This window comes from Callithrix jacchus, chromosome 2, assembly GCF_049354715.1.
Source record: "Callithrix jacchus isolate 240 chromosome 2, calJac240_pri, whole genome shotgun sequence".
Taxonomy (NCBI): Eukaryota; Metazoa; Chordata; class Mammalia; order Primates; family Cebidae; genus Callithrix; species Callithrix jacchus.
In genome coordinates, this window is record NC_133503.1 from 107,157,729 (window position 1) to 107,713,459 (window position 555,731).

Below are 555,731 nucleotides of genomic sequence, written 5' to 3' on the forward strand. Positions count from 1 at the left end.
AGAAGCAGATGCTTCAGTCAAACTGCTGCTAAATAGTGATAACTATAACCTTTTGCTCTAATATAGTAGACTTTTTATTTGATCTGGAAAATGATTCTAAGATTCTTACATATAGACTGGCTAGTCTATACAGCAATACTACTGAGTTTGAGTTTGGTGACTAAAGTAAAGGTAATAGTTGTTGCATAACAATGGAAAAAGTCCGTTGCACTGTACTTCTAGTTTGGAAAGTAATATATTGCTATGCATAAAGCCAATAATAAATTTTATTTAATATGTAAGTACTATTTAATTTTAAAAATCCTGATCTTTTTCTACTTTGAAAACTAAAAAGAGATAAGAAAAGAAAATTTAAAAAATTTACCATTTAAGTCTCTTTGATTCTGAAAATATTTTAATTAGGTTCCACCTTAAAAAAGTAGTTTCCTTATTACCTCCACAGTGAGTACATTAACTGCATTTCCACAAACCGAAAACTTACATATATTCAACTGTTTACAAGACACATCTCCATATAACATTTACATTCATGTGAAGTATATGAACTTCTTTAATTGTATATATTTATGACTCTTACCTCTGGTACCTTTTAAGACATAACATATAATATGCTTATTTTCTACAAGTTAATTCATATATGACTAAGGTGAGAAGAGTCTCTTTTGAAGAATTACAATAGTTGTATTTATACTATGGGAAGTCAATACTTTTTCTAAACATAAGTTTTAAGCTAAAGCTTTAGCAATTTAAGTTATGTAACTAACAATGCATGAAATTCTTAGCAGGTTGTCCTGTTTGGATTACAGTTTAAGTCATTTCAAGTGGTTCACAATTATTTGTGCATCAGGCAGGGAAAAAAGCACCAAGAATAATAAATTGATTTTTCACATCATAGATGAAATCACAGCACAGTGATTTCAATATCCCTTCAAAATCAAATTGCTTATAAAGAACATTTATTTCAAATATTCAATCTTTAAGCTTTCTTGTGTAATCAACTAATACACTAGGGATAAGAACGGAAATGGTTAAAAACAGGTGCTATACATACTGCTTAGTAACTTAACAGAATTCATATTTCTCCTAACATTGATGATTTCCATTTTTGTACTGATTTCTTTAGACCTAAAAAGAACTCTGAAAATAATTGTAATATTTATAAACTTGCCAACTACATTTAAAAAGAAACTCTAAAGGTGCCTTTTTTGTCAACATATGAAGAAAAAGTTTTCCTGATGAACAAGGCACCTTGTACAATAAGGAAATATAAAGAAAATATTTTCTACAAATTATAAATCTACGTGCACAAAGGTGTAGTTCTCCCAGCTGCATATGTAATATTTTAAATAACACACAATAAAAAAATTCAAAACACAGATTGAAAAAATAATCCATGTGGCTAATACTCCAGTTGTTAAATATTGCAGCATATATGTCACTGTAACAATTGCGGAAGATATTCTAATCGAAACCTCTTTGGAAAGACACTTTAAAAGTACCCAATATGTAACCCTGGCTGTCAAATTTCAATCTAAAAGTTTTTACAGTTAAGATGCAATCCCATGAAAATAAAAGTGTGCACAAAGGCCATCTCATCAGACTCTGCAGTACATGGCATTACTGGTGTGACTTTGGTACGAGCTGGCTGGGCTTTTAATGTTCCTTTTCATTACTATGTGCACATGGTAAACATTATATTAACAACAATCAATTTTTATCACTACAAGTTTTGCTACTCGCAGAACGCTAACAAACATTGTTTTAAACATTTCCAGATCATAACAAAAGTTCTTTACCTGAATATAAACAAAGAAACCCCTAGATTTAAAAACATTTTAAGTGAACACATAAACACATAAGGAAAAACATGAACATACTCTTTTTATAAGTATAAAAAGTCCCAGCTTCTGATAAAATTTCATTTCTTTTTCCCAGTGTTTTTTTTGTGTTCATGCATTTCTGTTTTGCTAGTTATATTCTTTTTCCGAGATGAGGTATTAGGAACAACTGCACTAGAAGGTCCACTTGTAGCTACACGAAACAAAAACAACAACAAAAAAACTATTGCTTTAATTTACACAAACAATCCAAGTTCAAATAATACTGCTGAATTGACAAAACAATTCTTGTTATAACTGTAATGCAATCTTTTACTCTTCAGAATTCAACACAAACATAAAAAGCTAATGACAATGGGCTGTGTTCACAAAATTAATTTCTCATTTTACTCTACATTCTTCCTAGGAAATGAATATGTTTTCATAATTTTTAACATCCATTGCACTAATGATTTTTAAATGTATACTTCCGGCCTGGGCCTTTTCCTTTAGCTCAAGATATGTATATACAACTGCCAACTGGAACTTTCCTTAAAGATATCTAACAAAAAGACAAACTTAATGTGTATAAACTGAACTTATCATTTTTTCTACAAGCATCTATATCCTCCTATATCTTCTGTCTTATCCCTCTCTAAAAAGCTAGAAGGTAAGAAAACTAGAAACTCTCTTAAGAATCATCCTTCCATATCTAAACTAACATGAAGGCTTAATGAGTTATCAAAAAGCTATGGCCAGGTAGGGTGACTCGTACCTGTAATTCTAACACTTCAGAGGACCAAGGTGGGAGGATCGCTTGAGCTCAGAAGTTCAAGATCAGCCCTGGCAACATAGTGAGACTTGTAGTTACCCTTCTCTACAAAAAACTTTAAAAATTAGCTGGGTGTAGTGGCACACACCTATAGTCTCAGCTACACAAGAGGCTGAAGTGAGAGGATTGCTGGAGCCTGGGAGGTTGAGGCTGCAGTGAGCCGTGATTACACCACTACAGTCCAGCTTGGGTGAGACAGGCAAGACCCTGTCTTAAAAACAAAACGAAACAAAACCTATTCTAGGTGGCATTACATTATTACATTCCTATTATGGATGAACGATGTAAGGGTAAGTTCCTATCAGAACAACCTTCTTCCCACAGATAATAAATATACACTCTGTACTCAATATGAGGAACAACTACCTGAAGAAACTAAGTAGTGAACAAGAGCAGGTTGTCACTAGAGAAGAATCAGCACTTGGAAAAATGGAACAATATGAAATAATATTTACCTTCTTTTTAGCCTGAGAACAGGCCCTAATATGCATCACATACAATGGCTATAATTCTGACATAAGAAGCTGAAGACAAGTATTGCAGCAACTACAGCTGCTGGAAAGTAAGGTGGAAAATCTCAGAAGAGATGATCCCACAATTCTATGTGTAAATGATGGCCAAATTTGGCATCATTTGGCATGATGGCATGAACAGTGTAAACTCCAAGGAGCCCAGCTAAAGCAAAAAGTGAACTGAAATTTTAGCTGCCAGCCACTTCAAGGGACACCATGTTTTAAAATCTGAGCTCAGCCAAGACTAACTCTGTTTAAAAACAAATAAAACAATATTCTTTGGAGGAACATAACAGAAATAACAAAATCCAGAGTTTCTATAATATAGCATTCACAATGTCTACAATATAATCCAAAATTAATATACTCGGAAACAGAAAAACATTTTTCTTGCTGAGAATGCATAAATTATAGAGATCACTTTGGAGATAGGTCAGATTAACAGATAAGAATTTTAAAGCAGCAATTCTAACTACGCTCTAGGACAAAGAAACATAAGTTTATAATGAATAAAAAGAGAAATCCCTGCAAAAAAATTATTAAAGAGAATCAAAAAGAACATCTAAAAGAATAAATATGGCAAATATATGGATAAATATAGAACCTTTTTCTCCTCTAAGTTTCTTTAAAATACATATGACTGTTTAAAGCAAATATCATAACATTGCATTGTAGTGTTTATAATATATGAGGAAGTAACACACAGGATAACTATGTGTAAAGGATGGAAAGATAGTAAGGTAAATGAATCTATGCAGTTGCAAGGTTTCTACATTTTACTTTCAGTAGTACAAAATTAACCCTAAGTAGATGGTGAAAAGTTAGATATACATATTTAGAGCAACCAAAAAAAAAATGCAAAAAAAATAGCAAAAGCCCATAGAAAATTTTAAATAAAATTCTTAAAAATATTGAATTAGTATAAAATAAGGTAGTGTAGGAAAGAATAAAGGTGTACTTTATAATAAAGGTATAATCAAAAGGAATGAATAGAAAATATAAGAAAGTAGCAGCTGAACCTCAATATATCAATAATTATATTAAATGTTAATGAACTATAAACTGCAAACATAAGTAGATATTCTTAGAATGCCTTGCATAAGTAAGTTTGATGAGCTGTATCACATCTGGTAAAATAAACTTTAAAACAAAGCATTACTGGAAATTAAAGAGAAAAAATTCATGATAATAAATGAGTTCAAAATATTAGGAAGATCAAATAGTCAAATATGCATGTAGCTAGTAAGAGACCTCCAAAACACACAATGCAAAAATCTACCAAAGTAAAGGGAGGAACAGACAGTTCTGCAGTTGAGAGTGCAATCGCTCTCTGTACAACTGACAGAATAACCAATCCCTTCCTTGACCACCTCTCTGCCAAAGAAAAACCAAACCGTAAAAACAGAATATCTGAACATTATCAATAACCTTGATCTAATGCATAATGACAAAATAGTGTCCATTAGGATCAACAAACTGTAACATAAACCCTTGTTTTTTTTTTAGAAGAACACATGGTATATTCGAAATATTCCGGATGTTAAGCCATAAAATAAGTCCCACATTTAAAAAACTGAAATCACAGTGTATATTTTTATAACTGCAATGGAACTAAATAAGAAATTGATTAAAAACAATTAAAAAGAAACCCTGAATTTAACCAATATACTTCTAAATGTGCAATGGATTAAAGAAGAAATCACAAATTAGAAAGTATTTCCAACTGAATGATAATTAAAATACAGCATAATTTTTGTGAGATGCAACTAAAGTGCTTAGAGGGAAACTTAAAACTTAAAAAATGTTTGAAAAGATAACAATGACCTAAGAAACTAGAAATAGAGGGTAAAAGTAAACCCAAAGTAGAAGGTAGAAAATAATTAAAATAATTAAAAATAATTTTAAAGAATTATGTTTTAAACATAAAACCAATAGAAAAACAAAGAGCCAAAAGTTGGTTCTTCGAAAAAGCCAAGAAAATTGATAAATCCCTAGTGAGAATTATTACAGAAAAAAATAAAACACAAATTACCAATATCATGAATAATAGAAGTTATTACCACATTCATTAAAAGATAATAAAAGAGCAAGAAAGTTGACAATTTAGACATAATGAACAAATTCCTTAAAAAATACAACTTAAAAGTATTACAAAAAGGAAACAAATTCTATCAAAATTAATTGATAGAAAATTAATTCTATCAAACATTAAAGGAAGAAACAAAAATCTTATAAAAACTCATTCAGAAAATAGAAAGCACTTCCTAATTATTTTATGAAGCAACATTCCTCTGATACCAAATCCTAAAAAGGGCATTACAAAAACAGAAACAAAACAAAAACTACAAAACAATATCACTCTATCTTTCACAAATGCAGATGCAAAAATCCTCAAAATCAAATTCAGTCCAGCACTATATATATATTTTTAACTATATTTTATCAGCATTTTTCTATCTTACCTTCTTGGCATATTTGATTGTATCATTGATCCTTACTGAAATGCTCTCTTACCCTGACTTCCAAGACATTACTCTGTCGTGATATTCTTTCTGTCTCTCTCATCTTTCTACTTCACTTGTAGATGATCCTTCTTCTTCCTGCTTTCTTGTCCCAGACAGTGAGATGCTACTCTGTTCATTTTTCTTATCCTATGTATTTTTCCTCAGAGAACTTTATAAACCTTCATATATATATATATATATATATATATATATATATATACACACACACACACAATGACTGAGTAGAGTTCATCCTAGTAATGCAACGTTGACTTAACATTTGAAATGTCAAATATAACACTATTTTACTTTGCTACTTAAAAATTATATGAATTAATGCATTTATTATTTATTATGTGTTTAAAGAACAATGTACTAGGAGTCAAAATGCATTCAAATCCTAGGTCTACTGACTACTAGCTATGTAAGCTGAGATTAAGTTACTATCTCTGTTACTTTTTTAAATCTGTAATGGACATAAGAATGGTATTAACCTCTAAAGGTTATGATGAGAACTATGAGAATTAATAGAAAAATGCTTATAATATAAAGAACTATACAAATGTTAGCTTTGTGTGGCATGTAGGATGCATCACAACTTACGTTTAAGATACTATTCAATGGTCTGTTGCTTCATATACTTATTAGTTGGAATGCGCAAGGTTCAAATTTGTAAAATTTGTGGTTTAAGATATTGTCTGGTAATCTGATAGAGCTATAATCAGGTATAATAGATCAAATCAGTAGCACAGAGTGTTACTGAAGTTCTTGTTTTGACAATCATATAAATACATTATAAGTGGAAGAGGTTGGGTTTAGTCTTGAAGGATGTGAAGTAAAATGGAGAACATTTTAATAGAAAAAAATGGCATGAATGCTAAGGGAATTTATTTGGGGAAAAGTAAAGAGAGCAGTTTGGATACAGCATGACAATTAATAGCAGTTACCATTTACTGAGTGTTTACTGTGTGTGCCAAGTATTTTATATATAAGATTACAATCATTTCTGACAATTTATAAAGAAGGTACTATTACCCTGATTTTATGACTATGAGACTAAGGATCAGAGAGGTTAAGTAACTTGTCCAGAGTGACACAGCTAATAAGTAGCAGAACTGGGATTTTAATCTAGGTTCCTCTGACTCCTAAGCACAAACCCTTACCCAAAAGAATATTTGAGAGCATCAAGAGGAGAAGAATGAAGACATTTGCAATGAGGCTGTTGTAAAGTCTTGGAGGTATATGAAATTCTCTGAGGAAAAAAGATATAGGGTAAGAAAATGAATAGAGTATCATGTTCTTGTTTGGGATAAAAAAGTAGGAAGAAGGATCATCAAACAAGAAAAGCAGAGGAATAAGATATATGGATAGAATATCACAATAGAGTAATAGGGTGAGAGAGCATTTCAGGAATGGTCAAAAATACAATTAAATGTGCCACAAAATTTTTGAAGGGTAAAAAATACAATTAAATATGCCACAAAATAAAAGTTACTTAAATTTGGTAGTCATATAATCAGATTAAGAATGGAGAGATGAAAACAGTCTCAGGAAAGAGAAAACCATTTTTTGCTTTCCTTTTTTAATACTTGAAACAGGGTCTTGCTATGTTGCCTACTCTAGACTTGAACTCCTGAGCTCAGGTAATCCTCATACCACCACTTCCTGAGTAGCTAGGATTACAGTTGTACATTGCCATGCCCCGCCCATAGAAATTTTCATGTAACATGATGCCTTAAACTCAAAAAAATAATAATTAAAAAAAAGCAAATGAAGGCAGTCCACAAATTAGTTGGGGAAAAGTGTGATTTTGAAATATATTTTGTTAACAGATGTGGGGAGAGCAGAAGACAACAAGGACAAAAAAACAAATACATATCAATAGACTAAAAAAATAGATTTTTAACCCTTAGAATCACTATGCTCTAGGGAAGGGTAAAGATCCTAATTAAAACAAATTTAACATTTAAAAAGCAAGTTATTACTCCTCTAATTTCTGTGCAAATCCATAAACTCAACACACACACACATCCCTAACCTGGTTTGCTGCTTGCTTTAGTATTCTTTAAGGTAGCTGGTGGTGTTGGGAGGATCTTTGCAGGTGTATACGTATTTAAAGATACTTTTTTTCTCATTATTGGACTGGAACGCAATGCTGTAGAGGCTGAAAAAAATAAACAAACGTTAATTTAATAATTTCCTGGCAATTTCTTACCAATTATATCTTAACATTATAGAAAATTTCTTATAATTTAGTGACCCTACACAATAACAGAAGAAAATGGTCAAGGCAAGCTTTGCAAAGTAAATTTAGCAAAATCATCTTTTAAAATAGACAGTTATCTTATGGTCTTAGACAAATAGATGTTTTGTTTATATTGTAAATAACAAACATTTGAATAGTATGCACCAAAGGAATGCCAAGAATAGAGCAACAGGCTTTATCCTTTCCTGACAGAAACTGAGGTTTTTAAGCCATGGCAAAGAGTTGATGGCATAGTTTTCTTGCCTGCTAACATAATAAGTAATACCCTGGCATAGTAGTTCATGCTGGAATTACAGGCATGAACCACCAAGCTTAGCCAGGGACGGGGAGGATAAATTTCAATTGACTAATACAGAACAATAATTTGATTTACTTATTACTTATAATTTAGTTAGGCCAAGAGAGGAGAATCGCTTGACCCCAGGAGTTCAAGACCAGCCTGGGCAACACAGGAAGACCTCGTTTCTATAGAAAATTAAAAAATTAGCTGGGCCTATGGTTCCAGTTACTTGGGAAGCTGAGGTGGGAGGACTGCTTGAGCCTGGAAGGTTAAAGCTGTAATGTGCCATAATTGTGCCACTGTACTCCAACCTGGGTGACAGAGCCAAGACTCTATCTCAGGGGAAAAAAAAATAGAGTCTCAAATTGTTTCTCTAAAAATATAACAATTACAGATTCAGGGGCATTTCATCTGCAAATATAATGGTATACTAAACTATTATATTTAGAAATACACTAAATAAGTTATAAGTAATAAATTAATACTATTTTCCTATACTAGCCAGTTATCTAAATGAGAGGGAGGGAATTTTAAAGTTGGGTTTTTCGGTTCTCTTTCTAACTAAGGTGACGAGATTAAGAGGTGTGAAAAGGAAAAGTAGGGATAATTCTTAATTATGGAATCCTCTGGGTAAGGACAGGCCACAGTATGAGAGAAGGAGAGACTATTGGCATGAGCTTCTAGATTCCTAAGCAAAGAAAGAAGCAGTATGCTTTTGAAAATCAAGATGTGGGCTAGCTATAGCAGATGTGTCTTTGCTGGTTGACACCTATAATGAATGATTGCACTTTTAACTGACAGAGCTCAAAGCAGTCACTAATGAAAATAAGCTAAGTGATAAAAAGTCTTAAAACATCACACAAAACAATATAGCTTTACTTAGTCCTTTCCTGCTTGCATATTTTTATCCTACTCTATGAACTTCCATCACCAACTTATCCTAATTAATATACCTACTCCTTTTTCTCCAATCTGAGATTGGCACTTCTCCATTGTAAGCTATCTTCTGGTTACCACAATATTTATTAATTTTGTCTCAGATGAGGAAAAGAACTTGGAAGACAGAGAATGATTAACAGTTCCTTGTCCCTTGTTATAAACACTATAAAATGAATATAGTTCTATGTATATGATGCTACACCTTGATAACTCAGAGAACTAATTGCAAATAATATGAATGTACTATAATCTCATAAATATTATTCCCATAGTTATTCCATAAAACCTAAGATTCAAATACTTTCAACATAACTGGCACCCTGTTTTCTTTGCTATTCAAAAATAGCATTTTTTTTCCTTTGCTATTCAAAAATAGCTATTTTTTTCATTTCAAAAATGAAAAAAATAGAGGCTTTAGAAGACCTGGGTTTTAGTCTTGCTTGACCACTAACTCATTGATTTCCTCAACTGTGTGTTTCTACAATTTTTCATTTAAATAGTGAAACTGTTTCTAAATGAAACCTTAAATAAAATAGACCAAAGTAGATACTCTGGTTGAAGCCACCACAAAAGACACAAGCCCTAACCATTCAGCATCCTCTCTTCCTCACAGAATTTCCAAAGACTCTTGGGAATACAGTTTGAAGATCAATGAATTAGATTATCTCTAAGGTTTATCCAATTCTAAGAGCCACATTAAGCACATTTACTTTCTCATCTATTTCTGTCAGTAACTAATTGCATGAAATTTTAAGAAAGCTAGAGGGACTGAGGTACAATTCGTATCCATGATATAAAGAAGAGCTAATTAGAAATTAGCACAACTGGAAAAAGAATCTAATATCCTTTGCTTCATTAACAAACTTTAATTATATACTCTGATGAACTGAATTCACTAACCACGAAAATGAAACCATCAAGAGTACCATAGAATAAACCTTAAAATATTATATTTTTGTAAATATTCTGAAATTTTCCTTTTATAACAATGTCATTACTACTTCTATTAACTTCAAATCATTCACTGCAAGTCTTCTAAAATCTTAATAGTGTTGGTATCTACCCCTAAATTCTTATTTACTAATTAGAATAATTCTTTAATCTCTATTTTAAGATTTAAAATCCTTGCCCCTGGGAAGGATCTGGAATCTTAAAACAGACATTAATGAAACACCATTAAGGGTGAAGGGGTAAACAACAATGTATTCAGTATCTCTATTGCATTCTGAGGTAAAAGCATTGTCCATTCTATCAGGTTATAGAGAATATAAAAGGAGAAGACCACCTTCATTTTCCTGACTCTGACCTTTATTGCTTGGAAAGTTATTTCATTTGGAGTCTTATCAATTCTCAGAATCAGACACATTTATATGCAAATTTTTAAATTAAGACCTACTTCCTAAAACCATCCCTAAAGTGAAATATTTTAGTACACTCACCAATATACATCTCTATTACCCTAATGATTGAAAGCTGGCCTCTACTATCAAAAAAGGGAAAGGTCACTACTTCGTACAAATGCATGAGGTATCATTTGGACAGAATATAATGTGAATAGAGCTCTCTAGAATTATACAATGTGATTGCCCAGGAAAGAGAAAAGAATAACAGACATAAAAGTGGCATTCATTCTGAGAACTCTAATATCTTATTTTATCTTGAGCAAAATTTATTTTCAGCACTCAGAAAAAGAGGACTGATAATCAAAGAAAGTTTGTCACTCTCTAAGATATGACTAGAATAGTAAGATTTTTAGCTCCAAGCAAAGCACTCTCTCCCAAACAAATGCTTTCTGTACTGGAAATTCCAGAGTCCTGAGGAATCCTATAGAGCTGAAAATGACAACTGCCAGCTGACTTCTCAAACCTAAAAAGGACGCCCTGAGCATTTCCCAAAATGATGTCCCTCAGAATAGTGCCACATGATATTTAATGTGTTACCAAAAAAGTGTTTTCTAAAAAATAAGTTTTGGAAAATCTGGGTTATACAGCTTTCTTTATAGAAAAATGTCAGCCTTTTATATGTTAATGTAGTTATACCTCTCCAAAGGGAGGCAGGATATAATACAGTTTCTAAAACTTATTTAACCATGAACATCTTTTCTTCAAACACACAAATTAACCTCTTCAGAATGTTTTCTAAGGTATAGAATTTGAAAAAATATCGTAATTTGCTCTTTCATTAAGAGTTCTTTCTAACTACTTACCAAAGGTAGTCAGGAGATGAATGTGTATGAATGGGTTAATGCGAACTGATATTTTGCAGTTTAAAAAAATTTTGCTATAAAATGATGTACAATAGGAATGTGAGATTTCTACAAACATAGTTTTAAGAAAAGACCACAACCCTATATTTTTTTGACTTCCATTGTTGTTTTGTTTGTTTGTTTTGGTAAGAAGAAAAGATTCTGGCAGAGAATAAAAAAAAAGAGGTACATTTCACATTACACCAAATACTTCCTAATCATGTTCCTTTCCACTCCTTTGTCTCCTAAACTTCTACTCCTATTCATTACCACTACCTACTTTTATGTTTTTATAATTTCTGTTATATTCAAATAGTATGTAGTTGCCCAACATCTAAATAATAGTAATGAAAGAAAAATTTCCTACAAATTTCAGGGGTCTTCCGTGGAACATCACATGATGGAGAAGCAATGGAAGCAAGAAATTCATCCACTTGCTTTAAAGATAGGGCGTTATGAAGTGTTTCTAGAGGACAAATAGATGGCACCATGGAATACAATTCAAAGCCTAGAAGAGAAAAAAACCAAAAACAAAAAAAGTTGAATATTTAAAAATCAGTAATTAAAAAGGAAGACTACTGCTTAAAACTAGACAGTTTAGGTCTTTTCAATCTATCACATGCAAACACACAATCTCTCTGAAGTCATGACACCAGATGCTATGCAATATGGAGCTGGAACAAAATGTGACAAAGATTTCTTTTTAAATGTAATCATGTAGTACAGCATGCACACAATTTCATTCTATATTGGTAAAATCTAAGAATAATACTTTTTAAAAACCTAGGGGAAAAAAACAAAGAAACACGAGTTTTCCGTTTTTATTTTTTGAAGTCAGGTCTATTCAATAGGTGAATAAGCTGATGCCACAAGATGTGTCCCTGATGCCAGGATGCTAAAGGTAACTTCTTTTTGAAAAACAATTATATAATTATTTGTGAATAATTATTTTAGATACTTTTCCAGGCATGCCAAGACGAATGATACTCTCTACTGTGATCCCAAACCAACATTCATTCATTTATGCTGGAATTAAAATTACAAAATGTATTTCACCTACCTTTACTGAATTAACACATAATTATATTACTAAAATCACTGGCTGTGTAAAGTTAGGCCAAGTAAAAAGCAATACAAAATACAAATATGTTCCTATTTAACAATAGCACAGAAATACAAAAATTTCATGAAACAACCATGCAAATATGTATTAATACCATCCGTGAAACAAAAGCACTTAAACACAGAGTTTATGTTTTTAAACAAATAGGATACAGGTTATTCACCTTTTTAAAAAGAAAATTGCCTGTTTATTTAAACTTTAATCAACTGAATGGCTTTTAAAATTGCTTTCATATACTTTTAAAAATAACGAGTCTTTCTAAATCTGCTCTTCCAAAAATTCAAACTAATTTCCTCCAATTAAATACTTATAATACTCAAATAAGGTATTACATAAAGTCCAACATCATTAACTTAAAAGTAAAAATTACCCTTAGACTGCAAGACTCTTGGCTTCAATAGACGTGTGCTCATTTTTAAATTGACTGATGTTTGATTTATTTAAATACTGCAAGTAAATATTCACCCTTATTCTCAGTTAGAATAGAGAAACTTTGGTTAAAAGGGAATATAACCTTCCCAGGAAAATAAGCAAAGGACTTGCAAAACTGATACGTTTTATTTTCAGGTGCAAACTGAAGCATGACAGAACATTACATATACTTTAAAAACAAAAACAAAAACAAAACTATACCATAACAGCAGCTAAAGCACCTAAATTAAGCACTAAAGAAATTAGGCTTGCACAACTGTTACATTTTTTTTAGAAGTACGAGATTCATGCAAATGAGCACAAACCCTTTTTGTGCATTACACTAAACTTAATGAAGTGCTCTTTTCTTCTTTCCTCATAAAGTTTATAAATCTTTTATAGCAAGTATTTTATTTCATTTGCTTGCTAGATTTTATAACAGACAAATGACAATATAATCAAGTTACTCTAGACTACATTTTTTTCTGCTTATCTTTAGTAAATTTTTCCTACAATGCACAATGAAAGGGTTAGTGCAGCAATTTAAAAAGCCACCCTGCTGACATGTTTAGAAGCTATAAGAACATACCACTGGAGCCTAGAAATTCCACAGAGGAAATGGACCAGCACCTATAGAGGTGTAGGTGTTCTGCACAGAGGCCCAGAAAATAAGGTAAAGCACTGTCAGAAGATACTTGTTTCACCATGTTCCTTGAACTAAAGATGAAGGGAGGGGTAAGTCCATGGTATGTTTTAAAGATGGAAATAACATGAAAGTTAGGGGAAATAAAAAGTGAAAGGAAGAGTCAAATGACAATTCATAGGACAGATAAGACAACACAGTATTAAAAATGGAAAAAAAGGCACCTTTAAAATTCAAAAGAAATATTTGTAGAATTGAAAGGAATGCATCTAATATGCATTTGTATGTGTGGAACATCCACACTTTTAAAAGGTGACTAAACCATAGTAATATAAAGTCTCTATTTCTGTTAAATTTAACAAAAGTATTTTTCGTTTTTAAAAACCTTCAGTTAAACACAGATTCTCCTAGATAATGCCTCAAATACTGGCTTTAAACACACAGCATTCAGTACAAAAACTATGGTCTTAAACCTGCAATGTCTCTTCTTAGAATTTTTGGGACTTCAGTTTTTCTTGTGACTTCTGTGTTTCTTCTAAGAGGTTCTTAGGCATGTAGTTTCTTTAGAAGCTGCAGCTGTATGAAATAAGGATCATTTTCTTCAAAAAGTAGCATTTAAACAGCTACAATGAAGGGAAAGTACATTAAGCTTTAAGGCTAAATTTTTACTTGTTGAGGATGAGATCTTCTTACTCCACCTTCAAGAATTATTAGTGCATTGTTATTTAGATGTGTTGTTAAAGGATCCAGAACTGGGATAATGACCATAAACTTGTGTTGAATCCTGTAGCTTTAAAAAAGTTTCTGAAAGATCTTACTTGAGTTTTTGAAAGACTTATTCGCAGTTAAAAAGAAAAAGAGTTTCAGGGATAAAAGTATCTTCATTCCATGTATAATACAAGCAAAAATCTGTAAGTTTTCTTTTAAATTCTTTGATCCTGAATTATTGTAAAATGATCATTAAATAGTCCCTCTTATCCCACAATATCGAGCTCTATGTTAGAAGTTGTAATGCTGCAATAATTCCTCTTACAAATAATGGTCATGAAACACTTTCCTATTTAGCCTCAAAAATGAAATTTAACGAAGTTGGGTTTCTAGATCTTAATCTTCTTCCTATCAGCAGTCCTTTAAATTTTAAGAAACTAAAGGAAAGGTACTAAAGGAAATTGGTTGCTTGATAACAGCAAACCACATTGCTAACAAGAACAAAGTGAATGCTGGACAAAGTTTTCAGAGTGCTCCAGACCAAACAGGGTTTTGCTTTAGACAAATAGCCAGAAACAGATGATGTTATACAGTGAAATATGCATCATCAGGTGCCCAGGAACTTTTCAAAGACACATCTTCTTTGGCTATTTGACATAGGTGGCTCCATATTTTCGTTTAAATATCTAAATAAAACAACCATGTGATCAGAAAAGGAATTAGGAAGAAAAAAGTTATTGAAAATTAAGATAAATTAAAGAATACTAATTGTAATTTAAAAATTTATGTAAACTGATCATTTGAGAAATCATAAGAAATTTTCAGATGTTAATTTAGCATTAAAACTCATCATCATTGTGGTCATTTAAAAATTTGATGAGTAATGTTAAGTTATTATGTAAATTACAGCTGAATAGGGAGCTAGACAGTATCAATAATTTGGGTCAATAACAGTCGGAATTGAATGCCAATTGACATTAAGGACAAAGAAATGAATGATACTGTATACCCCATGTTCTGAAATAAAATAAAAATAAAAAAGGGATGAAGCAGGGAGTATCTTTTAAAATAAAAGCAAAACGTACCATTGGTTGGGTGTCGAGCAAATGAGATAGAAAACCTTTTAACAGCAGAACCGCGTGTGGCGTCTGAGAAAGAGAAAAACAGGTACCTGAAATTCGTAACAGCTACAAAAAGAAGAACACTTAAAAAAAAGAGGGGAAAAACAAATATATGAGGAGGTTAGAAAGGTGACATGCAGAAGGGACAATGAGAGAAGGTAATAAGGCAAATACTGGTTAAAAGAAGTTAACTAGCTTGATGACAGAGAAAAAGTGCCGAATGAAATATACAAAAGAAAGAAAGCAAGATGAGCTGGCAATTCTGGTAAATCCATGTTTACTGTCTAAAATAAATTTGTTGATAAATGAGAAAATGTTTTAAATAAAGATGATCCTGAAAGAGCTAGAACCACTTCTCTTAATAAAAAAGGACACACTTCTAAGAGCCTCAAAAAATTCTGAATATTAAAACTTAAGGAATATTAACAACATTGAGGATCTCCTTCAGCCAGAGATCCTAAAATATTCTCATCCCATGTTTATTTTTATAAAAATATTGCCAATATGACATTTTCCTTTACTTATAAACATTCCATTCACTTTAATTAGCTCAGTAAGTAAAATAAGTATTAACAATAAAAGTTTAAAAGATCAAAGAAAAATTTGTTCTTTATAATATGGACTATCAATTATCTAAAAGAATACATATAACACTGTTCTAAGTATTCCATTTCAACAAACTTATTGTACAAGGACTCTAAGTCTAATTCAAATTAATTGTCTGATGAAACATGAATCCAAGTTGTAGGTAACAGAGAGCACTGATAGTCATTTAGGCAAAAGATGGCAGGATTTCACTTCAATCAGTCCGTGGCCTTAGGTTTATTTGCCTTTGAGAAATACTGCTCATGGGTGTGTGCATGGGTGTAGGTATGAATCTGTGTGTGCATGTGTGCACATACCATCTATGCAGCCAGAAGAGGTCAGCTTTTTACGATGAGTACGAGCATAATCCTGTAGGTTAGGTGCGCTTGAAGAACCCCCGAGCACCGAGGTGCTAAACAGGCCCGCACAGTGAGACCCTGATGGGAGTTAGAGAAAATACATACACAACGGGTGTTCTTCCATTCACATTGGGAATTCATGCAGCATGCAATTAACATGGCTCTTACCACATATAAGGCAACCTTTGGAAGTGCCTTGAACAGGCTCACAATAGTCTTGCAATTTCCTAATGATGTCAGTTTTAATACAATACTTATAAATACCACTATCATTTATCATATGTACAAATGGGAAATTTAACATTGGACAAAATGTTATCTTTGAGAGAAAAAAGTATCCATACAATAATGAGACGTATCCATTCTAAGGTATTAAAAACACTGCCATAAAAATAACTCAGGACAAGAAAGGATTCTGTTAATTAATTTTTCAAGGGCAAGTCACATTAAAAAAAAATCTCCTAGTACACATTAAGTCATATTAAATCAGTATTTTTTAATGTATAACTATAAATGACAAATCTTTCCTGATGCCCCTGAATTAAAAATTACTACTCTTTCTTATGAAATAAAGTATATCAAAACTTATTTATTTGTGAGAAGACCAGGTCCTTTTCAGTCATTCAAGGCCTAACTCACTTTAAATACTTAACAAATGACTTAAGATCTTAGTTAACAAGACTCCTAATGAAATACATTACTAGCAAATAAAATGTCCAGTATAAACTGATGCTCAGTTTGTAGGAAAAGTCTTTACACCTAGTAACACTTTCATCACTGGGGAAGGATTAAATAAATATCTATCATACTATGATACAGCAATAAGAAGGAGTAATATATAAAGATACTGTGGGAATATTAAAAGCTATCATTACAAGCTATACGAAATTAACTAAAGAGAGATTCTCAAGTATGTAGATATCAACACAGTTCATATACTTAGTACAGAAATCACAGTACATGCATAAACTAACAATGAGATCTGTTTATGCCTTATTAAACCTATGAAGACAACTATTTACAGAAAATAATATGCCACTATCTCACAGTTTATCAACCATGAGCTTTAAACCAAATAAGTTTAGAAAGGTCTTTTTTAATGTTGCTTTGAGTGTTAGCAAAGAACCAATTATGTTCTATAGGTTAATAAAGATTAAGACTGCCACTGTGCATTAGTTTTGCCTTGGCTTTTCCTTAAAAGCTGCTCAAAGGAAAATTAATAAATATATCCATAAAGGGTTTGAAGTATTCCCTACTTTCAAAGTATTTTTAATCAGAAAAATGGAAAGCTCCTTTTTGCATGCAATACCATCTTTTCATCTTTATCAACTGGGAAATGAAGTTTCCTTCATAAATTAACTTACAGAGTACAAGATTAACAACTGGCATTGGCAAGTGAACTAAGTGGTTATTATTGCAGGCATTCAAAAGGATTATGCAACCAAATTAAATGCTATCTCTTCTTTATCAAAAACTTTATTTTGAGTTATACCACTTAACATTTTTGAATTAGTACACATTAAATAAAAACGACAGCATAGCATTTGGTCATGCTTTCACCAAAGAGTTTTACATGTGTGCACAACAGTGAGTTTAAAAAGGGTATGAAACACATTTCCTTTACACCACATACCTACAGTAGGATTCTGCTTCTGTTCCACAAGAGTTCTTGGTGTTCGCAGGTAATTAGCATTTTCAGATACAACCTGCATAAGGAATGCAAAATAAATGAAGTAAAACAGTAAAATAAATTCAAAAGTCCATACTTCATAATGCAGCCTGTTCCAGACAGACAAAGGTTAATAAGCTGTATGATAAATATTAGTAGAAATACATAAAACATGAAAGATCATGCAAGATCCCCTTTTGAAGGGAGTCCATTTCATATGAGGTCCTTGCAATGAAGTGGTGCGAAGCAGGCATTCAGAATGAAACATCATGTATGAAACAAGACAGATGAAAAGAAACAATTAAGAGATTGATATAATTTCACTCTTAAAAGAAGCCATATGCCCACTCTTAAACAGCTCCTGTATTTGAAGGGGGGAAAAACAACCACAAACAAAAGAAAGGACAGACAGAGACTCTCGAGGTTACCATACAATTATTGATCCATGCATGGGCTTTATCAGAGTAACCTTTAAATATTCACAGCCTTAATGGATACCATAATCCCTTTTCCTATAATCAAACGCATTGTATTTCCAAAGGGAAATTGCTGAAATTATCAGAAAAGTCATGTGTGACAGCAGACCTTCCAATGTAATAGAAATCATGTATATTTTAAGTTTCTAAATGTCATCACAGAAAGTCCTTCTGAAGTCATTTTATGTTGACCCATATTGTTGATGGGCACTTATGTAATTTTCTCTCTTATCTTAAAGAGAACATTAAAATATTACATAGCCCAAAGAAAAACAGACTGTATGTATTTCTTAGATATTTCCAAATAATGGAATAATGAGGAAGAAAATTATCAATATTAGATGTATCCTTCCAATTAACACTGGGCCACATAAATTCTGATATTTTAAAAAATGTTTACATTCTCAGCAAATTCCAAATGGAATCCATTTTTTTTCAATTAAATAGGAAAATGTTAATACATTTTCATACAATCAAATTATATAATTTTGTTTCTGAAAGTTTTAAAGGACAACTAAGTCACAAAGAAAGATTTCTTTCCTTTTTAAATTATTTTATTAATAAGCTAACATTCCAGGAGAATAACATTTATTGTTTTTAAAATCCTGGATATTTGGAACCTTCTCAGCAAAGATGCTAAACACTTGCCATGTAAGTGATTTCTTTCCCTCTAATATTGGCAGATATCATAAGTATTTTTAAATGAACTCAAAATTTAAAAACAGAAGCATTTACTCTGATGTGAAATACAAGGGATTAGATGTCCTCAAAGACAGCTGTTTGTTGCTCTGAATGCAGGGAGGAAAAATGTTTAATGAAGTAAAGTTTAAAAACCTGTTGCCATGAGCCAAAAATACTGGATGTGAAAGCCAATGATTTGGGGGAGACAGGGGAAGAAGTGATTTGTTCCCCTGATCTGCGTCTTCGACGCCCAGTACCCACACCACTGGTATAATGCAGCCAGGTACCAGTACCCTCTGGGCTAGACACACTCAGGGGGCTCTCTTCCTGGAAGTGAGAAAGGGGGCAAAAAAAAAAAAAAAAAAAAAAAAAGCAAAGCATGCAAAGTTAGATACAACAGAGCCAAATGATCAGAAAGAAAAAAAAATACAGTTTGTTTGTATTCCCTTATTAATTTATTAATTTTATAAAAAAACGATTAAACAGCAAATTGGGAGCCAAATATTTCAGTATTTGAGAATTTGATAGGAATGACTGATAAATCTAATTGTGATAACAATTATGGAAACATTTTATTACCTTAAAAGACATAAAATACTTATACCACTTCATAATTGCCCCTTCCCTGTTAAAACTGGAAGGATTTTAGTAAGTTTCTTTTTTAGCAACTTTTAAAATATAAAGGTTTCCTGCTTCATTTTATATATTCAAAAGATTTTGTGCTATTTGGGTAAATTTTCAACTGAAAGCACTAAAGAATTGTGCAAAGGGTCAAAGAGATTTCAATATACCTAACAGAAAACAAAATCTGTCTGCCTGACATATTTTTTAAAATTCAGAGATCATAAGATGGACTCAGACTGTACCTACTTATACTTTCAAGCTATCTATTTACCCACTCCAGAGATTATTTACAGATTCAGTAGGCAAAACATGCAGCAAACATTCTCATTTTACATGTCTGCATGTTCAGGTTTGAGAGAGTGAGGACAGAGTAAAATCTACTTGCACAAAATGAAGAGAACAGTCTTTTTCTCTGTGTGTCTTTTGGAAATACAAACTTCTGATGTCCATGGAGATGATGGACGCTGGAAAAAGTCTTCAAGATTTTGCTTGAGTAATTTACCTTATGGAAGTAAAAGTTTAGCATGGCATAGAAATAATCTCTTGAAATCAACTAAGTATCTATGAGAAAAAGGTTTATAAATGTGTTCTGCATTTTAAAAATTAACAAGGGCAGTGATTTCGTTACAACTTTTGTAAATATAGATGGTTGCAGAATGAAGACTTACAATACATTTTACTGTATTCAGTGTCATATAGGCTTTTGGGAGGGTAGAGGAGACGGTTTAATGGTGACATTCTGGATAATTTGATTAACTATAGATTTTTTATTCAATAAAATCAAAATCACTGCCCTCACATAAATAGCAGTGTAGAGTATATTAATATAGCTTATTTTCCAAATTTCCTGAAATTAAGGATACCTGAACATAATCCCAGATGTCTCACTTTTTCCATTAAGCTATAATAGAAAAATCAATTCCAAGTTCTATAATTGTTAAACACCCTCTTTTTAACCATCTTCTTTTGTAAACTTAAAATATCACATTCAAGGGAATCTTAAGAACTATATAATTTCCATTATTAAGTTATAAGAATGTACTTTATGGACAGATCTTTTCCTATACAAAATTGTCAAACTGGAGCACATATATATTTGAAATTTGAGAATCATAAAACCCATATATTTGTATAATTCAGGGCTGTAGAAATGAGCACAATTCTTTTTATTGTTTTCATTCGTACCCATTAACTGCTAAAAAATGTTATACCTAATTTTCAGACTTGGCATATTTAAATAATTATTTTTTCTAAAAGTTGATAGTTGTACCTTTATACACACACACACACACACACGTATATATGTATGTGTATATATATTTATATTTATTTATTTATTGACATGGAGTCTTGCTATGTTGCCTAGGCTGGAGTGCAGTCAGGGGCGCAATCTTGACTCACTGCAACCTCCACCTCCTAGGTTCAAGCAGTTCTCCTGCCTCAGCCTCTCGAGTAGCTGGGATTACAAGACTGCACCACCATGCCCAGCTAATTTTTACATATTTAATAGAGACAGGTTTCACCATGTCAGCCAGGGTGCTCTTGAACTCCTCACCTCAGGTGATCTGCCTGCTTCAGCCTCCCAAAGTGCTGGGATTATAGGCGTGAACTACTGTGCCTGGCCCCTCTTCCTTTATACTTTTACTAGAACATTTAGAAAAGTTATAAGCACTGACCTCAATCAGTGCTAGGAGAATCATCCTCAGAAAACAGAGACAACCCCAAATAAAACTTAAAGTATAAAAAATGTATACAGGTGCCAAAGCTTTATTTAACAAGCTTCATTCTAACTTCTCAACTTTCCTTTTAAATGTTACTTTAGTAATTATTTAAATGTTTTTGTATTAGAGAGCAGAGGAATTATTCCAACCTATTTATAGATCTTAATATAAAGGTAAAATTTTCAATAACATTATCAAATTTTCAAATTTCTATAAAGAATTTGCAATTAGGCTAACAATTTGGAATTTAATTTCTTTGCCTCAGTATCACTTGAATCAGTTATCAATAAAGCATCTCTTGCAACTACTCTATACTTTTAACTAAAATTATTCCTGATCCATTAAATCAGGGTTTAACAAAAAATTTCTTTATTGAAGACTAACCTAATGTAAATATTTCTAATGTGACAAGACAAAAAAAAGATTCATTTTTCAAGTTCCCAGAAACAGCTTATTTTTTATTTGCATTCAACTTTTTATAAAAACTATATGTCAAGCTCAGCATTCTAAAACTAATCTATTTTTGAACTGCCTCTATATTTTTTGTAATTTATTTTAAAAATAGATTAAATGACATTTAAAATTTTGTTGGGTTCCCAGGCTCCATAATTAAAGCTGTATTTTCTTTTCTGTTTTATTAAAATATAGTTAGTTTACTTCATGAAAAATGTGCTCTGATACATATACTTACATCATTTGTGGCCATCTTCCTAGATCTTGGAAGTGGAGACTTCCTGTGTATATGAATTGGCTCTGAAACCATTGGCTTAAACAATATAACAGCTCGATCAACCTCATCTCTTTTAGAAGTATGTGGTTCGTCATCATTATCAATTTTAAAAGGTCTCCTGCCTTCATTCTGTGGGCAAAGAATATAAAACACTTTTAGTATTCATATTTTTAAAATCTTTTCTGATGAACAGATTCAACTACCACTGGTATAGGCACTTGGAACATATATAAGTATGTTTACTCAGATGAATTAACATTAATTAAACTCTTTTAATAGCTTAGTATTATGTTGTATACTATGAGGGAAACGACAGAGTCTCTGAGTTCAAAAATATATACACTCTATGGAAAAATTAAACAGTAAAATGACAATTAAAAAACCACATAAGACTAAAAGTTTAATTACATTTTGTCAAGTACAAGAATAAATAACAATAAATGACAGTAAGAAATAATAGAGATCAGCTTTGTTATATAGGAGTGTCATCAACCTGAGCATAAACTAAACAGCATTTAAATTGAAAACTTTTAGAATATTTAAATCTATCCCAAATATTTCTAACAAATGTGATAACTGCATTAAAAGTAACAATCATTCAATGACTCAGTAAGTATTTACTGAGGATATACCATGTGCTGTTAACTGTGCTAGGGCACAGATGAATAAGACACAGTCTTAGGTTGCAAGAATCTTACAATATAGTATGTGAGACTGGCAAGCTAAAGAAATTTATATCAAATATCCAACTATAAGATAATGCACACATTGGGCCATAGTAATACAGTAAAACACATATTTTAAAGTAATAAAAATAGACAAATTAAAACTAAATGTAACTACATTGACGAATCTCATGAAAATAATGTTAGCCAAAAGAAAATAAGCTGAGTACATAAAAGTTCTCATCAGGGCCAGGCGCAGTGGTTCACACCTGTAATCCCAGCACTTTGGGAGGCCGACGTGGGCAGATCATGAGGTCAGAAGATCGAGAGCATACTGGCTAACACAGTGAAACCCCATCTCCACTAAAAATACAAATACAAAAAATTAGCCAGGCACGGTGACACGCACCTGTAGTCCCAGCTACTTGGAAGGCTGAGGCAGAAGAACTGCTTGAACCTGGGAGGCAGAGGTTGCAGTGAGCCAAGATCGCACCACTGCACTCCAGCCTGGTTGACAGAGCGAGACTACATCTCAAAAACAACAATAACAACAACAAAAACTGAACAACAACAACAAAAAAACTCTCATCAAATGAAGGGATACAGAGAATAAAAAGGCACTTCTTTAATCAAATAAGGGATATCTAAAACTTGAAGGGATCAGAAAACACTGAAAGATAAGAATGTCCACTATCACTAAATCTATTCATTTTACTCGTCATTTCATCATTCACAGTTGATGTTAGGACCATATACATAAAAAATCTAAATGACTCTAGGGGTGAACCATTAGAACCAATAAGAGCATATAGCAAGTTATAAGTTTGCTAGTTATAACATTTTTATACAAATCTGAGTTAAAATTCAATATGACAATAAACAAAAATAAAATTTACACAAATCATTTATGACAGCATCAAAAACTATAAAGGAACTAGGAATTAATCTGACAAAGATGGTATATGACAATTATTTGGTGGAAAAGTAACTGGTTTTTGCTATTAATTTTAATGAAAACAAATCATAATTTTATAAAAAATATAGTTAAATAAATTCAGAAATAACCCAAGTCTTTAGACTAGAAAACCCAATACTGAAAAAGTATCATTTTTCTCCAAATTGATCTGCAGAGTAATAATGTAATCTCAATTAAAATCTCAAAGAGTCGTTTTAGAATATTATAAAGTGGATCGACTCAAGATGGCGCTGTGAGAACAACCCAGGATTGAAGCTCTCAGTGAACGCACGGAGGGTGAGTCAGGGCCGCATTTCCAGACAGATCTTTGTTGCCTACAGAACAGGGAAATTCCCAAGTATAAAAGAGACGCGGGACGCCAGCCAGTGGTTTTGGCTGGTGCAGCCAGCGGCCGGCACTACAGTGCAGCAGCGCTCCACAGTGCTCCGCACAAAGCGCACTGGTCTGGGTGCCCTGTTTAACTGGCAATCTGAGACTTGAGAGGGCAGATTGGCATAGCCATCTGATTGAATGGGACTTGGACAGTGAGCTAGGCCAAGAGATTTCAGGGAAATGGCGTTTGGGCCAGCGCAGTGAGACAAACAAAACGGCAATTCCAAACGCTCTGGGTGGAGAGTTTCACTGTGGGCACTGCTGAACCCAGGACGGTGCAGCTTGGTGGGGGAGGGGCGTCCACCATTACTGAGGGAATCTGCCCCTACTGAGGTTACACTCCCATTGCTGACCTAGCCTGCTGTTGCCGAGGCAACCTGCCACAACTGAGAGACTCCGCCACAGGGCGTAGCCCGTGGAAGCACGGCAGAGACTGCAGCAGCAGGGCAGAGCCTGCAGCAATAGGGCGGACCTCACACCAGCAGGGCGGAGCCCCAGCAGGCAAATAGTGACTAGACTGCCTCCTAGCTGGGCAGGACAACGCAATGGACACTCATAAAGAAAGCCCCAACCCCCCGAGACAGAGTATCTGAGAAAAAAAGGGTTTTTTTTAATGAGTTCTGCTGCAGCAGAATTAAACGTAGCAGGCTAACAGCCCTGAATGAACAACAAAGCTCACAGCTCAGCACTTGAGCTCCTATAAAGTACAGACTGTCTCCTCAAGCAAGCTCCCTGACCCCTCTATATCCGGAAGACTGACATTTGGCAGGCATCATTCTGGGACAAAGAGAGCAGAAAAAGAAACTGGTAGCATCCCTCACTGTTCCGCAGCTGCTATAGGTGCACCCCAGACAAGCAGGGCCTGGAGTGGACCTCAGCAGTCATACAGTGGAGGGGCTAGACTGGTAGAAAGAAAACCAAGTAACAGAAATACTTCATCATCAACAATCTGGGCGTCCACTCAGAGACCCAATTGAAAAGTCAGCAACTACTCAGATGACAGGTGGATAAATCCACAAAGATGGGAAGAAACCAGCGCAAAAAGGAGAAAAACACCCGAAACCAGAACACCTCGCCTCCTGCAAAGGACCAAAACTCCTCACCAGCAAGGGAACAAAGCCAGATGGAGAATGACTGTGACGAAATGACGGAATTAGACTTCAGAAGGTGGGTAATGAGAAACTTTTGTGAGCTAAAAGAACATGTTTTAAATCAAAGCAAACAAACTAAGAACCTTGAAAAAAGATTTGAAAAAAGATTCGAGGAAATGATAACAAGAATGGATAACTTAGAGAGGAATATGAATGAATTGAAGGAGCTGAAAAACACAATATGAAAACTTCGCGAAGCATGCACAAGTTTCAACAGCTGAACTGACCAAGCAGAAGAAAGAATATCAGAAGTCGAAGATCAACTCAATGAAATAAAACAAGAAACCAAGATCAGAGAAAAAAGCGCAAAAAGGAATGAAAAAGTCTCCAAGAAATGTGGGACTATGTGAAGAGACCTAACCTACGTTTGATAGGCGTACCAGAATGTGATGAAGAGAATGAATCCAAGCTGGAAAGTACTCTTCAGGACATTATCCAGGAAAATTTCCCCCACCTAGCAAGACAGGCCTACACTCTATTGCAGGAAATACAGAGAACCCCACAAAGATATTCTGCAAGGAGAGCAACCCCAAGGCACATAATCATCAGATTCAACAAGGTTGAAATAAAGGAGAAAATACTAAGGGCAGCCAGAGAGAAAGGTCGGGTCACCCACAAAGGGAAGCCCATCAGACTCACAGCAGATCTCTCGGCAGAAACTCTACAAGCCAGAAGAGAGTGGGGGCCAATATACAACATCCTTAAAGAAAAGAACTTTCAACCCAGAATTTCATATCCAGCCAAACAGAGCTTCATAACTGAAGGAAAAATAAAATCCTTTGTGAACAAGCAAGTACTCAGAGATTTTGTCACCACCAGGCCTGCTTTACAAGAGCTCCTGAAAGAGGCACTACACATAGAAAGGAACAACCAGTACCAGCCATTCCAAAATCACACTAAATGCTAAAGAGCATCAACATAATGAAGAATCTACATCAACTAATGGGCAAGACAGCCAGCTAGCATCAAAATGGCAGTATCAAATTCACACATAACAATATTAACCCTAAATGTAAATGGACTAAATGTACCAATCAAAAGACACAGACTGGCAAATTGGATAAAAAACCAAAACCCATCAGTGTGCTGTATCCAAGAAACCCATCTCACATGCAAGGATACACAAAGGCTCAAAATAAAGGGATGGAGGAAGATTTACCAAGCAAATGGAGAGCAAAACAAAGCAGGAGTTGCATTTCTCATCTCTGATAAAATAGACTTTAAAGCAACAAAGATCAAAAGAGACAAAGAAGGCCATTACATAATGGTAAAAGGATAGATACAACAAGAAGAACTAACAATCCTAAACATATATGGACCCAATACAGGAGCACCCAGATACATAAGGCAAGTTCTTAATGACTTACAAAGAGACTTAGACTCCCACACAATAATAGTGGGAGACTTTAACGCTCCACTGTCAATAATAGACAGAAGAACCAGACAGAAAATCAACAAGGAAATCCAGGGCTTTAACTCAGAACTGAAACAAGCAAACCTGATAGACATTTACAGAACTCTCCACCCCAAATCCACAGAATATACATTCTTCTCAGCACCACATCACACCTACTCTAAAATTGACCACATAATTGGAAGTAAAGCACTGCTCAGCAAATGCAAAACAACTGAAATCATAACAAACAGTCTCTCAGACCATAGTGCAATCAAGTTAGAACTCAGAACTCAGAAACCAACCCAGAACCGCACAGCTTCATGGAAATTGAACAACTGGCTCCTGAATGTTGACTGGATAAATAATGAAATGAAGGCAGAAATTAAGAAGTTCTTCGAAACCAATGAGAACGAAGACACAACATGCCAGAGTCTCTGGGACACATTTAAAGCAGTCTCTAGAGGAAAATATATAGCAATAAGTACCCATATGAGGAGAAGGGAGAGATCCAAAATTGACACCTTATCATCAAAAGTGAAAGAGCTAGAGGAGCAAGATAAAAAAAACTCAAAACCTAGCAGAAGACAAGAAATAACTAAGATCAGAGCTGAACTGAAGGAGATAGAGACACGAAAAACCCTTCAAAAATCAATAAATCCATGGGCTGATTTTTTGAAAAGATCAACAAAATAGACAAACCACTAGCCAGATTGCTAAAAAAGAAAAGAGAGAACAAACAAATAGATGCAATAAAAAATGATAAAGGGGAAATCACCACAGATTCCACAGAAATTCAAACCATCATCAGAGAATATTACAAACAACTCTATACACATAAAGTAGAAGAAATGGATAAATTCCTGGACTCCTGTGTCCTCCCAAGCCTAAACCAGGAGGAAGCTGAAACTATGAATAGACCAATAACAAGGTCAGAAGTCGAGGCAGCAATTAACAGCCTACCACACAGAAAAAGCCCAGATCCAGATGGGTTCACAGCTGAATTCTACCAGACACACAAAGAGGAACTGGTACCATTCCTTCTAAAACTATCCCAAATAATCCAAAAAGAGGGAATCGTTCCCAAATCATTTTATGAGACCAACATCATCCTGATACCAAAACCCGGCAGAGACCCAACAAGAAAGAAAACTTCAGGCCAATATCCATGATGAACATAGGTGCAAAAATCTTCAATAAATTATTGGCAAGCCGATTGCAACAGCAAATCAAAAAACTTATCCATCATGATCAAGTAGGATTCATCCCAGGGATGCAAGGCTGGTTCAACAAACACAAGTCTATAAACGTAATTCACCACATAAACAGAACCAAAAACAAAAACCACATGATTATCTCAATTGACGCAGAGAAGGCATTCAACAAAATTCAACAGCCCTTTATGCTAAAAACCCTCAATAAACTCGGTATCGATGGAACATATCTCAAAGTAATAAAAGCTATTTACGACAAACCAACAGCCAATATCATACTGAATGGGCAAAAACTGGAAGCATTCCCTTTGAAATCCGGCACTGGACAAGGATGCCCTCTTTCACCACTCTTATTCATTATAGTACTGGAAGTTCTAGCCAGAGCAATCAGGCAAGAAAAAGAAATAAAGGGCATTCAAATCGGAAAGGTGGAAGCCAAATTGTCTCTATTTGCAGACGACATGAGAGTATACCTAGAAGACCCCATTGCCTCAGCCCAAAAACTCCTGAAACGATAAGCAACTTCAGCAAAGTCTCAGGATATAAAATCAATGTGCAAAAATCACAAGCATTCCTTTACACCAATATCAGACTTAAAGACAGCCAAATCAAGAATAAACTGCCATTCACAATTGCTACAAAAAGAATAAAATACCTAGGAATACAACTCACAAGGAACGTAAGGGACCTCTTCAAGGAAAACTACAAACCACTGCTCAACGAAATAAGAGAGGACACAAACAGATGGAGAAACATTCCATGTTCATGGTTAGGAAGAATTAATATCGTGAAAATGCCCGAAGTAATTTGCAGATTCAACGCTATCCCCATCAAGCTACCACTGACTTTCTTCACAGAACTGGAAAAAATCACCATGAACTTTATATGGAACCAAAAGAGAGCCCGCATAGCCAAGTCAACTCTAAGCAAAAAGAACACAGCGGGGGGCATCACACTACCGGATTTCCAACTATACTACAAGGTTACAGTATCAAAACAGCATGGTACTGGTACCAAAACAGAGATATAGACCAATGGAACAAAACAGAGGCATCGGAGGCAACACAACATATCTACAACCATACAATCTTTGATAAACCTGACAAAAACAAGCAATGGGGAAAGGATTCCCTGTTTAATAAATGGTGTTGGGAAAACTGGCTAGCCATGTGCAGAAAGCAGAAACTGGACCCCTTCCTGACACCTTACACTAAAATTAACTCCACATGGTTTAAAGACTTAAACATAAGACCTGGCACCATAAAAACCCTAGAGGAAAATCTAGGCAAAACCATCCAGGACATAGGAGTAGGCAAGGACTTCATGACTAAAACACCAAAAGCATTGGCAACAAAACCCAAAATAGACAAATGGGAACTAATGAAACTCCACAGCTTCTGCACAGCAAAAGAAACAGTCACTAGAGTGAATCGGCAACCAACAGAATGGGAAAAAATTTTTGCAGTTTACCCATCTGACAAAGGGCTGATATCCAGAATTTACAAAGAACTCAAACAGATTTACAGGAAAAAAACAAGCCCATTCAAAAATGGGCAAAGGATATGAACAGACACTTTACAAAAGAAGACATATATGAGGCCAACAATCATATGAAAAAATGCTCATCATCACTGGTCATTAGAGAGATGCAAATCAAAACCACATTGAGATACCATCTCATGCCAGTTAGAATGGCGATCATTAAAAAATCTGAAGACAACAGATGCTGGAGAGGATGTGGAGAAAAAGGAACACTTTTACACTGTTGGTGGGAGTGTAAATTAGTTCAACCATTGTGGAAGACGGTGTGGTGATTCCTCAAGGCCTTAGAAATAGAAATTCCATTTGACCCAGCAATCCCATTACTGGGTATATATCCAAAGGACTATAAATCGTTCTACTACAAGGACACATGCACACGAATGTTCATTGCAGCACTGTTTACAATAGAAAAGACCTGGAATCAACCCAAATGCCCATCGATGATAGACTGGATTGGGAAAATGTGGCACATATACACCATGGAATATTATGCAGCAATCAGAAATGATGAGTTTGTGTCATTTGTAGGGACATGGATGAATCTGGAGAACGTCATCCTCAGCAAACTGACACAAGAACAGAAAATGAAACACCGCATATTCTCACTCATAGGTGGGTGATGAAAAATGAGAACACATGGACACAGAGAGGGGAGTACCAAACACTGGGGTCTATAGGGGGGGAAAAGGGGAGGGCCAGTGGGAGGGGGAGGTGGGGAGGGATAGCCTGGGGAGAAATGCCAAATGTGGGTGAAGGGGAAAAAGGAAGCAAAACACACTGCCATGTGTGTACCTATGCAACTGACTTGCATGCTCTGCACATGTACCCCAAAACCTAAAATGCAATAAAAAATTAAAAAAAAAAAAGAATATTATAAAGTGATTATATTGGGAGGTCGAGGCAGGTGGATCACGAGGTCAACAGATCGAGACCATCCTGGTCAACATGGTGAAACCCCGTCTCTACTAAAAATACAAAAAATTAGCTGGGCATGGTGGCGCGTGCCTGTAATCCCAGCTACTCAGGAGGCTGAGGCAGGAGAATTGCCTGAACCCAGGAGGCAGAGGTTGCGGTGAGCCAAGATCACGCCATTGCACTCCAGGCTGGGTAACAAGAGTGAAACTCTGTCTCAAAAAAAAAAAAAAAAAAGTGATTATAAAATTTACATGAAAATGCAAGAAACATGAAATATTCAACATAATCTTTAAGAATAACAAAGCTGGAGGAGTTCTGTACCAAATATCAATGTTTAGCTATAATAATTAAGACTGTGGTACTGATAGAGAGACGAACAGAGCAATCAGGTAAGATAAGAAGTTCAGAAACCAATCAAAATACAGACGCAATGCATGTTTGCAGTATCAGAAGTAGCAGTATAGGCATCAGAATAAGAATGAACTCTTGAATATATGATTCTGGGGCTTAGTTATTCATAAAGTGAAGAAAACAAAACTGGACTGCACATCATATGTACCAAATCCAAAAAAATCAATTTCAGTGAATTAAAGGTTTAAGGTTATCCATTCTAAACACTGGCCTTAAAATTCAAGCAATCTAAACAAAAGATAAAACTCAAAAGTACTCCAATATGCATAAAAGTGTAGTCTATATAAATCATACTTTAAGGAATTTGAGCCATTTTCCTACTTAGTAGTTAAAATAAGAACTATTTATAGTACATTATTTAAAAATCTCTTATAGAAACCTCAGAAAAATCTAGAACCATACTAACTAAACACTGAGAATTCCGCCTTCATTACCTCTCTGGAAGCTGGTCTATATCCATAGCCAGAAGGTAAATTTTTGTCTTCTTCACAACCTTTGGCTCCTGGACTAAAGTGTAATTCAACATGAAAGCGTTCCTCTGAGGAAAGATCCTAGGAAATATGACAGAACATTTTTAAAATTAGAAACATTAAGCTCTTTATTTATAACCAGAAAAACACAAATGAAAAGCTCTGTTTACCTTATTAGGATCCTCATAAAGCATGATAACAATCTGAGTCATGTAGTTGAGCTCATTGACGACATTTAAATAATCCATAGCTCGTTTCCACTGTTCATCCTTTGATTCCTGAACAAAAGATATATGTGGTAAGCATTTTCTCAAACTGTGTTACTTAAAAGCCACTTTATTGTCACTATGGTAGCTTGTTTAATCCTAGTGATACCAAATAAAGTGAATACTTACTATATGTGCAATTTTTCAAAATAATTGCACTACATTTAAAAGTCTTAGAAACTTATGTAAGCTTGTTTTGGTAAAATACTTTTAAAATCTCTTACCAGTACAAGTTTGAATATCCCTAATTTGAAAGTTCAAAATCCAAAATGCTCCAAAATTCAAAACTTTCTGAGCACTAGCATGATACTTGAAGGAAATACTCATTGGATAATTTTGGGTTTTCAGAATAGGCATGCTAAACTAGTAAATATAATGCAAATATTCCAAAATCCAAAAGCAATTCCAAATTTCAAAAAATTTCTGGTCTCAAGCATTTCAGATAAGAGATATTCAACCTATATTAGAAGTTCTAGTGGCAACATTTTTTTTTAACTGCTTATGACAAATGAAAAATAAAGAATTATTTGAAATATAATACACACTACTGAATTTTAAGGGTAAGAGACAGTTTTTAACTTCTGTTAAGTCCCAAAGCACCTAGTATATTCATAACCACACAATACTATCTTAAAACAGGAATGCTAATTTTTCCCACCATCATATAGTTCATGTATGCAATATAGGCTTATCAATAAATATCCCTATCACACTGAAGTGATATTCAAAAATCAGCAGGAGGAGGCATATATAAATTCTATTGATCTTACCATCTCCTTCACCATTCCTCCATCTTCATTCTGAGAATCATTGGTCTTTAAATATGTAATCATAGAGCATCAGAACTGAAAAGGATCTTAGAGAACATGTACTACAAGCATTCAAAGTAGAAAATTCTATCTGAAAAGGCAAAACTACTCAAAGTAAAGTCTATAGTCAACAGTTAACAGTATTTACTTAAACCATACGTACATCACAGATAAATTTCCTTTGTTGTATATTATGTAATTACATTACAAATATATAAAAGCACAACATTTCCTTTTTGTATACTGTAAGAGTATATAACATTATGGACTTTAGTACAGAATGCGCCTTGTTTTAAAAAGCAAATTATAAGACCACACATTGATTGCATGTTTTTTAAAATTCAGCATCTTTTATTTCTATTTCAGACATTATACTTCCCTGTGTGTGTGTGCACATGCGTGTGTGCAAGTTTAGAAGGTAATATATGAAGAGTCGTATTTTTTTCAAAACTGATGAAGGAAAACATAAATTAGCATTATTGAGTTTCACTAAATGTAAGTTACCATAAATGATAAATTTAAATACTGAAAATTTTCATTAGATGAACAGATAATTGATCTTGTGATTTTGTGATACTCCAGTTTTAAGAACTCCATCTAATGTCTAACTCAACGTTGCAGTTACAGATTTTGCTAGGTCTTCTCTAATAAATAGATAAAATTAAGTAATATTTAGTAGTCACTTCCAGAACATAATTAATATGTAAGAAGCCACAAAAATATTTTTTTAAATTAAGGCCCCATTATACATAGTCCTGAAATTTTGTTCATAATCTTAGTTCCTTAACAAAACTTAAAAATAATTCTACAGAAAGATTTTACTGAGTTCATTTTGAATAACTAAAAATTACAACTGGGAATATACTGAGTAAGATTTTAATTATATTACTTACAGATTCTTATAAGGATAATAAAAACAAAACATTTTGGTATAGACTTCAATTTTCACCTTAGTAAATACATGTAATTATTTTCCCCCTGGAAACGCTGATTTTTTAAATAACGAAGTTGTTCAGTTTTTGTTTTAGAAATGCAGCCTGAATTCAATATATGCCCAACAAGCTCTAGATCCATGACTACCACCCTAGTCCAAATGACATCTTTTTGGACCATTGTAATAGTTCCCTAACTGGTTTCCTCATATCCACTCTCAGCTATCTATTGTCCACACAACAATCAAAGCTTAAAACCTTTCAATGGCTTCCCAATCCAATCAGAACACAAGGCACTGGCTCTTCAACCATATCTAATGTCCTTTTATCCAATACTTACTATTATTCTCCAATCACAGGCTTACTATCAGTTCCTGTATTACTCATGTTCTTTATACCCTCCATATATATCAAAAGAGGACCATGTAAGAGATGCATCTCTCCTCATCACAAACAATTCCATCATTACTCCTGGATATATAAGCTTTTGCTTTGCTAATTAAGGGTCATTTTTTCCTACTACTTCACATATTTATGCAAGGATGTTACTTTGCTATTCTTTAGTGGGACAAAGAAACAAAAAAACAAAAGAAAGAACATATGGATTTGGAATTTTGACTGGAACAGAACTTTGAAACAGCCTTAGGGTAACTTTGATAATTACTCTCAAGGACCAGTAATAAGATTGATTAGGAAACAGACATATACCAGATCATTACTATATATTTCATTGCCCTTCTTTTAAAAGAAAACAAAATTGAATAATTTTCTTTTATAGATCACTTTGTATACAGATGTGCATAGATGTGTATACCAATATAGGCACAGAAAAATAAAGAAACATTCTAATCATTTGGCTAGTTTAGAGATGATTGATTTAGATGAGATTCTGGACTTCAAGTAGTATTACCCTATTACACCATGGTACTGAGTGGAGTGGGTGGCACTGAGGGAGATGTTAAGTGAGTTTTGTATGAATTATTGTGGTCAATGGGTATCACTGTGGCAGATTTTGTGTTTTCCAAAGATGGCTGACATACACATTCAATTTTACATACTCTTCTTACAATATGATAGTGACATTCGACCCATCTAGTGATGTGGGTTATTTCCTCTCCCTCTGAACCTGGATGAATCTCTTTGATTGCCTCAACCAAGAGAGCTCAGCAGAAGTGATGCTATATGATTTTAGATGTTAGGTCATAAAAATGCCATGCACTTGCACCTCGCTCTCTTAGGAAGCTCACTCCTGGAACTCGGCTGCATTATTTTGAGGAAGCAGGTCACATGAAGAAGCCAGATGTAGGTGTTCTGGTCGAAAACTGCAGCTGAGGTCCCAGCTGATAGCCTCATGAAGCACCAAATAGGAGAGAAAACCCTTGAGATAAATGAGTCCCAGCCACTGTCTGACCATAACCTCATGAGACCCTAAATGAAACTTCCTAATTGATCCCAGTAAACCCTCTAAATGATATAATATAAAAATGGAATGACTGTGGCTGTTTTGAGCCACTAAGTCTTGGCAGGTCATTACATAATAGTAGATAAGTGCCACAATGTCTAACCAAACTCAAAATCCCATCAATTCTGACCCCTAAATGACTCAAATTCACCAGGCTTCTCTTTACTGACACCAGTCTGTAAAATCATCTAAAACACTTTATGTTATTGTTTGCTTAAATGGATCTTCTCTGAAGAGAACATCTTCATCCCTAAAATCTAGCAAAATGCTTGGGGTGTGTGTGTGTGTGTGTGTGTGTGTGTATATATATATATATATATATATATAGTAGTCCCTTGAAAAAATGACATTAAGTAGTAAAACTTAAGGATGAATTATTAAAATTTCACAGTAAAAATAGCAGTTAGTGATTTAATTACAAAATTAAATATATTTTTTAGACTGAAATAACTTATTCTACTTACATTGCATAAGGCACCATAGCGAAGAATAGATAGCAAAGAATGTACATGACTTTCACTGGTAAAATATAACCTAGTACGAACATGACGTTCAGGAGACAGAACACCTCTAGAATACCTAAAATTAAAAGGAGACATGCTTTTAATCTGAAACATGACCATATAATAAAAAAACTTACTAAATACTGAAATTATTTTCTAAAAATACATTTTACTAGAAGTTAAAGACCATAATTAGCAAATCTATTATTCTTCCAACCACAATATCGGATTTATGTTAGTGCATATTATTCTAACATGATGCAAACTCTAAGACCTCTGAGAGCAAAGAACTTAATATTAGTCAAGTACACTGTAAATAGGTAATTTTAACTCCTTTAGTAGCAATGACAGAGGTCACAGACCTAAAGATGCTCACAGACATTAATGCTGCTAAATGGTAGATACATTGATGATCCCACGTGAATGATTACATATATTCCCTCTTCCCCATTCACCTTAGTTTTCTCTAAATTGGAGCCAAAAGTAACTTAGGTTGGAAGTTATTAGGAATATCTAGGTAATACTATTTTCACAGTATGCCAATGATATACTCCTTACTTCACAGGACCATCAAATGTAGAGCATAATTTAAATCTGAAGTATGTAAAAATAGATGCCTAGAGATTAGAAAAACCAGTACAGCTTCTTACACAGGATGAAGTTTATTTACAGTGTCATCATCTTGTGTCCTCTGAAGGTCTGAGCGAATTTTTCTAACCAGAGGAGTACAGTAGCCTTTGGCAATCTCCAGTTTTTCGGCTTTAGTTATACCATATTCCTGAGCAGAAAACACATGACATTAGAAAAAGGATATAATGACAAAGAACTCTAAAAAATGCACTCCAAAATTAGTCTAGTGAGAGACAAATATTTTATCAAGCCTTTTTTGAATATTGGATAACTCCCAGTTTACATTTTTTGTAATTGCAAATGTATGATTTTCAAACTATTAAGTATAACTGGAAGGATTTTGTGGTGGAATTGGACAAAAGCCATTAATTTCTGAAGGGGGAGAATGAATGGATGAATACAATTTTTATGGTTAGTATTGACTATGTCATAAGGTTTTAAATGTAAAAACAACCCTAAAAGAAATGTGGATAAGGCCACAAACAATATGCAATAAATATATGAAAAAAAAATTAAACCTTGAGATTTTTATCTTTCCACATGTCAAAGATTTAAAAGACTGACATATTCTTCAAAACCTTTGGCCAATATTTTAAAAGTTTTAACTCGTGATGAGCAAAAATTCCATGAAATTATCAAATTTAATGACATAATCATTATGAGGTAATTGGATTTGTAAGGAATTAGCACAATGTGAAGTGTCCAGAAAATATGGTAATTTTAAGAGTAAACTGCAGTGAAAATTATAGTTCAAAGTAGTAGAAGAGAAGAAAGATAGAAGGGAGAAAAGTGGGGGTAGAATGGGAAAGAAGAGAGAACAGGGAAGAGGGAAGAAACACACATACCTTCTCTCTTCAAGTTCATTCTAGGATATCTCAACTTAAAGGCTATTTCCTGCTACCAGATACCTCCCAGAAAGATTCACATGGAATAACACCAGTATAGACAATAGATCTCAAAACTGCCTAATAAAGAAAATGCTGACTGATTACAGATGAAAGTCCTATAGAAAAAAAACTTCTTGGAGTGATTTACCTTAAACTAAAGCTAAGTTGGTTCAATAATCTTGCCGATGTAGATGACTAAATGGTGAATATGCAACAGTGTGTTTATGCATAAAAGAAAGAAAAATGTTGAAATTAAAAAACCAGGGAAATAATTTTTAAAGAATTTGTTATTAACAAGGTGTGAGAAAACAGGGATTTTCATACACTGCTGGTCTGGGTAAAAACTGGTTAAAGTTTCTGAAGCTAGAGAAATGGTCTTGAGTGAATGGAAAGAAATGTGCAAAGAGAGTGAAACATATTTTAAAAGTCTAGATTTCCAAATACAAGTTGGTTTAATTAATTATGCTTATATTCACACCATTCAGCCATCAGGAATAATAATGTATATATAGCTTTAATGGCATAGAAAGAAGTTCTTTAGGCTAAATGAAGGAAAAAATTAGGTTGTAAAATAGTATGCTTTTTCTGATCCAGTTTTTGTAAAGAATGTATTTGCTATATATATGCATTTATAAAAAAAAACTATATGTAAATGAATTTGAGGAAAGAGGCCTGTAAGAATATTCCAAAACATTGATATGTTTTTCCTTTGTTGGTAATGTTAGAGTAATTTTTTTGCTCTATCTGTATTTTCTAGTTTTATAACAAACATTACTTTTATAATCAAGAAATCTCTCTATTCAGAACAGTGACATATTTTGCTCATCTGCCTCTATCACTAGGACCAAATAACTTTTAGATATGCAAGTTCTCATGTGTAGTTACAATATTTGTGCCACAAATAGAACTGATTAAAATACCAGATAAAGCTACTTGAAGACTTTCTGTGGTTTCAATGAGAATGTCATTGAACTTTCTTTGGCAAATGCTACTATAAAGAACTCTTTGCATTTCATAATCTACAGATAACCAAACAAAACATCTTCAAACTTTAATTAATATGTGTCAACTCAATTAAGATAATTTTAATATCAAATTTTGTCTTTAAATGTTTTTATTTACCGCCATACCATCATGGCTATAATGCGTTATTTTTAAACCAGGGACCCAAGTTTCTGAGGATTAAGCCTGGTTAACATGTAAAATTTTGATTCTATTGTAGCATCAACACCTATCAAAATTTGTTTAACTGTTAAAATACATAAAACAGATCATATGTATCATCACTCAAGCCTAGCTATTATTGGAATTACATAATTCTCGTAGCATAGACATAAGAATTCATCAATGTAAGAATAGAAACTGTTATTTTAAGGCATAGTATCACTTTGAAGTAAACCAGAATGCATGTATATACATTTCTTGTGCACAGTGATACCCTGTTACTCTACATTAGTTTATTCTAAACAAGTTAAAATTTTATATTATTTGACTGAGTCAAGTCTTGAAGCCTGAAATATTCTTTATTTGCTTGAGAACTATGTATGCAAAATTCTAATTTTTTCATTACAAATCACATTATATTATAAATTACTGTAAATATGTTTATAATTGTTATCTTTTTGGTGATTGAAAATACCTGCCTTCTGTCCACAGTCTTTGGATTTGTGAGGGCTAAACTAACAAAGCAAAATAATATTTATTGACCTGATTCAACACTCTGAAAAAAAAAAACCTCCAAAGTTTCTGTTATAATAAAGATTGTCAAATGAAAAAGTTAGGAAGATAAACCCAAAGCTCTCCTCTCCTCAAATTATAAAAAAATCTCAGGACTCCAGAAAAGCATATGGAAAGATCTCTTCTTTTAAAATTATGAATTTACCAAAAACAGAACTGATTTCTGTAAAATTGGGCATAATTTTGTCTGAAGAGTCAAACAATTTCAAAAATAACTCATCCAAGAAAAATAATTTTAGAGTCGTCTTCAAATAAATTCTGAGACCATCGTGAAGAACTAACCTAATTGCAGCAAAGAGAATTACTGTAATATACTGAGAACAGCTGAGCTTTTAAGAATTACTTTGAGAGATACAAATGATGACTCAACTCCTTTATAACATACTAATCTTTAGTGCTTCTTCTGATATTTTTAAAAATTCATTATAAATATTTAAGTTACAAGGACGTGGTGAAAAATGTCTTTAACTATATAAACAACACACATGAAATACATACACCATCTAGGGAGGAGAAATGACGATCTAAAACACCATTAACATGAGTTTTCTTTTGGTCTCAACTCTTAGAGACCAACTTTTCATTCCCAATTGTAAAATATTCAGTATATATAATGGAAAGAGTAAAGGGGTGAGATTAAACAAGCAATGCAATGGCACAGGCATGATTATGCTAAACATTAGACAAAGCACTGTGCATTTATTTAGCCTCTGAATAGGTGATACATTCAGAAATATTGAAAGTCTACCTTGAAAAGTGCTTATAACCTCCATAATCTTAAAGTCTTATATTCAGAGCTAATTGTTAAAAAGCATACTTATAAAACCAAAACTTACTATGCAAAATAATACTTATGTTTTATAGAATAAAACTTACCTTTTTCATTTGGTAAATGAAAGAAATTGTGAGGGAATGAGTCCTGTTTCCTAAGTAGATGTAATTAAGGCCTAAAGACATATTCTTAACGTCTGAAATAGTTTCATCTTCTTTTAAAAATAACTTTTAAAATAACAGATTCATACAGTAATACCTAAAACTGTCTATATTCTATATTTGACCAAACAAATATATAGTTCTCTTTCATGCTGAAGAAACAAGCTAATTGTTAACATGTATACAAATACCTATAGGTAAGTTGTACTACTGTCTGAATTCTCAGTTTTTCAAAATCTATAGTTTTTCCTGTACTGTCTATGAATATTAGGAGAGGGATGCTGTTATTTTAACCATTTTTATACATGCATATTTGTAAGTTAGGCTTTTTGAACTTTTTCCATAATCTTTATCTTTTTTATGTATTTTGTATTTTCTGGCTTCCAAACTTGATGTAGTCTACAGTTGGAATATCTGATCTACTCCAATCTCCTCTTTACAATCCAAATAATCTTGTACTGAGTTGAAAGAAGGTCCAAAAACAGCATCTGGAACTGTGCTCTTCTAACATATTCCTGATCTCAATATGTTTTGTCACCTACCACTTTATTATCAATCTAATTCTCTGTTTAATTGCATTTTAGTTATTTGAATTCTTGTTACACCTTTATTTTTATTCTCCTATAATGAAAAGACCCATGTCCCCTAAAAGAAAAATTATGTGTATCTTGATCTCTAAGGATTATTTTAAAAATACTTTCGCATAAAGTAAAAAGACTTGCAAAAAATTTTATATAAGGTGATAACTCTTTATGTCTTACTCCCCGCATATTTCATTATATACATGGTAGACACACAACAGTGTTCAATAATATATTCCATACTGTTTTCCATTGTTTAGTTTGTTCACATATTATTACTAAGAGTATTAATTCTTAAATTTTAAAAACCCATTACATTCTTATGGCAGTGAAAATACTCTGTATGCTACTATGATGATAGACACGTCATTATAAAATTGTCAAAAGCCATATGTACAACACCAAGAGTGAACCCTAATGGACTATGGACTCTGGATGATATGTCAGTGTAGGTCCATCAGTTATAACAAATGCACCATTCTGGTGTGGGATAATTATTGGGGGAGGACACGCTATGTAGAGGCAGGGGGCATATGGGAAATCTTCATACCTTCTGTGTGATTTTGCTATAAACCTAAAGCCACTCTAATAAATATAGTCTACAAGAAAAAGTCACTGTAATCAAACTATTAGAAAATCAAATAACGTGATTAAAACAACCATAAGAAGCTTAAAATATAAATTCATAATTACCTAATTTCCTCTTTAAAGTTACTGGTTTTCAAGGACATAAAAACCAATTACCTTTTTATCCACCAACAGATATTTTTAAAGTATCTATTTATTCAATATTTAAAAAAAAATTTATTCTTAAGAATGACTTACCTGAGGGATAACAATATCTGCTAATGCCTTCGAAAGCCTATATAACTCCATTGTGTTTTCTAATTTCAAGGAACCATTATGCTGGACATCATATTTTATACAGTCATATATATCAGGGATTTTACTAATATCATATCTTCCATTCTTTGTTTTAAAGTCTTTCTCTAACTTGGACCATCTACGTAGCATGAGCTCCAATGTTTCACTATGGTAAAGCTGAATATCTAAAACAAAATAACATTTTTAGTTTATGCAACTTAAAAATCTGATATAGAATACATATTAAAATGTTAGTAATTAGAAACTTTTTTAAATCTCAAAAATACAACTGTATGAAGTTAGGGAGTTACTATAGACATACACTATTAGCAACCATGTATTTTGTAGACTTAGACAAAAGGTTAGAAAGTGGGCTTATAAAAGATTTTTTCTGTATATCATAGACTTTAATAACAATAAGAAGAAAAAGAGCAACAATAATAACAAAGTTCTTTTAAGCTCATATATTTTTGTACTGTTATTTTTATTAGATTTACATAACTAAGTGAATAGGCAAACTATCTTTAGCAAAAAGGAACCTCAGACATTCAAAATAGTCTAAATGATCCATTTTCTGCCAGAAAAAACCAAGATGCCAGAGATGTCTAAGTTATTAACCAAGTAAGCTTTGGGGCCAGAGCCCAAGTCACCTTCCTGTTGCTTGCTCCTTCTTATTACCCTGACTAGTCACTGCTTAACTATATGGCAATGCTACATAATAAGATAATCAAATGAAAATATTTTATTTTCTCTTTTATGCTGTCATGGATAAAAACCACTAAAACTTAGCCATTATTATTTTGCTAGGTATATATTAACTCATACTATACATTATGAGAGCCGCAAGAGAGGCTTAATTTGTTAAGATTGGTCCCTCTTAATTGGTACTTAATTGAATAGTAACTTTTATCTGTTCTATGCTCTAAGAAGAACATTTACCTGATGATTTGGGATCTTCCATTCGATGTCTGATTTGAGAAGTCAAACTCTGAATTAAGGAATAAACTTTATCACAGGTCTTCACAGGATTTTTAATTAAATGCATTGATTTGATAACAGAAATGCTTCCAGATGGAGTCAGCTACAAATGAGCAAAGTATATATTTTATATCTGGTTATACCTAACTGTCTAAGAGAACAACATACACATATAAAATTTTCCAGCAGCTGGAGAATAATTCCATAGCAGAAATTAAAATGACCCCAAAATACAGCTGACCCTTGAAAACCACAGATGTGAACTACGCAGGACCACATATATGCAGGGTTTTTCCCTAAAAGTTATACCAAAATATGCCACTTCTCCTGCCTCCCCTTCTACCTCCTTCACTCCTTCCACCCTTGAGACAACTGACCAACCCCTCCTCTTCCTTCTTGTTCTCAGCCTACTTAATATGAAAATAAAGATGAAGATCAAAGACTTCTATGATGATCCACTTCCCCTTAGGAAATAGTAAATATATTTTCTCTTCCTTACAATTTTCTTAATAACATTTTCTTTTCTCTAGCTCACTCCAGAATTTTCTTAATATTTTCTTTTCTCTAGCTCACTCTACTGTAAGACTAGAATATAGAATACAAAATACTGGGGAACTTCCAAAAAGTCTGTGGAAAAATTGAACTAAAAAATAAAAGTAGGCTGTGGACGGTAGGCAGCCGGGGTCCGTGAAGGATCCCAAGATGGCTGGACAAAAACTTGCTCTAAAAACCATTGACTGGATAGCTTTTTCGGAGATCATACCCCAAAACCAAAAGGCCATTGCTAATTTCCTGAAATCCTGGAATGAGATCCTCACCTCCAGGTTCGCTGCTTTACCTAAGAATCCACCATCTATTGGCTGGGCTTACTACAAGGCCAATGTGGCCAAGGCAGGCTTGGTGGATGACCTTGAGAAGAAGTTTAATGCCCTGAAGGTTCCTCTACCAGAGGATCCATATACTGCCCTGATGGATGCTGAAGAAATAGATGATGTGAAGTCTTGTGCTGAGTGGTGTCTCCCTCAAAGGCCAGGGTTGTAGAATACGAGAAACAGATGGAGAAGTGTTAAGAATTTAATTCCATTTGAACAGATGACCACTGAGGACTTGAATGAAGCTTTCCCAGAAACCAAATTGGACAAGCAAAAGTAACCCTATTAGCCTCACCAACCAATCAAGAATTTATAAAATTGAGTCCAGGAGGAGGCTCTGGCCCTTATATTACACATTCTGGATATTAAAAATAAAAGTAATTATACCAAAATAAATAAATAAATAAAAGTAAAAAACTTTATTTCTCAACATAAGGTCTGTCAGGGTCAAGACACTTTTGTAAGCAGTAATATCAGACATTTATTCCAATTAGTCTATTCCTAAAAAACTGAGGATCCTGGGAATTTATCCGTGTCAATGGGGTCTTTTTTACATTAACTGAAGAAAAATGAGTGCCCTTTAAATTTTTTTAAGATTAGGAAACAAAAAGAAGTCAGAAGGAGCCATATCAGGACCACAAGGTAGATGTCTAATGATCTCCCAAAACTGTCTTTGTTGGGAGGAATAAGCAGGAGCACTGTCATGATGGAGAAGGACTATGCAGTGAAGATTTTGTGGGTGTTTTCTGCTAATGCTTTGGCTGACTCTCTCAAAACAATCTCATGATAAGCAGATGTTATTGCTTTTTAACCCTTCAGAAAGTCAACAAGAGAAATGCCTTGGGCATTACAAAAAACCCACTGCCATGATCTCTGTTCTTGATGAATCTGTTTTTGCTTTGACTGGACCAATTCTACCTCTTGGTCGCCATTGCTTTGATTGTGCTTTGTCTTCAGGGTCATCCTAGTAAAACCACATTTCATCTTCTGCTACAACTCTTCAAAGAAATGCTTCAGGATATTCATCACACTTGCTTAAAATTTCTGTTGAAAGCTTTGCTCTTGTCTATAGCTGATTCAAGCACAACGGTTCTGGTACTCAAAATTAAGCAGAAAATTGGCTAAATTTTAATTTTTTCAGTCAGAACTGTGTAAGTTGAAGCAACTGAGATATCTACAGTATTGGCTGTTGTTTCTGCTGTTAATTGTTAGTCTTCTTCAATCAGGGCATGAACAAGATTAATTTTTTCCTTGTTGTGGAAATTGATGTGGATGGTCTGCCATTGTGGGATTCATCTTCAACATCACCTAATCCCATCTTAAAACTAGTTATCCACTGGTATACTAATGATTTCTTTGGGAAATTGTTTCTATAAACTTTTTTTAAAGTATCAATGATTTCACCATTTTTTTTTTCACTAAGCTTCACCATACATTTGCTGTTGGTTCTTGTTTCAATATTAGCAGAACTCATGTTGCCCTTACAGAGACTCTCTTCAAACTGACACCTTACTCTTATTAGTGCCTCAAACTAAATCCTGTTTAGACATGTTATAACTAGTTAATATGAGTTGATTTTAGTGGTAAAAAGTTGAAATTTGAGTATATATATTTTTTTCATAATGAGCATTTTCCATTAACTTTTTGAAGAGCCTTTGTATATGTCAATTGACTGTTCATGTTATTGCTAAAGCTTCTAGTCAAATGTAGGCTTAACTTGGGAGTTAAGTTTTTGAAGAGTAAAAAGTTATACACGGTTTTTTTTTGTTTTTTGTTTTTTTTTTTTACTGTGAGGGGGATTGGTACTTCTAACCCCAACACTGTCCAAGGGTGAACTGTATAGTAATAAGATCAAGAAGGAAGTAGATTCAGAATTTATGTTAAAAATATTATTTATTCTTTTTTTTTTTTTTTTTTCATTTTTTTATAGACGGGGTTTCTCCATATTGGTCAGGCTGGTGTCAAATTCCCGATCTCCGGTGATCCACCTGCCTTGGCCTCCCAAAGTGCTGGAATTACAGGCGTGAGCCATGGCGCCTGGCCCCATGTTAAAACTATTAAACCTTAGCTATCATTATCCATAAAGAAAATTTAGCAGAAATACTCTAACTTAGTGGAATTTGATGACAATCTACTGACACTCTTAATATGTGCAAATATGGTTCTGCCCACTTGACATATATTTACATGTAATAACTCTAGGCATCTATTATTATCTTTTCCCAGATGGGTAACTGAACTGAGATTAAGCCACTTTCTTAAGGAACAAACCACTAGGATGTGAAGGAGTAGGACTCAAATACAGGTAGTCTGGCTACAGACTGGTGCTCCTAACCACTATTCTATTATGCCCTTGTAATGAATTTTTTGTAAGTCATATATATATATATATATATATATATATATATATATATATATAATTGCACTTTAGGTTCTGGGGTACGTGTGAAGAACATGCAGGATTGTTGCATAGGTACATACATGACAATGTGGTTTGCTGCCTCCATCCCCCCCGTCAGCTGTATCTGGCATTGCTCCCCATGTTATCCCTCTTCAACCTCTCTACCCCCTGCTGTCCCTTTCCTATTCCCCCACAACAGACCCTAGTGTGTGATGCTCCCCTCCCTGTGTCCATGTGTTCTCAATGTTCAATACCTGCCTATGAGTGACAACATGTGGTGTTTGATTTTCTGTTTTTGCGTCAGTTTGCTGAGAATAATGGTTTCCAGATTCTTCCACATCCCTTCAAAGGACATGAACTCATTCTTTTTTATGGCTGCATAGTATTCCACGGTGTATATGTGCCACATTTTCCTTGTCCAGTCTACCATTGATGGGCATTTGGGTTGGTTCCAAGTCTTTGCTATTATAAACAGTGCCACAATGAATGTGTGCATGTGTCTTTATAACAGAATGATTTGTAATCCTTTGGATATATACCCAGTAATGGGATTTGCTGCATCAAATGGAATTTCTATTTCTAGGTCCTTGAGGAAGCACCACTGTCTTCCACAATGGTTGAACTAATTTACACTCTCACCAACAGTGTAAAGTGTTCCTATTACTGCACATCCTCTCCAGCATCTGTTGTCTCCAGATTTTTAATGATTGCCATTCTAACTGGCGTGAGATGGTATCTTACTGTAGTTTGATTTGCATTTCTTTAATGACCAGTGATGATGAGCCTTTTTTCATATGTTTGTTGGCCTCATGTATGTCTTCTTTTGAAAAGTGTCTGTTCATGTCCTTCACCCACCTTTGAATGGTGTCGGTTCATGTCCTTCACCCACCTTTGTTTTTTTTCTTGTAAATCTGTTTTAGTTCTTTGTGATTCTGGATATCAGCCCTTTGTCAGATGGGGAGATTGCAAAAATTTTTTCTCATTCTCTTGGTTGCTAGTTCACTCTAATGACTGTTTCTTTTGCTGTGCAGAAGCTCTGGAGTTTAATTAGATCCCATTTGTCTATTTTGGCTTTTGTTGCCAATGCTTTTGGTGTTTTAGTCATGAATGGTTTTGCCTAGGATTTCCTCTAGGGTTTTTATGGTGTTAGGTCTTACATTTAAGTCTTTACTCCATCTGGAGTTAATTTTAGCATAAAGTGTCAGGAAGGGATCCAGTTTCTGCTTTCTGCACATGGCTAGCCAGTTTTCCCAACACCATTTATTAAACAAGGAATTAAAGTCATTAATGAAAACACAGTTTCACATTCCAGTTTTGACATTTATCTTGGCAAGTTATTTAACCACATCAAGTAAGTTTCTACAAATATAAAAAATATAAAGTGCAATTCTACTTCTGGTTATAATGAAGTAGGTAGTTTGGACTAATATATCCACTGAAGGTACATAAAAATTCAGGCAAAGAATTTCTATACTTATGCTTTAAGGGATCTGCAAAATAACAAGGTGGTAAAGAATTATGGAAGCAAAACTCAAAGGTCAGTGATCCAGAAAGTGAGCCTAGAATTTAAGATCGTTTCTCCACTGGAAAAATTTATATTTATGAATATAATAAATGACTCCAGTCAAAAGAGTGCATAAAGGAAACTTTATGGCCTAGAGAGCATATTTTGTAAAAGACAGAACATTAATAACTTAGTAAGTATCCATCTAGGGTTATTAATTTTGAGAATCAAAAAAATAGCGAAATAAAAATAGAGAGGTAGAAGAAATAAAATATTAAGCAATAAGAATTAATCAAATGGAAAATAAGCACATAACTCAGAGACCTAACAAATCTAAACAATGGTTCTTTGAAAGGACTACTAAAACTAATTAACCATGGTTTTAAAGAGGTACCATTTATAATTGCATAATATCAATCACCTCAGCCTACATCTAACAAGGATGCACAAGAACTCTGTGCTGTAAAATATAAAACATTTAAAGATATTAAGGAATATCTCAATAAATGAGCTACACTATATTCACAATTTGTAAAGAAAATTCACAAATTTTCTTTAGAAAAAGGTGTAAATTTGCACAAACTACATATATAACACAACCTAAATAAAAAATCCCAACAGTAATTTTGACCAGCTTGTTTTAAAATTTACATAAGAATGCAAAAAAAAAAAAATCCAAGAAACACTTGAAGAAGGATCCATGGTGGTTTGGGGAGGTATTATTCATTGGCACAAGGATCAACAAACAGAATACAGGATCCGGAAGCCTATCACCCATATATAATAAAGATGGTACTTCTGTGTAGTGGGGAAAGAACAGTCTTTTCAGTATGTTCTGCTGGGATACCCAGATGTACATCGAGTTGCAGGGGAAAAAATCAACCTTGATACTTTTAGCTGATAGCACACACAAAAGTGAATTTTATCTGGATTGCAGATAAATGTGAAGAAAAAAACAGTAAGCTTATAGATCATATATATCTTATGGCCTAGGGTTAGAAAAGATATTCTAATTAAACTAAAGAGCTTCTGCACAGCAAAGCAAACTATCATCAGTGAACAAGCAAACTACAGAATGAAAGAAAATTTTTGCAATCTATCCATCTGACAAAGGGCTAATAACCAGAGTCTAAAAAGAACTTAAACAAATTTCTAAGAAAAAGCCCCATCAAAAAGTGGGCAAAGGATATGAAGAGGCACTTCTCAAAAGAAGACATGTAGCCAACAAACATATGAAAAGAAGCTCATCATCACCAGTCATTAGAGAAATGGAAATTAAAAACACAATGAGATACCATCTTACGCCAGTTAGAAAGGTGATCATGCATAGTCAGGAAACAACAGATGCTGAAGAGGATGTGGAGAAATAGGAATGCTTTTCCACTGTTAGTGGGAGTGTAAATTAGTTCAACCATTGTGGAAGACAGTGTGGCAATTCTTTAAGGATCTAGAGCCAGAAATACTATTTGACCCAGCAATAGGAATATATATATATAATCAATACCCAAAGAATTATAAATCATTCTACTACAAAGACACATGCACACATATGTTAATGGTAGCACTATTCACAATAGTAAAGACTTGGAACCAACCCAAATGCCTATCAATGAAAGACGATAGGATAAAGAAAATGTGGCATGTATACACCATGGAATACTATGCAGCCATAAAAAAGGATAAGTTCATGTCCTTTCAGGGACATGGATGAAGCCAGAAACCATCATTCTCAGCAAACACACACAAGAACAAAAAACCAAACACCACATGTTCTCACTCATAAGTGGGAGTTGAACAATGAGAACACATGGACACAGGGAGAGGAACATCACACACTGAGGTCTGCTGGGGGTTGAGGGATTAGGGGAGGGATAGCATTAGGAGAAATACCTAATGTAGATGACAGGTTGATAGGTGCAGCAAACCACATGGTATGTGTATACCTATGTACGAAACCTGCATGTTCTGCATACATACCCCAGAACTTCAAGTATAAAAAAAAAAAAGAAAAATATATTCTAAATAATATATTATAATGCATTGACTATAAGGGGAAAAAATGAACTTGAAAATCATGAAAATCAAGAGCTTCTGCTTATCAAAAGACATCATTGGCTGGGCATGGTGGTGCAAAGCCTTGGCATGTCAAGGCAGGAGGATCACTTGAGGCCAGGAGTTTGAGACCAGCCTGGGCAACATAGTGAGACCCAGCCTCTACAGAAAATAAAAAAATAAGCTGAGCATGGTGGTGTGTACCTGTAGTCTCAGCTACTCAGGAGGCTGAAGCAGGAGGATCACTTGAGCCCAGGGGTTTCAGGCAGCAGTAAGCTATGATCATACCACTGCACTCCAGCCTGGGTGACACAGAGAGGCCCTGTCTCCAAAAAGGAAAAAAAAAAAAAAAAAAAAAGACAAGACATAATTAAGGCTCAGAGTAGGTCATGTTATCTAGAATACATATAACAAAGAACTCATATCCAGAATACATAAAGAACTTCTACCACCCAAGAAGAAAAACGTAGACAATTCATAGAAAAAGAATAAGGACAAGAGACTTGTCCTCATTAAAGAGGATATCTAAATGGTCAACAGACATTGAAGCCACAATCAAGTACATTCTATGTATATCCACCAGAGTGGCCAAAACTGAATCATCTAAGAATCCCAAGAATGGAGAATATGTGGAGTAATGACAACTATCATGGACCTCTGGTGGCAGTGTAAATTGGCTCAACAGCTTCAGAAAACAGTCTGACTTTATCTACTAACATTGTACATAAGTATACCATGGTCACAATAATTCCACTCCTATAATATACCCAAGAAAAATGTATGCTCATTGCACAGAAAGCATACAAGAATATTCATGGCAACTTTAATCCTAACAGTCCAAAACTCTAACAATAATAGAAAGCATATATAAATTGTAGTATGTTCATAAAATAGTACATGGGTCAACAAACTATAGCTTGCAGGCCAAATGTGGCCTGTGACACAGCCCATGAGCTAAGAATGGTTTTTAAATGCTTAAAATGGAGTTAAAAAAAAGAATATGCAACAGAGACCATATTTAGACTGCAGTCTAACTTTTTAAAATAAAGTATTTACTATCTGGGCTTTCACAGAAAAAGTCTGCCAACGCTCAAATGGAATACAACAAACACAGTAATGATTAAACTAACTATGACCATTACTTAACAATATGGTTGAATTTTACAAATATGGTATTAAATAAAAGAAGCCAAATATAAAACATATTCTATTATATGAAGCTTAAATAATAGCCAAAGTAAATTCATACTGTAGAGCCATTATAGAAAATAGTATGAACATTACTCAAAAAACTAAAGACATATGATGCAACATTCCCACTACTAGGTAAATAGCCAAAGGAAATGAAATCATATGTCAAAGAGATATTTGTATTCCCATGTTTATTGTAGCACTGCTCACAACAGATAAGATCTGGAATCAATCTGAATGAATGATGTTGAATAGAATGATGATGAAGAGATGAATGAATAAAGAAAGGATAGTATATATACACAAGGAAGTATCATCATCTAGCCTTAAAAAAGAAGGAAATCCTATCATTTGCAACAATATGGATGAACCTAGAAGACATGTTAGGTGAAATAAGCCAGGCACAGAAAGACAAATATGTACAATCTTACTTATACATAGAATCTAAAAAAGTTAAATTCAGACAAGCAGAGTAAAATGATGGCGACCAGAGGCTGGAAAAGGGAAGGGGTTTGGAAGATGTTGGTCCAGGTACATACAATTTTAGTTAGATAGAAGGAATAAGTTCAGGAGATCTATTGTACAACACGGTAATTACAGTAACAGCAGTGTATTTTATTCTTGAAAATTGCCAAGAGAGTAGATTTTAAATATTATCATCACAAAAAATAAAAAGGATGTGAGGTATTACCTATGTTAATTAGCTTGAGTTAGCCATTTTACAATGCATATATATCTTAAAATGTGTTTTATGTTTTAAATAATTTTAATTTGTCAATTAAAATCAATAGACTTAAAGTTAGAAAAAAGCCAAACATGAGACTAGACTGGCTAGAGACTATACTTATTATCCAATAAGTATTCTGGATATGCAAAGAACATAAAAAGTCAGGATAGTAGTTTTTTTGAGGAGGTAGGAAACGGGATACAATTGGGAAGGGGCATACAGAAGCCAGAGTTGTTTCAATATTCTATTTCTTTACCTGTAGGGTGATAACATGTGTATTTGCTTTACAATACAATAAGCTCTACCTTTCTGTTTTATGTACTTCTCAGTTTTCTACATGAGGTATTTCACAATATAAAAGAGTTGCTAAGACCCACCTTTTCATAATCTTCAGCAGTAAAATCTCTGTCTTTCTGAAGTATTTCATGAAGCCTTGCCTTCACACGTTGTTGACAACTGCTCAAAGAGTCACTATCACTATCCAAAAGACCATTCATATTTGCACTCTTCACCATTTGAACTAGAATGGGTGTAAGCTCTCCTTCCAAAGCTAAAAGCCCCTAAGCATATCAAATAAAGAAAACACAGATTTTAAAAATTAATATGTAAAATAATAATTATTTTGTTACATGCTGACTTTCATAAAGTATAAGGTAAGTTTTATAATAAATAAACTTTATTAATACTGTAGTTCATTACCATCATCTGGGGGTTTTACTTGAAATTTCCAAATATAGAATTTTTAAATATTGCCTTAGTTAAAAAAAAAAATTTTTTTTTTTTGAGACAAGGGTCTCATACTGTTGCCCAGGCTAGAGTGCAGTGGCATGATTTTGGCTCATTGCAGCCTTGACCTCCTGGACTTAGGTGTTCCTCCTACCTCAGCCTCCTGAACTGCTGTGACTACAGGTAATTAAAAAAAATTTTTTTTTGTAGAGACAGGGTTTTATTATGTTGCCCAGGCTGGTCTCAAACTCCTGGGCTCTAGTGATCTGACCACCTCAGCCTCCCAAAGTCATAGGATTACAGGTGTAAGCCACTGCGCCCAGCCAAAAATGTTTTAAGATGCAATATTAGATTAAAACTCTAGTAATTCTAAAAAGAAAAAAAATTACCTATACCTTTGCAAAAGCAGCTGCAGTCATCTGGACTCGTCCTTCATCAGAGGCATATATTTTGAGGTCATGTCTGTAGGTGCTATGTAATCTAAGTAAACCACAACCAGGAAATCCTGCATAATCTCCTGAAAAAAAATCCTCAAATCACTTCAGCTATATTTTCATTTCATTGTATTTCTATAAATATTTAGTGACATCACAAATGAGGATTTCAAAATACAATTTATGAAATTAGTCAAATTAAAGAAAACTCTAAGATTTACCTTGACCTCCAGGATACATACACCTGAAAGCTCTTCCAAGTTCTTCAGCCTGGACTCTGCCTGCAGGAGTTAATTCACCTCCCCATTTTAGAACCAAAAGTAAAGATGGTTCTTCTCTTCGGCTGTCTATAATACATATGAATGAATAAAACAAATGTTAAGTTTGTTTCTTTAAACAGACTTGTCTTAAGATTAGTTTTTTCTCTGTGCTCTCTTTTTGCAGTGAAATATGGCCCACATCACATGTAAAATATTTTGTTCCCTAAATGCTATTGCACATAATGTTCCCTAATGCTGTTTATAGGCAGTTGCTTCTACCAGGAATACCCCCTTGCTATACCTATTTAAATCTTACTGAAATTTGAAAGTTTCTCTCATACTTTGGAAAAATGACTCCTAATTTTCTTCAAGGATGTAATGTTTCTCCCTTTCCTGCTCTATAGTAATTTCTTCAATGTATTTAATTTAGTTGTGCTATGTCTGCTGGATTAATAGCTCTTTGATGCCAGAATCCAGGTTTTATCTGTCTTGATGTCAAGCACTTTTTGCATTGTCGTCCCATAAAAGAAAATACATTAGTTTAAGTGAAGAAAATATGTACGGTATTTTTTGTTTGTTTGTTTTTGTTTTTGAGACAGCATTGCTTGGTTGCCCAGGCTGGAGTGCAGTGGTGTATGCCTGACTAATATTTGTATTTTTAGTAGAGATGGGGTTACACCATGTTGGCCAGGCTGGTCTCAAACTCCTGACCTCAAGTGATCCACCCACATCAGCCTCCCAAAGTGCTGGGAATAAGGCATGAGCCACTGTGCCCCAGACACATATGTTGTAAGATTGGAAATTGGTGATTTACATCATTTTTAGAAAAATGTGAGATGACAGGGCCTAACATTTATTCTAATTTAAATTTTATGCAATCTGATAAATTTTATGCAAACAAAGGTAATCAAGAGCAGCTTTTTAAATTTGAAATTGTGGAATCTGCATGTTCCACATCAGAGTATTTTCTTGGACAAAGAAGAGACCATAAGTTAATGAGTTTCTGTAGTTAATTTTGTCCTACTCCTTTTCATGGTCTTAAGATCTGGGTAGTTCTGAAAACAGAAGTAATTCAAAAATAAGCATTATAAGCACTAAAAAAAACTTAATAATGATTCGTTACAGATGAGAAGAAATCACCCCTTCCCCTGCAGCTTGTTAGCAGTTCTATGAGTTTGGCCATGTAGAACAATATTATTTCATGGAAGAAAAGTTAGTTACAACTTTTTAAATTGTTTGTTTAAAAATGTTTTTGATCATAAATATTAGGATATAGAAAATTAACCTGCATTACTATTAGAAGATATCACCCCTTCCCCTGCAGCTAGTTAGCAGTTCTATAAGCTTGGCCATGCAAACCAATATTATTGCATGGAAGGAAAGTTAGTTATAACTTTTTAAATTGTTTGTTTATAGAATGTTTTTGATCATAAACATTCTGTTTGATCATAAACATTTTCTATTAAGATATAGAAAATTAACCTGTATTACTATTAGCCATGAAGTGTGATAAGAACAATATATCAAATGTTAAAATAAATATATAAAGATTAATATAAATTTGTGTCTGTATTTAAGATAATCATCATTTTAATTTTTGCTACTATAAGTAATACCACTATGAATATCCCTCTAGATTAATCTCTCCCTGAACATCTGATTACTTCTTTGGGATAGATTTTGATAAGCAGAATTAAGGTGAAAGCATAAGAACATTTTTTGAAGTTTTTGATAAATTGCCAAACTACTTTTCAAAAAACTATGCCAATTTATACTTCTATTAGTAAACTGAAACCCTGTCTCAATGAATTCTTATCAGCAGACTTTATTACCAGTTAAAAACAGAAATGAAGAACACACTTTGCCAAAATGACAGGCAGGAGAGATTATCATTATTATTTTATTGGCCATCTGCATTTCTCTATGAATGACTTCCACAATCCCTATCCTTATCTTTTGAAAGGTAAATGCATTTATGAACTTGTATGCTGACTGTTCTTAGGAGACTAAACTTGTTTAAAGACTTATTCTGGTTTACTCGGTGGAGGAAAATATCCATTTATTTTAGAAACAGATTAGATGTATATTTTTTCAAAGTCTTTTTGGTCTTCTTGAACTTTCTTACATACTCTGCCCTCTTCTATCAAAAGGTGATGTAAGGGGCCCATTAAATAACACTTAGTTATAAATACATAAATTTTCTGAAACAATCCCACAGTTAAAGGGATGTCCTATGTAGTTTTCAGAATAATGAAATGTATCCTTTATTTAAAGAATAGGTAATCTAAAAAAATCTATCCTTTATTTAAAGAAAAGGAAGCACAGCTAAGATTACTCTACTTTATTTTTCTCATCATGCCAGTCCCTAAACTACTAAGCAAAAGATGGTCCAAAGGTAATCAACAGTGACCAGCAAGTAACTATATACAAGTAAAACTACTGTATAAGCATTAAGAATGACATACCCTCCTCTTCACTAGATGTTTTAGGACAACCATGAGGGAGATAGGTCAACTGAACCTTACGATTTATTCCAGAAAAATGACCATACCTGAAAAATAAAACGACAAACAGAATAGACCATGTAGAGAAAAACTAATCCTCAAATATTAATGCTCCCTTCTACTTGTACGTGCCTGTTTAATTCTTCAAAATATTCTAGCAAAAATATTGCCATATATAATCATTCTAACCATATTAAAAACAAAAATGATTTTCTAAAAATTAAATGGCTGAGCGTCGTGGCTCATGCCTATAATCCAGCACTTTGGGAGGCTGAGGTGAGCGGATCACTTGAGGTCAGGAGTTCAAGACCAGCCTGGCCAAAATGGTGATACCCTGTCTCCGTTAAAAATACAAAAATCAGTTACACATGGTGGTGTACACCTGTTGTCCCAGCTACTTGGGTGGCTGAGGCATGAGAATCACTTGAACCTGGGAGGCAGAGGTTGCAGTGAGCCAAGATGGTACCTGGGTGACAGAATAAGACCCTGTCTAAAAAAAAAAAAAAAAAAAAGGGGGGAGACAACTCTGAAGAGCTAAAGTATAGAAATAGGTAAAAACACAGATGCATGTGTCTAAAAATAAAGGAAGTAAGATTATAAGAGGTTAAAAATGTAAAACTATAATAGGAATATTGGTGGGTATCCATTTTACAGATTAAGGCAAAGTTCAAATTTTTTATATTTAAACGGCAATGAATCTGTAGTCAAGTTACCAATGTGGCCTTGATTCTAAGCAGTATCTCAAAAGAAGACACAAATTTGATGTCCACATTTAATCTTCTCACCAAAATTAAAACTAAAACTAAAACCTTCAATATATTTATCTATTTCTTTCACATTAGATTTTCCTTCATGTCTCCTTAACTATAGTAATACAAAGAGTAAAAAGATCAGAATGTGAAAGCAATTAAAATGGAAAATTACATACATAAAAAAGAGCTTAATGTAGTACTGCAATTAAGGGTTTCAAAAAGTTACTCACATCTCTAATACAGTCTTAAGTTGTTCAAGTTTTGCCTTGTTTTCTTCAATTTCAGAATCATTATTTTGCCCAAGCTCCATAAGAAGCTGTCGTGTAATATCTAGCACTTCCTATAAAATAGATTAACAAAAAAATTAATTTTATTGTAATTTCACCATTAAAAAAACTTAAAACTCAACAAGAAAGCAAATATACTTACCTGTAACTGTTTTGGTTTTTTGAGTTTCAATTTCCCTGATTTATATCCATCACATTTTTCAAAAAGATCAAAAAATCTTATAAAAAAGACAGATCACTGTTAGTCGCTTGCAATAATTAACATTACCAATATATTTTTAAACTAACAAATAATGAATGATGACCTATGGGATTAGAACTTAGGATCTATGCATTTCAAGTACTGTGTTTCCTCTTTCACTACACATGCTGCTCCTCAACTTTGACTGATGAAACTTAGTACTTTCCTAAATGATACTAAACTAACGATCACCGTATTACTCTTAAAAGTTTTTCATGGAAACCAAGCATATAATTAATTCAAAATATTATATATTTTCTGAAGTCATTGCATACATATTGAAAAATACTTGTGTCAACACATACATAATGGCTCAAGTTTTCAAAATTTATCATCTCCAAATCAAACAATGGATAGAAATAACAGAAACCTCCATTCTACTAATTTTCTTCTAAAGGGCTGATGGATTACTGACTCTTAGAATGCAATACAAGAGAATGATAAGCAAAGATTAAATAGAACACCTTTATGACAATAAATAAAAGCCAGAGCTGACTGATACTTATGAATTTTGCCACAATAAGTTTAGATACTAATGAACATATTTTAAATGAAGTTTGTACACATCCACTGGTTTAAATATAAATGGCCAAGAGATGGTAGATACAGGTTTTTCTATTTGATGTATTAATCAAAAGAGTTGACCACTTATCAGAAATCTTAAAATTATGTCATGCATGTTAAAGTATTTATCTTAAAACATACTTTTGATGCCTCACTTCCATTTTCATTTTTTGTTTTGGTGTTCGATCCCCATGACGTATAACAGCTATGACACATCTAAGTTCCATCCTAAAATGAAAAAATATATATGTTCTTAATTCTCTAAAAAAGATTTGTCTTGTATAATTCAGATTAATATGAAAATTTAGTCATTTACTTAGGGCTATCTTTTACCATTTCAAGATCTTTCCCATGAAGAATGACACTGTAACAATCTAGTCTTAACTTTATAAAATTAAATACTAAAAAGAACTTAAGAAGCTGGAGGAAGGGGGGTGATACTAAGCTGCAAAATAGAATATAACCTTTTCTTCTCTGGAAATGGCTACAGTAACTCTGGGATAAAAGTAGATGAACTACAATTTTTGAGCTTTATTAAATATCTACTCTGTAGCATTAGATCATTACAGACTGAGACTTGATTAAATTAAAATAAAACTTTACATGATATATTTATGTATTTGCCAAATTTTGCCCACATAAGGATAACAACTATTTAAAACTCAAATTTCTGGAAGATAAAATCATCTTAGAAGTATGCTAGAATTAAGAGGTATAATCTAGTGTTTGCTAAAGTGTGAGCTGCAGAACATAACCCTGGAAGATACTAATTGAGCTACCTGAAGAAACTGTATTTAACACTTTTGTGTTAAATAAGTATGAAAAATGCTGATTAAAAACAGAATTAGTTCCCCCTCAATTAGTACGTCTGACAATATTTAACATGGTAATATAAATATCTAAGTTGTGAATAAAAAGTATTTGGTCAACTAATATCAATTTAAAGGAATAATTTTTATTAACAGAATGTTATGAAACATTTTGGCAATCCTGTTCTAATTATGCAAGATATGACTTGAGAGAGCAAAAGTTGTAAGACCACTATAAACCTTTAAGTAACACACCTGTTGATACCTTTTTTATTTTTATGGCTTGATTAAATAATTCTATAATTATCCAGGCATGTTTCAGTAGTTTATTTGTAACAATTCATGGACCCTTATAAACATGTATAATCTATGATTATAAACATGTATAATCTGAATCATATGAAATCATACACAGTAAAGTGTCTAATAATCATTCAGCAATTTAGTTTTCATCCTAATAGCACTGATGACAAAGGAAACTCAATTTCTAAATGAAAATAATTCAGATTTACATAGTTCCAGATGTCGTTGGAACAATTGGAATATCTTCAGCTTCTAAGGGTATTGACCATGGGATATGAAATTGTGGAGCAAGTTCTCGCATTACAATATTTCTTCAAGACAAAAAAGAAAATATTTAAAATTAGTACATTTTTAAGACAAAACTGGGTACTTAATGACAATGCTAGAGAATTATAAGCGTTAAACTAGTGATTACATCACATAAAAAATTAACCCAAAGAATCAATTCTGATTAAGAAAAAATAAATATCAGCAGTTATAAATTGATGTATTAAACACATCAATGGGATTTCACAAATTTGAGATTTACTTCAGTTTTAAAATATAAATCAACACTGGATTCAAAGAAATAACTATAATTTATATCATATCTAATTACATACATTCTGAAATTCAAGATTGACTCTTCTGTGTGGCTACTGATAAGTTCTTATCAGTTTACTGAACACCTATAATGCTACTCTAAATATTGTGTTCATCTTTAACAAATCCCTATTATACTTTACTAATAGGGTTAAAATGGAAAAATGTTTAATTATAATACTTTTTGGCTTTGTTTAAATTTAGCATTTATTCATGCTAAAATTTAGGAAACTACTCCTAGTCACTTTAAGGTAAGGGTAAGTCTGTAAATCTTTGAAACATACTATGCGTTAAATGTTCTTAATCTGAAAACCTGAAATCCAAAACACTTCTGGTCCCCAGCATTTTGGATAAGGGATACTCGACCTGTTTAAAATCTAGCTCCAATTATCGAACATCTTTTTAATGTAAGTTTCCTATGGATTTGTCGTATCTACCTAGAAATGTCTTAAAAATAATTATTGCCTTGCTAGTCTTCTGAATTGACATATTAAGAAAACAGTTTGAAGAATATAAAAATGGCATTTCTATCTACAATTTCTTTTACATTCACTTGATAATCTTAAGAGTATATCATCAAGTAACAGTCTTGTAGAATGAGTTGTCATATGAGAGTCATGAATTCTAAATATTTCTATTTTACTCTTCTTATTTATTCCATGAATGTTATGTATCAGTAAGAAGAAAAATAATTTTATGGCAAAAATTTGAAGAATAAGATATACTAACAAACTTTTGACTAATAATCAACACATTATAGTATTTGTAAACATATGAAGCTAAAGTTTTCATCTATAGTAATCATAAATTAATCTGTCTTTGATAAGCTAAAGTATAATTCAGGATCTGGCATAGTCCTCAGGGGTTTCCCTGTATGAACACTAATCCTTACTCTAGAATGCTTAAAAAACTTGACCATTTAATGTTAACCATTATTAATTTTCTGAATAACTAGTAGAAGAAGGTAAAAAGAAAATTTTTAAAATTCTTACCCAAGTATTTTTGCACAATCATCATAATACTTCATGGAATTTTTCACAAAACTGAAGCCATTGACATCACAGACATAGGACTGTCCATTGGCCCGCAACAAATCAAAGCCACAAACTGTTTGCTATTTAAAATAAGTTATAAACTTTAAAGTTTCATTGAAATTATTAAGATTCACAGTTTCCCAGTCCTAACAGAACATATCAAATTTTATAAATGCTTAAAAGTATATTACTATATATTGGTCTACTTCATAATAAGAAATGAAAGAAATTACTTATTCATAACTTGAGTACTCTGAAAATATGTTATAGAGGCTATGAGTAAGTTTTACATCATAAAGTAGATGTAGAACAATAATGCATAAGGGACTAGAGAGGCCAAAAAATAATATATTGTATCACAAAGTTCTTCAATTAACATTTAATTTTAAAACTTTTTAAATTTTTTAAGGATCTGATTAAAAAGCAAAATTTTTTAAGGATCTGTTTAAAAATTTGTTAAGAATCTGATTAAAAAAACAACTTGACACTAGCAGAAATTATATCACTTTCACAAAATAAAAAAACAGGGAGGGTGGAAAATAGTTTTGAAGATATATTCTAGAGATCCTGTGATCTGTTTTGTTTTATTTTGCTTTGTTTTGAGAGGGAGCATCACTCTATCACCCAGGCTGGAGTGCAGTGGCACAATATTGGCTCACTGCAACCTCCACTTCCCAGGTTCAAGGGATCCTTGTGCCTCAGCTATCTAAGTAGCTGGGATTACAGGTGTGTGCCACCACACTCAGCTAATTTTTGTATTTTTAGTAGAGACAGGATTTTGCTATGTTGGCCACGCTGGTTTCCATCTCCTGGCCTCAAGTGATCCACCCACCTCGGTCCCCCAAAGTGCTGGGATTACAGGAGTGTGCCACCACCCCCATTGAACTCCTGTGATCTTTTAAATCCCTAATACCACATATTCATGAGCACTTGTAATAAATTTACTTTATTTGGGAGAAGAAAATGGCCAAAAAGCCTGAATTTCCCACTCAGGCTCCAAGAACTTTCTAATCTACATTTTATGTTCAATCATCAGGTATAAGTATAATGTGATTTTATGTCACAGCTTTTGGAATCCTGATCTAATGAAAGGATTTCTATAAAGCTATTAAAACACATTTATAGGCTAACATTCCTGCCATGAAAGATACTTCAAATTACTAAGGCACAAAGTAATTATTTATATTATTGAATAACCAGTAATATATACTAGTCTTCAACTTATAGATTCAAGGCAATATTTCAAAAAGGTAAAATATTTATCCTTCATTAAATGAAGGTTGTACTACTTCTATTTAAATCTTTACTGTAGTTAGGAAGAAATCTCACAATATAGATTGAGAGAATTAGTCAAATGTCAGAAAAAAAAGTTTTTTTAAGGAATGTTTTTATATTGCTTTCATGAACATGTTTTATCTTATGTCAGGCCAAAGATCCAATCGCCAAGGCTAGACCACCAAGAACTATTATCATTCAACAAAGAAATTTTACCAATTCTATGAAAGTAACACTTAAAGCCAGTTTCAAAAAATATGCTAGACAATACCCCTAAAACTATGGTTAGATGAGTCATTTCTGTAATTTTAATTTCTGAATAAACTGACCAGGTTTTCTTTTATACAATACAAAAGAATAAATTGACACTACAAGAATCACTTGAAAAGTACATGAGCCATTCAGATGTACTAATTACTTTCTCAGTTTACTTCTCCAATTATCAGCCCCAATAATGTCTTAGTCAAAAGAGAAAATAAGAATTTACCTTTATAAAGATCTATAGGCTTGTATAACATCTTACCTTAAAAGCAAGGCAGACTTTCCAAGCAATTAATTTCTCTCGTGCATTGAGAATAACAGGATATCTTACTTCTTTTCCTTCACTGTCTCGTTCCACCTTGCCATCAAGTGCTGGAGATTTTCGAGCTTCAGCATGGGCATAATCCGGACCCACTGTATAAACCTTTCACAAATGTTAAACAAATATATAAATATGTGTGTGTGTGTGTGTGCACATGCACGTGTGTGTGAATCTGGACCCATTGTACATACCTTTCAAAAATGTTAAACAAATGTATAAATGTGTGTGTGTGTGTGTAACCAGCAGACAACAAATCCAGTGAAAAAACAATCACTAAAAAATAGTTCAGAATCCAGGCTAATAGAAAGACATATCTTTCTATTTTACATGCCCAAATTTTCAGGTCATTGAGAAAGGTTATAAGTAATTATTATATGGCAAAAGTGGTAAAGTGAAGTTTTATTCTCTATAGAAAACTATTATACTGAGTACTGTGAGGGAATACCTGGAAGTATACAGTGTGATTGCTCTCCTCAAATTGTTTAACAAATGTGAGATGCAAATAACTATACAACTCATAGAAAAAAAAAAAAAAAAAAACACTCCCAAAAGAAAATCTTTAAAAGGATGAGGGCATGAATCTGAGTGCAGACAAAAGAAGAAAAGTAAAAGAAAGAGGCATGAACAGCATGATGTACTCAGGTTTTGGCAAGTAATCAGATAGAATTTATATTGTAGGAAATCAGGTTTATAAGACAAACAGAGGGCAGACTAAAATATCTTTTATGGAAGGATTATAAATCTGGTTATTATCCTGTGGCCAATAATGATCCACTAGAGAATTTTTAAGGATAGATTCATAGTCAGATTTACACTTTTGAAAACATTCTGGGTAAAGAGAGACTGTCTGAAGGTAAAGCAATTAAGAGCTTTTTTGTCACCAACTAAAATGACAGACATGTTTTATATCACATCACAGTTGTCACAGATCTCAAAACCTCACACTAATCACTACTTAGAAACTGTGGTGGTTATTAGACCTTTACCTCTGGTATCTTATTATGTAATGCCCCTTTAAAGACATTATGTGTAACACAAAGTTGGTTTTAAATATTTCATTATATTTGAATAAAATTGGTCTCCATCATAATCTTACATGTTTTAGGCATTTAAGAACACTACTCTTAAGAGTGAATAGGCTTCAGACTGCCAAAGATGTTCATGGTACAAAACATGAGGGATCCCTAATCAAAAAGAAAGAGATCCAGAATAAAAGTTGGCTATATCTAGCTAAAGGTTAATTTATTTTTCTGATATTATTGGTAAGCTTGAAATATAAAATTAAAATATATTTTAATCAATCTTACCTTAACATCAGTACCATCTGTAGGCATAAACTCTTCATATATATATGAGCCTGTTTTTCGTACATTGCTTTCTGGAGAATAAACACTACTTCTACTGCCAATCTGAAAACAAAAGATGTCCATTGATATAAAAAGCAAATTATTTCTCTCATTTTTATGATAAAATAACAAATAGTTTATTCACCACCTCTTTCCATCTTAGAAATTTTCAAATACAGTTTTTAAATCCACAAATATTTAACAAAACTTACTATATACTTGGCATTATAGTAGTCTGTATTGTTACTATATGTATATTGAAGAGCATAGAAATAAAATGAATACTAAGAATTATGTTCCTAAGATTCATCTAGGTTGCTGCATGTATCTCAAACTTTTTCATTTTTACTACTCTAGAATTTTCCACTGTGTAAATACACCAGAATTCATCCATTCTCCTATCAAGGTATGTTTAGGTTGTTTTCCAAGCTTTGGTAATTATAACAATGTTGCTTTCAACATTCTTATGTGTCCCAACAGCAAACATGTGTGAGTGTTTCTAAGGTATATAATAAAAGTGAAATTGCTCAGTGGTAGAATGTGTTCATATTCAACTTATGAAGATAATGAATAATCTTTATCAATTATTTTAACAATGCAGGGTCTCAAAGTTTCTACTGTTCTATATCCTTGTTTACCCTTGTTATTGTTAGGTTTCTTAATATCTGCTGCTTTAATGGTACCTCATTGTGTACTTAATTTACATTTCCATCAATTTTTATACATATATGTGCATTTTACATTCTGATAGATTTCTAAATTATGTTGCTAAGAGGTTATATTACTTTTAATTTCTGCCAACAATGTTTAGCCTTGTGCTTGTTTCTCAACTACCTCAATATTTTATATCTTTGTCAATCCAAAAAGTTATACAATGTCATTATATCTAGATTTAATTTGTATTTATTTTATCATGAGTATAATTAAGTGTACTTTCATGTATGTAAAGTTATTAGTGTTACTTTTTCTATGAGCTGTTATTTTTCTGGACCATTATTATAAAAGACTGCTACTGCTTAAGTGAATTTCTAGTTTGACAGATTTACAAATGGGAGGGAAAAGAAAAGTCAAGTAACTTTCCTGGCATTGTGTAGGCAGAAATTCTGCTTACCAACATTAAATAACTAAAATGTTGCCATGCTTTTCTAACAAAGTATATCAGTTTTACAAATTTACCTTTAAATGATACATTTTCAAGAATTCAATATTTAATCAATTAAATGCTTGATTGCTTGTAATAACACTTACACAAAATGTATAAGAAGAGTATTCATACAAAAGTTACAAACGCTTTACCTTTCTAAAGAGTCTTTGACTTCCACCACCAGCAGAAGTTGGGTAATAAATGTAAACATTGTGATCTTCTGCACTGACTGGCTTTTCTACAAACGGCTTTTGAAAAACTTCCCCATTTACCTCCACATGATCTTCCCCTTCAATCAGATTACATTCTATAAATCAAACACAATAGCAAGAAATAGCACATATTCTTAGTATCAGGACACCACATTATTATTGAAGACTTTTTTTACTAAAAGACCGTAAAGAAAAGTAAACTTGGATAATATACTTACTTGATTTTAATTAAATATGTTTATGCAATTAACGTGTCAAAATTTATGATATATATGGCATTAAAAGCTATAGTTCTCAAAATTTTATGGACATGCCATTTCACACTACCACACCACAGAATTCAAAATTAGACATGAAATCATTATATCAAGAAAGACTGAGAAATAACTCCAGCATGCCACCATCTTCCGAAAACTGTGTATTATTCGTATCAGATATTGTAAAACATTAAGTTATTTAAGTAAGAAAAGGAACTCTTATGCAAAGTAAGCCATCAATCCAATTAGAAAGTTAATTTTTTACCTCGAGACAAGAAAAGTTTCCTGTTTCAGATGATGATGACTTTATTTTTTTTAAATGTTATTTTTAATCATCATGAGTACCTAACAGTTGTATATATTTATATGGTTCATGTGAAATTCTGATATAGGCATACAATGCTCAATAATCAAATTGGTATAGTGGGGTATTCATCACCTCAAATATTTATCATTTCTTTGTGTTAGGAACATTCTAATTTCACTATTAGCTATTTCAAAATATAAAATAAATTACTGTTATCTACAGTCACTCCGTTGTACTACCAAATACTGGATCTTATTCACTCTGTCAAACTATGTTTTTATACTCATTAACCATCCTCACTTCATCCCTGCTATTCTTGCAATCCTTCACTCCGGTAACAATTACTCTAAGCTCAAGCTCTACAAGTATATTTTTTTTAAGCTCCCACACATGACAACATGCAATATTTATTTCTGGCTTGGCTTATTTAACATAATGACTTCCAGTTCCATCCATTTTGTTGCAAATAACAGGATTTCATTACTTTTATGGCTGACTAATATACCACTGTGTATAGGTACCACATTTTCTTTATCCGTCCATTAATGGACCCTTAGGTTGTTTCTATCTTGGCTATTGCAAACAGTGCTACAATAAACATGGGTGCAAACAGATCTTCAATACACTGATTTCCTTTCTTTTGGACATATACCCAGAAGTTGGATTGCAAGATCATATGGTAGCCTTATTTTTAGTTTTTTGAGGAACCTCCATTCTGTTCTCAATAGTGGCTTTAGTAATTTACCGCCCCCCGCCAATAGTATTCCCTTTCTCCACATCCTCACAGACATTTATTATTGCTTGTCTTCTTGATAAAAGCCATTTTAATTGGAATGAAATGATATTTCATTAAAGATTTGATCTTCATTTCTCTGATGATTGGTGATGTTCAGCATATTTTCATATACCTATTGGCCATTTGTTTGTCTTCCTTTGAGAAACATCTGTTCAAATCTTTTGCCCATATTTTAATTAGATTTTTTTCCCCATAGAGCTGTTAGAGCTTCTTATGTATTCTGGTTATTAGTCCCTTGTCAAATGAGTAGTTTGCAAATATTTTTTCCCATAAGGTAGACTGTCTCTTCACTGTATTATTTCCTTTGTTGTGGAGAAGTTTCTTAGGTTGATGTGATCCTATTTGTATATTTTTGTTTTGGTTGCCTGGGTTTCTGAGACCTTACTTAAGAAATCTTTTGCCGATCCAATATCCTGGAGTATTTCTACAATGTATTTTTCTAGTAGCTGCATAGTTTCAGATCTTAGATTTAAGTCTTTCATCCATTTTGATTATATATATGGAGAGAGATAGGGATCTAGTTTCATTCTGCATATAGATATCAAGTTTTCCCAACACTACTTACTGAAGAGACTGTCCTTTCCCCAGTGGAGGCTCTGGTCACCTTTGTTGACAATGAGTTAACTGCAAATGTGTGTATTTTTTTCTGGATTCCCTATTCTGTTCCATTGGTCTATTCTGAGTCGTTTGTGGTTCATATAAATTTTAGGATTGTTTTTCTATTTCTGTGAATAATGTCTTTGATATTCTGATTGTACTGAATCTGTAGGTGGCTTTGAGTAGTATGGCAATTATAAAATATTAATTCATTCTTTCAATCTATGAAAATGAAGTATCTTTCCATTTTTTGCATGTTCTCTTCAATTTCTTTCATTAGCATTTTATGGTTTTCACTGTAGAAGAGCTCTTTCATTTCTTTAAGCAAACTCCTAGGTATTTAATTTATTTGTAGCTATTGTAAATGGGATTACTTTTTTTTTGGTTTCTTTTTCAGATTATTTGCTGTTCACACATAGAAATGCTATGGATTTTTTTATGTTGATATTGTATCCTACAACTTTACTGAACTTGTTCTAATAGTTTTGTGGTAGAGATGCTAGAATTCTCTAAATATAAGATCATATCATCTGTAAACAAGGATAATTTAACTCCTTCCTTTTCAATTTGGATGCCCTTAATTTCCTTATCTTACCTACTTTCTCTGGCTGTAATTTCCAGTACTATGTTGAATAGAAGTGACAAAAGTGAACATCCTTGTCTTGTTCCAAGTCTTAGAGAAAACATTTTCACCTTTTCCCTGTTCAGTATGATGTTAGTTTGCCATACACAGCTTTTATCATACAGAGGTAAGTTCCTTCCATACCGTTTTTAAAGAGATTTTACCATAAAGGGATGTTTAATTTTATCAAACAATGGAGAAATGCTTTTTCTCCATCAATTGAAATGGTCATAGGTAGACAGCAGAGAGTCGGGTCTTATTTTTTAATCCATTCAGCAACTGTATGTTTTTTGATGTGAGAATTTAGCCCATTTACATTCAATGTTATTACTGATAGGTAAAGACTTGCTAATGCCATTTTGGTATTTGTTTTCTGAGGTTTTTATTTTTTTGTCCTCCCTTCCTTCCTTCCTGTCTTCCTTTGTGGGAAAGTGATTTTCTGCCTGGGCATGATGGCCCCTCGCACTTTGGGAGTCTGAGACAGGAGGATCACATGAGCCAAGGAGTCTTGACACCAGCCTGGGCAACACAGTGAGACCCTATCTATACAAAAAATAATTACTTGGGCCTGGTGGCTCAGGCTTGTAGTCCCAGTTACTCAGGAAACTGATGTGGGAGGATCACTTGCAAGTCTAGGCTACAGTGAAACGTGATCATGCCACTTCACCCCAACTTTGGTGAAATGTGATCATACCACTTCACTCCAACATAGGTGAAGAACAAGACCCTGTCTCAAATATGTGTATGTGTAATTCTCTCTGGTAGTATATTTTAATTTCTTTTTATTTTTTTGTGTATCTATTATAGGTTTTTGTTCTGTGATTACCATAAGGCTTACAAGTAACATTTTATTACCAATTATTATAAACTGATGACAACTTAACTCTGATTACAAAGAAAAGAAAAATTTTTACAACTCTCTATTTTAACTCCATCCCCCTTCTCTTTTTATTGTCTCTATTTTTATGTTTCTATACTCTTAAAAAGTTGTTGTAATTATTTCTGACATGTTTGCCTTTCAGTCTTCCTATGATACATATGAGATTTATACACCACAATTACAGTGTTAGAGTATTATGTATTTATCTGTGTACTTACTATTATCAGTGAGTTTTAAGCATTCAGATAATTTCTTGTTGTTAATGTATTTTTCTATCAGATTGATGAATTCCTTCTAGCATTTCCTGTAAGACAGGACTGGTATTCATGAATCTCTCAGCTTTTGTTTAGGAAAGTCTATCATGTCTTCATGTTTGAAGGATAATTTTGCTGAATAGACTATTCTAGGCTGTAAGTTTTTTTTCCTTCACCACTTTGAATGCTGTTACACTCTCTCCTAGCCTATAAGCTTTCTGCTTAGATGTCAGCGGCCAGTTTATCAGAGCTCTTTCATATGTTACATACATCTCTTCTCTGGGTGCTTTAAGGATCCTTTGTTTATCCTTGACCTTTGAGAGTTTGATTAATATATGCCTTGAAGTATCTTATTTGGGTTAAATCTTCATATTCTTCTATGACCTTCTCGTACCTGGATATTCATGTCTTTCTTTTGATTTGGAAAGTTCTATTATTGTTTCTTTAAATAAACTTTCTACCATGATCTATGTTGTCTTTAAGTGCAATAATTCTTAGATTTGCCCCATTAAAGCTATTTTTAAGATTTTTTTGGACATCTTCCCTTTCCCTTATTAACTATGTAGGTCCCAAAGGTCTTAAAGGAAAACCAAGAAAGGAGTGGGCTAAAAAGACGAAAAAGTGCTACCTGGGCAGTTTGTGCAGACTCTTCTGTGAGGTCTCTTTAGTCCTGTAGGGGTGTTTCATTATTTTCCTATCTTTCTCCTCTGGCTATGTATTTTCACTAATTCTTCAAGTTCACTAATTCTTTCTACTACTTGATCCAGTTTGCTGTTGAAAGACTAGGATGTATATTTCAGTTTGTCAACTGAATTTTTCAGTTCCAGAATTTTGGCTTGTTTTAAATTATTTCAATAGTGTTTTAATTTCTCTGATACAATTCTGATCCCTTCTCCATGTTACCTTGAAGTTCTTGAGCTTCCTTAAGACAGTTATTTTGAATTCTCTGTCTGAAAGGTCATATATGTCCATCACTTCAGGATTGGCAACTGGTACCTTATTTAGTTTGCTTGTTGAGGTCACATTTTCCTGGATGTTCTTGATGCTTGTTGACATTCACTTATGTCTAGGCATTTATGAGTTAGGTATTTAATTCAGTCTTCACAGCTTGGGCACATTTGTGTCCATCCTTCTCAAGAAAGCTTTCCGCATACTCAAAAAAGACTGTGTTATGACCTAAGCCTGAGGTCACTGCAGCTGTATTAGTACTAGGGGGCGCCCACAAGCCCAGGAATGCTACAACTCTTGTTGGCTCCTAGGGGTACCACTTAGGTGGGGTAACTTCTTTGTTCTTAGGAAGGTGCTTTCCTGCATGGCTAGTTTTCAATTTGGTGTTCCAGTGGGGAAGGGGACAATCACTGCAGGGTATATTTGGCTATCTCGTTCTGTTTCCCCCTCCAGTTTTTATAAAAGATGGCTTAAGGTATGATAAATTAATCAAAATTCCCCATACTAAGTGTGAACAGAATATTAAACTCCTAAGACAAACATGTATCTTGCCTTCAGACTAAGTTAGGTATAGCTTCCATGCTATGTTTTAGATAACCAGAAAAAATAAAAGAGCAAACAGTGCTTTAAAAATATTAATAAATACTTAGAAGTACTGTTGCCCCTTGGTATACACAATGACTTGTTCCAGGAACCCTTTCATATACCAGAAGCTTCATATTCTCAAGTCCCACAGTTGGCTCTGCAGAATCCAGGGCCAACTGTATTTCAAAATTCTTGGCTAATATTTAGCTTTTGGCATTGTAGCATAAAGTTTCTAAAACTGAATTCAATCGTCATAGATAAATCACTTGTTCAACCTAAATCAATACAAATTTACTGATATGTAATTTCAAATTTCTAACATGATACTTAGAGATATATCAAAGGTAGGCCAAAGAAGAGAAGGATAAATAACTTCTAAATTATTAGGTAGTCTTTTAACTCAGTGTCACATTTTAATTAAATATAATGTTTGTCTGTTTAGATCTTGTTTTTAATGGAATACTATAAATTCTTTAAATTCCTTCCAGTTAATCATTGTAAGAATATGGCCCAAAAGTACGTCAAGTGGCAAAGGAAGCTTACCCAAAATCTCTTACTCTTACCTTTGGGATTATTTGGATCACGGTTCAAAATTGCATAACGAGGAAGTAAAATACCTTCAGCTTGAAGAATACTATATACTTCTCTCCTGAAGAAAAAGGAAAACATCCTTATTATTTTATTGCTCCATTTCACAATGAATATATTATTGTAGTTTCCTTAGAAAATATTATTACTGTTCTACAAGTAAAAAGAGTGTGTATATCAACATTTTTTATTTTTTAAACAAACAAATATGTCATTTCAAATATTTTAAAAAGTATTCTGAGGAAATAGCAATGAGAACAAAAATTTATGCACAATTATTTTCTAGCTTATTAAGATACTAATTATTAAAACTGAGAACATAAAATATATTTTTAAAATGGTTAAAGTTGATGTATCACAATGATAGAACATTACCTAGGCCTTAAAAACCTTATGCTCAAATAGTATTTAATGACATGGAGAAACATTCGCAGCATACTAGAGAAAAGTGATTCTAATTTGGTAAAATGTGATCGTATTTATGTATCACTTTCTGTATGAAAAAATATGACAGCTACAGTGACATGATTAAATGGCTTTCAGCACACTTTTACTTTTCAAACCATTTAAAATGAACACACATTTCTATAGCTATATATATATACATAATACATATAATATGAATTAATATGTAAACAGAGAAAATGTTTAAAATTTTGGAGATTAATAATGTTACTCTCTGGAAGAATAGAAAAAAACAGCAAAGTGAAAAAACCATAGGTTCTCATATTTACAAAGCATTTTCATATATAATCTCATATTGTAATGGTACCACACAAAACAATAGAATTCTGGTGACATTATAATAACTATTGAAGTGAAATATCAATTAAAATAAATATATAAATATACTCATTTTACAATGTGTTAGAAATCCATGGTTTTTACTTGTTAAATGAATGCTAAGATATACAGTATAATATTTTTCAAAACAGGTATACTTTACCATTAAAAAAAATCTAGTTATCATAAGTAAAGTCTTAAATTCATCATCAGTCCCATGACAGAAAAAGTGCTCCTAACTTTCAATGGTTTAAAAGGTTCTGGAAAGTAAACAATCTCATTTAAGTCTTTGTCCTGCTACTTGGGGAACTACTTGTGACTTCGGATAGATTAACCAATCTTCCTAACTATCAAGATTCCTCATCTATAAAATTAGGTAATAAATAACTATTTCTGACCATTATTTTGAAAGTACAATGAATTAATAATGCAAAAACATCTGATGACGTGCCAACATAGAGTAGGTACTAAATAAATGTTAATTTTCCTTCCCTTAATTCAGTCAACTTCACCACTCACCTATCCTGTATGAGATACTGCATATTCAAGTCATTGATTACAAATGGATTCCTGAGTTTTGCATAGGCAACCGCTTTGTCCAGTGGAAATCCTAAGAACACATATTATTAACATATTCTGTACAGTCTCAAGATAAGTTGACATCTATACTTTATTAACTTGAATTGATGCCACCTCCCATAAAAGATTAATTTCATTAACATATAACTGCCTTCTCTAAAAGCTATGAAATAAATATACACATAAAACTTGATTTAACTTACATATTAAATCTTATTTTTTCCTAATTTGACTGGTAAGGCACAGCAAACCCGTGGTTATATAACCAAATTTGGAGCACTGACATGTGAGTGAATGTCTGACTTGTCAATTACCTGAAAGAAGGTAAGATTCACCTCATACACAGAGAGAAATCTATATATAAGTAACAAATAACATGGGTGTATCAGAATCACCTGGTAATTTTTAAAAAATATATTTAACATCTCTTCTTTTCACTTATTTTGATACCTACACACATAAATTAGCTGGTATCCAAAGAACTTATGTACCTTTAAAAATAGTGGACCAGGCACAGTGGCTCACACCTGTAATCCCAGCAGGAGGCCAACACGGGCAGAATACAAGGTCAGGAGTTCGAGACCAGCCTGGCCAACATGGTGAAACCCATCTCTACTAAAAATACGAAAAATTAGCTGGGTGTGGTGGTGCATGCCTGTAACCCCAGGTACTCGGGAGGCTGAGGTAGGAGAATTGCTTGAACCAGGAGGCGGAGGCTGCAGTTAGTGGAGACTGCATCATTGCAATCCAGCCTGGGCTACAGAGCAAGACTCCATCTCCAAAAAAACAATAAGGCAACAAAAGCAAAAATTAATTTATATATGACATATATGCTCAAAATATAAACTATATAAGCAGAATCATGCTAGGGTAGGTCATTAAAATATTAGAAATTAACTCCCTGAAACTTCTAGACTGGTAAAAGTTCTAATTACAATGAAAACAAATCAAATAGCAGATATGGTTAAGAACAGGAACCTCCCCCCCTCCCAAATTTTAATGATCATATTTTACTCTCTCTATTGGCACTAAGGCCAGGAGCAGTGGCTCTTGCCTGTAATCCCAGCACTGAGAGGCTGAGTTGGGAGGAGTGCTTGAGACTAGGAGTTCAACACCAGCCTGGGCAACATAGCAAGATTTCATCTCTACAAAAAATTTAACAAATCAGCTGAGGGTAGTGGCACAATCTATAGTTTTATCTATTTAGGAGGATGAGGTGGGAGGATCACTTGAGTCCAAAAGTATGAGGTTACAGTGAGCTATGTGACTGTACCACTGCACTCCAGCCTGGTTGACAGAGCAAGACACTTTCTCTAGGGAAAAAAAATCGACACAAAGTCTTCAATTTTATACATCAATACACATCATTAGTTGTATACTGTAACAGTTAAGGACATAAAACAGCAATGAAATTCTGGTTTCATCTTTCACTAGCTATGTGACCTTGGGCAAATTTGTTTAATGTCTCTAAGCCTCTGACACCAGCATAAAAGAGTATTATAACAATTTTACCTAGTAGAGTTTTGAGGAATTAATAGTGTGTATGTAAGTCACTTAACACAGTACCTGGCATAGTAAGTGCTCAATAAATGTTAACAGTTATTAATTCTTGAGACAACATTTTAATAAATATCTATGGAAAAGGACAAAAATCAACAAGGATACAAACTTTAGTATGCAGCTAGAGAATACTAAGTATATCTGTGAAGAGACTATATTTTGAAGTACTACCAGAATAGTTAAGAGAAAAAGTATTAAAACATACTGAAATTAAAATAAAAGAGAAAGCTGTGGCCAGTTAAACAAGATTTATTCCTAAACTCCTTTTAGTTTTTAAAATTTAAATACAGATACCCTACATCAAGAATTACTTAGCTACAAATTACAAATCCTTGAAGTTTTATAAAGACTCTCAGAATTATCACTTGTAAAGATGTCGTCTATGATTGAAGCCTCCTTACAGAATTCAGCAAATAGAAACAACTACACAGTTTCCTGCTTTTGTTTTCATTAAAGAGAAACTTTTCCCTACCAAAAGATGGTATATGGAATATGACATTAGCTATAGCACCTAGTTTTTACAGGCAAATGTAGCTTACAGGAAGAACCATGTGAGAGTAAGAGAAGAACACTTTACTCTCTAGGATGAAGAAATTTAAGGTTCTCTAAAACGAGCAGCCTCAGTCTGTAAAGATCAGCATCTTGACTTCTCTACAAAATAATGAACATCAATTTAGGCTATGGTAGCACAATCATGCTCCATCTTTTTCTTGCTGAAATAAGACTTTAACATAGCTCAGGACAACATATTTTAGTAACAAGTGATTAAAAATTAATAGATTTACAACTGAGAACACATCTTTTCAATTAATAGTTGTTAGTTGGAATTCACTTAATTCACAGATTCTTTCAGATATACACTCAGCAATAATTTTGATTAGTGGACTTTGCTATGAAATAATACTTAACCTGAATTGATATTTCAGCTTGATGAATAAAAAATAGCAAGGAATATCTAAAAATCTTAAATTATTAAGTTCTTAAAAATAAAGTATGAATATGTATATGAGGAATGATAGATCTTTTTCTATACAGCATAGAAAGGGGCTTAAAATATTCAATAATTCAAGAACTTATCCTAAGAAACTTAGAGATATAAACAAAAATATGCAGTGAGGAGTCCAAACAACCTTATTTTTAATAGTGAAAATTGGAAACTGTCCAAATGTTAGGATATTAGATAAATTTAAATATGTTATGGTATATCCACACAATAATGTACTATGCCACCATTAAAACCCACATTATCTAAGAATGATATGGTGGGGGAAAAACTTCTTGATATAATAGTGAAAAAAGTTAAATATAAAATGACACATACACTATGACACTAAATTTAAAAAATACACATAGAAGACAAACACTGGAAAGAAATATATCAAAATGTTATTATCACCTGTCCATGAAAGTGGGTTAAAAATTATTTGTTTTATCTCATAGTCTATAACTAATATGTAGTAGTTTTATAATCAGAGAGGATAAAGGAGTTTCTCCCCGACTCCCCTTAATACCTTTAGAATGGAAAGAAATGAGACAATCACATAAAGGCCAGTTTTCCACTGGTTCATTCAAAATAACCTCCTCTTCAAAGACTACTACTGTGATATACTTAAATAAGGAGATCCGTTCAAGAATTTCCTTCATTGGTTTGGATTTGGATTTCTTTGCCATGGAACATATTCCAACCACAATCTGCCTTTCTGGTGGCTAAAATGAAAACAAAACAAAAAATAAGGTTAACTTTACATGAACTCCAAAGTACAGCTATCTTAACTTGTTTTCCTAAAGTAGATAAAACATGATGAATCAATAAAAGTGACACATTAACCAACAATGGAATGTTTAAAAATTACATCATTTTTACAATAAACACTTAAAAAGCAGTTTTCTACAAAGGTCTGGAGAAAAATTTAAAAACAAAAACACTTTCAGAACAAATATTGTTGCTATTTTCACTGAAATTTAAAACTTAAGAAGTACCCCCTCTTAAAAAGTACTCTAAATGCTAGTACCACCTCTAGCATTTACCTCCTCATACCAGTAAAGTATAGTAAGGGCCAAAACCGATCTACTGTATATAAAAAGATAAAAGAATTCTTTTGCCTAAAGTAAGACATAGTCTTGACTACAAAGCTATACAGTATTAAATTATTATTGTAGTTTGAATTTGAATATTCATTGGTTATCAATGACAACTTGGAAGAAATTTTAAAGGAAGTCACACTGCTAACAGGTGTCAAGTCTCTGCCACCCCTGTCTTCATAGTCAATACTTCTATTTATTGGTGTTACTGTTCTCTGGCATCCTCATAACAGCTCAAAGGCCAGGATTCAGCCTAAAACTAAAAAAGCAGGATATAGAAACTAATTTATGAGTAGTTCATAGATTTACAAAATTACTCAAGATTCTGTGATACTTTGCATTTGTATGTCAAATATACAAATCTGTGTTGAATTTTTTCATTTCAATTCTTCTTTCTTTCATGATACTTTATACAATTCATATAACATTATAATCTAGGCCAAAAGTGTTTTACTGGGCTTTTCTTAATATATCTAAAAATAAAATTAAATAACATCAGAATTAAATTGTTCTTTTTTTATTCCTAGAACAATATTTCTGTATTGTCTCCTCAAACTCATGAAATATAGAGTTCCAATCGGTACTAGATTTAATTGGTAAATCAAATAGATTATAAATGCTGACTTTTCTGGAGTCTTCTGTATTTACCTCTCTGACCATCCACTTTTACATCCCCTTATTCAATTCTTTCCTGATCAAAAGTTTTGATACATTTTACTATAATGTTCCTAAAGTAGATTTCCCCAGATAACAAATGTACTCTTACCTTACATTTTACATTGCTCTACAGTTTTTTTAAATGCTAATATATATTAGTCTTACTTATTATAGATCTATTTAATAAATATCTGGTCACTGTCTGAATGGGAAACATCCAAGTTTAAAATTTATAAATAACCTTACATTCTTAAGACACAATTACAGAATTTCTTTATTAGGTAAAACTTTAGAATCATTAAGATAATTTTCTAAATAAATCTAAGGCATTTTTATTAGGTTTAATGTCTAAAAACATGATATTCACATCTTTGAAATCTTAAAAACAGGAGAGACACCTTAAAAACAGGAGAATGATCTGGAATAAATTGTTTTATAAATATAAAGCTATAGATCAAATGAACTAAATCAAGCTCCGGTTAAGTGATAATTGTGTCTCATATTTTAGCATCATACTATGTGCTAAAGATTAGATATATAGAAGTACCTGTCCTCAAAGTGCTTTCAGTCTAACAGTAATAATAAAATACATTGTGACACATGGAATAGAAGTATAGTTGGCTCTCCATATCCACGGGTTTGACATCCATGGATTCAATTAATCATATATTAAAGATATTTGGGAGAGAAAAGTATCTGTACTGAACACACACAGACTATATTTCTTATCATTATTCTCTAAATGAAATAACAACTATTACACAGCATTTATATTGTATTAGATACTGTAAGTAATCTAGAGATGATTTAAAACATATGGGTAGATGCAGCTTACATGTCACACAATTTTATAAAAAGGACTTCAGCAGCTGCAGATTTTGGTATCCACAGGGAGTCCTAAAACCAATCCCCCATGGATAGTGAGGGACAACTGTATATATGCCAATGTAAAGACACAGTAATAAGGAAGAAGTATTTCAATTTGTGTTGGGAAAAAGAGCAAGGAGAGTGGAAATAGTAAAAGATGAAATCTGAGGAGGGTTTGGAAGAATGAAAAATAATACACAAGGTACCCCAAAATAAGGTCATTTCAGAAAGATAAAAGAGTACACACAATAGCAAAGACGCATGGTATGGCAATAAATATACAGAAATAAAAATTGTGATGTTACTAAAACATAAAAGGTGGAAAGGATGGGAAAGATCTAGATGTAGATACAGATGAGACATGAAAGTTTTACATGTAATTAGACTGGCTGTGATCTGCCAGTGGTGTTCACACCATGTTCAGAAGAACTGTAGAAAAGGGGGTATAAAGGTAGTAGAGGCTGAAGCAACAGTGCTTTCTAGTTTAAGTGAGCCAGAGACACTTTGCTTTTATGTTTTACTTATGGGACTTTTAGATAAAACTTTAGATGAAGAAAAGTTTAAGTTGGTAAGAGGAGCCTGCCTGAAAATCTAGTTTTTCAGGGTCTGGAGGTAGCAAAAGTGCTCGGTATTGAAGGTTTTAAATGAGTTAACAGTAGAGTTTGCATTTCAGATATGTGTAACTCCACTGTGAAAGATATTGTTATTTATAAAAAATGGCTTAAAGAGTCATCTAGTCACTATTTTTGGTTTGTTCTTACCAAATAAGGTTTTTCTCTTAAAACTAAATTCTCTTTCCAATTAGAAATATATGAAAAACAAACACACATTTTAAGTCTGTATTTTAAATCAGTATTCAGAGTAAATCAATCTCTACTTAAAAAATTAAATGATGAGTAAGAAAAATATTGGTCTAATATAACTATAAGCTAAATAAGCATAATAAATGTATATCATTCCTAAGATCCAGTATGGATATAACATCATATCAGAAAGAAAACAAGTTTTAGACACACACACAAACACATACTTTAGGTCGCCTACCCTTCTATCCACTCAGTTTTCAGACTTCTGTAAGTTAATAAATATGAGTATCGTCAGTTTAACCAGAACTCACATTGGTAACATGATAAGCTTAATGAATCTAGTTAAGTAATCTATCTTCTTTAGTACCTTTAAAATTTTTTCCTTCTACTTCTTTATCTTCAGTTATCTATCATATATTTCTACATAGAAGAAACCTTTTGGATTTATGGCCCAGGTTACTGTTTCTCTTTGCCACTTTTTTTACGTAGCACTGAGTTACACTATGCATGTCACTGTAAGAAACTAAAATAGGCATCAATAAACAACAGAGAGTTCTGACCCATAACTGTATTTCTTGATTCACCATAGATTCAACAACATCACCCATGAAACTGAAAAAGTATTTTCCAACAAATTTATATGTGGAAAAAAGAGTCTTAAGATTAATTCACCTTAACAGTGATTTAGTAAAAAGCCTATACTGTATTGGTCTTCTCTCACCAAAGAAAAAAACAACTTACAGAATCATCTTCCTCCTCATCGTCTTCATCTGCATGGTGGAAGAAATGCCGATAATTTCCAGTATTTATTTCTGTTTCTTCTGGTCCAACAAAGAATCTGGGGGCTTCACTCATTTTTATTTGATTTGATATTGGTATAATTGAAATGATTTATATTAAAACTGCCTCTAAATAAATAGCATCAAAAGAAAGCATTCTCCAGATATTAGCTGACACACAGGTCTGTGACAGCTTGTTTCTTCTTGTACAATCACTTGAAATTATGATGACTGTTGGCAAATGCTCTTTTGTTTCTAGATATCATTGCTTCATTGTTGATATCAAAGTTGTTGTAATTCAAAATATAAAGACAGTGAGGCTATTGCTTTCCTCAGTTGATATAGCAATCTTTTTACCTAAAATGCAATAAAAAAATTAATTTTGGACAGTACACTCCAGAAACATTCATGTAAAAAATAATTTTAAATGACACTCATAAAATCAGCACCAATAACTTGATGTATATTGTCAAAATGAAAATACATTTTCTCCAATAAAAAATTACTTAAAAACAAAAAAATTAAGAAACTAAGACTTATATTCAGTAATATACATCTTAGCAATTTGACAAATATACGAAATAACAAGACTACACATTAAATTCCTCATCTAAAAATATCTAAAGCAATTAACAGAAAAGTACTCGTTATAACACAATTATATTAAAGCTAAATCTCTTAGCACATAGTTCCAAAATATCTAAATTCCATGGAAAAGAACAGACAAAATGTAATGCAGCTTTAAAAACCACTGACAAATATTAATCTGAAATTAAATTAAATCAGTTTGTAAAAGTTATCTGTAAACAGCTTTTTTAGGAACATAACCATCCTACATTCTGGTCTCATACATAAATGAACAAAAAGGTTAGAGTCTAAACGGATTTCATTTTAACAGCAGTTCTTAAATGTGTAGAAGTCAAAAACTCTTTTAACAAATCTAATAAAATCTGTGCATCTTCTCCCCAGAAAAAAAAAAGTACATGTGCACTAAATTCTGCAAGCAATTTCAGGTGATTCATTGACATTCAAACTCTTCTACATAACCAGGCATCCATAAATATGATGGATGGACTCAGTGGCTCATACCTGTAATCTCAGCTACTTGGTAGGCTAAGGTGGGAGGATCACTTGAGCCCACCCAATAGCTTGAGGTTGCAGTGAACTATGACTACCACTATACTCCAGCTTGAATAACAGAGGAAGACTCTGTCTCAAATAGATAAATGAGTGCTATTTAAGAGCAGTATCATCTCAAAATATTCCTTTCCATAGTTGTTTACATGTACTTGTTTCCTGGTCATATTAAAATTAATTATATACCAAGTTAAAGCCACATAACAAATGCTTTTCTTGATTACTGGTAGTTCAAGAAATTACTTGATTGAATATTCTTAAAAGTCAAACAATATGCTAGGTAGAATTAAAAGCATAATTCCAAAAGGTCTACTCCTAAAGATCTAATTTCAGTATAACTGGTGACTCCCCAGTAGACATTAAAACCAATTTACCCAGTCAGCCTTCACTTTAAATTAGTGTTATAAAATTTAAAATAATTTGTAATTTAAAAATTAAAGCAGAAATAAATTACTTTATAAATCAAAGCCTTTTGTTCTTATTCCTTCTGCACTGTTTAGCATGTAGAAATGTTTACTAAAAAAGAAAAACGGAAAGTTTCCAGTTGCTGTAAAACTAGATGTTGGTGGATAAGTTGATTTCAGTTCTGTTTTCTATCAAATAGCAAATATCTGTTGTTTTTATCAATTTTTTTACTCTTTCCATCTAAAAACAGCTCAAATATTTCAATAGTGGAAGGGGAACATTCTGGAGTCAGATACATCTGTTTTAATGTGTCACTGCTTAACTAGTGATGTATGCTAGTTGCTATTAGTCTATAAAAAAGGGAGTATATCTCTGGTGGATACCTGGTTGATAAAAAAGAAAAAAGGAAAAGAAAAGAAAAAGGAAGTACAGTAGCACCCTGCAACCCTGTAAAGATTAAGTGAGATGGCATAAGTGATTGGCATATATTAAAACACTCAGTAAACCATAGTTTCTATAAATACTCCTATAAACCAAACTCCCTACTGACTCTAACATGTAAATCTAAAAGAATGAATTGTCCATTATTTGTTGAAATGAACATATTTATTCAACAAATACTATTTACTTATTATAAAAGGCATAGTATTAGGTGCAAGTTATATAAAGTCAAAGTAAACGTGGCTCTTTTCCTTAAGGAGATTTTGGTCTAAGAGAAAGACAGCCAAGTAAATTGACATTTCGTATTTTAGTGTGATAAGCACACCAACAAAAAAGATAATAGAAACACGTAATTATGTAATGAAATGTAATAAATGTCTTACTATCCATTTCATAATGTCAATGATGGGAGACACCAGGTCCAGTATGTCAATGCAATATACTTATATGTATATATACGTGAATATATTAGTGTGTATATACACACTTTATAGCCTTATTTTAAAATTGTATTGTACTGCCTCCTAAAGTGTTATAACAGTGGAAACAATCTGCTGTAGAGGTAAAACTGAAAATTATTTTTTTTGGCTTTTTAATTATAGAGTATTCATTGTAAAAAGTCTAGAATACATAAAAATAAAATTTAGAAAAATCAGTTAATGAGCCTGACACAATGGCAGAACTAACAGTTGTAGTTCTGCAGACCTGTTGGGCTATGTTTCCTACTATTCTGTGATGGTTAATACTCAGTGTCAACTTGACTGGATTGAAGGATGCAAACTATTGATCCTGGGTGTATCTGTGAGGGTGCTTCCAAAGGAGCTTAATGTTTAAGTCAGTGGTCTGGGAAAGGCAGACCCACCCTTAGTCTGGGTGGGCACCATTTAATCAGTAGCCAGGGCAGCTAGAATATAAAGCAGGCAGATTTAAAAACAAAACAAAACAAAAAAACGTGAAAAGGCTAGACTGGCTTAGCCTCCCAGGCTTCATCTTTCTCCTGTGCTGGATGCTTCCTGCCCTCAAACATCAGATTCCAAGTTCTTTAGCTTTGGGACTTGGATTGGTTTCCTTGCTCCTCAGCTTGCAGATGGCCTATTGCAGGACCTCGTGATTGTGTGACTTAATACTATTTAGTAAACACACCTTTATAGATATATCTATCTTATTAGTTCTGTCCCTCTAGAGAGCTCTAATACATAGTCTTTTCAATATATATTTTCCCACATTTTGAAATACTTTACAAAATATGTTTACGTGTAAGTAGAAATCAACTTTTGGGGGAAAAAGTATGTATCCAATAGATTTTTTTCCCCAAGGATATGAATTAATGACTGATATCCTGTTTTGTTCACTTACTCCGATTCTATTTAAGTCTTTAATGCAGCATGAAGTATATAGATATATGTCTCTTATTTGATTATGACTTTAGGTCTGAAACATGTCTCATTCATTCATTTGGTAAGGCAGTAGGTAAATCAACAAATAAATACATGTTAGAAAGACCTCTTTAATAAGGTGACATTTAAATATGAATTTAAATTAAATGAGAAACCAACCATGGGGTTATATGGTGGTAACACTCCAGGTAAGAAAGAAAGTATAAAGGCTCTAAAGCAGAAGTATGCTTGGCATATTTCCCAAGTTCATTAAATAGTAAGGTAACTAGAGCAGAATGCAAGCAAAGGAAAAATGGTAGAAAATCATGTTGGGTAAGTAGTTAAGATGCACACAAAGGACTGAGGAGCAATAGGAATTTTCAATTTGTTAAATGTGATTGCACTGCATTTAGGAAGGCTGAGGCAGGCAAATCACTTGAGGTCAGGAGTTTGAGACCAGCCTGGCCAACATGATGAAACCCCTTCACTGCTAAAAATATAAAAATTAGCCTGGCATGGTGATGTGCACCTGTAATCCCAGCTACTCGGCAGGCTGAGGCAGGAGAATCACTTGAACACGGGAGGTAGAGGTTGCAATGAGCCGGGATTGTGCCAGTGCACTCCAGCCTGAGCAACGGAATGAGACTCTGTCTCACAAAACAAAACAAACAAACAAACAAACAAAAAACAAAAAAAAGTAAGAGGAGATGAAACACAGAGAAGTTATACAGAAAGTTATTTTGAAGAGTTTATAAAAGATGGACAGAGGAATTGGACCTCTAAAGGACATAAAGTGAAGGAAGCCTTTCTTTTTATTTTCCATAATTCCATCTTAATATATGAGATATACTAACAGATGTCATTAAAAAAAATTAACAGGCTAGTGGTTAAGAGCATGGATTCAGGGGCTAAAATACCTAGGTTTAAATCCTGACTGGTCCCATTAGCTGATCTTGAGCAAGTAAGTTAACTTCTTAGGGCCTCAATTTCCTTATCTGTAAATTGTACATATAGCTCATTTTAATACTTTTATACATAAGGTAATATAATAACAGTGCTTGTATCCCAAAGTCTAGGCTATACTCTACACAACTTAATCAAAATGAATGAGAGTAGGGTTCAGGTAAGTTTAAGGCTTCCCAGATAATTCCAATAAGTAGCGAAGTTTGAGAACCAGCTTTTGAAAATGAGTATTATTGGAGATTTCCTATAATAAAAAGGAGACAAAACTGATGAAGCAGAATTTTTGTCTTCCTGGTGCTTGGCACATCTCAAGTACCCAACAGATATTCCTCTACAAAATTTCCCTTAACAATTTACAAGATCTCCGAATCATTCGTTTTGACCTTTTGTCACCTATAACCTTATTATTTAACAGCTTGGGTTATGTATACCCCTCCAAAACATAAATATCAAGGGAATGAACATTTATTAGGCACTGTTACCTAGTAAGTACCATATTTGTAAATTCAAAGCCTCCCACCCTGTTGCCTCACCATGAATGAACTACAAGTATGCCAATAAATTAATTGACTCAGCCTTCAAGGCAGCTGTTACTCCCTGGCCAATTGCTTCCAGTAGCACTCTCTTCAGTTTCCCCAGGATACTGTACAAATAGTACCATTTTCCATGTATGCCTTATCGTGAAAAGAGTTGGGAAGAAATTACTTACTACTTTGTGATTTAACAATCTCACAGCCATCCTGGAATTAGGAATATCTTCATTTTATAAGTGCTTTACGTATGTACTCTATTTTGTCATTAAGCATGTGTCTATTTTGTCATTATAAATTAAGACTTGAGGGTCAGAAAGTTTAAGTAATTTGATCATCACCACACAACCAATAAAGATTGCAAATGAAAATCAAACCCAGGGCTGTTTAAACCAAAGGCCACTATACTCACTTAAGAGCAAAAATCAGGCTCCATGGTCCTTATGACAGCATTGCAAATATAAATTATCAGAAAACTAAAAATATAAATTCAAATATATTTCTCTCACCCAAGTAGCATATATACCATAGAACAAGATGAAATTTTATGAGCATTATAAGAGATCCAGGACATTCAAATGATTTGTGTTATTTCACTTAAAATGCTGATAATTGAACCAAGTACAGTTTATGCTTATAGTACTTCCACATTATTCAGCATTTTGATCAATGGTCAGTCATTAATTTCAACATATGTTAACTGTCTGGGCGTAAAGACACATACATTATTCAAGTATCTGTGTTGAACCTTACTTTAATTTTAAAATTCTTTCTATAGCAGCAGTCCCAAAATGGACTGATTACATCAGAATTATCTGATAGACTTGTTAAAACACAAGTGACTGGGCTTATCATACATTAGGAATTCCTAAACAGTAATTCTTAACTAGAAAAAAACTATATTTTTACAAATGGATGAGCAGCCAGATTTGGGAATCTATCTGTACAAAAGACAAATACCCCTTAAACCTGTTATCTAAATCTGAAATGAGTGTTAACGCTACTAAAAGTGTCCACACTTCATGCAGTAGTTCTCAAACATTAGCATGCAACAGAATCACCTGTAGAGCTTGTTAAAATACTAAACTAAAAACTCTAGGGGTGGTGGACAATATTTTACTTTTCCAAAAGTTCCAAGGTGATGCTGATGTTGCACATCTTGGAATCACACTATGAGAACAATTGCTCTAGACATAAAACTCTGAGTTTGAAAACTTTTTCTGAAAGTTGCTCTGCTCTGTGTCTTAAGTCAAGTTATTGAAACTCTCTAGTCATCTATAAAATGGAATTATGAATCTTATACATTGTCTTGATGATTAAATTACAATACAGACACCACAGTAAATAGCACATATTAAGCATTCAGTAAATAGCAGCTGTTTAATATTTTGTTAAATATTGTTATGACAGTTTTCTAACAGATTTAATTGGCAAGGAACAAATATAAATAACTCAATTTAGAATATATCTACTTACCTCTTTTCTAATGAAGACACAGAAATCCTTTGCTACTGCTGTTGTTGAAGACCTCTTTACATCTTTTCTAGTCTTACCACACTGCTTGAGGCTATCATAAACACTACTACCGGAGATAATCAGTCGTCTCTTTCATACCTTTACTGGTAGCGGCTAGAGCTACCTGATCCTCAAAATAACACCCTGCATCAGCCATCAGTTCCACCTAGTATTCAGACCCCTCCTTACCAGAGCTTAAAATTTCCAAGCCATCATTGTGTAGCCCTTTTCATAGGTTCCCTCAGGAGCTCGCCTATAAACTAGTAGATTTCTACTCTCAAAATCAGAGGAAATGGGAGCTCCTGCTCCTGCTGCTCAGTCTTAATGCAAATACATAACTAGTTTTCCTGAAAATTCAAAAGCATTTTCCAGTGCAAATATTGTTATAAACGGTGATTCCTTTCCAGGGCACTAATAGTGCATCCACACAACAGCGAATAAATAGGCTTCTGCAGGCTGGCACAGGCAATCTGGCTCATTAATAGGATTACACAAAAAAGCCCATTCCAAGTTCCACACAACCTTCATGTTGAATTTTTTTCCTTCTTCAAACGTTCATTTAGTATCTCTTTGCTGAATCTGCATTTCCTTCTGCCCAGAAATCACCACTCTCCTTGAAAGTTCCTATCCCTGCTTCAAAAACCAACTGGAAAGTGTTCAATGAAGGGTTTCCTAAGAACTATCACACCTCTGTTTTGTGTTAATAAACCTAAAAACTCTCTCCCATCTTCTATGTTCTGCGGCATTTTAGATCTTTTCACTTATCTGTTTCCATCAGAGTTGCATATTTTCCTCTCCAACTTTTTATTATGAAAAATTTCAAATACTCAGAAAAGTTGAAAGAACAGTGTATTAATCATCCATATACCCACCATTATACTCACAATTGCTAACATTTTGCCATATTTGCTGTCTTTTTAATACACACACACACACACACACACACTTGCTGTACCATTTGAAAGTACTAGGTATTAACATACCTCATCTCAAGTACTTTAGTATGCATCTCCTAAAAACTAAGAACATCGTCCTACACAATTCCTTTTCCACGTGAGAATGTTAATGTACAATTAATATGTAGTTGCATGGAAGCTTTTAGAGAACAAGGACCTAATCTATGTTCCCACCACTTAACTGGGTGCATAGCACTTACTTGGGTAATCAACAGATGTTCTACCTCATAATAACTACTCTGAAAGTCATATGAATTTAAAATTTAAACAGCAACGTTTGATTTTAAAAATTTCTGTGCATCAGTTTAGTCATTTGCTTTACATAAACCTGTGCTGCAGTAAGTACAGTATTTTGGGTTTGGAACTACTTAATTCTGTATCACAATACTCCATAGTCATAGATCATGTCTATCTTTTTTCGGACATATAAGTAGGTACAAGAAATTTTTTAAAATAAATGAATACTTTCAGACACTGAAAATGTTAGTGAAGAAATTGAAATCGAGGAAGAACAAGGTAGGGACAATAGAATACAGATTTTGAAAGCAGAGAGATCTGGTTTTTAACACAGATTCAAACGTTTACTTACAACGAATGTTTACTAGTGCAAGTTGCTTGACTGCTCAAAGCCTCAATTTCTAACTCTGCAAAATGGTGATAATAATCTAACATGCCTCCTGGAATTGTTTAGAGGAATGAATGACAAAATATGTAAAGCATTTGGCACACATAAGACTCCATTAATGGCAACTATCGTTATTATTTTATCTGAGACAAAAAATATTTATTAACACCAAAACAAAATCCCGTCCCAGTATACAGCGAGGATGTTACATGCTTAGATCAGCTATGCTTCCCACTTCCATAGTTAAGCCTTCCAGCAAGACAGCTACTATCCAAAGAATTCCAAGAGTCGCAAACTCCCGGGAAGTGGTCAAGAACCTCGTGAATGAGCCCCATCCAGGGATCGCCACCCTGGCCCCTTCCCCTTCAAGGTGCAGAAGGCTGCAACGCCCTCCAGTTGGAGGTGTAGCAGTGGCCTGCAGCCTCGGACCCTACTAAGAAAAGCTGCAACACACGAGGCTTTTGTTCTTTTAAAGTGGGTGTGGGGTTGACAGAGTGGGATAAAGACTAAGGAAGAAAAATTTTTAAACAGCCACGTCTACCCACAGCAGTCCCACAACTCGAGTCTAATCACTTCGGTGGAGCCAGACACCGAGTAGAATAGAAGCTCGGCAGTTCCCTTTTAGCTGAGCTACAGTTTCTGGCGTCTCAAACCCAAGAAATGAAAAAGGGACGCCATAGGGGAGCAGGAGGATAAATCAGGGAGCGAAAGGACCTTAAAGCTATACTGTCACTCCACGCCCATGCTGTCATCCGCTCCGGCACTTGCCCCTCGGTGGAGCGCGTGTTTAGGGTATGCAGAGCACGGGAGACAAAGCAGAAGCCCAGCAGCCGCCTCAACCTTGGCATGATCAGATTCCGCATCTCCGTTTCTCCGGTTTCGGGGCCCTCACCTGCCACGAATGCGGTCGTTACGCGAGCAGTCGGGAGACGGTCAAGCCCATTCAGGTCTAGGTTCCCCCCTTTCATCCCGGAGGTAGGGGTGAGGTGTTCGTCCTGAGACTTCAGTTGTGGGCGTGGACGCACGCTACTTCCTTCAGTAGCAGCTCCAGGGCCACATTAGGGCAGCTCAAGCTACTACACCTCAGAAATATCGGTCACGCCTCTTCCCCGCCCTCCTCGGGTCTCACGCCGAAACAGCACCGGGCGGAACAATTTCCGGCAAAAGCCAAACGATCCGCCCTAACCTTTCTGACCGTGGTTCCTAAGGCTCCCAAAAGGACTATTCTCTTAAGAACCCGGGTAGTTCCGCTTCCGGCAGCGCCAGATAAATCTCGAGAGGAAGCTTAAATCCTGTCGTTTGAATTTAGGACCACCTCGGTGAGTGGTCATTCTGGTGTGCTGTGTCATACTTACTGCTTTTTTCAAGTGAGGCATAACCTGACAGTAATTTTAAAACCATTCGCTTCTGTCGGCCTAAGGAAGGATTTAATTGAGTCTGTGGGGAGATTTTGCGCAGGCGCCTTTGAGGCGGGAGGGCCTTGGGTGTTGTGACGTCCCGCGCGAGCTGAGCAGAAAGGGCGAGTGCTGTTTCGGGCCCGGAGAGGTGCCTACTGGGTTGTAATTGAGTTTTACCAAGTGGTCATGTTCCTGCTGATTCTTAGTGTAGCTGGACCTTGTCCTTAAGAGTTAGTTAACGAATCGCCGAAACGCTTAGGAAATGCTCCCTCACAGTTTAGTATCTTTTGAAACTCCAAGCAATTTTGGCCGGCGTTGAAGAATTTTTTTATTACTTTGATCAATCATTTAATCTGAAATTTTGCTCCAGATTTAAACACGGGGAGGGGAGAAACGTGAGCTCAAGACGGAATCCTGTCACATAACTTTAAAAGGAAAATGTACACTTTATCTTAGTGTGGGTTTTTCTTAAATGGGCATTTCTGAACCAAAGTAGATACTTTTTGAAGTGAGAATGCATTTATCCCATGTGGCTTCAGGTGAATGCATATGGCGATGAAGATATTTTTAGTTAAATGAATTTATACTCTCAAGTGAAGCAGATTGCAGAAACGTGTATTTGAATTTCCAAGCCCTTGATGTTGCCTAAAATTGTGCGTGTCCATTTTTTGGACCTTAAAATAGAATAATTCAAATGTCAGAATTCGATCCAAAGTAATGTGTTGACTGAAAATTGCAGATTTTAGATTGGAACTAGCGGGTATTACAACCTTTTAGGGGCTTGAATTGGTAACTTTGTTTTTAACCCTTGGTGAAATAGTTAATTCCTAATTTTATTTGACGTAGTACCTAACTACCTTTATAGAACACAAACATAAAATTATCACAGGAATTAAGCAATTACTTGATTTTATTTGATGTCATGCAGGGGACAAAGTGTACAAAGCTTAACCAAATATGATGCTGACATTCCTTTGTAAAACTACAAGTTGTAAGCAACTACCTTCGTTTTTTCTTCTTCCTACATGTTTAAGGACATAAGTAATTATTTTAACAAATTCTTGAAAATGTAAGCATATCCAAAGAAGTCCCAGGACAGTCTTTAGTTGAAACCACTTAATCTCCTTGTAAATGATACCTTTACTTAATAATCTTTGAGTATAAGAAAATATTTATATTTGCCCTGAATATGATAGCTTCAAGCCAGTTTCTCATATTAACTACTTTTCAAATACGTTGTTTCTAGGGACCAAGTAGTGTATGTATAGGCTTTGAAAAAAAAAAAAAACTTTCTTTCAGGTTATTTTTATATATGAATACCAATTATTAGCGGTAAAAGTTTTAACTATCTACTTCAAAGGCTGTGCTTTTCGTGAACTGATTCTTTCTTATGTATTTTCTATTTCTTTTTGTCATCTATCTCTCTACCTCCAGAACAAGTAGTTCCTTAACTGCATTAGACTGTAATATCATCATCAAAGGATGTAACTCCTGAGTCTTCTGATTTTGTTCTTAGCAGTAAAGCTTTAGAAGCATTGCTATAAAGTATTAATCCCCATTAATGAAAGGAAAGAGATTTTAAAATATATTTTCATGTAGATGAAGATTTTGGGAAAAGAAAGGGTTCTCTGTTACTTTCAACAGCCTGATATGGATGATAATACTTAGATATGATAATTATACTTTACCATATACAAAGGACTTTTAAGTTCATTATCTTCATCCTGATAATTGTGAAAAAGAACAAGATGTTACGTACTTTTCCAAACATGGATATTAATGCGTAAGTCACATACATAGCACAGTTTACTTATAGTGCTATGTATGTGAAAGTAAAGTATAATGTTTTCAAATGTGAAATAAGTTACCTCTGGAATATTTGCTATTTTTCAATTCATTGTTATTTTTAATTATCCTTTCAGGAAATTCAAGTAATTCTTTATTCATTTACAAACAGTTGAATGTCCACTATGTTCTGAACACTTAAAACAATGTAGACATAAAAAATTAATAAGATCTTTCCATTTCTCATTTATAATCTAAAATATTATTAGACAAATCACTTTATATTGTTTAACAGAAGCCTGAACCAAGTATTACAAATGCTAAGGATAACAGGTAATTGAGTTTTTGGTACAGCAGGGAGAAAAAGTGTGAAATTTGAAGAGATACCAAGTTACAGATGTCAGCACATGTCCTCATTTTATTTCTTCCAGTAAATTGGACAATCTCTGAACCTCCATTTTCTTACTTGTAGAAAGGATACAAAACTAATATCTACTCCATGGAGTATTATGAGGATTATCATAGTAAAATGTTATATAAATATTTGCAGTGTAGTAGCGAGTCACTTAGCAATGGGGATAAATTCTGAGAAATGCTTTGTTAGGCAGTTTGAGCATTGAGTGAATACAGACTCTACCTACATGAACCTAGATGAGGGTGTGTGTGTGTGTGTGTGTGTGTGTGTGTTTATTTTTTCATATAGAAAACCAAATGTCCCTCCACTTTATTGTCATTGATTCCTCCCACTTGATCTGCAGTGCTAATATCAAATGCCCTATATGAAGTTTCTATATATGCTCCATTATCATCTTATAGGACCACTATCTCATAGGCAGTACATCCTTAACCAAAACATTCTTATGCAGTGCAATTGCATTGGCAATTGTTTTTAAAACTTTAAATTTTTTAATTTATACTTTTGGTTTTTGCAAAAGTATAAACAGAAGTATACAGTATATAGCCTTTTTTGTCTGGCTTATTTCACTTAGCATGATTTTGAGATTTATTCAGTTTGTTAGGTCTACTTGTCGTTTGTTTCTTATCAATGCTTAATAATATTCCGCTGTGTGGATCTACTATAATTTGTTTATCTATTCACCAGTTGGTAAACATTTGTTTTCAGGTTTTGGTTGTTATGAATAAAACGTCTAGAAACATTCACTTACAGATTTTTAGGTGTACATATTTTCTTTTGGTTTAGTATCTAAGATTGGTATTGCTGGACCATATGGTAAATTGATGTTTAACTTATAAGAAATTGCCAAACTGTTTTCCAACATGTTTATGCCATTTTCTATTATCACCAGCTATGCTCTGTATCTTTGGTAGTAACTAGTATTGTCAGGTTTTGTTTATTTTTGTCGTTGTTAGTGTGTAGTCATATCTTACTGTGGTTTAATTACATTTTTTTCATTGTCTATTGATGTTGAGCATTTTTTCATGTGTTTATTTGCTAACCATATCTCCTCTTTGGTGAAGTGTCTGTTTTTCCATGTTTTAAATTGGGTTGTTTGCTTTCTTGTTAAGTTGAGAATTCTTTAGAATTCTAGATACAAGTGATTTATCATATATGTATATTTTATCCCAGTGTTACTTCTCTCTCTGTTTTCAGCAATTCTTTAAAGAATAAAAGTTTTAATTTTTTTCTTTATGGATAGGTGTTTTTTCTTTGCTACCCAACCTAAGCTCACGAAGATTTTGTTGTTGTTGTTGTCTTCAAGAAGTTGTATAGTTTTAAGTTGTACATTTAGGTCAGTGGCCTATCATGAATTAATTTTTACAGATTGTATGAGATATGAGTTGAGGTTCATCTTTTTTCAAAGGATGTTTAATTGTTACATTTGTTGAAAATATTATCCATTCTTCATTGAATTACCTTGGCACCTTTGTTGAAAATCAGTTTACCATAACTGAGTGGCTGTTTCTAGCACTATTCTGTTCCGTAGATTTAAGGCTGTCATTTTGCCATTATAGCACAGTCTTGATTGCCATAGCATTATAGAAAGTCCTGAAACCATATAATGTGAAATTCTTCAACTATATTCATTTTCAAAGTTGTTTTGATTATTCTGAGTCCTTCAGCTTTCCATATCAGTTTTAGAATCAGCCTGTCAGTTTCCTCAAAAGAGCTTGAGGGTTTCTGACTGGGACTGCGTTGTATCTATAGAGATCAATTTGGGGAAAATTGGCATCTTGTCCAGCTTTTTCTCAGTGGTAGAGAGGGAGTGACTCCAGCTTTCCACATTCTAGTCACAAACCTATATGGGACTGTTTAGTGGTATTTCAGAAATAAATAATTTACGCCCGTTATTATATTCACTATGATATCTTTATCGGAAGAGATCACAGAACTAATCCCTCTATTTGTGAATTGGGTGCCATCCCCTGGTGCCATCTCAGGAACATCATACCATCAGTCATGAATTTTTTTTTTCTCCTCTGTTTTCATTGGTCTTTCTAGAATCCCTTCTGTTAGCATTAAATTTTGGGGGTTATTCCCTTTTTGAAAGCAAAACAATCTTGTTTAAAAAAATTGTTTTAATTGTAGCAAATCACACATAACATGAAATTTACTGTTAACCATTTTTAAGTGTACAGTTCAGTGGCATTAAGTACATTCACACTGTTGTACAACTACTACCACCATCCATCTCCAGAACTCTTTTCATTTTGTATAGCTGAAACTCTTGACCAGTTAAACAATAACTCTTTCATTCTCTCTTCCCCACCCTCTGTTCTATGCAACCATTATTCTTCCTTCTGTCTGTATTTGACTACTATGAGTACCTTACATAGGTGGAATCATACAATATTTATCTTTTTGTGACTGGTTCATTTCATTCCTGATTAGCTTAATGTCCTCAATATTCATCCATGTGGTAACATGTTAGAATCTCCTTCCTTTTAAAGATGTCTGAATATATACACAATATTTTGTTTATTCATTCAGTTATAGATGGACACAAGTTGCTTCCATCAATTGGCTGTTGTGAGTGATGCTGCTATGAGCATGGCTGTCAAAACTGAGGGTCAAGAGAATCTACATCTTGTTTATTATCCTGTCTCCAGTGTAGCAGTTACTCAGTAACATTTTTTAGATCAATGAAGGAACCTTTTATCTGTCTCAAGCAGCTGTCTTGTAGCTTCTTGCCTTACAGCTAAGCTCAAGTTTCTAAATCCACTTACTGACTTCCCATTCATTTCTTTGCAGTCTGGTCACCACCTGCCCTGCTATACTGTAGCTATACTCTATACTGTTCCAAAGCCACTAGCTACATAATTGTTCGTATATCACTGAGTCTCTCTATTTCTAAGAACTTTGTATTTCCTACACTTCTATTACCAGAACCTCTTCTGGCTTTTTTTTTCTATTTCTCTGGCTATTTTCATATCCCTGAAGATTCACAATATATTTGGGAGAGAGACATATAAACTAATACATTCAATAGAGTGTTTCAGATTTTATGATAACAGTTGATACATGTTACTGTGAATGTGCCAAGGAAAGTGTGCACAAATCTCGGAGACTGTGTCAAAAAGGATTCATAGATGAGTGAACTCATTAATGTGAATGTTGAAGGATAAGGATACATCTACTGTACTACCTACTCTGTACACTTTCCATCTGATCCTTCTTCCATTGCCTTAACTTCACCTACTTTTTACATGCTGAGCTTAACCATGAAGAATGCAACCTGCTTAATAGTGTCATCTTTCTCCCTAAGCCAGATCTTCAGAAATAATCCCAGATTCTTCTTTGCATTTACTCCACACATCTAGTCAGTCACAGTTCTTATATGATGTATCTATCCGTTTATATACTGACACTGCTTTGACTCAGAATTTCATCATTTCTTGCGTTAATTTTACAGTAGTTCCCTAGCTGACTGGTATAGATTTTCCTGTCTCTACCCCAATCTCTATTCCATTTTGGTGATCGAAATTTGATCTTGTAACTCCAACTCATTCTTAAAATTTCAAGTTATTCCAGGTTGGAGTGGTTAGAAGACATTGTAGGAAATGACACCTAGCCAGAGTTTCAAAAGATGACTAGGGGCTGAAGAAATGGGAATAAAGTTCATTCCAGGCAAAAAATATCAATGAAAAGGTATGAGCACACTGCATGGGATGTTTGAAGAACTGTGATTATTTTTCGAATTGAGACTGCCAAGAGAAAAACATGGAGAGACTGGTAATGACCATATCTTATAAAGCCTTGTATACTGGCAGAAGTGTTTAGACATCGTTAGTGCTATCGTCTTAATGGTTTCATTCTCCCAAAATTCCTTTGTTGAAATCCTAACCACCAAGGTGATGGTATTAAGAGGTGGGACTTTGGGGTCGGGCATGGTGGCTCATGCCTATAAGCCCAGTACTTTGGGAGGCTGAGATGGGTGGATCACTTGAGGTCTGGAGTTTGAGACCAGCCTGGCCAGCATGGTGAAACCTTGTCTTTACTAAAAATACAAAAATTAGCTGGACTTGGTAGCACGCACCTCCCAGCTACCTGGGACGCTGAGGAATGAGAATTGCTTGAACCTGGGAGGCAGAGGTTGCAGTGAGCTGAGATTGCGCCACCGCACCCCAGTCTGGGTGACAGAGTGTCACTCTGTCTTAAAGAAAAAAAAAAAGAGTTGGAACTTTGTGGAGGTGACTTGATCATGGATCAGAGCCCTCATTAATGGGATTAGTGCCCATATTTTAAAAGTCCCCTTTCCTCATGTGAAGTTACAGTAGAAGACAGCTGCCTGTAAAAAAATGAACCCTCAGTAGACCCTAAATTTGCTGGCATCTTGATGTCGTACTTCCTAGCCTCCAGAACTGTGAGAAAGGAATTTCTGTTTGTAAGCCATCCAGTTTGTGGTATATTTGTTATAACCACTCAAATGGACAATCAGGAATGGCAAAAGGCCTATTTCAAGTTAAGTGAATATTTTGACAAGATTTGTGTTTTAGTGTGACCTCCATGACTGCAGTGAGAACAGATACTATTATTAGAGACAAAGGAGGCAAGGTCAGATAGAAGGTGAGTGAACTAAGGCAGTGGCAGTGGAATAAAGTTCAAAGTGGTTATAACATTTTACCCTCCCACAATGTATGAACGTTCCAGTTGCTACCTATCCTCACCAACACTTGATGTTGTCTGTGGTTTTTAATTTTAGCCAAGTCATTGTGGTTTTATTTGCATTGGCCTGAGGAATAATGATGTTGAGCACATTTTCACTTGCTTATTGACCATTGGATGTTCTTTTATGAAGTGCTATGTAAAAATTTCCCTCCCCCATTTTTTGAATTGGCGTTTTGTCCTTTTCTTTTTGATATTTACAAGTTCTTTGCATACACTGGTTCTGAGTCCTTTGTTAGATAAACATATTAAAGATATCTTCTCCCAATGTGTGTCCTGTGGTTTCACTTTCTTAATGTTGTCTTTGATGAGTACACATTTTTATTTTGATAAATCCATATTGCTATTTTTTTTCTTTTACAGATAGTGTTTTATGTGGCCTATTTAAGAATCTTTGCTTATGTTTTCTTCCAGAATCATTGTTTATCTTTCACATTTAAGTTTATGATTTATCTGGAATTAATTATTGTGTAAGATGTGAGGTAGGTGGTTAAGGTTCATTTTTTCCACCCAATACAGGTTGGGGGGAAAATATTGTTGTCTAGCATCACTTATTGAAATGACCATCTTTTTCCTCATTATATTGATGCCTTCATTGTAAATGTATTATCTTTACATGTGTGGATATAATTCTGAACTCCTTGTTCAATTGCAGTGATATATTTGTATGTCCTTATGCCAGTTAACTTGTTTTATTTACTTTATTTGTATAAAAAGTCTTAAATCTGAGCCATTCATCTTTGAGATGATTTAGAAACTGTGATAGGCTACATGTTTTTGGTTTGAGGTACAGCTGGCTATTAGAAAGTGAAATAAAAATTATGTATTTAATAATTGCAAGTGAATTAAACTTAGAATAAACTAATTATCTTATAATACTTTATAGCAATAATCAACGTGTTTTTTTAGGTTATGATGGGACTGTGTTAACATTTCAGAAACATTGCTTTTAAATTGACATATACTTTGTGTTAACCTAAGGTAAGAAATGTACTGTTACTTTCTCTGGAGGTTTAAAATAGATCAGAAAGATGGTTTTTACATTTGCGAAGAGCTGTATCATAGGGGAAGTGAACTGATAAGCTGGTTAAACAATGGCAATAGGCACAGTCTGTTCTGCTTTGTCCCAGCATTCTTTTGCCAGTGAGTATTCTTTTAGTCTCATTCCTAGATCCCCCAGTGGTCAGTAAACATCTATTTTTTTTTTTTTTTATAATTTCAAAGTTGTCAGATTTGTATTAGAATCCTAGCAGAAAACAGAAGACATTCTAGTGAGATGTCTGAAATCAGTTTAATGGAGCACCTTTTTATAGACTGTAACAAAGTAAACAACATGACACCTGGAGACTGTCAATAGCAAAAACAGTTACCACCTTCAGGCTAAGGTGGCAAGAAGAAGAAATACCATGACTCTATTTACAAGGAATATAAAACTATATTTCATTTCTTATAACTTATTTATTTAAATGTCACATGACAGTGTCCTCCTGTGTTACCATCCTGTGAAAGTAACATTTCAGTTGATAGCAATGAAATTTTAAACCTTTTTGAAATATACTGGTTGATTTCCTTTTCTCTCAGTATGTGGAAAATTTTCAATATTTCTTGTCAAATGGAAAGAGATAAGATAATTTGTCATGGGATATCTCAAAAATAGCATTTGAGTATTTTCGTTCATATACATCACTGTTCCTTTCCTGTACTGCAATTATCTTCCTCAAATAAATTCTGAGAATTCTCAGTTCATATGTAAGTAGAAATATGACAGAAGTCTGAACTGAAATGGCAATTCAGTTAGCTTAAAATTTAAATTATCTTTTTAAATACATTTTACCTAGGTTCACAATGGTCCGTAGTGGAAAAAATGGTGATCTTCATCTTAAACAGATTGCATATTACAGACGAACTGGTGAATATCATCCAACTACACTGCCAAGTGAGAGAAGTGGCATAAGAAGAGCAGCAAAAAAATTTGTCTTCAAAGGTAAAATGAATGTTCAAACTCTTGATTATTGAGTTGTAGATGCTTCCCCACATTCTTCTTTGTAGAAGTTTGAGAATTTCTGTAGTAATTTTTGTTGCTAAACAATTAGCAGTTGAATTGATGATGCCACTCCATCAAAAGCAAAATTAAAATTACACTCAAGCTAACTGAAGGCCAGTAAGCACGAAAAGGAAGGTTTAAATTATAGGCAGAATGTGACACCATGAAAGAAAACAAAACATTTTTCTAAATTAACAACTTCTGCTTTTGTTCTCTCATGTTCTCTAATGGTGCACTTTCCAGCACTGATGTCACTGTCAGTGAGGAACGTTTCTGATGCTTGATATGAAAATGTTGACAAAGTTGACTGGGTTGTTTACTAAAATAAAAACTGAAAGGAATTAACTATATTTCTGTGATCACGTCCCCCTAACCTCCACCAGTGCCATTAAATATTCTTAGGATCACATTTATTTTAGGATCTTTGAATCTCCCCAGATGGATTAGATATTTGAAAGGCAGTGGGATATTTATCTTGGAATGTCATGATAATTTTTTATTTTTCACCTATAAAAGAGAAGAGAAGTTTGGGATGAGATAAGCAACAAGTAGTCACCAGTTAATTAAATGAATGTTTGTGTTTAAATGGGAACTTTGCCTTTTAGGCTTATCCCAAAGCAGGTTAATAAAATTCTAGGATAATAAATAAATGCCTGCTCATGTCTCCCTGTGTATGTCCCTACCAATAACTCCCTTATACTTAAGATTAGGCAGACCCATTATCAGTTAGACTAAAGTGAGGATTCATTCGTTCATATATTTGATAATTTATGTAACAAATGTTAACTGGGTTTCTCCTATGTGCCAGTCACATTCTAAATCTTGGAGATATATTGTTAAATAACGTAGATAAGATTCCTGCTCTCAGGTTGCTTATATTCTAATTCTAAAAAGTAAGGAATGTTCCACTTCTCAATCTGCTTACTCATATTAGTAGCTGAATGGGTATTTTGGAGTTTGAATAGCTAGCCCATTCATATTAGAGAAGTAGATGGTGATTCTGCCCATAAGCTCGTTACTTCCCAACTGCAGATTCTTCTCACATGTCCTCCTAGGAAACAGAGAATTATCTTGAGGATTAAGGTTTTTGCCACTTTCCCACTTCACCATCCCTACCTTCTATTCAAATCCAGAAAAAGCTGAGAGAGCTGTTTGCTTGCAAAAATGCAGTGATGATTAAACATTATTTTAGAAAATTATGTTCTAGGAAGTTGTTTCTCTGTACATAATTTATTCGCTAATCTATTCCATTTTTAGAAAGTGCCTGCAAAATCTTCTTACTTTGAGTACTCCCATAGAGAGATAATTTCCTATTTCCGTAGTGATTACGTGCTTTGATAAAAAAGCTTGCTCTACTTATATTGATATCTACAAAATTATAGCAGTTACTGCCCTTCCTAAGTATCTAGCAAGTGTAACAGCTAAGAACCTTTGTGTGGTAGCATCATTACAAATAAATATTCTATTTTAAATGCAGTAAGATTTTATAAAACAAAACAAAAACCTTCATGGTTTAAACAGAAGGCTATGATTGCCTTAAAACTACATAGATCTCTAAAAATAGCAGTTTTATCTTTTTGTTATCCTTTATTCTAGAAAAAAAGCTGTTTTATGTTGGAAAAGACAGAAAACAAAATCGTTTGGTAATTGTTTCAGAAGAGGAAAAAAAGAAAGTCTTAAGAGAATGCCATGAAAATGACAGTGGAGCTCATCATGGTATATCCAGGACCCTCACTCTGGTAGAATCCAATTATTATTGGACATCTGTGACCAATGATGTCAAACAGTGGGTATGGCTTATGTATTTAGAATATTATGAATAATGACTTTCTGATAGATATTTAAAATCTATTATTTCCCCAGATTTATTCTGGGTATCACCTTTTGTTAAGTATATTTGGCATTGTTATTTTTATTTAAAAAACCACTTAAAGGGAGTTGTATTTTCCTTCACAGTTGTTTTAAATCACTTAAGTATAATTTGAACGGGAAAGTATATGCTCTCATCTTTTGTGCCTGTTTCATCTTGAGATAGAATGTAAACCCATACCAAATAAAACTAAAATCAAATTTTGAGGATAATGAAATAAGTCTGAGTTTTGTAACTTTGTGACCCATTGGTACCTTCTCCTGATAGAAAATTCACCTATAGGAATTCTGGGTTTCATGCTGGAAGTCATCTGATCCTACTCTTTCCAGTGCACTGTATGCCAAATGGTAGGAATTCATTGAAATATATGTGAGATCTCCTTAATAATTGTAGTAGTGCATCAAAAATACTGGCATTTCAAGCATAAGGAATTAAACCAGCATTTAACCAAGTATTATTTGTGAGTTATTGGTTTATGGATCTATTCAGGTATTCCAAAGGCCTTCATAATTTATGTATTTTCCCTGCCATGCATTTTTTACAAGCATTCAGTGAAATCTGTCAAATTGTTATCATTTAAGAATGATATAACTTTTGAGAATAATCAGAAGTTATTTGTGATAAAATCCAACAAATAAGTTTAAATTGGAAAATGAAAATTCTGTTCAAAAGTAACTGTGATTATAACGTGATTAAATGACTTTTAAATTTTTCCTCAGAAGCTAGTTTGAAAGTAGTCTCCAGGGTGGAATTCCAGAAATCTATAGAGAAATGGCACCCATCCATAAATTGATTAGTTGATCTTTTCTAACTCAAATGAAAGCTGCAGAACAGCATGAGTTTTGTTTATGTTTACTCTTTTTCCATGACCTAGAAAATTTTCTAGCATATATTATGAATGAAATTATATTTCAATAAATACGGTTAGAATAGATTATCAATCAACTTCTTAATGTGATAACTTTAAAGGAAACAATTTGTGCATATAGAAATTATTGTAAATCTCCATACTGATTTTAAATGATAGGAAACTTAAGATCTTTCTAAGCATTTAATAAATATTGATTATGAACCACATTTATGTTCCATGTGAATAAGACCTGTAAGATGGTCATTTGGTAGTATAATCTTCCCTCAGTATGCGCATGGGATTGGTTCCAGCACCACATTCATATAACCAGATGTACTCATACCGAAGTCCTGCAGTCGGCCTGTGGAACTTGCATATATAAGAAGTCAACTCTGTTTACTTGAGTTTCACATCCCTCCCTACCAATACTGTATTTTTTGTTTGTGTTTGGTTGAAAAAAAAAGCCATGTATAAGCTGACATTCACAGTCCAAACCCATGTTGTTTGAGGGTCCGCTGTAGTGCCAACTACAGTTGTTTGTTGTTGTTTTACTCATTTGTTGTTCTAAATAGGTTTAATCCAGTGATTCTCAGTCTGCAAGTTTCTCCTTCAAAACACAAAATGTACCTATTAATCATTTTAAAATTCAGATTTATAAGACTGCTTTTATATTGTGTTGAGTATTAACATTTGTATATATTTTCTTTATTGTGTGCCTGTTTGTAGGTATACGCTTGTCAGCATTGCCAAGTAGCAAAAAATACAGTTATTGTAGCACCGAAACAACATCTTCTCAAGGTGGACAATCCATGGAGTTTAGTTACTGTTGATCTGATGGGGCCTTTTCATACAAGCAACAGAAGTCATGTGTATGCTATAATCATGACAGATTTGTTCACCAAATGGGTTATGATTTTGCCTCTATGTGATGTTTCAGCATCAGAAGTTTCTAAAGCTATTATCAATATATTTTTCTTATATGGACCTCCTCAGAAAATAATAATGGACCAAAGAGATGAATTCATTCAGCAGGTAAGACAATTAAACAACTTAGGTCTGGGATCATATCTTATTCCCTTTCAGTGTCCAGAACCAGTGCCTTGTGCATTATATTACAGAGTGCTTAATAAATTCAGATAAATTGCTATAGGTATAGAGGTATGATATTAAATACTAACAAGGATAGTTGTACTGGAAATTAGGAAATTAAGATTTTAGTACTTACTGTGGGTTATTGTAAACCTATTTTCAGATTAAAATGAGGAGGTTGGACCAAATAATCTTTACTTCCAGATTAAAAACCCATGATCAGTCAGGCCTGGTGGCTCACACCTATAATCCCTTTAGGAGGCTGAGGTGGGTGGATCACTTGAGCTCAGGACTTCAAGACCAGCCTGGGCAAGAAGGCAAAACCCCATCTCTACAAAAAAATACAAAAATTAGCTGGGCATGGTCGTGGGTGCAATCCAGTTTAGGGGAAGGCTATTAGCACTTCTATTTATATTTAAAAAAAAAAAAAGAAATGAAGCTTTATTAATAATGTGTACAAATTGATATTAACATCCTAACTCAGTCAACAAGACAGGTATGTCACACATGCTATGAGAAGGTATCCTGAAAGAAAAGGGAGAATGCACATTTCCTCACTCATACTTTTGCTTTCAGCAGTTGATTGAATGTATGGATATCATCTAGCATTCACCACACTATTCACAAAGTGGCCAGGGAGCTTAGATTTCTTGCAGTGAAACCAGACAATACTAAAAGGCAAGCACCCATCCACCACAAGAAAATAGTGCTGGCACATCTACTTAACTTCTAGCTCTTTGTTAGACACATCGATGAGATGAAAACAAATCGTTACTAGAATACTCCCTCTTTATCTGCAGTTTTACTTTCTGAGGTTTCAGTTACTATAGTCACCTACAGTCCAAAAAATATTAAATACGAAATTCCAGAATTAAACAATTTATAAGTTTTTAAATTGTACACCATTCTGAATATTGTGATGAAATCTCATGCTCTCCTGCTCTGTCCAACTGGGATGTGAATCATCTCTTCATCCAGCATATCTTCATTGTATATGCTACTCCCTCTCCCTCATCAGTCACTTAGTAGCTATCTTGGTTATCAGATCAAATGTCGTGGTTTGTATCCAAGTTACCTTTATTTTACTTAAGAATGACCCCAAAGTGCATGAGTAGTGATGTTGGCATATTGTTACTCATCCTATTAAAATAGGATATTTTTTTAGGTATTATTATACTTATAAATTATTATTAGTTACTACTCTCTTACTGTGCCTAATTTATAAATTAAAGTCTCTCATAAGTATGTATATATGGGAAAAAATGTAGTATAGTTAGAGTTTGTATAGTTAGAGTCAGTACTACCTGCAGTATCAAACATTCACTAGGGGCCTTGGAACATATTCTCTGAAGATAAAGGGAAACCACATTTATCAGATATGATAGGAAATTGACCATCAAATTCAAAATTATGAAGAATACTCTTCGAAATATTGGTTCACTTCCACTTTTATTAATGAAGAGCCTTACCCTAAGTGCATATAATGTTTCAAGGTATTTTCTAATGATAATATGAAGCCATTACGATTAGCTAGCAATTTTTCCAATTGTGTTTAAAGTTATTTGGTAACCAATCCAGGACTTTGAAAATTTTACTACAGGCAACAATAGGTTCAAGCGTGGTGGCTCCTACCTGTGATGTCAGTTTTCTGGGAGACTGAGGTGGGAGGATAACTTGAGATCAGGAGTTCAAGACTAGCTGATGCAATATAGCAAGACTCTGTCTCTACCAAAAAAAAATTTTTTTTTAATTAGCTGGATGTGGTGTTGCACACCCATAATCCCAGCAACTCAGGAGGCTATGTATGGATCACTTAAACCCAGGACATCAAGGCTGCAGTAAGCTATGATTGCATCACTGCACTCCAGTTTGGGCAACAGTGAGACCCTGTCTCAAATAAAAAAAAAAAATAATAGGCTGGGGTGGGTGGCTCATGTCTGTTGTAATCCTAACAGGTGGATCACTTGAGCATAGGAGTTTGAGACTAGCCTAAGCAACATGGTGAAATACAATCTCTACAAAAAATACAAAAATTAGTCAGGGGTGTGGGGCACACACCTGTAGTCCAGCTACTCAGGAGGTTGATATGGGAAGATCGCTTGAGCCCAGGAGGTTGAGGGCTCCAGTGAGCCAAGATCATGCACTCCATCCTGGGTAAGAGTGAGACCCTGTCTCAAAAAAAAGGAGGGGGGGCGGTAACAAGTAACATGTGCAGGCCTATTTTGTGAGGTTGCTTAAAAAAAATCCCAAAAAAGTGACATATCATTGGGAAAACTTGTTCTTTTTTCTGTGATTAAAATGGCCTCACTATTACCCAGAAAGCATAATGATGATATTTCAAAATGAACTCTTTTGTCAGCAAATACTGATACAGAAAACACTGCCAAAGATTATAACATAATAGTGTGGGAGGTTTATTATATAATTGAATAAAAATACAGATGTTTCTAACATAGCTTAGCTTACAGTATTTGCTAAATTGTTTCAATAAAATGCACAAAGAACTTTTTGTAAGCCTCTGAAGGAAAGAGAATAAACATTATCAGTAAGAAAATTAATTTTTTAATATGTCTTACAGAGAACTAAAATTATAAGGACTGACAGAGTATCTGGTTTGATGGTTGGGGGGCTGCTAGGGCAAGGCTGTCAAGATAGCATTTCACAAATGGATTCCCTGGATCATTCTTAGGCAACCTCTTGAAACAAAGAAGTTAAAGGCTTTTTCAAGTGTCATTTAAAACTATTGATCCAGACTCAGATTGAAGCTGACCCAAATGACATCTATTTTCTGGGATTTCTTTCTAATTACTGTTTAATTAAAGACAGGCAGCCTGAATTAGTATGTATATCAGCTAGGAAGTGTATTCAATCGAAGTAACAGACTGCCTTTCCCTATCCCAATACATTAATATATGTTTTATATATATTATCCCAGTATATGTTGGCAGTGATAGTCACTCCTATTGTATTCACAACATGGCTGCCAGAGCACATGCCACAGTGCCTACACTTCAGTCAGAAAGAAAGAAGAGAGTAATGAGCAAACAAAGCTAGTACCAGCTGAGTTTGCCCAACAACTTTTACTTACAACTTTTTGGCTAGAATTATGTCACATGACCACCCCTACCTGCAAGGGAGTCTGGGAAATGTAGTTTTCTTTTTGTTGCTTTCCCCTCTTGTGTTAACTTTGCTTATTTAGTTATTCTGATACTACTCATCTTCATTTTAAAAGACAGATTTATGAGCCAAAGGTTTACTGAACTCAAAATAATAAGGAAAAAATAAGTCTGAAGGATGACATAGGAAAAATTATATTTAACAGGCTTACGGTTACAAGTATTGTAAACTCATCTTGGTTTCTTTTAAGTGCTGCACATAATATAGTAACAATAATACTAGCAGTTAGAAGTTATAAAATGCTTGTTATTGACAATAACTGTTTTTTATTTTTTTTTGAGACGGAATTTTGCTCTTGTTACCCAGGCTGGAGTGCAGTGGCGCGATCTCGGCTCACCGCAACCTCCGCCTCCTGGGTTCAGGCAGTTCTCCTGCCTCAGCCTCCCGAGTAGCTGGGATTACAGGCACACGCCACCATGCCCAGCTAATTTTTTGTCTTTTTAGGAAAGATGGGGTTTCACCATGTTGACCAGGATGGTCTCGATCTCTTGACCTCGTGATCCACCCGCCTCAGCCTCCCAAAGTGCAGAGATTACAGGCGTGATGCCAATAACTGTTTTAAGTGCTTCATAAACATTAACTTATGACCTAGTGTGGGTTTTTTTTTTTTTTTTTTTTGAGAGACTGTCTACTAAATTAAAAAATTACTTGAGGGCCGGGTTCAGTGGCTTATGCCTGTAATCTCAGCACTTTTAAAAGCTGAGGTGGGTGGATTGCTTGAGTCCAGGAGTTTGAGACCAGCCTAGGCAACATGGCAAAACTCCATCTGTACAAAGTATTTAAAAATTAGCTGGACATGGTGACAGATGCTTGTAGTCCTAGCTGCTAGGCAGGCTGAGGTGAGAGAATTGCCTCAGCCCAGGTGGTGGAGGCTGCACTCCAGCCTATGTGACAGAGCAAGACCCTGTCTCCCCACCCCACAAATAAAGAAAAAAATTAAACTCAAAGTTAGTATTCAGTTCTATTCTTCCATGTTGTATGTGTGTATTGTGCAGGGCACTTAATCTCTTAAAGCTTCAGCCTCAAAAACTTGTAAGATCTAATGACAATAGTGTAGAGCATCTAGTGTGATGATCAGCATATGGTAGACTCAATAAATGGTAACCACTATTGTATACATAAAATTTTACATATTTTTGTATGTTTTTATATAGAATGTTATGGTCACTAAAAAGGCAAGATTCTAATTCTTTTGAAGCCTTTTTTAAGACAATGGGAAAATAAAACACAAATTTTAAAAAACCAGCTTTGTTTTATGTATTTTTCAGATCAATGTTGAACTGTACAGATTGTTTGGCATAAAGCAAATTATAATTTCTCCTGCCTCTGGAACTGTTAATCCAACAGAAAGTACACCTAGCACAATCAAAACGTTTCTCTCCAGACACTGTGCTGACCACCCAAACAATTGGGATGATCACCTATCAGCTGTTTCATTTGCCTTCAATGTAACTCACGTGGTATGTGCCTTTTTATAATTCTGTACTTCTGAGTTATGACTTTCTTGGCCAGATAAATGTTTTATTACAAAATTGACGTTTATTTTCTTTAAAATAGGAGCCTACAAAAAACACACCATATTTTCAAATGTTTAATCGAAATCCCTATATGCCTGAGACTTCAGATAGTCTTCATGAAGTGGATGGTGATAATACAAGTATGTTTGCCAAAATTCTAGATGCAATTAAAGAAGCCGATAAAATAATGGAGAATAAGACAACTTCAATGAGCCAGGTGATTCTATTTAATAGAAAAACTGTAATCTAAAACTTTATAAAGTTATATTTAAAATTGCAGTATATACATGTATGCATGCATGCACACACGCAGTATACCCTTACATGCCAAAATTTTTTATCTGTCAAATTTTGCTTGTCTTGATTAAGAAGTTGGTTTACTTGCTATGAAATGCTGAGAGGCAATAATGAGAAAGCTATGGATTTTGGAATCAAGTCAAGCTGGATTCAAACCTATAATCTTAACTGCTTTGAGTTTGAGTTTGGCAAATTACTTAACCTATCTTAGTTTACCTTATATATAAAGTAGTGTTAATAATACTGATTTTGAAATGTTGTTTTAAGAATTAAATAGACTTCATGCCTATCTTTTAGTAGCATCCCAATAAGTATTTTTTATAATATTCTCATTATCTGCATTTACTTTCAAGATACTATAACTCTTTCATAACTTTGTTCTTTTTCTTTTTACACTTGTAGATGGAGAACAACAATTTGGATGAACTAAATAAAAGCAAGATCATTGTTAAAAAGAAACCAAAGCAATTAAATCCATTTCACTTAAAAGTGGGTCATGAAGTTTTAAGACAAAGGAAAAATTGGTGGAAGGATGGTCGTTTTCAGTCTGAATGGGTTGGTCCTTGTGTCATAGACTATATTACAGAAAGTGGATGTGCTGTCCTGAGAGACAACACTGGGGCTAGACTGAAAAGACCTATCAAAATGTCTCACCTTAAGCCCTACATAAGAGAATCCAGTGAACAAGGTAAATTATCTGTCACTCCTCTACATTTTTATTCCTTTGGGTAAGGAGAAAAGTTAAAAATAACAGAAACCTTTCTCCCCTCTTTTGTTAGGTTTTCTTTTTCTTTCTCATCTTCATAAAATTTGTTATAGCTTTAGCTATCCCAGGTAGTCTGTTTTATGACAGTATCTCTTCTGTCAGGCCCATGAGATTTTTATTGTTGTTGTTTTGTTTTTGTTTTTGAGCCCGAGTCTCACTCTTTTGCTCAGGCTGGAGTGCAGTGATGTGATCTTGGCTCGTTGCAACCTCCACCTCCTAGGTTCAAGCAGTTCTGCCTCAGTCTCTGGAGTAGCTGGGATTACAGGCATGCACCACCATGCCTGGTGAATTTTTGTATTATTAGTCCATGTTGGCCAGGCTGGTCTTGAACTCCTGACTTCACGCCGGGGATTACAGGCGTGAGCCACAGCACCGAACTTTTTTTTTAGATGGAGTTTCGCTCTTGTTGCCCAAGCTGGAGTGCAATGGCACGATCTCACCTCACTGACCCCTCCACCTCCAGGGTTTAAGCAATTCTCCTGCCTCAACCTCCCAAGTAGCTGGAATTACAGGCTCACGCCACTATATCTGGAAATTTTTTTGTATTTTTAGTAGAAACGATGTTTTACCATGTTAGCCAGGCTGGTCTCAAACTCCTGACCTCAAGTGATCCGCCCACCTCGGCCTCCCAAAGTGCTGGGATTACAGGTGTGAGCCACTGTGCCTGGCCATTTTTTAAATTTCTACTATGTTTTTTATAGTTTATGTGGGAGATACTAAACCTGTTTTCCTCTGGAGGAAAGATAACATCTTAACATCATCTCTATTTTTGCTTTCTCAATTTTTTTTTTTTTTTTTTTTGAGACAGAGTCTCACTCTGTCCCCCAGGCTAGAGTTCAGTGGTGTAGTCTGGGCTCATTGAAACCTCTGCTTCCTGGATTCCAGCAGTTCTTGTGCCTCAGCCTCCCAAGTAGCTGGGATTATAAGCATGTGCCACCAGGCCTGGCTAAATTTTTGTGTTTTAGTAGAGACGAGGTTTCACCATTGGCCAGGCTGGTCTTGAACTCGTGGCCTCAAGTGATTTGCCTGCCTTGGCCTCCCAAAGTGCTGAGATTACATGCATCTGCCATTGCACCTGGCCTTACAATGTTCTGTTAGTCACTCTTGCCTCTTTTTAGCATGAAAAACAGCCACTATGATCGTTAATGCCAAAAACAACCATACTGTCCAGAATCCAGATGTCAGATAAATATTAGGGTACTTTGAAAATGTCGTTAAATTTTAATATTGCTTTATAGTTAGGTCATGGTTGTGGGCCAGGTGTGGGTACAGAGTGGGGTATCCTCAGAATGCTGTAAGGTGCTGTAAGAAGAGGTAATAGCACTCTAAACAAGGCTATCCTTGCCCCTAACTTTGGTTCTGAACAGTCAAGATATCCTGTTCTCTGTAACCCTTTCTGTCATAGACTAGTTAAGTGATGTTTTTGCCATGGCTTTTGGATTATGTTCCCCACTTTATCAAGACTTTTTTTTTGTCCTAATGTATCTGCTTCCTTAGAACTTCTCTGAGGTGGATAACTGAGAGGAAGTTAGTTGGTACCTTAGCCAGATGAAGCATTAATATTATTTATGAGTAACATTTAATGGAAAATATATTTTTAAACAACATAAACAAGTTACTAACAGGCTTTAGCAAATATTAGTAACAAAAAGAGTAGCAACAGTATAAATAACCTACACTTACCCTACACCTTTTCTTAAGAGGTAAAGCCCTCTTGGGCCGCTCAGTAATGATAGCTCAACTCTGCTTCTAATCTGGCGTACAACTCTCATGTTACAACCTCTTAGCACTTGCCTTCTTGTGACAGACCCAGTTGTTTAGTCAGTAAACTTACCCTGAACTATGTTCTCATCCTGAAAACTCACAAGTACTTTCATTCTCTTTGTTAGAAGATAAATGCTTTCCTGGTTTGTGCCTCTTCTCAGTTCTGAGCTACGTTTAATGATCTCTCTCTTCTGCAAGATAAGTGGGGAAAAAAAGGTTACATTTCTCTGATTTGTAGAAATTCAAAGTAAATGTAATTTCTGCCATTTTTTCCTTCAATATCACATATTTTCTTGAAAATATTTTTCACGATTTTCTTGAAAACCACCTCACAAGTTGATTTTAAAGAGTCCTTGAGCGGAATTAAAGCAAACAAATTGATTTGAATAATTATTGAAATTTTTATTTGTCGTAAATTTTGATGTGCTATAGCCCAAATAACTATCTATCCACATTTGTCATTGCTGCTGTTACTAGCCTTGAGATTTCATAGCTCTATTAAAGACACTGTCTAAAGCAGATATAATTCTTTTGCCAACCTCTTATCCATTCTTATCTAGAATTGAATGTAGAGTGAGCACATTCAGTACGAGGTCTACAATATTTGTCATTGCTATTTTAAGTAAGTCTGGCGTCAGAGTAAGACTCAATCTCAAAATGTTGGAATTACAGATGTGAGTCACTGTGCCCAGTCCAGTTATATATTTCTAAACCAATGGTTATTCAGTTCTCTGTTGACAGTATTAGTTATTATAATAACAGTGATATCGTATCAAATTATAGTTATTATTTTGTGTTGAGAAAAGATATACTAGTATGACAGCACATTCTAATAGTTTGAGGATTATCAGATCATATATAGGATTAGTTTAGTCACTTCTCTTTAAAATAAGAAAATCAAGTAGTCTGAAACCTTGTCTTTTTCTTTCTGATTGAAGAAATAATCCAAATCAGACTTCTTTGAAGCTGTAATTTTTATTTATTTTTCTCCTTAGGGAAATTTAAAAATTGATTATTTATCTATTAAGTTACACCTTAAAACTATGTTAAGGCTGGGCACAGTGGCTTATGCCTGTAATCCCAGCATTTTGAGAGGCCGAGATGGATGGATTGCCTGAGCTCAGGAGTTCAAGACCAGCCTGGACAATGTAGCGAAACACCATCCCTACAAAAAAAAATACAGAAATTAGCTGGGCATGGTGATGTGCACCTTTAGTCACAGCTACTTAGGGAGCTGAGGCAGAGGACCACTTGATCCCGGGAGTTTAAGGCTACAGTGAGCCAAGATCATACTCCTGCACACCAGCCTTTGTAACAGAGTGAGACCACATCTTTTTTTTTTTTTTTGAAATGGAGTTTCACTCTTGTTGCCCAGGCTGAAGTGCAATGCTGCAATCTTAGGTCCCTGCAACCTCCGCTTCCTGGGTTCAATTGATTCTCCTGCCTCAGCCTCCCGAGTAGCTGGGATTACAGGTGCCCACCCCTACATCCAGCTAATTTTTGTATTTTTAGTAGAGATGGCATTTTGCCATGTTGGGCAGGCTGGTCTCAAACTCTTGACCTCAGCTGATCTGCCCTCCTTGGTCTCCCAAAGTGCTGGGATTACAGGTGTGAGCCACTGCGCTGGGCTGAGACCCCATCTCTTTAAAAAACTCTACATTAAAAATGGGTATCAGTGTCAGGCGTGGTGGCTCATGCCTGTAATACCAGTACTTTGCGAGGCCAAGGTGGTTGGATCACAAGGTCAGGATATCAAGACCATCCTGGCCAACATGGTGAAAACCTGTCTCTACTAAAAATACAAAAGTTAGCTGGGCATGGTGGCAGGCATCTGTAATCCCAGCTACCGGGTGGCTGAGGGAGGAGAATTGCTTGATCCCAGGATACAGAGGTTGTAGGGAGCCGAGATTGCGTCAACGCACTCCAGTCTGGCATCAGAGTAAGACTTCGTCTCAAAATAAATAAATAAAAAATAATAGTAAAAATGGGTATCAAAACTGCTGATTAACACCTTCCTGAAATGTCTTGAAAATATTTTAGTTTCAAAGAAACTAAAAACTTACTTATTCAGTCTGGTCAAAACCAAAATGATGCTTTAAAACAGAGGTCATAATCATAACTATATTAATAGAGTGAGGAAAGAAAAATACTTAGTGAAATGTAGTGTGTAATGTAACTGACTAGAAAAGACCTTTAATATGTTCTGTTTGTTTACTCCCCATCCCTGTGTTTTCAGGGCAAAAAGTTTAATCATGTTCTTTTATCCCTAACTCAGGATTGTTTTAAATTAAGTGTTGTCCAATAAATGAATAATAATACAGGAGCTATGTAATTTAAAATTGTCTAGTAGTCACATTTTAAAAAGTACAGAAATAAGTGAAAATAACTTCAATGATATATTTCATATAACTCAATGTATCCAAAATATTATTTGTTCAACATGTAAGGCCCAAGAGTCTCTTTTCTGATTATTGAAATTAAAGAGCATTTCTTTTAGCTCCAGTAGACTTAGACCACAGTAGGAGTTGAAACATATTTGACCTTTGTGAATGAATGAGAATTTTTTTTTCTAAACAAACAGAACTTTGACATAATTCAGAGTAGATTTCCATTGTGTATAAAGTGATTTGTGTAGAATTTGCTGAGTGTAGTCCTTCTTCTCTATGGTTTTATTACAATAAGGTACTTTAAAGGTTAACTTAGAGGAAAAAGTTTGTGTGTATGTATGTATGTGTGTGACTTACATACAGAAGCTCTTCTCTTAAAATCAAGTGAGGTTAGTAATGTCCAGATGTTTCTAACCAGTGTAACTAGGAGGTACTCAAGTTCAAGGTCTCTGAATCCATTTCAGCAAATTAAAGTGATACTTTCTAAGAGCTTTATATCTACGCATATTTTTCCCTATTGACATATGTTTACTAGACAAAATTTTCCAAAATAGACCTACTTCATCTGTATGAAGAAAGCTTTTTCAGACAGAAAACTTCCTTTATCAATACTTCGAGAGAGTCTTTGGACATTTCTTAAATGCCTATGATATCTACTATCACTGGTAACTTGGCAGAAGTGTACAGGCCTTAAAACTATGAAACTTTTACCCTTCCTAACCTTTTAAAATTCCCTTAATAACTACTTCCTACCCTTCTCCAGTGTTAACAGTAGAGTAATTGCAAATTTTGATGTTAAAACTCTGAGAGTGTTTCAATTTTGTTGATTATTTTTTCTTCCCTCTTGCTACTATTGGACATAACACATCTCATGTTTTTCTTTTTTTTTTTTTTTTTTTTTTGAGACAGTCTTGCTTTGTCACTCAGGCTGGAGTGCAATGGTGTGATCTCACCTCACTGCAACCTCCACCTCCTGAGTTCAAGCTATTCTCTCACCTGAGCCTCCTGAGTATCTGGGATTACAGGCACCCACCACCATGCCTGGCTAATTTTTGTATTTTTAGTAAAGATGGGGTTTCACCGTGTTAGCCAGGTTGGTCTCCAACTTCTGACCTCAAGTGATCCACCCACCTCGGCCTCCACAAGTGCTGGGATTATAGGCATAAGCCACTGCAGCTGGCCACATCATTTATTTTTATTTTTTGTATTTCAGAATTATAGGCAGAATAAATGGCCATACAAGCCCAAGCCCACTTATGCCATATTTTGGTAGAGAGAATAACTTTGTGTGATCTATTAAAGTTTGTAATTTCTAGGGTTCAGTGAGCTATTCATAATAACATTATGAGGCTGAATAGAGTAGGATTGTTTTTCAAAATATACTAGCAAATTTGTCTGCTCTGAGACACTTTCATTGGTCTCTAATCTAAAAAGGCCAATTAATCTTCCTTTTGCTTTCTCAAATTTAAGATTTGAGGACTCCTTAAGCTCTTAAAGTCTTCAGGAGACCAACCTAGGCAATATAATTAGCCGGACATGGCGACACGTGCCTATAGTCCCTGCTATTCATGCCATTGCACTCCAGCCTGAGTGACAGAGCAAAATCATGAATGAATGAATAAATGAAAGAAAAATAGAGATAAGTGAATATATCTTTATCTATATTTTGATGTTTTCAGGGCAAATTTAGAAAAGGCTGGGGTTCAGGAATTTAATCAGCTTTGGTAAAATAATGTCTTCTTGCAACGAATTAAAATATCAATAGGGAGGAATCCTTTCATACATATTAATCTTTATATAGAAGATTTGCCATCAGTTCAACATCCATTTTAAGCATTTTTTTTTTCTGATGGTGATGGTAAATTTGCTCAAAATACAATAAAATGCTGACAAGGAAGATTCCCTGTCAATACTTCAGTATGGCTTAGGTAGACCTTAAAAGTTCCAAAGAATTTTGGCATCAAATTAGATTTAAATAAGCGAAGGTTTTTAAGCTACTTCATTGCAGTCTGCCTTCTTACACATTTCTATCACATAAACCTGAGTTGGCATGTTGTTTTTAAGTTCATGTTGTAACAATTTGATATTATCCTCCCAATATGGGGTTTATAAAGATAAGAAAATGATCTCAAGTTGTAAATGCAAGGATTTAATAATTCTATTTTTTAAAATCATTCTATGACCCTGTTAATTCACCCAAAAATGCTTTATAGAGGCGCCATTGCAACCTTAACTGCTCAGGTTCAAGTGATAGTTCTCAGCCTCCTGAGAAGCTAGGACTGCAGGCACAGGCAACCACACCTTGCTATTTTTTTGTATTTTTTGTAGAGACGGGGTTTTGCCATGTTGGCCAGGCTGGTCTCAAACTCCGGGACTTGAGCAATCCACTGGCTTTGGCCTTACAAAGTGCTGAGATTACAGGCGTGAGCCACCATGACCAGCCTTATAATTTTATTTTTAATCTATGCCATAATTCTCACTCCTTCTACCCCCTGTTCCCCATACATACATATCTACCAAGGGCAGGTCAAGGGAACAGGAAAATGGCTGTTTTAAAATCCTTGATCTTTCCTGCATTTTTTATGTATGAACTGTCAAATTTATATCTCATTTAATTTATTCTTTGACATTCATATTTATTTAATAGAGAGTAGAACTCCCTAGAACTTAATCTTGATAGTTAATTTTTATTACTTGGGATTTTATTTCTGACTTAACATTGTTTAATTTTAAAATATGTTTAATTATTATTCTAAAAGTCAAATGTATGATTTCTCTTCTTTCAGAAAGTCTATATCTCTTGCACGGTTCAGTAGTGGCAGATCATGACTACATTGGATTGCCTGAAATTCCGGTTGGAGCATACCAAGCAAATATTCTGGTGGAAGATGCAACTATTGGTATAGTTGATAATGAATTACTGACATCAAGCAAGGATCGTGAACTATTAGAATATAGAAATACGAAAATCTCTCCATTGATAGACGATCATAGTACTCTTGAAAAGCAGACTTTCAGTCTGTTGGATTCCTCAAACCAGGTTCTTGAATACTTAAGTTAGTAAATACCAAAATTTATTTAAAGTGCTTGTTTAGAATGTATAAACTCTTAATGATATCTTATTCATTAAAAACGGTTGTATAGAAGAAGTATCTTGACACATTCTTAATGACTAAATTCAGAAGGTTTATTTTATAGTTATTTATTTATTTAAAATTGTGACACATTTGAATATCCTTATACATCTATATGAAGGCAAAGAAAGCATGTAATATATAGAATTCACTTTTTCTTCTAAAAAGAGAATGGACAAAGCACCTCCACTTCATAGGAAGTAGATTCTAGCTCAGATCTCTCAAATCTTTGTATGGCTTTGGTACCATTTCTCAGTTTTAAATTTTCTGAAATTCTCTACCTTTTCAACAATATGTTTGAACTACTTTGAATGGGATTGATAAGTATTGAACCAACTGTAACAATGAATGAAATGAAACTTCTTTTGGTTTTGTTAGAACTTCTAAAAACAAGATTGTATGAAAAATATAGGGTTATTTAATGGGCTTTTGCAAGATATTGGTCATATCAAATTATCTAATTGGTTAGATAGGGTCAGGATTAGGGTCTGAAACTATGTATTGGTTGGAAAACATTTGTTCATTTTCCTACTATATATTAAAGAGGAAAGCATCAGCCTGGTATGGTGGCTCATACCTATAAATCTCAGGACTTTAGGAGGCCAAGACAGGACGACCACTTGACCCCAGAAGCTCGAGACCAGTCAGAGCAACATAGGGAGACTCCATTTCTACAAAAAATTTTTAAACATTAGTCAGGTGTGGTGGCACATGCCTGTGATCCCAGCTACTCAGGAGGAGCATTCCTTGACTCAGGAGGTTAAGGTTGCAGTGAGATGTGCTCATGCCACAGCACTCCAGCCTGAGTGACAGGGTGAGTCTGGTCTCAACAACAACAACAAAAATATCTGTGAAGATTTTTTCTGTAATCATAAAAAATAATCCTGATAAAATAACCAGTATCAAAGATTTTAAACTGTAATTTATGTGATATTCACACTTTGTTCAATAAATATTTATTATAAGTACTATGAAAAGAACTGTGGGAAAAGTAAAAGATGAGTCAAATGTGTACCTCATTTTTATAAAGGACTTACTGTCTGGTAGTAACAGACTAGGTAAGCCATGTACAACACAAGTTAAGACATGCTAAATTGCAGAAGACAGGTATAAATAATGTACTTAGGGAGGGAAAAAAAGAGAGTTGTTTTTAGATAGGAAATTTGTGTTTATCCTTACGGAAGATGGATCATTTAAGCTTGACCTTGAAGAATGTTTATGGTTTAGTGAATAGATGCAAATCAATTGGAGAGAAGTAATACACAGAGATGAAAATGATTCATGAAAGAGCAGGGCGTCTTGTTGTCTACACTGCCTCAGGTATAAAGTAAAGAAACAAGGTAATGAGGGATAAAGCTGAAAAGGTAAGTAGGAAACCTTATGGAGAGCTTTTAATACTATTAAGGATTCATATGTGTCCCTCCCAAAATTTGTGTTGAAGTCCTAACCCCTACCACCTCAAAATCTGACTTTATTTCGAAATGAGGTTGTTGCAGGATCAACAAAATGAGGATCTTAATTAGTTAAGATAAGATCATCTTTCAGTAGGGTGGGCTCTAATACAGTGTTACTGGTGTTCTGATAAAAGGAGGAAATTTGAACACAGACTCAAGGAGAATACCATGTGAAGATAAAGGCAGAGTTTAAGATGAGCTAAGAAATGGCAAAGATGCCAGAAAACCACCAGAAGTTAGGGGATAGGCATTGAATACATTTTTCCTCAGTCCTCAGAAGAACAACCTTGTCAATACTTTATCTCAGACTTTTGCCTCCAGAACTGTAAGACAATAAAATTCTGTTGTTTCCGCCATCCAGTTTGTGGGACTTTGTTACTGTAGCTCTAGCAAAATAATACTAATACCTGGCTAAATTATTTATTTTCTCAGAACAAAACTAATGAAGATCTTTGTATAAGAAAGTGTCATAATCAGAACTGTGTTTGTGGGTGTTTAATCTGGCAACTAGTAAAGAATAGATTAGAAGAGGAGAAAACAAGGCATGGAGATTAGTTGAGAGGACTTTGTAGTGATGATGAATTATAAAAACCTAAACTAGGACTGTAGCATTGGTAATGAATGGAGTCTGTCTTAAGATCATGACAGAATATCTCACATATTATGTTTCATGACTATACTGAACAGTGATAGGATATCAAAAATGGAGACCTGGGGTATTCTGATTATTCATTTAAGAAGAAAGATTATGTTTAATATAGGCTAAAGGAAAAGTGTTTAGGATAGGGTTTCAATCCAGGACTTCATCTTATACCACAGACCAAATAAATTTCAAACAGAATTCCAGAAAGAAAAAATAAATCCCTTTTTTTTTTTAGAAAAAAAAAAAAGAAGCATAATTGTATAACACAGTGCTACCTATCCTGCTTTCCTCCACAGAGCAAAGTTCATGAGAGAGTCATATTAGAACCTCTTTTTGATAAATATAAGTGGCTGTCTTTTTCTTAGCTCAAATGAAGTAACTTCTGTTTAATGATTACCTGACTCAAAATCAGCCTCTTTTTTCCCCCATTTCAAGAAGGTGATTAGTGTTCAGAGTCATTTTAAAATAATCAACTCTAAACATTTTCTTAAAATTTTTGCTTCTCCTAGGTAGTTTCTCATTAAACAGACTTTTATCCTGTTTGTTAGTCATGTTAGACTAGATTATTCCGTGTCTGAAAACCACTGCCAAAATCTTAGTAGCTTAACAAAGCTTTATTTCTTGGACACCCAGATTTTCTCTCAGTTCATCAAGGGCTTGTCTGCATTTTTATCACCACTTCTAGGGTGAGATGGTAGGGCCATGGTTCCCCATCTTTGGAATAACAGGTCATCATGACTAGAGAAGGAAAACATGGTGAACTGAGCAATACATCTTAAAAGTTGCTGCAAAGTTATGCACATCTTTCCTACAAAGGTGAAACATAGCTACACAGTGCTAATTGGTACAGAGTTTCTTTTTATGGTGATAACAGTGTTCTAAACTTAGTGGTGATGATTTCATAACTCTGAATGTACTAAGATCTACTGAAATGTACAATTTAAAATGGTGCCCCAGGTAGGCTTCCACAATTCCAGACTCCAGGCCATTCCTGTGGCTAAAGGTCCACGTCTGCCCAGTAGACCCCAGAAGCAGGCTGGCTCCTGAGGACCCAGGCATCAGGCCAGCCCCAGCGAGGACCCCACTAGATTATCCACCATAAACCTCTGGACTTGCAGACTGGTGAAGGGCTTTCTCTGCTAAAGCCAGTCTATTAAGCTTGGAAGAGGTGCCTACTTTTTTAAATGTGCAAATACCAACGCAAACTACAAGCATCATGAATAATCAGAGAAATATGTTGCCACCAGAATAAGACCATAAAGAAATGGCCATCTGAAAACTGCCTGGGAAAGAATTCAAAATGATTATCTAAAGTCCAGTGAGCTACAAGAGGACACAGACAACTAACCAAAATAAGGAAATTTACATGAAGAAAATGAGAAGTTTAACAAAGAGAGAGAAAAGATACTTAAACTCTAGAACTCAAATGCACAGTAACTGAACTGACAAATTCAATAAAGAACTTCAGCAGCATACTTGATCAAACAAAATAAGAAATCAACAAGCTCAAAGACAGCTGTTAATATTACCTTGTTAGAGGAAACAAAAAGTAAAGAAAGCCTATGGGCCTTTGAGACACCATGAAGTAAACAAACCTGTGCATTATGGGACCTCTAGAAGAAGCAAAGAAAGAAAAAAGGAAGAAAGCTTACCAAAAAAACATAAAGACAGAAAATTTCCCAAATCTGGAGATGGAAATGAACATGCATGTCTATGAATCCCAAGGAACCCCACATAGAAGAAGTATAAAGAAATTTTCACTGACACATCAAGTTCTCAAATTTTTAAAGCAGCAACAGAAAAGTCACTTATTACATGCACAAGAACCTTTATAAAAATATCAGCAGTTACTTTGCAGACCAGGAGAGTGAAATGATACATTTGGCCAAAGAAACTCAACCAAGAAACGATATCCACCAAGGCTGTCTGTCCTTCAGAAATGTAGGAGAGATAAAAACTTGCCAAGAAAACAAGCTGTGAGAATTTGACACGCTAGACATGCCTCACAAGAAATTCTAATGCGAGTTCTTCAAGTTGAAATAAAAGATGCTAACTTATAACATGAAAACATATGAAAGTATAAAACTTACTATAAAGGTGAGAATATAGTCAAATTCGGAATACTGTAATGGTGATTTGTAAATTGCTTTTTAACTCTAATATGAAAGATAAAAGACAAAAATATGTGTTAAACTAGCTACAATAATGTGTTAATGGATACACATTGTGTAAGGACAAATTGTGATATTAATAACAAAACATGGGGAGAAAAGAAATTAAAGGATAAAGTTTTTGTATGTGATCAGCTTAACATAGACTGATAGAATTATAACATGTTTTAAGTAAGCATCATGGTAACCACAAGGAAAAAGCCTAATAGGTACACAAAATATAAGGAGAAAGGAATCAAAGCATACCGCCACAAGACATTGTTATATTGCAGAATAAGAAAGAGAAAAGGAACTACAAAACAGTGAAAACAGTGTACAAAATTGAGTTAGTACATCTTACTATCAGTAATTACTTTGAATGCATTAAATTCTCCAATCAAAAGACAGAGTGGCTGAATGGATTAAGGAACAACAAGCTGTAACTATATGGTGACTAGAGGAGACTTCAGATAAAGGATACACATAGACTAAAAGTGAAAGGATAGAAAAAGGTATTCCATATCAATGGTAGTCAAAAGAGAGCATGGTGACTACACTTACATCCCACAAAATAGACTTTAAGTGCAAAGCTTTCACAAAACACAAGGTTATTATATGATGATAAAGGGATCAGTTCATCAGGAAGATAGTGCGATGATGAATATATATACACCTAACATTGGAGCACCTAAATATATAAATAAAGCAAAGTAACAGAATTGATGGAAGAAATAGCAATACAGTAACAGAGACTTTAATACCCTACTTCCACTAATGGATAGATCATCCAGCCAGAAAATCAACATGGAAACAGCAGACTTGAACGGCACTATAGACCTATTGGACCTAACAGACATATACAGAACATTCCTATTCATTCGTAGCAGAATACACATTTCTTTCAACTGTGTACAGGACAGTCTTCAGGATAGGTCATGTTAAGCCACAAAACCTTAATGAATTTAGGAGGATATTAAAAGTATATCAAGTATCTTTTTTGACTCAAGTGGTATGCAACTAGAAATCTAAATGGGGAAAACTGGAAAATTCGCAAGTATGTAGAAATTAAAAACATATTCCTGAACAACCAACCAACAGGTCAAAAAAGAACTCAATACTGAAATGTAAAAATATCTTGAGACAAACAACAGGGAAACACAAAATAACCAGACCTTAGAAGAGCAAAAGCAGTTCTAAAGGAATAAGTTATAGCATTTTTTTAAAGAAATAACCTGACTCTGCATCTGAAGGACTTGAAAAAGAACTAAGTACAAAGCAGGGAAAAAAAAAAAAAAAGAGAGATAAATGACAGCAGAAATAAGCAACATAGAGACTAGAAAAATAGTAAATGTCAATGAAATGAAGAGTGAGTTTTTAGGAAAGATAAACAAAATTTGTAAGTCCTTAGTGTGACTAAGAAAAAAGAGAAAAAACTCAACATTATAAATGCAAGAATAAGTTACCACTGATACCAACAAAATACAAAGGCACATGAGAGACTACTGTGAACAATTATATGCCAACAAAGTGGATAATCTAGAAGATGGATAAATTCCTGAGAATAGACAAACTACCAATATTGAATCATGAAGAAACAGAAAATCTGAACAGAGCAATATAACAAGTAAGGGGATTGAATCAGTAGTCAAAAAAACCCTTCCAGAAAAGAAAAGACCAAAACCTGATGGTGCCATTGGGGAATTCTACCAAACATTTAATGAGAATTAACACCAATCCTTCTCAAACTCTTCCAAAAAAAATTGAAGAGGAAGAAACATTTCCATACTCACTGTACATACTTGCTGTACAGGCTACTGTTACCCTGACATCAAAGCCAGACAAGGATTCTACAAGGAAAGAAAATTTTAGGCCAGTATTCCTGATGAACATAGATGCAAGTATTCACAACAAAATACTAGCAAATTGAGTCCAATATATAAGAATTATACACCATAAACAAATGCAAGGTATCCCTGATGTGCAAGAGTGTCTCAATATGCACAAATTAATAACTGTGATACACCACATAAATAGAATTGAAGGATAAAGTTATATGATCATCTAAATCCAGAAAAAACATGGGACATAAATATTTTTTCATGATAACATCACTCAACAAACTAGGTACAGAAAGAATTTTCCTCAACATATACTTCAAAGGCCACATATGGCAAGCTCAAAACTAACATCATACTCAGTGGTGAAAATCTGAAAATGTTTCCTGTAAGAACAAGAAGAAGACAGTGGTGCTCACCCACACCACTACTATTCAGTACAGTACCATTATTTCTCCATATCTGCAGGTTCTGCATCTGTGGATTTAACCAATCATAGATGAAAAATATTCAAACAAAATAACATGCAATGAAAAATACAAAAAAACTCAACTAACATTAACATTGTATTAGGTAGTATAGGTAACCTAAAAATTAAAGTTTACAGGAGGATATGCATAGATTTTGCAAATACATGCAGGATACAAGCTCAATGTACAAAAATCAGTATCATTTCTATACACTAACCATCTGAAAAAGAAATCAAGGAAATCTCATTTACAGTAGTGCAAAAAAATACTTTGGAGGTGAAAGTTCTGTATACTGATATCTATAAAACATTAAGGAAAGAAATTGAAGAATATGTAAATGAAAAATATCCCATGTTCATGGATTGGAAGAATGAATATTATTTAAAAGTTCATACTACACAAAGTGATCTACAGATTTAGTACAATCAAAATTTCAACAGCATTTTTCTTACAGAAATAGAAAAAGCACTTTTGAAATTTGAGTGGGACCACAAAAGAATAAATAGTCAAATCAGTCTTGAGCCAAAAAACATAGCTAGGATTAGTGAGGCCAAGATGGCCGACTAGAAGCATCAGTAATTGAAGGCTCCCATGAAAAGAACCAAAACTACATGTGAATCCTGCATTAACAACTGAGGTATCCAGGTTCTGTCATCAGAACTGACTAGGTGGCTGGCATGACCCACAGAGAGGAAGGAAGAGCTGTGTGGTAGAGTGGCCCACCTGAGAGCCAGATGGGCAAGGGGGCCCTCATCCCCAGCCAAGGGAAGCAGTGAACGAGCATGCTACCAAGCCTGGGGAATCATCCTTTTTCCATGAAACTGTGCAACCCATCGATTGGAAGATCCCACTCATGAGCCAACACCACTGGGGCCTTGGACTCCAACCACAGAGCCACTCAGATTCTCAACAGCCACTCAGCTAGAATCAGCCTGAGCCTGTAGAGTTCCGGAGGTGAGGGGCAGCTATCACAACTGCAGTGGCTGCCTGCTGTCTAAGCTGGCTGAGCTCCTTGGGGAGGGGTGGCAGCCAACACTGTGGCTGCCGGCTACCTAACACATTAAGCTCCCTGAAGGTGAAGGGCAGCAGCCATCACTATAACTCCAAGCCGTGCTTTTCCCCTGCTGGAGCCAGGGAGGCTGGATGGCTAGACCCAAGAGGTATCCTCACAGCCCAGAACACCAGCTGTGACAGACTGCAGCCAGATTGCCTCTTTAGGCCAGATCCTGATACATCCCACCTCCCTGGGCAGTATCTCCCTGCAGGAACTCCAATGACTCAACCCAGGGCTGAGGGGCAGAATTCTGACCTCTCTGGCCCTGAGCCCCTAGAGGGAGGGGTGGCTGTAATCTCTGTGGACCAACAGACTTAGTCTTTCTTCCTACTAGCTTTGAGGAATTCAGGCAGCCCAGATGAGTGGGTTTTCCCTCAGTGCAACACACATCCTCCACTAAGGAACAGCCAAATCACTTTGTTAAATGGGTCCTGCTCCCTGTGCCACCCAACTGGGTGAGACCACCCCAACAGGGGTTGCCAGACACCCTATACAGGATCATTCCTACTGGCACTGCCATCAGGTCAGTGACACTCAAGGTCAGAGATCCAGAAGAAGGAACAAGCACCCATATTTGCTGTTCACCAGCCTCTGTAATCTCCAGGCATGGAAGCAAAGCAGATGACTAAGGCCTGAAGTGAACCTCCAGCAAACCACAGCAGGCCCACAGAAAAGTAACCTATTAAAAGGAAAAAAAAAAAAAAAAACCAGCAACAACAACAGCATCAACAGAAGTCCCCACAAAAACCTCATCCAAGAGTCAGCAGCCTCAAAGATTGAATCTAGGCACTCATGAAGATGAGAAAGAATCAATGAAAAAACGCTGAAAACCCAAAAGGCCAGAGTGCCTGTTCTCCAAATAATCACAACACCTCTCCAGCCAGGGCACAGAACTGGATGGAGAGTGAGATGGGTGAATTGACAGAAGTAGACTTCAAAAGGTAGGCAATAACAAACTTTGCTGAGGAAAAGGCTTATGTTCTAATCCAATGCAAAGAAGCTAAGAACCTCAATAAAATGTTACAGGAGGTACTAACTGGAATAACCAGTTTAGAGAGGAACATAAATGACCTGACAGAGCTGAAAAACAGCACAAGAACTTTGTGAAGCACACACAGATACTGATAGCCAAATTGATCAAGCGGAAGAAACAATATTAGAGATTGAAAACATCTTGCTGAAAAAAGGAGACAGACAATATTAGAGGAAAAAGAATGAAAAGGAATGAACAAAACCTCTGAGAAATATGGGACTATGTAAAAAGACTGAACCTACCACTGATTGGAGTACTCAAAAGAGATGGGGAGAATGGAACCAAGTTGGAAAACACACTTGAGGATATTATCCAGGAGAACTTCCCCAACCTGGCAAGACAGGCCAATATTAAAATTCAGGAAATACAGAAAACTCCACTGAAATACTCCATGAGAAGATCAACCCCAATATGGAAAACCATTTGCCTCTAAATCTACACCACCACAAATAATGCTGCAACACAGGGTACCACGTTCATAGGCTGCACAGAGAAGAGGGGCCCTCACCTAGCCCAGGAAACCATCTTTTCCTTTTGGCCTCTGGGCCTGTGATGGGAGGGGCTGTCATGAAGACTTCTGAGATGCCCTGAAGACATTTTCCCTATTGTCTTGAGAATTAACATTCAGTTTCTAATTACTTAGGCAAATTTCTGCAGCCAGCTTGAATTTTGCCTCAGAAAATGGGATTTTCTTTACTATCACATTGCCAAGCTGCAAATTTCCCTAGTTTTTATGCTCTGTTTCCCTATTAAACTGAATGTGTTTGACAGCACCCAAGTCATCTATTGAATGCTTTGCTGTTTAGAAGTTTCTTTCAGCCGGACACGGTGACTGAAGCCTGTGATCCCAGCACTTTGGGAGGCCGAGGCGGGTAGATCATGAGGTCAAGAGATCAAGACCATCCTGGTCAACAAGGTGAAACCCCGTTTCTACTAAAAATACAAAAAAAATCAGCTGGGCATGGTGGTGCGCGCCTGTAGTCCCAGCTACTCGGGAGGCTGAGGCAGGAGAATTGCTTGAACCCAGGAGGTGGAGGTTGCACTGAGCTGAGATTGCACCATTGCACTCCAGCCTGGGTAACAAGAGCGAAACTCCATCTCAAAAAAAAAAGTTTCTTTTGCCAGATACCCTAAATTATCTTTCTCCAGTTCAAAGTTCCACACATATCCTGGGCAGGGGCAAAATGCCACCAGTCTCTTTGCTAAAACATGACAAGAATCACCTTTGCTCCAGTTCCCAACAAGTTCTTTATCTCCATCTGAGACTAACTCAGGCTGGACCTTATTGTTCATATCACTATTAGTGTTATTGGCAGAGCCATTCAGAAGTATCTAGGAAGTTCCAAACTTTCCCACATTTTTCTGTCTTCTGAGTACTACAAACTATTCCAACATCTGCCTGTTACCTAGTTCCAAAGTTGCTTCCACGTTTTCAGGTATCTTTTCAGCAGCACCTCTACTGGTACCAGTTTACTTCATTAGTCCATGTTCACACTGCTGATAAAGACATACTCAAGACTGGGCAATTTACAAAAGAAAGAGATTTACTGGACTTGCAGTTCCACATGGCTGGGAAGGCCTCACAATCATGGGAAGGCAAGGAGGAGCAAGTGGCAGCAGGCAAAAAGAGAGATTGTGCAGGGCAACTCCCATTTTAAAACCCATCATATCTTGTGAGACTGATTCAGTACCACAAGAACAGCACTGGAGAGAACTGCCCCCATAATTCAGTCATCTCCCACCAGGTCCCTCCCACAGCATGTGTGAATTATGGGAACTACATGATGAGATTTGGCAGTGGTCATAGAGCCAAACCATATCACACATGAAGGGCCTTTGCAAGTAGAACTACAAACTACTGCTCAAGCAAATAAGAGAGGACAAAAACAAATAGAAAAACATTCTATCCTCATGCATAGAAAGAATCAATATTGTGAAAATGGCCATACTGCCAAAGTAATTTATAGATTCAATGCTATTCCCATCAAACTACCATTGACATTCTTCACAAAATTAGAAAAAAGCTACCTTAAAATTCATATGGATCCAAATAAGAGCCTACCTAGCCAAGACAATCCTAAGCAAAAATAATAAAGCTGGAGGCATTACACTACCTGACTTCTAACTATACTAAAAAGCTACAATAACCAAAACAGCATGGTACTGGTACCAAAACAGATTACATAAACTAATGGAACAGAATAGAGACCTCAGAGATAAGGCCACACATCTACAACCATCTGATCTTCAACAAACCAGACAACAACCAGCAATGGGGAGGATTCCTACTTAATAAATGGTGCTGGGAAAGCTGGCTAGCAATATGCAGAAAACTGAAACTGGACTCCTTCCTTACACTTTATACAAAAATTAATTCAGGATAGATTTAAGACTTAAATGTAAAACCTGAAACCATAAAAACTTTAGAAGAATACCTAGGCAATACCATTCAGGACATAGGCATTGACTAAGATTTTATGATGAAATTGCCAAAAGCAATTACAAAAAAACTAAAATTGAAAAATAGGATCTAATTAAACTAAAGATCTTCTGCACAGCAAAAGAGACTATCAGCGTGAACAGGCAACCTACAGAATGGGAGAAAAATTTTGCAATCTTTACATCCAACAAAGGACTAATATCCAGAATGTACAAGGAACTTAAACAAATTTACAAGAAAAAAACTATAAAAAAGTGGGCATAGGATATGAACTGGCACTTCTCAAAAGAAGACATTTATGTGCCCAAGAAACATGAAAAAAAAAAAACCTCAACATCACTGGTCATTAGAGAATTGCAAATCAAAACCACAGTGAGATACCATTTTACACCAGTCAGAATGGTAATTATTAAAAAGTCAAGAAACAGCGGATGCTGGTGAGGCTGTGGAAAAATAGGAATGCTTTTACACCGTTGGTGGGAAAGGTGAATTAGTTCGACCATGTGAAAGACTGTGTGGCAATTCCTCAAGGAATTGACTCAGAAACCTCATTACTGGGTATACACCCAAAGGAATAGAAATCATTCTATTATAAAGATATATACACACATGTGTTTATTGCAGCACTGTTCACAATAGCAAAGACATGGAACCAACCCAGATGTCCATCAATGATAGTCTGATAAAGAAAGTGAGGTACATATCCACCATGGAATATAATGCAGCCATAAAAAGGAATGAGATTATGTCCTTTGCAGGGACATGAATGAAGCTGGAAGCCATCATCCTCAGAAAACTAACACAGAGAAAATCAAAAATTATATGTTCTCACTCATAAGTGGGAGTTGAACAATGAGAACACATGGACACAGGGAGGGGAATAACACACACCAAGGCCTGTCAGGTGCTGAGGGAAGGGAGGGCATCAGGACAAATAGCTAATGTATGTGGTGCTTAAAAGTTAGGGGATGGGTTGATAGGTGCAGTAAACTATCATGGCACATGTATAGCTGTGTAACAAACCTGCACATTGTGCACATGTATCCTGGAACGTAAAATGAAATAAAAAAATGAAAGAACAAAGCTGGAGGCATTGCATTACTTCAAAATACTAGAATAGAAAGAAACGTATAGACCAATTGAACAAAAGAGAGCCAAGAAATCTATGCATTTATGGTATATTTTTGACAAAGTTTGCAAGGACACACAATGAGAAAAACACACTTTCTTCCATAAATGATAAAACTGGTTATCCACATGCAAAAGAATGAAATTGAACCTATACCTCACACCATATACAAAAATCAGTTCAAAGTGGATTAAGGACTTAAATCTAGGACCTGAAACTGAAACAATTAGAAGAAAACAGGAGAAATACTTCTTAACAGTAGTCTTGGCAATTATTTTCATACATAATCTCAAAATGAACATAGGCAATGAGAGCAAAAATAGACAAAGATTTCATCAAACTAAAATGTTCTGCACAGCAATGAAAACAACATAGAATGGGTGAAAATATTTGCAAACCCTGCATCTGTTTAAGGGGTTAATATCCAAATTTTATAAGAAACTCTATTCAACGACAAGAAAACAAACATTTAAAAATGGGCAAAAGGCTTGAGTATACATTTCTCCAGAGAAGACATAGAAATGGCCAACAGATGAATGAAAAAATGTTCAACATTCCTAATCGTCAGAAAAATACGGTTTAAAACCACAATGACTTGTCGTTTCACACCTGTTAGAATGGCTATCATCAAAAAGATAGCAAGCTTTGGTGAGGATGTAAAGACAAGGGAACCCTTGTACATTGTTGGTGGAGGACACATTGGTATAGTCATTATGCAATACAGTATAAAGCCTCCTCAAAAAATTTAAAAACTATCATATGATCCAGAATTTCCTTTTTTGATTATATATCCAAACGAACAGAAATAGGTATCTTGAAGGGTATCTGCACTTCCATGTTCATTGTAGCATTATTCACAATAGCCATGTTATGGATCAACCTAAATGTCCACTAATGGAGGAATGGATAAAGAAAATGTTTTATGTATGCATACAAAGGAATATTTTTTTTCAGCCTTATATGTAAAATCAAAAAAATGTTGAACTCAGAAGCAGAGAGTAGAATAGTTGTTGCCAGGGCTTGGGAGTGAGGGGAATGGGGAGGTATAAGTTAAAGGGTACAAAGTTTCAGTCAGGATGAATAAATTCTAAAGAGCTAATGCACACCATGGTGGCCATAGTAAATAATACTTTACTGTACATTTGAAGTTTGATAAGACAGTAGATCTTATGTGTTCCTACCATACAACCCACCCAAAAGTTAATTATGTGAGGTGATGGCTATGGTAATTAGCCTGATTATAATTACTTTGCAATGTATACATTAAAGTGTCACTATGTACACTGTGAATATTTACAATTTTTATTAATCATTGTTAACTCAAAGCTGGCAAATACATACAGGAAGAATAGTTATGACAGAATTCTGTATACAACAGCAATTTATATCGGACATCAGCCATAGAAACAACTTTACAGTTCTCTCAATTACTATTTACCCTAACAGCATTACATCCAGACAATTGTTGATATTTATTTATGTCACTCCTGAATATTTTTATGAACTTTTTAAAAGTGATCTTTATGGTAGACGAATTATATCTTATCAAGCTGCTAGAGTCTAAACCACAGATTAAAAAAATAAAATAGCCACACAGCCATGTCTATTCCCAAAGACAGGTAAGTACGGACCTACCATATTCCTGGAAGGAGAAGCAGAATATTAGTTGATAGCTTTAATAGCTGTCACAGTGATGTTTTTCTTTTTCTTTTTTTTTCAAATTCTATATAGGCAATTCATTATCAAAGTTTGTTTTACTGCCTCATAAATAACCAATATATGGTATTCAGAGAAATTGCTGATTTTATTACTGAAATCTCAGAATTCTGATGCAGAGATTCAAAATACAATTTTTACATAAAAAATATGCACAGAAAATGCCCAGAGATTTTTATACATACAGTCTTTAATGGTTGTGTTTGCAGTGCCCTGTTAAGAGTAAAAATGGAGGTTCACATACTGTATACCTGAATATTTAGGAGGGTTAAATCAAGCTAAGAAATTTTTCCTACCTCAGCAAATATACCTAAGGTTCCTAGGATTCTTGGACTCCTTAGAGCCCCACACTAGTGAATGGCAACTCAGGGAGAACTTGTCTCTGTCTCAATCCAGTTATTTCCCAGGGATAAGTGACCCCAGCTTTTGTAGAGGTGGCCTTTAGAATCAGTTCTTTCAACTGTTCATCCACCCTCTGTAGACAGACCAGGAAGGAGCTGAAAGAGGTTCTCCAGGTGAAGAGGAATACATCTCAGGGCCCTCAGGTCTTACCTGGCAGGGAGTGGCATGAGAGGAGGATGCAGCTTTGTTTTCAAGAAAAGGGTCCAGAATGGGATTCCCTTTGCCTGGATTTAAGGGATTTTTTCTGTAAGCAACAAAATTTTGACCAAAAACATCTAAAATGTCTTAATGAGGTTTGGTATGCCACCTTGTGGTACTGTTCAAAGCATTATGTAGAAGGAATTGGAGATGCTGAACTATAATAAAGGAATATTCTATTTAGAATGGGAATAATTTCCTTGTTTAAAAAATTATCTTAAAATATGATTACCATTTCAAGTATAAAATGTTATTATATTACCATTAAAAAGAGTAACTCACGAGATTTATAAAAGAAAACATATTACATTTTTAAACTATGCAATTCATTTATACATTCAAAGAAGATATACATTAAATGCGTAGTACATTCCAGGTACTTTTCTGGCACTGAAATTGTATCAGTTACAGATAAAAATTCCTGTTCTCCTAGAACAGATTATTATATTCTAGTATAATAATCAAATCGTGACCAGTAATTCTTATGAATACATTTCTTCACTTACATCTAATGTGAAAATTTTACTTGTAGAATTTTGCACAGATATCTTATTGGGATCCCTATCTTAAGCTGTAAAAAGCATAAGTATTTTATTCTGCTGATTTTTTGACTGTGCAGAAAAATATAACAGAATATTTTGCTCAAATGCCTAAAAATGATTGTGTCACTTCCAGTGTTGGAGTTTCTAATCATTAAAATTAAAAACCAAAATGTGCATTTTAAAAAAGTAGTTTCAAACTTTTGTTTTATACAAAAGTTTTTATTATTGAGGGAGAAATGTTAGCTTTGTGCAATGTTAAAATTCATATTAAGCAGGCAAAGATCAGTCAAGTGCCATTAAATTAATAAATAGTTAAATTGGTAACTTAACCAGAGCTTGAGGCCCAGGCCAGATTATTCTTCTACTTCTAATTTGTCAATGTCCTCCTTACTCTTTCCCTTACTTACTCACCCCATTGATGCTGCTTCCTTTGTTTCCCCACCCACATTTTGTTTATCAGTTAAAGAATATTAAGCCCAGGGGATTTCCCTTATATGACCTCCTTATTATCTAAATTTTGAAGGGATTTGGCAGAAGCAGACAGAGGAGAGCCAATTATTTGGCATAGTTGGTAGCTGGAGGAGATCACATATCAACCTCTTCTCCCCTTCATCCCCTTTAAGCTTCTGTTAGTTCTGAGAGAAGAAGCCCCAGGAGTTGAAATGGAGAATAAGGAAAAGGCTGATGGGTAAGGAGTCTGGATTCCTTGATTTCTTAGTACCACTTTCATATAGTTGCAGAGGGAAAAATACTAAATGGAATGGTTCCCTTCCTCTAAAATTATGTTTTTTGATTGCATAGTAATATATAACCTGCAGCCTCTGGGTTTCTGGACAGCATTTTATTCTGCATTTTTTCTATTTCCATTTAGAGTTTCATCCTTATAAGTATATACATATATTACTCATTTTTCAATTTTATGTGATGAATAAACAGTAATACAATAATCATACGGATGGTTTATGTGACTTGCTCATAGCTTGAAGCAAATCAGTGGCAAATCTGCAAAGACTTTAAGAATAAAACTTAGAGTCAGGCTTCGTTAATCTGTACAGAAGATATCACAAATATGTTAAAAAATCAATAATTTTGGCCAGACACAGTGGTACATGCCTGTAATCTCGGCACTTTGGGAGGCCAAGACAGGCAGATTCCTTGAGCCCAGGAATTCAAGACCAGCCTCAGCAATGTGGTGAAACCCTATCTCTACAAAAAGACAAAAATTACCTGGGCATGGTGACATGTGAGTGTAGTCATAGCTACCTGAGCCATGATTATGCCACTGTACTCCAGCTTGGGTGACAGATTGAGACCCCATCTCAAAAAAATAAAATAAAATTACTAATTTTACCTGAGGTAGTCACTATAGGGGTAATGTTTTTTTAAAATATATAATGTGAAAAAGGTATCATATCCTGAATATGTAAAGAACTATACTCAATACACAAAAATAACTCAAGTTTAAAATGGACAAGACCCTTTATTAGATATTTCCCTCAAAAAGATACACAAATGGTCAGTAATCACAGGAAAAGATGGTCAACATTTCTAGTCATCAGGGAAATGCAAATCAAACCCACTATGAGACACCACTTCACACCTACTAGAATGGCTATCATATCCTACAAAAAAAAAAAAAGAAATATGACAAATATTGCTTAGGCTTGAAACCACCTTTGTAGAATTATAAATAATGAGAGAAATCTACATGACTTTGTTTTGCTTCTAATCTCACAGGTTAAACTGGTTTTTACTTGTTCAGAGATTGAATCTGCATTCATAAGGCAAGGTTAGAATTATGGTAGAGCTTAAACTTTGCTAAAGAATAGGCATAAACAATGATCTGCCATTGCATAGCTTGCTTTTCTATAAGTTGCTTACTGCCCCAGAGTCCTTCAACCAGAGATTGCAAGATTTATAACTTCCCCAACTACTCACATACATAACATCACTATTGTGAAACGTAAATAACTGGTCTTGGAGGTATTTATCAGATATAGCATTTTGGCAGACCAAGACACACCACCAGCTTCTGAGACTCTCCTGAGCACTGACTCAGCTGCACGAAGACAGCCCTGTCTCAGTAACCCTGTGATTCCTTCCCTAACCAACAAATTGTCTCAGTTCCTCAGCCCCCTACTTGCCAAAGCACCCTGAAAAACTCTAGCCTCTGAATTCTTGGCAGGGGCAGATTTCAGAATTATCTCACTTCCTTCCATTTGGTTGTCCCTATGATAATTAAATTCTTTTTTTGCTCCAGTACCTACTGTCCTCAGTGCATTGGCTTTTCTAGGCAGTGGGCAAAATGAATCCATCAGGCTATTAGAGGATATGGGGAAACCAGAAACTCTCATGGCTGATAGGAATTTAAAATGGTGTGGCCACTATGGAAAACAATTTGACAGTTCCTCAAAAAGTTAAACAGAATTACCATATGATCCAGTAGTTACACTCCTTGATATGTATCCAGAGGAATTAAAAGTAGGGACTCTAAATGGATTGGAGAGGAAGATCCAAGATGGTGGTTTAGTAGCAGCTCAGGATTGCAGCTCCCAGTGAAAGCACAGAGAGTGAGTGGACACTGCATTTCAAGACAGATCTTTATTGCCCACAGACCAGGAGATTCCCAGGCAGAGGAGCCCCATGGGTCGCTAGCACGGCTATTTTGGCCAGTGTGGCTATTTTGCTGGCACCCTAGTGTGGTATTTCTCAGTATAAAATACACTGGTCTGGTTGACCTTTTAAGCTGGCGATTGGAGCTCCAGGAAGGCAGAGTCGCCCATTCATCAGATTAAATGGGACAGAAAAGCGAGCCAGGCCAGGAGATTCCCAGGCAGCGCCACTGTTACAGCTGGTGCAGTGGGGCGCCACAGGGGAAATCACGCATATCCCAACAACTTTTCAGCAGGCGACTGGAACACCTGGGAGAGAGTCAACTGTTCAACTTAAAAAAAAAAACTCTGAGGCAGGGAGCCAGGTGATCAGGCTCAGTGGGTCCCACCGCCCCCCCCACACACACACAAAAGCAATTGGAAACGCCCTGGGTTGAGAGTTTTATGGCAAGCACACCTGAACTCAGGACAGTTCAGCTCTGTGGGGGAGGAGCGTCTGCCATTACAGAGGCACTCCACCCCTACAGAGGTAGTTCGCCATTGCTGAAGCAATCCTGCCATTGCCAAGGCAACTCGCCACTACAGAGAGAGTCTGCCATTACAAAGGTGGGCCACCATTGCTGAGGCAGTTCTAACCACACCCATATAAACAGGACTGCAGCGAAGTTCACACGGCAGCAGGGCAGAGCCCACAGGAGCTCAGCAAAGCCTCTGCAGGCAGACAGTGACTAGGCTGCCTCCTTGCTGGGCAGGACAGCCCTGAAATAAAAAGGCAGCAGCACACTGGAAACTCATAAATAAAGCCCTAACTCTCCAGGACAGAGCACCTGGGGAAAAAAAGGGTTTTACGAGTTCTGCTACAGCAGACTTAAATGTACCTGCCCAGCAGCTCTGAAATGGAGCTCTCAGATCAGCACTTGAGTGCCTATAAAGGACAGACTGTCTCCTTGAGCAGCCCCCTGACTCCCATATATCCAAAGAGTAACCTCACAAAGGACTGATGAGACTGACATTTGGCGGGCATCATTCAGAGACAAAGATAGCAGAAGAAGAAACTGGTAGCAACCCTTGCTGTTCTGCAGCTGCTGCAGGTGATCCCCAGGCAAGCAGAGTCTGGAGTGGACCTCAGCAGTCCTACAGCAGAGGGGTCAGACTGTTAGAAGGCAAAATAAGAAACAGAAATAACTTCATCATCAACTGGACGTCCACTCAGAGACCCAACCTGAAAATCAGCAACTACTAAGATAAATCCACAAAGATGGGAAGAAACCAGCACAAAAAGGAGGAAAACACCAGAAACCAGAACACCTCTCCTCCTACAAAGAATCACAACTCCTCACCAGCAAGGGAACAAGGATGGATGCAGAATGAGTGTGATGAAATGACAGAATCAGACATCAGAAGGTAGGTAATGAGAAACTTATGTGAGTTAAAAGAACATGTTCTAACCCAATGCAAAGGAACTAAGAACATTGAAAAAAGATTTGATGAGAAATATAAGTGAATTGATGGAGCTGAAAAATACAACACGAGAACTTCGCGAAGCATGCACAAGTTTCAACAGCCAAATTGATTAAGCAGAAGAAAAGTTATCAGAGGTTGAGAATCAACTCAAAGAAATAAAATGAGAAGGCAAAATTAGAGAAAAAAAGCATAAAAAGGAATGAACAAAGTCTCCAAGAAATATGGGACTATGTGAAAAGGCCTAATCTACGTTTGATAGAAGTACCTCAATGTGATGAAGAGAATGAATCCAAGCTGGAAAATACTCTTCAGGATATCATCCAGGAAAACTTCCCCAACCTAGCAAGGCAGGCTAATATTCAAGTCCAGAAAATACAGAGAACACCACAAAGATATTCCTCAAGAAGAGCAACCCCAAGGCACATAATTGTCAGATTCACCAGGGTTAAAATGAAGAATAAAATGCTAAGGGCAGACAGAGAGAAAGGTTGGGTTACCCACAAAGGGAAGCCATTAAACTCACAGCAGATCTCTTGGCAGAAACCCTACAAGCCAGAAGAGAGTGCGGGCTGATATTCAACATCCTTAAAGAAAAGAACTTTCAACCCAGAATTTGATATCCAGCCAAACTAAGCTTCATAAGTGAAGGAAAAATAAAATCCTTTGCGAACAAGCAAGTACTCAGAGATTTTGTCAACACCAGGCCTGCGTTACAAGAGCTCCTGAAAGAGGCACTACACATAGAAAGGAACAACCAGTACCAGCCACTCCAAAAACATACCAAATGGTAAAGAGCATCAACAAAATGAAGAATCTGCATCAACTAACGGGCAAAACAGCCAGTTAGCATCAAAATGGCAGTATCAAATTTACACATAACAATAATAACCCTAAATTTAAATGGACTAAATGCTCCAATCGAAAGACATAGACTGGCAAATCGGATAAAAAGCCAAAACCCATCAGTGTGCTGTATCCAGGAAACCCATCTCACATGCAAGGATAAACAAAGGCTCAAAATAAAGGGATAGAGGAAGATTTACCAAGCAAATGGAGAGCAAAAAAAAAAAAAAAAAAAAAAAGCAGGAGTTGCAATTCTCGTCTCTTACAAAATAGATTTAAAGCAACAAAGATCAAAAGAGACAAAGAAGGACATCACATAATGGTAAAAAAGATCAATGCACCAAGAAGAGCTAACGATCTTAAATATATACACACCCAACACAGGAGCACCCAGATACATAAGGCAAGTTCTTAATGACTTACAAAGAGACTTAGACTCCCACATAATTATAGTGGGAGACTTTAACACCCCATTGTCAATATTAGACAGATCAACCAGACAGAAAATTAACAAGGATATCCAGGGCTTGAACTCAGACCTGGAACAAGCAAACCTGATAGACATTTACAGAACTCTCCACCCCAAATCCACAGAATATACATTCTTCTCAGCACCACATCATACCTACTCTAAAATTGACCACATAATTGGAAGTAAATCACTCCTCAGCAAATGCAAAAGAATGGAAATCATAACAAACAATCTCTCAGACCACAGTGCAATCAAGTTAGAACTCAGAATTCAGAAACTAACTCAGAACTGCACAGCTTCATGGAAACTGAACAACTGGCTCTTGAATGTTGACAGGATAAACAATGAAATGAAGGCAGAAATAAAGATGTTCTTTGACACCGACAAGAGCAAAGACACAATGTACCAGAATCTTTGGGAAACATTTAAAACAGTCTCTAGAGGAAAATATATAGCAATAAGTGCCCACATGAGAAGAAAGGAGAGATCCAAACTTGACACCCTATCATCAAAATTGAAAGAGCTAGAGGATCAAGGAAAAAAAAAAACCCAAAATTGAGCAGAAGACAAGAAATAACTAAGATCAGAGCAGAAATGAAGGAGACAGAGACACAAAAACCCTTCAAATAATCAATAAATACAGGAGCTGGTTTTTTGAAAAGATCAACAAAATAAACAGACCACTAGCTAGATTAATAAAAAAGAAAAGAAAAAATAACCAAATAGATACAATAAAAAACGATAAAGGGGATATCACCACAGATTGTGTAGAAATTAAAACCATCATCAGAGATTATTACAAACAACTCTATGCACATAAACTAGTAAACCTGGAAGAAATGGATAAATTCCTGGACACTTGCATCCTCCCAAGCCTAAACCAGGAAGAAGTCGAAACCCTGAATAGACCAATAACAAAAGCTGAAGTTGAGGCAGAAATTAAGAGCCTACCAACCAAAAAAACCCCAGGTCCAGATGGGTTCACAGCTGAATTCTACCCGACACACAAAGAGGAGCTGGTACCATTCCTTCTGAAACTATTCCAAATAATCCAAAAAGAGGGAATCCTTCCCAAATCATTTTTTGAGACCAACATCATCCTGATACCAAAACCTGGCAGAGACTCAACAAGAAAAGAAAACTTCAGGCCACTATCCATGATGAACATAGACACAAAAATCTTCAATAAAATATTGGCAAGCTGATTGCAACAGCACATCAAAAAGCTTATCCACCATGATCAAGTAGGATTCATCTTGGGGTTTCAAGGCTGGTTCAACATATGCAAATCTATAAACATAATACACCACATAAACAGAACCAAAGACAAAAACCACATGATTATCTAAATTGATGCAGAGAAGGCCTTTGACAAAATTCAACAGCCCTTTGTGCTAAAAACCCTCAATCAACTCGGTATTGATGGAACATATCTGAAAATAATAACAGCTATTTATGACAAACGAATAGCCAATATCATACTGAATGGGCAAAAACTGGAAGCATTCCCTTTGAAATCTGACACTAGACAAAGATGCCCTCTCTCACCACTCCTATTCAATATAGTACTGGAAGTTCTAGCCAGAGCAATCAGGCAAGAAAAAGAAATAAAGTGTATTCAAATAGGAAAGGAGGAAGCCAAATTGTCTCTATGGGCAGACGACATAATTGTATATCTAGAAGATCCCATCGTCTCAGCCCAAAATCTCCTAAAACTGATAAGCAACTTCAGCAAAGTCTCAGGATATAAAAATGTGCAAAAATCACAAGCATTCCTATACACCAATAACAGACTTAAAGAGAGCCAAATTAAGAATGAACTGCCATTCACAATTGTTACAAAGATAATAAAATACCTAGGAATACAACTAACAAGAAACAGAAAGGACCTCTTCAAGGAGAACTACAAACCACTGCTCAACAAAATAAGAGAGGACACAAACAGATGGAGAAACATTCCATGTTCATGGTTAGGAAGAATCAACATTGTGAAAATGGCCATACTGCCCAAAGTAATTTATAGATTCAATGCTATCCCCATCAAGCTACCAATGACCTTCACAGAACTGGAAAAAAACCACTGTAAACGTCATATGGAACCAAAAGAGAGCCTGCATAGCCAAGTCAATTCTAAGCAAAAAGAACACAGAAGGAGGCATCACACTACCTGACTTCAAACTTTACTACAAGGCTACAGTAATCAAAACAGCATGGTACTGGTACCAAAACAGAGATGTAGACCAATGGAACAGAACAGAGACATTGGAGGCAACACAACATATCTACAACCATCCGATCTTTGACAAACCTGACAAAAACAAGCAATGGGGAAAGGAGTCCCTGTTTAATAAATGGTGTTGGGAAAACTGGCTAGCTATGTGCAGAAAGCAGAAACTGGACCCCTTCCTGACACCTTACACTAAAATTAACTCCAGATGGATTAAAGACTTAAACATAAGACTTAACAACATAAAAAACCCTAGAAGAAAATCTAGGCAAAACCATCCAGGACATAGGAGTAGGCAAGGACTTCATGACTAAAACACCAAAAGCATTGGCAACAAAAGCCAAAATAGACAAATGGCACCTAATCAAACTCCACAGCTTCTGCATTGCAAAAGAAACAGTCATTAGAGTGAATGGGCAACCAAGAGAATGGGAAAAAATTTTTGCAGTTTACCCATCTGAAAAAGGTCTGATATCCAGAATTTACAAAGAACTCAAACAGATTTACAAGAACAAAACAAGCCCATTCAAAAGTGGGGAAAGGATACGAACAGACACTTTACAAGAAACATATGAAACATATGAAAAAATATTCATCATTATTGGTCATTAGAGAAATGCAAATCAAAACTACATTGAGATACCATCTCACGCCAGTTTGAATGGCGATCATTAAAAAGTTTCGAGACAACAGATGCTGGAGAGGATGTGGAGAAATAGGAACACTTTTACATTGTTGGTGGAAGTGTAAATAAGTTCAACCATTGTGGAAGACAGTGTGGCGATTCCTCAAAGACCTAGAAATAGAAATTCTATTTGACCCAACAATCCCATTACTGGGTATATATCCAAAGGATTATAAACCATTCTACTATAAGGACATAGGCACACAAATGTTCATTGCCGCACTGTTTACAATAGCAACGACCTGGAACCAACCCAAATGTCCATCAGTGATAGATTGGACAGGGAAAATGTGGCACATATACACCATGGAATATTATGCAGTCATCAAAAACAATGAGTTCGTATCCTTTGTAGGGACACGGATGAAACTGGAGACCATCATTCTCAGCAAACTGACACAAGAACAGAAAATGAAATACCGCATGTTCTCACTCATAGGTGGATGTTGAACAATGAGAACACATGGACACAGGGAAAAGAGCATCACACACTGGGGTCTGTTTGGGGGAATAGGGGACAGACAGCCTGCGTTGGGGAGTTGGGGAGAGACAGCATGGGGAGAAATGCCAGATATAGGTGAAGTGGAGGAAGGCAGCAAATCACACTGCTACGTGTGTACCTATGCAACTATCTTGCATGTTCTTCACATGTACCCGAAAACCTAAAATGCAATTAAAATAAGTAGGGACTCAAAGAGATATTTGTACCCCAATATTTATTGCATCATTATTCACAGTAGCCAAAAGGTGGAAACAACTCAAGGATCCATGAACAGGTGAATAGATTAACAAAATGTAGCATATACATACAATGAAAGATTATGAAGCCATAAAAAGGAATGAAGTTGTGATACATGATAAAACATGGATGAATTTTGGAGATACTATGCTAAGTGAAAAAGGAATGATGTGATACATGATACAACATGGATGAACCTTGGAGATATTATGCTAAGTAAATAATAAATAAAAAGGCAGATATATGATACCACTTCAATAAAGTATTTATAATAGGCAAATCTTTAGAGATAGAAAGTAGATTAGCAGTAATCAGGGGCAGGGGAAAGGGAAGTGGTGAGTTAATCTTTAATGCTTAACGGTTACAGAGTTTCTCTTTAGTGTAATGAAAAATTTTGGAAATAGATATTGGTGATGTTCGCCTAACATGGTGCATTCAATTATGTTACAGAATTATATTTAAATGGTCAAAATGGTAACTTTTATGGTAGATAGATTTTTACCACAATTTCTAAAAGTTAACAATGTAATGTACCCCAAACCATTGAATTATAAGTGGGTGAATTGTATGGCATGTGAATTATATCTCAGCAAAACTTCTTAAAAAGTTTTGTGGGATGCAACTAAAACTGCTCAGAGAAATATGTATGTATTTTGTGCTTATATTGCTTAAAAATAAAGGTCAAGAAGTAATGAGCAAAGCATCCAATTTAATGCAGTATAACAAGAACAAGTGAATAAGCCAAAAGAAAGAAGATTTGAAATCATACAGATAATAGAAATTGATAGAAAAGAAAATAAACATACAAGCTGGGCATGGTGACTCACACCTGTAATCCCAGCACTTTGAGAGGCCAAGCCAGGCAGATCACCTGAGGTCAGGAGTTCAAGACCAGCCTGGACAACATGGCAAAAATCTTGTCTCTACTAAAAGTACAAAAATTAGCTTGGTATGGTGGTGTGCACCTGTAGTCCCAGTTACTTAGGAAGCTGAGGCAGGAGAATCGCTTAAACCTAGGAGGCAGAGGTTGGAGTGAGCCGAGATCGCATCACTGCACTCCAGCCTGGGTGACACAATGAGATTTCATCTAAAAAAAAGAAAAGAACATGCAATGATGGGGTGAGCTACAGCCAAAAGTTGTTTTTTCAAAACACAGATAATTGGACACAAATATCGCAAAAGTAATCAAAATAAAAATAAGAGAAAATCTTAGAGAATTTATAAATAAGCAATATTGTGATGTAAAATGTGTTATAACCACATGATGCAGATACTTATAAGACAGAGGATATTACAACTTTATTCTAATACACATTAGTGAAACCTTAATGAAATTGATAAATTTTACAAAAATTTCACTTACAAAAGAGACTTAAGAAGAAATAATGTCATAAGATTTTCCCAAACATTATTTATAACAAAATTTAAGAAATACATAATTTTAATTTTATAAAAATTATTTATAGTGTAGAAATGGAACATTTTAAATTCATATTATTAGGGTCATGTAAACTTTATATCAAGATATGGGAATGACAGAATGAGGAAGGAAAATAACAAGTTTTCTCTCAGGAACACAAATACAAAGATACAAACAGAACAATATGCATTATAACCAAATTGAGTGGATTACCAAAATGTCAGATTGGTTTAATGTTAGAAAAGTCATTCGTACAATTAATGAGTACCTTTTTAAAGAGACCTGGCAAGAAAGAGATGAAGTACACTAATGGTTTTAACTGAAGAGAATTTAAGGAACTATTCAAAGGGAATAAACAAAAGATTGTATCTAGCAATAGCCAGAAATCTCCATGCCTGCAGGAGGAAATACCAAGTGAGAGATGGAGTTATGGCAGAGAGTTTATCCATGCCAAAACCATGACAGGTTATAAATGTGACAACTACTGTCAAACCCATGACCCATGCCATACCACCCTCGATCTCACGCTATTGCCTCATTAGTCAGCAGTCATTGGAAGCCAGAGCAAGGGAGCTAGGACACATAGGCAGCAAATAATCAGCCTTCTAGGAAAAGAGCAGAAAAGAACAGAGAATTAACTTGGGGTGGGTAAACTGAGAATAACTAGTAGAACTATATGAACACATCAACAAAGGAAAATTATATAAGCATCTCCTTTGCAAAAGTTTTCTGCAAAGAGCTAGCAGGGTAGTAAGTATTTTCTGCTTTTTGGGCTATACAATCTTGGAAATAAAAGTTCTGCCATTTTAGGATGAAAGCAGCCCTCAATAAATGAGTCTCATTATTTTCCAATAAAATTTTATTTACAGAAATATCTATTTCTAGATATTTCATAGTAGAGCTGTATTTGGTTTGTGGGGTCATAGTTTGTGGATCCCTAATCCAGTAAAGGAGAAAAAGCATTTGCTGGATATTGCTATTGACTGGAAAATTTTTAAAAAGTATAGTACACAATGGAGAACCCATTGAAAATATTTTCTAAAGGTAATGACAACTTATAACTGTTTTGGTACAGGAGGCTCTATTCAGCATATTAAGGCAAGAAAAAGGAAAAGGCATTAGGATTAGAAAGAAAATTAACCTTATTTTTTATAGGAATAATTGTTCACATACAGAATTCCTATAAATAAAAATAAAAAATAAATAAGCTAATATTAAAATGGACAAAAGTGTTGACTAGGTACTTCATAGAAGAGAAAAGCCAAACTGCTCATGCATTTATCTATTGTTTTATTATTTAAATTTATTATTATTGTTATTTTGCCTCTATATTGTTACTTACCTGAGACTGGGTAATTTATAAAGGAAACAAATTTAATTGACTCACAGTTCTACATGCCTTAGGAGGCCTCAGAAAACTTACAATCCTGGCAGAAGGAGAAGCAAACACGTCTTTCTTCACATGATGGCAGGAAGGAGAAGTGCTGAGCAAAAGGGGGAAAAGTCACTTATAAAACCAGCAGATCTTATGAGAACTTACTCACTATCAAGAGAACAGCAGCATGAGGGTAACCATCCCCAGGATTTAATTTTCTCCTACTGGGTTCTTCCCATGACATGTGGAGATTATGGGAACTAAAATTCAAGATGAGATTTGGGTGGGGACACAACTAAATAATATTTCCTGAATTTTGCACCAGAATCCTAGTCTCTCTGGAACATATCAGGAGGGTTTCAATACCCTCTGACTTACAGCTGGGGTTGGCCAACGGGGATTCCAATGAACGTTTTGGTGGAAGATTAGGTGGGAGGAGAATGAAGTTGAGATATTTGTTCTCCTTGTTTCTTTACTCACTCTGCCTGTTTCTTTCATATAAAAGTCCCTACTATACAAGACTCTATTCTGGGTTTTCCAGTAATTTCTTCCTTCACTCAGCCTTTTAGGCCTGGAGATGAAAACAGCTCTATGGTTGATAGCCCTGGTCTCTCCTACACTCTATGTACATATTTGTATTTAGTCCCTTTGATTATCTGAATTTGTCATGTGTTCCCTGTTGGAATACAGGCAATAATAATACTTTAAAATGTCCAATCTCATTAGTAGCCAGAAAATAGAAATAAAATAATTATTAGAGATCATTTAATGTCAACTAGGTTGGCAATAATAAAAGTATTAGAAAGGATGTAGAGCAGATAATACAATCGTACAATACTGCTAAGTGAGTAAATTGATACCAAATACCACTATTTAAAAAATAATTTCACATTATATAGTAAAACCAAACATGGACAAATCTATCTATACCAGGAATTTCGCACAAGAAGCTATTTTCAAAAATGTTTATAGCAGGAATTTTTGTACTAGCGAAACATTGGCAACAACCTAGATAAGCAACAATGGACTAGATAACTTGTCATATATTCATATGATAGCGTACTATATAGCAATGAAATAAATACATTATAGCTGCCAAAGAAAAGCATGAATGAATTCAGGAGCACAATATGGAGCAGAAAACCGACTTGCAGAAGAGGGTGATGTATGGAAATTTTGTTGAAAACGAAGAGAGGAACCAGATGTATATCTGTGGAAAGAACATTTTAGGGGAAAGAAACAGCAAGTTCAAAGACACTAAGGTGTTTCTGTGTCTGGTATTTTTGAGGAAAAGTATGAGGCCCAGGAAACTTAGAACAGACTAAGAGGGAGTATAATAGGAGTCAGAGAGAAAAGAGGATAGAGTAAATTATTTCAAGCCTCACAGGCCATTGTATGAACTCTGTTTTCAATCTGAGCAAAATGAGAATCATCTGGAGGTACTTGAAAAGAGTGACATGTTCTGCTCCAGGTTTTAAGGAAATCGTTCTAGCAGCTGGGAAGAAAATAGATTGACAAAAGGCTATGGAGCTCTAGTTAGGAGGCCGTTGCTAATAATTCAGGTAAGATGGAACACAAGAGAGGCATCGGAGGCAACACAACATATCTACAACCATACAATCTTTGATAAACCTGACAAAAACAAGCAATGGGGAAAGGAGTCCCTGTTTAATAAATGGTGTTGGGAAAACTGGCTAGCTATGTGCAGAAAGCAGAAATTGGACCCTTTCCTGACACCTTACACTAAAATTAACTCCAGATGGATTAAAGACTTAAACATAAGACCTAACACCATAACAACCCTGGAAGAAAACCTAGACAAAACCATTCAGGACATAGGCGTAGGCAATGACTTCATGACCGAAACACCAAAAGCATTGATAGCAAAAGCCAAAATAGACAAATGGGACCTAATCAAACTCCACAGCTTCTGCACAGCAAAAGAAACAGTCATTAGAGTGAATCAGCAACCAACAGAATGGGAAAAAAATTTTTGCAATCTACCCATCTGACAAAGGGCTGATATCCAGAATTTACAAAGAACTCAAACAGATTTACAAGAAAAAAACAAGCCCATTCAAAAGTGGGGAAAGAATATGAACAGACACTTTACAAAAGAAGACATTCATGAGGCCAACAAACATGTGAAAAAATGCTCATCATCACTGGTCATTAGAGAAATACAAATCAAAACTATATTGAGATACCATTTCACGCCAGTTAGAATGGCGATCATTAAAAAATTTGGAGACAACAGATGCTGGAGAGGATGTGGAGAAATAGGAACATTTTTACACTGTTGGGAGTGTAAATTAGTTCAACCGTTGTGGAAGACAGTGTGGCAATTCCTCAAGGACCTAGAAATAGAAATTCTATTTGACCCAACAATCCCATTACTGGGTATATATCCAAAAGATTATAAATCGTTCTACTATAAGGACACATGCACACGAATGTTCATTGCAGCACTGTTTACAATAGCAACGACCTGGAATCAACCCAAATGTCCATCAATGATAGATTGGACAGGGAAAATGTGGCACATATACACCATGGAATATTATGCAGTCATCAAAAACAATGAGTTCGTATCCTTTGTAGGGACACGGATGAACCTGGAGACCATCATTCTCAGCAAACTGACACAAGAACAGAAAATGAAATACCACATGTTCTCACTCATAGGTGGATGTTGAACAATGAGAACACATGGACACAGGGAGGGGAGCATCACACACTGGGGTCTGTTTGGGGGAATAGGGGACGGACAGCAGGCTTAGGGGAGTTGGGGAGAGATAGCATGGGGAGAAATGCCAGATATAGGTGAAGTGGAGGAAGGCAGCAAATCACACTGCTACGTGTGTACCTATGCAACTATCTTGCATGTTCTTCACATGTACCCCAAAACCTAAAATGCAATAAAACAAAAAGAAATATAAATATGAAAAAAATAATAATTCCAGTAAGAGATGATGATGGCAGCAATAGCAAAGGAAGTGAGAAGAAATGGTTATTATCTGTTATATGTTGAAGCTGCATTATACAGAATTTGCTAACATATTGGATGTAGGGATTTAGAGAAAGAGAAGCATCTATGATTACTCCAAACACTTTTGGCTCACATAACTAGAAGGATGGAGTAGCTGATAACTAAGATGAGGAAGATTGGGAGAAGCATGTTGAGGAGGAAAAGAGAAGTTCAGTTTTTAACATGTTGAGTTTGAGGTGTTTATTATACATCTAAGTGCATCCATTGAATAGTCATTTGGATATAAGATCTGGACTTCAGGGGTTAGGAATTCAGCATTCATTTATATGCAGTTTAAAACTCTATATAAAAAAAACACACACACAAACAGCAAAAACAAACAAACAAAAAGCTCTTTAGTTAATATGTGTCCCTTGAGGGAGGCTAAGACATTTTCTTTGCTACAGAGAATCTGCACTTGCCTTTCACCTGCCACATTTCTGGTTAATGATTGCTAGGTGGTGATTTAAAGCTTCCCATGATTGATTATACATACTCAATAGCATTATTTACATTCCTTGGGAGAACAAAGAGAGGCTCAAGTAACTTTCCTAACTTTATGAAGGATGGCAGTGGAGCATTCTGCTTCCTGCACCTTTTCTGATGGATATAGCTGATGTTAACACATAATATATATGTTAACACATATACATGTAAACACATTTATACCAAACATAAAGCAGGCAAGTTCTCAAGAATCTCATTTTTATCTGGCGGTGAAAATGGAACGTGGTAGAACAGTGGTCTCTGCAGTAACTTGTTTGCAATCACACATTACTTTGTCTTTGCCAATGAAATTACAACCCAGTGTAATTTATATAGAATATGTAAAATTAGTTAAATATCATTTCCTATTTTCATCTTAATTTGCAACTTGAAAACTGGAGAGAACTTTTTCCTATAGAATAAGAATCAGAAGTTTTTTTGAATATTTTCTATTCCACCTCACAAACGAGGTTCTTAGCCTTTAATTCCAAATCTTTCTTTGATTTCCTGCAGTGAGTATTAATAGAACTTAAATTCTTAGCACTGCAAGTACTTTTTACTAAGACACCGGAATTATCAAGGTTATTGAGACACAGGGCTTTGCTGAAGAAACATGACAATTCAATTAACTCCAAACTGAGGAAGTTGTGTTTGGTTCCAGTAGTGGATATGAGTGTTATTCCAACTGTAATGAATCACTGGAAGATCATGTGTAACTGGGGAATACAGTGAGCATGTAAGACAGCAAAGCAGCAGAAAATATGATGTTTTCTGATCTCTACCCACTCACAATTTAGCTCTTTGTATGTCTAGATTCACATTTCCCCTCTGGGAGGCTTTCAGTCTTTTCTTTACATTTTTAATCTCAAAGATTGCAACTCCCTGAGTTGAGAAAGCTAAAGGATTGGAGCGGGTTATCTTTGGCAAGGCGTAGCACCAGGCAGGGTAATTATGCATGCACAGACTTTCACACACAACAAAAACTTTCCCATGTCTGTGGGCCTCTTCCCTAAGCAGAGAAGTCAGTGTTGAGGGACACCTTCCGGTAGGTAATAGAGCTGGCCTAAGCAGGACATATACAGTGTGTTTTCACAAATATGAAACTAAGGAATTACCTTAGTGAGGTTGTTGATAGTAGTAGTAATACTTCAGTATTTGAAAGAGCCATGACTAAATTGTGGAAGCCATGAATGCATTTCCATGTGTCCTCACTGTGACAGGGAGTTTTCAGGCCTTTGGGATAGACAATTATTGACCTGAAGATGATTGCACAGTTTTGTTTTGTTTTTTAATAAAATGTTTTGTTGAGTCCTCGAAGGCTAGCAAGCTGGTATCATGTCGTGCCAGTCGTCTATGGTTCTGGGGTACTGGGATATTCGCGGGCTGGCGCACGCCATCCGCCTGCTCCTGGAGTTCACCGATACCTCCTACAAGGAGAAACGTTACACGTGCGGGGAAGCTCCTGACTATGATCGAAGCCAATGGCTGGATGTGAAATTCAAGCTAAACTTGGACTTTCCTAATCTGCCCTACCTCCTGGATGGGAAGAACAAAATCACCCAGAGCAATGCCATCTTGCGCTACATCGCCCGCAAGCACAACATGTGTGGTGAGACTGAAGAGGAAAAGATACAAGTGGACATCGTAGAGAACCAAGTAATGGATTTCCGCATACAACTGATAAAGCTCTGTTACAGCCCTGACCATGAAAAACTGAAGCCTCAGTACTTGGAACAGCTACCTGGACAACTGAAACGATTCTCCATGTTTTTGGGGAAATTCTCATGGTTTGCAGGGGAAAAGCTCACCTATGTGGACTTTCTCACCTATGATATCTTGGATCAGAACCGTATATTTGAGCCCAAGTGCCTGGATGAGTTCCCAAACCTGAAGGCTTTCATGGGCCGTTTTGAGGCTTTGGAGAAAATCGCTGCCTACATACAGTCTGATAACTTCTTCAAGATGCCCATCAACAACAAGATGGCCCAATGGGGCAACAAGGCTATATGCTGAGCAGCAGGAAGACTTGCAGAGCTGCTTTTGTTTCTTCCTGTCCCTAAGGGGTCAGCACTTTTTCTTTGCTCTCTTCAATAAATAGCATTTAGGTTAAAAATAAATAAATAAATAAAAATAAAATGTTTTGTTGAGATATAATTCACATTCCATAAAATTAACTCCTCTAAAGGGAAAAGTCAATGGTTTATAGTATTGACAGAGTTATGCAAGAATGATCACAATTTAATTTTAGGACATTTTATCACCTCAAAAAGAGATCCCATACCCACTGGCAGCCCCTCACCATCCACCACTTTAGCTCTAAGAAACACCCATATATTTTCTGTCTCTATAGACATTGCATCTATTGGCCCTTTTGTATAAATAGAATCATACAATATGTGGGCCTGGAGTCAGTTCCCAGTTCTGGGAGTTGCCTGATTTGAAAATTGTTCTTTGCTCAATAAAACTATGTAAAATTTAATTTCTCTAAAATTTTTCTTTTAACAGGTGCTATCAGAAGTGGGATTCACAGTAGAGTTTCCAGTGACCACCAGGAGTTTCAAGTGACCAAATAAGCTCTATCAGAAGTGGGATTCACAGTAGAGTTTCCAGTGACCACCAGGAGTTTCAAGTGACCAAATAAACTATCTTCTGGACCCAATTCATTCATTGCTCTCACACAACCACTGAGGATTGTGGGTAAGTTTTCTCTTGGATTCCAAATTTCCATGGATTTGTGTTTTAAGCTATCTGACTCCGAGCAAATGGTTGATCTGGACTGAGTTTGGAAGTTGTGGCAGAAACTGGACTGGGTCCAGGATAAAATTAGATACAATAACTTACTAGATTGAATCCAATTAGAAGCTTCAGATGTCTGACTCTGTCAGACAGAAATTGGCATTAAATGGTCATTTACAATAGGAGTGGCAAACTTCGGCTTTTAGGGATTTTATGGTTTCTTTTCTTTTTTCTTTTTTTTTACACTGAAGTAGGAAAAAGTTATTGGCAAAGTTATCAAGGTTATCTTAGAACCAAAGACAAGATTCTGTGAAAATGGGATTTTTAATTTCTGAAGAACTGAGTACTCCACCTTCTGGCTGCACTTATTTTACATGGACTGTATGAGATTTAGACTTCCAAAATAGCAAATGCTTACAAAATTGACAAAATCTTACTAAAGATAATTTAAAATTATGATAGAACATTCCATGTGAACAATACTACATTTTAAGAAATACATTTTAAAATGAAGCCTCCTGAATTAGGCTTACTCAGGGATGTCTATTCATATGCAGAAGTTTCTAAGAAGATTTCAAAATTTCTCTTGCCTCTTTTAAAAGAGATTTTACAAAACAAAAAGCTTAAGTGCTTTAAAGATAAGGAAAGTTAAGTATGATAACCTTTTGGTTTAGCTTTGTTACTGGAAAGGGATCATGATTCAGACTTTCAGAGAGGGTTCTTGGATCTCAAATAAGAAAGAATTCAGAGTGAGTCCACAGTGCAAAGCAAAAGCAAGTTTATTAAGAAAGTAAAAGAATAAAGAATGGCTACTCCATGGGCAGAGCAGCCTATCTTTATGATTTTTTAAAAAAAACTATGTGTGAAACGGTTTGGCTATGTCCCCACCGAAGTCTCATCTTGAATTCCTGAGTGTTGTGGAAGGGACCTGGTGGGAGGTGATTGAATCATGAGGGCAGGTCAATTTCATGGTGTTCTTGTGATGGTGGGTGAGTCTCACAAGGTCTGATGGTTTTATAAGAGGACTTTCCCTGCACAAGCTCTCTATTTGCCTGCTGCCCACCATGTAAGATGTGACTTGCTTCTCCTTGCCTTCCGCCATGATTGTGAGGCTTCCCAGACATGTGAAACTATAAGTCCATCAAACCTCTTTCTTTTGCAAATTGCCCAGTCAGCACATGGAAATGTGTTAAACAAGCAGTGAATTATTCATGAGTTTTCCAGGAAAGGGGCAGGCAATTCCTGCAGATGTGGGGTCCTTGCTTTTTTAGGCCATATAGAGTAACTTTCTGACATTGCCATGACATTTGTAAACCATCATAAAGCTGTTGGGAGTATAACAGTGGGGAAGACCAGAGATCACTCTCATTGCCATCTTGGTTTTGGTGCCATCTTTGGTTTAGCTAGCTTCTTTACTGTCCTGTTTTATCAACAAGGTCTTTATGACCTGTAATTTTGTGCTGACCTCTTCCTATCTCATCCTGTGACTAAGAATGACTTACCCTCCTTGGAATGCAACACTTTAGGTCTCAGCTTCATTTTACCCAGCCCCTATTCAAGATAACATTGCTCTTTCATTCAGATGTCTCTGACAAGTTACTTTTACTGCCTGAATGGGAAAAGAGAACTGCATAAAATATAAAAGGTGCTTCATCAGGTAAAGTAGGCTTACTTCTTTTTCTCAGCTATCCATTCTGAGTCCAGGCACAGAGAATGCCTTTTTTGTTCTAGTCATTAATGGGCTCTACCTTGAACTCAGTAGGGCCACCTATTAAACTACTTTGATTTCCAAAATATCTTCGTGTCAGTTAGCTGGCTATTTGGAAACTCTCTTGTAAAATAAGTTTACATCAATAAAGGAAGTCTCCATTTGTAAGGGTGTTTCCTCCATTCACTGGGGAGACTGAGTCACTAGAAATTCTCACAATGGAAAAGGCATTAGTTTACATTTGTGTAACAAGGCTTTAATTTGTTTAAGTTGCTTTTCTAGTTTCTTCACTGGTCCTTTGCCTATACCCTCCTTCTTTGCTTTGGGCAAACTTAGGCCAGAAGTAGTAAGTGGTTTTGGGGAAAGATGAATGGGCCCTTAAAAGAAGGATAGGTGCTGGTTTGTGACAAGGTCCATCTGGGTGTAATGAAGTACTCCTGCAGTAAAAGCTTATCTTTCCTGGTTGCTGGAACTCTCAAGGGAGAAGACAATTGACAACTGAGTTCTTCCAGAAAATCTGTCTTTAGGCCAGGCATGGAGGGTCATGCCTGTAATCCTAGCACTTTGGGAGGTGGCTCTGGAGTTCAAGACCACTCTGGGCAGCCTGGGGAAACCCCATCTTTACTAAAAACACAAAAATTAGCTGGACATGGTAGCAGCTGCCTATAGTCCCAGCTACTCAGGAGGCTGAGGCAGGAGAATCACTTGAACCCCAGACACAGCAGTTGCAGTGTGCTGAGCTTGTGCCACTGTACTCCAGCCTGGGTGACAGAGTGAGACTCTGTCTCTAAAAACAAAACAAAAAAACCAGAAAATCTGTCTTTAGACAGGTAAGAATTCATAAAGCCTCACCGATTACATATTGGTAACAATAATATATGAGAGCAATATATTTTCAGGTGATATTTTCTGAACTTTTACAATGTCTAGCTTTGTTTAGTGATGCTGGGAACAGGTTTATAATATTGGGAAAAAGCCACACCGAGATAATAGATTACTGAGCAAGGTTAGTTTACTTCCTGCAGGAAGGGTGCAACTCACTGGCAGTCTTGCCACAAGAGCGCACCTGAACAAAGAAGACAGGGACATTTATAACTTTCATAACCGGACTCAATCGCCCTACTGCTGTGTCCAGTTTCCATTGCCCAGAATGGGACCTCACATTCTATGCTTGACCCAATTGGCCAAAAATTTGGAAATTTCCTGAATAGATAAGGGGGAAGAAGAGGAAGCCAGTCAGGATAAAGTCAGGAGGGTTTCCAAATAAGGAATGGCATGCACCAGGGTTTGGAGCTTGCCCAGTTCTGTTCAGACATGCTGGAGCGACTCAAGGTAACTAATTTAAGATGTAGCTGATTTAGAGAATAGGTATATGTTTATGCTAATAGTGGATAGTGTCCATAGAGCAAGAGATTATAACTCTTTATAATGTAGTCTAAGCTATAAACGTTGAAGAACTTTCCCATCTCTCACAGAGAGAAATTCAAACATAATTGTTAAGAATGTGTAAACTAGGTGAATGTAAACAGCATAAAAATGTGTAAATAAACATGTCATAGTTTTAAAAAATTTTTCAGCAATTTAAAACCTTAAAGTTAGCTCTTTATAATATATCTGAGTCATTTCTAAATTAAAATACTGAAACATTCATTATTAATCATAAGTTTATGCATTTCAACATCTTGTTTTTATATAATACAGAGAAGCTAAATATGTTTGGATCCACTCATAAATATAAAAAATTGAGGAAATAGAGTTTCCTAAAAGCTATAAAATGATTTTATCTATAACTACTGAAATGAAATAAGACAATTCAAAACTGCTAATAACCTAGGTTTTTCACTGGAAATTGAAGTTACTAAGCGCTAAAATTTTAATTAATATATGTAATTAAAATTAGTAATAATAAGTGAAACTATTCTCTATGCAAAGTGTACAAAAACATCATATTTTTTGGTAAGAATGGTAATAAGGAAGGCATAAAAATGTAATTTTTGTTAGAAAAAGTGATTTTTATCTAGTTTAGAGGTTATTTAAAGGTTGTTTCAAAATGGAGGAACAAAGAAATGATATAGACAAAACTGGATGGATATAAAAACTTTTTTAAAAAGAAAGGAAAAGAGTAAAAGAAAATCTTGTGCAGTTACACTAATGTTAAATGGATTAATTAGCCCTAATATCAAAAGTACACTAACACAAAACTAAAATTTGGTTTCCTTTTTTAAATAAGATTTTTGTGTATTATTAATAAGAAAGAATAAAAAAATTGTTTACCCCTTGAGTAAACTGTAGTAATAATAATAGTAATATGGGGGCAGAGAGGGTGAAAGGAACAGATTTTTTGTGTCTCATGCTGTCTTTATTTGGTCTTTGATTATTTGGAAAACAGATTCTCTTATCTCAAAGAGTAATTTTTTTTTTATTTTTAAAATCTTTTAATTATCACTTTTGCAAAATGAATAGCTATTATTTTACAGTTACCTGTAATCCTATCTTGATGAATTGTTTTGAACTTTTGACATATTTTATAGGCTTCCTAAAATCAAATTTCAAAATCAAAATTAATTCTTTTTGACTTCAAACTGACTTTGGGATGTTATAGAGGGCTCTCAAAGCATACAGAAGAGAAAATAAATAGGCTTATTTTATTTTATATGTTAAATTGTATGAGTAGCATTGTCAGATAAGAAATGATGCCTAATCTTTTGAGTTATATTTGTCTAGATATGTTATTAATGTGTTCCAATATTATATGAAAGTTCTAAAATTCTGATATATCTTTGTATATGCTCTCAGTCATAATTATGATTATGTTAAATTATTATAGGCTACAGAAATAACCAAAGTTTCTTATTAATTGTGTCTTTAACCATGATCATTTTAAGTCTTTATTGTCCACAGTTAATTGCTTAATTCTGATGCTTTTTTTGAAACCCCTTTGTAAGCAAGGGAATCCTAATGTGTGGTATCTTCAAGCAGGTTCATGGAAAGAATGGAAAGGACATTGACAAGGACAGGTTTCTGAGAATTCTTACCCATTTCAATGGCATGGACTGGGTAAGAATTTGCAAAACTTTAATGAAAAGATTAGCTTATAAAACTGTTAACCCAATGTAAGATTTATTGCCAAGGTAAAATGAGGAAACTGAGGCAGGTATAAAAAAGTGAGAAGCCAATTTATTCAGCTCCCAGGCAAGCTTCAGTGGCCCAACTGGGGGCCAGAGAAGTCGCACCCGGCTGTTCAGGGCGTGGGATTTTATGGGGAGTGCAGGCAATTGATTGGTTACTGGGGAAACAAAGAGAAGGCATTTCTATTGGCTGTTGAGGAGTAGGAAGTACATGGAGTTAAAGTAGGAAGTACATGAAACTAGCTGCCATTGGTAGGCAGGACTTTGGGTAAGTGGGCCTTGATTGACTACTGGGGAAACAAAGAGAAGGCATTTATATTGGTTGTTGAGGAGCAGGAAGTACATGGAGTTAAAGTAGGAAGTACCTGAAACTAGCTGCCATTGGTAGGCGGGGAGGACCTTGGGTACGTGGGCCTGCCGGGGCGTACGGGGCAGGCTGTTGCTGGGCAGGGAACAGTGAGGCTTCTTTAAAAAAATTTCTCTGCAGGGTTTTTTAACAGTGGGCTGGAGGTTGGATGCATAATTTAGTGCTGAGTGTGGGCTTGGGCATGGTATGCAGAGGCAGGTGCGAGGAAGATTTGTGGGGAAGCCAGATAATGAGCTTGGGTGATGAGGCAGTTATCAGGCGTGGAGAGTGATGAATGTGTCTGTTTGACTCCTGGCAAGGCAACTGGCCTTACACCCAAGAAGGACAATAATTAATTAAATACCAAGGAAATACATTGGTGGATTTTCATGCTAAGTCATACAGAACTGAATTTGTTTGAATGAACTCCATGATCCAAGTCAGGTTACCTATGATAACTCATTTAATAAACAGTACTATGTACCTGAATAGGATAAATACAATTTGTGCTTAAGAGGATATAAGTCCATTGTTAAATGTAGACTCATGGAGAGCCTGGATGAGCAACTCATCCTTGTTTACTCTTTAAAGCTTCATTATTAAAAGCTCAGCACTCTATGACTCATCATGGAAGAGACAAAATGGTCCAAATTATGAAAAAAATACTAGTGTAGTGACTGTCCTAAAATTTCTAAAATGATATATGACCAATGTTTGGTTTCTCAAACACACAGTCCTGGGAAGACAAATTTCAGGAACACTTCTTCTATGCGATTAGCCATTTGAACATTTATTGGAGGATTTCATTCAACTGGTATTTTCAGTGCTCATTTTCTGGTTGTATAGAACCTTTCCTCTGCAGGAAGGCTGATGTTACAACAGTAGGTAAAAGATTATTAGAAAATTTGTTTTCTTTATGGGGCATTCCTGGAGAAATCTCCTGTGATAGAGTTACTCACTTCACTGGGCAAGTTGTAAAACAATTAAATATGTTACAGATATAGTAGGATTTGACAAAGCTAAGTTAATCTACTGGATTGTCTTGGTCAAGGTATTGCAAATTAGTGACAATCAGATCCATTTCCAGTGGAAAATGTATTAACAGGCTTTTTATAGAATAGTGACTGGAAGGCCTATGCCCCTAAAAATAGCACATCATATATCTCCTGCTCCTAAACTCTGACATGACTAAATGCTACTAAACTTCAGTGCTTCATACCCAAGTGTATTTTCATGGGTAAAGGAGGTTTTCATATTCCACTGATTGCAGACAATCAAACCCTTTTCAATCTAGAACCCAGAGAATCTGTTATTTTCTGTAAATTACATCAGAGAAAGACTGCCCTTGCTACCCACATTGCAGCAAAATTTTGAGACCTTAAACCTTGGGTCCACATCTCACAACTCAAATAGACCCCTCCAGACTCTTGGAACTGTATACCCATTGGAGACCTTAAGGTAAACATAATGAGGTAAGTTTCTTCCTTGATGCAGATGGCACCCTAGGTGTGGACAGCTTTTCCAAGATCATAGATCGAGACCTCCTTGTTATCATGAAACTCTTACTTTTCTTAATTGGTTTTTGTTGTGTTTTGTTTTGTTTTACTTACGCCTACCACTTTCACTTGGCAGAATAATGCTGCAGGTAGAATTTCACAGTCAATAGCTTTTGTGGGCAACTCAATGGCGTATTGAATTTGCCATGCCAAACTCAGATCTTTACATAACCTAAGGGATCCTTTGGTTAACCCATTGGGTAACTTTAGACATCTCAACATAACTTGTTCAAATTGTACTAGTGGTAAGATTTCTAGCCCCACTTGTTCTCACTTAATGTTTTAACTCAATAATGAGATGCAAGAACCAAAAACAATGAACATATCATAAGAAAGATTTGCACCAAATCCCAAATGGAGTTTATTGCAAATTAACTTACGTGCCAGGGACTCTTATGCTTTTTAAGCCTATAATAACTCCACCACAGACTCTGTCAAGAAACTTCAAACTTCACCACTTCAGATAGTGTATCACTAAAATAAAACCGGAAAGGGGGCTTTGTGTGCACCCATGGGGTATACTTTTATTTGTGGTGGATTTTACAGTGAATCTTCTACATGGGCAAACATATGCCTTGATATATGGAAGACAAATGTACACAGTAGGCTAGGAATTCTATTTTTTATTTTTGTTTTTTGAAATATGGTCTTGTTCTGTCACCCAGACTGAGGCACAGGGCATGATCATGGTTCACTGTAGTCTTGACCTCCAAGGCTCAAGCGATCTTCTTGCTTCTGCCTCCCAGTTAGTTGGTACTATAGGTATATACCACCATGTCTGAATTTAAACAAATTTTTTGTATAGATGGGGGTCTTCCTATGTCACCCAGGCTGATCTCAAACTCAAGTGATCCTCCTGTCTTACCTCCCAAAGTGCTGAGATTATAGGCATGAGCCACCATGCCTGGCCTGGGCTTGGAATTTTAATTGTACATTTCTTGCTCTGTAATCATTTAGCAAAAAAACATTGGTCCACCCTTGTTAGCCTACATCTTAAGTTAAAGAGAATATTTCCAGAAAGCTTCTAGCCTTCTGTATGGGCATACTTTTTAGGTCTCTTTAATCTATGACTTAGAGTAAATATAAATGAGGCAAGGATTAAAAATTTATCCTGCATATAGACTCTATAGCAGATTCTACTGCAAAGACTATAACTTCACAATGGACTTTTAAAATTTATCTTGCTAAAGTTATGCTAGATAATAGAATTACTCTAGATTACCTACTGGCTAACCAGAAAGGAATCTGTACAGTTGCTGACATTTCTTTTTGCATACATAGATGAAGAAATTGATATTATACATTCAGTCACAGGAAATTAACAAACAGGCTTCTTGGTTAAAACAAGTAGACTCTTCATCTATCCCATTCTTTGATTTATTTGATTTTAGTTGGTTTGATTCACGGAGAATCTGGCTAAGGAACATATTCCCAACTGTTGGTACTATCCTTCTGATAATCTTAATAGAGTCTTAATAGTAATCTTATTGGTCTGCTGTATTCTCTAAAATGTTTTAATATTTGCATGTAGCCACATGTAGATCATCAATGGTCTGTCTTGGATGGGAACAATTAAAACTCAAAAAATTTATGATCATGAGGACATCATCACCTATTAATGATGTACTGAGACTAAAAACCCAAAATGATGGTACCTGAGAGTAATGCTGATGCCCTAAGTTTTGGTCACACTTTCACCTTAGCGAGAAGCTGACCAAAAGGGGCAAATTATTAAACAAAATTATGGGAGACCATTATTTTGGATTGAGCTCCTGCACTAGGTACCAAGGGACCAGACTAAACCAAAATGAAGTCACTCATACTAAGTGCCACAGAATGAAAATTTAAGGAAAAAGGTAGATCCCAAAACAGACTAGTTTTTTTTTCTCTTGAAAACAGGATATTCCAGTACAGTAAGAAAGTCGCCTCTGCTCTAACCCTTACAAAGAGTAAGCTGAAGTAACTTTATGTTAACCAACTGGTATTTCTATTGTTCAGTTTCATTATTCCCACCTTACAAAACCTACTGTTCTATTTCCCAGTAGGATTTGAAACCAAATAAGTCTATCTACAATGTTGACAGGGAGTGATGTCAATGCTTAAAGTTTGGTCAATCTCTTAAAATTGAGAGGATGACCAAAGAGGGGAATCGTTAAATTAAATTTGGCCAAAATCTGCTCATGCGTATTTTAGATTTTGCCTAACGGTTTCTCTGTGCATAGTGAACTCAAACCTAACTTTATATGTAAACCAACTATAACTTACTCTTATAATAAGTAGACAATCACAGCAGCTGAACTTCAGTCAACCATAGGCAGCTAACTGTTCAAACCAGGTTCAAATAAGGCAAACCCCCAGATCACATGGCAGCCCTGGAATCACTTTGAACCTATTCTGGTTCTGGAGGCTGCCCAATTTACCAATCATCCTTTTCCAAATGAAACTGTTAAATTTAATTTCCCTGAAGTTTTTCTTAAAAAAAAAAAAAAACCAACAGCCAAAACCTAGGCCCCTGGGACCAAGTAACATTTTATCACTAAGCATTCTTTTTAGTCATGATGCAGCACAAAAGCCATCACCAGAAGCCAGGGTCATGCCCTTGAACTTCCCAGTCTGCAGAATCAGGACCTAAATCATATTTTTTTCTTTACAAATTGCACAGTCTCAGATATTCTGTTACAGCAACACTTAACAGACCAAGACACCGTTCTTTCCATTAAGTTCCCACTGCCAATCTTCAAGGTTACTTCACCTCAATATTTTATTCAGTGGCCTGCCTGACTCCAGTTTATTTTCAGTCGCATTTCCAATGGCACCTTATGTCCACTACCAGTTTAATTCCTTAATATTTTTATTATGTCACTACCCATTTGAAGAAAAAATGTGACTATTCCTGTTTCGTATCACATGAACAAACAAACACAAACAAAACCCAATTTCACAAAGTTCACTCTACTCTGGGCCTGCCAAATTGTGGAATATTATTTCTCAAAATATTCTATTTCCTTAATCACAGCACTGTTCCATGGGTTTACTATGTTCATGTTCATTTATGCCTCTCTTCTTTACTTATTGCCATCACCTGAAGTTTCTACCTTGTTGTTTTTACCATTCTACTTCCTATCTTTCTTGTTTTTAGAAGTTCAGTTCTAATCCTACCTACTTCAGTAAATCTTGCCAATGTATTAGTCTGTTCTCAAATTGATATAAAGAAATACCCAAGACTGGGTAACTTATAAAGAAAAGAGGTTTATTTGGCTAACAGTTCTGCAGGCTTTACAGGAAGCATAGTGGCTTCTGCTTTTGGGAAGCCATCAGGAAGCTTTTACTCATGGCAGAAGGCAATGGGAGCACAGGAATTTTACATGGTGAGAGCAAGAGAGAGAGTCGGGGGTTAAAGTGCTCCACACTTTTTATCAACCAGATCTCACAAGAACTCTATGACAAGAATGGCACCAAGGGGATGGTTCTAAACCACTCATGAAGAAACCACTCCCATGATCCAATCACCTCCCAGGAGGCTCCACCTTCAGCACTGGGGATTATAATTTGACATGAGATTTAAAAGGGGACACAGATCCAAACCATATGAAACTGACAATTTCAATCTTCATAGTTTTCATTTTTCTGTTCAAATTATTTACTCTTTGTACTGTAAAAGATATACTGTTATAAATGATTCTCTAATTGTTTCTTATTTGCTAGTCATTTGTTTTCAATAAGGTTGTAATTTTGTAAAGACAAGAACCATGTTCTGCTTATAATTCTGTATAGTACATTACATAGAGCTCATGAAAGGGTAGGCAGTGATTGAATATTTGTTGCCTAGATGACTGGTTTATTAATTTAAACAAGAGACAATGCAACATAGGTCAATATAAATTTAGCCAGGAAGCTAATTAGACAGAAGACTACACAGTAATAAATCATCATTTAACCTTTTTGACACTCACTGGGTCTTAAAAATATTCCTCCTGTTTTAAATATGCAAATCCAGCACACTTTAATCATTTTCTTTTTGGTGTGTTAATAATGTCTCTGTTGGTGAAGAGGATACAGATACTGTCAGTACCTATGTGACATCTGAGTTCCAGATATTTTAAAATATTTGGATACTTGGCATAATGTAGACATAACTACTGAAAGACTGACCGTATTTTGTTCTACTTGAAGACAGCTGTTATCCACTAAGTAACACCTATTTTTGAATGCACCAATCCGCACAATTTTTTTACTAAGTTTTACCACCAGATGTCAGTCATTCACTGCAATGCTAATAACCACCCTGAAGAACTCTTTATGAGGAATCTATATATTTGGCTATCTCCCTCATCTCTCCTCTCACCATCTCTTCCATTCCTTCTTTCTGTGACTGTCAGTCTGTTTATAAATTGTCAATCGGTTATCTATTTATTTATGTATTTATAATCCATATATCTACTCTAATCTATAATTACAAGTATATACTAGGTATTTTGAGAAAATAACATTATAAAATGTCTAAGTATTTACCTACACAATATGAAAGTGACACTAAAATATTTTACAGACTATCATCTGGAATTCAGGCTTGTTTTAGCCCAGTAACTTTGAGACCAATGCAACATTTTGCAGCCATTTTTTTCAGGACATACTTTCACTTCTCACTTAGACCTTCATTTTTTGAAACTTTTATTAGATTCTTGTTGCTCTGGGATTAAATTCTTGCTGGAAGAGTATCAATGACATAATGAGAAAATTATATGATAATTGATTTTTTGATAGGTACTAGGGTGATTTAAAAAGCTAATTTACTACTAGAGAACTATGCAAAGAAAGTTCTCCACTACCAACTTCTACCTACAACTTTCATTTATTTTCTGTTTTCTTGAACATTAACATACACTTTCTATGATTCTTCACTCTGAACTTTGTCAAATGTCTGTCTATATCCATCACTAAACTTAATATAGTGAATTTATGCTTTATTTTCCCTCTAGATTGTGAGATACTTGAGGTCAAGGAGCTTAGCAGATATCCATCAATAAACAAATATTTTCTAAACATGAACTGTGGTCAACCTGTAGTGGACTGTTTGTTGCCTACTTAGCAGCCATTTTCTTTTTCTTATCTAAATTTTGTTTAAGTGGCTGGCACTTCTCCTGCGGAGCCATGGACCATTCTTTGCTATGGATTAGAATAGAAATGACCGCGTTATGCAAGTGACAGAAACTTTCTCAGAGACTTCAAGGAAAAGTTTCCTCTCTTGAAATAGTGAGCTGCAATGACCAATGGTTAAGTTGTTGCTATCTGCTGTTATTTCTGAGAAAAAGAATGCTAGTGTTCTTGTGTTTCTGAATCCTTTTGGGGATTGATATAGATATGGGGTGCATACATAGAGGAGTCTTTCTTTTTAAATTTTTACAGACATCAATTACAGACATTTTTATATCACATAGAAAAACATTCTAGAGAATAAAGCCAAACTGAGGAAAGCAGAGCTATGGGCTGGAGATACAAAGAAAGAGAAAGAGATAGAGACACAAAGTCATACACACACATACACACACACACACACACACACACACACACACAGATAAAAGTTAAATACAAAATTTAAAACTTCCCTTTGAAAGACAAGGCTGAGAGAATGAAAAGGTTGCCCACATACTAAGAGAAAATATTTGCAAATCATATGTCTGATAAAGAGCTTTTATCCAGTATTTATATAGAACAATACTCCTTTTCCTAAGAATTCAAACTAACTTGAGATTTTATTCCAAGTGTAATTTGTTATTTTCTTCATTCTGTTCAATAAAGAAAACACTTTTTTACTTTTACTAACATATCTCAGCATATTAACATGTATGATAAAATCAAGTATGTAAAATGCAGTTGCATTCTAATTCTTTCTCAAGGTTTTGAAACATTTCTAGGTATATCAGCCTGGCTTTCCAGCCCATCCACTGCTGCTACCCTTAACTATCCTGAGTGCAATGGAATATAGCCCTGTTGTTAATCCCCTACTATAACAAGCATTTTATAATAATCCTCCTCTACTTACTCAAATACTGTCTTTTTGATGAAGCCTTTCTGCTCTTCAATAACAATTTGATGACATTTTGCATGTGTTTTTCTTATGCCTTATACTCTAATTAGTTATAGGCTTATTTTAGCTACCTTACTAAATTACAGACACTTTAGGGGTTCTGTGCTTTTTTAAATCTTTGTATTTTGCAGATAAACTTAATTAATGTCTGTTGAATGTATCCTTTACCTTTCTTTTATTTACTTTTAATTGGATTACCTGGGTACCATATTTTATCACAGATGTGAGAATTGTGGTTTTGCTTTTAAGAAATGATTTCTTTCTTTCAAATGGAGGCCAAAGAAGTCTCAGAACAAGACTCTGGAAATTTGAAACTCCAGAAGATTTCTAAGAATTCTATGACTTTTGGGAAATATAATACAAGAGAAAATAAACTCTGAAAATTCAAAGTGCCAGAAATGAAATTAACCTAAGGCGGCATTGGGATTAGTATAACTAGATTAGTTAATTCTTTTATTTGAGTCTCATTAAAAAAAAAAAAAACCTATTAAATTATGACGGAGCTGCCCAGCCAGGGACTACATTTTAGTTTTGTTCTTTTTTACTAAGAAAAAAAAAAAAAAAAAACAGTAAGAGGTAAAATGTGCATGCCATTTAAATATAAATCTCAATAGAGCTAGGGTATTGCCCTTTACCACTGTGTCCTAAGAACTTAGTTTTTGTTTGTGAGACATTCGGCAGTGTTTGCTAAATGACAAACAGGTGTCAGAAATTGCCTTCGAATCGTGGAAGGAAGTGTCTCTGACTAGGTAGAGTTGGGTACTTGAGACTCACAAAAGAGTATCTCTGAGAAAGTGATACAGAGCATGACAGCCCACCCATTTCTAGTAAAGCAGGACCGATGTAACTCTGGGCTTTGAGGTTTAAGAGCAGAAGCTCCTGACCCCAATATGGATTATAAGAAGGAAAGCCAGGTGATAATTTTGTGTCCATGAAGCACAGATATGAGAATTAGCCCTGACCAAGGACTCCTGGGCCTGCGTGAACTAAAAGAACCTAGCACTAAAAAGGTCTGCCCTTAGAAACCACCCATAGCACTCAGGGAGGGTGGTCTGAATTAGGGCAGCTAACAGGGGAGCAAGTATTTTCAGAACTGATGTATTATTAGATAAGAGTCTTCACCAGTGACATCATGAGGCAGCAAGGAGCAATTGCAGCATGGTTGCCTTACACCTGAGTAAGCCATTTTTGCATCTGGAAATCTACCGCTGAGTCTATCCATGACTTTTATGTTTTTTATTTTTATTTTTTTTGAGACGGAGTTTCGCGCTTGTTACCCAGGCTGGAGTGCAATGGCGCGATCTCAGCTCACGGCAACCTACGCCTCTTGGGTTCAGGCAATTCTCCTGCCTCAGCCTCCTGAGTAGCTGGGATTACAGGCACGCGCCACCATGCCCAGCTAATTTTTTGGATATTTTTTAGTAGAGACAGGGTTTCACCATGTCGACCAGGATGGTCTCGATCTCTTGACCTTATGACCCACCCGTCTAGGCCTCCCAAAGTGCTGGGATTACAGACTTGAGCCACCGCGCCCGGCCTTTTAAAGGGACATATGTTTTTTTCTTTTGTCTTCTTGTTTTTTGTCTCTGTTTATTTTTTATTTTTATTATTTCTTTTTTTATTTTTATTTTTAACAATTCCAGAGGAAGGAAAGAGGGGGAAGCCAACCAATGAAAGTCTGATAATTGACTTTTTGCCAATAAGAGTGGTAAGGACATGAGTCATTAAGTAGGAAAACAAGATATTTGACCATATTTATAACATGAATTATGGGTGCATGTTGTATTGCTCACAAGTAAAATGAGGAAATTATTTTATGCACCTGAATGGATGGTGCCAAATTCTCTCAGGGTAGGAGAGTAAGACTCAGTCATTTACAGAAGAATGTAAGCTAATAAGTAAAGATGAAATGTTAGAATTCGAAAATCATTATCTGAGAACTCCCTCAAAATTATGGATTCAGAAAAGCGTGAAGACAACACAACATTGTAATTTGCTTTCATGCTTGTTTCACAATAAATAGTATTCACTGAACATCAAATTTTGGTTCTCGATCATTTTGTCTCTTTTATTCACTGGATGTTTCCATTAACCTTTTTTGGGTAAATATCATAGTATTTGATGGCTTTTAAGCCTCAAATCTCTGCTCTTGGACATCTGTATATTTTTTGGTTATGATTGTTATTTCAGTAAAACAAAATTTAACATTTCTTCTGGTATTCAATAATGTTTGTGGGAATTTGCAGTTCATATATGCATTGGTATAGACTTAATCATAAAATGTCTCATTTTAATGCAATAATTTAAACATCACACAAATAGCTATTAGAGTAAACCCTATTATCTGAGAAATATTATGGTTAAGTGTTAAGATCCAATATAACAGTAGTGAATATCCACTCTTTTTTTTCCTCCATAGAATCTGCTCTTATTCAACTAGCAATAGTATCCTGTTTTCTTCAGGAAAACCAATCTTTCTGCACCATCAGTGTAGTTACTATTGAACATAACTCTGCCCCAGGCATCATGGAGGCTTGGCTAATCCTGCATCACATTTTCCTTGGCGTCAATGACTGGTTCTGGGGTTGGCACATTACTATAGTTTGGGTATGGTTTGTTCCGACCCAATTTCATATTGAAATTTGGTCCCCAATGTCAGAAGTGGGACCTAATAAGAAGTGTTTGGGTCATGGGGGCAGATCCCTCATGATAGATTAATGCCCTCTCTTGTGGTGAGTTCTCAGTCTATTATCTCCCTCAAGAGCTGGTTGCTAAAAGAAGCCTAACACCTTCTCCCCTCTCTCTTGCTTCCTCTTTCCCCGTATGATCTCTGCATATGTTGGCTCTCCTTCACCCTCCACCATGAGCAGAAGCAGCCTGAGGCCCTCACCAAATACAGATGCCAGTTTCATGCTTCTTGTATAGCCTGCTAAGCAATGAGCCAAATATACCTCTTTCATGTATAAATTACCCAGCTTCAGATATTATTTTATAGTAACACAAAACTGAGTAAGATACACATGAACCAAATTAGGCCAGTTAATGTATTGGAACTCTTTGGAAAGAGAAGCTATATATGTCAGAGTAAATGCTGGTAGTATCTAAATCTGGAACTACTGGCTGCCACCTCTCTTTATTACTGATAGCAGCCATGGCCAGTCTAGGAACAGGCTTCCATGACTCTGGTTGCCATTGGGGAGGCGTAGCCAGGGTTGCATGCCCCATGGAGCCTGTAGGAGCCTAGAACAGGCAGAAGCCTTGCCTCCTTCCAAGTTGGAGGGGGCTGTAACTGCCCAGTCATGACTGTGGACCTAGCCATCTTTGTATCTTCCAGGGCCCTAGGAAGCCCTGCTTGCCCCCACAGGCTTAGAAGTGCCTGTTTTCACTGTCTGGCCTCTCCCTGATCCTGGCACCCACTATGATTTCAGAGCAAAGATGAAGCCAAGCCCAGGTGCTGTCATGACCTGGCTGGCTGTGTACCTGCTGGGAGCAGTGCTGACATGCCAGCCCCCTGCCACCCTGGCCCCCTCTGGACTTTGGGCATTAATGAGCACAGCAGGGAGGCAGAGAGGTTGGTGAGGGCAGCTTGGTGTGAGCCTGCAGGTACCCCTGGGCATTAACAGTTTGGATGTCAGGGACAGCAGATTGAAGGCAGAAGGAGGCAGACAGGCTTCTGGGCAGAAAGGAGCAGGTCTCAGGTGAAGCCCCACCTTCAGGTCTGGGATGGCATGAAGCCTGAGGCCTAGACTGCCAGTTCGAGGACCAGAGTGAGAACTTGTGGTGTTCTTTCTAGCTTGCCCATGGCTGCCCATGGACCAATCAACATGCACTTCCTCTCCTCCAAAGCCCGTAAAAATCCCTGGACTCAGCCAGACGAGGGAGTCTGGAGGATCTTCCTGCAGAGAAGAACTACTCACTGTGGGTCTCCTCTCAGCTGAAAGCTGAGCGGACGTCAGGATGATCTCCCTGCAGAGCGGAGCTCACCCACTCCAGTTCTCCTCTCCACTGAGAGCTGCACTCATTAGGATGACCTGCCTGCAGAAAATAGCTACTCATTTTGGGTCTCCTGAGAGCTGTACTGTCGCTTAATAAAGCACCTTTTCACCTTACTCACCCTCCAGTTGTCCACATACCTCATTCTTCCTGGACGTGAGATAAGAACATGGGACCTGCCTAATGGTGGAACTGAAGAGTGGTAACACAAACAGGGCTGAAACATACCCCTTGCTCACCATGTTATGGGTGACAAGAAGGAGAGAAGAAAGAAGGAGAGATGAGCTGTGGCCCTTCGAGGAGCCTAGACCTAGGAGCTCCTGAGCCAGGGCAGTGACACTGTCTTTGGGGCTCTGCAGTTCCTGGCATCTCCAAGCTTCTGGGCACCACTGTGTTCCCCAGTTCCCACAGTGGAAGCCACTTGGGGTATATCCGGTCCAGCTGCAGCCTCACAGGGAGCCAGGGCCTGTGCCCGCACTGAGAGCTACCTGCCACGCCACAGCCAGCATACCTTGCTGTGCAGTAGCTGGACCCCATACTTGCTCACTTATACACCCCTTGCTCCTCTGCGCCTTGCTCGCCCTTGGCAGATGTGGGATCCAGGCTGGATCCTATGACGTTACCACAGTTATGGAGAGTCTGAATGAAGGTAAATCTTATATAAAAGAAAGCCAAACTGAGAGGGAAGCAAAATCCTGTTGGTGTCATCTGAGTCTCTAGATCTAGCCAGGCCTGGGCTTTTCAGTTATATGAATCAAACAGTAATAATACTTTTTATTGATAAATTGCTAATTCGTGATTATTTTCATCATGTATTATATATCAGTAATTCTTAATAACAATAATTTATAACAAGAACATATTTAGTTCTTAAACATGTTTGAATTTATTTGTGATTACTAAAGAAGCCTAAGACAATGGTATATGAAATAATCAAATCTAGAACTCAAAATTTCAGATCTTTTCTGACCTTAACCCAGTGTTCTTTGCAAACTTAATGGAATGGCTAAGACTGGGCCATTCTATTGAATAGCACTGTCTTATCTAGAAGTATAAATGAGTTGTAAGAACCAGTGCAATTGTGTTGTTCTAGCTACATGCATGCTTGACACTCTCTTCCAATTATAGAGGACAGATTAATTACCAAATAAACAAAGCAGAGAATCACAACAACAGGGAGTTTTTATCATGAGAAATCTCCTGCTAATAAAGTAAAATTATTAGGCAAAGGAGTATGAAGCTAGAACCAGGATCAGAAAGGACCCAACTTATCCATCAGTTTCCTAAATAATATATATATTTTAAAGGCATGGAGAATTATATAGTATAATAGAAGATAGTATTTTTTAAGACAACAAATCTTTATTAAACACCTGCAATTACTGGAAGGAGGCCACGATGCTGGACACACTGTGAAAGTCTACCTCCTCCACAAAGTTCTTGGGCTTATTGTTTTTTTCCTGGCTGCAGATGATGATCTGCCCTGACTCATCGGCACTCCAGCTTTATTTTCTCACCTGCACCTTCAGCTGGCTGTCCGACAGATATCCGAGGATCTCGGCCAGTAGCCAGCAGTTGATGTGCTGGTAAGTGATACCCACAACAGGGCAGATAAACATTTGGACAGTCTTCAAAGCCAGTTATACCTTCTAAGCGGTCCCTGCTTTCATCCAGGACTTGCCAGAAGTCCTGGAAATGGCAGGTCCCCAGCAGGTTCCTGAGGTAAAAATCTGTCGGATGGCCATTCTTCTTGATGTGCCTGGCTAATCATGTACTTACTCAGGGTGAAGTTGGTAGGTGGCAGGTTGGTGAGGGCTTTCAGATGACTATGGCCTGAGAAAATACTGGGTTGGACTAAGTACAGCTTTAGGACAGCCAGGTTGGCTTCCAGATCATAGGCATTTTTGTTGGCCTCCATCTCCAAATAGTGCTCCGGGGTGGCCAGGTTCTCAGGACTGAACCTGTTGATACCCTTGAGCAACTTGCCCACATTGACTGTCATCTGCTCAAACATCGCCATGACTGCTGTCACCTTCCACAATGAGGGCTAGAAGCTAACAATGGACTGCCACAGTGTCCTCAAATATAGCAAGTCTTATATGGCTTATTCATTTTAAAGGAGTTTGCATTTTTGTTCAGAAACAAAAAGGGTTCTACTGTCATACTTGTTTTTTATAAGCTCCTGTCTATTTTGTATTATATCTTGGTATATCTGAATATGAGCACTTTTTTATTGGGTGTTAAGTCCTTTCTGTATGATGGTACAGTGTATAGTCAATTTTGAAACCCAAAAATGCATATCCTTTTTTTATATCAGTACTTTGGATGTGTGATAGACATCTTTGTGTTTTGGTGTTTCAAAATTTTTAAGGCCATGAAGGGGAATCACATTTACCATCATCAGTAATTGTTATTTTAATTAAATCATAATGCTATAAAAGCACACCAAATAGATTTACTTATTCTAGCTTTTAGATGTGATTCAAAAATAAAAAGGAGGTTCTAGGGAGGCCACTAGTGACCTTTCCATGCACCTAACTTATTTCCGATGGTGGAATAAAGAGCATCAGGGGACTAAAGGAAGAAGCTGCTGCTAAGTTCTGACCCTGAAGATAATTTGCATCTGGGTCTTCTTGTGATCTGAGTTTGAGGCACGGGGTTGATGACTTCTAGGCCTAACCATCACTCTACAGCGACCACATCTTTGAGAGTATTACTTTCTGTGCCCAAGAATGTTTTAAGGTTCAGCTACTGTCTGTAGCACTATGTTTTTTGGAGATGAACCATGGAATACCTGAATTCAAATCACCAGGAATGCTTCTTAAAAATGTAGATTTCTAGGACCCACCCAATGTAGTGAATCAGAAACTATGGAAATGGGACCAGGTTAGTACTTTGAAAATAAGTACTCACTGTTGATTGTTACCCCCATTAAAGTTTGAGAAGTATTGCTATAGGCTACATCAACTTTGAGCACTATGTAGGTGACAGTCTGGGAAATAACACCTAATACAAAGTCTATGGATTTCATTGTCATTCAGCTTCCTAAATATTTGATTTTATACAATATCTAAATGAGACGCATGGTAATTTTGAAAAATAATATGCTGATTTAATAAACAAAAGAGGAACACTTAGAATAAAAGATATTATGCAAATGATAATTCAGGGCCAACTCAGTGAATGACAAGCTTCTCTTTTAACTCTCCCATATCATATTCTCTAGGTACTTTAATAGAAGAAAAAATGAAAGCACAGCTGCTTCCCTTTGCTTTCTTAATAAGTCAATTATGTCCATTTTAATTATCCAATTTAACACACTGAACAATTAAGGCATTCAGATTTTGGTGCTAACAGTCATATCAAAACACCTCAGATCCTGTTTTTCCCCTCCAAACATCTGTAAACTGTAATTTATATGAAAATATAGCTACCTACTTATTGTAACTGGCAAGGTAGAATAGCCATTCTCAAAGACAATGGTTTCCAACTGTGACTACAGAAAACACCTGGACAAATTTAAAAACATAAACTATACCTGTATTCCCTTATAGGCCTACTAAATAAAGATTGCTGGAAAGAGTGCCCAACAATTTCTTCTTAAATTCTCCAGGTGATTCTACTGTGGCCAGGCCTAGAATTCACCCCTTGGGGCATTTCCCAGGCAGTGCAATCTCTGACTCAATAAATGAAGTTCAGCCAAGAATAATCAGTGGAAAGATTGCTTGAAGTCAGTGTTGCTCATTCCTTTCTAGGCTACCATCTTTAATTAACCCAGGATGGCAGAATGAAGATGGAGTGCTAGTACAGGATTGTAATGCCCTAGCAGACTTATTGTTTCAAAATTTTCCTTCTTGTACTCTCCTGTGCTTTACGACTAGTCAATTATATCTGTATTATTCCAACTACTATGATGCCTGAAAAATAAGTTGGAATTAAAAAAAAATAGTTCTAGATTCCCAACATTTTAAAATAGAAAATTATCTGATTTTTACTAACTTGCATTGATGAATTATGAAAAAGATGTTTTAAAACTAATTTGCAGTCACTGTAAGAGATGAATATATTCCTATGGATACATGGGAATTTTATTTTATTTTAGAGAAAGGATCTCACTCTGTAGCCTAGGCTGCAGTACAGTGGATTGATCATAGTTCACTGCAGCCTGGAATTTCTGGGCACAAACAATCCTTCTGCTTGACCTCCCAAAGTCCTTGGATTATAGTCTTGAGCCACTGTACCTGGCCAGAAATTATTTTATTTTATTTTTTTTTTTGAGACGGAGTTTCGCTGTTGTTATCCAGGCTGGAGTGCAGTGGTGCAATCTCGGCTCACCGCAACCTCCGCCTTCTGGGTTCAAGCAATTTTCCTGCCTCAGCCTCCCGAGTAGCTGGGACTACAGGCATGCACCACCATGCCCAGCTAATTTTTGTATTTTTAGTAGAGACGGGGTTTCACCTTGTTGACCAGGATGGTCTCGATCTCTTGACCTCGTGATCAACCCACCTCAGCCTCCCAAAGTGCTGGGAATATAGGTGTGAGCCACTGCGCCCTGCCGAAATTATTCTTTAAAAGGAAAACTATTAGTAGTGATCCCTACTGATGGCTCATTTGCATATGTAATTTGAGACAGGTTGCCTCTTAGCTGTGATCACCTTTTATTAAAGTATTTACCCTCCGATTGATATAAAGGCACAAACCCTCTTTGGATTTTAGAAGAGCCTGACTTTACAAAAGTATGCTTTTTAATATACTTTTTTTCAGGCGTTTTTTAAATTTATATTGGCTACATAACAAAGTAGCTTCTAAATTTTATACAATACACACATTTCTTTTGGTTGAAGACATTAAGTTTCACTATTATTTGTGAGTTTGTGTAATTATTAAAAGTTGTATACAAAACCTGCGAATATGTAAAAACTGGAAAATACACTCTGACAGCTAATGCTCTGAAAACACTTTATTACACAAATTACATTCAGATTCTGAAAATAGTGTTCTAACAGTGTAACCATCTAAAAATAAGACATCCCAGAAACACACCAACTAAAAAAGAAAATTTAAAAAGCAATTTAAATAGAGACTTTTTTATTTCCCTCATTGCAATATAATGTTAGTGATTTTAAAAAAATAGGAGATTTAGCAGCTTTGTCGTCATGTAGCACAAAGTTTCTCTTTACTGCCACAGGCTGAGAATGCTGAACAGGAAAGGCACCAAAGAAAGACACTGGCAATGAAAAGTGCTATTGGGAAAATACTGCGTTCAAGCAAAGAATGGGGTTATTTACATCCACCAAAAAGTCTCAAAAGTGTAAATGGGCAAACCTTCCATAGCTAGATTAGTACTATGATGGAAAAAGAGGACTGTTTCTCTAGTCTATGTTCATATAAAGACAATGGCACTGTTATGAACTTTTAGGAAACTCCTCAACTAGAAACAGAAGCCAACTTAACCAAAATGAAGTAAATAAAGTGTGTACAGTCCCACATAGACTAGTACAGTTTACAATTAAATATACAGAACTTTAATCGTGCTAAAGGGAAAGGAATCTGGCATTTTGGGTAAATGTCACTCAATCTAAATCAAAGTCTGGTTTTCAGGAGGAGGAAGGTACAGGTGCAGGCAGAGGTGCTGAATACTCCTCTTCTGATTCACTGCCATCATCCTCCTCTTTCTCTTGGTCACTGCCCTCGGTGCTAAGGCGGTCAAACCCTTTTCGACTGTAGCCTTTACGGTTTGCAAAGAAATTTCCAAGGTTTAAGCCTTTACTTCCCTTTCCTGAAAAAAAAGCAAACAATAATAGAATTGGGTAATGTTTGCAGCAATGATTCTGTTTCCTTGTAAATTATTAAATGGTAAACAAAATCAGAAGGTGGGGATGAAAAATGGTAGATTATGTTATGTATTCTGAAAAATAAAATAGAAAAACACATAGAGAGACTTGCCCTACAGAGCCATACAGATACTACTATTAAAGAAAAGAAAAAGAAAAACCAAAGCTCCTGAGTATTATGTGTTTCTGTAGGAACATATCAGATTCACTTTCACCTCCCGCTTTTCTCCAGCTCTCTGTCCAGAACTAGCCTCCCTGGAGCAGCTTCCTATTTCAATGACTTTATGAAAAGGTCATCTTCACCATGACAAACATTGACATGCCAACATGAGTGACAGAAAATTTGCTGAAGACAAATGAAGCCAGGTAAAAGGCAGGGGAAGAGAATTAGATAATACAGAATGGCAAAATGGGAAATAAAGAACTGGGAAATCTGCTGCCAGATGCATGCACTTCAGTTTAGTTTATGGTGTGCATTCTGCATTTACTCTGGGGGATGTTAAGCTACATACAAGGTGTTTTATCTTCAAAGACAAAATATGAAATCTCTCCTTGCCTTTTAAAAGACATGTGCTTCTTGACTTTGAACTAAACATGAAGGATTCTAAAAGGTCATAGGCATACCTCTAAATCTTCCCAGTACTCTTCCTGAACTTGTCTCAAGTTTGTGTTCAGAATCTGCTAAAAAAAGATGGCACATTTCAAAATGAGTCTCAGTCATCTTCCTCAACCCATGCACTCAATTTCCAACTTAAAATCAGGACCTTTAAATAGTAAAGCAATACCTGGCTCTTGTCTGTATGCAATTTTAATTTTTAAGAAAGGCGGTATATTTTTGAGACACACATAAAGGGCCCAAGCTGGGTTTGACTCCTGCCCATGTCTCTTACTGGCTGTGTGATCTTGATAAATGAGCTTCAGTTTTCTCCTCCGAGAAAAGAAAGGTCAAAGAGAATCCTATCTGTCTGAAGGCTGAGATCAGACACTGCATGTGACACATTTAGAACAGTATCTGTAAATATACAGTAAATGCTCAATAAATCAGAGCTCTTTTTTGTCAGCAAAGAATTATTACCAATAATCTATAAAGTTTTTGAATCATTGGTTATTACAATTTAGAATATTTGCCTCCAGCTTTGCTCTTTCTACAAGCAGTACATGTCCTGCTTGAGAAAACTTTGGATCCATGTGCATCATTTCTTCTTTATGTAAGACATAAGTAAAGGGAAAGGATGTGATACCCTGAGTATTTTCCAAGCATAGTAGGTGACCTAAATATTCCCAATAGGGCTGCCTATCTCCGTAAAGGATAGACTCTCTTTCCTTATAGGAAGGCAGAACTCCCAATGGGTTTCATTTTTCCCTTGCTGTGTGTGTCTCCCTGCACGCTTTCCCTTGCTTCATCACTCCCTCATGGGCTGTGGTCAGGAAGGTCAGGCCTGGGGTTGTCCTGTTAGGTCTTTAACCAGCACTGAAGGCAGCATCATGGTAAAAGATAGTGTGATGAGAGGAAAGGGAGAAGACAGTGATGTGGAAAGAAATATTCAATAAGGGAAGAAGAATCTGCTAAGATTGTTAGAAAGCCAACAAATTAGATTGTAAGTTCTGCAAATATGAGGGACATTACTTAGTTTTGTATCCCCTTGTGCTTAGCACAGTGTCTGATATGGAGTCAATACATAATAAGGAATGTTGAATAAATGGAGGGTCCTTTATTAGGATTTTTAATAACCTTAAAATAAACTGGATAGGATCTATCAAGAACAAATTTAGAAAAAAGTCAGAAGCTGATCTACTTTTAGAATTAAATGTATTAGATGGAGCCATATGAAATTGCAATTTTTCTAAATAAAACACGGTCAAATAATAGCAATTTTCTATGGTTCAGCCTGAGTCTCTATCTTCCTAGCACATTCCTGTAAAGTCAGCATGATGTAACAGTGCAATGTCACATGTGCTTAATAACAAACAGGAGAGACCAAACCTTCCTGATTCCTTAGCCACGGCTTCTGCCAGGTTGGGTTCATTACCACCATTCCTGCCACCTGCCCTGAAGTCTTACTGTTCCTACCACTCTGTGTATTTATCCCTGTACTTACCACCCTCTATTATAACTTTTTTGTTTAGCATCTCTTTCATATGTTATCTATTCTGTGAGCTCCATTGATTTATTCATTCATTCTTTCAACAACTATTTATTAAACCACTAGTATCAGGAACTATTATTTGTACTGGGGACGTATCAGTAATTAAGATGGATCCTTGCTCTTTTGAAGCACCTATCTATCTAACCCCATGAAGACAATGACTATGTTTATTTCTCTTTGCCCCCACTTATGACAGTTCCAGATCTGTAACATGGACTCAATAGAAGTCCTTTTTGGGAAGAGCTAACTATATTTTTGCAGATTTATTGATGGCAGATGGAAAGCCAAAGAAAGACGAAGAAAAATTCCCTCTTACAACATACTAAATTTTCTGTTTTCTGTTTCCACACCTTTTTCTGTGTCAGGGCTTTATCAGGGGCACTGAATCCCCGCCATGTCTGCCCTGACCTGAAATAGGATCAGATGCTGTTTTTTTGATCAAATGCTGCCTCTCTCCCTGGTCCATGGATTCCTTCCCACACACAGCTATCGACTCTTGTTCTAGGACCTGGGGACCCAGCCAAGGGACTGCTATTGAGAGGTGAGAAGCATGGGTTGGGTTATTTGTTTATTTATTTGGATGTCCTAAAATAAACTCAGCTGTTGGATCCTGTATTGTGATAGTGATTTCATAAAATACTAACCCTGGTATTGGACTCTGCCTTGTTCAGTTATGGAAGGTTGATGGTCTAAATTATGACAATTCAAAAACGACGAAATGATTTGTTACAGAAATAATTTTCTGAGAAAACTAAGGTTTAAGGCAAGTTTTAAAATAACTTCTTATGCCTTTTATTACTTTATTACCAATGATTATTCATCATAATCATTCGTGGTATTCATTACTTACTAGGTTCCAGGTATACTGACAAATGCTTATGTACATTACTTCATCTAATCTTTATACAACCTTATAAGGTAACTATTTTATCCTCACTTTATTTTTATGAGGAAACCGGTCTGGAGAGATTAAGTAACTTGCCCATGGTCATGTAGCTAGGAGCTAGAGCCAGCTTAATGGGAGAAAAACACAAGCCCCAAAGCTGACCCAGCTACTTTCAGGACTGCGCCTCTTCCTAACAGCAGATATCTCCTCCTCTCTGACCGTTCTGCTAGTTTGTACTGACTCTACTACCTACAATTTCCTATGGAGACATTAATTGGGCTTAAGCCAATTGCTAAAACGTAGCATTAAAGATTATATTTTAGTCTAACTATCCAAATTTCATAGTCTCCACATAATATTTTTTATTGTGATGTTAACTAGGGGCAATATTTGGAACATAGACAAATAACATCAAAAATAGTAGAGAGCATTAAAAACAAAAACAAAAACAAAAAAGACAGTGAAAAAAATCCCAAGCAAACTCCTGAGGATAATTAGGCCAAACATTCTTTCAAAGGCAGGTTCCAAGTTCACGGGGCTCATTTTACTTGCCTCCAAAGGCCGATGATTTTTTCCACCAAATAAATATGGCAATGGCCAGCAGGACAACCACCGGAATAACCAGAAGGGTTATAATCAGAACAAAGGGCACTCCCGAGCCTGGCTCTTTGATCAGTTTCTGTTTCTCTTGCATCTTCTGCAATTCTGAGGAGGTGGGTTTGTTTTCCATTTTGGTTTCAACAACTGCTTCGGCTTCTTCAGGGAAAGAAGAGTTCACAATATTCAACTGACTCAAAGATTTCAAAATCCTCTTACCCACCCCTACCCGGTCAAATCAGTAACTGTTCACAAAGAACTTGTTGACTCCAGTTATATGGGGTTCATGTTTCAATATCTGAATCTATCAAGCTGGCAGCAGGCATTGTGATTAGTTATTTCCACTGAATGGGTTTTCACTTCCAAATTATTTTCTTTTGTTCTACCTTTAATATGCTCTTTAGCTATAATTCCACAGAACATATATCCTTTTGTATTTTTCCAAAGGTAAAATTAATAAGGCAGTACTGTGTAGGGGAAAGAATTGGAGTATATACTGGAATCAAACAAACCTGGGCACAAATCCCAATTCTCCTGTATACTAGCTGTATAACTTTGGGCACATTACTTAGATTATCTGGGCCATAGTAACTTCATCTATAAAACTGTAGTAATAGGACCTCTTTCATATAATTGTTGCATGTAAATGCCTGTTATAAAATGTACATAATAAGTGTTTGTTTCCTTGTATCTTTAATTTAAAAATATTTTTCATGTTCAATTAATTTTTGGTACATCACATGTATAGCTGCACACATTGATACTAGGATTATAAAATAAAAATAAAATTATGTCATTTTCAGGCCCTTTTATATTGTTTTCAGCAAAATGTGAGTACAGACAGATGAACTGTATATCCTTTAGTTAGTGATGAAAAGAACTAACAACTATTATAATAACTACAACTATTCTGTAACATTGGCAGATAATGGGTAGGTATCAAGCCTAAAGTACTATTTGGGAAATTGATGCAATGAAACTATATAAGCTGCTGCAGTGATCTTAATAACTAATGACATAAAAATGAGGTTTAGCCTTGAAGCATCCTTGCTCTACAAGAAGCAGATATGTGTGTTTGTAGAGAAACTCTAATGTACAAAGGCTGGTAAGAATTTGCCCTGACTAAAAGTTACAACCACATTTGCAGGAAGACTCACAGATCATACATTTCTGAAATTTCAACTTCTTGGTATGCCCTTCTGCCTTTTGATACAGAATGCATTGTAAGGCCTCGGGGAGATTTTGACAAAATGGTAGGGATAACACAATCAGGAAAATTGTTGGTTAATGTTTAATAGGTATAGACTCAGCTTAGTAGCTTGCTGGACACTCCTCTAAGGAAATGTTTCCCAAATTATTTGAGACACTGTCAACATAATTTATAATACAAACAGATGGCAGGTTCCAATTTTTTGCTTTAATGTTCTGAGCCAGCCTCTTTTATATTCTCAATGACATCTATTAAGTACTTATACCATGTCAGGCATCATTTTCCTTTAATCATCACACCATGCCTATGAGTAGACACTATTACTATCATTGCCATTTTGTAGATGACCTTATAGTTCTCCTTTCTTTCCCTATACTATGGCTAAAGGGAGACCATCCTTTGCTTTCTTTTGTCCACACATGTGACTCTTGAAACTTGAAAGGGAGAGAAGCAAAGCGGTTGGTTCATAGACCTCGAGATGGTTCAAATAGAACTTCTATGTCTAGTTTCTGAGGGGAATACAGGTGTGATTTCTACTCTTTCTGAGCACTAATAATTATTTTGTCTTTTTTTTGGTTACTATAGGAAAGATATACAAATTGGTCTATATTTAAACTTATTCTACATTTAAATAAGAAAATTGCAATAAATAGATCATGGAATTAAAAAACCTAGGCCAAAGATGTAGGTTGGCATTTAAGAACATGCTCCTTTTGGAAGAAAGATTTGTTTCTGTTTGAAGGTGGGTATTACCAGAGTAGTTACCTAGCATTTTCTGCCTGTCATTTATTAAGTTTATTTAGCACCTAATATACAATGGCTATACCAGCTCATATATTTTCATGGATAAAGCAGAACCAGAACTGGGCACCATTAAATGGAAGCAACTGTGGATGATATAGGTGAAAAACTGGAAGAATCAGTTTAGTATTCATAGAAAGGAATGAGAATGAGGCAATCAACTTGCTAAGATAGAATACGTATACAGCACTTTAGAAATTCTTGATTTTCACATCACTTGTGATATTTTGGGTGTTATCTACTAGAAATACTTGAACATTCTAACTTTTGGAACCAGCTGAAATATATTTAAGATTTAAAATATGCTTTTTATTTTTCTTAAAAGCCTAAAAATTTAAAATGTTCCATTCTAAAGGAAAAAATATTTCTGCTCTTCACAGCAGCACTTATATGTGGGGTAAAATCCCTGAAACAATAATTATAATTCAGGAGTCTAAGAATCCCACTGAAAGCATGAAGAATAATCCAAATTCTGCCACTTTCACTCTTTATACGAAATTATTTTATTAAAAATCCGAGTAATTTGGAGCATCCATGATGAATGAAGAGTGAAGAATCTCTAAGATTAGCCAGAACACTACATTTCTGGAAAATAGGAGGCACCTAGAATGACCATTTTTCTGTCATATAAGATGCCACTTGTATTCTAAGTAGAATAAACATGACATAAAATCTTATAAGAATGCAAGCCTTGGCAGACACTCTGTAGATATTTGAAAATATCTAAATTTTCTAAAAGCTGATGTATGACAGCTTGTTTCTTCTTCTTTAAAGCAATGCATTTAGAAAGGGAGGCTAGCTGCATTCCTGTGTGAGTGCACATATATACATGTATGTGCAAATCTCTCTCCCCCTAATAGAAGTCTAGAGACCACTTGAAATTGGAATAACTAGGACAGGAAGGGAAGGGCAGTCTTACTACAGCAGTACACCAATTGTTTCCTAGTTCATCACAGACAGAACTGAAGGCTGAAGGCCAATGGCATACTAGGAAGTAACTGGTTAGGAGACATGAAAAGGGCATATAGTACCAATGAGATCTTTTTTTCTTAAATGTATATGTGCTTCCTTACAATGTGTTGCTTACCACAAGGCCTAAGAAGCTAACTGGACTAAGGAGGTTTTTTTCTTTTTAAAAAGTTTTATTGAAAGTGATTGGCCATTATCATCTTTAACTTGGGGGTGGGTTTGGGTGTGAGAGCTATGCTTTGGCGAGATATTGATATACCTCTTTTATCTCTAGTAACTATTTGAAAATTTAAATCCTTTTCGCTGGTTTTTTAATCATCCCAAATTATCTCATCCTTACAACTTCCTTAGAACACTGGCTCTAAAATCTTATTAGTAACTAGTTATATAACCATTCACAGTAGGGACAAATGTTATCAAAGGCAACTCAAATTTGGGGATTTAAAATTAACATGTAACTATAAGATGATTACGTCTGAAATTGTGTTTTTCCTTCTCTTTTATAATGGGTGGTCTGAATTGAGCTTCCAGCTTTGATAAAACATAAGGATCTAGAGATGCAGCATGATTTACATTCTCTTTGTAATAAGAATATAATCTTTAAAAAAAAAGGTTTAATGAGAGTCATATGGGTTTCAAAGAAGAGACAACTTCATTTGAGTTTGGTTAACTATTAAAACTGGACTGTCAAGACAAGACATTTCAATAAAATTTATTGTTTAAACTGCTTGGTTTGACACAGAGCCAGAAGGTTTCTGATCAATTGGACTCAGTGGTGCACACAGAGGTGAGAGGAAATGGCCTACATGCCAGCATTATTTATCCTTCATTGACCAGCTAAGATGAGGTCAGTATGGCTAAGCTGTTCTCAACAGGCCAACCAGTACCACTTAGAATTTTTTGGTGAGATCTATTTAAATAGAAATAATTTGAGACTATTTTAAAATTCTAGATGTTTCAGAGTAAACTATACCCATTTCCAACCTGCAGCTCTTGAAAGAATTTATAGTGAATGAATTGGAGGTATCGGTCTCTCCTCGGCAGTATACTAATAGTGGTTAAGAGTGCAGGCTTTGGAACGAAACAGATTTTGGTTTAAAACTTGACTCTAACACTTACTATCTTAATAGTAATTCTGATCCTCAAGTTCCTTATATGTAAAATGGGGAAAATAGCAGTTAACACATGGTTGGCATAAGGATTAAATTTAATGATTTCTGTATAGCCCATTGCTTCTGCTCTGTAAGTGATAGCTATCATTAATAATATCATCTTTCTTAACATCTTTATTCCAGAACTGCTCAATAATTCTATATATAGCAAAGACATACAACTAGAAGATCAGGAACTGTCCTTAGTATATGAGTGTGATATGAATGCCACTTAGTAGTGTCACTTGGGTAGAATCTCTACAAATGCCAAACAATTGCTATTTATTTTATAATATTATACTGCCCCTTGAGCTGGCTATATTTTCTTATCTGCCTACATAAAATTCTTAAACTCCCCCTTGCTGTTGCTTCTTTCATCTTTTTTCCAGCTGTTTTAATGAGAAAAGAAAACAAGTAAGCCTAGGGTTGTATCTGAATATCTAAGTAAATCATTTGTAAAGCAACTAATAATGGAATACCTTGTTACTTAAATATTAGGTAACATGAGAAACTCATGGTGAGTCCTTAACTGTAAATGACATGTACATGTCAAAACCCTGCAGATGTTAGAAATGTAAAAACATAACTGATCCTAAGAGAGACAAAATAAGTTGTCAGGGACTCCACATAAATCCAGTGGTTGCTTATCAATAGCTAAATCTCATTTCCTTAGTCCTGATATTATATATAGTTATTTCTATATATGTATATGTATGTAACTTCCCCTTCTTTTCTTATAAGGCTATAAGATCAGATGCAGTCTGATTTCCCTTAGACCTGATATAGTGCCTTACACAAAAAAGGCCCTCAGTAAATCTTGGGAGCTGAATGGTACTAAGACAGAAGCTGAAGAAACATATAATCTTTTTATACCATTACAGCGCTGACCCACCAAAGATATTTTTTACTCCTTTATGTTAGGGCCTATTAAGGAAAGGCTTTTCCAGTATACCAAAGTGTATTTTTCTACTTGCTTGAGGTTAATGTACTCCCCTAAGTGCCTGACTTTTCTTCTCTGAATCTCTCTGGCTCATGAGTTACAGATTTCTTATATCTTCAATCAGTTTCCATCACATGAAATCAGTAATTTGACTCATTATGACTGCTCCATTCATCAAAATAAGAGAAGTGGCAACATACGGGTTTAAAAGCTCAGTACATAGCAGAAGTCATGGATAGTTTACCAGATTATATGTTTAGCCCGGTAATTTTTAAAGTTGCAATCAAAGGCTACAAAATAATTCAAAACAACTAGACTTTGGTTTTACAGTAATAAGAGGAATCTGACCAACCTTTGATTTCCTGGACCTCAATGCCAGCCTTTTTAACTGATCGATGTTCCGTTTCTGTAACAGTACAGCAAGGAGGGAGAAAAGTCAGAATCCCCAAAAAGAACATCTGAAAATTTAACTTTGATATTAATTTTACTCAGTAGAAAATATTTCCTTAATTCATCAAATGCATTATTATATTAGGAAAGAGTTCAATACAAGCCACCAATTAGGTGGTCCATGTATCCTGGATAAACTTTCCTAGGGAAAGCTAAATAAGGACTTCATATTTAGAATGAGCTTTTTCTTGTGGAGTTCATAATATTGTATTATTTCTGAAAGACTGAGCGGTTCTGTTTTCATGTGGACAATATCTTAGACTGATGACTAGTTCTGCCATGTTGGGTTACCAGTCTTCCAGTTGATGTTAATGGATTTGACCAGTTAACTACAAGGAGGCAAATAAGTGAGACATCGATTTAGTCTTCAGTGGCAGTCTTACTGTTTGAGAGGTACTATTTTCCAGATTCACTGCACTCTGCTCTATGCAGAGGGTGTGTCTATTTTGAAGCTGAATGCCATATTGCAGTACTTTTCCATCAGGAGGTGTACCAAAGTCACTTGGGAGAACTTTCTGAAATACACATAATATTATTCCTCTTCTTTCTATAGATCTTGAGTGGGGACTAGCCATGCGTATTGTGACATTTCCACACAGGTAACTCAGACATACATTTTCTGAGTATCAAACCACTAGGGTGGTAAAAAGCAGGGGTCCACAAACCCCAGCTCGTGGCCTGTTAGGAACTGGAATGCACAGCAGGAGGTGAGAGGCAGGTGAATATAACCACCTGAGCTCTACCTCCTGTCAGATAAGTTGTGGCATCAGATTCTCATCAGAGCCTGAACCCTTTTGTGAACTGCACATGCAAGGGATCTAGGTTGTGTGCTCCTTGTGGAACAGTTTCATCCCAAAACCATTCCCTCTGCTCATGGTCTATGGAAAAATTTTCTTCCATGAAACTGGTTCCTTAATCCCAAAAAGGTTGGGGTCCACTGGTATACAGGGCCTCAAGCTGAACTCTTAATGAGTTCAGGCATAATATTCCCATCCATAAAATCAAGATATTGGCTAGATATTCTCTTCTGAAATCTTCTCCAACTTTAAAAGTATTTATGCATTTGTTTTTGTTCTGAAAATCTTCAGTTTAGTCATGCAGTTGGGGGTTATCCATCTATCTCTGCCTTCTTGTTTGCCCATGCCTTCTGGATCCTCTTTGACAATTCAGGTGGTGAGAGCCGCATTTGCAAGGGAAATGTGAAGCTACTGTTGGAGTGGCAGAGTCCATGGGCATCTCTGCTCACTCAACCCAAACTTGGTTCTTTTTACACAATTGCAAAGGTTACTCAAAGGATGGTCGTGACTACAAAAGTTACCAAATTAATTGAGATTCAAGACCTGTATGACATCTGACTATGTGTTTAAACTCTGGATTTTACGGTTGTAATTTGTTTTCTTGCCTTTTTATAATGTTTTTCTTTTTATAATTAATATTTTTCTTTATCAAGTTTATATATATTTTTTTGTCTTTGCCTAAAACTACCTGTTCCAGCTCCTGATACCTCAAATTTATCATCCTCAATTATTTTCCTTGCTCTCACCTTCTCGTATTTGGGCCCTGACATGTCTTAAAAGTATCTCTGGACATTCATGTTTGTGTTCTAGCAGGCATTTGGTACACTTCAATTTAAAACAATTGTTTTTTAGCATGATATCAGGGGTTAAAAGTTACTCTACTTTTTAGGGATTAAAAATGACATCCAAATTGCAATTAGAAAAACTCTAAAACTAGGTGACAGGATCCTGATGGAGCAAATCTATCCCCAGACAAAATTTTGAATTACATATAATATAGCAATTCGGTTCTTTGGGAAAGCTGAGGTCCAAGTGGAAAATTCAAAGTGCTTCCTGTTTGGGATAATATGTCTCACATAGATGCTGATATCTCTAGATGCTCAGCAGCTACTGAGAGCTAAAGGGCCATATGGGGAGTGATGCCTTATGGAAAGAAGTCAGCCCCTCTGCTTTGCCAAAGCCCCCTCCCTTCTTCTGGAACTAAGTTGGAATTAACATTGACTTTTAATATAACAGACAGTACTTCAGGCATCAAGAATTTCCTGTGGAATATCTGTGGAAACAAGGGGATGAGTGCCAGCAAAAAAAAAAAAAAAAAAAAAAAAAAAATATATATATATATATATATATATATATATATATATATATATATTTCTTTCCAAATGGAAAGACACCAAATGGATCTTTTAACCACTGCCTTATACCTTGATTTCTACTCCCATCAGTAAAAGGAGAAGGAAATGTAAATGTTTTTGCTTTATATGCTTTTAAGCAATCAAACTGAGGGAAAATGTGAACAGTAATACTGTGAAAACCATACTCTCAGTCAAGGTGAACTTCCAGACGGTGTTGGTATGAGCATCTCCAATGTACACAGTCCCATCTTCAGATGCAACAATATCATGAGGCATGTCAAAGTGCTGACAAAATAAGAAGCCACACATTAGAGTGGTGAACCTTTACTTGATTCTTTCATGAAAAAGCATAAAAACAAAGCAAAGCCCACAGCCAATCAACAGAACATGGTACTCAAACCAAAGCAAAAATAATTCTTATTGAAGCAACTGTAGGCTGAAGGGAGTCATTCATTCATTCATTCATTCACTGGGTACTGACTCTGCCAGGCATAATGATAAGCACTAGGAAATGCTAAGGAACCCCCACCACTGACTTTCAAGTCTTTTGAGTGCGAAAATTTACAGGTAGATTATTTTTTACAATACTGTTTACTTTAGTGTTGCATTATCTGTCCAGTTATTTATATTGATTTTGGCCGGCATGTTTCTTCTACCTTTTAATAACTATCAAATTTACTTGTTTTAATTTGTACAAGTCAAGAACACTAGGTATTAATTTTTATTATTACTATCAAGCTATCATATACTACCTTAAAAACTATGTATTTATTATTGATAAGTAGTCATTTCAGAGATTCAGGACATTTAATTTTTGAAATGTACACTAAGAGATATGTAATAATGTGAGGTTTTATACTCTTGAAGTCTTACGTTTGTGATGTTTTCAGTCATCAAAGGAAACAAATTGAGTGTTATCTCCAAGTACTTTCTGGACTATTGCACCTAATTCAGATTCTCTGTATTTTAATATACCTTTCTCTGTTTCAAATCATTGTCATCTCCATCATGAGAACACAAGAGACAGGGGAGATCCTTTTATGACTTTCTTTCAGGGTCACCAAACTAGTTCTTGGAAGAGTAGCCTTAAAATGTTGTGCTGCTGACATTTCCATCTGTCTTTGGATGCCTCTAAAGGTGCCCTGGGTCTGCCAGTTGGCAGGATATAGATAACTTTGAGGCCAGAAGGCCTGGATACACAGTTATCAAAAATATGACTAGTGAGTATCCAGACTGTGGAGTCATCAGCCAACATCTGCCTATTCTGATGTGCTGAGTCCAAAGGTTACTAATGAGACAAACTATTGTTCCTAGCTCAGTTTAGGAGGGGCAGAAGAATACATGCTCTGGGGGTACTATTGTACTTTAGAAATCATGAAGTTTATCACACTGAAAAGAAAAGTGAGAGTGCCATGCCAAGGAGGCTTATTTTTCCACACTTTCAAATGAGCTGTGATGAATGTGTAGAGAAAAACAGAGAGCCAGAAATCAAAATGCTGCCCTGCTGAAATCTCACAGGCTTGTAATTAAATGTTCATCTTTTTTGGGGGCTTGGCTAATGCATGGCAAAAGACTACCAAATTATAGGTCACTCCTGTTCTATACCAGAATATGTTCTTAGAAATTGTTTTGTAAAACATATGGTTGTAGAATACTTCATATTTTCTGATAGGAAAAAAATAATGATGGAGGAATAAAGGTGAGGAGGGAATGTGTCAACCAAAGTGGCTAAGCACTTTGCTTTAAATAAATCACAGTATGTCATAAATTCAAGGCTAAAATAATAATAAACCTTTATTAGTGGCTCTCAATCTGATCCATGAAGCCAAGTGTTCTGCTAGAAATACAGTACTTTGGGGCCACTGTAGAAACTCAGGGAGGCTTAGTAGATGGGTCTCTATCTTGTTGCAATCAGAAGCACTCATATTCTACTGCTTTGTATCATTTGAAACAAAATTATGTTGTTAAATTTTAGGATCAAGCTTTAGTATTTTAGACTTGCACACATTTAAAGATTTTCTAGTCTAGCCTTTGAAAACTCCTCTTTTGGGGTACCCCCTAGCAAAATAAAATTGATGTGAGAAAAGCTTGATAGCATCTTCACCAGGCATCTGGTGACAAAGCCTGGAGCAAACTGCCTTCAAAATCTTGTATTTTATTAAAAAAATTCATAAGGAAATATGTGTTCTACTCAATAGCATAATTTACTTCAACATAGTAAGTTTAAATCTACTTAATATTAAGTAAAACAGGTCTTCTAAGTTGCACAATGTTTATGTTGTGGCTTAATATAGCCTTTGGCATACCAGTGTGTACTTCAGGAATGAAAAGGTTAAGCACATTTCAAAGTCAGAAAGAGCTAGGTTTGCAATCCATGCATGCTACTCTAGTATAGCTTGAAGAAGTAATTTAACTTAGGTGAACATTTCAGCTCAAATACTGTCATTTTTATTACCATTGTGAAGGTTGGAAAAATGACTTAAATATGGGCTCACTTTTTTTTTCTTTTTTCCTTTTGTATGGAAGGATGGGGATAATTCTCTTCCTTTTTCACATGAGCTGCCACACAGAAGATGTCAAAAAATGCCTGTCTGAAGGGTGCGTGGAAAAGCAGATAATGTGGGACCACAAGTCTCTCCTTTGATTACAGGGGAATGACTTTGGGAGTGACAATGTGTATTTTTCTTTCACAGTCTTTTTGATAACATTTGATAGAACCATTTTCTTTATTGTCCTGCTGTCTAAGCTTCCCTGCATAGACATAAAGACAGAGTTCCTACATTCAGATGGAGCATCTCTAAAGAACGTAATAGTAGAAGATGGAGAACTGAAATATGAGGAGATAAGTAGTAGATACGCACAAACAGAAGCACAACCCCCTTATGTAAAACATGACCTTTGACTTGAAGAGGAATCTCTTTTTACATAGGGGTCAATATGCTCTATTATTTCCTTCACCCAAACTTAGTCTTTGTGATAATAATCTAATTAAATGAAAATTCTGAGAGATTTATAAACTGATTTCAGTTTACTGAGTCAACACAGAATACATTTCTATGTTTTGGTGTAATATCAAGTCTTGTTTACTGAAAGGAAGAGCAAACTTCATCTTGGGTTGAATTGACCCACATATTGTGACTTATTCTTTGCTTAATATCTGATGAAAGCACAATGCTTTTGAAATTTTAATTGAGAACTCTTCAGATTATTATGAGGTTCAGGCTCATTTAGCCTCTTGCTTAGCACTTAGTTTTGATTTCTAGATGCATATTTGAATTGAAAGTTAATATCCTGGTTGACACAGTACATTATTATTAAAATAATGAGCAAGACAAACACTCCACACAAAGTAAAGAACTAAAAGAAAGGTAACATCTCACTTCTTTTACCAACAGATATGAGGAAGTTAGCTCAAAGGGGCACAACAATGAAGACTGGATAATCAATAAGGGTCTGAAACAATGTAGGAATTTATTATCAGTATAATAAATTTCTTTCTACAGGGCTACTATGCTTTGAAATTTCATTGCCTATTGCTTTTCTGGTAAAATATTTTTTAAAGATCTTATTTGTTTATATAAATAGAAACCTAAAGAAAGGAACTGATACTGGAATACCCCACAGCACAGGCAACCAAAGCAAAAATCAACAAATGGGATCATATGAAACTAAAAATCGTCTGCACAGCAAAGGAAACAATCAATCACGTGAAGAGACAACTCACAGAATGAGAAAAAAAAATTGCAAACTACCTGCCTAACAAGGGGTTAATAACCAGAATATATAAAGAGCTCAAACAACTCTATGGGAAAAAATCTAATAATCAAATTAAAAAATAGGCAAAAGATTTGAATAGACATTTCTTAAAAAAAGACATACAGATGTGAAACAGACATATGGAAAAGTGCTAAACATCACCGATCATCAGAGAAATCTAAATTGAAACTACAATGAGATGTCATCTAACCCCAATTAAAATGAATTTCATTCAAAAGTCAGGTGATATCAAATGCTGGTGAGGATATGGAGAAAATGTAAATTAGTAAAACTATGTAGAACAGTTTGGAGGTTCCTCAAAAAACTAAAAGTAGAGCTACCATACAGTCCAGGGATCCCATTGTTGGTTATATATCCAAAAGGAAAGAAATCAGTATATCAAAGGGCTATCTGTATTCCCACATTTGTTGCAGCTCTGTTCATAATAGACAAGATTTGGAAGCAACCTAAGTGTCCATCAACAGATGAATAGATAAAGAAAACGTGGTACATATACACAATGGAATACTATTCAACCACAAAAAGAATGAGATTCTGTCATTTGCAATAACATGGATGGAAGTGGAGAACAAACATGATAAGTAACGTAAGCCAGGCACAGAAAGACAAACATCATATGTTCTCACTTATGTGTGGGATGTCAAACTCAAAACAATTAAACTCATAGATATAGATATATAACAGAATGATTATTACCAGAGCCCAGGAAGGTATTGGGCAGTGTGTGTGTGTGTGTTTGTGTGTGTGTGTTGTGGGGGTGGGGAGGCAGGGGGAGTAGTTGGGGATGGTTAATGGGGACAAAAAAGATCAGATAGAATGAGTAAGACCTAGTGTTTGATAGCACAACAGTAGGGCTATACTCAACAATAATTTAATTGTAGATTTTGAAATAACCAAAAGAGTTTAATTAGATTGTTGTAACACAAAGGATAAATGCTTAAGAGAATGGATACCGAAATTTCTATGATGTGATTATTACCCATGGCATACCTGTGCTAAAATATCTCATGTACCCCATAAATATACACATGTACCTTGTAACCACACAAATTACAAATAAAAATTAATTAAAAATAACATATAATATTGAGGCATTTAAAAGTTTTTTAAATTACCAAATCTGGTTTCTTAAAAATAATATAACATTATAAATATGAAGATATAAAGTTGGTTCAGTAGCTGATGATAGTTGTATTTTGATCCAGTTAAAACCAATGAATCTTTACATGTTTTGAAGAAGAACACTTATTTGCAGCATTTTAGAGACTGAGTTTTCTAAATCTGATATACTCCAAGCACATTCATACAGTGTTTGAGAACATTCTGATCACTCTGGCAATCATACTGCAAAGTACACTGAGAAGACAGAAGGGCCATGGGCACACTGAACACAGTTGCTGTGTTTATAAAAAGCACATTAGAATAAACAGTGGCAAAACACTTTTGAAGCCAAAAGTAGCTTTTAGTTTCTTAACTAAACCAAATCTTTAGAACTTGAATAAATTCCAGGAAGTGCTATTTTCAAGTCTTGTTGCTTAGTACAGTCATAGCAGTAAAGAAAGCAAGTAAGATTTCTGTTGGGCCTAAGAGAACTATAAGAGTATACTTAACATGTTGTGATATTTTCTCTACTTGGATAAAACTAGAAAGAGACTGATTTATTTTTTGTATTCTAACTACAGTGAGTTTAAAAACCTGCCATCATATGCAATGTATACTAAGAACCGTAGAACTGCACAAGGTGCTAATTTGTATCTGAAGAAACTGATCTAGGAATAGCCAAGGACATTTATTCTGAATCAAACTTCATAATAGAACACTCCCATCAACCGTACTAAGAAAGTTATCACATCTTCTTAAAAGTTTTTAAAAAACTATTCAAGACTGAACACCAAGATTTATATTTTAGTTTTATTCTCATGAAAATTGAAACCTAGACAAGGTATGTAAATACCTTGCGCACTGGCCTGAAGATGTCTATAATTTCCCCATTGGAAAAGTTCATCACAAATCCTTGTATGGGTTCTTGATTCCCAAAATGAGGCTTTCCATTCACAGCAAAGAGCAGGCCTGCAACAGCAAATCCAGTTAACCTTGCTTTAAAATATGGGTAAGTATGGACTTCTTATATATGCATGTACATTATGCAAACAATAAATTTAGGGTCAACCTGGTCCCTACAATTCACAACAAAAGCATAATATAAATTACTTAGCAAGTGTCTCCTCCTGAGCAACCAGATCAGGGGCAAACAAGTTAGAGAACTAACCTCCTTGTAATGGGAAAATCAGGAACTGAAATGTCTGTTCTACTTGGAAAGCAATAGAAATCAGGAATACATAGATACTGATACATAGATATACACACATATTGCTATTATAGGCATCCTAAATAGAAATTGGGGAAAGTCAGGTTATTTAGGCCAATAATTCTGGATTCTCAGATCTTTTAAAAAAATCAAGAATATTTTCCATAGCTGCATGGAGAATCTGAGAGAAAAATCATAGAAAATAAGTGAAATTATAGTATATATAGAATAATCTGATTTTACACAACTATAATTTGAAAACATTAGATGTATATTTCAGATTATCAAAGACATATTTTTTCCTTAATTAAAAAAGACCATCTTTTAAATTTTCATGCCATGAACACTCTTTGTAGTAAAATTATATTTCTTAACACAATACTATTTATTCAAAACAATGAAAATGGTGATGTTTACATTAAATAAATAATTCAGATTATTGAACACTACATTTTCAAAGAATTAAAACATAATAAAATATACTTAATGCTAAGCCACTGTTGAAGATATTTTCATCACTCTTGAAGGATTATAGTTTTTTCTAGGATATACTATAAAAACACTAAAAACATCAATTACTATTGTGGAAAATTATAAAGAAAATTATCTTTTGCTTAGATTCTGTTCTTAACCAGATTCCTTCTCAACGAATATTTTTCTTCTTATATTTAATTTATTTTTGTTTATTATGAACTTGATCACCCTCTTTATTAAGTAAATGGTCCTGACAAATTTTTCTTTAAATGTGTGGAAAACCAACATAAGGACTAATAGTTGAGACCCTCTTACTACTTATCCTTAATTCCTTAAGGAACCACATTTGCTCTCTATCCAATCACCTGTGTCCCTTGATTTTATGCCCTAAATAAGTTGGGGGCTGCTTGGTCCAGATAGTAACTTTAATACCATAAGAAACATAAATATTACAGTAATCCCTATAGTTAATGCTACTTTAATACATGTATAGATATTTTTATTAAAATATATTATGCCCATGAATTTTTCAATAGTTCTTCATATTATTGATCTTATTTCACTCCAACGCGAAAAAAGTTTAAATATTTTCACCATAAAATCATAAGTATGTGAGGTGATGGGTTTGCTAACTAGCCTTACTTAGTCATTCCATATTGTAAACACAAATCATCACATTATACTCCACAGATATATACAATTATTTCAATTACAATTTAACAAACATTGTAATAATTGTATGTAAATTTCAGAAATAAATATATTTTCAGTAATTCATTATTTAAAGAAAATGCAGTAAGTTGTTTTGTGATATAAATTATATGTATTTTATTTTATTAGTCTGAATTATTTTTCATATTTTCTTAGAGTCAAGAAAATCTATTTTGGAAATGAGAAAAAAATTCAGGATTTTATTGATGATTTATCTTGGTATTTAGGCACAAGCCTCACTTATTTTTACATATTTTATCTTTTAAAAAATTGGTCACTACTGTTTTTAAAAATGTGAAGCGAATATTTTGAATACTGATTTTCATCAGACATATACCATCTGTTGATGTGTGAAGACAAATATTAATTATTCAATACTAGAGCAGATGATCATAATTAAAAGAAAATGAAAATCAATGTTTGGGAACAGTTTTAACCCCTTACAAACAGTTGTTAAATCCTCTGAGTTCTTCATTGTTTCTGTACAATGAATAGTGGTACTTGAATCAAAACTGAGTTAGAGCACACTAACAGTTTTAAGATACTTTAAGATCTGAAATATAATGCATCTTTAACTCCTAACAAGAAAGAAAACTTATAAAAAGAGAGCATTAAGATAAAACCATTTTTAAGGATAGAATACAGTAGGACAGAAAACAACAAACATATTGAGATGAAATACCTGGTATATATGAAATTGCAAATACATTTCTTCCAAATGATGAATGCTTAATCTCTCTCACAAATTCTTTGGTGTCAGTTTTAAAACACTGGATCCGACCATTTTCCCGGTCTGCCACACATAATTGGTCCAAATGAGGCACAAGGGCCAAGCTATGAGGAACATTGAACTGGCCTGGCTGAGGACTGCTCCCTGAAGACTCTGTAGAACAAAGAAAAGCCTTAGATACACAATTTAAAAAATCACCCAAAGTTTGACTCTATATTACTTTTTTAAATTGATGTTGGTAAACCATTAAATCCCTGCAGCCAGGGGAAAGATAAGGTAAAGCAGTTTATAAGTTTTATAATAAATACATTACAGATTTTCTCCCTATTTGGACAGTTGTTTTCCTTATAAGACGCGCGTGTGTGTGTGTGTGTGTGTGTGTGTGTGTGTGTGTGAGACAAGCTAAATGGATGCATACATGACCCTGTTTTTTTCACTGTAGGGGACAATTATATCTCAAAGACTATGAGTGGCGGCCAACACCTAGTTCCCAATGATACTGGGTAAGAATTACAATTGGAGATTAAGAGTCTTATTGGGTACCTTCTCCCCACTGTGTGATGAACTTTCCACTTGGTGAAAACTGCACAATCCGGCTGTTGCAGTAACCATCTGATACATAAATGGCTCCAGTGCCTGGATCCACAGCCACATCAGTGGGTTGACAGAAGTGATTCTGGTCACTACCTGGTTGCATGCTCCTTCCCAGGATTAATGTAGGGCCTTCCTTATTGTTTGGATCCAGTTTGAACACCTTTTAAAAAAGGAACAAAATCCTTACCTACTTTTCGTGGTTATTAGTGACTTACACCCAAATGACTAAGACCACTTTCACAAGCAATTGGAGTAGAAGCTCCCAGAGACTTACTTAAAAGAAAATATTAATGCCTTTTAGAACTGAATGGGATCCTAGAAATCATCTGGTCTGGTTCCTTCATTTGATAATAAGGCCTATGGAGATTAAGTGATTTGCTCAAGGTCACCCGGTTAATTAGTGGTGAATGGAGACTAGTATATGGATACCCAGTTCCGTCCACCCCGATGTTTCCTTTTTGTCTTTTCTTAGCTAATAAATACTACAACGCTCTCCAGATAACACGAGCAATAAATGCTTCCTGAGATGACCTTTCTCCTGGTTCTCCAAGTTATTTGCCACCTATTCATAAAAAGTATATTATACTTGATATAACTTCTTTTAAAAAGAACATAGATTTGACTTTATATATATATATAAAGTCAATTTATAGAAGATTAAGATAGGATAAGAAAAAAATAATAAAAACATAAGTGAAAAAACAGAAATAAGACTCAGGGCCAGGCATGACGGCCACACCTGTAATCACAGCACTTTGCAAGGCTGAGGTGAGTAGATTGCGTGAGTCCAGGAGTTGAAGACCAGCCTGGGCAAAATGGTGAAGTCCCATCTCTACAAAAAATTTTTAAAAATTAGCAAGTATGCTGATATGTGACTGTGGTCCCAGCTACTTGGCAGGCTGAGGTGATCCTCTGGGAAATGGTGACTGTAGTGAGCCAAGATCGTGCCACTGCACTCCAGCCTGGGAGACAGAGTAAGACCCTGTCTCAAACAACAACAACAACAACACCAACAGAGTTAGGAACAGAGGGAATAAAAGCAAATATAGAAAGTTAAGCAAATGGTTGGGAGGGACCATGTAGTTATTTGAGTGAAGCTTCACATCTGGCTCAAGGGACAAGTTCATCGTTTACATACTCCCTTTACCTAGCATTGAGTTCTAAAAGAAATATTTCAGATGTGGATTGTTATGGACTGAATGTTTGTGTCTCAATCCAGATTCACATGTTGAAATCCTAACCCCCAATACGATGGTAATATGAAGTGGGGCCTTTGGGAGGTAATCAGGACAAAAGGGTAGAGTTCTCATGAATGGGATTAGTGCCATAATAAGAGACATCAGAGATTACTATCACTCTGTCTCTCTGGCCATGAAAGGATACTATGAGAAATTAGCAGCCTATAACCCAGAAGAGGGCTCTCACTAGAACTCAACTGTGCTGGCACCCTGTTCTTGAACTTCCAGACTCCAAAACTGTCAGAAACAAATTTCTGTTGTTTGTAAGCTACCCAGTCTATGGTACTTTGTTATAACACACTGAACTAAGACATGGCTGCTCTGTTTTCTTGCTATAAACTTACTGAGACACACACACACACACACACACACACACACACACACACACACACAGACCCGTACAACTCCAGAGCACTTCAAAAGCATAACTCTGTTAGCTTCTAATTTGAATATTACCAAAAGGAAGACTACCTGATGGAGAGCCACGTCTGTGACCCAATAATTCCCATCTTTATCTATACTCAAGCCATGTGGCAAATAAAACCTGTGAAATAAAAACATTTGTGTTAATTACATTTTTGCTCTCAAAGTATATGTGAGGGAAACTTTTCTAATTAATCTGTAAAGGCAGTACAAAGTTTTAAGTTGATAAATATATACTTGTATTATTATAGAAAAGACTAACAGGAATTATTAATAAAAATACTGTTACAATAGACCTCTGTGACAAACCTTAAGTAGTATTTAATAGTATTAAAATTTATAAATTAAGCCTACATATAAATTACAAATGTTTATTATAAAGTATGATATACTAGAGAAAACAGTATCGATTTAAAAACAAGTTCTAAGATCATAAATATTAACATTTTACAAATATGTATAAAACTATCTTAAGAAATATAAATGGATTTTTATAGTTTGAGGTTAAAATATGTTGCAAGGAAATGTAATGTGTTAACAAAAACTATTAAATATAAAACTCAAAGGCTTTAAAGGGTGCCTATTAAAGACAGTAAAACCCAAAGCAACATAACTTTCAGCCAACATGGGCTGTGAATATCTAAGCAAAGTGAAATAGTGAGCTGGATCAACATTAGAGAAGGTTAATCTGGCAAATCAATGTTAATGATCTGGGTAAGGAACGTGGACTGGGCTAACAGACATGTGGACAATCAATACATTGAGGTGGTTTGGTCCAATGACATCTGACAATCCAATAGTTCTGTTAGTTTCTAATCTTAGTATAGTGCTGACAACATATATTTTTTTTTTCATGAGTGCTACTGTAACACTCTGATTTTGACTAATTAGCTGAACTAGATCCCTGTTTTGACAACTGAATGTGAGGATTGTGATTTGCTTTCAAACAGATGCTCCACCGATGGCCAAGTTGATTTAGCAGTAGTTGTTCTGCCTTCCACTTAATTCCTTTCTGGAATAAGGGTGCTTCTGGTTAATGAATAGAGCACCATGAAACAGGTTCAAATATTTCACTCCTGACACACCAGCTTGAAAATGCTGTTAAAAAATTTTAAGCATCATTACTACCATCTCCACAAGCAGCTGCACTCAAAACAGTGGCTACTCACCTTGTGAGGAAGCTGGCTTTCCCTGTACTTAAGCAGAAGGAGAAGGGTATAGTTCCTGAAGCTGTCAGGTTACAATGGGTTCAGGCGATCTGTAAGCAGATGCCTCTCTCACTTTTTTCAATGACCACAAATATCAGCCAATTTTTTTTTTTTGGCTGCCAAATGTCATCTTAAAATAAGACTAAATAATCAGCAGCTTTCAAAGCCAAATTATACATGCATGATAAGGAATGCTAAAAATGACATTTGTTTAGTATTCATTTTGAGATTGAAAAGAGAAGCTCTTTTTCTTAATGATGATACTTGATGATTTTGGTTGCCCTGAAGCCTTTTTCTGCTGAATAATTATTTGGATCATTAGATCTGGCTGAGCAGCAACTCACTTAATCAACTAGATAAGATATATATTACATATGAAATATTCAACAAGCTTTAATACCACATATTAAAATCACATGGGAAAGTATTAGCCCCACCATATACAAAATCTGAATCTAATTTCTTAAATAACAAATTGACAAATTTTAATTGTATACATTTATGGGGCACAATGTGATGTTATTATATATATATATATATATATATACACAATGTGGTATAATTAAATCAAGCTAATGAACATATTCATTGCCTCAAATACTTAAATTTTTTGAAACGAGAACATTTCAAATATAGTCATTTAGCAATTATGAAATAGACAAGGACCTGAATAGACAGTTCTCAAAAGAAAACACATAAATGGCCAACAGATAAATTAATCTAACTTTTTGAAGTTTCCCAGATGATTCTAACATTCAGTCAAGATTTAGAAACACCTATTTAGAAAATGAAAGATGGGATGGCTCAATTAGTTTTCTGATTTCTTAAGTGCAGCTATACAATGCACTCAAATTTCAAGACTCTGTGACACACTTTATACTCAATATATGTAGTACTAGTCTTAACAACACAAGTCGTTTAACTCACAGATTTTTTCCACTGGACTGGAGTACTGTAGCATTATTTGGATCTATGACAAGTATAGTGTCTTCTTCAATTGGTCCGAGTCCTCTTTGCTGGTAAACAAACTTGCTGTCAAAGGAGCTAAACAAAATGCATTAAATAGGAAATGAAGCAATTATAAATTCCAACAAAATTGAGAATTGCAGACCACTTAATTGAGGTTCTAAATACAAAATTAAGAGAGCTCAGATATATTTGACTTCACTCTTCGTCCTTGACATTTCATTCATTTGGATTATAATATACACCATTAACCTGCAGAACCATGCTACTCAGGGTGGTCAGTGGAACAGAAGCACTGGCATTGCTGGGAAATGCAGTTTCAGACCTACTGAACCGGAATCTGCATTTTCACAGTGGGTGAAATGGGTGGTTCCTATGCACACTGGAGTATGAGAAACATTGATCAAGAACTCTTAATGTACCTGAAAAGTTTCAAAGGCTCTTCCAAATAGTATGCAGTCATTCAATAGATATTTTCTTTCAAATTACAAAGTTAGATATGACCTAATTTAATTTTCTCAGTAATAATAATAGCTGGAAGAGTAGTGATCAAAATGTTTGTTATTATACTTGCCATAGATACAACATGTGAACACGTATTATAGAGATATAAAAGAGAATGTTCAAAGAATTTAAACGTTATAAAACCAAATCTATCCTCGAGCCAAAAATGTGCTTAGAGGCATATAACTTATCAAATAACAGCTATTCTATAACTACAAAATGAAACAACTATGCAATAATTTAAAAATTCAAATATGACAATTTCTGCTTTTAAATCAAGTACCCTTTAGGTTATTATAAAATATTATGGACATATATTTATATATATACTTCAAAATTATATTTCTATTTAAATTCTTAGTAATGTAATTCCTTAAATTCAAGATTATGACAGATACATTACTTATTTCATGTTCTGTTTGGGAAATCATATGTCAATAGGGATGAATGACAAAGATAAACTCTTCCAAGCTTCTGTAACAGAGAAGTAAATATATATTTAATAAATACAATAAAAGTTATCTTCTGAAAAAAATGATTGGATCAGTACATAGTTGCAGAGTGTGTGTATTTATAAATATATGTATGAAGTCAATAGATGACTTATGAATATTTCTGAAAAATAGAATTTCCTTTATAGTGTCAGGCAAGGTTTTGAAAAAAATATTAATATTTTGTAGTTCAACTGTTTAACCAAAAGAAGAATCTAAATAACATTCAATATTTGCTAAGATATTATATATTTGCAATTTGGGAAGGTAATAGACTGCTCGGATCTGTCATGCATCCCTTGATCTGTTGGCTGGGATTTTTACGAAACTTATATAGAGTCTCAGTACTCTACATAAATAGGAGAACAAAAAATTCTTAAATTATATTCTCTGATCATTTAATAAATGCATCACACAATTATCTGAGCTACTTGACTGTTACAGTCTTTTGGGCATAGTTTTCCTGAAAGATAACAGTAAGTCCCTGAAGTAGTTCTTATTAATGATGCATTCAATTGAACACAAAATATTGATTCAGCTTTGTCAATCTAAAAAGTAAGTAATACTCTTTATATATGCTATTATGTGCAGTTAAAAAACACACAGTGGTATCTACAAAAAAAATAAATTTATGAAATGGAAGTAGCATCATTAACAAAACAGATTTCATAAGATATTTATGAGGTCATTATCAAATTGAAATGTGAACTTTTATTAGATAGGAACCAGTGTAAGAATATTCATAGTATTATTAAATCATGGGAGAGTGGCATGATTTCAATGTAGTCATTCTTGTGACTATGAAACACCAAGTAATTTATCCTCTATCTGAAACTCTATTTTCAACATTAATTTATTTACTAAAATCTTTATAACTATTCCTCTGGAAAACAAAGGTACTGGATTCAACCATTAGTAATCTTTTATTTTTCCAACTTGACTATAACATTGACTAACAAGTTCAGCACCTCTGAGACTCAGTATGTTGTAAACTTCACATTCATGTAAAAGATTAAAATTTCTTCATTCATTATCTTTTGTTAAGGTTTGATATGGTCTGGTTGTGTCCCCACCCAAGTCTTACCTTGAAGTACAATTTCCATAATCCCCACGTGTCGTGGGAGGGACTTCTTGGAAAGTAATTGAATCATGGGGTGATTACTCCCAGGGTGCTGGTCTCATGATAATCAGTGAGTTCTCATGAGATCTGATGGTTTTATAAGGGGCTTTTCAACTTTTTGCTTGGCACTTCGCCTTCTTGCCATCATATGAGGAAGGATTTGTTTGCTTCCCCTTCTGCCTGAATGTAAGTTTCCTGAGGCCTCTCTAGCCATGCTGAACTGTGAGTCAATTAAAATTCTTTCCTTTATAAATTACTCAGTCTTGGGTAATTTTATTAGCAGTGTGAGAAGGAACTAATACAGTAAATCTGTACCAGAAGTGGGGTGCTGCAATAAAGATATACAAAAATGTGGATGTGACTTTGGAATTGGCAGAAGTTAGAACAATTTGGAAGACTCAGAAGACAGGAAGATGTGGGAAAGTTTGTAACTTTCTAAAGACTTGTTGAATGGCTTTGACCAATGTGCTGATAGTGTTAGGAACAATGAAGCCTAGGCTGGGATGGTCTCAGATGGAGATGATTAGGTTGCTGGGAACTGGAATAAGGGTGACTTTTGCTATGTTTTAGCAAAGAGACTGGTGGCATTTTGCTCCTGCCCTAGAGATCTGTGGAACTCTGAACTCAAGAAAGATGATTTAGGGTATCTGGTGGAAGAAATGTCTAAGCAACAAAGAGTTCAAGGGGTGACTTGAGTGCTTTTAAGAGCACTCAGTTTTATTCATTCACAAAGATATGGTTTGAAATGGAACTTATGTTTAAAAGAAAAGCAGAGTATAAAAGTTTGGAAAATTTGCAGCCTGATGATGTGATAGAAAAGAAAAACCCATTTTCTGAGGAGAAATTCAAGCCAGCTGCAGAAATCTGCATAAGTAATCAGCAGCCAAATGCTACTTGTCAAGGCAATAGGGAAAATGTCTGAGGTCTTCACAGCAGCCCCTTCCATCACAGGCCCAGTGGCCAAGGAGGAAAAAATGGTTTCGTGGGCTGGGCCTAGGGTCTTGATGCTTTGTGTAGCCTCAGGACTTGGTGCCTTGTGTCCTATCTGTGGCTAAATGAGGCCAAGGTGTAGCTTGGGCCATGGCTTCAGAGGGTGCAAGCCCCAAGCCTTGGCAGCTTCCATTTGGTGTTGAGGCTGTAGGTGCACAGAAGTCAAGAATTAAGGTTTGGGAACCTCTGCCTAGATTTCAGAAGATGTATGGAAATGCCTGGAGGTCCAGGAAGAAGTTTTCTGCAGGGGAAGAAGCATCATTGATAACCTCTGCTAGGGCAGTGTGAAAGCGAAGTGTGGGGTTGGAGCCTCCACACGGTCTCCACTGGTGCACTGCCTAGTGGAGCTGTGAGAAGACGGCCACCATCCTCCAGAACTTGGAATTTTAGATCGACTGACAGCTTACACCATGTGCCTGGAAAAGCCACAAACACTCAATGCCAACTGTGAAAGCAGCCAGGAGGGGGCTGAATATTGCTAAGCCACAGGGATGGAGTTGCCCAAGGCTGTGGGAGCCCACCTTTTGCATCAGTGTGACCTGGATGTGAGACATGGAGTCAAAGGAGATCATTTTGGAGCTCTAAGATTTGACTGCCCCACTGGATTTCAGATATGCATGGGGCCTGTATCCCCTTCATTTTGGCCAAATTCTCCCATTTGGGAGGAACCTGGTTGAAAGTAATTAAATCATGGGGCAGTTTCCCCATACTGCTGTTCTCTGATAATGAGTTCTCATGAGATCTGATGGTTTTATAAGGGGCTTTTCCCCATTTTACTCAGCACTTCTTCTTGCCATCACATGAAAAGGGATGTGTTTGCTTCCCCTTCTGCCTGACTGTAAGTTTCCTGAGGCCTCCCCAGCCATGCTGAACTGTGACTCAGTTAAACCTCTTTCTTTTATAAATTACCCAGTCTCAGGTATGTCTTTATTAGCAGCATGAGAAAGAATTAACACAAGGTTTAAGTCTCACATTCCTCATTATTCAGAAATGTTTCAGTGCTTTATAAAGCCACATTGGCAATCTACATTATGTGAAAATTATGCTTCTGCTATTAGAAGTTAAAACCTTTCCCCTCTTTTTTAAATGGAAATTTTAATTGAGGTAACTGCAGATGCATATACAGTTGTAAGAAATAAAAAATTTCTGTGTGCCCTTTACCCTGTTTCTCCATTTTACAAAACTATATATAACATCACTACATTTAATAAAACTATATACAATATTTTCTTTTTTTTTTTTTGAGATGAAGTTTTGCTCTGTTGCCCAGGCTAGAGTGTAATGGTATAATCTTGGCTCACCACAGTTTCTGCCTCCCAGGTTCAAACAATTATCCTGACTCAGCCTCCTGAGTAGCTGGGATAACAGGCATGTGCCACCACGCCTGGCTAATTTTGCATTTTTACTAGAGACAGGGTTTCACCAAGTTGGTCAGGCTGATCTTGAACTCCTGACCTCAGGTCATCCACCCACCTGGGCCTCCCAAAGTGCTAGAATTACAGGTGTGAGTCACTGTACCTGGCCCTATTCTTAGTTTATTTCCTTGAAATATACTAATATATTACTTTTCTACCCCACCCTGACATATGGAATATGGAAAGTTACTGAGTCTTCATAGTTCTTGCCAATTTATAATTCTTACCAAGTGCTATCCACTTTATATGTAGATTGTGAGTTCTAACTCACCATTGACAGCTAATAATAGTGGCAATTAAATTGCCTATTGTATATCCTTGCATTAGACCTCAGCACATATAATTGCACATCTTCCCCTCTATGTAGAATGACAAACCATTAGGGAAACTTGATATATTTACTTGCCTGTGGTTTCTCCAAGAATGGGTTGCAGTATTTCTGTAAGATAACTGCCCCTTTGATCTATCTTCTAATTCATGTAAATATTCACCATTATTCCTAAATCTCTGGTCATACTATTTTAGGAAATAGCACTCCTACAATTTATTGATGAGAGGAATGCAAAAATGAGATTTCATACACTGAACTTGTGTAATTTAAAGCATTTCCCTTAGCTCCAGATTATTTCTCTAGATTCTCAAATATTTCAAAGTGTAAACTATAGGTTAAATTACTCACTGGCAGCTATGTAAGATCAGAGTCACAGACCTGGAATGCTGGGCTTGGCTTCCAAGGAGAAACAAGCTGTATTAAGGAAGACATATAAATAACAGAACCACAGTCCTTCTGACAGCCAGGTCAAATGAAAATGTTGCAGCTGATGAGTAGGTAAGTGAAAAACACCCTTTATCAATGGCATTGTTCTGCACTGCCCACAAATGTAGAAAAAAAAAATGTATCAAGTAATTGATATTTTGCTGCCACAAACACTGTTTGTGTATGGGCATTTATACTCACAATCTAGAAATTTCAAGTTTCCATTGGTGCAACAAAAAGCAAAATTAAATAATTTGAGGATCATTTAATTTTATTTCATTATCCACTTTTTGGTTTTGTAATAGAAAATTTTGACACAGCAAATGAAGGAATGGGAAGAATAACAGCAAATGAAGGAATGGGAAGAAAAATAAGGAACAAAACAAAATAAGACAGAGTAAGTAAATCAGAGTAAACTTTTTTTTGAGACAGAGTCTCACTCTGTTGCCTAGGTTGGAGGGCATGGCATGATCATAGCTGATTGGAGCCTCCACCTCCAAGACTCATGTGATTCTCCCATCTCAGCCTCCTGGGCAGCTGGGACCACAGGTGCACCCTACCTTGCCCAACTAATTCATTTTTATTGTTTGTAGAGATGGGGTCTCCTATATTGACCAGGCAGATCTTGAACTTCTGGGCTCAAGGAATTGTCCCAATTTGGCCTCCTAAAGTTCAGATATTTATAATTAAAAGTTGGATCCATAAAAAAAATCATCTTTCAACTTATCAAGAGATCTTTCCCAGCATCTTAGTACAATGTAACAACTAATTATCTGAGTCATTTTAGGTTTCATTTGCTATCACAAATTAGACTTATGTCATCTATGTGTACAAAGGGCATTTTATGTTTGCTTAAGACTAGCTATTTTTTCATGCTTTATAATTATTATTCATATTATCACTGTACTACCAGTGAAGGGTATCAGTAATAATGCAAATTCTAGAATTTACTGATTAGAGAATCTGTTCATTTAACTACTACCTCTCAAAAACAAAGTAAAAAATAACACAATGCAAACAAAATATAACAAAACAAAATCCAAAGATAAAACACTCTACTTATATATACCTCATTTAAATGTAGTAATTTACTTCAGTAATGTAAATAACAAATTAAAAAATGCAGAATTCTTAGGAAGAATATAGCTTTTAAAAAAGTAATCATTACATAATAGGCCTGACCACTTTATTTAAGATTATTGTGATTGTGATGTCTTTCAACAGATGTCTATGTGTTTAAACTGGCAGCATCCAGGGACACTGATTTACTCAGATGATTGGTTGACCAGTCCTAATCCTTTCACTTGGGATGGCTGGAGCTTCATGGAATTAATAGCTGGTCCCTAACGGTTACACGGGCAAATAGTAAAAGAAACTGACATCTTTTCTCAAATGAGAAAATCACAGTCCTCCTTCAAACACACATGTTAAACTTGCTAAGTAAGTAGTTTATAAACTCTTGTAATTCAAAGAAAAGTAACCTTTGAACAGTCCACAAATGGCTGTCAGATTACAGAGCTGGATACACCGTTGCTATAGCAAACTTCTTATTTAGTGTTCCAAAGCAGCTATCCCACATTATTTGCTGCAGACAGGTCTTTATTTCAACCACATTTAACTTTTTACAGGATATAATAATACCCTGCACATTTCACACAGTGCCTGGAGCACTTTTGATTTTTCTTTGCTTCTCTGGAAAAGCACTCAGTTGAAAAGACTGAACTGTGGCCTATGGGCTGGAATTCATCAGTTCCTTATTTTAGCAGTTTGAATTCTTCATTAATGATTTTGCACATTAGCAGCTAATCAAACAGTTTAGCTAAGGCTGGGAAGAAATGTTTTGCTATTTCACACACAAAAAAAGCTAGAGTAAGGAGAAAATAAACTTCTATGCCATCAATCAAAATTAAGGGAATGCAAAATAAATAATAGCAACTGAAGGAAGATATGAAATACAATGTTGCAATTATATAAATTAAGAAGCTAGAGAGAGAACTGCAGGTTTTCATGCAAGAATATAAGTGAAAATGTAACCTCAATATCAGAAAAGCAAAGACATAGCCTACAAAGGCCAGAGGTTCTCAATGGAATAAAATTTAATATGTTAAAAACACTTATTTCTGAAAATATACACATTGTAAAAAGCCCCTGTGAGGCAGGAAAAGAGGTGGACAGACAAAAAAAATCAGTATTACTATTTAGTTCATTTTAGGCCTTGAACTATAGATACCACAAATAGATATGGAAAAAAAAAAAAGAACTAGGTATCATATACCCAGGCTCTGGATTCCATTCAGTCAATAAGGCCATTGGGGACAAGTGACTTAAAAAAGCACATTTGTTACTTAACAATGTAAGGTAACTATTAAAGCCCTCACTTTTTATGCAAGAGACTGAGAATCAGGGAGTACAAACGTCTTGATGCAAGTCTCAGAAATAGGAAATGGTAACCGAGATTCAAATCCAGGCCTCCCATCTTCAAAAAATGTGATTTTCTCTTACTTGGATTGACTTGACTGAATTGGTAAATCTCCCATTCAATGTGCATAGTAGAAGAGATGAAGTAATAGTCATATAACTAAGAAGAATTAGAGAAACTAGCATAAAACCGGAAGAGAAAGGATCCAGTACAGTGCGAAATGGCAATGTGAGAGAGAAAGGTAGAACACCGAAACAGTCTTTGTTGCAGAACTCCTTATGGTTTTCCCTCAGACGTGAAGGTACTAAAGTAACAGCCACTTTTGAGTTCTGTACTCCAGGGCCAGTTAAACCCTAAGTTACGAAAGACATTGCAGATGTTGAAGCAGAACCCAGGCAGATATCTTAACTGAGGCTCCAGAAAACTAGTGAAGCCAATCTTGAACTGACTTTTCTGCAAGTCAGGAAGCGGATGGATTTCTAAAACAATAGATCTTGGCAAAATTCCACAAAGTGTTGATAAAGAGATTGTTTGTGAACTATCTGAGGGGAGGAGGGAAGAAGATTCCTAGAGGGCTATGAGTTCTCTACAAACAAAACTTGCAAAAGCAACCATTCAACTATTCAAATTTTATAAACAGCATCTATGAAGATGTAAAAGGCATGCTTATCAAATACAATACGAAGCTAGGAGACCCAACACAAAGCTGGGAGATTTAATACAAAATCTTTGGCTAATTCAGGTTAAGATAATACCTGTAAATTGAAACAATGTTAAATCTAATAAAGTAAAACCTAATTAGAATAAATCCCTGAATTCAATATTTTTAAAACAGTGCATAAGCATAAACTTCCAGAAAAATATCAGCACAATTTTTGACACATATTTGAAGACTTTTGTAGATTACAAATTCCACATAAGGCAACACAGTGATATAACTGCTAAAAAATAAGTAAATACAATTCTCTTATACCAACAGAAATGTAGAATACACATCAAAATAATTAATTACAACACTAATTAAATAATATGTGAGGTATTGTGACTTCTAGGTGAAACACTTTAAAGAGAGAGAACCCAAAATTCCTTCAGTTGAAATAAATCATGTCAGCATAAATATTGGATGAAAGCTTGGAGAATATTCAGTTCTTTTTTCAAATATGCAAATAAATGACATGGATAAATGGGAATGAATTCATTCTGCATTACTATAAGGTGAAGTTATAGGACTCGTATTTAGGTAAAATAATGAATAACTTTATAACATCTAGATAAGTCCCATAATTGGAAAGCATGTCTCATCTAGGAAATTTCTTGGCATTGAAAAAAATCAAAGCACTACATGATGATCGAAGGTGCTGTAGCAGAGATGTGTACATTAGTTGGAAGGCTGGAGATAAGCTCCCTGATGGACACTTGCTGTTTTGGGTGTACAGTGTTTATTGTTCCATTTTCTGCTAATGAAACCTCAACTTTTTTAGTTGAGCCACCATTTTGAGCTCCACTCTCAGTCCACTGCTTCAGGTGATGTTGACTGTACTCCCACATTCTGTGGGTAGAATGAAAGGCTCAGGCTAAACCAAAGACTCAATTTTATTTCTCTGACCCAAATAATTGGCTTAATGGACAATGAGACATGATCTAGGTCAGACCAAGGAATGCTACAAAGACTAATTTTAGTGAGTTTATGTTGACTTATTAGGCATATAGGCTATCTCTTCTATGACATTAGGATGATAATGTGAACTGAATCTGCAAATGGAGAGGAGCAACAGAAATGACTCAGGGACTGTGAATGGAGCCACTCTACAGAAAAATGAGCTGTGAAATAGATTCTAATGATGTCATTGGGCTACTATATCTCTTGAAATTTCCACTTATACAAACTAATTTCCTCTGTTCCTAAGTTAGTTTGTATTAGGTTTTCTCTCTCATTTGTAACAGAAAGAATCTGAAGTGACATTACTTCCAAGATGCCTTCCAACTCCATGTGAAGAAATAATAAACAAAATAAGAAATACAACTTCTAATATCTAAAAGTTAGGGGCAAGACCCATAGCTTAGTTAAGTGGGTATATGATTTGAGTTCTGCATAGTACACCCCAACCACAGCTCAGATACGTGAAGGAAAGGCCAGGAAGCACTTGAGCGTGGTGGTAATTTTAAGACAAAAACGTAGGAACAGCTGTTACTGAGGCAAAAGCTACCCAGTTCCTGCTGGGAGGCATTTAAAGAGCTCTAGCTGCCATGCTGCCTTAACACCAGGGGAGACAAGAGACTCTTCAAAGTTTCGTTACACCCTGCTGGCAATAGGCATTTCTTATTTCAGCTAGAAGAAAAGCTTGTTAAAGTGGCAATACTGAAGTAAGGGAGAAAAATGGAAATCAAATTGACAAAGGGAGTGAATATCATCTTTCAAGAGGACAGAGGTTTCTCATCATTATTTTGGTTGCCATGTTTATTTAGCGTGGTTAAGTCAAAGAATAAGGGCTAATCATGGTTACCAGCTGGGAATGAAGAATAGTAGTATTTATAAAGAAAGCTGATACAATGATATCAAAGGAACTTTGAGTACTAAGTATTAATCAGGAATTATTATTAACTCTAAGTACTGTTTGATATTTAAAGAATGATTACAGCTTATGAACTATGGGATATGGAGTGCTTTAATTTGATTTAGAACACTTCCTGGTCTTACAGAACCTACACTTTTGTGAATCTCAGAAATATCAGAATGGGAAAGATTTCAAGAAAAATTAATATAGGATTTCTCACTATGAAACAGTGGTAAGAAGAAGAATAGAGTTTCCACCTAATTTTTAACTTGCATTGTCCCTCACCTGTATATCATAAATTCCACAGGAAGGGACTTTTTCTTTGTATAAGCCTTGGATTTTTAATGAAGGACAGAAAAAAAACTATATACTTCATCCAATTTATAGAACGTGACTTAGGAATGATGGCCATGCATTACTATGCAAAGAATAGAGCCTGAATCTAATTCGTTCTTTGAACAAATCCAAATTTATTTTCTTAAAAAATAACTAACACTGTAATCCACTTCGGATTCTACTCAGAGAGCTGAGTGCAAGAAAAGAATTTCCTTACAACTATGGCTTGCAAATCTGCTAGGGGCCAACAGGCAATAAATACCAAGAAGGGAGAAGGAAAGAGAGAGAAAAAATATTTTTGCATCTGAAAGAGAGATGAAGAAGAGAGAAGAAACAGAGATTAAGTGAGTAAAAGCAGTTTGCTCTGAAGATGTCTTGTATGTTTAACCACACCCCTTAGTGGATGTCATTTATCAGGGTAAATACTCTGGGGCTTTGGCAATGAAACCTGAATCTATTTCCATAGGATCCTGGTTACCTAGATGCTACCACAGACAGAAATGCAACAAAAATGCTCCTAGGTGGTTCCTGTTTCATAGTCTTATTTCATCTCCCACCCTAAACTGGCCTTTATATGTCAGTTTTTCTATTAAACTATTCCAGCCTCTGCTGTTTACTTGGAATGAATATCACATTAAAATGGAAAATTGGCTTTTGTCCAATTTAGCTTTAGCCAGCTGAAACAGTGTCAATGGGAGAAAACGATGCTGTAATTTTCTCCTCTGGTAAAATATGGCTAGAAATCCATGCAGAAAATGTAGCAATATTCATTAAAGTGAAGAATATGCTACCATGAATAGTAAGTTTGCTTTTAAAAGCACTTGTTAAAATACCATTAGATGTTCAATAATGACTAAGACTATGCAACAGAGATGTATGCATGAGAATGTTGAGTTTGATTATTTACTTTGAAGTGATCTTCTTCAGATTCCATTTTCAAGTGTGACAACTGGAAAGGACAATTAAACAGTAACAAAGCTACCAATCTATTCTGAAATGCTGATTGAATTCCATCTTCAACTGCACAAAGAAAACTAGATATATGCATATGTGAGAGAACCGGGTTAAATATAGGTTTAATAAACATCTCTGAACCGAGAGAAACAATTGAACTGTACATGTAGATCCTCAATTTTCCAATGAGACCCCATAGTTATACACATGAAAAGAGAAGATTCACTAGGTTTAATTGACAAAAGATTTTCAAATTTATCTCCCTGTGTAAATTTGTAATATAAGAAGTGAGTAAATAGATATTCATTTCTTAAAAGAATTAAAACAACCTGCTAGATTGTGGGGTAAGCTTTTAAAAATACAATCATGAACATGCTTACAATTCTATTAAAAGCAGTATTGCAAAGTGGCTGAGTGCGTCAACTCTGGAGTTAGATGCAAAGCAACTGAAGCCTGGCTTTGCACTTGCTAATTTGGGCACAATGACTTAACTTCTCTTGGTTTCTACATCTGTAAAGTGAATGATGGTGACTCAGAGGAGCACTCAACAACTGTTGAACATTTTTACTAAAAATCCCTCTAAGAAGGTAGGAAAGGAAAATCCAGAGGATAAAGCAGGAGTAATAGACAGTCCTAGAGTTATTCTTAAATCTTTGATGCTCATGAAAAGAGCAAATTGGAGTAATAAAATTAGTCTATATTAAAACATAAAGGCCGCGTTGCCATTTCTTCACCTATAGTGGCCAAACTGCCCCAACCACAGTGTCCAGGACAATGGCCTTAGCATAGTTCTACACCCAGGACATGAAAATAACAAAAGTGTGTTGTTTAGTCAACCAGTAACCTTTCTGAGTTAATCACTTATCATGAGCACTCTCCTTGAAGTCTTGAACGTTTTCAGTAAGGTACTGACTTATCTTTAATGCTATTCTTTTTAGGAAGTGATGATCACTTCACTTCCTGATGTCAAAGGAGGGAGCAAAATGGTAAGTGGGTAGAATGACAGACCGTTGCTTCTTTCCAAAAGCTATTTGGTGAAACTACTTTGTATTAAAACACACGAGACTTCCTCTCTGCTACTTACTACAGTCCGATGTTAAAAGGACAAATATATTTTGCTTATAAAAATCAAATTCTAAAAAACCTTTATAGTTCTCTCACCATTATTCCTAATTTAATAAAAAAAGTACATAATTTTTGTTTTCAGTTGCTTATTGAAGAAAAATATTACTTACTTTCCAGCCCAGACATGGTCACCTCTGTGGAAAATCACCAGGTTATTCTCAGGGTCTAGAGCCACCCCAGAAACCTGGCCTGGCAACAGGTATACTCCAGGCCAATCCAGTGCCTCTTCCATGTGGAAATCTAAAAGATATATCCACAGATTTAGTGTAAAAAAGAAAGGTCGATTGCCTCATGAGGATTCACAATAGTTACAAGAAGCTCATGCGATAACATCACTAGATGCAAAGAAGTAAAAGGAAGACAATCAAGCCGTGCTCTACATAAATCATACCACATGCACATTCCAAGTAGCCTTCTGAGTGATAAAATGAAGTGACTGGGAACTTGTATTAGGACTGTTTTCTTTTCCTTTTGATAAGATGCCTGTAAAGCCCGCTAACTCAAGTCATTAAAGGGTAAATTTGAGACAGTCTTTTTCTTGATAAGATTCTTACTTTAATCTCTTTAGAAAATATGACAACATAGATGGCATTTTAATACAAAGCTTTTTGTGAATAAATAGGAAGAATGGGCAATAAGCCTGGAACTCTGGGTTTCTATGTCTCTCTCTTATCTATCTATCATCTATCTATCTATCTATCTATCATCTATTAATCAATCAATCAATCATCTCCTTAGTAAATTCTGGATATTCAATATTAAACAGCCCCCATAAGAAACCATCGTTGATTATTCCTTGTTACAAAGAACTAAGATATTGATTTCATTCTCCTAACTTCAGTGATACTATAAGAATAGGACTCTCTCTTTCACTCTTCATATTTTGTTTCCTAAAATGAGAAAAGAAAAATATGACAGAAACTCTGTGACTGAATGGTTTCCAAATTATTTTTATTTCTTATCAGAATACATTTATCTTCAGAGAAGATCTGGGTTTGTGTGTGTATGTGTTTTGAGACAGGGTCTCACTGTCTCCCAGGCTAGAATGCAGCAGCACCATCACAACTCACTGCAGCCTCAACCTGCTGAGCTCAAGAAATCTTCCCACCTCAGTCTCCTGAGTAGCTGGGACAACAGGTGTGCACCACTATGACCAGTTAATTTAAGAAAACAATTTATTCTAGAGATGGCATCTCACTGTGTTGTCCAGGACGGTTTCCAATTCCTGGGCTCAAGTGATCCTCCTGCTTCAGCCTCCCAAAGTGTGAGGATTATAGGTGTGAGCCACCGCAGCCAGCCTCATTTGTGTTAATCGCTTTTATAAACATGCTCACTAATAAAGGGGTATATATATATCTATACTAATTGAGGATATAGAGCCATGAAGATCACTGTGAAAGCTACTGTGTCAGTGTTAATATTCTTTCCCTCCCAAATACTTCAACAAAGATTTTGAAAAGAAAGGCAGCAATTTGAGTCTCATTTCTCCTTGCCACCCTCTGATGGATGTGGTAACATAAAGTGAAATCCTCAAAGACAGACATTAAAGACTGGGGGGAGAAAGGGAAGCTCAAAGCTTATATGATCACCTGTGAAAACTTGAGAGGATGCTTGTGTGAGAACAAGCACTTTTAAATAATTCTGTCAACTATAGAAAAGAAAAAGTATCTTTCATCCAAAATATTTTAAACTTTGTACATTTTCTTTAATAAAAATTAACAAAACATAGCACAATTAAGAGGATGCCCAGATTAGGACAATCTTTGCTGAAGCATTTTCTTTCTTTCTTTCTTTTTTTTTTTTTTATTTTCCTGAAGCATCTTCAACAACTATTCCCTAAGTGTACTTTCTAGGTAAGATGCTATGCTGCTACAATCTGGGAATGCAAAGGAATAAAACATGGTTTTTGGCCTTGGTAAATATAACCTAATATGATAAAATATAAGATAAGATATAATAGGCTATAATATGATAGGAATATGACAGAATAAAATGTTTAAAAAACCTAGGAACCCAATACTTATGACACAAAGTAGTACAGGAATACGTGAGAGGGCCCAGAATCCTTCCCGACGTTTGGGCTGGAACAGGTAGGATTAAGGCCTACTTAAAAGGTTTCCTGTGGAAACAAACATTTAAGTTTGCACTTAAAGGTAAGGTGGGGTTCATCAAGTGTAGAAGTAGGCAGAGAATATTTCGGTCAAAAAGAATAAAAGTGAGGATGTTTATAACTGCAGAATGTATTTTAAGATTTTAAAAAATAATCTGGAAAGGATATGTGTGTACGCCAGGTGAAATGGGGGGCTGGGGACTGGATTAGCTGATCCTGAGATCTGGTTTAGACTGAAAATTGTACTGATACCACCTAAAAGAGTCCAGATTTAACAATGATAATATAGTGTGTAGCTGTGGTATCTAGACCTCTACTGATAATTTTGAGGCACGTTACAAGTGCTTTATTAGCAGCAGTAAAGCACAGTGTCAAGGAATAATTTGCTTTTGAAATATTTTAGAGTATATGAAAACGTCATTGTCACTCGTGTATTGTGATATGCCTTCCTGATTTGGAGAGAAGGTAAGCAGAATTACAGCTGGCATGCCTGAATTTGCAAATAATTTTAGGCATAGCAGTGGATATGAACAGAGCTGCTCAGATGAAGAGTAGATGAACAGTATCTATCATCTATCACGCTTGCTTGTCATAAAAGGGAAAACAATTGCAAACTGCTTCTACAGGCAATTAGGAACCACTGAAGGTTTAGAAACATGTTTTATTGTTACAAAATAATTGGACATATTTATAGGATACATGAGATATTCTGATATGAGCATGATCAAATCAGGGTATTTAAAATATACATCACCTTGAACACTTATCATTTCTTTGTGTTGGAAACATTGAGTATCTTCTCTTCTAGCTATTTTGAAATAGACAATATATTGTTGTTTAGTATATTTAACCTGCTGTGCTATCAAACACTAAAAGTTATTTCATCTCTTTACATGTTTCTACCCATTAACCAACTTCTCTCTATTCCCGTAGATCTTTCCCAGGCTCTGGTAACTATCATTCTATTTTCTATCTCCATGAGATCAATGTTTTAAGCTTCCACATACGAATAAGAATGTGGTATCTGTCCTTCTGTTTGGCTTATTTCACTTAACATAATGATCTCTAGTTTCATCCATTTGCTGCAAGTGACAAAATTCCATTCTTTTTTATGGCTAAATAGTATTCAATTGTATACATGCACCACCTTCTCTTTATCCATTCATCTGTTGATGTATTCTTAGGCTGATTCCATGACTTGGCTACTGTAAATAGTATTGCAGTAAACATGGGGGTACAGTTATCCCTTTGACTGACTTTCTTTCCTTTTTGAAAAATGTCATTTGTATAATGATTACCTTAAATTTGTAGATTGTATTAGTCTGTTTTCACACTGCTGATAAAGATATACATGAGACTGGGGTAATTTATAAAGAAAAAGAGGTTTGATGGACTTACAGTTCCACGTGGCTGCGGAGGCTTTGCAATCATGGTGGAAGGTGAAAGGCATGTCTGACATGGCGGCAGACAAGAGAGAATGCAAGCCAAGAAAAAGGGGTTTCCTCTATAAAACCATCAGGTCTTGTGAGACTTATTCACTACCCTGAGAACAGTATGGGGGAAACTGACCCCAGGATTCAATTACCTCACACTGGGTCCCTCCAATGACACACGGGAATTGTGTGAACTACAATTCAAGATGATATTTGGGTGGGACACAGCCAAACCGTATCACATAGTATTGTCATTTTAACAATATGATTTTTTTTCAGTCCATGAGCAGGAAATATGTTTCCACTTTTTTGGTGTTATCTTCAATTTCTTTCATCAATGTTTTGTAGTGTTCCTTGCAGAGATCTTCATCTCCTTGGTTAAATTTATTCATCAGTATTTTTCTACGCTATTGTAAATAAGATTGTTTTCTTGATTTCTTTTTCAGCTAGTTCATTATTGATGTATAAAAATGCTACTGATTTTCATATGTTGACTTTGTGTCTTGAAACTTTACTCAATTTCTTTATAAGTTCTAAGAGTTTTCTTGGTGAAGTCTTAAGGCTTTTCTCTATATAAAATCATGTCATCTGCAAAGAGGGAACAATCTTACTTCCTCTTTTCTGATTTGGTTGTCTTTTAGTTCATTTTCTTGCCTGACTGCTCTGGTTAGAACTTCTAGTACTCTGTGAAATAAGAATGGTCAAAGTGGCATCCTTGTCTTCTTCCATTCTTAAAGAAAAGGCTTTCCTCTTTTCTCCATTCAATATGATGTCAGCTTTGGGTTTGCTGTATATGGACTTTGTTATGTAGAAGTATATTCCTTCTATGCATAATTTATTGAGAGTTTTTGTCATGCAGGAAACTAAAATTTTAGCAAATGCTTTTTCTGCATCTATTGATATGATCATATGGTTTTTGTCCTCTATTCTGTAGATGTGCTGTATCATGTTTATTGCTGAACCATCCTCATATCCCAACAATAAATTTCACTTGATAATTATGTATTATCTCTTTGGTGTGTTTCTGAAGTTGGTTTGATAGTACTGTGTTGTAGATTTTGCATTTATGTTCATCAGAGATATTGGTCTGCTGTTTTTCTTTCTTTCACTGTATCCTTATCTGGTTTTGGTATCAAGATAATGCTGGTTTCATAGAATAAATTAGGAAGAATTCCCTCTTCTTCCACATTTTGGAATAGGTTGAAAAGAACTGATATTAGTTCTTTATAATTTTGGTACAATTTAGCAGTAAAGTCATCTGATCCTGGGCTTCTCTTTGATGGGAATTATTATTATTATTACTGATTCAATCTCATTACTTGTTATTAGTGTGTTCAGGTTTTCTATTTCTTTCTAGTTCAAGCTTGGTAGGTTATATGCATTCAGGAATTTATTCATATCTTCTAGGTTTTCTAATTTATTAGCATACAGTTGTTTAAAACATTATATCTCTAGTGACTCTTTATATTTCTGTGATATCTGTTGCTATGTCACCTTTTTCATTTCTGATTTTATTTATTTGAATCTTCCCTCTTTTTTTCTTGGTTAGTGTAGGTGGCAGTTTACTCATCTTGTTTATCTTTCAAAAAACCAACTCTTTTTTCATTGGCCTTTGTATTTTTTTTTTTTTTAGTCCCTATTTCATTTAGTTCTGCTCTGATGTTTATTCTTTCCTTTTACTAATTTTGGGTTTGGTTTGTTCTTGCTTTCCCAGTTCTTAGCAGTGCATTGTTAAGTTGTTTATTCAACATCCTTCTACTAATTGATGTAGGCATTTATTGCTATGAACTTGCTTCTTACCATTGCTTTTGCTATATTCTATAGGTTTTGGTATATTGCGTTTCCATTTTCACTTGTTTCAAACATTTTTTTGATTTCCTTCCTAATTTCTTCATTGACCCAATAGTTGATCATGAGCACGTTGCTTAATTTCTATGTATTTGTAGAGCTTCCAAAGTTCTTGTTATTGAATTCTAGCTTTTTACTTTGTGGTCTAAGAAGACACTTGATAGAATTCCTATTTTTAAAATTTTGTTGAGACATGTTTTATGGCCTAACACACAGTCTATCCTGGAGAATGTTACATGTGCTGGTAAAAAGAAGGTGCATTCTACAGCTGTTGGATAAAATGTTCTGTAAATGTCTTTTAGGCCAATTTGGTCTAAAGTGCAATTTCAGTTCAATGTTTATTTTCTGTCTACATGATCTGTCTAATGCTGACAATGGTTGAGGTCCCCAACTATTACTGTGTTGGAGTCTACCTCACCCTTTAGGTCAAATACTATTTCCTTTGTATAGCTCTGTGCTACAGTGTTGCACGTATATATATTTAGAATTGGTATATCCTCTTGCTGAATTGATCCCTTTGTCATTATATAATGATCACTTCATTGTTGTTGTTGCTTTTAATGTTATTAAAGTCCATTTACCTGATACATAACTACACATGCTTGCTTTTGTTTTTCATTTGCATGAAATATATTTGACCATCACTTCACTTTTAGTCTTTTGTGTCTTTACAGGTGAAGTGAATTTTTATGAGCAGCAAATAGTTGGGTTATATATTTCTATCCATTGCAGTCTGCATATTTTAAGTGAGAAATTTAATCCATTTACATTCAAGGTTATTAGCGGCAGATGAGGACTTACTCTTGTCATTTTGTTAATTCTTTTTTGGTTGTTTTGTATAGCCTTTTTTCCTTTCTTATTGTCATTGTGGTTTGGTGTTTTTTTGCAGTGGCAACACTTGAGTCCATTCTCTTTCTCATTTGTGTGTCTGCTCTGCCACTGAATTTCATACTTTTATGTGTTTTTGTGATGGTAGATATTGTTCTTTTGCTTATAGAGGTAAAATCTGGACTTCCTTAAGCATTTATTGTAGGGATGTTCTAATGCTAATGAATTCCCACAAGTTTCGCTTGTCTGGGAAAAACTTTGCTGGGAGTAGCATTTTTGGATGAATTGCTTTTTGCTTTTAGCACTTTGAATATATCAATTTACACTGTCTCCTGATCTGTAAGGTTTAAGTTTAGAAAGTTGCTTTAGTCCGAAGGAGGGCTCCTTACATGGACTTGATGTTTTTCTTTTGATGTTTTTAGAATTGAATCTTTGTTTTTGACTTTTGAAAAATTCCACTATAATATTTCTTGGAGAAGACCTTTTAGGTTGAAGCTATTTAGGGATCACTGGGATTCCTGTATCTGGGTATCTGGATCTCTTCCAAAACAGGAAGTTATCAGCTGTTATTTCATTACATAGGTTTTCTATGCCTTTGTCCATCTCAACACCTTATAGAACAACAAAATTTGAATATTTAGTCAGTTTACAGTGTCCTACATATCATATTATGTAGGCTTTCTTCATTTTTTTGATACTTTTTTCTTTTTAAAATCTCATGTGTTTTTTTGTTAGTTTTTTAAAAAAGTCAGACAGAATCTCACTGTCATCCAGGATGGAGTGAAGTGGTGCTATCTTGGCTCACTGCAATCTCTGACCCCCAGGTTCAAGTGATTTTCATGCCTTAGCCACCCAAGTAGCTGGAATTATAAGCACACATAACCCCGTCTGGCTATTTTCTTTTTCTTTTGTATTTTTAGTAGACACGGGGTTTTACCATGTTGTCCAGTCTGGTCTCAAACTCCTGACTTCAAGCAAACTACCCACCTCAGCCTCCCAAAGTATGGGATTACAGGTATGAGTCACATGCCTGGCCTCACTGGGTTATTTTAAAAGATGTCTTCATATTCAGAAATTCTTCCTTCTGCTTGATCTAGTCTATTGTTAAAGTTCTCAATAGTATTTTTATTTCATTTGATTAAATTCTTCAGTTCCAGGATTTCTGTTTGATTCTTTTTTATAATATCTCTTTGTCAAATTTCTCATTCAGATCATAAACTGTTTTTCTGACTTCTTTGTATTTTTTACCTGTGTTCTCTTCTATTTTACTGAGCTTCTTTAATATCATTATGTTGAATTCCTTTTCAGGAATTTCATAGATTTCTTTTTGTTGAGTATGTTGCTGGAGAATTATTGTTTTCCATTAGAGGTATCATGTTTCCTTTTCATGTTTCTTCTCTCCTTACAATGATATTTCTATATGTGGTAAAACAGTTGCTTCTTCCAATTTTATAGATTGGGTTTCATAAGGAAAGATGTTTTTCTTTATATACAAACTATAGTGTTGGTTGAATTGGGTGCTTTGGCTTTGATTCTAGGTGGGCACAGTAGTCTCTGTATGATTTCTTTGGTTAAAATCAGCATCAGTGATGTCTGAGTTCTTCAGCAGCTTAAGCTGTACTTGTTAGTAGAGGCTACAGAGAGGCTTTGCTGAGGACAGGGACACAAGGTGGGTTAATCCTTGGGCCCCACTGGTGGCAACAGTGAGCTGAGCATGCCAGTCTTTAGGCCCCTGGGTGGTGTGTGCAGGTATTGTGGTAGCAGGTCCAGGCAGCTTACTCAGGTTCTGGCAGTGGCAGTGGTGGGCTGGGTGGGCAGTTAGGTCCTTGGGTGGCATGCATGGCATCAGTGAAGGCAGTAGTAGCGCTGAACCTACCCTCAGATTCCCCAAGGGGTACACATGGACACCAGCAGTGGTGGTAGTAGGCTGGAAGGACCCATGTGGGTCATGCAGGTAGGCTCTGGCAGCAATGGTGATGGCAGGCTCGACAGACATATCCTTAGACCCCTAGGAGGAGTGCATCGACACCAGTGGTGGTAGATGGGGTGGGTGAATCTTCAAATCCCTGGGCAATGTGTCTGGACTCAGGCAGGTTGAGTTGATCCTCAGGCCTCAATGATGTGGGCAAGCATTGGCAGGGGCAGTGCTGGGTAGAGGAACTGTCCTTCGGCCCTCTGATGGTGTATGCCCATGGAAAAATTTAATACATGGGGTGACATGATTAATGCTGTATTTTTGAAAGTGAACTATGGAAACAGAGTATATGCATTAGAATTAGAGATGAATAGAAAAATCAACATATAGATATGTAATCCCCCACCCCCCAAATGTTAATGATTTTAAAGTTGCTTGAATCTCAGGTTGCACTTCATCCATTCTCCTCTCATTTAGTTGTCATAATTCTGTATTCATTCACCACTCCTGAAACTTCTAGTTAGCTTCCAAGGGAATCTCAAAGCTCATAACAATACAGTTATTTGCACACTTATATTACTTAGCCAAGAGTTCAAAATTTTCAGGATCCGAGTGTCTTAATTAACCAGAAATTCTGGGATAGTTAAAGAAAAACAGAGTTCATGATTTTTTTTCTGTGAAGATTAGCTAAGTTAGTTAATATTTTTGCTTCCAGTTTCACAATATTTTTAATTATTAGGTAGTTAAAGACTATTCCCTATGAGATGAAATGATCAAGAATAAAGGCAGTGATTCAGGACTAGCGTGTATGTAGATGGAATTAATACTGATCATTCTTCCAATTCCTGCTCATCACGACATGAGAATCAGAGAATGCTAGAATGATGTCTAAATTGTTCCACATAACTGTCTCATTTGACAGGAAAGGAACTTCAGCCTTGAGTCAGACTTTAGGCCTCAATTTCAGGGATAATTACTTTGTAATCCCCAAATAAGGACAATTTCAAATCATTGCTAAATAAAACATATAATAAAATATATTTGGGTTCTCCCTTAAACACTTTTGATGATAGAGAAGTTGAAAATTCCAGTTCAGATTTTTCTTAGTTATTATTTAAGAAATGATTCAATATATGACTAGTTAATGCTGCAGATTAACAGTTTTAGCTTAAAAATTAAATGCAAATTTCTTACCCATGACCTTGGGAAAGTCATTCCCAACTCTGTCAGTTGCTCTAAATTCAGATAGCAAATGATAGAATTATTTCAAGCTTGATTGCTTATTTATAAACTCTGGAGTTGAGAATACATTACTGGAAACAACACTTAGAAAAATAAGATAAATATACATTAGCTATTGATCCTAGTAGCTTTGTTACAAATTTGTTTTTATTTCTAAAGATTATTAAAAAGTTGAAAGAACCCATAAAATCTTAAAATATTTTTCCAGTGACATATACCACTTTTTATTATAAATAAATCACATTATTCTATAAGGAATCCTTATACTTATTATAAATAAAAGTTAATGTACAGCCACATATTCTGCCATATAGTCAGAAAAAGAAGTTACTACTTTTAGAAAAAATTAAATATTGATATTAAAATTGCATCAATTAAGCATAAAAAAATTAATATATTACACTTTCCCAGAGAGAGATTAAGATTACTGATCATTGTTGCATTCACATGAAATTATTAATAAGTATTTAAAAGGGCATTCATTTATCTGTGTTACATAAAGACTAACAGAGCTAAAGTTGAGAAAAAAATATAATTTCAAACCCAGAACTATGAATTAATTTCAGTGTAACAAGAATCTTCACATTTAATTTTAAGAAATAGGACTGAAAAAAATAACTAGAAGACTTCAACAAAAACAAAATATGGCACTTGCTTTTTCTGTACTTGTAAATTTTCATCTTTTGAGAAAAGGATGCCTTATTTTAGTCAGGAATTGTTATTCATCAGAAGTGCCAGCAACAACTGTAATTAACTAAAACTATTGTAAAAATATTTATACCAAAGTAAGAAAGAAAACAAGAATTAATTATAATGTTTCATTTAATGAGAGTGAAGTGAGGAAGAGATTTACTACATAAATAGGGGCTCAAAAGCATTAGCAGAATTCCTTTCCTTTTTAAAGTTTCTTTAATTGCAAATGAGATATTCATCTTGGTCAAACTGGCTGAATATTGACTGAGAAAGCATAACCAGTACACCTATGATACCTATAGTTACTACAATTGTAGCATAAGATAATTAGATCACTGGAAAAAAATCATCCTCCTATTTGGATATCCAGGGTGTTTGTGTGTATGTGAGTGTGTGAGATGTAGAATAAGAGAGTGATAAAGAAGCAAGATGGGAGCAAGTTGGCCTGGTTTTGCGTCTTGGTTTCTTGAGCTATGGCATTTTGGGCATGTGATTTAACCTTTCTATGCATCACTTTCTTCCTCTCTAATGAATCAATGTATCTAAAACACTAAGCTTGCCTCAAAGTAAGTGCTATGTATACGTGTTTATTTTTTACCATTCTCCTCCCATCCAGAGATGAAAATTCAGCCAACTGAATTATTTCACATTGAAAATTCTGCAAGACTTGAACGTAGATGTAAGCATATGACTGAAATATAAGAATAGACTCTGAAATTAAGTATAAGTTGTTCATAGAAATGAAGAAAAAACTAAATGTATCCTAAGAATAATTGAACACCTTCTGAATCCTTTTAGTTGACCAGAATTGTCACACAAATGCAGGTGTATTTTCTGACATCCAGAGGTTTGTAATACAAGCTCAATCAAGCTTCCACATGCAAGTATGTGGTAGTCCAATCAAATTTGCCACTAGAATAGCTAGTTCTACTTTTTAAATGTTCAATGAGTCTAGTTTCCAGAGGGCAACTAGAATAAAGGTACCTAAGATTTTGTTTCTACTCTATTAGTGCTGTCTCTATCTAAACTATTAATGATAGAAACTAAACTATACTAGGTCTAAACAGAAGTGCATCTGCTTCTTAGTTTATTGACTTTGGCATTTTCACACTCTATGTCATGTATCACATGCAAATATCAAGATAGATCAATGTAAGTCAACAGACATTTGAAGAACCACAAGCTCCCATTGTGATTAAACACTGCCAAGTCACTTTCTCAACTTATCAACTTAGAGTGCCACATTTTGTTGCTTTCCTGCATACTGGAAGAAAATTCTCTGACTCACAAATGCTGCTTAAGGTCAAGTAATTAATATCCATATTTTGGTATTTAATTAAAAAATCTCAATCTCACATGACAGCAATGGTAGTAATAATAATCTCAATTGTTAATATATCATAACATTTTTAAATGCTTTCTACATGCTGACACTGTTTAAAGCACTTTGCATGTATAATATCATTTGACCTTCAGTTGAACTCTGCAAAAAGTATACTATTATAATCCTCCTTTATAGATGAGAAAACTGAAGCCCATAGAATTTTTTTTTTTAAGCTTGCGTAGAGACCACAGAAAACTATGTATCTGGAATTCAAAGCCACCAGGCAGTTGGGTGCCAGGACCCACAATATCCTACATTATATTGTCTCTATGAAGTAGTTTCCAAATTGGATTTTGGCCAAATCCAGAACTGCTTTTGGGGAAGCTGTATTGTGTGTGTGTGTGTGTGTGTGTGTGTGTGCGCGCTCACGCATGTTGGGAAGGCTGTGACTACTACCTCCTACTTGAGGCATTCCCTTTCAAAAACAGTTTGAAAATCTCTAGTCTAGCTTATCTGAACTTGTCCAGGAAGTTTCTGTTGCTAATGCTGTTTCACAACTGTTCAGAGTTTTCTGATCTTTACCAAACATCATGAAGATAAAACCTAAAAAAAATGCTATTCGCAGATATTTGTACTCCTAGAGACACAATGAAGACACAGTACTTAACTAACTTGTTCTGGGGAATGACAAGAACTTCTCAGCTGTGCAAAGTCAGAAGATATCATTCTACTGTGTTCTTCATGCAGCTTGGTGACCACTGATATCCAACACATAATGAGGTGGAGAATCCAATTTTAAAGGCAGATGCCAAGGTGGAAAACAAGTGGAATCCTGACCAGAATAAGGTTCAGAAAATAGTATGGTTTTGAAACCCTCAGGTATTCCTGGGCCTACTATATACTCACACCCAGATTTTTGAGCTGATCTATTAATTTCATCTTTGAACCCTCAAGTCAGCTGGATGGACTTCATAACCATATTACAGTTTCAACATATAGACCAGTTGATGAAATCTAAAATATTGCTGCAGAGAACACTGTCGTATTAGATTATGCTGGTGTCAAGAACTGGGGACATCCAAACAGGGTTCTGAGTAGAAATCTCCATTTTCTAAGCAGTGAGGGTCCAGTGTTCCTGGGAAGTTTATCAAAACTGGACAAGCATATTAGCATCTCTTTGAGCACAATTGTATTGAAATGTAAGAAACTAGAAGATGAACATTGGAAATAATAAAGTCCAAGTTTTAGATTTAGATCTGTGACCTCATTCAAATAGATTAACTTCTGGCTTCAGTTTCTTTATTTGAAAATTAACAATACATGTCAACGATATCTGAAATAAATATGAGCTATAATATTAAGCAACAGAACAGTTGCTTAATATTAATATACTGACAGTTTTGTTTTAGTAATAATCTCAGTTAAAAAGTTACTTTCTTCTTTGCAGCAAACAGAATTCCTTATAGCAAATTAGGCACTTAGGGAAACAGTTAATTCCTCCAGACCATTAGGCTCATTCTAAGCTTTGCTTGGAGTAAAGAAACGGTATGAGAGATACAATGAAAGATTACTCATCAAATTTATTATCCTTGACTATACCCTGAGGACTAGACATTAATTAGATTACTAATAAGTTTTATTAGAGACTTTCATGCTGATAATGTCCTACTTTATTTTTTGCAAAATGGAAGCTTCCTGAGGATAGGTTTTCCTCTGGCTTACCCAAAGGAATGCAACAGCATCAATTAAAGTTAGTTATTACACTGCATTATAGTAAATGGTGAAAGAGAATTAAGAAAAAGCCTTTTAGAAATAGTTAACCTAAATATGAGTTTTGCATTTTATTTTTAAAGGTTTTTGGAATTATAGTAGTGAAATAACATCAAATCATTTAAATAAGGAAATACATGCTCCTTTCTTAATTTGCAGTTGTGCTGAATGTTTCTATGACTCATTGTTATTCACTTCAGTGACATTCACAGGAAGGAAATTTCCCTAACTAGATCCTACAGAAGGATTTTTCTCTTGAGCACTGTCATTTGACCACCCTGGAAACCAAGTATATTTGCCAAGTATATGCACTTGGGTATTTTAAGAATTTATTTCGTAGAAAAACTTGGTAGGTTTCAGAAATGCAATATGTTAAGTCAAATTCTGACTGTGACATTGACACTCTTGATAACTACAAATGACCATAATATCATTCCAAATCCAAGAATAACAAAGACAAGTCATGGAATAAAGCATGCTGCAACTCACATTCCACACATGAACACAATTGTATTCTCACAAAAGAGGCTATTTTCCTTTTTATATTTCCATGTTGTCTGGGTTACAATTCACTATCCTTAAAATATAAGTTCAGACAGACACCCCTGTGTGTTTTGAAATGCATAGGGGCATGATAAACTGCAAACTTCTAGGCATCACACTCAGAGATGCTGATTCAGCTGTTCTTTGATAAGATTGAGGCGTCTAATTTTTTCTTACGCATGCTGCGTGATTCTGATGCAAGGAGGTCCAAGGACCACCTCTTGAGAAACACAGTTTTATTCGATAAATCCAGAAGGAGCTAGAGCAGGTCTGATCCTGTTTAAATAAGAAAAGTTAAAAATCCAGGTCTGGTTAATGTCTCTCAGAAACCATTAGGCTAGTCCCAATGGATAATGCTTGAAACTCTCAGGTGAGCAAAAGGCACTGCATGCTAACTTTTTTCAATTATAAATAAAAATCAGCTGGGTGTTGAATAATTTATGACTTCCTGCAAAGCTGAATTTGAAAACATTAAGCCTGTGCCATTCCAGCCCACACGTGGACAGCTGCCATGCACGCATATCGGTTATTTTTTGGAGATTATCTCCACATGCTGTATTATGTGGCTTTCCACATTAGCAAGTAACGTGAAACACAATCAATATCACAGAGGCCACAACACAATTAAAGACAAAAATGAGGCATCCATAGCTTGCTGGTACAGAAACCTGAAGGGAATAAGGTATTGTCTGTCCTCTACTTATGGAAGCCTATTTTGGCTAGAAATAAAGATAAATCTGATAGTTATTGACTTACTAGAGGTCCTTCAGAAATACTCAACTTTCCAATTAAGATTGTAATCAATAATGAAACTTAAGAAATCAAATTCATAAAAATGGTTATATTTTACAAGTCAGCTGGATGAGAATGTTGTAAGTATTAAGATTCCTTTGAGGGGAATTTAATTACCTTACAAGGAGACAGTGTATGAGCATTCTTACACTGGGACTCTACATAACAGGTTTTGAATTTTCAATGTATTTCCATTGAGCAAAATAAAAAATATTCATTTGGTAAGAATTTTTATCCCGAATTTCATATGCCTCCTTTCCCCAAATGATCCAACTGAACAGATGCTAAATTTATGCAGTATTAGACCAAAATTGAAACAAACGAACAAAAAATCTTCAAAGTGATATCTGATAACCCAAATCTGAGTAATATTTTTCTAATGATAAGTCCTTTTCATTGATGAATTTTTTTCATCCACTGATTTCTTATTCCCTTCAGGTTTTACTAATGTGGATTGTAGCATTTCACACTTCATTCCTTAAAAGAAACCCTACACGCACCTCCTGTGTGTTCTGGTTCCCAGGTGCCTTCACCAGATGGGGGCTGCTGTAATGAGAAAACTCTGCTCTCTGGTGGCCTTAAGGTAGATACTAGTCTGTGGAATTTGTGAATTCTGTCTCTGACAAGAATAGCATCACCCCTGTCATGTTCTGCACCCTCTCTGGCATCAGACCAACCAAGATCCTTTTTTTGGACTACATTTGCAATCTCAGCTACCAGGTCTGACTCTGATTCTGCCTTTTCTGTAGGATTATATTTGTGCACATGAACAACATCTTCCCTTTCTCCTAGCAGCTTGGAAAGTAGTGAATAGAAATCACCTGTGGAAAAAAGAGAAGAGATAAGGGTGTGGAGCGTAGATAAGATTGCAAAATTTACAAAGTTTGGTGCTTTAAAAAATATCTACTTGTTTCTCATAATAAATATGAGAGAAGTTGGCACTCAGACTTTCAAACACAAGGAGAAAAAAGAAAAATTCCTAGGCCAGTGAAATAATTTAGTTCATATATCATCTATGTCTTTCTGTTATAACATCTACTGACATATTAGCAGAAAAAATAATGCTTATGTAATTGCATGGCACATTTCAGTAAATGGTTTTCACAATATAGTTTAATTGACATGGAAATTAAGAGCTCATCAGATTTCTAAAATAAAATATCATCAATCGCTACATTAGATAACAGCTATCTGCACAAGAAACTCTTCGCAGTTGTCTTTAAAAACCTATTTAAGTATAAGCCCCAAGAAATGAAATACACATTTCGTGAGCAGAAAATATACATTTCCTGTAAAACATAAGTAAATATGTATCCATTTGACAATTGGGAAACCTAAATTTTCTTATTATTTTGTTAGCAGTGCTACTGTAAGTAGCTGTAGTTGTTCTTCCTAAACCAAAAAAATGAGCAAATGAGAAAAATAATTTTTTGAGCACAGAATACTTTTAAATCAGTTTCAAACAAAGGAAAAGATTTTAATAAACTGATATTAGGGTGATTCATCACTAAAATGTATTTATGCCTTCCTGTAAGGAGTAAACTTGAGTATGAGACTCCAATTCCATGAAAGCAAATTATTTATAAAATATTATCACATATACACCACATAACCACAGAAAGTTTGTCAAGTATTTTAACCCTCATCATTTCCATGATGGCTTCAAATCCATTTATATCTTCCGTATTCTCAATGGAAACACAAACCTGCTCTCCTACACCAAACCCAAAAGCCACCACCAGTTCTTCCTTTACCTCATCCTATACTAAGTGCTGCAAATTACTTATGACTATGGAGTCCTGTTGCTTACATTTTAATTACATTTACAGCACCATTAGAAAACATTTATAAACCGTCTTTTCATGACCATTAGGACATGAAGGTGATAACTGGTTTAGCCATGATATATTTCACTGAAGAATATTACTAAGAAACTGGTGCAAGGGGAGATGAAGTCTTTCCAAAATGATACTAAGAGATTCTGTCATGTTTACAAATAATCCTGGTTTGATGTTTCAAAGTAGGTTTTCAATTCTTGCAAGTAAAATCAGCTTATCCCAGGTGAAATCTTCAATCAGAAAATAAGTACCAAGTAATAGGGCCAATCTCAGTAAAATGAACAAAGCAAATTGTGAGTCAAGCAAATCTGTTAGGGCATTGTGGCATTCTGCCTCACAGAAGAAAAATTAATACAGTACATTACTGTTAAATTCTGATGAGTCATATATTAAATATAAATAATTTCATATGCTTGTACAGTGAAATATCTTATTTAGGAAATAAAATACAAGAGTATTTCAGGGAGAGATAAGCCATAATTTAAAAACTTAAGGCTGGGAGTGGAGGCTTACATCTGTAATCCCAGGACTTTTGGAGGCCCAGGCAGGAGGACTGCTTAGGCCAAGAGTTCAAGCCAGTTTGGGCAAGAGTGAGATCCCGTCTCTTCAAGAAATTAAAAAAAAAAAAAAATAGCTGGGTTGTGGTGGCATTCAATTATAGTCCTCAACACTTGGGAGGCTAAAGTGGGAGGACTGCTGGAGCTCAGGATTTCAAGGCTGCAATGAACTATGATCATGTCACTGTATTCCGCCTGAGTGACAGAGCCAGACCCATCTCAAAAAAATTAAATTAAATAAAAACTTGAATCCACATGTTTATGCTATTATTGTTATTATTATTATTGAGACAGGGTCTCTTTCTTTTGCTCAGGCTAAAGGGCAGTGGCACGATCTTGGCTCACTGCAACCTCTATGTATAGGCTAGTCTTCATGGAGGAAGACTGGTTCAGAATGATGCATAGTTATTCAGGTTTGTAAGTAGAAATCTAAAAGCTGTGATAAAATACCAAAGGTAGAACACTCCAGTTCATGTGAATTTATCATTTAAGATTGTTGTTGGGTTAGGAAAGCAAAATTGTTAAAATAATGTAATAGGCTTGGCTGCATGCAGGTGCACAGACCTTGTCAGGATAAAGTTTCAGAGCAGAATCTCTACAAACATCTCTTTACACGTGAGAGAGACCACTAGATGGCTATCTCTTACATTCCTATGCACAAACCAGAAAGAGTTTTTCCTCTTCTGGTGTATCAATATAATATGGAATCCTGAAATGTTAATCAATTTTCTTAGTCACATTAAGATGTTTATTTAGAAACTATATCTAATGAATATAACAGATGGAGTAGAACATAAATAAAGTAAGTTGGGTGATCCTGACCCCTGTATCATCTCTCAACATTTCCTCTTTCTTTTTGGTTTATGTTCCACCCATATTGACTTTTGACTTCCTTGAATACCAACTCTAAGAAGATGTTTCTTCTTTCTGGAGCACTCCTTCCCCACTAATAAACTAGCTCTTCACCTTTCAGATCTTAGGTGTTACATCAAAAGGCCTTCCTTGTTGATTCAACTCAGGGGTCTCTTTTGAGTGCATCTATAGCACTCTGGCCTTTCCCTACACGGCAACTGCTCAATTCAAATACACATCAAACCCTATGTTGTAGCTACTCTGTGGCTTTAAGTAAATTCTACTTAACATAACAAAGACAGTGACAACAACCTTTAGAAATTATTCTGTAGATTTAAAGAAGACGGTTAATATTAAAATACCCAGTCCAGTGTGTATCACAAAGTAAGTGTCACTAAATTATAGCTATTATAATTACTAACTAAAAAAACAAACTCCAGGTGCAACATGCATCTGCTTCAACCTGTGGTTTATCTAATATTTTAAAAATCAGCTCCTTTTTCCTAGTCAAGCAATGGGATTTTCATCATAGAAAACAAAAAGTACTTTTAGGGCCAGGTGTGGTGGCTCATGCCTGTACTCCCAGCACTTTGAGGCTGAGGTGGGCGGATTACTTGAGGTCAGGAATTTTAGATCTAGTCTACATGGTGAAACCCTATCTCTACTAAAAATACAAAAATTATCTGGGTATGATAGTGGGTACCTGTAATCCCAGCTATTTAGGAAGCTGAGGCACGAGAATTGTTTGAACCTGGGAGGTAGAGGTTGCAGTGAGCCGAGATCATGCCACTCCAGCCTGGGAGACAGAGGGAGACTCCATCTCAAAAAAAAAAATAAAAGCCATTTTAGTTTTCGAGTCCTCTTATTTTCTTAATAAGTCACTGTGGCTTCTATAGCTAATTGATTCCTGGCTTTGCCAAAGGAGGCTGCATCTGTACTTTCTCCATTTCTTTTAGCATATTTTTGGAAAAAGAACTCTCCCTACTCCACTGTTCTGAATGCCAGTTCTCCAGCACCCTCTAAAGCCTCTCCTATCTTTTATCTTTTCTTTTCTATTAATAAATACAACTTCTTTACCTCATATCTGATTCACAGGCTATACATACGCTCACTTGGGGCTTGAGTTGTTGTGGAGGTGGGGAGAGACCCTTCTCTGACATAACATATCCTTTAGCCTTTTCCATCTTCTCTCTTCCTTTACAAGCTCCAACGCTATCCGAAAGGACTTTCTGTGATAATGCATGTAATATATGTCTGTGCTGTCCAACCTAATAGCTGCTCAACAGACACATGGGGCTGGCTGATTACTTGTAAGTGGCTAGTGGATCTGAAAAATTTAATTTTTAATTTCTTATTTTGAACTAATTTATATTCAAAATATAAATATTTTTGCCTAGTATCTACCATATTGGGTGGTGCAGGGCTACTTGCTGATTAATTCTTCCTTACATCCTTTTCCCTCCCTAAATTGGATTCATTTCTTTCCACTTCCTATTTCACCACTGTATGGCTTCTCCAAGAGGTAAGGGATCTTAATTGCCAATGCCAATAGACTCTTTATTTTGATCTATTGGGAGCCTGTAGCCCTGCCGTAAGTCCCCTTCAGAACCTCTCTCCTTATAATGTTGCTCTTTACAGGTCTTCTCCACTTATTATCTGTACTTCCTCGCTTTTTCTGTCCATCATGTAAAAAAGGCTGGTGTTTCATGAAGGCTGTCCCTGACACATTTGTTCCCCTGATAAAGCCTCTTCCTATTAAGTGATCTCAGTCACTTACAAAGCTTAAGCTACCACCTCCAGGCACATAACTACCAATCCTAGAGCTCTCCTAACACCAAACTGGTAATATAAAACTGCCTTCTGGAATATCCCACTTCGATGTCTGTCTCATAGGCATTTTCAACTGAAAACATCTAAAATGCAGCTCTTTATCTTCTCATCATATTTTAACCCTTTAATAGTATCTCTCTTAGTGATGACACTCTTTTGAGTCAATCAACTAAGAAAACTGAATTCTTTCCTCCCTAACCAGTGAATCACAAGGTCCAACCTATGCTGATTTGTCAACATCAACTTTTCTTCCCTTACCACCAGTACTCATTTGGGAGTCTTATCCTTTGATTGTCATAGTGAAAGACTCACTCTTCTTCCTCAGAAGAGACATCCCCCACCCCTCCTCTGGACGACAAAATCTATCCAGAATGGTACCATAAAAGTCGCTCTACCTCTATGGAACTTATGTGTGATAGATGGCACCTCACCTGCCTTGGAGACTCCTAGGTTATATCCCCATAGCTACCTTTTCTACAGCTCTTTCCAGCTATATATTTTGGGGTGGTATTTTCCTTTTGCTTTCCACTGAACTAACCTGATTTGTGGCTTTTGTTATTATTATACTTTAAGTTCTGGGGTACATGTGGAGAATGTGCACATCTGTTACATAGGTATACACATGTCATGGTGGTTTGCTGCACCCATCAACCCATCATCTACATTAGGTATTTCTCCTAATGCTGTTCCTCTCCTAGTTCCCCATCCCTCAACAGGCCCCAGTGTGTGATGTTCCTCTCCCTGTGTTCATGTGCTCTCATTGTTCAACTCCCACTTATGAGTGAGAACATGTGGTGTTTGGTTTTCTAGAGAGTTGTTCCAGAGTTAGTCTGCTGAGAATGATGGTTTCCAGCTTCATCCATGTCCCTGCAAAGGACATGAACTCATCTTTTTTACAGCTGCATAATATTCCATGGTGTATATGTGTCACATTTTCTTTATTTAGTCTATCATTGATGGGCAATTAGGTTAGTTCCATGTCTTTGCTATTGTGAATAGTGCTGCAATACACATATGTGTGCATGTGTCTTTATAGTAGAATGATTTATAATCCTTTGGGTATATTCTGGGTGGTATTTTCTAATTCTATTCTGAGACCCACTGCTAAGGTGATCATATAATTTGTTATTCAAACTAGAATACTTTTTAAAAGAAAAGGGATGGTACTAATATTTATATTAGGAATAAGTTGGGACAGTCCTAGAAAAATGGAGATGTTAGCTGCTTACCAATTGTTGATAGAGTTAACATATTAAGAACTATATTAACTATAGGTAATAATAATAATGATACCTAAAATTTCTTGAGAGCTTAGCATGATCCATTCACTTTGCTGAATGCTTTATAAAATTTCATACATTTAATCTCTATTAACTAGTTATTATTTCCTCATTTTATACGAGGAAACTAAAGGTACAGTACTAACCTACACAGCTGGTAGAAAATTGAACTGGGATTTGAAGGAGACAGTCTGACTGACAGTTGCCCTCTAAACTGCTCACTAGATTGGATCCAGGTTCCCCTGTCTTTTCTGTACTGGTCATTAAACTTTTTCCTATATATTCACCTCAAACTTGTCCATCTTATTATACTTAATTTTTTTTTTTTAATTAGCTCTCTTCTGAGCTCAACTGCTAGGTTTACTCTTCAACTGGGTTTCTCTTTGTCATATCCTGGCCTGTTTTTTCCATATCACAACACAAGAAACATGCAAACTGGTCAATATATACATACCATAGCAATTTGCACAAAACTAGCTTAAAAAATGACTAGTTTTCAGCCAGGCATGGTGGCTCATGCCTGTAATTCCAGCACCTTAGGAGGCCGAGACAGGTGGATCACTTGAGGTCAGGAGTTCGAGGTCAGCCTGGCCAAAATGGTGAAACCCCGTCTCTATTAAAAATACAAAAATTAACCAGGCATGGTGGTAGGCACCTGTAATCCCAGCTACTTTGGAGGCTGAGACAGGAGAACTTCTTGAACCTGGGAGATGGAAGTTGCAGTGAGCCAAGATAATAAAAAAGACTAGTTTTCTTTGATTTGAAAAATGTACCTTAAATGTATGACCAAATTCTTTAAGATGTTCTAAATATAGTTTTTGTACATTTCAATTATCTCTGGAAAAGAAGGAATTACAAGATATAAATGTAGTTTTATATTTTAAAAAACCCCTCTCATTTCTATTCATTGTCATAATTCCAAAGATTCGTACTGTCCCTATTCTAGCAGATATTCAATAAACAAATCTGGGATGAATAATAATTTATTTAAAATATCACCCCTCGCATCTGTATTAGTAGAGATAAAAATATTTCCTTGATGATATTAGGCTGCAGTGAGTTTCCATTTTGAAATTTTCTTCCCATAACCTTTGATTCTTGTCTTATAAAATACCAAAATGCTCTAGATCTTTTAAGTAACTCAATTAAATGAGTCTGGTATACAAAACCACATTACAGTAGCAGCTCATGTGTTGAGAAAAGGAATGCAGCATAGTACCTGAAAATCCAATAACACAACCAATTTAACTTAAAGTTTGCATGCTTGGATTCACTACTTTGTTGCTCAGTGGACACTTTTCTGTTTATTAGAGATCACTCACTATTCCCTGCTCCCAGCATGGAAATTTCTGGTTTACTTTCAGGAATATGGTGAGAATAATGTAAAAAGATGAAATATATATTGAAAAATTATCCTGTGATGATTTTTTTAATGCTTTAAGATTACAGGATAGAAAAACATAAAAATCTTATTTTTTAGATAATGTAAATTCTTAATTGTGGCAGGTGCTATTATTTTTAAATAATGATCAAGAACCTCTCATAACATTCCAGAATATAATTTCCCATTTCCCACACAAATTACTAATTCTTCATTACCTAATTCTTCATAACCACTAACGAAATATGCCAACTAACCACGTAAGCACGATGAGAGCCATGCAACATAACTGATTAATGAGAGGGATATGAGGAATGGAAAAATAAAAGCATCTCTTTTTATAATTTAATATTGGGTTTTATGACTTAGTCTTAACTGACTTTCCCTTCTGGTTAAAGTCAATTTGTTTTATTGATTGTTTACTTATTACTATCCCACAACATTTATTCTCTAGCCTTAGAGAAAGAAAATATATGACCACTATGACCAGCTCAAGGATCACAAATGAAGTGAACTTTATTATTTCATCCTCTCGCAGGGCTCATTTGATTGAAAACCAATCAGAAATAAACTTTTCTTCCTTTTTAAGAAAATGAGACAAATATAAAAAAGAAGATAGAAAATGATGGTTTTTATGACTACCATGCACACAGATCTATATTGGAAATCCTAACTGTGTGATGAATGATCATTCCCTTCTACCTATTCTGCTATTAGGAAACCAATTCAAAACAGCATTCGGTCAGCCTCCCAGAGCCTTGGGGGGTATTTAGAATTGTGTTTGATAGATGAGTTGAATAAATAAAAACTTGTGAACTGCTCATAAATCATAGCAAACCAATAAATTTTTAGTAAATAGGAATACAAACAAAAACTGTATCTTCTTTAAAACAGCAAAGTGGCATAGACAGTGCTTGGAATTAGTTAAGAAGATGTTACTAAAAGTATTTGTGTTTTATTAGAGGATAAAGCAAAGTCCTAGTTTGAACAAATCAATGAAATATAAATGTTAGCTACCACACCCAGCCTTTGTTTAACTCTTCTCATAAACTGTTTACAACTGTAACTTTAGCAGACATTTACAGTAGGCTGTTTTGTTTTTAACTTGCAACCTTGTTACCTTGATTCTGCTTATTTGATAAAACATGCCAACGATAATTCATTTCTGTTAGCAAAAAAACCACTGTGAAATTATTGTTTCACAGAAGGTGTCCAAAGACCTTTAACTATCTGGAGTTAAAACTGTGGAGTGTTTTCCCTCAACAGATTGCATTTTTGTCATATTCTCTCTGCCTTGGGAATATAGCAGCTCATGCTGACCTTTGAGTAGAAAGATTGATTATTTGAGGGCACAAAGACTACAATGAGATTTTGCAGCAAACCAAATAAAAGATGTTAAAGGCCGTTTCTGCAGCCAAAGAAATGTTGTTCAAAGCATAATATACAATAACAAGGACATACTGCTATTATAGTTTTTGACTTTCAATTCTGCCTGGAATTTAAGACACTGAATCTTCCCAATACAACAGACCTAAGTTTCAACACTACATCTATACTTTGAATATTAAAGAAGTGAGACCCTCAAATTCAGAACTCTTAAACGTAATTGTGTAGATTTTTGCTTGCATCTAGGAAGCTTCTTAGTTTCAAGCCCATATTCTTTGCTTAAACAATGGTTATAGAAAGTTCAGGATGTTTATACCTTTGGTATAGTGAACATATATTAGAAATTATAATGCATAAGAAATAAAGAAACTTTAAAAATGTGTTATTTTTCTAAAAGTACCAACATTAATATATGTAAGGAATATTTGTGTGTGTGTATGTGTATATGTGTGTGTGTGTGTGTGTGTGTGTGTGTGTGTGCGCGCCTGCTTTGGAAAACATCAATGGAACTTCCTCATTCTATACAGTCTCCTAGGATTCATTTCCTCCATCCAGAATCACTTCCTAATTGAGTCTGTTGTATAGTTTTTTACACTTATTACATAGGCAATTCTTCACTCACAATGTTTTTGAAGGAAATTGACATTTTAGTTTGTTTTGAATATCCATTCATGTTTTTCTGCCTGCAGGCAGACATAATCAACTCATTCACAGATAAGTTCCCTTATATGCACATGGACTATTTTTGAATTGATATGGGCAAGAATATGCACGGATGATGCAGCCATTAAATATCACTCTTGGCTGGACATGGTGGCTCACTCCTGTAATCCCAGAAGTTTGGGAGGCCGAGGTGGGCAGATTGTCTGAGGTCAGGAGTTCAAGATCAGTCTGGCCAACATGATGAAACCCTGGCTCTACTAAAAATACAAAAAATTAGCCAGGCATGGCGGTGTGCACCTGTAATTCCAGTTATTAGGGAGCCTGAGGCAGGGGAATTGCTTGAACCAGGGAGATGGAGGTTGCAGTGAGCCAAAATCACGCCATTGCACTCCAGCATGGGCGACAGAGCAAAACCCTGCCTCAAAAAAAAAAAAAAAAGAAACACTCTTGCCAATAATTTTTACTATGGAGAAAATATTCAAGATATATTTTTTAAAAAGCGGATACAAAACTGTGTGTACATTATAATTAAAATACTGTGCATTACATATGCATATATTTAAGATATAAATATATGCATATTATATCTTAAATAAATGCATAACATATATTTCACATACATATACATTCTCATATTTCTGGGGACTATGGATGATTTTTATTTGTATATTTATACTTTGCATAATTTCTTTATCTTTTCTAATGAATATTATTTTAAAAAATCAGTCAAAATAAGCATTATTCTGAAAGAAATCCCTACAGACTCAATTAAAGCCTCATTAAAATGGTTCCTATTGTTGCACAATCCAGGAAAACATGATAGGTAAAACTGTCATATAATGATGCTTTTGTGGTGTCTCTGTAATTACATCTTTTGAGATAGAATCTGAGATACACTTGCTTTACACCAGATTTTGTTCTGCAGAGAGCAGATGCAGACAAAGATGTTGTGAAATGTTAGTGTGTTTGTGAGTAAGTACAGACTGGATTTGCACAACTTAGATGTCTCTTTCAAGACATCTAGTTAATTTCCAGTTAATTTCTATCAAGATTAATATTCTGGCAAAAAATCAACAGCTAGTAATGTTTGGGATATGAATTTCAAAGAAAATATTTATGTTTATCCTGCAGAAACAGAGTACTAAAGAAACCTGTGTTTTAAAGATCACTGGCTTTCTTTGATTTTTTCTCCTCCATTTTAGAGACAACTCCCACTTCCTGTTTATGGCATAGCTACCTTTCTTTCTTTCAATCTATGGAATATGATTATTTCTATCTCTCCCCTCTTTTTTTTCTATCTTAGTAAAGGTCATTTCTTCTTTCTAACTAACATTTACTACATATCTTGACTTTAATCTTTTACCTGCTTTTCAACGCATTAAGATAGGTATGTACATATAATATACATACATATATATAATACTATATATAGTATAATTTAAATAGTATCTATTTAATTACCATATATAGTATATATATAGTACTGCATATATGGTACTATATACACACACTATATATATAAAATATATACACATTATATATAATATACACTATATATAATATATACACATTAGTACACATATAGTACTATATATATGGTACTACATACACACTATATATATAATATGTACACATTATATATAATATATGGTACTATAGACACACTATATATGGTATTTATATAGTTGGTATTTATATATGGCATTTATATATATGGTATTTATATAGTTGGTATTTATATATGGTATTTATACAGTTGGTATTTATATAATATATGGTACTATATACACACTATATATGGTACCATATACATACACTATATATGGTAATTAAATACCATATATAGTTTGTGTATATCGTACTAAATATATGGTGCTATATACACTATATATATAATATGTACTATATATGGTACTATATACACACTATATACTATATGTATGGTATTATATACACACTATATATAATATGTACACATTATATATAATATATGGTACTATATACACACTATATATGGTTTTATATAGTTGGTATTTATATAATATATGATACTATATACACACTATACATGGTAATTAAATATATATAATTAAAAACTATATCTATATAGTTGGTATTTAATTACCATATATAGTGTATATATATATAGCACTAAATTATATAGTACCATATATTATATAAATACCAACTATATAAATACCAAATATAAATACCAGCTATATAAATACCATATATAAATACCAACTATATAATATGTACACATTATATATAATGTGTACATATTATATATATAGTGTGTATATAGTACCATATATTTAGTACTATATATATATACACTATATATGGTAATTAAATATATGCTATTTAAATTATACTACATATAGGATATATGTTATATATATTATAGTTATATGTATATATAGTTATATGTATATATTATATATGTGTATATATTGTTTTGTATATTATGTATATATTATACATAATGTGTATATTATATATATATAGTACAAACTACATATACACACACACTGTGGTACTACACACACACTATATAGAATATATAGTACTATATACACACTATATATAATACATACACATTATACTATATATAGTATTAACCAGGTGGAACTATCTACATCACTAACAGAACTATCTGTACCCACTAACCAGTATAGAGTTTGTCTATGAGTACACATCCACTGATGATTCAAGTCTTTTCTTCCTACCCCACACTGTTCTGTTTTTTATGGGGGTTTGACATCTTCTGTAGGACCAAAATAGATGGTGTCTGTTAGTTTATGCCTAGCACAAACACAATAATTTGGGCTTTTGTTTGTTGGGGCTAAAAATAAATTAAAAGAATTGATACAATCTGGAGAAATACTACACAAATTATTTTGGCTGGAACACCAAATAAGGTGAAAAGTGAAGTTTGAGGACTTACCTTAAAATTAACATACATAGTATAATTTATTTGAATAATTAAAGCCCACTTATTAGCTACTTGGTCAAGTTGACTTCCTAAAGAATGAATACAAACAGACATTTTGTGCAAACAAATATCTCTAAGAAGAATGAAATACTCTTTCAGCAATGAGGAGATTTGCCTTATGTGTTGTAAGGAGACAGACTGATCTCATTAGTGCATCAAATGAACTATGTGTACAAATTTTGGTACATTTCTGTATTTCTCTTTTAATTCTAGGCTGGTGGTCCCCAGAGACAAATGGGATAATAGACACAATATGCTAGCCATTGAAATGGCTTTTGGTTAGGCTACTGTTCTTTACCTTCATTAAAGATGACATTTGATGGGCCCACTAATTTCAACATATGAAGAGCACAGCCTATTTTCTGCAATATGCAAACTGCTAATATCAAAATAATGTTTTTTTTCTTTGCAAGTTAAATACCTTTATTTACAGCATTTTTATTCAAAAACAGAAGAAAACAGAAATTACAGGAAAATAATTTCTTATGTGTACATAGAATTATTCTCTGGGACCAATAAAGGTTGGGAATATTTGTATGTTGGGGTATATGTATAATGTTCACCTCTGAATGTTCAGAGGTGAACATTATACATATGCTATAAAACACAAAAGGATAAATGAATGGCAAAGTACAAAATTATTTTAAAGAATCTGGTTTGTAGGCATAGATAACATCTTCTAAATCCTACTATTTGGAAAGAACAGATTAAATGTAACAATTTATGCTGCTTCACTAACAAAACCTCTGGGATTCCAACCTTTCAGAGGTGTCAGTGTTTCCCTTGATCAATTTGAGTAACTTCAAAAGGAAACCATAGTCCAACTGCAGTTTCCATAGAAACATCGTTTTATAAGATGCATCTACTAAATGGTGGTATCTCATTCCATATTGTTTCATATATGTTGTTATTTGTAAATTTATTTTAAGATAAATAAATTTATTTTAAAGACATGCATTTCAAAAAGCATGTGAAGTGACAAAATAATTAATTGGAAGTCTGAACAAACTTAAAAAGAAGTTACAGTAAACACTCTGAATACTACTATATTTAGGCTGCCATTACTGGTTGACTTACAAATATATAAACAAGATTGATAAATTTAGCTATTTTAAATTACTCAGCAATTTAGTACTTTGAGCTAAGCTGCATTTTTTGGAAGGCCACTTTGTTAGAATGAGATGTTATGAAACATCCACTATGTAATTTAAAAACCAAGGTATAGTTTACCTTATGCTTCTTTCAGAGTGCATTTTCCCCTTTCTAAAGTCTCAATTGTTTAATTTTGTAAAAAACTATTAATACAAGAGTGAATTAATTAAAAAAATAAAAGAGTGATATTTTCGACCAGGACCTAATGTAATACATTTTGAAGAATTGCAATAGCAGCTAACAGTGAGAAACAGGAAACTTTTGTAAGTTGCTAATAGAAAAATCCTTTCTATTTCTTGTATGCTTTGTGTTGTCAGTAGAAGTGTGTCTACATTAACATGAAAGGAATATTTAAAACCATGTATTCTAGGCCAAGAGCAACTTGGTAGGATAACGTACTCCAACACCTAACCCAAAGCACTGTCTTCCAAACAACTGGCAAGAAACCAAGATTCAGGAGAGTAATTTTTTAGTGCCGGCACATGCAGTGTATGACATACAAGCATCAAACATTACCACTTTCAATAAACAGAACATAGGAAGATAATGCTTTTATAAGTATGCAGATGTCACCTTAACACAAAACTATAGATGTATAAGACAATCCCTCCTACCTTGATGAAGACAGAGAAGAATGACTTATAGAGGCAAGATGTAGGTTTAATTCTTAATTTCTTTTTTTTTTTGAACCCAAATATACTTGATGAACATACCATACAAAATATACGTTAATTTAAATGGTAAAGGTTATTAGATTTCAAAAGCAGCCTGCTGATGGTTTTTAGTGATTATATTTGCACTTATTTATACTATACATAAAAATTATAATATTAAAAACTAAAACAAAGACCAGAAAACAAAACAGGACTAGCCTAATTATATGAATGAATTTTACTTTCAAAGCTACAGTGCAATAATTGATCATCTTCTCATGAATTATGCATTGTCTAAAAATAGCAATACATACAGTTTGAGGCAGATACAGAGAGGCATAAAATATCTCAATAATTTTACAATTTGGTTGTCTATTTGGAAATTGATACTTTTATAGGCCTGGTTATAGAAATAAGCATACATACCCTGGTCTAACGCTTCTTCTTCTTCTCGTTTTGGCTGCTGTAATAAAGGAATCTTATCTTTATATTCTGTTTCTGTAAAAGATCAAAGCAGCTGGGCATAAATTGGCAGTATATCTTACACACTTTAAATAATTAAATGTGTCATCAACATAAAAATACTATTCAGGGTCTTGTGCTTATTACAGTATTAAAAGTTTATATGATAAAAATGCTCTAATTCATAAGCTGCCTGCACCCTACCCCCCAGCACAACCTACCAACTACCAGACATCTGACTTCATAACTAGGTCAACCACCATTTCAATAATCTATAAATGATACAGAATTTACAAAATGCATCGACAAAATGACTAATATTTGTTTGCTTTAAATTAAATTTAGCACTGTTTTAAGAACACTTTAAGGCATATTCTATAAATATATTAGAATCTTAATAAATAGCCAGGTTGCTATGCTAACTTCCCTCATAAATTTTCACTAGAAAGAAATAAGAAGCTGCTCTAGCATGTTAAGACTGAACTTGCAAAACTCAATCTAGACTTTGCAATTTTACGTTAAAAAATGGCAGTCAATATGACCATTTTGCTGATGAACAATATATATTAGTTAAAGAACAATTCTGAGAACTAGATAAAAAAGTCAAGACTAGCAATGCTTCACAAATCAGTAACTGTTCTTTGCCTGAAGAGACCCATTAAATGGATTATTTAAAGTATGGCTAGGGATAATAACCATTTGCACTGGCAAACCGTAGTGATCTTTAGAACATGGTGGATAAATTCATAAATTGTGTAAGTCTTTACTGGTTAGGGAAGGAATTAGATGAGGAAATGAGAAAACATGAATTAAATGAAGAAAGGTCTACATTTATGGGATTGGTCCCAAAATGAATCTGTTTCATTCCTGGCAGAGATTTTTCTCTTCAACTGTTTTGATGGGGACGTGTCAGGAAGGGGAGATAGGATATGAAAGAGAAAAATGAGAAAATGAGAAATATGTGTGTACATGTGACTGGCAGACAGAAGAAGGGAATAAAGATGATTTTCAACATTAATCACTTAAACAAGATACATATAAAATAAAAAATACAAAATCATATATTACTATATATTAAACATCAGTTATTACCTTTGTGATGTTCATGCATCATAACCATATCAGACTTCACAGGAATTGGAATATTGGCCTCTGGTGGTATGGTTCTGAATGTATCTGGAGCTACATTCTGGGTACAGGTCATGAAAGAAACTGCATGCTTGGCTTCCATGTAATACATGATGTATAAGTTGCACATTTCATCACTAGATGTGCCACTGCAGGCAAAAAAAAAAGATACAACAAATCAACCATTCACATAAAACACATTCTTAATACAAGAAAAATGCAGCCATTAAATCTGCCAGCAATGGATTCAAAGGTAGCAATATTGTGCATTTATTTTACAGCTTTCATTAAAACCCATCACAGTTTTTGACGTGAAAAGCACATTGTCAAAGGCATATTTCTACTTAACAATGGAGTGCTAGTTTGCCGGCACACCATGGACACTATTAAATACCACAGATGAAAATGGCATTTTAGTAGATGAGGGATATGGCACTTTCTTTTTTCTCTCAAATCCTTTTATTCTATAGTCCCCTTCTATTTGCTAAAATTCACAGACTGGGAAAAGTTACTGTTTTCATGGAAAATCTTAATTATTTCCTTAACAATGGTAAAAATCAGAACCCTTCAATAGAGTTATCATATATTATTTATAAGATTTAAAAATGGCCTTTCCTCTTAACACCAAAAATCTTGGGCCTTATTTTGGTTAAGTGCCTCCTTCCTCATGGCCAGACGAATCTGGAATCATGTGTCCACACTAAAACATCCAAAGTGTATCCCTGATGTCTGACTTGACAACTAGGCTTTTATAGCAAGGTTGAAAATAACGCCTCAGGAATGACTCAAAATGAAATCAGCACTAATCTTTTTTAAGGGTTGAAATGTGACGGAAGTAGTGCTGTACAGTTGAATGACTCAATGTTAAAAATAGATTTTAAAACAGTAGACATTTCCAAGAAAAAAGTTCCCAACGATAGAAAAAATATCAAGTAGTTTTCAAAACATGTATTCTGCTTCCTGATGGGTTATTACATATTTCATTCTCTTGAGTATTATTAGGAAGGAACTATTTAAGTACATCTTCACTGGATTTTTATATAGCAAAGTTGTTTGGGAAGAGGAACACTTCCATTTTAGTATTAGTACTGACAATTTTTAGCAAGCCTATACCAATAAAAAAAAGGCTATGAGGTAGGCTATTCGCTGTACAGTGATATATAAGTGTTGATTTTTCCAGCAATGTCATGCAGCACTCACTTTCTCTCCATAGCAACAGTAATGACATCAGCAAGGGAAGGAAACAAATAAAAATATTTTCCAAATAGGGATTTGATTTCTCTAAGCTTTGAAAATATAGAGACCTTGAGAGCCCACAGGAATAAGCCCTTGCCATGGGAAGCTCTGTTTATGCTTTAGAAATCATTTGGCTTCTCACTCTCTGAATCTGATACCTGTCAGAGTAATTGCCTCTCCCGTGAAATATAAGCAAATGGTGAAGTGCAAACCCAAACAAACATCTGTTCACTACACATATCTTCATGGTGTCAAAACACCATTCCTAAGAATTACATTTTAACAGCCTTGAAGGTGGTCAGTATGTGCCATAAAAAGAATGGCTATAGCAAAAATAATAAACTGGAGCCTCCTGCCATATTATCCTGCTCTTTCCTGCTCAAAAAAAAGGAGGTATGTGTAGATCACCCAAGAAAAAGGGAAAAGGAATTTAAGATGTAGCTCCAGCTTTAAAAACCTTTAATCACCTTGCAGAGAGGAAAAGCAAAGTAATCATTTAAGTATCTTAAATTAATGAAAGGAAAAATATTTTAAATTCATATAATAATTCATGAAACTTGCAATTCATCAATGGATGGGTCCTTCCATATTTTTTCTTTTTGGGAATGTCAATACCCATGTTTTCAATAGAGAAGGAATACCCACCCACAACAGCACATGTAAGACAACAGTATCCTGATGTCTTTCTTTACTAAAAACACTACACAATATGAAGTAACTATCACTGCTGGTGTAAATATTGTTGGTCCCTTGGGCCAGTGTGTTCTCTGTTGCATAAATGAAAATTGTTTATTCTGTGAGCTATTATACGTTTTTATAAAGTACTTAGGGAATCCTAGGATTTTTTTACTCTTTCTAATTTTCTTCTAGAGTAGTATTTCCATAGCTATTACTACAAAGCTTTGGTCCTTGAAATGCTTACAGAAGGGCTGAGAAAAACTTACTATATGACCAATAGAAAATGTTGGTCTATACAAGTTAAACAATATTATGCTGCCTGATCCTTTAATATCAATGTGCTCATGACTGTATTGGGGGTGGATACAGTAGGTTCTATTCCATAAATGAATCTGACTAGGTTAGGAAAAGTTGTAGTACAAGACTTGCTTTTGCATAGGTAGAAACAAAATGCTAGTATTGTTTAAGATTGACCAGTCAAAATCATTTCTCCACTAGAGTAGTGTGCATATAGTGAAGTTATACAAAGCTATCCAAATGAATATACACAGAGAGTGTAGCTGGAAATGTTTCATAACATGTCTTATCTGTATACAGACAGGTAAATATCTATGTATATTCTATCAATATCTTTCCATCTATCCATCCATTCAGATAAACACATAGTTCAACCTTTCAGAAAAATCCATTAGAGATTTGAGAAGCAACTAATATTGCAAAATTTTAAAATAACTAATATAAAATATCTTGTTAATACATATTCCCTCAAAGATAACTCTGTTGTTTCTAAACTTGTTACATGTGTATTTAGAAGGATTTGTTTTTATATAGGCTTGAAAAGAAACTGTACTTAAAGTAGAAACTTCGTTTCAAACAAGTGAAAGGTGATTAAAATGAGAACAAGGAACTAAACTGTGCAATGTGGGCTAAAAGCAATAATTAAGACAGTAATTTACTCTTACTAAATTATAAATTAATTTTTATAACCAAAAAAGCAGTAAGTAACAATTAAAAAACAAAAGCAAATTGTAGATAGTAATTATGGAGAAGAATATGAAATAAAAAGGTGGCATAAGTTTTGAATAATTTTTATACTAATATTGGAGACAAAGGCAGCAATTACTATATTAGAAATAGCATATAGCAAGGTACAAAGTTACATGTTTGAAACACATATGTACTTCAGTATAGCAAATAAAGAAAAATCAGTAACTAACTAATATAACTCTTTGTCTTCTGCAATTTATGATCATCATTATTATTTTAAATAGTACATTTGAGAAAATAAAAATATGAGCTAATGTTGCAAGTTATTTCCTCAAAAGTGAATTACCTTGCCATTTACTGAATTAACTTTCGAGAAAAACTATACATATATGTGTAAGAGTATACACACGCAATATGCTAATTCAATTCCACAAATATTATATGTTAATTTGATACACATATAAATGTGTTCAGATTTACACACATAATTTTCTAAGATGTATTAATCAGCTCACCAATACAGTTCATTTGGGGTACCAATTCTATGATTCAAAATTGCATGGACTCAAAAATTTAGGAATCTTTGCTATCACAAGGAAAATTTCATTAAAAAGGCTGGAAAAAAGAGTCATACTTTATTCCTTTCCATCTATAATTAGACTTGTAGTCAAGGTAACTCTGAGCTCCTACCTGACAGAGAAACTCTCATATGCTAAAAATTCTGGGAGTCAAATCATCCTTAGCATCAGCATCACAGTTTGCTTATTTATTTTACTAACATTCACCTTTCATTCAAAAATAAAAAAATCTCATTTTAAAACAGACAAATTGCTTTCTGTATTTCTAAGGGAGTATTTTGACAATGTACCCTTAATTTCCACAGAGATCAACACATGCAATTCAACGCTACTAATCTGCATGATTTATTAACATGAGAAAATAGGAAGAGAGGTTATGTCCACTGAAAGCCCATTTAAACATTCCCCAATGCCGATGTGATTCACCAAAATGATGACTGCTGGCATTACTTATATTCCAAAATTACAGTAGTGCATTTCTTTCATCTTATTGCATAATAAAGTGCTGATGTGATAGCTTCCTGTTTTATGCTGGCATACTTAATATAAATAGCTTTAAGTCTGACATAATGTGTGAGCCTGAAAATTGCAAGCCCTCAATAAATATGTGTTGAATGAAAGAAGAATAAATAATCTTGTTTAATAAACGTTTACCACTTTATATGACATAGTATGTTTGTCCTAATATACTACTGAATAATAATTTAGGTTAATTTTTTGAGCTCCACTGATCTATGGGATTTCTAAAAATATTTATCTATATCTGTTTATCCATCTCTCTAATCTATTTATTTAGGCTCCATGAGTCCTTTTATAAAATATATTATATTTGAAAGATATGTAATACAGATTTAATAAAGTACCAAGTATTCTGAAATGTATCACTTAAAAAATTCCGAATATTATTGTATTCATGTCTATATCACAAACACTTCACTGACTCAAGAATTCCTTGACTTCTACCCCCTTTATATTCAACAAATATTAGGCTTGAAAATAGCCAAATTTGGTAATACTGATTTTGGAAAGAAATATAAAAAATTTAAAGAAGTCATTTTACAAAACTTTAAATTTTAATCATTTCTTAAAAAGTTTCTTGGTGCTTTTAAATGTATACATTAAGAAGTTATTTATCACATAACTTATTTTTGCATGCAATATATTTAAAAATACTGATTAAAGTGCTATTTTGGTATCCATGAATATTCATAGTTTCATGAAATGACCCATGCCAAATGAAAAATATGACCGACCAAACTGGCCAAATTGGTAAATATTACCTACCTATTCCCAATAATTAATATTAAATTTGAGCATATAAACTTCTAGCCTGATTAGCTGACTTAATGAGCTTAATTGGCTGACTTAATTAAATTCTACTTTTTATTTAAACTTGACTAAACATATGAAATGAATTTAGAGAAGTATCATCCTGAATATAAATATGTAATGCAGTCAGGCACAAAATATTGCTTCTTCACAGATCAATTAGTAGTACTATGTTGTCACTATATAATACTTTGGCGCAACTTTGTTTAGGAATATTATTCATCTTTACTATTTAAAAGTAAATGATATATACGGATAAAATATTTTACCATCAAGTATATTTATTAGCATATCTCATCTTAAATATACCTAAAGTATTTTTTATTATTAATACTACTTTTGACTGACAATAATAAGCATTTAATCATATGTTCTTACTTATAAGTGGGAGCTAAGCCATGAGGATGCAAAGGCATAAGAATGATAGAATGGACTTTGGGGACTTGGGGTAGGGGGATGAATGGGAGGGAGTTAAGGATAAAAAAAGACTATGTATTGGGTACAGTGTAGATTGCTTTGGTGACAGGTGAACCAAAATAGCAGAAATCACCTTTAAAGAACTTATCCATGTAACAAAAACCACCTGTTACCCAAAAGCTACTGAAATAAAAAATGATTTTGCAATATAAGGTATGATGTGATTTTTTTGATATATTGACACAGAGTGGTATGATTAAATCAAACTAATTAACAAATCCATTACCTTGTTTAGCTAACTTTTTTTTTTTTGGAGACAGAGTCTTACTCTATAGCCTAGGCTGGACCACAATGGTACAATCTTGGCTCACTGCAACCTCCGCCTCTGGGGTTCAAGTGATTCTCCAGCCTCAGCCTCCTGAGTAGCTGGGATTATGGGCACCCACCATCATGCCTGGCTAATTTTTGTATTTTTGTAGAGATGGGGTATACTATGTTGGGCAGACTGGTCTTGAACTCGTGACTTCAGGTGATCCACCCACCTGGGCCTCCCAAAGTGCTGAGATTACAGGCGTGAGCCATCGCACCTGGTCCTATCATTTTTTTTTATGATGAAACATTTTACATTTCCTCTCTTAGTTATTTTGAAATATATAATACATTATATTGACTATAGTCATTCTTCCGTGCAATAGATCTCAAAACCTATTCCTCCTGTCTATCTGAAATTTTATGTCCTCTGATCGACAATTTCTAGTCTTGCCTTCTCACTTCTCAGTAACCATCATTCTAGTCTCTATTTCTATGAGTTCAACTTTTTTAGACTCCACGTATAAGTAAGATCATGTGGTATTTGTAATAATATTTCTGTGCCTGGCTTATATCACTTAATACATCCTTCAGATTCATCCACCATGTCACAAGTGACAGAATTTTCCCCCTTTTAAAGGGTAAATAGTATTCCATTGTATGTATGTAAAACATATTTTCTTTATCCATTCATCCACTATGGACACTCAGGGGGCTAAATCCATCTATTGCTTCATGGTGGTATTTTAAGATGAATCCCTGGAATGGGAAAATCAGTCTCTACTTTAAAGTGCTTTGCAATAGTTACCCATAATTCTTCTACCCAAGCAAATTTTTCTTCAGTTCTAAAATTTCTAGCTTAATACAGAGTTAAGCTTGGTGTTGGTAGAAAGATCACTCAACTGAAAATCTTCCTAGTAGGCTACAGTTTTTCTGTAGAACGTAGTTTCCACATAACCACAGAACAGAAGGGTTTAAAACTTGAAGCTGAGAATTCTCCCAGTACATGGAGGAGACACCTACTGGACCCAGACTATCCTTAGATAAGTGTGATTTATACCTAAGTGTGCGTCAGGCTCGGGTCAAATCTGTGTCCTGTGGGAATGTGTGTTTGTATGTGTGGGTTGGAGGTAGGTGGGAAGACAGAAGAGGAAAAGGAGATATATATAGATTCATAGAGTATCATTTAATTTAACAGACATCACAAATTACTAGTTTATTTCACTGGTTACATTCTCAACTGTGATCCTGTAGTAGTCTATGGAGGTTGTATCTATTATTTTACAAAACAGAGACACATTGTTGCTGTTACTTTTCTAAAAATAAAAAGCATATTAACTGCTTTGAAAATATTATCCAATATCATGAGAACTTTTATTCATATTTAAATGTTTTAAAACTTGTCCTGTTTGTCATTCCACTGGAAAAAAAAAATTGTTTCTGTAGTAGAAATTAAATATTCAGAATATGGACTGACCAAGTAAGTTAATTTCCTATAATGTCTGTCTATTTCATTTTTATTACAAAATGGTGTTTCTTTTAGCTCACATGAGATTTATGAAAGGATAAATTAGTGTAGTCATTTTAGGGTATTATTTTAAAGCAAAATGCACATTTTAAAAAAAGACAAGAGTTATTCTGGACTCATGAAACTGAAAGAGGCCTCCAGAGATCACTTTGGTCTCCCTTCCTAGTACTATAACAAGTCATTAATTTCTTTGGCTGATATTACCTCACAGACAGAACTCAAATAGAATTTGGCCAAAGCAACAACCCCGACCCCCATCCCCCTCCACCACAACAAACTGTAAAGATTCCTGTAGGCAAAAAATTCTGTTTTTTCCACACGTAAAACTTGTAAGCCAGGGCAAGTAATGTGTTGAAAGGGATTTTTTACTACTTTACTTACTATAAAGGTTAATAATATAACCTGGGGCATTTAAGTAAACTGCCTATGCCTCTGCACTGACATAAAATGAACAACTGATGGATGCCCTGTGAGTCATGTTACCTCATGTATTAAAGATTGTTAAGGAGGGCCTTACTATGCTCTTTCTTTAAAATCTAGTTATACCTCCTTTGCCAGTTCTTTTCTTACCATCATCATTTCCTGCAACTCAATAATATTATTGCTTTTCTGAAGTCTCTTTTCCAAATTTAGCAAATTTATCCAAAAGCAAAGCTGTTGGAAACTATTTCTGTAACAGATGTTGATAGTTTTTTAATTTGTTCTATCCTTAGCTTTAAAACTTATGCTTACTAATATAAAAAAGTCATTCAGAGTGACATAAAAATTCTTTTATACCATATCAAATGCCCTGCTTTTTTTTAACCTGCCACAGTACCTTTTCCCTTCTCTGTACAGCCAACAATAGTGTCACTATCATAAAAAACATCTTTAGTGCATCTAAAGCATATTTTCAGATGCTTCCTTTCTGTAACTTCCCTTTGATTAAGAGATAAATGGTTTAAATCTCTAGCTTCCAGATGGCTTCAGTAAATATTTTAAAACTTAGTTTAACATAAAAAGAAGTCTCCTTGATTCTTTTCTATCAGAAAGCATGAAAAGAAACTACCTTCCTTTTCATTTAGGTAAGTTTTTTTTGAAAGGGTTCATAATGCTTTGAAAACTTTACTTAGTTTTATAGAATATAATTATTTCAAGGAGGTGCAGTATTTAAAAAATTATTTAAAAGGCTTGACATTCCTTTTTGAGATATGTTGCATATTATTATCCTTATTTGGTAGACTAAACAACTGGAAATTATTAAATTCACAGGAGTTTCAACATCATGGTTCTGAATATTTAATGGTACCAAATGTAGACTCCATATATTTGTCTAAATGTGAACACAGGGCAAAAAGGCACTTGAGAAAAAAAATTTCATCATCAGTATGCTTTCCTTATTAAGATGAGTCTGAGGAAGTAATATAAAGTCTTGTAATTGTGGTATCTAGAGGTATGATACTGAAGGTTTTGAGGATGCAAGAAAAAGAGAAGCATGAAAAATGAGCACATGTTCTGGAGTTTACCTAAATCAATCAGTTTTGAAATGATAAAATGCTACAGTTTGTTATAATTGTCCACAGCAGGAAAATAAATTTATACTTTATTCATAAAGATAGCTGTCATCTGTAATCATGTCTTATCCTAATAAAATATCTTTAGATACTGGAATGTGCAGAATCATACCCAATGTGTGTGGCCTCTGTCCTGCCTTCACCAGTGAATACACATCTTGCAGCCAGTATGTCACCAAAACTTACATCTACTGGGTGCTCCACAGGGTAGAAAGCCTGACAAAGAAAAGCACAATGATTCATTAATATTACCAATAAAATCCAGAACTACATGCGTGATTGTGTTGATGTATGTTCCTTCTTTACCCCTTTTCTGAGGGATTTTTTGTAAATGGATGTTGAATTTTTATCAAATACGTTTTCAACATCCATTAAAATGATCAGAGGGTTTTTGCCCTTCATTTTACTGATACGATATATCGCAGAACCACATGCCTTAATAATGTGAAGCTTCGTATACACTGGATAGAGAGGATGAAGACAGACAGGTAAACAGACACACACACACATGCACAAACAACCACTTGCTTAAAAGAGTTCACCTTTAATTAATCACTTCTAATTTATGACAAGAGCACCACTTTGAAATAAACAAATACTACTAGCAAATGCATCCCTTAAAAATAAGAATAAATGTGGTAATAGAAGAGCTATCTGAAATCCTGTCTTTGCATAAATGATGGAATGTAAAAGGCCACCAACATGTTTTGACCATATTGAGAAAACTGATAAGGGAAGCACCAAATTGGAAGTTGCAAAAAGGAGGTTATATAGCTCATATACACAGTAAAGGAGGATTTAGAAATTTTTAGATTCCAAAGAAATACACAAGCGTTGCATAATAATTTTTAAAAGTTACTTTCTGCTGGTTAATATTTTTTCTTTCAAAATTAAACTAGATTTTACACACCTGTGGCAGCTGAGGGCTCTGTCGTCCAATCAGTGTCCATTGTCCATTTCTTACTCTGTATCCACTTACTACCTTCCCTGAAATAAACACAAATGTTACTCATATAACACAATAAGGTATTAGAAAAACAAAAGGCATATTTACTTTCCTACTTTAAAACAGAAATCTGAGTATCTTCAGAGCCCCAAATACTGAGTATCTTAATAAAAACAATATGATAAAACAGCATAGAATATTTCAAGATCTTATATAAAATCACTTTCATTGAAACAGACTTAAGGCCAAATATACTTTGCTTTCTAATTTATGGCACCAGCAAGCACAATAGTAAATATTTATAATTCAACATGTAAAGTTCTTACCTAAATGGTGAGTGTGAACTCTATAGGCAAAGACATGCATTGGATAATTTTTATAATGGCATGAAATGTCAGAATTCACCACTGTGGGAAAGGAAAACAGACAAAAATCAACTAGAACATGACATTATTTTTGTCTAAAAGTGTGCATAGGGTATTCACAAGATGACTTAAACACACAGGTATTAAGCACTTATTCTGTGCCAGCCACTTTACTCACATGAATGCAGAGCCCCTTGCCTCATATTTTTATTTTATTCTTAAATAGAATGACTAGGACCAAATCAGAATACTCTGTCAGTGAAAACATAGGCTTAATTTGTTACCTTTAGCTTGAAATTTATCCAGTTGAGAAAGCTTAAAAATTGTTTTTTATTTTTGGAACAAAAGAATTTTTGAAAAACTGAATGCAGACACCTAAGATCACTAGATTGACAGTTCCTGTTGGGAAGAGGACATTTCATACTGTTCCTTCCTTATAGTCTAACACAGTAGCTATTCAATAAATACTTATTTTATAATAGATGACAAAATAGTAACAAAGAGACCATACTGGTCATTAACTTTCAGAAATTCCCAGTGAAAACAAATGAACAATATATCATATGGTACTTTCATTAGAGAATTGTAACATACATTGATAAATAATATTATACTTATTCTCATCGCTTCTAGCAAGCTTGGGAGAATCAGCTATTATCATCCCCATTTTGCAAGTAGAGAAATAAGACACCTATATCTAAGTTTAAAGACTAAGCTGGTGTTGGACTTGCTAGTCATTTAGTTTTTAAACCTTTCTATATAGAAGTTTATGTCACTGCTCATTATGCACTGGGTCCTGTGCATCTCAAGAATAGATGATTTGTTTTTAAAATATTTAAGATTTATTCTTTAATTAATGTAACACACACCTACCCAAGGGCCTAACTTCCTAGCATCTCAATACAGAATGGAAAAGTAATAAACCACTGGCTTGGAATAATACAAAAATCTATTTTAAATCCATGGACAATAAAGAATTGGGTTATTTTTCCAAGACACAAAAATACTGGTTATTTTTAAATTTTATTAAAAATATACTATAAATCCATTTCTACAGATTAGGTAATAAGGTAATGATAAATATTAAAAAATCATTACTCACCTTTTTCTCCTGCTGGGATAACAGTGTCAACAGACATTAGAAGGTACATGCCGGCAATTAAAGGCTGTCTGCAGAAAAAAGTAATATTTTTCTGAATTACCTGAAGAAGTCAAAATGACTGTTTTGGAAAAACAAGATAGACTTCAATACTATGGTTTATAAAATGTGAGGCTTCTGAAAATTAAAATGAAATAGAAAAAGAGGAGGAATTTTTTTTTCCTTAAAAAATACTTTTTCATGTGAAGGCAGACTCTAAACTTTTCCTGTGATAACTAAATTTATGTGTCGACCTGGCCAGGTGCCTGGTTGTTTGGTCAAACACCAGTCTAGGTGTTGCTATGTAGGTGATTTTTTAATGTGATTAAACTTTAATAAACTTTGAGTAAAGCAGATTATTTTCCATAATGTGGGTGGGCTTCATCCAATCCTCTGAAAGACTGAAGAGAAAAGACTAAGGTCCCCTCAAAAGGAAAGGATTCTGCCTGTGAACCGCCTTTGGACCCAAGAATGCATCATCAACCCTTCCTTTAATTTCCAGTTGGCCCAGTGGATTTAGGACTTTAATCAGTCCCCACAATAGTGTCAGCCAATCCCTTATAACAACTCTTTCTTTTTCTCTCTATTCTATTGGTTCAGGTTTCTTTGGAGAACCCTGACTAATCAACTCTCATGATTCCTAGCTGTGACATTCATGCTCTTGTCTAATCCCTTCCCCTTTAATATAGGATAAAATAAGTGTAGAAACTTATCTTTTTAAAAATTTTAAAAATATTTTATTTTCAGAGATTTTGTGGGAACAAGTAGTGTTTGGTTACCTAAGTTCTTGAGTGGTGATTTCTGCGATTTTGGTGCACCCATCACCCAAGCAGTATACACTGAATTCAATTTGTAGCCTTTTATTCCCTCACCCCCCTTTCCCACTCTTTCTCCCAGAGTCCTCAAAGTCCATCATATCATTCTCATGCATTTGCATCCTCATAACTTAGCTCCCACTTATGAGTGAGAACATAAGATGTTTGCTTTTCCATTTCTGAGTTACTTAGTAACTTATCTTTAACAAATAGAACATGGCAAAAGTGATGGGGTGTCATTTTGAACATTAGGTTACTGAAAGGCTCTGGCTTCCATCTTGCATGCATGCCCTCTCTTGCTTTTTTCTTACTTTCTATGATGAAAGCCAGCTGTATGATGTGAGCTGCCCTGCTTATAGCTCACTTGGCAAGAACATGAGGGTGACCTCCAGCCGACACTCAGCAAACAACTGAAGTCTGCTGACAACCATGTGAGTGATGTTGGAAGTGGCTCCTTCCCAGTCAAGCTTGGAGCTGACTGAAGCACCAGCCAAGATTCTGACTACAGCCTCTGTGTGAGACCACCTGCCTGAGGGTCCAGATAAGTGTGTTCAATTACTGACATCCAGGAAAATGAGACGATAAATATTTGTTGTTCTAAGCCAGTCAGTTTAGGTTAATTTTTACCCACAGGTAATTAATACAGTGAACTTCCCATTCTAAGTTCATAAAGATGTTAAAGTTGTTGCTCATCTAGGAAAAGTGGAAGTACTTACGGCAGACGTGTGAGGTGTAAGGACACACCAGAACAATCCTTGTGATTATCTGAAAACACACATAGAAACATGCATCTTAAATATGAAAACATCAAAAATGGATTTCAAACTAGTAAGTTTGAAATGATTGTAACTCAGTATTTTAAAACACAAGTTATGTTTCATCTGTATGGTGCTTTATGATTTACTGAGTACTTTCATATCCAGTAATTCCTTTAACTGCCAATGTATCCTAAAAGCAAAACAAAACTATCATTTCATGCAGTCTGTGGTATTTCTTGACACATCAAACTGATCAATATATCGACTTTCCTGCAGACATACTAGAAAGTTGCTGCTACTCTCTATGAATTATCTATATTGTTGAAAAACCCAGAAAAGTTGCTGAACTAAAATAGTTTGTTCCATGCTGCTCCAAACAACAGCCTTTTCTATTTTTTAAAAAGTGTAGTTCATATTTAGGTTTTCATACACTTTAGGCATTGTCAAAGTCTACTGACATTCATATATTCATTATTTCAAAATAGAATTTTATTGTCATAGAGACTTTTCATCTCTTCTAGTACGGCTTTCCACAGTTTGACCTGAAAAGCCCATATGCTTGCACATATATACAATGAGAAGTCCCAGTGGGAGCAACTTGAATGCTCTCAAATAAGGTGGCCTGGAGATCAGCAGGGGTCCTGGATCCACAGCTGCTCTTATGGCAGGTGGTAGTTTTGATAAGCAGCATATTTCAGCCTCAGTGTTTGGTGTGAAGATTATGCCCTCCAACATGATCCTTGCCACAGTGATGCATTATTATTTCCATAACCTCTACGCTGATCTTACTTCTGTGAACTCAGAAACTTCAGCCAGTTTTGCATATTTCCCTGATGATTTGCAGTGTTCTCTGACTTTGTCCTTCTGTTGTAATACAGTGCTTGGGCCACAAGATATGAAACATCCTAAGAATGAATTCTTATCAATTCACTAGGCTATATATAAAATCTGTCTCTGACATGCACCACCACAAAAGCATTTGATGCTTAAAATGTTTATTACAATAAAAAACTGATGCTTCTGCTGATATTTTACCACATAAAATGAAAAAACAAAATCAGTACTGAGAGAGTTAAGAACTGTACAGAAAATGAACTCAGAATATCAAAATCATATATCCTGGCTGAAAAAGCTGGCTGTATAGACTTATTCTGTGACTAGAATGAAAATAAAAATGAGAGATGGGAGAAGAATAGATAAGAAAGTTAACTAATAGCTGAAGACAGCAGAAATGGAATCCTACTGCTTAAAAAATGAAAGATGGGAATGCTCATGAGTCAAAAAACTAAAATAGTCAAATTAGAGGATTGAAATTGAAGGAAAGGCTTAGAAAGGAAGCAAGCTATATTTATATATATTTTATATAAGCTATACAAACTATATATTTACATATCAATATAAATATTGAATTTCTATTTCAATATAAATATTGCACATTTCCACATGTCAAATTTGTCAGGTAGAAAGTTTGGAATTCATTCTTATTTTTCATCCCATACAATTATTTGATCATAGGATAGTGCTTTACAGGACCATCATCAGTTTTCAACTGAAGAGTTCCTTGTCTAAAGAAGTAAAATCTAGTTTATTTCAGTAGATTAGCACTAGTGATCAATATTTATACGAGCAAGAAATTCTAAGTAGTCTACAACTGAGATAACTTACGTAAAGCTAAGCACTCTATTTAGAGCAGAGGAAAAATTCAATAAATGCTACTTATTATTCTCTTTGTTGTCATATTCCAATAAATTTCAGTACATGAATATTTTATTTTTAAGAAATGTATTTTCATAGCTTTGAGTGTGAAATTTCTTAACGAAAAAAACTGAGGCACATCAAATTTTTCCAAGTACTAGGACTAGAAGGAAGCAGGAAAGAAGAAAGCAGGAAAGAAGAAAGCAGGAAAGAAGGAAGCAGGAAAGAAGGAAGCAGGAAAGACATGGAACATTAGAAGAGCAAAATGGCTTAAAAAAAAGAAATTAGAATTGAAATTTGGTATGTTAAAGATATTGTACAAAACATGTTCTCAGAAGGGTCTGAACTAGGTAGATATAGAATAAAACCAGAAGTGAAGCAAAGAAATTTTAGTAAGATAAATACCATGGTCTGGCTAAAATGAAATTCTTAAATTAGAAGCCATGGGACCGTGAAGAAGTTGATAATGTTTCAAGGTCCTTCCACGACTTTTAGTAACAATGAATGCACTCCTTGACCAGACCCAAAACAATCTGATGTTTTTATGTGTTTTGGGCTAGAAGTCATTTCCATGGGATCCTATGTTTGTAGAAAAGACAGTGAGGTCATTTTTGTGTTGATATTCAAATTCTTTCAATGTACATTCAGTTATTCTGCACATTATCATGCAAAAGTCCTAATAGCTCTTCTTTTCAGGTGGATTCATTTTATTCTTATTTTAGTGTTATTATTCCAAAGTAAATATTCTTTCCTTCCCTGGGTTGGGCTCCAGGTTCACTCTCTTTCAAAGGCACACTGGTAAATACTTGGCCTTTAGCTACTACTGTCCTGTATTTATAGAGAATTGAACCCCAAGATATCACTGTTAAAAAGATTTTCCATAGTGGTTGTTCTCTTGTAGTAAAGTTAATTTTAGTTTAAGGGGTTTCAAGATATGAAGATGAAACTTCATTCACCAGTTAGGTATGAGGTAAAACTGAGAAGGATATTTCATTATGTCATTATATTGCATTATAATGTCATATCCATGCACAAGAAGCTTTTGTAATGTTGAAGACATTTACAGTGGAAAAGCTGAAATAATAATTTTTAAGAAAAAATGTAAAATAGCCAAGTCTAATAATGCCTGAGAGGCACAGCACAACATAGGACAGTATTGCAGTGCTGGTGGTTGGATGGTAAGACTTCCAAAGAGTAGTCTGATAATGAAAGAAATAAGTACTTCCAGATACTGGATGAGACTTGAAAATAGCATTCAATCAGAATCTAATTTTAGGGAAGATGAAACTGAATGACAGCTCCACAAGGGTCTGAGTTTGTCTTTAAGAAATTGCTTTCCTCTGCTTAGGCGGAGATGCATAAGCACAACAAAGTATTTTACAGCTATATAAACTCCTAGAATTTCAGAACTGAAAGGGAAACCAGACATGATGGAATTCAAATCTTATACTTTATGGATAGGAAGAAAGAGGTCACAGAGATTAAGCATGTTGCCTCATAAAATAATTCAGCTAACTGGTGACACATCTGAGTATCAGATATAATTCTCTAATATTAATGTTTAATAAATGACATTTACTAAAAATAAAAAGCAAAAATGAAAAACAAGGATTGTATCTCTTAGAGACTTCCAAGGTTAAAATACCTTGGAAGCTATAATAAAGGAATTAAGCAAGAATGGCTAAGTAATCTGTGGTACTTAAGGACATACAGTTAAGTAGGAAGCTCAATTCTCTTAATGGGAGGCGAATGTATGGGATATGAGGTTATCCATCCCAAACTATTTAGCTTGCTTTTCTAATAATAGCTTGTAGTTCCTGCTTGGATTCATAGCTAAGTAGTAAAGTATGTGGAATAATGCATGATAATAACCTACTACATCTTAGGTTCTTAGATGATCTTAGATGGTTCTGTTGGTCTCTCCTAATTATTCCTCTAGAGATAGTGCTCTATACTTTATGAGCTCATCTTGTCCTGATTGTTTCCTGCGTCAATAAAAATAAATATTAACCACTGATCCTGAGCGAACCAATGTATTGTTATAAACTGTCCCACTAATTTGGAAAGTCCTTCAGAAAGAAATTTGCAGACTGGTTTTCAATTCACCACACTTTTCTAGGAATGTGAAGGTAAATGTTAGAGCACACTAATTTCCTACTATTTCAAGTCACGCTTCTGGATAATGGATTCTTTCTTTAAGGAGAAACTAAAAAAATATGCCTGAAACCACTGCCAAGTCTTAGGAAAAACAAAGAAGTAACATCTTCAATAATAAAAAATTAGGCTGGGCACAATGGCTCATGCCCATAATCCCAGCACTTTTGAAGGCAGAGGCAGGTGGATCACCTAACCCCAGGAGTTTGAGACCAGTCTGGACAACATGGTGAAACCTCATCTCTACAAAAAAATTAAAAGACATTAGCTGGGTGTGCTGGTGTGTGTGCGTGCAGCCCAAGCTACTTGTGAGAACTTGCCCCTGAGAGGTCGAGGCTTCAGTGAGCCATGATCATGCCACTGCACTTCAGCCTGGGTGACAAAGCAAGACTCTGCTTTTTTTTTTAATTATTTTAGAGAATTTGGAAGCAAATAATACTAAACTGCATCATATCTTCCCACCCTCCCAGAGTGTTCTGAACATAGTTTAATTCTCTACTCCCTCTGTCTTGAACATACAAACAAAAATGAATCAGGGACATTATTTTTATATTATCAGTAAATGCAAATGACTTTGCAATAATACACATACATGTTTTATAATAACTATTTGACTATTAAGCTGTCTTGATCTTTACCTTATGGTTCTTTGTTCTAAATTAATAACATTAAATTACTGGGATGGGATATTTTACTGGGACTAAATCACGGCTCCCAAGGTGATCAATAGTAGGAGATTATTTGGGGATTAATTTCTAAAGTCGAGGGAAATTTCATGTAATTATAAGTACTTTGAAAATCCCTTAGGAGAATCAAAAGTGAGGTCTCCTAATAGCCAGTTTCCTCAGAATTGGAACAGATCGCTGTCAGTTTTGTCTGTTGGGCCATGCTGTTTTTTGAAAAAGGTATTTCTATACAGTTAAGCTGTGTTGTTATATAAAAAAGGTTACTTCTGTGCACTGAAACTCTACTGCAGAGATGGGACATACAGATGAGCGGCAAATAGAAAATGAACCCAACTAAGGGAACAGCAGATCCAGGCCTTATGTTTACTCTGGGCTTTATTAGAAATGTTGAATTAAACTCTAGTTTTAATGACGCTAAGACACAGCTCCTTTGTTTTGTTTTTTTCTTTTGGTACCATCCAGATTATAAACGTAGGTTCTAAAGCCAGTTAACAGTACTCAAAAAAATGGTGGTCATCCAAATTAACCAGAAAATTCATAAAGTTTTTTTTAAATTAGTTCCTTCAAGACAAAATCTGAGTTATCAAATTTCTCCTAGAGAATTTATGGATCCCTGAAAGAATATTCGCAAAGCAGCAGGACTCTCCAGTTAAAGATACATAGAGATAAAATAGTCTCCATTCAAAAGCACCAACACTTTAAGCTGTCATGGCAAATGTGTATCTGGTTAGCAAAATATATCTGAAATAGGGGCACTGCTAATACATGACACAAGCTACACTGAGGTTTTCCTGGAGGCTGCTGAAAGCTGGGTTAGCAGACAAGCTTCAGTGTTAAATAAACCAGCACTATGGGGAAAAAAAAATCTTCAAAAAGAATTCCTTTTGAAGTTGTCACTGCATTGAGTTAGCCTCTTTTGATTTTGTATTCACTGCTATGGGACTAGAAATTACTAGCTTCCATTTGCCTTGTGGCAAAGAAGAGAAGATGCATTTATCCATCCTGTAAGACGACGACTTTCACAAATGATGGCCTGTGCTGTTCCCAAAAGAGATTAAATGGAAGGCAGGAAGGCAGGCTCTTCAACCTGCTTTTATAATCGCTGTGTGTGTAGAGGATGTTATGGCACGACTAATGTCAGAGCACTTTCCTGTTTTCATCTTTTATGAATGCAAAAAAAAATGAGTCTACAGTGAAGTTATGATTTATACTATTTCTTCTCTCAAAATTATGAAGCTGCTCCAGAGGCATCCTTCCAAGGAAGTAAAATGAAAAGACAAAACCCACCAATCCTAGGTGCAGTTATTTTTAAAAAGTATGGTGTTGTTATAAAATTAATGATTGGCTTTAGAACTCTTTATTGAACTCTGATATACAGAAAAGTACACAAATCAGAAAGTATGGATCCAGAAACTTAAAAAACGAACACACCCATGTAACCAGCACCCAAAAATCCTCCACTCATGTCCCTTTCCTGAGGCATTAAGTTTTAAATCTTTATATATATGTGCATACCATATTTAAACATTTATTTGTCTTTCTGAAAGAGCTGTCTTTTGACCAAAACCAAAAGACACATTTAACTAACATCCACTTGCTTGATGGGCTTTGGTTAGGCAGTTTTGAATATTATACTTGGTTACTAAGAAATATTTATATTTTTATTTCCTCTTTCTTCCAGTCAAAATGCCTACTCACCATTTTTTACTTTTTTACCTCTGTTTTTAAGATATACATAAAATATATAGTATTATGTATGAAACATATATACACTTTAAACGATAATCTGAATTTCCTCTTGCATTGTCTCAATTATTATGTTTCCCCCCCTGAGGCCAGGATGTACCCACAAAAGTCTAGAAACCATAAATTACTAGATGAAATAAATCATGTAATGAAAAGGGATAGAAGAGCTTTGATTATAAAAGTCCTTTTAAATACAATTTAAAGTATAAAGCTGAAAACTATTTCTCATATAAAATTCTCTATTATAAATAATGAATAGTTTTGAGGGTGTTTTTCATATATATGTGTGTGTATGTACATATATAGAAGGTTTTCTTTCATTCCCATTAGAATTCTTAACTATTTTGTGCAACTGTGTGTTGTCCCTCTTTTGTTTTACTTAAACCTCTAAAGACTCATGATAAACAAAGAGAGGAAGCAAAACTGTCCCATTTTGTTGGGAACACAGAAAGTTTATATTCTCCAAAAGCTGTAATTTAATTGGAATATATATGTTTTGAAGGTCAATCTAAAATCAGTATCTACATTTTCAACCCAATCATCTTAATCCACTTAAAATACTATTCTGTATTGCATTTTGGTTCTTCAAGGAAAAAATAAATCCAAAATGTCTAATTTACATACAATTATGTATGCATGTAGTCCCTGGTATTAAGGAATACACTTTGAATATAATACCTCATACATTTGATTTAGTTAGTATCAATTTTTCAGACATTTATATGTTTATGTAGTAAGGTAGTATGAGGATTTAAAAAGTAGCATAAGGCACTGCTAAATTGAAAAGTAGCATATAAATGCTAAGTATGATTACTATGTTAATGAAAAAATACTGAAACCATTCAGTGACCTGAATTATCTCTCAACATTCCCTTAGAATTTTGCAAGACTTTATACCATAAGACAAAGCATCAGTGTAGAAGGGTCTGTGGCTACTGATCAGATTTTACATTACTTTCAGTTATTATTAGGGGTACATCACAGTTAAATTGTGAAACAAGGATAAGATGTACTTGCAAAGAAATGGGACTTGAAAAGTGTGGGGGAGGACAGACAGAGTCAGAAGAAGAAAGTCTTTTGAAGGTTCCAAGATGGAAAAAAATAATTAATATTTAATGAGAAGAAAGGGAGATCAGGTGATGGGCTTCCAAACTGGATGAAAAGAGTTTCTATTGGGAGAAAAAGGAAGGCTAGAAGGTTCCCTTCTGGGTCTAGGGAAGGTTTACTTTTATTTTGCTAATAGAATATTCTGTCAATATTATTAAACACTGTATTTGTGTGGTTTTCATCAAATACTTTTTAAGGTCGTGTATTTATTTAGGGTATCCTTTCCGTTTTACAAGTAAAACAGTCAGTTAACATAAAAGGAATCAGTACAAAACGGGAAATGGAATGTGCAAATCCTAGCACTTCTCTCTAATGACTTCCTTCTTTCCCCAGAATTCCTAGAACATAATGAACAAACATGTCAGGGCCATGAAGAGAGCAGTGGGGAGCAGCGTGAAAGGCAGGAAGCCTGTGGGAGTGGGATTGGACAGTGAAAAACATACCTTGGCTAGTGTTGCTAGCACCTGAACGAGATTTCACTGAAACAAAATTGTAGCTCCTAATTTTAGTCTGTGCCAGTGGGCAAGTGACTTTTTTATTTCTCCTCTTAATTTACTTGGATTAAAAATGAAAAGGTATTTGTTATTAATTCAAATGGAATTAATTAGATGAAGATTGTGTAGCTCTGATCAGCTTCGAAAAATGAGTTAATAATTATGAGTGATTAAAAAACATGAATTGCAAAGGGATCAATAAAGGTAAAGCATAAGGATTTCTCAAAAAACTAGAAGTACTAAATGTAAATCTGAAAAACTAAACTGCATGTAGGAAAGCTTTTCTTTTCCCAAAAAAGACATCGCTTAAGCTAAATATTGTATTATTCAATGTTGAATTACTTTTTCAAAAATCCACATTTTAAGGGATAAAAAACATTCTGAATATATTCTTTAAGAAAGAAGTATAACTGCGGTGCTTTACATATCTTCTCATAACCAAATGAATGAAAATGTAATTCCTGATACATAATGGACATATTTGGGTATTAAAATAAACAGGTGTCCCATGGAATCAAAGATGACTAAAAATCATTTGGCTTCCATACTAAAGATGATTATCAAAGTTGAAATGCAGCAAGCCAGAGAATCAGAGAGCTCACATTTATAAGAAGAGACTGGCAGAGAAAAAAAAATACTGCAGGATAATAGGCTTCCTTTAGATCGTTTGAGAGGTACTGAATAGTCCTAAAATCATTCACATGACTCACATCAAGCTGCTTGTGTATAATGAAGGTTAGAGAAGAACATGAAGAATATCTAATTACAATTCTGAAATCAGTGGGATTATCATGTAACCTGATTCAGAAGTATCTCCACATGATAAGGGAAATGGATTACTTCAGACATGAAAATGAAAAGGCACAAATGAGATGAAGTAAACCACTCTGATCTTTATTAATATTAATTCTACTGTGCACCAATTCATTCCACTTCATAACTATGGCTCAAAAGACTTTTAAAAAGTGACTCTATTACTTGTTTTATATAGTTAGAGCATGAACTTTTTTACATACACAAACTAGAAATCCAATACAAATTAAATTATTTTGGTTTCTAATAGCACTAGACTACCTTAGGCAAGTCATTCAACCTTTCTGAGCATCGATTGTCACTTCTATAACATGGAAGGGCAAGGCTGATGATCCCTTTTAGCTGGGCTGTTCTCATTCTGTCACCCTGAAATCTGTTTCTGCCTCCAATTTTAAAAATGAGTGCTTTAAAAAACAAGTTAGTACATGGCATATAACATCCATTGGTTTTACTCCTTTTCTTTTCAGAAGAAAAAAAAAAGTCACTCTTCAACAGTGGCTTCTCAGCCCATTTCAACCTCTTCCCTACACTGAAAAGGCAGAAGAGGCCATGGCATTTCATGCAGGTTGAATGTTACCTTCTTGCCAATCACTTATCTTTCAGAGTTGGTTTCATGGACCTCTTCCTTTCCCTTTCTAGTGTCTGTCACCGCATATATTCCACTTAAAAATAAAAATGTAAAAAAATGAAGAACTATAAATTATTTTAGCCTATTCTTCAAAAAGGTATATCTAGATAAAGTGTGAAGAAGGAACATTTTCGTACCTGAATATGGGGAGGGGCATCTCTGCGAATGTCATATGGGCATCTCTGAGAATGTTGTATAGGCATTCTAAGCGTCTTCTATTAAAGAATTTTAAAATCCAAATGTCAAATATTGTGGGAAAAGTTAAGAAAATAAACTCTCCTTTGAATTTCTAAATGAAATAAAGTGCTAGAATAACCAGACAGTAATTAAATGCATTTTCTTCTTTCAAAGTTCCCCTTTTCATAAGAGAATTGAGATTTAATTAAACTTATTTTGGTAAATGCAAATTATTCTGCTCATGTCCTAGGCCCTAGGAGATTGCCCTGACACACCTGTTGTACAGGAAAAATATGCAGGAGGGATTTTAAACCTTACTAGGAAAATTTGAACACTAGTTATCAAAGTTTAGTTTGCATAAAAATCAGTGAAGCAGCTCGTTAAAATTTTGAATCCTAGGCCCGGTGATATTCTGGTAATACATTGGGTCTGTGAAAAAAAAATACATACTTGTGGGTGTTGAGAAATGCTGAGTATATGATTTCTGAGAAATGCTGAGTGTATAATAAAATATATTGTTTGCTAGGAAGAACAATGGCAAGGAAAATCTAGCCACCCCCTTGAAGTGGAAAACCACTTGTGGCATTCTAAAGTAGCAAGACAGTATATGTATATCATAAACTGGTTAAACACAGGATATATGATCCTGCCCCCATGGCTGCCTCTTGGACAATATTTTCTGGTTTCTCCTTGATCAGTTGTAAGCAAGCACCAGCTGCCTACATAGTTTATCTTGGTTCTGTGAGAAAACACAGAACACCTGTTTGTTAATAACAATCACCTGTTCAGAGAGACTAACTACATGGGTCAGAATCTGCTTAAGGCCCTCAGCCCAGAATGCTGTAAGTTCCCTGAGGCTCTCAACTTGGAAGGCTGTTGGCCCCCTGGATAGTCCCACTTTTCTGTTCTATCTGGGTGTCTGCTTCTTTTTTCTTTCTTTCTTTTTTTTTTTTTTTAATGACTTGGTTCCAGTGAAGGGTGTCTGTTTCTTAATGCATCAGCACCACCTGGGTGGGGGTCTCTACAATCGAGCTGGTCTCAGTATGTGTACATGTATGTTTATTATAGTTTTTACTGGCAAAAATGTTTGGCAAACAATTTATATATAATAACAAAATATACACTATTTTTCATTATTAATTCCACAGCTGACTTTCAGAATTCTTTCCTTGATTTTCACTCAACTTTCCTATAACCCACTAACAGTTGTAATTGCCATGAAGTAGTTCAGACAACAATGCTTGTTAATATTTTTGTTTAGTAAAACAAAAAAAGACTTAGGTTGGGACTGCACTTGCACATTAAGGATGTCAGCAAAATCTGTGGTGTAATGGATAACTGTGTGAATGCTGTAAGTGTATTTCCTCAATCTTGGGGGGCATTCACAATAATTGACATTGCCAACATCCTCTCCATCATTTCCTCAGATCTAGACAACTAACAAAATAATAGATAGAACTTGGACTTGCAGTATTGTCAATTTCCATGGAGTAAATTTTTCCACTGCAGATGATTTCAATGTAAATTTTCCTACCACAGCCAATTTCAAACTACCAACATGACATTACTGCTTTAGGAAAAGATTAGCAGTAAAATAACACTTTGTAGTATTTCCACCACACAGATACCACAAAGACACAAATGCCCATAAGAGCACAGATACTAGTAAAATGTAGTAAAATAAAGAGGAAGTAAAGATTTTTAGTATTTCTTGCCTTTATTTTTAATGATTGCTATATTTAACAATCAGCTTACAAAAACACTGCAAACTACCAGTTGGCTTTTGTGAGCCTATCTGAGCCAGTTCTGGCTGCCTATGCTCTACCTTCTGCACATCTGATTCAGTAGGCCTAGTTTGAACTAGAAACTTTCATTTGAAAAAGTATCCCCAAAACAGACTGGTGTAGACAGTCCTCTGATTAGATTTTGAGAAATCCTGATCTATACTATATAACTGTAGAGGTAATTCTAGTAAGATCTTCTAGTTAATTCTAATCTTTTAAATGAAACATTATAAGGAGTCTGTTTATTTAAGTAAACACTGAGTAAAATTTTTTTAATGTGAAAATATCTAGTACAGGAGAGGATATGGGACTTGCTCATTCACTGTAAACTGTAAATTGGAAAGACTGTCAAGTAGTTTGGTGGAACCTATCAGGGTTTAAACATTCCATGACCCAAAAAATCTCATTTCTAGGTATCTTCCTTGCTGTAGCAATACATGGTTACCTAAAACATTTCTAACATTGTTTGTAATAGCAAAAAACTCAGAACATCTTTAACAGACTATAAGATACATAAATTAGAGTATATCCACACAACAGAATACTAGGCAGCCTTAATAAACAATGGAAGAGCTTTACTTGTGCTGCCTTAGAAAGATGCCCAAGGTACACTGTTAAGTGCAAAGCAACAACAGCAACAGATGTAGATCTGTGGGAAATGTGATCTAATTCTTATCCAAAAAAAAAAAAAAGAAGAAAAGTAAAGTATGTACATACACATGTGATACATTAGTTTTCTACATATAGAAATGCTGAGATAAACTAATGAAAAGTTGGCAGATATAAGCAATAGTTCCCTGGAGTTGCGCTGGAGAAACGTTAGGTGAGAAAGGGAGGTGAGAGTGAAGAAGGTTTTATCAATTTTTCAATAGAAGAGGTATTACAAGTGATTTTCAACATTCTTTTTAATAATTTTCTATATTTTCCAAAAGAGGAAAAATAGAGAGTCCTCTAATCCTTGTTAGTATTTTAACTGAAAACTCAAATATGAAGAAATAGTTTCTTCATTCTAACCCTGGAATTTATTGCAATTCTGAAGTCTGAAAAGCTTTGGAAGCCTAAAGTTTTTTCATTAAGTTTGGCAGCAAAATCTGACTTAAATGAATGTGATGATATTTATGTTTTATTTCTTTTTGTGTGAATATTTAAGCATTTGCTATAGAAACATCAATGTATTTAATTAGGGATGGTGCCCCAGATTCACAAAGGTGATAGAATACATTATTTATTCAGTTGAATATCTTTCAAAAATATCAAAAAGCTCCTAAATCCAGACCACATCTGGACCAAAGCATTTGGATAAAGGTTTGTGTCCCTATCCCCATCAAGGGATACTAGAGGAATGAGAAATGGGAGTTAGGAAGAAAAGAAAGGAGAGTTAGTAGATGATGTGAGTATCACAGCCTTGGGGATAAAGAAGGAAAACTGAGGTAAAAGTGTACCCTTTCTGGAACCACATTTTGGACACCTTCCTGGATCTACCAGGGAGGAGGTTTGTTTCAGCAGGGAGCTATCCCTGGAAACATGATATGTGCTCTGGAATGAAAGATCATGGTGAAAACTAACCTTATAGTCTATTCTGGAAGGCTTGATGGCTTCCTTCAATCTTGATTCAGATTGATGGCTGATGTACATGCCATGGTCCTATTCATGGAAGGCCAGGATGAGCGCTTGGATGGTGCTAATTATGTCTTGCTTCCAGTGTAGAGACTCGGTGGCTTTTGGGCATCTATGTCTGCTGAGATTGGAGGAGTAGTCACAATATCCTTCCTCCCATATTTACAATTTCAAAGGAGATTCTTAAATATGGAAAGTAATCCGAAATACTCTAAAATATATGGGCTTAAATACCGACCCATAGTATTATACACTTTGCAGTGGAGTGAGTAAAAGCAGGATTAATGTATTTCACTGGAAAGCAAGTAGGATGAAGCTACTTGTGCAGATTTGAGAGAAGACAACAGGAGAAGCAACAGGGAACAATCTTTGACCCAGTTTCCCACTCTCTCTGCAATTAGGTATCAGGAAGTCAGGAGCACTCTAATGCTTACACTGAAGTCAGAACAACCTGCTTTACAGTGGAATGAAATAATTTTAAGCACAGTTAGTTACATTGCCACAGATCTCTGCTCCACCTTGTTAAAAAAATGCATTAGCAAGGGGTTTTTGCCGCGCTCACAATTTCAAAGCTTTTTCTAATAGCTTCCTGGCAGTAGTCTTCTAAGAGGCAGAGAAAGAGCTGGAGTCACAAAGGAATCAGAATTCCTCTGGAGTCCTCTGTTTTCTCTTCCTCCTGCCATGGTTACCATTGCTGCCTCTTCACTCTATTACTCTTTCAGTTGTGGTTAGATAGGAACCCTTTGTTTGTGTATATGTGTATTAGTGTGCCTGCACAGATGCACACCCTGTGTTCAGGAATATCCAGTCTGGAACTAAATTATGCAGAAACGGATCACAGCCAGCACGAAATAAAGCAAGAGAGCAAAGAGAAATCCAATCTGATGATCACAAAGTCCAGGCTGCAGTTTTCCCATGTTTCTATTTTATTTTTTAATCTCTATCTTCCAGACGATCATGGTTTTAGTTAAAAAGTTCCCCATAAAGGCTGTAAGCCAAAGTCTATTTATGCTAATATGCTAAATGATAATATGAAACTCATCTAGATTCCCTATGTAAAACATAAATTTAGAACAGGAAGAAGGGTGCCTATATGATATCAATCTTGCAACCTGAAACATCTAAACTGGTGTGATCTTGCCTGTTTTCCAATCCCCTCTCTCGTGGCACTTTGTACTGGCTTACATTATTACAGTAATTGTTTTAAGTATATTTATCCTCACTAGACAGGGGACTCTACGAGGGCTCTTGTTCTTACTAATCTTTTCCTCTATGTAGTGTGTTGTGTGAATTAAAATGGGTTGCAATTGTATTTTGACAACAAAAAGAAGCTACAGAAAATACAGAAGAGCAGATAGGAGACAGCAATAAGTCCAGTTACATGGAAAACTCTATGTACTCCTAAATCTTGGAAATAAATCATAGCGCAATAGTTGATATTCACTAGGATATCTCAGAGTTATGAAGAAAATGGAGAAGGGATAGCACAGCTGTAGGCATTTAACATATACCATCTAATTTAACTTCCTAAGACACATAATATATTTTTTTATTTTTTATTTTTTGAGATCGAGTCTCACTCTGTCACCCAGACTGGAGTACATTGGTGTGATGGCTCACTGCAACCTCTGCCTCCCAGGTTGAAGCAATTCTCCTGCCTCTGCCTCCCTAGTAGCTGGGATCGCAGGCACACACCAGGACGGCAGGGTAATTTTTGACTTTTTAGTAGAGATGGGGTTTCATTATGTTAGCCAGGCTGGTCTCGAACTCCTGACCTCAGGTGATCCATGCACCTTGACCTCCCAAAGTGCTAGAATTACAGATGTGAGCCACCACGCCCAGCACACACACATAATATATTCTAGAATGATTTCTATCCAAGATGTTTTAACATTATAGTACTTAAAGGGTTAAAACCTTAGCAGTCTGGGAGATTTGGTTACTGAAAACAAATATCCTCTGAGGGTTCTAACTAGAGCTTTATGATCTGATTTTATTAATATAATTCCCAAAGTTTGGAGACTAAACTTAGAGCATACATAAAGGAGAGATGAAAATAGGATCTCCAGGCTGTAATAATTTAACTTAGAATGTAAATATTAAGCATCCACTCTAAGGAAAGGGAATCTTTTGGCTATACTTCCAGGAACATGCTAAAATGTACAAAATGCAGGTGTATATACAAGGCTGTGAGAACGGCATGGAAATAAGCCCAGAGAGAGAGAGAGAGAGAGAGAGAGAGAGAGAGAGCGAGAGCGAGAGAGAGAGCGAGAGCGAGAGAGAGAGCGCTTGTGTGTGTGTGTGTGTGTGTGTGTGTGGTTTGTTGTTAATAATATCTGCTAGTTTTCCCACATGCACCAAGACCTTAATGACAGCAAGTGGATTATAGCTTGGCAATATTGCCAACCCAAAGGCAATCGGGGCTATATACTTGGGAAGAGATCCTGACCTTCATTCTAAGAATATCAGTTCTAGCTTCAACTGGGGAGCACAGAGGATCTTCAATTTGAGAAATGAGTTATTGTTGGAGGTCAGTAAGCTAATGCCAGAAATTCTAAATGAGAGAGGAGAGTTTTCTTAAGATTCCCCTGGGCCAAAACATCTAGAAGAAATGTAGCAGCATTCAGCAACAATCTCAGGAGAATTTTTGCTTCAGAACCAGACTTTGCTGAAAAAAACTGGTCAAAAAAAGAGGGAGACGGAAACCTGGAGGAATCCCCAATTCTCACTATTCTAATTTCCTTAAGGACAGGAAGTTGGTCTTGCAGTTTATCTTTGTATAGCTGAACTATGAATAACAAAAGCTGTGGAGAACACGAAACACAGCTTAACTAGGAAACTTCTACTGGCAACGTGACACACTCAAACAGTTCTGTGTCTAAAAATAATGAGAAAGTACAATGTCCTTGAAAAGTAACCAACGTCCTTATTATATTATGGGTAACTAGACAAAAGGTTGTATTTAGGGAAATTTATCCTTTCCATGAGCACTATAATGACTACTTAACCAGGTACCTTTATTTATATAAAGATATGGTAGATTTATGATACCACTATGACACCATTTTACAGATTAGGAGAGCAAAGACAGGTTTAGAAACTCAGTGAGGGTAACGAAACTAGGATGTGCCATTACCAGTTTGTCTGGACTTAGAGTTTGGTCACCAAACCTGGTACTATACTATTATCTACATGGGACACTCATATCCAATTAGAGTTTGTTCTATTTCCTACAGAATACTAATTTTTAGAAAGTTTAAAAGTCTATACATTAAAAACATCATTCCAGCTTTCCTGAGCTGCAATCCTAGCTCACTCTGGCCACCTACAGCCCAATACTTCCTTCATAAGCTTAATAGCTTTTCCATGCACTCAAGCCCAAGACTGAAAGGCATTAGGAAATGAATATCCAATCAGGTTACTGCTTGACTGAAGAGCACTCAGAGCTTTAGGTATCAAGTACTAGCAAGGATATTTATGGCTTGCTCCCCACCTTTCACCTCCATTCTAATTTCTTGCCACTTTTCCCTATGCATTTTACATTCCAGTAATGCCAGATGACCCAAAGGTCTTTGTGTCTAAGATGCTGTTTCACTCTCGCTCTCTGCATCTGCTTTTACCTTTGTCTGGAACCTGTCTCCCTTCCTGCTCTGGCCTGGCAACTCCTGATCACCCTTTCAGACCCTGCTTGGGGTCCAACCTCTGGAAAACCTTTCCTAGGCTTCATACCTCTCCCCTTTCAGGTAGACTTGAACATGCCCGTCTCTCTGCAGACCTCAGATCCGGTATGCATTTCCATTATTGTCCATAAACACACTCCTTTTGTGCTTGTCTCACCTGCTAGAATACACTAAACTCCTACAGGCAGGAAGATTAGTATACCCAGCACCAGTATAGGCTTGACACTATGATTGACATGGCATTTAATATAGTTGATTGTTTTTAAAGGATTATTTTTAAAGCTTCACATTGTGTGCCATTTCCAAAATGCCAAACAAACAAAGTAAACCAAACATTTTATGTAATCCCATAGAACTCACTCTAAAATCATAGCCAAGCTTTTCACACTAAGGAAGATCACAGTCTAAAACAGGGGTGTCCAATATTTTGGCATTCTTGGGCCACACTGGAAGAATAATTGTCTTGGGCCACGCATCAAATACACTAACACTAATGATAGCTGATGAGCTTCAAAAAAAAAAAAAAAAAAAGAATCGCAAAAAAAAATCTCATCATGTTTTAAGAAAGTTCAAGAATTTGTGTTGAGCCGAGTTCAAAGCTGTCCTGTGGCCTGCAGGTTGGACAAGCTTGGTCTAAAACATGCCCAGTTATGGATTCAGGTTATGCTCTCTCTAATTCTCTACCACATTTCCACAACTTTTAGGAGATATTTAGATATTTTGCCTCCATTGCTGGAGCTTTATTAAAAAAATAGGTTCTAAGTTTCTCAATTCTCTAAAACATTCCCTGTGTGAAAAATGCTCATACCCTTAAGCCAAACATTTCCTCACTTTTCAGTAGACCACAATAATTTTCTAATAGTGTTACTCTGCTTCAGATTTACAATTTACATACTTAAAAATATCACCAATAGTTTTAAAACCACAAAATACAAATCTTCCCTGACATTGGCACCAAGAGCAGTGATATGATTATGTATGTATGTGTATAACTGTTTGTTTGTATACATAATATGTACATAACATATATTTAATGCATTTTTGACAATTAGAAGATATAATGATATAACTATTTTCCACTTCTAGGTGCATCTGGAGGTAAGTATGATATCACAACACAGAAGCTGCTGAAAGTAGAAGTAATTCCTATAGTAAGTCAGGCACACAGAGAGAGTCATACTAACTGTATTTTGGCATGAGGCATAGGTGGGAATGCAGTACACTAACTGGAAGGTACTGAAGGAGTTAACAAAATGCTTCTACTTGTGGAATTTAAAAATGTAATTGCAAAGGCAACATTATAACATTTTAAAGAAAACAAAAAATCACCTAATCCTGTCTTTCTTATTCATCAACCCCATTTCCTTTTTTGTTGTTCCTTATAATCCTTGTAAGCATACATAAATTTTATATAGTCTGTATTCAATTTTATTATTGGCTATTTTTGTTGTTATACCATTTATTTAGCAAATTTCCTAGTGAGGGCCATTTATTAACTTTCCAGTTTTTCTTAAATAACTGGGTAGATAGAGGTGCATTTTTAAGAAAAAAAAATATTTCTTTAGGGCAAAAGCCTAAAACAAGATTTTCCAACTATATATTAAATAGATAATATGTAAATGGTAATTTTAGTTAAATGGTATTTAATTTTTACCATATGAAATGGTAAAAATGCTTTCCAAAACATCATACTAAATTAATGAAGCATCTTAAAACTGCATCAGATTCATCCAAACTCTGGACAATTTAATATCCACCCCTTCCCAATTTAATAAATATAAAAGCCTATCTCACTATTTTAGTGAGATTTGATATTTTCCCATGTATTTATTTACTACTCTAAATAAAGTTTTAGGGACCTGATAGTATCTGCTGGATGAATTACATGAGTGAAATTTTTTGCTTATATTATTATAATATTACAATAAGTTCTATGAATTATAGCACTAGTAATCTTTCTACCTCATATATTTTAGAAAAACTGTTTTCAAGAGAAAATAAAAAAACTACTATTGAAAAGTTAAAGTTTCTCATCTGTCCCATACAGTAAATAATAATTATATGTTTACATATTAAAATATCAGTACTTTTACTATCCCTAGATTAAACATAAATTATAAAACAAAATTACCTCTTCACTAGAAATTAAATTAAATTATTACACTAACATATTTTTTAAAACGACCATATATCATGCATTAGCAGTGCAGTCTCTGTTGGGGTCCTTGTAGAACTGATGGGAATTAGATTGAAAAGTGAAGCCCAGGGTTTTACAGAGAAATAGAGATTAGGGTTTGAGGGAACATGTGCCAGTATGACGAGCTACTTTAGTTGTGGTGATGTGGGAAGGCCTGCTTGCCTTCTGTGAGGAAATTAGAGTCCTGTCAATACCTTTGAAGTCAGCAGTCTTAGCATCTGCCTGTTTTACTGAAACCAGCATGGTCAATTTTTAGAGCGGATAATCTTCTCTCTTTGTTCTTCAAACACGAACATTATTTATTTCTTTGTTTTCAGCAAAACCTTCTCTCAGCACTACAGAGAGTTAACAGTTTAAGATTATGTTTTATTCCAAAAATGAAAAGTTATTTGTGTGTAACTCAAAGTATATTTTAAATCTAAAAACAAGTTTTATTTCTAAGTTAGGTTCATAGGCTCGTCCACAGGAGCTTACTTAATTGATAATATATTTGACTGTAGTATGTTTTCAATGACTTAAAATCATTCTTCAACACCCTTTTCCAGAGGGAGACTGCATGTACTGTCCTTGTTCTGAATGCTGACAATTTATGGACCTTCCTACCCCAAGGGGCTTTCTTAGCAAAGGTCCTGAAGGGTATTTCATAGGCGGAGATGGACATCTACTTCCAAACTTAGTTGCTGGAGAGATATCTAATGTGTTTGGAAAGGAAAACTTTCAGGTTAGTTAGAAATATAATGTTAAATCAGAGAATTCAGGAGAATCTATATTAGTCAGCAAGACATAGAAGAAAAGCAAACAAGACAAGGAGAAATCAACTTAATATTTACATTCCCGCGAACACAAGAGCATGAACCTGAATGCAGTTGGAGTCTGACTAAACTCAACAACAGGAGTAACAAGCACTGATCTCAGTTGCCTTGGGAACAGGGCCCCTTCCTCATGCTAACAATGTATAATAAGGAAAGGGGCATTTAAATAAAGTGCATAGTAATCACAGGTAGAGCAACAGGTGTCTAGGGGAGTTCAGCAGTATCCGAAGAGTAGATGGGGTCTGAGGCTTACAGCAGTGGACAGTGGATGAGTTCATGAAGTTCCAGGTATGGCTAGATAAGTCATCGACATGAGCCTGAGTGTTTGAGAACCTCTCTGGTATTGCAGAACCTATGGTGTCCCAGTGGCTTGCTCAGAGCAACCAAAATATAAACGACCAGTACATTCCTATGCTTTCCAACAATGTTGCTTGGCATGATCAGTACTCCTAATAAGAGCAGGAACAGGCAGATAAAACAATGCACTAAAAGGCAAGAGAGCTCTATAAAGTCGGCATAAAAGAAAACACAGTAGGATGCACAGGTGCATAACGGAAATAACTTCTAAAATAAAAGTCTTTCCTTCATCAGTTCCAAATTAAAGGAAACAAAAGCTGTTGTCCCCTAGTGGGCAGAGGGTGTGGGCAATTCTTTTAAAGATGTAGATAATAGTTTGTGCATGTATTTTAAACAATATAGTACTGGAATTTTTGCTTTGCTCCAACATTTCAAAACTTACCTCTAAAAGCACTGATATCCCCATAGTGTACCTGTAGTACAAAGTATTTACTTCCAGTCTCTCCACCAACTCTGAATCCAACACCTAAAGATTTACAAAAAGTTAATATATTAGATATGAGCATCTAAAATGGAGTTAATGTCAAATTGTTGATCTATGAAATCCAAAGGGAAACAAAATAACATATAACATATAAATTTATATTCTATCAAAACTGAAATAAACCAGACATTGACTGAAAACTTCTAATATAATCTGTCATTATAATCTCCTCAAAACCCTGATGAAACTCTATTCATAGTTGCCACTCCAGAACCAGAGTAATCACATACACTTCAGGAGGACAATTCATTCATTTTGAAAAAAACAGAACAAACAAAACAAAATTCTATCCCTATTGATTATTTAAAAGACATAAATAAACCCATTCTCTCATTTTGTTTTGTATATATTCATATTTATTTTATTTTATGACTGAATATAGGAAATAGACTTCTTAGGAGTATTTAAGTGGCATTACTTTTCTTCTGCTGTGAAAAGAGGTATCTATAAAAATGTCATTGAGGAAACCAGTTACCAGCTAGATTACTAAAGTCCATTATGTCAGTGAATTTTTGGAATCTGAATATTCTTAATAGTCTTACTGTTAATAAAGCTTGCTAGTGAGCTTTAAAAAATCTACAGAGAAAATATTTACATGCAGCAGTATACATTTTTTTTTTAACAAATATCCTCTAGTAATGTATCTAAATCCATCAACAAATCTATGACAGACCTCTCTGTTAGTTTCAGAGTTGTTTAGTTGCACCTGTCTCGTCTGGAGAGAATTTTGAGGCTCATTTGAAGTGCAAGAAATCAGACATCATTTAACGACGCTGGGAATGAGTGAGGGAGGAAAGAGAGGTAGATGCATGTGTATCACAAGATCATCTATGAACCAGGCCAGACCTATTCTGTAACAGAACCACGCACACCCTTTCATATTAAGAAACACCCAGGCAATAAGAGAGAGTCTGGTAATTCATTCACTTATTCGAAGCTACGTACAACTTAGAGGTGCAGTCAGAAAGCCAGCTGAGGTCTGGCATCACATTAAATACCTAGGTTCCAGGACTATAAAAAAAATTTCTGCTGAAACAGCAATTTATTTAATTCCTAGCTCTCTTGGCTCATGAAATGCGTCTGTTGTCAAGAACCAATGTACCTTAGGTCAAAGGTGGCTTGAGGTATCCCTGGTTATTTTCTACTTTTACGTAAATTGTTGTGTGGGCAAACTACTTACCAAAGAGAGGCAGAGAAAAACTACCTAAATGAAACCTTTTCAATACAAAGCAGATAATGCAAGTACCTTTTACTGTGAAGGAGCAATACAGAACATTGTCAACACTGGTTAGAAAAGGCTACAATAAAAAGTACTTTGGAAATAAAAATTAAGCAGCTGAAAGTAAAACCATCCAAGAGGCCTCTGACGTACCTTTGGGGAGGCGGGTAGGGGGAGCATTTCTTGCCCAGGCATACAGAATATTGGCTTTATCTGTACAGGTTCCTTCATCACAAAACCTGAAGAAAATAAAAAATGGTTATGAATGAAGATTTAAATAGCAAAATGCATAAATTGCTTCCCATGGTGGTAGGTGATGGGGGAAGGTATTTGAAAGCAAAGTACATCAATATATCATCTACGTATGATAGTAGCTTTAAGGTCCTAATAAAGACCAGAGCAAAGAACTATTCCATGTAAAAAGCACATAAAAGGGGAGACTTCTTTTGCCTGATGTGAAACAATCCTGTGAGGGAGATTTTTAACAATTTTTATCAATTTTTACTTTGATATGTTCATATGTGGAATGTACTCTATGTAATCAGGGAGAAAAACAAGCATTGCATAGACAGTCTGTATAAACCGAAGCGAATGCAGCAGAAATCTGGACTAAAAAACATACACATTTCCCCTTTGGTGATCACTGTTGTTGTCAACAAATCTGGCCACAGCAACAAACAGTGCCTACCATCAGTAGGGTGACCAATACAAGGGTATCCCTCTCAAGACTTCTTTTTGGTTTGTGTGTTTTTTCGAGATGGAGTTTCACTCTTCTTGCCCAGGCTGGAGTGCGATAAAGCAATCTCGGCTCACTGCAACTTCTGCCTCCTAGGTTCAAGTGATTCTCCTGCCTCAGCCTCCCAAGTAGCTGAGATTACAGGTGCCCACTACCACACTGGGGTAATTGTTTGTATTTTTAGTAGAGCTGGGGCTTCACCATGTTGGCCAGGCTAGTCTTGAGCTCCTGATCTCAGGTGATCCGCCCGCCTGGGCTTCCCAAAGTGTTGGGATTACAAGCATGAGCCACCGCGCCCAGCCTCTCTTAAGGGTTATTGATCTTATGCATGTATGATGCTTTGAGTTTATGAATACTGGAATGCACTAATAAGTAGTATCATATTGTGCAAGTTACTTAATCTTACCAAGCCTTAGTTTTCTCTCATGTAAAATAGGGATAATTACACTTAGATCACTGAGTTATTCTATAAATCAAATGAGATGTAAGTGAAAGTACTTTATAAACTTCAAAGTGTTATTCCAGGGCAATGAATTATTTAACAAAACATTCACTTCATCTGAAGATTCACTGTTGAGAGACAGTGTCACAGGGTGAAAAGAGCACCCAAGCAGAAAGACAGATCTGGGGTTCAATTCCAGGACCACCCCTTAGCAGCTCTGTATCTTGGCCATATTTATAAGCCCTAAAAGGCCCGGTTCCTATTTGAAAACCTCTGTGATAGGGCTGTTGCAGTGATGTGTATAAGGCACTCGGTGTGGTAGCTTGGATATTTGGTAGATCCACATTAATAAATGGTAGTGTGTCTGACCTGAAACCACACATTTTTCCCCATTATATCTCTAAGTTTTTTCTATTATTCAATTAGATTTAATCAAAACATTTTTAGGCTACATTTTTATGTTGCTTTTATATATATGTGTTTTGAAACCTGGGACCAAAATAGGTGAGTCAGGTGTGTTGGCGGATCTGAAAAGCTTGAAGACTATAAAAGACAAGGACAAATACGGCTTCTTGAGACAGAGGTTGGGTCACACAGAAAAAAATGTACACTGCCCCGACTTGGACAGGACGTAAAGGCAGACTATGATGGCTCCCTAAATAGGTTAGAAACTGAAGCTAGAAACCCAGAAAACGTCCATGTTGCACATATGAAAACCACTGTTAAGAAGTTCCTTCAGACTCAGAGGCAGGGACTCTTACTGTGTTTCTGCTTCTTGCCAGAAATGAGGTTGGAAGATAGACAATGAGTGCAGATAACTGTGTTATCTGTCTGAACTAAGGGACGAGGGACCCAGAACCAGGAGGTCTTGATAAGGTTATGCTTAGCAAAGTGTTCTTGCTTCTATAAATCAGGCTGTAGAAAGAGATTGCGTAATGCATAATATAAAACACATCAACCAGTGGTTTCTTACTGTTCACTGTCAAATGCAATATACTTATGATGATGGATCATTACCATGTGAGAATTGTATGTTGGAAAAAATGTCTGTGACATCCTTGTGCCAAGTTTGCTAAAAGACTCAGGATGTTGGATGGTGCCCAAAAGCAAAATTTTCCTTCCTGGCCTCATGCTATAATAGTTAAAGAAATGATATTGTCAAATGTGATGAACTTTGTATCTCGCTGCTGTAAGCTACTAAAATTTAAAGATTTGGGTGGCAATTTTCAAAGCTTTCAACAAAGATCATAAACATTACCAATGCCTAATTCCAATGTGATGACAGTCTTAGGTTAAACAAGATAATTGTTTGCTCTGATATGGAAGTTGATTTTCAATGGATGACTAGAAAGAACCAGATTGAACTATAACAGAGAAAACTGGTTTAGGAACTTTTTCTAAGTTACACATTTGATTATGTAATTGGTTGGCTCAAAATCATTCAAGTGCTTCCCAAAAACAACATGAAAATAAAATCTGAATCTTGTAGCATAAAACATAAGACCTTTCATGATCTAGACGTTGTCTCCAGACAACACCCCCTTTTGAGTCCTGCCAAGTTGCTTCCAGTTTCTAATCTCCCTTATTTCCATTGCACTCTTTGCCTGAAATATCCCATCCCAGCTCTTTGCCTGAAAAACTTGTATTCACTTTCTCCTCCAAAATGCAGTTCAAGCCTTCCTTCTCAGAGAAGTATTCTCTGACCAACCCCTGCCACCACCTTCCATTCCTCAACCACAGCACTCCTCATCCTAAGGCATTCCTCATCCTAAGTGTCAGCTCACTTCTTTCTTTCCACCCAGACTGTGAGTAGTGAGTACAAGTACGTAGATAATATCTTCATGCTGAAGTCCTAGCTTGAAGCAGATGTCTGGTGAAATTCACCTCCAGGTGAGTTTTTAACTTTCCGTGTACAGGACTTAAAGAACTGAAGTAGCTTAAATTGTATTGCACTCTCAACTTCACGTAATAATATTTTTGAAAAAAATTAGATTAAAATTTTATAATAGAAACATCAATAAATATGAATTATTCTTTGCTTAGTATTTTGAACAAATTGGCTTATGTAAGAACACTGCCAACAGGTTGTAAATTAAAGTCGAATTAGCTCAGAGTTGAAGTAACTTTCTTTTTTTTTTTTTTTTGAGACGGAGTTTCGCTCTCGTTACCCAGGCTGGAGTGCAATGGCGGCGCGATCTCGGCTCACTGCAAACTCTGCCTCCTGGGTTCAGGCAATTCTCCTGCCTCAGACTCTTGAGTAGCTGGGATTACAGGTACGTGCCACCATGCCCAGCTAATTTTTTGTATTTTTAGTAGAGACGGGGTTTCACCATGTTGACCAGGATGGTCTCGATCTCTTGACCTCGTGATCCACCCTCCTCAGCCTCCCAAAGTGCTGGGATTACAGGCTTGAGCCACCGCGCCTAACCATGGTTCAAAGCTCTGGTTGTCACAGTTCCTTCTATCTCAATTCTCAACACTGATTTATGAGCAGAGAATGATATTACATGGAGATAAGCTTTGATTTCTACAGTTATTCCTGAACTAAGTTGCAATTTGTGCATGCAATTCTAAAATCAAATCTGAGATGAAGTGAGTTGTTTGTGACATATTTACAAAAAGACAATGATTTTATATTTTATTTTTTTATCAGGTCTGGTAAATAAGAGCTTCAAAGCAAACACTGGTTTAATTTTTAAAACCCTGTTTTACAATAAAAAGAAAATAAGCTCAAGACAGTAGAGAATGACTCACTGGAGGACACTGGAGCATTAAAAGTAATCCTAAAACTCCATGGGAGGATTAAGAGGAAAAACATGAGGCCGAGAGGAATGAGTTCTATAACTAACTGATAACACAACAGAGTGGTAAACATTTCCATTTCCCATTTTAAATGAAAATGGCATTATATTTTCTCCATGTAAAATGACCAAAAAGAGAAAGATGGTATAGTATAAATCAGCTTTCCAAAAAAGAACCTATGAAAATAGAGGGGAGTTTGACTAGTCTTACTAGCAAAAAGAGCCTTAAGGCTGGGAAGCAATGTAACTCTTGATCAATGGCTGTTGTAATTTCAGGCCTCATCAACCAGGTTTCTTTTTCTTACCATTCTAGCAGCTTCTCCTAAAGGCTCCTCCAGATTAAATCGATTAAATTGTGGAAAGGTTCACATAGCTCCCTTGTGGTTTCTTAGTATTCATAGTAAAAATGATGATAATTCACATTTGAAAATAAAACTAGTCTGGATTCTTGGACCTTTCCTATAGAACCCTTTTCAAGTCTAATCCACGGAGAAACCATTCAGATGGCATGAATATTTTCTGACTGTGCCAAGCACTGAAAAATGGTAGCTTGTCATTTTGAATTATCCAAATAAAGCATGACTGACTGTTAAAGTACTCTCTGGTTGTATCTATTAAAAGGCTATTTAAAATCCAAGGTTACTCAGGGAAGATCAGAACTGATAACTCGTTTCTTCTTTTGGCTAAAAAAAAAATAATAATAAATGTCATGCCCTCAACTTAAGTTTGTATAACCTTAAATTCCAATTTTAACACATCACATATCTAACAGAACCACAGCCAGGAAAATTGATCTAAAGTTAGAAAGTTTTTTTAAGAAACACAACACAAAATCAGTCACATGAGGGGATGGTCCTTACCTTTTAAAATGCATTCAGTATGAGTCAGATATTCAAATACTATTAACTGCTCTATAAATCCATAGAATATTTTCCCAAATCCAGACAATTCTGTGTGAACTTCAATGCAATGGACAGACATTAACATATAGTAATCAGAAGGATACATAGTGAAAAAGCAAATAAGAATGGTGATTAAAAAAATTAGCTGGGCATGGTGGCGCATGCCTGTAATCCCAGCTACTCGGGAGGCTGAGGCAGGAGAATTGCCTGAACCCAGGGGGCGGAGGTTGCAGTGAGCCGAGATCGCGCCATTGCACTCCAGCCTGGGTAACAAGAGCGAAACTCCGTCTCAAAAAAAAAAAAAAAAAAAACCAGCTTGGTAAATAGTATCACAGTAACTACCCACTACTCCTTTGCCCTAATAAGGTTAGACAGGCAGTAAGTCCATAAAAGCGGAGGGTGTATTTGTTTTGTTCATACCAAATTCTCAGTGCCCAAAAAAGTGCTTGGCATAGAGTGAATGATTAATATATACTTTATTAATAAATAAAAATAATGGCTATCCCTTCTATATGCCAGGCACTATACTGAACACATTACTTATATTACCTCATTTACCCTTCAGGATGGCCCAATCAAACTGTCAATGATTAGTAGCCCAATTTTACAGATGAGGAAACAGACCAATACAGGTTACATCAATTTACTAATGTTTATTACAACTACCAGGTAGCAGAGCTGAGATCTGAAACCAAGATGCTCTGATTTCAAAGTTCTGGATCTATGCTAAATACAGCACTGCATTATAATATTGCTACTCTATTTAATTAACATGAAGTATTTGTCTTGTGAGAAAAAATGCATTTGTTTCTGTTAAAACAGTCAAAAGAGTTCCAAATAAAACATTCTATTTTATTAAAGTTATTGGGCAATTACTAGGGAATGCCTATTAATACCTTTAATCCAATTAATCCTATTCATACCTTAATATTATTAGCCGGGGAACATTATCATTGGTGACTAGAAGTTAGAACCAGAGAACAACTGTGTTTTAAAAATTGATCCATTATACTATCCCAACATGCAATATGATAGGAATCTATTACAACGATAAAGTAGAAAAAGCAAATGGGTGCTATTAATTTTAGCCTAGCAGTAATTTATGTCTAAACATTGCTACTGCATTCAATGACACATTTTACAGTGCTTAAAACAAGAGACAGTGTAGATTTGGGAGATTCTGTTATTTTTACTTATAGAGACAAGGATGTTATGTATATTTAACTTTAGAAGTTTCATATGGCAGAAAAAACAAAGAGGGGGGTTGCAGAAGACACACTGAATCCTGTTGTATATAGTATATGGATGACAAGTCCAGGATATGGAATAGGAGCATACGGACAGCATATGCAAATACTGTTCTCAACCAAAGAATCATTATCACTGTGAGGGAGGCAACAAAACTGTTGACTTATTTGGAAAATAACATCACCTTTAAAAAACAGACATTTAAATGAGTACCCAAGCAGGGTGTCTCACATACAGGCTTCTATATACATATATATTTATATGTTTTAGCTCCTTTTGCTTTCTACTCATCAGCAGCTGTAACCCTGTGGAGATAGTGGCATTTAAAAAGACACAGCAGGTGGTTAATAAATAGAAGCAGTTGAAAGGGATTTAAGCTAAAGCTTCATAAGATGCTAAGGCACCACTGCTTTAGCTTGAGAATGATTCCCAGTTTGAACAGCTGGAAATAGCCTCATTTAACCAGCTGGGATTTTTCTTTATCAAAAAACATCCAACAACATGTAGAAGACATCTTTGACTTAAGATTAGTTGGTCCTAAGTGTCATTAGAAATAGCTTTAAAATCAAATATTAATAAGAAGAGCTAAAAATTAATTTAGCTATGCATAGAAGATCACACCAAAGTATAAGACTGGATACATAAGATGCCCACTCGCTTTAATCATCTAATATTTTAAACACAAAATCTTGAGGTTTGTAATCCTAAATTGCTTTAAACCCTATGTCCTGTGCTCAGCAGAATAGAAAATGCAGAAGCCTACAATCTCACATTTAAAAAAGAAAGCACTCCAGAATTACCCCAAATGCCAACACAATTTGTGTAAACAAAATATTATAATTTGAATCACTCATCATTTAAAAATATTGATTGTTAAGAGTAAAAACAGAATGAAGTGATTCATAGAATAGACAAATTCAATATTTGAATTTCCAAGATTTAAGTACATTTTTATACTTAAGTTACCCAGTTTTCAGCACTGTCACTGCATTACTGACTCTAAAAACTTCAAGAGCACCTGCTCACTTATGGATCATATTCAGCTAATAAATTTGGGGAACTTAGAATTGTCATGCTTTGAATTAAGTCTATAGAGCACAAATCAAGTGCAACAGATCATGCTATTGCCATGCTTGCTTTAATCTTGGTGTTATTATTTTCTTTTGGTCCCTAGAAGGGTTTAATTGTCTCCTCCTCTAAAAGTTTGGGAAGAAGGCATTGGGGTTATATCTGACAGGTACTGTCGCCTTCTTTCCATGGGTTAGCAGAGCTGCTTCTTTTCCATCAGCTGGTCCTTATTTGCATCCTTTAGAGGTATGTTAATTTGGAATTGAGCATTAGGCCCACTCTAACTATAAAGGGACCACCCTACAGCATATTAAAAGGTTCAAATCAATGTACGCAATTTAAATGCATATGCATATAATTAACTAGACACATTACCAGTGTTAGCTGCTAATTTGGAATGAGACACAAAAGACTGGAATATGTGCAGAGGAAAAAAACTTTAAAATTAAAATGACTACATAATGAAAACTGCTTCATGCTGTGTCTAGTATTTCATGTAAACTTAATATAACTGTAAATATATTTTAATGAACAGTAGAAAGAGGCAATTACAAAGAGCAAAGGAGGGCAGCACAACAGTGAAACATCATCAGAATAGCTCTTTGCCTTCATATTAAAAATGCTGCCTGAAGACAGAAGATGCATTATAACTTCATAATTTCAGGGGAAACATGTTTTCTATATTAAAAACACCTATTTGCCAACCTGCTGGCAATGAAAATGAAACACTCAAATGAAAACAGGAGGAAATCCTAGCTAACAAACAGAAAAGAGAAAATCCAAGTTTGACATTTTGATGTTAAGACAGCTTTTTCTTCTTTCCTTAAAAAAGTATTTCCTTATAAATTTCCCTAGAGCATAAATGACTTCTGTATATTTTTAAGCATCAAAAACTGAAATAGGTATCATACCCAAAATACATGTGAAAATTAGGAGTCTTCATTTAAGTGCTATCTATATCTTAGAATAATTGAAGAATAGATATGTAACTGTAAAATGAGTGTGATCAATTGCATGACTCAAACATTTTAGAAAAATAATGCAAGACTTTTGACACTAACAGATTTTTGTTGTGAGTACTGTAATTCAGATGAGATGGTAAGATGTTAAACAGCTGGAAAACATCCACTGACTATCTTCAGGGCTGAGGCTGTGAGGCACTTGAGGTGGGGAGTGAAAGATGTTTCTGTGACGCAACTAAAAGTTCTGGCTGTGAAATATCCTGTGAGCTCTAATTCTTTTTTTTTTTTTTTTTTGAGAAGGAGTTTCCCTCTTGTTACCCAGGCTGAAGTGCAATGGCGCAATCTCGGCTTACCGCAACCTCTGCCTCTCGGGTTCAAGCAATTCTCCTGCCTCAGCCTCCTGAGTAGCTGGGACTACAGGTGAGCGCCACCATGCCCAGCTAATTTTTGTATTTTTAGTGGAGATGGTGTTTCACCATGTTTTCCAGGATGGTCTTGACCTCTTGACCTCGTGATCCACCCACCTCGGCCACCCAAAGTGCTGGGATTATAGGCGTCTGCCACCTCGCCTGGCCCTCTAATTCTTTAAAGCATAGATTTTGCCAAATATTGGAAGATAAATAATGCATATTATCTTTAAATAAGAATATAAGGACTGTGGCTGGGCGCAGTGGCTAATGCCTGTAATCCCAGCACTTTGGGAGGCTGAGGCAGGTGGATCACTTCAGGTCAGGAGTTCGAGACCAGCCTGGCCAACATGGCAAAACCTCATCTCTATTGAAAATACAAAGTCATTTTTGTATTTTCAATAGAGATGAGGTTTTGCCATGTTGGGCATGGTGGCATGTACCTGTAGTCCCAACTAGTCCTAGCTGCTGAGGAGGCTGAGGCAGGAAAATTGCTTGAACACAGAAGGTGGAGGATGAAGTGAGATGAGATCGCGCCACTGCACTACAGCCTGGGTGACTTAGTGAGACTCTGTCTTAAAAAAAAAAAAAAAGAACATAAGGCCTGATTGTGGAAGTAAGAGTCAATAGAATGATTTTACTTTATGTATGTCTTCTAGTTTGCATATTGAAAAGATCCTACTTTTAAATGTTAGACTTAAGCACTTTGGGCTTGGTTATAAGATGATGAATAACAGCATCAATTGTCCTTGTTTTATGGTTATACATTCAATTATAACAGACCTACAGATTAAGTGGGACTATGGGATACAAATAAAATGTTTTAAAATCCATTTAAAATGATATGGGTATAGTGTTATTAAGAAATGTAATTACTCAGTGATGCAACTGACTGGCAAAACACAGTAAGCTGCTTGCTTGAGGTAAGTCAAGCAGCGCACACATCTCCAACTCCTAGAAATAATGCCTTTCCAATCAGACTCAGCATTTACATGTAATTGATATTCATAGAATTACGGAATTTTAGAGCATAGAGAGGCTTTATAAATGGCCTAGTTAAGTCCTTTGCTAAAATGAAAAGAACTCTAACCCAGATGGGCTAAATAACCTATCCAGGGAATTCAGCAAGTTAGTTCACTGCTCTTTCATTCTGCCGTGTTGCCTTTAAAGTAATAATTATAGCAAATGATATATGTAGCAATTACTCCACTCAAAATTTCTTTTTTTTTTCTTTCTTGACCTATAGCCTGAGTTTAAAATTAGTCTTCCATTAAAAAAAAACGGAAATTTTTTTTAGGGTAAATATTCATTTCAATGCAGTTTGATAAATAAACATTTGTGTAACCAACACATCATTCAAGATAGGAAAATTCCATTTCCCCAATCTTTTTTTTTTCCTTTTCATCCAGGCTGCAGTGCAGTGGTACAATATCGGCTCACTGCAAACTCCACCTCCTGGGTTCAAGTGATTCTCCTGCCTCAGCCTCCCTTGCAGCTGAGATTACAGGCCCATGCCACCACATCCACCTTATTTTTATATTTTTAGTAGAGGCAAGGTTTCGCCACATTGGCCACACTGGTCTTGAAGTCCTGACCTCAGGTTATCTGCCTGCCTCGGCCTCCCAAAGTGCTGGGATTACAGGCGCGAGCTACTGTGCCCTACCTAACAGTATTGCTTTTAACCCAATCTCTTTTATATTAAAAAAAAAAGGCAGAATTGAGGCTCAAGAAAAGACCCAAGTTGTACAAAGCCATCTAACTTGTAGCAGAGCCAAGGCTAGGATATAGTCTACTAAATACAAAAATTAGCTGATTGGACCTGGAGGCAGCCTGCCTGTGCTCAAACTGTTGCACCTTGAAAACATGTCTAGTATATACTCCTGCACATAAAGAGTAACCCAAGGTACTATTCTTTTGTGTGTGTGTGTGAATTTGTAAGCAAATTCTATTTTTTTTTTTGAAAGAAAGAAAGAGAAAGAGAAAGCGGGGGGAGAGAGCAGAGCCTTGCTCTATTGCCCAGGCTGGAATGCAATCCTAAAATAGGTATTAAAAACCTCTTTTATGCCAATAATTGTGCTCAAAAGTGGAGACAGGAAGGAATAAGGGAAGAAAATAACAAACAAACAGCCAACCAATATTTCATTTAAGTCTGTGAAATGCTATGCAAATGCTGAAGAGTGATTTACTTCCAATTATGTGGTCACTTTCAAAATAGGTGTAATGTGATACTGAGAAAAATGTATGTTCTATGGACCTGGGGTGAAGAATTCTATAAATATTCACTGAGTTTACTTGTTCCAGTTCTGAGTTCAAACCATAGATGTCCCTGTTAATTTTCTATCTCATTGATCCATTGAATATTAACAGTGTGGTGCCAAAGTCTCCTGCTATTATTGTGCGGGAGTCCAAGTCTCTTTATAAGTCATTAAGAACTTGTTTTATGTATCTGGGTGCTCCTATATTGGGTGCATATATATTTATGATCATTGACTCCTGTTGTTGCATTGATCCTTTTACCATTATGTAATGTCTTTCTTTGTTTCTTTGTTACTATTAAAGTCTATTTTGTCAGAGATGAAAGTTACAACTCCTGTTTTTTTTTTTGTATGTGTGTTTGTTTTGTTTCAGAATTTCTTTTTCACTTTCATTTACATTTTTCTTTGAAACTTCTCATTCCGCAATATGGAAGACTTTTGGTCAATATATTTTATGGATTTAATTTCAAAATAGTTTATTTAAGAATACTAATAAATATTTTAAAGTGGCCAAAATACTCTCTTAATGTGAGAACAGTGAGCTATACTTGGCTCATTTCAGATAATTTTTCCTAACAATTAGAATTGGAATAGCATTAAGTGTCGTTTTATTTCTCACTCATTTCCTTAAACCAGGTGCAGCAAAAGCAGACTTTAAAAGCTTACATTCCTTCTAGCTATTTTCAATGAGTCTAATCCAAAGGTAAATATTGGTAGAGGGAATAGTTTTAAAGCATAAAAACCAAAGGGTGTGATTTACTGAATAAGATTCAGGAGAAGCTGTCAAAGAATAATCTTTTAATCCCAGAATTTTATTTATAAAAATTTACTGAAGAGCATAAATGGGAATGTTGATATTGAAAGTATTAACTGTGATTTGCTGAGTCCGTTTTTACATAAACCCAGTCACATGAGTTGGGTTCCTATGTGATATGTCCCTTTCATCAAATAACTTAAGCCTATTAACAAACGCTTTGATGGTACTTGGTCCATGGAGATTTCCACTAATTGCCCTGTGCTTTTAACAGTTCCAAATACATATTATATTGTTGATTATAAAAACAACAAGAGAGCAGTTGCTGCTTGACTTGCATCAGACATGTGAATGTTAGGATGCACAGAGAAAGGCCCATCAGTCTACAGGATTATGTAGGGACAGGACCTCAAAACGGATTCCTTCTCAATGCTAAGCAAAGCACACCAGTCATTCAGACTATTAAATATGTAACAGTGATTCTGGGTCTACATGAAAAATATAAAGCTTAAAGTGTGTGGCTATTTTCAGAGTTTAGTGATCTTCAAGAATGCCAAAGAACAAAATGAGAGGCACAATCTCAAACCATAATTATGCTGTAAACTTATAGGGGTAGAAAAATATATTATTTTTCCTAGAACCTCCCAAGCATCTGCTACAGCTCTGGCATACGACAGGCACTTAATAGAGGTTTATTGATTGTTCATGACGTGATATTAAGACTCACCATAGTGATTCAAATAATTTCTAATAATAATATCTAATTGCATAAATACCTGAATTAATAGTTACTTGAATAAATAGGAGGCAGTGTGGTAAAATGGAAATGATAGTAGGTTTGGAATCAGACAAGCTAGGGTTCAATCTTTATCTTGTACGAACCAGTTATGTTACCTTGAACAACTTACTGAATCACTCTGAGCTTCAGGCTTCTTGTGTGTAAAGTGGAAATAACAATATTTGATTTGCAGAGACATTAGGGCAAATGAAATGGTAGGCCTACATCACCAGTCATAGTGTCTGAAGAAAGAGTGCTCAGTGAACAGAACCATGGTGCTCTTTGGGTAGAATAATGAACCTTAAAAAATTTGTATCAGAGTAACAATAATCTAAGTTTTCAGACTTTGTTTACAAGCCTTCTGCACCTGGACATACTACTGTGTAACAATATACATATATTTAATGTGTTTTATTTTAGACTCGGGAGGAACATGTCACATGGCATATTGTGTAATGTGGAGTTTGGGCATCTATGGAACCCATCACTCAAATAGCGAACATAGGATCCAATTGGTAGTTTTTCAGCTCTTGCTACCTCCTCACCTTACCCCTTTTGGAGTCCCTAGTTTCCACTGTTTCCATCTTTATGTCCATGAGACATATATTTATTAAGTCAGTGACAAAGGCTAATAGATACGTTCCATAGCAGACTAAATAACTGTGATAAACCATGATAATCATGTGATGCCAATGTTCTTTTTCTTAAAAAAGTTCTGCCTATTTATTAACCAGTTGTAAAATACTTGCACAGATATACTTTGTAATTGTAAAACACATTTTCTACTCAATTCTATACTGTGAACTTGTTATCCTTACCAGTAACTTCCAGTGGATGAGGGCATATTGCATCCAAAAAGTAACATATGATGGACAGTATCCATGCTGGCTTGAGGCTTGAAGTCAACTGTTATGAGAAAATAACACATGTATGTGAATGCAAGTTACATTTCTGTCCACACAATAATAGTGGGAGACTTCAACATCAATATTAGATAGATCAATGAAACAGAAAATTAATAAGGATACCCAAGACTTGAACTCAGATCCTGAACAAGTAAACTTAATAAACATTTCCACAAATATACATTCTTATCATTATCACATCGCACCTACTCATAGGTTTAAATGAAATATTGATTGGCCACTATTAAGCAAAAATAAATAAATAAATAAATTTCTGTCCACAAAAGTCACAAAATACATCTTTGAACAGTTCAAATACTTGTATAACAAAGACGTTTTGATGCTCTTGTGATCAAATGTCCTGTTTGTAAAAATTATCTTATTAAAGATAAGCATGACTTATGATTTGATTAATTTATCATGACTTATAATTTGATTAATTTATTATTATTTATTGAAAGCATGACTTATATTTTGATTAAGAAAGTAAAAAGGAAAAATAATTGGCCATCACACACACACACACACACACATTTTTTAAGTGGAGGACCTCTTTTTAAAGTGGTGAGTGTAATATAAGGGTATTAAATGAAAGCTGTAGGCTACGTATTCACAATATATTTCCTTTCAGACTTCAGCTGAGTGCTGAGTACCGTAAAACACTGCACAACACTGTAGTAAAATAGAAGCCACAGGGAGTGGCCAAATATGAGCACAAAATTTCATAACACAATTTTATTAACATCTTAGAATAACAACAGTACTATAGTTATTCATATACATCACTGGGATGTATATGAAGAAACAATTTACCAGGAAAGAAAAATAAAAGTGGAAAACGTATTTTTACAAAAATACAGAAGACATGAAATTACTGTCCTGAATAAGCACGGTATATTTGTTAAAAGATATCAGAAGTTACGCAATGACATTTCTCATTTTCTCCTAATAAGTGTTGCAAGACATTAAAATAAACAATGTATAGTTAAAACAGAGGAAAAAAATTAAAAATAAATTATATTATTATCTATGAACTCCCTTTCCTAGTGTGGGTTTGGCTCATCTTTTTTTGTCCTCACCAAAATGCTGTCCAGTATGCAGCAGCAGTTTATGAGTCACCTTTGCACATAAAATGCTAAATAGCCCAAAATGATCTTAAATCTCAGGTGTGTGCAAAAATGCACCTTTTAGCTATTTTGGTCTATTTGATAAAATTAAGAAAACATCACTTATTGCTAGAAAATGTATGTGAGACATGAGATCTTATTAGACAAAAAAACATTCTACATCAAACTATAGCACAATGACTTGCAAAGTGTGCCAGATAGAAAACATAGCATTATGTGCCAAACCTACTGTGTGCCATCTTCACTTACAACTTTTGGATGAGACAAAAATACCTTTCTTTTACTGCAATGAAAATAACAATTTGAAGCCTAATAATCAAATCTTAAAGTTTTTATACCATCATTTAAAATACTAACAGAGAGAATGGCTGAAAAATGGACTTGCTCTACCTTGAAGTTTGGTTTTCTATTACCAAAGAATACAGCAAGCCTAAGAGATGGAAGATTCTTTGAAAGGAAAGAATCAGTTGGAAGTTGCAACTGTTCACAATACCTAGAAAGTCATATTGTCATGAAGCCAAAGTTTGTTAGCAAAAGAAACAGAAGAAAGAAGAAGGATTCTACCTCTATAGACCACTTTCAAGTTGAGTGCAGGATTTCTTTCCTCCCTTCCAGAATCCTACCAGGGACCTTTTCTGGGGCAAAAAGAAAATGGAAAGAGCGGCCGGGCGCGGTGGCTCACACCTGTAATCCCAGCATTTTGGGAGGCCGAAACGGGTGGATCACAAGGTCAAGAGATCAAAACCATCCTGGTCAACATGGTGAAACCCTGTCTCTACTAAAAATACAAAAAATTAGCTGGGCATGGTGGTGCTTGCCTGTAATTCCAGCTACTCAGGAGGCTGAGGCAGGAAAATTGCCTGAACCCAGGAGGTGGAGGTTGCAATGAGCCGAGATCCCACCATTGCACTCCAGCCTGGGTAACAAGAGCAAAACTCTGTCTCAAAAAAATAAAAAAGAAGAAAAAAAGAAAATGGAAAAAGCCCTGAGGTAGGAGTACGGGTCTTTTATTCACCTTGATTTCATTTTGGTACATGATACAACTTTTAATCTTATATTTATTTTTATCTAACTGTTCTTATTACTTTATGAACATCTATAACTTTTTGTCTAATTGTATCATCCTCCTCCTCCTCTTTGCACCTTTTTAAAAAATATTCCCTCTGCGAATCCATGAGAGGTTATCAAACAAAAAGTTGACCCCTCTGCTTTTTCAGAACATATTTAGATGATTACATGATTTCCTCCCCTCAGCAGATCTTATTATGGGTGGATACATTTCCTACAACTGAATCATTCTTGGAATTTTGGTAATAAGCCAACATAACCAAGAGTAGTTTACTCCAAGAATTAAATGGCTGGATGCAAAACAATGTTTCCAGCACCCGCTAAAAATTCAGGTGGAAGTATCCAGCAGGGAGTCAGAATTCTGTGACTCTTGTTTAAGAAAGAGGTCAGAGAATTACATATTTGGGAAGCATTCAAAAATTGAACCCTGCGGCTATGAGGACAGATGAAAGTACCAGAAAGGGCAGTAGAAATCACAGAGAAGGCTCAAGACAGAGTTTTGGGGATAGTCCAGGGCTCTCAGGGTCTGTTTAGGAGACATCAACAGTATCTTTTTCATACTAATGCAATGTGTATGCTGCTGTGAAACAAGGCAAAGACATTTCTGGAGAAAAAAAAGGATCTATTATTAATTTTAAAAAATGAAATATTAATAAGCAAAAGATTCAGTTAAGGGCAGGGAAGAGAGCTGTTAGAAAAGGAATAGATTATAAAAACAACAACATATCATCTCTGTAGCTTTTCATTAGGAAAGAAAGAAAATAGTTTTCCTGGGCCCTTGCTTATATAAGAGACTCTTTCAACTGTTTTTTGTAAAGTAAAGGGCAAATCTTAATTAATCAAAGTAGAACTTCTCTAACCATTTTCTGATTTTTTTCTCCTTCTGAAATACACTTTTTTCTGACATACATGTTAACTACCATTTATTTATTTGCTGTACTTGGAACTCTAGATATGTGTTTAATTTTTGCTTCTAAAATGAGAAACAACTCTGTCTTTAAGTGGTAGTAAAATAAAATTATTCAGAGTTCCCTTTCACAAAATTATATTTTCATTGACTCATATATTCCTCCAGAAACTCCAGATCTAATTTAAATGCTAAGTATATTAGAAGTACACGGCAAAAACAAGCAACTAACCATCATTTTTCATATCCTAAAGAAAAAGTATAATATCTAAATATTTATATAATTATAGCTCAAAGTACAATTCATTGCAAGTTGAAATGAAAAGGAATGTCAAATCAAAATGTAAATCTAAAACAAACAGTAGATGCCTTAAAATAAAACAGTGCTTGGACAATTTCACTGAAGAGCTGCTGCCAGTGGTGGAGAGCGGCAGGCTGGGAAAGGATTAGTCTGACAGGTTCATTTCAGGGGTTTGCTCCATTCCTGCTTATTATGCCTGGCTTTGCAAAATAAGACCCCACCCCTATTGAATTCCAGGTTTGCTGGGCACAAGACACACACGTGACTATGCAGGAGATGTCAACACAATACAAAATAGAATATGGAAAAATACTTCAGAATAACATCTTAAAAAGAAATGTTTCCTTTCTTTTTTGCCCATCATGCACCAAAGAAATAAAGGATCCAAGGGGGATAGAGCTAGAGGATAATAATGGAAACAGCTGCATTTAAGTGTGTGATTCTGACAGGCAGAATAAACAAAGACAGCCTTGGGATGGTGAGAAACAGTGCAAAACACAGCCTCAAGAGAATGCAAAGGAATATTACATCCAATAAGATTAAAAATGCCACTGACTCTTCTAACTCAATAATAAGATGACAGTTGTTTAAGTGGAAATGGTACCTCAGTCTCAATGGGAGCTAACAGTTCAGATTGCCTGATGTATGAGATCAGGGAACATTTTATAGGCGAGTAAGTCCTGGGAATGAAATGTCTTTGCAGGACTAAGACTCCAAAAAAGTGATTCACACACAGTAATGAAAGGAAATCTGATGACACTGAAAGCACACAGGTTGGAGGATTTCTCAAAGGATAATGTAATCTGAAATGGAAGACTTGAAAGTATGTGTATGGACGACGTGTTGAAAAGAGAGATGTCTAGGTCGAAAATCTGGAGTTGTAAGCAAAATTTCTCCTCACTGCATGGGGTCGTTTGGGGTTTATGGGCTGGCTCTTTTGGCTAACATCAGACTATAATCAGGGCCACAAAATTCTCTAAGAATGTGACCTAAGAGAGAATGCCATTTAGTTCTCCATTTTTCCCTTTGAAGTGGATATCCAAAGCTGCATGTCAAATTTTGATTTTTCTGCCAGACTTAGGACATGGAAAGATTCTGAAGAACACACACAACCAAGCAGAGAAAACAGCGATTTTGGAGATATTCATGTATATATAACCAGCTCCAAATTACCACTGGAAATGGCAGGAACATTCTTTTTAGCTAAAAATATTCAGTAGAGGAATACTGCAGACCATAGATAATCAACCTATTGAATAAAAACAAACTGACTTGCAAATTCAAGTTTGGATCTGAAGAACTTTGGCATTCTAGAATTGTTGCCATATATATTAGGGATAACCATTGTTAACTTTCATTTTCCCTCCCAGTGTAATCATGTTATACACTGTAAATACCTTAGTTTGCATACCATGGTTATTTTTACATGTTATTAAATAATTTTTTTTGGCAGCCATTTTTAGCCTGAGCTTTACATTGTTACCTATGGAACTTGGTAAAAATATAAGCACCTAGAGTCAATCTAGCTCAGTTCCTCCTCACCTCCTCCATCAACATCTCAATCAAATCTCCAGCGGTTATTCCCAGGTAAGTATATCTTTTAAAGGTTTCACAGGGGAATCACCAGTAATTCTGACTATAGTCCCCTCTTATAGTGACTGAAAATACTCTATTATGTGAGAATACTCTGAGTTTATCCCCTTATTTTAGATTGGGATTGTATTGCTCCTTTAAATGTACAGGATAAACAGTAAAAGCAGGTTTCTTTGAAAGTAAATTTATAAAGAGGTTCTAAAGTTAAAAATTAATTGATATTTCAGAATTATTTTATTCAAGGAGACCACTGGAACTCTGTATTATATCACGCAATTTTATCTGTATCACCTAAAATCTTTTTAGTGCTGAGATCTGAAGCAGGCAAAGGATGCCTCTAGTGATTGTGCTCCTGTCTATGATAAAGAGTCAGTATTCTAAGACCGTTTGTGTTTTCAAGCCATATTTAATATTGGGAGAATTGGGAAAGTGTAAGATTCAAGAAAATAGGTTATAAAAGATATGTTATGATTAAAAAAAATTACAGGACCTAAAATCTTACTACTAACATTTCTTTATTTCCAAAAAATAAAGATTATGCTTTAAAAACTGCTCAAAGGAACTGAAGATAGTATGCTTTAAATTGCAATTTAAGTTTAGGATACAATCAGCCTTAATGTTCATAATCTTGCAGTTGGGCCAAAAAGGTACAGATAAATGTAAAGCTCACAGCATCATAGTCTATTTGCCAGCATGTTAAAAACCCACTTCAATGGCACATTACATTATCTCCTGCAAGCTTTCCCCATAACCATGAAGCAATTCTGTACTACAATAAAGACCTTTTGCTTGAACATGTTTAATCAGAAAGCTTAATAGTGAAATTGTCATTAACTCCTACTAGTATGGACAATGATATATCATTGGGAAAGAATGCTTATGGTGGTTTATGGGGACTTTAAGCTGCTGCCACCAAATTAACTAAGAAATAAGATGCCCGAGCAAGCCTAAATACTGAACATAAATTTCAAATAAAACAATCCTCACTTCTAAATAAAGAAATTTCAACACACTCACAAAAATGAAATTTCTAGAAGCTGTATCTTTTAAAAGTAAACTCTATGGAATGTACCAGACTAAAGAATCAATAAACAGATTTCATCAGCCAAGCTACGCATGATAAAACAGCATAAGCTTCACTAAGCCCTGTTTTTCTAATGTCGTTCCTATAACAGTCCACTATTAATTTCTACAGAATCAAGCCCATACCCTACTTCTAGCCTCTTCTAGCCTTTTAAGGCCATGCATAACATTGTGCCCATCTCCTAGCTCACCATATTTCCAATATGGCAACCCTTACATCCACTCTTCATTCTCATCAGGCAGCCGCCCTCACTTAATAATACAACTACTGGCCAGGCACGGTGGCTCAAGCCTGTAATCCCAGCACTTTGGGAGGCCAAGGCAGGTGGATCACGAGGTCAAGAAATCCAGACCATCCTGGTCAACATGGTGAAACCCCGTCTCTACTAAAAATATTTTAAAAAATTAGCTGGTCATGGTGGCACGTACCTGTAATCCCAGCTACTTGGGAGGCTAAGGCAGGAGAATTGCCTGAACCCAGGAGGCGGAGGTTGCGGTGAGCCGAGATCGCGCCATTGCACTCCAGCCTGGGTAACAAGAGCGAAACTCCGTCTCAAAAAAAAATAAAAAAATAAAAAAATACAACTACTAACACTTACTGAGGGCTTTCTTCATGCCAGGCACTCATTTAGTTCTCAATAACCGTGTGAGTCTGGTTCTTTGTCCTCCCAAATAGATGAGTCTTCAGGAGAGAGAGGTGAAGTAATTTGTTCCCTAGTAGTACAGCTAGAAAGTGGTGAGGCCGGGATCTGAACGTGGAGTGTTCTGGCTCAGAGCTTGTCTTCTTTTAACCACATATGATATTGTTTCTCATACTTGTGCCCAGTGTGTTTGGGCTCATACTGTGGGCCATTAAAATATTCACCCCTTTGCATATTCAAATAGGCCATTTTCACAGGTCCAGATGAAATCTTGCGTACCTTTGTCATGAAATTTTCTCTTGACTAGACCAACTCATAGTGATTTTTTAAGCGTTGACTACTAAAGCAGTTTCTTCTGAAACAGCTAGCTGGAGGTGTGGGGTGGGGGACTGGAATGCAGCATTTTAACATTTCTTCACTAAAATAGCTATGTCAGCATGTCAGTGAATTTTTGGTAATCAATTAGATGTACCTAATTGAATAAATTAGACATGGTTCCCACCCATCTCTCACTCTTTTTTATTACTTGAGAAAAGCCCAGGGGGTTGTTGGACATTGTCAATTTGGAAACACGGGTATTTTGGGTGACCAAAGGATAGAAAACATTTAAGAAATACTCGGAGACTCTGAGACAAGGTATATCGATCGCAACTTCTCCCTCATGATTAGGACCAAAAACATGGGCTTTATCCACTCATCAAAGACCTTTACTATATATGCCTTATTTGTGTTCTTGATTGTAGCTCTTTCCAAGTAGCTTTCGCTAAGAAACTAAGAGTTTTCCTGGGTGATTGCTGGAAAATACTCAGTGATCATCTGTGAGACAGAGACTACTCATTACTCATGTTGGAAAGAAGTCCTAGTTGAAGAGAGAAGGGAAAGGATACTTAGTCAACTAACTGGAAGCAGAAAGGTAACAATGATTGAATGGGGATGGGGACTCACACACATGTACACACACATATGCATACATACACAGATACTCTTTTTTATTTACTGCTGCCAAACCATAAAACATATATATACAAGCGTGTACCCTGCCAGGCCTCGATCTTTATGTCATACTATCTAGTGACCCATAAACATGATCAAATTGAATTGTTCATGCAGTCCTTGAAGTATCTGAACATCACTTGATCATGTGCTTTGTTTAAGAACCATCATTCTCAGCAAACTAACACAGGAACAGAAAACCAAACACCTCATGTTCTCGCTCATAAGTGGGAGCTGAACAATGAGAACACATGGACACAGGGCGGGGAACATCACACACCAGGGCCTGTCTGGGGGCGGGGGGCTAGGGGAGGGATAGCATTAGGGGAAATACCTAATGCAGATACATGTTGATGGGTGCAGCAAACCACCATGGCATGTGTATACCTACGAAACAAACCTGCATGTCCTACACATGTACCCCAGAACTTAAAGTATAATGACAAAACAACAACAACAACAAACATTTGGAATGATTGAAATCTAACTCAGCAATTCTGCAACAGAAACTGTTCTACATTCAAGAGAGAAGCCCAAGAAAATAAAAAAAACAATGAATCATTAGATTAATTTCATCTGTTTCTAAATTCAATGGCTTCTATCTCATTTATGTAGTGCAATTTGATAGATAGGGACCTGTCATCATTCACTAAGGAAAAGGCACAATTATTTACAGGTCATCCATGTGAGGGAAAGCAAGTGGATGAAGATGACAGTCAAATTTCTTGGCTGAGTGGGCTGCTATCACAGCCAATTCCTCTGAGTGTCTGTAAAACACCTTTTAGACAGCACTACAGTTCAGTGGTCAAATGCAGATATTATCATACTTTCACCCATTCAAATTCTATGGTTTCTTATTAAAATAACAAACAAAAACAACGCCCTAGGGAAAGCTATAATTTTGTTCAAAATACAAAACTTATTTTTATCTTCATCATTGCATTTCTCTAAACACCTACTTTAATTCACATTCAATAATTAAATACAGTTATATAAACACATCATATATGCTACATGTTCACATGTAAATATAGCAGGCATATCTACATATGAATTCCATAATGACCATGATGATGGTATTCACTCAAAATTTAGAAGTATGTTTAAGATGGGTTATATAACTAGCATATAAACACAAAGCCAAAATAATGAGTTATTCAATCCAATTTTGACTTTTAACACCATCAGGAGAGTCTGTCCTAGTTCTAATAAACAATGTAAAGTGTATTTTTCTTTACAATTTTCGTAACTTTCTTCAGAAATTTGAAAAGTTCAAGAAGAAAGTCCTTTTTATATGTTTTAACACTTTTATTCTTATCTAGAATTCTGCTAGGCTGTGACTTCCTTAAACTTGCATCATGCTTCATATCCCTCTTACCCAATAACTTACATGCAGCAGAATTTTAAGTTTGCTGAATTAATGCACAATGGCCTTTCATGTAAAAAAAAGTGATTCTTTATATTAGAATATAATTCAAGGTAAAAGGGTAAATTATCTACTATTTGAAATGCTGAGTCAGAAAATGGTCTAACAAAGCCTTTTTTTTTTTTTTTTTTGAGTCAGAGTCTTGCTCTGTCACCAGACTGGAGTAGAGTGACGTGATCTCTGCTCACTACAACCTCCACCTCCTGGGTTCAAGCGATTCTTGTGCCTCAGCCTCCTGAGTAGCTGGAATTCCAGGTGTGTGCCAACATGTCTGGCTAATTTTTCTATTTTTAATAGAGATGGGGTATCACCATGTTGGCCAGGATGGTCTCAGTCTCCTGACCTTGTGATCCACCTGTCTCAGCCTCCCAGGATGCTAGGATTCCAGGTGTGATCCGCCACACCTGGCAACAAAAGCCTTTTTTAGTGTTCCCTTGTGTATTCAGCAAGCATTTATGAGTCTGTGCCATATCCTACTGGGATACAAAAATTTAAAGAGGCACAGATAATGAAAACAGAAGGTATAAAATCATTAAGTGTCTTAAGAAAAGAATAAACAAACAGAATGACCACGAAAAATAAAAAGTAATTAAAAATGGAAAAGAATGAACAAAGTATTATGGGTTTTTACAGCTCTTCACTTACAACTGTGTCCAATGTCAGGATAAAGCATTTTGAGGTCTCGAATTTGGGACAATCCACAAAAAGGCTATAGCTTCATTATCTATGCCATCAGAATCCCTTAGAACGGAAAGAAAAGCCTTGGTTACCTTACAGGGAAAACTTTCACTTTGGGACTATGGAAAAGTCTTTTTCTTCCTCTTTCTTCCTCTCCTTCTCTCCGTTTTTTACTTTTCAACATCCTAGTTCCTCACCTCTACTCAATACATTCCTCTGAACACCTGATTCCTTGTGATTCTCCAGTCCCACTGAAACCTCCAATCCATTAAAAAAAAAAAAAGTCATGTAGTAAGCAATTAGTCATATGGGAACACTTCTAGGAGGTACCAAGTTTAAAATAAAATTTAGCATAAAGGCTGGGTGCGGTGGTGCACCCCTGTCTGTAATACCAGCACTTTGGGAAGCGGAGGCAGGTGAATCACCAGGTCAAAAGTTCAAGACCATGCTGACCAACATGGTGAAACGCCCGCCTCCACTGAAAATACAAAAATTAATTAAGCGTGGCGGTAGGCACCTGTAATCCCAGCTATTGAGGAGGCTGAGGCAAGTGAATCCCTTGAACCCAGGAGGTGGAGGTTGTGGTGAGCTGAGATCGTGCCACTGCACTCCAGCCTGGGTGACAGAGTGAGACCAAAAAAAAAAAAAAAAAAAAGAAAGAAAGAAAAGGATGTATTATCTAATTCTAGCCTAAGAGATATGAGGGAAATCCACTACTGAGCTCCTAGGAAAGAACCATGTAGAAGTGAGAATTGTTTCCTCTAGCTGTTGCCCTGTCTTGATAGGACATACCGAGGGCTACTGTAGCCAAACTGTCACCAGGCTGATGATAAAGACAACAGTAAGGAAGGCAGAGCACAGGGAGGGCTTTGATAGCACTGAGTTCTCATGTTAAACCATCCCTGATGCCTGACTACCTTTGCATGTTCAGTCAGTAAAATATGTAAAAAAAAAAAAAGGAAAAGCTATGTATGGTCACTCTCCCAACATATAATTATATATCCAAGCCCTTTTCCTTCTACAAATCTTTAAATCTTCATGTGTATTTGTTATTTATTTTGTAAGATGGTTTGAGGTTTATTTTTCCTTTGGCAAAACTGGCCAGAGTGTACCCGGTAGAGAGTGAAGGTAAAGGAATGAAATAATAATTGTATTTGATGTGAGGAAGAAAGAATGGTGCTGCTCTTGCTATATTTTAGCTCCAGCTAAGCACTTGATAACTTTGTTCACTTCTTCCTTTGTATCACCATTCCCACACCCAAATCTGAAGTGCAACTAGGCTAATACGTAACTAGTAAAAAGCTTAAGCAGATTCCTTCATCTCTCTGAACTTTTGTTTCTTCTCCTGAAAATTGGCTTAAGTATATTTAGGTTTTAGTATCTTAGAGAGTCTGGCAGGCCCTTAGTAAACAATAGCAGGTAGTGATGATGGTAATAATCCAGCGATTACATAAATGAGAATTCCATACAAACTAGTGTCTTAGCACCTGATTAAATCACAGATACAAATGTTCCTGTCTCTGTTTCTCAAGCTATGAAATGAGACTATATACAGGGTTGTCTTAAGAATTAATGTGATAATACGTGAAGAATCTCCTTTACTTATCTTTTCATATAAATGATTATTTGCTAATTGTCTCTAGTTTTCCATTCTCCAGTTCTTATTTTTCTAGATTTAAACTTTGTGGTTGCTGAATTATGTAAACAACAGTAACCACAAAACACCTGGGCACAGTTCATTAAAGGACTCACAACCCATTGTGAACAGGGAACAAAAAGTTTCAGTATTCATGCAATCCTGCAAGTATTAAAGAAAGGAAGAAATGCTGAAAATAGTTCTTAATCTTAGAAGACCTTGTAAGGACCTCAGAACTTGGAATAGTTTAATCTTAGAAGAAAAGTGCTTAAGAAAGTATGAAAATATTTAGCACTCTGGTTCTAATATAAAACTTTATGTGTTTCCTGTGAATATTTTACTTGACTGAATATACTCACTTGTATTTTTTCATTTTAAATTATGTGAATGTAAACACATTTATATTAGGAGAGCAATAATACACAGGATATATATTTATAGTCCTTACAGTCACTAGTTCCAAAACCATATACTACCACCAATCTCCGGAAACAAACCTATTAATGTGAGACATATAATAGTGCTGTAACACATGACTACCATATTTACACAGGTGTGTAGGGTGGCATTCTCTTCAAAGCTCGGAACAGGACTCAAAACAACCCCAGAACTTGGACAAAGAAAATATAAATTAGGAAAGAAAAATATATGTAGAATTTCTTTTGTGAATAAATATTATTTTCTCCTAGGTAGCCAAGTATGTGCATATGAAATTAAGGAAAGTTTTATGGCCAGGATTTTAATTATGAATTTATATCCTAAATAATATTTAGTGTTACTCAGGCACTGCAGTTAGAAACTTAAATTGTTCTTCCTTTAAAGATATTCAGTTCAGGATATGGGAGGACTTTGCTTCCAAACCTTTTCCTGGTAATATCCAAATATTATACAAACAATGTCATCAATGTTCAACTTTGTATGGTCTTTCATTCTTAGGAATTAACTATGCAGCAACTTTTGTTGACAGTGTTATTAAAGGTTGTATTTTCTGTTGTGATTGCCACCAATGTGTGTGAATAAAGAATGCACATTGCTCTGGCTTTGCAGGTCTATAACGTCCATTCCTGCGGGAAACACCTCATGAAAATTCATCCTCAGACTGCCCCAAGGCTACTGTACACATTTCACAATTTACATAATAGCCGTTTCAGACAGCCCACTTGAAGATCAGTTTCAGGAGACCATAGTACCACTACCATCACTTTCTCTCCAAAATCAACATCTCAAATGATTAAAAATGAAGTAGAGAAAAGCCAAATACATAAATAATTCGCCAATCACAGCTCTTCCCAGTTAAATGTCTGTCATAAGGGATGTTTAAGTTGAAACAACCTAGATGGGAACAGATGGTGCTTTGTCACTTTTCCTCTCTGATTTAAAGGCTCAGTTGGGGAAGGAACTGTCACTTAAGCGTTCTCTTATTCTATAATAAAAACAAGATAAATGTTCTTTCTTCTATTTCTTTTCTTTTCTGGCTCTCCTTTCCCTTCTTGTCCCTTCCTCCCTCCCTCGCTCCCTCTCTCCTTCCCTTCCTTTCTATCCATCTACCTGACAGGTAAAATCTTACATTCACCAATGTTGATTCTAAGTGCAGTCGATTTATAGCATGAACCAGCAGGTAAATAAACCGTCTGTTTAGTGGAGTGGAATTAAGTATCCTGCCACAGACAGAAAGTCAATACTATACAAATGGGACCACACAGTATTGGCAGTCATCGACATCTACATGCAACTCCTTAACTACTACTAAGCATGAATCTCTCCAGATACAGTTTGTAATCTTGCCTCTCAGTGACTCTTTCTAGTTTGCTTCTGCATTAGGCATGATAAATGCATTTTAGAAACTGACAGTAAAAGATTAATATGCTCATAACCCTCAAAGAGAACGTTTCACCGATTTGAAATAGCTGCCCTCCATTCAACTGCTGCTCCCCCAATCCAATTAATACTTACTCACGAAGGCTTCCTCATCCACTGGCAATCGCATTGACATGCAGAAGTATGTATCAGACTATTAAAAAAAAGATAAAAAATCCAAATTAAACTGTTGCTGGTAAGGAAGAAATAAGAACTATTAAAAGCATGGCCTCTATGACTGAAAAAAGTACTCAGTGTGGGTAGGTTTCCTGCTGAGGTCTGAGTGCCAGGTGAGTGGAAGGGCTAAGTCCAGAATGTAGATACCCTCAAAGTTTGTCTAAGACTCTCTCCTAAACAACTTTAGATCCTATTTATAAAACCAATCATCATGAATGATATTTCTAATACTGTCGCAGTTAAAAGGCAACATTTTAAATGCTTTTATAAAAAGAGTAGAACAATTTAATGCATTTGATTTCAAAATGGTAGAAGTTAGCTTTGAACATCTTTGCTATTTAAAAAATTAAATATTTAATTTACTGAATCATATTACAAATGTCTCAAATATTAGAGAAGTACAATGAATAAAAGTTTTAAAGCATATTATTTTTGGTTGCTCTCCCTTACTTTAAAATTTTTATATAATACATTGAAGAAATCAACATTAACTCAAGCTATTATTTCTTTTCTAGTTATGGGTCTCATCTAAATGGTCATTCTTTTCACTATCAAATGTATTAACATCAAGAACTTTTAGTGATAAAAATTACAACTTAAGGAGTATGAGATTCAGTGTACTCCACTTCCTAATGAAAATCTATACACAATAAAGTATGCGCTATGGTTGATAATATGCCCCAAACAAATACAGATTGCACTCATTTAATAATTCATGCTTCCTGGATTATTACTGCACAGAGCTGGAATAATCAGACTCCACTAACATGGACAGAAATCATTTAGTACCTCTAAACCTAATGATTAGCACCAAAAAATTGTGAATTTTGTGCCTATGTTTCTACTCACGTGTTAAGAAACAGGAGGTTCAAATACACATCAAGCAAACATCTTAAAATTAAAAAAATTACTAAAATGTGATTCAGTCTTAGTGACTACCTTTATATATACACCATTGTTTCTCATCTTAGCATTGTCTCAAGTCTTTATAATTTAGATTCTCTTTATTTTGCCAATAAGGAAGTGTGCTGATTTTGTCCACCCTTTCCCCTCATACACACACACACGCACACACACACATTAAGAGATATGAACAAACACATTAACATAGTTTCTAATAGCTCACAGCTGCACCCCTCATGTGATCCTGTCACCCTTTAAGATGCCTACCCGAGAAAGTTTAATGTATCCAGGAGATTTTATTATTTGTTCCAGCCAAAACCTGGTAACAAGCATAATCCTCTGAACCCTCTCTTAGAGCAGTTTCTTTAGAAAGCTTTTAACTATAAATCCTTTCTCTGCTCCTTTGAAATGTAAATCTTCTACCACCTAAAATGTCTTCTCACATTCAGGGAAATAACTGCACAGCTCTCAGTCCAGTGGGTACCATATTCTAATCGACACCACTGCCTCCTGTCATAAAGATATAATAAGTTCGATCCTCCTCGCAAATAACAAACCCAGATGGCCCAGGCACATGGCCCAGCTCCCTTCGACATCCTTCAGTGCCTTTCCCTCAGCACATCCCAGCTTCTAAAAGGTCTTCTCCCTTTTGTTTCGGCAAAGTTAAGTTCACTTCACACTGGACCCACTTCCCTACTGCAATAGTTACTACGGAATAAAATCTATCCTTACCATTTTAACTGGTGTTGGCTTATTTAACTTGGATACCAATAAGTGCAGGAGCTGGGATCTGAACACAGGCACTCTGTGTATTATACTAAGGTATTAAAGATCATCCAAGCAATATGACAAATAATGACTTAAAAGCAAATACAAAAACAAAAGTAAATTTAAAGCAGCTAAGCACATATTTACAATAAAAAAGGATCAAAAGGTTATGATGAAATGCAAAGGAAACAGAACTTCTTTTAAATTTGGACAAATAGGTTTTGATATTACCTATAATTGATTTTATTATAAGTCATCTCAAGTTTTTTTTGGAATAGGGAAGTTATAGGCATAAATAGACACATCAAATTCAGCAAGTGGTTCTCTTGATTAAAAACAGTTAAGCACAATGATGGTTACATATAATACAGAGAACAAAGGAAACTGTTATTTATACTTAAAATTCATCAGATCCATACTATAATTATTGTTTTTACTATCAGCCACCCAATTTAAAATAAGAATACTTTGAAAATGTCTTTCTTCTATCAATTTGTATATTTTGGCTTATAACTTATCTAATGATGAAAATGTGTTTGGATTTCCACTATTTCTTTCCTAAGTTGTTAAAGCTGGTTGAAGAAAAAGAGAGGTGGGGGAAAAGGAGCAGTGGGGAGGGGAAGCGAAGGGAGAGGAGGTAGGAGACCCTCTGCAGGAGACAAGTATCCTACACAATAAGAAGTTTCCATCGGCCGGGCACGGTGGCTCACGCCTGTAATCCCAGCACTTTGGGAGGCCGAGGCGGGTGGATCACGAGGTCAAGAGATTGAGATCATCCTGGTCAACACGGTGAAACCCCGTCTCTATTAAAAATACAAAAAATTAGCTGGGCATGGTGGCGCGTGCCTGTAATCTCAGTTACTCGGGAGGTGGAGGCAGGAGAATTGCCTGAACCCAGGAGGCGGAGGTTGCAGTGAGCTGAGATAGCGCCATTGCACTCCAGCCTGGGTAACAAGAGCAAAACTCAGTCTCAAAAAAAAAAAAAAAAAAAGAAGTTTCCATCATAGTTATTTTCCATGACAACATTTGGTAGATATTACCGACATCATTTTAAACATGAGAAACTGAAGCTAAAGATGGTAAGTAATTTGTTTGCAGTTGAAAAACAGTCTAGAAATTGGTAAAATGGAATTTGTACCTGGGTCACTAAGGCATTTCTCTTTCCACTATAGAAAGATAGCTGTTAAAAAGTTATTTTGCAAACCTCTTTAAAAAAAGGTTGTCAGCTCTTAGACACAATTTTAGTTGCTAACTTGATTAATGGGAGAAATAAGGGAATCAAAGTATCATAAAATTTAACAGGAAGTTTTAGTCCAAGTACCCTAAATTTTCAATGGCACCTAAGAAGATTTCATAAAAGCCTGTTGATGAACTGCAATGAACTAGATTAGAGCCACAGCTATTTTGTCACTATTTTGTTTCTGCAAAGTTATTGGAGAACATATACATAACTCAGATCAATGTTTCTCTGTAACACATTCTGAAGAGACAGAGACAGCATCTTATTGCCCATTGTAATCGTCCTTTCCTACGAGCGCTGTCCTAGAAGGGATGCTTCTATAATTCAACCCAAATTACCAGCACAACCCTGCACAATTTTCCATTTATCATCATCATGAATCCTCCTTTTCTCTCTGTAGGAAGGACAGTGTATCTGAGCTTGGTGGCAGGGGACTGTTGGTAAAATACTGCAGATTCACACTGCTAACATAAGGCTCAGAGACAGAAAAAGAGAGAAATGATATGAATCTACATAGCTGTATTGTTCAGTGCTGTTTTGGCGCATCAGCCGAATCTAAATCAAGAGGGATATAATATTGCTGATGCCTCTTTACTGATGCTACTGGGAACTATCCAAGAAAGGCACATTTTTCTGACAAAAGAAGATAGTATGCTTGAAATAAAAAAAGGCTTTATTACTATAACACTCCTATAATATCCTATTACTACCCATTTTTAACCAAGAGTTCTCTCATAGCATTCTTTATTTTGATTTAGTTGTCTGTGAGACAGAGACATAGTGGTTTCTATGGAAAAGGAAGTTAATAAAATCAACTGCTTATTTAAATTATTATGAGACAAACAAAATCTCTGTATATTATTATACATGAAACTTGTTCAGATAAAACCAGTAATTTTTGTTTGGGGTAACCAAAGGTACCTTTCGGATTCTAGTGTTGAACACTATGATTTGATCCTGATTGGATAATAACCTTTTATTGTACAGAATCTTCCCAGACCGCCTTTCTTAAAGACTATTCAATGTGATGACAGAAAGAGGTATACAAATAGGGACCGTGACCCGGTTTTACCTGGTTATGGCCCTTTTGCTTATTTCTGTGGCTATCTGTAAAATGGTTGTTCCCTGTAAATAGGCCGTAAGTCATAGGAATATTATATCATATATGGTATAGTCTCTGGTAACTTTTCTAAGTCATCACTTATTAAGTAACCAAAACATCAAACAATAAAAATAAAAATAACTAGGAAAAGTGATGGAAAGATTAATTGGCTTAACTATAGAAATAATTTCACTATGTATATGAATATCAAAACAGCACGACATACACTTTAAATATATGCAATAGGAATAATAAAAACCCAGAACTAGTGGAACCATCTTGTGGTGGCAGTTGTGACTTTGTGCCTCACAGTAACTGCTCAGAAAGTTGGTAACAGTCTCTATACCAACCCTTGATTGTGCACACGTTAAATCAAACCCAGACAAACTGATAAGTAGCCCTAAAGCCCTACTAATTTAGGGTTTAAATAACTTGTGTTTTGGGAAAAACTAATGGAAATCTCAAGACCGTTGGCAGTTCTGCCCATCCAACAAGGGAAAAGTATGGAAAGTGATCAAGCCTCTTTGGCCGGAATTTTGATTATGAGAGGGAGACAGCAATTAGAAAATTATTTTTCAAAGTTTTCTTTTAATTAATCCAACTAGGTAACAGAATCAAATTGCTGTCTCCAAAGTATTTTTAATACATGCATTGTAGGCTCACACTGACTCAGTGGTGTTTGTACCCTCCACCTCATCCTAGTATAAAAGGAAGCTAGAGCAAAACAAAATTATATCAAAGCACAAAAAATTTTCTGGAGCAAAAAACTCAAGTTTAATCCACCTCTCTGAAGCCAGAATTTAAGACACTTAATAACAGGTAAAATTCCTTAAACTATCACTATTTTATGTAGTCTATCCTTGTTTTCGTTTCCCAGTTGTCTTTTTCTTACCATTTAATTTTTTAAAGACGTTATATTTCTTAGCCTGTGGAAGAAGTAGTCATAGTGAAGATTTTACGTAAAAACATTTCCAAATGATTCTCCAAAATGTTTCACTTTTGTCCTTAACATTATACTAATTCCATCCCCTATCAACATTTTTCCCAATCTAGAATGTAATCTTGCGACAGTGTCTGTCTGGCTTTCTAGGCATTTAGACTAATATCTGACACATACTGGGAGCTCTATAAATAGTTGTTGAATTTTGCACATATTTACTTCTTTTGGTGGCAACAAACTCACAGTTTAAGAAAGGCTGTATTATAGATGCTGCCTAATTAGGGTTTTATATAGCATCACTTTTTTATATGAATTTTATCCTTCAGTTGATTCATCCCAGAATCTCATTTGCATTTTTAAACTATAATCACACTGTGGCTGATGATGAGAAGATTCTCAATGCCACGTAGTTGAGAATGGAAGTGACTTTCCTGGCAAGTGATCTTCTATGGGAATTACAAATCTGTATAAGCAAACAGTGAGGGAAAAATATTTTGGTGAAGGAACGGCTGTCTTAGAGCTTTCACATACCTTCACTTATGAGTAAACAAAAAGGAACATACTAATAATGGACTATAATTAATTGTCTATCATACAACAGGGTGGTGATAGTGGTGGAAACTTCCTTGGCTTCCGTGTTATGGGTACTGAGGAGTTACATGAAGGAAACGGTGCTGTTCTGAACAGGGATTGCTGATGATCTCCCCTACTCACCTTTCCTAACTTTAAGCTAGTGGTTTATGCTTTTCATAAGTTTCCCTGAATCAGTCAATCTGCTGAACCTGGTGCCAACATTTATTCACACCGATGTTCCTCTCCTTTAACACAAATGATTAGAAACTAACTGTGTGTTGTGGACACTTCAGAACAGAAAAGGCTCCTCAATCACTACCCCAAATACATATATCTATGCTAAGTGGCTTATATTTGATACTGAGACAACACAGCTTCACAGGAGAGAAGCTCTAGACTTGAATGGTTCTGTCCACTACTTTACTGCCAAAGTTGCATTCTATTCTCTTGAAATTTATAACGAATCATCAGAAAACAAAGTGGTCTTCTCAATTTCTGTTTTTCCCCCGGGCCTGTTCTAATTCTAACGTATCTTGCCATAGTCATCACATAATACTTGGCGACCTTTAAATCTCTTTCAGAGGATGCATAGAAAGTCATTCTTCCACCCATCCATTCATTCACGTAGCAAACAGACACAATGAGCGATTCCCAGGAACTAGACACTGTTCTATATTCAAAAAACTGTGAGCAAAAGTATATGTGGTCTCTGCCCTCATAGAACATACAGTCTACTAGTTTAGCAGATAAATAATCACACAAATAAATGTTAAAGTTTTACTGTTTTAAGTGCTACCAAGAAGAAATACAGGTTGCTACAAAAGCTAATAATTCAGGGGAAATGATCTAGGTCAAGATGGGGTTGGCAACGTTTTAGCATAAGAAATAGTATTTTCGAAGGCCCTGTAATTGGACAGAACTTGATGTGACAGAAAAAACAAAAGCAAGTACACACAGGAGGAGGAATGTTTTTAAAGTTGGTTTGGACATGTAGATGTGGCTCACAACGCAGGGCCTGTACTCCATTTAAGAACTGTGGTTGTTTTGCTTTCCTTGATATCAACAGAAAACCACAGACATTTTTTTTTTGTAGGAAAATGACATGGAAATTAACCAGATGAGGCTAGTGAAGATGCCAGGTGGTTGTTAAGGAAAATAGTAGCTCAAAACTAGGTGATATAGACATATCTGGGAGTGGATTTGAAAGGAAGGTAAGGAGGCAGTGTTGAGAATAACTCCTGGATTTCTGGCTTGTATAACTAAATGCACTGGTGGTATCATTCATTGATACATAAAACACAGATTACCAGGTTTGAAGAAGATAATGAATTTGGCACTGGACATGTTGAATTTGAGCAACTTTTGAAAAATCCATATGTAAATGTCAAAGAGGCAGTTAGGTCAAAGGTCTGGAGTTCAGAGGTGAGGTTTGGCCTAAAGATGTAAATTTAGGCAACATAAAAATTGGGTAGTAATTGGGCAATGTGTGTAGAGGAGGCTGCTTAGTAAGAGTAGAGATAAAAAAGGGAAAGAGAAGTGACAGAGCTATGAACTGGCTGGCCCAGTAACAGTGGCCAAGGAGTTCAGAGGAACCAGGGAGCCACATACTTGGAAGCCAAAGGAAGAGAATGTTTTAAAAAGAAGGTAGTTGACAATGTAGCTAATCAAAGTCAATAAGTAAGCTGTGTTCTCATGGGCATATCTATAATACAATATTAATATCTGGATGTCTACCTTTTGTGTTAACATCCCTTAATTATTACTATTTTAAAGAACCCAGTTCTTCTCTGTGGCTCCCCCTCGAAGGACTGAGACCCTGTGGGTACTCTGTTCTCATGGTTCAGGCTCTTCCCAAGGTTATGTAAAGCTCGGGCTACACATTCTGTCTATGGTATTTACCCCCAGCCTCTCTAGTGCTGTCGTCTACACTGACCCATTGAAGAAATGCCTGCAGCAATGGTGCATAGCAGTCACCACAAAGGTTTCTCAGAAGCTCCTTTGGTGAAGGCCACAGGGCCTAGGGCAGATTGAGAAACAGGAAAGAACATCAAGGAAGAGACAATAAAAACAGCAGCCAACACCAGAGAGCTTAGAAAGCTGAAGGAAAAGGAGGAGTCAACAGGTTAATTTAAAAATCCCAAATACTCAAAATAAAATAAGGTAAGGAAAATTATTTTAAGCAATACTGGTGTTATATAGACTCTAGCAGAGAATATGCCACTAAGTAGAGAATTTCAATGGACACTTGTTGACTTCCAATCCATGAAACTATTCCTGTTCCATAGACTAGTGATACCAACACAAACCTAGGAACCTAAAACGTAATTTACCCTTTCAGCACACAGATTTTAATTTCTTATGATGCACTGGGAATCAGTGAAGTGATATACTACAAAAGTGATGCTTTTCACATAAAAGAGTAAGAAAAGAACAAAAATCATGATTAAAGTGGATGACTTCCATTAACAATCCAACAGACTTCAGCATATTTATAAATGTTACAGTTCTGTGCAAAGTTTTGGGTTTTCAGGCATTACATATTTGTAATATTAGTATTTTGAAGGTATTCACATTCCTCTCCCACATAAATCGTATTTGGCTCCCCAGCAAGTATTCTGTTATGACCAGGAGGTGGTCGGGGTTGAAGCTAAGCTGGGGAAGGTAGAAAGCAGACGTAGAGGAATACCTACCTATATGAAAGGAAGAAGTAAAAGAAAGTTCTCTGGGCAAATGGAGTTTAATTTCATAATCACTGTTATTGAAATTGACACCAATTAAGAGAACAGAGGCAACGAATCCCATTCATGTAAGACCTCTTCCACTGCTCAAGGCCATTCATGTGAGATCACCCTTTTCATCAACCAAATTCTGTACTGATAAATAAAAAAAAGGGAGGAGGAGGTATAGCTTACTAAAAAGTTGAGATGACTGTCTTGAACCAGAGGAAAGTGAGGTACCTTTAACTGACATTTTTAAGATTTTCTTTTCTTGTTACTCAGAGGTCACTGGTGTAAAAAGCTAAATTATATCAATTTTTTAAAGTAGAATTTTGCCTACTTGAAGATTAGTGTATAAACTGTGAGACTCTGCTGCATATGTAAGCAAAGGGCAATTTGTAAATTAATGTATTCATGTATTACTTGCACTTTCACTATACGTTACGCATTTATAACTAGTATCAGGACAGTGTAACATTGCCTGAAAGGGTTCTTGTTGAAGACGGGATGTAAAATATGCAAATAATCTTGTAAAGCTCAAAGAATTGTATGTACTCATGGCAACTATTGCAGAATTTTCTACTTGAAAGATGCTTAAATTTTTATTTCATTGCTGATGACACTTAAAATTGGTACAATGATTTTAAGAAAGCAAAAGAGCAATGCACCGTCAGGGCAAGGAAAGTGTTTAGCAGGAATAGCTCTTTTAATTTTTGGGTGTATTGTGCATACAATTGTCAGGACATATCACAAAGATCATACTAAATCAAATACATGGCATCTCAGTCACTGTAAGAGGTGTAAGAAAGTGTTTGTCATCACTAAGAATGCATTTTGGCAAATTGTGGAAGACCAACGTAAAATGACTTAAACTAACCGGGATGTAGTCCCTCACATAATGAGAAATCCAGAAGTAAAACAAATGCAAGAATGATTATTTCATCCAGCAACTAAACAACGTTATCAAGTAATCAGGTTCTTTCCTCTTTCAGCTTTGTCATATTCAGCACGTTCCCTTTATTTCATGGATTCTCTTCCCTTCATGACAACAAAATTGTTGCAGGAGCTTGAGTATGACATTGCTACAGTGGCCAATGGAATTTCCAAAGGCTAGGGAAGGATAAGTCTCTTCTTTAAGGGTGTTTCCAGAATGACACTTTGCTAGAAGCACTACGGCTCCCTAGCACTTCACCTCACATGGCCAGAATTATATCACATGCCCACCGCTAAAGCAATCATTAGCAAGAGAAAAGGAATGACCAGAATTGGCTTAGTCTAATCAGGAAGGGGAAGGCCAATGCTGGAACAAAAGCGGATTTCTCTTAGGCAACAAAGAACAGGAGATGTCTGTAAAGCAGGCAAACAATAGGTCCTGACAGCATTCTAAGTTTATTCATCAGTAGATAATCTTTGGGTTTTTGACTTTTGAAATTCCTGTCTTTTCATCCACCATTAACTAAATATACTCATCAAGACATTTTCTGCTGAATCTCTTAACTAGCTACTAAGATATAAGAAGGCAAAATGATAAAATGTCAATTCCCAGTTCAGCAAGCCTGATAATCTTGATGGAAATAAGGGCTGGAAAGTCAACTCAATTCTAAATTAATATAAAGATATTTGCCTTCTGAAAAATTATATTTTTTTCCTTTCAAAGGAGAGGGGCAACAGACAAGCGGACCATATGTACAGTGATCAAGCGAATATTTAACCATAAGGGCAAAGGCATTCTGCTTCTCCTTACCTCCCTCACGGTGATTCCGGGACCTATTCATTTTTCGTTAGACTTCTAACTCACAAAAGAAACATTTCAACAGATTTTCATCCTTAGCCTTGAACTTTTAAGAGGAACTATAAAATCAATTATAAAAACATTTTTTGGCCTGCTCTTTGATTTTCCTTTATATGTCATAAACATTTCTATTTCAGTATTAGGCAATTACAACAAAGCTCCTTTTTTGCTAGTCCTGCCATTGAACTGTGTTTTAAGGGGTGAAGCCTTGATTCATTCTTCTTTGCATTCCCAAAGACCACCTGACATAGGAAGTGGGTATGCAGTGAATGTTAGTTGAATTAGTTTGCTGAATTTTGTTTTCATGACTAATAACCTTTAATAAAGGATCTGATCCTACAAAAACAGCTCCAGAGCATTGAGTCATTTTTTTCTGTTAAGTATTTTATTTATGCTTTTTAAGGCTATCAAACTAAATTTATTCCACTGTAATTTTCCAAGTTCCATTCAAAGATAATAATAATTCAAGAAAAGGAATTAACTCTACAAAGGTTGTCTTCTAAATTCCCTGTGGATACTTGTCATACAGTTAATTAGTATATGAACCAAATAGCTGTGGAAACTGCAAATAACCATTTTCGAGATATGTTTTTACTTGCCATATGTTAATTTTACATTAGAAACATAAATACTACATTTTAGTATATTGTATTCTTCCCTAAAGCTCCTTGGAAAATTCCTAATATTCAAAAACAAAATTACAATGCTTTAAAATCAGCTTTATTTTCTTAGGGTTTCTCAGGCTTACACATACACATGCACAAATACATACATCATGGTAAGTACAATAAAATTAAACAATTTAAAATTTTCATAAATATATAATTAAGTTTCTATAGTCCAATGACCATTAGTAGGTGTTATAAAAAAACTTTTGTATCTAACAATTATAGAACAAAAATGATTAAGCAATATAAAGTGTATTTAAAGGTGATCAAATAGTTTATGAGGGAAAGTTTTCATGTATAGATATATTTCCACTGACAAATTCAAAAGAAATGAAAGAATTAGAATACTTATCATATGCAACTTCTGATTAACCAAGGTACTGATGATCATTCATGGCAACTAAAAGCAATAGGTAAAAAGCTAACAAGAGACTTTATAAAGGAATATCAACCTCACATTTCCTTATTAATAGGTAGTATTAACATTACAAGAAGAGAGACAATCAGATTACCTTCTGCTGGTAATACATGCCACCATCTGTGAATATTCTTGCCAAAAACTGTAATCTAAATCTGATCTTGCCTTTAGATACCAGTACAAAAAACAAAAAGGACAGAGGAACATATTAAATGACACTCTAGTGATGCAATCAGCAAAACCTAAATTGTATGATACTCTATAGAACAAATACCCTGATTTCTTCACAAATACATTACAAGGAAAAGAAGGGAAAGAGATCTTCGAGATCCTTTTATGCTATATATGTATTGCTCGTGGGGCATGAAAATAGATACAAGAATACTATTTTTCAGAAACTTTAGAATCCAATGGATGAGACAAAAATCTGCCATTAGGAAATAGTGAAGTGTTAAGCTTTCTTGTAAGGACTAGAAAAGTAGTAGGAATTCAGAGAAGGGAGAGACCAGAGTGCTAACTTGGTCCTAGACAGGCCCAATAAGGGGGTCAGGGAGAAGGGCCACTTGGTCAGACCTTTTCCCCTAACAAGATCATGCAGAGTTAGAGACACCAAGATAGGAATGAAAAAAGATGATATTCATTCCATAACTTTCCACTTGTGTTCAGACCCCACCAGATGCAATGCACAAATAATTAGTATATTTACAAATCATGTAATTATCTTGTGAATGGCACTGTATATCACACTGTATCACTTCTATAATAAAAGCATTAATTTGCAATATCTACTATTTAAATGATATCAATGTTCCAATAAAAAGAGAGAAGACACAAATAAAGGGGGCGATTCAGAGGAATTTAACCAAGGAACCAAGAACAAAGACAGCTAGGTTAAGGGAGGCACGCAGGGATGTTAAAACACCCCAGGGATTTATAAAGCAGCAAACTGTTACCACCCAAAAACCTAAGAGGCAAGAAAAGGAAGAGTTACGCAAACCAGAAACTCTTATAGCCATGGGAGATGATAGGAGATACGAAATCAGCAGAGAAACCCAGTCACTGCCAACCTGCTGCCTAGCAGAAAAAGAACCAAGGAAATAAAGACCCTGACCTCATTCTCCTCCTGCCTGCCAGTCTTCTTGCCAGCTCCTCCCACAGACTAAAGCCAACTGGAAGCCAGAGAGCAAGGGAAACCATTAATGTAGTCCATAAAGGTCAGCCTCCTGGAGCATGGAGCAGGCTGAAGAAGGGTGGGAATAACCTCTGGAGAGGCCAATGGAGAATATCCAGCACATAAAATACATCTGTTTTTATACTTTTCTTTTGGCAGTTCTTAGTATTTTAAAAATTATAAAGTGGACACCTCAAAAACAAAGGAGTACTGAAATTTATTGAAAACATGTATCTTCAAACATATTCCTAAAGTCCTAAATCTGTCTCCCTTTTATATTTAGTTAAGGTTTCCATTCTATTCCATAGATAGGATTACATTTTAAATGGTCCCAAGTGTTCAAGACTGGGTAGCTGCATCTGGTAAGTGCCTCAGGCTGCTTCAACTCATGGATAAATGCAGAATGGAGAGAAAGCTTGTGCAAAATCCCATGGCAAGAAAGGAGGCAAGGGAGAGAAACAAAGGGAGGTACACTTTTTAACAACTCATTCTCCTGAAAACCAATCCCTTCTCACTTACCCCCATGTGAGGGCATTAGTCTATTCGTGAGGGGAGCTACCTCCATGACCCAAACACCTCTGACTAGACCTCATCTCCCAACAGTGCCATATTGGGAATCAACTTTCAACAGGAGTTCTGGTAGGGACAAACCATATCCAAGCCATAGCAATAACCATTAAATATCAATTCCTAACAAATATTTGTTAATGTCTACTAAGTATCAGGTACTCTGCAAGGCACTAGGAATATACTCCTAACTAGACAGACAATCTTTATCACGTGTGGCTCATCATCCAACTTACTTTCCTACCTGTACTGAAGAACAGAAGAAACAACTAGGTGTGGAATCAAGGGAGATCTGTTAATCAACAGATATTCACTGAGTAACTTCTATGTGCAAGGCACAATACAGAATACTATGCAAACATTATCTTTCCCACAGGACAGACAGAAGCTAGCTTCTTTTAAATACAGTCTGTGGTATTTGCTAAGTTTGAGTATATACTGACCACAAATATGCACAAAGATGACTAAGATAAAGTCATTGGTTTCAGAGACCCTTTAGTGAGAGATATATAAAACATAAAAATTAATCACTATAATTAGTGGCAATATAATTATTCTATAAGAGTGATACAACTTAGGGTGCTCAGATAAGATCAGTTTGAGGGAGTCAGGTAGGTTCATAGGGAAAGAATATATATTCTGTAACATTATAGTGACTGACATTTAAATACTGAAAAATGAATGTAAAGAACAATGGCAACATGAAAGCCTGAGAAGAAAAATGGTCTGGCAGCCTATTTAAAAGAAAAAAAAGGGATGAAAAATCATTTCAATCTTAACATTTTAATAGTCTGCAAAATCACTATAAAAATGTTATGTATGCCCGAATTAACTCTATTAATACTCATATGTACATTATAATATCTTTGGGATTTGTTAGAAGGTTTAAATTTATCTTGCAGAGAAAGCTCATTCTCAATAACTTCTGGAACTGACTTCCACAATGAAGAGATAAGATAATTCTTAATTTAATTAATGTTCTCCTTCATAATAAACATAAATAGGACAGAGAATCACAGGTTTGCTAATCTCTATTCTCTATAAATTCTTAATCATGATAAATATCTTCTGGAGGATTTATTTTGCAAATGCAAGGAAACTATATTAGATTTATGTCTGTAAACTTTTGACAATTTGTATTTTTGAATCTCAGGGAATACATGTTCCAGAAAGAGGGAAGTGAGGAAATAAATGATACAAGGTCTTCTAAAGAACTTGCTGTCTTCAAATAGCAGTGGACTTAAAAACATTAAAATAGTGCTAGATTGGCTTTTGCATGCTTCACTGGTGAATCCTGTGGGCAGTAACTGTATGAAACACCTTATTTATTTCAGTTGACTCCTGCCATAATTGATTGAAGGACTAGAAGTTCCCTTACACTCAAAAGCCATGGGCTTCTAGACCCAAGCTTACTGTGCTGATTAAATAGATGATAGCTAGAAGACAGAACAGTACTTTCCCCTGGCAGAGTCAAAGAATTCACACTGAGTAAGACAAATTTTTTGCTCTTGACTATAAACTAGGGCAAGAATTTAATTTCCTCAGTACCAAGCACAATTTTCTCCATTTTGTATTATGGAGTGGTTATGACAAGTAGAGAAACAATATAGAGACTATTTGTTAACTTCTAAACTTGTTTGACCCCACTAAGGTCACCTCTTCAATACTTGTATTTGCTCAGGCCAGCAATCTGTCTTCTTTCTTACATCTACTGTGTCTGCCTTCATAGTCTGAGCCACGTAGATGAAACCATAACTGTAAAATATCTGTGAATACTACCTTAGTATTTATGAAAAATACATAAAGAAGGTAAAATTAATACTTTAACATGTCCAAAATGGGGACGCTAAATATTATAGATAATATCAACTATAGAAATAGTGAGGTAAACAGAATTTTCATTTTCATAGCAAAACGATCATTCAGAGATTTAACCATAATTTAGCACAGCTTACCACATGAAATAATTGTTATTCCCATAAATAGTGAAGGCTAAAATGTTTTAGTAATATTTTTCTGCTTGACTCTAATTTGATGTCAGTTTTTGCTGGGATTTTGTTGTTTTGTTTTGGATTTTATCTCCATATTACAATCCTTAAAAATAATCAAGTAAAGCTTTTTCAGTTGCATGTGTAGTTATTAAACAAGGTTGCTAAAGTGTTAACTGTGTGTGCTTCTGAAATCTATGAAAGGAAATACTCCAACCTCTCAGAAACATCATTGGCCCTTTGTAAATCGATGTTGCCATGGCAAATGTTTTCATTTAATACTGGATTAGCTGAGGGTGGGAGTATGACACATTGTACAAAGAAATGTACTTGCTATTTTTATATACCCTCCTCTTTAAAAGTGCTGTGAGCTTTGAGGTGACTTTTGCCTGTTAAGACAGAGCCATTTCTCTAATGTGTACATCATATTTGTCCTAAATACATGATTAAGGAGAAGACATTATCTGTGAAAAGCAATCTGTGCCTTGAAAAAGTATGTTCTGTACTTTTGCTTAAAAAATGCAACATTCATATGGAATAGTTCCAAATGCTTTTCTTGAAGAGCGTTATTGAAATATTAATTCAGACTAAATAAATCTGAAAATAAGTGAAACAAAGAGAATTTTTCTGGTAGCTAATAAGTGCAGAGAGAATCACTTTTCTTGCTAATGTGGAAAGATATGCATGGTTGCCTTCCATACATATCTTTAGAATGACCACAATAAAAAAATGACCTCCTACAAATCTGGATTTATTTGTTTCCAAACGTATACCAAATTTCCTAAATTCTTTAACTAATCAGGCTCTTTTAATAGCACCATTGCAAAGGAGGGAAATAGGATTTAAAAATTTATCAATTAGAGGCTCTGTGTGGAAAACCCCTCTAGAGATTTTTAAAAGTAGGGACTTATATCAAAACACATGATATCTAGCTGTATCCTTTTTGTTGGTGATATTGTTTATTTCTTTATTAATTTTTAACAACTATAGAATAAATGATCTTTTCAATGATAAAATAACATGGATAAATATTCCCTAAATCTTCCATTATCCTCCTTCTTTGCTACCTCTCCAAGGGAACCAGTGTTTACAGCCTGATATGACTCTTTGTAACTTCCTCCATGCTAGTTTAAAACTAAATAACCAAACTGACACATGTAGATTGGGATCTTTGGTATTATTTATTTTTATTAAGATAGGATCACACTTAGGGAAAAGAGGAAAAGACTAACTCGCAGCTCCCACTTGGATGGACAGAACAGCATGCAGACACCCACACTGTGAACTTCTGTTCCAAGAACTACTGCAGGAACATACCACAAAGACCAAGAGAACCCACAGACCCTTTGAAGGAGGTGGCTTGCCAGTGCAGGGTCTCTGGGACAGCCTAGGAACTGTGAATTGGTTTGCTTCCTCAGTTGGGAGGCTTGTAGCCTGGGGCAAGTTCTCAGCCCTGCTCACCAGCTGCCTGGAAATAAACTGTGCTGTTGAGGGGCAGGAGTGGTGGGAGAGAGACCGGTCTTTCAGGCTGTAGGCTGCATGGGAGCTGGGCGAGGCCTGTGACTGGCAGCTTTCCCCTACTTTCCTGGTGACTTGTGTGATGCAGCAGAGGCAGCCGTGATCCCCCTGGGAACATAACTCCACTGGCCTGAGAATCACACTCCCATCCCACACAGCAGCCACAGGGGATCTGCTCAAGAGTCTGAGCTCTGACAGGCCTAACACTGCCTCCTACCTGATGGCCTCTCTCTAGATGCCCTTACAGGGGAAGACAAAAGACATAATCTATTGAGAGCTCTATGGCCCTGCCTACCGCCTGACCTTAGGGCAAACTTGTATCCTCTTTATAATATCACAGCTTACATGCTCTTGAAAGTTCTATCTCCTGGCTGGAGGTCAAAGGACACAAAACCAGTGTACTTAACAAAAATACAACCAAAGACCCTCACAGAGTCTACTTTATCCCCCAGCTACTTCCACTGGAGCAGGTGCGGCTATCCAGGGCTGCGAGGCCTGAGGATGGATCACATCACAAGACTGTTTGCAGTCACTTGCCCATACCAGCCTAGAGCTGTAGCTCTGCTGGGTAGCTAGATCCAGAAGAGAAATAACAATCACTGCTGTTTGGCTCTCAGGAGCCCTGTACTAGGGGAAAAGAGACAGGACAGAATCTGAACAGCAGCCCTGAGCCCCAGATCTTCCCTCAACAAATTCTACCCAAATGAGAAGGAACCAGAAAAACAATTCTGGTAACACGAAAAAACAAGTTTCTTTTACACTCCCAAAAGATCATACTAGCTTACCAGCAATGGATTCAAACCAAGAAAAAAATTTCTGAATTGCCAGAAAAGGAATTCAGGTCGATTATTAAGCCAATCAAGGAGGCAACAGAGAATAATAAAGTCCAAATTAAATTAAAAAAAAAATACAGGACATGAATGAAAAAAAATTTCAATTTACCCTTGTAGTTAACATAAATAGAAAACAATCACAACCTCTCGAAATCAAGGACACAGAGAAATGCATAATGCACCAGAAAGTCTCAGCAATAGAAATGAACAAGTAAAAGAAAGGACTTCAGAGGGCCAAGACAAGACTTTTGAATAAACCCAGTCTGACAAAGACAAAGAAAAAATAATTTTAAAAAATGAACAAAGCCTCCAAGAATCATGTTAAATGACAAAACTTAAGAATAATTGGTGTTTCTAGAGAAGATAAATCTAAAAGTTTGAAAACCTTCCTTAAGGGGATAATCGAGGAAAGCTTCTGAAGCCTTGCTAGAGATCTAGACAACCAAATTCAAGAAGCTCAAAGAACATCTGGGAAATTCAGTGCAAAAAAAATCATCACCTGGGCACGTAATTATCAGGTTATCTAAAGTCAAGACAAAGGAAAGAGTCTTAAGACATGTGAGGCAAAAGCATCAAGTAACCTATAATGTAAACCTATCAGATTAACAGTGGACTTCTCAGCAAAAATCCTACAAACTAGAAGGGATGGGGGTCCTATCTTTAGTCTCCTTAAACGAAACAGTTTTCAGCCAAAAATGTTGTATCCAGAGAAACTAGGCTTCACAAATGAAGGAAAGATAGTCTTTTTCAAACAAACAAATGCGGAGAGAATTTGCCACTACCAAGTCAGCACTATCAGAACTGCTAAAAAGAGCTGTAAATCTTGAAACAAATCCTCCAAATATGTGAAAATATAATCTCCTTAAAGCATAAATCTCATAAGACCTATAAAACAATAACACAATGAAGAAAAAACCCATAGGATGAAGACCTCAGCAAGGAAAACTACAAAACACTGCTGAAAGAAAACACAGGCAATCTAAACAAATGGAAACACAACCCATCCTCATGGATGGGTAGAATCAACATTGTGAAAACAACCATACTGCCAAAAGCAATTTACAAATTCAATGCAATTCCCATCAAAATACCACCGTCATTGCTCACAGAAGTAGAAAAAAAAATCCTAAAACTTATATGGAACGATAAAAGAGCCCACACAGCCAAAGCAAGGCTATGCAAAAAGAACAAATCTCGAGACATTACATTACCTGACTTCAAACTATACTATAAGGCCATACTCACAAAACAGCATGGTACCAGTATAAAAATAGGCACATAGACCAATGGAACAAAATACAGAACCCAAAAATCAGGCCAAATGCTTACAGTCAACTGATCTTTGTCAAAGCAAACAAAAACATAAAGTAGGAAAAGAACCCTATTCAACAAATGGTGCTGGGATAACTGGCTAGCCACATGTAGGAGAATGAAACTGGATCCTCATCTCACCTTATATAAAAATCAACTCAAGATGGATCAGACTTAAATCTAAGACCTGAAACCATAAAAATTCTAGAAGATAATATCAGAAAAACCCTTCTAGACACTGGCTTAGGCAGAGACTTAATGACCAAGATCCCAAAGCAAATGCAACATAAACAAAGATAAGTAAGTGGGACTTAATTAAACTGAAAAGCTTCTGCACAGCAAAAGAAACAATCAACAGAGTAAATAGACAACTCACAGAGTGGGAGAAAATCTTCATAATCTATACATTCGACAATGGACTAATTTCCAGAATCTACAAGGAACTCAAATTAGAGAGAGAGAGAAAAATCCCATTGAAAAGTAGCTAAGGAAAAAATCACAAGCATTCCTATACACCAATAACAGACTTAAAGAGAGCCAAATCAAGAATGAACTGCCATTCACAACTGCTGCAAAGAGAATAAAATACCTAGGAATACAACTAACAAGGAACGTAAAGGACCTCTTCAAGGAGAACTACAAACCACTGCTCAACGAAATAAGAGAGGACACAAACAGATGGAGAAACATTCCATGTTCATGGTTAGGAAGAATCAATATCGTGAAAATGGCCATACTGCCCAAAGTAATTTACAGATTCAATGCCAACCCCATCAAGCTACCAATGACCTTCTTCACAGAACTGGAAAAAACCACCTTAAACTTCATATGGAACCCAAAGAGAGCCCGCATAGCCAAGTCAGTTCTAAGTAAAAGGAACACAGCAGGAGGCATCACACTCCTGGACTTCAAACTATACTACAAGGCTACAGTAATCAAAACAGCATGCAAAACAGAGATATAGACGAATGGAACAGAACAGAGTCATCGGAGGCAACACAACATATCTACAACCATACAATCTTTGATAAACCTGACAAAAACAAGCAATGGGGAAAGGATTCCCTGTTTAATAAATGGTGCTGGGAAAACTGGCTAGCCATGTGCAGAAAGCAGAAACTGGACCCCTTCCTGACACCTCACACTAAAATTAACTCCAGATGGATTAAAGGCCTAACACCATAAAAACCCTAGAAGAAAATCTGGGCAAAACCATTCAGGACATAGGAGTAGGCAAGGACTTCATGATAAACACCAAAAGCATTGGAAACAAAAGCCAAAATAAGCAAATGGGACCTAATCAAACTCCACAGCTTCTGCATAGCAAAAGAAACAGTCATTAGAGTGAATCAGCAGCCAACAGAATGGGAAAAAATTTTTGCAGTTTACCCATCTGTCAAACAGCTGATATCCAGAATTTGCAAAGAACTCAAACAGATTTACAAGAAAAAAACAAGCCCATTCATAAGTGGGCAAAGGATATGAACAGACACTTTACAAAAGAAGACATATATGAAACCAACAAACATAAGAAAAAATGCTCATCATCATTGGTCATTAGAGAAATGCATGTCAAAACTACATTGAGATACCATCTCACGCAAGTTAGAATGGCGATCATTAAAAAATCTGGAGACAACAGATGCTGGAGAGGATGTGGAGAAATAGGAACACTTTTACACTGCTGGTGGCAGTGTAAATTAGTTCAACCATTGTGGAAGACAGTGTGGCGATTCCTCAAGGACCTAGAAATAGAAATTCCATTTGACCCAGCAATCCCATTACTGGGTATATATCCAAAGGATTATAAATCATTCTACTATAAGGACACATGCACACGAATGTTCATTGCAGCACTGTTTACAATAGCAAAGACCTGGAATCAACCCAAATGCCCATTGATGATAGACTGGACAGGGAAAATGTGGCACATATACACCATGGAATATTATGCAGCCATCAAAAACGATGAGTTTGTGTCCTTTGTAGGGACATGGATGAACCTGGAGACCATCATTCTCAGCAAACTGACACAAGAACAGAAAATGAAATACGCATGTTCTCACTTATAGGTGGGTGTTGAACAATAAGAACACATGGACACAGGGAGGGGAGCACTACACACTGGGGTCTGTTAAGGGGAATGGGGGAGGGACAGCGGGGGTGGGGAGTTAGGGAGAGATAGCATGGGGAGAAATGTCAGATATAGGTGAAGGGGAGGAAGGCAGCAAATCACACTGCCATGTGTGTACCTATGTAACTATCTTACATGTTCTTCACATGTACCCCAAAACCTAAAATGCAATAACAAAAAAAAGAAAAAAACAAACAACAAAAAAAGAAAATTCTCAAAAGAATATATACAAATGAACAACAAACATATGAAAAATGCTCAATATCACTAATGATCAGGGAAATGCAAATCAATATCACAATGTGATACCACCTTAATCCTGCAAGAATGTCCACAGTCAAAAAATCTATAAAATAATATATGTTGGTGTGGATATGGTGAAAAGGGAACACTTCTACACTGCTGGTGGGAATATAAACTAGTGCAACCACTATGGAAAACAGTGTGGAGATTACTTAAAAAACTAACAGTAAAACTACCATTTGATCTAGCAATCCCACTACTGGGTATCTACCCAGAGGAAAAGAAGTCATCATACAAAAAAAGATCCTTGCACATGCATGCTTACAGCTGCACAATTTGCAGTTGCAAAAATGTGGAACCACTCAAATGCCCATCCATCGATAAGTGGATAAAGAAAATGTGGTATATATACATACACCATGAAATACTACTCAGCTATAAAAAAGGAATGAAATAATGGCATTCACAGTAACCTGGATAGAACTGGAGACCTTTATTCCAAGTGAAGTAATTCAGAAATGGAAAACCAAACATCGAATGTTCTCACTCATAAGCGGGAGTTAAGTTATGAGGATGCAAAGGCATAAGAATGATACAACAGACTTGGCGGGGAAAGGTGGGAAGGGATGAGGGATAAAAGACTACACATTAGGTACAGTGTGGGTGAGAGGCGCACCTAAATCTCAGAATCACCACTAGAAAACTTATTCATGTAACCCAAGAAACACCACATGTTCCCCCAAAACCTATTGAAATTAAAAAGAAAAGGTAGGATCACACTTTTGCACATAACTCTAGTTTGTTTTTCTCACTTAATATACAATGGCAATATTTCTGGGGCAGAATATGCAGTTTTAACTAAGACTTTTGTTAATTGCATAAACTTCTATAGAATGACCTCCCCAAAGTTTAAGGATATGAGTAGTTTTACTTTAGAAGATAACTCTAATAACTAAACTAAAAAGTTTGTAGTAGTGCACCCTCCACCAGCAATGTATGAAATTGTCCCATGTCTTCCCATCCTTAAAAGCTCTTTATAGTATAGCTCTTTTCAATTTTTGCCAAATTCATGGGTTAAAAAAATAGTAACTTTTTTTCTGTTAATTTATCTGATTATTCACAGGATTGAATTTTTGTCATTCTGTTACATTAATATTCTTAATTTACTTTTCGGCTGCTTGTCTTCTCAGAAATCTCAGGAACTCTTTATATACTTGATATTTTAACTTTTTTCTGTAATATGTGTTTTTAATTTTTCTCAGTCTGTTTTTGGTTAAATAATTCTCATCTTTGTAAGTCTGTGTGTGTATGTATAAAAATAATTTTTTACTTTTCTAGTCCCTTCTACAGTTAGTGGTCTGTGAAGATTTTAAGTATGTAAATTTCAGTTATTTTCTATAAAAGCATCCATTTCCTCAAGATTATAAAATATACAGAAACACAGTTGCACATAAGTGTCTAAAAATTTCTTTTATCCTTTCTAATTTTTAATAATGCATAATTTTTGACATTTAACAAATGCTTAGGCTTGCCATGAGTTTATTTTAAAGGGCTTTTCAAAGAAATAATCTATTTTGTTGATGTTTTCCATTTTTAAACCTATTTATTATTTTTAACTTTTATCATATTCATTTCTTTTTATTGATTTTAATGTTTATCTTCATTTCTTAAGTTGACTTTATATTTATATTTTACTTTATTCTAGCTTTCATTTTAAAGGAATTTAAGATTATTAACTTTTCTCTGAGCACTTCATTAGCTGGGTCTCATAAGTTTTATTATCCAGTATTTTCCTTACTGGATATTACTAGAGAGAGTCATTGCTCTATAGACAATTTAAAATTTCAGGTTTGTTTTTTTTCCTTGTTTCAGGGGTTGTGCAGAAAAATGGTCCTTAATTTATAAGTTGTTAAGTCTTCCATGACATCATTTCTTGGTCTAGTTCTAGTTTTATTGAATTATAAGTGGATGAGTGTATAAAAATTCTAATTACTGTAGTCAAATATTTATTAATGTCCTGCTATGTAACATTTTATAAATATTTTCTATGTATTGGGAAAGAATTTGTATTCTCTTTCCCAAATGTAAAATTTGTCTATATATGTTAGATTATATTTACTATATGTTAAATGCAGTCATATGTCACTTTTTTTTCTTGAGACAGATTCTCACTCTGTTGCTCAGGCTGGAGTGCAGTGGCACAATCCTGGCTCACTGCAACCTCCACCTCCCAGACTTAAAGGATTCTCCCACCTGAGCTTCCCAAGTAGCTGGAACTACAGGCATACACTACCATGCCCAGCTAATTTTTGTATTTTTTGTAGAGAGGAAATTTTGCCATGTTGCCCAGGCTAGTCTCAAACTCACAGGCTTAAGTGATCTGCCTTCCTCAGCCTCCAAAAGTTCTGGGACTACAGACATGAGCCATAGCACCGAGCAAGTCATATGCCATTTAACAATCTAGAAAATTTCTCAGAACATATCTAATAATTTCCTTACTAGAAATGTTCTGGGGATATGCTCTAAGAAATATATCAGGTAATTTTGTCATTGTGCAAACATCATAGGGTGTACTTACACAAACCCAAATGATATAAGTTTACTACACACCTAGATTATATGGTATGGCCTTTTACTTCTAGGCTACAAGCCTGTACAGCATGATACTACACTAAATATTGGAAGCAATTGTAACACAATAGTATTTTATATCTAGATGTATCTAAACATAGAAAAGGTACAATAAAAATATGGTATACAAGGTAAAAATGGTAAACATATATTGGGCACTGTATTATACCATTCTCACATTGCTATAAAGAACTACTTTAGACTAGGTAATTTACAAAGAGGTTTGATTGGCTTACAGTTCTACAGGCTGTACAGGACATGGCTGGGGAGAGCTCAGGAAACTTACAATCATGGCAGAGGGTGAAGGGAGAGCAGGCACATCTTATATGACCAAAGGAGGAGGAATAGAGCACAGGGGAAGGTGCTACACACTTTTAAACAACCAGATTTCATGAGAACCCACTTACTATCACTAGAACAGCAAGGGGGAAATCTGCCCCCATGATCTGATGATCCAATCACCTCCAACCAGGCCCCTCCTCCAACACTGGGGATTACACTTTGATATGAGATTTAGGCAGGGACACAAATCCCAACCATTTCAAACTTGCTATAAATGGAGCTTGAAGGACTAGAAGTCTCTCTGGGTGAGTCGGTGAGTAAAAGTGAAGGCCCAGGACATTACTGTACACTACTGTAGACTTTATAAGCACTGTACACTTAGGCCACAACAAATTTATTTAAGATTTTTTCTTTCTTCAATAATAAATTAACCTTAGCTTACTGTAACTTTTTAACTGTATAAATGTATTAAGATTTAAACTTTTTGACTCATGTAATAAAATTTAGCTTAAAAAGCAAACATTGCACACTTGTATAAAAATATTTTCTTTACATCTTTATTCTATAAGCATTTTTCTATTAAAATTTTTTTTTACTTTAAAGATTTTTGTTAAAAACTAAGACACGAACACACACTTTAGCCTAGGCCTGCGCAGGTCAAGATCATTAATATCACTGTCTTTCACCTCCACGTCTGTCCTCCTGGAAGGTCTTCAAGGGCAGTAACATACAGGGAGCTGTCATCTCCTATAACAATGCCTTCTTCTGAAATGCCTCCTGAAGGACCTGTTGGAGGCTCTTTTACAATAAACTTTTTTTTAAACAAGTAGAAGTAGTACACTCTAAAATAATCTTAAAAAGTACAGTATAGTAAATACATAAGCCAGCTACATAGCCATTCAGCATCATTATCAAGCATCATGTACTATACATAATTGTATTGCTATATTTTTATATAACTGACAGTACAGCAGGTTTGTTAACATCAGCATCACCACAAACACGTACATTATGAAGTTATGAAAGCTACAACATTACCAGGTGATAGGACTTTTTCAGCTCCATTATAATCTTCAGTCTGTTGTTGATTGAAACATTATTATAAAGAACATGACAGTAAATAAAATTATTCTATTTACTGAAATATTCAGATACAATTATATTTGCCTTTTGAGATCTATTTGATACACCAAATATGCTACAGAGGGATATTTATGTATTAATAATTATAGAGGGATTCTCCCTTTATAATTATAGAAAGAGATTTTAATCAACTTCACTAAGTCTTTTTCTTTTTTATTTTATCTTTTTGAGAAAAGGTCTCACTCTGTCATATAGGCTGGAGTGCAGTGACACAATCCTAGTTCACTGCAGGTTCAACTCCCTGTGCTCAAGTGAGCCTCCTGCCACAGCCTCCTGAGTAGCTAGGACTACTGACACATAACACCACGCCCAGCTAATTTTTAAATTTTTTTATTGAGATGGAGGTCTCTCCATGTTGCTGGGGTGGTCTCAAACTCCTGGCCTCAAGCAGTCTTCCTGCCTCAGTCTCCCAAAGTTTTGATTAAAGATGTGAACCACTGCATGCAGCTCACTTTGAATTTTTATTTTAAATATTTGACAGTGATGGTCTCTTATGCCCATAGTATATAAATTTTTCTATCTCCTAACAAGTTGTACCTTTAATAATTGCTAGTTTCTTTTAAAGACAAAATTATAAAAATTGAGGTTCTGAGTACTTCATCTGTTTACAGCACTATTTCTAGAATGCTAGCTTTACAGGAATTCTAAATTTTTGTTTTCAAATCTCTTTCTCTACCCCTTGAACTACAATCTTCAAATCCTACGGCCTCCACAGATGTTTTCTGAATAAAGCAAGGGACAAATGTAGATTCTAACCCGCTTCCATAATGTGCTCTAGAAAATTATGATTGCAGTCCTGACTACTGTCGCAATTACTCTCTTTATTCCCAACTTGATCCTCTGTATTCTGTATTTCAAGTATTCTAACATATTTATCAATAGGGCCTTGCATTAGCTGCTTGACAACATTTCTTAACTAATCCACTATAATGTAGTTCAGGGCAAAAATGTTAATAACTAAATTCACTGATATTTACTGGGCTTTACACATATTAGTTTACTTAACTGCAATCCTATCAGACAGGAACTATAATTATCCCAATTTTACAGATGAGAAAACTAAAGCACATAAAGGTTTAAGTATCTTGCCCAAGGTCTTGCAGCCAGCAAGTGGTGGAACAGAGTTCTGATTTGTTTTGTATATATAATGACGGACAGATATTATCTCCTTGATTAAACTCTAGCCAGGCTCCTGCAAGCCCTCCTCTTGACTAGGCCTCCACCATGGCTTACAAAGACTTGATAGACACTAACAGTTTCTGACAGCTCAGTGCCATATCCTTAAGATGATTCTAGCTCCATGTAAAGTGCGTGCCTGAGAAAACTCAAGTTTGCCAAAAAAATCTAGTTTCTTCCAGCCAATACCTGAGAATAGAGCCTCTGTCTTCCAGTCTCTGTGGTGGGATGGAATCACAACTTCAATAATTTCCAGCTAGTGAACACAGCTGGCCTAATGGCGTTATGCCAACTAACCCTTTGTAATGTTTCACTTTCCCGACTCTACTGAGCCCCCACTTACTACTTTTTCCTACTATTTCTCCCTTTAAAATGCCCAGTCACTTCTGTACAAATCAACTGTTGATTAAATTCAGTCCCTACCACTTTACGAATGTCCAGCTTTGTTTATCTTTGACACAATTTATAATGCAGAAATGAGGGATGAGAGACACAAAAGTGCGAAAGATGAAGGGCTTTGGAAGTAACTATAAAGTCTTGGGCTTTTAATGTGAGTGGTGCAAGAAACTCTTCAAGGGTATTTGTAGAAGAGTAATGTATTCTGACTTCTGTTTAAATAGAATCTTTGTGACTACTGAGTGGAGCCCAGATTGCACTGGTGCACAGGTACAAGGTAGGTTAGTTAGGAGGGATATTGTAATAATCCAGGAAAGACAGGATGGTACCCGGGTCAGAGTTGAAAAGATGGCTGTCGTGAGAAAAAGCTGGAATTGAAGTATAATGAAGGTAGAATGAACAGGATTTACTAGCATTTTGTTTACAGGCTATGAGGGAGAAAAGAAGCATAAATAAAGACTCTAGTAATTTTGGCCAAGAGAAATTACACCACAAGAATTGCCATCTAGTGAGGAGGAGAGTTCTGAAATATAATATTCCAAATAAGAGAACTCTTGTTTACCCGGCCGGGCTCAAGCCTGTAATCCCAGCACTTTGGGAGGCCGAGGCGGGTGGATCAAGAGGTCAAGAGATCGAGACCATCCTGGTCAACATGGTGAAACCCCGTCTCTACTAAAAATACAAAAAATTAGCTGGGCACGGTGGCGCGTGCCTGTAATCCCAGCTGCTCAGGAGGCTGAGGCAGGAGAATTGCCTGAACCCAGGAGGCGGAGGTTGCGATGAGCCGAGATCGCGCCATTGCACTCCAGCCTGGGTAACAAGAGCGAAACTCCGTCTCAAAAAAAAAAAAAAAAAAAAGAGAACGCTTGTTTATAATTATTTACTCATGAAAACTGAATAGGTAACTAAGGAACAAAGATCAAAGCTCTGTTAACCTTGCAGTGATATTTTTGTTCTTTATGTTCTGTTAGTCAGAAGACACTGTTCATGAGATGCCAAAGGTTAAATCCATTTATTAGCCTAAATGGAATTGTTTCTATCGGGGAATGGGAAACTACAGCCGGTGGGCTGACTGCCTTTTCTAGTAGACACAGTTTTGAATTGAAACAAAGCCAAGCCATTCATTTACATAGTATCTATAGCTGCTTTCTAACTACAACAGTCAAAGCAGAAGCTATATGGCTCACAAGTTGAAAATATTTACTATGTGATACTTCTTTAAGAAAGAATTTGGTAATGTCTAGTTAGATTTAGATGAGAATGACAAAAAAAATCTGTTAAAATAAATGAACTTAAGTTGATTGCAAGGTATCTTTTAACCTTGGTGAAGTGACCAAGAATATCTTACCAAAATTCGGATTATTGCACGTCTTTCTGCATAGGTATTAGAAGAAAATTATTCAAGGATTTAGGATGGCCTGGGTATAGTGGCCCACACCTGTAATCCCTGCACTTTAGGAGACCAAGGCAGAAGGATCACTTGAGCTCAGGATTTTAAGACCAATCTGGGAAACACAGCAAAACCCCATCTCTAAAAGAAATAAAAAATGAAGCCAGGTATGGTGGTGTGTGCCTGCAGTGTCAGCTACTCGGGAGGCTGAGATGGGAGGATCCTTTAAGCCAAGGAGGTTGAGGTAGCAGTGAGCTTTGACTGCACCACTGCATTCAGCCTAAGGGGCACAGTGAGATCCCATCTCAAAACAGATAGTAATAGTTTAGGATGAAGCCACTAATGTGTATTTTGTTTAATAAAAGAGAGCTTATGTTTTTACACTATATGCAAAATAAAAATATATGTGTGTGTATATGTATATATATATACCTGCACACATAAAAACACATAGAGTAAAATTCTGTGGGAGATAGATCATGAACAGATTGGCAGTACAGAATTATAAAATGAGCCATGAGTTTCAGATTCAAGTAAATCTGTATTTAAATCCTTGTTCTCTTTACTGGCTATTTGCTAAGAACAGGTTACTAATCTCTTCTGGTTTCAATAATATAAAAAGTGGGGATAATAATGCCTTGAACACAGACGTTTTATGGGAATTAATGAGACAGTGGATGTAAAGTGCCCAATATAGTAGTGTTACATAATGAACACTCAATAAATATGTTTCTCCATTAAAATATTTACCAGGAAAAAAAATTTAAAAAAAAAACCAAAAGGACTCTAAACCTTGTTGAGAAAATAGGTGATAATAAGGGATTCCTTTATATTGTAGGTAATTTAAAAATATTCTCAAGCATCATGTTAATTCAAACAAACTCAAAATTGATTGAAAATAATAAATACTCTCTTTTGTTTCTAATTTTTTTATAAAGAAAGGAAAAAAATAGTCAATGTATACTCATACTTGCAGTTCTGAACCCTGATATGTGACATGTTTATATTATCCTCACAGAAAAAAATATTGTTAATAGTTCAGTTGTATCTTCACCTCGGGGACATTAAATAAGTTTCAGTAAAAATAAAGAGGAAGCATCATAATTTAAACTTAAACAATTGACAGTGAATGACATGTGAATTTGTCATTTATAAGAGCCATTTAACATTTTTGTAATCTATTTAATTCATATAATTAATGCTTGCCGATAAAGCAAACAGTAAATATACAAATGTATCTAATCTGAGATTTTGGCATGTAATGTTTTAAATGACACCAATCCTGAGCTTTCGAAATAGAAAGGTAAAGAAGAATGAATGTGTGGCAGCTAAATAAACAAAACAAGGGCTTGGTGGCCATCCTTTCTAATAATCATGCTATTTTCTTTGCTATTAGCTTTCCCATTGGTAAATGGAGATAATATTAGTTTCTCAATTTGGGGAGGGAGGAGATAACAGCATTTTAATTTATTTTGTTCTTTTCACGAACCTTGCAATTTTATACACACTGCCTAAGTCTTTCAAAGTAAAAAGTACATGCTAGTCCAGAATTAGGATGTTTCTCAATATGCCTCCTTCAATAAGAAGATCACCATGCTAGTTTTTATTTTTTGTGAAAGGAGAGAAAGGGATAGGAGAAAAAGAAACCCTAAAAGCCATGATTCATACATTCATTTTAAGACAATGACTTAATGTAATCAATCTTCACCCAGGGTTGTTCTTTCTAGAGGCTGGCCCTGGAGCCACCACTTGTATCTTGCACATTCATGGCAGACATCGCTTATGTCGCTAATGGGTCGCTGCACCCTTTCCCACCAAGCCCCACTGTGGCCTCATAATTCTTAACACTTTCCAGGCAGCTCTTCCCAATCAAATGTATTTGGCTCAAAAAGTAACCCTCATTTGCTATGTCTATTCTACTGTACAGATTCAATTAGATGAGGGTGAGGCCTGTATTGTGGACAGTTCACAACACTAGGGAAGGTATGCTGGACCATGGCTGCTGACCACACAGAGGCGATCAGGAAATCCATGGGGCTCCTGGAGTTGGATGGGGATCTTCTTTAAGCATTTCCAGCAATCATACAGCTGCTTCGCGAAGAGCTTGGATCCATTTTCCCCACAAGAGTACAACAGATATCCTACCAGTGGCTGGTGCCAAAAAGGCTGTTGTTTTCTCTCCTGCAGTGAGGTTTAAACTGGAAGTCAAGCTGGCCAATGAGGGAAAACAGTAAAATGGGGATGTGAGGTGTCTCCCTTCCTTTTATTCTTCTGTCCAAGAGCAAACTTAGAATTTTAATTTCAAAAGAATGCAAATATTAGGTACTAACAACCAGAGAGAAGGAGATAAGGAAATCGCTATCCCTAAAGTACTAAAAACTATTCCAGTAAAGCCTCATTTTTTTTCTGGAATGCTTGCTAATTTTTTTTTATCTTTTACATTAGGTTCTGGAGTACGTGTGCAGGTTTGTGATACAGGAAAATTATGTGTCATGGAGGTGTGGTATACAGACTGTTTCGTCATCCAGGTAAAAAGCATAGTAGGCTGTAGGTAGTTGTTTAATCCTCTCCCTCCATCTACCCTCCACTCTCAAGCAGGCCCCCTTGCTAACTCTACTCTAAGTTTTTAAGCATTGACTGAGGATATGTACATCTTTTTACACAATGATGAAATTAAGAAAATATATAGACAACATCATGATAGCCTCAAAACTAGACAAAAGCCAAGCTTCTGTACAACTAAGTAACTTTACTTATAAAGTCTAATTTAATTGGCATTTTGAATTTAATAAAAACAATTCTTCATTTAACTTGTGTATTACCTCTGATAAAACAGATATTCTGAGCAACTGCCACTTATAAATGATGTTATGATTACGGTTTGATATAGTACAACCGATTCCTTACAGGGGTACAGAAAGAAAAGCCCATGAAAGCTGGGTTTGTTTTACAGATTATGCATGCATTGTGGAGGCAAAAGAATCTCTTTCTCATGTTAGAAAATGAAAGAAGTTAAAGTATATTAGTTAACATTTTCTCATGACTCTTCATTTGAGAAAATAGCAAAGTGAAACACAGTGAAAAGCTGCTGAGAAAATTTTGTAGGAGTATTTTGTTCATTCTGGTTTCATTTCAATGACAATATTCTTTCACCAATATTTTAAAATACTAACTTAAGATTCTAATTTCAGGTTTTTCAACATGTTGCTCTGGGGTACCTGATATGATCCTTAAACTCAGAATTGTTCTGTTTCTTGGCAATAGATATATGTGCTTAGATACACAGGGACTGGCTGTTTTCCAATTTCAATGCATGATCTGAAGAGTCCTTTAAAAGAAAAATGCTGAATGAGACAAGAATTTGCAAGAGGTTCAAAAAGGGAAAGGTGTATATCTTCATAGTTCTCAGATCATCACTCCCAAAATAAGGGAGGGCAATGATTACACTAATGACAGCCTAAAGCATCTTCATTGAAAGCAATTCAATTAATATAAGGCTTTAAGAAATCAGGCTCAAGGAAGATATTTAATTTTGTAAAATCATGTATTGTTTTGCAAATTTGTTTGCATTTGTAAATCCTTAAGCTAAGAATACAGAGGACCTAACTTGAGCAAAAAGCAAATAAATAGAATGCTACATAAACTTAGGATTCGAAAGCATATAAATTAGATAAAAGTGTTTTTCTTGTGTTTTTTTTTTAGAGAGAGTTTTGCTCTTGGTGCCCAGGCTGGAGTGCAATGGCACAACCTTGGCTCACCATAATGTCTGCCTCCAGGGATCAAGCAATTCTCCTGCCTCAGCCTCCCAAATAGCTGGGATTTCAGGTGCCTGCCACCATGCCAGCTAATTTTTGTATTTTTAGTAGAGCTTGGGTTTCACCATGTTGGTCAGGCTGGTCTCGAACTCCTGACCTCAGGTAATCCACCAGCCTTGGAATCTCAAAGTGCTGGGATTACAGGTGTGAGCCACCACACCTGGTAATGTGTTTTTTTAAAACAAGGTCAATGTATAAAGTCCTTAAGAAAGCAGACACTGAAAAAATTCAAGGCTTATTTCAAACATATATATAAAATAAAAGGTTTCAAACCGATACTTCTTTTAATAACTTCTCTTCCAAGCAATATAAAGAAGTATAATTCTGAAAAAAGCATATCCATTCTCATTGTTCCTTTCGTCTCTCATGATAGGGTCATTTTTAATGAAAATAACTACTTACAAATACTTAAGGGCACCGAAAGATTTACTTCTTTGCATATTTTATTCAGGTTTCTCTTGCCTAGGTTTGTACTTTCTATTTTTCTTCATTTTCTTCACCTTCGTCTCCTTCACAGTGAGTGCAATATCTTAGCTTTTCCATGAAGCCGTTGCTGAAAGCCTAAGGGTTAGCAATTTCTTTCTAATCTCAAGATTCATTCACATTTCCCTCAACACACATAATAATTATATTAGCATACATTTTCTCTACCGTGTGCAAGGCAACTCAATATTATGTCACTCAGTCCTCAGAACATCCCTGGTTAGTGTAGGATAATAAACTATTATTATTCTTTCTACAGATGAAGGAACAGGACTAGCTGGTTAAAAAACAGATCTGAGTTGAGACTGCAAAAGCTGAAGCCAGAATGCTGTCAGCCCAGCCCCAACGTCACGGGTTCTGTTCTAAGCCCTGGATTTGAGTTACATTTAGGCAATAAACTTTATGGAAAATCATTGCAATTATACTTAATTTATTATATTTAATAAATAAATATTTTATTTATTAAAAAATAAAACACCCAAGGGATAGTTAACATGTCAAATCGATATCACCACACTATGACTATAAACAGGCAGTTTATCACGTTTTGTTTGTTCCTATAAGAGTTGGTGACAGCAAAAGTCCAGAAGGTCCTGGGTGAGAAAAAGAGTCAAAAAAAGAAACAGCGCTAGGAGAGAAGTCTCAAGATATTATCACTTCATGGCTCTGCTGGATTTGAAGCCAGTGCCATGGGACACCAGATTCTGACTTTATGATAGGCTATTTAAAGTTGCCTACTCTTCTCTCTAAACTACCCAAAGGCTGGAAAAACACTGATTAACAGAGTTAAACACTGATTATCCATTTCTAAAAAAGGATGGAAACTATTTTCAAATTTTTAATTGCCACTTTAAAGTCCTGTGGTATGGCAGAATGACAACTCAGAGGCCTAACATGACTGGGCATCCTTGATAAGACACTAATCTAGGCTTGTATTCCATCTGTATAAAATTAGCTAGTTGCACTATCTGTATTGTGTCTCAGGTTCTTTCCACCTCTGTTCTACATCTGCTTGTTTCTCTATCCAAACCTACCTAACAATCTCAAGTTTTCCAAAGAAAGGATACACGTCAGATTTACTGATGTAGCTTTCATTTTTACCAAAACTTAAGATGTACTTTATTAAAAAATACCTGTGTGGAATGAATACATTTCTTTAATCAACATGTCTCTCAATTACCAACTCAAGTTCTTGTTCCTCTGCTCCTTCTTTAAATGTTGCTCTTCTTGATTGTCTGCCATCAAAAAAAAAAAAAAAAAAATCCTCTGCCATTTAACTCATCAATGCCTTTCTTTGTTTTTATATTTTCCTTCATCTTCATCTTTTATGATTTTTAAATGTTTGATCTTCATAGTCTACTTATTTCTGAATTTTTTCTTTTTCTTTTGGCTCCTGATCATTCTATTTTCTTGGACCTTTTTACACTTTGTTTTTCGGCCAACTCTTTGTTCCATTCTACCTTTTGTTTCTTCCCTCTAATACTTTTTCATTTTTCTTTCTTCCTTTTTTCAAAAATCTCCTTTCCTCTTAATGACTTGTGTAAAACTTTGGTTTTATCTTCATTTAAAGAAAAGAATACTTTCTTCAAAAGTACTTACGGCATCACAGCTCTTCGTCTTCTTCACGAGAACACCAAGTTCAGAAGGAGAGAGGTTCTGAAGGTTCTGTGTTCCCCTCTTCCTGGGTATATTCAATGGAGAGGCTACCATTTCTCATAAAAGTTTACAAAGTATTAGATCTGTATGTCAGCTGAACCAAATTACATACTCATGGCACATGGTGGATAGAGAGTGATGGGAAAAAAGTGGAAGAAATATTCAACAAGCAGTTCTGAGCTGTCAGGCAGAGTAACTGAATCATTTACCCAGTAGCTACAGTGGCATAAGACAAAACCTTATTGAAACAAGAAAGGCTAACAAAACTGAACACTGCATAAGTAGTGATATCACCAAGCATCTACATTCTTTCATTCTCTCTGCATTGCCCTCTATGGTGTTAGTTTTATTCTAGGCATGGCTCCTAGAACTCAGCAGACCCTAGCACTACAAGCCCACTGCTTACATGAAACAGAAAAAACACATACTCAGAGAAACTCCTAAGATTCAAATGGTCTAAATCACACATTTTCTTTTGAACCAATCATCATGGAAAGGGAGGTGGGATATAGTCAATTACCAATCATGGTCTATGTGTTCCATTTCTGGAACCTGGGTAGGAAGCTCCTGGGAACCACATGGTCTCAGAGAAGGGGCAAGGAGGCAATCAGCTACTTGCTGGAAAGGCAACCAGGAAATGTGCACTGCATGAGGCAAAGGTGAATATAGACAGTGCAAAATAAAAAGTAGTTATCTAAACAATGTATGTTCTTTCCCCATGGATTTATTTGGAAAATTATATAAGATTATAAAAATGAACACATTTTACTTTATGAAAATGGGGCTCCTCCACATCCTTTTATAATCAACTCTTCTAGGATCCCTTACTGAGATTTTGGATCTCATCACAGTTGCCCATTATTACTGTTAAGTAATTTAAACGTTATTATTAAATAATGAGAAGAAAGAATAACAATAGTGAATCACAACAAAAGACTATTTGATAAAATAATGATATTCTTGCGGGAAAAGAGTGCTTAAAACCCAATTAGTGGATACCTTAAAAGAAATACACTCAGTTCAAGCAAATATAGGGGGAAATCCACTTTTGTAAGTGAGAAGAGACAAGAGACACACTTGATAAGTGAGCAACTGTTGTTCTTGTCTCCTAGTCTCAATCTCATTTCACTTGTTGCGGTTAAATACTAAATAAAAAGCTTATGAAATTAAAAGCTAGCACAGTAACAACTGAATGCATGGAAAGTCATCTGCATGATCATATGGTGATAAGGAGGGAGTAAAAGTCATTTTTATAGTGGTAGTTATTTATAGACAATCATACGCAGGTCTTCAAATAAATGAATGCCAATTCTTAGACCCCCAAAAAAGGCGTGTGTGTATTCTCTAGAGCTTCGGGATGTTAATTGCAAAGGGAATTCTGCCCAGTAAGTAGAATACGAATACCTTTATTTCCTTTGTACTGAAAATAAAATAAAAAAGAAAAGAAAAATAGAATGTTATCTGCAACAATGAGTCATCGGCTACTGCAGCCCCACAATATTCAGGTCTTTCCCTGTCTCTGCAGCCCTTCAAAAGGAGAGGACTATCTTTTAATGACACACATAAATCCCTGAACTGCCTGGCTGCAAAGCATAATTAATTCTGGCCTTTTAATGCTTAATGAAACACCTTGCACACATGACAGCAGTGGGTTTGAGCTTCTTGTGTGTTCCTAAAAGAGGGAAAGCCCTAGCAACAACCTAGTTCTACTCAAAATGCTCTATAAGTCACATTTATATGAGTTTTACCATTATTTCAAAAATACATCTCTTATAACGAGCAAGTCAGGCTAAAGAAAACTCACAATCAGCCACCTGTATGAACAGTTTTCTTAACCTTTACAAGTGTGGAATGTATTGTTTTTCAAATTCTTGGCAGTAAACACATTTTTATTTCTTCACTTGTGGTTGTATTAGAAGGATATCTAAACAAAGTAGCTTAGATGCAGCTGCTCAATATCATTTTCCTTTATTAGGATAATTTTTCATATTTTAATGCATACTTGCATGCTGCATTACAGAGGCCATTACTCCGTAGAGAATCTCAAAATGTAAATTTTCAACATTCCATTTCAAGCCACAAAAGACAATATCAGTAAAAATTTTAAAAACAACATTTAAGTGAAAGATTCACCTTGAAAAACTTAATCCTCTTTATAATATTCAATTATTCTAGCCTTAGCTGGAGTCTTGAAAGCAAATGCCCATGTTTAAAGAAGTTCTTACAGCTGTAAATGCAGTTTCCTTACTTTAATTATAGACTATCCAGAACGAGTGAATAATGAAATACAGAATTCCTCTCACCTGTTTAGGTGTGACCCCAGGCATGCGAATATCCAGTGCGAAATCTGATGAATCAATAGGAATTACAGGTCTGGTGGTACCAAGACATTCACTGGACAATGGTCTGGTAGTTTCTTTAAACCTTGAGAAAAAGAAGACAATTTCAATATTCTTGAACATAATGCAATCTAAACTTAATCTGAGAAGGGGAAAGAAAGGAATTCTATGACCTTAAGGATGATTGATTTAAACCCGTTGAAAACTCTAAAGATGTGATGACTACATAATGTTCTTAAACATACTCAGATTTGCATTTCATAGTCCAATAACAATATATACCTAATTTGTAAACAAAATATAACCAATGCAACCAACCAGGCTAGTTTAAAACTCCATTCAATAACAACTTGTCAGAACACGTATTGGTTTCAAGTTAATGAAGATACAATATTAATACATAATAAATTATCACAGGCATGCCAATTTTCTAATGGCAGAAATAGTAACCATAATCCAGTAAAAATTTTTGTAACTATTTTGGTGTTCAGAATTACTAATTAGAAACAAAGCCAACCATAATCTTGCTAGGAGACAGAGCTGTTAAGAGGAAGAAATAAAAGACTGCAATGTGAATTACAAATGTACAAGTACATAAATATTTAATAAGGTAATTATGAGGCGTTTGTATACAGCTCAATGTTTCCTTGTGAGCTATTACAGTCTATGATCTGCTTCTCCTCGACGCTGATGTATCTTTATATTTTATCCTTCGAGCTATTATAAACAAGAAGGCATTCAAATCTAAGCGATTATATTGTAGTTCCTGAAATACTTCCCCAAGAGGGAGTGATTAGTATTGGAAATCACAACTTCTAATTGGAGTTTTGGAAGCCAGAACTGCTTGGCTACAGTACAGTGGGCTTTTTCTGCACGGGGGACTTCACAAGAAGTTGCTGTGCTAAAATTCCAAGTCATTCCCGCAAAGAACATCAACCTCTTCTATTTTGCCAACACCCTGGTTCATAAAAGTGATTACATTTCTCAACAGCATGCACAGAAACCATCCCAACCACGAACACCCACCTCTTAAACACAGAAAGTGGGCTTCGGAAAGCCAGACAGCTGCTTGGGAAAACAAGGAGGAGAACTAACAGGCTGGGGACGCGGCCAGCCATGTCCACGCTGCTCCGGCCCCGCCGGGAGAGGACCCGGCAGCGCAGCGCGGGGCTGGGGCCGGCGGTCGGGCAGCGGCGCCGCCAGCAGCCTCTACTTCATGGCCCGGGCGCGGCGGGCGTCCTGCGGCGGCCACACACCATCCGCGCGTGAGAGCAGCGAGCTGGCCGCGCGAGGCGTCTCGGTCACGAGCGGCGGGCAGACAGCCGTGGGCAGGCGGGACTTCTGTCCGGCCCGCAAGCGGAAGCGTGGCTCCCTCCAGCGCCGCTCGCGTGCCCTGGCGCTGGGGCTAGACGCGCGGGTGCCTTATCACTCCGGAATGACAGGGACTGTTAGGGGCATCACCCAAACGCGAGCCAGTCATCATTCAGAACCTGCAAAAATAGAAGCAGATAATGGATGACTAACACGTTACAGCATTTGTCCTCAGCAAATCCCAGTTGAGGTTCTTTAATACATTAGTAGTTTCACAAGCTTGCGTCCAAGCCTGGGGAAAATGCTGGTCTGTTGAGCTCCCGCCCCCACGAGCGGCCCCAAGATTTCAGGAACCCCCAACGGCGTAGCCTCTGTAGAGACCCTGTTCCGCCTTTGCTTCCTCTTCCTCCCTCGCACCCACTCCTGTTTTCTTTTCCTACTTCTTTCCCCCTTTATCCTTCACAGCCGCCCCACTATGAATTTTTCCTTACTTCCTCTATCCCGCCTTTCTCTCATCAAAAATGCTCTTAGTACCTCTGCTGAATGTAGACATCACACAAATGACCGGTTAAGGCACGAGGAACAAATCAAAACAAAACAAAACAGAACGAAAACAGGCAAAGACAAAGAACTTGTATACCACAGTAATCAAATAGAAAATTTGATAGAAAAAGACTTTGAGAACAAAGGCATATTTATATACATGCATCACAGAGCTACAGATCTAAGAGGAAAGATACCTCCTACCAAGAACTCCAAGGATCATAACAGAATTGGCCAAGTTCTCAGAATTATTTTAAAACAAGTGAAAACGCAGTAGCTAACATGATACACAAGATGTAAATGCCCATTTAAAAATCCTGCATCTAATATGCAAAATAATAATTTTGTACTTTTAAGGCATACCTCTCTAAAGATATTCTTTCCTCAAGTTCGGAGTTTTACAACAGAATTAGAAAGAGTAGGAAGACTCTTAGCTGCCCCCAAATGAATTTTATCTACAAAGGGTATGATCAAGAACGTCACATTAATACAAATGAGAGGCCACGAAGACCTAGTGTGACAGCTCAACGTTTTATAAGAGGACTTAACTAGGCTAAACTTGAAAATATTCATCTTTTGACTTTATTGTTCTGAATACAGTTAAGACTGTGTATCAGACCTGCAAATTTTAGCCTGAAGGCATAAATTAAAACTGTATAATTCACAATATAAAAATACTGTACTTCCAAAGAAAGAGATTAAAATTTTATTTTAATCAGTAACTATAAACATGGTTCCAAGAATCTCAAATGAATTTGATGAGATGTGTAACAGTAAAAGAAAACCTAAGGAAAAATCATATCAAAATGCTCCACAGTCTCTGAAAATACCTCAGCCTCTGAAAATCACAAGATAGTGAAGGTAATCTAAAACAAAACAACAATCTAGAACCAAATCGAATAAAAAAGCACTAATCTTAAATAAAGTGAGACTCTTCATGATCAGTGCTTTCTACATAGAAGAAGCATACCGTATAGCAAATATAAATAAAACCTGACTTAACATCCAACAAATTCAAGGATGCTTGAGGCTCACCAGCAGTCAAGGACCAGCTCATTTACATAAGCAATGACATTTTTAAAAGACTGATAATATTTGTTTGAACTTTCTCTTTGGCTTGCTGGTTGAGCTTTCAGAAACAAAAACCTTCAGCTTTGTCCTTATCCTGTGGGTAAAGGAAAGAACTTACGGAGGAAGAGAAACGATTGGCCTGAAGACTATGCTATTACCTTTGTTAGCAACAAAGTGTAATCCTGTCAAACGACAATACTTCACATTCCCTGAGGTTCTTTCAAAAAAAAAAAATGTATATATATATATGTATGTATGAAGAAGGGATTATGTTTTAATATAACATTCAGAACAGGATTCAAGGACAGTCCCTCTTCCAGTTGGCAAGGAGATTTGGTATCACACAAACACTTGAAAACACATTTAGTATTAAAATTCTCTAACAGGAACACACCCTTAACTACTAGCCTTTGGAAAAAGAATTCCACTTATCTCTTTGATTTTAATTACCTCTGATGTCCCTAAACCACCCATTTAAAGAAAAGGGAATTAAAGTTGTGGGTAGAAGCAAAGTTGGTATTTGTAGCCATGAATAGAACAAAAGGTCTTATAAAAGTGAAAGCTAATTATGCTTCTTGTTTCTGGATGACTTATAAGCTAAAGACAAAATACAAATCATCATGTGAAAAAAAAACCATGAGTATTTTATAATTCCTGATAATGTGGAATATACAATAATCAAATTGTATTAATATTTTTATTTAGGATTTAAAAATTTTAAATATATTTCACTGAGATAATTCTTTAAGTCATCCAAAAAAAAAAACAAACCCTTAATTTCAATACTTCATACAAAATACTGTAATACATACTGGAGTTTTATAAAATGAATAAAACTAAAAAAGAATATAGTCTATTAAGGGAGATGAGAACTTTACACTGTAACATAAGGTAAACTTGGGATGTAGTATTCTATATGAGTACTATAAAAAGAGACTCAGAATTTTGAAGAAGGAAAGAATCTTCAAAAGGAGGGCAAGAAAAAAAGAAAGGTAAAAGCAGTATTCAGTGGAAGAGGTGGCTATTGAGCAAGCCTTGGAAGGCAGAGTTTCCACTGTGGGAGGTGGACAATGAGCATTCCAGGTACAGGGAAATGGCAGGAGCAAAGGAACCCAGGTGGGGAACAGAATGTGTTCATAAAGTAATAAAAGTTCTGCCTCCTAGACTCAAGCTGCAGGCCCAGATTTACTATTTTATCTGTAATACAAATCACATGTTTTGTTTACATATCCAAAAAATGTTCAGGTAAGAATGATTTATAACCATATGGATATTAATTCTGGGAGGAGTATTAGTAGGTAGTTAAGTACAGCCTAGTCCAGAGGACCATAAAACTAATTTGACCCTTACAAAGTAGGCAGTCCATTCCCTCTAATTTTCATTTTTAAATGGTCATTTTGACCTATATTCATTTATAAGAGATGCAGGACAGCATAGTGGGTACCTGTAAACTGAAGGAAAACTGCCTGATTCCTGGCTCCACTATTCATTAGCTGTGTGAAACTAAGCAAGTACCTAACCTCTCTACCTGCAGTTTCTTCATCTCCAAAATGGACAAAGTCATATTATCTACCTTGTAAGGCTGTTGCCAGGAAAAACTGAATTAATACCCCTAGAACAGTGCTGGACACATAATAAATGTTCCCTATTATTGTTGTTGCAACAAATATACGTTGAATGCCTGAGACTCTGAATGGTGTAGATGGTGATAATCAAGACAGTAAAATTCCCACTCTCATAGAAATTACTCTCGGCTGGAGAAAAACAAATAAAAATGACTACTAAACTGCAAATTTCATTTTCTTTTAAGGAGATTTTATGCGGTTTCCTTGAATGACTTATGATTAAACTGATTAAAAGGTGCATATCCATTCACATAGCAATTTGACTTCTGAGGATTAATTCTTGGGCTAAAACTGAACAAGACACGACTATGTTTATAAAAATATTTACTAGTATTTTTTGTAATAATAAAGACCTGAATGTTTATAATGGCAAAGAACTGAAAGCAATTTAAATGTCCTTCAATAAGAGATTTGTAAAAAAACAAACAAATGAAAAAAAAAAACCAAAAAACAACTTATAGTTACAAAAATCACAATACTATGCATTCCTTTTTTAAAAAGACAATATATGTCTATTTTAAAGCCAAGGGCATATACTTTTTTTTTTTTTTTTTTTGTCGAGGAGTCTTACTCTGTCATTCACGCTGGCTCACTGCAACCTCTGCCTCCCAGACTCAAGTGATCCTCCTGCCTCAGCCTCCTGAGTAGCTGGGACTACAGGAACACCCTGCTAATATTTGTATTTTTTGTAGAGAGAGTTTTTGCCACGTTTACCAAGTTGGTCTCAAACTCCTGAGCTCAAGTGATCTGCCTGCCTCAGCCTTCTAAAGTGCTGAGATTATAGGCATGAGGCACCATGCCTGGCCTCCAAGGGTATAATCTATAACATATTTTTTGCATAACTTAAAATATTTTTAAATAATCTGAAACTTATAGAAATGCTGGAAATATACTACAAAGAACTTTTTCCGTAATCATTTTAGAGCTACTGATCTGATGTTTCATCACCTCTAAACACTTCAGTGTGACTTCCTAAAAACAAATACATTCTGCTACATAACCTCAATAAAACCATCAAAATAAAAAAATTCACATCGACACATTACTAACATCTAATCTTCAGGTTCCAAACTTTACCCACTGTTCTAATAATGTTTTTTATAGCAAAATAATCCAGTTCAGAATCAGGCATTCCAAGGAAAGTTGTCATGTCTCCAGTCTCCTTCACTCCAGACAGTTTCTCAATCTGTCCTTAGCTTTTATGTCCTTGACTCTGTGGAAGATTACAGGCTAGTTATTTTGCAGAATGCCTCTCAATTAGTGTTTGGTTCATTTCATTATGACAAGATTCAGGTTATTCATCTTTGGCAAGAGTATGACAGAAATGATGCTGTGTTCTTCTCACTACATCTGTATTAATTGTCCATTGCTACATATCTAATTACCCCAAAACACAGTAGGTGAAAACCATCTTGCATAGTTTCTGCACATCAGGAAAAGCTTAGCTGGGAGGTTCTCTTATGAGGTTACAGTTTAGATGTGAACCAGAACAGCAGTCGTCTAAAGGCTTGACTGGAGCTGGAAAATTTGCTTGCAAGGTAGCTTGCTACATGGCCGGCAAGTTAGTGCTGGTTGTTGGCAGGAAAAATATGTCCTCACTATGTGCCCTCTCTCTCAGGCTGCTTGAGTAGCCTCACAGCATGGCAGCTGGCTTCTCCCAGAGTGAGCAGTCTTTTATTACGTAGCATCAGAAGCCACACACCGTCATTTCTCTGACATCCTGCTGTCTATCCAGGTCAGCATCACCCACCGAAGGAGAAGACCACCCAAGGCCATGAATAGGTAGGTGGAGAGGACCATCTGCTTGGAAGCTGGCTACCACAGCATTTTATTAAGTGGCCATGATTGTGACTTGTCTCATTACTGACAATATTAAGTTTGACCAATTTTGATTAAGTTGATGTCTTCCAGCTGTTTCCACCATACTGTTACTATTTTTCCCTTTATAATTAATACTTTTTGGTTAAGAGGTTATTTTTCTTTTGAGACAGCGTTTTGCTCTGTTGCCCAGGCTGGAGTACAGTGGCATGATTGTGGCTCACTGCAACCTCCACCTCCCAGGCTCAGGCGATCCTCCTACCTCAACCTCCTAAATAGCTGGGACCACAGGTATGTACCACCACACCCAGCTAATGATTTTTTGTAGAGACAGGGTTTCACCATACTTCCCAGGCTGGTCTCAAACTCCTGGAATAAAGCTATTTGCCCATCTTGACCTTCCAAAGTGCTGGGATTACAGGCATGAGCCACTGTGCCTTGCCAAACAGATTATTTTTAACTTATAAATTTTCCATTTCTCATCAAACTTTTATTTATCTATTTATACATCCACATGGACTCAGCGTTTCCTATTTTATTCAGTGGATTTTAATCTGTTACTAGCTTTATTTACTTACATTAATTCCTTTGATGCTCAAACTGTCTCAGTTGTGACCCCTTCAAGACAGCTGTTGTGTTCCTTTGACATGCCTCTATGATCCTTTGAATATGTCCTTGCTTTCTGCCCCTTCTCCAACCTGGGCTCAAAGCCCTGCACCAGACCTTCCTCTTTGTGCTCTTTATCTCACTTGCCCTCTGGGAACACCCTAGACCAAGCTGCACACACATGGATGCCTTCCTCACCCTCTTTGGGCTCTGATGCCCCATGCCAGGTCACCAACCCCATCACATGGATGCCTCCCTACCTAATGTGGGCTCCAATGCCCTATGCCACACCACCCTTCCTGAATATCTACCCTGCTCTGCCATACATAGTTGCTTTAGGACTACACTAATCAGGAAGAAAAAAGACATAAATTTTTAAAAAGCAAATTATAAAACAGCCATACACATATACAGTCATGTGTCACTTAACAATGGGGTTTCATCCTGAAAAATGTGATGTTCTGTTAGGCCATTTCATCCCTTTTGAACATCACTGAGTGTACTTACATAAATCTAGATGGTATAGCCTATGGCACACCTAGGCTCTATATAGTCTATTGCTCCTAGGCTACAAACCTGTGTGGCATGTTACTATAGTGGATACTGGAAACAACTCTAACACAATGCTAAGTATTTGTGTATCTAAACATAGAAAAGGTACAGTTAAAATGTGGTATGTAAGTTAAGAAATAGTACATTGGTATATGGCACTTATAAATGGAGCTTCAGGACTGGACGTTGCTCTGGGTAAGTCAGTGAGTGGTGGTGAGTGAATACGAAGGCCTAGGACATTACAGTACACTACTATAGACTTTAGAACACTGTACAGGAGATTTTATGCAATTTCCTTTAAGCTATACTAAATTTATTTTTAAAATCTTTCTTCAATAATAAATTAGCCTTAGTATAGTGTAGCTTTTTACTTTAAAAACTTTAAAAAATTGTTTACCTTTTTAACTATTTTGCAATTACATTTAGCATAAAAAACAAATGCGATTTTCAATTCATAAAATACTTTCTTTATATCTTTATTCCATAAGCTTCTTAAAAATCTTTTTAAAACTTTTTTGTTAAAAGTGAAGACACACACACACACACACACACCTGGGCCTACAAGATCAGGATGATGAATATCAGCTTTTCACCTCCCCATCTTGTCCCACTGGAAGGTCTTCTGGGCAATAATACACGGAGCAGTCATCTCCTATGATAACAATGCCTTTGAAATGCCTCCTGAAAAACCTGCTTCAGGCTGTCTTACAGTTAACATTTTTTTTTGTAAGTAGAAGACATACACCCTAAAATAGTGATAAAAAGTATAGTAATGTAAATGCATAAACCAGTAACACAGTCATTTATTATCATTATCAAGTATTATGTACTGTACATAACTGTATATGCCAAACTTTTATGTGACTGGCAGGGCAGTAGGTTTGTTAACACCAGCATCACCCCCAAACCCAAATGCACTGCACTACGACACTATGATGAACATGATGTTACCAGGTAATAGGAATTTTTCAGCTCTATTCTAGTCTTATGGGACCACTATCACACATGTGTTCTGACCGTGACTAAAGCATTGTTATGAGATGTGTGACTGTATTTAAAAGTTTGAAGTGATATAACTTAAACTACTGCATTTCCAGAGAATTTCTATGGAGATAGGAAAAAGGTGGACTTCACTGTCTATTTATATGCTTTGGTAGTCTTAATTTTCACCACCTCATATTACTTTTGTAACTAGAAGAAAACAGGAATATATGCATTTAAAAATATTTTATTAAGTATAGTTCTACAGATTTCAATTTACACGTTAACAGCTATCTGAAATTAAGGTAATGGTTTGATAAAATAATAATTCTTCCTCTGCTTAGCAAAAACATTACAAACTAAATATTATGGTGGCTATATAGCTGTAGTCAAGAGCTTCTCAAGCTCAGCACTATCAACATTTTGGGCAGAATCGTTCTTTGCTGTGGGGGCTGCCCTTTGTATTATAGAGTGTTTAGCAGCACCCTTGGCCTCCACCCACTGGATGCCAGTAGCATTCCCCTCAGTTATGGCAACCAAAAATGTCTCCAGATGTTGCCAAATGTCTTCTGAAGGGTAAATCACCTGGCTGAGAACCACTGTTGTAAAGTGGCTCATTAAGATGAAGCTTAATTTGTAAATCAAATGCAATGTCATTTTCATTAAATACATATAATGAGAAATAAATAACTTAAAACATGTTTGCAAAAATGGAACTTCCAACTAATGGGAGAAAATATCCTAGCAGAATAATCATAACAATAGGTAAAACTTATTGACTTATATGCCAGCACTAACTGTGTGTATTATCTCCCTGACTTCTTACAACTTTCAGATGTGGGTTATTATTCCTGTTTTATAGATGAGGAATCTAAAGTTCTGAAAAATTAATTAACTTGTTCTGGTTATACAGTGATAGAGCAAGAGTTCAAATCCTAGCCTTCTGACTCCAGAATCCATCTCTTAACCCATACTCCTTAACACAGAAGAGATCCTCCACATTTATAGGGGATATTTTCTTCAGGTATAACAAATAGGTAAAACCTTTAAATACCAATTTATTGCAAAATAATAATAGCTAATGTTTATTGAGTAATCACTATATGCCAGGCATTGTACTAAGCAGTTTATATAAATTAGCCCTTCCAAATCCTCACAGCAACCCTATGAAACTTGTACCATTATCATTCCCATTTTACTGAAGTGGCTTCTGGACACAAAGTGAATTGGTAACATGCCCACAGTACCCAGCCAGGACACAAACGCAGGCAAACTGACGCCATGATTCCAGCTCTTACCTATGCATGCAGTCATTTTTCCATTCATATACTAGGAAGCATTTCCTCTCCAACTTCATAAACATGACTCATTTAGCTAACTCAGAAGGAAACAAATCAAAGTCTATACCTCTGGTTCAAATTGATCCAAAAGAAGATTTTGTTCGGCCTGCAAGGGCTTTCTTCCCAACTCCTCCACCATATTTGAGTGGTGAATAAACATTTCAAAATGAAAGATTTCACATAAAACATAGATTTTCACTCTCTTGAAGAGCTATAAAAATCTGGCATCATTGGACTCACATTTCCACACAGCAACAATTAGCTGAGCCAAGTAGTGACTCCCTTTTTGATGTGGCCAGCAAGCCTCAGACTGCCACAGTCCCCACTGCTCCCTATCTGCTCTCAGACTCTGAGGCTAGGAGTAGCTGTTTAAACTGCTGCTCAGCTCTCAAGTGCAGTTGTTTGTTCATTTATTTTTTGTCTTTTGTTTTTTTATATACCTGGACAGCTTTTCTCATTAACATTACTAGCTGACACCTTAAAATCACCTATGTTGTGACCACGGAGGCACACTCTTTCTCTAGGAAGGTAAGCTTCACCCCAGGTGCAACAAGGGATTTACCACACTTAGATGTACTAAGTTGCTGGGGTTTTTTGGTTGGTTTGTTTTTCAAGGCTTCCTTCATTAGCAAGACATAGCAAATTGAATGGCATTTTCTGCACACAGATTTGTTTGGGACTGATCTATTCTAACATGCAGCCAATTTGAAGTATCTTCTCCTTGCAATCATAATTGGCCAGGTACCTATTAAAACATATATGCTGAAAAAAAAAATCTCAGGGATACCATTCAGCATATGATTCTACTGCAATAAGAACTTGTCAAAGGTAACAAATTTTATTTTACTTTATTTGTTTGTTTCCATGATAGGTAACAGACACCCTTTAAATATGTCCATTAGTCATCAAATTGCTCAGCGCTGTAAATACTTCCATGGGGAAAATAACTAGACACATAATACTTAATTAAATTTCTCAGCTTTGACTAATACAAATGTTACTTCCTAACACATGTATCAAATTCACTGCTGGCATATTTTACTGTAAAATAAAGCAGATCCCTATCTTCCAAATAGCACACATCTTTTTTACTCTAAAGACTGAACTGACAAGTTCTCAAGAGTTGAATAAACTGCAGAGGAAAGCACTAACCATTACTGATGAGGCCAGAAAGGTGGACCACTTCTTTGTATCCTAGTCATTTGCCCACCAGGTTCCTTACTTATTTATAAGCTCAGGACATCACACAACATTTAGTTTCAGAAGAGCACAAAACACCTCTTCAGCCATCACCTACTTTCTCCTTTAAACATTGTTCAAGCAGGGGAACAGCCCTTTGGGCTGGTTTTGCAGAGCTATTTGGTGGACAACCCTCCGTGAGCTCTGCCTTAACCCATGAAGCAAGTTAGTCAGCAGAACTTAGAGACTACGTCCATAATATGTCATTTCAGAAATTAATGGACTTTGTTCCTCTTCAGTAAAGTTTTGCAGGAACTAATTTGCAAGTAATGCCAAAGACCGCACTACATTTGAAATCTTGGATTTGCTTTTTTCCAAAAAGTGTGAATCATAGAATGATCCACTTCAGGTATTGAAAGATCTTTTGCATTCATGTTTTGTAGTGCTTCTTTTGTGGGTCTTTGTGTTACTAGTTTCTTTTATTTTTAGGAGGAAGTTGGTATGGAATGGAGGGAGGGTAACCGCAGGTAAGGGCAAATATTTAGTGTACCAGGTTTCAATGGATGTGGTCTGAAGGTGGGGCTCTGCCTTTCCTTCTGTTTTTCTTGGAACCAATCAATCAACACATTTTTAATGAGATGTTTGTGACTTTTTTTCCTGTTTAGGATTCTATATCCTTAGGCATACTAGTTATTCCTGAAGCATTTTAATACATATTTTGTTAAATGCCTTCCAGTAACTTCAGAGGTAGGAGCTACTAACTACACATGAAAACTGGCTCAGACCAGACCATGCAGTTACAAAATAAGTGTTCTCTTTCTTTAAAACTCTAGGAAAGGTCTAGATCTTCACTCAAAAACAGCACTGACCTTTATCTTCCATTTTTTTGTGCCATTCATACAGGAGTGTTTTCTCCCATAGCACAGTAGTATTTTCAAATGATTCTTATGTTTTCCATTTCAAATGCTCAAATTTGTACAAGAAAATGCCCATAAACATACCTTTTTCTATTATAAAGTTTGTTATCCTTTCCTTCATACCACTCAGCTGTATTATTACAGTACTTAACAGTAAAATTTATAATCATATAACCCCATTATAGAATTGAAAAACATATGGAAATTTTTCTTAAAGATCATGAAAGAATGTCAAAACATTCTCTCATTTGAATAATTCTGCTCAATTGGGTTTAGAATCCCTTAGAGGGATTCTGCAAAATGTAAACTACACACTGCCCTCTCAATTCATCTCAACTATATAATTTGGAAGTCATTAACAAAAGAACGAAGTTGCTTAAAAAAACATTTTAATGTCTTATCTTAGGGCATAGAGGCTAAAATAAAATTTAGCTTAATCATAAGACAACCATTTGAAATTTTAAATATGCAAGTCACCACTGAAAGAAGTACAATGTACTGAAGTAGCTTATATGCAGATATTTTAATTTCTAGTCTATAGTAGTAACAGTTTTCTTTGATCAGTGTCTTCAAATTCCCCATGAACTATCAATGAAGAGCTTCATAATTTTCTTCTGGCTGAAAAATGATCAAAGCATTCTTATGTTTGTTAGAATTCTTTGATGCTGCTGCACAAACAGGTGGTGAGTTTATTTCATTGCTATTAAACTGTTTCTTGCTGCCTTGAGCGTAGGAAGAAGTGGTTTATTTTGAAAAGGTGCTCACAGAATGGCTTGTTCTTTCCCAATTTGTAATTATTTTTATAAGGTTTCCCATAGTAATTAGCAATATGCACCCTGGAGTGGAAAATTAGAACTAAAAATAGATGAGGTCCATGATCCTCCAGCCTGAGATGCATCCCAGGTAGGCTTCCAGGAGTATCAAGAAAGAGATTCCCAAGCACACCCAGCTGATTTTATTAGCCTTCTCTCTCCATTGTTGAGGTTACATGCCCTAAGCTTGAGTTATATCACAACTAAAAGTTGAGTTTTTAAGTCACAGAAAAATATGAAATACCAAGCATTTGCCAATTTAAACCAAAATAAGGAGGCACCCAGGCATATAGTATCGAGAAGTCATTTCCATGTTTGAAGTATAAAAATCCCTTTTTAAAATGAGGACATTTCATGAAAATATACATTATGATGACACCATTAATAATTAAAATAATATTAATAATTTTTGAGCATTTACTATATGCCAGGCAGCATTTTAAATACTTAGCATGTCTAATTTCATTTAATGCTCATGACATCCTATAAGCTATGTGTAGGTATTATCTACATTTTCCAGATGAGCAAATAGAGGCACAGGAGTTAAGGAAGGTGTTTGATATCATGTTGCCAGGAGTGGTGGGACAGGGCCTGAACTGCAACTTTGGCTGACTTCAGGCAGGATCTACCAACTTGATAGAAGCTGTACTTCTGGTGTTTATTAGGAAAATACATAAGGGCCAACTAAACTAATTTATTTAAAAGCATAACTGATTCAGATACTTTTAAATAAATTTGTACTTTATGCCACACATAATTCAAACCAATACTACACATAAGTGTGAGAAGTGTTATTTGTAATTTATGTCACACGTAATTCAAACCAATACTACACATAAATGTGAGAAGTGTTATGGGTTTCACATCTCACAGTGTTCACTTCCTGGCAGTAACTCTGGGCTCCACCCTAAATCTGCCTCCCCCGTGGATTCTGAGTCAGTGAGTGAAAACCACTGGTGTAAAGTGAGGACACAGACCTGAAGTGAGAAGTGATAGTTCTAAGTTTTAAAAGGATTCCCTTCACATTTCTAAACTTGAGTTCCCCCTGTCTAAATAGATGGTATTGATAAATGCTCTACCAAATGGCTACTGAGAGAAACAAAAATGATCTGTGCAAATTCTAAAAAGAGTAAAGCACCAGAGAGATCACAAGTTGTTATTAGTGTCTCAGGTTTAGCTTTATCAGGATAAAATATAAAATCTTTCTTTTATTTTTCTAATTTTACACCATTCATTCCAAATCTATTTATATCTCATCTTTTATTATTTTGGAGTACTAGAACATCTTCAGATATCAGGAACTTTACATTTATCTTTGAAGAATCAGGGACAAAACAGAGGTAAAAACCCAAATTCAAACACTCTTCCCAACACTAAAAATAAAAATAAAAACAAAAATGGTAACTCTATTATTTAGCATAATATAACTAAAATTTCAACCTAAATCATTTGAAATAGAAAAATCAGAACCAGTATCAGCCATTCCAAAAACATACCAAAAGGTTAGGAGCATCACCATAATGAAGAATCTACATCAACTAATGGGCAAAACAGCCAGCTAGCATTAAATGACAGTACCAAACCCACATATATCAATATCAATCCTAAATTTAAATGGACTAAATGTCCCAATCAAAAGACACAGATAGGCAAATTGGATAAAAAGCCAAAACCCATCGGTATGCTGCATCCAGACCCATCTCACATGCAAGGATACACAAAGACTCAAAACAAAGAGATGGAGGAAGATTTACCAACCAATGGAGAGCAAAAAAAAAAAAAAAAGTAGGAGTTGCAATTCTCGTCTCTGATAAAATAGACTTTAAAGCAACAAAGACCAAAAGAGACAAAGAAGGACATTACATAATGGTAAAGGATCAATTCAACAAGAAAAGCTAACGATCCTAAATACATATGTACCCAATACAGGAGCACCAAGATACATAAGGCAAGTTCTTAATGACTTACTAAGAGGCTTAGACTCCCACATAATAATAGTGGGAGACTTTAACACTACATTGTCAATATTAGACAGATCAATGAGACAGAAAATTAACAAGGATATCCAGGACTTGAACTCAGACCTGGAACAAGTAAACTTAATAAACATTTACAGAACTCCCCACCTCAAATCCACAAAACATACATTTTTCTCAGTATCACATCACACCTACTCTAAAAGTGATCACATAATTGGAAGCAAATCACTCCTCAGCAGTTGCATAGCATTTCACAGGTTTAAATGAAATATTGGTTGGCTGCTTTTTTGTTATTTTCTTCCCTTATTCCCTCCTGTCTCCATTGTTAAGCACATTTATTGGCATAAAAGAGGTTTTCAATACACATTTTTAGGCTACATTCCAGCCTGGGCAATAGAGCAAGATTCCCATTCTCTCTCCCTCTTTCTCTCTCTCTTTCTTTCTCTCTTTCATTCTTTTTTTTTCTTTCTTCCTTTCTTTCTTTTCCTTCCTTTCTTTCTTCTCTTAAAAAAAAAAGAAAAACCAGAACCTTATGCTTTTAAATAAACTATTAATAAAGTACAAAATGTATACATTTAGTAGAGATCATACTTGTTTAAAAATACATTAAGGTAATTGTCAAGACATAAAATTCTATTGACAAAGTTTTAAAATAATCAGTAGTCCCCATAATCAGTCCTGAGCTATATCAGATACTTAAAAGAAGCTGACCATTTTATTTTTCAGTGTGATTTTCAAGAATGCATTCAAAATTAATGGTCCATGCTCATTTGAAATGATTTAGGTTGAGATTTTAGTTATATTTTTGCGAAAATATAACTAATCAGGAATAACAATTTGTATTCCAAGGGAATTACCAATGTTATATCAGGATTATTAGGAAAGATTTATTAGGTATTGGCACTGACAGGTACCTTATGTCTTAGCCTCAAGTTTGTGTTGCACGACTTAAGAAAACTATACAGAGGCAGTCTCGCAGAACCAACTGCCTGAAGAAATCAGCAGTGGAGGTCAATTGTGTACATTTATATTCCAAAAGTAGCTGGATGTTTCTGGAACAAATTAAACATAAAATGGTGGGCTTAACTAGGTGCTTGGTATTTCAATTACACAAATAGATTCTTAGTAATACTTGCTTATCTTCTTAGAAGAATATGGACTAGAAATATACCTTATTGTTGCTAAAGCATTTTAAAAGATCAAATGTATTAAATGCCTACTAAGTGCTGTAAGAATACTAAATGCTATATGTGCAATCAAGTTCACTATTTTTTACTTGATTCTATCAAATTTAATATTTATTCCTAAATAAAGGGCTTATGTGGATTATCTTGCTGAGAGATGGTTCCTTTGTAGTGAATTTTAAAAAGTCAGCATATATGCACAAACTTAATTTAATTTTTGCAATTTGCTTCCCATTATAATCCATATTAATTTCTATATCATAAAATTACATCTCTCTTTAAAACAATGAAGAAATCATACATATTAAAAAAAAACTTCTTTGATCCTGATACAGCTAACTCATAACACTATGTAAAATTTTGTATAAAGCAAACAATGTATTTCCAATAATCCCAACCAAAAACTGTTATCCCTTTTGAAAAAGTGTGTTTTTAAATATTTGAAAAAAATAGAAACTAAATAGAGAAAAATAGAGCCTTATGCTTTTAAATAAACTATTCATAAAGATACAAAAGTTATACATTTAGTAGAGATCATATATATTCTTATTTAAAAATACATTAAGGTTATTATCAAAATTTGTAAAATTCCATTGACAAAATAATGCTTTAAAATAATCGGTAATCTGTATTATCAATCCTGAAGTATATCAGATACTTAAAAGAAGCTGGTCATTTTATTTTTCAATATAATTTTCAAGGATGCATTCAAAATTAACGGCCCTTGCTTGACTGGCCAGTCATTTCTACCATCGTAATGGCTGGTGCAGATGACTGCATCATTAATTCAGGGATAGATATCAATAGGGAAAGCATATTCTACATTGGCTATGCTGGGTATACATCTAGGAAAATAAGAATATGCTGTTCAGATTACTGCTTTTTTGGCATAGTAAGATTTGTATTTTGTTCCACAATCCTTTCATCTATGGTTAAATGAAAAGATAAATTGAATGACAGAGATGAAAAAATGATATTATTAAATCTCAGTGCATTCAAATATAATGGGAAAACACACTTTAAATTATTTGATCAATTAAAACAAGGTTAAGAAAAAAACGCATGGTGAAATTCCTTTCTCCATAGATAATAGCATAGCACTAGTGTTCTGCATTTCTCTTGAACTCAAGGCCACAGAGTTATTTTAAGATATTAAAACAATACTAGTAATTCTTTCATTCTGAATTAGCCAAATTAATATGTTAAAATGGCCTATTTTTTCTTGTTCCTTAAACTTTGTAATTGTCTCCTTATCTTTTCACAAAATGCCAAAAATTTGCTTGCTTTCAAAGAGGTCAACATCTTTTATCAGTAAGCTTTATCTTAATCAAATGCTAATTTTAAAATTAGAAAAATGAGTGAGTTAAGCAGTATTATTTGCCTAAAAGAGAATAAAATTTATGATAAAATTTCCCTTTCATTTTTATATTTAAATCACTATTAGTATTACATTGCAATGAGATAAAGGCTCATTAAGACTGCCTTTGTTACATAAAACAAAACACACTAGAGGGGATATTCTTCATCGAGTTCCAATTATCCTCCAAGGATATAGCAAATGAGATACCATTAAAATATTTAAGTTTAATTAGGCAACATGTTCCAATATATAATCAAAATACATATGCACACAACCTAAGTATCCACTCACAGTCCTGAATATTTTGTATTTAAATTTTTCTCCTAAAGAGAAAGTCAATATAAGAAAATTATAGAAAAATTCTAAGGGAAAGCAATCTCACTTTTTTGCACATAAAACTGTATTTTCTAAACTAATTGTGCATCTGATTACTGAGCAGAGTTCTCCCTATAGTCAGTTTTAGGTTTTCCCACTCCTGTTCCAGCAGATTCAATCAATGAACTATTCTGCTTTTTGTCTTCCCAAAATAGAACCTACTAATATGAGTTTCCTGTGCTCCCATATTTGTCCCACCAATTAATTAATTTGAATTTGAGATCTAATGGTAGTCGGTAGTTACTTCTGCTCTTCTTTCTACCTCTGCATTTATTTTCCTCTAGATTCCTCATATCAGAATTTCACAGATACCTGATTTTTTGCAGGGCGCTGTATGTGCTGTAAAGAAGACATGGCTCCATTCCCCACAGCTGTGCAGCTTGAGGCCCAACTTGGTGGGGAAATCGAGTACTGTCCACCAAGTGGCCATGTAACCTCCTTTAGCCAATAAGGAGGAACAGAAGTGAAATGTGTCCAAGCTGAAGTTTTAAAAGGCAGTGTGTAAAAAGGACCACAGTCCTTTTCCCTCTGGCAGTGATCAGTGATGCCCATAGGGAGGATGCTCTAACTGCTTACTCCCTTAAAAAGGTAGAGGGCAAGTGATGGGACAGCCCTCTTATAGGGACTTAAATTTTGAAATTACTCAAATATTTACATGAAAAAAGAATATTAAAGCAGACCAGCCAAATAACTCTAAGGAGCAAATTTAATTATTTTCCAACTACCCAGTAGGATGGGGGTTTATGAAGAAGTTTATACCAGTTACAGAGAAGACAAAATATGAATTTCAATGCCTTCACCCATGCTTATTTCTACCCAATGCACTATGTTTGCTGAATGTTTATAAAACAACCTCAGTTCAGCAGATAGCTCACTTTTCTTTTTTTTAACCCAGCGAGCATCAAGCTTCATCCTGCACATTCCACTGTTATATCCCCATACCTAGCACATAACAACACACTGACATACTTAGTAAATGTTAAGTGAATGAATGGGAACAAGGAATGATTTAAAGTAATACATTGCACAGTTCTTCAGGATCTCATAGCAAAGTTTGAGGAAGATGGCTCACATGAAATTTGGATGCATATCAAGTTTTAAAATAGAAAATAAATGTTTAAATGATTTTAAAATGAGAGTAAAGTATACACACAGTGAGAAGTCAAACAGTACTAAAAACCTATAATGAAAACAGCATTCCCTTGCCCAGCTATTCCAAATCCTGCTCCTAGGATGCAATTATTTACCATTCTTTTAGCAGGCTATTCTGCTACTGATCTTCATTTTCCCGAACATGATGATATTCTGATTTATCAGTTTCACAGTTCTGTTAATTATCTATTGACTTCTTACTTTGGAAGACGAGAATTTAAATCTCCTATTGCATCACACCAACATTCCAATAGACTCACATCACAATTTTTGGTTAAAGTGAGAGTTAAAAGTTGTTAAACTATGTAACTAATGTTCTCCACTGAACCAAGTACTGTACCATGATTGTTACCTTTACTTGACACGTTTCCCTTTTTACTAGAGTTCAGGAACTGGAGCATGGTTCCAGATCCATGTTGAGAATATCTTTATTTTAGCCACATCCGTAATTATGTTTTGATGGATAGGGGCTTATATAATGACAATCATTTCCTCTAAGAATTTTAAGGATATTGTTCCTCTATCTTCTTACTTATAATCCTATTGCTGAGAATTCAGGTGCCATTCTGATTTTTTATAATTTATTTGTGATATCTCAATCTCTTTCTCTTTCCATTTGCTGGAGGCTTTTAAGATTTCCTCCTTGGTCTCCTGTTCTGAACTTTTATTGATGTGCCCTTATCTGGGTCTTTTCTCATTCTTCTTACTAGGCCATTTTAATCTCAAGACGTAAGATACTGATGCTGATAAATGTTCTTACATATTCTTTGACAATTTCTGTTCCCCATTTATCTCTATTATCTTCTTTAAAACTCCTGTATTTAGATGCTGGACCTGCTGGAATGATACCCGAATTTCCCGGCGTTTCTTTTCCACTGTCTCTTTGTTTTTGTCCTTTGTGAAGGATTTCCTCAACTACACTTATCAACTCTCTCCATTTTCTAGTTTCAGATCTATTGTCTCTTCCTCCCTACATTGTTTGTTTCAGCTGAGTTCTTTTCTCTCTCTCTTTTTTAAAACGCCCCCTGTCTTCAGATCCCTCCCTGAAAAGTGTGATGATTCCTGGCTGTGCATTTGCACGTAAGAGTGTGACACTAACAAACTGTCTGGTGCTGCTCTGGAAGAGGCCTGAGCAACAAGTTGGTCTTATCTTTGTGTATATGTAGGGATCCCCCTTTCCACAATGAGGCTTTTCAGTTCTCCAGGGAAGAATCCTTCCATCTGCTGAAGGGTTAACCCTTTTGTGTAAGGGCCATGTGTTAGTTGTCTTGGTTCCCTTCACCATGTACAGTAGGCACCAACAGTGTCTCAAAATAGTTTTCAGGTCTATTCACAAGGTTCCCCAAATAATCATAAAGGTAAAGCAAAACAGGTATCAACATCCTCTCCTTACAACTGGGAAAAGTAAAGAGCAATCGAGTTCTATGACTTCTGGTTAAAGAAAAAAAGAAGAGGGAGAAAAAGGAAATGAAGAGAGAGAAAAAGAAGATATCTGGTAATCCAAATAAATTTTACACCGTTCTTTCCTTAGGCATGCTCTCCTTCTGACACCCATAGAAGGTCATTCTACACATTCTGCAAATCCTAGCATGAAGAACAGGTTTGTCAGGAGGATCATGCAGGCTACTTGAAACTGAATCCTTGAAAACCAGTGTTTTTCACTGGCAATAAACAATAATATTTTCACCATGTTCTTATTCACCCTGTAATAGAACTAATGTTTGTAAGATAAATTCTAAAAATAGGGCACAATGGAAGAAGTCCTACTATATAGTATGTATTTAAAGAGAAAACTTTATAATTCTCTAACCGATTTCAATTTTAATTGAGTTTTTTGAGTTTCTTTAGGATTGAGTATATTTAGGATATTTCCACCTAAATAGTTTTCCCAGAAAACTTTGCCTCTTATAATCTAAAGTACTCTCAATGGAATAGTCATGAGAAATAGTTTTAGAGAGCAAAATGGTATTAACCTAAATGTAATTTTACTATCTTTAGCTTAAGTAGATAAATTTTCACGGCGCAAGAAATGTTAAATATAGAGTTTTCTTTAAATTTTACTGAAAAAATTTCTTCCCAAATAAAGGGTTGCATTCACTGCATCAAGCAAAGCAAAGATTTTATAATAACTCCAGTGAAATCGTGCCCACACAAAAAACTGAAGTTGTCTTCTTACTTGCACACAGAAACCTTGAGAGGGAAAACAAGCTCAGAATTTGGAGAAGGGTTACTCTCTCCCTCCTTCCTCCCTCCCTCCCTCCCTCCCTCCCTCCCTCCCTCCCTCCCTCCCTCTCTCCTTTCCTTCCTTCCTTTTTTTGATGGAGTTTCACTCTTGTCACCCAGGCTGGAGTGCAGTGACATGATCTCAGTTCACTGCAACCAGCCTCCCAAGTAGCTGGGATTATAGGCATGCATCACCATGCCTAGCTAATTTTTTGTATTTTTAGTAGAGACAGTGGGTTTCACCAGTTGGCCAAGCTGGTCTTGAACGCCTGACCTCAGGTGTTCCAGAAGAAGGATTTCTTAATACAGGGCAAGATGCTGCACCCTGAAATCTGAGTACCTTACACCCTTTGAGTGAAGGATAAGGAAAAATGAGTGTTTATTAGCTTAGTAAAATGGGACTTGGGAGAAAGGAAAAGGATGGTCCACTTTTAAGTAATAGAATCAAAGCAGCAGCACTAACCACACTCTCCCAGCCTTGAAAGGTATGACCCATGTAAGATATGACCACCCTCTTCAGCCATAGCTAATTGGCCACTTAACTTAACTGGGCCCATCCAAATATCTCTCTCTGCTAATTTAAAAAGGAGATCTTAGTTGATCTGAAAATTCATGTGGAATCAGGGCCAACTTGCCATTAGGGTAAGCCAAAGCAAAGCTATGACCAAGGTGAAGTGACAGAAGAATTGAGAAGCCAGAGCATCACTTTGCAAATTGAAAGGGAATAAGGGAGCAGGCACAGAAAGAAAAGAGCTAGAGATGAAGCAATGCCACAAGACAGGATGTGATCAACCTTGGCTCCTGACCATCCTCTTCCATCCCCAAAGCCCTTGCTATATATCCTGCCTTATTCTGGGATGTCCAGAAAGTGGCCTGCTCTTTCACTTATATAAACACCTTTTATTTGTGGGTTTCTGCTTTTTGAAACCTAACAGCCCGACTGAGACAGGCAGCTTCAGGGAGGAAGCTGTATCTGAGCTAAGCACCAGGTGTTTACCAGGTGGCAGTGAAGAAAAAGCATCCAAAATAGAGGAAACAGCTTATAGGTCGGCCTTGAGGCAGGAGACAGCAAGTTGAGCTTTTAAAAGTACAGGTAGTTAAGTACAACCAGAACACCCAGAGGGATGGGAAATAAGACCAGAGAGAAGGGCAGGAGCTGATGCACAAATAACCTCATGATCCATGCCTAGGGATTTACCTTTATCCTACAGGTGAGAAGATCATATGTGTGTTTTATGAGCTCATTCTGGCAGTGACGTGGAGGCTCAAGTGGACACTGGGGGCAGGACTGGAGGCAGGTGACCAGTGAGAATGTGAATTTCTCAAGGGTAGCTGTATATTTCACTGCTATTTTCACCATCAGGGAGTATTTTAAGGGAGGAGGAAAAGGCAAAAAGCATCAACTTGGTCCTAAGAAGTAATTTAGCACAATTCAACACCCCATGAAATTCAAGTCTTGCAACTCGGTTAGCGGTACAGTTAGTCTATACTTCAGGCCTGATGTTTTAAAGAAACTACTACAGCCTAAGGGCTTGTTGACCCATGAGCAAATGCACTACCAAATGCGAGCTAGTACCTGATAAAATATAGATCACAAAGGAGGCTCACACTTTGAAATACCACATAATTTCATACTTCATTTCCCCAGTTCTCATCCTCATTTATTAATTTCTCATCATAACATAAAGCCACATCAAGTTTTAGTTACTTCAGGAAACCTGGCACCTTGCATAAAGCCTGATAAAAGCATTAATAATTAAAGAATGACTTTGAACATAGGGCATCAAGAACTCTTTGGCACAATGTTTTCATGCTATTCAGTAACACAAAAAGGAAACATTTGTACCCCTGAATAAATAGAAGTATTGGATGTTCTGATCTTAATTGGTTTAGATAACAGGACAAATCAAATCCCCAAATATTTAAATGAACAAAAATGGAGCCATCAGATTTGATGACAGTCTAGGCTGTAAAAAAAAAACAAGCTTTCTACCTTATCAGTAATCTTCCTCACACATGCATGTAGAAAGTGGAAATTACATTTACAGCTGATAGTGTAGCAACTGACCACACAGCATCACTTTAACATCATGCTTTGATTCTTGTTTTCTCTTTCCACACTCAAAATGCCTGTCAATTGTCTCCACCTCACTTACTTATGTATATAAATAAAGTATATCCTACTTTCCCTATGGCTAGATCTCCATACTTAAGCTATTACCCTGACAATACTTTCCTTCTCTTTCATTCTGTATGCCCCTGGAGTGCACCATCCTAACCACATCTGAAATGCTGTTTGTTATAAACCATTTGAAAAGTCACCTTAGGATGAATCTGGAGAACGTCATCCTCAGCAAACTGACACAAGAACAGAAAATGAAACACCGCATATTCTCACTCATAGGCGGGTGATGAAAAATGAGAACACATGGACACAGAAAGGGGAGTACTAAACACTGGGGTCTATTGGGGGGAAAAGGGGAGGGCCAGTGGGAGGGGGAGGTGGGGAGGGATAGCCTGGGGAGAAATGCCAAATGTGGGTGAAGGGGAGAAGGAAAGAAAAGCACACTGCCATGTGTGTTCCTACGCAACTGTCTTGCATGCTCTGCTCATGTACCCCAAAACCTAAAATCCAATAAAAAATTAAAAAAAAAAAAAAAGTCACCTTAGTTACAAACAGCCACTCAATGTGTGGCCGACGGACTGCAGTTTTAGTATTAGCTGGGAGCTTATTGGAAATGCTAAGGCTAAGGCCCACTCAAGACTGACTGAATGAGGAACTGTATTTTATCAAGATTCCCAGGTGGTCTTGTGATGCTTGAGAAGCACTGCTAGATATTTTGGATAACACAGGTTGAGAGGAATTTGACTACAACCTACAATCTGATCTAAATTTTATCTGCTAGTCTGGAGAAATGGCTCCCCAGTCATGTATGTAAAAATTACCGTTGTTTACTTCAAGAGCAGGGCATTTGAGGAAGGTAACATGGGTTGTGAAATACAGACGAATTTTAAAGGTCCTGAGTTCTTATGTAAGCTCTGCTACTTATAAGCTGCAAAACTCTGGACAAGTTACTTAACCATATTGTTGAGTTTTGTGTTCCTTTTTTCTTGTGTTTAAAAGCCCATTCATTTTTTGTTTTTATTTGTTTATATTATTATTGATTTGTTTGGAGAGACAGGGTCTTGCTCTATTCCCCAGGCTGAAGTGCAGTAGTTCGATCATAGCTCACTGCAGCTTTTAACTCCTGGGCTCAAGGATCCTCCAACCACAGACTCCCCAGTAACTGGGATTACAGGCATGAGACACTATGCCCAGCTAATTTTTAAAATTTTTTGTAGAGATGGGGGTCTCACTATGTTGCTCAGGCTGGTCTGAAACTCCTGGCATCAAGAAATCCTCCTGCCTTGGCTTCCCAAATGGCTGGAATTACAGGCATGTTTCAGATCATTACAGACTCACATGCAGTTGGAAGAAATAGTACAGAAAGATCCCACGTGCCCTTCATTCAGTTTCCCCCTATGGTAATGAGGGAATGTGTTAACTTCTCTTCCCTGGTCCACAAGGGGAGTGGTTTCAAAAGCAAGAACTTGCTAGCGCCATACCTCCACCTACCTCTCCATCTGGGAGACTAGAGGTCGTTGTTCAACTTGGGTGCCCACTGGAAGACGAACTGCCCAGGTGAACTTTCTTTGTTTAGAAAAGCCTGCAAGAAGCTATGGGAGGACTGTAGGCCAAACAACAAATCCGATGTCAGAAATCAAAGATCAATCACTCGAGCGGAATTTTAAAGGAACTCCTTTCATAGGGCAGAAAACTTGAATAGGACAGGAAGAATTTCCAGATTAAAAGTCCCCTTCTTCCACATCTGTGCGGACTCCATCTCTGGATCCCCTCTCACCACAGTGGGGGAACTCGCTTGCTCTATCTATTTCTCTTTCTCTCTCTTGGCCTAATATATCACTTTCTGCAAAACTCTTTGAGGTCCAATATTTACTTAAATGAGCTCACTGCACCTGGCAGGGTCCTCTCCCCCATTCTTGGGTGAGTGAGGGACCAAGGGCCTGGAAGAACACATCCTATTGTGGAGCGACCTGAGCCCACTGTCCACAATTTGGTCACAGTAACAACTTGTATGATCGTCGTACAATTGCACAGTTAGGAAATATGTTATCCATCTCAAAAAACTTATTGTTTCAACAAAGTTACATAAACAGAATCATTTATTGAGTAATCTGAAATTGGCTTTTTGCACTCCACATAATTCCTGGAGATCCTTCCAAGTTGTTGCATGTATCAATAGTTCATTCCTTTTTACTGCTGAGCCTCCTTCAGCACTGTGTAAACTATAGATATACCATAGTTTAACTGTTCACCTTTTAAAGGACATTTTGGTTGTTTCCAGCTTTTAGCTTCTACAAATAACGCTGCTATGAACATACATATTACACAGGTTTTTGTGTGAATATAAATTTCTATTTCTTTGGGATAAATGTTCAAGAATTAAATTGCTCTTTTTTTCCAACATTGTTGTACCATTTTAGATTCCTACTAGCAATGTATGAATGGACCACTTCTCCGTATGTTTGTCAGCATATGATGTTACTACTATTTAAAAATTTTAGCCAGTGTGAGAGGTGTTTAGTGATATCTCACTGTACTTTTAATTTGCATTTCACTAGTGGGTAATGATGTTGAGTTTCTTCTTACATGCTTATGTGCCATCTATAGTTCTTTTTCAGGGAAATATCTATTCATGTCCTTTGCCCATTTTCTAATTGGATTGATTTTTTTACTGTTGAATTCTAAGAGCTTGTTGTATATTGTAGGCATAAGGTCTTTGTCAGGTTTGTGTTTCGTAAATATTTTCTCCCACTCTATAACTTGTCTTTACAAACCTCCTTTTATGAAACCTCACAATCATGGTGGAAAGCAAGAAGGAGCAAGTCACGTCTTACATAGATGGTGGCAGGCAAAGAGAAAGCTTGTGCAGGGAAACTTCCCCTTATGAAACCTCCTCTTCACACAGGATTTTTACAGAGAATATGACTTTAGCTTTGATGAAGTCCAAGTTGTTAGTTTTTCTTTTTATGGAATTTAGTGTTACATCTAAGAACATTTTATGTAGCCTTAGGCCCTGAAGGTTTTCTCCTATTTTTTTCCTTATAGTTTTATTTTTCACATTTAACTCCGTGATCTATTTTGTGTTAGTTTTTGTATAAGCTGAGGCTGGGCTGAAGTTTTTTTCATTTGTTTTTTTCTATTTTTTTAGATCATCAGTTTTAAGATGTAGTCTCAATTTAATAGTAACTTCACAGGAAGGGGGATAAAAGAGAGTCATTACACTAAATATATATGCTGAATGTAAGAAACCACAATTCTAGTAACATTAAAGTGGTTTAACATGTAAGTCATATTTAGTGGTGCATTTACTCATGGGTCAAGTCCTTAGGTTCTAGTGGTTTCCTTAAGACGTAGTTAGGCTTTCGGTTAGAACACTGTACAACAGTACCACTGATCAAGCTGCAGGACTCCTCCTTTTCACCTAGTGGGCTGACTTGCTTCTTAGAGCCATGTTAGAACCTTACTTCTTAGAACCACATTTTTCTCCTCCTCATCTTCCCTTGGAATAGTTCCTCATGGTGGGATAAGAATGTCTCTAGATTATGGCAAACTACCAAATCCTGACAACGTTTTATATATCAAATGGAGTGGTTATATTTCTCTCAAAGTATGGGTCATAAAAATTATCAACACAGACCATGCATTAATTCTTTGCTTTCTCTCCCATTCCTAATTGTTTTGGTTTGATAAATGATACACTGACTCATTACACTGTTGTTGTTTCTGGCTTAAAACTACACAGTAGTATTTCAGTAAACTCTCAAAGACTAACTCACACAACACCCATTCCTTAAAAAAGGTAACTTCTCTTAACAATTTTGTACATATTCGTATTAGTTTATTCTCACACTGGTGTTAAAGATGTATCCAAGATTGGGTAATTTACAAAAGAAAGAGGTTGAATGGATTTACAGTTCCACATGGGTGGGGAGGCCTCACAATCATGGTGGAAAGCAAGGAGGAGCAAGCCACATCTTACATAGATGGTGACAGGCAAAGAGAAAGCTTGTGTAGGGAAACTTCCTCTTATGAAACCATCAGATCTCCTGAGACTTATTCACTATCATGAGAACAACATGGGAAAGACCTGCCCCCATTATTCAATTACTTCCCACCCCAGGTCCCTCCCACAACATGTGGAAATTTAAGATGAAATTTAACTGAGGACACAGCTAAACCATATTAATAGTCTTCAATCCCTTTTCTATGCATTTATATATATGTGGATATATATATATGTATGTATGTATATATATATAAATTTAGGTTGTAGTGTTGTAAGGTTAAATTATTTATATTTTTTCTTTGTGTTATTTGTGTTTTCCTATTGTAAGTCCTTTTCCCACATGGAGATTAGAACTTACGGAATCAGAATTATGGTTCTAATTCATTTTTGTCAATAATGTTTGGATCCATCTGAAATATATTCTTGTGTATGATATGCAATAGGAAGAAACTTTCATTTTCCACGGTTACTCAATTTTGTGTACAGCCATATTAAATTCTCTCTAGATAGCCTTGCCACATGATATTTACCTCTAAATTTAAGCATATTTTTCAGATATTTATGCATTTTCACTGATCTAACTATCCATTTTGTTGTCAGGTTTTAACTTCAAAATAAGTACTTTTCGACATCTGAGAATTCAAGTTCCCCTTGTCTTATTTGTCAGCATTTTGTTGCATACTATTTATCTCCAGCTTCTTTTTCAGATTAAATTAATAAATCTATATTTTCAAGTTCAAGAAAAAGTCTTAGTGAGATTTTGATTATGACAAAATTTATAAATACTTTTGGGGGTGCTCTATATTTTTGCAACTCTTCATTTATGTTCATCTCTAAAATTATAAATGCAGATTCATGAATGGTTGGGAATGCTCTGGAAATTTGCTTGAAGCATTAAAATTTATGCCTCTCTTCCAAACCTTTAAATGTCTTTGTCTTTATGAATATACAAAAAAACTGCTAGGATATTCAAAGGACAGAAAAACCACAGACTGCACATGTTCTGATACCTACCTTTGTGTGTGTGTGTGTGTGTGTGTGTGTGTGTGTGTGTGTATGTGTATTTGTAGGTGTTTGGGAATGAACAGGTGGAGAAGCTAGAATAACAAGGCTTAATTCTGGGTCCTAGAATATATCAACAAGATGCTATTACTCTAAGTGCAGAGGAAAACTGTCATAATAAATGTAAATCAAAAAACTTAATCTGGAAAAAATAGTATTAACTCAGCAATTATGCTAAGTACAACTTGTTAGCATGAGTTGCCTGAAAGAATTAGGCAATTTCATTCTAAATAGCTGAAATTTTAATAAAACTTACTGTGTATTCTATTTCTAAACTTACTATGTATTCTATTTCTATGCTAGTTTGTTTACTATTCTTAATGTCAAAATTGTCTTAAAAATACAGCTCAGTTACACACTATTCCTATACAGAAAGAGGCGAAGTAAAATCACATGAGGAGTGTGCTTCTTCTAATCTTCGAACAATTAAATCACACGAATTACTAAAATATCCATCTATAACAGACAGTTGCATTGCAGTATCTTTCACCCCTCATACCTTCATCACAAGAACTCTAATTTTTGACTGGTCATATTACTGCTCAATTGAAAAAGGACATGGCCAGCCTCAACTGCAGATATATGAAGCCAAGTAGCAACATTTTACAGTATTGTTTGTGGGCTCTTTGTCCCTTCCTCTACCTGCTGGCTAAAAGTTGCCCTGCTGGCTAAAAGGACCATGTGATCATTGGACCACGAGGATTGGCGCTGCATCATGAAGAGGGAAGAATGATGAGCTGCAAGGAGGCTGGGTCCTATAAACATATGGAAAATATATCACCTTATTTCCAGAATTCTTTCATTGATGATATACATTAACTTCTATTTTATTGAAAATATGTTCCTAGTGTTGTTCCATACAGCTAAACTCAATCCGAAATTATATATTTTACTACTACTACTATTACATAATCTATATGCCAGTAAAAGCAAAATTTGTGAAATCCAATGTATTATAACAACTTTTGTGTGGAAATTACTCTTTAAATTATCATTCCTATAAGAATGCACTAGGTACAAGTCAACACATTTTAACTGATGAATTTTTAATGTCAAAATGTTTATCTGATAAAATAATCATAATGATTATTCTCTAAACTTCATTTTGCCCATGTTTGTTCATCAGTATAAACTTTTGAATGGAAACAAAGATTATAAAATCATAAACAACAAATGAAGATAATCTACCTTTCTTGCCTTTTAAGCATCATCATTGAAAATTTAGTTTGGATCAGTGTTATTTCTAAGACAAGACAATATATAAATTTAATTGTACATTAATTTTACATATAAAATTATGTATAATACATAAGCATATTAATTTTAGTTAGGTATGTAGATAATATTTGAACTTTTATTTTTCTTGTTTTATTGCTCTGGTTAGAATCTCCAGTTCAATGGTTAATAGAAGCAGTGGGAGCAGGCACATCTTATTTCTAATTTCAAGGCAATGTGTCTAATGTTTCAGAATTATATATGACGTTTGCTGTGGGTCTTGGCACATAACTTGTACCCAGTTAAGAAAGTTCCTTTCTATTCCTAGTTTGTTAAGAGTTTTTATGATGACAGGACACTGAATTTTAAAAAATATTTTTGGTAAAACTATTAAGAAAATAATGTTTTTCCCCTCTTTTAGTTTATTAATATAGGAAATTACCTTCATAGATTTTCTGATATTAAGCCACTCTAACTCACTGGACAAAATTTCTTTGGCCATGATACGTGTTGTAAATACATAGCTGGATTTAGTTTTCACCCAAGCCTCTATAACATTTCATTTGAAGCATCTTCAATTTAAAGACACAAAGAAGGATGCTCTACACACCTTATTGAAATGTAACTGGCATAATTTTTTCTTTTTTGTTTTTGAACTGAGTCTTGCTCTGTTGCCCAGGCTGGAGTGCAGTGGCATGACCTTAGTTCACTGCAACCTCCACCTCCCAGGTGCAAGTGATTCTTGTGTCTCAGCCTCCCGAGTAGCTAGAATTACAGGTGTGTGTCAGCATGCCTGGCTAATTTTTGTATTTTTGGTTGAGACATGATTTCACCATGTTGGCCAGGCTGGTCTTGAACTCCTGACCTCAGATGATATGTCCGCTTTGGCCTCCCAAAGTGCTGGGATTACAGGTGTAAGCCACTGCGCCTGGACAACTGGCACAATTACCTAAATGATCCACTTTTGGCCTCTAAATGCATTTCAAAAGTACCAGGAATAGAAATATCTCTAGCATAAAGAGAGTTTTCATAGAGTTTAACTCTTTCCAGTAACAAATTCCTGACATTTTAGGAAAGAGAAATAATGATTCCACATGGAATTCTTGAATATAAACTTTGAAAATACCTGGAACTTGTTAAAAAGTAAATGAAATTTTACATGGAGAGGTCTTCTGGGATATTAGCAATGTTCTATTTCTTGACCTGGGTGGTGGTTCTGTATAGGAGTTTACAGCGATTCTTTCAGCTGTCTAAGCTTTACACATGCATCTGTATGTATTATATATCTCACAATAAAAAAGTAATGAAATTTGCTTTGAAGATTTCTAGGAACTCCAACACTTAGGTGTACCTCTCCTGAGATTCAGGGACTTGGAAGTGATGTCTCAAGGATTATTTCCAGATCTCTGATTCTGTATTTATTTATTATTAGTTAATCCATCAAGGTCAATTCTCCATATTAAAGAATATTAAAGGTGAAAAACCAGAAACTCTTCCATCTTAATCAAGATTTTAATGAAGAATCAGACATTCATGATGTATGTGTCACTAATGGACTAGAATATGAAGAGAAACTGTAGCTCTCCCTTCTCCTGTTTCCTTCTTATTTTTATTTACTGATCATGAACAGAAACTCATTATGGATAACTATTCCGTCTGAACTCACAGAAAAATAAAAACAAAACAAAAACAGTCATCTACATTGAGAGTACAATTACAGTGATACTATGTTTTTCTTTTAAATAATAATACTTATTTAACTAAAAAATATACTCAACTAAAACATTAGGAGTTTCAATAAGTTTTTCTGCCATACTTGAAAAAAATAAAAGTTAAAAAAGTATTAAATAATATTCAAATATTTCCTTCCCGTCTCCCCACATATGCAGCTGAATTTACTCTTATTGTACAATAATTGATGTTTTATAAAAACAATATAAAAATAGACCTTAAGTGTGGCTATTTTCAAAACAAATAAACTTGGACATTAGTGTTTATAGTCTTCCCCATTTTCTGAAGTAATCAATGTCCAAAGAACATGATGGCCATTCTTTAAGATTGATATCATTAAAAATGATGAAATCAGATGCAGAGTTAAAAGACTCTACCAAAAAATAGAGAAAAAATCCCATATTTGGAGGCAACAACTGCTAATCTACAAATTGATGATACTTATTTACATTATTAAAAATTAACAAGTGAACAAATGGCAAACAGTTCTAAAACTATAAGAATGAACTATGGTCAGTTTATTTCCATGTTAGAAATGAGCAAACAAATAAAAGCATGTGCAACTAAATATTCAGAATGTAATTTTCTCTTTAAATGTTACTTTAAAATGGTGTTTAAAAGGTTTGCTGTGAAAACTTATAAATATTTATACTAGTTTCTGTACATGTATGATACCATCATCCACGTAAAATATTTTTTAAGGCTGTGGTATTTTTTCTCAGTGTTACATTATAATTTAAGATGAGCCACAGAATTGATTGCATTATAATGAATCATACAGTCTTCAAATGACTTACGTAATTTCACTTTGCAACCTAAAAGTGCATATATAATTATGTTGTTTTTCTGCATGTTTGCAACATTTCTACTGATTAATTCTAAGTATGGTTCAGCATCCTGCTCTCTTAGGTTGAGAAAAATATAAATAGTGAAAGAGGGGAAACTAATTATTAATGTACTTTTTAGATTTTACTTGATTGACAAGAATACATTAAGTTATTTAAATTAATCTCATATCAAATTTTATTTTTCCATTTCATCACTTAGGTATCAGAAAGGAGAGAAATCTGTGTGGGTTGAAGTTATAAAAGCAAGAACTGTAAGTTTAAACAACTTATCAATTTTGTTAAAAAATACAAGACAATTATTGAAACTAATGGGCTTCAGACACTGTGTTAGCCTCTGGTAAAACAAAGGTGAATAGAATTACGTCTACCTGGCTTTTATTGAGGGCAGGTGGGGTGTGGCATTTTGGAAGGGGACAGAAGACAAATATTGCAAGGCCATGTGAGAAGCAAATACAACATGTTGTGTGGGACACAGATGATGAAGTGGGAGGCTGGTGTAAGGCTCAGGAAAGCCTCTAAAATACATAATAGCTACTGTATTCTTAATGGGAAGTAAGAAAGGGGAGGCATGGTAGGCAATGACAATCTCACTATCTTTGGCATATCCGTGAGGGAGGGAGAAGAGATAAAGCATGCCATTGGCGTTAACTCTGGGCAGATGGAAAGCAGTGAATGCAGGCAAACTATTATGAATCTGTGGGCTACTCTAAAGAAAAAGGGCAGGAGAAGAGAAACAGCTAGCTCCTATCATTTCAGGTTTCAGCTTTCCCTCACCCTGTGAATACACACAATATTGCACCTCTCTCTCTCTCTCACTCTCTCGTTTCTTTCTTGATCCATGCATAATGAATATTTTCATTTCTTTAAGTTGTTTATTGTCCACATTCATCACAAGATAGCAAGTTTCAAGAGAGCAGAGAACTATATTTCTAGTCCCTAGAATAATGCCATGGCACATAGGTGGCACTAGATAATATTGTTGAATGAATAATTTAAAGGCGAGAGGGAATAAAAAGGATATAAACAGTAGTTCACCTAAAATAAGGAGAGAAACAGAACCATAAACTCCTGTCTCAGATGTCACCCAAGGCATCAATATCTCAGCTATCCCAGAACTATCCACTACCAAAAAGTTCAAAACAATGCTTTGGCTGGACACAAAGTTCACATCTGTAATCTCAGCATTTTGGGAGGTCAAGGTAGGAGGGTTGCTGGAGGCCAGGAGTTCGAGACTAGCCTGGACAACACAGTGATACTCCACTCTACAAACAAAACTAAACAAAACTGAAAAACAAGAAGGAATGTTTTAAAAAGGCTATGCCTACCACGTATTTTACATATGGCAAGAGTTTGTCAGACTGATAGCCAGAACATCAATTCCATATTACGCATACTGCTACTTAAACTGAGAAGTGAAAAAAATATATCTTTAACAGGGAATATTATAATAGAAACATTCAAATAAGTAGGTTTTTCAACATAATATATTAATCTTTTCAACAATCACATTTGTAGGAGAGAATGGATTGCTATTGTGTGAACCATAAGTTGAAATTCCTACCTTGAGCACTTAAGTTTTTTCACAAACATCACTACATTAATCTGCCTTTTTTGCATTTTACTGTTACTATGTTCAAAAATGCAATCTCCCAGACAAATGGCAATTCAAGAATGCAATTCAAGTGATACATTATTCCCTTTGACTCGAAAGGTATATTTGCCCATTCAGGTTTTTTAATTCAAAATTTTCAACAGCTATTACATGATATATTTCCAAATACAAAATACCACATCCTGCTTTCTCTACTACTATAATATATAGCAATTTCTGCAATCTCTTCTCCTTTCTCTGAAACATGTAAAATATAGTTTAAATTTAAATCAAATCATACATAAACGTTATTTATGCTATTTTCTTTGACATAACTTGAATATTTTAATTATATTCAATGTTATCTTGTAGGTTAAAAGTAAAATATCATGAGCCTCGTTATTTAAATTTCATAGTGAAATCGTTTTTGCCTGAAATATTTTGACATATATAAGGAAATCCCATATCTAGTATTACTGCTCAGCAAAAATTAAATATCTTTTGGTGTTATAATTCCCCTCACACTTGCGGGATTCTTCCAGTTTTTAAATATTTTTTTTTCTATTTCACCTGTAGATATGTGAATCCTACAAAAAGAAAAGGTGAATTTAAAAGGAAAAACTATTCCTGTTTTTAATTGTTTCTGTTTTTAAAGAACCAATAAAAATTAAATTTACTCAGCTTCCAACCCAGCCACCACCAATGTGAGATATACTCTTTATACTCTTAATGAGTCTTTGGCTAAGTATTCAAGTATACCCAAAACCTCTCCTCCACAAACAGATGGTTATTGATTACCACTTAGTTTGTATATATTCACTGAAGTCAATATCCTGAAAAGAAAAGGGATCAATATGTGACTCTGGACACATCTTATAAACCTCAGAGCTGTTATCCATTCAATATAGGCTATTTTGAGGGCCAGGCATGACAATATATATAAGAATGCCTTGGAAACCAAAATAAAATGCCATATACATGCAAGATTCATATTATTAATATTCATATTATTATTACCAGTAATGACTGAAAATTATGAAACATGTAATTGATTTTTCCTTCTCTTTCATGTAACATTTGAACCACAAGAGGAAAATAATTCAGACTGAAAAATAAACAGAAAGGACCTCTTTGTACTTGGTTTCTACATACAATATATGCAGCATTAAATGCACAGTAAGTAGGCAGACACCATCTTTGTGTCTAGTTTACTGTAACTGCCTCCTGACTCATCCCCCTGATTTGCCATTGCTACCTTATAATCTGTTCTCAACACACAGCAATCAAAAGGCCATACAGAACACCTATCCTGTCCCAGGGATCTCTCTTCTCTCCAGCCCTCCCTTCCTGGTAGTTCTCCCAGCACAATGGCCTCCTTTTCTTTTCACCGGCAGGCTCCTACTTCAGCATCTTTGCACTTGCTGTTTGCTCTGCCTAGAATACTCTCACCCAGTGTATCCATGTGGTTTCCTCTCTCACTGCCCTTCAGATCTTTGTGCAACTGTCACTTTCTCAGTCAATCTTCCTTGACTTCATTATTTTAAAGTGCAACCCTTTCCCGAGCTCTTGGCATTCCACTCCCCTTCTATTGCTCTAAAGTATTGAATCCATTACAATATGACTTGTTTTACTTATCACTTTAATTTCTGACTGAATACTCTATGAGAGCAGGGATTTGTATATGTTTTGTTGACTTCTGTACCACCAGTACCTAGCACAGTGTCTGAAATATAGATTATTAAATAAATACTTGTTAAATTGATATATATACACAACTTTGACATGGACAAGCTACTGACAAACTATAATACTATAAATTTGTTGAGTTCTGTACTCAAGTTTAAGTTAAACTTTCTAAAATGAAGGAGGAAAGATTACACATATAAGGAGGAACAAAACACAATATTTCTTTATTAAAAAAATCATCACAAAAGAAAATCAACTAAAACATGCCTAGTAGATCAGTAAATTGGCATTAAATTCAGGCAAGTTCCAAAATATTCATAAAAATTTTATGTGACCAAATATCAATGGAGGACTAAATAACACATTTTGAACTCATCTTTGATTGTAATTTTTAATTCAAAAAATTAAATCAATTATATATGCCTTTGGTTCTCCTCTATATAAAAAGATTACCACTAAAACAAGAATAAGACTGTAATTTTACTCCCAAAACAAGAAAAAGATCTCTATTTTGCTCCCACAAACGCATAATGTTTGTGTATTAGCCATTACACTTAGCTTACTGGACAATCACAAATAACTCAATGTAGGATCTGTTCTCAGAAAATGTGGCTGCCTGGGCCAAGAGTAAGGGATCCAACATCATCCTCTTTGGTAATTCTGAAATCCATGTATTGGAATGTGAAGAAACTAAGTCTCTAACTGTCTTTTAAGTATTTGTGAGGATGGACCAAATACTTTCAAAAAATGCTGATTTTTTTTCTAAGAAATTAAAAACTTATAAGATCTGCCAAAAAGATTATTTTTACACTAGCTGTTTCAGGATTATGCTTACTGAGCGCTGGTGTCAACAATACTTTTATGCCATTTTATCTCAATGGCCACATAGAAACAGAAAAGTGGAGCTGTCATTTACATGGAATCTGATCCCTGCAATGTGTTCTTTCCCTTCCACATTATTCTGTAGCCCTGATGACCTTCATGTAACAAGTTTTAAACTGTAACTGTTTCCTATATATCCTTATTGTTTCTCCAAAAGAGACCCTTGAAGGCAGAAATCTTCAATTAATAAATACTTCATTCAATGAGGATGAATCACTGTTTATAACATCATCCAGGAAAAACAAGCAAAAATACTTATAAATAATACAAAGCAGAGCTCAGGCACTGACACGATATTATCAGCCATGGTCTCTAAATTTCTCCAACCAATAGAAGGTAAACAGGAAGAACTACTGACAAAGATATGATGTCCACAAAATTTGCCCTTAGGGTCCTCCATTTCTCACTTTTTCTCTCTTTTCAGTTGTCCTATGTATTGCTATTTTTGTTCTTATATTAATCGACATTTTCAGGCATTGACTAAATGTAAGGCAAATTGCTCAATTTTTAAATATATTTTTCTTTTAATCTTTCTAATAATACAGTTGATTTAACTATTATCTCCATTTTACGGATAAGAAAACACTGGTCTAAGTGAAGTCAAACACTCTTGATTTTAATTGGTTCCAGGTGACAGAAAGTCTCCAAGAAAATCTTGAAAATGAGGACTGTCTGCCTCAAAGCCTGTGCTCCTAATCACTTAGCTGTTTTGCCCTCCTATTTCATCCAGCGCTGGTTATGTGCACAGGTTGGGTGGTTTACTACATTTCATGTGAATATGTTTCCTGGGATTTTTTTCCTCCCATTAGTTCTTTCAGAAGAGTTATATATATTATTAAAAAATAAAGGGCAGTACAGCAGTTCCTGATTTTCTGAGATTTCACTTTCTGCAGTTTCAATTACTCATAGTACAGCACAATAAGATACTTAGGGTGAGGTGCCATATTCACTTAACTTTTATTACAGTATATCGTTAAAACTTCTATTTTATTACTAGCTATTAATCTTATACATGCCCAATTTATAAATTAAGCTTTATCATAAGTATGTATTTGTAGGGAAATACATAATATATATAGAATTTGGTACTATTACAGTTTCAGGCATTTACTGGGGTGTCTTGGAAGGTAACTTCTGTGGATAAGAGGGAACTACTGCATGTAGGAATCAAAGAAAATGGGGATATTAATTGGGAGGATGTGGACATGCATGCCCCCTGAAACTATACTAACCAGCTTGGCTTTGTCCTAGCTATAGGGTATGATGGATGTCAAGTCTACCTTAAAATGATGCTAGCGTGGCAGGGTGCAATGGCTCACACCTGTAATCTCAGCACTTTGGGAGGCTGAGGCAGGTGGATCACGAGGTCAGGAGTTTGAGACCAGCCTGGTCAACATGGGGAAACCCCGTCTCTACTAAAAATACAAATATTAGCCAGGTGTGGTGGTTGGTGCCTGTAATCTCAGCTAGTAGGGAGGCTGAGACAGGAGAATCACTTGAAAATCTGGAGGTGGAGGTTGCAGTGAGCAGAGATTCTGCCATTACACTCCAACCTGGGCAACAAAAGCAGGACTTGATCAAAAAAAAAAAAAAAAAAAAAAGATGCTAGGGCCAATAACATTATAATATTCTTCTTGTTAAAACAGGAATCACTGTGTCCCCCCAAATAATTGAAAGAGTATTATTTTTGTATTTGCTAGATACAAAGTAGGACTCAAATACCATGACACACTGAAAACTCTGGACACTTGTAATCGTAATTTTGACATTTCTGAATTTTCCGATTCTGAAGAACCACTGCATAATAGAAGTGAAGGGAATGGTTCTGAGACCATCCTTAAAGGCTGGGTTTCCATGGAAGGTAAAACTTTGATACCAGTGGTTACTAAGTCGGTGAAAACATAAGAGTGTGGCATAGGAAAGGGAATGACTGGTGTAGGACATGTATGAGACAGGAGAAGAGAGAGAGAGAGAGAGAGAGAGAGAGAGAGAGAGAGAGAGAGAGAGAGAGAGACAGACTAGTTCCTATAAAAAATGATGATACTGTAACAGAATGCCATAACATTTACTTAGCATCTTAACATACTTCAAAATTTGTACCACATTAGCATAGTAGTAAATTTTTTCTGGTCAAAGTGAATACTATATGGAGAAAGAGTAATCACCATTGTTAGAAATTTACTGCATGCCAACAATGTTAGTCATGGAAATACACAAACTACACCAACTGGGCTTTAAAAACTGCATGAAATATAACTATATTATTGCTAACATCATGATACAAACAATTACTCTCAGCTATTGATAAACACATTTCTATTTACACGAATAGATATATGCATATTTTTGGAGTTACCTATAAATAATTCAAGCTAATTCCTCAAAGACTTAATCTATGTTCAAATGTGTCCTTAAAAAAAGCTGATGGTATACTTTGTAAAAAAAAAAAAGCTCAATAGTGAAGGGTCATACTTAAAAGATATGCATATGAAGCTACATTTCTCTTTCACACATCTTTCCTATGTTTTCAAAACTGAATAATATGATATTTTTAACAAGATAATTTTTACTTTCTTTGCATATAATAAAAAATGTCAAAGTCTTAATTTTTCATGCCTACATAATGGATTACAAGGTTATAAAAATGTATTCGTGTAATGTTTTCCTTGAACATTATAATAAAATGACTAGGAAAAATGAAAGTGAGACTAGAAATCAAAGGAACCAGGTTCTAGTCTAGACTGTGCAACAAACTAGCTATGTGACTTTGATTTTATTGAAGAATGTCAAATTTATGGCCTTCAAGTGACCAAAATCCCCACTGAACAAAGCTGACATAGAGATGAAAACTTATTCATTTTTGGGTTAGTACTACAAGCTTCATATTCTGACCTATTAATTGAGAGAGCTGGCTTCTGAGCTGCCTTGCAACTCAGATAACCAAAACAACAAAAAAAATCTGAAATACAGAGTCAGAGGTCTAATGTTCCTACAACATTTGTGAGACTTGTATAGGCCAACATGCTTAATTTGCCAAGTACAGAATTCTTAATTAATAGAAGACAAACATTATTCAGCAATCTAGACAGCATATCAGTGGAAATAGCATGGGCTCCATTCTTGGCAGCTTGGGGATTTGATGGTGTTAAATCGCATGTTAGGGTGTTGATTGACTAAAATGATTTAAATGCTCCTTGTGAAAATGAATCTGATTTCTAACATCAAATCTTTTTCAAAGACCTCCACCACTCCGGCTTAATGCCCAGAACTTCCTAGAATATCTACTCATTAAAGGAACTGAGCTGAGGGTGTAGTAAGAGGAAAGTCATGGAGAAGAATGAACAAGCAGTTAGAACATCTATATCAAAAAACCCTGTGAAAAGCTCGATAAACAACAATGAAGGTACTCAACAATACATTTCAGTGGTGAGGTGCCCTGCCCAGCATAAAGTAGTGAGATTCTGTACAGTGCTAAGCCACACAACCTAGCAGATACTATAGTTCTATAGAAAAGTCTAACCAACTGGTGGAAACCATTCCACTTTAATGACTTCAATCTTCCTGCAGTGAAAGACAAAGAATAAAAACAATTATGTTGCTCTTAGATGAGAAAATGGGGATGTGATGCAGATACAGATATTATTTCTAGGTAATATTCAAAATAGTTAACAACTGGTATTACATTGATGATTAATCAGAATGAATGTCAGCCATGCACATGTGACAACCAGTTGTCACACCAGTGCATGGCAGCTGCCCATAAGCCCCAGTACAGACAGAAATATTTCCCTAGAGCAAGTAGACCCCCAAAAATCTATATGTCTTGCAAGATCTGTGTAATACTGACCCTTCTACCTGGTATGACTCTAGGACCCAGAAAATAAACTACATATTCCTTCTAGATTCTGAAATTTTTTAAGGGTAATATACAGAGACAATTTGTATAAATTTGATAAAAGATAGTTGCAGAATTCTCAAACTCCTAGATCTGTATAATATTGACCTATCTACCTGGTATGATTTTAGGTTCCAGAAAGATAAACTAAGTATTCTTTCTGGATTCTGAGATTTTTAAGGATAATATACAGAGACAATTTGTATGAAGTTGATAAAAGGTATTTTCAGAATTATTTCTCACAAATACAATTTTCTAACAACAAAAAACTCCCATTTGCTCATTTTCAGCTGTCTCATTTAAAAACCACATGCTAATGATCCAAAAAAGTAGTTGTTTATATTAATATGTTTTCAAAATTTAGCAATTTTAATTGTTAATTATAGCCATTTAAAGTTGGTGTACCCAGAAAACATTTTTTATTTATTTATTTTTATTGCATTTTAGGTTTTGGGGTACATGTGAAGAACATGCAAGGTAGTTGCATAGGTACACACGTGGCAGTGTGATTTGCTGCCTTCCTCCCCTTCACCTATATCTGGCATTTCTCCCCATGCTATCTCTCCCCAACTATCCACCCCATGCTGTTCCTCCCTTATTCCCCCCAATGGACCCCAGTGTGTAGTGCTCCCCTCCCTGTGTCCATGTGTTCTCATTGTTCAACACCCACCTATGAGTGAGAACATGCGGTATTTCATTTTCTGTTTTTGTGTCAGTTTGCTGAGAATGATGGTCTCCAGGTTCATCCATGTCCCTACAAAAGACACGAACTCATTGTTTTTGATGGCTGCATAATATTCCAAGGTGTATATGTGCCACATTTTCCCTGTCCAGTCTATCATTGATGGGCATTTGGGTTGGTTCCAGGTCTTTGCTATTGTAAACAGTGCTGCAATGAACATTCGTGTTCATGTGTCCTTATAGTAGAACGATTTATAATCCTCTGGATATATATCCAGTAATGGGATTGCTGGGTCAAATGGAATTTCTATTTCTAGGTCTTTGAGGAATCGCCAGAAAACATTTTGTACATATGACTTTCAGCCAAAATTCAGCGTACCCGACCTCTATCCCAAAGAATACATCTTTATGTAATAACCATTTACTGGGAGGGTTGTATCTTTATGTTAATAACCATTTACTGAGTGCTTAGCAAGTGCTACACTCTTTGAATTGTTACATATCTTCAAGTCTTTAAAATAACCATATGACTGTAGTGCCAGCTATTCAGGAGACTGAGGTGAGGATTGCTTGAGTGCAAGGATTTGAGACCAGCTTAAGGAACATAGCAAGACTCTGTCTCAAAAAAGAAAAATAAAACCTGAGGTAGAAATTTCTTATATGCAAATGTAATTGACAGCTGTGTTCTACTACCTTGGGGATTACATAGCTTCATTTGTTATAAAAAATAAAAAGCAAACAAGACAACAACCAACTGTTCCCCAGGCCACAGGTACATTAGCTCTAGTCCCAAATCTCCTACAATGGTATTTCCATTTCTATCTACCATGAATTATGAAACTAAACTTTACTGAGCACTTTCTATATGACAGAGACTGTTAGATGCAATATAATCTCATGTAACCTCACTACTGCCCTATGCTGTAGCCAGTGTGCCCTAGAGCATAGCATGTGGTCCTCATAGCACAGACACACCCAATATTCATAGTCAGGACCAGAAGCCATCAAGATGAGGTAAATAGTCAATATAGTATATCCAGAAGAACAGGATATAAATATAATTTTTTTTGAGACAGAGTTTCACTCTGTCACCCAGGCTGGAGTGTAGCAGCATAATCTCAGGCTTTTTTCACATTCTGTTGGCTGCTGGTTCACTCTAATGATTGTTTCCTTTGCTGTACAGAAGCTCTGGAGTTTAATTAGATCGCATTTGTCTAATTTGGCTTTTGTTGCCATTGCTTTTGGTGTTTTAGCCAGGAAGTCCTTGCCTATGCCTATGTCCTGAATGGTTTTGCCTAGGTTTTCTTCTAGGATTTTTATGGTGTTAGGTCTTATGTTTAAGTTTTAATCCATCTGGAGTTAATTTTAGTGTAAGGTGTCAGGAAGGGGTCCAGTTTCTCCTTTCTGCACATTTCTAGCCAATTTTCCCAACACCATTTATTAAACAGGGACTTTTTCCCATTGCTTGTTTTTGTCAGGTTTGTCAAAGATCAGATGATTGTAGATGTGTGGTGTTGCTTCTGAGGCCTCTGTTCTGTTCCATTGGTCTATGTCTCTGTTTTGGTACCAGTATCATGCTGTTTTGATTACAGTGGTCTGTAGTATAGTTTGAAATCAGGTAGTGTGATCCCTCCTTTTTGCTTAGGACTGTTTTGGCTATGCAGGCTCTCTTTTGGTTCCATATAAAGTTTGAAATGTTTTTCTCCAGTTCTGTGAAGAAGATCATTGGTAGCTTGATGGGGATAGCATTGAATATATACATTACTTTGGGCAGTATGGCCATTTTCACAATGTTGATTCTTCCCAACCATGAGCATGGAATGTTTTTCCATCTGTTTGTGTCCTTTCTTATTTCATTCAGCAGTGGTTTATAGTTCTCTTTGAAGAGGTCCTTTACATCCTTTGTTAGTTGTATTCCTAGGTATTTTATTCTTTTTGTAGCAATTGTGAATGGGAGTTCACTATTGATTTGGCTCGCTGTCTGTTATTGGTGTATAGGAATGCTTGTGATTTCTGCACATTGGTTTTGTATCCTGAGACTTTGCTGAAGTTGCTTATCAGTTTCAGGAGATTTGGGGCTGAGATGATGGGGTCTTTTAAATATACAATCATGTCATCTGCAAATAGAGACAATTTGGCTTCCTCTTTTCCTAATTGAATACCCTTTATTTCTTTTTCTTGCTTGATTGTTCTGGCTACAACTTCCAATACTATACTGAACAGGAGTGGTGAGAGAGGGCATCCTTATCTTGTGCCAGATTTCGAAGAGAATGCTTCCAGTTTTTACCTGTTCAGTATGATATTGGCTGTGGGTTTGTCATAAATAGCTTTTATCATTTTGTGATATGTTCTATTGATACCTAGTTTATTCAGGGTTTTTAGCATAAAGGGCTGTTGAATTTTGTTGAAGGCCTTCTCTGCAGCTATTGAGATAATCATGTGGTTTTTGTCTTTCGTTCTGTTTATGTGATGGATTATGTTTACAGACTTGCATATGTTGAACCAGTCTTGCATCCCTGGGATGAAGCCTACTTGATCATGATGGATAAGCTTTTTGATGTGCTGTTGCATTCTGTTTGCCAGCATTTTATTGAAGATTTTTGTGTTGACGTTCATCAAACGCTTTTGTTGCATCTCTGCCTGGTTTTGTTATGAGGATTATGTTGGTCTCATAAAATGAGTTGGGGAGGATTCCCTCTTTCCGTATTCTTTGGAATAGTTTCAGAAGGAATGATACCAGCTCTCTTTGTATGTCTGGTAGAATTCGACTGTAAACCCATCTGGACCAGGGCTTTTTTTAGTTGGTAGGTTATTAATTGCTGCCTCAACTTCAGGCCTTGTTATTGGTCTATTCAGGGTTTCAACTTCTTCCTTCTTTAGGCTTGGGAGGGTGCAAGTGTCCAGGAATTTATCCATTTCTTCCAGATTTACTGGTTTGTGTGCATAGAGTTGTTTGTAGTAATCTCTGATGGCAATTTGTATTTTAGTGGTGATGTCCCCTTTATCGCTATTTATTGCATCTATTTGATTCTTTTTTCTTTTTTAGTAGTCAGGCTAGCAATCTATTTTGTTGATCTTTTCAAAAAAAGCAGCTCCTGAATTTGTTGATTTTTTGAAGGGTTTTTTTGTGTCTCTATCTCCTTCAGTTCTGCTCTGATCTTAGTTATTTCTCGGCTTCTGCTAGCTTTTGAGTTTTTTGATCTTGCTCCTCTAACTCTTTCAATTTTGATGACAGGGTGTTGATTTTAGACCTTCCCTTGCTCCTCATGTGGGCATTTATTGCTATGAATTTCCCTCTAGATACAGCTTTAAATGTGTCCCAGAGATTCTGGTATGTTGCAACTTCATTCTCATTGGTTTCAAAGAACATCTTTATTTCTGCCTTTATTTTATTGTTTATCCAGTCAGCATTCTTGAGCCAGTTGTTCATTTTCCATGAAGTTGTGCAGTTTTGAGTGAGTTTCTTAATCTTGAGTTCTAATTTGATTGCACTGTGGTCTGAGAGACTGTTTCGATTTCCATTCTTTTGCATTTGCTGAGGAGTGATTTACTTCCAATTATGTGGTTGATTTTAGAGTAAGTTCGATGTGGTGCTGAGAAGAATGTACATTCTGTGGATTTGGGGTTGAGAGTTCTTCCTGCTTCTGTCAATTCATCAAATTGGTTCTCTGTCCAGCTTTGTTCCCTTGCTGGTAAGGAGTTGTGATCTCATAGTGGGGGAGAGGCATTCTGTTTTTTTGATAGTTTCATTCTTCTTGTGCTGGTTTCTTCCCATCTCCTTGGATTTATATAGTTTTGATCTCAGATAGCTGCTTGGGTAGGTGGCCTTTCCTTTGTCTGCCTGTAGAGGTTGCGCTGGGCTGAATCCACAGATTCAGTGGAGCTGCTGTGTCTTTTATTTACTCAGGAAAATTACGCCGATTTCTGCAATGGCGACTTCCCTTCCCTCACCAAGCTCCATCGTTCCTGGTCACTCTCTAACTGATGTTCTGGGTGTGAAACTCCGAACTGAGAGGTTTTAGCCTGCTGTGCTTTGCATGGGGGTTGAGGGGACCTGTCCTGCCATATGGGCTGTTTCCCTGTTTTCAGTTCCCCTTCTTTCTGGGGGGGCAGGTGGCTCCATCCAGCTGGCTTTCTGACTTTCACATCAGCCAGTGCTTCTGCCTAGATCTATGCTGACAGCCCTGGCACCGGCTGAAGCTGCTGTTCTGCCCTGTTCAGGCAGCTCACTGAAGCTTTTCAGCCTGGCAAAGATCTCCTGTTCTGTGGGTTGTAGAAGGCTTGGGTGGAATGCTGTATCCAAACCCAAGTCCCAGAGAGGGAGATGCCCCGGTCCTCTGGTCGGTTGCACACACCTCCTGAATGGGACAGTGCTTCACCTTGTCTCAATTTGCCCTATTTGGTTTATATTCACTGTCCAGCCAGACCCACTAAATGAACCTGGTACCTCGTTTGGAATTGTGGAGACCACTCGGCTTCTGCATTTCTCTTCTTGGGAGCTCCTTTCTGGAGCTGCGTCTTATTTGGCCATCTTGGGATCCCCAGGAGTGGTTTTTAATACCAAAATCATAGTGAGCTTCAAAAGATATTAAAATTTTAATTTTACAATCCATTGGAATCCTAGCTATAAAAAATTATGCTTCATGAAAACAGACTTGGAATATTTCAAATTTATAGACATTTTCTTAAAGTAAGAATATTTCTTTATAATGTTCAATAATTATTTGTATTATGAGGATATAATTTTAAAATAGAAGAAAATATTAGACTATATCAGGAAGGTATGTAAAAAATTTACTAAAATTTGATCTTGTTTTATTTTATTTAATCTTGTTTTATTTTCCTAGGATCAGAATGGTACAGCATACCTATATGGGTTGAATATCCTTTATCCAAAATGCTTGGGACCAGAGGGGTCTCAGATTTTGGATTTTTTTTTTTTTATTTTAGAATATGTTGCATTGTATTTAGTTAGGCATCACTAACATGAAAATCCAAAATCAGAGATGCTCCCACTTTGAGCTGTCAGTACTCAAAAAGTTTAACGTTTTGGAAGATTTCAGATGATTGGATTAGGAATGCTTAATGCATATTGTCCATCCAGGGAAATAAGAGCTGTCTTATAGAAAGAGGATAGCAAAGAGAAGAACCACGAAGAGCTCTTGACTTTATATCTTTAATTCTTAATTCCAAACTAACTGGTTCAGAAGTTTTTAAAATAAGAACAAATATGCTTACACTGAAAATATTTCCTATCATTCTTTTCTTTAAAAGTACTACAAATTAAGGGTAGTACAAGGAAAAATTCTCATGTATGATTGATTGGCTTATAAAAGCATCTATATATCACTGTATTCTGAATTTAGGTGACTCATCACATTCCTTCAATGATATCATTCAAAAATAAAGATGGGGAGCAGCTAATTTTAACTTCCTTAATAGTGAATACTTCCTGTTAAAGTCTTTGAACTTCCTAACCTAGCAGACAGAGAGGTCTGAGGTCTGCATTTTCCATTCTAACAGTGGCAGCTCCATTGTAAGACCTGTCAAAGAGCACAAGATTATGAGCTACTACATTCAGAAACAAATTTGTTTCCTTAAGGACTGCAGTTACAACAGAGTGCTAATCCCATTACATGAGGAAAGGTTTGCAGTTGACTCTCTAAATGGATTTTAAGAGGTAGGCGATCTCTGGTGTGTCTCAAATACGTTCTCAAGATAGGGCACCAGCAGCTCTTAGTGACCTCCAGTGGTTTTTCCTCTCAAAATTAAAAAAAAAAAAATTCCCTATGTCTATAAATTCATGCAAGCTCCTCAGTTGTTTTATACCAAATCCACCAACAAAACAATTTAAACTTAAGTTGTTATAAATGATAGCAAATTATAAAAAATGAAAGGACCCCCTGGACATCCATTTCCCCTCAAGTCCCTTGAATCATAAAACTCAAAAATTACATACAGAGCAGACACTATCTGTTTCGGGAGAAAATGTCTCATTCTACATAAATACATAGCTTAAAAGTTATTTATAAGAAAGTGTATGGAGTCACAAATTTTCAAGTAAAAATAGATACTTATTGGAATAAGCTTTAAATAAGATTAAAAATAAAATTTTATTATAACATTTTAAACCTCCAGATGACATTAAATACATTTTTACTAAGGATTTAGTAAAAATAGTAATAGTAACTATGATTTAAGCTTATACTTTGTTAATAGTCAGTTTGCAAATTCTTATTATCCTCATTTTAAAACTGTATTCTCATTATCCTCATTTTAAAGTTGTGACAAACGAGGCTTTATTCTGTTAAGTAATTTATCCAAAATTACAAAGCCAGGAAATGGCAGAGTTAGAAATACAACCCAGGTTTTACACAGCACAAGTCAGTTTCATGAACAATCTCATTTATTTCTCATAATACTCTAACTCCAGAAAGCAGTACCATTTTCTTTTTCTTTCTTAGAGATGGGGTATTGATCTGTTGCTGAGGCTGGAGTGCACTGATGCAGTCATAGCTCACTTGTAGCCTTTAACTTGTGGGCTCAAGCAATCCTTCTGTCTCAGCCTCCCAAGTAGCTAAGACTAGAGGCACATGGCACCAAACCTGGCTATTCTTCATTTTTGTAGAGATAGAATCCCACTATGTTGCCCAGGATTGTAGTAGTATTTTCATGACTCTTATCCCCTGTATTGAAACTGAGGATCAAAGAGGTTCCATGACTCGGCCAAGTTCACACAGCCTGTACTCCCGGAGCTTGAACTCCAGGCCCATTTCTCACGACTACATATTAAATGTTCTTTCCAGCGTTGCATGTTGACATTAAAATCTGGCATTTCATATTTGATCTTATACATAGGCAAACAGTAAGCAACTGGGTTCCTTCTAAGATTTTCTTTGATTCTCTTCTGAGTTGACTCTCCTGGAATATTAAGAATATATTTGGGCTGGGTGCAGTCGCTCATGCCTGTAATCTGAGCACTTTGGGAGGCTGAGGTGGGTGGATTGCCTGAGGTCAGGAGTTTGAGACCAGCCTGACCAAAATGGTAAAACCCCATCTCTACTAAAAATCCACAAAATTAGCCAGGCGTGATAGCAGATGCCTGTAATCCCAGCTACTTGGGAGGCTGAGGCAAGAGAATCCCTTGAACCCAGGAGGCAGATGTTACAGTGAGCCGAGGCTGCGCCATTGCACTCCAGCCTGGGCAACAAGAGCAAAACTCTGTCTCAAAAGAAAAAAATAGAATGTATTTGATTTGGATAATATTTAATTTCCCACCCAAAGACAAACATTTTAGTTTTAGATGGAAAGCTAGCAATGTTGAAGTTAAGGTATGACAGAATCTAAAACCACCTGGATGAATCTAGGGAGATCCATTATACAAGTTTTCTTTGAAGCTCTGAAAGAAAATGTTTGGGTTTTAAAATGAAACTATTAGCCATTTAATTTGTACCTTTGAAAATGACTTAACTTAGATTGTTTCTTTTTTTGTTAACTTACACAAGAGGCTGAAATGTTATAGGTCAGGAGCCTACAAGGGTATCATAACATCAGTGCTCAGGTAAGAAAGGTTCTTTCTTGTTAGCTGCTCAGTTTCCTAGATCTTAGGAAGCCAGTACAAATCTGTCATCAGTACCTGTGTCAGTGGTGGGTAATTTCCCACTTACTGATCATTTTAAAATCTTGCAGGGTCTCTAAAGCCCAATTTGGCATCTACACAGGTTTTTACATCTGGCAATAATATGGTAACTATGTGGTTTATAATACATAAAAGTTTATTTAGAGTGATTCCTTGTTCTAGAAAATTTACATTTCTTAATAAAAATACAGAGGTCAAAAGAGCTCATGGATTTTTTAAAGTGATTTGTTGCTATGTTCATAAAACTAATTAAGAAATACTGTCACATGCATTTAGTATAAAATTTTTCTCACTGAAAACAACATTTAGCATGTTCTGAGCAGGCGGCGTAAAAACTTACACAAATAGAGTGGTTATAGCAAAGCAGAGTAATGTGAGTAAAGAAAAAGTAACCAGATGCCAGCTATCACAGTTATACATGGTACCAATTAATTATACTCAGCTTTTTAATCACTATCAAATATATTGTAAGTGTTGGGAAAATATTTAAAGACAAAAACTTGGAGATTCTGTGTTTGGTATAAGGAAGTTTAAATACAAAATGACTATCCTAGTGACTATTATACATGACACCTTCCATTTGTTCCAAGAATGACTAAGATAAAGCAATGCAGCTATAAAGTTTTGGCTGAGTTCATAAAATTCTATTCTTCATAGGTTTATTAAAATGTGATATAATAAATAGTACAGATCTAGAAATGTTCACAGAACCCTCCTCACCATGGAATTTATTTGGTTCCATATACTATGCTCATAAACATTTGCCTCTTTTTTTCTTAAACATTTATGAATAACATACTGTCAAACTCAACAGCCTTTTTCTTGGCATAGCTCTTCTTCCAGATGCAGCATTAAGTATGGTCTTGAATTAAGGATCAATAGCATCTTTAATGCCACTTTCCTAAACCATCTGCTAGTTTTGTAGGGCTTTAGTAAACCAAATGTCATCTTATGTGTTCCATTTCTGGTGCTCTTTAAAACAATAATAAATAAGCTAGAAACACACGAAGAAAATATACCGTAATGAAACTTTAAGTATTTTTCTCCTGAATGAAAAAGGGTGCAGAACTGGTATCTTTTTCATGGTCAGGGTCTATTCGAGATATAGTTAGTTCCCTTTCTGTGACTTGCATATCACAAGTTCAGACTCTGCTCTAGGAAGTATACATGAGAACAGGACTATTAAGTGTTCACTGTGAGCATAGATTATAAATGTTTACAGTACATAAACTCAGGACGACTGGAGTTTAGAGCTCGATTCTGGGTCATATTTCAGTTTCTCAATGCCCACTTTTATTCCATTACCCATGAAATAAAAGAAGATCCATAACTCTCATTCCTAGTTAAGCATGTTCTAAGAGTACTTGGTTTTAATTGCTCACCCTGATTGTAGTTTGACATCTGTTCCAGTGTTCCTTTAATGAATGAAGTCACAGATGTAGGAAAGTCTGAATCACCCAGTTGTACAGTCTTTCATGTCTAATTATTTCCCACACCAAAGTTATATGTGATGGTCACATACTTGAAATACTTTAAGTAGAAAAAACTTTTAAGCTTTGATTTTTTTAAAGTAGGGGTTTACCGTTAATTTTTACTTATTTCTTTAAAAAAGTTCTTCCCTAAAGTTTAGCAAGATTTTTATAGCAACTAATCAGTATTTCAACTCAGTGTTGCTAAGTAAACATTGCGATTTTACTCTGTTCTCTAACAACTCTTGATAGTATTCAAACTCTCAGCTTTGGTGACAAAATATGTAAACATGAGGGATCTAATTCTGAAGTGTTAGCTAAAGCCTGGGACTAAGACAAGACGACTCAAGTTCCCTCAGTCCAGGGCACTTTCTGCTATCATGACTGAAGGTCAGAGATTCCCTTTTTCACATCCCACTTAATACCTAGTTCAACTTCTCAGAAATCCTTTTTAACTGGGGGGAGGGAGGGCGGGAATGAAATACAACTTCTTTTCCCCTAAAGGAGTGCTGGTCCTCACTTTGTTTCTTGGTTGCACATCAGTCCTTTGGACTGGACAACAGGGTTGGGGAGGGCAATGGACTGGGATGAGGGGGAGGAATCCAGGTGGGGACGTGTAGCAGGAGTCTGTGTATGGTCAAGGTGAGTGTGTGGGCAGTTGCTTCTGCTCTATAAAGTCTGCTTCCTCACCCAGGGTCTCCCAACGATAACTTCCCTTCTCACTCTTCTTTCCTCCAATTGATTTAACTGCTCTTTCTAAGGGTATCTTTCAGTCTACCCTGCTGCCCTTTCCTTGGGCTTAATCCTGGGGAGACACTAACTCTTCACACTTAGGGCAGTTCTGGGTACTGGGTCTATTTTAAAAACACCAGAGTATAGCAGGTCCTTGAATAATGTTTTCTTTTAACTTCATTTCATTATAAGGTTCATGAGGAGAAAAAAAAAAAAATTGAATCCTGGCCCTGTCTGTGTGGAGTTGCACATGCTTCTCATATCTATGTGGGTTTTCTCTGGTACTCTGGTTTCCTCCAAGATTCCAAAGCTGTGTATGTTAGGTAAACTGGTTTGGCTAAATGGTCCTGCTTGAAATTAGCATGAGGGAATGTGTGCATGTTCTCTTTGGTGGGATGGTGTCCCATCTAGGGTGGGTTCCTGCCTTGCACCCTGAGCTGCCAGGATAGGCTTTGGCCACTTGTGTCTCTGAACTAGAATGAGCAGGTTGGAAAATAAAACAAATAAAAAAATTGTTTTATTTTTTAAAACAAAAATAAATTGGAAAATAAATTAATGAGCAAATGAATACAAATTATTGTCAAATAAAAATGTGTAAAGATAATGATAATCATACAAATGTACAACAATAAATGATGCAACATGAAAGTGCTCAGGGGGCTGCCATATCGGTTATCATTCAGTTTTTAACTGCATGATGGTAGGAGCTGCCTAACAATTTCCTCTTTGCAGACATTTACCCCTGGGCTTAACCCATCACCAATACAACTACCATCACTGACTGATTCCCCCAAATTTGGGTAAATAATTATCCTACTTGTTTTTATTAATCTGTCTTAAATGTATGTATAACTCAAACTTATTTCAATGTTTAATATGAAAAGGGTTTTAGGTTCTTATTTAGAAGTTTGATATTACTTTTGTGACCAGAAATATGCAGTCCAAACTTAACTTTAATTCGCTTATGGTAAAATTGGTTCCATTATATGTTATTTCACTTAAAGTCTCAGTTTTCCCAAGAACCTATGAGGATTTACTGTATGGTAATCTGGAGCCAGTCTGTCCAAGTAATCCCAATCTCTCTACTGGATTAGCTGGGTCATTTTAGGCAGTTTCTTCATTACAAAAATAAGGTAATTATAATAGTAATTTTTTCATAGGTTTGCTATGAAAGTGAAACCCCATCTCTACTAAAAAATACAAAAATTAGCTGGGTGTGGGGGCGTGTACATGTAGTCCCAGCTACTTGGGAGGCTGAGGCAGGAGAATTGCTTGAATCCAGGAGCCAAGATTGCACCACTGCACTCCAGTCTGGCGCCTGGCAACAGAGCAAGACTCTGTCTCAAAAAAAAAGAAACAAAAGAAAGAAAATTGCCTGACACACATTAAGTACTCAATAAATGTTGGTTATTAATCAAATGACATTTAACCAACTTCTCTGGAAATCCATATTATATGTATAATCATAATAAGGGGTATTTGTACAAATGGTATTTGTAAATGTAAACTGTATAGAAATTGTCAATACAAAATAAAACTGGCCCAGAAAGAAACAGTTGGGGAAGAAATACAGTGCCAGTAAGAGTAGGAGGACTTTAGTGAGTGAGCCTTATGTTCAGGTGTTCTTAGATACACCTCTGAATTGGGAAACATTCTCCCTTCTCTGAACTTCCACTTTCTTTGTAATACTTATTCCAATCCTTCATATCAAAATTATTCTTACCCTTTCCCTCGTGAGCATGTGAGCTCCTAAGGATAAATGGTTACTACATAAACTACAATGTCTCTTAAATAAAGTTAAAACTCTTCTTTCTCCCTTCCCATCTCCAATCCTTACCTTGAAGAATTCCGAGCTTGAATAGAGGTGATTATATAAGCAAACAAAATGAAAAGCTAATTTAGAATTTATCTTTAAAGGTACAGAAGATGATAAATTTCTATATAGTCATGCTATGTTCCTTCTTTTCTGTTGGTTCACCTCCAAAACTCATCTTCTCACTCCAACTGTGAAGTGATTAGCTTTACCAAACCAATCTAATCCTCAAATTCTTGTCAAAATTCAAGTCACTTGTGTCCTTTCCTGTAAGTGGGTTTTCACAGGATCCATAGCAATGAGTGTATTCCAGAGTTCTTAAGAATGTTTTTAAATTTAATTCTTTATTCTTTGTTCTAACATTCTGTGGAATAAACTTTAATACATTCCATTTTTCCCATAACTACTACATAGTATGTTTTCATCTTGTCAATTGTAATTACTTAGGAAGAATTCAAACCAGTTTTTTATTACTATTCCATCATATAGAGAATTCATGTCATTACACATAATACATGTGTATTCCTCACTAATCTAGACTATATGTTTGTACAAGTACTATGTATTACAGAATGTTTCTAGGACAATGAAATAATTATCTTTTTCTTCTTCTTCTTAAAAATACAATTTTTCCTGTGCTTCCAATATCTTAAATATATCTTTTTCTACATAATTGTCAACCCACATTCACTTATCTGCACTAAAATTGGGTGAACATAAATTTCTATCTATATCTTATCCTGATATGCAAGAAATTCCACTTATCATAATCTAACAGTTATAAAAATTTTAAAATGAGAATATTCTTTTGAAACTATTTTAATGTTAGGCTTAAGAGACAGCATATTGAAGTATTTCCATGTGTGACTAGTTCTTGCATGAATGGTTCAACACACAGGACCCTGATTTGTAATCATCTCTAACAATCTCACTAAAAACAAAATGCCCTATCAGCTCAATTTATTTAGAAACTTTGACTTTTGCAAGATGTGGTGATTTCATGCTATGTTCTAAATATTTTAATTGGCAAAAAAGTGTCATGAATTTTTTAAAAAACACATTTATTAACAAATATTTCATTAAATTGCAAACCAACAATCATGAAAATATATGTATTTTTTTCATAAATCATTTGATGGCTTTAGCTAAAGGAACATACTCTATTTAAAGTATCATGTGATGATGGGGAAATTCGACTGTGACCACCCTCTCTAGGCAGACTGAAGGCAGATGGTGCTGATGTGTTCAGTGGAGAGGAGTGTTGATCACAGAGTGTCTGCCAATCAAACACTTGGGAAAGAAATGAGCTCCATCTGTGTTTTAATTACAATAGCATAACCATCCAGGGTAACTGCCAGAACTGCACATTTTCAAAAAGTATGAGAGACATACCACGTACTTCCTTTCATAAATGAAAGGAGAAATTCCTATATATAGTACTGGCCAAAAAAGAAAACTATGAGCCCTGCTGATTAAGAACAAAATCTATGGTAGTATGGATGTCCTCTCAAAAACATTTCTATTTTATTGCAGTGCTATGGTTCACATTGTTTCTTTTAAGGAATGCTAATGTCTGTGAAAGAATTAAAGTGAAGATGCAATACCTGAAAAAGTAAAATATTATACACAAATATTTTGGATACCTAAGAGTCATCCTACTAAAATTCAATAAAGTGAGAAAATTTACAAATATATAAATATGTATACATACAAATTTATACTATTATATGTTTATTTGTGAATATATTCAAATTATCATACCAGCACTTTCGAAACTTTTCTAGCAAGTGACATCTCGCTCATTTTCTCCAAAGTGATGGTAGGTTGTTTCATTGTTGTTGTTCTATTTTGTTTTTCTGTTTGCTATTATTCTTATAAATAAATTTATTCTGGAACTCACCATATTTCATCACTGTGTGAACAGAAAATGTGCAAGTATAGTTATAATAACTTAAGGTTTGCACTTCCACTCTGGAGGATGTCAGGATCTGTGTGACTGCAAAATGCAAGCAGGCCAGCAAGCAGGAAAGACTATAGGGAGAGATGAAAGAGAATCAGCTCTCCTTTGTCTTTCTATTTTGTATCCTCCCAACCCATTCTCTTTCACCTTCTCACTAGCATCAAATATTTTGGCAACAAGGATTAAAAAGTAAATTCAGAGATTTATACCAACTTGAAAAGTTTGTTATGTTTTTGAGTTTGAGAAGAGGTATGTGTGCACAAATACGATGAAAAGATTTCCACACTCTAAATATGCATTCATAGAAAAAGAAATTGATTCATTCCAGAAGCATTTATCAAGTGCTGATTATAGAATACATTTAGAGATTCATACCAATCTCAAAAGTTTGTTAATAGTTTTGAGAAGAGGTAGTGTGCACAAATATGATAAAAAGATTTCCAAACTCTACATGTGCTTTCATAACAAAAGAAATTGATTCATCCAAGAAGCAGTTATCAAGTGCTTATTATATGTTGAGATTTGGAATATAAAAGTAAATAAAAATGACACTGCGCAGGAAGGATCTGAATCTAGCAAATAACTGAATGTAAAAAAAGACCAGATATATAACAAGAGCTTGCATGACTGGTGGTACAAAGGAAGGGAGAAGTAATCTTGTTGGGACTTGAACTTGGGGAGACTCTCAGAGGGATAAGTAGGCTTTCTCTGGGACAAATGAGGCAGAGGGAAGGACACACTGGACAAACGACATCCTGAGCAAAGGCAGAGACACTTGACAGTTCATAATGCTTCCTCACACCTACTTTTTTTTCTTGGGAATGGTGATCTACAATGTCATATGCCACCAAGAAGTCATTGGGATAATATCTGTAAAGGGAAGAACAGATTTAACCATTTGACAGTTACATAACTGACTTGCTACCTTTTCTTTTTTTTTCAACTGTAAATTTTTATAAGACTAAAGGCCAGATCTCACTATTGCTTTTGGAAGGAACTGTGTGTTCTTTATGTAACAGGTTATTTACTAGGCTAACTTACTAAATTTGGAGTAGAATATACTCTTTGGAGTATATTATACTTTTGGAGTACATTATACTCTTTGTTATGTTGCTACATTGAATAAAGTGAATAAAGAAAAGCCTCTCCTTATGGAACTTACGTTCTGGTGGGGAAAAACAGAAAATAAATTCAATTAATAAGAAAAGGATATGTTATGTTAGATTTGCTAAGTGCTAAGAATTTTTTTATAAAGCAAGAAAAAGAGTTAGGGGCGATTGGGAATAGTCGGGCAGGGTGAGGTCATAATTTTAAATAGTTCTTTCTGAGAAAAAAACAAGTTTTAGTAGGTTTCCGGTAAAGGTTTCACAAGAAAGAAAAGACCTAAAAGAGATGACGGCACAGGCCCTGCAGATACCTGGAGGAACAGTACTCCAAGAAGGGGGAGGAGCAATTAAAAAGGCCCAACGTGGAACCATGTTTGGCTTGTGATAGGGAGAAATACAGTCAAAAGGCAGACAGAGACCAGCTTTCTTAGGTGTGACTTCTGAGGACTTGGTTTACTAAATAATAGATGGGAAGCCTCTGGAGCATTTTGAGGAGAGGAGAGATATGATCTGATACACGTTTTGGAAGAATCCCTGTGGCCACTCTATTGACATTAGACCACAGAAGTCAGAAGACAAGTTAAAGGGCTGTTACAAAAATCTAAGCGAGAACTAATGATAGTGCCACCCGATAAAAATATAGTGTGAACCGTATAGTTAATTTTTAATTTTCCGATAGTAACATTTTTTCAAAAGCAAAAAGGCAAAAATGAAATCACTTTAAAAAATAAATCGCATTTAACCTAATATAACCAAACTACGATTTCAGTAAGTAATCAATATAACAATTATTAAATTATTGTGCCTTCTTTTCTCTAATGACATCTTTGAAATCTGGTGTGTATTCACATTTAGAACATATCTTAATTGGGACTAGCCACATTTAATTGCTTAACAGCCACATGTAGCAAGTAGCTACCATATTGACATAGTACAAACTAGAATGATGAAGTATTTCTATTTATTTTTAAGTTTTAATTATAAAAGAGAGTCATGAGTAGCAATCCACTGTTCACCAACAAGGGGTTAGTTAATAATTTTGTTTTTTGGTTTGTTTGTTTTTTGAGATGGAGTCTTGCTCTGTCACCTAGGATGGAGTGCAGTGGTGCAATCTTGGCTCACTGAGCAATTCTCTGCCCCAGCCTCCCGAGAAGCTGAGATTACAAGTGCCCGCCACCACACCCAGCTAATTTTTGTATTTTTAGTAGAGATGGGGTTTCACCTTCTTAGCCAGGCTGGTCTTGAACTCCTGACCTTGTGATCCACCCACCTCAGCCTCCCAAAGTGCTGGAATTACAGGCGTGAGCCACCGAGCCTGGCCAGGATTAGTTAATAAATTGTGGTACAACTAAGTAGCTACTAAAAGCCAAATAATTCAAATAATATTTAAGAGTATATAAAGCATGTTCTCAGTAAATGAGAGAAAAAGAGGAAGAAAACAGCATATACAATATGATCTCATGAGTGAGAGTAAGAAACATGCGTCCCCATAGGAGTCTGGACAAATACATACTAACATGTTAATATTGATGATTTATGGGATAACTGATATAGGAAATAGAAAGAGCAAGTTTGGCAGAGGGGAATGATCAGGAGTTTGGGACATATTATTTGTAGGATGTTTATTAGATACCTCAAGCAGAAAAAGCAGAAATATATTGTCAAGAGCTCATGAGAGAGGTTCAAATCAGAATTATGAATTTCAAATTCCTGTCAGCATACAGATGGAATTTAAAGCCATGAGACTTTAATAAGAGAATAAGATCATGAAGAGAGTGAGTTTTAATAGAGAAGAAAGTAGGACTGAACTTTAGGATACTCTAACTTTTTGAGTCAGGAAGATGATGAGCAAATGAGACTGGAAAGAACAGTGAGTTAGGCTGAAGGAAAACCAGATGAATGTGGCACTTTTTGGAGTACAGAAAAACTACCTGTCCCAAATGATGCTGAAAAGTCTAGTCAGAGGAGGATAGAGCACTGACCACTCTCTTGACCTAAAGTCATCTGTGATACGGATGGGAGTGGCTTTGACGGAGAGGAGGGTTCTCAAAAATGAGTGCAAGAGCTACCAAGAGAGAAAGAAATGGAAACAACATGCCCAGACTGGACTTGAGCAGTTTTGCTATGAAGGGGAGCAAAGAAATAGGGGCATTTGTACCAGTGTGGCATCATAGTCCTTGTGTTCTCATCTTCCCTCTCCTACTATAATTAAAGCACAGAATGCCTTAATTCTCTGAGCCCAATACTGCTTTTGTGGCAAAGAATTAAGATGTATGTCCAGCAGTAAAATAGTTATTTTACAGGCTGGCAGATGACTTAAACTACTGGATTAACATGAGAGTTAAACTCATGATTCAGATCATCAATAACATAAAACCTCAACTCAGGGTAAACACCTCTGAAAAATAACTGCAATCCAATAATTACTGGCTGTCAGGAAGCATAAGTATAAATCTCTGGATGACTCACTGAAACCTTTCATGAAGAATGATCTTTTTCTTTTTTCCCAGATCCCAAGTTTAAAAACCTCTAAACCCTACATTTCTTTGACATTATTGCAAAGATGAAAATATCCCAAATATTGAAACTTTAAAGCAAATAACCAGTGCACTATCTTTACGATACAAAAATATATAGGCTGCAAACCAAATCTATAAAGGAGATTGTTATAGTGAAAACTATGGTGACTAGAAAATCAGTTACTCTTCCAACTTTCAACATCTTACTACGTTTGGACAAATGCCAACCTATTGTTTCTGCACAACCAATCTTTCAACTATGGTTCAGCCTAATCAGAAAATCTTCATGGAGCTAACATGTTAGGAGATAACGCTAGATAACTTTCAAGTCTGATATGTGCTCATTTTTGGCATAAGAACAACTTCCTCTTCAGGTTTCATTTAGAAAGCACAAGTTATTTCTAAATAGAATGTAATGACTTCATTTTAAAAGTTAAGCAAGAGTGATGGAGAAATGGGGCCATAGGATAAGCAGGATACTGGAATAGCTAGGGTGATGTCAAAGAAATGAAGGTAAGGGTTTGGGTGTTTTAACTGAGATTCCAGCTAGCTGAAAGGGTAAACTGGTAATTTAATGCAGAAGGTTCAATGTATAAATATAGTAATCTATTTACTCACCATAAAATATCTGATAAAACATTCAAAAACATTTTTCCACTGCTGCTTCTTTACCTCCTCCTGTTGCCCTAACATGATTCCAAAATCCCAACACAATCTCAGTGCTCTGATTCAGTTCCCTTTCTCCTAGTTTTTAATCTTTATTTTCTTGCTCTGTAACCAACAATTGTCCCTTCCTTCTGCCCATTCTCTCCTTTATTTTACCTACCTTCTAGTCAGAAGGAAATACTGTTAACTGCAGAAGCAAGGATCTGCTGTGGGGAAATGATGGGGAGGCCCCAGTGTGTAGCATGGTGTTTTACACTCAGTAGGGGTGCAATAAATAGGAGTTGGTTGCTTAAAACAGAAGTTATAGGGAGACTACAGGAAGACAGAGGAACAAGAGTAAAAGAAGGACTAGGTTTGGAAGAGTTCATTGTAAAGTCACTGTGTGGGGCAGTGCATGTGTGTGCATGTATGCTGCATACATGGGTTTGTATAAGAAAGAGGGAGAAACACTTTCTATGATAGAAAGAACACAAGAGAAAGATATGTAAGTTTTACAGTCAGGCAGGGGGTTGGGAAAGCATAGGGCAGAGATAAAAAGCTTAGTGGAATAACCGTAGTCTGTCATCAAGTAAATACATTAATTAATTTAGAATTTCAAGAAAAATATACTCTTTCACTGAATGCAAATAAAATGAATTTACTAAATTTCAACTGCAATTTGCTGCTTGGCAAAAATTACCATGAAAATAAAACAATCATAGTTATTAAGTAATAATAGGGTTATCCTCCATTTATATACATATATAGAGAGAGACAGAGAGCAAAAGAAAGGAGATATATGTGTATGTATATACACACACACACACACACGGAGATATATGTATATATATACACACATACACACACACACACACACACACACACACATATATATATATATATATATATATAGAGAGAGAGAGAGAGAGAGAGAGAGAGAGATATGCTTTTACTTAAACTACTTGGGATCTGAGGTCACACTGTCCTTTGATTAATTCTGCATCGTACTGAGTGCACCCTCATGCACATGATGGCATTCAATAGTAATTACTTGGATTGTATTCTGATTGAAGAGGACAGAACTGACCTTTGGCAATAAAGTAAACAAGGCCACCTGACTCTTGTACTCTAATAATACAATTGGTAAATCATATTCCTTTGTCATTGTCTCTACTGAGACCCTTGGGAAGTTTTTAGCTTAAATTTCAGCATAAATTTCTTATTGAAAGGTTTGAATTTATTAAAATCTTTGAGTTAGTGAGCTCATTCCCTTGCTTATAAATACCGAAGGGGACCTGATGGTCTCCACTTGCCATCCCCTCCTACACCCTTGGCATAGAGAAAAAGCATATGAGAACAGTTCCATTTCCCAGCAATCCTGAGGCTACATCCAGGAGTCAGTCTCCTGCCCCTGCCACAGGCTCCTTAAGTTTTGTAAAATCATCTATGACAGACAGTCAGACAGCAAGCAATAGGTACGGAGCACAGTCCTTTCTAAGCTTTCTTACCTGGCTAGTCCCCAGTGCACTGCAAACACCCCCCCACCCTCCGCCACAGAAGATGGCTAACATCTGTTCCTATGACTTCATGCCCTTTAAAGTATTGCTGCTCAAACTTTCTTCTCTCTGCTTGCCCCAGATCACAAGATTTTTGGCTGCAGAAAGAACCCTTTATTTCCATTAATCCCCACTCCAAAGCAGACTGATTTAGAGGATTTAATGGAAAAATTGTTCTGTTTATAGAATCTTATTTCCATAGCAGAAATGGGCAGAAATGGGGCATTCTACAAGTTAAAGTAAAAGAACTTTCTTCATAAACAATTTCAATAATTGGATTTCTTTCTGCAAGTTTCACCCTCATTTAAAGATGGAAGTAAAATTAAAGCGACAATAAAGAAAAACAACTGAATCAGTGAGATTGAGAAAGAGCACTGAGCAAAATGAGTAGCACTTGCAGTGGTTCTCTGATCTGCAATGTCTTAGGCGTAGTTACGACTTAAGCTAACTTCCTAGTGCCATTGCTTCCTTGCTGCATGACTTTAATCCCATCATGGGGAAAAATGCCCTCTGGAAATAAAACTCCGTACTAATTTTCAATGTAGTTGGTAAGAAATCAAGATCGTTGAAGTTTTTGATTTTGAAGTCTGCTTCTATTTTATCCACACCCACTGACAAAGATTCACAACCTCAAAACTCTCATCTCCATTAGCTCCTTTATCTCTGATTTTTCTCAAAGATAAAACTTTTAAGATAATTTTTAACAAAGTAAAAGGATTAGTAAAGCAACTAAGCCAGTTCAAAATGATTTAAAGATTAAACAGTCTCTTCTATCACAGAGAAGGTAATAGCTCTGTGAGGTTTTTTAAAAAGGCAAAATAGATTTCCTCCCTCTCTAATTTACTGTAGTTGGTTAAATATGCATTAAATTCAATATTCTGTATACTTTTTAAAAATAAATGTTTCAAGGGATTGAGTTTTGTTTTTGTTTACGTGAGCACTTGCATCAGTATATGCTATTGATAGATTTAAAAAACTAAACATTGAAGTGAGCTTACTACATACATAAAGAAATAACTAAATGTATATTTTATTTATAAAAATATTTTTAATATATTGCTATTTCATTATTAAATTGAATAACTCACTGATTTTAATTTTTAACTTGTCTCCTTTAATGATGGTATTTCGATCGACAAATCAATCTCATAATGGCATAAAATCAGATTTTTAAAATATAGAATCCTAAGGTTGCTGTATACTCTGATATCAAAAACAATCAATGCCAAAATAATTACTTCTTGCAAAGAAATGTGCTTTCCACAGGCCATTGTCTAAGCAAGGGTCCTATGGTACTATTTAGTTTTTCTCCAGAAAATGATTCCAAAAATAAAAAAGAATATGAGTAGGAAAACAGCTGGTTTTCTTTCCATCTCCTTTTCTTCAGAGAACCACAGCAAAATGCAAATTTAGGCTGTCTAAAACTAACATGCTATAGTAGTGTCTCTTCTGCATCTTTGCCACTAGGGTTTAGCAAAAGTTAAAATACAGTTACTAGATATAAATTATCTTATGCTTCATGTGGATGGACCTAGGTGCTATCATTTGGCTTCAATGTATGATTAACACAGGATGTGAACAATAAAACAAACTAGTTTTGCAGCTGTTGCCCTCACGTTTAAAGTTATTGATTAATGTAATATATTGTATCTTTCCTAGGAAACTGTATAGGGCATACCTGCCAGATTCATCTGCTAGGTCTTGTGATTCATATGGCTTAATGCCAGATCCATGAACGACAGTGTTATTCAAAACTCAGGGTTACTAAATCTCACATGTGGCTCTCTAGTGGCTCAGGTATTACCCTCCTGCTTCTAAGGAAACCCCAGCTGATTCGCATAGAACTTAACTAATGGAAATTTTGTAGTCCCAGATCAGTTTTGTTTAATTAACTTCATCTGATGTGAGCCTCTCAATAAAAATATTAAACTGAGAATAGTGTCACTTTTATGAGACTCCCATCTGTACCTAAGAGTTTTGAACATTTGAGTTGGTGAAACATTTCTTTCTAATCAGATTTTCCCACATTAATTATCTTGAGGCATTTTAATATCCTTAGGGATGATTACATCCACTGAATTGGGTCAAAGTTTCATATTCTCTATTGGCAATCATTGGTTTAATTTATGATTTTTCGGTAAAAATATCGGATTTGTGAATTTAATGTTGATTATGTCAGCCATGCATTTTGTTATCCTTCTATGGTGGACAGAATAACCACCCCCAAAGGTATCTATGTCTCAATCCCCAGAACCTGTGAATATGTTAATTTACATGGCCAAAAGGACTTTGCAGATGTGATTAAGAATCTTAAAATGGGGAGATTATCCTGGATTATCCAGGAGGGCCCAATCTAATGACAGGACTCTTCCAAAGTGGATAAATTTTCCTGGCTGCAGAGAACCAGGGAGAAGGCAAAGTGAAGATTCAGTCTGCAAAAATGGAAGGAGGTAGCCAGGAGCCACAGAATGCAGGCGGCCCTAGAAGCTGGAAAAGACAAGGAAATGAATTCTTCCTAGGGGTTCCTCAAAGGAAATGTAGTTCTGCTGACACTTTGATCTTTCAGTCCACTGAGACTTGTATCAGACTTGTAACCAAGAGGACTGTGAGATAATAAATTTGTACTTTTAAAGCCACCAATTTGGTGGCAATTTGTTATAGCCAACAACAGAAAACTAAGTTACTATGCTCCTTTCATCACTCTTGTAATGGGAGAGAAATCAGTTTAAAGTTGGCTAGGAAAAACTGCTCAACTCCAACTAGAGAGTATGCTGCCATGAAAATGAAAACTGGCCTGTAGAAGGGTGGGCACCAGGTTCCAATCAGCCCTGCCGGGCTCTGCCACTCAGTGAACACAGAAAATTCAGTCAAGCTCCTAACCAGTCCCTCACAACCTGAGCTTTTCCTACCACTGGACAAAATGTTCATTTCCAAGTCCATGTTCCCCATAGAACTTCTTCTAATTCTTTTGGATACTGGTTTGATTTAACTTCTTATCTTTCTAGTGAGACCCAAGGTGATCCTTTTTCTGTTGTATTTCATTCATCTCATCCTGGAAAAGTCACAGACCTGGCATTTCCCTATTTCAGCAAAAACAAGTTTAAGGATCTATAAAATTTAAAGTATCCTTATTAGAGCATAAAAGTAAAGTAAAAACTTTCCTAAACCAATTTTAAAAATCACTGCCTAAAACTACTTGGAACTACTTCCTGACTCAAGCATGAAGGAAACTGTAATTTTTATAGGACATTAATTATAGTGCTGCCCGCATCAATCAAGTCAACAGACGTGTATTTTCGTAGACATTTTAAGGGTTCAGACTGCAGAAATATTTTTTAGTTATTACTACAAAGAGTTAGTTATTCAAGAAATTAAATTATGTCACCCCAAACATTAACATAGCAAAGAACAAAAACCTGATATAATTTAGCTTAAAATATATTATTCTTGTTTCCAACATAAGCATTAGGTGAGTGTTTAAATGAAAGTGTTTTAAACAGTATGGAAACAGGTTATATTGACTTACTTTCTTCAATATTTAACCTCCTATAATCTAAATTAGGTATTATAATAATTTTTTTCTACTTTTTTGGAACTTTTTCTGATGGTAATTAACAAGTAAGTTTTCAAACACAAACAAGATTCAGTATTCAAAATAGTGAAGAAATTAGTCAAAGCAATTAGCCTATTTTCAGGCAGAAAGAAATTCAAATACTAAGCATTATGATATTTAAGATAAGACATATCCTTCACTTACAAGCAATTAAATTTAAAATTTTAAGCAATGTTTCACCCTCTTTCACAACTGTACTTCTCACTGATTCTTTGTGGAAAGGTCAGTCATCAATCCACTAACATATCTCATGCAGAAATAAAGCAAGTTAGACAGCAGGGTATATTTCAAAAGGCTTCAAAAAATACAAGAAACAAAATGCAAATTTTAGACATTTCTCTAGAGATGGACAGTCTAAATCATTTACCTGCCTGTCAGCAAAGCCATCTGCCTGCCTTCCACAGAATAAATGTTTCACTATATAAAGAAACGGGAGCCTTCCTCAGCCCATCCACGCCACTTTTGTTCTTTTCTTTCTTGCAAAGCTATCCATTAATTAATTAGAAACTGCTTTTATTGACCAATTCCATTAAAATTAAGTATTACTTTTTGGTAGAGACAGGGTCTTGCTTGCTTTGTTGCTCAGGCTGGTCACCTGGGCTCAAGTGATCCTCTCACCTCGGCCTCCTGAAGTGCTGTGATTAGAGGTGTGAGGCACTGTGCCTGGCCAAGGATTACATTCTTCACAGAATATACTGAATCGTCCCTTGAGGATCGAGAATAAGAAAGAAATGCAAGACTAACCTTACAGGCGGAACTCTCAGAATGAGAAGATTCCGAAAAAGGCTGAAAGAGAGAAACTGGTCGTGTGTTTCATCATTTATTGTTTATTAATAAGGCATACTGCCAGAGAAAAACTGAAACAGCACTAACTTCTCAAGGAAAATATTCATGTATCACTGTTCTATCTGAATGTTATAAGGGGTTCTACTATAGTCTTTCCATAAAGCTGAACATAGCTAAATTATCCTTAAGAAGGATGGGTATGTATTCAAGGAAAACTTTCATGAAGCACTAATTGTATTCATCACAGTAATAGGAGCATTATTATTACAATTAAATTGGGTGAGATATTGCAAAGCAATAAAAGTGTGGTATAACCAGGGCATGATGATTATCACCATACTTTGAACTTCATGCCTCTCCTTTCACCAACTAAGTCTTTGTACTACATGCTTTCATTTCTATAACATACAAATTCTCAACTTAACATGGCTCTTCTTTCTAATATCTTCCCATACCATCTTAGACATTTCAAATATTAATATTGCTTAAACTGGGTAAAATATATAAAATACCAATACAATACATTTACAGACTTCTTAAAAAAATAGCTCTACTTGCCCCGTGACACTTGTCAAAATATTTTAAGGAAGTTACATATTTCAAATAGTTTGAAATAAAAAGCTATTGCTGTTTACTAGGGAGAGTAGCGGGTGTTAGACTGTGCATTCAGTTTTCTTTATAAGCCTACCCCACATGTGCCTGTCCACACACACCTACGCACATACACACATACTTTAAGTACAAACTACAAATCTGTTTTAAGTAATTGACTGAAATGCTCCCATTCACTGTGATTTCAGTCAGTAGCATATCTTAGAAAGCAAGAAACCTGAGACAGAATAATAGAGGCATTTAGGAATTCTTCAATATGCAAAACAAGGCACTTACCTTCCACTGCTACAGATGTCTGAAGTCACACTGGAAATCGAGCAACAAGAGAGAGGGGCTTTATTGCGGGGTGAGTCATCCCCACGTAGATGCTCTGAACAACCCCTGTATGCACACTGACATCATCAGGAGAGACTTGGAGGCAGAGGATACTATGGTAACCAAGCAATGTGCTGGGAGACAGAAGCCTTTAATTGCTTTAACAACTTCCTGGGGCTCCAGCTACCAGGCTTGGATTTGCTAAGTAGAAAATGAACGTTGTCACAGAGGCAGCGGGTGTGACACAGACAGAGCAAGAGGACTCGATGAATTCTGAATCTATTAATTGCGATGTGACTTTTTAATGACAAATATCTTTACTTGATTCTATGAGTAACATTCCTCTCACATCTGAAGCTCTGACGAAGGCACAGTTCAATAAATAATGCTCCCAGGTAGCAAGAGTCTAAGTATTCATATATAGTTTTCTCATTTAACAAGCATTAATATTATTGCATTACAACATCCTTATCTTTAATGGTGAATGCTTGATTCCTTTTGAAAAGAAAGCTCACATCTGTGCCTTTGGAGGTCGGCTTACTGATAACAATGAAAACTGATTCTATTTACTTCTCCATGAGGCGGCAGCTGTCCATTCCATTTATCTCCTAGCTTCAGTAAATCCTTGCCAATACATCACTTATCCAGAAAACACCTCCAGCAAAATGCCTAATTATGACACCCAGACAAAATCAGAAGAGATCTGTCGAGGACTACCACAGTTTTCTGGTTAAGTCTCTTCCATCACAGCCAGAATTACTTCTACTTCTACCAATCCCCAAAACTACACATAATTTAAATCTCCCTTTAAACCGTTTGTCCTTCTCTGCATCTGTCACTCACATTCAGAGGAATACAGCCTCTCTTAAAAATATCCAGTTTAAAGTAATTGCTTAAAATAACAATGTTTCAACATCAAGCAAAGTCTATAATGAAATACCACACTTATTTGATCAGATGCAACACTTTAATAAGTATATAATTTATCATCTGTACTATGAAAGCTATTGTTTTCTTCTCCAGGAATATTAAATTGACATGTTTTTAAACAATTCTGTGTCTAATTTTGCTATTACAAATACTGTAATTGTAAAGATAAGCAAGTAACTTGGCAGATCTTCTTTAAGATATTCATATCACAATAAAAATGAAGGTTGTCATTCTGTACTGTATATTTAGATCTCAGCTATTTCAAAGAAACTACTATCATCTCTATTTCAATTTAGATGAAGCTAAGCCTTCCTTTTAATGTTTCCCTTGTGAGTAAATAGTGTGCAAATGTATGACAATAATACTGCTTACAAAAATAGTAAAATGGGTACAATAGCACCAATTTACAACCTGGGAAAATATAGAAAATTTTAACTTAACTAATAAGTTAGGCTTTTCATTCCTGTACAGATTTAAAAAAATTCTGAAAGCAGAATAGTAAAGTCAGCCCTCACAAACACATACAGTAATTCAAGTAATTCAGTTTTTCCAAATTCAGGTAAAGTGAAAAAGCTTTCCAACAAAATGGAATTACTCCTATCCTTTCATTTATTCTTCCTGAGATCCTGAGTTTGAGTAGGAAAAACGCAGAGTTTACTGTAAGTTAACAGTACAGAACTCTATGTGTGGTGTGTGTGTGTGTGTGTGTACATCACTTTACCGTTGGACCAGCAATGGGTAACTTCCAACAAAATTACCTCTTCTTTTAATTCTCAAGGACAGCAAGAGACAGACCTTGTGAGTACACATTCACATAAGACCACCCACAGAAGCATGAGGTCCAGAGGTTAGGAACAGCTGGAGCAGGGCAAAACCTACCCAATAACAACACTGGCCCCATCAAACTCTGACATATTCTTGCTGGATAACAGTATACCTTCTTTTATTCAGAAAAGAAAAGCACTTCTTTCCCAAGAGGATCCTAAGGCTTCAAAGACATCCAAACAATTGTATAAGTTCTAAAACCAAAAGAAAACAAGAGTTAAAGGGAAAATACTGGGTTGGGCACTGTGGCAAATGCCTGTAATCCCAGCACTTTGGGAAGCGGCCAGATCACAAAGTCAGGAGTTCGAGACCAGCCTGGCCAATATGGTGAAACCCCATCCCTACTACAAATACAAAAATTAGCTGGGCGTGGTGGCACGTGCCTGTTGTTCCAGCTACTTGGGAGACTGAGGCAGGAGAATTGCTTGAACTCAGGAGGTGGAGATTGTGCCACTGCACTCCAGCCTGGGCAACAGAGCCAGACTCCATCTCAGAAAAAAAGAAAAAAGAAGGGATAATACTCTTTCACAAGAAACAAACAAACCAGTAGTACTTCCTAAAGAAATAGGAAGTATTATAAGTCTCATCTATCTCCCAGTCAGCCACCTTAAATTGATGTTTGGAGTTGAGCAAGACCGTGAAACTAACTTGTTTCTTAAACTTCCCATGAATTCATCATGGCAAGTGCCAACTCAGAAATAAATGGGGGGTAAAGTACCACCTGTGAGGGGACATTTGGCCAGGATGTCTAAAGCCCTGAATAGTCAGCTACAGTGGCCATTCTGCTTGTTCTTCCATGTCACTTTTCTGAGGATAAGGCAAAACACCCTTAATCCTAACCCAGCTTAGCCTCATAATCCAGGTTGAATTTCCTCTTAGTCCAGATGAGCAACAGTCATGGTTCCTCTGATCTTGAACACTTTTTCCAATTCCAGTTAAGATGTTCCAAGGACTGAAAAGCGACAGTGGTATGTGGGACTTCATTATGAGCATTTGGGTTTCAATATGTTAATTAAAACTAATTCATACTGATTTAATGAAAAAGTATTCCAAGAATTTCTAATGGCAAAAGGGTTGTGACTCCTCATCACCCTTAAATCCAGTTAGCAGCCAAATTTTACTGATCCACCTCTTCCTGTTCCAGTCTCACCATGGCCCCTCTAGCTTAGGTCTTCTTTATCGGGCATCTCATAACGTTCTGGCTTCCCTGACTTCAGTGTCTCATCCCTTTGATACGCATCACTTTGTCCTTGTTGTGTCTTTATAAAACACTGACTTGACCAGGTCACCACCAAACTCCAGAAATCTAAACGGCTCCCCTTGCGAGCTGCTAAATCAAGTGCACATTTCACTGTTTCAGCGTAAGCCCATCTTTACCAGGCAGACCTCCAGATACTTTAAGCAACAACTAATTAGACAATCTGATGCACTCATGTGTCTCCATACCTTCGCTCCTCAGGCCTGTGCTCTTACTGTTTCCTTCTTCTGGAATTCCACATCATCCTCCCCTTCCCCCTGTAATCCTACAGTTCTGTTTCTCCTCCCTACCAATGCAAACCCTATCAGCTCTTCAAGACCCATCTTTTCCATCAGAAATCAGTTCCCTCTCAGAATTTTCAGTGTGCTTAACCTTGATAACTGCACTTAAAACATTCTTTTGCATACTTATTTATCAATTGCTTATTTATCAGTTGCTTATTCTCCAACTTTGTTTAATCTTCTGAAAGGTAGACACAAAGTAAGTATTCACTTCTTATTCTATACATAGCACCATGTCTTGCATTTGGCATTCCCTCAATAAATACTTATTCAATATATAAACCCCAAATTTATTATATCCTAATTTTTCCAAGGTGCTTAAAATTCAATTTTCTCAATCTTTTAAACAATCCAGTGTGGTTGGGAAAGGTAGAAATCAAAATTTCACTATTAGAAATGAAAAAAAAAGCAGTGGCTCAAAATGATTCTGTGGTTTCTCCTGTGTCACACGGCTTCTAGATTCCCTGATGTCCCAATCTGCTCCTCACTTGACATCTACTGCTTCTCATCACAGCCAGAGAGCAGGTGCACTCCCATTCCATCACAGTGAACCCACTGTTTCTAAAGAATTAAGGCTGGAGTGGCCTGAATTTTTCATCCTTATTCATGTCCTATGGCATCATTACTCCCTCATCCTAACCTTCTCGGGGCAACTTATGAGGGCTGGGAGAAACATCTCCTGTTACCCATTTCTCCTACCTATACCTAGCGACCATTTTATCCTACTCAAAGGAAAAAAAAAATACCTTGTCTGACTTCTTTGATGAGTCAAGTAAAGGACTTTCTTGCTTTCCTTCTTTATTTTTTTTTGGCACAGGGTCTCTCTCTGTTGCCCAGGCTAAAATCCAAGGGCACAGTCACAACTCACTGCCTCCTTGGCTCAAGCAGGCCTCCTACTTCAGGTTCTCAGTAGCTGGGAATACTGGCATGCACCACCATATCCAGCAATTTTTAATTTTTTTGTGTGTGTAGAGATGGGGTCTCACTATGTTGCTGAGGCTAGAGTCCATGACTTTTCTAAACATCACTTCCTGATTTTCAAAAAGGGAAGAACAATAGTACTACTTCATATCATAGTTATGAAGATAAAGATAATGCATAAAGTATTGGCACATTGCAAATACTCCATAAACAGCAGTTATCATAATTATTAATAATAAACAAAACCACAGATAGTCAGATGATACTTCTTTGAGAGTCTTCATCTGTATTCTGGAACAGTATTGTAACTGGGTGATAAAGAAGAAGTAGAAATTGGCCAAGTAAGGACCTTTAAGAACTTGAGTAATTAAGTGGAGCCTCAGTGCTTTTGATATTTAAAATGAGGATGCTGATCTGCTCCAATACAACATGCTACGCATTATGAAAGTGTTCTACAGCAATTCTTTGATCTCTCCCGCACAAATATCTGCCATCTTCTGCAACCAAACCCAGCAGAGTGCCCAATGTATAGGTCATTTTCTCAGTTCATGTAATAGACTGAAGCTACTCAAAGTTTTATCCTTAAAAAATTTTAATTTCGAGGCCCTGCAAGATGGCCCTTCAGGAGCAACTCAGGATTGCAGCTCCCAGTGAAAGCCCAGAGGAGACCCAATCTGAAAATCAGCAACTACACAGATGGCAGAAGGATAAATCCACAAAGTTGGGAAGAAACCAGCAAAAAAAGGAGGAAAACACCCGAAACCAGAACACCTCTCCTCTTACAAGGGATCACAACTCCTCATCAGCAAGGGAACAAGGATGGAGGCAGAATGAGTGTGATGAAATGACAGTATAAGACTTCAGAAGGTGGGTAATGAGAAACTTCCGTGAGCTAAAAGCACATGTTCTAACTCAATGCAAAGAAACTAAGAACCTTGAAAAAAGATTTGATGAAATGCTAACAAGAATGGACAACTTAGAGAGGAGTATGAGTGAATTGATGGAGCTGAAAAACACAACACGAGAACTTCACGAAGCATGCGCAAGTTTCAACAGCTGAATTGACCAAGCAGAAGAAAGGATATCAGAGGTCGAAGATCAACTCAATGAAATAAAATGAGAAGGCAAGAGTAGAGAAAAAAGCGCAAAAAGGAATGAACAAAGTCTCCAAGAAATGTGGGACTATGTGAAGAGACCTAATCTACTTTTGATAGGTGTACCTTAATGTGACAAAAAGAATGAATCCAAGATGGAAAATACCCTTCAGGATATTATCCAGGAAAACTTCCCAACCTAGAAAGGCAGGCCAATATTCAAGTCTAGGAAATACAGAGAACACCACAAAGATATTCCGCAAGAAGAGCAACCCCAAGGCACATAATCATCAGATTCACCAGGGTTGAAATAAAGGAGAAAATGCTAAGGGCAGCCAGAGAGAAAGGTTGGGTTACCCACAAGGGGAAGCCCATCAGATCTCTTGGCAGAAACACTACAAGCCAGAAGAGAGTGGGGGCCAATATTCAACATTCTTAAAGAAAAGAACTTTCAACCCAGAATTTCATACCCAGCCAAACTAAGCTTCATAACTGAAGGAAAAATAAAATTCTTTGCAAACAAGCAAGTACTCAGAGATTTTGTCACCACCAGGCCTTCTTTAAAAGAGCTCCTGAAAGAGGCACTACACATAGAAAGGAACAACCAGTACCAGCCACTTCAAAAACATACCAAATGGTAAAGAGCATCAACAAAATGAAGAATCTCCATCAACTAATGTGCAAAACAGCCAGCTAGCATCAAATGGCAGTATCAAATTCACACATAACAATATTAACCCTAAATGTAAATGGGCTAAATGCACCAATCAAAAGACACAGAATGGCAAATTGGATAAAAAGCCAAAACCCATCAGTGTGCTGTATCCAGGAAACCCATCTCACATGCAAGGATACACAAAGGCTCAAAATAAAGAGATGGAGAAAGATTTACCAAGCAAATGGAGAGCAAAAAAAAGCAGGAGTTGCAATTCTCGTCTCTGATAAACTAGAGTTTAAAGCAACAAAGATCAAAAGAAACAAAGAAGGACATTACATAATGGTAAAAGGATTGATACAACAAGAAGAGCTAATGATCCTAAATACATATGGACCCAATACAGGAGCACTCAGATACATAAGGCAAGTTCTTATTGACTTACAAAGAGACTTAGACTCCCACACAATAATAGTGGGAGACTTTAACACTCCACTGTCAATATTAGACAGATCAACCAGACAGAAAATTAACAAGGATATCCAGGACTTGAACTCAGACCTGGAACAAGCAAACCTGATAGACATTTACAGAACTCTCCACCACACATCCACAGAATATACATTCTTCTCAGCTCCACATCACACCTACTCTAAAATTGACCACATAATTGGAAGTAAATAACTCCTCAGCAAATGCAAAAGAACGGAAATCATAACAAACAGTCTCTCAGACCACAATGCAATCAAGTTAGAACTCAGAATTCAGAAACTAACTCAAAACCGCACAGCTTCATGGAAACTGAACAACTGGCTCTTGAATGTTGACTGGATAAAAAACGAAATGAAGGCAGAAATAAAGAACTTCTTCAAAACCAACGAGAATGAAGACACAGCACACCAGAATCTCTGGGACACAGTTAAAGCAGTCTCAAGACGAAAATATATAGCAATAAGTGCCCACATGAGAAGAGTGGAGAGATCCAAAATAGACACTCTATCATCAAAATGGAAAGAACTAGAGGAGCAAGATCAAAAAAACTCAAAACCTAGCAGAAGACATGAAATAACTAAGATCAGAGCAGAACTGAAGGAGATAGAGGCATGAAAAACCCTTCAGAAAATCAATAAATCCAGGAGATGGTTTTTTGAAAAGATCAACAAAATAGACAGACCAATAGCCAGATTAATAAAAAAGAAAAGAGAGAATAACCAAATTGATGCAATAAAAAATGATAAAGGGGAAATCACCACAGATCCCACAGAAATTCAAACCATCATCAGAGAATATTACAAACAACTCTATGCACATAAACTAGTAAAACTGGAAGAAATGGATAAATTCCTGGACACTTGTGTCCTCCCAAGCCTAAACCAGGAAGAAGTTGAAACCCTGAATAGACCAATAACAAAATCTGAAGTTGAGGCAGCAATTAAGAGCCTACCACACAAAAAAAGCCCAGGTCCAGATGGGTTCACAGCCAAATTCTACCAGACACACAAAGAGGAGCTGGTACCATTCCTTCTGAAACTATTCCAAATAATCCAAAAAGAGGCAATCCTTCCCAAATCATTTTATGAGACCAACATCATCCTGATACCAAAACCCGGCAGAGACTCAACAAGAAAAGAAAACTTCAGGCCAATATCCATGATGCACATAGATGCAGAAATCTTCAATAAAATACTGGCAAACCGATTGCAACAGCAAATCAAAAAAACGTATCCATCATGATCAAGTAGGATTCATCCCAGGGATGCAAGGCTGGTTCAACATACGTAAGTCCATAAACGTAATTGACCACATAAACAGAACCAAAAACAAAAACCACATGATTATCTCAACTGATGCAGAGAAGGCCTTTGACAAAATTCAACAGCCCTTTATGCTAAAAACCCTCAATAAACTTGGTATTGAAGGAACGTATCTCAAAATAATAAAAGCTATTTATTTACGACAAACCAACAGCCAATATCATACTGTATGGGCAAAAACTGGAAGCATTCCCTTTGAAATCTGACACTAGACAAAGATGCCCTCTGTCACCACTCCTATTCAATATAGTACTGAAAGTCCTAACCAGAGCAATCAGGCAAGAAAAAGAAATAAAGGGTATTCAAATAGGAAAGGTGGAAGCCAAATTGTCTCTATTTGCAGATGACATGATAGTAAATCTAGAAGACCCCATGGTCTCAGCCCAAAATCTCCTGAAACTGATAAGCAACTTCAGCAAAGTCTCAGGATACAAAATCAATGTGCAAAAATCACAAGCATTCCTATACACCAATAACAGATTAAAGAGAGCCAAATCAAGAATGAACTGCCATTCACAATTACTACAAAGAGAATAAAATACCGAGGAATACAACTAACAAGGAACATAAAGGACCTCCTCAAGGAGAACTACAAACCACTGCTCAATGACATAAGGGAGGACACAAACAGATGGAGAAACATTCCATGTTCATGGTGAGGAAGAATCAATATTGTGAAAATGGCCATACTGCCCAAAGTAATTTACAGATTCAACACTATCCCCATCAAGCTACCAATGACCTTCTTCACAGAACTGGAAAAAACCACCTTTAACTTCTTATGAAACCAAAAGAGAGCCTGCATAGCCAACTCAATTCTAAGTAAAAAGAACACAGCGGGAGGCATCACACTACCGGACTTCAAACTATACTACAAGGCTACAGTAATCAAAACATCATGGCACTGGTACCAAAACAGAGATATAGACCAATGGAACAGAACAGAGGCATCGGAGGCAACACAACTTATCTACAACCATACAATCTTTGATAAACCTGAAAAAAACAAGCAATGGGGAAAGGATTCCCTGTTTAATAAATTGTGTTGGGAAAACTGGCTAGCCATGTGCAGAAAGCAGAAACTGGACCCCTTCCTGACACCTTACACTAAAATTAACTCCAGATGGATTAAAGACTTAAACATAAGACCTGGCACCATAAAAACCCTAGAAGAAAATCTGGGCAAAACCATTCAGGACATAGGAGTAGGCAAGGACTTCATGACCAAAACACCAAAAGCATTGGCAACGAAAGCCAAAATAGACAAATGGGACCTAATCAAACTCCACAGCTTCTGCATAGCAAAAGAAACAGTCATTAGAGTGAATCAGCAGCCAACAGAATGGGAAAAAATTTTTGCAGTTTACCCTTCTGACAAAGGGCTGATATCCAGAATTTACAAAGAACTCAAACAGATTTACAAGAAAAAAACAACAAGCCCATTCATAAGTGGGCAAAGGATATGAACAGACACTTTACAAAAGAATACATACATGAGGCCAACAAACATATGAAAAAATGCTCATCATCACTGGTCATTAGAGAAATGCAAATCACAAGTACATTGAGATACCATTTCACGCCAGTTAGAATGGCGATCATTAAAAAATCTGGAGACAACAGATGCTGGAGAGGATGTGGAGAAATAGGAACACTTTTACACTGCTGGTGGCAGTGTAAATTAGTTCAACCATTGTGGAAGACAGTGTGGCGATTCCTCAAGGACCTAGAAATAGAAATTCCATTTGACCCAGCAATCCCATTACTGGGTATATATCCAAAGGATTGTAAATTGTTCTACTATAAAGACACATGCACACAAATGTTCACTGCAGCACTGTTTACAATAGCAAAGACCTGGAATCAACCCAAATGCCCATCGCTGATAGACTGAACGGGGAAAATGTGGCACATATACACCTTGGAATATTATGCAGCAATCAAATATGATAAGTTTGTGTCCTTTGGAGGGACATGGATGAACCTGGAGACCATCATTCTCAGCAAACTGACACAAGAACAGTAAATGAAATACCGCATGTTCTCACTCATAGGCGGATGTTGAACAATGAGAACACATAGACACAGGGAGGGGAGCACTACACACTGGGGTCCGTTCGGGGGAATAGGGGAGGGACAGTGGGGGGTGGGGAGCTGGGGAGAGATAGCATGGGGAGAAATGCCAGATATAGGTGAAGGGGAGGAAGGCAGCAAATCACACTGCCACGTGTGTACCTATGCAACTATCTTGCATGTTCTTCACATGTACCCCAAAACCTAAAATGCAATAAAAAAAAAACCCTGCTCCTTAGAAGGAGTTGGGTATCATTAAAAATAAATAAATAAATAAAAAGAATTTTAGTTTCACTGACATTTGAAGGTCCAGAACTACATCTTCATACTATGTGTGAACTGACCCAACAGTCGATTAACTTTAATATCCCAAACTAAACACAAATTATAAAGCCTTCAATGTTTTGAATCTGAAAACCAAAGGAATTATACATAATGGCTTACTCTAATACCAAAAATTTATTTCAAGACTTCATGATTCTAATTTTGATTATAAGTCCCAGAGGAAGAGCTGGATTAAGTTCTAATATACTTTTTCTAAAGAAGCTAGTTTAAGATAAGTTCCCATTTTCGTCTCTCAATTAGCAGAGTTTAAAATACCTTTTCCCTAGGATACAAATAAAGAAGTTTGAGGGAAAAGTAGAGCATTTATGTGAATCTAACCATAGATATTGTTTTCCTGAAATAAAAGGAAGCATAAGAGAGGTTAAGGACGATGACTGCAGCCTAAGACCAGCAGAGCCAAAAAGGTCTGACAGTAGGATGTGGGTTATAATGCTTCTGAAGGAAGCAAGGGTTTTGCAAAGGGCATTCAGGCGGGACTGTGTTTGGATTTAAATTAATCAACCAGTCAGTTCCACAGTGCTACGATTCCTTCTGTTTAACTGATTAAGGCACATTTACTGGCAGTTCCCAAATGATGTCAATAGCTTCTAAAAGGTCAAATGCAGTCACATATACTAAATGTCCTAGAATAAAAAGCATCAATAATTACTCCCCTATAATCTGTGAGATGTGAATTATCCCATTTGAATCAAATGCCCTGATTTTCTTTTTCTTTTCTCACAAGCTGAAACACAATTTATATGTTTTAATGATATAAATTACAAGAAAACCTCTTTCATTTTATTCTATGTCTGGTTAAAACAATATAAATAGCTCAGCTTCAGTATCATGTGGTGAGGAGAGGTGGAACCCTTCAATCAATAAAGATCAAATTAAATATAATAACTTGTTATAGTAAGCAAGTTAGAAGCAAACAATGCTATTAACACAAACTCACAAAAAGAAAGCTACAGCTGTAACCATTGTCAAGAAAGAAATGCTCAGAAAACAGCAAGTATATAAAAATATATACACATATATTTTCCAAGCCATGTGGAAAATTCCATCTGGGTTCAAAACTGGATTCTAGCCCTTTGGGAGTTTCTTTAAAATCTGATGTTTCATTGTTTTTCCCAAGCAATAGGGGATTTAATGCATTCTTGTAAAATATTCATCACACGTGTCTTGGGCGCTAAGTCTAAAAGGAAAAGGAAATAGAAGAGAAGCACGGGATACTACAGTACCAAATGATCAGGACCCGCTCTTGTCTGTCTATGTCCAGACCAGGGACTCAAAGGCAGTTCCAAGAACTCATCACGGCCCCCTGCCTCCCATTAATGTCTCTGACCTTCAGTTGTGAAAAAAGAAGCAATGCTGCACTGTTTTTTAGAGGACAGCATGGGACCTAAATCCCAGCTCTGTCACTTCCAATCTCTGCGATCTTGGGTGAGCTACTTAACCTCCCTGGGCCTCACTTTTGTCACCTATAAGATAAAGGAAAGAACAATGACATCTTTAAAGGTTGTTGAGAGCACCTCTACGAGCCAGGCAAGGCCACTGCTCTTAGAGAACTTGTATTTTAGAATGAGAGGTAAAACAAGGAACAATGAAAGAAATAAATTACAATTTTGTATACATGCAAAAGGGCTCTGAAGAACCATAACACATGATGATCGGCTAGGAGACTGACTGGATGGGGGGATGATTGAGATACAGTTGTCAGAGAAATCCCAGTCTCAGAAGAAATGACATCTGAATAAGGGGAAGGAGCCAGATGTATAAAGATGGAAGGATAGAGGCTTCCAGGCATGGAAAGCAGCGAGAACAAAGGTCCCAAGACAGAAATGAGCTTAGAAAGTTTAAGGAACATAAGGAAGCCCAGTGTGGCTGGAGGACAGTGAATAGTGAGCACAGTAAGTTTAGATACCCATTAGACAATGAAATAAAGGAACCAGCTAATACATGAATGCATGAATGGAGCTTGTGGTAGAATATAAGGCTGGATATTTAAATTTGAATTCATCTACTTAACATAAACCTCTGTAAAGCATTCAACACAGTGTCCAGATATTTTTGTGGATAACCAATCTCTCCATCGTCACCTTTCCAAGTACCTGAATTGATATTTGCAATAAGGAGGCTGTCAGCAAAATAGAAAGAAGAGAAAAGATGGGTAGAATTGAATTAGCTTCAAGAATGCAAATACATTCCATGTTAAATGCCAACTTCTATGAAATAGTTGGGACTTCCTGGTGTTCTGTGTGGAAATGGATTCTGAGGCCATGTAGGAGCCTATATAAGAGTGTGTTCCCTTATAGGCAAAATATTAAAAATGATAGATTTCTAAGCCTCCGGAACTGGCAGGTTTTGCTCCTTACCAGTTTCTTTTTGGTACTTCTTTCTCAAAATAATAGTATAAATTCAATACAATTAGTATGCCTATGCTTTAGTTAAGAAATATGTGGCTGAAATAGAATAATATTTGCCCAAAGGGGTCAGCCTTCAAATGGTTAAAACTGATTGCGTAAATCCAACTCTGGAGCCCATGCTCCCACCCAATGCATTATGCATGAAAATTTGCAAAAATAAGCTCCTTTTTTGTATCCCCCTAACCACTGTTTAAGGGTCTTTTCACCTGAGGCTGGCGTCTGGATGGAGTATGGAATGCCTTGTACAATCATCACTCAGTTCTGGCATGTTTTCTGGTTTCTAAATACACATGTTGCATTGTGAAGCAAGCATCCAGGCACTATTCTTTTCTGTGCTGACGTTAGTGCAAAACATTCTATTTGTGAAAATGCCAAATCATATGTGATTTAGTGATTAAGTAATCTTGAAAGCAAGCTGACATAATTTTAGCAACTGTCAGAATTCCATTATTTTAGCAATGGTTGCATCACCTACCCTATTCTTCCGTTGATTACTTCTTATCTAGCTGCTTTTAAAAACAAACACACACATTTTCTCAAACGAAGTTACTGATGTTGCTGTGTTACTTCATCCACACAACCACAGATTCATATACATTAATGAATAGGAATTTTTAGTAATTTCATCCTAAACAATAGGAATTTTAATTTTAAGGATTCTACGACAGTGAGAAGTAAAAAACTCATACAAGTTTTAGACAGAACACGATACAGACAGAAAAGCTTTAAATCCAGAATGACCTTCTTTTCCCTTCAACCACCATGCTTTCTTTCCTACCTATTTTCTGTGTGAAGGCTTCATAACAGAAAAAAAATGTATGCCTACACTACATTGATTTGATTCCAGCAAACTAACCAGAATTGGAATTTTTATTAGCAAGAGCCATAGGCAAGAGCAATAATACACTATACCTATCAGTGGTTAGTTTTATTCATGAACCCATGCTGGGTGAAGAAAAAAAAGAAGTAAAGCTAACTTCAAAGCATTACTGAAAGATGATTAAATCTCTAGCCACAAATGAGAATCACAAGCTACTTTGATGTGGGAGAATTTTTGGTGAGTAAATTTAAAGAACAGACATCTACTGTACAAGTTTAACCATTAAAAAGATTCAATAATATACTTCCTTCACATGCTGAAAACCAGTAATTACCTAAGGGAATAAATAAAATCACAACTCAACTTCTGAAATTATGCCCTAAACGCAAAGCTCACAAACAATTTTCCTCCCTCATCATATAGTTCAGTGGCAAAACGCCCGCTCTAATATGTACAATACAAGAAATAGGACTCTTCACATTGTCATTGCCTCACATCACCTGTACCACAAGGTGCTTGGGGCACTGATCTAGCTGCATGTACATCTTTATCTCAAAAGTTCCACTAAGTTCAAATTTGAGTGTTACTCAATGTGATACATGATTACAAAGACTCTGGTTCTAGAAAAAACTCTTGTGCCAATACTTAATTTGAAACTAACGTTGATAATGATCTGAAATTGTTAATCCTGGGGCCCCAGGCAATCTCTGTCATTACATATAGTATATGTCACGGTCTATTTTCACAGAAAATTTGAAAATTATTCTTTATTATGTATAATTCTCAAAGTTTGTATAAAAATAGGCCATGGAATATAATGTATGAATTTCAAGAGAAAATGGAAATTACTAAACAAAAAAGTGAGTGGATTGAAATGTTATTATTATTATTATTATTGGTAATGATGGCCTAACCATACAGGAAAGGGGGAAGGCTAATACCATTTACTTTACATGGTTTTTAACATGTAAATACATTTGAACTGATTTATTTTTTACAAGTATTTGTATTTAGCAATCTGATTATACTTAAATATTCTTTAAACCTAAATGCTGGAATATTGTCAATTTTTCTGTTCTCTTTCCTACCAAATTGACACATCTCTATCAACAATTATTTGGAAAAATATTCAAGGCAATCTCAAATAAATTACTGTGCTTCATTATGCAAAATGAAAATACAGCCTTAAAAAATATTCTGCCTGACATTCAGTTCTGTATCCTGCTACAGCAGGTCAAAAGCCATTAGCCACCTGCTGAAAACACATACTAGGAAATACAATGTCCTTCAAAATTATTTTGCATAAGGTATTTTCAAAGCAAAATGGGTGAGGTTATATTCTAAGTGTTCATAAATGTGATGGCTCAGAAATACACTCACCATGACGTTTTATTTTTAAAATACTATTTAATAATGGTATGATTTAGAGCATTCACACTGCATTTTTAAAAGCACATGTCTATTATGAGGGAAATGAAAGTTACAGAAGATACATAAAATAATCAACCAGTTCAATACTATATGGCTATTGTTGTCTCCTTTTCCAATAAAAATAGGAGACTGATTATTATTCTTGGGATTCTTAGGACAGTCTCTTTTATGCCAGTAGTCTTCTGAAGAATGACCCAACAGTCCTTTAGTTTTTTTTTTTTTTTGAGATATTCTATAAGTCTATTTGCAGAGAAGCAAAACAGCAGCCCTTATGCTGTTGCATATTCAAAATAATTCACAGCTCATTTTTGCTTAACATTTTGAAACTTGGCAAGAAAGAAAATGTCTCTCTGTCAGTATTCTACTATTAAGTTCCATTAGCAATTATTAGATAAATTGTCATTTAGCACGTTGTACAACCAGGTATGAGGTAAGTGTTAGATATACCTTAATGCATTAAATCCATGTAACGACTTTATGATAAAGGTAGTTATCTATTGCCGTTTTAAAAATAAGGAAACCAAGCTACAAAGAGATAAAGGAGCTTGCTCATAGTTACATAGATAGAAGATGACTATTTCAGAAAGGGAAATTTATAACTTCCCTCATGTAAGATGAGGGAATGTGAGGTCCTGAATGTGATGAGCAACAAAAAGAAAGAAAATGAAAACGGCCAAGTACAAAGAGAGTTGAATGAAAGGACTGAATTGAAAGAAATGCTTTCTCTTTCACAATTTTCTCTAATCTTATTTGGTTGACTCTGGTGCTTAAAAAATGACAGTAAACAGGTAACAGAATTGCAACCAGTTTGCAAGAGCAAAGATGACTCTTACTAGAGTTAAACACTAGGAAAATCAGTCTTTTTTGTCTTATTTAAAAGGTGATTTTCTACTGTGTGGAACTGCAAATATCCAGTCTCATTGCCCAAACTCTTGAATGACATCTGGGAAACAAAAAAAACATTTTGGTACCATGTCAGATTCCCTGGTTGCAGAGAAACAGGTCGATCTCTGAGTTCTAGACTATTCACCGACAAACCTGGTTCCTAACATGGATTGAGGTGACCTTTGGAGATTGACTTCATGAAGGTCCCATGGAGTCCACAGACTATTAGCTACAGAGGGTCCAGCTCTAGTGGTGTTGCCCTCATTGACTTGAATAAGTATAAACTGGTTTGTAAAATATCTCAAATCAGCTCCTGATATCAATGTCCAGTGCCCCTTCCAAGGGCCCTGATCCAAAAATCTGACAATAGATCATGGGAGGTTTTGCTGATGCCAGTGGATATTTAGATTTGTTTGATCATTTAGAGGCCTTTAAACAAAATATCATAGGCCTCTAAATCTTCAAGCATAAACTAAATAAAATAACTCATGGTTAATAAACTATGAACTCCAACAGAATGTATCTGATAAAATGGAAATTGTAAAACATTTCAGGAAAAAATGCACTAAACTCTCTGATAATAAGGTTGGAAAAGATTCCTTTTTCTGTACCCAAAACAAAGGCATGTAAATCTCTGCTTTAACTGAAGAGAGTTGCCATTTATTTTATGGCCGAACGCCAAATTATACATATTTTTGTGACTTTCAGCAAGGATCAAGGTCAATCACTAGATTTTCTCTCACATCAAAAACACGGCAGCAGCACATATATGTATGTTCCTCATCCCTTTCACTGTGAGTTTTTAATTTTGGTTTTCCCTCTCAGAGCAGCTAAGATTTCTTCATTTGTCAAAAGGGTAGCCATTAAGAAAGTCGTTTAGTTAATAAACAAAGAAATTAGCTAGCCTGATAAAAAACAGATAGTAATAACACTAACAGCAATCTGTACACACAAATTAAAGCAGTGAGAGTTGCTCTCATAAGCACTTTTAAACTGTTAGTGGTACTCCAAAAACAGCATCACCAGTATTAGAGGTTAGACAGCAGTTTAAAACGTTTCTTCCTGTCTCATTTGGTTCCTGCAAAAATCTCAATAAAAGTGTTTCAGTTTGACCTAAGGATGTGCAGAGAAAGACAGAAGCAAAAAAAGGAAACAAGAAGTATCAGAGCAGAATAACTCATCTCCCATTCCAAGCACTTTTCCTTCCTTTTTTTTTTTTTGAGACAGGGTCTCACTTTGTTGCCCTGGCTGGAGTGCAGTGGTGCCATCATGGCTCACTACAGCCTCAACCTCCCTGCTCAAGTGATTCTCCTGCCTCAACCCCTCAACTAGCTGGGAGCACTGGAGCACAGCACCACTCTGGCTAATTTTTGTATTTTTTGTAGAGACAGGGTTTCCCTATTTTGACCAGGCTGGTCTCCAGCTCCTGGGCACAAGTGATCTTCCTGCCTCAGCCTCCCAAAGTGCTGGGATTACAGGTGTGAGCCACCGCCTCTGGCCCCAAGCATTTTCCTGCATCTTCTTTTGTCACTCTTTGGAGCAACAAGCTAATGCTTGTTTAAGTTTGAGGAAAGCAAAATAACCTAAGTAAACAACACAATGGACACAGGACTTGTGAAGCTCATGAAAGACAATGCCAGATTTTAAAGTCCAGTCATCACACAAAAAAATTAGCATCAGAATGTTCATAGCCACACGTAAATCTTCTATATTTTTAAGCTGATAATCTCTGTTTAATTTATACACGTTTATACATGTGATAATTTTTTTCGTGGTGGGATCAGCATAAATATAAATATCATTATTTCATGTTAAATCAAAGTATCTTCCGTTTTCTACAAAAATTAAATCTTTTTTTTTAGCCTAACCTTCCATGGTATAAAAATTAAATCTTTCTTAATATAGAATAGGAAGAATCTGCTAATTGAAGAATACTAATTTCTTCTTTCTGATTAAAAAAGGAATGAAAAGAATCTTCCTTATCTAGTCACTTCTTATAAAATGCTTGAAATGCCTTGTTCACCACTGGCTTTAATTCTTCCCATCGGTTGGTAGAAAATGTATCTAAATCAGTATGTACCTACTTCTGCCAATTTATTTCAGGAAAACAACTTTCCACCTGCCAAAATCATACCTCCACTCCAGGGTGTGGCCATTCCCAGCTTCCCTCCTTCACCTCAGTGGGACCTTGTCATCCTGATCAGCATAGCATTATGCTGAACTCCCAAGATAAGAGAATCAGAAGATAAGTAGTAACAGGTATTCATGTTTAAACTATCATTAAAATAGTTTTATAAAATAGAAAGCCAGCGTCTCAAGGGGGTAGCTGGCCAAGAATAAATAAATCAACTTAAGTATAATATAAATTCAAAAGTGTTAAATAAGTAAAAAATTTTACTTAAATTTACCAAAAAAGAGATCAGTAGTTATATTAATATGGTCAATATATTTTTTAAAAATATGCATTTAATTTGTTAAACCAAAAATACTCAGATAAATATCGTATAATATACTCAATACATATTTTACATATTGCTGACTTTAAACGTTTATTCTAAGTATAAAGTAATCTCTTAGTATAATCATTACAAATTGATAAATTAATTATTTGTATAAACAGGATAAAATACTTGCTATCATTACTTAAAGCATTTAATATTTACAATATTGTTTTAAAATATTTGACTGGTTCAGTTTCTTAAACGACCAAAGATATTTCTACATTGCTGCTTGTCTGAGCTTTGAAACAAAACCAGTACTTAAAATGCTGCATTTAACCAATAGCTGTTTTAGTTAAATACATTCTAATAGTTCCAAAATTTAAAAAATTTCCACTGAGAAGTGTTTTTGGTTGTTGTTGTTTTGAGATAGTGTCTCACTCTGTCACCCAGGCTGGAGAGCAATGGTGCAAATCAGGCTCACTGCAGCCTCCACCTCCCAGGCTCAAGCAATCCTCCCACCTCAGCCTCCCAAGTAGCTGGAACCACAGGTATGTGCCACCATGCCCAGCTAACTTCTTACAATTTTTTTGAAGAGACAGGGGCCTCCATATGTTGCCCAATCTGCTCCAAAACTCCTGCGCTCAAGGAATCCTCCAAATCTCCCAGGGTGCAGGGGTTATAAGCATTAGTCACTGTGCCCAGTCCACTTACAAGAAGTCTTTGATTATACATCAGAAATGGAAAAGCCTATGCACCTTGGACTTAATTTATGTGGAGAGAATTTTAAAAGCAAAGAATCTTAGGTGTTCTATAAAAAATTCACACATTCAGAGAGGGTATCTTACATAATTTTTAGAGGAAGAAAGGAAATAGTGGACTAAAACATTATTTTAGTGGAGAATGTTCTGTTCCTATAAGGCCCAAGATTACTAACCACTCAGGATGCCAAAGGGGAGATTTTTTAGAGGAATAAAAATTATTCCAAAGTTACCTGATCAACAATAGGAAACAGAGTGTCTCCTCTAGGAAACACTCTAAACTTACCTGCTACTGCATGACCTAATACTTTTGTGTCAGTTTTTGTGTGTGTGGCTGCAGAAAGCACATTTCCTGCTCATGATTGAAGTGTCAGTCAGTAAGAGACCACCATAACTGTGGTAGGAACCTCAAAAACTGAAGCTGTATTCTGATTTGTAAGAAAACCAACAGCAAGCATGTGTTACAAACTCTTCACTTGACGAAATGATGGTTTGCAGGGTTCCTTCAAATAGGGAACACTTCTAATGTACTGAGAATAGATTCCATATTACAAATACTGATTTGTCATCAGCCTTTCACATAATTAAACAGCCCTTATTCCAACTCTGCACAATGCCAGTCAGTGGCAACTGGGTTACCACGCATTATGTTTTTGAAAGCTCGAAAGAGTGCACACTATGTGCCCAAAGGCAAGCAAAAAGACCTTAACAGTCAATTGCTTGGTAAATAGATAAAGAAGAAAAAAGCTTATGTAATTGCTACATGCTTTCTATACAAATACATGCATTTCCTGGAACTTGGTAAATGTTTGTTTTGGAAGTAATCTCCACAGTCTTTCCCCATGTTGTTTATCAGTACTGGATTGGGGAGCAGTTTAGACAATAAAGATTTAATTTACCTTTAATATTTTTCTCAACAATATGATTTTAGATTACTTTTGTCACTTCCTATTCCTTCTAACATACAGACAAACGCACATATACACACACATTAATGTTAACCTTTGTATGTCTAAAGTGAATTTCCTAAATTCCAAACAACCACCAAAAAACTAAATGGCTCTAATCTCCATGCGTGAAGAAAAGGCTCAAAGAGTTGCCCAAACACTCTGCTGTAAAGAACACAAATCTATACAATAGTCCATTTTAAATGATCACCCGTATTAGTATGGGTACAACTTCTCTCAATGCTTCTATATTGCTCAGTAAAAAGGACAGCTGGTATTGTTTCAACAATATTTGGAGTAATAAAGCAGATCTAAATTAAAATGTTCCCTACAGCTATACTTTCCTTTAAGAATCTCCCACCCTGTCCTAGATAAAACCCTGGAAACAAGCTATGTGAAACTATCTGGTTTATCTATTATAAGACTAAATACAGCTAAATAAGTGACAGGATTTCAGCCCAAGGTTGAAAGAAGGGAATTTACTGCAGTATACTTATCTTGCACTCAGAAACAAACCCAAAATAAAGTTAGCTATCTAAGGAGGATTTTTGGTTTGGATTTTAAATTTATTTTATTTTTTTTCTTCAGTAACACTTGGCAAAATATTGAAAAGAGAAGAATCTGCTGGAGAAAAAGTGGTTGCAAAAGAAACAACACACAACTGGGTTAATGTCTTTAACACATAAACAAGTCTTATAAATATAAAGGAAAAGAGGAATACATTAACAGAGTAACCACATATAGAAGCAAAAATAATATTAAAATGCTCAATAATAATATAAAAATTTTCAAGTTATCAATCCAAATTATAATGTATTTTTGAATTGGCAGTTAAAAAAATGAATTTCAGGGTGGGAAATGGGTGTTCTCATACAGATTGCCACAGAAATATAAACTGTCACATGGCCTCTCTAAAGAACAATTTGGCATATATGTTTCAAACGCATAAAAAATATCCACCCTTTTACTTAATTTTACTGCTAGAAATTTATTTTAAGAAAGTAGAGATAGGAAAAAATCTAAAAGTATTTTCATCAGCGTGTCATTTATAACAGCAAAAATAAATTTCTAAGATCCCAATAACAGAGGACTGATGTAGGCATAAAATAAAATGTAATGCAGCTACTTAGAATGCAGCTGTAAAAGAACATTTAGTGACATGGGAAAATGCTCACTATCTAATGCTCAGTGAAAAATATGCTTAGTTACCTTAATTTTATGTCTTACGGTTTTGTAACTCTGTTTGTATATGTGCATATATGCATGAACAGAACAGCAGAATGGCTGACACCTAAACAAATGATATCAGTGCTTATCTCTGGGTAGTAAAATAATGGGTAATTTTAAAAATATTGTCTTCTATGTGCTTATGTTTTTTGGCATTTGCCAATTTCTCATATTGAACAAGTATAATTCAAGAAAACAATGGGGGAAATATAATTTCTCAGAAAAATAAAATTATGTGACTTCTTATATGTCATACTCAGTTTTTGATAACTAAATAGCACTGCTGAGAATAATGAAAATAGTGTTTGTAAAAGGCTAAAACTGATTCCATGCCCAGAGAAATGGAGGCATCTCTTCTCCACCTGGCAAAAATAACCTCAATCTAACTTAATACCATATGAAGCAGCTCTATCTAACCTAATACCACACTATTAGGCTAGGTTTCTCATCTTATCACTAGAATCTATTCCCAGGATAATAGTCAAATTATCCTCATAAGAACTACAAGCTTAGTGAAAGCTACTGTCATTGTAATACAAGTAGTAAGATGACTACAAACTCTGCTGTGATCTCTCTAAACCTCTTTGTACATCTATGCAATGGGAATAATAGCACTATCGATCCTAGAGGCAGTCTTTCAGCCAAACTAATTGCCCATTATCAGATAAAGTTATTGCTCTTTTATATCAACAACAAAAATGTGTGGCATATTTTATAACACATTCATTTCCATAATCTAGTGTATTGGAGAGGACATGTTTTGATTGTCTGTATTTTAAACACTGTGTTTACTATCTGTTCACTGAGCATGTAAGCAGACTTTAAGAGTTACAGTTAAGCTGATTATTTGGCACATGAAACTGTGACTATAATTTCCTGAATAAACAAATAATAATCAACAAATATTTATTGAGCATCTTCCATGTTCCAAGAATTATGTCAAGTACTGAAATAAAATATTTTTAAAATATAGGCAAATCATTCCCCCGATCACAAACAGGATAAGATAATTGGATTATTCCCAAATTTAGTCTAATGATAACTACTAAATATTTATGAATATGAATAATTACCTAACCCTTATATTTGTCTCGTTAGTTTCTTCTCTAAATAACTGAAAGAATTTTATTACTTTATGATGCCATTTTACTAAGTTTTGCTTTTTTATTGTGGCAAAGTATACATGGGTTAGAATTTGCCATTTTAACCACCTTTAGGTATACAGTTCAGTGGCATTAATCACAGTCACACTGTTGTACAACCATTACCACCATCCATCTCCAAGAAATTTTTTATCTTTCCAAACTGAAACTCTGTACCCATTAAGCAGTAACTCCCCATTCTCTCTTCCTCCCAGCCCCTAGCAACTAGCATTCTATCTTCGGTCTTGAATCTGACTACTGTAGGTACTTCAGTAAATGGAATCATACCACATTTGTCCTTTGTGTCTGGCTTATTTCACTTAGCATAATATCTTCAACGATCATCCATGTTGTAGCATGTGTCAGAATTTCATTCCTTTTTAATGCTGAATGATACAGCTTATGAATATTTCACATTTTGTTTATCCATTCATTCATCTGCTGACGAAGAGTTAGATTGTTTCCACCTTTTGGCTATTTTGAATAATGCTATAATAAACACTGGCATACAAATGTCTATTCAAGTCTCTGCAGTCAATTTTTTTGGGTACATATCCAGAAGTGGAATTGCTAGATAAGTTTTGCTTTTAAAGCTCCAACTTCCAGTAAACACGTCTTTTGATTTTTAAAAAATCAATTATCATCAAATTCAGTCTCGATACGGAATTTTTAACAGCCAAAGAGCAATTTCATTCTTTCACCATATGCTTTTAAAACCCAAGTTAAAAAAACAAAAGTACTGCTTATACCTAAGATGTAAGCTATATCTCCCAATAATGCCAGTGTTAGCTAACTTTTCTCTAACAATGTCTGTTGCTCTTTGGTACCGTCATCCATAAATACTCTTCCTGCTTCACACCTAGCCTCTGACCTTTAGTGTCAACCAACAAAGCACTGGACCACCAAACTTCTGTCATTGCATCTGACATGTTCCCCTGACAAGGAACACATTTTATCTCCCACTTCCTGATAATGCAAATGTATTTTAATAATGCCACCAAACACTCACAAATTTGCTATTAAAATGATAATTACTTAATAGGAAGAATTCCTGCCAAATAGAATAAGAACAAAACACTATGTGTCATGTAAAAGTATAATCCTCTTCCAACATAATATTTAATTTCAAACCATCAAAAACCAGATGTAACACCGTTAGCCCATAATACAGATGTTATGATCTGCTACTCAGTGGTGTCAAAAAAGGATTCCACTATACTTAACAAAAATTAATTTGTGAGGATCCTTTGTATTTTCTAAAATTATATAAAGTAGGTAAGGAATTTCATCTCTATTGTGAGTGGAAATATAATCTAGAGATACAAAGCAACCATTTTAAAATTCTTAAATGTGAATTACTGACATTTGTAGTCAGAAGGAAACAAATGTAGTTTCCTTCAAAAAGAAATAGAGTTTTTATGCCTTGCACACAATCCGTAACTTTATGACACCAGTGGCATGATGAAACTGTTAAAGTCTTTCTGACAAAGTGAAGACTGTAATGACTCACTATCACCTTCATCAAAGCTGGTGAGTTCTGGAGTATATGAAGGGTAATTACCCTTCAAATAAAGTATGTGGGCAGTTTCTTATCATAAATGTTTATTTTAAATATATAAATTATCACACCTTGTTAACAAACAATTCAAAGCAGGCTAAATCATGTGATTAAATTATAAAAGGAAATTACTTTAGATCTGTTAATTTCTTATCCCAGATATCAAATATATGATGATTTCTGTTACTAGAGTCCAGTGAGTTCTACTGAAGTAAACTGAAGCTGTGTGAGTGCAAGTGAACTGAAACAGGACGTTCCTCAAGTATTTTTACAGTGAGGAAGAGCAAAGGATTTTTCACAGATATGATACTATTTTAGTTCTTAAATCAAAAGCAAATTAATCTATTTTGCCAAATCTGCCAATAGTGATAGCAGCAACCTGGCAATATCTATCATAGATAAATAATTTAATAAATCCGAAGCCACAGACTCACTATACTGGCTTAGAGAGCTCAGTTCCATAGATGGAAGATGTAAATACTGGAAATACCCAACATTTCCTGAGAATAGCCAACAATTTTTTTTCTCTGAAATGCTCTATAATTGGTTGGATTTTTCATTGACTCACCAAGGGATCCATAACTCTGAAGGAACTATAGGTCCCCTAGGAAGTATCATCAAATACAGATTTCCTTGCTGAGAGCGGCACAGTAGTTCTCTTCCAGGAGTGAAGCTGACTGGGATCTTGTTCAGGCTGAGTTTAGGTATTTGTCCCCGCAGTTGGGCACAGATTTCCTGGGCTTAGTGAAAGGTACAGAAAAATTTACATTGATATTTTAGCTGTTAAAGGAGGCAGTTTTGTCCAAATAGTTGGGACAGATCTGTCCTCATAGTTGGGAGAGATTTCCTGGGGTTAGCGAAAGGTACAGAAAATATGTCTCCGGTCCCAGAACATGAGAACTCTAGACAGCACAGGATAATGGTGGCTACATTTAGAACATGACTGGAACATGCCCAAGTCAGAAGAGCTGTGTGGGTCTGGTGGGACCTAGAAATGCAAATACCGAGAACTGCATCAATTCTTCTGCCAGCTCCCATCCCACTTGAAATAGGTTGAAAAATAAGTGTGGTAGAGCTATTTTGATGAGGATAAATAAAATGCTAAGGATTAAGCGTTTCACCTTGGCCTTTCCATCATTAAGAGATTTTAAGTGAAATTCAGAGTATTATAATTCAACAGCAGTAAAGAACAGCTTTAATTTACAAATCTCAGATGGAAGAGTAAGATTTTTTTTCTGCTTCCAGAGATGTTGCCTTCTTTTCATTATAGGGGTCAAATATATATGCTGGGATCACACTTTGCTTCATAGTTATTTTTTTAATAAATTTTGATGTAGAATTTTTAAGATACATTCTTGACCTGTATACCACACATCAAAAGAGTAGTAAGTTACTTGTTTCTTTTCAGAGTACATTATTGATTTGCTACTTAACTATGCTCAGAATGATGAAGTAAGATTTAAAGCTGTGAAGAATTTGGAGCCCAGTACCTTTCTGACCCCCAAGTTTGAGCAAAAAAAGGGTATGTGTCTAAGTTGAAAAGTAATTTTTAATTTCTATTTATTTAGAAATTATACTACATTTTTGATGTCTTTCTCCATTTTCTCCAAGAATGGTTCAAAATTTAATTCCTAGAAATCACTGGTTTATAATCATTCCCTTTGATATTAAGTAGTTCATAAAACTAACAGAAATCACATTAAAAAGACTCAGAAATAGTTAATGGCAACAATTTAGAAAATAAGTAGAGAATGAAAAAATTTGATATTAATAAGAGCTTACATTAATGATTGTGAATTAAATTCTAGGCACTATTCAAAGTACTTTCACAGGTTTTAACTCATTGAATGCTTACAAAAAGCCTGAGATGAGTAATACTAATCTCTCCATTTTGCATATTAGGAAATGAAGGCAGAGAGAATTTAAGTTCAAAGTCATACCTCTACATGTGGACAGAACGCAGTCTGGCTCCAGCACCTGTGAGCTTACATGACACAAAACTGCCTCCTTTAACAGCTGAAATGTGAAATGTATTCTTGCGTGTCACTTCTCAGTTCTTTCTCTGAAAATGAATGTGTTCACTATATACTTGACCCAAGAATGGAACAGTAAATTTACAAAACGCAGATTTTGTTTTACCGTAATTCTGCTAACATATTCCATAAACTCTAATAATTACTAAAAATAACTTCATATAAAAGATTCAACATAAGATTATAGTTTGTGTAAAGTTCAATCTATTTGGCTAGTTTGGAAATAAAACAAGCATGTTAAAAATAATTTAGTATATATATAACCACTTGAATGAATGATTTAAAAAATTTTAAATACAATGGTGAAAACTCCCAACACCACACTTTACTCCCCATTTGTTCCAAAGATCCAGAAACCAAATTTCCAACGAGGCAAAAACATCTCTTACTAGACGCTTGAAGACACCTCATAGTCAATACTTTCATGGTTTCCCTAACTTATACTTTCTAAACACATTTCTGCCTTGTTTCATAATGTCACTTAACTAACTCAAAAAGAAACTACATTTTCTTTGACCTCGCCCTCTCTTTCAACCTCTTCAAAATAATCAGTCACTATATTCCACCATTTCTGTTTGTGAAACATCTGATCCCACCACCTCCCTTCCTTCCTATACTACCACTCTAATTCTTAGCACCATCTTACCACCACAAGATACTTTTAAAGATAACAGCTCTAACAGGTTGCCTTACCTTCTGGTTTGTACCTTATTTAATCAGTCTCCCACATATTTACCAAAGTTATTTTCTAAAACACAAAAGTATAAAGCTTTTTAAGTGTCCAATTGTTTATAACAGAAGTTCTCAAACTTTAAAGGGTATGAGATTCACTTGAAGGGCTGGCTAAAATACAGATTGCTGGGGACTCCCGCTCTCTTTACTTGTTAAGTAAAACTGGGATGGGGCCCAGATATCTGCATTTTCTACAAGTTCATAGATGGTATTAATGCTGCTGGGCTAGCAACACTCCTTTTTAGTGTCCCAACCAATGCTGTGCATTAAAACTACTTGGGATACATATGTAACAAACCAGCATGTTGTGCACATGTATCCCAAAACTTAAAGTCTAATTTAAAAAAGAAGAAAAAAGAAACTACTTGAGAAAGTTTTATAAAGTGACCTGCTGAATCCTAAACGAATTACATGCAGGCCTTTTTTTAAAATTAATTCTCCAGGTGATTCTGATTTGCAGTAGTATAGAGAATCACTTGTGTTTAGTAAGGCGTTCCAAATCCTTAACACAGCATTTAAGACCACTCACTTGGTGTTTATGCACTTGCTTTGCCTAAAAATATCCTAATCAATGAATAACAGCAATAATAAAGGTTGCCTATCTAAAAGCATGCATTTCCAAATGATTTTGTGAGAATTAAATGAGATAATATATGGTAAATGCCCACCAGTCACTGACACAAAGTCATGTTTCACATAAATGTTAGCATCAATTCAATTCAACAAATATGTATGGCTTACCCTTTGTATGGAAGAGGTTATATTCTGTGCTGAGAATGTTTGGTTGGATAAGAAAGAGATGGTACCTGTGCTCAGAAAGTGAAATCACAACAGTAATCAGAGTTTAAGCTAATGGATACCAAATGTTAGTTATTTTTGTAATAAGTACTGCACAGGAGGACGGGATCCTATGAGACTTTACAATTGTAATACCTCATTTGTCCAGACTTAGGGTGCCAAGAAAACCTGAAATCTGAGGTGTGTGGGTGCAAAGAGGGGAAACTGAAAAGTGCATTCTAGGCCAACAAAAGAGCCTGGCCAACTCACTCCCCATTTGTTTCCAAAGCTCATAGGCAGGAGCAGCTTAGGTGTGCTGTGCTAGGGACAGAAAGGCTGGTATGATTGGAGCTTAGAGGTCACACAGTGGGAAGAGGAGCACCAGGTAACAACAGAGAGAAAGATGGGGGTAGATCATGCAGAATTTTGAACTTGATTCAAGAGGTGAGGGAAACTATTCAAGTGTTCTGCAATTAGATCTTCCTGAGGCTGTCACCCTCCAGCTGGTATGCTCCCTGATGGCAGACACTGGGCTCTATTCATCTTCCCCTTTTTATCTTAGTCCAGTGGCCCTCTTACAGTTGCATTCACATCCCAAGGAATACCCAAAGATACTTCAGTGTGCAAACTGACACAGAGGTAGTTTCAAGAGAATTAATTTCTAGGTCTTTGGTTTTCATTTATATTCTCTCATAAACTGTACTGAAACTGAATTTGGAATCTACAGATTATTTTCTCCCATCCAGCTCTTCACATTTAGTGGAGCTTGTCTCATGGTAGGAAAACTTCAGGGGACCCAAATAAAAGGATGATTCCAAATACTGGTGTTGATATTAAAAAAATCAGTGATTCTAGGCAACCTTCTATTGCAACTCAGACGAGTTTTATTTAATCTTTGCTTTTACTGACATTTAAGATAGTGCTAAGCAATGATCATTTAAACTAATTTGTAGTGATAGAACATGGAATAATGTTTGTCCCAGGAGATTTTGGACATAGTCAAAATTATTTATTTATCTGAAATTCAAATTTAACTGGGCATCTCTATTTTTATTGGCTAAATCTGGCAATACACCCACATTTTCATTTTGAACTGGGTCCCACAAACTATGTAGTTGATCCTGGTCATGACAACAAGTATGAACATTGATTTCATAAGAAAAATAACTGGGTAATTATATACGACACCAGCTGAGATCACACTTAATGAAAATACCTTTTATTTGAGCTTTTTTCTTTCCTGACCTTACAACCTCACACAGAAATACACTCTGCTATACAATTTTTTTGCCAAGTTTCCATCTTCAATGTATAAAAGTGGTACTGCCAAGTGGAAAATAAAAACGTGAAACTGAAGGCCCATTAGCATCTCAGATACACCAAAAATATGGGGAATAAATTAAAAGGGAAGGAAAGAAAATTTTGAAAAGGCAGATTTTTCACAAAAGCACAATTTCTCAAAAAAAAAAAAAAAACTTATTGAAAGAAAAAGTCAACGTGGTTCCTGTACCAGTATTACCAGTAATAAATACAATTACAGAGAAGCAAGAGAGAGATGGAGAGAGAGAGGGAGCAAGCGCTCTGGGAGCTTCATTGATTCTGACTTTTCTACTACCTGGAACTTAAGAACCAAATATTGACTTTGGAAATATCTCTAAATCCTATTACATGATTTTCACTTTTAAATATTATGCTTGAAAGATTTGCATTCACTTCTCACTTCTCAATAAATATAGATGTTTTTCTTTCAAGTATCCTTCTAAAACAGTGTCAAGTTTTTTCTTTTTTCTATAGCTGTCAGTCATATTTATTACTTGTATCTACTTCAAACTCATTTTGCAATAAAGTATTTCAGAATTTTCTCTTTCCTCTGGGGAAAAACAAAAATGAAACAAACAAGGAAGATGACTTTATATAATCCTTACATTTCAGATCCGGATTCGTTCCTGCTGTGAACTTCATACTAGAGTTCTGCTTTAAATGCTTCAGATATGGACAAGATGAAAGAAGCACTTATATCCTATAAAGAGCAAATTCACCTTTGGTGCAAATGTTGGAGAAGTGTGAGGAATGATTTACTCTCTGAAGAAAATATGATGTGTTCTGAAAGTGTTCAGGTTTGAAATTCTCCAAATGTTGAGCGCCTAGGAATATCCATTTCACAAGCAAGGATGCAAAACCAATCCATCTTTATTCAGTGCAAGACTTAAGGCTGGAGTAAGTAGCGAACAAGAACATGAGTGTGGATGGCAGACTGGCCAGCTTCAGATCGCAGACCAGCCACTTATCCTTATGACCTTGAGCAAGTTTTTAAAGTTCCTGATACCTCATCTACATGAGGGAGATGAATGTAACAGTATCTATTTTCATAGAGTTGTTTTAAGTATTAAAAAATGTATAGTTCTTAGAAGAACATGGCCAAGCCGCAAGAAGCACGTAAAATGTTGTTATTATATTAGTATTAAAAATATTTCTGGGCTTAATCTATGAATGCAAATCCCTGTATGTAACAGCTGACCTTCTCCCTTATTTTTCCTGGCATGCATGCTAAAGATCAAAGTTTTAAAGAAAAACGTTATTTTGTCTGTTATTTCCTATCAAGACTTAGAGCTTGCAGAAGGCTAAAAATATTTTATAAATATAGCCCTGGCTGAGCAGCATTGTAAGGGGGTAAAAAAAATAGCACAGGGGACACCAAAGCCGTGAATTAAAGTCCTGATTCAGAACTAAGCAGTGAACTACACTTTAGCATTTAGGTTTTTAGTCACTTGTAAAATGAGAAGGTACCCACTGAATTTCTAATATTTCTTACAAAACTAAAATTCTGATTTTGTAACCTTTAACACGAATGTCAAGCTTATTATAAAGGAATTCAATGAACTCTGACTTGCCAAAGGACCTTGTTGGAATAGTCTTTCTTGAAATTCTAGTTCTCTATGCTCTCATACTACAAAATGTATCATCCTATACTGCACATAATCCAACCCTTCTAAAGCCAGGCAATAATATAATCCTAGTGTTAAATGATCAACAACAACAACAAAAAGAATGAGGAATTATTAAAAGCTTTCCTTACTGGCTTCACCTGGCAAAAAAATTAACAACATCTATAGTATGGTATGCAGTGTTTTCATCCATATTAATTAATATTGTATCATTATCATGACAGATTTTTGTAGCTAATAGAGATCCCAGAGTAGTGCTTCTAAAGCTGGGGCAGCTTTACCCTCCAGGAGACATTTGGTAATGTCTGGAGTCATTTCTGGTCAACACAGCTAGAGGAGTATACTGGCATCCAGTGGGTATAAGCCAGAGATGCTGCCAAACAGCCTCCAGTGCATAAGACAGCTTACCACACCAAAGAATAACCTGACCCAAAATATTAAAAAAAAATAATAATTGCTGAGGATGAGAAACCTGCCTTAGAGCAATGATTTTTCATGGGGTGCAGTACTGCCCCCTAGTGTGAGATTCAGAAATGGAGTTGTCAGGGCTGGTATGGGGAGGGCTGCCAGCTTGAGCAGGCAGGAATTCAGTCAGTCCAGAGGTCATGCAATGTGCAAGACCTTTTCTTAATGAACTACTGCACCACATCCTACTTAACTCTCAAATGTCTACAAATCACATAGGTAATAAATGTTTTTTCGATGATCATAGCTTACCACCCAAATCTATTTTACATAAAAACACAAATATTTTTCACATGGTTCAAAAACCCTTATGTTTAGAAATGAAGTTACTACATGAACCAAGAAAGACAATATTTTGTTTGATTTGGAATTTTGCCCAGAATTCCTCATCATTTTGGAAAAATCACATCACCAACAACGACATCAATTGTGGTACAGTAGTCTTAACTTATCCTCGGGGCATATGTTCCGACACTCCCAGAAAAACGCTTGAAACAATGGGTAGTGCTGAATCCTATATATCCTGTGTCTTTTAAAAATTTGGTAACCCAGACGGCTAATGGGTGGGTAGCATATGTAATGTGGATACAGTTAGACAAAGATATAATTCACATCCTGGGTTGGATGGAACAGGGTGACATATATTTTCATCATGCTATTCAGGATGGTGTACAATTTAAGACTTATAGATTGTTTCTGGAACTTTCCACGTAATAATATTTTTGGACCATGGTTGAACAAGGGTAACTGTATTCGGTTCCCTAGAGGGACAGAATTAATAAGATCTATCTATCTATCTTATAAGAGATATATATTTTTTATTAAAATAACATACATTTTTACTTATATTAAAATAATATGTTTTATGTTATTTTAATAAAAATTATATATTTTATTAAATATATAAATTCCCTTATTAGAGGAATTTAATATATAAGCTTGAGGAGCATGGAGAGCCAGTCTGAGTCTCAAAGGTGAAGGACTTGGAGTCTGGTGTTCGAAAGCAGGAAGCATCCAGCATGGGAGAAAGATGTAGGCTGGGAGGCTAGGCCAGTCTCGCCTCTTCACATTTTTCTGCCTGCTTTATATTTGCTGGCAGTTGATTAGATTGTGCACACCAAATTAAGGGCGGGTGTGCCTTCTCCAGCCCACTGACTCAAATGTTAATCTCCTTTGTGGTAACACCCTCACAAACATACCCAGGAACAATACTTGGCATCCTTCAATTCAATCAAGTTGACACTCATATTAACCATCACAGTAACTGAAACTACAGATAAGGTGGGAGGGAACTTCTTTATTTGAGTGGTCAATATAACAAAGACATCAATCTGCATTTGTAGCTGTTACACATACTGTTATTCTACATATAGGCTCAAGCTTTTGAACACTTCATTAGGTCTTATGGTGTACTCATAACTAAACATTTACATATTGAATGAAATACATGTTATCTTATTATACATTACTTATTCCTGTATTGTTTTTATGTTAAAATTAGGAATTACATATATATGTGTGTATATATATATGCATATTTTTTGAATTGCACATTTAAGCGGGTTATATTACACATAAATTTCATTTCTTGGTAATAAAGAGGGCACTGCAAAACTTAAAAAAGGAGACACTGGATCCAATAGGATTGAGAATCTTTGCATTATAAAGTACCTCACTCAATTCCTTCACTTTGCAGAAGACAAGTTGGAAGCACAGAAGCTCATCAGGTTTTCTGATGGCAAATCCAGGGAGTTTTCCACAACAGGTAATTCTATTCTACTCTGATTTTATATTCATACTATCAGTAGATCTCTGAGTACTAAGGACTGCCTGATTCAAAAGTACACAAAGTATTCCCTCCAAATACACAAACAAGATACACCTGACTTGTACAGCATCCACATATAAAATATTACCATAGGAACAATGGCAATGACAAACTGAGAAAACTGCCGTGACCAACCCACCAGAAAACTAAGCTTCATTCATTTGGTTGTTTGCCTGTGCAATCTTCCATGTAAAAACGAAGTGAATGAAAATGAAAATGACTCATTTCAGAGGTTTCTAATTTGGTAAGATTGAATCACCACAGGCCTCAAGTTTCCTCTGGAACAAAATGCCACAGACCAGGCTTTGGAAGGAAACAATAATAGTAATCTACTTCAGCAGTCCTGTGATTCATTTTATCCATCATACAGGGTCCAGTTTTTATTTCATTCTAAATGCCAGGGAAACCAAATGCCAGTTTTGATTATTCTGAATCCTTAATATGATTTTTGGTAATGTTACAATCTCCTTCCTGAAACCTTAATTTTCCCTCTTGTTTACTTGTCAAATAAACATTAATTGAATGCTCCTTGTCTAAATACTATACAGAATGCTCTGGGGAATTTTAAAGTAAAGATGAACTGTCTACCTGTGACAATGAGATCATCTAATGGGGAAGACAGAACAAATATAAACATATAAACACAAGTATAGGGCAAAATCAAGGAGCATACAGAAGAATAAATGCAAGTATCACAGGAGGACACAAATCAACTCTTCAAAAAAAGATAAGTGGAGAGGTGAGAGCAGAAAGGCAACTCTCCCATCTCCTTTTTAATTCTCTATGATGCAGGTTTTCTCCTTTAATTTTTTTCTGCCTAATGGGGTTCAAGAGGTGCTTACTTGATCTCGACCGGCCAACCCCAGGATGACACAATGCCATTCAACTGAGAAGTCACAAGTAACACAATTCTTCCTGCAGAAGAAATGATCGCAGGTCTCTCAAGGGCAAACCAAAATTTGTCAGGTGACCTTTCATTTACAGCCCACAGAAGAAAAATAAATAGAACTATCCCATATTAATCTCTAATCCAGCAAACAACTTTCTTTTTACAATCCATAAAAATAAGAACAATAGCTTAAATGACCTTTGCTTTGTAGGGAAAGAAAAAAGCTTAAGCCAATATGCTCTCTATTTCTGGGGGAAAATAAAATACCTCCACAGAGGAAACCAGGCCCGGGAATGAATGGTGACATTCCCTGTTTCTCACATATTCAAGTATAAATCACTAACCTCTTAGCTGAAGGGCTGTTTTCTTAAAGTGAATATTACCTACAAATTCCAGGAAGAAAGGTCCTCAGATGGGTTAATTTTTAAATTTTCTAGTAGAATTCCTCTCTCAGACAATTAGGTCATTTTTTTTCCCCAGAAACCCCCACTTAAATACTTGACTTTACTAGAAAGTTTTATTCATTTAACTAATATTTATAGAACACCTTATATGTTCCAGGAAACTGTTGTGAAAATCCCAGCCCAAGGAGCCTCAATTCTAGTGGGAACAGATAATAGGGCTGGGGGAGTAAATTATATGTTAGATAATAACAAGGTTTATGGGGAAAAAGGAGAGCAGGGCAAAACAATCAAGTAGTAGAAGTGAATGTTTGCAATTTTAAAAAGGGTCCTCAAGGTAGGTCTCAATGAGTATCAATGAGACTTGAACAGTTTTCAGTTCCTAAAAAATCACTCCCCTTTCTCCCTAGATTATGTCCATTCATAATGTTGCTTCACTTTTTCCATTTTTATATTATCCACTTTTATTGCTACATGGTGATTTTGAAAAATATTCATTTCAACTAAGATAAAGTTCCATATTCAGAAAACTGCCCTACAATACAAATATCCCTTAATTCTAGTATTAAGTAGTTAAGAATAAAAATGTTAAATTATAAAACAACTAAAATAAAAAGCTTTTCTGCATAATTGCAAAAGCAAATCAGAAAATACAAGGAAGCAGGAGGGAAGAAGCACCCATTCACAAAATTTAAAAACAAAAACCAAAAAACACCACTAACTATGAAGAAATGCCCTAATAAGAAATGTGTGACATACAAAAGGAAAACAAATTTTGCTGAGAACTATAAATGCAGTTGTAGTTATACAACAATGTGAAATACATATTGTTGGCCAGTATCCTAGTACTATAAAAAAAAGTTCCAGAGATCTTTTGCAGACAATGTGAATATACTTAATACTACTGAACTGTACACTCTAAAAATGGTTAAGATGGTAAATTTTATGTGTTTTTTTAAACCACATTTTAAAAAAGTTCTAAAAATAGACAAACCTGACAAAATAACAATGGGGAAAGGATTTCCGATTTTATAAATGCTTCTGGGAAAACTAGCTAGCCATATGCAGAAAATTGAAACTGGACCCCTTCCTCATACCTTATATAAAAATTAACTCAAGATGGATTAAAGACTTAAATATAAAATCCAAAACTACAAAAACCCTAGAAGAAAATCTAGGCAATACCATTCAGGACATAGGCATGGGAAAAGATTTCATGACAAAAACATAAAAAGCAATTGCAACAAAAGCAAAAATTGACAAATGCAACCTAATTAAACTAAGGAGCTTCTGCACAGCAAAAGAAACTATCATAAGAGTGAAAAGATAACCTACAGAACGGGAGAAAATTTTGCAGTCTATCCACCTGACAAAGGCCTGATATCTAGAATCTACAAGGAACTTAAACAAATTTATAAGAAAAAACAACCCCATCAAAAAGTGGGCACAGGATGACATGAACGGACACTTCTCAAAAGAAAATGTATGTGGCCAATAAACATATGAAAAAAGCTCAACATCACTGATCATTAGAGAAATGCAAATCAAAACCACAATGAGATACTATCTAATGCCAGTCAGAATGGTGATTATTAAAAAGTCAACAAACAACAGATGGTGGCAAGGCTGTGGAGAAATAGGAATGCTTTTACACTGTTGGTGGGAATGTAAATTAATTGAATCATTGTGGAAGACAATGTGGTGATTCCTCAAGGATCTAGAACTAGAAATGCCATTTGTCCCAGCAATCCCATTACTGGGTATATACCTCAAGGAATAAAAATCATTCTATTATAAAGACACATGCACACATATGTTTATTGCAGCACTATTCACAATAGCAAAGACATGGAATCTACCCAAATGCCTATCAATGATAAACTGAATAAAGAAAATATGGTACATATGCACTTTGGAACACTATGTAGCCATAAGAAGGAATGAGCGCTTGTCCTTTGCAGGGACATGGATAGAGGTGGAAGCCATTATCCCTAGCAACTAACACAGGAACAGAAAACCAAACACGCATGTTCTCACTCATAAGTGGAAGCTGAACAATAAGAATACATGGACACAGGGAGGGCAGCAACACACATTGGGGCCTTTCAGGGTGTGGTAGGGAGGGACAGCATCAGAATAAGTGGCTCATGCTTAATACCTATGAGATGGGTTGAGAGGTACAGAAAACCACCATTGCACATGTTTACCTATGTAACAAACCTGCACATCCTGCACATGTATCCCAGAATGTCAAATACAATTAAATTAAATTTAAAAAATTAAGTTCTAAAAATAGACAAAAATACTTAAAGTAACACAAAATTCTTCATATTACACCAAAGTACCAACACTATAGACCAGCAAATAGTGTCATATTGACAACCTTGCTTTAAAATTTTTTTAAGGCCATATTCTATTTGACCAAATTATCTAAAGTGCAATAAAAGTCGTATTTAAATTGATGGGGAAGAAATAATGATTCATTTAATGATGTTGAATCAATTAGTAAAATCCATGGGAAAAAATACATAGACAATATCTTATAACATATTTGAAATTAAATTCCAGAATTAAGTAGTTAAGCATAAAATGTAAAATTACAAAACAACTAGGATAAAAATATAGGTAACTATTACCTGACTTTGCATTAAGAATATTTTTATAAAAATAAAAATAATAGAGGGAAATAAAAGAAATAGAAAAATAGAGAAGATAAATGTATTGAATTTATCTTCACTAATTGAAATAATTATCTTTAATAACTGAATTACAGAAAAATTAAAATATTAAGTATGTTTAAAAAAATCCACCATGTATACAACCAAAAGGCAAACAAAGAGACAAAATGAATTGCAAAATATCTGACAATGGGTTGATAACCTTTATAAATAGTTTGCATGTATCAATATGTAAAGAACAAATAACAGATATAATTATAGAAGTTACAAAAGAATAAAAAATTTAAGATATTCAATAAGAACATGAAAAACTGTACCATCTCAATAGTAATTAAAGAAACAGCAATATGTAAATACAGACTTCTTATACCCTATTATGCATAGCTTTAACTGTTGTAGGTCTGCTTTCTATCTGCTTTCTAGCTTCATCCTTCCACAAGTATTTTAGCTAGAAATAAAATTTTCTGCTATTTTCCAGATGAAAAAACTTGATACAGAAAGGTCACATTCCAAGGCACAGTAGTCTGACTTCGGAGTAGCTATCTTAATCCCCACACTATACTGCTGCCATAAATAAAAATAAGAGAAAACTTATACACTTTTGGTGGGAGTATAAATTAGTTCAACCATTGTAGAAAGCAGAAGGAGTATGGCAATTCCTCAGTGTGCTAAAAGTAGAACTACCATTTGATCCAGCAATCCCATTACTGGATATATACTCAGAGGAACATAAATCATTCTATCATAAAGACATATGCATATCAATGTTCACTGCAGCACTATTCACAATAGCAAAGATATGGAATCAACCTAACTGCTCATCAGTCACAGACTGGATAAAGGAAATGTGGTTAGATATCCCATGGAATACTATGCAGCTATAAAAAAGAGTGAGATCATGTCTTTTTAGGAACATGGGTGGAGCTGGAGGCTTTAACCTTGTCAAACTAATGCAGGAACAGAAAACTAAATGTCCAAGTTCTCACTTATAAGTGGGGGCTAAATGATAAGAACTGTGAACACAACATGAAGAAGGAAACAACAGACACTGGGTCTACTTGAGGGTGGAGTGTGGGAGGAGGGAGAGGAAGAGAAAAGATAGCTATTGGGTACTGGGCTTAATACCTGGGTGACAAAATAATCTGTACAACAAACCTCTGTGACACAAGTTTACTTATGTAACAAACCTTCACTTGTACCCCAAACCTAAAATAAAAGTTAATAAAAATAAATAAGTTAATTAACTAATTATTTAAAAATAAAAAGGAGAAAGCTTTTTACTGTATTTAATGTTGTCTAGGGCAGACCTCCATAACTAGGCCCACAAGCCAAATGCCCTGCTCACTGTTTCTGCACTGCCTGCAAGCTAAGAATGAATGTTTTTTACATTTTTTTAATTGTTGAAAACAAATTTTAAAGAGAACAAGCAATACTTTGTTTCACATAAAAACCATATGAAATTTGGGAGAGATCCAAGATGGCTGATTACTAGCAGCTCAGGATTGTAGCTCCCATTGAAAGCGCAGAGAATGAGAGGATGCCAAAGTTTCAGACGAATTTTTGTTGCTCACGGACCAGGAGATTCCCAGTGGAGGAGCCCCACGGGTTGCCAGCGTGACTCTTGTGGCCGGTGCAGCGGTTTTGCCGGTGCCTTGGTGCAGCGGTTCTTGGTGCAGAGTAAACGGGACAGGGTCGCATTCTGGTCGACATTTGGAGCTCCAGGAAGGCAGAGTCGCCTATTCAGCTGATTGAAAAAGGGACTCAAGAGAGAAGCCAGACCGGAGATTCACGGGCAGAAAAGCACCATGAACCTTAATGTTGCTGTTTTAGCCAGCGCAGTGGGTTGCTCAGATTTCGCAGCTGAGAATCAACAAGTTTGACGTTCACTCAGAGACCTAATTTGAAAGTCGGTAATTACAAAGATGACAGGTGGATACATTTACAATGATGGGAAGAAACCAGTGTAAAAAGGCTGAGAATACCCAAAATCAGAATGCCTCTCCCTCTACAGGGGATCACAGTTCCTCATCAGCAGGGGAACAAGGCCTGATGGAGAACAATTACATTCCATTAACAGAATTAGGCTTCAGAAGGTGGATAATAAGAAACTTCTGTGAGTTAAAAGAACATGTTCTAGCCCAACATAAAGAAACTAAGAACCTTGAAAAAAGGTTTGAGGAAATCCTAATGAAAATAGACAATTTAGAGAGGAATATAAGTGAATTAATGGAACTGAAGAATACAGTATAAGAACTCCATGAAGTATGCACAGGTTTTAACAGTTGAATTGATCAAGCAGAAGAAAGGCTATCAGAGGTCGAAGACCAACTTAATGAAATGAAACGAGAAGACAAGATTAGAGAAGAAAGAGTGAAAAGGAATGGGCAAAGTCTCCAAGAAATATGGGACTATGTGAAAAGACCTAATTTACATTTGATAGATGTACCTGAATGTCATGAAGAGAATGAATCCAAGCTGGAAAATATTCTTCAGGATATTATTCACGAAAACTTTCCTAACCTAGTAAGGCAGGAACTCCAGGTAATATAGAGAACACCACAAAGATATTCCTCAAGTACAACAACCCCAAGACACATAATCGTTAGATTCACCAGGGTTTAAATAAAGAAGAAAATTCTAAGGGCAGCTAGAGAGAAAGGTTAGGTTACCCATAAAGGGAAGCCTATTAGACTCACAGCAGATCTCAGCAGACACCCTACAAACTAGAAGAGAGTGGGGATGAATATTCAATATCCTCAAAGAAAAGAATTTTCAACCCAGAATCTCATATCCAGCCAAACTAAGCTTCATAAATGAGGGAAAAATAAAATTTTTTGCGAACAAGCAAGCACTCAGAGATTTCATCACCACCAGGCCTGCTCTACAAGAGCTTCTGAAAGAAGCATTACACACAGAAAGAAACAACCAGTATCAGTCATCCCAAAAACTTACTAAAAGGTAAAGAGTATCTCCACAATGAAGAATCTATATCAACTAATGGGCAAAATAGCCAGCTAGCATTAAATGACAATACTAAACTCACAAATATCAATATTAATCCTAAATTTAAATGGATTAAATGCCCCAATCAAAGACACAGACAGGCAAATTGAATAAAAAGTCAAAACCCATCAGTGCACTGTATCCAGATCCATCTCATAAGCAAGGACACACAAAGACTCAAAATAAAGGATTGGAGGAAGACCCACCAATCAAATGGAGAGCGAAAAAAACAAAAAATAAAAAAAAAACAAACAGGAGTTGTAACTTTCATCTCTGACAAAATAGATTTTAATAGTAACAAAGACTAAAAGAAACAAAGAAGGACATTACATAATGGTAAAAGGATCAATGCAACAACAGGAGTCATTGATCATAAATATACATGCACCCAATATAGGAGCACCCAGATACATAAGACAAGTTCTTAATGACTTATAAAGAGACTTGGACTCTCGCACAATAACAGTGGGAGACTTTGACACCACATTGTCAATATTCGATGAATCAACAAGATAGAAAAGTAACAGGGACATCTATGATTTGAACTCAGACCTGGAACAAGTAAACTCAGTGAAAATTTATAGAATTCTTCACCCCAGGTCCACAGAACATACATTTTTCTCAGTATCACATTACACCTGTTTTGAAAGTGACCACATAATTGGAAGTAAATCACTTGTCAGCATTTGCACAGCATTTCACAGACTTGAATGAAATATTGGTTGGCTGTTTGTTATTTTCTTCCCTTATTCCTTCCTGCCTCCGCTGTTAAGCACAATTATCAGCATAAAAGAGGTTTATAATACCTATTTTTAGATTGTATTCCAGTCTGGGCAATAGAGCAAGACTTCTGTTCTCTCTCCCCCTTTTACTTTCTCTTTCTTTCTTTCATTAAAAAAAATCATATGAAATTTAATTTCAATGTCCCTAAATAAAATTTTATGTATTGTCTATTGTTGCTTGTGTGCTATAACAAAAGAGTTGAGTAGCTGCAACAGAGATCACATGTGGTCTACAAAGCCTAAAGTATTTACCATCTGGTCCTTTACAGAGAGTTTGCTAACTTCTACTACAGGATGTGGTAAACTGTGAATTCTTCCACATTGTCACTGGAAATGGCAATCAAATATAATACAAAGCAAGAACTGTAAATCTTCATAACTCAGTAATTTTAGTTTATCACAACGAAATGTAAAATTTACAGAAAATGGTGTGTAAAAATATTGTAGCACTGTGAACCCAGGAAATCTGACTCTTGGCCCCCTAAGTTCAGGACTGGGTCTAGCATGAGGTCTGCACTTAAATACTGAGCCAATGTCTTGACTCCCAAGGAAGTAAAATAGTTTTCCAAGTTTGTCAAGTAACACCCGTTAAAACTGGCATTCCTGAAGTCCTATTACTCTGAACTGCCAACACCTTGATATTATTACTACCAAGGTATATGACATATTTATTTCAAAATACATTGTTTTGATAGGTTGAATCACACAAAACTACAGATATTTGAAAATTTATGATGCATTAAACTCAAGAAAAGAAAAGGTAGACACAGTTTAAAAATAAAATCTATCCTAAGTATGTATGAACCCAAAATTGACAGTTTACTTTGAGCAAAATATCAACATCTGCACATAAATTAATGTAATTTCTCAAATTTTGTTTTATAGTTTTGTTGGCATTTAATTAGTAAATTTGTTTTATTTTATAGCTGTGTAAGTGCTATAAACTAAGACATTTACTCCAACTTTGAATATATTTATGTGACATTATGAAAAATATAATTAAGTCAAACTGGAAGTGAGGATGTTTTCCTCTGAAAGGGGTCAGTATAGTTCATGCATTTGAGAACAATGTTCCTATCTCTCGAATTGCACAAGCATCCTATCACATAAGTTTGAGAAAAAACAAAATGGAATCCCCTCTTGTTCTGTCTCACAAGCTTGGTATTGGTGGGCAACCACACAGGGCAAGAATCAGGATGAGGAAGAAAGCACAAAATGAACCATTTTCAAACTCCCTCACATGCAAAACAAAACAGTTACCTTTATGAGCCTTAATTTTCTCCTCTGTAAAACAGGGATGAAGGTTTACACTGCAGGGTCATAGAAAACATTAGAGGTACTCTACGTAAGGTATACAACGTATAATAATAATGATATCCAACATTTACTAAGCAGTTAACCCTGTGCCAGGCATTTTCTATGCATTTTATGTGCATTAATCTCAGAATAATTACAGCCACCACACTATATGAAGTGACACCAACACAATCCTGTTTCAAAGAGGATAAAGCTGAGACACTCAGAGAGTTGGTAATTTGCCCAAGGTCACATAGCTATTACAGTTAGAGGCAGAGTCAACACTTGACTCAAATGTCTTATTCCAGAAGGAAGCTGGTTTTCTTCTCCACTCTACAAAATGACCTCCACAAATGGGAACCATTATTATGATTCTGATGTCCATAGTTTATAAGGAAAAGAAAACATAAATATTTCTTCTTTTAAACCCAGCCACAGCCTTCTAACACACCACAAGCCCCTCTAGGGGCAGGTAGGTGGCAGAGGACTACAAGCCATTGGGGTGACAAGCCTTTCCAAAACATTACTTTACAGTTGGCACCAGACTTCTCTCTATAAAATCTGGAGCATACGGAGCAACTTTATTTTTGAAAGGCTTCAAAATTCTAGCCAATAACAGTGTAAACATTCATTCCCTCCTCTCAGGAATTTGAAAGGTCACTTCCCCAGTTCTTCCCTGTGTGATCCTGTAGTTGAAATGCTAGAGCAAGACACCAGGCATGAAGACAAAGTAGTTAGGAGAAGGAACTGGTCATATCTTCACCAAGGTTGTTGTACAGATGAAAATCTGCTTGGTAAACATTGTGAAGTTGGTAACTTAAATCCCAGGAGGGCTACGCTTTCAAAATTAAGACTACTTTCTTCCTAGCTTCTATGTTTCCCCTGTTTAGAGTGCAGCACTAACAACAAACTTTAATTTTATCCCCACTTGGCAAATGGGTTTGTTTTCATTTATAAAAGACAACCAAAATCATTATTATAACAGAACTATAGAATGTTTAGCAATGGAAACCAAAAAGGTTACTAGGTGGCATAGTTCCCAACCACCCCTAAACTCCATGCCCTGGAATCAAGTATATATTGTACTGAAAAATAAAGGTTTTAAATTTATATACTGACCTCTCTCAACTTGTCTGAAGAGAATCTCAATAGTCAGTAGAAGTTGATAACTCCCAAAATGCTAAACCAAAACTGTGGCTTTTTTTTCTCTACACAGCTGCAGCCTTCAAATGGCTCCACTATATAAAATATTATATGGACATACTGTAACAGCAGGTTTGAAAACAAATATAAACCCCTTCGGGGATCAATACAATGGTTATCACCTTAAAACAAACAAACAAACAAAAAACCTAGAGACACAATTAAAGCTATTCTTCATGGACTACAGAAAGCATTTGTAAAAATTATTAACTATTATTAAAAGACAGTTCCAAACTCATTCTATGAGAGCAATATAACCCTGATACTACAACCAAAGATAATTAAAAAAAGAAAATACGGGGTCCAAAGTGGCTCCCGCCAGAGGTCATGGCGCTCGCGAAGGCGAGGTCATCAGTTCAAGGCTAACCTCATAAGCTCAAACTGATTGGCAAAAAAAAAAAAAAATAAAGAAAGAAAGAAAATATAGGCCAATATCCCAATATCCCTGATGAGCATTGATACAAAAGTCCTCAAAAAATTGTAGCAAATTGAGTGCAATTAACACATTATAAAGATCATTCATCATGACTAAGTGGGATTTATCCCAGGGATGCAAGGAAGGTTTAACATACACAAATCAATCAATGTGATATATCATTTCAATAGAATGAAAGACAAAAACCATATGATCATCATGATTGATGCTGGAAGAGCATATAATAAAATTCAACATCCTTTCATGATAAAACCCACAGAAACCTGGGTCTAGAAGGAACACACTCCAACATAGTAAAAACCATATGTGACACAGCTAGTATCTTCCTGGATGGAAAAAAAACTGAAAGCCTTTCCTCTAAGATCTTTATGACAAGGATACCCACTGTCACTTGTTATTCAACGTAGTACTGGAAGTCCTAACTAGAACAATCAAACAAGAGAAAGAAATAAAGGGCATCCAAATTGAAAAGAAAGAATTCAAATTATCCTTGTTTGCAGATGATATGACCTTATATCTGGAAAAACCTAAAGACTCCACCAAAAACTATTAGGACTAATAACCAAATTCACTAAAGTTGCAGAATACAAATCAATATACAAAAGACCAACATACAAAAATCAACAGCATTTCTATATAACAACAGCAAATAATCTCAAGAAATTTTTAAAAATCCTATTAACAATAGCCACAAATAAAATTCAATACCTATGAATTAATCAAAGATGTAAAAGATCTCTACAATGAAAACTATAAAACATTGATGAAAGAAACTGAAGAGGACATACACGGACATACAAATGGAAATATACCTTATGGTCACAGATTGGAAGAATCAATATTGGTAAAATGTCCATACTACCCAAAGCAATCTACAGATTCAATGCAATCTCAATCAAAATACCAGTGATATTCTCCACAGAAGTGGGAAAAAATCCCAAGATGTATATGGATTCACAAAAGACCCAGAATAGCCAAAACTATCCTGAGCAAAAAGAACAAAACTAGAGAAATGACATTAACTGACTTCAAATTATACCACACAGCTACAGTAACCAAAACAGCATGGTACTGGCATAAAAATGGACACATAATCTGATGGAACAGAACAGAGAACCAAAAAACTAATTCAAACATCTAAATGAACTTATTTTCAACAAAGTTGACCTGAACAGACATTGGGGAAACAACAGTCTCTTCAATAAATGGTGCTGGAAAAACTGGATGCCTATGTGTGGATGAATGAATCTCTTACCATATACAAAAATCAAATCAAAATGGATTAAAGACTTAAATCTAAGAACTCAAACTACAAAACGTCTACAAGAAAGCTTTGGGAAAACTCTCCATGACATTGGTATAGGGAAAGATTTCTTGAGCCATAAGCACATAAGAACAGGCCACCATAAGCACAGGCCACCAAAGCAAGAGTGGACAAATAGGACCACATCAAGTTAAAGAGCTTCTGCATAGCAAAGGAAACAATCAACAAAGTTAAGAGGCAATCCACAGAATGGGAGAAAATGTTTTCGCACTATCCATCTGACAAAGGGTTAGCAACCAGAATATATAAGCAAATCCAACAACTCTGGAAAAAAAAAAATCTGATAATCCAGTTTAAAAATGGGCAAATGATCTGAATAGACATTTCTCAAAAGAAGACATACAAATGACAGATAGATATATGAAAAGGCACTCAATTTCATTGATCATCAGAGAAATGCAAATAAAAACTACAATGAAATGTCATTTCACCCCAGTTAAAATGGCTTTTTTCCAAAAGACATGCAGTAACAAATGCTGGTGAGGATGTAGAACAAAGGGAACCCTTGAACACTGTTGGTGGGAATATAAATTAGTACAATCACTATGGAGAACAGTTCGAAGTTTCCTTAAAAAACTAAAAATGGAGCTACCATAAGAGTCAGTATTTTCCTTTCTTTGGAGTCTATATGTCCCACTGCTAGATACGTACCCAAAGAAAGGAAATCAGTATGTTGAAGAGATATCTGCACTGATGTTTACTGAAGCACTGTTCACAATAGCCAAGATTTGGAAACAACCTAAGTGTCCAGCAATAGATCAATGGACAGAGAAAATATGGTACATATACAGAATGGAGTACTATTTAGCCATAAAAAAGACTGGGATCTGCCATTTGCAACAACATGGATGTAATTGGAGGTCATTATGTTCAGTGAAATAAGCCAGGCACAGAAAGACAAGTTTTGTGTGTTCTCACTTGTTTTTGGGAGCTAAAGATAAAAACAATTGAACTCATGGAGATAGCAGAATGATGGTTACGAGACTCGGAAGGGAAGTGGAGAAGTTGGAGGGGGTGGGATGGTTAATGGGCATAAATAATGAAAGAATAAATAAGATCTAATATGTGATAGCACAATGGGGTGACTACAGTCAATAATAATGCACATTTTAAAATAACTAAAAAAGTACAATTAGTTTGTAACACACAACAAAATGTATGAGGTAATGGACACACAATTTACTCTGATGTGATTATTACATATTGTATGCCTGTATCAAAGTTTCTCATATGCCCCATAAATATATACACCTACTAAGTACTTAGAAAATTAAAAATTAAAAAAATTTTAGAAAAAATTTAAAAAGAAATGGTTAGGTATGAATCAGAGTAGATAATACTAATGGTAGTAACAGTAGTTAACACAATTATAGTAATTATAGAAGTAGTAGTTGTCTTTGTCGTTGTTACCACAGTAGTGTACTGAGTACTTGCTGTGTGCTGGTCTCCATTCTAGGTGCATTATACAGATGAGCTTATTAATTCCCCCATCACTATTTTTCCAGAGTAACACAGGCCCCAATCCAGAGCCTGTGGATTCAAATCCTGGTCTCACCACTTAAAACCTATATCTATATGACCTTGGGCAAACTACTTTAACCTCTGTGAGCCTCATTTTCCTAAATCTACTTGAGAGGACACCAAGAGGAAATTTGTTTTTACAACAGCAGCAAACTAATATTCATTATTTGTCTTTTTCCTTATTTTTTTCTATAAAAAACAATAAACAGAAATAAACAATCTATGGCTATTTTTCCTTTAGTGAAAATCTTCATGCAGCAGTAATCATGAAGCAATTTAATGAAAGTACAGCAATTACGAATCTTTTCTATCACATAGCTATTTGGAATGTAGGGGCTGTACTAAGAAAGATCTGGTTGACAACAAACAGCTACTTTTGTAGATAAAGGTCAAGTATTCAATTTCTGTTCACTATATCTGCATGAATTCCTACAACAGGCTTCTTACATATGCTCTATGTGCCATGCATTTTGTTGTGTGTTAGACCCTTATTATACTTTTTTAGTTATTTTAAAATGTATATTATTATTGGCTATCATGTACTAGATCTCATTTATTCTTTCATTATTTATGCCTATTAATCAATCCCACCTCCCCTCCAACTTCTCCACTTCCCTTCCCAGTCTCTGGTAACTGTCATTCTGTTAGGAAATTTAAAATGGTTAAACCTTCAAACGGGCCAGCCAGGTACACAAGGAAGCAAAACAACAGATTCAGATACCTTCCTCAACATCAAGCACAGGCTATCCTAACACCAGAATAAGAGGCCATATGAAGATTAAAGCATGCTCACCAGATGAAATGGGACATCTTAATGCCAAATCTGGATAAAATGCCACAAAAGATGCACTTATATATCCTCCAACATCAACAGGTCAAAGTGTGTCCACTTCTTTTCTGCACTATCAAAAAACAGCAATGCAAAATAAAAACAAACCAAATGAAAACTGATGCGAAAAAATTTATATAATATTAAAGAAAGTTTTAATTCTAAGAGGAAGTAAATTTTTATAAACCTAGGCTAGGGCATTTAATAAGATAAAAACCATGAGCCCTTCTAGGTGTTTAACAGAGAGAGGTCAATCTGTGCCATGGAACCACATGTGGCCTTCCAGAAAGCTAAAGTGTCTATAGGAACTAGATTTTACAGAAAAAGAAAGGAAGAAGGAAAGAAAAAAAAGAAAGAAAGATGGAAAGAAAGAGAGGAAGGACAGAAAGTCAAAGTGTAGCGTGATGGCCAAAAAAAAAAAAAACCCAAAAACTTGAAGCAATAAAAAAATTCACACACAGAAAGTCCACATAAAGATTATATTAATAAATATATGAACTGGATATTTTCCCACTGACGTCAGTATAAAAACTGAATGTACTATTAAAATTTGGAGAAAAATTTAATGAGTTCTTTTGCTCCTTCTCTTGGCTGGCCTGCTCTACTCTAATCTAGATCAAATTAAAATTAACAGGACTTGTTGAACTCTGAATAAGTTTATGTGAATGTTCAGAATTTCACATGTAACTTTCATTAAATATTTCATTTATTTTGCCTTATATCAGGGGTCCCAAGCCCTCTGGCCACAAACTGATACTGGCCTGTGGTCTGTTAGGAAAAGGGTCACACAGCAAGAGGTGAGCAGTGGCCAAGCAAACCAAGCTTCATCTGTATTTAGAGTCACTCCCCATAGCTCATATTACCACCTGAGCTCTGCCTTCTGTCAGATCAGCTGCAGCATTAGACTCATAGAAGCAGGAACCCTAACGTCACCTGGACACAAGAAGGATCTAGGTTGCAGTCTCCTTATGAGAATCAAATGGCTGATGATCTATCACTGTTTCCCATCACCCCTAGAGGACAATCAAGTTGCAGGAAAGCAAGCTCAGGGGTCCCACCAATTCTACATTATGGTAAGTTGTGTAATTATTTTATTATATATTACAATGGAGTCATAATAAAAATAGAGTGCACAATCAATGTAATGCACTTGAATCATCCCAAAACCATCCTGCACCCCAGTCAGTGGAAAAACTGTCTTCCAAGATACTGGCCCTGGTGCTAAAAACGTTGGGGACTGCTGCCTTGTACCAGGTGGGAAACAAGCTCTACACCTAATTTACCATTTTAGTAACACAGAACTAATTCACCACATTTGTGATTACCCTTTTTTGTATGTGTATTGTATCATGATGATATAGGTTGAGTTGTGTCCCATTAAGATGAGATCATTAGGGCAGACCTTAATACAATATTACTGTGTCCCTATAAAAAGGGGCAACTTGGACGCAGAGACAGACACACAAAGAGGAAGACAGGAAAGACGAAGTCAAGACATAAGGAACCATGTATAGCCAAAGAACATCTGAGGCTATCAGAACACGAGAGAGAGGAATGGGACAGGCTCTCCTTCACAGTCTTCAGAAAGAACCAAGCCTGCCAATGTACTGATGTTAGACTTCTAGTTATAGAACTGTCAGACAACACATTTCTGTGGTTTAAGCCACCCGGTTTATGGTGCTTTGCTACGGCAACTCCAGGAAACTAATACACAGGCTGTAGATAAACTTGGCCCAAGCTTGCCTAGTGTGGCTGGAAGCTTAAGAATCCTCACAGAATTCCTGCAGCACACAGGTACGTGACTGTATACTGTGTAAAACGGTGTGAAGAACCTGCAATTTAGATAAGGATATGAAATACACCCACCTTAAATATTAAAACTAATGTCTTACATTTGCTTACAATGCTTTGTACATGTTTTACTTCATTTATTCTTCACTACTATACTGAATGAAAGAAGGGAGTCTGGGTATCTTCATCTTATTGATGAGGATCCTGAACGTTGACTGTTTTGGACAATGTCACATATATACATGGCAGAGCAATTACTGGTACCAAATCTTTTCTAAGGAAAACGAATACAATCATAATTTTTTTTTTTTTGAGACAGAGTCTCACTGTGTCGCCAGGCACCAGGCTGGAGCGCAGTGGTGTGATCTTGGCTCACTGCAACCTCCGCCTTCTGGGTTCAAGCAATTCTCCTGCCTCAGACTCCGAGTAGCTGGGATTACTGGCACGTGCCATCATGCCCAGCTAATTTTTGTATTTTTAGTAGAGACGAGGTTTCGCCATGTTGGCCAGGATGGTCTCTATCTCTTGACCTCGTGATCCATCCGCCTCGACCTCCCAAAGTGCTGGTATTACAGGTGTGAGCCACCGTGCTCGGCCAATCATAAATATTTTAATCGGGACAATGGTGGCACTTTAAAAGTAGTGCTTCTTCAAGTGACCCAAGGAAGAAGGACAAAAATAACATCACATAGACTGAGTAGGCTGAGCGGTTCTGTGATCCAGGAGCTGGGAATAAATCTGAAGAAACTGGGTGCACTCTTGAAGGAAGTGATGGAAATAGGCCAATAGAAAGAAAAGAGGCTTCATGATGAATAAAAGCAATGCCCCCCAAAAAGAATAAATTATGTGGAAAGCCTAAACAAATGTTGAAGGGAAGCCTTCAACTGAATAACTGGAGAAGTACAGAGAGGGTTATAACAGCATATGGGGTTGAAGTAAGGTTGGGGACTTTCACCTGGGCTGATGAAGGGGTTGTCATTGACAGGATAGACGTACAGTTACCACTGACACTGAATCTGAGCAGGGTTTGCTGTAAAGGAAGCTGTTCTAGTAGCTGTGTTAAAACCAGTTTAGTGGCAGAGCAACCTGGAATTACAGTTGATAACAGTATGGGACTCTGAAAAACTGATCAGGACTGAAGATAATGCCCCTATATAGATGATTTAAGTTTTAGCTACCAGCAAGACATTCTTGACACCTTTCCTACCTAATCCCTGTATTTCAGACATATTGGTCTTGGTATTCTTTGGTGGCGGGGATATAGAGGGATAATTCCTTTGTTCCAGCCTCAATATCTTGTACCTGTTACCTCTGCTTGGTAGAGAATCTGCACAGTTAGCTCCCCGACTTCATCTGGGTTTTTGCTCAAAGGCTAGCTCTTCAAGAGGTTTTGTTGACTATCCTCTGTTAAGAGGACCCTCCACTCTCATCCTCCATTCTCTTATCTGCCTAATTTTTCTTTGTAGGACTTATTAGCACCTGCTATTATATATATTTATTTATTTTATATATATATTTTAATATATATATGTTATACTTAATGATTGTCTGTCACTCCCATTAATAAGTAAGCTCCATGAGTTCAAGGACATTTTATGTATTGTTCGCAGTTTTATTTCTAGAGCCTGGCACAGAGATGAGCATAAAGTAAGGAGTCACTAAATATTGTTGAATAAATAAAGGAAAACCCCAACTTATTCCTGAGTTCAGTGAACGGTATGCCCCCAAAACACTTTTGAACCATCTTCACTGCCACTTCCCAGTATCCACCACCAGACAGGTACACACTGTCATTTCAAATTAAATTTAAAAAGAGCCACCCAACTTCTCCCCACTGACTCTCACATCCCGATCCAATTAACACCCCACAGATGATCTTACCAAAACATATATCACATCAAGTCCCTTGCTCCTACCTAAAACACACTCCATTGTTCTTAGGAGGAAAACCAAATTCTTTACATGGCCAGCAAAATCCTGTGTGGACTGGCCCCAGCCAATGGGTCCAGCCTCATTCACAGTAGCTCCTCGCTCCCCTTGATCCTCCTCAGTTTCTTGATTTCATTCTACTCCCTTCTGTAAAGGGCCTCTGCACAAATGGAAGTTGTGTCTGCTTTCGGGAACACTTTTCTTCCTATCCTATCTCACATTGTCCTCCACACACTTCAGATATCAATCAAGTGTTACTTCCTCAGGTTCCTATTATATAAGCCCACACAATTGTACTGTTCTATTCAGAGCATTTACCTCTGCTTGTAATTATATATAATTATTATGTGTTGTTGTATGTATATTTAATTAATGATTGTCTTCCTCCTGTACTCTTCACTTCATGATAATCCAGACCGGGAATTTTTTTGCTCACTATTGGATCTCTGGGGTCGAGAATATTGCTAGGTACATGGCTGACACTGAATGAAAATTTGTTAAATAAGTGAAACCTAAGAGCTAGAAGTCACTGTCAAATACACAGATCAAAAAAATCTTCCCATTAATACTGAGGTAAAGCTGAAGGCAAAGATATTAGTAAGAATCTATAATGGGACTTAGAGCTATTATTTAAACAGAAGGAGAGCAGAGGAGCGCACGACAGTGCAAACTGAAACAGTGCTGACTATTGACTGGATAATAATGGGACCAAAAGAGTCTGTTTAATTAGGGAACTAGACAAGAACTAGTTCAAACAATTTACTGACACCAGGTAGTTATGACTTAGGTAGTGACAGTAACTAGGTGAAAGGTTACATTTACATATCCCATTAACAGCTCCTTGACTCATCATCAGTCTGCTCTGGAAACATTTATCTGTGCAGAGAAACCATTAAAACTTTGCTCTCTTTGGCATTTTCTATTATAACAAGTCTGCAAAAAGTCCCTCGTTCCCTGGAAAATGTTTTAAAAACATTTCACTCTGGTCGATTAGGCATACAGTGATAGCTAAGTGAGGCAGGGGCCAAAGAGGAAATGGCACATAACAGAAAGAACCACTTCACTACTGATTAAAGTTACTCATGCGCAGCTTGAGCAAATGTACACACTAGAAAGCTCTGAGCACTACAGGATATCATGGGTTAAAGGAAAAGGCCTAATTTTTTTAACCCTCATTGTTACTACTTCATTCCCAAAACAGGAGAACCAATATAATTCTAGCTTCTCCCCAGGGAAAGAAGGAGTTTATTAGTTTACATTTATTTCCTTATTTCAGGCTTCTTTTAAAATAAGATGTAGCATTGATGAGCTTGAAAAAAAAAATCTAATACTGCTTCCATTCATTGTAACCCATGTGACTCATGCAGTAAACAGCAAGTCTCCTGGTTTTGTTTCTGAAGCGGGCACACCAACAGTTTCAACAGCACACTCCAGTTTTACTGGAGTCAGTTTTCAAAAGATGACTTACCACACCCTGCCTGAGAAACGACAGCATGAAACTGGGGAAAATTCTGATCTTCAGAAATGCAACAGACAATGAATATTCCCAATTTTATGCTGTTTATATGAAGAGAACAGAGGCACAAGGCAATACAAGCTTGATGCACAGGTAAGAACTGTGGCAAATAAAAGAGAAAGGAAAAATGAAAGCACACTGAACAAGTGACTTTTCCAGACTTAGAGGGGCTGAGGAAGGCGGATTTGTGGGGTGGGTTACAAGCCTTTTCTACACCTACAAAAATAAGATTTCAAAATTCACAATTAAAAGAAAAAGACTTTTAGCAAAGTAACATTTTAAAACTAATTGGAGAAAAATCCTACTAGTTAACAAATGCCTGCTTTATGCAAGCGACTCTACCTTTATACAAATCCTAACAGCATATGACCTCAGCTCTCCCAGAATTTACTGAATTTGAAAGGAATGTCTATGAAAATAAGGATTTGTTGATGTAATTAGTAATGTAAATAATAGGTATACATATAACCTACAAAAAGTTTTCTTTAAACACTATCGAAGCTTCCAATTACATGCAGCAATTATCATGCTATTCAAAATTAACTTATATCTTCATAAAATTTCCCTTCAAAAGAGTTCTGAAAGGTAACATCCCTGGCAGGTTCCGGGTGTTATGTATATAAGTGCTTAAAAATAAATTCAATCTTTAAAATATTCTAAACTTCAGACTTTTAAAATCTCAAATTAATCTTTACATAAGTAAAATTTTATTGTACTACAAATGAGTACTATTTTAAAACAAGCTTACTTTGGCATAAATAAGTGAAATTCTCAATATATGAAATTTATGATAAGGCATTTTTAGCCACGGAAAAAAACAGGTAGTCATAGGATTCTTTCATAAGGGCCTCAGCCTTTACTTTCATTTATTTCTACCACTGTTTTCGTTTTGCTTATGCTGTACATGCAGCAGTCAACTGTACACTCAATGCAAGTGAAAACTGTCCTTTGTTACTGCAACTGTTGGCTAGATCCATCATTCTCTGCACATTCACTTCCCAGTACTTGCGGTCCACACCCTCCGAAAAATGAGCTTCTCCTGTCTGATAGGAAAGCAGATCTGCTGCTTTGATTGTTTCTTGGCATTTCTCCCTAATTCTGTGGTGTCATTTAAAGTTGTGCTTTAAAGTATTATATTTTCTATTGTTGAGTCCAGTTCCCTCTTTTCTTGAAGCTATCATCTTAAACTTTCTGAACAAGAGCCATCTGGAAATCTTGTTCCTGCCCTCCACCCTTTCTGTGAGTCTACGTCAGCACAGCTGGGTTGCAGCAGGCATTGTGTAGGTGCTGCCGGACTGGCTATGCTCCAGACCCCCACTGTTAATATGCAGCTCTTGTCGTTTTGTGTTAAGCATGGTTAGTAGATGAAGCTCAAGACAGCATTCAGAAGTTCAGGCTCCTTTGGGCACAGATGCTAATCTCACAGTCACATATGATTTGAGTAATGCTGTTTATATGTAGAACTTCTGTTGCCACATGGTTCCAGTCTGCCCAGTCTCCAAACTGACACTGAAGATACTTTTTCACTTTTTTCCCCCAAGAGGCCTGAACTAAGTACTGTATAGACTATGCAAACAGAAATATTTTCTCTATATTAAAGGAAGTCCTATGAATCTAACATGAAACCAAATGTCATTTTTATGCTGTCAAAATCAACAACTTCTACTGTCTCTGCTTATTCACCAACCAAACAAAATTTGAGGCTTTAAACCAGCAAAGTCCAATACAACTTTCTGCAGTGATGGAAATTTTCTACATCTCCTCTGCCCAGTACAGTAGCCACTAGTCACATGCAACCAAGGAATGGATTTTTAAAATCTGATTTCATTTTAATTTATTTAAACTTAAATTTAAACAGATCATGTGGCTAGTGGCTCTCAATAACTAAGGCTGTGAGATTTTTACCCTACTTGCAGGTTAACAAAATTAGTGTGCCACAGTTTCATGAAAATGCTGCAAGAAGACAGGAAATTCTAGGGTCAGAAACAAAGGACTAGATTACTCACAAAAATAGCAGTAGTATCATCATAGTTGTGCCATCCTCTTGAGACTCAGTTCCCCTGATGTGATGTGAAGCGGACACTCAATGATTTGCATTGTCAAGGGGAAACCCTGAGCTTAGGGTACTTGAATATTTTAATCTGGACAATGAAATCTACCTGCCCTTTGCTCCAGAGGGAAAGAATATTTCTATCTTCCAAAACTATGTGCTATACACATGTCTTTGAGTAGAGAGTCTGGGATGAAAGCAGTAAATGCCTGTGCTCAGAAGACATGCAAAAGTCTGAGTGACTAATGTGGAATTAAATCCCAACATAGGAGTATCATACATATCTCTGAAATCCACTCATCTCCCTCCTGCTTGAGTACCTTGCTTTTAGCCATACTTAATTTCTTCCTATGATCACGGTAAGCTTCCAAATGGTTAGCCTTCTTCCACTAGTGCCTCCTCCCGCTCATTCTCTATACAGTAGCTAGAATGTATCATGTAACACAAATCTAATCTTGTTTCAGTCTTCAGCGTCACCCACTGTCCTTAGGATTAGGCCACCCCTCAGCAAGGTTCACAAAGCCCTGAATGAGGTGGCTCTGCCTTATCTGCAGCACTTTGCTCGCTTGTCTGCATAAGGTTTATGCTGTAAGCCACCTTAAATGCCTCTCATTTTTTTACATGTAGAGGTCATAAAGTGGGGGTCATAAAGTGTAGTTTGAATTCCAACTACAGATTGATCTGGTTTGGCCCACAGAATAGTTTTTAAAACATTTGGGCTATTTCATATTTGGGAGACTTCATATTTATAAAATACGAATTTTAAGCTCCTCTTTAGAAATCAAGGCATCTGGCAACAATTGGCCTGTATCCCAACCCGACAATACTTGGCTGAAACTGAGTATCTACTTTTCCCTTTAGACAGCCTGGATTCTCCAGATTGCCACGCCTCTCCCTACTGCTCTTACCTATGTATTCTTTTACATTTTCTGCCTGGCTTCCATTCTAAAGCATCATGCTTCCTTTGGTCTAGAATACTCTTTCAATCTTCCCACTTCTTTAGCTGCTAACTGCCACTCATGCTTCAGGTCTTCATGTATTCATGCCGCTAGAAAGTTTACCTTCACCACCACCAACCCAGTTAGGATGAGATGATGCACTGTGTGACACTTACCTACCCAGGACCCTGCCATCCCATCATATCTTCTGAGGTTCTCTGCACTACCCTTATCATGGCATGAATCACACAATATTATAATTTTATAAATATTTTCTTTCTAAATTTGTAATTCTCTATTTACAAATTTGCATCCCTCGCTAGACTTTTAAGTCATAAGAAAGTGACTACGACTGTCTTGAATGAATACCACTGAATGTCACTGCCTAGGAAAAAGCCAAACACATGCTGTGGGCTGAATAAACACATGTTGCACAAATGAATGAAACAAGTGAGCTGAGGAATGGCTACTTCAAAATATTGGGGAAGAGTGTATTTATATTTTTATATTTGTATTTATTTTTTAAATGCGGACCACTGAAGTGTCATTCCTTCCCCTTCTCCCCCTACCCTGGAGAAACTAAAATAACTGCTTGAGTCATAGAGCAACAGCTATATACTGGCAATGTGCTAAGAACCACACATGGATTAGCTCACTTAATGCTGACAACAGTCCTTTCGGGTTAGTACTTCATTATTTCCATTCTGGAGATTTAAACCATTAAACCCTGGATAAGATGAAGGCCTTATTCCCTGCAATACTACAGTCAATTGTAGGGATACACGATGACTGACATTTCTGCCAGGAGACTTGAGAGCACATGACACCAACAGCAACTTTATTCACAGCCCCTGTCTTTTGAGCTGTCTGTGATTTTAATAATTAGCTTTTACAGATGAAAAGAATTCAAATGGTAAAAAAAAGTTCTTATACACACAAGAAGCTTTCATGGCTATTACACCAACTGACACAGTTTCCAGGGCAGTAACAAGGATCTTTAATCTCATTTCACAAATAGAAAAACAAAGGTATGGAGCAATAAGGATGTAAAGTTAACACTCAGAGTGCCCCTCAGTCTGCCATGCCTTAATGTGGGAGTCCAATCAAAGCCCTCAAAGCCCTGTACGTAAAGCCTAAGAAATTCTACACATAGCCGATAGATAAATTTTTGCTAGGAGAAAGAAGAGCATCGGGGTTGAGTCAAACAAAATACAGCTTAGGCAGAAAGTTCAGGTCCCTGGTCAATCTTTTCCAGGTGGAATTCATGCTCATTGTTTGCCTCAAGCTAAAAAAAAAAAAGTTTCAAAAACAAGCAAAATTCTCACTAAGACCCTTCTTTTTTCTTTGCTGCCCAAGTCTGGAGTGTGGTGGCATGATCACAGCTCACTGTAGCCTCAACCTTCCAGATTCAAGAGATCCTCCCTCAGCCTCTTGAGTAGCTGGGACTATCAGCATACACCACCACACCTGGCTTTTTAATTTTTATTTTAAAATATTTTTTGTAGAGACAAGGTCTCACTATGTTGCCCAGGCTCTAACTCCTGAGTTCAGGCAATACTCACACCTTAGCTTCTCAAAGTGCTAGGATTACAGGCATGAGCTACCGCACTCAGCCTCACCAAGTCTTGGAACTCTTAAAGTCAAATTTCCAGAGTCACTTCAGGACCCACCAGGCCTTTAAGTGTCCAAGCTCCAGCTTATTAAAAATCTTACATTAGGCCAGGCGCGGTGGCTCACGCCTGTAATCCCAGCACTTTGGGAGGCCAAGGCGGGTTGATCACGAGGCCAAGAGATCGAGACCATCCTGGTCAACATGGTGAAACTCCGTCTCTACTAAAAATACAAAAAATTAGCTGGGCATGGTGGCGCATGCCTGTAATCCCAGCCACTCAGGAGGCTGAGGCAGGAGAATTGCCTGAACCCAGGAGGCGGAGGTAGTGGTGAGCCGAGATCCTGCCATTGCACTCCAGCCTGAGTAACAAGAGCGAAACTCCATCTCAAAAAAAAAAAAAAAAAAATCTTACATTAAATCTCTGTATACTTTTCTAGGCATTATAATTTCCAGCTTCAAGGAGTTGAGGAAAAAACTGTATGAGGGCACCCCAATTTTATTGACTTGCTGAATGACATAAGAATTAAAATTTCTCTAGCTTTTAACATTTGATTAGCATATCATACATGCATAAAATGTTTTTCTGAGCTTTCATTCTAAAAACGCAGACTTCATTTTATTTCTAAGTGCAGCTCTATTTGATGAAGTCGAAACACATGACATTTTATTTTAGAAAGCAATGTCTTAGTAAACTTGTTATTTGTTCCAATCTACTATGTAAACTCACCAAATGATTTTAAAGAGCCTTTAATAATGCATTCTTGACCTCATTCTGTTTGCCATGTATAATCATTAGAAGAATGTTCATATAAAAATATGAAATAAAACTACAGAGTCTTTAAGTTACGTTGGAAAGCCCTTTAGGACAAGAAACATACTCTATATCTTTCTATCTTTAAATAATATAGCAGAGTGCATCACACAATGAAAATGCCTATTAAATCAGGAATGCAGGAACAACAGGGTGTATCATTTAATATCAATTCTAAAGCTGATTATTTATTTTTGAGACAGGGTCTCACTCCATCACCCAGGCTGGAGTGCAGTGGTATAATCACAGTTCACTGCAGCCTTCACGTCTAGTAAAGCTGATTTTTTTAGGCCATTTACTTGCTTCATAAAGTAACTAGAACGGTATGAACTATGTTTTTCTGTGCCTGTGATTATAAACTGAAAAGTCCCAAACAATATGTCACAGGTCCTTTGAGCTAAATGTATGATTTTACCAAAATGAAGGTCTCCTTCCTGGATTATTAGAATTAGCAGCACATTTAAATTTGCACCCAGTATAGAAAAGAGATTGTAAAGAATGCGAAATATCTGAAGCAAACAAAGTCCAATAAGATCTTCCCTGTATTTGAATTTCTATGACCAAAGAGGCACAGGATGTAAGGCCCATAGCTTTGTGCATAGGGATTGGTGAGGAAGGGACGATTTCAACTCAGAACCCTAAGGACCAGTTCCGGGAACACATGCCTTTTAGCCCAACAAAGCTACTGACCAAATCACCCAAGGAGATAATCACATCTCAGCCAAAGGACCGAACTCAGACGATCAGAACACAAGACCTGCCATCAGGCAGCTGCAAGAGACAAGAAACCGTGCTCAAGATCACGTAATACCCTAAGTCGTCCCAAGGGAGCCCACAACTACCCTCAGCGGCGGGCAGAACTGACGCATATTGTGCAGATGATAACACAGTGGTTCAGATGCGGCGGGTTCCAAAGGCGACACAGCTGGGAAGGTGACTGAACCTAGACTTAACTAGTATTCTAAGTGGATACTTTCCATTCTGCCTGGGCGATGGCCCTCCACCCGCGTATTACACTCCGAGGCTTGGCAAAACAGCAGGAAGAGAGCAAAGCTGGGCAGGGACGGGAAAGAAAGAGGGCAGAGAATTTCTACTGCTTCCCGGCACTCGCCCCTACTCCACACCCCAGGTCGCTACTACGCAGCGGCCTCTACTTCCCCAAACTAGATTCCAGGGCGGGCGGGGAACCGAGAAGGCGTTCTCGCTGTCAAGGAGAGTTCTCCAAGTTGGGGGCAGAAAGGCGGCGAATGAACAAATGTACCCCCTAGGATAAGGGCACAAGGAGAAGTGAGGAGGTGAGAAGGACGGGACGGGGGGGTGGGGGATGACCCTTCACAAACTGGCCAGGGACTTAATGGTGGTCAGAGAGATTTGGGAAATTCGAGGCTGGCTCAGTCCCCAAAATCCTCCCTGGCCGCCTCGCAGGATCCCCACCCCATCCCCCCACCCCCGACCCGGGCAGCCCTGGAGAAAAAGCCACAACCTCCTGGGGCGCCAGGAATTGGAGGCAGCAGGATCCCGGGACCGGGCCCCCTTCTGCGCCCCCACCCTCACCCTTGCCCAGCCTGCCTCGCACTGGCGGCGGCGGCTGCGGCAGCGACACCAACCTGCGCGGCCACGGGCTCTGTCCGGGACGGAAGCCGGAGCCTGCGGGCGGCGGAGCGGCGGGCGGAGTTAGTTGGAGGCTCCGGCTCCCTGGGCGGGGACAGGATGAGCACGCGGCGAGCACGGCAGTGGCGGGGGCTCCTTCTCCGCGCGCGCGGGGCCCCGGCGGGTCCGCTGTGCCTCCTAGACTCACGGGGCAGCTCTCAGTCCCTCCCCTAGGGCGGCGCCCGGGCCAGCCCGGCTCTCGCTGCCTCCACGCCGGCTGCCTTTGCTCCGCCCTGCCTCTTTGGGCGCAGGGGCCTCGGGGCTTGGGAATTGGAGCCCCGGCGAGTCCCCTGCGATTCCGCGCAGCTTCCCGCGGTTTCCCTGCGGGGATCGCGTGTGCTGGGTGTGTGAACTCACGAGCGGGCCAGACGTAGCCAAGAGCTAGAACTCTTGTCCAAGTGCCCTGGGAAGGAGTGAAGGCCGGGCCTGAAAGTCTCTGACCGCCTGAGTGTCGTGTCCCTGGAAGCAGCCCTGCGAGGTGGCCACGCCAGCTGTCTGGAGAGAGAAGGAGGAAAATGTCCGACTCTCTCTCCGCCCAGTCTCGGGCCAGAAAAACGTTTCCCGTGAGAAGGAAGGACCCCTGGACCCCCAGCTCTTGTTCCTGCCTGGGGACCTGACTGAGTGCATGGAACTGGAGTGGAGGGCAGAGCACCGGGGCTGAAAGCGTGGGAAATGTGTGATTTCTATTCACACCATTTCTTTGCCCGGTCCCTAGATTCAGGCCACCTAGATCAGGTCTGCTCAATGCTTCGCAGCTCCCACCTCCGACCCGGGGAGGGTGGTTGGTATCCCATTCTCAGCCTGGCTTCCCACCTCCGTCTCCATCCCTTTCTGGGAAACCTTTTTAACCCCCCAGAGGGCCTAGTGTGCATACACCGATCACTTCGCTCCTAAACTGCGGGCAGGGAACTCTTTCTGGAGCCACCCACACACCTAGCCTCACCCCAAAGCCGGAGAAAGCAGGGAGCCGCTGGTGGCCTGGTGGGGGCGGGGCTGGAGAGTTCCAGTAGGAAGGTTTTATACCCAAGAGGTTTGATGATGTGCAGTACTGACCCCCACACACATATTGATACGCGTTTAATTGAGGACAGGTATTTGCTACGGTCTTTCTCTTTCTGCAGGTAACCGTCTGAGTGCGTTCACCGCGCCTCTTCCATCCCCAACGCCTGCCCAGCCGCCTCTCCTTCTCCGGGAGTCCCATCCTCCCTTCCCCCATGCTCTCCCATCCCATCTCCCTGCAGCACGGGTCCCGAGCTGCTCCGGATCCCCAACGCCGAGCCCCGGCCTTTCCAGACAACGCCTTCCTTTTGGAACCTGGTATGGTAGCGGGGAGGTTAGGAGAAGTGACACTGAGGAAGGTAAAGAGGAAGCCAGTGGACTGGAAAGAAGATACGAACCGAAGGGGTTTGCGAGAGGGGAGCTGTGGGAAACGAGGCAAAACCCTTAGGCTAGAGGGGGATTCCCAGAAAGAAAATTCGTTTCTCCATTGGGAAACCACCGATGCTCGCTGTCAATCAGTTGGAAAATCTGTACAGCCTCCCAACAAAATTCCTAGCGAGCAGTGGGGAGACTGGTCAGGGCCTGGAGCATGCGTCCACGAGCTCTACTTCCCAACCCAAATTCCAAGGCAGGCAGATGACCCTAAGCTCTCCGCCGGTGATGAGAAATTCATTCTGGAAACTGATTCTGACAAGGTGCGAGAAGACCCGGAGCTGAGTCTGTTTACGGATCCTCGGGCTGTTCTTCATCTTTAGGCATCTCCTAACTCACATCTCTTCCTCTTGGTCTGGGTTACTAAGGAAAGCAAGCACCTGAGACCCTCCCTTAAATACGACGTGTGTGTGTGCGTGTGTGTGTGTGTGTGTGTGTGTGTGGTGTGAGAGAGAGAGAGAAGAAAATGTGGATGGGCGGGAGTCCTGGGCTATAGCATTTAGTGGTTTCTTCCTTTCTCTCTCTCTCTTTTTTTTTAAGTTCAATACAGTACATTTTTGTGCCAAGATTATTTTAGTGGGTTAGTGGGTGACTATATTTTTTGCCTTAAAATATGTGTGAGAGTAGTTGGGACAGCACTTCTAAATGTAACCTGATGGTGACCTCACACGTCTTCAAGTTCCTGGTTGGCACAGCCAATTTTAGCTGTACTGTCAGACACCGAGTAGTGTGCCTTGCCTCAGAGCCTCAGAATTACAGCCTCAAGGCATTACATTCTGTGTGCAGGCCAGCTTGAGCAATGGAGCCAAACACCTCCACTTAGGTGAGGAGAAGCCTCCCTTTTCACTCTCCTCAGGGGTCCACCCCACCTGAAGTTATCTCTGCATTCTGTTTCGTTACAAGACTAGTCCTTAGTGTCCCAGTTTTACTTACAAAAATACTACATCCAATTTAATTATAATATCTCTTTCCCCCCTGCTTATTTCCTCTAATGCTCAAAAGGCTAGGTCACTGAGAGTTCAAGAGGCTAGAAGGGGCCTGCCTGAACAAAATTTCTCCTTTTCTTCTCATTAAAAGAAAAATAGTCCTTGAAAGAACCTTATTAAACTTATATCCTTTCTGAATATGGTAATCTCTCTGTATTGATTATTTTAATTTTATAATCTTACTGCAAAAGGTGACCAGTCAGCTGATGAGGATAAAGGGTCTAGTTTCTTCCTGGAGAAATTCTGGCAGCTAAAAAGAATGGAAGGGTTTATTTATAGGCAGCAGAATTGGTCTCAGGCAGTGTTAAAAGGAGATGGAGATGGACATTCCTTTGTAAACCTCCCTCTTTTTTTCAGTTTTCTTTCATGGCAGCCATGTCCACCTAATACTGCCTGTTCTCCAAGCCAATTTACCTCACACAAAAGTGTTAGGGACTTCAGATGCTATTTCCTACTAGTGTTTGTCTTGAAAAAGAGTGACATTTCAAGCAGAAGTGAGAGAGTAAAGGAGGATTCATGTAAAATACTTCCTGCACCCTTTATTTTTAGACCTTTCTTTTAGTCATTTATATAAAGATGGGTCTGATAGACAGAACATACTCTGAACAACTTGGCAACAGTTCAGGCCTATAGGCTTCTTTGAAAATTAAAAAAAAAAAATGCACCTTTCCTCATTTCACAGCACTTCAAACATGATCTAAGAGTACAGAGGGTTACATTCAAGTAGCAGAATAAGCTTCAAAATGGTTAATATCAAACAGTAAAATTTGCTTATGCATATTAAGAACTACAAGAGAAAATATTAATTTCAATTTACAAGTTGTCAAAAAGCACCTTGTGGGTCATATAATGAATAGCCTCATGTTAAAGTAATACATGTTTGTTCTTTAACAAATAAATTTTCCTCTGAAATATAGACATCTGTCATGGAGTCAATTATCTTGCACAGCATGTGCTATAAAAGCACATAAAAGCAATAATGTACTACATTGCTTATTTGAAATTGATCAGGAATACACAGCTGCATGCTGGCATGTCTTTAATTTCATGGTGTTAAGAAAAGACTATAGAAGTATGAAAGAGCAAACCCTTTCCTACTGGAGTACTAATTCAATTACCTATCATGATATACATAGGAGGAAAAATTTTCCTCATTAGCTGGCAGAAACACTATGAGACCGTTTTCTGGTCTTATTCTACTAAGCTTTATAGCGAGAGTGTGAACATGAAGTTTCCTTTGAAAACAAAGGGATCACCAGACTCTGATCAGCTCCAGGGGTGTGCACGAGAACAAAGCTAGAAATGGTATTCTAAGGACATAAATTACCATTTAAATGAGGTGAGCGTTGATGAAATCTATGCATCAAACAGATCTCAAGATTTGAAAGTGCAATAAGGGGTAGTTAGAACAAGTTGAACTTCCTTGATGTAATGCAAATGTGAAATCTCTTTCTCTCTTCTCAGGCCCACTCACATTCTCCCCTCTATCACTACATGAGGCACACATAAATAAAATAACAAAATATTTTGCAGAAAGCTCTGCCGAGTTAAGTACACAGAACCTTCTTGAATACCCCATATTACTTTCTCTTGTGACACGTTAAAACAGATTTGAAAAAAAAAATCTTAAGGGTAATATTTTAATAGCTTCTCTTAGAGAGTAGAATGCATTATCATTACAGTATAAAGGGTATCATTCATTTTTAATTCCTTGCTCCACAGGTGTTCCCTGCCCAGACTGTGGTTGACACTTAGAGGGCCTAATTATGATTCATATATCCCACATTCTGCAGAAATTGGCTCCTCTAACTCCACACAATGCCGTTATTCAGAGGAGAAAAATAAGTTTCATTACTACTGGCTAAACATAGTGATTCTCAATCTTATCTACATATTAGAATCACCTGGGGAGCTTTAAAAATCCTGCCACTTCAGCTCTGCCTCAGACCCAATAAACGAAAATTTTTGGGGGTGAGGCCTGAGCATAGGTGTTTATTTAATTCCCCAGGTGGTTTTTATGTATAGTCAAGGCAACCATATACAGGGTATAAACACTTAGCAAATAAAACTATTCTTTGTTAATATACTATTAGCAAAGAACTACTTACCTATTAGATGCAGTTAAACTTTTTTTTTAATTAAAAATTTTAATTTGGTTTGATGAGGTAAGTTCACCACACCAAGTTGTGTGGTCTCTACCTACCTTAGGTGTCTGGCTGTGCTAGCAAGGCTGGTTCACAAAGAAAATCCATGACATGTCAAAAAAAGACACAGCAACATATTCATGACCTACCCTCATATTGGTGGATCTGTGACTGGAATCAAAGCCATAGCTCACTGTAGGAAAACAGACATCAGGGAAATTGAACCTTATAAGTCTTAAATTCCCACATGTAATCCCCTTGAGCTATTAAGCCATTATCCAATTTTGCAGTTAAAAAACAGATACATGCTATAATTAATTCTTTCTATAAAGTCCAAGGTTTAGAAACAAAATAATTACAAGGACAAACAGGGTCATCAATTTTATGTAGATGGAGCACTAATGAAGAACCAAATATTTGATTCTGAAAAAGGAGTGTTAAAGTGCTGCTGGCAGTTTCACATATGTAGTTAATACATTCAGTATGCTTGTGGAATGAAAATAGTCCAGCCCAAAGGGAATAATGATAGTTTATATAAATAAGATAATATAAACCATAAAACTTTGTCCAAACAGTTTAGTATGATGAGATAAAGTAGATTGAGGTGAAACAGGCAGATAAAAGGGGACAATCCGTTGACAGGAAATGGATATACTGGAGAAATTGAATAGGCTAATTTTCTTTGACTGGATAGTGGAGATTGTAAGGTCAAGTGAAGTCTAAGTAAATACTGCTTTTCTCCACTGCCTGATGAGAAGTGACTACTAGCAGTCTAAGAAATTGGTATGATGGTGATGGAAGTTAAAATAATCATGGAATCACTAGAAGTTTCTGGAAATCAATGTCCATGACACTCAAAGCTCCACAAGCTTTGATTTTTTTAAATAAGAAATATACTTAGTTTTTCACCTGATGGATGGATTTAATTTCCTAATAAAGGGAAAATCCTTCATATTTTTCAAGTGAAAAAAATATAAAAATTATTCATATTTATAAATTAAATTGGAAGGATTGATAGATTCCTTTAAAATATTTGAGTGGTCTCAAATTTGTCAGATTTAGAAAATGCTTATACTTTTTTGGATTTTCCCAAATAAGCATGTAATACATTTACTGTTTGGAAAAAATGATCAGTTTTATGTTCAAAGGGCATTATCTATCTCTTTTGTCATAATCTGTTTCTTTTCAATAACTTGAAAACTGAAAATGAAGTATATTTGCTATACACAAATATAAAACTACACAAATAGTTTTCTTGTTCATCATATTTGTATTCTTTTTTATTTTGCAGCTGTAGATTTGTTTCTCTATTTTAGGTACTTAATGGGATTACATTGGAGATTTGTTTTCAACAAGAAAAAAAAAACAAACAGTTGTATAACGAATGACATAAATTTTCCAGTCACATTTAGCAGCAGCAGAAGACCGCAAAAGGGTGTTGGAAATTTTTTGGTTTTATCACAAATAAAAAACGCCTTTCAAATTAGCACACAGGAAGTCAGAATACCTGTTTCTCATTATTGTACATTTATTGCTAATAAGCTGTGTGACGTGTGTATTACTTCTCTCTGGGTCTCAGTGTTTTCATCACACATTGAGGGGTTGGCCTAGAGGACTGCATGTTTCTTTCAGCATGAAATTATTCTATGAGAAAAATAACACAAAAATTAATACAAGGAAATGCTTTGAGATTAGAGCTCTGTGTTTTGGAAACATTGATGACTAAAAAAAAAACAGCTGTTTTCAAATGCCAGCGTTTTCTTAATGCCTCACCCACCAGCCATGATGCTGTTGCCTGTCGTGGGAGGTGGTTGTGCCTGGGGGCTATTCACCGACAGGAGTTTTACTCTTCTAAGGTAAGGGTCACAGCCTCCTCAGAAAAGGACACCTGAAAAATTGGACGCTTGTATATTTGAATCAACTATAGGAAGGGACTGGTCAAAGTATACTCTGGCTATTGGCCGCCAGATTGGTTCCAGCAGCAGAGAGATAAAATAGAGACTGTCGGTAAGGGAATCATTGTGTGGGGGTATGGATGAATGACACTGTGGACAGCAATAACGAACATCCAAGTTTATGTTCCTTGCCTGCATTATTTTCTTTTTCTCATTCCCGTATACTGGTCTTTGCTGAGCTTTGAAGAAAGGTATGGGTCAGTCCTTGGGGAAGAGATGTAAGAGCTGTTTATTAACAACCATAGCAGTAGGGAAATGTTGGTGATGTGATCTGATTTATAGAGGAGCCTGGGGTAGCAGTGCAGAGGGAGAAGCAAGAAGGGATACCAGAACAAACTTGTGAAACATGTCATGATCTTTCAATTGCCTGGAAAGGGGAATGTGATAAAAGGCAGGTCTTACTATCAATCTAACTAGGTGGAAGATTGGATTACTGTGAACGTATTAAAGGGAAAACACTGGAGGGTGGTATCAGTTTGGGCATTTGGATTACAGGAGATCTCCTATTTGTTAATTGCCTACTTTGTGTATTGTTGAATGGTTTTTGTGCTATGACCCTCACTTACTGTAACTTTCTGTCCAGAAAAAGAAATTGGAGAAATACACTGAATCAAATGATAGGTTTCATTCACTTCTGGCATGGTTGCTCCACTAATCAATGCTCCATGGCTGAACATTAGTAAGTATGTATCTTTTATCTTCCGTTTTTAAAAAATCCGCTGTAGCAGTAGATAATTGGCTTCCAAAGATGCCCATGCCCTAATCCTTGGAACCTGTAAATATGTTATTTTACATAACAAAAGGGAGTTTGCAGATGTGATTAAGGTTAAGGACCTTGAAATAGGAAGATTATCATGGATTATCCAGGTGGACCAAATATGATCACATGTGTCCTTCAAAGTAAAAAAGAAGGCAGAAGAGTTGGCCAAAGAGATTCAAAGATGGAAAATGAGGTAGAAGAGATGAGACATGAGGTGGACCAGACTACTATTGCTGGCTTTGAAAATCAAGGGGACCATGAGCCAAGAATTGCAGGTGGGTCTAGAAGCTGAGAATAACTCCAGGCCAACAGCTAAAAAAGGAATCAGTTTCCTTATTTCTACAACTGGAAAAACAACTCTGCCAGCAACCTAAGTGAGCATGCATATGGATGTGCCTCTAGAGCCTCCAGAAAGGAACACTGCCCACCAAAATTTTGATTTTTGCCTGGAGAGATACACTTTGGACTTCCGATCTACCAACCCGTAAGATAAAAAAATGTGTATTGTTCTAAGATGCTAAGTTTGTTATTTGTTAAAGCAGCAATAGAAAAGTAACATATCCACTACACCTAGTGTGAAAGCTAATACCCATGCCTCTTCACCTTTAGCTCTGTACCTTATACAGGATTGACATTTAGTTTGTGCTTCAGTCAACCCCAGAGGAGAAAGGAAGGTAAAAACAGAGAGCAGGAGAGAGGGAGAAAGACCATAAGCCTTCATTTTCTACAAATATTTTTGGAAACATGAAAGAGAAATTCTATAACTAGTCAGGGAATCAACACCAGGTATGGAATTGGTGAAATGGAGGAGTAGGATGGAAGACCACCATGTTGCACATCATGTTTTGAGAACCTTACTGCATTATACTTCTAAGTTGATGAATACACCCTAGCATGCCTTAATAGTTCATGCCTGCTATCCTATCTGCCAGGCCACCCTTTGCCAAAAAGCCTGAGAAAAGATTATTAGAACGGTTACTCTTTCATTCCAAATCCAAGTAACAGTTTGAGAGCATAATTGATTCGGAGTGTTTATCCTCTGCACTAGTATTGCCACTACAAAACTGACTCTTGCAATAATCTTATCCAAATGACTTAAACATGCATCTGACCATCCATGTGTTCCCTTTACATGTCCACAATTATCATTCTAGGTCAAGTCCTTGTTATTTATTTTAAGCATTTTAATTTCTGAAATATATCACAACTATCAAAGGGTATATAAAATTACCTATGTAGGCTGGGCACGGTGGCTCACGCCTGTAATCCCAGCACTCTGCGAGGCTGAGGCGGGTGGATCATGAGGTCCAGAGATCGAGACCATCTTGGCCAACATGGTGAAACCCCGTCTCTACTAAAAATACAAGAAAATTAGCTGGGCATGGGGGCACATGACTGTAGTCCCAGCTACTTGGGATGCTGAAGCAGGAGAATTGCTTGAACCCGGGAGGAGGAGATTGCAGTGAGCCAAGATTGTGACACTGCACTCCAGCCTGGCGCCTAGTGATGGAGTGAGATTCTGTCTCAAAAAAAAAAAAAAAATGTACCTATGTAATATAAATATATAGATAATAAATGTGTAGTATATATTATGTATATTTGTATTAAATATACTATATATAAAATATATATAGTATATTAAACATATGTAATATATTTAATAAAGTATATAAATTAAAAAGTAAATTCATATAAAAACATCCAGCTTAAGAAAGAGTATATCGTTAGAACCTCAAAAGGTCCTGTCACTTCTTAGTTGTGCACTGCTTTTTTCCCCAGAGATAAATGACATCCTGAACTTTATTATCATTCCCTTATAGGGTTTCCACGTTTGTATGTATTCCTAAACAAAATATAGTCATTTTATGTCTTTGAAATTCATTAGCATGAAATAATCATGCAATCAATACAATTTTCAAGGAAGTTTATATATGTGCACACACATAGATAATTAACAGCATAATTATATATATATATAATTATCTTGTGAATTGGCTTTTTTCTCTCAACATGTTTTGGTGGTCTTACATGTTGGTGTAACTGTAGTTACTTATTTTCATTGGTCTGTGTGCATATACTGCAATTGATTTATTCAACTCTTAATGAATATTTGGGTAGTTTCCAGGTTTCTACTGTTACAAATAATGCTTTATATACATGTTTTCTGGTGCATATGTGAAGAGTTTCTTTAGGAGTATACCAAGGAACAGAATTGCTGGGCCATAGCATATGTGCCTATGCAGCGTTACCAGGTAATGCCAAATTGTTTTCTAGAGTGGTTAATTTCATCCTTATTACTTTTCTAATTGAAAGACTCCTAACTCATGTTTCTGCCTTCAGTTTTCCTCCAAATTAGTCTACCCTGTCCACTACCATTAGTCTGGTCTTCCTAAAATGCTGTTTTCAGCATATGTTTTCCTTACATCCTAAAATTCTTTACTCAAGAACCCACGATAGCAACTTACTGTCTACGTCAGCAGTCCCCAACCTTTTTGGCACCAGAGACTGGTTTCATAGGAGGCCATTTTTCCACAGACAAGGGGGAAAGGGTAGGGGGAATGGCTTTGGGATGATTCAAGCACATTACACTGATTGTGCACTTTATTGCTATTACTACTACATTGTAATATATAATGAGATAATTATACAGCTCATCATAATTTAGAATCAGGGGAGCCCTGAGCTTGCTTTCCTGCATCTTGACAGTCATATCTATGGTTGATGGGAGACAGTGACCAATCATTAGGCATTTGATTCTCATAAGGAGCATTCAACCTAGATCCCTCACAAGCACAGTTCACAATAGGGTTTGCACTGCTATGAGAATCAAATGCTGCAGCTGATCTGATAAGAGATGGAGCTCAGGTGATAATGCCAGTGATGGGGAGCTCTGTAAATACAGATGAAGTTTCACTGGTTGCCCATTGCTCACCTCCTGCTGGGTGGCCTGCTTCCTAACAGGCCACAGACCAGTACCGGTCCATAGCCGATAGGTGGGGACCTATTTGTTCATCTGCATCAACAAATCCCAACTCTTAATATTTTTTCAAGAGTGTTCACATTCACTATTCTCAAAAACTTTGTGCTAATAGACTGATCTTTCTAGGTTTTTTCCCTTTAATACACGTTCTTTTTGATCTTCAAGCTTCAAGCTCATAAAATCTCCTTGCCTACACACCATTCCTTTCCTCTCTGCACCTGAATTATTACTCATTATTCAAAACCTCATTGACATCCTCTTTTTCTGTGATACCACCCCTAGCTAGTTCCATCTGCTTCCCTGAAGTCTCCTAGCACTGTGTGTTATTTATTTTGTTATATAAATTCCTGGTGCATGCAGGGAGAAAATATGAGGGCCTTGAAGAAGTAAGGAGTTTGCTTCGGAACAAGATAGCCATCACTTACACACCTTGCTTCAAGCAGAGACTGGGTGACAATGGGTGCTTGAAGAAGGAATCACAGGTGATCTAGTAAGCCACCTGTTCATCACCACTGTTCTCTGTAACGTGTGATTCTATGAAAAGAGATTGGCATGGAAAGCCCTCCACATTCTGATCTCAGCCTTCTCTTCCTCCTTTATCTGTCATCAGGGACTGACAGGATCATTTGTTCTAGTCCAGTTGGTCTGCTTCCTATCTTCCAGACTTATTGTTCTGCCTTTTTTTGAATTTCTGTTTCGGCACCTCCCTCTCATCAGAGACCTCAAAACCACACCCTGCTGAGAGAAGGGCTCTCCATTCTCCCAGAAACATTTAGGAAGCCTTTCCAGACCGTTTTAGCTTACTATGATGCTCTTCTCTCATAAAATTATTGGTGCCTCGCATATATTGCCTTATATTGTATGTGTAAATCTCAAAATCAGGAAATATCACTTAAACTCAGTCTAGCACAGTGACTTCAACAGTGATGTTATTTAAAGACTAACTCTTGATTGACACATGATTGATACTGCTGAAATAACTCTGATCTGTGTTTCTATTTTGGTTCTATAGATGGCAGATCCATTTTGCATTCAAAGAAGATTATATTTTCTAAGCTGAATTTACCCTCATCAGCAAGATTTATGCTTGAATTCGTAACTGGGATATTGCTTTGTGATGACTATTTTTCTTTCCTTTTGTGTTTTCTTTTCTTTACTTTTTCAGCACACCAGTATTAAATACAGAATAAATACCAGGATTTTCAGCACATACAGTCCACGAATGTTGCCTGACTTCGATGTGTTCCCACAGTAGGAATACTTGGCATCTGTGGTATTTCAATATAATATGGTTTCCCTACTTGTGACCTAATCTTTAAGCTCTTTGAACATTTTCTATTGTTGTTTTCTTTGTTAGACTAGACCTAAGAAATACCTGTTTCTAATGCAAGATGGCATGACCTAGGATGACTGAAAAACATTGTATCTTCGTTTTCAAATCTTAGTATTTTTTGATGCATAAATTTTCTTTCAAGCCTAGCCTCATTTAAATGCTAATATCTGTTTTCATGAGGCCAGTTTCTGTTCTCCTCTATATACCCTCAGAGCTGATCTGAGAGCGGAGATTCCGTTCACTTCAAAGGAAACTTCACGCTCGGATCTTCTCCATGGGGGTGCTCAGACTAAGGCAGGAAATGATCCCTATAGCTTTTCCCCCTGCATTTGTGAGGGGAAAAAATGAAAATAAAGAGATTTCCCAATGGATTTATAATTGAAGTAACCTAATCACTACTCTATACTGGAGCATTCATACACTATTGCTAGTTTATAATAGTCAAAAGTCTTTTTTAACACTGGGACATTAAATAAAGGTATGTTGGGATGGTAGAATATGCTCGTATACCTGTTACTTTCAAACAAACTGTATAGTATGTTGTTTCCATCAAGTGCATATATTGGGAATGGTCTCATGCTGTGAGAGATAATTGACTGCATGAGAGATAGACATACTTTATAGGCAAAAAAATATTTTCAAGTGAGGACAAAATATATTACTTTAATGAGGTGATTAAGTGCCCAATAAGGTGCTTTTTTAGTGGTCTGTAAATCGCAATTAATCCTTTCTTCATCTTTGATCTAAGATCTTAATTTTTTTTTCTGTTTTTATTGTGAGCCTTAGAGCATGCATGCTTTTTTACAGCTCATTAGTTTGGAGATAGAAAATGATTATCTAAATTTCCATTTTTTTTCAAATAATAAAAATATTATTTTTAATATTTATAATTAAGACTGTTTTCCCAGTGCTAATATTCCTTAAGAAGACTTTAGGTATAACCAAACTTAATTTGAATTGAAAAATGGTAATAAATATAACTATCAGTTGATTTTTGTTACGATTTGCAAACCACTTTCACATACATTACTTCAATGGAAACTCTATTAAATGAAATCAATTTTATTCTTTCCCTTTTACACATGCGGGAACTCAGGACTAGATAAATCAAACTCATCCAGGCACTAACAGATCTGAAAAGAGCAGAGCAAGGATTCCAACCCTGATTTTGCTTCTTTTAATCCCAAATTCTATTTACTATTCATTGTTGCCTATGAATGGCATGTGTGTTATTTTAAAAAGCAGGTTTTGAATCTTGCTTTTTATGCAAGTAACTACATTGTATCTCTACTATATGTTTTAGGTGAAGAAGTGGCATGTTTTGAATAAAAAAATAAACAGTTTAGTAAAGAATAAAATTGAATGCATAGTGTCATCTACTCATATTAAATCTATAACAAAAATAAAGATAATCATAATAAGTGTATTAGATGTTTGGGTAATGATGTTAAAAGGATACTCTTCTAGGCACTTTTTCTCTCTCTCAGAATAATCTGGTTTAACAGACTCTTCTGAAGTAATCATAAAGCCCATATTTGTATAATGAATTTATCATCTGATTAATCTTAATGAAAAAGTTACTGCCATTTCCCTTTGGACTTGCATGGACATTTGAGATGAGAAATAACCCATAGTTTCTATTATACCTTATGTGTACTTCTGTCTTATATCCATTATACCTTATGTGTACTTCTGTCTTATATCCATTGAATATGTTTACTTCTTCACTTGCATCTGTTTTTATATACTAATCCTCAAACTAGAACTATTCTGATTTTTTTTCTTTTTTGAAATATTTGTCTTTGTACATTTCTGGAGTGGTAAAGAAATTTCAGCCAAGTGTTCACAGGGCTAATTTTTTTTTTTTTTTTGTAGAGATGGAATCTGGTTCTGTCACCCAGGCTAGAGTGCAGGGGCACTGTCATAACTCATTGTAGCCCCAAACTTCTGGGCTCAAGCAAACTGCCCTCGTTAGCTTCCTGAGTAGTTAGGACTACAGAGCACAGCACCACACCCATCTCATTCATTCATTCATTCATTCGTTCTTTATTCAACAAATGTTTATTGGGCACTTACCATGTGCTACTTATTGCTCTAGGAGCTGGTAAACACAAGTTGAACTAGAGAAGCAAAAGGTTTGTTCTAACAGAGCAGTGCACTGTCAAAATATGATCCCTAGGACACTAGAGGTCTCATACACTTCTAGGGGGTCTATAAAGTCAAAACTTCTTAAATAATATGTTAAGACATTACTTGCTTTTTTCACTGTGTTGCCGTTTTGATGGTGATACAGAAGAAATGATGAATAAAACTGCTGGTGCCTTAACAAGAATCAAGTCAGTGTCACCAAACTGCGTTAATAAACATTGCCTTTTTATAGTCATACACTGGCATTAAAAAAATTAATGCCATTTTCTCTTAAGAATATCGTAGATGTAGTAGTTAAAAAAATTTTATAACATTTGATATGTGAATACCATTATTTCATGTTCTGTGTGGTAAAATGCAAAGTATTCATGAAGTACTTCCTCACATGAAGTACAACTAATTATTATCTTAAGGAAAAGCACTTGTGTGATTGTTTGAGTTGTAAGCTTAAACAGCCACTTTTTCTATGAAGCAACATTTTTACTTAAATTACTGGCAGAGAAAAAATGGTTATTTAGGTATTTGGCAGATGTTTTCTAGCTAATGGACAAGGTGGGTCTGTGATTTCAAGGAAAATAAAAGTATTTGTTGTCAATGATAAATACCAAAATTTGAAACAAAAGCCAGAATTTGGGAAAGACTGTATTTGCTTATGCTTAAAGACATTTTTATTAAAGTCAGTGTTGATATTAACAAACATATATTTGATATATATAATGGAGTGTGTCAACATGGGAAGATATGCATAAAATAATTCAGTGAACAAATATTTTTCAAATGACCACTCACAATGTTACAAAGTAACTCTTGGTTGAAAAGTCTAGTTAAAATGCAAGATGGACCAACTGATTTTAATTAAAGAGTACAAAATATTCATTGATATTATTTGTGATCTCAAGTCACTCAGTTTTAGGAAGCCACTTGTTAAGTTTTGGTACTAATTGTGACTAAAAATGTTGCTTGGATTTTGATATGGATTAAGCCTGTAAATTTGGGGATAATTAACTTCTTTACTATGTTGAGTCTTTTAATCCACAAACATGGTCAGATAACACATCTTGTATGGTTTCAGTTCTCTTAAATTTGGTGAGGTTTGTTTTATGCCCATGATATAACCTATATTTCCATATGTTCCATGGGTACTTGAAAAGTGCTTGTAGTATTGTTGTGTGAAGCGTTCTATAAATGTCTATTAGATCCTGTTGGTAGATTGTGCTGTTGAATTCTTCTATATTCTTGCTGATTCTTTTTCTAGTCATTCTATTGATTATTGAGAGAGACGTGTTGAAGTCTCCAACTCTGATTTTGTAGATTTGTCTATTTTGCCTAGATTTCCTCCTCCCTCCCTCCCTCCCTCCCCACTTCCTCCCTCCCTCCCTCCTTCCCTTTCTTTCTTTCTTTTGTCTTTCTTTCTCTCTTTGTTTCTTTCTTTTCTTTCTTTCTTTTTTTCTTCTCAGTAATCTCCACAAATCTGTGAGCCATTAATTTATCTTATTGTTGTGACAGTTCCAGTTGGATTTCTGCCACTTACAATCCTAAGAGTCTTGGCTAACTTTGTACAGAAATGTGATTTAAGTCCTAGACTGTAGAGACATTCCTACTAATAACTTCATGATAACATTATTTCTCAAACTTTGACCTACAGTCCTGTTTGTAAGGTGTCTGGAAAACTGTGTATTAATTTCAGCATGTTCCTTTCAATTCTAACTTAAAATTATTGTAAAAATAGTCTGATTAAACTGTATGATTCCTTCATTAATTGAGGACAGACTGCCATGTGATTTTATTGCTTGCGTTCGTCCCATCATTTTGTGAATCAAAAAGAAATAAATAGTGGTGGTTATAGTTAGAATACAAGCTTTGAAATTTAACGACCTGGTTTTGAATCCTGGCAATACCTCTTGCAACTTATTCTACCTTCAATTACCAGCTCTTTGTCTGTACAATAAGAAATAAAAATGGTAGCACCAATCACATAGGTTGGTGTGAATACTAAAGGAGTGGAGACTCAATAGTTGAGAACGATCCAAGATGGCCAATCGCTAACATCCCGGGATTGCAGCTCTCAGGGAGGGAGCAGAGAACCAGAGGACGCCACACTTTCAGACAAATTCTGGTCACTCACAGAGCAGAAGATCCCCCAGTGGAGGAAACACACGGGTGGCCAGTGCGACTCTCGTGGCCGGCGCAGTGGTTCCGCCGGCACCTTGGCGCGGCAGCTCTCGGAGCAGAGTAAACAGGTTTGGAGGACCCACACGGGCCCCCAGCACAACACCTGAGCCCGGGCGCAGCAGCTGTGACACTACCTCGGCGCAGCAGCACTCGGTGCAGAGTAAACGGGACCGGTTCTCCTTCTGACCGAGGTTTGGAGCCCCGGGAAGGCAGAGTTGCCTACTACGGACACAAAAAGGAAGCCAGACAGGAGAATCCTGGGCAGAAAAGCACCATCAGTTATAACGCTGCTGCTCTGGTCCTGGGAACTAACAACCTGGACGGCCACTCAAGAGACCTAATCTGAAAGTTGGTAAATTCAAAGATGACAGGAGGATAAATTGACAATGACGGGAAGAAACCAGCGTAAAAAAGCTGAGAATACTCAAAGTCAGAACGCCTCTCTCTCTAAAGATGATCACAGTTCCACATCAACAATGGAACAAGGCTTGATGGAGAACGAGCGCATCCCAATGACAGAATCACTCTTCAAGGAATGGATAATAAAAAACTTCAGTGAGTTAAAAGAACATGTTGTAGCCCAACGTAAAGAAACTAGGAACCTTGAAAAAAGGTTTGATGAAATCCTATTGAGAATAGACAACTTAGAGAGAAGTATGAGTGAATTAATGGAACTGAAGAATACAATACAGGAACTCCGAGAAGTATGCACAGGTTTAAACACTCGAATTGTTCAAGCAGAAGAAAGGATATCAGAGGTCAAAGTCCAACTTAATGAAATAAAATGTGAAGAAAAGATTAGAGAAAAAAGGATAAAAAGGAATGAGCAAAGTCTCCAAGAAATGTGGGACTATGTGAAAAGACCAAATTTACATTTGGTAGGTGTAATGCAACCTATCAAACTGAATGCAATAGGTCTGATACCTGAATGCGATGGAGAGAATGAATCCAAGCTGGAAAATACCCTTCAGGATATTATTCAGGAAAATTTTCCTAAACTAGCAAAGCAGGTCAACATTCAACCCCAGGTAATACAGAGAACACCACAAAGATATTCCTCAAGAAGAGCAACCCCAAGGCTCATAATTGTTAGATTCACCAGGGTTGAAAGGAAGGAGAAAATACTAAGGGTAGCCAGAGAGAAAGGTCAGGTTACCCACAAAGGCAAGCCTATCAGACTTACAGCAGATCTCTCAGCAGAAACTCTACAAGCCAGAAGAGAGTGGGGGCCAATATTCAACATCCTCAAAGAACAGAACCTTCAGCCCAGAATTTCATATCCAGCCAAACTAAGCTTCACAACTGAAGGAAAAATAAAATCTTTTATGAACAAGCAACAACTCAGAGATTTTATTACCACCAGGCCTGCTTTACAAGAGCTTCTGAAAGAAGCATTACACACAGAAAGAAACAACCAGTATTAGCCTTTCTAAAAATATACCAAAAAGTAAAGAGCACCAACATAAAGAAGAATTCACACCAACGAATGGATAAAACAACCAGTCAACATCAAATGGCAGTAACCCTAAATTTAAATTGACTAAATCCCCCAATCAAAAGACACAGCCAAAACCCAATGGCATGTTACATCCAGACCTGTTTCACATGCAAGGATACACAAAGACTCAAAACAAAGGGATGGAGAAAGATTTACCAACCAAATGGAGAGCAAAAATAAATAATAAATAAATAAAAAGCTGGAGTTGCAATTCTTGTATCGGATAAAATAGATTTTAAAGCAACAAAGATATAGTGGTAAAAGGATCAATGCAACAAGAGCTAATGATCCTAACACCCAGATACATAAAGACTTAGACTCAATGAGACAGAAAATTAATAAGGATATCAAGGACTCAAACTCAGATCCGGAACAAGTAAACTTAATAAATATTCACAGAGCTCTCCACTTCAAATACACAAAATATACATTCTTGTCAATACCACATCACACCTACTCATAAGTTTAGATGAAACATTGATTGGCCATTATTAATACCCAATTTTTTTCAGAATAAAGTAATATTTCCATTTACTCTCCCTCTTTCTCTTCCTCTTTCTTCCTCTCCTTTACTTATTATTATTTTTTTTCTTTCCTTCTCTCAAAAAAAGAAATCAACTTGTAAACCTCTAGATCCAGGTTGGCAATGTCTCTTTCATTGCTTGATTTCCTTGCTTCCCTTCCCTCCCTCCCCCCTTCCTCCCTTCCTTCCTTCATCCCTTCCTTCCTCCCTACCGTCCTCCTTCCCTCCCTACCTGCCTTCCTCCAACAAAATAAATAAATAAATAAAAATAAAGGAGTGGATATGTGGAGAGCTTAGAATATTGTCTGCCATGTAATAAATATTCACCAATGATTGTCTATTCATATTCATAATAATGTGTTTGAGCCAAGTGAAGGGCATGTAACATCAGCTATGATATATGTGTTACTCTAGTTTGAATAAAGAAAAATGGGGCTGGGTGTGGTGGCTCAAGCCTGTAATCCCAGCACTTTGGGAGGCCAAGGAGGGTGGATCACGAGGTCAAGAGATCGAGACCATCCTGGTCAACATGGTGAAAGCCCGTCTCTACTAAAAATACAAAAAAATTATTGGGCATGGTGGTGTGTGCCTGTAATCCCAGCTACTCAGGAGGCTGAGGCAGGAGAATTGCATGAACCCAGGAGGTGGAGGTTGCGGTAAGCCGAGATTGCACCATAGCACTCTAGCCTGGGTAACAAGAGTAAAACTCTGTCTCAAAAAAAAAAAAAAAAAAAGAAAGAAAGAAAAATGGTAGAAGAAATGATCTATTTTACAGATGTAGAAGAGGAAATGTAAATAAGAATATTCAGAGCAGCACTGTTTACAATAGCAAAAACAAAGAAACAACCCAGTGCCCAGCCTTAAGAAAATGGATGAATTAACTGCTGTATATCCACATAATAGAATATTATACAGTAGTCAAAATGAATGAAGTGTAGCACCATGCAGCAAAATCATATGGATGAATTTTAGTGATATAATATTAAGCGAAAGAATAGACCTCCAAGTAGATAGATATATACATGTTTATATTTCGCTTTCTATGAATATAACATAATGTATATATGTCTTTATGAAGGGAATGGAATGGGAGGGCCTATTGTTAGATGTTAATTATTGTTGGGGTCCTCAGTTTTATTTTGAGCAGTGGAGTTACCAATGTTTATAACTGAACTTAATAAGTAAATAAGTAAAAACTAAATAAAAGAGGACCATGAATTGATCAATGGTGAGAATGTGTCTTGAACTAAGGACTATGATTTATCTGATTTGGTGGACCCAAATTTCAATGAGAAACAGAAAGAAAAGGAGATGTGTTATACATGGCACATGTCACTACATACATGTTGATGAACCTAGCTGCTAGAACAGTGAGTATTCTTTTCATGTTAGAAGGAGCGATTTTGTTTCACCAAAACATCATCGGTTGCATTAAGCTAATGGCAAGAATTTGAATGATATTAGGTTTATAATTTTGTTTATGTATACTTTTTAACTTGATTTACTTTAAAAAACTTGTATTCAGTTTAATATTTGTCCCAGTGCTTATGCAGTGCTGTTTATAACTAGTAGTAGTTTATACTTACATTATATTATAGATGATATAAGTACTCATTGAAGAATCCATGGACCTATTTTTACTTCAGAGGGGTTCTATTCCTTATTCACCTTTATGAGGCACCACACTATACTCTCAACAGTTCCTTTCTCAGGTTCCTTTATTCCAGAGATTCTCAAAATGGAATTCAAGGATGTCTGAGTATGCCAAGACCCCTCTGGGTTATGTCACAGAAATAATGAGAGACCCCAAAGTCAATGAGATTAGACTATAACAAGACATTTATTTGCTCTTACCACTCTCTCACACGTGTACAATGAACTTTTCCAGAGACCGTATGACATGTGATATCACAAGAGATTAACTGCAGAAGCAGTAAGGGAAGCCAGAATTAAATTCTGCCTATTAAGTCAAGCTAAAGACATTTTCCAAAATGTAAAATAATGACACTTTTCTCACTTTCTTTCATTGTAGAAAATATAGTTTTTCTCCCATAAATATATTATTAGTGTGACCATGTAATGAGTTTCTGATTGATATTTTTAAGTGAATTAAATAAATATTTGAAACACTCATTAGCTTTGCTTTCTCATACAATAGATGTCAACAGATGTTGTTCATATAAACAAAAGCTCTCTGGCGTCCTAAATAATTTTGAGGAGAATAAAAGGATTCACAGACAAAAATTTTGAGAACTTCTTCTTTATGTCTTCTAATTTGTGTATTCTAAGTAGAACTACACTGAAATGCATAAGTCTTGGAAGACTGTCATGTCCCACTCTACATCCAGCAGCTGAGGATGTATACACAGGTAGAAAACAGGGGAAGCACCAAAGGTTGTCAGGGTGACAGGCTCATGAGACAACTCAGAGGCACAGTCTTTGTTTCAAGGAAGTAGGTGAGCATATGTTCACTTTTGGGGAAGTAGATGCTTAAAATCTGTAGAATTTCTGAAAGAATAAACCCAATGGCATGAAAACAAGATAAAGTCAACAGGGGATAGGGGAAACAAGAGAATATGGTCATAGATGCCTGCCCTTCATTTGGTAAGTGACCATGCTTTCCATGGCCTGCTGAGTGATGTCTGGTGCAGGACTGTGGTCAGTTTGCCAGGAGGCCCAGAATATAGAGAGCAGGGTAGCACTTTTGTTTCAAATATATGTGCGTGTAAACACACACACACACACACACACACACATACACACACACAAAATGAATAGTCAGATCTTTATCAGATACATACAAATCACTTCCCATAAACTCCTGGGGAAAAAATGGCATTTACTAGATAATCTCTGTTTCAATATTTGATGAAAAATGAAATGTCTGATTCTTTTTTTTTTTTTTGACACTCATGTCATTGCAGTGAGATGAGCCACATTTTAAGCATTTATAAACCTTTCTAGGCCTTTGATTAAACCCCATGGGGCTATAAATCTGGATAATAAACTCAACAAGAATTAAATTTTAAATGAAATTGTATCATGTGTGGAGGTTTGGATAATGAAACCTGTGGGGGAAAAATCTCTCTCTCTCTCTCTATATGGATATATATTCATATATATATGAACTTGCATATATATTACATATATATGATTATTCCAAGATACATATATATATATTCATATATTCATAGATATATGAATATATACATTTTTTGAGATGTTCTATCGCCCAGGCTGGATGCAGTGGTGCAATCTCGGCTCACTGCAACCTCCGCCTCCTGGGTTCAAACAACTCTCCTGCCTCAGCCTCCCGAGTAGCTGGGATTACAGGCATGTGTCACCACACCCAGCTAATTTTTGTATTTTGGCCAGGCTGGTCTCAAACTCCTGACCTCAGGTGATTCGCCTGCCTTGGCCTCCCAAAGTGCTAGGATTACAGGTGTGAGCCACCACACCCAGCATTTTAATATCTAATACGAGCTTAAAGCTTTTTATTTCACGAAACTAGTTAGCATCAGTACTGTTCCATGCTCTGCTTTTTTTGGTCCTTCAACTTTGTTGTTTCCTCAGAAAAAAACAGGCAGTGTTCATTTTAGGAAGATTTGGAATATTTTTAGAACTATGCACCCCATTCCTCATGTAATTGACAAATTACTTCTGGCTCAGAATTTTTTAAAGAAATTCTGCTTTCTTGAGTACTTTACCAGTAAACTTTGGCTACCTTTATTGTGTTTTATATGATGGTTTTACACAGATATTTGTTTTAGGCATATAAGTACCATCCACATAACTGAATCTATGAGAGGACCCGGAGTCCTTGGCATGTGCAAAGCTTGCCATTTTTCTTTGTCCTCAACTAAGGCTGTCATTCTGTTTGATATCTACGAAGGAATGTGTTAATGTGACTATTTTTTTTGTTTACTCTTTGGAGGTACGCAAATACAGAAATTATCTTATTTTAGTAGAAGACCCAGCTGGCAACAAGAAAACATGAAAATCTTTAAAGATCTCGTTTAAGGATGAAAATTCTCCCATAAATTCCCGCAGGCTTAAGAACCCTTCAGGATATTTTCTCTGGCAATCCCGCATACTTGTCTCCCATCCTTCGCCCACCTCAGCTCCCAATCCTAATAGCTCCTCCTATTGCTTTTCGTAGAAAGAGAATCCTGCTGCGATTCCAACTCTCCGTCCATCAGGGCACAGTTCTTTTTTTTTTTTTTTTTAAATTTTATGTTGCATTTTAGGTTTTGGGGTACATGTGCAGAGCATGCAATACAGTTGCATAGGTACACACATGGCAGTGTGTTTTGCTTCCTTTCTCCCCTTCACCCACATTTGGCATTTCTCCCAAGACTATCCCTCCCCAGCTCCCCCCCACAACTGGTCCTACCCTTTCCCCCCCTGTAGACCCCAGTGTTTAGTACTCCCCTCCCTGTGTCCATGTGTTCTCATTTTTCATCACCCGCCTATGAGTGAGAATATGCAGTATTTCATTTTCTGTTCTTGTGTCAGTTTGCTGAGAATGATGTTCTCCAGATTCATCCATGTCCCTACAGACGACACAAACTCATCATTTCTGATTGCTGCATAATATTCCATGGTGTATATGTGCCACATTTTCCCAGTCCAGTCTATCATCGATGGGCATTTGGGTTGGTTTCAGGTCTTTGCTATTGTAAACAGTGCTGCAATGAACATTCGTGTGCATGTGTCCTTATAGTAGAATGATTTATAGTCCTTTGGATATATACCCAGTAATGGGATTGCTGGGTCAAATGGAATTTCTATTTCTAAGGCCTTGAGGAATCACCACACTGTCTTCCACAATGGTTGAACTAATTTACACTCCCACCAACAGTGTAAAAGTGTTCCTTTTTCTCCACATCCTCTCCAGCATCTGTTGTCTCCAGATTTTTTAATGATCGCCATAATAACTGGCTTGAGATGATATCTCAATGTGGTTTTGATTTGCATCTCTCTGATGACCAGTTCTTTTAAACTGATGTGCTGAGCCTCTAATATCAAGGAGAGGAACAAACTGATTTTAAAAGTCGGTCAAACACGAACTATATGACTTCTACAGCAGTGTTTAGGATTCCTATATTCTATTACATTTTTGTATCTGCACAAACAAGGCCCTGCAGATAAAGTTGAGTGGAAGAAGGTGCAATGCTTCTCATCTGTATTTACCATAAACAATCAGAACAATTTTTTTTCTGTGAAGTGGTTAATATGGTAGGTTTCACAATTCCAGTTTTGTTTTAAAATGCAGTCAATGGAAAACTAAAGCAAATATATGGAAACGATTGGAAAATAAGATTTAAAAAATTTGATACAGAATTATAATTGGCCATTTGACTAAATGCTTTTTTTTTCTGCCTCTTGTTAATATATATTTTTATACTTTAGTTTCATAAACTCCATTCAAGTAGATGGACTTGAGAGGTATTATTTTGATACTATATATACTCTAATTATTTAAGAAAAGAAATGCTTTCACTTAGACACGACATTCAATTGGTCCTAAGATCTTTGTGTTCCCAGATTATTTTGAGCTTCATCAGCAACTTGCTCCTTCTTGGGCCTTCTTTTCTTTTTTCACATATTGTCCATCGGAAAGATAAATCATCCTTTGTTTTTGCTATGATAATTCAAGTTTACAATGTATTGGTCAACATGGTGACATTTTTCGAGAATGCCACATAAGAGATTATTTCCATGATATCACTCTCAATTAAGAGCTTGAAAAGGAAAGTATAATTTACTGATAAGGTTAAATAAAATGGTGACATGTTATGGTAACATACTCTGGAGACTTGTTAACATAACTTAATTGTGTGTGTGTGTGTGTGTGTGTGTGTGTGTGTGTAATGAAAATGTAAGTGACCTTGCACCTTCTCTAAGTTTTATTTATTAATCTTTTCAAAAAATCTTTTTAAAGAAAATGTCAGTATCCCTTATGTTGATGTTTCAAATGAACCAAACCATGTTTTTTTTTCTGTGAATTGCATTGGCTGGAGTCTTGGATTTGTAGCGGGCTTTTTAATGTACTTTGTTCTTAAAGTACAATCCTTTCTTTCTTTTGGAATATGCCTGTAAGAAAAACCTACCTTGTTTGAGGCCAAGGATGGATGGGCCAATGCAATTCCAATATCAGTTAACATTTATGGAGTGTTTACAAGTGCAAATTGCTGTGAAGATTCATGTAGGGGACAAGAGCAAGAGCAATAGAATTAAATGACTATGTGCAAAGCCTGGCTCCATTCTTACTATTTTTGAGAATTTGTGCATATTAGTGAATCTTTCCATTCCTCTACTTTCTTATTTGTAAAACAGACATAATAACAAAGCTTATTACTTGTGGCTGTGGTAGAGGTGAGATATGAATTCAAAGGGCTTAGCAGACTGTCTGGTATGTATATGTCCAGTAATTATAAACTATAATAGTACATTATGAATTGTTGATGTTATTTATTATCAAAAAGAGAGAATCCTTACTATCCAAGAGTTCCATTAAGTGACAGCAGGCACGAAATACAAAGCTAACTAATATCTTCTAAACCAAGTGTCATCTTCATTAGAGGAAGAATAAATAAGTGTAGTTAGAGAATAGAGTGGTCCTGGGAATGTCATATGGACAAAAGGAAAGTTGAAAATGTGCTTAACACATTAAGAAACAGTAGGTCTTTAACAGAAGGAGCAGATAAAATACATTCCTGGAAGAACAAAAGATAAAAACCAGGATAAGACAGGTATTTGTAGAACTTAGGCAAAAAACAAAAAACAAAACAACAACAACAAAAAAACCATGTGGCTAGAACACATATTGATTGTCATGGTAGAGTGGACATTCCTAGAGTCAGTTTTGAGAAGAAGAGAAAACTCTGAAGTTGACACCTGGGAAGGTAAGAGAGAAAACACTGTGGGATTTAAAAATCCCACAGTGATATGGTTGGGCTGTGCCCCCACCCAAATCTCATCTTGTAGTTCCCATAATCCCCACTTATAGTGGGAGGAACCCAGTGAGAGGTAATTGAATCATGGGGGCAGTTCCCCCTACACTTCTGTTCTCATGATAGCGAGTTCTTACAAGATCCGATGGTTTTATAGGTTTTATAGGGGGCTTTTCCTCACCTTTCCTTGGTACTTCTCCTTGTTGCTGCCATGTGAAGAAGGACTTGTTTGCTTCTCTTTCTGTCACAATTATAAGTTTCCTGAGGCCTCCCCAGCCATGCTGAACTGCAAATCAATTTAACTTCTTTCCTTTGTAAATTACCTAGTCTCAGGTTTGCTTTATTAGCAGCATGAGAAGGGACTAACACACAGTGCCTTTGTCTATTCCTGAGGAGGGCACATATTCAGATATATGCTCCTGAATGCTCTTGGTTTCTGTGCAGAGTCCAAGAACCCAAGAAGATGGGACCCCGTAGTGGGCCATAAACTGAAGTTGAATCAGCTACATTGCAAATCAGATTCTCCAATTACACATACCTCTTTGGAATTTTTCCCTTTTATTATCCCCTAGCCTTCTGTAAAGTCTGGTTTAAATATTTTGACTTTGTTTCTAGTGTGCTATGAGGCATAAAGGAAGATCTGCTTGTTCATGCAGAATAAATGTTACAGGTGAAGCAATATTACTTCTTATGTGTGGGAAAAATTCATCTTAGAATAGAATGATATCCCTTCCTTAAGATCACAGAGGAATTAAAAATAATACGTTTCTGAGAAAATCTGAAATGATGAATAGACACCAGAATAGAAATTTGCTTTAGAAAGCTTTGGTCTTCTTTGTAATTTAGGTGTATGGCAAAGTTATTTACTGAGACTAAGCATGACAGGTGTGAGTTAGGTGCCTTGAGATGTATTTTTAAAGAGTTGCTCTGGCAAGTGCAATAGGGAATCAATTAGAGTTAAATAAAAGAATTGCTGAGTAGCACTTGGGACCCAGCTGAGGAATATAATTCAATGCATTAAAAAGAAAGAGCAGAGAGAAAGTAGACACTTTTTTACATTACTGATAAAGACAGTGAAGATATGAGGGGGACTTTTCTGGAAGTGCTCAATTTAAAGACAAAAAGAAGGAAACTTATCACCAGTAATCAAGGATGACATTGAAAGATACAATAAGACAGTATGTTTTTCAGTTGAGATCAGGCAGAAGAAGTTTACAGGTTGGCCATACATTTAAGTGATGTTTTAAAGTAAGATAATCTAAAATAAACTGGCAAAGTCTACTGAACAAACAATTAAGTTGTTTAATGGTCTATGCCTTTGTTTAATTGGCTAATTTCTGAAGATACTCTACTGTAAGTTATAGGCAATTTCAGGGGAATAATAAATATAATGAAACCATTAGCAGGGATATGAAAAAAAGAAATACAATTAACCATTGAGATATAAGAATGATAATTAAAACTGGTTATTAAACTTAAAGGTGGGATAAAAGTTTTATACTTTATTTTTCCTATTGTGTTTTGCTTTTTCTAAACTTTGAAGCATTGCTGTGGATTGTGAACATAAGTGGGAATAAATAGACATGGACACAATCAGAAAACAATAGGCTACTTTACAGTTTCTGTGTGGTTTCACTTATTAACCAAGTAGCAGGAGCTATAGGTCATATACTGGCTACACTGCTGATCTTATGAACCGATTTTGGAAGCAAACCAGAATTCATGTTTCGGAGTTTCATAGATGCCTCGTGGCATGCGTAGGACCTGGAATCCTGACGTTATTCCTTTGTTCCCTGTAGGTACTGACGGCACCAGAATTGTAAAAAGAAGCCTATTGAAATGAAACTATTCTGGTAAAGAACAATTCGGCATAAGGAGAAATTGCATGTTCATTTTCCAATTCTAGTACAGAAAGAAAAATCAAGATAGTGTGTACCAGTGGAGAAAGTACCGGTGGAGAAAGCATCAAAAGTAAATTTTTATTTCACATGTTTTCCTTGGATTGGGAAATATGAAGTTTCTTTTGTAATTCTTTAGCTGGCATAAGAATGTCAGCAAGCACATCCTTTAGTATACATTATTAAACTCTTTACCATTTAAAAATTCATTCTTCAGTATCAAATTATTCTTTAAAAATTGTTTCTTTATAGATACACAATACCTGTACATATTTTCAGGGTACATATAATAATTTAACACATCCATATAATTTGTAAAGATAAAATTAGTAAAATTGGAATATTCATTACCTTAAATATTTGTCTTTTCTTTATGCCAGAAACATTTGAATCATTCTCTTCCAGCTATCTTGAAATATAAAATCAAATTATGGTTAATGGAGAAAAAGAATCACTTTTTCATTAAAGTCCTTGATTTTATATATTAAAACCATTATAATTGAATATTAGGACTAACACAAAATTGTAACTTAACTTATACAGTAATATCCATGACAGAGGCTTAAACTTTTGGAGAGTCACCTGGCTGACTTTTTTTTTCCAAGGATGGCAACATAAAAAAAAAAAAAAAAGAATGGCAACACCTCTATTTTAAAACTGTCAAGCATACATTTATCTCCCCACTTCCTAATACCTTATTGTAAGATATTTTAAAAACATAGGCAAATTTAAAGAAATAATATACAGTGAACACACATACCCTAGCTCTCAAATTCTACAATTAACATATTGCTATTTTTGATAAATTATCTATATGTATTATGTATATAAATTAGATATTTAAAGATACATATGTGCCTTCTATTTATCCAACATTGCATCGTATTTTTCTTGATTCTCTGTATTAGTTCATAAAATAAGAATATAATTACCAGTATGAGCATTTATTTTGACGTTAACCAGAAGGACTGTAAAAATTACTTTGTATCATTCAACAAATGTTCCTTATAGATGGTTGTATTAGATTCCTATTGCTACTGTGAAAAATTACCACAAACTTAATGGGTCGAAACAACACAAATTTATCTATCTTACAGTTGCGGAGGTCAGAAACTTGAAAAAGGCCTATAAGACCAATCAAAATATCAGCAGAGATGTGTTCCTTCTGGAGGCTTTGAATGAGTCTTTTTCCTTACCTTTCCCAGCTTCAAATATGACTCCTTCATTCCTTGGCTCATGGCCCCTCCCTCCATCTTCAAAATGTATTACTCCAAACTTTGCTTCCATTCTTAAATATGTTCACTCTAATTCTGACCTTCCTGCCTCCCTGATGTAAGAACCCTAGTGATTTGATAGTGCCCACCCAGATAATTCAGAATAATCCTCCTATCTCAGGGTTTTTAACTTAATCACACCTGCAAAGTCCCTTTTCTATGTAAGGTAACTTAGTCACAGATCTTGGGTATTAGAATGTGGACATTTTGGGGAAGCTGTTATTTAGACTAACGTGGAATATTGTGATCTTTATTGTGCGTTTTGCTATTAGTATCCCTTAGTACTAGGAGAAAACTTACACTGAGTTTAATTCTTTGTCTTTTTGACCCATTCCATAAAATAAGTAATGTGATCTTATGAATGGCTCTTACTATATAAGACAACAAAAAACATCTTACCATGTAACACCACACTTTATGATCTCAAAGATATACTATTATGTCCCAATAAATAAGAAAAAGTAAAGCACTTCCAATTAAACTGATTCACTAACTAATGCAAAATGCATTCCAACTTGATGTATTTCTTTTGAGACAGGGTCTTGCTTTGTCATCCAGGCTGGTGTGACAAAGCCACTGCACCTGCCACTCCTGGGCTGAAGGGATCATCCAACATCAGCCCATTGAGTAGCTGGCACTAGAGGTATGTGTGACCATGCCTGGCTGATTTTTTAAATTTTTGTAGAGACAGGGTCTCACTATCTTGCCCAGGCTAGTCTCAAACTCCTGGGCTCAAGCAATCCTCTGGCCTCAGCTTCTCAAAGTGCTAGGATCACCAGTGTGAGCCACAATGTGTTAAAATGTGATAAAATGTGTGTCTTAGATGAAATATTTGATATATTTTTTCAGTGACCTACATAGCACAGAGATCCCCAAGAAATTCCATCATTTTCCATTAAAAATATGACTGCTACAAAGTTCCTATTTGCTATTATTTGAATGTATTCTCTCCAAAATTCATGTGTTAGAAAGTTAATCTTCAATGTACATAGAGTGCTGAGAGGTGCTACCTTCTGGGAGGTGTTTAGGTCTTGAGGGTGAGTGAACTCCTCATGAATGCATTAATGCCATTAGGAAAAGGGCTTGTGGGAGTGGGTTTGCTCTCATCTACTTTTTTTGCCATGTGAGGACATAGAACTTGTTGTCCTTGCCTTTCTGCCTTTTATGCAAGTGAGGATGCAGCAAGAAGGCCCATGCAAGATGATGACACTTTGATCTTAGACTTCCTAGCCTTTGAGACTGAGAGACAAATTTTAGTTCTTCATAAAGTACCCCATTGGTGCTATCCCCTTATAGTGGCACAAAAGAGCTAAGATGCTATTTCAGTTAGGAAAAGCTAATCTGCTAAAATGCAGCATTTAACTAAGCCTTGTGTGACTTAGTGCTTGCAATGACTAAATTTATGTGCATTTCCACTTCACGTTACATTTAGCCATTTCCTTTATTCCAGTACTCTGGATACTAAAAGTAAAAATACTAGTTCTGTTAAGGCCATGTCTTTTGAAAATGGACCTATTATTTTTTTACCCCCCAGTGTTAAAATGACAGTGCAATCATCTACAGCATTCATTAGATACCTAAAGGGCACCAAAGTAATTAAGTGTACATTATTTAACTGATCTTTGGGTTGACAGTCACTTCATAGCCAGGATGGATAGGAATGGAATGGAAATTAAAAAAGTAGGCTACATCTTTATGGTCCTTATCTGCATTCACCTTTATTATCTCAGCAGCAATTCTTTCAGCACATAGCACAAGCCCTTGTGTTTTCATTATTTTCTGCCAGCAATTTCTCTCTTTTCTTGGGAGAAACATCTAAAGTTAATATAGAAATAAAACTTATTTTCTTCCAGCTGTGTTTTTCAGACTTTTCAATTTCAATTTAGAAAGAGCAAAAGTTTCAGACCACCTTAGAAGAACACTTAGAATACTCTGAATTTTTTTCTTCTCTTAATAGTATTTCTCTACTTGGATTGTGGAATGAAGCCTTATCTTGCTCGGTTAGGCTGTGAAACAATTATAATGCTTCTGAATTCCAGAAATAAAAAAGAAAATTCTTAATTCTCAGAGCTCTGCACTGCGGAAGGCTCCCCTATGTTCAAGAATATGTTTCTGAAAGTCTTCTTAGCAGGAAGTAAAGCTTAAGGCCATATATTTTCTGTCTACTGTTGTGAGTAGCATGACTTGCGATGTTGGTTTCATAAGTAACGACCTCCAAGGATCAGAAAAAAAATGCAGCTTTGTTTTCTAGCCCAGCCAGGAGGAATGAGAATCACAGAATGTTTAAGCTAGTGAGAGATATAGAATTAATCTAATCCCAAATCTTTAATTTTATAGATTTAAGTAACCATATCAGAACTGGTGCTATAGATCAATGTTTCTAATTTTGAGGTAAATTCTCACTTATTTATTGGTTAATTTCTTTAACTTTTTGGACATACATACCTAAACTAATTTGTGCCTCTAAATTAAGGCTACTACTTGGAATGAAATCAAGTCATCAGATATGGCTTATTTATTTTGCACTTTCCAGAGGAAAATGTCTTCTGCAGGAATGTTGCTAGCTGAGAGGTGTACACAACAGAGCTGAAAGTACTTATATTATCTGGGACTGACGCACAAATGACTTCTGTGAAAAAATAATTTTTTCTCTACCTCAGAATTTATTTGTACATGAGGCTAAAAAAGATATTTGGCTTGTGGTGCTTTATGGATTCAAATGCAAATATCCTTTTTCTTGCTAAAAGTAAAATATATATTTAAAGACATGGGCTTTTGCGTCAAAGTTCGTGTCTCAAACGAAATGAATGTGAACAGCTGAGGTCCTTCTTGGGTTAATGTGTTGACGAGCCCTTGTACTTCCTGTTTCTACTGTAGAAATTTCTAGGAATTGTCTCTCATATTGTAACAGTATAATACAAACAAATTAGAAATTGTAGATTGAACATCTTTTTAAGAATGGTAGAGCACATTTTGCTAAACTTGCTGCCCCTCTGCAATAAATATGACCATAATATTCATATATGAGTCACATTCCCAAGGTGCATTCAGCTTATGGACTGCTCTATAGCCAGTAGAGGCTGAAAGTATGGTACTTCCAAATTCCTAGTAAGCGGTTGTAACTGCTCCTTTTTCTCACCTACTCAAGAAAGCACAAAGAATATTAAATGCATGAGAATGTGTCTGTGTGGTGGTGGAAGGGGGGAATTAACTCTATTATAATTTAAGAAATCATTCTCTAGCTTTGATATTTTATAATAAAGAATACTTGATGTCTGATAGAGATAGAGTATTATAACTGAGAACAGTTACAATGCTTTTCTGCAACATTCACTGATTTGTTTATCAAAAAGGTTAGGAGCAAAACCAGTAGTTTTTGTTTAATTTTACTTTCAATGCTCTTTTTTAATAGCTCACACAGTTATATTATTCAAAAATAAGAGTAATATAAAACATATACATTGAGAAGTTTCATTTCCAATTCCGTTCTCATTAACTCTTTTCCTTTCTTGCCCCTTGTAGTAAGAATTTGTCTTCAGTTTCTTACTTGCATTTCTTTAAGTACAAACGTATACAAATGTATATTCTTCTTTTCTTAATTTATTATTGCATTTTAGGTTTTGGGGTACATGTGCAGAACATGCAAGACAGTTGCATAGGTACACACATGGCAGTGTGTTTTGCTTCCTTTATCCCCTTCACCCACATTTGGCATTTCTCCCCAGGCTATCCCTCCCCAGCTCCCCCCACCCCGCTACTGGCCCTCCCCTTTTCCCCCCAATAGATGCCAGTGTTTAGTACTCCCCTCCCTGTGTCCATGTGTTCTCATTTTTCATCACCCGCCTATGAGTGAGAATATGCGGTATTTCATTTTCTGTTCTTGTGTCAGTTTGCTGAGAATGATGTTCTCCAGATTCATCCATGTCCCTACAAACGACACGAACTCATCATTTCTGATTGCTGCATAATATTCCATGGTGTATATGTGCCACATTTTCCCAGTCCAGTCTATCATCGATGGGCATTTGGGTTGGTTCCAGGTCTTTGCTATTGTAAACGGTGCTGCAATGAACATTTGTGTGCATGTGTCCTTATAGTAGAATGATTTATAGTCCATTGGATATATACCCAGTAATGGGATTGCTGGGTCAAATGGAATTTCTATTTCTTAGGCCTTGAGGATTTGCCACACTGTCTTCCACAATGGTTGAACTAATTTACAGTGCCACCAGCAGTGTAAAAGTGTTCCTTTTTCTCCACATCCTCTCCAGCATCTGTCGTCTCCGGATTTTTTAATGATCACCATAATAACTGGCGTGAGATGGTATCTCAAGGTGGTTTTGATTTGCATCTCTCTAATCACCAGTGATGATGAGCATTTTTTCATATGATTGTTGGCCATATATATGTCTTCTTTTGTAAAGTGTCTGTTCATACCCTTTGCCTATATTTGAATGGGCTTGTTTGATTTTTTTCTGTAAATCTTTTTGAGTTCTTTGTAAATTCTGGATATCAGCCCTTTGTCAGAAGGGTAAACTGCAAAAATTTTTTCCCATTCTGTTGGTTGCTGATTCACTCTAGTGATTGTTTCTTTTGCCGTGCAGAAGCTGTGGAGTTTAGTTAGGTCCCATTTGTCTATTTTGGCTTTTGTTGCCAATGCTTTTGGTGTTTTGTTCATGAAGTCCTTGCCTACTCCTATGTCCTGGATGGTTTTGCCCAGATTTTCTTCTAGGGTTTTTATGGTGCCAGGTCTTATGTTTAAGTCTTTAATCCATCTGGAGTTAATTTTAGTGTAAGGTGTCAGGAAGGGGTCCAGTTCCTGCTTTCTACTCATGGCTAGCCAGTTTTCCCAACACCATTTATTAAACAGGGAATCCTTTCCCCATTGCTTGTTTTTGTCAGGTTTATCAAAGATTGTATGGTTGTAGATATGTTGTGTTGCCTCTGATGCCTCTGTTTTGTTCCATTGGTCTATATCTCTGTTTTGGTACCAGTACCATGCTGTTTTGATTACTGTAGCCTTATAGTATAGTTTGAAATCCGGTAGTGTGATGCCCCCCACTGTGTTCTTTTTGCTTAGAATTGACTTGGCTATGCGGGCTCTCTTTTGGTTCCATATGAAGTTCATGGTGGTTTTTTTCAGTTCTGTGAAGAAAGTCAATGGTAGCTTGATGGGGATAACATTAATTCTGTAAATTACTTTGGGCAGTATAGCCATTTTCACGATATTGATTCTTCCTAACAATTAACGTGGAATGTTTCTTCATCTGTTTGTGTCCTCTCTTATTTCATTGAGCAGTGGTTTGTAGTTTTCCTTGAAGAGGTCCCTTATGTTTTTTGTGAGTTGTGTTCCTAGGTATTTTATTCTTTTTGTAGCAATTGCGAATGGCAGTTCATTCTTGATTTGGCTTTCTTTAAGTCTGTTAGTGGTGTAGACGAATGCTTGTGATTTTTGCACATTGATTGTATATCCTGAGACTTTGCTGAAGTTGCTTATCAGTTTCAGGAGTTTTTGGACTGAGGCGATGGGGTCTTCTAGGTATACTATCATGTCATCTGCAAATAGAGACAATTTGGCTTCCACCTTTCCTATTTGAATACCCTTTATTTCTTTTTCTTGCCTGATTGCTCTGGCTAGAACTTCCAGTACTATATTGAATAGGAGTGGTGAAAGAGGGCATCCTTGTCTAGTGCCAGATTTCAAAGGGAATGCTTCCAGTTTTTGCCCATTCAGTATGATATTGGCTGTTGGTTTGTCATAAATAGCTTTTATTACTTTGAGATACGTTCCATTGATACCAAGATTATTGAGGGTCTTTTAGCATAAAGGGCTGTTGAATTTTGTCGAATGCCTTCTCTGCATCAATTGAGATAATCATGTGGTTTTTGTTTTTGGTTCTGTTTATGTGGTGAATTACGTTGATAGACTTGCGTATGTTGAACCAGCCTTGCATCCCCGGGATGAATCCTACTTTATCATGACGGATAAGTTTTTTGATTTGCTGTTGCAATTGGCTTACCAATATTTTATTGAAGATTTTTGCATCTATGTTCATCATGGATATTGGCCTGAAGTTTTCTTTTCTTGTTGGGTCTCTGCGGGGTTTTGGTATCAGGATGTTGGTCTCATAAAATGATTTGGGAAGTATTCCCTCTTTTTGGATTATTTGGAATAGTTTCAGAATGAATGGTATTAGCTCCTCTTTGTGTGTCTGGTAGAATTCGGCTGTGAACCCATCTGGACCTGGGCTTTTTTTGTGTGGTAGGCTCTTAATTGCTGCCTCGACTTCTGACCTTGTTATTGGTCTATTCATAGTTTCAGCTTCCTCCTGGTTTAGGATTGGGAGGACACAGGAGTCCAGGAATTTATCCATTTCTTCCAGGTTTACTAGTTTATGTGCATAGAGTTGTTTGTAATATTCTCTGATGATGGTTTGAATTTCTGTGGAATCTGTGGTGATTTCCCCTTTATCATTTTTTATTGCATCAATTTGGTTTTTCTCTCTTTTCTTTTTTATCAATCTGGCTAGTGGTTTGTCTATTTTATTGATCTTTTCAAAAAACCAGCTCTTGGATTTATTGATTTTTTGAAGGGTTTTTCGTGTGTCTATCTCCTTCAGTACAGCTCAGATCTTAGTTATTTCTTGTCTTCTGCCAGGTTTTGAGTTTTTTTTGAACTTGCTCCTCTAGCTCTTTCAATTTGGATGACAGGGTGTCAATTTTGGATCTCTCCATTCTCCTCATAGGGCACTTATTGCTATGTATTATCCTCTAGAGACTGCTTTAAATGTGTCCCAGAGATTCTGGCATGTTGTGTCTTTGTTCTCATTGGTTTCGAAGAACTTCTTTATTTCTGCCTTGATTTCATTGTTTATCCAGTCAACATTCAAGAGCCAGTTGTTCAGTTTCCATGAAGCTGTGTGGTTCTGAGTTGGTTTCTGAATTCTGAGTTCTAACTTGATTGTACTATGGTCTGAGAGACTGTTGGTTATGATTTCAGTTGTTTTGCATTTGCTGAGGAGTGCTTTACTTCCAATTATGTGGTCAGTTTTAGAGTAGGTGTGATGTAGTGCTGAGAAGAATGTATATTCTGAGGATTTGGGGTGGAGAGTTCTGTAAATGTCTATCAGGTTTGCTTGCAGGTCTGAGTTCAAGCCCTGGATATCCTTGTTGATTTTCTGTCTGGTTGATCTGTCTAATATTGACAGTGGAGTGTTAAGGTCTCCCACTATTCTTGTGTGGGAGTCTAAGTCTCTTTGTAAGTCATTAAGAACTTGCCTTATGTATCTGGGTGCTCCTGTATTGGGTCCGTATATATTTAGGATCGTTAGCTTTTCTTGTTGTATCTATCCTTTTACCATTATGTAATGGCCTTCTTTGTCTCTTTTGATCTTTGTTGCTTTAAAGTGTATTTTATCAGAGATGAGAATTGCAACTCCTGCTTTTTTTTTTGCTCTCCATTTGCTTGGTAAATCTTCCTCCATCCCTTTATTTTGAGCCTTTGTGTATCCTTACATGTAAGGTGGGTTTCCTGGATACAGCACACTGATGGGTTTTGGAATTTTATCCAATTTGCCAGTCTGTGTATTTTGATTGGTGCATTTAGTCCATTTACATTTAGGGTTAATATTGTTATGTGTGAATTTGATACTGCCATTTTGATGCTAGCTGGCTTTTTGCCCGTTAGTTGTTGTAGATTCTTCATTATGTTGATAGTCTTTAGCATTTAGTGTGATTTTGGAATGTCTGGTACTGGTTTCCTTTCTATGTGTAGTGCCTCTTTCAGGAGCTCTTGTAAAGCAGGCCTGGTGGTGACAAAATCTCTGAGTACTTGCTTGTTCGCAAAGGATTTTATTTTTCCTTCACTTACAAAGCTCAGTTTGGCTGGATATGAAATTCTGGGTTGAAAGTCCTTTTCTTTAAGGATGTTGAATACTGGCCCCCACTCTCTTCTGGCTTGTAGAGTTTCTGTGGAGAGATCTGCTGTGAGTCTGATTGGCTTCCCTTTGTGGGTGACCCAACCTTTCTCTTTGGCTGCCCTTAGTATTTTCTCCTTTATTTCAACCCTGGCGAATCTGATGATTATGTGCCTTGTGGTTGCTCTTCTTGCGGAATATCTTTGTGGTATTCTCTGTATTTCCTGCATTTGAGTGTTGGCCTGCCTTGCTAGGTGGGGGAAATATTCCTGGATAATATCCTGAAGAGTATTTTCCAGCTTGGATTCATTCTTGTCATCACGTTCTGGTACACCTATCAAACATAGGTTAGGTCTCTTCAAATAGTCCCACATTTCTTGGAGACTTTGTTCATTCTTTTTTGTGCTTTTTTCTCTAATCTTGGTTTCTTGTTTTATTTAATTGAGTTGATCTTTGACTTCTGATATTCTTTCTTCTGCTTGGTCAATTTGGCTGTTGAAACTTGTGCATGCTTCGTGAAGTTCTCATATTGTGTTTTTCAGCTCCTTCAATTCATTCATATTCCTCTCTAAGTTATCCATTCTTGTTATCATTTCCTCAAATCTTTTTTCAAGGTTCTTAGTTTCTTTGCATTGATTTAAAACATGATCTTTTAGCTCACAAAAGTTTCTCATTATCCACCTTCTGAAGTCTAATTCCATCATTTCATCACAGTCATTCTCTGTCCAGTGTTGTTCCCTTGCTGGTTAGGAGTTTTGGTCCTTTGTAGGAGGCAAGGTGTTCTGGTTTCGGGTGTTTTCCTCCTTTTTGTGCTGGTTTCTTCCCATCTTTGTCGATTTATCCACCTGTCGTCTGAGTAGTTGCTGACTTTTTAATTGGGTCTCTGAGTGGAAGCACAGATTGTTGATGATGAAGTATTTCAGTCACTTGGTTTTCCTTCTACCAGTCTAGCCCCTCCACTGTATGACTGCTGAGGTCCACTCCAGGCCCTGCTTGTCTGGGGTACACCTATAGCAGCTGCGGAACTGTGAGGGATGCTACCAGTTTCTTTTTATGCTATCTTTGTCCCAGAATGATGCCTGCCAAATGTCAGTCTTCTGGATATAAAGGGGTCAGGGAGCTGCTTGAGGAGACAGTCTGTACTTTATAGGAGCTCAAGTGCTGAACTGTGAGCTCTGTTGTTCATTTAGGGCTGTTAGTCTGCTACGTTTAATTCTGCTGCAGCAGAACTCATTAAAAAAAAAACCCCTTTTTTTCTCAGATGCTTTGTCTCAGGGGGTTGGGGCTTTATGAGTGTCCGTTGCGCTATCCTGCCCAGCTAGAAGGCCGTCTAGTCACTATTTGCCTGCCAAGGCTCTGCCCTGCTGGTGTGAGGTCCGCCTTGTTGCTGCAGGCTCTGCCCTGCTGCTGCAGTCTCCGCCCTGCTGCCACGGGCTATGCCCTGTGGCGGAGTCTCTCTGTTGTGGCAGGTTGCCTCAGCAATGGCAGGCTGCATCAGCAATGGGAGTGTTACCTCAGTAGGGGCGGATTGCCTCGGTAATGGCGGACGCCCCTCCCCCACCGAACTGCACCGGCCTGGGTTCAGCTGTGCCAGCAATGAAACTCTCCACCCGGAGCATTTGGAATTGTCATTTTGTTTGTCCCACTGCGCTGGCCCAAATGCCACTTCCCTGAAATCTCCTGGCCTGGCTCACTGTCCAAGTCCTGTTCAATCAGATGGATATGCCAGTCTGCTCTCTCAAGTCTCACATTGCCGGTTAAACAGGGCACCTGGACCAGTGCGCTTTGTGCGGAGCGCTGTGGAGTGCTGCTGCGTGGCTGCACCGGCTGCTGGCTGCACCAGCCAAAACCGCTGTGCTGGCGTCCAGCATCTCTTTATACCTGAGAATTTCCTTGTTCTGTGGGCAACAAAGATCCGTCTGGAAATGTGGCCCTGACTCACCCTCTGTGCGTTCACTGAAAGCTTCAATCCTGGGTTGTTCTCACTGCACCATCTGGAGTCGGTCAAAAATGTATATTCTTACTTTGCCCTTTTTCACAAATGAAGGCTAGTGTATTCATTGTTGGGCTTCTGAATTTTAACACTGTATTCTAGAACGCTTTTTATATCATACATTGAGGTATCAATGCAGCAGTATTTAACAGTAATGTAGTTTATACTATAAGCTATTTAATCAGTCCAATATTGATGGGCAAGGGATAACTCTAATATTTTGCAATTATATGCAATGACACAATAAATAACCTTGTATATATTTTATTTTGTATGTGAGTGATAAAAATATTTTCTTACTAAACAAACAGTAAGTGATTCTAATGTCATGGGTTTTTGAGTGCAAGGAGCTCAAAATATGAAAAAAATTAAGAGATTTCAAGCCCTTTTGGGGTTCAAGATAGGATAAACTCCCAGAAGTGAGATTAATGATTCAAAGATTAAATTAATTTCTAAATTTTTTTATATTGCAAAATTTTCTTCCTTAAGGTTTTAACAGTAACATAGAAGTTCAAAGTTTTCAAACTTTTGCATGTTTGTCCAACCTGTTGTGGGAAAAACAATATTTTGGTATATATTTCATTTGCATTTATCTTGTTATGAGTGAGGTTATATATCTTTTTGTATATTGGTTTAAGAACCAGCTATATTTGCTTTCTTGTGAACTGTCTATTTATAACCTATGCTTATTTTTATTGATTGCTATTCACATTTTTATTTAGTTCATGGAATCTGGTACATATTGGGAGATTAGCTGTTTATAATATGAAGAACTAGTGTTCTTTTCTAGTGCATTTGTTCAATCAAGTTGCCCCCTATGGTGTGGCTCTTCCACATTTAACTTAAAGGTTCTTTGCAGGGTCTTCAGCTCTTTCTGATTTCTCCACCTTTTCTCTGGACCCCATGATTGTCAACCTTCTGCATTAGCACCCTTCCCTTTTCATGTTAAATCTCTTTTTATTGAGGGTTTTTAAGTTACCCTTAGTACATACACATATTTACAGATCTCCCAACTTATAAAATATCTTCCGTTTATCTTACATTGCCCTTACTTCTATATCATTTCCTTTATAGCCAAGTTTCTTAAAAGAAGAGTTCTTACTTCATGTTTCCAGTTTTGCTTTCACAGCTCTGAGCTTGAGGCAAGTTCCATCATGCCCCCAATTCTATGAGGTTACCAATAGCCCCCTAGCTTTCACATGTTTGTGTACTTCCCCTCTTTATCGTATTTAATCGGTGTAGAATTTGACTCTTCAACCACTCTTTCCTGAAACTATTTACTCCTTTGGCTGTTTTCATGCTACTCTTCCCTCAGTATATTTTAACTATTCTACTCCATCTTCTTCTTCTTTATTGTCCTTATAATGTATGTTCAAACATCTGACCACTATCTATAAGTCAAGGACTCTTAAATCTATGCCCAAAACCCAGCCCCCTGGCTTCTAAGATCCAAATATACATATCCAAATCCCTTGTAATGAACATGCCACTGACACCTCTTGCATGCTCAAAATTCAATCTCTGAATTTTATGTTTCCTATATTTCCCATGAGTTAATAGTATGATAACCCAGCTAGTTAGTCAAGCCAGAGGCACAAGAGTAGCCCTAGGAATTCTCTTCGATTGTAGTCATTGTTTAGTCATTTCCCATTATCCCGTTTGCATCATTTTACCTTGTAAACATTCCCACTGTCACTAGCACTACAAATATTTTTACAAGATTTATTATAATAGTCTTCTAACTAGTCTACTGCCTCTAATATGAATTGCCTTCAACTTTTTCAAAGCATTTTTAAAATGATCATTATTCTAAATATAACTGTGTTATTACCCTGCGTACATTTTCTTTGTGCTTCCAAATAGATTTTAGAAAAAAATTCATCCTTTGGGGTTAGTCCATGAGGTTCTTCATACTTGGCCTTACCTATGTCTTCAGCCTTATTCTGAAGTGGTCAGGTAACAGAGATGGGTTTAGATCATGGACTTTGGAATTGGCCAGACCTCACTTGAATATTACCTTTCTCACCTTGGGCAAGCTACTCAATCTGTCGAAAACAGTTCTTTCATCTATAAAATCAAAATAAAAATAATACTTCTCTCTCAGGGTCGTGGTGAGGAAAAATTAAGTAATTCTTATAAAGCAGTGATCACAATTCTGTCTCAATTACATGGTAAATCCTCAATAACCACATATGTGGATGGTATTAATGGCAATCCTCAGCCATAGCCTATTATGCTCTGCTTGAACTAATAATCCTGGTCCAGACTTCCCAAATTGTTGAAGGCATATGTAATTGGCTGATGCTTTTATTCTTCTGCCTGGAGCACAGTTCTCCCTCCTCTGCCCCTCTTTAATTACTCAATTCTGTTTCCAGGATGACTTTAATCAAATTACCCAACACGTTTACATCATGATCTACTAATTTGTAAAACAGAGTCCAAATTGTTACCAACCTCATAGGGTTATGATAAAGATTAAATAAGAAAATAAATGCAGACCACCAGCAATTAGCAATCCCTTCGTATTTCTCCTTTTTTGTCTTCTTCATCTTAATGTTTTAATTGCTATTAACACTATTGTTACTGTTAGTGGTTTTCAAAATGTCCAACTTTACATTGTCTCCTTCACTGGAAAGTTGTTTCTGGCAAGGACTCTGCTGACAGTCATTTTACTATCAAGGAATATGTCTAGTGGAGAAAATAGATAAGGCAGCTGATCATTCCTGCAAGATGTGAAAAGTTCTAGGTTAGAGATAGGCCATGGAAGACACAGGAAGATTTCCTAGGCTAGCAATTTGTCTGGCACATAGTAGGTGTTTAATAAATGTTTGCAGAAGGAATGTTGATTAACTGGTGATTATTACCATAAAATGCATGCCAAAATAATGTAGTATACATCAATTTTGTGCTGTAAATATTGTATACATACAATTATTTTTTAATCTACTTAATTTTCATGATATTAAGATGTTTTAGTATTTTTTTTTGCTTTGTTTTATACTAATGTTTTGGGGACTATGTTAGAGGAAATTTAAGTCATTTTTCTCTTTATAGAATTAAAAAATTTCACAAATTATTACCAGAACCTTGGGTTTGTGATAAATGCTGGCAAGTTAAGCAACCATACATTTTATTTTTCTATGAGTCCCTAAAGGATTTCTTTAGTCCTGGAATTAGTTTTCAAAAATAATAAATTATGTAATTTGTTGGAGCAAGACCTTTAATATCTTGAATAAATGGCGTTTCTTCTCCCCTTTCCTGTCATTTCCTTTTCATGTTACTAGATCAAGGAGACAAAAGGCACTCTACCACAGAGGCTTTCAGAATGTCTCATAAACAACGTCTTGTGAAAACCAAATAAGCTAGAACAAAAGAGACATAGATATAATTTCTCTAAAGCCATTTGAATTTCTCTTCAAATCCTAGGGTTTATTTTCATGTCCATAACATAATATAGACAGAGGAATATATGGTTTTCTGACCATTGCTTATTGTTATCTCACATTTTCCAACACTGAGAAGCATAATCCCTGTGTTGATAATTTATCTTTCAAGTGTAAATCGTTCAATATTTTCAGGGTGAAAGTCATACAGTTTAGATTCACAGAAAAGTCACATCATTCCATCTTTCTAATGCATGATTGGGGTTTTTTATTCCATTGACCTATGGAGATACTTTAGAGCATTAATGTACTGTACTGCATGTGTTATATATCAGATTTCATATATATAAACATCTTGAAAAATTACTCATTTAATTAGCTGGATTATTTAACAGACAGGAAAAAATGATAATCCTTTTAGTAAATATTTGTTCACATTGACTAAATATTTGTTAAATATGCATACAATTTGCATATACTGGTATCTGAAAAGATGATTAAAGCAATTATATTTCTGTAAGAAGTTATTAATTTTTTATCTCCTATTACTATATCTTCAGTTTCTGGTATACATAAAATGATTCTTATCTTTCTTAATCTCTAAGATTCTGTTAAATAGCTTACCCAGAACAAAAATAAAATATGATGTCTGGCACTACATCATATTTAATCCTGGATTGCAGTTCAGAAACAAATCTGATCCTTGGCTTAACATTCAAATGTAGAGGATTCCTTTCTAAGGAATAACATGAAGAATCATACAGTCTCTACAAGTTGAGGATATCAATATTCCAAGGACAGTAGAGCTCTCTTTTTCATGGTTTTCTTAAGGTTACTTTAGAAATTGTTTTCATATTGTTTGAGAATCTTTAAAATAAAAAATAAAATGGAATTATGACTTTTCCCTCTACTTCCAAATAATAAAAAAGAAAGAATACAAATTATCTCATTACCTCTCAGCTCTAAAATGCTGAAGTTAGATAACTAAAATGTATATAACATTCAAAAATGGGCTGTTAGAAGGAAGACAGTAATATGGTATTTAAGCAATATGCTGAAAAATGACAATAGTTCCAGGTTTTTGTGCGTGTGTTTTCAAATCTACCAGGTTCAATTCAAAATGTCACCTCTCCTCACTATTGTCAAGGGGAAAAAAATAACCCCAGATTTTAAACAAAGAAAAGGTTTTTATGATGTGTGGCTATTGTCTGAATGTTGGTATTCTTCCAACAGTCACGTCAGAATTTAATCCTCTCTTAGAATTATTGACAGGAGAGGCGTTTGGGGATGATTAGGTCATGAGGGCTCCACTCTTATCAATGGAATTAATGCTCTCATAAAAGGGCTTCAGGGAGCTTACTTGCCCCTCCTGCTCCTTCTGCCATGTGAGGACACAATGTTGGCGTCTTCTGCCATGTGGAAACAGAGCAACAAGGCACCATCTATGAAGCAGAGCATGAGCCTTCACTAGACACAGAACTTGCTGTTGCTTTGATCTGGGACTTTCCAGCCTCCAGAACTGTGAAAAACAAATTTCTACTATTTATAAATTACCCAGTGTAAGGTATTTTGTTACAGCAGCCAGATTAGACTAAGAGAAGTGTCAAGCTTGAGTCAAATCTTTAATAATCTCAAAGTGTGTGAAGTAATTATGCTACAATGGAGGCTTTAATACTTAATATCATCTTACTAAGTGGCAGCCCAGAAACTACCTTTAACTGAATGTTATTGGCAGTTTTAGCTTTTTTTCTCACAAAAGTACACTATATATAGCACAGATGAGGACAATAAACTCCTTGGTGGCAGGAACATGTCTTTCCTTTCTTTTGAGAGTTAAAAAGTTCTGTAGTTTTAACAAAATTTCTGTAAGACTCTGTACATCATGATAATTCAACAAATAATTTAGATGTTGCTGATATGAGCATAGAAGATAAAAATTCTAAAATCTGTTTATGTAATTCCTATATTATGTCAACAAAGACATGATGCTATGGGAGATGCTTATAAAAATCTGTTTTTTCCTTTGGGTTTTCAAAGGAATTTTTGCAAGGTTTCCATTTGTGACTACTGAAGTTATAGTTACTTGTTAAGTAGTGTAAACACTAAAAAACTGTTCTGGGTTTAGCTTTTTCTTATACTGGTTAGACTCATAGAAACTTAGACGCATGTAATCAGTGGTGACTTGGCAATTACCACACTAATGATGCCATTAGTCTAACTCAAGGTTTCTTAACCTTGGACTTATGGACATTTGGGACATGTGGTAGTCCATTTTCTACTGTTATAACAGGATGCTACAGACTGGTATATATAAGCAATAGAAAGTTATTTGTCTTACAGTTTTGTAGGCTTGGAAGTCCAAGAATGTTACACTGGCATTTGGAAAAGGTCATCCCATGGCAGAATGCAGGAGAGCACATGAAACAGAGAGAACAAAATCAGGCCGAACTCATCCTTTTAACTAGGGATTAATTCCCATGATAACTAACCCTCTCCCATGATAATGGCATCAATTCCTTGATGAAGGCAGAAGTTTCATGGCCTGATCACCTCTTAAAGGCCCCTCCTCTTAATACTGTTACAATTGCCATGAAGTTTCCAGCACATGAACTTCTGGAGAACAATTCCAAATCGTAGCAGGGCCAGTTGTTGGAGAGTGTACCGTATATAGTAAAATGTTCAGCAGTATCATTAACCTTTACCAACAAGGTATCACAAACAATAAACCAGTTGTGATAATTAAAAGTGTCTTCAGAGATTGCAAAATGTGCCCCAGGAGCAAAATTACCCTTGGTCATGAATCACTGCTCTAATTTATATTTGATTTTATAATTTATATTTGATTGACTGTTTTGCCAAATACGAAGGTGACATCTTGGGCCTGTGTTTCTTTACCCATGTGTGTAAGATAATTCTAGTTTTATACTTCTTCACCATGCTATTATAAAGTCTCAATTAAGGTACAGATAAATCTAGACTCCTCATAAAAATGTGTTATGCTCATATTGTGCAGAGCCAAGGAGAGACCTTTACCTGCTTCTACAAGAGTCAGAACTATTACGCAAAACACTTTTCACAGTGACTGCAAACTAGACAATGATGAATAAATTAGAGTGACATTTGTTGTTTAACTTTTATAGCTAACATATTGTACAACTGTACATTCCCTTTACTTCGGAAATCTGGAGTATCATCAAAAGTAGGCTTAGCAATCTTTTGGAACAAAAATGATTGTTCTCTGTCATGTGTTCTTTGTCCTGTCTTAAGAATAAGTGTTCCAAACAGCTGACTTGGTAATGAAGTTAAGTTGCCTTTCCTTCACCTAATGACAGATAGAAAATGGTGGAAATTCCAATAAGAAACTAACAAATGGAGTTTTTCTTCTAGAGCCACATTCCATTTAAGGAATGTAGTTTCCTTAAACGTTCACTGGATTTAAGAGTGAAGAGTTCAGCTTTGTAGGGAACTTTTCTAATTTCTCGGGCTACTTTTTATGACATTAGACCTGTTATCAGTAACCCTAGCTCAGGAGTGGTTCCTAGATTTTTGAATTGGCTGAGCTTGGTGTGTAACTGGGGCTCAATAAATATTTGCTAGTGAATGAATAAGGGATTAAATATTCTTCTCTGTCTAAGACATTTGATTTAAAACTAAATAAATTTCTTAACAATTCAATGGTAGATGTGCTATTTTTATCCCTTATCTCCATGTCAGAGCATTTAATTGGGGGTAGGTGCCAGAGGGAGAATAAAACAAAAATTATGTGTGTGGGCTTTCTTCTGCCCTATTTCCTTTTGCTCCCATTTACTTCATAATAACATATATCTGTCACTGTTGGGGTTGACGCTTGGCTAGCTTCTCCATACAAGCTATTATGAACTTGCTATACACACTTACTGAGTGATGGTAACAACTTAATTTTTCTAAAGGAATAATAAAAGTGTAAAACAAGTCTACTCTTGGTCATAGTCAATATAAGAAAGCAGTGGGACTGTGCTACTCAAGAGAAAATAACATTTCCTAAGGCAAGGAAGTGCACATATTTTTTTTCTTTTTAAAGTGGTATTTTATGAAAGCCAACTAACATCTTTTTTTTGAGACAGACTTTTGCTCTGACACCCACGCTGGAGTGAGTGCAGTGGCATGATCTTGGCTTACTGCAAGCTCCGCCTCTTGGGTTCAAGCTATTCTTCTGCCTCAGCCTCCTGAGTAGCTGGTAATACAGGCACATGCCACAATACCTGGCTAATTTTTCTTTTTTGTGTGCTTTTAATAGAGATGGGGTTTCACCATGTTGGCCAGGAAGGTCTCTATCTCCTGATCTCATGATCCACCTGCCTTGGCCTCCCAAAGTGCTGGGATTACAGGCATGAGCCACCACACCTGGCCAGCATGTTCTTTAATTGACAATATTATCTGAGATATTTTCTTAAGTGTATTAACACTCTCACATCTTCTTTGAGATAAGTTAAATACCAAAATTTATATTGACATATGTGAATGTGTATGTGTGTGTGCTTTAGGATCTCTCTTTCTCTCTTTCCAAATTTCTAGTTTTCTTCTTTAAGCCCTTGCTATCTGCAGAACTAAATAGACATGAATGAATGTTGTGAGAGCCTTAGCTAGTAACTGTCGTATAAGGTAGGATATCCTATAAGGATTAAATGAATTTTGTTTGTTTTCATTTTTGGAAAAGCATGTAACACAAGGTCTGCCACATGGTAAGAGTTCAGTAGATGCTAATAGCTTGTCATTTTACTTCCACCCTTTCACTGTAACTGTGCCTACTCCATGGTTTAGTGTTTTCTCTAGAGAGAATACGAAAAAAGAATCCAAGACATTTTCTTGAGGGTAGGCTCTGTTTATGCCAGCAGGCAAAAAGCAGTTTTAGAAACTTCTATTTTGCATTCGTTTAACATCTTCTCCTGTCTTTATCTCAACCTTCATTACTTCAAGTGGAACACAGACATAAGAAAGCAAAAGCAATTTTCCTTATAATAAAATCTACTTTTATCTCATGACATTCAATATTAAAATATAAATACCAACAATAAAAAAAATTAAAATAGGCAGAACACGAAGTGTGCTTATATTAGGGCATTGTATCCTCTAGTCCCATTTATTTGCAGTCAATCCATTGCTCGGGTATGACTGCCTGCATCAGCTGACTTTAGGTAGCACACTATAATGTTTACCTAGAGAGAGGTGGCTCATATAGTTTAGGTTTGTAGACACTGTGGGAGTTAAAAAAAAATACCATTTCCGTTACTACATTTACCTGAACTTTTGATAAGAAGAACAATGAATTTTCATGCATAGTTTTCCATTTGTCTTTTTTTCTAGACATTGGCAAATTGGATAAAGAGTCAAGACCCATTGGTGTGCTGTATTCAGTAGACCCATCTCATGTGCAAAGACACACATAGGCTCAAAATAAAGGGATGGAGGAAGATTTACCAAGCAAATGGAAACCAATAAAAGCAGGGATTGCACTTCTAGTCTCTGATAAAACAGACTTTAAAACAGCAAAGACCAAAAGAGACAAAGAAGAGCATTACATAATGGTAAAGGGATCAATACAACAAGAAGAGCTGCACCCAGTACAGGAGCACCCAGATACATAAAGCAAGTTCTTAATGACCTACAAAGATATTTAGACTTTCACACAATAATACCGGGAGACTTAAACACTCCAATGTCAATATTAGACGAACCAACGAGACAGAAAATTACGAATATCCAGGACTTGAACTCAGATCTGGACCAAGCGGACCTAATAGTCATATACAGAACTCTCTACCCCAAATCCACAGAATATACATTCTTCTTAGCACCACATTGCACTTACTTTAAAACTGACCATACAATTGGAACAAAATCACTCCTCAGCAAATGTGAAAAAAACAGAAATCATAGCAAACAGTCTCTCAGACTACCGTGCAATCAAATTAGAACTCAGGATTAAGAAACTCACTCAAAATTGCACAACTACATGGAAACTGAACAACCTGCTCCTGAATGACTACTGGATAAATAATGAAATGAAGGCAGAAATAAAGATGTTCTTTAAAACCAGTAAGAATGAAGACACAGCATACCAAGATCTCTCGGACACATTTAAAGCAGTGTCTACAGGGAAATTTATAGCACTGAATACCCACATGGGAAGTCCTTTCTACCTTTTTTACTCCTGCTAAGCTCACAAGACAAGACAAGACCAAGGCCACAACCCAATTGATTTGCCTGGTAAAAAAAATGAGTCAATTTTAGATTTAGAGTGTTTATTACTTATGTAGACAGCAAAAGGAAGAATAACTGAAGGTGCTATCTACTGGGTCCTTGTTCCATAGGCCAAAAAGGACAGCACTGAAATCAAAGGAGTCCAGAGACTGCGGTGATAATGCAACAATGTCCATTGCTGGGCAATTGATTCTAGACTGCAGCTGAGCAATTTTATAGTTTGCCTCTGTACCCTAAGAGGGGAGGGATGAAAGTCCTTCTGTATCATTAAAACCCCAGAGGAAATGAGAGAAACTGTCAGTCTCCTGGAAGAGATAGAAAGGAGAGTGGGAGATTTCCTCAAGGTAGCACCTCACCAGGCTCCCATCCTCCCAAGTTCTGGGAGGATCTCAATGCCTCCTGCCAAGACTTGCATAGATTGTGGTTCAAGCCTTTTCCTGTGTGGTTTGTGTGGATATGTGAAGTTACCAGGGAGCCATGAAGGAGCCATTCCATTCCATTTTCTAATTCTTCCTTTGCTACAAATCTTTTTCTACTATCTATTAGGGAGCTGTATTCTTGTTCTTCTTTCCTCTAACAAGCACAGATTTGAACAATATTCTTGGCTGTGATATGGGCACTGGGTATAAATTTTCTCAACTGGGATGTAAAAAATGGTACAATCCTTTATTTTTCAAAACCATATCTTACGTGAAACCCCCATTCTTCAGGGCTGGCTAGAAATTAATTCGCTAAAATGAATGTGATTCCTTTTCCTTCAGAGCATGCTAAAATGACAGGATTTGAAGCAGACCAGAAGAGGACAGAAGATATTCTCAACTTTGCTCCCCATGACTGGCCAGTGAGGAGACCCTCACTAACCAAGCCTCCGTGGGTGCTCAGCTTTCTGCTGGCTCTGCTTGTGCATGCGATCTGTGAGTATGGTTGTCAGTCTTAGTCTAGTTTTCAACTTTTGCAGGAGTAGCAGTGGGGAGAGGGGACGGGGAGGAATCTAAACCATTTTTCAGATCCTGGCAGCGACCCTGGGTGCAGTATCTGCTATTTCTCTAAACCCAGCAAAATCTTTTTCCTATACCTTCCTCTTTTGCAACTTCCTTCCCTTCTCTCCTCAAGAGTTAATCAAGATAGTCTCTCTTGAATGAGGTTTTAGAATTACCATATTCTGCTTTTTATGAACAGTTGTAAAAGAACTACAGGCTAAGATCAATAAGTATTTTCTTACTACGTACCCTGTTAAACACATTATCAGGGGTCTCCAATTTTTCCTGGCTTTCCTCTGCTACATTAGAAGAAGAATTATCTTGGGCCACCTATCTATACACTAACCTAATGAGAGCTGATAAGCTAAAAAAAAAAAAACAGCAAAAAAATCTTTTAATGTTTTAAAAAACTTTATGAATTTGTGTTGGGCCACAGGTGAAACAAGCTTGCATTAAATCATCAACATATCATATGGCACAGGAGTGACATACTTACAGAGAATTGACCTGAGAAGTTACTGATGTTTTTCCAGCAGTTACTAGATAGATAAAGCTTTCTAGAGCTCAAAGTTTATTATTATGAGTCAGTCTTAGAGGTATGCCATGACTCATTGCAATGTTATTCAATCTATTGTTTTTTATCTCCAGATTTTTCCATTTTTTCTAATTGCTTAAGAAGTTGATTACAGCATCTTAAAGCAAGACCTCATTCTAAATTATTGCAATTTACTGATAATTATATTAGTTCAGTGGCTGCATGTTACTGTAATTAGTGCTTATATTTGTGCTTAGAGTGGGGTCAAAATAATTATGGGATAAGATCTGGGATTGGGATGATGGATAACCTTATAAAGACAGTCTTATTAGATGTGTGTACAGATGCAGTCAGGACTCTCAATTAAAATACAGAACACATTTTGACTTGCAGGGTGGTGGTCAAATACTGAGAATGAGGAGATAAAAACCAAAGCCGAGGGCAATATGCCTGTGGGTGTGGAGAAGATAGGACAAAGCTTTGCCACATGGTAGTTTTTGCTTTTTATATCTTTTTCAGCATTCACTGAAGGCTTCAGACAGCTTTAAACCCCTTAGTTCTTGGGGGAATACTGGCTAAGCCTGAATGTGTACATGTGTGTGTTTACACACAGTTGCTATTATAAGTAGCATAGGTGCCTGCAATGAACCCTTTAGTATCTACCTGATCACCATGCAGCTTCCTTCTCAACAGTGATATGCTCAGACCATCGGATGTTCTCTTTTCTCTATAGGTACCCACCTGGAACAGAGCCCTAAGACCAGCTCATTTATCTGAAGCCTAAATGTGTTTGTTATCTTAAAGCTCTGGCTTCTTGCACCTATGGTTATTGGCCCAGATCTTCCTCTTTAACCACAATGTCACCCACAGCCTAGAAATTCCAGTTCTTCTTGCCATTTGCTCTAGAGTGAATTCTGGTCTTGCTAGACCCTAACACTTTGGCAGTCAAGTTCAGAGCATTGATCATTATGTGAGCCATGAGCCCTAGGCCTCCCTGTAATTCCCTTCCCTGACTCATTTCCCTGCTATGCATCATGGCCAAACCCACAGAGACCATGTCCCCAGATTCACTGGGCTGGTTACCATTCTACCTATTCAATTTGTCCTGGGGAGGCATATAACTTCTCTTCAGAATTTTTCGACTGTCCTTTCCAACAAACCTAATTTCAGAAACTACACTGAGAGAAACAACCTGTTCTAATTTTTGTAGAGGTAAAAGATTCTGATTTTTTTAAAAACTTACTTGTGATTCATGAAACATCCCACCATAACCACTTTTGCCTTAGAGATTATTTCCAGGGAAGATTTCACAATGTAGTCCATGCTGAGAAAATTCATTGTTTGCTCTCCGTGGAGAAAGGTGAAGAAAGTTCAGGACGAGGACGAGGCTCACTGATTCTAGTTGCTTCCCATACTGATCTTTGATATCAACAATCTAAAGAACTAAAAATCATCTCTGAAATGCAGCCACAGATTTAAACTACTCTCAAATAACCCCAACGCTTGCAGTGAATGTGAAGATAGAGAAACATCAATTACAGGTTTTCAATGCACACGTTTTGTTTTAGGGCCATTCATATTCTCACTTGCATATGTGTTGAGACTCAGTTAACTGTTGAATTTTCACAGGTTTGGCTGATACAGATGTTTCCTTTGCACTGGCAAAGTCACTGACAGTTAACGATGCATCTCAGCACATGAATCTCTCCTGCCAGTCACCCTGACAAGTTGGAGAGGAAAAGACTGCCTGCAGATGGTGTTTCGTGTGTGTACAATACAGTGTGTTCCAAACACATGGGGACTGTGTTGGAGTTGCCAAACTCGCTATGCTCTCACATGTAGTATAATGCATTTGATAAAAGAGATCAATTTATTAGCAGTGTTTTACGATTAGAGGGAAAAATATTGGCTTTGTTGGCTAAGGAGAAAAAATTAAACTGACCCCCTATTGAGAAGTGAGGAAAAAAAGAGTTACTGATTTTCAAGGAGATGTTTGTTTGAGATCCTCTTTTTTTGGCACTTTATTTCTTCAGTACCGCAGGTGTCCCTGATGTGCTATTTTAAATCACAAGCTACCATGATTGTGGACAATGACAGTAAAGCCTTTGTCATTGCCAAGCATCCCTGTCCCTTACATTCTCTGCAAAGCTGTTCATTGGTCATAGATATTGTCCCCTCACCACTGGCAAAGGGACACAAGTTAATCTCCATGTTAAGTGAAGGGCTTAATATTGGAAATGGATTTGTATAACATGGAACACAAATTTCTATCAAAGACATATTTTGAGAAAGAACTAATTTGAGGATTCCTGGGGTGGACAGAAATTTCTATTTTTAAGAAAATTGGGTATTCCTAGTTGCTCCACAAGGCAGAATTTCTCAGATATATCCTACTGTGTATCCACAGTGTTTCATTTACAGTCAGCACTCAATAAATGCTTGACTATGTAAATAAAGAAGTGAATGGCATCAAATGGTATTGAGTGCATAAATAAAGGACCGAATGGCCTAACACAAGGATTGGCATTGAATTTAGAAGACTTTTCTTCACTATCTTTCTCTCTGGACAGTATAATAAGAATAAAATGGGAAATTTTAGAAAGTGGAGGAGTGCAGTAATCATTTAGACTGATCATCTTATCTTGGAGGTTATGATGATGATATTTATTTAGTATTTATCATGCCAAGTGTTGTGCTAAGAGTCGGACATGGCATATCTCATTTAATCCTCATAATAATGCTCTAAGTAGATGTTAACCCATTTTATAGATAAGGAAATTGAGGCATAGAGAGATCACACAGCTAGTACGTGATAAAGCTAGGATTAAACCTGGGCTGTCTGGCTTGACAGCCAGCGTAACTTTTTTTTATTATGCTACTTTGGCTTTCACTCAAGCCTTAGCGAGGTTGAATTATGTATCCAAAGCTGTCACAGGGTTGGGGTCTCAAACTTTATCTCATGATTTCACATCGTATGGCTTTTCTTCTACCACACATTTGATTGAGTAAAAAGCCTTTCATATAACATACACTCCTCAAACTACAACATAAATTGCAAAGATAACTGGTGAACTGATGAAAGCAATTGCCAAGATTCCTGAAGCAGGATCCTGCCATCTTTACAGCTGATCTCATGCAATCAGAATTCTAGATCCCATGGCTAGAGTCCAGCCTGTTTACAAATTTGACCTGGGGCAAAATTCCAAAGAGCACAGGTTTCTGACCTGATAGATTCTTATTCTCTATCCATGCAAGAGTAGGGGTGACTATAAAATAATTTTAGCTAATTTACATAACTTGGAGACCTTTAGTTTCACAAGTGAGAGCCCGATTTTAGCATTCATCATGCTAGTCAACAGCCTGCTATTTTTATCACTAAAAGCCCTTTTCTGACATTTAGTATGCTAATTAGCAAAGTGTAGGTTATTGAGCAAGATACAGGTAACAGAAGTGCTTGTAATAGCTCTTCTGGGGTACTGACTTCTTGATGCGAATGCCAGCAGGCCACCCCTGTGTTCGTTAACCACTCCTGGACAGGGAATCTTTGATTAGAATGCTTACGGCCTCTGGGCGACAGCTCATGCCAAGCTAAGTGCACATAATACCACAGTGTATATGTTGAAGTATTTTAAAGTAAATTATAATCATTATAGCAGGTGGCCTCAAGATTGGTTGATTCATTAATTAAAGGAAATCTTAAGAACACAACCGTCCCTCGTTTCTGTTCTGCCATCTGACTCTGTTCTTGACTGGCACTCTTAATGATAGTGAAATGATGCTGCTGAATCACATACAGACTAGACACCATTCAAAAGAATATGGGGAATAATGGATGCCCCTTTGTGTCTCCCCTTCTTAACACCGAGGAAACTTCACCCAGAAGCTACTCACCAGATTTCTCCTCATCTAATTGGCCAGAATCATAGCATATATGCATCTTAATCTAATTATTGTGGAGGAAAAAAATAGTATTCTTTTGACTTTGGTAAACGTAAGATATAACTGTCAGTCATTTGAGATGGAGTGTATATTGGGAAAAATTGGAGCTTCATGAACAGTAATAAAGAAGGAAGAGGCAATTGGGACAACCATCAGCATAGTCTGCTATGTGTAGAATAATTACTTCTTCAGTGTGACTACTTTATCTTTTAGGCCAATGTTCATCTTTCTCTAACCTCTTATACATCTTTTCCCTTTGCCCCAGATCTCTTTGTTCCTTTCTTGGTTGGTTTGTCTTTGCTGCTGTCATGCATGCATTCACTGAGTCTTCAGTTAATACTCCAACATCTTGAATTAGAGGAAAGAAGTTACAGCTTTAATGAGGATTCCTAGCTTTGATAGTTAACCTGGAGTCATTTCAGGCTCCCTGATGTATTCTCATCTCAGTGCCTGCTGTTTATTAAGTTAAGTCTGGGATGAGTTTTTCAAGGAATATTCCTGATTTGAGAATCATCCCTTAAGAATGCATTGCTAGGTTGTTTGCTTCCCTTGCCTATCCAGTCAGAGTCTCACTCAAAACAAGTGCTTGACATTTTTCAGAAAAATGATATTCCGTTTTTAGTGATTACTTCCAACTTCCTCTCCCCTGGCTAGTTTCAAGATTAAAGAAATGGCAGAGTGTTTTAAAACCACACTTGAGAGCTTGTGTTGAATGATAAGGGCATATTCACCAAATATTTACTTCTCCAATGCCTTTAGAGAAAAGAAAGACATGGCATAAGTTAAGAATTGATTTTCTAGAAATGACAGAAAATGAACTAAACTTTGTACACAGTGAAAAATTGGCTCTAAAAGCTTAAGGCTTATGTAATGTGAAAAAAGCAGCAGTTCTAAATTGCAAAGGTCCAAGACTATTAAAAAGATGCCGTAAAAATAACTAATGGGTACTAGGCTTAATATCTGGGTGATGAAATAATCTGTACAAGAAACTCCCATGACACACATTTACCTATACAACAAACCTGTACCTGTACCCCGAATTTAAAATAAGAGTTAAATAAAAAAAATAAATGAAAGATACAGTTAGGGAAATAAAGACAGATTTGGTTGGTATTTTTTAAACTTTCATTTGGTTTGAGTCTAATGCAGTGTTATGTATTAGTCCCAGTTTCATGCTGCTGATAAAGACATACCCATGACTGGGCAATTTATAAAAGTAGGAGGTTTAATGGGCTTACATGTCCACATGGCTGGGGAGGCCTCACATGGCTGGGAAGGCCTCATCTCAGTGCCTGCTGTTTATCGTGTTAAGTCTGGGATGAGTTCTTCAAAGAATATTCCCGATTTGAGATGTGCCTTTCATTTTTCTCCATGAAAGGCATATCTCAGGTGGCAGCAGACAACAAAAGAAAACTTGTGCAGGGAATCTCCCTTTTATAAAACTGTCAGATCTCATGAATTATTCACTATTACAAGAACACCATGGGGAGAGCCTGCCTGCATGATTCAGTTATGTCCCACTGGGTCCCTCCCACTACACCTGAGAATTGTGGGAGCTACAATTCAAGATGAGATTTGGGTGGGGACACAGCTAAACCATAACAGTTAGTAACAAGAAAATATAAATAACATTTTTAAAAGTCTACATATTCTGTAAATTGTATCCTAACATTTACATCTTGCAGAAAGTTATCTTTTTCAGCTTCCTCCCATGGTAATTTTCCATCATGCACTTACTTCATCTGCTCTGTAGGTGGGGTCTTAACTCACCCATTAGCCATGTCTCTTTCCACTAACATACACAAAACAGACACCTACCTACAAACCTGACCCCCTTCTGCTTCATCAACGACATCTTCATTCTCCTAACTACCCAGTCCTGAGAAATTTTTTATCTGTTTCTCAATTCTCACAACCAATTATTGACAAGAGCTAGGAATTATATCTCCAAAACCTTTTCTTCTTCCAGTTTCTCATTTCTTCTCTTTATTATTTTCTTTGTTTCTACTTCCATCACACTCAGAATTTTGTTGTAAACCTCCAGTGAGATTCTTTGGTTCTCGCTTGTTTCTTCCAATCTATCTTTCACACTGCTGCCAAAATATTCTTTCTATAGGACAACTCTGATCATGACCTCTGCAGGGGCTTGAGGTTCTTCTTCAACTGTTCCTTTTTGCCTGAAGAATTGGAAACCCCCAGTATGTTATCCACACTCTATTCACCAACTACATTTACAGCCTCATCTTTTATAATTCCTTCAAGCATCCTACTCTCCAGCTGCTATTTACCAGTTTTATCCTATTTGTCTTCGTTCTTTTACCATAATCATGGTTCCCAGGATCTCTCCCATCAAGATAATCCCCATCCATTAAGGCCTAGTTCAGATGCCACTTCTTCCATGAAGACTTCCTCTGTGACCTTCTGTTCCTCAATAATTGTCTGTCCAAATCTCTCCCTCCCTGACCTTGGAACTGTACCAGTGTTTCTTTTACTGTACCTAACATGACCTATTTTTTTTTTTTGAGACAAGTTCATGCTCTGTCACTCAAACTATAAGGCATTCAGGGGAACATAGCTCACTGCAGCCTGGACTCAAGCCATTCTCCTGCGTCAGCTTGCAGAGTAGCTGGGACTATAGGTGCACACCATTATGCCTAGCTATTTTTAAAATTTTTTTTGTAGAGTCAGGGTCCCATTATGTTGCTTAGGCTGGTCTCGAGTTCCTGGGCTCAAGTGATCTTCCTCCCTCAGCCTCTCAAAGTGCTAGGATTACAGGTGTGAGCCACTGTGCCTGGCTCATGTTCTATTTTGAATTATAGTTTATGAATCTACCTTTTTCATGAATCACTTACTACCTAACAGGATGTTCCACAGATAGTTTGGTAGTTGCTTTGGGTTGAATTTGGGAGCTCAGACTACATTCTATTAGCTTATTTAATGCAGGATCCAATAGTGTTTTACTTTCCATAGAGTGAGAAATCAGTGCAAAGCCCAATTCAGGATAAAAGTCATAACGTTTCTCTTAAACGTCACTATGACGTTTTAACATGTGTCATGGCAAGAACCCCCTTTATACAGTGCTGCAATTTTTCCTTTTTCTTCTTACATGCTTTCTGCACTTCCTAACCCAACATTTTGACCTGATCTCCCCTCACTAATATTTTACAATTTCTATCTCATTCTACTTGTTTACACACCTCTTTCTATGCTGTGGTGGGCAGCTGTGGCTTTTGCTTTTTCAGTGTTTTTCTCTCTTCATTAGCAGACACTGATTTTTCTTTGAAAGATAGTTAGCATTAGGATTTAGGTATGTGATCCAATTCTGTTGAATTACGTTTAAGTTCCATGGCCACAGTGATCGGCAAGAGTTCCAGTTTACTCCAGTGAGACTCCAACGTGATAATAGTATTTTGATGATAAGAATAAAAAAGTTCTGGCTTTGGTGGGATTGTTAAAACTTGAAGCTCGGAGCTGTGATTGACTCTCTTTAACCCTCTAAGAAGAGCTGACCTGAATGAAACTATCATAGAGAAAAGTAGACCCATAAGATGGAGAGAGACCAAGTTCTGAACACTTGCTTTGAGCATTTGAGCCCTTAGATCCAGGTTTTGGATTATATAAGCCAACAAATTTCCATTTAGATTAAGCCAGTTTGAGCTGGGTTCTGTTTCCATGTGGCCAAGAGTCCCTACTCTTACATAAAACCAAGACGGTCTTCCTCTTTAAAGCTACTCTTCTTAGCCTTTCTCTTTTTCATTGATCTCATAAAATTCAACTTGCCCTCTATCACTCCCAAGCCTTTTATAGAAAATGTTAAAAAAAAAAGGACAATAACGATATCTGGTACCTGTATCATATGACTTTTCTGAGGGCCTACTAAGTGTAAAATGCTTGAAATGGTACCTGTCGTATTGTACCATATTAGTATTTGTTATTTCCATCTCCATATTATCATCACTATTTTCATGTTATTCATTTACAATGACCAGATCACAAAATTGGAGACTTAAATCCACTGATACCTCAATTTCTATAAGCATTTACTTATAAATTGACTTTTTTGGCCGGAATATTATCTCTTAGTATGTCTTGCATTGTTGTTTGTATGAATGATTTTCTATTTGTTTGACAGTGCATTCCATTTTTAAAAATATAAGATAAAGTTTGTGTCTGTTGAGTCTCTCTTGGGAGATGCTACCAAAAAAAAAAAAAAAATCACGGAATACCATTTGTAACTATCACTGGTTCACAATATTTGTATTGTGAATCTTTGTAAATCTTTTAAGTGGCTGAGAAGACCATTTAACTTTGCAAGTAAAGAAACATGTAAAAATATGATTTCTCAGGGTAAGATATTAATGGGGATGGAATATGTCTCTAGATTTCTAATGCAAGAAGTTAGTAATTGTCTCCTAAATCATTTCAGTATAATTTTTTTTTCCTAGTACAAGATTGTTTTGACTTGGAGTTAATTTTCCTGAGTTCCAGTTTTTGCTATGACATTGATTAGCTGAATAATTCTGAGCAGACCATGGATCTGTCAGCCACGGTTTCCTCGTCTGCAAAATGAAGAGTTTATACACTACATTTCATGTGCCTTTCAACCTGAAAATTCTCTGAAGTCATTTCAAAGGATGATTTATCATGAACACATTTTAGAATCATTGTTTTCTACAAGGCAGAAGAGCTACAAAGAGAGACACTGAAATTCTTACTTCAAGTATGCAAATGATACTCAAGTTGTAAGATTCTCTTGGAAGAAATAAGGAGGCATAGTGTGTATAATGAAAAAGAGTTTAGATCCATTTAAAGTAAGAGTTAAATGTGGCAACTTCAGTTCATTTTAGTAAAAGGTAAACAAATTAATCTGGGAGTTAAGACCCAAATTGGGAAAAAGGTGTTGAACTGTGTCATAATCCAGCACAGTAATCAGGAAGAGAGTTTGGTGACTAAGACAGAGACCACTGAAAAACTATCACCTTGTGGTAGAGAAAGGTAAGGGGAGGTGCATTTACTTTTTCAAGAATTACTACTGATGGATCTGTTAGACATCACACATTTGTCTAGAACTGGTAAGGCCTCTGAGACAGATGAGGATTTTGCTTGAGTCTCCCTTCTGAGATATACCCAGGCTATATATAATTTGGCAGCCATTCTGAATCAGAGCTCTTTTCCCCAAATTAGCTCTTGGACAAACACACACAAAAGATTTATTTCTTCTGGGCCTGGGTTAATTAAATACAACCAAAGTGAAATCAATTCTGTCTTAAGAGTGACAGGCCTGCTGCCTATCAGAAGAGCTGCAACAATTAGCTTAGATCTAGCAATTGAAAGCATTTATTTGACTACTGGATCACCTGTACCAGCAATTCGGTAAATTCAGTATCTATATAGAAAGGTAGATAGATATGTGTATGTGTGTGTGTGTGTGTGTATATATATATATGTACATATACACATACATATATGTACATATATATACACACATATGTATGTATATATACACACACACACATACACATACATGCATCTATCTACCTATGTCTATATATATATAGACATATATTGTTAGAAACACAGTTCTGTTCTCCAAAATATATATTGGGGTCCTAACTCTCAATGTGAATGTAGTTAGAGATAGGAAGTTAATCGAAGTAATTAAATTTAAATGAGGTCATGAGGGTGGGGCCCTAATCTGACAGGACTGGTGTCCTTATAAGAAGAGAGACACCAGAGAGCTCTCTCTCTTTTCACTTGTGTACAAAGAAGAGGCTGTGTGAGGACACAGAAAGAAGTCAGTTATCTGTAAGCAGGAGAGAGAAACTTCCACCAGAAGCCAACCTGATGGTTGCTTGATCTTGTACTTCTAGGTTCCAGAACTGTGAGAAAATAAATGTCTGTTGTTTAAGCCACTCCATCTATGGTATCTTGTTATGGTAATCTCAACAGACAAATTCATCTCTATCTGTTTTTTGTCTTAGCCCATTTTTTTCTGCTATAACAGAATACCACAGAGGAAGACATTTATAAAGAATGAAAATATATTTCTCACAGTTTTGGAGGCTGGGAAGTATAAAACCAAGGCACTGGCATCTGGTGAGGGCCTTCTTGCTGCATCCTTTTATAACAGAAGGAGGAAGGCAAAAGGGGACAATGCCGTTTCCTCACATTGCAAAAGAGCAAACGTGCTTCCGCAATCCCTTTTTCTAAAAAATAAAAAATAATCTATTGTCAACAAAGGTGATATATACAATAGGAAAATAAATAAAAAGGAGAGAGGGAGTGAATGAATCCTCCCACAGGGCTGATTTCACTCTCTATAGGGATGGAGCAGGAAGAGGTAATGGAGGCTTACCAGTTTAGGAACCTGAACAAGCTGAGGAGGAGAAGTGTCCCCTGATGTAGTAGGACTCAGTTTAAACTCCATTATGACCACCTATTTTGTAAGGCACAGTGCTGGGGGATGGTGGTGCAGAACTAACCCATTCATGAAGACTCTGCCCTCATGACCTAAACATTTCCCATTAGGCCTTGGCTCCTAACCCTGTTACACTAGGGTTTAGGTTACCAACACATGAATTTTGTGTACACATTTAGTCTATAACAACTTTCTCTCTCTCTATATATATATATATGGCTACATTTTCTTATACAATTAAAAATTTCACTCAGCCCGTTTTCTTTGCCTGTTCTCTACCCAGTTTTTCAATATTTAGTGCCTCACAGTGAAGTATAACTCATATGGATTTTAAATTCCAAAATAAAAAATCACAAGCAAAACCCAAAGAATATCTGATAACTCAATTTGCTTTCACTATATAGAGTGGTTCTCAATCTACAGGTTAATATTAGAATCACCTGGGAAGCTTTTATAAGCTTTCAAACTAGACTTATTCTTTTGGGCAGTTTACCTGAAACTTTAGAAGGGAGAAGTGAAATGGGATAGGACTTTGAAATAGATCAACTGGCAGTGTCTTCCCAGAATGTCTTTTCCTTCTCCCCTAACTTCAGGAGGAGAATCACTCCATCAGCATGGGGGTATTGCCAGACCATCATCTTCGGGTGCTTGTTATCTGTCACTTAAATGAACCTCCCCAACTGAATTTCTTGAGTTCAAGTTTATGGTCTCAAATTTTATATTCCTATAACCTGGTCCAGTGCTGTAAAAGGTGAGTAGTAATCTCTTGGGTGTGGAACAAATTCTTTAGGCTTATCCTGACATCAATTATTCTAGGAGCCTGACAGAGTTATCCTGAATCGAGAAGATGAATAGTGTCATGTGGATTAGATCAGTGCTTTCCAGACTTGGTCACTTGCTCATGTCTCCTGTATTATCACCTTCTGTCTGTTTTTATACTTGCTCTACTACAGTCTAGTCTCATCACAGCAGCAAGGATGATCCTTTAAAATATCTGACATGCTTCTCCATTTTACTCAGAGTAAAAGCTAAAGTCCCTACATTGTCCTGTAAATAGAGTGACCCTGTACTGCAGTTTTCAGGGATCGCCCTGGTTCATGCATACTCTTTTGGTCTAATTATTAAATGTGTCTTCTCATTCTAATAAGTGTCCTAGATTGTATGATGAATTATATGGCCATCTGCTTAGAAGGCCCTACATGATCTGGATCACCATAATCTCTCTCACCTCTTTCTTTTCTTTGTCTGCTACTCTGGCCTCCATATTGTTCCTCCCACACAACAGGCTTTCCTGACTGGGGCTTCTGCTCTAATTCTTCCCTCTACATGGAATACATTTCCGAGATATCTACTTGACTCTCTCTCAACTTCCTCAACTTCTCTAAATCTGCTGAAATCTCATCTTCTCAAAGAAACCAATGCTGACCACCTGCTTAATACTTGTAGAATGACTATCGAATATTTTTCTTCAAATTGATCCCTTTTTAGTCTTAAATATCTACTTCAATCTTAATCTTAACAAAATATCAGCTAAAATGTTGGTGTGACATGGTTTTTTTTTCCTAATATACAAGTCGAATGCCTACAATAAAGTAGATATGTTAAAAGAAAAATATTTTGTGTACCATTTAAAATGATCTCATGACCACCAGTAGTATGCACATTGGATTTTATGAAACAGTTAATGAAGGTTTCACAAAAACTCTGCTATACACTCTTCTGAGACCCACAAGCACTGCAGTTATGCTGGAATGTCCGACAATCCCCACAATGTATAGTAGGTTTCAGTTTATTATTTGCAATTGCATGTCTCTCAGATCCTCATAGCAGGTATATTATATCTTATTGGGCCCCAAAAGAACACATTGTACTACATTTTAATAGATGCTTTTGCCCCACTTGGGAGTTTTTTATGTCATGAATCCTCAGTGTTTCAAAATTCAAGGGTTTTATTCAAGCTACTAGGTAATTTGATCATTTTTTATTTGCATGGCCCAACCACCAATTCTTTATCTGGCTTGCTGTTTTATTGCTCAATCAGCCAATCGATCTTAATTAATTCAACTATCTGACCTCCTTGTAGATTTTTATGCTACAAGGTTCAAATTTTAAAAACCTAATCTAGACCTTATGAAATTAAAAATAGTAGATCTGGGAAATTAGAAGTTATGTTTATGAATCCACTTGAAATAGGGAGTGAATACCTCATGGCCTTAAAAAACAGAGTGAACTGAATTGCGGAAAGGAAAATAATGGGACTGATTTTCACTCATTTGAGCCAATTCCAATTCCAATTTGAATAAGAATTGCCACTTAGAAAGCTAAAATGATCTATAAGTAAGTTTTTCTCTCCTTAACCATGGTGGTAAGTGCAGTTTGATCAAGACATTTTGATTGTAACAATACAGAAAGAAATTGCATGATAAGAAGAGGTCTGTCTAAATTTATTAGAAACACGTTTTCTTATTCAGGTTCACTGTAAATGTTTAAAGAAATAAGTTGTATTAGAAATGGCCCCAAATCTCTAAAATATTGTTTTTAATTAGCACACTTTTTTTTTTTTTTTTTTTTTTTTGAGACAGAGTTTTGCTCTTGTTACCCAGGCTGGAGTGCAATGGCACCATCTCGGCTCACTGCAACCTCTGCCCTCCGGGTTCAGGCAATTCTCCTGCCTCAGCCTCTGGAGTAGTTGGGATTACAGGCACACGCCACCATGCCCAGCTAATTTTTTTGTATTTTTAGTAGAGATGGGGTTTCACCATGTTGACCAGGATGGTCTCGATCTCTTGACGTCGTGATCCACCACTATCACTAAGATAGCTAGGAATTTGAAATGTATTTTAACATTGTCATTCTTGATAAAATAAGCATACATAAAATGTTATAAAATACAAAGGATCAAATAATAACCCTGATGACATTCCACTATTTCCAATTATGATTCAATAATCTACTTGGTGCTAAAACAGCAGAGTAAAAGAAAATCAGAACTCCTTTGTTAATGACAAATGAAGATATGCTGTACACAAAAACTATAAAGCTCTGATAAACACAACACAATAGCATTAAAGTTTTAAGGTATCAAAGCTACATTTGAGGACATTTATTATCTTGTCTGTGTAGCATCTCTATCTTTGGAGGACCAGCTCTTCCTACCTTTGAAGAACTCTCTCACTCCCACCCTTCTGAGTCCCACTACGGCTATCACCAAGTGGTCTAAATTGGAACTTTTGTTCTTCCTAGGTGGCATTTCTTCCCTGACTTTAATAATGAGGCAGAGGCAAATATATAAACTGTCCACTGGAGGGGGGTTTTAAATTAAGGTTGGGACGAGAGAGAATGAAGAATGGTGGAACACTATGACCATAAAAAACGATGGGTTATTTATATGTAGGGACATGGATGAATCTGGAAACCATCACTCTCAGCAAACTGACACAAGAACGGAAAATCAAACACCACATGTTCTCACTCATAGGCAGGTGTTGAGCAATGAGAACTCATGGACACAGCGAGGGGAGTATCACACACTGGGGTCTGTTGGTGGGGAATAGGGGAAAGACAGTAGGGGGTAGGGAGGTTGGGGAAGAATAACATGGGAAGAAATGCCAGATATAGGTGACAGGGGATGGAGGCAGCAAACCACATTTCCATGTATGTACCTATGAAACAATCCTGCATGTTCTGCACATCTACCTCAGAACCTAAAGTGCAATAAAATAAAGGAAAAAAAAAAAAAAAAAGAATGGTGGAACAGAATTTCTTCCTTCTGGTGGTAAATCTAGGTTGATCTGAACCCAGAGCTGGCTGCCAATATTCAAGTCTTCAACAGCCAGGAAAGACCCACTTGCCTTAGGAGAAGTTAAGTGATAAATAACATACAGAAAGAAGCAGAGATGAGAGAGCAAAAGATGGTATATGAGCCCCTTGTTTCAGCTACCATTGTCCTCTTTTTTGTGAGTTAATGATTTCTCCATTTCTACCTGTTAGTTCAAACTGAGTTTCTTCACTTGAAATTAAGAGTCCTAATATACATCCTGAATTACTATTTAGAAATTGTGTGTGTGTGTGTTTGTGTATTCATGGGTGCGTACGAGTAAGTTCCCCCCAAATGGGAACGTGATTGAATAAAGCAATTCTGGTCTCTTTATTTACCTGAAATTTCAAATAAGATTTTGGACAATCAAGAAAAAAGTGGCTTAAAATTTCTGCTGTGCAAGGGAATCCAGTATAAAAAGTGTGTTAACAAAATATTTTTTGTCTCACAAAAACAAACTTCTGATCTTAAGTCAATGACCCACTTATCCAAATTCCAAAAATAACAGAAACATTAGGTGATAACTATGCTCTTTATAAGGGAATTTGATCTATCACTCTTTCCATGGAATGATGAGTAGAAAGGTTTCCCTTATTTCCTGTGTTGGGACCTGAAAATGTTCCTCCCAGTTTATGCGAGTGGAAGTCTCATAAATAAGATCAACAGCAGGTCTTGACCTCTCAAATTACAGACCTTTACAATAGCTCTTTAAGTGCATGCGCTGTTTGCACTGTTTTGTATGAGAGCAAGGATTGTGCATATTTTATTTGTGGGGATTTAGGTCCTATCACAGTATGTCTTTTTAGTAGCTAATAAAAAATACTTGTTAAATGAATGAATAACTAGAAGATTGGCAGATCCTAGACAACCATTTTCTCTTAAAAATAGATTAAATTCTCTCATTCTACAGCCTCAAATTGAATTTGCAATTCTTCTATAGGAGGCACAGATGCTATATATAATCTATACATGGTACAAACATATTTTTTTTGGGTTTTGTTGTGCTTCTTCCTCCTTGCTCTTGAAAAATCAAAACAAAAAAGACGAAGAAGAAAGAGGAGTGCTTTGCACTGTGTGTTTATTTACAATCTCTCCGTAAGCTAGAAGGAGACACCAAGTCGCGAGACTGATATATTGGTGAGAGCTGGTGCCAGATGTTAACCATGACAGGTGCATAATAAAAATGCTCTTTGTGGTTTTCCCTCAGAATTCTAAATATATTTGGAAATAAGGAAAACATCTGCTCATTACTTCTTTCATTGACAGGCAACTGTAGCTTTTTAAACTGTGATTTAAAAAATATTGAGGGCATTATTTTTGTGACATTGTACATGCTTTATCCAAATGTTCTTCAAAAGCAAAATGCAAAATTCTAGCACATGCTTTTATCCCTTTTCACATAGTAAATGGCTGCATTGTTTCTGCCATTCCTGCCCATCTGTCTTTTGGTTCAGAGCAAAGTCACAAATACTTAACACAAATGGAACGACCCTATTTATTATGATTTCAAGATTGCAAAATTGTGCTGCAACCAGAGCCACCATATGATTAACATTCATTTTTCAACAGCCTGACATGCAGTTACTATGGTTTGATACACAGTTCTTGGCAGCCAAATTAAGGATAGGTAGCAATGCCCTATGAAAAGTCTTATATTTGGAACCAGTGGCTTTGCTATTACCTTCAAGTACCATGACCTGAGCTTAAAGGATAAGAAATTTCTCTCTCAATCTATTTAGTTTTGAAATCTCTAAGGAAGAGCATATGGAAAGAGGTTTCCGGCAATTTCTTTTTTCTTTTTCTTTTCTTTCTTTTTTTAGACAAAATCTCACTCTGTCACTCAGGCTGGAGTGCAGTGGCAGGATCTTGGCTCACTGCAACCCCCGCCTCCCAGATTTAAATGATTCTCCCACGTCAGCCTCCTGAATAGCTGGGGTTACAGGCACCTGCCATCATGTCTGGCTAATTTTTGTATTTTTAGTAGAGACAGTGGTTTCACCATGGTGGCCAGGCTGGTCTTGAACTCCTGTCCTCAAGTCTTTGCTTCCCAAAGTGAGATTACAGGCATGAACCACCGCATCCAACCCTCAGCAATTTCTAGTGGCGTATGAACCCAGTTTGTCCAGTGAAATAAATGAATAAATAGAGCTTTATCTTAGAATTCATAGAATTAATTTTAATTTTAATGGGCAAATGTAGAAAAGTGAGTCACAGATCCCTTATGGATGGTGGTACTGTAGCAGGTGCAGTCTGAGTCTGGGACTGAAGTGGGAGAGAAAGGGAGAGTATCATGGTGAGAGGAAACGGATTCCATAATACGTAGCAGAGGAAACCCCCAGGAGTCTCTCACTCTCTCACATTTTTAAGATAACCAATAATCATCTAATCCCCAAGTCCAATGCTATACCTCTTTTCTTTAGCCTCATCAGAAATGACATGTGTTCAAGAAAGCCTTGGTTAGAAAAAATTTTATCCCTCATCTCAGATCATAAAGAAATTATTGTTAAGGGTTACGGAAAATACATATTATTTATTTCATATCATTAGTCCTTAACCCAAGGATCATGTAAAAAATCTGGGGCCTTTAAAATTAGGAAAAAAAGAGTCTGAAACAAAAGTGGTAAGACTATGAACTATGGAAACAGCTTGAATGGACCTCCTTCACATTTTTTAATCCTTCCTTTCCCCAAATGGATATCTGCTGCAAAATCTGTAATTGACTCCAAAGCAGGGACCCTTAGGCTAGGTTGGGATTTATGAGTTGTGAATCCCCTGATAAGACATTCAGAAGTGGGAATGAATGGCTATGTGTTCTGTTGAGCATACTTCTTTTTATAGCTTTCAGCAAATCATTAGAAATAACCCAAAAAGAAAAAAAGAGGAGATGAAAACAACTATTTTGATATTTAAAAAATGCCTTTCACTTTTATGTCTCTAACAGTAAAGTAACTTTGTAAATTTTCCTTTTTCTTTGATGTTTTCCACTAAAGTTTCTCTTAGGAAAGAACTTCATATTTGTCATTAAAGCTTTAGTATGAACACTCATGTGTTACTTCTTAGGAATAGTTGCTCTTTTTTCTTTTCATTTCCAATTGTGGAGCTAAGTATGTTATCGCCTCCTTAATGACTGTAAGCTTTAGGAAATTAGAGAAGTGTTGATTTGGGTAGGAGAACTTTCTAGATTGGTTTAAGTAATACAGCCATATTCTAGGAGAATATAGAGGTTATGAAACACATACAATTTTATTTTTTCTAGGGAGTTGGAAAGCAGCTTGGTGTTGTGAAAAAGAACTGGACTTGGAACTGGCCACCTTTGAGTTTATTTCCTGGCTCCATCACTTATTAGTGGTGTGACTGTGGGGAATATACTTCATCTCTTTGAGCTCCAAAGGCATCATCTATAATGTGTCACCTAAGAATACCTCTGTTATAGTGTTGTGAGGGTTAGTAGCCATTTATACAGTGTGCTTTAACACTCAGTAGACGGTTGCTACAATGGATGAAAATAACGCGGAGAAAGCAATGTGGTAAGAAAGAATAAAGGCAACAATAGTGATAGTAGTAAGTTTTAATGAGTGTTTTAAATGTACTGTCTTATTTAAACCCCAGAATACCTCAATTAGTACCCCCATTTTAGTTTTAATTTTTTTTTTTGAAACAAGGTTTTGCTCTGTCATCTAGACTGGAGTGCAGTGGCATGATCTCAGCTCACTGCACTCTCCGCCTCCCTGGTTCAAGTGATTCTCCCGCCTCAGCCTTCTGAGTAGCTGGAATTACAGACATTCACCATCACATCCAGCTAATTTTTGTAGTTTTAGTGGAGACAGAGTTTCACCATGTTGGCTAGACTGGTTTCAAACTCTTGGCCTCAAGTGATCCTCCTGCCTCGGCCTCCCAAAGTGCTGGGACTACAGGTGTGAGTCACCACACCTGGCCTTATTGCCGCCATTTTGATAAAGAACTGAAGCAAAGGTGGTTCAGGGACTTGCCCAAGGCTGTTCAGCTATCCTTGGTGGAGTGGGGGAATCAGTGAGCAGTCTCCAGAACTTCTCTCAACCCCTAGTCCAGGCCACTCTTCCTTATGACAACAGATATGGGTGTGTTGGTTACAAGTTTGGGAACCCAGTTTTGAAGACATTTGATTTTGTACTTTTGTTATATCTAGGAATGTAAATCTATAGAATATTATTATTATTATTATTTTAAAAATATATTTTATTGCATTTTAGGTTTTAGGGTACATGTGAAGAACATGCAAGATTGTTGCATAGGTATATACATGGCAATGTGGTTTGCTGCCTTCCTCCCCATCACCTATATCTGGCATTTCTCCCCATGTTATCCCTCCCCAACACCCTACCCCCCACTGTCCCTCTCCTAGTTCCCCACTACAGACCCCAGTGTGTGATGCTCCCCTCCTTGTGTCCATGTGTTCTCATTGTTCAACACCTGCCTATGAGTAAGAACATGTGGTGTTTGATTTTCTGTTCTTGTGTCAGGTTGCTGAGAATGATGGTTTCCAGGTTCATCCATGTCCCTACAAAGGACATAAGCTCATCATTTTTTATGGCTGCACAGTATTCCATGGTGTATATATACCACATTTTCCCTGTCCAGTCTATTATCAATGGGCATTTGGGTTGGTTAGAATATCGTTATTATGTTCAACAGTATCTTACCCACAAGTTTTCCCAGATATTAAAACAAAATTTCCCCTTATTATTTTCTTTTTAGGTTAGTAAACAAATAAACAAAACTTAGTTGAAGTCTATCACGTCCTAAGCATTGTAATCACCTCATTAGCCTTGAAGAGCTTGAAGTCTGGAGGAAGAAACAAATGCACAAAAACATAATTTAAAGATAAACATGGTAAGAGGTAAAACGTGCATCTGGGGTGCTGTGGTGAATAAAAAGAAGGACTTAAACCAGCCTGGAAAAACAGGTGCTTCCTAGAAAAGATGACACGTAGTTAATCTTGATGGGTAGATGAGAACATGTCAGGCCGAGGAGGTGAAGAAGGTGCTACCATCGGATGGACCAGCAAAAGCAGAAGCACGGGGGCAGAAAACAGCATGGACACGGGAGGTGAGGGACCTGCGTGGTATCACAAGAGGTTGGGCTTTGACAGATGCAGATAGACATGGGAAAGAGATGTGACCAGAGCAGACAGAGAGGGTTCAGGGCTTGGACTGCCATGCCCCGGCCCCCATTAAATAGTCTGGTAGGTTGGCTGTCATTGTGTAGATAATGGGAACTCTAGAAAGATGAAGAAGGACTGAAATGGTCAGACCTCCATGTAGCTCCACTATGAAAAATGGAGAGGCAAAGGGAAAACATTCATCTCTTTAACGCCCTTTACTTATGATTAACAGGTTTGAAAAAGGAAAGTGTATTAGGAAAGAAGAAGGCTGCAGAAGAGTGCAGTGAGGCACCTCGGGGAGGGGCCTGAACGTATTTATTTATGGACCTAAAGGCGGGAGCTTATGGTTGTAAAATGTGTTTTGGCATAACATTCCAGAGATGTGTAGAAATTTTACTTATACAAGTTGAAAGAGGCCTGGACCCAGATGCCAACGAGGTGGACTTTGCTCCCTTCTAAATTCCTCAGAGAAGGAGTTTTTGCCTCCAGGGACTGTTCGACTGTTACCACGTGATTTTTTGCTCTCCTCATTTTCCCTTTGACAAATATTCTGGTTAAGTCTTTGACCCTTTATATTCTCCCATGCTCGTGCCTACCTGCTGCCTATTGGGTTCTCAAGAAAGAGAAAATGCCCACAAAGAAGAGGAGCATTGAGTCCATCTGGCTACTTCCTTCTGAGAGTGGGTATTGAAGGGACAGGCTGTGTTTTTCCCTTTCCCGCTCCTTGTCATAAAGGGAATGAAGGGTCATGAAAAACTCGTTCACTGGGGGAAGATTGGATTCCATCAAGAGGCCCCATGTAAGTGCAAGTTGCCCGTGCAGGCTGGTATTGGGATTGCCTAGCCATCTGTAGGTGGTGTCTTTGTACTCTGGAGGATACAAATTTAATGAGGGTGTTAAAACGGCAGGGACTGAATATAACAGAAGAATGACAAGGAACAAAGACCCAAGGAATGGGAGGAGCCAAGTGATTTTTGGAAATCGATCAGTGAAAGTTTTGGTCCTGCCTTGGTTACTTTAGTAAAGTGTGTGTAGTTATTTTGCTTGTTTGAAAATTTACACGGCTAGAAGATGAGACCTTAGCTGAAATTTAGCTTGTAATTCTATGAGTAAGCCATGACATAATAATGGAACAGGACAGCTTGGCAGGACTAAAAGGAATGGGTAAAGGGATAACTGTCCATTTCACAAGGGAGCAGCGATATGAAACAGCCTCACTGGGGCTTTGCATCAATATCCGTGAGGAAAATGGAGGACTGGCACATTGGGCCACAATAAACATTTAAAGCTAAACCCTGCATCTATAAGAAACATTATCTCTTGTTAGGACTCAATCAGATTTACCTGAGGCTCATATATAGGAATGGAAAAGATAGGGACCTGGATAGCCTCAAAGCCCCATCCCAAATCCAGAGGATGACTTTCAGAGGCTTGATCATAATCCAGGAAAGGAGTTAGAGGTGCTTGTCCTTGCCTTTGCCCTTGCTCTAGTCCTCATTCTGCAGGACCCCCTTGTTGGGTAGGTTGGCAAGGTTGTGGCTGTGACAGCCCAGAAGGAAGAGGTGGCCCCTGCATGGGGGAGAGAGGGACATTCGCTCTTCAAACAATCCTCTTGTTTGCAATGAGGAGAGAGTCCCAGAGGCAGCTTGCAACCTGGAGGTTTGGGACATTCTCTATTCCAGTGACCCGGTTTTCTGCAGTGATGACAGACCTCTTTCTGTTAGTATTATATGGTGTAGCCTGGGGGTTACTAGCTAACAAAAAGGAATGTGCCAATGCTGTTGCCATGTGATTAGCTGGTGATGGCATTTTTCCTCCTCCTACTGAGCCTTTTTTATTTTTGATGTTTCCTCCAGGTTATTGAAAATCTTAAAGGCTGTATCTAATGAAGTGGAAAAGGGAGTATGTGGGCTTTGCTCTAATTTTGGTGGTTTTTGTCTGATATCTGGGGAAGCCTGACATAAAATGTATGGCCAGAGTGGATTGGCCCTCAGGGCTTTCAGGGTCTAAATTTGTATATTTATGCATGACTTCCACCAGTCTAGCTTGGAAAAGGATGGGATTCTCAGATGGCTCCTGGGTGACTTCCTGTAATTTAGAAAAGTTAACAGGTTTTGTTACAGCCTTTTTAATTTATTCCAGCAAGCAAGTTATCATATAATCTCATCTGCCCCTGCCTCTGGGCTGGCATTGACAGACTGGTATTGCCAATTGAGTTTTGTGTCGGGCACAGCTTCTGCCCTGGCTCTGTTGTCAGGCTCTGTTTTCATTAGGATTATGAGCATGAGCTTAGTCTGCCCAAGCTCAAGCTAAAGACCACGTGCATGATTTTTCTTCATGGGAACAACAAGTAATACCATGAATATGTCTTGCCAGGTTAAATCAAAGGCAATAGTTAAAGCCCGAAATCCTTGAATGATCTTAGAGGGATACTGGCCAGAATAACCCAGTTTGGATTGAATTTGCAAAAGGTCAGACATTGGAAAAGGGACACAAACTTGAATTGTTCCCAAATCTCTATTTGCCACCTTGAGAAGAAGCGAAACATTTTCTGGGATTTTCAAAGGACTCTACTACTAGTGGAATATGTGACTTTTGTGTGAATATGTGAGGGAGGTAAAGTGTCTGGACACAGAGGGCTTTGATTGGCAGATGGAACAGATGGAGAGGGTGTAGGAGAAGCAGGAGCAGGCTGAGGAGAGTATGACAGGTAGAAGGAGGGATCATCTAAGACATCAGAATCAGGGAGAGAGGAAGTTCCTTGGAAGCATACATGACAATTTTTATGTAGATTGGAGTTTTGGGATAAGGCCCAAAATACCAGAACATGAGACCTCTGAATGCAAGTGAAAATTATATACTTCTTTTTGAGAGTTTTTGGGTAAAAATCACACCAATTTTTAAGAATGCAACCTGAGGGCGAGTAGGAATGAATTGAAGAATGAGTCGAACCCCATGTTGAGTTTAGGTAAGGGACTGCAAGATTCCTGAGGAGTCCTCAAGGAATGTAGACCTTGCTTTTCCCTTTGCTACACTCTATTCAAGGGTGCCCCACCATGGATAGAGGGCCTGCTGCCCTTGCCTGGATGACCAGAACAGGTGTGACCTGGTTTGACTGGTCAGCTCAAACCTAATGTAAAGGACAACTCACAGTAACTTAGGATGTGTTGCATGTGAGGAAATTGAATCCAAAGGTGGGTCCACAACTCTGTGAAGTTTGTCTGCACAGAGTTTTCAAGGCATGGTTTACAGAGCATAAAAGTGAAAGTGGACTCTCATCCTGAGGAGCAATAGCAAATTTACTCTTTTGTGTTGGCCTTCAGGTAACACTGGGAGTGCCCTTGGCCAGAAACCCTCAATTGCTAAAGGGTGCTCAAGCTGGCTCACTGGTAGTCCGAAAATAGAAAAGAACCCTGGCCAGTCTCTCGCCTCTAAGAACAGTGACAGACCAGTGTCCCTTATTTAGGGCTTTGGCATCCTATCGAAGAGTGGCCTCAGCCAGGGACCTTCCTGCGAGTAAAGAACCAGACCACCACACCTGTAACCCCAGCACTTTGGGAGGCTGAGGCAGGGGGCTCAGAAAGTCAAGTGTTTGAGACCAGCCTGGCCAATATGGTAAAATCCTGTCTCTACTAAAAATACAAAAGTTGGCCGGGCATGGTGGTGCACAGTCGTAGTCCTGCTACTTTGGAGGCTGAGGCAGGAGAATCGCTTGAACCCAGTAGGAAAAGGTTGCAGTGAGCTGAGATTGCACTACTGCACTCCAGCCTGGGAAACAGAGGGAGACTCCTTCTAAACAAACAAACAAACAAACAAACAAACAAACAAACAAAAAAGAACCAGACCACAGGCCACTGAAGGAAGCAGGAAGGAAAAAGCAAGGAGAAATTCCAGTAAAGTCCTTGTTTGGGCCACCAAGTTGCCAGGCGAGAGGTCAGAACCCTGGCACTGGAAAGTTGTCAACTAATGGGCTGGTAAAAAGAATTTACTGACAACAGTATAGGTTTGAAAAAGGAAAGTTTATTAGAAAGGAAGAACGCTGCAAAAGGGGGCAGTAGGGCACCTCAGTGAGATGACTGAATGTACCCTCATGCCCTTTTAGTAACTAACGTCCTCTGTAGAAGCTTTTAATTCACGTACATTTTTCCTTTCTTTTTTCTCCTTGCTTTTGTATAAACAACCCAATGGGGAGATGAGAATCTAATAACCAAATGCAGTAACTTATGGTAGCGTCTTCCCTTTCTTCTGTGCTTTTTCTGGTCCTTCATCTATAGGTTTACTCAGATGTATTCGAACTTCCATTTTGTAGTTATGTCTTAGTGAGTCTCATTCTCTCACTAGCCCTAAGGTCTGGCTTATGTAAACTTCTGGGCTTTGTCAGATATTCCGCTGGAGCGCTTCCAGAAGTGGAATAAGAATTCCCAAATCCCAAATCTGAAAATTGTCTGCATTGTTCTCAGTAAAGCCCAGGAAAATGTTATTGCCAAAAAACTTAGGTAGGAGAGTCATATAAAGAGATAAGAGAGAATCTGCTCTTCTCAAATTGAAAGCATGGATTCCCTGGAGTGGAGAGGGTAAGTGGACCGATGTATACTTATGGTTCATAGTTTGCCTCTTAATCATCTTTCTTAATTGTACAGGGCACACATGGAAACTCATCCCACTTGCACAGCTTAATTCTGCATGGTAGATCTCCTAGTGGTTCTCAAGGGAGATGAAGGGCACAATAAAAACCAGCTCTGGGCCTTTCCCAAACACAGGGTTTTCTAAGTCCTCAGATACTTTCCCATTACCCACTCCTGTATACCTGCCTGCCTTGAAAGTTACTGCCAAAATGAGTTGCAATTACTGATGGAAGTATGTCTCACCCTTCAGGCATATCTGGGGAAATAAAAGGTTGAGACAACAGTAGGCATCCTCTGGTGGTGTGTGCTGTGATGCGGGAGGAAACCTAAAAGAAACCTGGCATGATTGTACAAAGTTGGCTGCCATGTTTTCCTGGTTCCCCACGGTCAGCTAGCTGTGTTTTCTTTTTGTGACAAAGAAGTAGTGACTTACAGTGTTATAAATCAAAGGCTGTTCTCTTACTTTTACTGGCTCCTAGAAGGCAAAGACTATGTCTTGTTTATCTTGTTCCCACTGCCTTGTGCAATGTCTGGTGCAGAGCACTTGCCCAACAAGTGTACTACACAGTGAATGAGGAATGATCTTGGGAGGGCAGTGGACTAACAGGCAAAGAGCCGATAAACTTCCAGTTACTCAAGACACTACTTTTTCCTATTAAAATGCTTGAAGTGGGTTTTACACATTAAGCATTTGGCTTATTTGGTAATTATTGGTCTGTTACCTCACACTTAAGAAAACCTAGCATTATGAAGAAAACTAATTTGAGACCTCTGAGCAACTGATGATTTTGAAATACTTTTCTTTCTTGCAACAAATAGTACTCTTTAGGGCATATTTTTCCCATGGGTTTTAAAAATCTGTCTTGATAAACTAAACAACAATAATTTGACAGTGAAGACATTTAAATCATGCACTTCAGTGCAATTCCCAGAGCTACAGAAGACAGGCCACTGTGATTGAAGCAATGGATTGAATCTCTGCTTCCAGATGACAGTTGTAATACAATGGGCTTACAGCCGTCAGCCACAGCTAGAGGTTTACATGCAAAGTGTAAAGCTTTTCAGTGATGGAAAATGGAAAACTGGGTGGTTACTTGAAATTACTGCATTGTTCCTAATAGCTTATAAAGGATAAGGGAGAACTCCAGCTGTGCAAGTCCTGTTTAGGGTAGTATTTAGGATAGTTGCATAAAAGTACTTCATGCATCCTGGTATTGCTGCTATTTTCTGTATATGCTGTGTGTGATTTTTAAACACATACACCTGAAATAAGGACCAGCATTACATTTCTCAATCTATGATGTTTATATGATTTTGTTCTAATTGTTCTTGAAAAACACAACCATCAGTGACAAATGGCTGCCCATGTCCCCAGAGCTCGTAAGCAGATTTCCAAATTTTCACTAATGACTAATTTGGTATTTCTTGTTGTGCTATGTGTAACAATTGGTTCAGGGCAAAAGTATTTTAATTTTTCTACTTCATGTCCAAATAGCCTTAAAATAATAATAATAATACTTACTAGGATGAAGCTATTCTCCATGTTTCTATAAGTTCTGTTAGAGAATGCATCTGGGTCTATTCAACCATGTTCAATCTTTTCAAATGCCAAATAAGGGCTTCAGAAGAACCCCTTGAGGAAGGAGAGATGACATTTGCCATGCTCTGTTAATATCAACTTAGGAAGAATGTATCTGGCAACACATTTATCCTGATAAACATGATGATAGGGAATTTTTTTGTTTAAGCATTGGCAGCGCGTACTTCTTGCTGCATCTGTATATGGGCTGTCAGGTCGCATAAAAGAAGTTGTAACAGAAGACAGTTGCAGGGAATGGGTTATGTAATGAGATCAAGCCAGTGAAAGTCTGGGTTCCAGCTGTAATATTCCGGTGTGAAGAGTCCACTTATCTGCCCTAGTCAAGGATATTTTCTTTTCCTTTTGGTCACTGTTCATGAAATTACATTGTTATCCCCTTCAGCTGTCCAATGAGCCACTAGAAAAATGATTAAAATGTATAAAAATGGGAGGTAAAGAAGAAAAGCTTCAGGCTATAGAATTTATGGCTGGAGAACTCAAGATTTTTATGCGAGTAAATTTCCTATATAGGAAAAAAAAATACCAAGTCTTGAGCCATTCAGGAATAAACATGCTGTTCTAAGTTTATGATGTTCACAAAATCCTATAGTATTATAACTCTCATTCTCACAAATATAGGACACTAGTTTTTAAAGCAGCCTGAAAAAGTATTCAAATGAGAGAGATATCAAAACCTACTGAAGCAGGGATTCCTTAAGTGTAAGTTAGTAGGTTTTCAATCACTTCAGTTTCACAATTTGACACTATTAACGCTAATATATAGGTGCCTGCCAGCACAGCTACCATTAAGAATCTATCAGTGTTTCTATTATATATCCCATTTTTCAGGGGTTAATAACTTGGTCATAAAAATTCACTGCAGGCTAAAATCAAGTCTTGAAGGGAAATCTTTTTTCCTCAATCCCAACAGAAGAGTTTGCTCATGTTTCTGAGACTTAAGATGGTCAGAAATCAGAAAAGGTAGCATATTTGTATTGTTCAGAGTTCTCCAGAGAAGCAAGTAGCAGGATAGCCAGGTAGATAGACAAACAGATAGAAAAAAATTTATTATGGAATGGGCTCACACAACTGTGGAGGCTAAGTTCCAGGATATGCTGTCTTGTCTGTAAGCTGGAGGCCAAGAAAGCCAGTAGTATAGGTCTCATCTAAAACCAGAGGCCTCAAATCCAGGGGAACCAATGGTGTAAGTCCCAGTTTGAGTCTGAAGATCCAAAACCAGGAGCACTGATGTTTGAGAGCAGGAGAAAATGGATGTCCCAGTTTAAGCAGCGAGAGCACATTTGTCCTTTGCCTTTTTGCTATAACTTGCTCTCAACATTAGAAGTTGATTTTTGTAACATGATCAACACTTGGACTTTGATCCGTAGAGAAAGAGCAAGGAGTGTTCTATTCCATACTTAGTTCTGAGTCAGAGCTTACATACATCCTGCAGAAAATAAGCTCTGAGCCCTTTTTCCTTACTGCACTCTGTGAAACATTCTGCACAGCAACATTATAAAGTTTGTTCTATAAATTGAGAGAGCTGGAAGTTCTTTACTTTGTGGCTGAAGTGAGGAATTCAGTCTACCAGCCTGTACATTTTTGACTAATCAGCAAATTATTTACTGACTTTTACTATAGTTATCAAGTGCATAGCAACTCTAAAGACATATCAATATAATATCTAGTAAGGAATTTCAATTTTCTTATTGCTCAAAATCTTTTAGAACTAGCTTTAATTTCTTTCCGGGCCTAGCTCTCTGGGCACATTCTGATAGGCAAGCAAGACTAGTCTAATTTTGGACCAAAGTATTTTTTCTGCAGTTATGCAATACTGAAAATTCTTCTTCTCTTTTCCTGGGGGAAAAACAGTCAACCTACCCTTTATTATAGACCATTGTACTCTTTAAAATGTTATAAAGCTACTTTCCAAGCAGGCTTAAAGGCATTGGGTAGAAGGAAAAGCATTCAGTTTTAATGTGAGAGATCAGGACAGAAGAATTCTAAAGATTATGGATGATTTGCAAATTTAGTAGGAGAATTAAGAGATACTGACATGTAAGATTTCCTGAAGCGTAAACATCTCAGTTCCACTCCACACTTTCCATTGATGTGCGCGAAATTTTGACCTGTGTATTCTCACTACCTCCTCCTACTAGTGCCTCATCCTGATTTATGGATTTCTTTTTCTGCATATCTGACGCTGACCTGCCTCCTTGTTCTAGACACTTCGCAGCTAACCTGGGAAGCCTCCCTTAAGTGTCACTGAGGGATCTGGTGTGCCTTGCTGCCCCCTACTGGTGGCCAAAAACTGTTGGGCTAGCGGCTCCAATGCAATCTTAAGACTTTTTTGTTGTTAATTAGTGCCAGCATCTTAGAGGCACCGCTTCCAGGAGCTTTATTGTAAAGTTGTTTTTAAGCAAAGTGACTATTATGCAGTGATTTTTATAACTTTGCAATTACTGGTTTTGTTTTAAAAATATTTATTTTGAGTTGGTCTTTCATTCCTAATTTATAAGAAATTTATTTAGCTCTTTTGTCATCTTTTTCTAAGATTGCCACTACATTGCTGAAAGTGCAAGGCAAAAGTTTCCACTAGAATTGTGAAAATATTTTATTTCTGTGCACCCTTAAAAAATTGACTTCCTATGGCTTTGAACACAGTTCTTTCTTTAAATTGAAAACATGTCTATTGGCTTTGCATATTGCTTCCTTGAATCAGGTTTTTATTGTTTTTTGTTTTTTTAAGATTTTAATGGTGTATTAGTTGGCTTGTGCTACCATAACAAGATATCGTAGACTAAAGACTGAGTAGCTTAAATAACAGAAATGTATCTTCTGACAGTTTGAGGGCTAAAAGTTCCCACATAAAGGATCAACAGGGTCTGTTTCTGGTGAGCATTCTCTTTCTAACTTGCTGATGGCCACCTTCTCGGATATGGTGAAGAGGAAGTGCTCCCTTGTTTTTACCATGTATAAGGACATCAGTCCTATCAGATAAGCGTCTCACCCTTACAACTTCATTTAACTTTTTTTAACCTCCTCACAGGTCCTGTCTTGGAATGCAATCACACTGGGGGGTTAGAGATTCAAAATATGAATTTTGTGGGGACACAATATTGTGTCTGTAATAAATGATGATGTGGAATTTATTAATATAACTAAATTTCAATTAATGAAACTAATTTTTAAAAATCATATACCATGGGATAAGAATAAATGGGAATGGGCTTGGTATTAGAATAATAAGGCATGGTCCTCATCATGCGAACTGACAACACAGCTGAGAAAATGGTTCTAAAATCAAGACTAACACAAGAAAAAAAAAGAGAATGTAAAGTACTAACTCATCATAGTGTGTTTAATTACAAAAGAAGTTTAAGTGTTGCCTGGAATAACCAGAGAAAGGCGTTAGGAAGAAATTGTGTTTAACTTAGTCCTAAAGGATGACTAAGCTTTTATTAACTTCAGGGAGGGAGGTATGAGGAAGAATATTTTACCACTGGGAAGGCACTGACTTAAGAATGAAGACAAAATGTACATTACAGTTTAAGGAGCTTAGCCTGACTGTCAGAGAAGACATTTAAATGCCTTCTACAGTAAAATGTTATTGTTTAATATTCCCTGTGTATCCATAGAATGCTGGTTCACAATATACACATGGTCTTTGTTCTTTGTAAGTTTGCAATCAAAGACCATAAATACTCAAGTCTGACAACTGGGAACTTTCAGAATTTGCTTAAATCATCTAATATTTTCCCACCAGGCCATACACCTGGAACAAGCAGTGGGTTATGTGTTTTGGTCTGAAGCATGATGCAAAGAGCCATTGATGTTGGGCTGAAAACAGAAACGAAAACTCTTCCTCCCTTTGTTTCTTTTGTTGTTGTTGACTGCCGGATGTGTCCAGAATAATTTTAGAGCATCCAGTGGAACCCCTAGCCATTCTAGAGGGTAAGGGGTTAGAAACACAAATTGCTTTGTAAACCTTGCTACTTAATACTTTCTGTGGCTTTTCTTTAAGTTCCACTCAATAGTTCATTTCGTCCTAAAACCATGGAGAAATCAGGCCTGGAAACGCCAAGTGAATGTTAGACACACACCACTGTATCTACCAGCAGCGCCTGTGGGCAGAGCCTGTTCCACTGTGGACATGTCTCTAATGATACCATCACCAATCATATAAAAGCCTTGGTCTGATCAGTAACAATAGAAAATGTGGTCACATTTTCTATTGTAAATGTATATCTGTAATTTAAACTGCATTCTCCACCACCATCAGACGAAAAGTTGTTTTCTGAAAAAGTCATTGGGATGTAAATCATATCTCCTTTTGCAGGTCTGGTCTGAAGAAAAAACTTGTGTGGTTGTTGAAAATGGTCTTTGACTTTGTCTTATTTTGCGATCATTTTCCTCCATCTGTGGACTCTCTTCCAGCCCAGGTTACCACATTGCACTTATCCTGCATGCTCACCTCTGCTCTCCCCCATTAATCACAGAAAGCTCTCTGTTATCAGTCCTCTGAAACCTGGTGTGAATTTAAGTCACAGTGTTCTGTCTTTCAAGGGAATTTATATTTTTGGTTTATCTATAATTATGGAATAAATGCCTTTGTTCCTGGTAAAAGAAGCTTTAGGCTTCATTTAAAACCAAAGAAATGCTTTTAAAGTCAGGGGGATTTTCTGTTGCTGTTGAAATTCCACAGAAGAGCTAGCAGTCAACTTTATTGGAAAGATTTGTATCCAAATTGTAAAACTACCTCAGACTTGGGGGTTTATGTAAAATTCAAGGTCAAAATTACAATTAAAAGGCATATTACTAAAGTATTTTGGAGATGAAGAAAGTGAAACTGACATTTACATTTATTCTAATTGTTCTTGAAAAACACGACAATCAGTGACAAATGGTGTCCCATGTCCCCAAAGCTCTTAAACAAATTTCTTGAGAAATTTGGAACTTTCCTATACATGCCATGCAATGGCTCAGGCCTCCCCACATTTCCTTAGCTCATTTTAAAGTTGTCAGTAATTTTGTTGAAGTCTTCACCCCACTTTACCAGTGAGGAAATGAAGTTCTGGAGGTTAAGTAAGTTTTACAAAGATCCCACAGCTAGCAAATGATGGAGCCATATCTCTGTGGCTTCAAAATTCATCATCTTGGCACCTTGGAGAGAAAAGTTGTCAAAGCCCACGACATTTGAACATATGATGTTGTTTGTGCTATTAAAAGTTCACTTTGGACATTTTGAATTAAACTCCTTTAATCATGAGTTGGCATGTAACTTTGCACTCCATTACCTTGTTGATTTTTAGTATGCAGACCCAAGAGGAATGCCTTCAGAAAAAAATTTAAATTCATTTCTGAATCAAAGACTGTCAATATGAAAGGATGGTGAGGTTACAGAGTGGAAAGTTATAAGATTATTGACGAACTACCTCTTACCTACTTGGCATGTGTTACTCTCCAACTAACCTCTAGATATGAATATTTCTGCATCGATTGAAAGTACACCAACCAATGTTAAGTCGCACAATCATATGAGTAGAGTAATCATATATCTTGAGCCAAAAATTTGTATACATTAGTGGACTGACTATTTGAAATTATGCTTAGTGTTTTAAGAATTAAACAGGCTAATGTCATATTTTCTGTAAATTAGATTAAAATGTATTTTAATCTTTTGCAAAATGAATCTGCTCATGTTTTCATTTTGTTGAGAAATATACAGAAAATTAGGTGATAAATAGAAACTGTTACTTTTCTACCGATTTGCAGTGTACAAACTGAGTTAGTGACTTATTTGCCAATAAGTTTTCTAAGAAAACTTACTTTCATTTTCTCAGAAAACACATAGACCATCTTGGAATTCTCAACAGTAAAAATGCCTAAGCACTATAGTGAGGGAATCAAAAACAGATCTTGTTCAGGTCAACAAATATACCAACTTTTTTAAAATTGCATTTTAGGTTTTGGGGTGCATGTGAAGAACATGCAAGATTGTTGCATAGGTACACACATGGCAGTGTGGTTTGCTGCCTTCCTCCCCATCACCTATATCTGGCATTTCTCTCCATGCAATCTCCCCCCAACTCCCCACTCCCTGCTGTCCTGGCTTTATTTCCCCCTGACAGACCCCAGTGTGTGATGCTCCCCTCCCTGTGTCCATGTGTTCTCATTGTTCAACACCCGCCTATGAGTGAGAACATGCGATGTTTGATTTTCTGTTCTTTCTCAGCAAATTGACACAAGAACAGAAAACCAACTTGTGTTTTTTTTAAAAAATCTAGCCATCTTTATGAACCAAGACCAGTTTGAAACTTCATTTTTGTGCTGTGAAGAACATTTTGTATAATATTTTTTTAAGAAGTTTAAAATACAAAGTGATTGTTTCTCCAAAATAATTAAGAAGTTACATTAAATCAATATGAATAATAGTAATAAATCTTACTGATTTAAAACTCTATTTTTTCTTTATCTATATATTTTAGAGTGAATTATTGGTTAACTTTTTATCAGATAAAAATATTTTTATATGAATACAATACAAAATATATTGTTAACTCTAAATTATTCAATCTAATATGAAGATCATACACTCTTCTTGATTTGCTTATTTTTCCTCTGGTTATCTGGCCTGAGGTTATTCCCTTTGCTTATAATTATTGAAAACAGTGATTGGATAGGAAAACAAAAGATTAGAGAAATTTACTCAGAGCTTAATCTGTCTTTGTATATGATGGCAGTGGGAAGACAATTTGTAACAAGTATGTAATATGATAGTTGGGGTTTTAAGGGTTCTATCTTAGTCCATTTGAGCTGCTATAACAAATTACCACAGACTCGGGTGGTTTATAAACAACAGAAATTGTTGTTCTAGGGGCTGAGATGTCCAAAATCAAGTTGCCTGCAGATTCAGTGTCTGGTGAGGGACAGCTTTCTGGTCCACAGATGGTGCCTTCTCACTGTGTCCTCACATGGTGAAAAGGGCAAGGGTTCTCTCTGGTTTCTCTTTTATAAAGACACTAATTAGATTAAGTCTTCAAATCCCCACCTTCTAATACCAGTCACATTGGGGGTTACAATTGCAATTTATGAATATTGGAAAGACTACAAACATTCATACCACAGAAATTTCATTTATATTTACAATTTATATTTTCAATTTGGCATAAATAAAAATGACACCTGCAGAATGCAATTTATAAAACTCATCCATCCATACTACTATTATAGTTGGTTCTATTAAGATGTATTTTAAGTGCTATGACAAAATATTCCTGCCATCTTCAAAAAATAGGTTTAGATTATTTGAAAATGGCCAGATCACTTTAAAGAGATCTTTAGTAGTCCATGGAAAGTAACATCTATAACAGCTTGAAACTCAAGGAAAAGGAAACTCAGGGAGAAGCACATTCAATAATTTCTGAGGTAACATGGATGCACACTGTGTGTGCGGCTTTCATTTCACTTCTTGTTGCCTTGGCCTTCCAAGGAAGAACACAATATATTCTTCATGGGAAAAATTACAGAGAAGGCAGTGTAAAAAGGAGGCATTTAGAGAACTAATTGAAGTCTTTTTAAGGAATGTTAATGCCTTTCTGCCAATAACTTATTTGTGGGTACAGGGGAATTTTCACCCCTCCTCTCCCTACCACCCCAGCTCCCCCCAAAAATCCCAAACCTGGGTTACATTGGCTGAAAAAATAATTGTTCTGGTACTTTTCAAGCATCAAAAACATTTTATGTTAGTTTTTTTTTTCCTTAGAGCAGTAGAGGAAAATCAAGATTATTAGGCAGTCTCAAGTCCATTTAACAGTTGGGAAATTAGGAGGGCACGGTGTTGACTGTCACAGCCAGTAGAGGGCAGTAAACTGGAATGGGCGGGAGTGGGCCGTGTACTAAATGGCTGAGAACTGCAGTAGAGAGAAATAAATCACCACCAGAATCAAAAGAGATTGGAACAGAAGAAAATTAGAAAGCTGTTGTGACAAGTCAAGGATAACAAGTCAGATCTCTGGGGAAGGTATCTGATCATGACACCAAGAAGAACATGCCCTTAAGAATTTGATCAAAATTGAATAACTTCTGGCAATTTACTTATAAAGTGGCTTTTGCAGTCCTGGGCCATGGTACTCTTGCATGTACCACTGAGAATACAAAATAAAAAATAAATGTAAAAAGAAGGAAAAAAATTTAAAAATCTTTGCCAAATATATAGGGGAAAAGTGGTATGTGACTTTTTGGTCTACTATAAAAGATGACTTTTTTTGTCATCTACTAGTGAGTTTGGATATTTTTCATACTTTTAAAAATCAAATTTAACTAATTTTATTTTTCTTTCCCCTGAATTAAATACTGTCATACCTTTAATAAATATTACTTATGTAATCTTATAAACATATATTACACATAAAGTAGTGCACTAAGATTCTGGCGATGGGGCAGTGGGAAGATTAAAACAAAAGTCCTGGGCCAGGTGCAGTGCCTCATGCCTGTAATCCCAGCACTTTGGGAGGCTGAGGCTGGTGAATCATGAGGTCAGAAGTTCGAGACCAACCTGGCCAACCTGGTGAAACCCGGTCTCTATTAAAAATACAAAAAATTAGCTGGGTGTGGTGGTGGGCACCGGTAATCCCAGCTCCTCAGAGGCTGAGGCAGAAGAATTGCTTGAACCTGGAGGTGGAGGCTGCAGTGAACTGAGATTGCACCACTGCACTCCAGCCTGGAAGACAGAGTGAGACTCCATAAAAAAAAAAGTCCACAATAAATTCTCTCTCTAAAAGTGATATGTTGGGTAGATAGAACAGCAGGTGCAGAATAACGTGTGCAGAGAAGAAAGGGAATGGGAGCAGAAAGTATTAAATGCAGACACACTGCTAAACAGAATCACCAGTGAGTGGGTTAGTGGAACTTATATACCTCCTTTGATTTCTGTCCCTCTGGTCAGTGTTGGAGAATTGTCTCTGGGTGGCGGCAGAAAAGAAGACCAGATGGAAGATCCAAGAAGCCCTCTGGGATGCAGGAAATGCTTGATAACATGTTTACCTGCTGGCTCACTAAAGATGGCAAGGAAATTTCAGGTTGCACTTCTAATGATATAAAATAGTGTTTTGCCAAGAAGGCCCTGTACAGGTCTTACTTAGGACTTCTGCCTTCACTCAGGAAGTGTGTTTGTGAACACACACTACAGCTAGTGGCTAGTCTTAGGGCCACTAGCTGAGGGCCATTTTCATTTTAGGAAAAGCAAGTTTTGCATTGAGTAAAGGAGACATTTTATCCCATGTTGTACCCTCCCTCTGGGCTTTGACAGTGTGCCCAACTTTCAGTAGGGAGAGCCTAATTTGGTTACTTCCCTGCAATCTTTGATTAATGCACAGGACCATTCATGCCATTCATGATCATGTTAGTGACTTTCTCAAGGGCTCTCAACTGGGTAAATCAGCAGATGGCTGGGAAATACCCACCTGCTGTTTACAGTCAGTATGAAGCTTGTTAATCTGGTTCTCCCAGGAATCTCATGTGAATGAGAGTAGTCACTATGCTACTATACACAAAATTTAAAAATCTCTTTTATTTTTCTTTTGCTCAAGGTTCAACTATCAAAATGGTTGAATGGCATAAGTAAAGCATTTTGTGGTTCCCTTCACTGAGATAAAACCAGTTAGACATCTATAAAAAGGCAGAATTGCATTACAGGTTTAGAAGTGTTAATGCAGATGTGAAATCTGATACATCTGCTAAAAAATGGAAGTCAATCCACCTATCAATCATGTGCATAGGGGAGAGAACACATTCTTTTCCTGGATGGATTATTTATCCCCTGGCTGACCCTGGGTTTTGTAATTACCTATTCAATTACTTTTTTCTTAAATCTGTTAAATTGAGATTAAAAACGGCAAGCAAGTATGCTTCACTGGGTTATACTGGGGATCTAAGAAGACTATGTAAATGAAAGAATATACAAACTATAAAGCACACTGCAGATGTGAAGAATTATGGCCAAGAAATGGCATGCGTGGGTCATCTACTATGTATCTGACACAGCTTTGGAAGATACAAAATAGACCAAAGGTGTGACCCTTGCCCTCCATGTTTGTATGATCCAGAAAACTGAGAGCAGCACAACAGTATCGGATAAGGGTTTAAGGGGCTGCTGCAAAACAAGTGCCATCAGAGTTAAGAGGAGAAAGAGATGAACAAGGGTTAATGTGCAGATTAGCAGCATTATGGAAGTGGTGGATATTGACTTGCACTTTGAGAAAGGAAAATGGGAGAATGGAGAAGACTGATAGCAAAAGAAACTAAAAAGGGTTTGAAGTTCTAAGTTTATAATGTATCTCCTTTTTCTTCTACGTTTACTGTCAAATTCCTTATTTATAAGTTGATTTCTTCCTTGTCCCTAAGACCTCTTCCCCGACCCTCCCAAATGGAGATGATCACTCTCTCTTAGCGGCTTTGAACCTGGAATAGTACCTTTACATGATTGAAATAACTCATCAGCAAGACAGTAACTGGTATCATTTTTGAAGTAAGACAGACCTTGATTCCAGTCTCATTTTGCAGCTACTGGGCTCCTTGACCTTAAGCGAGTCCTTTATACTCTGAGCCTGAGTTCCTTCATCTGTTGATTGTGAATGATAATAACAACATAAGGTTATTATGAGCAGTAAATAAGGAATACTGTCTAAATGAGTCTTATATGTAGTCAAGATGCGACTTAAAAAACAACATCCATTGTTAATTTTTATGTATCCATTACCCTTGTTAGACAGTGTAGAGCTCTTGTTAGCTCTTCTTTAGATACTAGCACCTAGCATAGGGGCCAGGTACCTAGAGGGTACCTGATAAACATTTGAACCAATATGAGCATTTAAGATGGAAAAGGCATTTTAGAATACGGCAGGAGCAAAGACACAGAAATAGAGATAATCTGTGTGAAGGAATAGTTGCAGGGGGTGAGACTAGGAAGGGAGAGGTAATGAGATAATTCTTCTGATCTGATCAGAGGAGAAGTTTGTGTAGGGGAATAAATTATGCTGGCTGGAGTGATGGGGTCTAGGTGGAGGGCGACAAGGCCTGGAGCCTGGATATGATGTAGGTAAGAGGGGGGATTTTTTGAGGAAAAATGACACCGTAAAAACGATGAATAAATTGCTTAGGACCTTTGTGGTCCAATAAACAAATTATTTTTAGAATAATAGATAAATTCCCATTATTATTTATGACTATAATTTGTTACATTTTAAATTGATTATAAGACGAACATGTCAACATTTTTCTCTGGATACCCAGTTTTAAAAGAAAAGGAAAGTAGGCATGGCTGTGTGGTAAGGCCTCCTATAAATCAGTGAACATCCAGCTTTCTGAAGACATTAAAGGGTGTCTTAAATATAATGATTAATGTCTTTAAAATACCCATCAATCTTAGAGGAATGAACAAATCACTATTAGAACCATATGTCGCCCTCATTCTTTGCATGGAACTTCCATGAAAGTCACTAGGAGTTCAGTGGAATGATGAAGGGAAGCATATGGCACTAGATCTGAACTAAATTAATAACAGTATGAAAACACAGTTAAATAGTGATAATCCCCCTTGTTATCCAGCTTTTTTCTTTTTCAGACAACCTCTTGGTGTCTAGTTAAGCACCAGAAAGATACTTGTTAATGGGGAGAGCTGATGTGTGAGGAGAAACCATGTGGCATATCTTTTGAAATAAGCTGAAGAGGCAGTGATTTGGGGCTTCCATGTTCAGGACTGCCATGGAGTCATTTCGAGATCAAAAAAGAGCCTAAACCTGATTATGCTTTAGGCATTCCATCTGGCTCTGACCCACACCGTTGCCATAGCCACCCATCTCCTAGCAACAATGAGCAGGGTTTTCAGGGCTCTAAAGTGACAGAGCATGTGAGCAAAAAATATAAATGTAATTGCAATAGGCTAATAATCCAAGAGGTTATTCACCGTTAAAGTTCACTGTGAAGAGCTACATGAATCTGTGATTTCATGATCGTATCTTTTGCTGTGATAGGTTTTGATAAGAAAATGTCTTGGCTTAAATTGAGGCAGCCTGACAGCTTGTTATTGAACATAAAGACTACAAATATCATTATAGGGAAGATAATAAAAGTTGAACTTCATTTTAAATCATCTGGAAAACACAATCATTATCTTCAATAACCTGACCATCATCATCTAGAACTCTGAGTAGCATGGACTCGGGTGGAAAAAACCTGGCCTTGAATCTGAGAAGAATATCCCATCCTAACACATTCCGGCTCAAACAATCCATTAGCAGTCTTTGTGATGAGCAATGAGTCTCAATTGAGGTCACTAATCAGCAGCAGTAAGAAGCTGAAAGGAAGATAAAAGGAAAAGGTTATAAACATCATGCTTGTCCTTGAAGCAAAGTGAAAAACAATGTGGCTGTTTAGAGGATCTTTAGTTGTTTATTTCAAAATGTGTGTACCACATTTCAAATTATCTTCATTTAAATATTCTGCCCAGAGATATCAGTTGAGACCCCAGCCTCATTTTTTAAAACGTCATGGCCCTGAATCCTAATAAACCTCAATTTTTATACTGACCCATATGCATAAAATGAAAACTCAGAAGAGCTTAGACATACACAGAGATATAAGCAGTGAAGAAATCCATACCAGTTTTTATTTTAAAATGACATTTTGTGCATTATTTACCAGTTCCATCAGCTATAGCCCATGATCCACCTCGCCTTTAAAAATGTGAGTGTATGTCATGGTTTCAATACTGCGTTCCTGATTTTGTATTAGAGACTGTGCATTTGGTATACGTCAAAGAAAGAGGCACACAGTGGGAAGTGGATTCAGGGAATGTCACTGAGAGATTTTACTGGAGGGGAAGTAGAGCATTGAAACAATGTTGTCTCCAAGAGGAAATAAATAATCCTCACACTTGGGGAGGGTATTGTAATGTGTTTACCCATTACATGGAGAGCTGGGTTTAACTGTGCTAACTGCTTTGCGAAAGGAAAATCCTCCTGAAATTAAATAATCAAAGAAGATAGGTGAGTGCTGATTTTGTGAAATAAACAGTGATTGAGGGAAGAAGAAAAACCAGCAGGACTCAGCGTGAAGTAAATTAATTCATGTTGGAGATTTACTCTCCTGAAGAAACTAAATTGCCTACTTCCTAATCAGTATCGTTCTTGGCATGCTGTTGCTTTCACTTTCTTCCTAAATTTGTTTCATGTTAGAGCCCCTTACTTTTTCACTCCACTGTTTTTAAAATTACAGTTTGAAGCTCCAGTTCTTTGTGTGGTTCTGTGAAGTTTTGCACTCAGTCAATTCATTTACTGTTTCTTTGTTTTAGAAAGTCAGAGTTTTTCCAGGCATCTTATTTGTCCATTTCTCTTGCTTCTGCTTCAGGGGATCATATAAGACAACTCCATCACTACATATCTTCTGTGTTATGCTCATCCAGTGGCTCACTGGGATAAGCGTGTTTTCATTATACTAATTTGGAATAACTGAAGGAAAACTGTATCTGAATGTCCATGCACGGTGTATGGTTGCACAAAGTAAACACAGATGGTTGGGTTCTTCCCCTGTTCTCACCCGTGTAGCAGAAAGGGAACAAAAAGCACAAACTGTTGTTCCTCCAGTTAATTCTGCACGCAAAGATGTCAACATACATCAAAACTGAAACCACATTTGAGAAGACACATAGAACTTTGCAAATGCCACTGCTGTTTGTAGAGCTCTGAGCTGGAGTGGGTATCATATGTTTTTCAATCTGTTTTTTACTCTTCTGCTGCCTTAAAATAAACTATGCGATTCTTGTTCTTGGCCTTGGAATGTGAGTTATGCCATCAGTCTGTTGTGATTCATTTGCTAAAATATTCCAGTGATGAATGTCTCTTACTTCCTATAACAAATGTTGTGGTGTCACTTTTGCCTGATGGAAGCCATTGTACCTTTTGGAGGGCTGAGAAGTAGGGAAGGGCAGCTATGTGGCACAAGCACTGGATGATAATGAGAGCTTGTAAGATCTCACTTGAATCCTGTCTCTCTTAAAGGCACAGTTGGCTGGTGGGAAAATTCCATTAGCACCACCTGTACACCAACTTTGATATCAAATGGTGAGACCAGATTTCCAAGAGTAAGGTATTGGAACACGGCCATGCCTGAGAGTTGAAGCCAATATTACACTTTGCTCTATGAATTATGTAGGTGAAGGTCATCTTTTGATGATTAACCTGTCCAGGCAGTCCTCTTCTGTCTCACGTATCTGTGTTGGACTGGTTTGCAGAAAGTGCAGTGTTAATACCTTTGGGGCATTAATTATAGCCTTTTATAACCATCAGAAGACAAAGGGCTGGGCTGAATATCTAAACAGCTGAGTTACTGCCAAATATTCAAATTACTAAAGGCAAGGGAGAGACTCTCTTTGGCTCTTAATGAAAATTGAGTCTGTTGTTGCTACTGTGGTTTGAAGGTGTTTTAATATGGTAAAAGATCACTCTCCTGGTGTGGGAAGGTTGATGGCAGGGATCCCTTGAGGAATAAGTGAAACAGGTGATGAAATGAAAAACTGAAAGCAGAAAGGACTTGATTGGTCATCGATATTTGGAATGTCAAGTTCTTCTATCCTTAAAATAATCTCACATTGGAAATACGGCTTGAAATAAGATCAAACAGCATAAAGATTTCAAAGTAAAAGATGAAAATTGTCCAGGACTGGATGTAAGGCTGTTGAGGTAATTATGTCCAGCATCCATGACACATGACTGTTAATAAAACGAAGCCCAGGTATTGGCTAGAACAAAAGGTAAAGGTTAGAATAAGCCTCAACAATGAATTTAGATAAAGTTAGTAGCTATTGCAAATGAATGCCTACATTTCAGTGCTTAACACAATAGAAATTTATTTTTCCTTCCGGCAACACTCCATTAAAGGTATTTCAGATTGGCATGAGTCTTTCCTCTATATAATGGGTCAGAGAGCAAGGCTTCCTCCACCTGGTGAAGAGGTCAGTAAGGACCTCAAAGTTTTCATTCAGCTAGTGAAAGGAGGTAAAAAATCATGGAGAAGGTACACCTCCTTTTTATGCCACTTGTCTCAGAAGTTATACCTATCACTTCTGTTCACATTCTATTGACAAGAAGTAATCATACAGCCTCATTGAGATTGCAAAAGGGGATGGGAAATATTGCCCAGCAATGATACAATGCTGTTCCAAGGGAAGGTTAAATTTTGGTGGATAGCCAGTTGGCAAATCTGTTTCAGGATAGTTAGGAAAGAAAGCAGAGAGACTTGAGCAAATTCGTTAACTCTGTAAATCAGAACCATGGTCTTCCCAGAAGAAAGATGATTGTAAGGTTAGAATATGGCCATATAATATAGATCTTGGGGAAGAACACTTTGGGTCTCAGATGGAATGGAAAAGTGCCTTATTACAAATGAGTGAAGAACAAGGGCAAGGGCAATATATGCTAGTTATGTAGGAAGAAGAAATAAATTTTTCCAGAAGAATGGAAAATGAGTTAGATTTCCAGAAAAGTCTGGGGATTCCATAAGAATTTCCAGCAATGCCAATAAAAAATTTTGTAAAGCAAAAGCCGACTAGCTGAGTAAAACAGTACCAGAAAGGTTTTGAAGTCAGAGGTTATGGGAATGGATACATTTACAGAAAGAAGGGCCAGATTGACTGGAGAGGGGAAAGGAAGCACTCACGGTTATAGGACAGCAACTATTTGCAACCCACTAAGATTGTTTCCATAGTTAATCAACTGCATGATCATAATGCTTCATACTAACTGAATAGCACCCATATTTCATCCTAATGTAAGAGAGAATCAGATTCACAAAACTAAATGATTGGCCAAAGGGAGGAGCAAGTTTGAGTACAATATTGTTATTGGTTCAATGTGTCTGAATACAAGATGGGGATGTTTGGGGTAAAGAGAGAAGTTATAAATAAACACAGGAAATATTTTACTAAAACTCTCTGAGATATTGAAGAAGAATCATAACTTTGATACATCCTTTATAGAAGACAAAGCCAAAAGGAGGCCATTTAGTCCCAATTTTGTTTTGGTGTCTTGGGTGCATCATTCTAGTCTCCAATAAATGAGGATTTTTGGAGTTGGTTTTATTGAGCGGCAGTGCCAGGTTTTTTGTGGCCTAAACCTGAATTTGGCAAGACCCTCCAAAAGAAAAAGAATGTAACATTACAAGTAGAAAATTAAATCTGAAAACAAATATTTATTTAGAATGATAAAAAATTACAAAATGTTACAATAAAAAACAGCTAATGGATATCACAAATATTTTTCTTTCTGTTTATGTTTTTGGCTTCTATCAGGTTACTTCATTCCTGATGAATTTGAACTTTGGAATGCTCAATGATTCTGAGAAAAAATAGTAATTTCAAGCTAAAAAATACAAAAGAGGAGGAAAAACATATTTTAGAATTGGTGTTACACTGTAATGGGCCACATAAGTACATAATCAAACTAGTCTCATACAACACTGAAACGGATAAAGTTCCCTTATCTCCCTCACAGAGGGTGCTGGGGGTGTGGCTTGCTTGTTCCGGGCCTTGCTGCTCAAACCTCTAGGAGGCCGATGCAAATGAGCAGGTCTTAGGGATCTGCAGCTTGTGGGGTTGAATGTTTACAGCTCCCGAGGCCCAGTGGGTGTGAGTTACAGTGTGCTTTTTCAGTTTAGCTGTCCGTAGATGCTTTGTGTTTGTCATTTCAAAGGGACCTTCTGCCTTATTGCAAGGACAGAGGGCTTTACTAAGGGTACTTTACTAAGGGCCTTAGTGTACTGGAAAAATCAGATCACAGACAAGCTTGGAGAATGAGTACAAGGTTTTTTTATTGAGTGGTAGTAGCTCTCAGCAAGGTAGATGGGGAGACCAGAAGCATGATTTTCCAGAAGTGGAGAAGTGGTTTTTCCCTGGAATCAGGCCACTCAGCAGCCGGTTCTCCTCTGACCATTCCTGGTCAGTGTCTGCATCGTTCTGCTGGTTAATGACCTGCAGGCATTTGCAGGTGCCTATCAGTGTGCTCTTTTGCTGATGTGTTCTTCTTGATGTCCAGCTGCTTGTGTCCTTGTGTCTCTGCCTGCTAGGGTCTCAGGGGTTTTATAGGCACAGGATGAGGGCACAGCAGGCCAGGGTGGTCTTGGGAAATGCAACATTTGGGCTTGAAAACAAAAATGCTTGTCTTCACCTACTTCACCTGTGGGCACAGGCCTTGGGGTGAAGAACTAGCCAAGGGGCCGCCCTTCTCTACCCAGCACTTCCCTGCCCCTCTCCCATACTGAACAAATTATATGTAGGAAATTGGTCCCAGAAACACTTGTCTCTTCAGGGTATTTTTTTTGTATTAGAAGCATTTTTTCTTGTCATTTCATCTGGAACCTCTGGTTTTCAACAGGACAGTATCATGTATACTAGGATTTGACCTAAAACATTGGTATGCATAAAACATGTCACTTCACATACAGTTATATGTATTTTTTTTGTAGTACTGCTTCAGGTTTCCACCTTAAAAATACAGAGATTTTCATGAATTCTTTTTTGCACTAGTCCATAAAAATGTGCATTTATAATTGTATATGCTATACTATTGAGTATGCTTATGACAGAAGAACACTTCAGTTTTGATTAGTCATTGATGAGAATTAGTTCCTCTTATTACAATTCGACATGTCTGATAATTAGAAACTTTTCCATCAACTAGTTTCTGGCTTGGAATTTTCAAACCTAATTTCTCCACTATTCTTGTATTTAAACCATAATAAAACCTTTGGCCCTGTACCCTTCTGCAGATGAACCATCATTCTGTCATTCCTGGCAGCCATTCGTGCACCAGGATCTTTAGCAATGCACAAGCATATATATATACAGAAATCACTGGAAGCCACAGTAAAACTGTGTTAGGTGAATTTACATCTCAACTTTCCCTTAGCTGGAACTCAAAGTGCCGATAGCTGCTTTCGTGTCACCAAACACATAGAGAAGTACGATGGAGAGGAAGTTGGAGTGGAAAGGGACGATAGTCTTAATTGTTTGCAGTTAAAATCATTTAACTTGCAAATTTTCAGATTCAAATAATCATATGAACATCTCCCTAAGACCTCTCAGGGTCGCAAAAGTGAAGGGCCCTGGAGATTAAGCTTCACAAAATCTTCCCATTTTTCCATTGTAGGAATAACTTAAACTGCTAGGCTTTTGAAGGAATAGCCCAAATTTACTGTTGTATCGGGAACATCCCAATTTTCTCAGGTGACGAGAAATGTGAACAGTTGGAGTTGAGCAAATCCTTTTATAGTTATCGCTAAAATGGGATAAAATGGCCCATCCAAAGCTCAGTGCCTGACACTACACAAAACCCTCCTTTGGGAAACAGTGGAGGATACGAGGAAGCAGATTAGAACAGCAAGAAACTAGACAGGGGAGGCAGAGTCCCGGCAGCACTTCTTTGTTGTTGTGTAACCTTGGACCTCAGTTTCCTCATCTGTAAAATAAGATGTTAACACTACTGACATCATAGGGTTGATGCAAGAATTTAAAAACAAAGTTGCATGTGAAGTGTTTAACATTGTCACTGGTACACGCTAAGCATTCAATAAGGGCTAATTAAATATAAACAGAGGGAACAAGTTCAGGACAATATTCTGTTCACATTATCACATTAATTTTTTAATAACCAGCCAAAGTTGTGACTGAATTTTTCAACATTTGATGGAGGGACTCCTTTAATTAAAGTAATTTTGGCTCATAAACATAAAAATTTGTGTTATGCTCAATAATAATATTTTATCACCAAAACCTTGCAGAGTTGTAGTTCCCATGCCTTGTTATGGAAGGCTACCAGTAGTTACAGGGTAAATGTGCTGATATGAAATTATGCTGCTGCAATGAAAAAGACTAGAATAATTTTCCCACCTTAAATCTTGATCAAATTTGCGTCACAAATAAATTTAGCACTCAGTTGCATCACAGAGACCTGCCCCCTTTTAACACCTGCCGATCCCTATGTGGGGGACAGCACCACTCTGAGGCTTTTAGCTTCCTAATCAGACACTGCATTTGAGCAAAACCTGGAGAAGAAGCAAAGACGGCCAAAGTGATAACATTTACAAATGATGTAAAAGCAGAGTAAAAAATATGAAAAAAAACCTCCTCCTATAACCACACTTATATGACAAAAATTTTACAATTTAGAAAATCTTCGGCCCAGTGCAGTGGCTCACACCTGTAATCCCAGCACTCTGGGAGGCCAACGCAGGTGGATCACAAGGTCAACAGAGGGAGGCCATCCTGGACAACATGGTGAAATCCCGATCTTTACTAAAAGTGCAAAAACTAGCTGGGCATAGTGGTGCATGCCTGTAGTCCCAGCTACTCGGGAGGCTGAGGTAGGAGAACTGCTTGAACCCTGGAGGTGAAGGTTGCAGTGAGCAGAGCCAGCCTGATGACAGAGTGAGCCTCTATTTCAAAAAAACAAAATCTTATAAGCATTCTTTTAATTATCAAACATATACCATGGTGAGGGTGCAATTTTTAAGAGGTTTTAAAATCTATCAATCTGCTTCTCCATCCATACAATGGGATCATGTCACATTAAGATTATGAGGGTATCTAGGTGGGAACATGCCACTGCAGAGGGTTTGGTATTAACAGTCGGCAGTATTTGAGCTAAGTTCACATTTGGGAGTTTTTACACAGTTAATCTGTAACTGTGCTGTATGATTATACTTAGGAGAGGGGCAGTACTTACGTAGCTACTGATTACTCGACCATCTTTGTCCCCATCCACATAATATGTGTTTTTTTCTTCTTTTTTTTGAGACAGAGTTTCGCTCTTGTTACCCAGGCTGGAGTGCAACGGCGCGATCTCGGCTCAATGCAACCTCCACCTCCTAGGTTCAGGCAATTCTCCTGCTTCAGCCTCCTGAGTAGCTGGGATTACAGGCATGTGCCACCATGCCCAGCTAATTTTTTTTTTGTGTTTTTGGTAGAGATGGGGTTTCACCATATTGACCAGGATGGTCTCGATCTCTTGACCTTGTGATCCACCCGCCTCGGCCTCCCAAAGTGCTAGGATTACAGGCGTGAGCCACCGCGCCCAGCCCCATAATATGTGTTTTATAGCATAAGAATTTTTGAGACACAATTTAAAATGTGAGGGTGGTAATGTTCGGTTTTTAATTTTTTTTAATCTTCCTGGTTCTTTCAAACAGCCTTCCAGAGAACACTGATGGCACAACTTTGTTAAAATTTCTTGCTCTTTTTACCCCAAAAGCTGCCTCTGTAGTAGGATTATGGAGCATGGGCAGATTAAGGAAGATTTTACAAATAGCCTACATATAACTGTCCAGAGATCAGGCAATTGATAGGCAAGAGCAGTCTTCATCTTTAGATCTTACACCTATTTTTCATGCTTTATTTACTTTTGTCTTTCTGTTTGCTGGCTGCACACAATGCTATTCAGTAAAAATCTCACCACTGTTAAAGCAAACTAAATATGGCCTGAGAAGGACTCCATACTTCTATATCTGAGTTCTTGCGGATGAACTGTAACCTAGCTTGATAGTCAGAGAAAGTTGAAAACCTAACTTAATAGTATGCACCTGTAACAATAGCTGAGTGTTGGACAATCCTGGTAGTCATATTTCAACACTCATAGACTGCTGAATATTCAAACTACGTTCAAAATAAGGCAAACGCTGTGTTGTAACCAATCTCACTGTTTCTGTACCTCACTTCTGATGCCTGCACATCGCTTTACCTTTTCTGTCTACAAATTTTTTTCTGAGCACAAGGCACCCCTAGAGTCTCTGAATCTGCTCTGATTGTGGGGCTGCCCGATTTGTGAATGGTTCATTGCGCAATTAAACTCCCTTAAATTTAGTTCAGCTGAAGTTTTTCTTTTATCACCACATACCAGTGACTTTTCAATAAAAAAAAAACAACAAAAAACGCCTTGCAGAAGCTGGAAACAATTGCTTTGCCTTCTTCCCTGTGGTTGTTACCAACCTGCAGAGGTGTATTGATATTGCAGAAATCACTTGTAGCTGTGAATATATTATGGTCTTATTCTTTGGGTCCGGCAGTAAATTCCTGGTCTTCAGGATATGTAGGCTATATTGGAACTCTTTGTTCTCTCTGTAAAACAACTTTTTTGTGAGTAACTCTGCAGTATTGGTTATTAAAATAAAAATGATTTCATTAAGAATGTTGTAGAAAATGTTGCAATCTGTCTAGAATCATGACTTAATTTTCTGGCAGTGGATGAGGGTAGCCTGGTCACAACATCTGCTACCCTTTTGATTGCCAGGGTTGATTCAACCAACTTTTTAGTTTGTGTAACTGTTAAATTTATCTGGTCTGGAATTAGTTCAAGTTGTGGGTATCATGGTGATCAGTGAAAGTAAAATTAACTTTTCATATAACATTGTCTTTGGAGGGACATTTTGTTTGGAGAAGAACATAAAGAACTTATACCCAGATATGGAAAATCTCTATTAGTTCATTTTTTAAATTAGGAATATCCCTACTCTACATTGCAAGATTGGGTAATGTTTGCTCATTAACTTTGTATCTGCTTACAGAGCTTGTCAGTCAGTTTCATGTAGTTGTCAGTTCCCAGGCAGGGCTCTCTGCCAGCGACAACAGAGTCCCATTTACCCTCAATGCAGCCAACCTATGGTGCTCCACTGCAGGTACTCTGGGAACTGATGGTGGACTGACAGCAAATGTCTGGCATGGTAGAAGTGGGGTGAGCACTTACAGAGTCTGGGCTTGAGAGGGAAAAGACCATTTAGGAAAAACAAAAAAACACCTCAAGAGGGATTTTTCAAGTGAGTCTTACAGCAATTTCATTGACTGATTGAATCACCAATTAATTCACTAAATATTTTTCACGTGGCTCCTATGTGTTAGCATATTGAGACATATCATGTTTGAATACTAACCCTTTTGCGGCTTCATTCTGAATTAAGAGCTCAACTTTTCTACAGTGCTGTTTAATCTATGATTAAAATTTATAACCCATCTTCAAAACATTCATGGATTGAGGTCTGGAATTCAGCTTGAAGGATTAGCTTTCCAGCTATTCTTCCACTCTCTCTTAGTCTCAATTTTCTTCTTCCAACTGACATATGGACAATAGTGAATCTCAACTCCGCATTCTCATTACTTGCAGTAAGCTGGAGATAAATTCAGTGAGTGGAGAGAGGTCTTTAAAAATTATGATGATGATAGATAAGGGAGAAAAGCCAAATGATTAAGTTTGTATTTAACACAGCTGGAAAGACTTGGAAATCATTAAGGGAGATTTCTACTCCCAGCTTCGCTTCTGGGTAAGTAAGGGACGTGCTTTGGGTACTGCAAAAGTAATTGCTCTGGAAGATCAGAGTATTCTCTGATATGATTCACTTCAGTAAGCAGAAATTGTAAAGAAAACTGTAACAGGGAACCAAGCACTTGGCACCTGGAAACAGATGATCACATTGGTTTGAAGGATGCATAAATCAAGAAAGGGATAATTAGAATGTCTGAAGTTATTTATTCTAGCCACAACATCCTCCAACTGAGCTTGCTTCTAGTCCTCTCTAGGTCTGCTTGCTCCTTCATGAATTCTGGTGTCACTGTCTGCCTGAACGAAGGTAGCACATGATAGCTTGTCTAAGTGCAGCCATGCAATGCTGAAAACATTCCAATTAGACATTCATTTTGCTGCAGGTCTTTTGAGGGGCTTGGAAAGTTTAAGTCGCCACACAGGTGTTACTGGGTTAATGTGTGCAGAGGTGTGAGGTTCTTTGAGACTTTGGCAAGATACTTACCCTAACTACGGTTGGGCTTCAGCCTCCTCTGCAACTGAATTTAATTGAGTGAGTGAGGAAGTCTCAATTCAAAAGTCATCGGGGCCTAGCATTTGAGTGAAACTGGCCTAAAATAATAAGGGGGAATGGTGGGGATTGGGGTGAGCCAGAGCAACACATTTCAAACTATCTATGTTATCATAGGTTAATTTAAAAAAATTCCAATGGGCATGAACTGATACTTTTGTGAAATACAATAAAAATGAATTACCAAGAAAAATATGACTCAATGTTTTACATTTGGATTCAACAGACATGTGATTACTTTGCTAAATTACTACAAACGTTTCTAAAAGCTTGTGCTCAATTTTTAGAGTTATCTTGTGGACCAATAACTGACACAAGCGGATGGATGAAATTTAGAAAGAGCTGAGGACATTAGAACATGAAAGTTTTAAAAACATATGTGCAGATGAGATAAAATCTATCTTGTGGCAAAATCTGACCTGCAACCTCCAGCTGTGACCTCTAGATTAGGGAATGACTGGGGAATTTTCAATTTCTTAATTTTATCA

The 555,731-nt window shown here is 36.1% G+C and overlaps 4 protein-coding genes and 2 pseudogenes across 81 annotated transcripts; 3 read left to right on the plus strand and 3 right to left on the minus strand.

Annotated features, from left to right (window-relative positions):
- Positions 1-376: 376 nt before the first annotated feature.
- On the minus strand, positions 377-87,074 carry PPIP5K2 (diphosphoinositol pentakisphosphate kinase 2). Of its 43 annotated transcripts, none has more exons than XR_013532191.1 (33): positions 86,528-86,764; positions 77,650-78,044; positions 74,008-74,203; positions 70,877-70,967; positions 69,550-69,635; positions 63,681-63,835; positions 62,346-62,447; positions 60,979-61,140; positions 59,139-59,260; positions 57,774-57,875; positions 56,594-56,680; positions 55,790-55,865; positions 55,591-55,700; positions 54,570-54,655; positions 52,066-52,191; positions 51,806-51,927; positions 51,062-51,244; positions 41,899-42,040; positions 40,921-41,144; positions 35,978-36,105; positions 35,289-35,403; positions 32,392-32,436; positions 31,526-31,633; positions 31,320-31,436; positions 22,208-22,375; positions 19,325-19,498; positions 17,979-18,051; positions 16,304-16,423; positions 15,366-15,428; positions 13,519-13,646; positions 11,763-11,903; positions 7,704-7,829; positions 377-2,031 (listed from the first exon to the last, which is right to left on the minus strand). XR_013532191.1 is itself a non-coding variant. In XM_035291132.3 (33 exons), the coding sequence occupies exons 2-33, from the start codon at positions 77,761-77,763 to the stop codon at positions 1,919-1,921; spliced, it is 3,837 nt and encodes a 1,278-aa protein (XP_035147023.3). In that variant the 5' UTR covers positions 77,764-78,044; positions 86,991-87,074; the 3' UTR covers positions 377-1,918. The 43 variants fall into 43 exon arrangements, 34 of the variants coding, with proteins under 34 accessions (XP_035147023.3, XP_035147024.3, XP_002744779.4 ...); XR_013532192.1 differs by having other exon boundaries at positions 13,519-14,966; XM_035291132.3 differs by lacking the exon at positions 86,528-86,764 and adding an exon at positions 86,991-87,074 and having other exon boundaries at positions 13,519-13,578.
- Positions 86,876-145,916, plus strand: GIN1 (gypsy retrotransposon integrase 1). 9 transcript variants are annotated; one of them, XR_013532200.1, is made up of 10 exons: positions 86,876-86,954; positions 95,781-95,926; positions 97,583-97,776; positions 99,433-99,738; positions 104,241-104,432; positions 104,530-104,706; positions 105,189-105,474; positions 112,490-112,743; positions 139,770-139,933; positions 145,760-145,896. XR_013532200.1 is itself a non-coding variant. In XM_078365096.1 (9 exons), exons 2-9 carry the CDS (start codon positions 95,788-95,790, stop codon positions 145,817-145,819), a joined length of 1,608 nt encoding a protein of 535 aa, XP_078221222.1. In that variant the 5' UTR covers positions 86,876-86,954; positions 95,781-95,787; the 3' UTR covers positions 145,820-145,916. The 9 variants fall into 9 exon arrangements, 4 of the variants coding, with proteins under 4 accessions (XP_078221222.1, XP_008989996.1, XP_078221224.1 ...); XR_013532204.1 differs by having other exon boundaries at positions 97,583-97,725; XR_013532203.1 differs by lacking the exon at positions 86,876-86,954 and adding an exon at positions 87,125-87,307.
- On the plus strand, positions 144,561-145,390 carry LOC100395646 (glutathione S-transferase mu 3 (brain) pseudogene; annotated as a pseudogene).
- Positions 145,917-164,083: 18,167 nt separating the features above from the next.
- LOC144581414 (eukaryotic translation initiation factor 3 subunit K pseudogene) lies at positions 164,084-164,940 on the minus strand (annotated as a pseudogene).
- A 2,814-nt stretch (positions 164,941-167,754) lies between these two features.
- Positions 167,755-457,713, minus strand: PAM (peptidylglycine alpha-amidating monooxygenase). Of its 27 annotated transcripts, XM_078365106.1 has the most exons (28): positions 457,670-457,713; positions 424,214-424,335; positions 422,842-423,013; positions 333,972-334,435; positions 332,910-333,030; positions 296,668-296,725; positions 283,175-283,262; positions 270,157-270,242; positions 268,683-268,766; positions 248,312-248,360; positions 246,745-246,812; positions 245,604-245,684; positions 245,242-245,318; positions 244,444-244,547; positions 235,681-235,865; positions 234,553-234,624; positions 220,040-220,360; positions 205,152-205,281; positions 192,337-192,453; positions 190,250-190,322; positions 188,490-188,700; positions 187,899-188,099; positions 185,678-185,793; positions 180,132-180,231; positions 177,697-177,750; positions 172,229-172,432; positions 169,268-169,321; positions 167,755-168,588 (listed from the first exon to the last, which is right to left on the minus strand). In XM_078365106.1, exons 4-28 carry the CDS (start codon positions 334,061-334,063, stop codon positions 168,407-168,409), a joined length of 2,928 nt encoding a protein of 975 aa, XP_078221232.1. In that variant the 5' UTR covers positions 334,064-334,435; positions 422,842-423,013; positions 424,214-424,335; positions 457,670-457,713; the 3' UTR covers positions 167,755-168,406. The 27 variants fall into 27 exon arrangements, with proteins under 27 accessions (XP_078221232.1, XP_078221228.1, XP_078221225.1 ...); XM_078365102.1 differs by lacking the exons at positions 422,842-423,013; positions 424,214-424,335 and adding an exon at positions 387,249-387,379; XM_078365099.1 differs by lacking the exons at positions 422,842-423,013; positions 424,214-424,335 and adding an exon at positions 387,249-387,379 and having other exon boundaries at positions 169,268-169,324.
- LOC144581415 (uncharacterized) lies at positions 456,695-460,263 on the plus strand. Of its 2 annotated transcripts, none has more exons than XM_078365117.1 (2): positions 456,695-457,357; positions 458,834-460,263. In XM_078365117.1, exon 2 carries the CDS (start codon positions 458,927-458,929, stop codon positions 459,464-459,466), a length of 540 nt encoding a protein of 179 aa, XP_078221243.1. In that variant the 5' UTR covers positions 456,695-457,357; positions 458,834-458,926; the 3' UTR covers positions 459,467-460,263. The 2 variants fall into 2 exon arrangements, with proteins under 2 accessions (XP_078221243.1, XP_078221244.1); XM_078365118.1 differs by lacking the exon at positions 456,695-457,357 and adding an exon at positions 458,333-458,447 and having other exon boundaries at positions 458,834-459,598.
- The last annotated feature ends 95,468 nt before the right edge of the window (positions 460,264-555,731 follow it).

Coding starts and splice junctions, on each gene's coding strand:
- PPIP5K2 (XM_035291132.3), bottom strand. CDS start 77,763: ATGAGTGAAGCCCCCAGATTCTTTGTTGGACCAGAAGAAACAGAAATA. Junction 18,052..19,324: donor TTTTTGGCTCATGGCAACAG/GTTTTTAAACTT, acceptor TTCCTTATGCAG/GTTGTATCTGAAAATGCTAA. Junction 16,424..17,978: donor GAAGCAGAATCCTACTGTAG/GTATGTGGTGTA, acceptor AACTCCCATCAG/GGTCTCACTGTGCGGGCCTG.
- GIN1 (XM_078365096.1), top strand. CDS start 95,788: ATGGTCCGTAGTGGAAAAAATGGTGATCTTCATCTTAAACAGATTGCA. Junction 97,777..99,432: donor CCAATGATGTCAAACAGTGG/GTATGGCTTATG, acceptor GCCTGTTTGTAG/GTATACGCTTGTCAGCATTG. Junction 104,707..105,188: donor AGACAACTTCAATGAGCCAG/GTGATTCTATTT, acceptor TTACACTTGTAG/ATGGAGAACAACAATTTGGA.
- PAM (XM_002744736.7), bottom strand. CDS start 334,063: ATGGCTGGCCGCGTCCCCAGCCTGTTAGTTCTCCTCCTTGTTTTCCCA. Junction 246,813..248,311: donor TTACACCTCACACGTCTGCC/GTAAGTACTTCC, acceptor TTTTTTCTGCAG/ACAGCCTTTAATTGCCGGCA. Junction 192,454..205,151: donor GACCATGTCTGGGCTGGAAA/GTAAGTAATATT, acceptor CATTTTGTTTAG/CTCCTTTGACAGCAAGTTTG.
- LOC144581415 (XM_078365117.1), top strand. CDS start 458,927: ATGCTCTCCCATCCCATCTCCCTGCAGCACGGGTCCCGAGCTGCTCCG.